Raw genomic sequence first — 573,276 nt, 5'->3', positions numbered from 1 at the left:
TCATTTAGCATAATGTTTTCAAAGTTCATCCATATTGTCGCAAGTATCAGAGTTTCATTCCTTTTTAAGGCTGCGTATTCCATTTGTATGTATATACCACATTTTGTTCACCCATGGATGAACATTTGTGTTGTTTCCAACCTTTTGGCTATTGTGAATAATGCAGCTATAAAAATTGTAAAAATCTGTTCTGGAACTTATGGTTATCAGGGGGGAAGGGTGGAGGGAAGGGATAGTTAGGGAGTTTGGGATTGACATGTACATACTGCTGTATTTTAAATGGATAACCAACAAGGACCTACTGTATAGCACAGGGAGCTCTGCTCAATATTATGTAACAACCTAAATGGGAAAAGAATTTGAAAAAGAATAGATGCACGTATATGTATAACTGAATCACTTTGCTGTACACCTGAAATTAACACAAGATTGTTAATCAACTATACTCCAATACAAAATAAAAAGTTTTTAAAAAATAAATTAAAAACATCTGAAGCAGAAAAAAAAAATCTGTTCCCAGTCCCTGCTTTCAATTATTTAGATGAATACCTAAGAGTGGAATTGCTGAGTCATATGATAACTCTAAGTTTAATTTTTTGAAAAACAACCAAACTGTCTTCCACAGTTAGTATACCACTTTACAGTCCCACTAATAATGCAGAAGCATTCCAATTTCTCCACTTCCTTGCCAACATTTGTTATTTTCCATCTTTTACAAATTTTAGTCATCCTAGCAGATGTGAAGTGGTATCTCATTTATTATGGTTTTGATTTGCATTTCCCTAAGGACTAATGATGTTGAGCATCTTTTCATGTGCTTAATAGTTATTTTAATATCTTTTGGGGGAAATATCTATTCAAGTCCTCTGCCAATTTTTTGTGTTATTTATTTTTTTATTGATTATCTTTTTATTATATATTTTTAAAAATATTCTGGATATTAATTCTTTATCAGATATATGATTTACAAATATTTTCTCCCATTTAGTAGGTTTTCTTTTTGCTCTCTTGACAGTACCATTTGATGAACAAAAGTTTTTAATTTTGGTGAAGTCCAATTTATCTTTTTACTTTTGTCACCTGTGCTTTTTGTGTCATATCCATGAAGTCACTGCCAAATTCCAATATCATGAAGATTAACGTCAATGTTTTCCTCTAAGATTTACAGTTTTAGCTCTTAAGTTTACATCTTTGATCCATTTGGGGCATGCCATGGACCAACAAGGTATATTTATTTCAAATAAAGGTGGGGGGTGTTGTCAAAATATAGTTTCTTGAAAGACTGGAAGAGCTTGAAAGACAAATAATAGGTATTCATGACACAGGAGGAAGATAGATTTCTGCTGATACAACTGATGGCATAGGTTCTGTCTCATAAATTCAACATAATCAAAATTTTTCTCTACTTTGTAAACTCCACTCTTTTTAAACTCTGATCAGGAGGAACTGATATTGAAATATTGGTGCTGATGGCTTTAGAGAAGCAGGAACCAAGACATGTTGTAGTTTCAGGACTGTTTTTCTCTGGATGACAGCCAGAAATATGCTGTGTTGTTGTCAGACTTGGAAAAGAAAAGGTAAGCCCATTTGGGAGACTCTGAAAATTGTACAGTTAATATCTGAGAAAATAAAAAGAAAGAAAGGAAATCAAGTCTGGTATGATGGGATTCTTGGACGGAAAGAAAAATTTAGAGGGTTATGGACAATTGTGTGCAGAAGAGTCCAGTGCTATCTATACATTTAGTAGATGCTTAAATAGAAAAAGGATAAATGAATGAAAATCAAAGGTTAATTGTTCTTTAGGGAAGGATTTAGTAAGTGTCTATGTAACCAAGAAAACAAAAGACAAATGTTAATTAGAAAGTAATTCCTTGAGTTCCAACTTCTAAGGAGTATGTTTAATGATGATGCAGAAGAGACTAGTACCCATATTTTGGGAGATCCATTTGCTTGTTTTTAGGCAGAAGTTGACTTCTTCAGCCAAAATGAATTTAAAATATCTTCTGTTCTCCAAAGCCAAGAATGTTGATTTTAATGAGACTGCCAGATACGGTGCTCCAGTTAGACCCAGACCCCAGCCACAACTAGCCAGAGTGTATTATTAAAAAGAATATAAGCCTTCCATAGAAATCAGTCGATAAAGACTCAATATTCAATGGCTGTTTTTTGCATAATTATGTAAGTAGAGTCTAAAATGTGGTAACACAAAACCTGAAGTAAGAAGCAAACATCCCAGAACAGCAGCTTTGGGACAAATAGCAGTATTCTACAGTGGAACAGAATTATTTCCTAATTAAAAATTAATACCAGTTTCTTCAGAATGAGTAAATGGGAGAGGGATAACCAGTGCACATTCTGTATGGGTCGTTGTACTTAGATTTGTGTAACAAGTTGAACAAATTCTTCTGCCATTATTATAAAGTCCCAGCATAAATAGGAATTAACACATTCCTTCAGATGGTTAGTATCTGAAGGAGGTAGGCTTTACCTGACTGTTATAATCAAGATTCTGGCATCCAGCATCTTATGTAAGACCATCTTAATGAAACATGGGATATATTACAACTACAAAAAGATTCTTTGAGGGAACTTTTAAAAGCCACTGACAGACATTTTAAAAGATATCTAAATATAAGGGATCAGAGTATAAAACAGATTTTAAGAGTAGGCATTTCTTTTTTATCAAAGACAAAAGAGTAATTGGCAAGATCTCACAATAATATGATCAAAGATTAAGTTGTTTATATATTACTTAGAAATAAAATCATTTCTAGAGGTGATATAATTTTGTATCACCATTGTATCATAATTGCAAATAAAGAGATTTTCAGTGTTACAAGTAACCAGTTAAGATACTAGACAGATTGGGGTACAGACAGAATAACAGAAATAAGAAACACAATGAAGAAACAATAATAATGCATCTGACTAGAATCCTTCCCAGGAAGGGGGAGAGAGTGGTGAGAGATGTTATTACAACTGGCAGATAATTACTCATTTGTGAGTAATTATCTAACTCAATATATATATTGAGTTAGAATGCATTTAAGCATAGGTTTTCTCATGTTTAAATATGTCAAAGCATTGAGAAAGCACAGTGCATGTAATAGCGTATATTTTAACATTTTTGGTGATCCCTGGAACAAAGCTGGGAGTGCTGCATCCACGTCTGCCCAGAGTCTGAAGCCACCACAAAGAGAAATAGACACATCAGTTTTCTCACAACAACTGCCACCATTACTAATCACCAGAGAAGGGAAAGGGCTAAATCTGAAGATGTTCTTTGGCAATTCTGGCTGTTCTTTGCTTCCAGGCCTGGGAACATGAGATAACTTTCTGGAGGAAGGGTGGGCATGTTGAAGTGCACGAAGAATAAAAGTAGCTTACTGCTGAGGTTAAGGCCCCCCTCACCCCCGGTACTAGGCACAGGAGAAAGACTCATTCACATCCGGGGAGCCGCAGACTCAGAACGAAGCAGCAAGAGAAGCTGTGGGGACCAGGCTGTGGAGGAAAGGCAGCTAAGCAATGCTCACAGACCGTTCCCAGGGCCTGGTGCCGCTAAGCCTTCCAGAATGGAAGGTCCCTCCTTGGTAGGTTCCTGCTGGCCTCGGAACAGCACACTGCCCAAACATAGGCAGGGATATGAGCAACAGAACTGTCACCACGGCTGCAGTGGCAGCCCTAAGTAGGAGCTGCGAAATCAGCCAGGAAAGTGTGCCTATGATAGTTAATAGGACTGATTGCTAAAGCCAGGAGAGTTTATGAAGCCACTTCCTTCAGTTGTCAGCTAGGAAACAGTTGGGTAGGGAGTGTTGGAGGAGCTGGGATTCCAACAATTAGGAGGTATGGTTTCAAAGTAATAATTTGCTTTGTTGTCTTTGGTGGGGAAAATGTCACTTGCATTATTACGTTGCTTTAACTAACTCAATTAGTGGCCTATGAAACACCAGTGTCACAACAAAATGTATATAGCACTCTACAGCAGCAGTCCCCAACCTTTTTAGCACCAGGGACTGGTCTCGTGGAAGACAGTTTTTCCATGGACCAGGGTGGGGGTGGTTTTGGAATGATTCAAGCGCATTACATTTATTGTGCACTTTATTTCTATTATCATTACATTGTAATATATAATGAAATAATTATACAACTCACCAAAATGCAGAATCAGTGGGAGCCCTGAGTTTGTTTTCACTTGATTCTCACTGATAAGGCTTTGATATGGGTCTGCAAGCAATTGATTTATTATGGTCTCTGTGCAGTCAAACCTTTCTGCAAATGATAATATGTATTTGCAGCCACTCCCCAGCACTAGCATCACCACCTTGGCTCCACCTCAGATCATCAGGCATTAGATTCCTATAAGGAGCATGCAACATAGATCCCCCACATGCAAAGTTCACAGTAGGGTTCGTGCTCCCGTAAGAATCTAATGCCACTGCTGATCTGACAGGAGGCGGAGCTCAGGCGGTAATGTGAACGATGGGGAACAGCTGTAAATACAGATGAAGATTCACTCACTTGCCTGCCACTCACCTCCTGCTATGTGACCCGGTTCCTAGCAGGTCATGGCCCAGGTACCGGTCCATGGCCCAGGGGTTTGGAACCCCTGCTCTACAGTTTACAAACGTTTGTTCATTTGATGTATGGGCAAAATGTCTAAGAAGTCACACAAATAGTGTGTGTGCATGTCTGAGTGAGGGTGTGAGAGAGTAGATGCATTGTCTGTGTGTATTATGGGGAGAGCAAGAGAATAGAGTGGGCCCAGAGTCGATGGAGAAAAAATTATATATTTAAGTGGAAGGAACATTGTCCTTCCACTAGAAAATAGGGTGGTGTGGGTTAAAGCAAATCCAGGTGAAACCATTCTGGCCAAGAACATATTCCAAAAGGTGAAGACTGTGGACTTAAGAAAATACATGGAGGGCTTTCCCGGTGGTGCAGTGGTTAAGAATCCACCTGCCGATGCAGGGGACACAGGTTCAAGCCCTGGTCTGGGAAGATCCCATATGCCGCGGAGCAACAAAGCCCGTGAGCCACAACTTCTGAGCCCGTGGTCTACAGCTACTGAAGCCCGTGTGCTTAGAGCCGATGCTCTGCAACAAGAGAAGACACCACAATGACTAGCCCGCACACCGCAATGAAGAGTAGCTCCTGCTCACAGCAACTAGAGAAAGCCCGCATGCAGCAATGAAGACCCAACACAGCCAAAAATAAATAAATAAAATAAATAAGTTTATATATATATATAAAGAAAACACATGGAGATTGGGAGGGAAATAAAAACCCTACAAGCCTAGGAAACGACAAGTAAGATAAGAGAATGATTAATATAAAAGTGAAGCAAGTTAATGTGTATTGTCAGAATTTTTTCAGATAACCGTGGAATAAAAGAGCTGTCAAATTTTCAGGTGTCATTGATCATTAGGAACTATATTCGCCTACTTTATGTGTCCCTTAATTAACAGAACACTTAAACCATGCTATCCTAGGGAAACAATTACAGCATTAACTCCAAAAAAGAAGTCCTCCCTAACCCTGCAGCCTGTGTTCACACTTTATATTCCATCCACACTTGTAGAAATGGTCAAGTAACCAACCAGTAGAAAACTTCTTTTTCCAGCAGGATACTTTGTATTACAAGTCATTTGGGGAAATTTTAACTAAATAAATTATTTGGCAGGCTATGATCTATAGTATTGGAGAATTAGAATTTTTTTCCTGGATTAAAAACATTACCACTCACACAATTTTTCTGAAAATTTCTCCAAATCAGGAAATATTCTAGAAATTAGTACTTGATTTTTTAATATAGTAATTTTGCCTGAATTCCTCTATACCTGGCCCCTGGCTCCTTCTACATACCATACTATTTCCTTTGAACTACGGTTGTCACTGATTTGGTTGTTGTTATTTAAATGTTCAATTAGAAAAAGTTTATTTTTAAAATCTCTGGCTTTGAACAAATCTTATTTTATTTGCAACATATGCTGTTACCTAGAGTGGACTTAAAGTATAAAGAAGATATATCTTTCCTTAGACTTCATTCCCAAGTGGCATTTCCCCAACATATTCGTACATACCAATAACATAAAATATATATATATAGCAAAGCATCTTCTAAACAGCTCTGGAATTTAAAAATTTTTTATTTCTTGCTGCCTAACATCTGAGCTGCCATATGTTTTGAATTTTTCCAATCCACAGATATTGCATAGCAAGTCACAAACCACGTGACTGGAAAATCTCTTAACATCAGAAGTTAGGGGTCATTGATCCACATGCAAATGGAAAAATGAACATTCCTCCAAACACGTATCTGATACAAAACTAAAAAATTATTTTCAAGTCACAAAATGTTGGGGGTTATTTAGCTTCTATCACTTATAAGCAGAATGTCTCAGTTGAATTATATTTCATAATTCAGAAAGTTTCTCAGAGGTTTCTTACCTTTGCTTTTATTTCTGGATGCTAAAGATTTGACCTGAATAAAATCTTAGGTCAAATAAATAATTCCAGCTCCCTCATTATACTAAGGGATTGATTTGCTTAAGATCAATCTAATCACTCACTGGCAGAGCCAGTGATCTCAAAGTTGCCTATACCTGGTCCTCTGCTCTTTCTACAATTATTCTTTCTCCCCTGAACGAGACTTAATAGATAAGGTATAAGACAATTGCATTCAGTTTTGGATGATTCTTTTTATAAGTAATGTTGACAAACCAAATTATATTTCAAGGTGGCAAAACAGGAAGGTTAAATAGCTTAGGATTTAAAGAATATATTTTAAAAAGAGTCAGGAGTGGGGAATTGGGGAAAGGTACTACCTAATATGGAGAAGAAAAGCTGGCTCTTTTCAAATATTTGAGAGATTTTTGCAGTGGAAAAAATAATTTGTTCATGCCTTGATACGCATGGTTTCAGAGGGCAGAACCAGGACCACAGAATTGGTTTAGGGTTATTACTGATGGAGAAATAGATTTCAGCTATGAAGAATGATATTAAAAAGGCCTTCTCATTTTTTCTTATCAAATACATTGAAAAATAATTTACGTACAAAACTGCATCCATTTAAAACATACCATTGAATGAGTTATGACAGATATATACATCTGTGAAATCACAATCTTAATAAAAAATACAGAACATTTCCAGCATCCCCAAGATTCCTCCTCCCCACTGTAAAGCTATCAGAAGATGTCTAATGGAGAATCAGGATTTTCACCACCACCCAACAATAGTGAGACTATGTACCCCTCACATTGTCAATGGAGACCACATGGTGAGTTGTAACATGGGCCCCTGAACAAAGCATCCAAAAAATGGGGATGTTTATTCCAGTTATAAAATTTACACGTTCTGGGGATCTAATGTATGGCATGGTGATTTAGCTAATAATACTGTGTTATATACTTGTTGCTAAGAGAATAGATCTTAAATGTTCTCAACACAAAAAAGAAGTGGTCATTATGCGACAGGATGGAGGTGTTAGCTAATGTTATGGTGGTAAACATTTTGCAGTATATAAATGTATTAAAGCAATACATTGTAACCTTAAACTTATACAATATTATATGTCAATTATACCTAAACAAAGCTGGGAATGAATGAATGAACGACCAAATAAATAAATAAGTAGTTTGTTCTAGTTGCAAAGTTCATATTTTGCCTTCCAAATTAGTCTAAAAACAAGATCCAGCCTCATCCACCAGAACACAGGCACCAGTTCCCTCCACCAGGAAGCCTACACAACCCACTGAAAAACCCTTAGGCACTGGGGGCAGGCACCAAAAACAACGGGAACTACAAACCTGCAGGCTGCAAAAAGGAGACCACAAACACAGTAAGTAAAGCAAAATGAGAAGACACAGAAACACACAGCAGATGAAGGAGCAGGGTAAAAACCCACCAGACCAAACAAATGAAGAGGAAATAGGCAGTCTACCTGAATAAGAATTCAGAGTAATGATAGTAAAGATGATCCAAAATCTTGGAAATAGAATGGAGAAAATACAAGAAACATTTAACAAGGACCTAGAAAAACTAAAGAGCAAACAAACAATGATGAACAACACAATAAATGAAATTTAAACTTCTCTAGAAGAATCAATAGCAAAATGTCTGAGGTAGAAGAACAGATAAGTGACCTGGAAGATAAAATAGTGGAAATAACTACTGCAGAGCAGAATAAAGAAAAAAGAAGGGAAAGAACAGAGAACAGTCTAAGGGACATCTGGGACAACATTAAACATAGCAACATTTGAATTATAGGGGTCCCAGAAAAAGAAGAGAAAAAGAAAGGGACTGAGAAAATATTTTTCCCTAATATGGGGAAGGAAATAGTCAACCAAGTCCAGGAAGTGCAAAGAATCCCATACAGGATGAATCCAAGGAGAAACACGCCAAGACACATACTAATCAAACTTTCAAAAATTAAATACAAAGAAAAAATATTAAAAGCAGCAAGGGAAAAACAACAAAAAACATACAAGGGAATCCCCATAAGGTTAACAGCTGGTCTTTTATCAGAAACTCTGCAAGCCAGAAGGTAGTGGCAGGACATATTTAAAACAATGAAATGGAAAAACCTACAACCAAGAATCCTCCACCCAGCAAGGATCTCATTCAGATTCAATGGAGAAATCAAAACCTTTACAGACAAGGAAAAGTTAAGAGAATTCAGCATCACCAAACCAGCTTTACAACAAATGCCAAAGGAACTTCTCTAGACAGGAAACACAAGAGAAGGAAAAGAACTACAATAACAAACCCAAACAATTAAGAAAATGGTAATAGGAACATACATATCAATACCTACCTTAAATATAAATGGATTAAATGCTCCAACCAAAAGACATAGACTGGGGCTTCCCTGGTGGCGCAGTGGTTGAGAGTCCGCCTGCCGATACAGGGGACACGGGTTCATGCCCCAGTCTGGGAAGATCCCACATGCCCCGAAGCGGCTACGCCCGTGAGCCATGTGCTCTGCGCATCCAGAGCCTGTGCTCCACAATGGGAGAGGCCACAACAGTGAGAGGCCCGCATACCACAAAAAAAAAAAAAAAAAAAAAAAAAAAAAAGACATGGACTGGCTGAACAGATATAAAAACAAGACCATATATATGCTGTCTAGGAGGCCCACCTCAGACCTAGGGACACATACAGACTGAAAGTGAAGGGATGGAAAAAGGTATTCCATGCAAATGGAAATCAAAAGAAAGCTGGAGTAGGAATACTGATACCAGACAAAATAGACTTTAAAATAAAGACACTTACAAGAGACAAAGAAGGACACTACATAATGATCAAGGGATCAATCTGAGAAGAAGATGTAACAATTGTAAATATTTATACACCCAACACAGGAGCACCTCAATACATAAGGCAAATGCTAACAGCCATAAGAGCGAAAATCGACAGTAACACAATCATAGTAGGGGACTTTAACACCCCACTTTCACCAATGGACGGATCATCCAAAATGAAAATAAATTAGGAAACACAAGCTTTAAATTATACATTAAAAAGGATGGGCTTAATTGATATTTATAGGACATTCCATCCCAAAACAACAGAATACACTTTCTTCTCAAGTGCTCACAGAACATTCTCTAGGATAGATCATATCTTGGGTCACAAATCAAGCCTCAGTAAAGTTAAGAAAATTGAAATTGTATCAAGTATCTTTTCTGACCACAACGCTATGAGACTAGATATCAATTACAGGAAAAAATCGATTAAAAAAATACAACACATGGAGGCTAAAAGATACACTACTAAATAACCAAGAGATTACTGAAGAAATCAAAGAGGTCATCAAAAAATACCTAGAAACAAATGACAATGAAAACACGATGACCCAAAACCTATGAGCTGCAGCAAAAGCAGTTCTAAGAGGGAAGTTTATAGCAATACAATCCAACGTCAAGAAACAAGAAATATCTCATATAAACAATCTAACCCAGCTCTACCCACCACCAGTCTTTCCCATGAGAAAACTTCCACAAGCCTCTTAGATAGCCTCATCCACCAGAAGGCAGACAGCAGAAGCAAGAAGAATTACAGTCCTGCAGCCTGTGGAACAAAACCTACATTCACAGAAAGATAGACAAAATGAAAAGGCAGAGGGCTATGTACCAGATGAAGGAACAAGATAAAACCCCAGAAAAACAACTAAATGAAATGGAGATAGGCAATCTTCCAGAAAAAGAATTAAAAATAATGAGAGTAAAGATGATCCAGGACCTCAGAAAAAGAATGGAAGCATAGATCAAGAAGATACAAGAATTGTATAACAAAGACCTAGAAGAATTAAAGAACAAACAAACAGAGATGAAAGATACAATAAGTGAAATGAAAAATACACTAGAAGGAATCAATAGCAGAATAACTGAGGCAGAAGAACATATAAGTGACCTGGAAGACAGAATGGTGGAATTCACTGCTGCAAAACAGAATAAAGAAAAAAGAATGAAAAGAAGTGAAAACAGCCTAAGAGACCTCTGGGACAACATTAAATGCAACAACATTCTCATTATAGGGGTCTCAGAAGGAGAAGAGGGAGAGAAAGGACCTGAGACAATATTTGAGGAGATTATAGTCGAAAACTTCCTTAACATGGGAAAGAAAATAACCACCCAAGTCCAGGAAGTACAGAGAGTCCCATAGAGAATAAACCCAAGGAGAAACACACCGAGACACATAGTAATCAAATTGGCAAAAATTAAAAACAAAGAAAAATTATTGAAAGCAGCAAGGGAAAAATGACAAATAACACACAAGGGAACTCCCATAACGTTAACAGCTGATTTCTCAGCAGAAACTCTACAAGCCAGGAGGGAGTGGCATGATATATTTAAAGTGATGAAAGGAAAGAATCTACAACCAAGATTACTCTACCCAGCAAGGATCTCATTCAGATTCGATGGAGAAATCAAGAGCTTAACAGACAAGCAAAAGCTAAGAGAATTCAGCACCACCAAACCAGCTCTACAACAAATGCTAAAGGAACTTCTCTAAGTGGGAAACACAAGAGAAGAAAAGGACCTACAAAAAGAAACCCAAAACAATTAAGAAAATGGCCATAGGAACATACATATTGATAATTACCTTAAACGTGAATGGATTAAATGCTCCAACCAAAACACACAGGCTCACTGAATAATACAAAAACAAGACCCATCTATATGCTGTCTACAAGAGACCCACTTCAGACCTAGGGACACATACAGACTGAAAGTGAGGGGATGGAAAAAGATATTTCATGCAAATGGACATCAAAAGAAAGCTGGAGTAGCAACACTCATATCAGATAAAATAGACTTTAAAATAAAGAATGTTACAAGAGACAAGGAAGGACACTACATAATGATCAAGGGATCAATCCAAGAAGAAGATATAACAATTATAAATATATATGCACCCAACATAGGAGCATCTCAATACATAAGGTAACTGCTAATAGCTCTAAAAGAGGAAATCGACAGTAACACCATAATAGTGGGGACTTTACACCTCAATTACACCAATGGACAGATCATCAAGACAGCAAATTAATAAGGAAACACAAGCTTTAAATGACACAATAGACCAGAGAGACTTAATTGATATTTATAGGACATTCTATCCAAAAACAGCAGATTACACTTTCTTCTCAAGTGCACATGGAACATTCTCCAGGATAGATCACATCTTGGGTCACAAATCAAGCCTCAGTAAATTTAAGAAAATTGAAATCATATCAAGCATCTTTTCTGACCATAACACTATGAGATTAGAAATCAATTACAGAGAAAAAAATGTAAAAAACACAAACACCTGGAGGCTAAACAATACGTTACTAAATAAACAAGAGATCACTGAAGAAATCAAAGAGGAAATCAAAAAATACCTAGAGACAAATGACAATGAAACCTTAACAATCCAAAACTTACGGGTTGCAGCAAAAGCAGTTCTAAGAGGGAAGTTTATAGCTATACAAGCCTACCTCAAGAAACAAGAAAAATCTCAAATAAACAACCTAACGTTACACCTAAAGGAACTAGAGAAAGAAGAACAAACAAAACCCAAAGTTAGCAGAAGGAAAGAAATCATAAAGAACAGAGCAGAATAAATGAAATAGAAACAAAGAAAACAATAGCAAATATCAATAAAACTAAAAGCTGGTTCTTTGAGAAGGTAAACAAAATTGATAAACCATTAGCCAGATGCATCAAGAAAAAGAAAGAGAGGATTCAAATCAATAAAATTAGAAATGAAAAAGGAGAAGTTAAAACAGACAGGACAGAAATACAAAGCATCTTAAGAGACTACTATAAGCAACACTAGGCCAATAAAATGGACAACCTGGAAGAAATGGACAAATTCTTAGAAAGGTATAACCTTCCAAGACTGAATCAGGAAGAAATAAAAAATATGAACAGAGCAATCACAAGTAATGAAATTGAAACTGGGATTAAAAATCTTCCAACAAACAAAAGTCCAGGACCAGATGGCTTCACAGGGGAATTCTATCAAGCATTTAAAAAAGAGCTGGGCTTCTCTGGTGGCATAGTGGTTGGGAGTCCACCTGCCTATGCAGGGGACGCAGGTTCATGCCCCGGTCCGGAGGATCCCACATGCCGCGGAGTGGCTGGACCTGTGGACCATGGCTCCTGGGCCTGCGTATCCAGAGCCTGTGCTCTGCGATGGGAGAGGTCACAGCAGTGAGAGGCAGACCACAAAAAAAAAAAAAAAAAAAAAGAGCTAATACCCATCCTTCTCAAACTCTTCCAAAAAACTGCAGAGGAAGGAAAACTCCCAAACTCATTCATGAGGCCACCAACACCCTGATACCAAAACCAGACAAAGATACTCCAAAAAATAAAATAAAATACAGACCAATATCACTGATGAATATAGATGCAAAAATCCTCAACAAAATACTAGCAAACAGAATCCAACAACACATTAAAAGGATCATACACCACGATCAAGTGGGATTTATCCCAGGGATGCAAGGATTCTTCAACATACGCAAATCAATCAATGTGATACACCACATTAACAAATTGAAGAATAAAAACCATATGATCATCTCGATAGATGCAGAAAAAGCTTTTCACAAAATTCAACACCATTGATGATAAAAACTCTCCAGAAAGTGGGCATAGAGGGAATGTACTTCAACATAATAAAGGCCATATATGACAAACCCACAGCAAACATCATTCTCAATGGAGAAAAATTGAAAGCATTTCCTCTAAGATCAGGAACAAGACAAGGATGTCCACTCTCACCTCTATTATTCAACATAGTTTTGGAAGTCCTAGCCACAGCAATCAGAAAAGAAAAAGAAATAAAGGGAATACAAATTGGAAAAGAAGAAGTAAAACTGTCACTGTTTGCAGATGATATGATACTACACATAGAGAATCCTAAAGATGCCACCAGAAATTTATTAGAGCTAATCAACGAATTTGGTAAAGTTGCAGGATACAAAATTAATGCACAGAAATCTCTTGCACTCCTATACATTACTGATGAAAAATCTGAAAGAGAAATTAAGGAAACACTCTTATTTACCATTGCAACAAAAAGAATAAACTACCTAGGAACAAACCTACCTAGGGAGACAAAAGACCTGTATGCAGAAAACTATAAGACACAGATGAAAGAAATTAAAAATGATACCAACCGATGGAGAGATATACCAGGTTCTTGGATTGGAAGAATCAATATTGTGAAAATGACTATACTACCCAAAGCAATCTACAGATTCAATGCAATCCTTATCAAATTACCAATGGCATTTCTACAGAACTAGAACAAAAAATCTTAAAATTTGAATGGAAACACAAAAGACCCTGAATAGCCAAAGCAGTCTTGAGGGAAAAAAATGGAGCTGGAGGAATCAGACTCCCTGACTTCAGACTATACTACAAAGCTACAGTAATCAAGACAATATGGTACTGGCACAAAAACAGAAATATAGATCAATGGAACAGGATAGAGAGCCCAGAGATAAACCCATGCACCTATGGTCAACTAATCTTTGACAAAGGATGCAAGGATATACAACAGAGAAAAGACAGTCTCTTCAATAAGTGGTGCTGTGAAAACTGGACAGCTACATGTAAAAGAATGAAATTAGAACACTCCCTAACACCATACACAAAAATAGACTCAAAATGGATTAGAGACCTAAATGTAAGACCGGACACTATAAAACTCTTAGAGGAAAACACTCGGACATAAATCACAGCAAGATCTTTTTTGATCCACCTCCTAGAGTAATGGAAATAAAAACAAAAACAAACAAATGGGACCTAATGAAACATAAATGCTTTTGCACAACAAAGGAAAACGTAAACAAGATGAAAAGACAACCCTCAGAATGGGAGAAAATATTTGCAAAAAAATCAACGGACAAAAGATTAATCTCCAAAATGTATAAACAGCTCCTACAGCTCAATATTAATAAAACAAACAACCCAATCCAAAAATGGGCATAAGACCTAAATAGACATATCTCCAAAGAAGACATACAGATGGCCAAGAAGCACATGAAAAACTGTTCAACATCACTAATTATTAGAGAAATGCAAATCAAAACTACAGTGAGGTATAACTTCACACCAGTTAGAATGGGTATCATCAGAAAATCTACAAACAACAAATGCTGGAGAGGGTATGGAGAAAAGGGAACCCTCTTGCACTGTCGGTGGGAATGTAAATTGATACAGCCACTATGGAGAACAGTATGGAGGTTCCTTAAAGAACTGAAAATGGAATTACCATATGACCCAGCAATCCCACTACTGGGCATATACCCAGAGAAAACCATAATTCAAAAAGACACATGCACCCCAATGTTCATTGCAGCACTATTTACAATAGCCAGGTCATGGAAGCAACCTAAATGCGCATTGACAGACAAATGGATAAAGAATATGTGGTACATATATACAATGGAATATTACTCAGCCATGAAAGGGAATGAAATTGGGTAATTTGTAGTAATGTGGTTGGTTGTAGAGACTGTCATACAGAGTGAAGTAAGTCAGAAAGAGAAAAACAAATATCCTATATTAAAGCATATATGTGGAACCTAGAAAATGGTACAGATGAACAGGTTTGCAGAGCAGAAATTGAGACACAGATGTAGAGAACAACTGTATGGACACCAAGGGGGAAAGTGGTGGGGGGTGGGGGTTGTGGTGTGATGAACTGGGAGATTGGGATTGACATGTACACACTGATGTGTATTAAATGTATAACTAATAAGAAAATAAATAAACTTTTTTTAAAAAAAAGAATATACCAAATTTGTTTAAGCTTTCTTCTGTTGATGGACATTGAACCAGCAAGCAACCCTCACCCCCAGACACTGAATGTACCAGCACCTTGATTTTGGACTTCCCAGCCCCCGGAACTGTGAGAAATGAATGTTTGTTGTTTATAAGTCAACCAGTCTATGGTATTTTGTTATAGTAGTCTTGACAGACTAAGACAAACATTTTGGTTTCCATTTTGGACCTATTACAAGTTGTGTTGCTATAAATATTTATATACATGTCTCTTGGTGCACTTTAGAATGTATTTCTCTTTGGTATATAACAAGGAGTAGAATTTCTGGGGCATACAATATGCACATATTAAGTTTTAGCAGACACTGCCAGGCCACTTTTCAATGTGATTGTACCAATCAATATACACTCCCCTCAAATTGCTCCACATCCTAGCTAATTCTTGATATTGTTCTTTTTTTTTAATGTCAACCATCCTTACAGGTATGCAGTAATACCCCATCGTGGTTTTAATTTGCATTTCTCTTATTACTAAGAAGTCTTAGCATTTTTTTCTTATGCTTATTGGTCTTTTATGTAATCTTTTATTTATTTATTTTTTGGCATGTGTGAAATGCCTGTGTCACTCCCCCCTGCTTTTTTGTACTGATTTGTAGGCATTCTTTATATATTCCAGGCATGTCTTTTGTCAGCTACATATGTTGCAAATATTTTTTCCAACTCTGTGACTTGTCTTTTCACCCTCTTAATAGTGTCTCTTGATAAATAGAAGTTCTTAATTTTAATAATATTCAGTTTATCAATATTTCCATTTCTGGTTAGTACCTAGTTTAAGAAATCTTGGCCGACTCCAAGTTCATAAAGATATTCTCCTATGTTAACTTCTAGGAGTATTATTCCTCTGGTTTGCACAAGAACTGATTTTTGTTTACTGATTTTCTACATGTATATTCAATTGACCTAGCACTACTTATTGAAAAGAACATCCTTTTCCCAGTGGCATTGCAGTGGCATCTTTGCAATATATTAAGTGTGAGTTTTTTTCTGAACTCCGTGCTATTCCATTGGGCTATTTGTCTACCCTTGTGACAACACCACACTGTCTTAATTATCACTTTAGAATAAGTCTTGGTATTTGGTAATAAAAGTTTTCCAACTTTATTTTTTAAGACTTTCTCTTTGTATGTGTTTTCATATAAATTTTATAATTAGTTTATCAAGTTCTACAAAAAAAGTCCTGCCGGCATTTTGATTAGCATTGCATTCAATCAATAGATTGATTTGGAGAGAACTGAAATCTTACACTGTTGTTATTATCAGATGATTTCCTGTTTAATAATTTATTTTTTATTTTCCTTGTCTCATAAAGTGGGATATAAGCTCCATGAGAACAGGAAATTTATCCATTTTGTTTATTGCTCCGTCCCAGAACCTAGAATAATACCTGGCATGTTGTAGGTTCTCAAAATACTTTTGAAGTAATTAATTAATATTCTAACTGAGATGTCTCTTTTATCCTCCTCTCCCCTTTTTCTTGGTTAATCCACCTCATCCTTCAGATCTGAAATCATATGCCATATCCTCAGGGGAACTTTGCCTGATCTCCAGACTGGGACAGGCTCCTCTGTTACCTGTCATCTATTCTGACACCCTGTATGTCTCTCTCTTTTTTTTAATCAATTACCTACAAACTATCATGTAATAATAATAGTCAACATCAGTCTCCCATACAGAATGTAAGCTCTGTGAGTACAAGGACCAACTCTGTCTTAATTTCTTACTCACTGCTATACTCCCAGTACTTGGCCTGGTACCATACACAAGGCAGGTGTCAAAAAAATTATTAAATGATGCTCTAAAAGAGGCCTAGACTCCCTCTGCTGTTTCTTAAAAATAGAAGTTATTATATTACTAACGCTTTGCTACCCTAACATCAAAAATCTTTCTAGATGTTTCTACTGATTTTTTCTTTTGGATTATTTGGTGGACATTCTCTAATAGATTTCCTGGGTGGGAAGGGGATCCTTCAGGACCCGTACCCCAGATTGGCTGAATCAGAAGACTCCTAAATTGGAAATCGGGGTGGTATGTTTCTAACAAACTCTGCAAGTAACTGTTGCAGTGGTGAGTTTGGCACTCACTTCTTTGGATTACATTCATGACATTGTTGCTTTATCTCTTGCATGCCATAATTTTTGTAACACAGCTCTGGGTCCAGTTTCTCTCATCATGCCTGCCCATGTCATGTTCTGCTCTCAAGGCTGTATTTTTCTCTCTGGCCATCTGCCCTCCAAGGACAGCTGGAAGGCCACCCTGACTGCTAAGAACCTCATTAATCTCATCTTTATCTTTCTGGTCATGCTGACCACCCCAGCTAGAGGGGCCACATGATGTCACAGTTCTCTGATCCAACTTCAAAGACACTAAAAAGGAAATAGCTCAATATTTAGGGAATTTTGAGACAGGAAACCAGAATTGCTGTCTGTGTGACCTTGAAAATGTCACTTAACTGCTCTTTACTCCAGGCGTAATAATACCTGCCCTGCTTACCTCAGAAATGTTGTGAGGATCAAATGACATGATGTATTGTGTCTCAACTTTGTAAACTATAAACAGGTGTATAAATATTAATTATAATTAATCATCTCAACCATCCAACTCTTTGCATGATAAGAGGGACTATTTATACACTGTGAGTCTAATGGGAAAGGACATCCTTCCTAACATTGCTTCATTCCTTGTAAGAAATAAACCAACTGGCTAACTATTGTCTTCTCTGACTTCAAAATTTCCCATACTCTGTAGTTCCAGTTGCACAGTAAAATCTTTTTTTTTTTTTCCTTTGGTCATGCTGCATGGCTGTGGGATCTTAGTTCCCTGACCAGAGATTGAAACTGGGCCACAGCAGTGAAAGCACTGAGTTCTAACCACTGGATCATCAGGGAATTCCCTAAAATCTCACTTTTGAACCTTTCTATTTTTTACTACTTATCTGCATGGGTTACATAAAATTGCCTTGGTAAAAGTAATATTTTTCAAGTAATGAAAGTAGAAAAATCTCAAGTTGTCCTCTTGAAAAGCCAAAAGTATTAACCCATTCAGTGTAATAATGATTTCCATTTCTGTAATGAACTTTAATGATCTCTCTTCTGTAGTCTAATACCCAATCCTGTTGAATCTAATCGCTAGCTCTCAATTTCTTACTCTCCCTTTCACCTCTATTGCCATTGTCTTATTCAAACCTTTCTCATCCTTAATGTTGACCATTAGAATTCCCTCCTGGGACTTCCCTGGCAGTTAAGACTTTGTGCTTCCAATGCAGGGGACACGGGTTCAGTCCCTGGTCAAGGAACTAACTTTCCACATGCTGCAAGGCATGGCCAAAAAAAAAATGGATTTCCCTCCTGCCTTGATTAACTGCCTTTATTTGTTGCCTTCCAATTCCTCCTTTGCACTGCCATAAGGGGTCAGCAAACTGTGGCTCATGGACCATAAAAAGCCAACCCATAATATTTGATTAGAACATAGCTACACTCATTCATGTACATATGGTCCATGGCTGCTTTGGTGCTACAACTGCAGGAATGAGTAGTTTCAAAAGAGACCAGACAGCCTGGGTAGTGGGTTGAATGATGGCTCTCCAAAAGATATGTCCACCTCCAAATCCCTGGAACCCGTGAATGTTACCTTTTTTAGAAAAAGCATTTTGTAGCTGTAATTAAAGAAAGGATCTTAACATTCTAGATTATCCAAGTGGGCACTAAATTCACTGATAAGTGTCCTTGTTAGAGATACACATAGAAGATGTACACAAAGGAGTAGGTGATCTGAGGATGAGATTGGAGTGATGTGGACACAAGCCAAGAAAAGCAAGGAATGCCTAGAGCCACCAGAGACTGGAAGACACAAGAAACAGAATCTCCCCTTAGAGCCACTGGAGGGATTGCAGTCATACTGACACCTTTAATTTGGACTTAAGGTCTCTAGAACTGTGAGAAAAAAAATTTTTTTGATATTTTAAGCCACCAAGGTTGTGGTAAACTTTTACAATCATCTTGGGAAATTAATACAGCACAAAATTCTAAGACATTGACTATCTGGTACTTTAAGAAAAACTTTTCCAACCTTTACATTTAGCGTTTTCTTTTCTAAAATACAAATCTAATCACTTCAGCAAAAAGTTCAAACTTATTAGCATGACTTATGAGGAACTTTTTAACTAACCCCTGCCTACTTTCCCAGCTGCATGTTGCCTACTTTTCCTCTTTATTTTCTCCTCCTTTCTTTTTTTAAAATAAACTTTTAATTTAGAATACATTTAGATTCATAGAATAATTGCAAAGATAGTATGGAGGGTTCTCATATACTCTAAACCCAGTTTTCCCTTATTAACATTTTACATGAGTACTGTACTTTGTCACCATTAATAAACCAATATTGGTACTTATTAACAAAGGCCATTCTTTATTAAGATTTCCTTAGTTTTTACCTATTTTCTGTTCCAGGATCTCATTCAGAATACCCCATTACATTTAGTCATCCTACATCTTTCTTTTTATCTCTTTTCCTTTTTGTCCTTTTCCTTCCTTCTTTCCTTATTTGTTTGTTTTCTTCTGCTCTGTGCCAAACACTGGGCATATAAACAGCATGGTTTTTCCTTAAAAGTCTAGTGAGGATAATTGAAAATGAAGAGTTAAATTAGTTAATTAATTAACATAGTCAAGATAAATGCAAAGAAGAATATGAACAGTGGACAGACAGAAGCCACATTTAACAGAGCCATATTAGGGAATAACTCCATCTGATTAATTTTAAAGATTATTCTTAGTGGGAATAAAAGTGGCAGAAGAAACACATTAAGGAAGCTATTGCGATTGTTCAGGTTAGAGATGGCCGTGGCTTGGATTGAGCTGGTGCAGTGGAGATGGAATTAGAGATATTAGCCATATTCCAGAGGTATTTTTTGAGGTAGAAACAAAGGGACTTGTTGATAAATATAGATGTGGTGGATAAGGGACAAAGTAGAATCAGTCACCAACATATGAGTATAGATCTGTTCTCCAGCCATACTAATCACTTGTTACTCCTCATACAGGTTTCAAGCTCTCACACGTGTTGAATCCTCTCTGGGTAAATGCCCTTTTCTTCCCCAATTGTTTTATTGGTAAATAATTTTTTTTCAATATTCTCTTTAAGATTCTTCACCACTTCTGGGAAGCCTTCCTCTGCTTTGCCTCTGTATCCTCCCTCCACTCCACCTCCCTGAGTGAGGGGTCTTTCCCCTTTCTGTCCTTATAGCTGCCTGTACATACTTCTATGCTAGCTTGTGGCACCCCATATTGTACTGTTATTTGCTTACATATCTGTCCTTTGAAGGCATTGTATCATATTCTTAGTACAGTCCCTGGCACAGAGAGAAGTAAATGAATGTTTAATTTATCAAGTCTTCATAATTTCACAGAAACAGAAAATAATATTACCTATAATTTTCATACTAGAAAGCCATTATCAAAACAATCACTAGCAAATCTAAAATATAACTAATGTCATCCACAGTGCACTTACAACTTCTGGTCTTTTGCAAGCACATTCCTTGTTAAAACTTGTAATTTAAACAAGTCTCTTTCATTCTAAAATATATAGAACTATTAAGAGACATCTGTAGAGCAAAGTCATATTATTTGTAAAGTTTCAGCCTTCATTTTTTAATTCCATCACTCTTTTGGTTTCAGGTAAGAACGGTAGTCTCCATTTCTAAAAGTTAAGAATCACTCATTTAAATCAAAGAACTGAAGCCCCAAACTTTGATTAATTGAGTTTTCGGTGATGGTCTTAAAAGAGTGTATGTTTCAATTCCTTTTCTTTCAGAATACTGTCTTCTGTTTGATCTCAATGAAATTGGATTATGATTATGTAACTTGTTTAATCAGCTTGATTTACAAATTTAGTCCATGTTGATAATAAGGGTGTTTTTCTTCTTATAAATAAAGACATTTACCTTGTATTAATTTTCATATTAGAAACATGTTCACAAGTTGGTCATATTTTTATAAATAATAGCCACTGCATTTCCTAAAATCAAGAGCAACTTCCAACAAGTATGCCTTGTTCAACATTTTATAGATTCCTTTCAAGGTTTTCTCAGGAAAAAAAAAATGTTCTGGGACTTCCCTGGTGGCACAGTGGTTAAGAATCCGCCTGCCAATGCAGGGAATACGGGTTGAAGCCCTGGTCCGGGAAAATCCCCATGCCACGGAGCAACTAAGATCACAGCTACTGAGCCTGCATGTTGCAACTACTGAAGTCCACACGCCTAGAGCCCGTGCTCTGCAACAAGAGAAGTCACCGCAATGAGAAGCCCGCACACCGCAAAGAAGAGTAACCCCTGCTGGCTGCAACTAGAGAAAGCCCACGCACAGCAACGAAGACCCAAGGCAGCCAGCCAAAAAAAGTGATGTTCTGCTGGGTTCTGTTTTCTTGTCTAATGCAACATATTGTAGTATAAAATACTTAGAAAGCCTGGAGTTGAGGTTGCACAAATGTAGCTAATTTTCACATCTTTTAAGACATCATAGTCTTAAAAATGTTAGCTAATTCTCTGTGAAGAGGCAATCTAAAAGTCTTAACTCCAGAGTAAGAGTCAAAAATTATGGCTTATTTTCAGACCACAAAAACTCAGAGCTGGTCACTGAACATATGCAAACTATAAATAATTTGCTATTTGTTTCTATTATGTGTAGAATTTGCTGGTTTCCGTTTACTTGTTAGCTTGAGTCAATAATACCAATTTTGATATTTGAATTGCTAGAAGGCAGGATCTAATTCTGTTGAACATACTCTATTTTGTATTTTGGATACTGATGTGCATATATAGAGATGTTTTTAAAATAATATTTAAATGATAACGAGGCAACCTTCAAAATTTCCTTCTGGGAAAACACTTTTTTCCCCTCAACGTTGTCAAGCACAGATAAGATAGTCAAATGGGCCATATTCAACTGAAAGGTCTCTTCTAAATAATCTTTCACTATTAAATAATTCTGACCTCTGACCCTGCTTTGTTTTTAAGGAGAAAAATTGACCCTTATCTATGAAGGAAGCCTATCTTTCTAAAAAAGAATATCTTGCTCCCATTAGCTGAACAGACAGCTGAACAAATATCTGGACTCCTCTTTGGGTACAATTCCCCTGCCACCACCATCTCCAGAGCTTAGATGGGAAGTCTTTTATTTGCATTCCGAACTGGCCCTGTTCATATTTAGACTAAATCAACCATGTCTAAGCGAACTCATTCAAAGTGCTGTTGAGCTTTTATTAAAGATCTTCAGGGCAGTAAAACTACTTAGGACATCTTTAGTGGTAACCACTAGTATGGGAATAGAAGGAAAGGGAGAAGGAGAAAAAAAAGAAGAAAGAGGAAGGCAAGGGGAAGGGAAATCCTTAGGGGAGCTTTGAAAACAATTGTCCTTCTTTTTAAAACATTTTCCCAATTTCATCAAGATTTAAACAGATGGGAACAGCAGAATGTCTCGGTATGTTCCAACAGCCCCTTGAGTTTCTTTTGTACCACCACCATGACCAAATTTCATGCCCCTTAGAAATCTGGCTCTGGCTGAAACATGGAAAATAACCAAATTCTTTTCCCTTTTTCCCTAAACACAACTGAGAGCCCGCATATTGTGAATGTATATTCCCCGTAAATATGAAATTGCTTAGGAAGTATCCAGAGCAATCTCATTAATAAGAAATGGAAATATTGTGGTTACCAATTTCAAGAAACACAAAATTAAGTCTGTGTGGTCAAGGCTGTTAGTTGTTATCCAGTATTCATTCTCCCCTTCTTTATTTTGTAATGAAACCACTGACTTTTAGCTGCTCAGAATAAAACCTACACTTCCCAGTCTACTTGCAGCTAGGTATAGTCACATTACTGACTTCTGGTCCATGGAATTTGAGCAGATGTGATGTATGCACCTCTTGATCTACCCTTAAAAGGGAACAGTAAGCCCTCCATGTTTTTTTCCCTTTTTGTGCTAACTGGAATGCAGAAGTGATGCTGAATAGTTTTGAGTAATGTGTGTGTGGGAAATACCCTGTGGCAACAAGATAGAAGCAGCCTGGATTCCTGGACAACCACCAGATTTCCTGGAGCAAAGCTACCATCTAGCCCTGGAGCACCAACCACCAGACTGTTACACAAGAGGAGAAAAAGAAATAAATGTCTGCCTTGTTTCAGTCATTAATTTAGGTCTCAGTCTAGATACTGAACCTGTATTCTAACACATACCAGTACGTCAATGATTAGAAGAATAATAAAAATACCCTAAGGCTGAAAAATTAAAAATTATGTCCAAAAGGATGAAAAGGAATTCAAATGTAGTCAAAACAATAGTATCACCAGTGAAAACCTGAAATTTAAATTTAAATATTTTTAAAAGGCTGACATGCCATTTGAAGACTGATGACAGAAAACTGAAATCGGTAAAATTGATTAAAAAATAGCAAATAATGTTCAAAAGCTTAGCAAAAATATCAGAAGGAATCAAAATATTTTATCACAGATAAGATGTTAAATTTTAGCTTTAAACAAGGAGCAATTGGTATTTTGAGTTGATAACAGTTTGCAGAAAGATTTGACATCCTTCTGTTCAAACTAGTGGAAAGGAAATGAGGATTTCTGGAAAAGATTACTAATTGCAACTGTATGTTTAATATCTCAAATAATATTCATACTTTCTTTCATCAATAAGAAAGTATAGGGAAGTATGTGGGGAGGATCAAAAATAAGTTGACTAAACAATATTAAAATGCTATAATATGAGTAAAGTGAGAAATGACGGGGTCAACCACACCATATAATAAATTTGTTGATTTTTAGAAATAAACTAAGTTCAAAAATTCCATTTGAGAAATTGGTGAGAGAATCCTAAGGACTCTAAACATTGGTATTCAAACAAAGAAATTAACATATAATGACTTTTTAAAAAATATATTATTGATATGATAGAAAGAGGATGAAAGTGGATGCAGATAGAGATAAGAATAAGGGCTACTGAAAGTGAGTAATGGTATGAGCTATAAATTCAACTTCAAATGAACTTTGCCCCTGATTGGGAGTGAGGGCAAAAGTAACCAGATTTCTCACATTTTATTCTTTTCTAGCACATAGTAGAAGGTTTTTAAGATGGAGCATTTCCAAGCTTTTTAAAAAAAATGATGCTAATCTGTTTTCAAAAGTAATCTTGTGTAAAAGCCCAAGGTAAGAAACAAGCAGTAAGCAGAGTGTCTCTTTCTAAGACTGAAGCAATTGACAGGGCCCAGAGCTCCAGCTGCCCAAATATTTTGGGTTTTCTGTATCTACCTTCCCGTGCTCCAGATGGTTATTCATAGGAAGGGGTTCCTTGACATCTTAGAGGTTCCATGAAGGCTCATTTAAGTGCCATATTTATATTGTTATCGGTTTGCTATACTGATCAGTGATAGTATTCATATCTATCTGCCTGGATAGCAAATATTTATTGCCTAGTGGAAGGAAACAGTAATCCCTTTTAACCAATATTTAGTATCCTTCATTTTGGTAAATATCAGTTTAAATGAGGTGCTCCTTTTCCTGTGGTTGGTGGATTAACAACAGACATTATTTCCTTTTCCTGAATGTAGACATAGAATGTCCTCCCTTCAACTTCTCCATTTGAGAAGTGTTATTTAATAGTAATCCTAAATATTTGGTTAGGTTCTGAGTATGAAGTTATTCAAACTTTTATTTTTAGTTTTAAAAAGAGGACCAAAAACAATCCTGAACATCTTCCTAACTTTCAGCATTTTTTCCATAGATGCCTCTTTTTTTCTCATCCACTTTTAAAACGTGATTGACTATCTACAGGGGGCTAAGTTCTGAGTCACTCTCTATATTCAACCACTCATTCAGAGCTATTACTGTTGCCTTGGGCTTTGTCCTCTGTGGACCATTTTGGAGATGAAACTGAACACAGTTCTGAACAGTCTTCTGGCCAGACCCAGAGCCACAGTGCATATTACAGTATAAGACTTGTTAGTAATGGAAGGAAGAATAGAATGCCTTTCTAAAAATGTGTTTGTTAATTCCTGGTAGAAGTCAATAATTTTTAAAAAATATTTATTTATTTGGCTGCATCAGGTCTTCACTGTGGTGCACGAGCTCTTCACTGGGGAAAGAGGGCTCTCTAGTTGTGGTGCATGGGCTCTAGAGAGCGCGGGCTTAGTTGCCCCGCAGCATGTGGGATCTAGTTCCCCAACCAGGGATCGAACTAGCGTCCCCTGCATTGGAAGGTGGATTCTTAACCACTGGATGGCCAGGGAAGTCCCAACAATAACTTCTTTAATATGAAAAGTATGCATGTCTTCTTTAAAATTTGTGTAACCCAAAAGTAATATGAAACTTTATCATCATCAGGGAAAAGGGTAAACATCATTTCCATGCCAAAAAATAGAAAAGAAAAACATGCTAGATCATATGACTCAACTAAATGTTTCATAACTATGTGTTGATAAATTATTATCATATTTGGTAAAATTAAGAATTTTATGATACCACTTATCCAGTTTATTCAATCCAAAATTTAAAACCACCAAAATTGGCATCATTAATGCTGAAAAAGTTTCTTTTCTTTTTTTTTAACTTTGCCTGGCCTTGGTATACTATAATGCTCACTAGAAACAGAACTTCAAGGGTAAGGAGGAATAAACAGGGTCCAAAGTTTTCTGTGATTTTGTTGCCCTTTAATTATAGTGTTCCTAGAACAGGAGAAGAGCGGGGATAGACAAAAACAGCTTCAAGGAACTAGCTACTTTGGAACACTAAACCACAGTCCCCAAGCAAATTATATTTTAATAGCCACAGAATCTTTTCTAAAGTATTTCCTCATCTTTAATATTTTAAACCCAGTGCCTTAAGTGATATACTGGTTATCTTCCTCTCTCTAGATGATTCCTGCTTTGATGAGTTGCTTTATGTCTCAGGGTTTCAGTAGATGGTCTGCTGGGTATGGCAAAAACATTTCATATTTGGCTGCTGAGATTTCTATACACTTCTGACAAGCTGTTGGATTTAGGGGTAAAGCAAGATTTTCTATGAATGTGCTTCTTTGTTCTATCATGGGGTTTAAAATAATTTTCTTATAAGCCCTCAACCTTTTTTTCATATTGGAAATGAATGAAAAACAAGCAGAAACCTTATTACAGCTTACTTTTCACCTAACCAGTACAAAAGAAGATCTTTTAAAATCCATAATCTTTGTGACTTAAAAGTTTATAGATTTTGGTTTCTTACAAATGAAAGTTAAGTAGACAAAGTTATATTATGGAAAAACTAACTTGAAAGAGTGTTTTCCAAGGCTGGTGCATAGTAGGTGCTTAACAAATTCATGTTAATTACTTTCTTTTGAAGCCATCAGAAGTTTCTTCCTTCTTCTGTCCACAAAGTTATTATTAGGGCAAAGTTATCCTCAAAACTCTCACAGACTTAGAATAATTATGCTTAATGAGCATCTGATTACTTACCATATTCTGAAATTGGAATTTCAAAGCCGTCATGGTGTTTATTACTGGGAAGATGTATGGGTGAGCAGCACAGGCTGTGGCTAGGAGCATGGGCTTTGGCATTACCCAGACCTGTGTTGGAGCCCAGAGCACCTGGATAAGTCATTGAACTTCTCTGTGCATCTGTTTCCTCACCTATAAAATGTAAGAAAAGATACCCACCTCAAAAGGTGTTGGTACAAGGACCTACTGTATAGCACAGGGAACTATACTCAATATGTTCTAATGACCTATAATGGCAGAGAACATAAAAAAGGAATATATATATTTATATATATGTGTATAACTGGATCACTTTACTGTATACCTGAAACTAACACAACATTGTAAATCAACTATATTTCAATAAAAATTTTTTTAAAAAGAAAAAAGCCCCCTGACCCCACTTAAAAAAAGGTGTTGGTAAAGACATGAGATTATGCATGTAGAGCCTAGCCCAGTAACTTACACTGTAAGCATCGTTATTATTATTGTCATTATTATCAAATGCCTAAAGTGTCAGAGAAGAAAAACAAACAACATAAGTTTTAATATATTTATAAAGGTAGGTCTTCTCTATTTGTACTAAATTAGCACTTTCTACATGTGCTATGAAGAACATGAGGACCCTGTTATCTTCTGGAGAATATACTGAAGTATTAGATTCTATTAACTAAATTATAAAGATTATTTTTTATATATTTACATGTATATGGAACCAGGACAAGCATTGAGGGGAAAATGCAAAAACAAAAAATCCTGAGCATTTATGTAATATCCACTCAATCCTTCTAAGGTTCTGAGTTAAATAACAATAGTTTAATTTTTCCTCTGGCTTTTAAAATTTACACTGTAATAGATTTTCACTGTCCACTAGAGGTAATAAGTTATCCATTGGAAAGAGCCAATCGAAGGCCATATCACACTTTTTAATACTCTTTATTTCAGTGACATTCTATAAACTTAATAATTATTGAAATTAATTAGTCTACAAGGATATAAAAACCAGAGTAAAGCCAAAAAAAAGGTAAAAAATAAAGTCTTCCTAAGACATACATAGCAATGATAAGCACTATCCCAGATTAACCTTATAATGTCATCTAGAGATTTTAGTATAATGACTCTTGACTCTTTCTTTCTTACTTGTAGTTAAACTTACCCCATCTCCAAATACCTTTTCTTAGGAAGAACTTAACCCTTACTCCTTGTCCTTCTTACTGTACCATTTTGCTGCTGCTTTACTTCTAACTTTTGCCATGTTTTCTCTGGAGGATCTTGTTTAACATCAACCCAGCACATCATTGCCCTAAAATCTCCTCTAGTTTTCTGCCTAACTTATATAAGCTGGCTTAATTCAATTCTTCCTTCTTTTTTCCTCACAAAATATACAGGCAAACTTCATTTTATTGCACTTCACTTTATTGCGCTCCATAAATACTGCATTTTTTTTACAAATTGAAGATTTGTGGCAACCCTGCATCGAGCAAGTCTATCTGCACCTTTTTTCCAACAGCATTTGCTCACTTCATGTCTCTGTGTCACAGTTTAGTAATTCTCACAATATTTCAAGGTTTTCAGTATTATCATTTATTATGGTGATCTGTGATCAGTGATCTTTGATGTTACTATTATAATTGTCTTGGGGCATCACAAACCATGCTTGTACAAGACAGTGAACTTAATTGATAAATATTGTGTGTGTTCTGATTGATCCATCGACCGGCTGTTCTCCCATCTCTCTCCCTCTATTCAGGCCTCCCTTTTCCCCAAGATACAATGCTATTGAAATTAGGTCAATTGATAACCTACAATGACCTCTAAGTGTTCAAGTGAAAGGAAGAGTTGCATGTCTCTCACTTTAAAGCAAAAGCTAGAAATGATTAAGCTTAGTGAGGAAGGCATGTCAAAAAGCCAAGATAGGCTGAAAGCTAGACCTCTTGCACCAGATAGCCAAGTTGTGAATGCAAAGGAAAAGAAGGAAATTGAAAGTGCTACTCCAAAAAAAAAAAAAAAGTGCTACTCCAGTAAACACATGAATGATAAAGAAGAGAAACAGCCTTATTGCTGATGTGGAGAAAGTTTTAGTGGTCTGCATAGAAAATCAAACAAGCCACAACATTCCCTTAAGCCAAAACCTATCCCAGAGCAAGGTCCTAAGTCTTTTCAATTATATAAAGGCTGAGAGAGGTGAGGAAGCTGCAGAAAACAAGTTTGAAGCCAGCTGAGGTTAGTTCATAAGATTTAAGGGAAGAAAGCTGTCTCCAAAACATAAAAATGCAAGAAGAAGCAGAAAATGCTGATTGTAGAAGCTGCAGCAAGTTTTCCAGAAGATCCAGATAGATCATTAATGAAGGTGTCTACACTAAACAACAAATTTTCAATCTAGACAAAAACAGCCTTATATTGAAAGAAGATACCATGTAGGACTTTCACAGCTAGAGAGTAGCAGTGAACACCTGGCTTCAAAGCTTCAAAGGAAAGGCTGACTTTCTTGTTAGAGGCTAATGGAGCTGGTGTCTTAAAGCTGAAGTCAATGCTCATTTTCCATTCCAAAAATCCTAGGGCCCTAAAAATCAGGCTAAATCTACTCTGCCTGTGCTCTATAAAAACAAAGCCTGGATGAAAGCACATCTGCTTACAACACGGTTTACTGAATATTTTAAGCCCACTGTTGAGACCTACTATTCAGAAAAAAAGATTCCTTTCAAAATATTACTGCTCATTGACAAGGCACATGGTCACCCAAGAGCTCTAAGGAGATGTACAATGAGGTTTGTGTTGTTTTCATGCTTGCTAAGACAGCATCCATTCTGCAGCCTATGGATTGAAAAGTAATTTTGACTTTCAAGTCTTATTATTGAAGAAATACATTTTATAAGACAAATCACTATCAGTGATTTGTCTGATAGATCTGGGCAAAGTAAATTGAAATCCTTCTGGAAAAGATTTCTCTTTCTAGATGCCATTAAGAACACTCATGATTCACGGTAAAAGGTCAAAATATCAACATTAACAGGAGTTTAAAAGAACTTGATTCCAACCCTCATGAATGACTTTGAGGGATCCAAGATTTCAGTGGAGGAAGTAATGGCAGATGTGGTGGAAATAGCAAAAGAACTAGAATTAGATGTGACTGAATTGCTGCACTCTCATGATAAAACTTGGAAGAATGAGGAATTGCTTCTTATGGATGAGCAAAGAAAGTGGCTTCTTGAGATAGAATCTACTCCTGGTGAAGATACTGTAAAGATCTTTGAAATGACAACAAAAGATTTAGCATATTACATAAAGTGAGTTGATAAAGCAGTGGTAGGGTTTGAGAGGACTGACTTCACTTTTGAAAGAAGTTCGACTGTGGGTAAAATGCTATCAAACAGTATTGCACACTACAGAGAAATCATTCTTGAAAGGAAGGATCATTTGATGTGCAAACTTCATTGTTGTCTTATGTTAACAAATTGTCACAGCCACCCCCAGCCTCAGCAACTGCCACCCTGATCAGTCAGCAGCCATCAACATGGAGGCAAGACCCTCCACCAGCAGAAAGATTATGACTTACTGAAAGCTCAGATGATGGTTAGCATTTTTAGCAATAAAGTATTTTTTTATTAAGGTGTATACATTTTTTAGACATAATGCTATTGCACACTTAATAGACCACTGTATAGTGTAAACATAACTTTTATATGTACTGGGAAACCAAAAAATTCATGCGACTAGCTTTATTGCATTATTTGCTTTATTGTGGTGGTCTAGAACTGAACCTACAATATCTCCGAGGCATGCCTGTATTTTCCTGTGTAGATAACATTTCTGCTGCTCTTCATTATTTTGTGCAGACCCATATTTCCCATCTGGTGTCATTTTCCTTCTGCCTGAAGGACTTCATTTGGCATTTCTTGCAGTGAAGGTCTGCTGATAATGAATTCTTTCATCTTTTATATGTCTGAAAAAGTATTTATTTTGCCTTTCAAAGATATTTGCACTGCTTATAGAATTGTTTGACAGTTTCTTCCCTTCAGTACTTTAAAGATGTTGCTCCAACATCTTCTCACTTGCATTGCTCCAAGTGAGAAATCTGCTGTCATCTTTATCTTTGTTCCTTTGTACCTCATAACATGTCCTTTTGTTTTCCCCCCTTTGGCAACTTTTATGATTTTTCTCTTCATCATTGTGGTTGAGCAGTTTGAATATGATGCTCTTTTGTGTAATTTTCTTTATGTTTCCTCTGCTTTGGTTTCATTGAGCTTCCTGGCTCTGTGTGTTCATACTTTTTATCAAATTTGGAAAAAATTTTGGCTACAATTTCTTCAAATATTTTTTCCATTCCTTTCTCCTCTCTCTCTCCCTCCCTCCCTCTTTCTCTCCCTCTCTCTCTCTTTCTCTCTCTCTCTCTCTCTCTCTCTCTCTCTGTCTCTCTCCGTCTCTCTCCTCTCCTTCAGGGACTTCAGTTACCTGTGTATTAAACTGCTTGACTGTCTCTGTTTATTTTTTAAATTTTTTCTCTTTGTTTCATTTTAGTTTATTTCTATTAATATTTTTGAGTTCATTAATTTTTTCTTTTGCATATCTAATCTGTTGTTAATTCTATCTAGTATATTTTTACCTCACATATTGTTTCATCTCTAGTAGACTTGGGTCCTTTTCACATTGTCAATGTCTCTAACTTTTTGATGATATGAAATACAATTATAATTATTTTTTAATGTCTTTGCTAATTCTAACTCTGTGTCACTTCTGGGTCAGTTTCAATTGATTAATTTTCTCCTCATGACAGGTTATATTTTCCTGTTTCTCTGTATAGCTGGTAGTTTTTGATTGAGTGCATTGTGAATTTTAACTTGTTGGGTCCTAGATATTTTTGTATGTCTATAAACATTGTTGGGCTTTGTTAAGTTACTTGGAAACAATTTGATCCCTTTGTGTCTTGCTTATAAGATTGTTAGACAGAAGCAGAACAGTGCCCAGTCTAGAGCTAATTATTACCCACTATTGAGGCAAGTAGCATTTGTATACTGTACCTAGTGCCCCATAAACTTGGAGGTTTTCCTGTCTGACTGGTGGGGAATGGGCATTATTTCTAGCCCTGTTACTTCTAATCTATGCGGGTGGTTCTTCCCAGCCAAAGGCACATGTTTCCTGGCCAAAGGTGAGATTCTTTACTTTCATGATCATGCTTATCAGTACTCAGCTGAATACTTGAGAGGACCCTCTGCAGACCTGTGGAGTTCTTTCTCTGATATCTCTCGTCTCTGTGATTCCCCTTCCTGTAAATTCTAGCTGTTTTGGTCTCTCTATACTTTCAGCTCTATCTCCTTAACTCAGAGATTCTTCCAGACTCCATCTGGGTTCCTCCTTCCTGTGCTAGGATCTAGAAACTCTCTCAGAGCATACCCCACCCCCAAGTCATGAATGGAGCACATACAAAAATAGAGAGTTATTAACTTATTAATTCTATAACTTATAGAGACTGGGGTACTCATGATACAATGAGACTGGAATCTCATTCTCCAAGTGGACAGATTCCTAGGCAGTGGTCCTTTTGATTGTCCTGTATCTACCTAAGCAGGGAAAAGCAATTGGAATGGGCTATAGAGAAGAGGTTTTAGGGAATAGGCATAGTAAGAATGCATGAATTCCCCATTGGTCAAATATCAGGAGAGTAGGGGGGCTTTAACCATCATACTAGTGCCCCAGCTAGATGGGAATTCTGCTGGTTGACATGACACCAGTAGCAAGAGGCAATCAAGGGGGTAAACCATCCTTGAGGGTGTCAAGGAAGTGGTTCCTCTGAAGAACCCCACAAATGCCCCCACCAGAAACAGCAGTCAGACATCTGGCACAGAGAGCACAAATGTCGAGTCAACATTAACCAGAGAAGTGATGCACATCCATTTCAGTAATGGGCTCAGCTAAGTAAAAAGACTAGTGCACTTTTCCTTTTATCTTTCTTCCCTGCCCTCAAGCCAAAGAGAGCTTCAAGAGGGAGAGGGAGAAGAGAGCATGAAAAAGCAGCTCTTGTCTCCCTGTCCTTGTCCCCTGAGCCACAATAAAGCCAGGGCTGGGGAGGAAAGAAGATGATGTTAGAGTTTTAAACTGACCGGACTGATTGTTTAATAACTGAGGGTGACTAGAAAGTTATGTATTTGCCTATGATTCTATTGAGAGAGCAATGATTGGAGAAAAATAAAACCACTCCGTGTTTATTCCCCAGTAAGTTCAAACTGCTAGATAAATTGGTTACATTTCTACCTTCAACACAGAGTCCCCCAGAACATAAGAACTATTTACTAAATTAATCAATTAATAGCCTCTGATTATTTGGAATTATAATTTTTATTTATTTATATATTTTGTAACATCTTTATTGGAGTATAATTGCTGTACAATGCTGTGTTAGTTTCTGCTTTATAACAAAGTGAATCAGCTATACATATACATACATCCCCATATCTCCTCCCTCTTGCGTCTCCCTCCCATCCTCCCTATCCCACGCCTCTAGGTGGTCACAAAGCACGGAGCTGATCTCCCTGTGCTATGTGGCTCCTTCCCACTAGCTATCTATTTTACATTTGGTAGTATATATAAGTCTATGCCACTCTCTAACTTTGTCCAAGCTTACCCTTCCCCCTCCCGTGTCCTTAAGTCCATTCTCTACATCTGTGTCTTTATTCCTGTCTTGCCCTTAGGTTCTTCAGAACATTTTTTTTAAGATTCCATATATATGTATTAGCATACAGTATTTATTGTTCTCTTTCTGACTTACAATGGAAGGCATTAAAAGGCATTAAAAGGAATTATAATTTTTAGATGATGTAAGTACATAATGCAAATTAAAATCTGTCAGGACTAAATCTTAGCTATTAGGCAGCTGCCTGGATTCTCCAACATTTAGTTTGATAAAAGAAACTCAATTATATGAAACTGATTCTCAAATATATAAGCAATTATTTAAATTTTTTATTTCAACTGTCAAATCAGGTATTTCCTCTGTGCTGTTTTTCAATATTTGTGATGAATTTCTCCCTTTCTCTACGTTAGGAAAAACAGTATGCTTTTATGAAAAACTGTCTGGGGCTAAGGTGATATTTATGTGACAGTTCTTTGTTGTAAAAGGTAAGTGACCCATTAAAAATTACCTCACCCTCATTCAGCATCGAATGTAAACTTGCCACATGTGATATCGAATTTACACTGCCCCAAGTGATAGATAGGTCTCCTTACCACTAGATGGCCTGATCCTCTCAAAAAATGTCTAAGAGCAATTTAATATTGGAGACTGGCATTAATTGCCCTGTAAGTAAAGAGAACTAAGTTCAAGTAAGGGTATGGGACTGAGAGATTTTAGTTAAAATGATTGAGCTTTTTTTTTTTTTTTTTTTTTTTTTTTTTTTGCGGTATGCGGGCCTCTCACTGTTGTGGCCTCTCCCGTTGCGGAGCACAGGCTCCGGACGCGCAGGCCTAGCAGCCATGGCTCACGGGCTTAGTTGCTCCGCGGCATGTGGGATCTTCCCGGACCAGGGCACGAACCCGTGTCTCCTGCATCGGCAGGCGGATTCTCAACCACTGCGCCACCAGGGAAGCCCCAAATGATTGAGCTTTAATTAACTTTTCCTGATATATTTTTAAAAAGATGATTCCCACTTCTACTATTATATTTTATCATATTCCACATGGTATATGCTATTTGCCTGTTAAAATTCTCAGAATATCTTGCTATGGAAATGATTAGGAATAAGCTGTATAATTCCCATAATCACACTCTTTTCAAACCACATAGTTATAGTTTTACCATTGGAAGGATACTCATTGTCTTTTAAGCATTTCATTAAGGAAAAAAAAATGAGGAGGCTTCATTTTAAAAAAAGACCATATGCCTGTCATAAAATCCTTTGGAGTTCATAAAGCATTAAAATTCTTTAATAAATACCTTAGATAGGGACTTCCCTGGTGGCGCAGTAGTTAAGAATCCACATGCCAATGCACGGGACATGGGTTAGATCCCCGATCTGGGAAGATCCCACATGCCACGGAGCAACTAAGCCCATGCACCACAACTACTGAGCCTGCGCTCTAGAGCACGCGAGCCACAACTACTGAGACTGTGTGCCACAATTACTGAAGCCCGCGTACCCTAGAGTCCATGTGCCTCAACTACTGAGCCCATGCACCGCAACTACTGAAGCCCGCGTGCTCTAGGGCCTATGCTCCACAACAAGAGAAGACACCACAATGATAAGCCTACGCACCACAACAAAGAGTAGTCCCCTCTCACCGCAGCTAGAGAAAGCCCACACGCAGCAACGAAGACCCAACACAGCCAAAAATAAATAAATAAATTTTTTAAACCCTTAGATATAATTTTCTCTCCCTTTACATTCATAGAACTTGCAACTTATTCAGGGCTTGACCATTAATTCTGTAAGCTAATTCACAGACTTCAAATCCCTATTCTTCTCTTAAGTGCAACTGGCCTTTAGGGTATTTCCCTGCTTATTAGTACCTCGACCACAGGTTGGACAAGGAAAACAAAAGCTCTGTTCTTTTCTAAACACACTCCTGGAATATAAATGACTGGTGCTGCAATAATTCATGTCCTTTACTTAGAAAGGAAGTGGATAGAAAAGAATTAAAGATGAGATATGTCTGGCACAGCTCTCTGTACCAGGCCCCACAGGCATAGCAAGACTGAGGCAAGTCCTGCTTTTAAAAAGCAAATATATAAGATCTTTTTCCAAGTTCTTGGAATTTCCCTCCATTCATATTTGTGAGCATGATTAGAACTGCCTGAACTTTGGTGCTTTCCATGATCGTTCCATTTTGTGAGCCCAGAAAAGTAGCACACAGGCAATGTACATGTTTCTATAAAACTTCAATTTTATTGTATATTCTTGGGTTTGTATTATTTCATAAAAAGCACATGGAAAGTTAAGGCTACCCTGGCTGCATTCACAAAAGTTCAGACTTACTGAAATATTCCCAATTAATCTATCAACCACAAATACATAAGGTGAATATAACAGCAATTGCCTTGCAGAGTTATTAGAGGATATTATTAGAGAATTACAGACATGGATAATGTATGTAACACAATGCTTTGCATATTAATAGATGCTCAATAAATTAGACTATAATAAAATATATTCAGCAATGACAATAGTCTTAATTATTTAAGTATTTATAGTACTTACTAACAAATTTATATCATTATTAGATAATTCAGAAGTTAACTCAGAACCTGGAAGTACAAGGTCACTGTCCCCTATATCCAGTTAGTCATCATTATCACCTACAACTCTGAGAGCACCCAGGAGTCCTATATAAGCTAGAACAAAAGTGCTTCAAAACCCCATCTAAGGTTCCTTAGTATTTCTACCAGACTCAGTCTGCCCTCTCTCTGCCTTCCATATCTTTTTATTTCCCATCCATATCTTGATTCCCCCCTCTTCCCCTACCCCTATGGATTAGTAACCCTGCTTTTAGTCATAGCTATAATCCTGGCATCCCTTCAAGGCACAATTTCTGGAATCTCATCAAAGAAAAGAAGTAACCAACACTCTGCCTCCACCCTTGCTAGAACCTTGTCTGATGGTAGAGAAAGTTTGGGCACCAGACTCTACTGATTCTGATACAAGTAACAGACACATTTTGAATTAGCTTCAGTGAAAGGAATTTATTAATAATGATTCTGACTCCAATTCCAATGTGTGTGTGTGTGTGTGTGTTCCTGGGGGTGGTTCCCCACACCACCAAGCAATTCTCCTATACCAGCTGAGTGTCCTACAATTCAACTCAATTCTGACACTATCTACCTGGGGATAGTGTCAGATTCCATAGGGTAAGGGCTCAGTCCCACAGGACTGTCCAACCCTGCCTTCAAACACCAGTCAAAAGTCCAGGTTATCTCTTGTGCTTCTGACTAACCTGCTATACATTGGAGGTTCCAACAACCCCTTTCTTGGGTTCAATTAATTTGCTAGAGTAGCTCACAGAACTCAGAGAAACACTTTACTTACTAGATTATCAATTTATTATAAAGGGATATAACTCAGGAACAGCCAGGTGGAAGAGATATACAAGGCAAGGTATGGGGAAAGGGCATGGAGCTTCCATGCCCTCTCCAAGCATGCTACGCTCCTCAAATTGCCACGTGTTCACCAACCTGGAAGCTCTCCAAATCCCATCCTTTGGGGTTTTTATGGATTCTTCATTATGTAAGAGGCATGATTGACCAAATCATTGGCCATGGGCAATTGATTCAGTCCCTCAGAGGTGGGGGGGTAGAGGTGGCGGATAAAAGTTCTGACCTTCTAATCACAAAGTTAGTTCTCCTGACAACCACTCCTTATCCTTTGGTGGGCTCCAAAAATTACCTCATTAACATAAGGCACCTTTATAGCTCACATCACTCAGGAAATTCCAAGAGTTTTAGGAGCTCTGTGCCAGAAATGAGGATGAAGACCAAATACATACATCTTACTACAAATCACCCCCCACCCCTTTCTATCTCTGTCTTTGTTCCAAAGCTGCCCTCAGTTTTTATTTTCATGTGGCCAACATAGCTTCCAAATTTACACCATCTTCGCTCTTAGGAAGATTTCAAACTTACTAGATGACTCAATCCAAATTTCAAATTCTCAGGAAAGGATGTGATTGGCCCAGTTTAGGTCAGGTGTAATCCACCTTGGTCCAGTCAGCTATGGACAAGGGGCAGATTCAAGCAATACAAATATGGCAACAGAGGGTCCACTTTTATGTTCTCAGAGAAGAGATGGGTCATCAGACCTGAATGGTGTCTCCTACATCATGTCTCACCCATTCTTCCCTTCGTTTCCATTCCCACTGCCACCATTCCTGGCCCTTCAAATCAGGTAGGCCTTCCCGTTCACTTCCCCTGAAGCTTTCCCCCTCCTTTCTCTTCCATCTCTGACTTTTTTCATTCACTTTCACCTATTTTTGTTGTTGTTGTTGTTTTTAACTTTTTTAAAAATTGACATATAATTGACCTATAACATTATATCAGTTTCAGGTTCCAACATGATGATTTGATATTTGTATACACTGCGAAATGATTCCCACAATAAGTCTAGTTACCATTTGTCACTCTACATAGTTACAAATTTTTTTTCTTATGTAACTTCTGCAATTTACTCTCTTAGCAACTTTCAAATATGCAATGCAGTATTATTAACTACAGTCACCATGCTACACCTTACAACCCCATGACTTACTTTTTTTATAACTGGAAGTTTGTACCTTTTGACCTCCTCCCACTCCTCTCCCCTCTGGCAACCACCTGTCTGTTCCTTTTATCTGTGAGCTTGGTTGTTTTGTTTTCTTTTGCTTGTTTGTTTGTTTTGTTTTGTTAGATTGTACATATAAGTGAAAGCATACAGTATTTGTCTTTCTCTTTGCGATTTATTTCACTTTGTATAATGCCCTCAAGGTCCATCATGTTGTCACAAATGGCAAGGTTCCATTCTTTTATATGGCTAAGTAGTATTACATTGTGTATATATACCACATCTTCTTTATCCATTCATCATCCATCAATGGACACTTAGGTTGCTTCCATGTCTTGGCTATTGTAAATCATGCTGCAATGAACATGGGGTGCATATATCTTTTTGAATTAGTGTTTTCATTTTCTTCAGATAAATACACAAAAGTGGAATTGCTGGATCATATGGTAGTTTTATTTTTAGTTTTCTGAGGTGCTTCCATACTGTTTTCCATAGTGGCTGCACCAATTACATTCCCACAGTACATAAGGGCTTCCTTTTCTCCAGATCCTCATGTGACATTTGTTATTTCTTGTCTTTTTGAGAATAGCCATTCTGACAGGTGCAAGGTGGTATCTCATTGTGGCTTTGATTTTCATTTTCCTGATAGTTAGTGATGTTAAGCTTCTTTTTCACCTCTTTATTTTTTAATTTTTGGTTCATAGCCCAGCTTTTATTACCGCTCCTGGTCTCTTTGTGATTTTGTGACCCTTGACCACTCACTGTCACATTAAACTTCAACTTTCCCTTATGATTTGTGACTCAGCTTACTTCCCTTGGCCCAGCAAATCCACTGGCCATCTCAGACGAAAGGTTCTGTTATAGTCCTAATCCCTCAGAACCCCACTCCCTGCTCCTCTGCCCATTTCGGCAATGGTCCCATGAGAGGGAAGAGGGAGAACATGAGCCTGCAAACTGCTTCCAGATGAGTACAATATTCCTAAAACACTTCTTTGATCATATCACTACTTGCCTCAAAAATTCTTCCATGATTCTTTAGCCTGATATTCAAAGATCTTTAAGAGTCAGGCTCCAAGCTATTTTCCCAACCTTTTCTCTATTTCCTTAATGAAGGTTCTAATCCACACACATTCCCTGAATGCTTTGCACAGAATTGTATTGCAGGTCTACTGTATATCTGGCACCTGGGAAGCAATACATATTTGTTTCCTGTATGAATAAATGCAGAGTAAATGTTGGTCTGGTGTAACTTGATTTATTTGACCTTGAACAGTTTTCATGGTATAGCTATATGGAAGATGTGAGAAACTACATTAAACCTATACTGACCCTATGGCATATGTTGGTGCTGGTTTTTAAAACAAAATTCTGACAACAGCATATTTCTTATTTGTCTTTTTTCATAAAAATGGAGTGCAGAATATGACAGGAAAACATCTTAACTATTTGCATATGCTGGTTGTTTGAATTCCAAGCTAAACAAAAGTTTACTGTATTTCTAAATCCATCCTTTACTAGATGCCAGTAACTTGGGCTGTATTGTGAAGCCATCTGTAATTTTTTGCCTCTAAGATCTTTTGGCCTCTGGACAATACTGTTGCTTATCCTCTTTATCAAGCTTAGCCAAGTAAAATGAGACAAAGCCTGTTTTGTATGCTATAAGAGCAACCACTTCAAGTTAAATTCTTTCGAGTCTGTTCTCACATTATTTTGTGTCACAGATACAAAATACCTTGACCTTCATTCTCTAAAATCTATCTTTTGAAAGGTCATAATGAATCACAATACCAAAAAATGATGTAAGCATAAACATTTTTTGCCAATGTATGAAGATACTCTTGTCAAAGAAATATTTTACTATGAAATATACTATATCTGTTTTAGCTCACCACATAAACCAACTTTAGTGTGGGTATCAATAAATACTTGTTAAATGAATGAATGAACAAATATGGAAAGTAAGAGAATCATGCATTTCCAGTCAATGACAGCTACATTAAATGGAGTTATAAAGGTTAACCAATTTTAAAAGTAATTAAAAAAAATAAAATACCTAGTTGCACTAACTAAATTTATTCTATATTATTATTATTTTATTATTATTATTATTATTTTTTGCGGTACGCGGGCCTCTCATTGTTGTGGCCTCTCCCGTTGCAGAGCACAGGCTCCGGGACGCACAGGCTCAGCGGCCATGGCTCACGGGCCCAGCCGCTCCGCAGCATGTGGGATCCTCCCGGACTGGGGCACGAACCCGTGTCCCCTGCAACGGCACGTGGACTCTCAACCACTGCGCCACCAGGGAAGCCCCTATTCTATATTATTAATTCCATAACTGTCTTTCTACCCTTTTCTTTTATCTTCTCTAAAAAAGAAAATTATATTTAAAAAATTTTGGTGTTAAGGTTTTTCAGTTTTTACATTACTGTATAAATTTATAATGATTATTCACTGCTTCCGTATTGAATTTTAAAATATGTTTTATCTTGGCATAGTGATCTTTGAATTATTTTATTCAACTTTTTAACTGTCATGTATGCAAGGTGGCGTTGGGGCAGGGGAGGCATGAGATCTCAGGCTGAGTGCCTAAAACTGATGCTGTGACAAATTTTGGATGAAGCTTTCTCAGGCTACTTTTGTAGTGGAAAAGGACTGTCTTTTTAAAGGGTCATTCAATCCTTACCTTTTTAAAAATCATAATCAAAATCTCTTTAAATATTCTTTAAGTTTTAGAAATAGATTTTTTAATATATGAGGCTCATTCATTAACCTAAGATTCCAATAAATTTTCACTTATAATATTGGAAATCTTATTGCCAATTATGTTAAATTTATGATAATATTTTCAAGCTTTTAAAATATATCTAATAATACTAATAGCTAACATTTTTTCAGGGTCCTTGGTCTATGTCAGTTACGATGTTGGGGCATTTACATGAATTATCTTACTTAAGCCTCACAATAACCTTATTTGTGCCCATTATACAGTTAAGAAAACAGGAATTGAGAAACAAAGCAATGTGCTCAAGATCATACAGCTGGCGAATGGCAGGACCAGGATTTGAAACCAGATCTGCCTGATGCCAAAGCCTCCAGTTTTCAAATCTGCAACATTATGGCGAAGTCCCCTAGTAACACAGTCCCGAGAGGGCATTTCAGAAAGGCAAAGCCTTGAGGGAGGTTGATTGCTTTGGCATACCTTCCAGGTCTTCAGTACAGATTAGTATTTGCCTGATTTCCAGAGGCAAATAGAAATGGTACAACAGGAGAACGAGTTAGAAGCTATTGCATTTCCTGGGTTAGTGCACTACGGTAGCTGCTACATCCTGGTATACTGGATTCTTGCCCTTTGGAAAGTGGGTTACAAACAAGTGTGCTCAATTATGAGGTTTAGATGAAAGAGAATGGGAAGTCTGGAGAGCTATTTTAAATTGTGTGAGCTTGAGGGTGTGGGGATGACTGTTTAGGAGAAATAAAGGGACCCTCTCCCTGACCCTCTCCAGCCCCAAAGGAGAAAATACCCACTACCCTACTCCTCATGGGTGCACCTGGATTTTCCTCTTTACCTGGTACTGCAGGAATCAGACATCTCTGGAAACTTTTCAAAGTTAATTTGTCCCCAAAGGGAGTACAAAGGAATGGCATGCTTTTAGATCTCTTTTTGCTGGTTTAAGCCAAGAATGATGCTTCTAGACAGCAGTGAAAGTTGAGTATGTGGCTGAGTGCAGCATGTGGTCCCTTAATTTCACTAGAGTTCCATCCTGCAGATCGAGGTTATTAGACATCATCTTAAGTGTGTGTTTAATTTTTCTCAGTTTTGAACTTTGACCTTAATCTGGGCAGGCATACGCAGCTACTTGTTTTTAAATGGGGACACCAGCATTCCTTTTGTGTCAGTGCTTCAGGTCATACTCCTTGGGCATCAGATATTCCCAGAAAAAGTCTAGCATTTCCAGACTTAATTTTTTAAAGTCATCACTGATGGCTCTTGAAAAGAAAGATCCAACTAGCATGCTAAAGTGAAATTTCCAAGGCTGAGTATACAATAACTGTTTAAAAGGTATTTTGAAAAACTCTGATCCAGTTCTTCCCCTCATGTTAAGTAACATATATTTGCCACACACACTCTCCACCCGCTCTTCTAAGAGCGGGCCTTTGGTTTCACATCCCATTCTCATTCCAGCCTCATCACTATGCTGAAACTGCTTTGTTAAGGTCACCAGAAAACTTTATATTGCTACATTCTAAGATCTTCTTTTAGTTATTTTATTGTTGTTGCTAATCCAGTCAAGTTCCTTATCCCCTTTTTATATAGCGAAACATACATAAATTTAGTCCAAATGAAATGCCTCCCACCCCTTACCGTGGCCGGATAGATGCAGTGGATTTTTCCAAAACTCCTCAAAATCCCCACAGGACATATTGCTGCCAGTGACTGTATCTGCACCAGGTGGAATCTTGCTAAATCCGAGACACTTAACTCCATGCAGTGCCAAGCCATTTTATACTTGGAACTTACATCACCGTTCAGGAAGTACCTACACGCCTGTCTTTAAATGGTTTCTGGTTTTGGTTTCCATGTTAGCACACTCCTCATTTTCTTTCTATTTTTTTGGCCGTTCTTTCTTAGTCTCTTATGTCAGCTTCTCATCTGATACCTAGCAATTAAATGTCAAGTGTTCCTCAGAATTCTGTCCTAGGCCCTCCACTCTTTGCCCTCTATGCTTTCCACTGAGAAAATATCAATTCCCAAGAGTTCAGTTGTCTATACACTGACAAATCCCAAATTTGTATCTCTGGCACAGATCACACTTCTGAGTGACACATTTGAATATGGAACTGCCTACAGGACACTTCAGTGTGACTGTCTCAAAGGCATCCCCAAGTCATACAATATGTCCAAGACTGAACACATTGATCAGTGTTTCTTACCTGAGTTTATGGCTCCATTATTCATCTAGTTACTCAAGTCATAATCCTGGGGCCCATCCTTGACTCCTACTTCTCCTTCATCCCTCCCATCCAGTCAGCCAATCAAATTCTTAGATATGATTTACCATTGTCATCATCCAATGGAGAGTGTCCTTGGCCACAGATGCAAGCAGCTTAGTCCTTGGGATAGGTATATCTCATTTATGGTTTACCTATTACCAAACACGGAACTGAAGAAAGACCATCACATCTGTGACAAACACTCCCCCAGTGATGGTAGTTCACTGCCAGATGCCCCAGCAGTAACATCAGCTGCAGGTTATGTGCAGTTCCTGGCACTAACACCAACTCCATCCATTTCTCTCTCACAGATGTATGACACATGGAACTCTCCTTACTGTAATCTGTACTCAGATTTCATTTTCTAAGCAAACATTCCAGTCTTTGGGACAGTTACTAATATATAGATGTTCTGGCTTTTCCCATAAGTCTTTGTGGGCTGATTAATATAAGCCACTAATGACAAATAGATCTATGTTGTAACAGTTGATAAAATCCAGTTTCTAAATCTAAAGGACTGAGAGCCAGATCATAGGCTGTGGTAAATTCACCAAGATAATCCATCCTGAGAAGCCTCTTGAAAGGAGGCCAGTTGATCTTGCCTAGAGATACCCATGTGCTTTCCATTTGCAATGTCTCTGAGGTCTTCTTGGAAAGATGCCTAAAGCCCTTGAACATTTGTTGAAAAAAAATATACAAAATTGCTTGATTTAGTATAATACAGGCACAGACTTCCTTTAGTGATGGGGATTATTTGCAAAAATATGCCAGAATCTGGGATAGCAAAGGGAGTTGCTTCACCAGCCATTCAGAGTGCCTGGATGTGGTATTCCTCCTACACTGGTAAATATAGTGGCCACACAGAGAATTAACAATGTGGTGTTTCTCATAATAGCAACCTGAATATAAATGCCTTTGTTCATCTAATATTTTATCCTTCTCCCAAAGAGGACTGACCACCATATGAAATATGCCTTTGGGATCCATTTTGTGACAAGTAACCTCAGAGATGGTTCAGCCCAAATACAGCTGACTCTGGCACATACAGTGCCCGTCCAAGTCAAGTTCACCATGGTTACAACACTGAATTGGGTTCACTAAAAGCATCCTGCTGGAATCATTGCAGCCTACATGGGAAACAACTGGCCATTCTCTGTGTGTGGCAGGCATTTTAGGGCTTCAAGGACACCTTCTGTGGCCCATCCAGTAGAAACCACAAACTGCTTTAGGAACTCAGAACAATGATAAGCAATGAGGCTAAAAAAGGCAGGACTTCAAGGAGGAAACAGCATTCCCTGAGTACAAGAGGAGAAGGTAGGGCATTCCAGACACAGACAAGTTTTGGAAGCAAAAATGAGCTTCAAGAAGACCATCCTGCAGAAAGCAGAAGGTACAAATCAGGCCAAAGTTCAGAAAACAGTGCAAATGGAGGGTTGGTGCCAGATTGTGGAGGGTCTTGAAAGCCAGGAAAAGGACTTTAACTTGACTGGTTGGAAAAAGAGAGCATCTTGAGGACAGTGACCAAGAATCAGGAAGACTAACCAGATGACTATTATAATAACCAGGGTCTAAGGATGTCAACTAAACTGGCCGCTGTAAGAAAGAGAGGCATTTCTGAAAGGAAAATGGTGCAGTAGAAAATAACCCAATTCACAGATATAACCAGCTGTCATGCAGAAGAGATAGTGTGGGGCCTAGCACTATGAGTCTCTCAATGGGGTCCATAAAATGTTCATAAGCACCCACCTTGGCTTTCATTCATCACACATGCCTTGACTCAAAATTCTGGAACATTTTCCTGTTCCCTATCTGAGCTGAAGATAAGGGAAAGGGGAAAGATTTCTAGGCTTCTAGAAAATTGTTGGCCCACAGGGCAAGAAAATTACCTTGGTTTTCCCTCTTTGTCCCTCATATTTAATGTCATCAAGCCCTGCAGATCCCAAACCTCCCTTGTATCTGCCCTTTTACATCCATCTCCACTGCCTCTGTTCTCATTGCTGCATTTGGGTTCCTACCATAGATACCTAAAACATCACCCATCTTCCAGTCTTGCCCCTTTCCAATATATCCTCCATACTTCTATCAGTGAACCAATAATCTTTGCAAAACTCTAGTCTGACTACGTCAATTCCACTTTAAAATATTAGTGATTTCCTGCTAAATGTGTTTAGAGGAAGTTCAATCTCTTTATCCTAATATACAAGGGTTATCTTGGTTTGGCCCAGATGTTGTGGACAGATGTATTTTGTTTGGTCACATGATATTTTAATACGTTTGGGAAAATTCACATTAAAATCTGTGTTAGAGTTCTCTTGAAAAAAATAACAAAAAAATATCTGACAATATTTGGACCTTCATTCATAATGACCACATCGGGCTGGAGTGGGGAATCGTTGCCCATTTGGACAAAGCATGTGCTCTCTGGTTTATCACTGTCTCCACTCTCCATATTGTATTTTACCCAACCTGCTTCACTCATTCACCTTATCTGCTCAGCTTTGGAAACATTTTTGTTTGCAGCCTGTGGATACCCTCATATCATCCCCTATTACTTCTTCCCATACCCCTTATTTTACTGAACTACTTATAAGAAGAGGTAATATTGCAATAGGTAATGTAGCTTCCGGACTGCATGACTTTGTAAATGCTGCTTCCTCTGTTTAGAACATTCTGCCTTTACCTATCTAACACCAACTTTCCTTCAAGACAGTTCAAGGGATCCTTCTCTAACTTCCCCTTAGTTCCCAGGCTCATTTCTTTGCCCTTCTCTGTAGTTTTCAACTCTTACAACCTGACTTTTATTGCCCCCATCACACCCTATACCTGCTCATTCACAGCACCTATCATACTGTGCTATAGTTAATAATTAGAATATTTTCCACACTAGGTTATAAATTGCTTGCTAGATTTGCATTTCCTTTGCTTGGCACAGTGCCTGGCATCTTATAAGAACTGAGTAAATATTAAGTGAGTGCTGTTGGAAAAATTTATTTAGGGGTAACAGGCAAAACTAGTCAGTACAAAAAAGAATGTAATGGAAAGAGGAAGAGGACTGAACAATAGTTAGTAGGTCAGAAAAGGGGAAGGAAACAAAGAAGAATTAATTTAGAGGAGAATTTGTCCAAACAATCTTAAAGGCAAAAGGAAGAGAGTGTTTCAAGTTCCAAAGGGAGACTCAGAGCCATCAAATACCCTAGAAATACCAAGGATGACGGTATATTGAGAAAGTCCAGGCTTTAAACAAACTGATATCCAACCCTCAGTTCTACCACTTACTAGCCGTGTGATCCAGCAAGTTACTTAAGTTACTTAGCTCTTTTGAAACTCAGTTTCCTAATTTGTCAAATAAAACCTACTGTGGCAAGGGAGTGATTAGAAATAAAAAGCCAAAAGCTAAGAGAAGTATTTTCATTAAAAATGATATCATACACTGGTATCCCTTTATCAGTGTGTGGCAGATACATTCTCCCTCACTTCTCCATAGAACACCATATAAATTTGAAACCCTCAAGACTTCAGGCCATTGACAGTTGGTAGCCAATGGAATTGATAGTGATGCCCATCAGAAACAATGACAAATCAGGAGCAGCAGTGCAGGACAATGGTGATGCCCATCAAAGCCCAGAGGAAGCAGCACTAGTGCCTGGCAATCTGCAGCAACGTGTGCATGGCAGACACAGCGGTACCCAAGAAAGATGGTCACTGGCTGAACTTGTCTGTGAACACGTGAGGCCCCACTGAGGACTCTCAGAAATATTTTAAGGTAAGCAGGGAGTTTTGCAAAGCATTAGTAGGTAAGAGCAAAAGCCAGAAAAACTCAGGTTAAATTACCATGGACAGTTGTTAGGATTCAAGATAATGCATAGAAAATTAGCTAGCAGAGCACCTGGCATTTTGTAGGCATTTTATAGTATTCAAAAAAGATGTGTATTGCTGTTATCATTATGAGAAGAGCCAATCATCACAAAGGCCTTGTCACAGAAACTGCCTTTCCCTTGCTTTTTATAAGTATCATGTTTTACCTTTTCTTTGCCTATGTTTATCTCATTCTAAACAATTCAACCAGAATACCAGCTTCTTCTACATACCTGCCCATGCTTCCTATTTTATTATTCCCCCCATCTTGGATTCCAATGTTGCAAAGTGTCAGAGAAGTCCAGTTGAAAGATTTCACTTCACTTAGCCAGTAAAGCATATCTTCTGTCTTATTTGCAATGGGAAATATGCCACCTATTCTAATTTCCCACCCCTTCCCCACCAGGCAGAACCTGTTATCTCCTGAGAATTTCCCCCAAATCTTCCAAATACTAGCAATAGACATTTAATGATGGCCCAGTAGGATGTTCAGTTTTCCTGTCTCTTCGCTAGGAACTGGAGTATTTCATCTTCTCCACGTATGACCTGAAGGAATAAATGAGCTCCTTCATGTTTCTAATAGTCTCTGCTGATAACTTACTCGATAACCAAAAGATAACAAATTACAGGAGTACGCCCTGTTTCTTAAAAAAAATCCGCTCATATAATTTTTATGTGCTTGTCCTGATAATAATTTGATTAGAAGTTACATTATCCAATTTCAATGTAAATTCTTCTTTTTTTTTTTGGCCACACCTCACTTAGTTCCCCAAACAGGGATCAAACCTGTACCCCCTGTATTGGAAGTGTAGCATCTTAACCACTGAACTGCCAGGAAAGTCCCTGCAATATTCTACAAGTTCCTCAAAGCAAAGAACAATTAAATTTTATCTTTGAAATATTGTAAATTATAGAAAGAATTATTTCATAACACATGACCTCTTAAAATTGAATAGTAGACATAAATTTGCAGAAATAGAGTCAATATATTTCTTCATCAAAAGTGACCTTTAGGGCTTCCCTGGTGCCGCAGTGGTTGAGAGTCCGCCTGCCGATGCAGGGGACACGGGTTCGTGCCCCGGTCCGGGAGGATCCCACATGCCGCGAAGCAGCTGGGCCCGTGAGCCATGGCCGCTGAGCCTGCGCGTCCGGAGCCTGTGCTCCGCAACAGGAGAGGCCGCAACAGTGAGAGGCCCGCGTACCGCAAACAAAACAAACAACAAAAAATGTGACCTTTAGGGAGTTCCCTGGTGGTCCAGTGGTTAGGACTCAGTGCTTTCACTGCTGTGGCCCACTGGGTTCAATCACTGGTCGGAAACTGAGATCCTGCAAGCTGCTTGGCAAGGACAAAAAAAAAAAAAGTTACATTTAATATCCTATAAAGGTAGAGTGAGACATTTAAAAGAGGAACTGTAGTGCCATGTACACACAAAAAAAAAGCTTATTTATTAACAAAAATTAAAGAACTACTTTTCCTAATAATAAAGCTGAAAAACAGAATTTTCGACATAAAACCAAAGGTTGCCAAAGAGAACAACCAACACAATTGTCTAGCAACAAGAAGAAATGAAAGAAGGCAGGGAGTTGTTCTAAACTCTAGAGTTAGTTCATTAGGTTCTAGGACGACTAGTTGACCTGCTGACTCTCTGACCATTCCTGACAACCTGATCTCCTAAAAAGGCAAGAGGTGCTTCATGGGAAGAGGGTAGTGGACTAGAGCAGAGAATCCGTGTTTACTGGAAATCATCATGGCTTCAGGTCTCTTATTTTGGTCTTCAGAATATAATCAGCTTCATGGAATACAAAATATACAGACATATATGCTATCTATGGCTAACATATACAAATTTGGTAATTTTGCTAGAAATTGTCTTAGTGATAGATCACACAGTGGTTGAAAAAGAGGATTTTATCTAGGTAGCATTATTTTTATTTTACTCATGGATAATTAAGAACTCTAAATATATTGGTATGAAACATAGAACCACAGATGATTTGAGATTCTCTTCGCCACTACAAGTTGAAAGGGCAAAGGTTTATAAAACCACAGTGATAGGTGTGTATAATGAAATAAAAGGAGAAATGACTAAATAGTATACATTTATTTATATACATATTGAAGTTATGATTTTAATATCAAAGTAGTTGTTGACTTACATCATCCTAGATTGAAAAACAAAGATCCTTCTTAATCTCAGGCTCTTGAAGGATTACATCAGGAAAAATCTTGGTAATTAAGGCTTTTGGTATCTCTAGCATAGCTCCAAATGGGAACATTTTAATAGGCTTATATAAACTAGAAATAGGGTGATCAGATAATTTATTGTCCAAGCCATGACAATATTTAGAGAGAAAGGGGGCACTGACCAGATGGCACATGAGGAAATGAGGCATAAACTAGGACTGTCCCAGGCAAACCAGTGTGTGTGCTCCTTCTAGTCTAGCTGGAGATAAATCCCTTCTCCTATCTCAGCTTTTTATAGACATTTCCCAGTTTCAGCCTTGTCCTACCCCATGGCTGTAAGGTAGTGTGGAGGGAGAAGTCCATCTTTCACCCCGACCCTAATTTCCCCCTTAATTCAAAGAGGCTTCATCTTCCCTTTGAGAGATTTCTTCACTGGCAATATTCAGCACTTACCTACATGTCCAGCATCAATAAATCAAATCATTATCAAAATTATATACAACATATCTGTCAACTAGAGAAAAGGTAAAAGACCTTCAAAGACTAAAGACGAAAAAGATTGTAGATTATCACCTGATGACTCTGTTTAAAATGTAGTAGAATATTATCTATGAAGTATTAACAGATTATTTTTCTTTGACACTTTTCCATCTTTTAACACTTCCCCTCCTTCATTGCCTCAGGGAAGGGGTGTTACAGAAGAAAGCAGATTTTAAAAGAGGCTCTTCCTTGCTTTTAAGTTTCAAAACCCAGGTCCTCAGGAGACCTGAACAGACTCAGGGCAGTTTTAAGAAAAAAAGAAAAAAGGAGAAAAGAAACAAAAATAAGAACCTGGCTTCAGGCCTGGAGGGTGGAAGGAGAGAAGAGTCAAGGGGAAGAAATAAGATCTTAGAAGCTTGTGGTCCTTGAGAAAAGAGCATCTGCATTTCCTCACCCCATCCCTCCAGTTGAATTGAGACCTGCAGGGGTCTACAGAAATTTGGGATAGGTTTAGGAGAGCCAAGAACAGAGGGGAGGTCCTGCAGGTGGCAAGACCCTGGAGAACAGGCACCTTAGACAGCCTCACACATCCCCCAAGAGGGTGCAGAAAGCATGGAACACCTTTTGTGTGCCCAAGAGGGTGATGAATGACCCTGACACCTTACAGAGTTTTCCACTGCCCAGCAGGTCATGGGAGCACTTGACTCAGCAGCAGAATGGCCACTGTTGCCCAAGAGGAGGGGCCAAACCCAAAGGGGGCTTTAGGAATGAGCCTGAGAGCTGATTCAATGACAGCCCGCATGGAGCACAGACAGAGGACTCAGTGAGGTGATGGTGGCCCCAGAGGATGTCAGTTTGGCCAGACGATCTAATGCCCAACCCCCACCTCACACCCTGGCACTCCTGGAACATAGGTACAACCATGGGAAAAGGGAGGAGAAACCCCAATTTAACTGAAATTATGTTTCTGCCATCCGGGGGAAAGCTCAAAACAGAACTTAGGTTGAGCTAGAGGAAAAGACATTTATATTTCTTATTCATATGTGTTTGTGGATGAGAATTTGAGCCCAGTACATATAGACAAGGACATGCAAAGTGACAGATCGTAGTGCAACCTATGCAAAAAGAACAAGGAGGAAGAATATCAACCAGAACAGCTTTGAATCCAGACCTCCTCCACTCACACAGTTAATTCAGATAGGTCCTCCACCCCTCCATTCTTTTCAAACCACTTTAACCACTATGTTAACAAGTCCTTTCCATGCCATTTCCTTGACACCATCCCCTTCTTTCTATCTCCAGTGCCACTGCTTTAGCCCAAGCACTCACCATTTATCTTTTGCACTAATGTATTGTATTAATAATAATAATGATAACAGCAACAAGTTAACATTTATGTGGGCCTCCTATGTGGCAGGCATTGTGCTGTTTGCTGTATCTCTACTAACTCTTTTAATTGTTACATCAATCCTATGAGGTAGTTACTATCTTTATCCCCATTTCACAGAGGAGAAAACCGAGGCACAAAGAGGCTAAGTAAATCATCCACAGCTATAGAGCTATAAAATGATGAAGCCAGAAAATCTGGACCCAGACACCTGTCTCCAGAGCTATTTCAAATGACTACTCTATATTGCTTCCTCTTAGTTTCCTAATTCTCCCTGCATCTAATATTGTGCCTCTCTCTTCCACATTATTACCTACATAATCTTTCTAAACCATAAATCTGAACAGAGTACATCTTTCATAAAATCCTTTAAAGGCTTCCCATCATTTTTAGCACAAAATGTAAACTTCTTAGAAAGCTGTCATGATTCAGCTCCTGCCTGTCCAATCCCATCCCATAGGCATATTTTCCTGGCAGTGTAGAATTTTCCTGACATATAGTACTGGCAATATTCCCTGCCCCAAATGAATGGACAGGATGTCTCACTCACACACACACCCAAATTCCCACTTGCTCCTTTTAAGAGTTCACTTATGAGCCTCCTGGTTTTGGAAGCATGTTTTTTAATTATCCTAACCTAAAATATATAATAATAAATTCTAATCAGTAACTTTCTTGTCTGGTCAGTGAATTTTTTGTCTATCTTCCCCACTACACTGGGAGCATCCTAAAGTCAGGCTATATTTGATTTTATTTGCATTGGGCCAGAATGTGGCAGGCACTCAATACAATTGCCGAATGAAATAATCAAAATATCTTTTCATATCCTCATCCGTTTAGCTCAATTCAACAATAATTTCACAAATATAAATGCCAGGCACTTTGAAATACTTTCAAATTCAATTCTCCCGGCAATATTATAAGGTAGCCATTAGCATTCCAGTTTTAAAGATATAGAAAACTGAAACTGAGAAATGCATATAGAATAAAACAAGGTAATAATGTATTATCTTGCAGGAGTTTTTGAGAATTAAAAATAACATAAATAAGTACAAAGTACTAAACATAGCAGTAACTCAGTAACTGGTGATCCTTACAATTATTGATCTGTTGTTGTAAGTACCAGGACTTATTAATGTTTCCTAACTATATGTCAAGACTGGTCCAGATATACCACATTTGCTCATAATTTAAAATTAATGTCTTGTGTTTTTTCTCCTAAGAATGTTACTTCCATTCTTTGGTGCTCATTCTGATCCTTGGTGTTAACCCTTGGTTCCCACAACGTCCACATTTCTAATTTCTACAGATCATTTCACAAAATGAGACACAGCTGCCCCCTGGGGACCTCCTGGCCCCACTTTGCGGAACACATTCTTACATTTTTCCCAGAATTTTAAAAGAATTTCCTTCCTGGCTTTAAGAAACTGGATGCTGCCTGCTTCTTGTCATTTTAAGAGTTGATGAGTTACAGCCTTGCCTACACACAGCTATGGAGGACTGTGAGAGAAGCAGCTGGCTCTGCTCAGATGAACTAAGCAAGACTCCCTTGACCTGCAATTTCACTCTCCAGCCCCTCTCTGCTAGCACCTGGAAATGTTCATGCTCTCTAATGCTCATGGGATACCATAAAATATTTGCTTCCCACTTCAGGGTGGGGTGGGGTTGGCACTGCCCAACCCAGATGAGCAGTGCCCAATTTTAGGACGCCAGTCCCAACTGTGCTCCCACCCTGACTTCTTGCTCCCGCCCTCCTGGCACTTCTGGGCCTTCTCCTCAGGAATTTAGGGAGAAGGGAAAGGAAGAGAGGAAGAGAGTGCAAAGAAAAGCCAGGAGCGGATCCCAGATGAGCTCACACTCACTCAGAAAAGAGGATCTAGGGCTTCCCTGGTGGCGCAGTGGTTGAGAGTCCGCCTGCCGATGCAGGCGACATGGGTTCGTGCCCCGGTCCGGGAGGATCCCACATGCCGCGGAGCGGCTGGGCCCGTGAGCCATGGCCGCTGAGCCTGTGCGTCCGGAGCCTGCGCTCCGCAATGGGAGAGGCCACAACAGTGAGAGGCCCGCGTACCACACACACAAAAAAAAAAAAAAAAAAAAAAAAGAAAAGAGGATCTAAATTTGAAGATCCATTAGAGTAGGAGTGAACGTTGAAGCCAACTAGTTCACTGGTGAGTAAACGTCTTTGCATTTGGGCCACAGTGAAAATGTCTGCAGGTGTGGCAGGAATGAATCTTTGCAATTTAACAGCTTTTACTCCACATTTCTTCATACCTCACAACCCTTCTCTTTACACAGGTGGCAGATAGAATATGAGGCATGTAGTACCTCAAAGAAAAGATGACATAGCAGGCCACATAAAAATTCTTGGCTTATGAATTTCAAATTCATAGGCTTAATAATAATATTTTATCAAACGAAACATTTTGCATGTATTCTCTTATTTAATCTCCATAATTATGTGGTGTGGTAGATAGAATAATGGTCCCCTCAAAGATCTCCATGCCCTAATTCCTGAAAACTGTGAATAGGTTACCTTAGATGGCAAAAGAAACTTTGCAGATGTGGTTAAGTTAAGGATCTTGAGATTGGGAGATAAGCCTGGATTATCCTGGTGGGTGAAATGTAATCACAAGGGTCCTTATAACAGGGAGGCAAAAGACTCAGAGTCAGAGAAGGAGATGTGATGGTGAGATGAGGTGAGTTGAAGGGGAGAGCAGGGGAGGGAAGGGAATGAAGTTCAAGGAGTCATTCACTCTAACCAGGACCAGGGAACATTTGTTTATGTGATTTGGACAAGGTTCATGTTCTGACATAAGTATAAGGTGGACTTGCTTTTGCCTTGATCCATCCCCTTCACAGACTGGCCTTGTCGGATGTTGCTGTTTTGTGAAATTGTTTATGTTGAACAGGGGAACAGTAAGGCCTAGCCAACAGTACCAGGCTAGCTCTTGTATGTCAGGGGCTGCTTCTTTCTCATTTTTTATATAGTTTGTATAATCATCCATTTGATGTTTCATTCTTTATTTAACTATGCCCTTCTCTTGAACATACAGGTTGTTTCCAGATTTTCAGTATTACAAATACACCTGTAAATTTAGGCCTCCAGCTGCCTTAAATAATAAAGGAGATTTACTGGCTCCTGTAACTCATATGTCAAGGAAATGGAAAGACAAGCCACAGACTGGAAGAAAATATTGGCAAATCAAATACCTGATAAAGGCCTTGTGTGTCTAACATACACAAAGAACTCTCAAAACTCAGTAACTTTTTCTTTTTAATGAACAAAAGGTTTTAACACATTACAAAAAAATATATATACATTTGACAGATGGTGGAAGTCCTGGGCTGAGTCAGAAAGCTGAGATCAGGAACACTCATGTTCAAGGACAGGAGAAGGTGGATGTCTCAATTCAAGCAAAGAGGGCAAATTCACCCTTCCTCTACCTTTTTGCTCTACTCTCTTTTGGTTCAATGGATTGGATCATGCCTACCGGAATTGGTAGGGTGCTCTTTACTCAGTCTACTGATTCAAATGCTAATCTGGAAACACCCTCACAGACACACCCAGAAAAAAATGTTCTACCAGCTATCTGGCCATTCCGTAGCCCAGTCAAGTTGATACATAAGTTTAACCATCACACTGTGTTTGAAAAAAAGAAAAACCTGCTTTTACTACCTGCTTAACAGGATTATTGAAATATTACGCTAAAAAATTTAATGTGAAAAAAAGCACAATGTCTGGTTCATAATAGGCAAAGTTAGTTTTCTTCTTTTTCGTACTATCTGCTTCCCCACTCAATGCCACTGTCTATATAAAACCTCTTTTCATCAGTTATAAGAAGTTGTTTTTAATCACTTCACTGCTTTGTTCATTTTTTTTTCTTTTTGTTGTGACTTCAGCTGCCACTCAATCAGGTATAATTTGCTAATATCCTTTTGAACATACTCTGATTTAAGTTAAGATAAATGCTGTGTACATTTAAGGAAGGAAGGGAAAATGGGACAGTAACTATAGTGGATTGAATAGTGCCCCCCAAAGATAGGCCCAGCTCCAAATCTCTAGAACCCGTAAATGTGACCTTATTTGAAAAATGGGTCTTTGCAGGTGTAATTAAGCCAAGAATCTCAAGATGAGATCATTCTGGTTAATCTGGATAGGGCTCAAATCCAATGACAAGTGTCCTTATACAAGACACATAAGGAGAAACAGTGAAAGAAAACAAGAAGATCACGTGAAGATGGAGGTGGAGATTGGAATTATGTTGCCACCAACCAGGGTATACCTGGAGCCCCCAGAAGTTGCACCAGGTAAGAAAGGACCCCTTTAGAGCTTTCAGAGGGCGGGTGGCCCTGCTGGCACCTTGATTTCAGACGTCTGGCCTCCGTAACTGTGAGAGAATAAATTTCTGTTGTAAGCCATCCAGTGTGTGGTAATTTATTATAGCAGCCACAGGTACTGATATAAGAAATCACATCTACTGCATGCTAGTGCTCTTACAGGAGCTTCAAACATGCTGTGTCATTTAGCGCTCAAAAGAACCCGTTCAGGTAGTATTACAATCAGTGCCTATTTTTAGATGAAGTAATTTATCCACAGTCACAGAGTTAATGAAAGATGAGCTGAGATTAAATCTAATAACTTGGATCATAAAGCTCATACACTATCCATTGTATCATGCTACCTGTCAAATACATTATGCTATTTAAAGAGAATGTGACATTGAAAAAAAAATCAAGTTTTTTTTAACCCATAAACATACAAAGTAGTGTCACCATATAAGTGTTCATAACTATTTTCCATCTGCTTGATAATTGAATGGACAGGAATGTTTAAGTAGAGATAAGATGGCAATACCCTATTAAGTATGTCAAGGAGTGCTACACTTCAATATTGGTATTTATGTTTCTTTTTAATCTTTTATCTTTTCCTTTAGGTGACCTTAGTTTTTTATTTATTCATTTAATAATTCATATGTGCCAGGTAATATGCTAGGTGATAATGATATAAAAATAAATAAGATATTATTCCCGTCCAAGTTACTCCAAAAGGAAAATTAATTACAGCTTATAAGTTGTATAAAATAGATTGTTCAAACACTTTAACCATCGATAATGTAATGTTGCTAAAATTTTCATACCTTCTGCTCTTTACTGCTATTCAAACAATGAAGAGTTTCCACCTTGGTGTGAAACATAAATTTACATAAGCTCTGTTTTACATGTATGCATGGAACAAGTTGTCAATATGACATAAGTACATGTAGTTATTAGTCATGACGATAATGTGTGGGAATGGGTAAGTGTCAAGGCAGACCCACAGAACTTCTAAGTTTTTTCATAGTTTAGCTCAGATCATTGTGTGAATTTTCCCAAACCAGGAGCAAGAGACTCTGAAGAGATTATCTCATTTAAGCAAGGTGACCAGTCTCAAAAGACTCTTAACATTTCTGTTACTTAAACCTGTTAAACTCCATTTCTATTGAATACCACTCATTAATGTTGGGAGATAATTTTCTATTGATCTCTCACTTTTCTGCACATCCTGTTAGTAGAATCACTGATAGCTATTGTTCTAGGCTGTCTTTTTAAGGATGTCTATATAGCAAACAGTTTGGGACGACTGAGATAGTATTTGTCTCTGGAGTAGAGGGCAGATTTATTTGCTGACCAATAAAATAAAGATCATGTCTTTCACCAGGGAAAAGTTTGAGCAGGTCTGCTTGTGGCCACTCCAGCATGTGCAACCTGGAGGGGAAAAGGGATTTGACCAACTGGGAAGAGAAAGCAGTGAATAAATACTTGCTTCCTCTTTTAAACCTGGGTGAAATTCTCTATAACACATTTCAAAAGCCCCCTCAGAGGATTCTGCAAGATTGTGCGCCAGTCACCCACAGGGGTGGCCAGACCCTTAACGCATCCTTGTTTTGGCTTCTCTACCTTCCTGCCTGTTATGCCTGCTCCCTGGAATAACACAGTTTAATAAATGTTACTGGCCTTAAGGGGCATCCACACAAAGACACCATCTTATATGGTCTTGGTTTTAGCAATTGTTATTTTCCTGTAAATTAATGTCTGGAATATTTGAAGAGTTATTATTATCAGTGTTGGGACTAAGCTGTTTAGTGCAAAAATCCTGGGTTCTAACAGAATCCAATGCTTTTCAGGTGCCTTAAGAAGAGTGGTTGGTTCCTCTCTTAATTTCTTTCATAGGACTCCCTAATTTCATATTGAAAAAGAGAAAATGTAAACTGATAACCACAAAAGAGCATGGAAGAGAGAAGTGGGTATATTCCATGAATACATTAGTTTCTATAACTGCCTACTCAAGATTGACTAAAAAAAAAAAAAAAATAAGAAAAAACACAGGAAAATTTGGGATGCTGATTGTTAAACCAATTTTACAATAAAGTGTTCATTTTGTTCAAGCAAAGTGTAAAGTTTAGAGAACTTATCCTTCATTTTTAATATTTATGATGACTATCCATGGGTAAACTGCAGTGGAAATGTGGTGGAAAGAATGCACTGGCCAGGGGTCTTGCTACAAGGAACTATCTTGTAAAGTTAACTTGCTTTGACAAGTTCCAGATGTGCTTCATCTGACCAGAATTATTGACATACTGGAGCTGAGCATAGATCATAGAGATGTGATTTCTTGCAATATGGAAGATGAGTGTTTATATAATCAATCATTTGTCTTATAGGATCTAAAACTAGAATATGTATATTTTTTATTTTAATCATTTTTGCTAAGACTGTTGTAATGCTTTATGTGAGTGTCACATGAAAGAAGGCATCAAGCATTTTCATTTCTGGGCCTCTATTTTCCCTTCTCTTTTATATTTTGGTTGCCACCCTCCACCACTTTCTTAGCTATGTGATGGCTTGAAGAGATAGTGGCTATACCTTCTTAAAGCCAATAACTCACTACCTTCAAGGATGGCTAGTAGGCAAGGGACCCTCTTTAGGTCCCTCTAACATATTCTGAGATCAGAGTTACCCTTTCTGAGGAACTCGCAGGTTTCTATAGAGGTGCCATAAAAACTCTCCAAGAGGGCTTCCCTGGTGGCACAGTGGTTGAGAGTCCGCCTGCCGTTGCAGGGGACATGGGTTCGTGCCCCGGTCCGGGAAGATCCCACATGCCGCGGAGCGGCTGGGCCTATGAGACATGACTGCTGAGCCTGCGCATCCGGAGCCTGTGCTCTGCAAGGGGAGAGGCCGCAGCAGTGAGAGGCCCGCGTACAGCAAAGAAAAAAAAAAAAAACCACACATAAAAAACTCTCCAAGAAAGTTTATGATGTAGCTTATAATTTGCTCCAAATTTTAAGACACATGTACTACTCTATCCTTTTCATGTGGATAGGGAGAAAGCATGTATTAGAATGTAGGAGTAACAATATAAGTGTGACTTAAATTGTTAAGAAGGATTAGAATCATTGCTCTTGAGAACACTGAAGTAATTTTACTGGCTTTACCATAACCATTACCAGCTATACAAGTGCAGGAAGGAGAGGCTCGGCGGATCTTTGTCTTCACTTCAAAGAGGCACTGAGTATTTGCTGCCTTCTCCCTCTTCATATCAAAATTAAATACCAGTGACTTCCCTGGCGGCACATTGGTTAAGAATCCGCCTGCCAATGCAGGCGACACGGGTGGTTCGAGCCCTGGGCCTGGAAGATCTCACATGCCGTGGAGCAGCTAAGCCCATGCACCACAACTACTGAGCCTGCACTCTAGAGCCTGCGAGGCACAACTACTGAGCCCACGTGCCACAACTACTGATGTCCATGCACCTAGAGTGCATGCTCCACAACAAGAGAAGCCATTGCAGTGAGAAGCCTGCGCACCGCAATGAAGAGTAGCCCCCACTCTCTGCAACTAGAGAAAGCCCGCATGCAGCAATGAAAACCCAACTCAGCCAAAAATAAATAAATTAATTAATTTTTTTTAAAAAGAATGTCACTTGGTTATCAAGTCTTAAAAAGAGTATTAAAAAAAAATTAAAGACCAAAGTCATTGTCCATCCAGAGTCACACTGTTAAAGACTTCAGGATATGGATTGTGCCGTATTTCCTCCACTCTGCCTTCTGTATTTTTTTCACACTGAGAGGGTGAATTGGGGCTCTCCTATCAAGAAAAAGAAACTACCGTTATAAAGTACTAGTCTCAATTCTTAACTGTTGTAATTAACAAATACTAGTGCATTTGTATCCTCTCTTTCTCTGTATTAAATAGCTAATTTACTGTATGGTAAAAATGTCTTCTGCACTCCTAATGGCATTTGTTAAATTCGTATGTTCATGCTAAAATGCAAGCTGCTTTTGTGAGGCTCTAAAAGCTGACAAACTTTTTCCATAAAATATTTTAGACTTTGTGGGCCACACATCTCTGTGGCACCTATTCAACTGTGCCATTGTAGGACAAAAACAGCCATAGACATTACATAAACAAATGAGCATGGCTGTGTCCCAATACAACTTTATTTGTGGCATTGAAATTTGGTTTTCATGTAATTTTCATGTGTCACAAAATAGTATTCATTTTAAAAAAGTGTTTTCAATAATTTAAAAATGTAAATTCATTTTAGCTTGCCGTGTGTACAAAAACAGGCAGCAAACTAGATTTGGCCCATGGATCACTGATGCTTAATATCAAACTTATGAGAGTTACAGTGTATCATTGTGCTTAAAGTTTCAGAGTAAACCATGCCTGTACCTCCATTTTAAATTCTATTTTAGTATTTTGGGGGAGGGGCAAGGATTTACAACCTTACTATAAAATTCTTCTTTGGGATAAAATTTGGTATTTAAAACCTAAAATAGTGAAGACGATTGTTCTAAATCTGAAAAATCACTAGGACTGAACCCCAACTAACGTTGCTGTATTAAACTATATCTTGATTAACTGTCTTAAAAATAATGAACATTCACCTCTTTAAGTATTTTAAATTAAAGTTGACTAATTATAATTTTCTTCTGTAATTTAAAAACATACAGGAGGAACTTCCCTGGTGGCACAGTGATTAAGAATCAACCTGCCAATGCAGGGGATACGGGTTCAAGCCCTGGTCCAGAAGATACTACATGCCACAGAACAACTAGGCCCGGGCACCACAGCTACTGAGCCTGTGCTCTAGAGCCTGCGCGCCACAACTACTGAACCTGCGTGCTGCAACTACTGAAGCCTGTGTGCCTAAAGCCCATGCTCCACAACAAGAGAAGCCACTGCAAAGAGAAGCCCACGCACTGCAACAAAGAGTAGCCCAGGTTCACCACAACTAGAGAACGCCCACACACAGCAAAGAAGACCCAAAGCAGCCAAAAAAATTTTTTTAAAGTGAATGGCGGTGCCATTTAAAAAGAAAAAAACAAGAATATGATAAGTTTCATACAAAACTGATATATCATTTAAAAATTTTCCTCAAGCATATTTCTTTTCTAGCAAAAGGGCGCCAAGACAAAGGCCCTGAACTTGGAAATTCTAGTGATTTTTCAAAACCTTAAATCATCTTCTTTAAAGATAACAAGAAAATGGAAGTCAAACAATTATGACTTCACTGCAGTGAATATTTTTCCCATTAATGGCTGAAGTGAAATTGTCAGCTCATTTTGGAGTGGTACAAGATGCTAGCAAGATTTAGTCCCAGGAGATGAAGCTCGACACTTAACAGTACTTGCTCCTTGACCTCCCTGTCCTAACAGTATTTTACATTATATTGGAGCCCAGTGAATGTAAAGAAAATCTCAACTTTCATAAGTTTGCATTTGAACTTTAAAAATATGAATTTGGTCCTATGAGTCTCTCTGAAATTTAGTGATAATAACAGGATTTATTCCAAAGTGTTTGAAATCTGTATGTTTTAGGTGGGAAAAATATGTTGTTTTCTTTGTATGCTTCAATCACCTTCAAGTATAGCATGTTTATTTCATCTTATGAATACTTTTTCTCCCTTGGTAGATTGCCAGTTATTTCTTACAGATTTTTCCATTCTTCATGTTTTTAATTTTGGAACTGAGTTACAACTACCCACATGTACCACATAGATGGATAGATGAACAAGTATAAGAAACAAAAAGATAGATAAATATTATACTAAATAGGTTGGCTTCTTCTTCTTCTTTTTTTTTCCTAATCCTGAGATATTTGTCTCTCTTTAAACTATGCTACAAAACAGTATCTTCTTTCCAATAATGGAGCATGCAATTACTTATACTGTACTTTCATACTGAATTACAAATTTAACTTAGCCTGAGGCACTTATTTGCTATCTATGTTAAACAAAACATTTTTGAAAATATAACTGAGGTATACTGGAGAAACTGGATATCCACATGCAAACAAGTGAAGTTGGACTTTTACCTAACACCATATACAAACATTAACTCAAAATGGATCAAAGACCTAAACATAAGAGCAAAAACTATATATCTCTGAGAAGGAAACAAAGGGCAAAAGTTAGATTTGGCAATTTCTTGAATATGACACCAAAAGCACAGGCAACAAAAGAAAAAAAAATAGACAAATTGAATTTCATAAAAATGAAAAACTTTTGTGCATCAAAAGGCATTATCAATGGAGTAAAAGGACAACCCACAGAACAGGAGAAAATATTGGCAAATCATATATCTGATAAGGGATTAATATCCAGAATATGTAGAGAACTCCTAAAACTCAACAAAAACAAAATGCAATTCAAAAAGGGTTAAGAACTTGAATAGTCATTTCTTCAAATAGGATATACAAATGACCAAGGAGCACTTGAAAAGATGCTCAACATCACTAATCACTGGGGAAATGTAAATCAAAACTACAATGAGATGCAACCTCACACCCATTAGTATGGCTCCTATCTAAAACAAAACAAAAAACCAGTAAATAAGAAGTGCTGGCAAGGATGTGGAGAAATTAGATCCCTTTATGCACTCTTGATGGGACTGTAAAATGGTACAGCTGCTGTGGAAAACTGTATGGAAAATTCAAAAAATTAAAAATAGAATTACCATATGAGCCAGCAATTCCTCTTCTGGGTGTATACCCCAAAGAAATGAAAACAAGGTTTTGAAAAAATATTTGTACACCCAAGTTTATAGCAGCATTATTCATAATAGCTAAAATGTGGAAGAAACTTAAGTGTCCACTGATCGATTAATGGATAATCAAAATGTGGTATATGTACACAGTGGAATATTATTAATCCACAAAAGGAAGGAAATTCTGACATATGCTACAACATGGCTGAACCTTAAAGACATTCTGCTTAGTGAAATAAGTCAGGCACAAAAAGACAAATACTGTATGATTCCTCTTTTTTGTGGTACATAGAGTAGTCAAATTCATAGAGATAGAAAGTAGAATGGTGGCTGCCAGGGGCTGATGGAAGCAGGGAATGGGGAGTTATTGTTTCACGGGTATAGAGTTTCTGCTTTGCAAGGTAAAAAAGAGTTCCGGAGATGGCTGGTGCTGATGTTGCACAACAATATGAGTGGACTTAATACCACTGAACTGCATGCTTAAAAATGGTTAAGATGGGTAAGGTTATGTGTATTTTACCGCAATAAAAATTTTTGTTTTAAATATAGTCGAGGTCTAGTATAAACCAAGACCTTTGTAATCAAAGAGTCCTGGATTCAGATTCCAGTTCTGCCACTTACTGGCTGGTTGTCGTCAGCAATTTACTTAGTCTTTTCTAAAGCTCATTTTCCTAGGTCATAAAATAGTTTCAATAATTAAAGAATTAATGAGATAGTACATATAAAGATCTTACTACAGGGCCCAACTGAGTGCCTGTGACAGTAGCCATTCAATATAGCCTTTTCTCTTCTTTTCATTACACCAATAATTCAAACATACATCAAATGGGATTGAAAGGGAATTCTTGGAAGTTTTCCCTTATTGCACTGCTATTGAACTTTCCTAATTTCTATTCAGGATGCCTGGATGAGAGGGAAGTCTCCTACTTCGGTTGCTAGAATTTATGTCCCTCAATGCCACTACTGTGTTCTTTTACCTATAAATGTCCATTTCTCTCACTATTCCAATTTAAGACTAAGCTTAAACATTATCCACCTACCTCAACTAGAGCTCGGCCCTGAGAACAGGGGTGGGGTGGGAACCATTTATCCCAATTCTCTCTCAACTACCCACCAGGTTTTTAAAAACAAATAGGCCTATTTATTCGAGAGGCAGCAAGCCAAGAAGAAAGTAGTGCCAACAGCTGTCAGCCTCTTTTTGTGAGCCAGCACCTGTATACAGGGAATATCTGTTCTGTTTGTTCATATTCTCCCACCATGGACCTCAGAGCAGTGTAGTCTCTTGTTTTAGGTGTTTTCTCACAGGAGAGATGTGTCTGGAGGCTAGTGCCATGTTAGTGACCTTTCCTGGACTGTGACTTCAACTGCAACTGACTCTCATCTTCAGGGGGAAGCAAGAAAAGGTAGAATCCAGTCTCAGTCATCACCCAGACAAGCAGGATACACCTAGGAAGTTCCTCCTGTGCCCAGGGCTCAGGCTGTCCCCTCTCCAGCCCCTACGCCACACAGGGCCCCACTGCTCACTAATCCACCTCCCTCAAAAATGGCTACATCAGAAGAAGGGATGTCTTCTTCATTGGCTAATTTGTTCCTACATCCACGCATTAGAATCACTGACCTAGTTATTATTGCTTCAGCTGTTTTCTCCTGCAAAGGAGACCACATTTGGCAACTCTAGAAATAACATTCCTGTGGTCACATCAGCAATGATGAGAACAGGATTGTTACTTTTGCTTTCTTGTAAACTTTTTAGTTTATAAACAAACTAGATGCGTCTCTCCTTTCAACATCTCTCAAGGAGAAATAAGCACAAACAAAATAAAAAGAACTTGTATGCAGCACATAAAGCATCATGTAGGAATAAACTCCTTTTGAAACTTTTCCATAAAGAGACCATTACAGATCATCGATTTCAAGTTTTCACTCTCTCTCGCTCTCTCTCTAAACACTTACTGAAAAGGGCACCTTGCTTATAGCTACTTCCTCCTACACTCTCTCCTAAGTGATCTTAATAAAACTTGTGTTTTTCTCTCTCTCTCCTGCAGTTAATATCCTTTACTAGCTCTCTACCGCCTCATTTTGAGAATAGCACACGAGAAGCTTCATGATGAGGTTCCTGTTTATTCTCTAGCTTTTCTGCTACCGATCTTTCTCTATTTGTGCTGAAATAATGCCAAACAATTTATAGTTCCCTGAACAGTCCTCTTAGAAAGCCTAAGAGAATGCCTCTTCCTTCCCCCATCACTGGGGAACTTCTATCAAATTTTCAAAACCCAGCTTGGACTTCAATGCCCCTGGAAAAAGTTTTCTGATTCAGAATTAATAACTCCTTCTTCTATGCACTTATTCCATTCTACTCATTCATTTATATGACAAATTCAATAACATTCGACAAATATTTACTGACCTACTTAACACATGTCAAGTACTGTGCTAGAGAATTTCATCACCATTATTGTCATCCTGGCTAACACTCACAGAGTTCACACTGTGCCAGGCACTGTTCTAAATGATATACGTGTACTAATTCATTGACCTGAGTAACAACTCTTTGAAGTAGATACTCTTACTATCACCATTGTGTAAATGAAGAAACTGAATCCCAGAGAAGTTAAGTAACTTGCCCTTGCTCCCCCTGGCAGTCCAGCTTCAGAGTGCATGTTCAAGACAAGCCTCATCCATATCGTAACAGAGATAACAAGGCTAATGAGGAAGACTGACATTAACAAGCAATTATAGCACAATGTGATAAAAGAATGAATACAAGATGCCGTGGAAGCGTGCATTTGAAGAACTAACCTATTCATTTGGTGAGGTTTCCCTGAGAAAGATGTGCTTAAAGCTGAGTTGGTGAAGGATGAGTATGGAAACTGTCCACTTCAACCCCTAGATAGACTTCAAATTACTTGAAGGAACAGTCCTCTTCTTAGTTATCTCCGTATTACAGGACCTATTCTACTGCTACGCACATGAAATGTGAGGAAGTATTATTTACTGAATAAATACATAAATTAAAATGTCAGGTATCTTCTATGAACTCCACCAGGAGCTTTATTTTTATTTTTTTTAACACCTTTATTGGAGTATAATCGCTTTACAATGGTGTGTTAGTTTCTGCTTTATAACAAAGTGAATCAGTTATACATATACATATATCTCCTTATCTCTTGCATCTCCCTCCCTCCCAACCTTCCCTATCCCACCCCACTAGGTGGTCACAAAGCACCGAGCTGATCTCCCTGTGCTATCCGGCTGCTTCCCACTAGCTATCTATTTTACATTTGGTAGTGTATATATGTCCATGCCACTCTCTCACTTCGTCCCAGCTTACCCTTTCCCCTCCCCATGTCCTCAAGTCCATTCTCTATGTCTGCGTCTTTATTCCTGTCCTGCGCCTAGGTTTCTCAGAACCTTTTTTTTGTTTTTTTAGATTCCATGTATATGTGTTAGCATACGGTATTTGTTTTTCTCTTTCTGACTTACTTAACTCTGTATGACAGATTCTAGGTCCATCCACCTCACTACAAATAACTCTCGTTTCTTTTTATGGCTGAGTAATATTCCATTGTATATATGTGTCACATCTTTATCCATTAATCTGTCAATGGACACTTAGGTTGTTTCCTACCAGGAGCTTTAAATATTTTACTTAATCTGTATATAACAATTCTGCAAAGAAATTATTTTTCTCTTCTGAATTACTAATTGAGAAACTAAACTTCAGTTCATTCTTGGACCTTTGCGTATTTCAAAATTCCTTGCTGTTCTGCAGTTTCAGAATTGACTCATGGACAGCTGTTTGACTTTTAAATAATTTATAATTTTATTTTATTTTTATTTATTTATTTTTTGGCCATGCCACGTGGCTTGCAGGATCTTAGTTCACCAACCAGGGATTGAAACTGCACCCTCCGCAGTGAAAGCACGAAATCCTAACCAGGGAATTCCCTATAATTTTATTTTTGAAATACACATTTTCCCCATGAAACTCTAAGTGTTTTGTCCTATGTATATTTTACAATGAAAATCTAGGATTTTATTTTATAACATGTGGGTTTATTTCATTTACCTGACTATTTCTTAGTCCATTCAGTCTGCTGTAACAAAAATCATAGATTAGGTGGCTTAAACAACAAACATTTATTTCTCACAGTTCTGGAGGCTTGGAAAGTCCAAGATCAAGATTTAGACAGAATATATATCTGGTGAGAACACGCTTCCTGGTTCATAGACAGGAACTATTTATGTCTATTACTATTGCTATGTCCCCACCTGGCAGAAGAGGTGAGGTAGCTCTCTGAGGTCTCCTGTATAAGAGCCCTAATCCCATTCATGAAGCTCCACCCTCATCATCTAATCACTTCCCAAAGGCCCCACCTCCTAATACCACCACTTTGGGGATCAGGGTTCAGTATCAACATGTGAAGTGGCTGGGGCGGGGGGAGCGGGGGGAGGCATAAACATTCAGTCTACAGCAATTGCCCTAAGAGACAATTTTTGTTCATATTCAAAAGCTATGTACCTTGAACGACCTTTATAAAAAACACAGGGTTAGGGGTGCTAACCCTCTCTCTATGCAGTCCAAAATTTTTTACAGTCAGCCCTCTATACCCATTGTTCCTACATAATCATGGTTCTACATCCGTGGATTCAGCCAACTTCAGACCCTATAGTACTGCAGTACATATTTATTGAAATAATCATCATATAAGTGAACCCACACAGTTCAAACCTGTGTTGTTCGAGGGTCACATGTAATTGCTAAGTTGTCTATCTTTGAGGACTTTCTAAGAGAGTGCCTCAGCTTCTCGGCTTAATAGTGAAGATAAAAAAATAAGTGGGGAGAGGATAAGGCTTCTCATAACTTTTCCTTTTTATACACTAGGCGATTCTTTCTTTTCTTTTTTTCTTTTTCTTTTTTCCATTAGTAGGTACCTCCACGAAGAGAGAAGAGATGAACAGAATTATTTGAAAGTTGTGCTGGGAACTTATTCTGGGTTGACTGTACAACTAACCAGGAACTCCACACTCTTCCCAGAGTGAGAGACTGTACTCAACTCAAATTAAGTCTCTATTGGTGTGCACCTGGTTTTCCCCATACTAGCTGTCTATAATCACTTGGAATCTAAACACAGATCGCCTGGTGCCCAAGTAGTTTGAACCCCACTAATAAGACTGTTCACCCCTGTTGCACATGGGAATCAAATGGGGAGTTTTAAGAGAATCTGATGTTTGGATCCCACCCCCAGAAATTCTTATGTAACTGGTCTGGGCTTCGGCATTTTTAACAGCTTCTTAGGTGATTCTAATGTGAGGCAAGGTTCAGAACCAGTGTTCTAGAACACTGGACTGTAGATTCTGATCCAGGAGGTATGGGGTGGGGATGCGGTTCTGCATTTCTTTCCTGTGCCTACGTGCTGAAATGGCTGCAAGAAGAAAGTACTAATGGAGCCCAGAGGAGGGGATACTACTTACTGCCTGGGGAGAAATTGGAATAGGCAAAATAACTGAGCCTGAGCATGGGAATCAGAATATTTTCAACCAGGATAATTTGGTCTTTTCACACCAAAATACAACTTTTCCTCCAGCAAATTTAACTACCCTCTGGAATGCTCTTATCTCTGAAATCCTAGTTTTCACCACTCCATGAACCATCTACTACTTCTATTCTTCTAACTCAACCTTATACCTCCATTATAACCAATCCTTACATTACAGAGAGAGTTCCAATTCATTGTTCCCAGCACTTCTTATCTACCTATCTATTGATTCAACAGTCCATCAATCTCTATAAATCATTATCTATCACCTTCCTAAAAACGTTCCTCTTCACCTCCCAGAGATTCCGTGGTGCATCATTACAATCACTTCCTTGTAAATATCCTTACTTGCCCCTCTCTGTGTGATGTCCATCCTGAGTTAAATCCAGCTATTCCTTTCCACATCTGCATTCTCTTGACTGAAGTTTACTTGAGAAAATAAACATAACACTATGCTGTCTGGACTCACTTTAAATTTATGACACAAATAGAAAATGGGCATTCAACCCCGCTGGCAATGTCACAATCTTTCTACACTTCACCTTCTCATTCTCAGAAGATACCTCTGACCTTCTCACTCCTCCAACCTTTAATACCCCCTTCTTGTTGAAGACCTCATCTCATATTTTATTAAGAAAATTGATGTGATCAGGTAGGAGCTATCTTATTCTCCCACCCAAACACAAACCATTGCATCTGAATTAAATCTTTTGTCTTTCCCTCCTGTTAAAAAGTTGGGAATCTGGGTTCTTTTCAAAGGTCCATCCCCCCTCCTTAGGCTTTGGATCCATTCCTTTATCCTCCTCTATAATTTCATTCTTGTAGGTATTCCCTTTTTCTCCAACATCAAATATTTCTTTTTGCATTACATCGTTCCCACCAAAATATAATCATTTATCTGCCAACACAACATCAACAACAAAAATCTTCCCTTGCTCTATCTGACCAACTATAGCCACCATCCTATTTCTCTGATCTTCCCCCTCCAAAAAAAACCAAAAACAACAAAAAGAAAACAAAAAACAAACAAACCCAGAAACCAACCAACCAAAGAAACAAAACTTTAAGACTTGTCCTTCTTGTACACCTTTTGTTCTTCATACACTTCAGTCTTTCTGCCTCACTATACCTCTGAAACTACTCTTGCCAGAGACTAATGATTGCCATGTTGCCAAATCCGTTGTCACTTCTGTCCTCAATACTTGACCTCCATGAAGCATTTACTATCGTTGACCACTCCTGTTCAATTGTAAAACGTTCTCCTCTTGATTACTATGACATCACCTTCTTACCTCACAGGTTATTCCTTCTCATTCTCTTGCTGGTTCATCTTCCTCCTCTGCCCAACTTTGAAATGTTGGGGATTCCCCCAGCCCAGTTCCCTACCTACAATCTTTGATTAGATAATCTCATCTAGTCCCAAAGTTTTAAGTTTCATGTATAAACTCATAACTACCAAGTTTATGTCTCCAGCCTAGAATCCATTCCAGACCAGTATATTCATCTGTTTACTTGACATTATCACTTAGATATCTAACAGGCATCTTGGACTTGATTGTCAATGCCCTCCAGCAAAAGACCACTAGGAACACAACTGTAATTGAACGAGTTAGGTTTATTACTTGCTTCTGTGAGAATGCAAACCATGGAGAATCATGTGACATCTCAGTAAGAGGGTGTTAGAAACTTGGGTTTGTGTTATGTGATTTAGGGAAGGGTTCAAGGAAGAGGGATTTTGCTCTGGAATGGAAGCTGTAGGAAGGCAGGAGTAATTCTATAATTGTGTATTTTAATTAGTACTATCTAGAATGACTGAGTATTATCTACTGTACAGAGGCTAAATAATTAGTACAGTAGCAGCAGTTCAGTCATATTATCCAGGATAAGGAAATGTTTGCTCATTTTTGTGGCTTGGACAATGTTTATGTTTAGTCTATATCCAGGCATGATTACAGAGTGATCTTTTGTGTGTGTGTGTCTTGATCAATCATGGTCACAGAGTAGCCTTCTCTGGTGTTGATGTTCTGTGAAATTTCCCCCCTCTAACTTACCAAGCTTATTTCTACCTCTGCACTTACTCTGTCCTTTGCCAATTAGTCTCTTTCCCATTTGGCTCCCATCATGGTGACTCCTTCTTAGTCACCATCACATCCTTCCACTTTTTTTCCTTCTTTGGAGCCCTAATCAATATCTAAAAAGAATGTTGCTCATTTGTTTGTTTATTGCCACTGCCTCACTGGAATTTAGCTTCATAAAGGGATGGCGGTTTTTTCTATCATGTGTTCCCCGCTGCAACCCCAGCCTCTAGAAACCAGCCTGAGCCAAGGGCTTAAATATATACTGACTGACCAACTGACTGAGTGAATGTCACTGGGCTCATTTCTTTGAATACAGCCATAACAATTAGTACTTGCCTTTCTCTGTTTGCTTGATTTTAACGGAGAAGTAGGGCACTCAACAAAAACAAGTGAAGCTGGAAGTCAAGAAAATGAATGTCTTTTATTCAGCGTGCCCAATGTCTCTGTAAGTCGGGATGTGTTACGACTCCAGTACCTGAGACTTTTCTGTCACTGAATTATCCTCTTTCCTGAAAATACTGTTAGATCCTTAACCTTACGTTTCACTCTATTTTTTAGTAAAGGATTACGCCCGGACTTTATATCTGTAACCGTTATTTCAGCCAGCCGCAGCCTTGGGGAGGAAACCCAACCCGCTTGCGCAAGCGCCCAGCAGCAGATAACGCGGAGCACAGGGATTTACAGTGCGCATGAGCACTTAGAAGAAGCAAGCCGGAAGTGTTGCGCAGGCGCGTTTGGCAGACTCGCTAGGTGGGCGCTCTCGGAGGCGGCGACCCAGGCATTTGGGGAGCCAGAGAAGTCGTATTCCCTTAAACCGTGAGTTTCCGACGGTTTGCTCCATGGCGCGGGATTGTGAGGGATTAGAAACGAATTCTGGATTGTGACTTCGGTCTCTTCGCAACGCAGTTACCCCCCGCCCCAACTTCGGATTCCGTTGACCTGCGGCGGGAAAGTCGTGCGCCTGCGCACTAAGCATCCCGTTCGGTCTGGAGTCTGAGGGAAGAAGGTTCTTCCCCACGGAGCTCGCAATCCGCGCTCGCCGAGAGATCGCATTGATTCCCCCTTCTCTTCCTCCGCCCGGCGCTCGTGAGCCGTTTCGTATCAGTTCTCCACCAACTTGCGTGGGGCCTTGGACAAGCCTCCTGGCGCTCCCTTTCAACAAACGCTCTCCTCCTCCAGCCCTCTTCCTCAGGTCGAACCGCTCTCCCCACTAAGGCCTATCCGCCCGTATTCTCTGCCTCTGCAGTTCCCACCGCAGCCCTTGCCCCTGACGGCGGCTGCCGGGGAGACTCCTCTGTTAGGCACATTTCCCTTCGGCCCTATGCCGGTGTTTCTGGGAGGTGAAAGTGAAGCCCATGGAATCCTTAGAAATGGCTCAGGGTTTTCCTTCCTTTGGGGATTTGGACGTATGGTGCGTTTTTAATTGTTTGGCCCTTTGGGGACAGTAGCATTTTTTTGTGCTTAGTTCACTGAGTGATTTAAACTTCTCACCTTCTCCAGTGTGCCGAGTTTCACAGCTGCTTTGCTCCCCTTGTGGACATGACCCCTTAGCTGGCGGTTTGCGCTGCAGTCGCTTTGCGATGGAGGCTTCTTTGGGGATTCAGATGCAGGAGCCAACGGCTTTTTCTCCTCGTGGCCGGTTTCTGGCGGATGGCTCATTAAAAAAACATGAGCAGAATTTTAAACTGCCAGGTAGGTGTTCATTACCAAAGATGTACAGGCAACAATTCTGTAATTTCGATTATTTAAAAACAAACAACAACAAAAACACGCCCTGAATCTTACAGTGAGTTGTATGTTTATATAGGAGCATTTTACGAATCAGTGAAGCTTCATAAGATCTAGATTTAGGATTGGATTGAATTTTAGAAGGAGGATTGTAGTCCAACCATGTCATTTTACAGATGCAGTTGCTACAGTCCAATATTAGTCGTTGTCTAAGAACACAAAGTTTGTTGATACCGAAACTAGAATTTCTCTAACAGACCTGTGTTCTTATTTCTAATCACCATATTGCATTAAGCTTGAATTTAGAAATTGGCATTGGAGGAACTTTAACTTACATATTCAAAGGCAGAATTAGTTGACAAAAGTAAATGAAATGTTTGTAGCAGTAATGAAGGACTGTCTCTTAGTGTACATCATGAAGTGTTGCTTCACCCTTACCTAGACCTTGCAATGAGAAGGAGAGGGTCAAACAATGCCTAATCTTGTACACTGTAACATGCACCTTCATTCCTGCAGTGTGCCTGAGACATAGCAGGCATTTAATAAATATTGGTTAAATAGGAGTTCCAATTGACTGTTGTTTTTTTTCTTTTCTTTTCTTAAAATGTAGCAAATGTTCTTTTCTGTCTTTGTCTTAAGCATATTTAGTGCTTTTTCAAAAATATTAATTTTGACCTTTCATCCATGATATATATTTACATACTACAAAATAGACTAACTCGACCCTAGAAAAATATGACATCCCATACTTTGCTTTCTGACTAAGGGTAAACTCATCTTTGATGTTAAAATGAGTACCATTCCTGATGTCCCTATTTGATGAAAGCCACTATTATTCCAGGTAAAGTTTCTATGCTTAAAACTTTAGAGTTATCTTTGACTTATGCTTTGTATTTGCTCCCCTCATCCAGTCACCCAATTTTATCTTCTTTTTAGTATGTATAGTGTTGCCTCTTCCCATTCCCACTTTCACCACATTAATTCATTCCCTTACACTTTGCTCCTGAATTACAACAAAGTTTCTTACTTAAACTGCCTGCTTTCACTTCTTTTTTCATCCTCTAGTTCATTTTGTACACTGCCACTAGAGTAATCTTAAAATGCCACTTTCATCCAGTTTCATGGATGCTTTCCCTCTTCCCTTCCATTTTTCTTGCAATTACCTGTTTTTCACTGTTCACCTTTCCCTATGTCATCAGACACATAATACAATAACAGTCATTATATTATTATTATTATTGTATTGTTTAGCACTCTGTATTCTGTCTCTTCAGTTATACTATAAGGTCCTTGAAGGCAGTATCTGTATAGCTCCTGATGTACATTGTGTATTAGGCAGAGTGTATGAATGAATGAATCTGACTTGGCTCTAGCATACGTTCAGGTAAAAACTACTATTCTGATACTCCTCTGAAAAATCTGTTAGGAAATGAAGAGTGGTGTGAATTTTATTCCAAATTTCCAAAGTTTGGTGGCTTTTATTTGTAACAGAACATTGAACATTATAAACAGTACCTTTGATAATTTATAAAACATGCTGAAATTTTATTCACGTGGTTCTTTTTTATTTGACCCTTAATAAAAGCTAAGATTATATCAAAAACATAACTTGAATAAGGAGTAAAGCTGATGAAGTCCAGGCACATAACTGTCTCATGATCTAATGTGATTTACTCTCCTTTGATGCAGTAACTTTTGAATGGTGGGATTTTTATATATCTTTGTATTCCAAGAGCCTAACAGTTTGCAGCACATAGTAGGTGCCTGAGAATATTAGGTTGAATGGTTAGATATCTTTCATCCAAAGGATATAAAGTTAAATTTTTAGTACAATGGCTGCATAGTATGACCCTTTGTTTTGGGATATTTGTCAGCTTTTTATAACTTTTTTCTGATAAAGATTATACATGCTTATTGAAGAAGATACAGAAAGTCAAAGTAAGAAAATATCCCACTGTACAGATATTGCCACTGTTGACATTTTGTTATATTCCTTTGGTCTTCCTGTGCACACAGAGATACAATTTTTTAAAAAACTGAATTAGGATCACAGCCAACTTATTTCTGATCTCCGTTTTTAACATAGCAATATATATCTTGAACATTTCTTAATGTAATTAAATACTCTGCGCTTGGACTGCCTAATGTTCCACTGCATGGTATCATATAATTTATTTAATTGCCTTTTCTTATTGAACCTTTAGATTGTTTTCCGTTTTTTCCTATTAAGAAAAATGCTGCAGTGAACAAAGTACCTGGCAAAGTATTACATCAAATGTTTATTCTTTCATTCTTTCAGCAGGCTTTTTTTTTTTTTTTTAAGTATCTACCATATGCCAAGTTTAGTAGGTGATAAAGATCTTTTCAGGGAAAGAATGAAGTATAAACTGTATATATACTGAATGTCTCCTCCATACTGTTGAACTGTACTGGAAGGCTTGCTTTCATTGTGTTATATGGGTGCTCTTAGCCTACAATTCTAAAGTGGGTTATAGGTAACGTCCTGGTTTGCCTGAGACAGATCCAGTTTATATGCCTGTTGTCACAGTATAATTATTAGTGCCTCCTTTCACTCTGAAGACTCTCCCAGTTTGGGCTAAATTACATGATCTCCCTAGTTATAGGAAGCATTATTTTAGGCAGTATATGAAGCCCCAGAATAAGCATGACATATATTCCTGGAGGTCAGTTTTACTCCATGGTAAGTAATTGAAAACATTTCATTTGTATGATGAATATTTCTTAAATGTCTATGTCTATTATGTGCAGGTGCTAGGAATAAATCCGTTCATAAAACAGACAAAAATCAGTGCCCTCAATCTAGTGGATAGAGATAGAAAATGAATAAAATAGTATGTTCAAAAGTGATTAGTGCTGTGAAGAAATGTAGAGGGGAAGGGGAGATAGGAGGTATTGGGAGAGGAGATTGTGATTTTAGTAAGTGCAATTGGTTGGAGAAGGCTTCAGTGTCGTAACATTTGAACTAGGACTTGAAGGTGGTGAAGGAGTGAGCTGTGCGTGTATCTGGGGAAGAGCATTCCAGACAGAGGAATCAGCAAGTGTGAAGGCCTTAAGCTGGGAGTGTGCCTAGCATTTAGAAACAGCTAGGAGGTCATGTGCGTGGAAGTGGGAGAGTGATGGGAGTGAAATCGAAGAGAGCGGTGAGGAAAGGAGGTAGTTCTTTGGCTTTTATGTGGAACAAGACGAGGGTGAAAGCAGGGAGTATGGTTAAGGATGCTGTTGCCATAGCCAACTTGGATATATTATGTAGCAGAAAAAAAAATCGCTTAAAATTTCAAAACAGAAGTGTAGACCTTCATAATATTTAATGAGGACCTAAATAATATTTTAGTTTGTGGACTTTTCAGGGTCTTTCCCCAGTCCTCAAAGTATATATTCATTGGTCTCTGCCTTTAGTAGTATTTTCTAGCTTTTGATATGAGTACTCTCTTTCACTGTCTACTGTAAATCTCCCAATTCATAATCTGGGGATTTTTCATTCACTTTGGTTGTCAGGAAATTTTTCTTTTGTTCAGAAACATCAAAGTTGTTCTGCAGTGACAGGAAACCTTAATATAAACATAGTTTGAGTTTTGTAGAGATATGTAAGTGCATAGTAAGTGAGTGGTGGTGTGGAAGCACATTGAGCTTGCATAGTCATTCACATGGCCTTGCATTACAGTATTTTCTTACTACTTATATTTTCATCCTGGTTATTTCTAAGAGTTAACCAGCATCTCTACTACTAACTGCCAGCTCATGTTTATGCAAAGGGAAATTCCAAAATGTGGAACTCATAGGAAAGGCATAGAATATTGTAGTTGGAAGGTAAAGTTCATCTAATCCAGTTCCTTTGTTTTAAAGCTTAAAAACCTGAACACTAATGTTTAATTATAGAAGTTGAATCCAGACTCTTTAGTTTCCAGGCTTTTTTCTGTATCAGCACTGTCCAATAGAACTTTATGCGCTAACAGAAATGTATGTTGTCACATGTGGCTAATGTGACTGAGGAAGTTGATTTTTAATTTTATTTAATTTTAATTTAAATAGCCACATGAAACTATATCATCCTACTACAAAGCTTTTGGTGTAATTAATCGTGTATATACAACAAAGCATGCACACAAACACTTCAATACATTTAGTAATAAAAAGACCACAAATGGTTCTTAAAATATTTTGTCATACCTAAACACCATTAATTGTAAGATACACCATTATTTTATGTACTGCTCAGAAATACTGCCAGTTATACTGTGACAGTGCTTTCCTTAACACCTAGAATTTTTTTTTTATAGTTATTGGAAGAGTTCTTTTAGATGTAATTAGACAAATAATTGTATATATCTGGGACATACATGAAATGGAAAATAAACATTTCAGATCTGTCTCTTCTGAATCATTTTTTATGCTCAGACTTGTTGATATCCTGTTTTTTTCCCCTCACAATATTGTTCTCATACATTAGTTTTTTTTGTGTGTTTTTTTGGCTGCATTGGGTCTTCATTGCAGTGCGCAGGCTTCTCATGGCGGTGGCTTCTCTTGTTGCGGAGCACAGGCTCTAGGCGTGCGGGCTTCAGTAGTTGTGGCGTGCGGGCTCAGTAGTTGTGGCTCGTGGGCTCTAGAGCGCAGGCTTAGTAGTTGTGGAGCACAGGCTTAGCTGCTCTGCGACATGTGGGATCTTCCCAGACTAGGGCTCGAACCCATGTCCCCTGCATTGGCAGGCGGATTCTTAACCACTGAGCCACCAGGGAAGTCCCTGTTCTCAAACATTAGTGATGCAGAATTTCTTTGAAGAATTCATTAAAAAAAAAAAACATTGTTAATGAGTTCTTAAGAACAGCCCAGTTATGTGGAGCTGGCCTACGTTTGATTTCTACTTCACCACCACTACTATTCCTCCCTACAGCCATTTGGCTCTTAAGGATCAAATGTGAATGCTCCTCTGTGATTTCTTGAATTTTCTTCAGGTCATTGACACCTGTTGTATAAGTTTTGATTCTGGCCAGCAACAGTTGTAAGTTGCATCCCAATTTCAGAGTCGTTAAAATTGTGTCTTAGAATCAAAGAAATGTAATAACAAATTGAATATATCATTGTAGTGCCTTTTCATGATGCCTTTCCTATGACACTGGAATTTGAAGCTGGTTGGACTTGACACTCACTAGGAATGATTGTAATTGACTGTGGCAACTATTACTGCTAGAAAGCCAGCTTTTCCCCCAGGCCTTGGTTTTGTTTTCCAGAGAGAAGTAGTGTGGTAGCTGATGGTGAAGTGATTGCTTTTGTCTTTGGCTCCACTCTGTTGTAACTTGTAAACTTTTGCTTTTTTTTTTTTTCTACAACTGTCTCTGTACAACCATGATGATAGTAAGAATTCATTCATTCAACAAACATGCCAGGCAGTTTTCTAAGAGCTGAGTGCGTTGTGGTGAATTATACAGACAGGGAGCCTGTACTGGTGGAACTTATATTCTAGTGGGAGGAGGCAGACAGCAAACAAATAAATAAACAGGATAATTTTATAGTGGATAAGAACTCCAAAGACAGTAAACAGGGTCATGTGGATAATGGGAGGAGTGCTAATTTAACTAGCGATGTCAGAGGAAACTGTGACAATTGAGCCAGCCATACACAGTTATAAGGGAAGAGGATTTCAAGCAGAGGGAATAGTAAGAGCAAAAGCCCTAAAGAAATAATGTTAATAATAGTAACCACAACAATAAGAATCACCAGTATAATTTAATATTTACACTGTATCAGGCATTGTGTTAGAAGCTGCTCTTGTGTTATGTATATTATTTCATTTAATCCTCACAGTATTTCAGCGTCATGGGTACTGTTATGCCCCCTTTCCTATAGATGGGGAAATTAAGGCTCACGGAGGATAAGCTTTGTGCTCTAGAAAGGTCATACTGGCTGGGTAATAGTGGAGCCAACATTTTGATTTAGGGCTCTCATCTCCAAAGCTGGTTCACAGGATTACTGTTATATGGCCTGTTATATTGAAATCCATGAAGCTTCTCCAGTTCACCTGCAAGGTAGATGGGAAGGTGAGGGTAATTTAAGTAAGTTCTTCCCATTACCTTAGATGGAGTGATATAGTGGGAAGGCTACTGGATTAGGTCTTCTTGGCCTCTTATTTAATCTCCACCTCTTAGTATTCTTAGTATTCTTCACCTCAGATTTATCCTCCACTTGTCATCTTCCTGCTTAAAAACTTTACATGGCCTTCCTTTGCATCCTCTGCCTTTCCTTCCTCAGCCACATTGAATTTTATTATCTCTCCTACTCTCCCCTCCCTCCACAATAATCCATGCTTTTTCCTTTTCCACGTCTTTGCGTACATAGTAGTTCCTTCCTAAAATGCCTTCTTGCACTTTCTCTACTTGGTGAATGCTTCAAAACACAGGTTAACAGTCACCTGAAGCTTCCTGGCACCTTCAGAAGTGTTCATTCCCCTCTCCCCTTCTACCTAGTAATATGTGCATTTCTTTAATATTACAGTTAAAATCTTGTATTAAAAGTGAGCTTTTAACATCTGTCTCTTCCACTAGACTAAGCTCCTAGAGAACAGGGGCTTCCACTACCTTTGTTCATTTGTATTTTTAATATGCCAATTGCTGGGCATTTTTAAAACCACAGTGTTTGTTAAATGAGTGAGTCTATAAACTTACCAGCAGTACCTCTGTGAAATTGGACAAGTGATTTAATTTCCCGGAATATGGATTCCTTCTCTGAAAGATCAGGATAATTATTTCTGTTCTCCCAATATCGCTATTATGTAGATCTGAAAAGATAATATGTGTGAAGGTGCTTTGAAAATGCCTTAAAACTGTTGCATGATGCAGTGTTATTATAACTTTAAAAGTAGCTGATGATTGGCCTAGATATTGTAATAAAATCTGAGGACTCCTAAGTATGTAGTTCTTTTTTGTATCCAGTAGTTTGTCACATTTTGTATTATTGCCTCTCTGAATTTTAACCATGTAGGTTTTTGTAAAGAGCTTATATTTATTTAAAAGTAATGATTTTTCTGCTGTCAAGATATAGGATACTACTGGTAATTGGGACAATTTTTAAAGAATATTTTTTTTAACATTCTTGAGACCTTTAGTAGACCTTCTTTCTAGAGTATACTGTGAATATTCAATATGTAAAACTTTTCCAAGCCTGTAAGATTTTGTATCTTTGGGGGAAAGAAACAGTTTTCAAGAAGATTGCATTGTGTCCTTTTCATGCCATCTAGTGATCGCAGCACAAATTGTTTAGTTATTTTTAAAATTTAGCCTCTTCATTGTGTTGTACTCTGTGCAGTGACAATGTATCTATATGTTAGTACATAATTTCAGAGTAGCAGCAATTGGGTGTGAGTGATTCAGTTACTTTGCAGTTTTGTCTGTTCAGGAGGTGTGTGAGTTAGAGCAACTTGATGGGGTTTTAGTCTTATCATGAGTTTAAGGTTTATTATAGATATTTTTATTTCTAATATAATTACATATGTTTTAGAAATTATTTTATTGATATTTTTCAACCTAAGTAATTAATTGTACCTAAATTCTTTTTTCCTTGGTAGGTGTTAAGAAAGATATTCAGAAGCTTTACGAAGCTGTACCACAGCTTGGTAATGTGTTTAAGATTAAGGACAAAATTGGAGAAGGTAATCTGGGGATATACTTCATTATATTTATAAGCTTATTTTTCCTCCTGTTTTCCTTTGTATAATCTTTATTTTCATTATTATTTCTTATTGGAAAAATACCCCTTTTAAAAATACTAAGACCATGGTTATATTACTAATTATCAGCTTTTCTTTTTTCCTTGGAAAGAATCTAAGAATAAATAAATATTTACAGTAAAATGAACAGTCCTGTTTTAACCTTTATAATTTTATACTATTAAAAGTATTGCTGGGGGCTTTCCTGGTGGCGCAGTGGTTGAGAATCTGCCTGCCAATGCAGGGGACATGGGTGCGAACCCTGGTCTGGGAAGATCCCACATGCCGTGGAGCAGCTAGGCCCGTGAGCCACAACTGCTGAGCCTGCACGTCTGGAGCCTGCGCTCCACAACAGGAGAGGCCGTGACAGTGAGAGGCCTGCGCACCGCGATGAATAGTGGCCCCCGCTCGCCACAACTAGAGAAAGCCCTCGCACAGAAACAAAGACACAACACAGCCAAAAATAAATAAATTAATTACTTAATTAATTATTTTTTTAAAAGGCAGATGCTTGCTTTAAAAAAAAGTATGGCTATATTAATAATATATTATTAATGATAATTATTAAAAATAAAAAGTTTAAGATTTAAGTGGGGGGATTTGATCAGGGAAAGCTGAATCTTTTTTCTCTTTCTCCATTGCGTTTAGGTAGAATTGTATGTTGAACAATGGCAATTTTTCATGGCAAAATGATGAAAATAAAGTGGTATAGTATTTATAGGATAGTCAGTATTTACGTAAATACCATTGAGAGACTGGCAATCATATTGATTGAATGAAGGGTGAATTTGGCAGACAGATGTGAAAGGATTGAGAAGATAAAAGATAATATAACTTTTTAGTGACTATACTGAGAAATAGTAAATAAAAACTTAACAGTAAAAAAAAAACCCAAAAAACAACAAAACTTCCATTTATTCATTGCTTGCTTTTCACAGTGGAAAGTGAAATGAGAAAAAGGCTGAGTCAGCGAGGGCAGAGAGATTAGAAGATGAGATGATTTGGGATGTAAGAAGCAAATCTTTACATTTTTTTCTTACCTTTTTTTTGAACACTGACTTAGTGTTCAAAAACTTTGTTCTGGAAAACTGATGTCCTCATAACAAATAGCTAACTATTCCTGGAGAGAGGGAAGAGTGGAGTGTGATCTAAAGCTAATAAGTTTGAAAACTATAGCATGTATAGCTTCCTTTTGGTTATTTATGATGTACTTCAGTACATTAAAGGTCTAGAAATAATCTATCAATTTGCTTTAACTCAGTATTTCTCAGATTTAACTGACCACCAAATCTTATATTTTTTCTGTTTAGTTTCATGGTGAATTTAAAAGTTTAAAAAAACTTTTTAAAATAAAAAAATGTAGTTATTTTTCCCCTTAAGACTGTTATCATTTTTACTTCTAACAGAACTGAATCCAAGTCTTAAGAAAGTAATTTCCAATGATAATACTGTAGAAAGATACTTGGTAGATTGGGTCATACCATGGAAATATTTTATGCTAACTCAGTTAAACAGATTTACTGTATAGCTTTGCTGAATTAATATACCCCCTAAAGATGTGAGGACAGTTAAGAATGTATTAAAAATTGAAAATAAGTTATATTTACAAATGTGTTTGCTTTTTGTATTCAGTGTCATTAAAATATTGATGACAGATTATGATAATTTTATGGGTTCCAAACAGTTTTTAAGAACTATTTTAGCATTGTCTCATAAATATTTTTAAAAACCAAATATTGAAAAATCTAATAAATTGTTTTACAGGCACTTTCAGCTCTGTGTATTTGGCCACAACACAGTTACAAGTAGGACCTGAAGAGAAAATTGCTCTGAAACACTTAATTCCAACAAGTCATCCTGTAAGAATTGCAGCTGAGCTTCAGTGCCTAACAGTGGCTGGGTAGGTAATTTAAAGATATTTTTAATTGAACTGCTGTATATAATTTTTAAGATTTTTAAGTAGATATCTAATAGGGATGATGAGAGTGTGGATTAAACATATTCTTCAGTCACGTGTTTGCAGTTTGCTAGCACTTTTCTGCTAATCTTGGAATGGCTAGTTAAGTTTATATTAATTTTTTTTTTTTTTTTTTTTTTTTTTTTTTTGTGGTACACGGGCCTCTCACTGTTGTGGCCTCTCGCGTTGCGGAGCGCAGGCTCCGGACGTGCAGGCTCAGCAGCCGTGGTTCACGGGCCTAGCTGCTCCACAGCATGTGGGATCTTCCCAGACCGGGGCACGAACCCATGTCCCCTGCATCGGCAGGCAGACTCTCAACCACTGCGCCACCAGGGAAGCCCCTATATTAATTTTTAAGGTGGATTTCTCCTGAGGCTCAGCTTGACTTCCTGTTCTCTTACCACTTCTTTTTCTAATCTTCCTGCCAAATCATAAACCTTGGCTTCCATGGTGTAGATATTTTTAAAGATGGGGGGAACTCATATTTCACATCTCCCCAGATATTGACAGCCTCATCTCATATTTTATTTGGAACAGCAGAATCCTCTGGCATGTCTTTCTGTTTGGTTTCTCTCTGCTAGGTCATTCCTGTCAACATAGAGATGTGATGTAGTATCTCTTATCCTCCCTGTACCGCCGTCCCCCTGCCAGCTACTCCATCATTTCTTTGCTTCCCTTCATGGCCAGACTTCTCAAAAATTACCTGCACAGACTGTTTTCACTTCCACACCAGCCTTTTGCCACACACACACAGTGAGGCTGCTCTCCTCTATGCTAAACGGAAACTACTTTAGAGGCAACCATGACTTTGTTTTGCCGGTTCCTTTTTCTGTTCACATGTGAACTCCTGGCAGTGTTTAACATAATTGATTTGAACCATTGTCTTTTGACTTCTGTACTACCATATACTCCTTGATTTCTTCCTGCTTTATTTGGCCTTACATTTTCAGTATCCTTTGCCAGTTCTTCCTCTTCCACCTGACGCCTAAATGTTGGAATTCTTCAGTGCTTTATCCTGGGCTTTCTTTCTCTAGACTTCTTTAGGTGGTGTCATGTATTCCATGTGGCTTTAAATATATAGTAATGATTCCCATAAGTGTATATCTAACCTCAGACCTCTTAACTGCAGATTTGTGTATATCCACCTGACGATTTGATATTTCCATTTGGGTACCTAATAAACATCTCAAACCTAATATGCCAAAAACTAAATTTTAATCCATCTTCATCTGCCCCAAAAATTACCTATTGCAACAATCTGTTTTCATCTACCCATCTCAGCAAATGGCACCACAGTCTACCTAGTTACTCAAGCCAGAAACCTAGTAATCACACTCAATTTCTCCATTTCTCTCCTAGTCCACTCCATCACCATGTCCTGGCAATTCTGCCTCCAAAATATATCTAAAATCTCATCCATATCTTTGTCTTTTCAACTGCTACCTCAGTCCAAGTCTAGATTACTACAACAGCCTGCTTCTTCTCTTCCCCTCTTAATCCCATAGTCACAAAACAGCCAGAGTGATCCTTAAAGTATAAAAATATATACGTATATAATATAAATTGGATACTGTTACTTCCACTACTTAACAGTTCTTCAGTGGTTTCCCAATGTTCTTTGAAAAAAAAAATCCAACTTTATCCCATGCCAGTCTTTCTACCTCCTTCACTGTGCTCTATTTTCTTTAGCTCCTCAAAATTGTGTCAAGAGCTTTCTCACTTCAGGGCCACTACCCATACTTCTTCCCTATCCAGGAAAACCCCTCCCAGTCCTTGCATGCTGACTCCTCATCTTTCTGCTCTGAGCAAGAATGGTACCACTTTAAAGAGGTCTTCTCTGAATTAGATTCTGTTTTTTATTGTCACAGCACCTTTTGATATCTTTCAGAACCCTTACCATAATTTGTCATTATTTGTTGCCTGGTTTATTATCCATATTGCCCACTATTTAGTAAAGTCCATGAGGGCAGAAATCATGTTGATTTTAATTCACCTTCTCATCCTTAATGTCTAACATAGTGTCTGTCAAGTAACAGTGCCCACTAAATATCTACTGAATGAATAAACATGCCTATTAATTTGTTTTACCCCTCTGTTTATTACAGAAGACAAGAGAATAAGATGGCTTCTGTAAGGCATGATTACATAATACCTTCTAGTCCCCTGGATAAGATTATTCCTTTTTCCACACTTTAAATAACTCCCTCTACCACTTTTTCTTTCCTTGTTGTTCAAAAATGTGCATGCTAAAAAAAGTCTACCTGATCTTGCTTCCTTTCTAGCTTCCACACTGGCTTTTATTCTTTGACAGATTTTTCAGGAAAATTGTCTTTATGTTCTGTTTCCATTGTATACTGTTTTCTCTCCTTAAATCCTGTTTGGCCTCTTCCTTTCCACTTAAACTGCTTTCTGAAAATTAGTTAATTCCATTTTGCCAGTTAATTCCTCTTTGCCTTCCCTCAGTCCTTATTCTAATTGACCTCCTTGTTGATCACCCGTTCCTTGAAAACTCCTCACTTGCGGATGTCCCTATCTGGGCTTTCTGCTCCTTCCTTATTTTGCCCTCCAACATTAGACTTTTCCAAGGCTCAGTTTTCTCTTCTCTAATAATTTCACAGCTTTAGGTGTCATTTATCTATAACATTGTCACTGACTTACACTTGACTTTTCACTTAAGATATAGTCTTGTATCTAGATATCTCTATCAAAATGATGCAGTTTTGGTTTTTGATGCTTCTTTTCCTGTTTTCTCTGCATATTTTGTTGGTATCCATGTTGTTTTACTTACTCAGTCTCAAAACTGTGAAAATCCAGTTTACCCTATTTTCCTCACCTTTCTCTAAGGTAGTATAGTATAGTGGTTAAGAGTCTAGGTCTGGAGCACACTGCCTGGATTCAAACTCTGGCTCCATGACCTACTAGTTGAGTTACCTTGGGGAAGTTCCTTAGCCTGTCTGTCCCTCAATTTCCTTATATGTTAAAAAAAAAGAGGAGTAGGAAATAATGGCACCATCCGTATAGGGTTGTTGTGAAAATTAAGTGAATTTGTTGATAGGTGTGAAGTGCTTAGATCAGAGCTTGGCATGTAGTGAATGTTCAATAAGTATTAGCTATTATTAATTTTTACTTGATTTACTTATTACTGTTACCATTTTATCTGCTACTAAGTCTTGTTAATTCATTTTTATTATTCATCTTTTCCTTCCCATTCTGTCACCTCCCCAATTAAAACTATAATTATCTCGTTTTGAATTATAACCTCATAAGTGGTACTGTGTTTGTTTAAAAAAAAAACCTTTATCTTGTATAAGTCAGTTAAATGAGTAATCTCTCCTATATGGTGATGGTTTTAAGTTAGATTTCTGGCATTATTTATGCATTGCTAAAATTGCATTTTTTAAAAAACTGCATAAAGTTTCCATTCATTTGACCTTTCTTCTGAAGTTCGTTGTGCATTTTTCCACTAGGGGGCAAGACAATGTCATGGGAGTTAAATACTGCTTTAGGAAAAATGATCATGTGGTTATTGCTATGCCATATCTGGAACATGAGTCCTTTTTGGTAGGTTTTAATATTTCTTGAATTTTTATTAGCTAAATATTTCATTGAAAACAATATTATAACCTTATTCATAACTTTATTTTAGGACATTTTGAATTCTCTTTCTTTTCAAGAAGTACGGGAATATATGTTTAATCTGTTCAAAGCTTTGAAACGCATTCATCAGTTTGGTATTGTTCACCGTGATGTTAAGCCCAGCAATTTTTTATATAATAGGCGCTTGAGAAAGTAAGTATGGAAAACTACCAGCAAATACTTATACTTGACTGAATCTGTGCTGGGGGGTCCATCTCTTAGATGCAGAGCATCCTACAACAGCCACACACATCTTTTTCTGTCTCAGATTTTCATTGTGGTTAAGGAAGGGAAATACCCTCAAGGAGAAAAAAAAATTGTATTAGTAAAACAGTGTACATCATGAGGTATACCATGGCTCAGTGGAAATAGCTAAAAGAAACTTAGAAAGGGTCTAGTTTTTTGTTTGTTTGTTTAACATTATACATTTATCTCTGGGCTTCATTTTTCTTTTCTAGTAAATGAGGGGATTGGACCACATGATAGCCAATTTCATGTTTCAACACTAAAGTTTTGTTTTTTGAATATTTTTATGCTGATTATATACATGGGGCATTGTAAGCTGAAAACTTAAAAACTGCTGTTTATATAATGGCTTATATTGAGTATAATAAGGATAATAGAACCATAACTTCTTTTCTTGGGCTTTTGTATTCCTGTTTTAATTTTTTCTTTAATTAATCAGATTTTTAAACCATGATTTTAATTTATTTTTCTTTTAAACTTGTTTAATTAAAAATTATCTGCTATAATGCCATCTCTGCCACCATCAGAGGACAAAGGATTCTGTTTACATCCTGCATTCCTTGTTGCCTTGTCTGCACAAGCCATAGGAAGAAGGGGAGAAAAGATGTTTTCTTGTGTGGGATACATCTTTCCTTAATTTTCAGTAGTTAGCTATTAAATCCTTACCTTGTCTGTAAAACTTACTTTTCTTTTTTCAAGAATGTTATAAATCCTTAATTTATCCCCCAAAGAATACAGTTTCTGTGTGAATATGGTTTGAGCATATTATGATATTAACTAAGCTTTGTTACAGAGAAGTAAAAGTGCTTATTTTTGTTTCATAGGTATGCCTTGGTAGACTTTGGTTTGGCTCAAGGAACCCATGATACTAAAATAGAGCTTCTCAAATTTGTCCAGTCTGAAGCTCAGCAGGAAAGCTGTTCACAAAATAAATCCTATGTAATCACCGGAAACAAAATTTCATTGAGCAGCGCAGCAGCACCTAAGGAGCTGGATCAGCAGCCTATCACAAAAACTGCTGTTAAAAGGCCCTACACAAATGCACAGATTCAGATTAAACAAGGAAAAGATGGAAAGGTTCTACCTATTTTATTTCTTAAGTACTAATACTGTTTTAGAAATGTGCTCCATTCAACAGAGGGAGTTATTATTCTAGGATAACGCAACAAAAAAACAATGTTGTTTACACATGTTATATATTCAATTGATTAGATTTCACTAAGATTTACAATGGATTGTTTTATGATTTCAAAACTGAAAATTTTGCTTGGTAGATTTATAATGTCTTTGTCATTATAATTACGTTATATAACAAAAATGGAAAATAATAAATTTTCCCTGCATGTTATAAAGTTCATATTAATTATACTTTTTAAAAGAAAGCATTAGTTATAGGGAAAAAATTCTGAAGTGTCTATCTCCATTTTAGCTGCACAGCAAAATGTAACATCCATGCAGGTGGTTTTAGAATTTTTTAGTTATATATATTTGTGGACTATGATAACATTGTATGGGGGTTAAGAGTTCTGTCTAGACTGTTTTCTCCTTTCACAGAAGTGTTTTGGTGCCTGAGAATGACTTGGATGCAGCTGTTTTTGTTTTATGTCACTTAACTCTTTCAAAACTATGGCAGAGTACAGCTGGCAGAAAGTGTTACAGATATAATCCTTATTTTCCTTGTTTTTGTTGGTATTGTAGGAGGGATCTGTAGGCCTTTCTGTCCAGCGCTCTGTTTTTGGAGAAAGAAATTTCAATATACACAGCTCCATTTCACATGAGAGCCCTGCAGTGAAAGTAAGTAATGCAGCTTAATAGTGCAATCATCAGTCAGTCGTACACTGGAGAGAATTTGGGGAATGGCTAGTTTTATTGTCAGTAAGTTTTTAAGAGTTTTGCTTTAGCAGAAGGTATTACTGCTCTGAGCATATAGTCAATGCTTTCATTTTCTCCAGTTCTGAACCTTTCTTTTGGAATTTTTCATCATTTTTGATTAGCTGACTATTGTTGCTCTTTCTCTAAAGGAACATTTAGAACGTTAAGGCCTTTTCTCTCATAGGCTGGAACGTGAGCTCCCAACAACTAACACGTTTCTGACACTCAGTTGATAGCGTAAAGATGTTTGTAAAATTTACAAAATTATCATCAATGTTAAGTGGTTTTAAATTGACTTATGATATCCTGTAGCAGCTAGATAGCATGAGGAACAAATTAAAACTGATTTTAGCCAATGTAATTGTGCAGTTTACAGTTCTGAAATGGAGTTAGACACTAGAATGTAATTGTTTTGTAACATTTCAGGAAAAGTTCTAATAAAGTGTAATTCAAATATTCACCAAACTAGGAATGGTTAGTAAATTTTTAATATGTTTATTCAACACAGTAACCTAAAAAGACCTTAAATATTTTGATAGATGAGTGTTTATTTACAATCCAACAGCACATTCAGCAGTTTTGAAAGTTATGCTTCCCCTATTGCTTTTTGCTCTACTAGCATCTCAAAGGCATCATGTTAAATGCCATGAAAATAGAGAATATTACTTTTCTTTTACAGCTTATGAAGCAGTCAAAGACTGTGGATTTACTATCTAGGAAATTAGCAACAAAAAAGAAGGCTATTTCTACAAAAGTTATGAATAGTGGTGTGATGAGGAAAACTGCCAGTTCTTGCCCAGCTAGCCTGACCTGTGACTGTTATGCAACAGATAAAGTTTGCAGTATTTGCCTTTCAAGGTAATGTGTTTTGATGGTGCTATAAAATCACCAGCATGCTGCCAGACAAGATGAGAAATTGCATTGATTTTGGTGGACAGTTGATTTGAGTGAGTGAAAGGGAACAATGCAGTTCTGTGAACTACATAGGCACTAATGCAGATTGGTACCTTGAAGAGCAAATGACAAGTATTGTCATACTTGTTCCCTTGACATGCAAATGCTCTTTGGAAAACACATTTGCTTTTACATGCAAATAATTTTGGTAGAGGTCGGGGTAGCTCTTATGAAACTTCAGAGTTGCATGTTTTACTTGCTGATTTAATCTTGTTTTCTTTCTTTATTCGTGCCTGTGTAGAATAACGTGAACCAAATACTAGAACTCTTCTCTCACTCCCACCTCCAACTCTTTGCCACATACATTTCTTTCTTCCCTTAAAGACTTTTTTATAAGCTTTCATGAGCCTTTCCTGATTAACTCAAGTATGTAAGTGACCAAGTATCTCAGAAATTAATCACTCCAAACAGAAATAAATTTTTATACCTCAGAGTTCCCATTGTATTCTATTTTTCTGTTATGTTCTTATCATATACTACCTCTTTCTATGCCTGGAAGTTACCTTAAAACCCTTCTGGAATAAGGCCTGGGAACTGGTGTGCAGGGAGAGACCTATAGAAACAAAATCCAGGATTTTCATCACACTGGATTATCATCTGCTTTGTAATAACTTTTATTTATATAGATATCAAGGTAGAATTTACTGTGAACTAAATTGATAAATGTTATTTTTTGGTCTTAAATAATTAAACTTTACATAACTAGAAAATTCTTATTTCCTCATCATAAGGCGGCAACAGGTTGCACCTAGGGCAGGTACACCAGGATTCAGAGCACCAGAGGTCTTGACAAAATGCCCCAACCAAACTACAGGTATGTTGCACTAGAAATACAGAACCCAGTTAAATTGGTTGCCGTGGGTGTATTTTATTTTATGATTTTTGTCTACTTATGATTAAATTTGAGCTCTGCTGCTTTTAACTAAGTTATGTAAGTGGTTCTAGCAGTGTGGGATTCCCATTTTTGAGATTGTGCTATTTATGAAAGCTCCTAATCCTAGTGTTTCCTTCCCCCCCCCACCCCCGATAGATTGCATTTTGCTTATCTGTTTACAAGATGATTTTACCAGGAATAATTTTAACATCACCTTTGTGGGGGAAAAAATTGTGTTTAGTAGTATTTGCTAACTTAAGACTTGGAACATTTTATGTTTGTCTAATACCTGAAAATTCTTCTGTGTTACACATGTGATTGTGTGTTTGATTAAAATTTTTTGTTATTGTGAAAACAATATAATAGCATTAAAGAGATTTTTGAAAAAGAAAAAAGTCTATAGCCTAAAAGAGTTGTCATGGAGCATCTTATTGAATAGATGAACCCTGCTATTCACTTGGATTATGGACCTTACAGAAATGTATTCATTTGTTCTGTGTTTATTCTGTGCTTGCTAATGATATAAAAAATGAAACTCTCTGCTTACACTCTGGTCAGGACATACTCGCAAATATAAAATAACCTGTTAAATTTGGTTATAAAACTTTATACAGAGTATTTTAGGGGTATCTAACCTTATCTGAAGAGATTATGGAAGGAAGTTCATGGAAGATAGAACGTCTGAAAAGATAATGTAAATTGGAGTGAGGGGTTTGCATGAGCAGAGGAACTCAAGAAATAGCATATGGTCATACAGGAATCAATAAAAGTTTAGTGTTGCTAGAATGTATGATGAAAGTCAAGGAGTGGTGAGAAGTAAACCTGGAAAAAGGTAGACAGTGTCGGTCACAGTTGTTATATGGCTTGGACTGTACCCTGTAGGTTTTGGAAAGTTATTCAAGGGAAAGGGATGGTAATAACTGTATTCTAGATGGGTCATTCTGGCAAGTGTGCAGAGAGGACCAGTTCCAGGTGAGAGATGATGAAAACCTGAATGAGGGCAGTAATAATACAAATGAACAGAAAAGTGAAGAATTGGGGACTTCCCTGGTGGTCCAGTGGTTAAGACTTCACCTTCCAGTGCAGGGTGTGCAGGTTTGATCCCTGGTCAGGGAGCTAGGATCCCGCATGCCTCACAGCCAAAAAAACAGAACATAGAACAGAAGCAATAGTGTAACAAATTCAATAAAAACTTTAAAAATGGTCCACCTCAAAAAAATCTTTGAAAAGAAAAGCGAAGAATTGGAAAGGCAGAGCTTGATGGATGATTGGATGCAGGATTTGGGTATGAAGTGATGGGGAAAAGGCATCCAGGATGTTTATCAAACTCCTAGATTGGGAGATTTGAATGGGTACCAGTAACCAAGGGGAGAATAAAGAAGTAACTGGTGTACAGGGAAAGATAAAGATGATTGGGGGCATAATTGGCTTGAGATATATGTGGAACATCCAGATAGAGATGTCCAACAGAATAAAAGTGAAGCACAGGGAAGTCTGGACTGGAAATACAGTTGACTGTCATCATTACTATATAAAAGGTAGTTGAAGTGGTGAAGTGTATGGGCCAATAAGGGAGAGTATATAGGGTAGAAGTTGGAACTCTGGGTAACCTCAGCCCTTAAGGCTTAGAGGAAACATTGAAGGAGCAGGAGGAGGTACAAAGGGAACCAAGAAAGGCAGATGATGCAGTGGCCAAGGGAGTAGAGCCAGTAACTTGATGATACTGGGAGTTCAGCCATTAGGAGAGAAGATGTCCCTAAACATTTTTTTTTTTGGCCACACGGCATGTGGGATCTTAGGCATGTGGGATCTTAGTTCCCCGACCAGGGATTGATCCCATGTCCCCTGCAGTAGATGTGCAGAGTCTTAACCACTGGACAGCCAGGGAAGTTCCCCTAAACATTTTTTTTTTAATGAGTTTATTCACATGAGGCTGAGCTGGTCTTAATCATAACTGCCAGAAGTCTAGAGATTGATAGTTTCTACAGCAAAAGTTAGGGTTAACATCTTGCTGAAGTCGAGCTTCTAATGTTTAATGCTTTTCACTAAAGTGAAACACTTTCATTACTATGGTGTGTAACTCTTGGGGTACATCCAGATTTTTTCCTACGTAGCTACTTTGGATTTATTTTGATCTTATAAAATGTGCATTTACTTAGTGATGAAATACCCTTTTAAACTTAGCAACTTTCATGTTGCTCAAGAAAGAAAATATTGTATCTTGCATTACAGATGTTAAATAAACCAGGGATTCTTAACCCTGAAATCATTAAAAGCACCTGAGGTACTTAAAAAAAAAAACCTGATGCCTGAGCCCTACTCCAGAACAATTAAATCAGAACCTCTGAGGGGATTGGCCGGGGCTTCAGATTTTTTTAAGGTTCTTAAGAGGATTTGAATATACAGTAAAGGTTGAGAACTACTGATGTAGGAGTAAACTTATAGATTGGGGATTTTTTTTAAAGTTTGTTTTCTGTTACAGCAATTGACATGTGGTCTGCAGGTGTCATATTCCTTTCTTTGCTTAGTGGACGATACCCATTTTATAAAGCAAGTGATGATTTAACCGCTTTGGCTCAAATTATGACAATTCGTGGATCCAGGGAAACTATCCAGGCTGCTAAAACTTTTGGTAAGCAGTTTTATATTATAGAACAAAACAAATACCTTTGATTATCTCCTACAAATCACTTAATAAATTATTATGAAATTCCCTTTACAAATAAACATATCCATTATGTTCTCTGGTGTTAGATACAAAGTTTCTCAATTGCTTGAAAATTAATTGCATTGTGTAAGAAAATAATTTATCACTTCTCTTCTCTACATGTAATCAGTTTATCTTATCAAGCGCAGAGTACTACACTTTTCCAATATTTAAAGTTCAACTTTATAATCTTAAACAAAAGAATAAGGAATAAAATCTTAACTCCCTGTAGTTATGGTTTGACCTTATTACATAAATATTTTTCATAATAGTTTTAATTTCTTTATTGTATATATATTAAGCATCAGGTGCTCTTGAGCCTGCCTTAAATACTCTTAATCTGTATTAACAAGTAAATAGTTAATTATAATACCGTGTAGTAAACACTGCAGTAGGGGACATAATAGGATGTATGTTGTTGTCAGGTTCCTTAGGGTTAGAGTAGCTGAAAAGCGAAATGAACAGAATACCTTTACTGATGGAGTAATATTGTAAGCATTTATTGGATGTGGGAAGTCATCTTAGCTACACAAGTTCTTGTACTTCAAGTCAGGGATATGCAGTGTACTTCATAGGGCACCTGAGAATTATCTCAGCCTTGCTCTTGCCAACAACTTGAACTCAAATGGCCCCCTTGTATTTATTCTCCATGCACAATTATAGTTAATACTTTCCAAAGTGGGTGGGTGTGATTGAGTCAGCATGCTGCCCCAAAATATGGAACACTCCTTTGGGACAGAATTTCAGTCAGCCCACCTCAAAAGTAGCTGGGCTTGCCTCTTGCCCAGCCCCAGAATCAGTGGGTCTTAATCAGGGGTGCATATCAGAATTATCTGAGGAACTTCAAGAAATACATATGCCTGTCTCACCCCACCTATTCCTGGAAAATATGATTCAGAAAAGTGTGATACCTAGAAAGTGTTGAGACTTGTTAGTTTGAAAAAAGTAATTTTGACCAAGAACTATTTCTGAGTAAGAACCACTGCAAAAATGATTGTCCCTCGCTTGGGCACCAGTGCCGTGGTCTGACCCACCAGGAAGGCGTAGTGGCGGTTGTGGTTCAGCAGCACAGTCAGTCTACGACTTGCACCTTTCTTGAAACTGTAATAAGAAAATTTTATCTGAGGGTGATGGGGTGAGATATTACATATACACGTGGGAAATGGAACCATGAAGCAAAGCCTTGGAAATTGTATTCTTACATGAGAATGTTTATTTTCAACTGATGGGGAAAACTATCATCTGCTATTGAGTAACTTCATAAGAAGTTTATGAACATGAAATTTATCAAACGCTAAAACATTTTGTTGAAGAGCTCAAATCTCCCCCATTTGTAGTAGTAAATGATGACCAAAGATGGAAGTGCAACATCTAACAAAAAAACATTGTAGGGCAAGCATCATGATAGTATATCAGGCAAGGGCTTTTAGAGATTTATCATTGTAATGCTTGTTCTCATATTTTAAAAAATGCTATATAGCACTTGTCTTAGTTTCATTAGTATGACTTCTGTAGTTACAGCTGACCCTTGAAAAACATGGGTTTGAACTGCTTGGATCCACTTATTTGCAGATATTTTTCAGTAAGTACTACAGTACTGCACAATCCACAGTTGGTTGAATTCACACATCAGAACTGCAGATACGGAGGACAGACTATAAATTTATATGTAGATTATTGACTGCCTGGGGTCAGCCCTCCTGACTCCCTCGATGTTGAAGGGTCAGCTGTATTCTAGTCAAATCTTACTATAACTTTGGGCTGAATACAAAAGGATTCAGAACTTCAACAGTGATGACCTTGTTCCCCTTTATGACCCAAAGAGACTTACCAGAACAGCAGGAGCACTTCTCTACTTCTCTTGTGTTGTGTGTAACCTTCCCCTCTGTCCTCAACCCCTAGACCTGGCCCCATTGTAGACTGTCATTAAGTACTTGTTGAATTAAATAAATTCAGAAGAAAAACCTTGAGCTATTCTCCTCTGGCTATAATTTTTTAGAGAGAATAGAAATAATGAAATAGATTTAAAAGTAAAACAGGATTAACACGCTATACCCTCACAAACTTAGTTTTGGGTAGTTTATTTCCTTTGTCCCCTCACTGCTTCCTCCACCACCACCTTTTTTCCCACCACCTTAGTCCACCTATCCAGCAGAGGTGAGTGTATGTAAAAGTAACTTTATCATCCAGAGATAGATTGTTTTGTTAACAATCCACATGCCCCAGAAAGGAATCTAAGTGCTGTGCAAACTCATTGTTTAGAGCCATTTCTATTTAATAAGGAAATAATATGGCAAAAGTAACAGAATATTGCCTATTTGTGTACCTAGCTTACTTTTGCCCGTGTCTAACAATTTTGGGGGGGAATTGTTTCAAAGACATTTATATTTTTTAAAACGAAGATCTGGTTGGTTTATTAACTGATTTTAAAACATTTATTGAGACCGTATGGGTACTAGGTTAGATAGACTATTATTGAGTCTCTTCTCATAGAGCTTAAATTCTAATGGGGGAGAAAAAATAAACAAATACATACTGTCATACAGACAGGTGGTATTGAGAAAAATAAAAGGGGAAAGGGAGTGAAGAAAGCTTAGCTATTTTTAATAGGTTGGTTAAGGACTGCATCTGTAATAAGGATGTGATATTTGAACAAAGACAAAGTGAGAAGCTGAATAATGCCTTTTTGTCTAGTCCAACAGGCATTAATTGAGAACCTAGTATGTACCTAGTATGGATGTCTAGGTTTTGGGGGTTAAAAGATAAATAAGATAGTCTCTATCTTCAAAGAGCTCATAGTCTAGCAGGTGAGACAGACATATTTTATCAGTTACAATACAGAATAGCAAAAGTGGGCTTCCTTGGTGGCGCAGTGGTTGAGAGTCTGCCTGCTGATGCAGGGGACACGGGTTCGTCTCCCGGTCTGGGAAGATCCCACATGCCGTGGAGCAGCTAGGCCCGTGAGCCATGGCCGCTGAGCCTGCGCGTCCGGAGCCTGTGCTCCGCAACAGGAGAGGCCACAACAGTGAGAGGCCCGCGTACCACAAAAAAAAAAAAAAAGAATAGCAAAAGTAATAATAGAAACCTTCACAGGATATAACAGAAGCTTAGAATGATCAACTTGGTGAGTGTCAGGCCTCTTAGAGGTAATGCTTGAACTGAATGGTGCCTGAAGTGGGAGTATTCTGGGCATGGAGTTGGGGGGGAGGTGCAGGGCATCCTAATCAAAGACAGGAACCATGTAGTCAGAGGCATGTAGAAGCTTGGAAGGGGGAGAGGGAATGGGAGCTGCAGCTGATTAAAGATTACAGAAGAATATAATGAAGCTGGAGACTTTGACAGAGTCAAGTGAGTCCTTTACTTATTAAGTCACTGCTTTCTACTTACTATCTTTCACTTTATGATTTGACCTTCAACTATGTAAGGTAAAACACAACTTAAATATAGCACGTGATGTTCTATCTCATATTCAGTGTAAATATATCCAAAAAGATGCAGTTGGACTTGCATGTTTCTCATGGGAGAGACTTCTGATATATTCAAATAATATAAAATAAGTATATTTTTTCTCTTTTAGGCAAATCAATATTGTGTAGCAAAGAAATTCCAGCACAAGACTTGAGAAAACTCTGTGAGAAGCTCAGAGGTGTAAATTCTAACACTCCTAAATTAACAAGTGATATACAAGAGCTCACTTCTCAAGACTCAACTTTTTCAGAGAAGATGGACCATAAAGCTGCTCACCTCATACAAACACCTAAAGCACAACACTCAGGGAATTCATTGTATAAAAGGGACAGTAATGGCTGTGGTGGTAATTTTGATGAGTCTCCTACCAATCTAGAAGGCTGGGATGAGGTACCTGATGCAGCTTACGACCTGCTTGATAAACTCCTAGATCTAAATCCGGCTTCAAGAATAACAGCAGAAGAAGCATTGTTGCATCCATTTTTCAAAGATATGAGCTTATGATTATTGTTCTTTAAAGTTTGCTGTTGTGTATTATGAGGTGAGGTGAAAAAGAGTTATTTGTAATAGCCATAAATTCTTGATTGAAGACCCGGGCAGGGTGAATAATTTGTTTAAAAATTTTAGTATTTGCTCTCCTGGCAGATTCTAAAATATGGATTAAGATTACTTAAGATGACTAAGATAGTTCTTAGACTAACAAAATGATCTTTGAGTTACATCTGCCCGAGTAGGATCAGATCTTTCATTTCCCTAAATACTTGTCACTGCCATATGCAGAAATAAGCAGTTTTAGCCTAGTACATAGGGGTTCAAGGTACGAGTCTTAAAATTAAGGGTTGTGACAGGGATTAAATGAGTCAAAAGACTTAGTTTACTGGTTTCTTTGAACTATCTGTACTTTTGGAAAACTCCACCTGATGCTGGTACTCTAACCATTCTGTAGGTAAAGAAGATAATTTCCTTTTCTAGAGGCATATATTATACCTTTTGTGAACACTAAAACAATGAGAAAATATTGGGGGGATATTACTTGAAATTGAATTTAATTTATTCATTTTTTAAAGTATTTTCTGAAAGCATTTTTTGTGTGAATTGCCATGTTTTTCTTAATGGTTTTTCTTGATTTTTCTGCCTTCTCTACCCCCACCTAACACATTCTCCTTGGAAATTTTATGATACTTTCCACAAAGTTTCTGGGTGCTTTGTTAAATATTGCCTGTGTTCACGGTTGAGAAATTAAAATAATGTGTTCACTGGTTGATAAAGGGAAGCTGCAGGACTAAGGTAAAGATTGATAGTCCAAAATGCTTTTCTTTTTCTCTGAACGTGTATGGTTTTTTCATACCATCTTAGATATGATTAGGTAGCTGCTAAAAGGAAAAGTGAACACAGAATTGAGAATATTATTGGAGATTTTTCCTCTGCCTAGAGCCATTCTATATCCTGTTTTGATCAAGTTGGTCCTGCTCAGAGAAGGATGCTTACTAGAGTCTTGGGGTAGGTTGGGAAGAGTTCTAATGAAGTAGGCAATGTAGAAAAGGAACTAAGGTAGAGGTTTATGTATTACATTTCAAAATGATATATATATCAATGACAGCATAACAAATTTACTATGGGAAATAAGTCTGTGAGTGGGGCCTGCTGAGAAGTTTCCCACTTAGTAGTCATAGAGTTATAATACAGCTAAGGAAGATAACATTCTTTTTGTTGTTTTGAGCACTGAAGTTAGTATGTCTTATCTATACTCTGTTTGGCAAGTATTATATTTATATATATATATACCATTACCATTGATCTGTTATCTTCTCATGCTGTAATCTTTTTTAAAGAAAAACTTGAATGTTCTTGAATTTGTATGTTTAATAAAGTCATCCTTTTATATTTTTTATGTCAATGTCAGACTACTGTTTTGAAAAATGCCCTTTTTTTTTTTCGGTTCATGGGCCTCTCACTGTTGTGGCCTCTTCCGTTGCGGAGCACAGCTCCGGACGCGCAGGCTCAGCGGCCATGGCTCACGGGCCTAGCCTCTCCGCGGCATGTGGGATCTTCCCAGACCAGGGCACGAACCCGTGTCCCCTGCATCGGCAGGCGGACTCTCAACTACTGCCCCACCAGGGAAGCCCGAAAAATGCCCTGTTTTAAAAAAGTATTGACCACTAGGAGTATTTTCCTTCTGAGACTGATGAACTCTGTTCAGCAAATAGTTGATAGTAGATTAACAAACATTGACCTGACTCAAGTAATATATGAAAGATAGATGTATTTCTTTATAGAAATGTGGCTCACAATCAAGTTAACATATTCTCAGAAAATTAACAGGAAGAAAAATTTACCAAAAGTGCAAGTAAGGAGACATTCTCTAAGAAAGTTTAATATTCAGGGCTGTGGTTTCAACTTTGCATTAACGTCTTTTGAATAGAAAAGTTGAAATACTCGACTTTAAGAATAGAATTTGGGGCTTCCCTGGTGGCGCGGTGGTTGAGAATCCGCCTGCCGATAAAGGGGACGCAGTTCGTGCCCCGGTCCGGGAAGATCCCACATGCCACGGAGCGGCTGGGCCCGTGAGCCATGGCCGCTGAGCCTGTGCGTCCGGAGCCTGTGCTCCGCAGAGGGAGAGGCCACAACAGTGAGAGGCCTGCGTACCGCAAAAAAAAAAAAAAAGAAAAAGAAAAAAAAAAAGAATAGAATTTGGTTGATATGTAAGGGAATGTAAAAGGAGCTAGTGTTTTAAAAGATATCCAGTGTTACAAGTTAGTTCTCAGGGAATTTCAATCCCACTAGAGAATGTTGCCTCAATTTGGGGGGTTTTGTAGTTAAAAATTAGGAAGGAGCTTCCCTGTTCATATTCTTCAGGTTTTTCAGCCTTCTGAACACTATAACGACAGATATCTCCCTAAAAGATGATATTAATAGGCAGAAGAGTCATTTCTAGGGAAAGATTGAGAAGGTAACTAGTTAATGCCATTTCCTATTACTATGGAATCTCCCAGAATATTCAGCTATTTTTCATTGTCAGCTTTTTAAAATTCTTATTGCTTAGACTCGAGATAAAACTGTTATGGGTGTTTTCATTTAATAAGCCTTAGACATTTATAACTATTAATACAACAAGCTACAAGTATTGGTTTTCAAAACAGGCTGCAGCTCTCTAGCATTTTTAATGAAACTTTTCCTTATAAGGAGATGCTTATGGTTGTCTTAATGACCTAAATAAAAATGTGGCTCAAGAATGGTTATTCCAAAGAATTAAACTTAGTTTATTCAAAATCTGAACATAAGTCATCAAGTGATGTTATTAATCTCTTACGTTCCTGGCATCAGTAACAAAATGGTGTTACAGATGTCAGAATATTGATTGCATGAAATCTTGAAACCCACAAAACTCGTAGGCTTAGGTCTTAGTAATTTCTGCTGTTTATGTAATTTCAGCCCTACGCGTCACCGAAAAGTTATTTATCTTAAGAAACTGTGGCCAAATTTGGCGGGTAATGCTGTCTGCCAGTGTCTGCAGATGTATTGTTTCCGCCTACAACTGTATGTGCTGTCTGTGGTCTTTAAAGAACACTAACACCAGGCAGAAATGTCAATTCTCTGTTCAGATTTTTTCCTATGTTCTTAGAACTGATGTTGTCATTTCCTAATTTTGTCAAATTAGGTGTTTGAACTATCTTCCTTTCTTGAAAGCTGGATATTACCACCCATGTACTAGATAAGTAATCAGAATTAGTTAATGCTGTGTCAAACTACAGCAAGATTTTCAACAAAGTCACCACAAAGTTCAGTGCTAAGGCAAGTATATATAAATAACAACATTTTAGATACCTGAAGTAAAAAGTCATGATCTTCGCAAAGCAGTTGGAAGTTAGTTGAGAAAATTATAAAAATGAAGTTCAAAATGAACGAGTTTGCAAAATAGTTTGTGCTTAATCTGAGCTGCTATTTTTTTTTTTCTCAGTAGGAGAAAATGAACTAAGAATAGAATTTCCCTAATCTCTGTCTTGAGTACTTTAAAAAATTAGCAATGTATGTAAAAGAATTCTAGAGGATCGAAAAACTTATTTGGAGAGTATGTACAAGCCCTCTATAAGGCAAGAAAGATGACTACAGAACAGATGTAAATGTTGTATCTTTTTGGCCGTGCTGGGGTTTATGGGATCTTAGTCCCCCGATCAGGGATCTAACCCAGGCCCCCAGCCATGAAAGCACTGAGTGGTAACCACTGGACTGCCAGGGAACTCCCAAGATGTAAATGGTTTAGAATTTTGATGCACTGTATGTAAAATGCTCATTTAAATTTAACACATGACACTGTCCTAGCCCTTAAGCAGATTCCATCTTGGACCCTACTGAAGCACTTCTTTGAGGAAAGTAATGGATTTAACACTAGAAAATTTAATCTTATCTTATGAAGGGAAAGGAAGACCAAATAGCATCTAGATTGATCTTTAGTTCTAGATTTAGAGAAGGCCAAGGTCACCCACTCTAGTAGGGAACCAAGAAGATGAACCAAGGAATAGGCTTCCGACATCCTGAAATCAGAACAGTAATAACAACACTGTCAGCTGCAGGGGTGAGTGGCACAAATCAGAAAGCGAAAGAGCCATCTGATAATTCTTTCTAATCTTTGCATACGTTTCTTGTCTACATTCTATTCATGGTGTGTTTTTACATGTGTATATTTAATTATGTATTCACCCTTCGTGTAAATTCCTTCTGTAATTTCTCTGAAGACTGTAGCATATAATCTAGAAATGACTCCAACTAGGACAAGACTAAGACAGTAAATCAGAAACAGATGTATGGCTCCGTAGCCTCACATTGTTGTTTCAGCTCCGTCCATAAGCAAAAGGAGCAGGGGGCCCGGGAATCCAGCCACCTTCGAATTTCTCTAGACACTCATCTTACTGCTTTTTTACCCGATAGAAGTTTCTCTGTTTCTTCTGGCATGTTGCTGGTCTTCCTACACACAAATGTTCTGACTGAAATCAAAACCAGCCCCACTGTACGTGTATGTATATGAGTAATCTTCAGACAAATATTATCAATGCTCCTTTATGCTTTTCCCCAAGGTTAGTGAAATGAATGTTTGGTGTTCTGTGAGTGTCCTTTTTGTCATTTTCACTTTTTATTTTAAAACTCCATAAATGACCATATCAAATGTGTACTCCTCTTTAAAATTTCAATCACTTTTATGTGTTAAACACCAGCATCTTTACATCTCTATGTTGCGTATTATGAAGAAACATCTTTTTTGTTTGCCCCTGTACAGTGTGACTAGGCATTTATTGAGTGGGTGTTCAATGGATATTTGTTGAGTGCATGCATTTAAGTTACACTTAATTAATTTGCTTCTTTTGGCAAGATATTAGCCAAAGGCCTCTGTTAAGAAGGGTGCCTATTTTCCTGTTTGGTATAACTTATTTGATAGGGAGTGACACCAAATGGTAAGAAAAATGAAATGCCTCATCCCTCCTTACATAATCTCCAGTCGACCGTCCCCTCCCACTGCCCCACCCCAACAAATATGTAGTGTAAAGAAGGCATGATTTTGATGCTAGGCTTTAGGTTCAGGATAGCCCTAAAGGGGTCTTTGGACTTTTAGTTGCCTTTCCCTCTCTTAGCCCAGATGCATTCATTGTTACTAGGCTATCAGTAGTCCCACTCCTTCCTCTACAAAACCTTCCCTGATCAATCCAAATGATCGTTTTCTCGGTTCCCTGTACCCAGATTGTAGGAAGGTAGAGACTGTTTTATGTCCCACCCCACACCCCCCCACACACACACATTTCTTATCAACGCATCAGAGACTTAAGTACTCAGTCAAAACGGGTTGATGAAGGACCTGACACCAGGGATTATTTCCAAACCCCACCAAAAGAATCTCAGCCTAAAGGCAGCCACTTTCATTCTTAAACATCTACAGGATTACAACATTTTCCCGTGGTAGTCTGTCCTAAAATTTCCCAGCTTCTCACCCCCTTCCCATCCATATCATTTCTAATTTTTCTCCACTCCAATTCCCACCGCTTTGACCTCAGAGACAGAGAACAGCTGGTGGACATTCTGTTTGTAATAACCCTTAACATCCTTGTATAAGAGGCAAGTGAGCAAAAATTTTATAATTATTATAGTCATGGTTTTAGCGCCTACTGTGTGCCAAGCACCATAACAACAACAAAATCCGTTTGTTTTAATGACTTATAAGCATGTGTAAATTCCTATGGGAAATCATTATATACACACTTGATTATGCTTTGCTAATGCGATTCATCTTCATACGTGCAGGACCCTATTCATCTTGGATTTTTCTGAGGCAGCTTCTGTTACAAAAATATCAGTCCTCATTGATGTGTTCTGAGAATTCCAATATTTTCTGCATCCAAATTGCGTCGGAATGTCTTTCTAACTAGAAGTAGTGTGAAATTGTTAGAAACGCATTCTAAATTTTTTAGCTTTGGAAATGTGTCCATTATAACATATGTGGCATTTGAGGTTCTCTTCTTTGGGAACCAGCCGATGTATATATTATTGAGTAAAATGGTGAGTTTTAATGCCTTCTGAGCACCGAATGGGGCCTTAAGTATTTTCATTGAGGTCCTCACACTTAAAAGTATAGATGTCACAACTGGGGAACTAATGCCCTCTTACTCACCCCTTGTCGATTAAAAATAAACCCTAGGGAATTCCCTTGTGGTCTAGCGGTTAGGACTCAGCGCTCTCACTGCCAAGGGCTCAGGGTTCGATCCCTAGCCGCGGAACTAAGATCCCACAAGCCGAGCAGCACGGCTAAAAGAAAACAAACAAACAACAATCGAAAAAAACCCTAGCGGCAGTATAACGTAAAGGAGTCAGCCAAGGCTGGCTTTCCCCTTTACTGAGAGTCTTGGTTTCCTCAACTGCAAAACGGGGTTGATATGCCTATCTATTGTTTGGAGGAATGAGAGCCTGCTTCCTAAGTATAATGTTGACGCAGTACACAGTGTTCTCCTTTCTGCCCCAATTTTCCCTTCATCTCCCCCATACAGGGGAGTAGGGCCTGAGAACATTTGTATATATTTCTTCCTTAACCTTTAAAAAAATTTTAGCACATCAGGGCTTTTATATCTTTGAATGGAAAACTGCGATAATTGGGGATGCTGTGAGCCCGACGTTATAGCAATGCTAATCTTCTATGCATTGTGATGTTCTGTCTGTCCACCAGATGGCAGGAGTTCCGCTGGCACGTCCTGTCAGCTGTCTAGACACATTCGGACTGGTGTATCAGTAAGGCTATTAAAACAGACGAGAAGGTACCCAAAAATACTGGCCCTTACACAATCAGAACAATTTTACCAGGCAAAGGAGGAGCTAGTGATCATCTACCACACACTCATCTTTTTCAGTCACAAATTTGTATGTTCCTCTCCTTCTCTCCTGGGCTTCTGCATATCCTGCTTCCTTTGCCTGGAACACTTCTCCACCAAACCCCAGCCACCATCACCTGGATAACTCCAGTTCATCCTTCAGGGCTCAGTTCAGACATCGCCACCCTTAGGAAGGTTTCCTTGGCTTCTCATTCTGGGTTCAGTGTATCGTACTCTTCTTCCCTGATTCCTGGATCCTGTCACTATTCCGTACCCTGCTAAAATGTTGCCTGCTCAAACAGGCCTCCCAGTTTACTTATTTATCATCTCTTCCTCTAGGCTCTAGAACAGTGCTTGGGACAAGTAGACACTCAGACCCCTGTGGTAAGGAATGACTGTGCTCCCATAGCACCCTGTAGCCTCCAGTCATTCCTATGTGGTGCTTACAGCCTATATCATCAGTCTTATCTGTATCACCTACTAGATTGTAAACATCATGACAACAAGAATCATGTCAATTTTATGCACCATCGAATCTTCAATGCCTGGCACAAAATTGGGTCTCAGTAAATCTTTGTTGAAAAATGAGCACATATAACAATAATATACACATAGGCACACAGTATGACCAAAGTGAAGCAAATGATTTTGTTTCATTTTTTGAAGAGCTCAGTGAAGCAGAGGAAGAGAAATGGTAGGAGGGACCTATACAAAGCCTTTTTTTCCCTCCTACAACAGCATCTGTACATTCGGAGTCAGCCAGGTGGGCTTTTGACAGCTGCTGCACTAAATGAATAGGTTTTATGTTGGCCTGAATTCTCTAGTGGATTTAGAATTAATGTCAAACATTGTAGGAAGTTAAACGTGGTTTGCAGAGCAAGAGTTTGGGAGGCTGCAGAAAATTTGAAGAGGTAGAAAAGATGTGAGCAGCCATCTGGTGACCAAACAGATACGGTGATATAAAAATACATAACAGGAAAAGTTAGATTTAGACAGTTATAGAAATGAGGCTGAGGTATAACATTCAGCAAAAGACTCAGACTTGAACATGAGAAGCACTTCTAAGGATGTGCTCTGGGTCTTGACCAGCATGTGATGCTCACGTAAATGTGTGTCAGAGGGTCCCAAGATAAAGGTAGAACCAGTTTTAGCCAGAGTCAAGAAGGGTCACTTCCATTTCCTTAAAGATCCCAATATATTATTTTTAAAAGAATGACAAGGGACTTCCCTGGTGGTGCAGTGGTTAAGAATCCGCCTGCCAATGCAGGGGACACAGGTTTGAGCCCTGGTCCAGGAAGATCCCACATGCCGTGGAGCAACTAAGCCCGTGCGCCACAACTACTGAGCCCATGTGCCACAACTACTGAAGCCCGTGCACCTAGAGCCAGTGCTCCACAACAAGAGAAGCCACTGCAATGAGAAGCCCACGCACCGCAAGGAAGAGTAGCCCCTGCTCACCGCAACTAGAGAAAACCTGTGCACAGCAATGAACACCCAACGCAGCCAAAAATAATAAATAAATAAATAAATAACTTTAAAACATAAAAATAAAAGAATGATGAGATGACAAAGCAGGTTTACAAAAATGATCATTTTTAAATATTTCATCTAACAAATTATCATCAACATATATAATTTACAATGTATGTTATGTATTACGTTAAGCCACGTGATATTACTGATATTCAACCACTTTTTTGACCTAGAAAAACAACTGTTTCATATAGTTCCACTTAATACAACCTCACCTGGAGATAAATGTCAGAAATCTCAATGGGAGGCTCTGCTCTTCCTTCTCATGACTATGAGCGGTGAGCTAAATCCACCCCTGCCCACTCTGACTCCCCCAGTATTGACCAGAGCCTTAAGATTGAGGGCATCTCATTTGTGTGGAGCATGAACTCTCAACTTCGAAACAAAAGCAGTCTCAGCTCTCTGACCCAGGGCTGGAGGCCGAACATCTGGCTAAAAGAAAGCTACATTCTAGAGACGAGGCCCATGTATTCATTAAGGGTGAGGAGGTGTCTGCTGCATCTTTGTATGTCTCCAAGTGCAAATGCTGGCGATTTCTCTGTCCCTAAGTAAGTTCCCAAGTCAAAGAAGATGCAGCTGTGCCTGACCCAAAGTGGGCCTACAGAAATATTAATTGACTGGCTCATTTTCTCCCTCAACTCATCACCTCCTGGCTCTCTACTGCTAAAGGTGAGACTGATTGTTTACTTACGCTCCCCTACTTCAATAGTGAAAACGTGCTCACAACTCCTGTTCTTCCTTTCCTTTCCCACCTGTTCCCAAGCATATGCACCCTCCTCCCTCCTTAATCTCCCTGCTTCTTTAGCCTTCCCTTCCTCTGCATCCCCTTTGTCCCCGCCTCCTCCCGTAACCACTGACTAAAGATAAGCCAAATGATTGGTGGTAAATTGAGGAAGACCCCATATCAGATCCCCGCCCCTGTATCAGATCCTAAGCTGATCTTTCCTGACCCTGAGAGGTCATGAGGTGCATCTGATGCTCTCAATAAAGAGGTTGTTTGGATAATCCTAATGGGACCAGATGTTTAAATTCTTTGTCTCACTCTCACCACCATAATGTGAGATGGATCCAAATATGTTGCAACAGCATGACCTTGGGCCTGCAGCTCATGAGTTATGAAACGTTGCAGCAAACTCCTTGTATGGCGATGTTATCAGCAAAGGACTCTGTCCTTAACCCTATCAGTAAGAATTGCACATGACTTTCTTCTTGTCTGTGCCCACAGACTTTCAGAAGTGTCTCCCTGAACATTTGCAATCTTTGCAGGAGAATAGGCAGGATTCTCCTCTAGCAAGTCCCTTTTTCCTTCCCAGGTACCATGTTTATATAGTCCATCTAAGCAGGCCTTGGCAGTGGTACATGAGCCCCCTAAAACTGATGCTTCCCTAAGTGCACATTTAAAGGGTGACAGATGTTTGAATTGGCAGCTGGGCTGCAGTAGGTGAAAATAAGAAGATGGTGTTCCTTTCCGCATGGAGTCATGCATGTATAGATTCTCCAGCATATGATGAAGTTGCAATAAGAAGGAAAATACGGACATTAGTTTTTTGGTTTTCCTCTGCATATAAATTTTAGGAATCTCTCCATATTGTAAAACCTCACAGCACTTTGTATGTCTCGGAGCGTTGCTTCCTTTATCCTGACTTGTATTGTCGTGATTTATATGCTTATCTTATCCTTGAGCCAGATGTTACTGATTTTCACATCCCAACCTTATTTCTTTCCCCACCCAGTGTCTAGCATAGTACTTTACACAGCGTAAGCATTCAATAACTATATGTGGAACTGTTAAAGATGCTTTGCTTTGGAGCTGTTTTCATCCAACCCTTCCATTATCCGATTTTATTTGGAGAGCATAGTATTCTAAATATTAGAAAGATGGCTGTAGGCGACTCAAGTTAGGGTGTGTGCCCGGGCCTCAACAGTTCCCTTTTCCTTTGGGAAAAGTCTCTAATACATGGGAGTGATAATCATATTAGTGTGTGGTTACCTTGCCCCCTCCCAAACACCCTACCATAGTCAAATGATCCAGGACTTACACCTGACCAGGCGGGGGGTCCCTCAAATTTTCACCTTCAGATATTTGAAACTTTAAAGGAGTAGACTTGACCTGAGTCCTATTAAAGACTGGGATCTCAAGGGAAGATTCAAGGACTCATATCACTGGGACTGCCTTTGTTCCCACTTCATCCAAGGTCTAGTCCTTCAGCTCTTCCCATTACCTGAGCTGCCCGAACATCCTTCCAGGAAATCCCTTTTGTGCTTAAGTTGGCTAGTCAGTTTCTGTTGCACATACTCAAAAGGACCTGAGCCAATACAATGAATGAAAACGACACAAAGAAAGCCTACTAGGCTTTGAGGCCTGACCCTGTCTTCCACTTACTGTGTGACACACTGGGCTGGCCAGAAAGTTCATTTGGGCTTTTCATGAGACAGAAAACCCGAACGAACTTTTTGGCCAAGGTTATGGTACCAGTCATGAACCACTGTGAACCTCACACACTCATCTTTAAATCTCCAGTGATTCAAGCCAGTGCTGGTAAGAGTACATTGAAGGATGGATAGAATTGTAAGATGCCAAAATTGCAGAGGGAGAATGAAGAATAGCACAGGCAAAGACATGGGTGCAGGAGAGCAGGGGCTTATTTGGGAAGCAGAGAGAGCTCCTCGAGAACAAGTATAGGTTTTATTATTGTTTAGGTCTGGCAAGAACAACTGATTAGGAGAGGACTGCCATTGAAAAGACAGTTATACTCATAGGTCCCAGGAGAAGGTGGCATGCCATACCACAGGGGGCCACACAGGGAAGACTCAGGATTGGTCAAGAAACAGAAGGAACAGAGGAAAACATGAGCAAGAGCTTTTACTGTGGTTTCCATGAGAAGAAATGGGCAAGATGGAGTGAGCAGGCTTGCGACTGGCAAATGTGAATAATTTCAGTGGGCTCAGGGGCACAGAGATCATTCCTAGTTGTTCGGTATTTGGCCCTGGGGTGTTTCAGGCAGAGGAATAGTAGCCCTAGGTGGGAAAGCCCAATAGAGGGGTTGGATGGGAGTGTGGGCTCTGGATTGATTGCTCTGCCTTTGAAAGGTGCACTCAGGGGCTAGTCATTTACCACCTCTAGGAATTGGTTAGCCCTGGGAGGAGCAGTCCCTCTGGGGTCAGCAAGCCCCAGATGTCAAAGAACCAAAATAAAGAGAGACACGGTTGATGTACAGGAAAGTGGCAGAACTCGAGAGAAGAAGTGGGAGAATGGGAGTCGGGAGTCGATCATGAGACAAAACAGATGTTAAGCTAAGGACTTTGGGTTTCATTCTACAGATTCTTCCACAACACCCTGAAGGATTTTGAGCAGGGGAATGACATAAGAGCTGCGTACTAAAAATACTACTTGGTGTCTTTGGACAGAATGAGGTAGAATTTAAGGAGCAGATCAATAGGACCTAGTCACTAACTGCATGCGGGGATGGGGAAAAGAGAGGAAAAATATTTCAAGCCTTTGTGATTGGAAGATATTACTACTATTAATAGATACAGGTCTCCGAGGAGAAGGCACCTCCAGTAGGAGACTGGGGAGAAATGTGGACAGAAATTATCAGACACGTTTCCCAGATATTGAGAGGGAAATGGTACCATCTCTGTGGCCATGACCAATGAGCAGTTCCCATTTATCACTGCTTTGTGTGATTATATAGCATTGTGTGCACCTCAGCTCTCCAACTATATCAGAAGGACCCTAAAAACTCATGTCTTACTGTCTTTGTCCCTCCCCAGGACCTAGCACAGAGCTTCACTCCCTTGGTTCCTGCCCTTTGAGAGGTTAACCTAGACTGTTTCTCAGGGGGCATATCCGTCAAGATTTGTCCACGTGAAAAAGGAACCAGTCTGGGCTCTCTCACTACTTAGCAGGGGTCTAAATGTGTCACAGATTACACACCCAGGACACAGATAAGAGGCTTAATTCCAGTGAACTTTGACTTCCCATCTGTAAATGAAAGAGATTCCTAAATGTTCTCTAAAGTCTTTTCTGGTGCTAACATTTTGTGAATCATTTTTGAGACTTTTTATGCTAGAAAGGGTACCTAGTGGATTAGAGAAGTTGCATGCTCTTGTTCTGTCAATATCAACTTTAGGCACGCCTCTCCCTTCTTGACTCTTAGCAAACCTTATTAGCCTGAGATGTAGTCAATTCTGAAGGTGTTTGTGCCTTCCTATTCCCTTCATCATCCTTTCAATTTTGGCCTCCCTTTATCCTGTGGCCAGGACCCCCCCAGCAAGTTGGCCCATCTGTTGGGTTGAGTGGTTTCCAACTTCTGCTTTAAACACAATAGGCAATTTTTCAGTCCCTGAATCAAATCAGGACTTCTCCCGAGCATCCTAATTCTACTCTAAGAACGTGGATACAAGTGGGCTATTCAGTGGCAAAGGAACCATGACTAAGACAACAGCCAGGAGAAAGAAGGGGAAAAGAAAGTCACATTTATTAAGGGCCTTCCATATGTGGCCCTCTACTGGATCCCCTTACGAACCGCACCCACAGGGCCTTGAACTATTACATCACCAGATTTGTAAACATTAAGTTCAATGACTCTCTTCCCATTAGAGTATGTGCTCCATGAAGACAGCGACTGTGCTATGTCTGTCTTATTCACTTTTCTATTCTGGTTTCTCAGAGTGCCAGGAAAATGGTGGCTGCTGGGCATACAGTAAATGGAGGAATAAATAAATGCTTTTAATCCTAATGAATTAAATTAGTGCTGCAAAGCAATAGTATTTCCATTTTACAGAACTGAGGCTTAGAGGGATTTAATGACTTGCCTGTGGTCACATGGTTGGAAAGTTGAGGAGTCGATAACTAAAGTAGGTGACTGAAGCTGGGCTCTTTCTGTCCCCCTTGCATGTCCTCTATGAAAACTGCCCCAAGCAAGAGTGTCAGAGCTGTGCCCCATGTCTGTTCTTTGAAACAGAAATGGACCACAGCTAACTTAAGCAAAATAGAACTTTTTGGAATGATATCAGGGGCTCACAAAATAGACGGAGAGTTGAGAAACTCGGGCAGGGCTGGGTTTCATGTTGTAAGTAAAAGTTGAGTGAGGGCCTGGCATCATTTCCTCTCCAACAGTGTTTTGGGTTTTTTTTTTCCCATCCTTATCCATCACTCATCTCAACTCAGAGTCCAGGAGGGAGAGTTTAATTGGCCAGAGGAGGGCAGTTTACCTGTATTGACAGCCCCACCTAGACTGTACATAATGAGGAGAGAAAATTCCCAAAAAAGGAATCCAAGTGATCTTACTAGAAAAGGGTAGGAGCTTGTGCTGGGCATCCAGAAGTAGAGCGAGCGTGCACTGCACACTGTTACATGGAGGGCTACCAGTGTCCTGAACCAGAAACGAGCTACCCCCTCAAGCCACTACTTGCCCCTCTGCTCCTCCAGGAGAGATTAACGGAGGAGGGGAAGGGAGGGGAAGGAATCTATCACAAAGCCACCTTTGAATACCAGCTGGGCTCTTCCTCAGAAATTCCTAAAGTGTTGAAGAAAGTGAGAACTCTTCTCTCAACTGACACGCCCCCAACCCACCCCCAGCCAGACCTGGCCTGGCTGGCTTTGTTTGTTGCTTCTGTTGTTATTCACACCTTCCTGTGGGATCATTTTAAATCCCTGTTTCCTGATGATCCAACATCCTTCTTCAATCAACCGGCAGGGGGTGAAGCCTGCCAAGACCTCAGGTAGCAGCCCTGCCCTTCACCATTTTCAGTAACATCCTGTGTTCACATCTTTCCTGTTCAGCTCCAAATGCCAGTTTAGTTTATGAAAATTTCCATGGCCTCCTGCTAAACTAATATTCACATATCCCAGCCCATAGGCACAGGGACCTTGGTCAGATTATCTTTCTTTCACACTGGACTCTAGCCCCCAATGTGTGCTCGGCGCCATCATTACCTTACACATGACACAATGTTGGCAGTGAGCTCTGACTTCAGAAGCATCCCAACAACCCTATTTGGGAGGTGGGGTATATATTAGGAACCCAGAGAGGTCAGGGAGCACTGTTATACAGTACGATTGTGGTAGAACCAGTACTGAACCCCAAGGCTTCTGGCCCATGCTCCTATGCTTCCTCATTAATAAAGCTGCTAAATCATGTCAGTGAGAGACTTATAATCCTGCTGCAACATACCAGAGAGCCTGTAATTCTACAGTTACTACCAAGCCCTGAATTATCTGCAGAAGTAATTGGTCCAGAATTTTCCCTCAGCAAATACCTACTATGGCGTCAGGCTCTGGACTAAGCAATTTACATACATCACCTTCAATGCTCACAATTACCTTGGTATTTAACAGGAGCCCCATTTCACAGAGGCTCAGAGGTTAAGTCATTTGTCTCAAGTTCATACAGGTAGTAAGTGGTAGAACCAAGATTCAGACCCAGTAACCTGGCTCCAGAACCCCTGTGTTTTTCCACTGCAATTAAATTCATAACTATCTCCCATAGATGTTTTCTCTCTTCCTGTGACAACTACACACACACACACACACACACACACACACACACACACACACACACCACACTCTCTCCCCAGAGATCTCTCTAGGAGTCTCCCTGTACTTTATTTTAAACAGCTTTATTAAAGTATAATTTACATACTATAAAATTCACCATCAGGGCTTTCCTGGTGGCGTAGTGGTTGAGAGTCCACCTGCCGATGCAGGGGACACGGGTTCGTGCCCCAGTCCGGGGAGATCCCACATGCCGCGGAGCATCTGGGCCCTTGAGCCATGGTCGCTGAGCCTGCGCTCCGCAACGCGAGAGGCCACAGCAGTGAGAGGCCCGCGTACCGCAAAAAAAAAAAAAAAAAAAAAAAAAAAAAAAAAAAAAAAAAAAAATTCACCATCATAAGTGTACAGTTTGATAATTAAAGTAACTTTAAACATTCATGCAATCATCACAATTATCATAAAATCCAGTTTTAGAACTCTTCCATTGCACCAAAAATTTCCCTCTAATTCTTACACAATCAATCCCATTCCCACTTTCACTCCTCTGACTTGTTTTCTGTCTCTATACTCTTGCCGTTTCTAAAAACTTCATATAAATGAAATCATACAAAATGTCTACTGTGTCTGACTTTTTCTACTTTGCATGTTTTTGAAGCTCATCCATGTCATTGCATGTTTTTCAATAGTTCATTCCTTTTTATTGCTAAGTAGTATTCCATTGTATGGATGTACTAGATTTTGTTTATCTATTATATATCAGTTGATGGACATTTGGATTACACCCAGCTTGGGGTGTAGGGGAGGGAAAAATAATTTTCCTTCTACCCTTCTGAGTTCTTGGCTGAGACCCCTGCAATGAAAGACAGATTAATTTTTTTTTTTTTTTTTTTTTTTTTTTTTTTTGGCCACACCAGTGTGGCTTGTGGGATTTTTAGTTCCCCGACCAGGGATTGAATCTGGGCCCTCAACAGTGAGAGTGTGGAGTCCTAACCACTGGACTTCCAGGGAATACCCAGACAGATTTTTTTTTAAAAAGGAAGTATATTAACATGTATACCTTCAAGTACATATGGGAGATATCCAGGAATAAAATGAGTAATTCCCTTATGTGGCCTAAGCTACTAGCTTAAATACCATCTTCAGCTAAAGACAAAAGAAAGTTGTGTATGGGGAGGCTGGTAGTAGAGTTATGAGAGGTTACCCAGAAAAGCAAGGTAAACAAGGGTAAGGATTAATATGCAGTTTTAAGTCAGTGCTTTCTCCATTGTTTAGATTTTCTTGTGATTTACAGTCATCCTTTTCTTTACAGAGAGGGGAGACAAACTTACAAATGGAGATTTCCTTCATAAATGTAAATTTCACTTACAAAAGAGTAACTTCTACTCTGTTTTCAGAGCTTCTCCTGTGTCTGATGTTTCTCAAAATAATCCTTATGCCAAAAATGTATATTTGGGGATGGCATATTTGCTACCCTTTAAGGGCTATTAAAAATAATGCAGCTATGAACATTTGCATATGTTTATACAGATATATATCTTCACTCCTCTTCAGTAAATACTTAGGAATGAAATTGCTAGGTCATATGGTAAATATGCAGTTAGTTTGAGAAACTGCCAAACTGTTATCCAAATTAGGTATACTATTTTATATTCCCAAAGGCAATGTATGAGAGTTCCAGTTTCTCCACATCCTTGTCAATGTTTGACATTGTCAATCTTTTAATAGAGCCATTCTAGTGGTGGGTAGGAGTGGTTCAGTGTAGTTTTAACTTGCATTTCCTTATAACTAATGATGTTGAGCATCTTTTCATATGCTTACAACAATTTGTATATCTGCTTTGGTGAAATGCCTACTCAAGTCTTTTGCTCATGTTAAAAAAAATCAATTTGTTTATATTCTTATTGAGTTATAAGAGTTCTTTATATAGTCTGGATATGAGTCCTTTATCAGATGTATGATTTCAAATATTTTCTCCCAGTCTGTGGCTTGCCTTTTCATTTTTTGAGTGGTATCTTCTGAAAAGCAAAAGTTTTTTTTATTTGATGAAGTCCAATTTATCAAAGTTTTATAATTCATGTTTTTGGTGTCATATCTAATAAATCTGTGCCTAATCCATGTTCAAAAAGGCTTTTTCCTATGTTTTCTCCTAGAGTTTTTATAATTTTAACTCTTCCATTTTGCTCTATGAGACTCTCATGTTATCTAGCTTCTCCCTAGTCCTGCCCCTGTCTTAAAGCCCAGGTTCCTGGCCCCACAGCCAGTCCTGTGTCCAAAGTCTTTCTGCTTCCTTAGGGTCTCCCCTCAGCATCTCCTCCTGCCTTCTTGGGTCCATACTTAAAAGATTTTAGAAACTTCTAAGACACCCATATTTCTCTCTCAAAGGTCCCTTTGGAGCAGTCTCACCTTCTCAGCACCAGAGTTTTAGTACGCCTGATAAGTAACACCAGCTTTTTTGGCTCCCATCCATGGAAATTCAGTGAGTGATGAGGAATTGAAAATCAACTGAAGTGCTTGGAACTCTGATGAAAGATCTCCCTAAAGCCCCAAAGGAGCTGAGGATGTGTCTCAGGAGAAGACCCTGACAGCTGAGGCCCTCCTAAGCACTGTGGGGTCCTGCAGTGAGCTCCTCTCTAAGCTCCAGCTACCTGTGCTCTCTTCTCTCCCATGCTCTTCAAAGCACCTGCTAAACTCCAAACAGCCTAATCCCTCTAAAGCCCCATAAACTCACCATGTTCATCTCAGTGTCTTTGGTTATGCTGCCCCTCCCTCCCGAATGCCTTCCCACTTTCCTCTGCCTATCCATAGTCTGCCCATCCATCAGCACCTATGTCCAGTCCTCCCCCTTCCACAAAACTTTTCCTGACCATTCTGGCCCTTAGGGATCTCTCTACTTCACCACAGCAGTACTCAACTACCACCCAATGTAGCACACGATCACAGCAGGTATACACCATGTAATTAGTATGGATTTTCCCAGACCACTCAAATGTAAGAAACTTCACATTTATTAGTTCTAAATCATGACCTCTGGCTTGGCCACACTCACCAACTCTGATGAGAAATCCAGTGTCGGCCATCAACAGGGACGTCTCCACCTCTTTGCGGTTTAGGTAGTAGCTGAGGGGGCAAGTCTTCAATATACCTCATCCTTGCTAAGTCACTGTCTACACGCCAAACCCATTAGTTAGGCAGTGGAAGCCACATTCAGCTGCCATGCTGAGCCCAGTGGAAACACCCAGTGTCTTGTTGACCAATTGACAGAGAGGGTAGACTAGCTTCTCTCCTGCCACAGTCGGAACAAATCTCTGACTTGTTCATTGTGCCCTCCCCCACTACAGAGAAGTCTCCCAGCTCTCCTCAACATCCCACAGCACCCAGCTGTGGCCATCCTGGATTGGCTAACCTTGCCCCACGTGATTACAGAAGCAGGCAGAGACAGCTGCAGACCCTTCTAGCCCAGCAGGCGGGGCTGGTATAGTGGTAGACCCAGAGGTCTGCAGGGACTGCCAGACCCCTACCCCAGCAGTCCCTGCCTCCCCAAGGCTGCCCTGGCACCTTGAGCAACTCCATCCTTGACCTTGGAGCCCGAAATTGTCTCACGGTTCATGCTCTTTCTGCCTGAAGGGTGCATGCCTGTCTCACTGCTTTGCCAGCATTTCCAGAGCACGCAGAGGGCCATGAATTACAAAAGTTACTTTTCTCCAGTCAATTTAAGCCAGCCTGGCACAAGTCCCTCATTCTCCTTTGTCAATGAGGGAAAGAGTCAGTTGTTCACTCAGCTTTGTCTTGCAGCAAGGCAGCCCTTTCTCTGCCCTTCCTCTCTCCCTCCGACGTCCTCATTCTGCCTTTCATTTGACCCTGCTCTGAAATGCATGGAAAATTTGCTTTTTTTCTACCATTCCTTTCTGCCCAAGTGAGGCCTCTCCAGGATAGGTGAGAACAGGGACAGGGAAGGAGGAAGTAATTCCAATAGTTTGCAATCAGCAGCTCATTAGTTGGGTGTTATTTTACTCCTGGGCAAGAACGATCAAAATAACACCTGTGGGGAGTCTCCAAAAGCCCAACTGCAGGTTGCTGCACTATCCTGAGCAGGAGGGCAGGATGTGGTCTGGTCACTGCCTCAGGCACTCACCATCTTCACCATAAGGAGCTGTTGGAGGAGAGTGCCCTGAGGGTCCTTGACAGAGTGAGGTTATTCTCTCCAATTTTTAAAACCCCTCCTGATCTTGTTTCTTCCTGCCTGGGTACCTCCACCTTTCAGTCCCTTAACTCAGCAACATCCTCCATCCACTTCTGCTACTGCCCCTGGATTATCCCCTGCAAGAACCAGTGTAAAGTTCACTTCTACCTGGAAGTATCGCTCTTCTCACCTCATCCAGTTCAGTTCCCTACAGGTTTATTTTTCAGCAGCCAGGTATTCTGTGTGATTTCTTTTGCATGTGTTAGCCGGGACTTTCAATGGATCTGAAATCCTATCTCTTAGTTTAAAATTCCCTAAAGCCAGAGAGTGCGGCTTTCCTCACCCTCCACAGTGCCTCTTTCAGTACTTGGCCCACAGTATATTAACCAGGTCCCACAAAGCCTCACATGTGTCTCCCGGCTAAACCCCAGGACATCTGAAGGACAAACTCCAGAGTGGCTCCTTGGACCTGGTAGACACGCTACCCTCCCAGTGCCTCATAATTGCCAGGTCCCTTGATGCCTTCCCCTGCATGTAGACCAAGGTGTGTTCATTGAGGTTAACAGGTTGATTTTCTGTTTGTACTCCCTTAACCTAAAGAAAAGGCTTGGTAGAAAAGCAAGTACAAATTCAGAAAGGGGAGTTATTTCACAGCTGGTCTTTCTGAGCCCTTGAGACACACCAGTACATGACTGGGGTCTCAGAGTCTGCAATTTAAAGGTGTTACTGACTACAGTTACCTTTAAGAGTCAGTGGTAGATCCTTGCTGCTGAAAATGTGGTCCTTGGACAAATAGCATCAGCCTCACCTGGGAGTTTTTAAGAAATGCAGAATTTTAAGCCCCACCCAGACCTACGGAATCAGAATCTGCATTTTAGCAAGATCTCTTGGTGATTGGTATATACAGTGTATACTGTATACCAGTTGTATATACAGTGTATACTCCTTCCCCTGTATTAATGTTTGCATTGGGACATGAGCTTAAACTCGGACCTCCTGGACTTATGGTCACCCTCCCTCTAAGGGAGATGGTGCAGGGAGCAGCTAAAAGGGGTAGAAGGGAAGTTTGAGCAGCCACGGCTCAAACTGGGCCCTGGTTTGGGAATACTATGATCTCAAGAGCCTGTCTTTCTGTCCCCAGCTCTCCCAATAGGCAAATATCTCATAACTGAACTATTTGCTATGCTGGTTGGTTTTGTTTGTTGCTAGAAGGGGGCAGGGTGTGTTCATGGGAGCAAGGAGGAACGTCAGCCTGTGGAGCTGGTCCGTGCTCACCCGTACATCCACCACCTCGTGCAAGGCCTCCCCATCAGTGACCTTAGTTTCTATGAATGTTCTCTTCCTACAGCCTGTTTCAGCTTTTTCTTCTTCTTTTTTTTTTTTTTTTTTTTTGGCTTGCGGGATCTTAGTTCCCCAACCAGGCAGAGAGCGAACCCTGCGGTGGAAGCACAGAGCCCTAACCACTGGACTGCCGGGGAAGTCCCTGCTTTTTCTACTTCTTGATATTTTGGCTTTTTATCCTGTTCCAGACCCTTAGCTTGCTTCCTGGCCTCCAATCTGACTCCTCTATTAACCTTTAAGCCTTCTACAGATAATCCTTTTAGCACCTTCTGTGTACTAAGGCAAGCACCCTTTATTCAAAATGAATCCAAGACACAATCCCTGCTTCCTAGGGCTTACAGCTTTGCTGGATGCCCACTGCATGCCAGGGGCTGTGCTAAGAGTTTCACTTACATAATCTAATTTAATTTTCACAAGCATATCCTTGAGGTTGTCCCCACTTTCTAGTTGAAGAAGCTGAGCTCAAAGAGTCAAGATATTTCCCCAAGGTCGCAGCTAATTAGTGGCACAGGCAGGATTTAAGTCCGAGTCTGATTGTTTCAATCTCCTAAACTGGATATAAAAGACTATCTTCTTGGGCTTCCCTGGTGGCGCAGTGGTTGAGAGTCCGCCTGCCGATGCAGGGGACACGGGTTCGTGCCCCGGTCCGGGAGGATCCCACATGCCGCAGAGCGGCTGGGCCCGTGAGCCATGGCCGCTGAGCCTGCGCGTCCGGAGCCTGCGCTCCGCAATGGGAGAGGCCACAGCGGTGAGAGGCCCGCGTACCACAAAAAAAAAAAAAAAAAAGACTATCTTCTTCATTACTGTATCTCCAGTGCTCAGGACAATGCCTGGGCATGTGTCACACAATCAACATTTGTGGAAGGAAGAATACTGTTTTGAACCATCTGTTGGGCTCTACCCTTCAACCACAGAGCCCTTCAAGCCCAGGACCCTCAGCACCTCTGGGCATTACAGTCTTCCTGATGCACAGATCCCTAGCCCAGCATCCAGGGCCCTCCCTGATTTACCTCTGCCTCTCAGGGACACGCAGGCAGACCAGGAAACTGGAGTTAATCCAAGATATTTACCTAAAAAACACCAAAATTATGTTATCCTGAAGCTTTATAATTTGTACAGCAGATAATAAAAATGTTGAAGGAATTTAAGTAGATGGATATGGCACAACCTCTACTCTCCTGGCATTTTCTAGGCTGCTGTACTATACCAGCGGCCTCCCACTAGAGCTATAGGTGAAAACTTGGTGTCTACCCCTCTTCCAAGCTACCTCCTGCTTAACCTGGACAAGTTAAGTTAATCCTCCACAGCATGGATCATAAGATTTTACCTTTCCTATTTATTCCTCTAAAGGGAAAAAGCACAATATAGGCCACAGAGAATGGTTTAGGTTTCCTGTAGTGCAGATGAGATTTTTGTTGTGATTATATGGTGGCTTTTTGTTGTTGTTGTTTTTTCCTGTGCTCCTAGTGGGCAGCGAAAAAATGTCCTGGAGGCTAAAATGGATTGAAATGGTTTTAGACAAGCTAAGTTAGAATCCTTCTTCTGTTAGGCCTTTCAGAAAGTTTTTTAGGACTGGGAAATACAGAGCAGAGATTAGTCCCATCTTATAGACTAGGAAACTGAGACAGGGAAAGTGAGTGAGGGACCTAGAGTCATAGGAGGGGTTAGTGCAGGACTGAGACAGGACACAGAGGCCTTGACATTACACCTTTCCACAACACCACGTGCTGTCTCCTGAATTGAATACTTTGATCCTATTAGAAGAAGACTCAAATGAAATACATCTGTATCTATACATTTTCATATCCTATGCTTTTCTTTTTTTTTTTTGGCCCCTCTAGAAGTGTTACTATTTTTCATGAATTCCAATGAATGTTAAGGTTGGAGGGGTCGTAATTAAAACCTTGAGTTTTAGAGTCAGGAAAATCTGTGCTCGCTTCGGCAGCACATATACTAAAAAATTAGAGTCAGGAAAATCTGTCTATACCTGGACAAGTTAATCAACCTCAGCTTCCTGGCCCATAAAGAACTGATTTATCCCTCCTTTACTGGCACATGCCATGAGGAATTAAATAAGTGATTCATGTAGAGCACTTGGCAGAGTGCCTGGCTTACAGTAAGCACCCAGTGTTAGTTGATATAACTGTTATTAAAGCTATTATTATGTGAGGCCATCTTTAGTTGGTTAGCAAGGCTTGAAATGAGTTTCTCATGCAGCTTCCTGAGGAGTCCTCCTTGTTTGGTGAACCAGTAAGGCTAGTCCTTGTAGAATCCAGTTCCATGCAGTTTTTGTTTGTCAATTTTTTTCTTGACCTATTTTCTGTCTATAGCTTCCAGCTTCAGGATTGCAACCACATCCTTTTAAGTCTTTACACTCATTGCAGACATAACTTTCAAAACTGAGATTTTAGTTGATTGCCTGAAGATGATATTAGGTCATGGAACAGACCCCCCTACATGTTATTATGTTTTCCTGATAACTCAGATCTGAAATGCCCATGGTTGAGGGTGTAGAGAAGTTAGGTCAGGTAGAGGCAGTCCAAGCCAAAGAATTCATGTCCTTTTTGAAAGAGAGATCTTGCTTCCTTCAGCCTCTACAGCAGAAATTGCATCCCAGGCATCAATTTATCTGAGACATGTTGCAATAGAGGGGTTTAATGTGTATCAACTATGTTAGATTCATAACTATTTGCATCTCTGGGAATTTTTCAAGTCTAAATAAAGAATTCTCCAGGAACAGACTTGCTCCAATGTGTCATTTGAGAAATTTTGCAAGATATCGATGTCAATTGACATTGTTTTTTTTAATACAGAATGATAAACCTTGCTACTTCATAGTTCTCATCTGAAGCACATCCCAAGCTTGGCCATTCAGATTTGCAAATCTGTTGCAAAATAAAACATCTGATTTTTCACTCCTGTTTGGCTGCCTTCCATTCATTTATTTGATAAACATTTATGGGTCCCCTACTATGTGCTAGCCACTGTTCAGTATGCTAGAGGTAATGTTGAACAGTGTTATTTCCCCCCTTCTAGTGAGAGAAGACACCCAATAATAGAACAAACAAATTCATAAACAAGAAAACTATCAGATGGTGAGGAGCTACACAGAGAATTAGAATAGGGGGGTTCAATAGAGAGTAACTGGGTGACTGCTTTATGTCGAGCTGTCAGCAAAGCATTCTCCGAGGAAGCAAATGACAAGAAGAACCTGCCTGGAAGGGGGAAAAAATATCTAAATCCAAGGCTCTAGGACTTGAAAGAATTTGACATTTTATCTTTGCTCTCCTCTATTCTACACTTAAGCTGTAAACTCCAAATAGTCAAGAAGTAGATGATCCACTTTTATGATAAGAAAGTGATTTCTTCAACTAACCTGTTACATCCTTCAGTCTTGTTAAAACTTTGTAAAGTGTGAGTCAGAGTTTTTCAGGAAATTTCTACAATCTCTACTTTGATGAGTGAACCACTATACCCAGTTGTTCAAGTAGAAACCTGGGGTTCATTCAAGGCTTTGTTTGGTAAGCTGGCTATTTTTTATATAGTTTTTTTTTCTAGCTGGAAAAATATAACTAAAAGTGCTCACATTACCTGACTTAGCCTAATTTCTTCTTTTCTTTCAGTATTAAACTTAAACATCCCCACACTTAGAGAGTGTGTATTGGTTAGGGAAAGCGAGGCTAGGTTACAACAAATTCCAAACTGCAATCTTTCTGTGGCTCTCCTCCAAGTGGTGACTCAGGGATCCACATTCCTTTCATCTCATATTGCTGCCATCTGGATTCACCAAAGAAGTGAAATTAAGAAATTGGACGATTGCACAATGAATTTTATGGTCAGACCTGAGAGTAACATACATCATTTCTACTCTGTCCTATTAGCTAGAATCCAGTCATGTGGCCCCAACCTGAAAAGGACTCCCAAAGGTATCTAGGAAATGTGCTTGGAAAAGAGATGAATGGCATGAGATTTGGTGAATTCTGGGTTAGGTTCTCTTCTTTGTGTGTAGCACAATGTCTGACTTGCAGTGGGCACTAAATAAATGATTGGTTGGATGGAAGGAAGGATGGATGGATTGTAACCTAAGGTCTTATAGTTGGTAAGAGTGGACTAAAATGAATATGTGTTGAATTAATTAGCTAATTAATAGAAAATTCCATATTAATTCACCACATACCCAAGAATTATAGGAAGAAACCGAAATCATACTGTTAAAAAATAGGCTAGATTGGGGATTCCTAGGAAATTCCTTGTATTATTTCATATTATTTCAACATACAACCTACGAGCCAAAGTCACTCCAACTCTCCTCCCCTCTGAACCCTCTGGCAATCACTCTGTAGTTGTTTCAAATACTGGGAAATTATTCTGAAGGCAGCATGGTCTGTCGATGGCATTGACTTTGGCTCCCCTCACCATCACTCTCAGTGTTGCCATATGCTCGTTTTTAAGTCCCTGAAGTTGGCTGCCCTTGAAATGAAATGGGAAAACCTGAGTTTGTGGGCCAGTTTGGTTCCCAGCCCAGTTCTCCAGCCAAAGGGAGTGAACAGTCCTGTGTATGTGGCACCCTGAGCCTGCAGTGACCTTCCAGGCCAGCAAGGATGCCGGAGGGAGCATACATTCTCTGAAATGACAGTAGAGGAAGAACCAACCCATTGCCCAAGGACTGACGAATAGGCCCCTCTTTTCCCCTGGGACAGCTTCTGCAAGGCCCAATGTAGGGCTTAACTCTTTCCTATCTTGAACTCTATACCTAGAGTCTCATCTATCCTCTTAGCTGAAAACTAATCAGCCTGAAAATTAATAATAATTAGTCCCCAGTGCTAACTGCAGCCAGTTACATTTTTGAGTAATGATTTCCTTAATGTATTTCTTCATCACTATCTCAGAGGGCAAGGACAACGTCTGCTTTATCATTTTATTCCCTAGTACCTAGCACAGTGCATGGCAAAGAGTAGGCACTATGGACGTTTATTAAATGCAGAATGACTATGGGCAAACCTTGTCTCAAAGCTTAGGCTCTCGGGTTGCTTTGATTTAGCACCATCTGCCCCAAGAGTAATCATTTTCATTTCTCATTATAAACACAAAATGTACGTTAAGCGGCTTCTGCTGTTTGTTTTTGACTCAGTGACTCTCAGAACCATCAGGGCAGAAGCGTGGGGTCAGCACCTTCAGCAACTTTCAATTTTGGGCTGGTGGTGAAAACTTCTTGGCTTTCAAATTGTTCATCTATACGCATATCCTGGATATAATAACCAGTAGGGTTGCTCCAGAAATTCAGGGGGCAAATACTGTCATATTTAGTTTTTTCACACAAAACAAGTGGCTTAACTTCCCATCATTTAATAGATTGTGGGATTAGCAAAAAGTCCAGCATCTCTGTCATGGGACTGTCTCCCACCCCATGACTCATCCAAAATCTTGAAGACTCTTTATGGGTTTTGTTGTTTTTTAAGATTTATTTATTTTTTTTATTTTTTTTTATTTTTTTAATTTTTGGCTGTGCCATGGGACATGTGGGATCTTTATTCCCTGACCAGGGATTGAATCCGTGCCCCCTGCATTGGGAGTGCAGAGTTTGAGGACTCTTTTTGGATTAAAGAAGGGTCAGCCTGACTTCTACACCCCAGTGGAAGAAATGTCACTGATAGCTGCCTCGTGGCTGTGGAAGATGCCTCACACGAGCCTTCAGATGATGTTGTGCAGGGCTCTGCACAAGCTGCTGAAGGTTTGTGTGGGAAGGAGATTCTTGAGACCTCATGCTCAACCCAGCTGAGACTGTCCCTTGCTTAGGTTCCCAGAATTGCAGCTCTTAGTGCTAATTTTCAGTCCCTTATGTGATCTTTCCCCAAAGATCCAGTCACCTGAGAGGGCTGCGTCAGATTTTATCAGGCTGTCCAGCTCTGCAGACCCCAAACTTCCATAAACTTTCCATCTCCAGGGACCATGCCACTGTAGGTCTGGCAACATTTCCTTTTCAACCCTTGAAATACAAAAGGTCTTCATTTCCAGCAAACAGGGTTACCCATCACTTCTTATGTTTGGGCATTCTGATGGCCTCTAAGGGGCCCTATTGACCTCAGACGGAGGGAGCTACTGCAGTACCTCAGGACAGCTCACCCTCCCAGACTTTCTGATTTCTTTCTTGGTAGAAAAGAGAAGCAGGAGGAAGAGATGGAGTAGGGGGAAGAGAATGAGAACACTACCACAGAAGCTAAGTATCAGCAGATCATTCTACTACACACTTCTTCACACACTGACTGCACAGGCAAATTCCCGGCTTTGAGCAGAAAGCAGATTTCCTTCTCTAATTTGTACACATTCCAACGTTTATGATACAAATTTACAACCAGGAAGAAAACTGAGAGATCGTCCTGTTGAGTTGTCTGGCTTCAAGGTGCCAAATCTACACTGGACATTACAGGAAAGTAATTGAAATTTTTATGCAAAATAATATTTCAGGTGATGGAAGGGACAGGATCCTGGGGTAGAATAACAGTGTGCTTGGCGGAGGTTGTCAAATTTTTTCTTTTTAGAATAAGAGTTTTATTTTGGTGGGAGAACAACTCCTTCACAGACACAGCAGCATGTACCAGCTCTTGAGTCTGACACGGGGCTCCTTTTCTGGGCCTGTGGCATGTCCTCCAGGCTCTACTGCCGTCTTAAAGATATCACCAGGCACTTAATTGCAGTTGTCAGCATCTGGCTGCAGTCGGGGAAGCAAGTACTGATTCAAAAGGCGTGATCCAGAGCACTATGACCATCAGTAGTGGGTTTGAAAGGAAAACATCAAACCATGTGGAGGTGGGAGAAGTTGTCACAACTTGTTAATTTATGAGACCAAACTTTAAGACCAATGAAAATACCCCCAAACATCCTACACTCCATGTGAGAAACAAATGAATCAAGTGAAGAATCAAGCATAGAAGCCTTCCAATGTCACAGACCAGGCCCCCAATTGTGCCTTGAGCCCTAAGACAGCGGTCCCCAGCCTTTCTGGCACCAGGGGCCGGTTTTATGGGAGACAATTTTTCCATGGAGGCATTGGGGCGTGGTTCAGACGGTAATGCGAGCCATGGGGAGCAGCAGCTGAAGCTTTGCTCGCTCAACCGCCGCTCCCCTCCTGCTGTGCAGCACGGGTTCCCGACAGGCCAGGCCAGGGGGTTGGGGAGCCCTGCCCTAAGACATCAGAGCATGAGACCCCTGCGAGGGAGAGTGACTCAGTTTTGCAGATTAAGAGCCTGTGAGCTAAACCAACTCTGTTTCCCCGGGAATGTGCCTCGATGCTGAGTCACACAGGTGAGTTATCATGGGTTTCTTCTTGCATGGTTTGCTTCTGTAACAACCGTTTCAGAAGTTAAACAACAACAGCTGCTACCTGTTTCCTCTTTCAATCCTGCATTTTCACAGACAGGCAAAGAGCAGGAGCCACTGGCCTTCCTGAGGATTTGCAAAGGGGAATTCCATTGTGAAGGAGCTGTCACCATTCTCCTTCAGCTGGTTAAATGTGATTCTGTTCAATTCCATTGCAAAGCAGGCATGGAGCATCTGGTATGTGCACACACTGGCACCACTGGGGCGGCCAGGACAAGTAGGATGCTGCCAGCACCCAGGTAGGGCACATCATCAAGCAGGGGCGATGGATAGTTATAACAGAGGAAGAGGTGATACTTTTTGTACCGGGTGAGTCAGGGAAGGCGAGAGTAAAGGTAATGTTTGAGCTGGGTCTTGAAGGATGAGTTGGTCTTTGGGGCAAGCTAGGAAAGGGCCCATCAGCTGATGCAGAGGATTAACAAAGACCTCAGCAGTGTGTGAGGTCTGCGGGGAGCCGGGTGTGTGGTGAGTAGGAGGTGGGGCAGATACTAGAACAATGTTAGGAAGCAGGGGTCGGGGTGTGGAGGAGCTTGGATCCTTGTGCAGTACTGAGGCTTCAGACAGAAGCTCACTAATACGGGCCAAAACCTCGTTGCCCTCCAACATAGCACCCGGAGAGCCTGGCTCTCACAGGATGCTGGTTCAGGATGGAAGTTATTTCCTTGAGGCTTTGCTGCTGGTGCCAGAAATGCCCAGCATTCCACTCACTCCTCAGAGGCCTTCTGGAAATGTGCACATACCTGTTCCCTGAAGGGGGTAATAGATGAATGCCCTGACCCTGTCCCCTTGCACTCACTGTCAACTACACCTCAATCAGTCACATTTCTGGAACTCAAAGGCAGGCTCTGGGGCTGGGCTGCCTTGTTTCAAAGCCCAGCTCTGCCACTTGCAGCCGTGGAGCGTGGGGCAAGCTACTGAAGCAGGGAGGCACCAGTGTGTGAGGCTCTGCAGGTGGAGATTCCTGGCAGGGAGCAGCACACCTGGGCACGTCTGCATGCCTTGCCCTTGGGCACCATTTCCCATACCCTGCCCCCTCGCAGCAGACCACCCTAGAAGAGTGCTGAGGAACAGAAATATAATGTGAGCCACATATGTAATTTAAATGTTTTCTTGATTACAAAAAAGTAAAAATAAATTAAGAATATATTTTATTTAACCAAATACATCCAAAACATTGTCATTATTATTATTATTATTATTTTTTTTTGCAGTACGCGGGCCTCTCACTGTTGTGGCCTCTCCCGTGGCGGGGCACAGGCTCCAGACGCGCAGGCTCAGCGGCCATGGCTCACGGGCCCAGCTGCTCCGCGGCATGTGGGATCCTCCCTGACCAGGGCACGAACCCGTGTCCCCTGCATCGGCAGGCGGACTCTCAACCACTGCGCCACCAGGAAAGCCCAACATGTCATTTTTAACTTGTGATAAATATAAAAATTATTAGGGAGATATCTTACATTCTTTTTTGGGTACTAAGTCTTTATTTATTTATTTGTTTGTTTGTTTGTTTATTTTTGGCTGTGCCGCGCAGCTTGCAGGTCCCCGACCAGTAATTGAAGCCTGGCCACAGCAGTGAAAGCGCCGAATCCTAACCACTAGACCACCAGGGAACTCCGGGTTACTAAGTCTTTAAAATCCAGCGTGTAGTTATTCTTACAGCACATCTCAACTTGAAATAGCCACATTTCGACATTTCGACTATAAGTAGCTCAATGGTCTCACCTGGCTAGAGACTACCATATCGGAGAGCACAGCTTTAGAACAATGGCCCACATAACTGGACTGAAATAATAGCAATAGTTAATATTTCTTGACTGCCAGCTGAGAGACCTTGGGCAAATTACTAAACCTGTGCCTATGTCCTGTGTAAGAGAGGAGAAATAATACAACATAACACCTAACATTGTGTTGGGGGCCTTAAGTTGGAACACATATCGGAAACCCTGAATGTGATTATCATTTCCTCTTTACCTTTGTGCATGTAATTTCCTCAGCCCAAAATGCCCTGTCTTTTCCACCTGCATATCCTTATTCATTCGTTAAGACCTTGTTCAAATGTCACCTCATCTGGGAAGCCTACCCAACTTGCCTCTTAGTTAGCATCAGCTGCTCCTGGTTCTGGACCAACTTAGCACATTTTCGGACCTCTCTAATGGTGCTTCTTACCTTGCTTTGTGATTGATTCCCTACTTGTGTTCCAGGTGAATCTGGAAGGAATTACTGCATCTCTTTCATTGAAGATGCAGATTTTCAACTTTTTAGCATCTGAAATCAGGATGCATTTATATTACAACTGGCAGTGTTTTTTCCTCTCTTAGTGAAGTTTTAAAAAAAGGATCAATGGCGTGATTGCAAAATATAGCATAGATTTGATACATTTTTTATTTTATATTTTATTTTCATTATTATTATTATTAGTTGTGTCGGGCCTTCATTGTGGCGTGCAGCCTTCTCTCTAGTTGTGGTGTGTGGGTTTTTCTCTCTAGTTACGGTGCACTGGCTCTAGGGCACATGGGCTCTCTAGTTGTGGCGCACGGGCTCTGTAGTTTGAGGCACGTGGGCTCTCTAGTTGAGGCACGCGAGCTCAGCACTTGCAGTGTGCAGACTTAGTTGTCCCAGGGCATGTGGGATCTTAGTTCCGTGACCAGGGATCGAATCCCTGTCCCCTGCATTGGAAGGCGGATTCTTTACCCCTGGACCACCAGGGAAGTCCTAGATTTGATACATTTTAGTATTTGCCTTTGTGAACCCCTGGGCAGTGGGCTCAATTAATGCAATAAATGTGTCAAATGTTCTGACAACACTAATAAAGTTTATTGCAATTACCACATGTGTAAATTATTTGGCTGGCTGCCTCTGCTCCATTCTGAATGGTAACCTCTCCAAGGGCAGAGACTGTGGGCTCTTTCATAGTAATGGGCTGGGCATCTTGTGAGAGGCCAAAATGTAATACCTGGTTTTTGAGGAAAATGTGTCCTTGAGTTACATGCTAGGAAAGAAATCCCACCTTCCCACTACAACATGATTAGGCTTTAAAATTTTCTTCACCACAATATCTGATTACTGCATCAGGAAGCAGAGAGATCCAGCTACAGTGTCGGGTTGAGAAATGCACACTTGTGGGACCAGGGGAGAGAGAGCATTTCCCCTCAAAGCTGCAAGTTTCCTCAGAAATTCCATAGGGCCCCAAACAGATTATCTTTCAAAGGACTCATTACAAGGAAAGAAGAGCTTTTAAATTCCAAGTGTTTTAACAAAGTCTTTTCTACCTAATGTCAAATTGTGCTGTCTCTCCCCAATTCATAAAATGATACACAAATTTTTTAAATGCCAAAAAACCCTCTTATCAAGAGAGCTCCAACTATAGCCAAATACCAATCATTAGAGGGATGAAAAATAACACTTCATCCAAAAAAAGCCAAAGGGTTGGGAGGGGTGGGGGGGGGCGGGTAGGGGAATAAGGACGGTCTTATGAGTGGTGATGCCCAAACAATACCCCATCAGAAACAAGGAATTTAGAAAGACCCAAATATGAAATGTCTGGAATGTACATAGAGTTCCTATAAGCAAATATTGACTTGTAAGACTTTAAGCTTACCTCAAAGCTGTTGTTTGAAGATGTACCTTGATTCTTCCTTGCTGAGTGGCTTGGAGTGCCTATCAGATAAAAAAAAAAAAAAAAAAAAGGACTACTCTATTTAAGGATTTTACCCAATTAAATAAACACAGAGACACCATCCCTCAAACTATCACCATCCCTCCTTAGGGGAAATCGCATCTGTTCTATCTTTGGCAAACAGTACAAACACTTTCATTCAACTAAGGGTGTATGGTTTTACCTTTTTTTTTTTTTTGCCTGAAAAGAAAACGTGGCTTTACAAATTCAGTTAACATAAATTGCTACCTGACTTACTAAAGTCTCAGGTGGGCTCAGGGTTTAGACTTCCAGGGCTGGGCCTGGCTAGATTTGGGCTGCAGGGGCTCCTGGGGGCACTGGTTAAACTCGGCCTATCTGGAGGTTCCTGCATCCTGGATTTGAAAAGGAACCAATCACACACTCTTCAACTTCCTGTTTTCCCTTCTCTTCCTTCTCTCTTTCGTCAAGTTCAGTTTAAAAGAAATTACTCTTACTGATGGACCTAAAATGGTCAGCAAGTAGATGATCACCAGGTCCTTCTTGTGAATACTCTCACTGTTCTCTTTTCTTCGCCCATATTAATGTGTGCCCATATTAATAAACGTCCCATATCCACCTTCTTCCTGGAGAAGATTCCTGCTGTGGGACTGAAGCCCTCCTAAGTCTGCATACTAATGGGTTAGGCAGCTGCAAGACATGTTAACATAATGCCACGCCCTTTGTTGAGCTCTGAGAAGAGTTCACAGCCCCCATTCAGCAGGTACCCTCAGTCCTGTAAAGAGACAGTTTCACTAGGGTAGGGCCTATGGCAGGTGTATGAACAGAGCCCTTGACAGGAGGAACGAGGAGCTCTTAACAGTCTACATAGTAACTACCCATCAAGTGTGTGCTACATGCAGGCACCTTTCACACAGGATTTCCTTTCCTCCTTATGTAAGGGCCAGTTGCCAAGTCTGATTCCCGAGAAAGGCAGACTCAGCTGACACGGTGCCCAGCAGCCCTCTCTTTCTTACCAGCTCTCTTGATCAATTCCTTTCCCCTTAGTTCAGCTGAAACAAAACCAGGATTTTTTTCTCCCCAACAAATAATTTTACTGGAACTAAGGAGGAAGCTAAGGAGGGACATACAAAAACACAGAAGCAGATGAGTTTACAGAGACAGATTTCTTATCTGGCAGAGCTTCCTGGGGAATCGGCTTCCTCTCCCTACCCGCACCCTCCATAAAAAAAGGCCCTGATCCTTTGTGTACAGTGAGATAAACACATTTCCAAAGGGGGATGGGCGCCTCTCTTCTAGAGATATTTCTTTCCCTTCATCCTGCTCCACCCTCTCCCCCAAGGTCCTGACACCAATTAAGAAGAACATGATCACCATTAATACATTAAAAAAAAACCAAAAAAACCTAGTAGTGCTATGAACCCAAATTGAAAAACGTACAACAACAACAAAACTGACTTGTCATCATCAAACATATTGAGGTCATAAAAGCTAAGGAAAGAGAGAACAGTTCCAAAATGAGAGACTGAAGAGAGGTTACACCAACATATAATGCATGATTGTGGACTGGATCCTTTTGTTTTAAAGATTATTATTGGCAAAGATTGAATGGAGTCCAAGGATTAGATAGTAGTACTGGACCAATGTTAATTTCCTGATTTTAATAGTTATATTGTGGTTATTCAGGCAAATGTTTTTGCTTACAGGAAATACATACTAAAGTACTCAGTGGTGATAGGGCATCATGTCAGCAACTGACTCTCAAATGGTGCAGGAAATAAATGTTCTTTGTACTCTACAACTTTTTTAAAGTTTGAGATTGTTAAAAAAAATTTTTTTAACTACCCTATATCTAGCAATTCCATTTTTAGGAACCTATTCCAAAGATATACTGCTGAAAATACAGAAAGAAAGGAAAGAATGGAGGGAAGGAAGGAGGGGGGAAGGCAGGGAAGCAGGAGGAAGGAAGGAAAGAAGGAACGAAGAAGGAGTACAAGGCTATTACTTTTGCCAACAATGATAAAACAACTCAAATGTCCATCATTAAGGGATTGGCTGAGAAAATTCAACCAATCTAAAAAAAAAAAAAAAAGAAATATCTCTATATATCACTATGGAGTGATCGCCAAGATATAGTAAGCAAAAAAAGCAGAGTAAGTTGTGTATATATAATTGACCCTTGAACAACACGGGTTTGAACTGTGAGGATCCACTTATACACTGGTGTACTACACAGTCCCTGGTTGGTTGAATCTGCTTATAAGGGACGAGGACTCTGGGGACCGACTGTAGTTATACGCAGAGTTCCCACTGCGGGGAGGGTGGGCACCCCTAACCTCCTTGTTGTTCAAGGGTCAACTGTATGTCTAAGAAAAGGAAATATGTATCTGTGTGAGTGTGTGTGTATATGTAACATTTTTAAAACAAGCAATAGAAGAATAAATCATAAAATTTAAAAACAAATGATTACTTATAAGATGTAGGAAGAAATAGGGTTGAAGAAGATATGAAATAGAAGCCAAACTACTTTAAATATATTTGGTTTTATAGACTTGGCTTTCAAATCATGTAACTGTTTTATAAAATTACGTGTTAAAAAAGTAATCCTGGAAAATAAAATGAAACAAATTATCCTAAATGTCAATACAGTTTATATAACCACAGGCAGAAAAACTATTCCATGGACTTGAAAACTTCAGCTTGACTTCAGGTCCCTAGGGAGATGTATCCTAGGGACAAATAGAACTACAAGAACAAAAACAAAACCCACTTAAACTCTTTTCAGGAATCATATTATTGGTGGAAATGTTGGTGGTTTTTCTGAGACGTGTGTGTGTGTGTGTGTGTGTGTGTGTGTGTGTGTTGTATGACAGAACAAATGCATAATTATGTGATAATTCCCAGGATCTTTGAAAACTAGGATTCTCAACTTTGGGAGAGAGGAGATACAGGATTGAAGACATTAAGCAAAATCTATGTAATCCTGAACTTGAATTGCAAGTATCGATATGAACTCATAAAACTTATGACTTTAAGAAATGAATATATTTTCTAGCTCCATCTGCTAAAAAGGCCTAGAAACAAGTAACCAGTTATGACAGAGCACCCCTGTGCCCAGAGTGAGCTCCAGAAACACCATTTCCCACTGAAAGGAACAAGGTTTCTTGGAGAAACAGTTGATTTCAGAATTAGAGCAGGAAATGCACAAGATGTGGCTGGAACATCTTGTCATATACGAGATAGAAAGTTATCAAAGATTACTAGGATTTCATCAAAGGACTGAAGAATCTACCTTAAGAGCCTCCCACTGGCCAAAGATGTGACAGTTTGAAAATCAATAAAGATAGTAACTGCAATAGATTGAAATGTATCAAATGTTTAAAGTCATGTTGATTCTAAAGGGATAATAATTGGTCACACTTGTAGAAGCCTGGTGAATCAATTCCTTTCTTTTTTACCACTGCTAAATAAGGGGGAAACTCAAGAATTTATCTTACCTTTCCTACACAGACAATTGCACTGGTTAACCAAATAGTAGAAAAGTTTCTTTTCTCTTTATAGAAGTATGACAGCTAATAAATGAAGAAGTAATCGTAGAGTATCATCATCACCATTTTGGAACTTCTAATGAATTAAGGGATCTAGGAATTGATGGTTCAATAGCTGCTAGTATCACAAAAAGAGAGAAATCAGATATTATATGTTTCCTTATGGAAGAATACAGCATCTATAAAGCAGTCCTACCAAAAAAAAGAATCAGACCTGAAGCTGATCAAGCCCAAGATCCAGCTACCAACTGACAGGAAAACCAGAAGGCAAAGAAACATGTACAATGATACCATTGGGATGAAGTCAGAAAACTCTAGACTGGAGAAACTGTACATAGTTAACAACCAGTTTTTTTAAGGGAAGAGAGAAACAGAGATGGAGAGGGAGAGGGAGAGAGAGAGGAAGGGACAGAATGAGAAGGCGAGGCGGAAATAAATAGATGAAGAGAAACATAATGAGACATGGCAACCAGTCACAATGTGTAGACCTTATTTGGGTTCTGAATCAAATCAGGAAACTTTAAAAATAAATTATGACAATTTGGAAACAATTTAAAATTTGAACACTGTCTAGATATTTGATTATATTAAGAACTTATTGCTACTTTTTAGATGTGATAATGGTGTTGTAGCCATGTTTGTTGTTGTTTTAATTAAGAGTCCTTCTCTTTTAGAGATTCATACAGAACTGCTTATGGAAGAAATGCTATGATCCTGGAATTTGCTTTGAAATAATTCAGATGGGGTGGAGGAAGTGAGTGGGGTGTTTATAACACAGTACATGAGTTCATAGATGTTGAAACTGAGTGATACATACTTTTTGCATGCCTGACATCTTCTTGTATATTCTCTCCATCTTTGTACATGCTTGGAATTTTCCATAATAAAAAGTTAGAAAATAACACCTACTATATACCAGGGACTAGGCTGGCATTAACACACCTAAGTCATGAATTGGCATCACAGAAAAACAGAACTTTTCCTTCATGACTTGCACATGTGGGAAGGGAGAAGAATTTGGTGGCAACGCCCTTAACTCTCCCCTTACTTGATGAGATGAATATGCAGTTTCCTTTGCCAAACTGGAAATTGAGAGCAGAATGCAACCCTGTCTAAACTGCTCCTCCGAGGAGCTCATTGAAGGCCAGAACCATTACTCAGGGTCCAGCTGCACTGCATTCTCATCCACCCAGAAACACATGCAGATATGTGTGAGATCAAAATAGGCCCACATGTGGGTTTTAACAAAGAAAACCAGACAAAGCCCCACAGAGCGTCTGACCTCTCCCTTGGCCTCTGGGCCTTCCATGGAAATGTGAACTTTCGTTTGCCACTCAGATGACACGCTTTGGCCGTTAACAACAGTCCTATAGAGACCGGGCAATGCCCTTTGGCTGCATCAAGGGCAGGGGGCCCAGTGCTGTAAATTACTGGCATTCACACCACAATTTCCCCTTATTTCTGGGACCCACCCTATTTGGAGTTTAGCTCCCTCGGTTCTTGAGGGTAAAAACATAAATTCAGCTGGACATTCCCCAGTCCCGCATGGTGACCTTTACTGTACGTGCCTGGCATGTTTTCCCAATGGATCAGAGAAAATGTCTTCATCAGAGAGAGACATGCGGTGTTACGGGAATGCCTGGCAGAGGACCAGACCTGCACACAGGTCTCCTTGGGCTTGAACTTGCCTTGCATTTAGCTTGCTGTGAGGGGACACTCCTGTCAGGATCCATATGACTGTCTACCCATTCAAGCACTTACTGAGCCTCTGAGCACTAGAAACTCTGGAAAATGCAAGGGCAAACAAGACAGTCTTTGCCCTTTGATTTAAGTCAAGGTACAATCAGACCATGACCGAGAAGCTTAGAGGAGGGAGAGACAATTTCCAACTGCAGTGGTAAGTTGCAGGAGGTGAAGTGTGAAGCAGACCTTAAAAATAATAAAATTTCCAATTTCAATGTTCAAGAGACTGGGGTTGGGGTGTGAGTAGAACAGAGGATTCCAGATGGAGGGAATGTCTTGAACAAAGTCATGCATATAGTATATTATAAAATCTTCTGCAAGTTTAATGAGTAAAACCATGGTGGTAAGGAACCTCCGTAAATGCAAGGAGGGCTGTCAGACCTCAGGAACTATTGTGGCCTATTTTATTTCCTTGTGGTTATTCACTTGTCTTTCAGAATGCCGGTTACCTTCTTTGCAAAGAAAGAGGAAAAGCACAGGGGTTAAAGTAGTTGACTGCTGCTTGATAATACGTGCAACAGATTAAGCAATCCTGAAAGTAGAATTTGAGGATTGGGTCAAAGTGATGTGGGGTGCAGCCTGGCTTATTGATACCAAAGAGGCTGTCTGCTAACCTCTTGAATCCAGCTTTTCCAATCTCATGTTGGATCAAATAACTCACCAATTTCTTGGTAAACAATGGAAGATCCACATGGTTGGGTTTTATGAACCTCGGCACTATGAACATTGGGGCTGGATAATTCTTTTTTGTAGGGGCCTGTCCTGTGCATTGCAGAATGTTTAGCGACATCCCATGCTTCTATCAACCAGACACCAGTAGCACTCGCCCCCCAAGTTGTGACAACTAAAACTGTCTCCAGACATTTCCCAATATCCAAGGGGGGGTGGTGAAAAATTGCCCCAAGCTGAGAACCACTCTATCATATGAAGAAACCAAAATCATATTAAAAGCTTACATTTATTGGGTATTTATTACGTGCTAGGCTCTTTATTGTTTTCATACATTAACTCATTTAATCCTCACAGTACCTTGATGAAGTATAGGTACAATTAATATTCACATTTGACAGATAAAGAAATTGGGCGTCAGCAGTGTTTATCAACTTACCCAAACTCACACTCCTCGCGAGTAGCCGATTCAGGATCTAACCTAAACACTTAGACCTGACACCCACCCTCTTAGCCACCAAGTTATACCCTGGAGTCCCCAGGGCTCTCTTTCCTGGTAGGGTAAACCAAATAGTGTGGGCACAAACAGTACAGGAGTCCCTGCCATCAGTCCCAATTTAATTGCTGAGAATCAGACTCAGCAGACCCCAGGGGTGGTGCACACGTTGCTCAGGATGAGATCTGGGAGCCCTCCTCCCTGTCACTCCCTGAGGACCAAGTGTCTTGCCTGTATCCTACACTGACAACATCCCTTCTAGAAGAGCTGCTACCCCTGTTAATGCCCCATGATCACACCCCTTTGTTTATCATTTGCCACCTTCTTAATGGAGAACTAGTCTCCTTTTGGCTTCAACATGGAGATGGGGGAAATTTATCCAGAAGGGACAAAAATTATCTTTTAGGGCAAAAACATCAAGGTTGATTACACGGTCTTCGGTGGCCATAATACTTGCCTCCCAACATAAGTTTCCCCTCCCTCAGTAGCTGTGCTGATAGTCATTTAGGTATTCACACCACCCCCACGAAGCCTTGATTTTAGGCAATATGTAGGTGACTATTCTGAAAACATTCACAGATCCTAGTTACACTAGGTACTAGATGTGTGAACTTGCCCAAATTTATTGCCTGTTTGAGCATCAATTTCCTCATCTATGTAACAGTATATGTATTTTTGTTTTGTTTTTTTGCAGTACACGGGCCTCTCACTGTTGTGGCCTCTCCCGTTGCAGAGCACAGGCTCCGGATGCTCAGGCTCAGCGGCCATGGCTCACGGGCCCAGCTGCTCAGCGGCATGTGGGATCCTCCCAGACAGGGGCACGAACCCGTGTCCCCTGCATCAGCAGGTGGACTCTCAACCACTGCGCCACCAGGGAAACCCCAGTATATGTATTTTTAAAAGGCTGTCATGCAGAATTATCATATGGATTGGAAATAATATATTCTATAAAGTTCCTAGTACACTATAAGTGCTTTTTAGTGCTACTATTCTTATTCTCGGTCATTAATCTCCTCACAGGAATTGGTTTGCCACGTTGCTTCTTAGTGTTATTTACAGTCAGCTGAGAGTAAATGGAATGCACAGATGAGCATTCTGACGGTAGATGAGGCTGGGAAAAGATGCAGAGCACAAGTGCCGGGGCGCAGCCTGGACTGAAGGGTGGCAAACATCAAAACTTTACAGGTACTAAAAGCATGCCTGGAAGATTCCTGCTTCTACATTTCTGACAACATGGTGCCATGGTTGTATTTGTAGGAACCAATTGCTGGAGAAACACTTTAGGGTGGGATAGGGTTTTTAGTGTCCCTCAGGTCATATTGTGCATGTCCCACTGACATGTTCTCATCCTGGAACCCTGCTCCTGTGTGCTCAGCACCCACAAACCCACAGGAAAATGACCGAGAGACACAGACATTTCTCATTTCAATCCTAGTTCATTAATTTGGTTCCCAGTACATGAACTTTTATGGCTTGATCTTCATTGAGTTGTGAGCCAAGACCAGTCCAGCACGGTCTTGGAATTGAACTTCCCATTGCCTTATATCAATTTCTGAAGTACCAATTCACTTATTTCCTTTCAGTCTGTAACCATCAGAAACACAGATGATGTAACTCATCCCTGAGTACAGAACTATTGTGAACAGGTGTCCAAGTCATAACAATGTGTACCACTTAGTGGGCGCCTATTATGTAGACTTGAATTCTTATATTGCCCTTGTAAGTTTTTTATCCCCATTATGCATCTGAGAAAGGAACAGAACCTCAAAGAGGTTAAATGACTTACCAGACGTCTCCCACCTAGTAAGTGTCTAGGTCAGAATTTAAAGCTAAGACTGTCTTCTTTTTGATGATTCTAAGCTACCTCCCTCTCCTATACTCCTTTGATGCATGTGTATTAGGTGGGGGTGGGGATAGGGGTTCACTGGGCCCAGAATAGCTGGCAGAATCCTCTTTTATTTTACATACTGTTCATGGATGATTCCATGGCTCATGGATGGCCAATCAATTATTGAATTAATGATGGAATGATTTGCAAAGTAGGAGTAGGATATGGGAGTAGACCGCTCAGAAATGAGAGCCACAGGAAGGAAGGAAGAAAGGCAAGAAGAGAAGGAGGCAGAGAGGAAGGTAAAGAGGGAAGGGAGGAAGGAAGAATGCTGCTTCCTCCTGCTATGGTAAGAGTGACTCAGAGGGATATTTCCAGATGGCTTGTCAGTGAAGGGGGTGGAGCCCATGACAGCTGGTGGGGTTCATCACTATCACTCACAAAGGATGTGCCTTCTGAGTAGGGGTGCTGCCCGCACCATTTTCACCTCAGAGGGAGGGCATTTCCTGCTCACATGGAAGGGCACATGTGAGGGGTATTTGACAGGGAATACATTACAGACTCAATGAAGAAGCTGTGTGCCCCACAAGAAGAGTCACTCCAAAGTGCTGTGGAGAAAATAGGACCAAGATGTTGTCGCAGACACTCACAGGAGGTTGCCAGAGACGTCCCTGAGTTCCCAGTTCTGAACCACTCTCTTTGTACCCAAAGCTCTGCATCACAAAGGCTGTATTTAGAAAGCAGAGATTTACAATTGGCACATTTCTGTAAACACATAGATTTAATTCCAATTTTACAGCTCAGCTACTCCCTGTAACACACAGTCCATAAAGCATGTGCAATGTTGTGCGAAATCTATTACCATTTACATTCCCTGCCCTCCAGCAGGTAAGATGGATCTAGGAACTTGGCCAGAGTCCTGGGGAAAGAGCCAGGATTAAATAGAAACCACAAAAACTACAGCAATATAACAAGAACCCCGAATGGGACATGCAGAGAACAGGAAACTCCTAAACACAAGTCCCCGAAGTGAAGAGGATCCAGGTCACAACAGGGCAAGATCAAGGAGACAGGAGAACTTGGGGGCCTCCCTTAGGTGACCAGATCGATGTTCAGCCCTACCTCACACCCTACATTTTATGTAAATTTGTTTTTCCAACACTCCATCAAACCATTCGGTACTCAGCAGTGGATGTAAATGTCCAATGCCTCATGTCATCCAAATTTCACCAGCAGTAACCTGTACCCTGGGACCTTTCTCCCAATGCTGACCTTGGTCAGTGCCCTGGGTATTGTTGATATGGAGACTGCACCCAACATGGTTTCACAGCTCAGCAGCCCCACCCACGACCCCTCAGGTAGGCTGACCCTAGAAAGCATAGGGGTGGCAGAATCCTTTGGCCCTAGAGTCAGTTCACTCCTCCCAGGAGTAAGCTCGGGTTTGGTGAGGCCTCAAGCTCCTATCATTTCTGGCCCTTTAAAACAAATGCAACATTACAAATACAAAATCAGGTGCAGGGCCTTGGGAAGGGTCTGTTCAAGAAAAAGTCCCTCAAGCTTAAACCTACCTTTGCAATAAACCCACTTTTGCCCCTCGCTGTGCTCTGACCACACGAGAAGATCTTTGATGGCTCCTGTCTGGTGGTAGGAAGCAAGGCTTGACCTAATTTCCCTGGCACACAGAGATGTCTAATTGTTGAGTTTCAAGTTCAGGTTGGAAATCAGAAATCTCTGAGTAAGAAATAAAAAGAAACTGGGCAATGCTGAGGACTATTAATGGATTGAAGAACTGGGTTAATCAATACCAAAGTAATCATTTAAGAAGGTCATTTTATCATAGAGAGTGAAGTAAGTCAGAAAGAGAAAAACAAATACCGTATGCTAACACATATATATGGAATCTTAAAAAAAAAGTGGTTATGAAAAACCTAGGGGCAGGACAGGAATAAAGATGCAGAAGTAGAGAATGGACTTGAAGACATGGGGAGGGGAAAGGGTAAGCTGGGACGAAATGAGAGAATGGCATGGACATATATACACTACCAAATGTAAAATAGATAGCTAGTGGGAAGCAGCCTCATAGCACAGGGAGATCAGCTCGGTGCTTTGTGACCACCTAGGGGGGTAGGACAGGGAGGGTGGGAAGGCGACTCAAGAGGGAGGAGATATGGGGATATATGTTTATGTATAGCTGATTCACTTTGTTATAAAGCAGAAACTAACACACTATTATAAAGCAATTATACTCCAATAAAGATGTTAAAAAAGGTCATTTTAGAAATTTATTATGCAGAGTATTTACTGTTTTAAATAAACTTACAAGATATTGTTTACTAGCATATAGTATTTTACATTTAGAGATTTATGTTGTTGCTGCTGTTATTCTTCAATCCCATAAAACCCTGGAGACACAGATCACCCATTGCCTTGAAACCCAACACCCAAGAAATTGAGCTATTACTGAGCCACACACAAAGCAATGCTACCACATTCTGCCTTTGCCTTTAGAGCTGGCCTGGCTGCCAATAGGGCAAGTATACGGCATGAAGCACATCTCATCTCCTGCTTAGGTTTGATCCTTTGGCTACTGAAGCTACTGTGATGTGATGAGTAGAAGAAGGAAACATTTCAGGATCCATAGTGCATTGAACCAAATGAGCCAAGTAGCCACATCCTGCAGGGACAAATAGTCCCCATGCCATCATAGGAGATGGAATCTAAGCCTACAAAAGTAGCAGCAGCCCCTTAGACCAATACAGGTCTTGCAAACAGGGGCTTCAGCCCAGGTCCCCAAACAACCTTCATTTGCCCTCAGCATCTCCAGGCCATGTGATTACACATCAGGCTCAGCTGGAAGGACCCCAACCCAGCAGTAAGACCTGGATTAAAGAATATGTCCTCTGGATGTCACAGCCTTTGTTATTGGAAACCCCAGGCCAGAGAGGGAACTGAAACTACTAATTAGGGATACAGCAGCATGTCAGGAAACCATGTGTGACCTTGGGAGCAGTAGAGTAAGGTTCCAGGTAGGAGGAAACTCAGGCCGGTAAGGGGAGGGCAGTGGGGAAGACGGACACACCCAGCGGAAGGAAGGAACCAAGATAGGGCCAGCCAGTTACCCTTGGCTCCAGGTCCTCAGGAGTCAGTGTCTCTTTGGTGGCCAGAAACAGTTCCCCAAGGGCTGGAGCTGGGCTGCCATCCAGCTTCAAGCTACCCAGGAAAGCAGGGGAGGCTGGGACCACCCTTCTGACCCCTGTTGACTGGAAGGGAATAAAAACGTTCTAAGGAGGTCTCTGCTCATATCAAATCTTCTCACTTTGGAAACTTCCTGCTGGCATTTCCTGGTTGTGTCTGGCTCCTTTCACCAGATTGGAAGGTCCCTGGGAGAACATGTCTTATCTAAATGATAACAGCTTCCTCTCATTGAGCTCTTACTGTGTGCTAGGAATTGTTTCAGGTACTTTACCTTAAATTGTCTCACTTCACCCTCCCAATGCCATTTTATACCTCAGGAACTCATGGCTCAGACCATATTTATTTGCCTAAGATCACACAGCTAATTAAGCAGTGTGACTAGCACACAAGCCCAGGATGTCAGATTCTAAAGCCATTTACTAAATATTTGTCAAATTTATTGAACTAGTTCCTACTGGATATGAAATATGAATATAGCTAACTCCTGATTTGCATCTATTAAAATAATCCTAAAGCAATTAATCAAAAAGTCATCAACATTTGACCTCAGAGTATACTTTCATCCATATATTTGAACCATATGTTTGAACATGGGTGTATTTGTTAGTCTAGGAGTTTACAACTCTAAACTACGTAATGAAGATACTCAGTAGAAGAGCTCAAAATTGTGAGTTTTCTGACTCTGATTTTCCTGCTAGAACGTCTCCCTACACAGAGATCAGTCTTGGGCCTGCTTCTCCTCTCCATCCCAGTCCTCTCCACTTTTTGTTTCCAGACCTGAGCTCCCCAGAACTTCTAGATTCACATATTCTACAGCTTATTTGACATCTGCACTTAGTTAACAGGCATCCAGGACAGCATCCACAGTAGAACCCTGTGTTCTACCACCTTCCCAAACTGTTCTCCCAGTCTTCACCATGTCAGGAATGATATCACCATCCCCCGCAACTGCTCAAGTCCAAACTTAGAAGTCAGGGCTTCCCTGGTGGCGCAGTGGTTGAGAGTCCGCCTGCCGACGCGGGGGACACGGGTTCGTGCCCCGGTCCGGGAAGATCCCACATGCCGCGCAGCGGCTGGGCGCGTGAGCCATGGCCGCTGAGCCTGCGCGTCCGGAGCCTGTGCTCCGCAAAGGGAGAGGCCACAACAGTGAGAGGCCCGCACACCGGAAAAAAAACGAACAAACCAACCAACAAACTTAGAAGTCATCCCTGATTCCTTTTTCTCTCCCTCCACATCCCATCCATTGCTGATCCTCGTTGCTTCCTCCTCTGACATACATCCTGTGTCTCATCTAAGCTGTCATCTCTTTCGTGGATTCACAGAAGCCTCAGTCCTCTCATCAACCAAGTGGGCAGCCCAGCTATTTTATTTTCTTAATTTATATTTTGGTTATCAAACTGTTAAGAGAAATCCTAATGTCTTCCAGGGATAGCCCTGCTCAGGAGAGGGGAATGGTCCTTTCCAGTTCTGTGATTCTGATATAAATTTGAGATGCCGTTCATTCCATCACCAAAATATTTCCTGGTATATCCACCAATTCAGTACAACAAAATTCCCCTCCTGGGAAAATCATTTACCTATTTTAAGTGAGGTGTGTTTTTTTTGCCTTTCTGATGACAACTGTTTAAAAAATAATAAAACTTTAGAAAGATAATATAGGTTTATCATTTTTACATAAAAACAAGAGCCAAAAGTTAACTCACTTGACAAGAATGTATTTTTTCTAAATGACAAAGATGGTCTCAAAGTAAACTGGGCAATCACCAACTCCCTTAGCAGCATTAAATAAATTCCTCTTCTGTGAAGTATCAGGAACTGTTTATTTCTCCATGCCCTCAAAGGCAATCTGGATTTTCAGTTAGCCCTCACAGAGGTGGACTGAAATGAGAGCTGTAGTCACTGGTAGATTAATTATAATTTTTTTCAAGTATTTTGAATATACTCTTCCAGTTATGCAATCAACCTTAAAAAGCAGATCTTAAAATCTTGGAGTCTATTACACTTTGGGTCTGTTTATATAAGAGAGAGAGAGAGAAAGAGAGAGAGAGAGAGAGAGAGAGAGAGAGAGAGAGAGTGTGTGTGTGTGTGTGTGTGTGATCTTGCCCAGAATTCCTTAGAGATCTGCTGCTGGTCTGTGTGAACTGACGGGCCCCAAGCAACACTGCAGAAATACAGATAGCACAGCTCCAAGGCTGTGGTCTCTCATATACATTCCTGGGAAATGTAATCCTTGTGGTTTCCAATCTCATTTCTCTTAGGATACAGATATGAGTAAATTTTACTTTGAAAAGAACTCATGCACTTTGGTTTACGTTAAGACTAATTTCATATGCATAAAGAAAGTAGAGCCATTTGGGATCAATATTTACAAAATCTAAATCTCCATTATACTGCGTCAGACTTAATTAGTGCTTAGATTCTAACTTAACTATGACAGGCTTCCTTCTGTTTACATTTCTGAAATTAAACATCACCTCCTCAGTGGTCCCTCTTGAAGAAGGACAGCTGGCTTGAAGTTAGTTTTTGTTCCCACTCCCTCCTTCCTTACCTTTTTCCTCCTCATAGATTAAACAAACAAACAAAAACATGGTTCTGTTCCCAGCCCAGCTTTAAGGAAATATAAGCTTTTATTGACAACTAAATTAAACATATAAATATCTTCAGTCTATTTAATTCAAAATTTGCAGGAGTGGATGGGGCAGTGGGCGGGGGTTGTCATAGAGTGGCTTATAATTTAATTCTACCCCATTAGTAATGGAGAATACTTCCTGGTTGTTTTTCTGTCAGTTACACTAGAAGCTACCAATTAATGGTTTAAACTTTAAAAACAACAGAAGCAATTAACTCATACTCCTCCATGCCTTTCCATTAGACAGCTCTTGGTTAACTAAGGCTACCTACAAAAATACTGTAAGAAAAGTAGATCTCTCACTGGGATTCTGGGCCCATCATTTGGTATGTTATGAGACACCATCTTCTTAGATTAGATGGAGTGTGATGGGTTAGGGCTCTATTCAACTTCCTGGATAACCGAGAGGGATAATTCTAACCGAGGAGAGAATGTGACTTCCAATCTCAGTGTGCTAAGTATGGAGATATTGATAATTCCCTAAAAAGAAAGACCAGTTTGAAGCAACTTGGAGTCACAGTTAATAGAGCAGAATGAACCTGTGGTCAGATACAACGAAGGGAGAGAAAGAAGGCAGTCTGAAATTGTAGGGATAGGTTAAACTCCCTGTGGTTAGGTGGCTTTTTAGAGCCGTGACTTTGGGTTTACATGACTCACTATCAAATGGGAAAGAAGGTGTCGACTAAATCACAAACTGAAGGCAATAAAGCTGAAACCTCAAGATTCCAATATGCATAAGTTTGTGTCAACCTTTCTCCCACAGATCATGAGTCCAGACCCCTTTTATTTTCTTTATTAAAACTTAAATATTTTTATGCTTAGTTTTACCCACAGAGTTGCCGTGAAGCCTCATGGTTCTATAAGCGGAGGCAATGGGCATATTGGTTAAAATCAGAAACTTAAGTTTGAACCTGTTTTCATGACTTTCCAGGTTGCATAAACTCTTTGAGCTTCAACTTCCTCTTCTTTAAAATAGAGGTGATAACTCTGTGCCTACCTTGTAGACTTAAATGCCTGACACATACAAGAATGCAATGAATGGTAGATGTACAAGTGTGACTTGAAAGTACTCTTTCTCCCTCCAATCAGTTCTTCAGTTAACAGCCAAAGAATTGGCTGAGAACACCTAGAGAGAAGATTGGGACACAGCAAGAAACAGCAGATAGAAGAGCTCATTCAAACCCAGAGGCAGAGTACTGCACGGTCCCATTCAGACCCTCCTGTGGTTTCCCGTCACACCTAGAGTAAAAGCAAAGTCTTCAAAGGCCTTCGTGATCTGCACTATCCCCTCAGCCTCTCTGACCTCATGTCCTCCCACCCTGTCTCCCTCACTCCCTCTATGCTAGCTACATTTTTCTCCTTGCTGTGGTTCCTCAAACATGCCAAGTATCCTTTCTGCCTTGGGGCCTTTGCACCTGCTGTTCCCTTGGCCTGAAACTCTTGCTTCAGATATCTGCTGGCTTGCACCTTACTGCCTTCAGTTTTCTTCTCAAATGCCTCTCAAGAAAGGCCTTCCCCCACCACTTTAGCAAAAAAAGAAAAAAAAAAAAAAAGTAAAGAAAGAAAAAGAAAGCACCTCCACTCTCCATTCCCTTACCCCATTTTCCATGACACTAATAACTACCTAATATTAAAATGTACATATTTATGTATTAATTTGTTTCTTCCTCTAGAATTTAAGCTTCACTGGGACAGTATCTATTTTATTTGCTACTGTATTCCCAGAGCCGGGAATCAAGCGTGACACATAGTAGGTGCTCAATAAATATCTGTGAACTGAATAAGTGAACACCAGACAAAGCAAATTCTCATCAATCAGTATAAGCTTTGGTGTGCATCAGAATCACCTGGGATGCCCATTTCTGGGCCCATTCCCAGAAATTCTGATCCACTAGGTCAGAGGTGGTGCCAGGGATGTTCATTTTAACCAGCACCTCAGATGATTCTGGAGCAAACAGACCAGACTTTCAGAAACATTACTGGAGACATAGAGCCTATTAAATCACAGCAATGAAAAGAGAACATATCATAACTATCCATTACTTTTAATGCATCAGGGTACCTAGTTAAGCAGACCTTGACACTTCTTTTAGCAAAAGCTGTTTGTTTAAAAGTTGCCAAGCAGTGCTCTAAGAAGAGACAATAAATCGCCTTGGAGTAAATCTCTGTTCTGAGAAGAATCATTTGAGTAGTTCCTCTTTGGTCCTTATAGCCCACAGACACATATTGCCCCAGGAGAGGCGGGTAACAGAAACATTTTTTGAGGCTTGACAAAGGCTGCCCTCCCATACAGTGGTTATGAAGAGCTTCACATTATTAGAGCTTCTCTGAGGGTAGAGGGTCAAAACTAAGGTCTGCTTTTGGGAAAGGACACCATGGGGCTACAAGTGCAAACTCTTAGGGAGGAAAGGGGGAGCAGGGTGGGTCCTAGAATCCATGCTGGAGCCTGAGCTGTCAAAGGGGGATAGGAGATGTAGAGAGGGAAGACTTGATCTGAAGGCTCAAACTGAAATCCTCCCCACTCTCCACCCCCATGATACTGGGCTCCTTGGGAACAACTAAGCACTGAATACAGTTATAACTTTGGGAGCCTGAGTTGTGACCTTCTTGGCCAAGTCTAACCCTAAGGAGTGCTGTCCTTCTTCAAGAATCACTTTGACCTTGTGCCAGACTTTGTACTAATTCTTGTTTGTTGTTTTTTTGTGTGGCACGTCCCAGCATATAGTTACTCAATTTACCTTTAAAAGGGTTGGAGAGAGGACTTTGAAGCTCTAGAACTCCCCCCACCCCTTGAGCCTCGGTTAGAGCGGTTTGATGGCACAAAGTAAACCATTCCTAATTGAAATGTCCAGTTCATTTAGCACGGTAATAAGAAACAGTCTCTTCTGTGTGCTGGCTTTCTCATCTTATTATCGTTCCTGCCACCTGATGTGCATATTGTGGTTTACTCTACTTGTTTGTGCCCTGTAGTATGTTAAACAAATGATGTAAATTTTTAAAATCTAACTATCAAATCATATTGTTGCCATCCTAGAATCATTGTCTTTTGAAATCAATAGCAGCCTTGTCTGTGTGTATTTTCCAAGACAGCTGTGGCAGTTTCCAAATGTCACCACTTTCCTTTGCATTTTAATCTCTCGCACTGTAAACTCCTTGGCTGGGTGCTGGGTGAGTGTTAACATGAAGGAAAAGCTGGTAAATTTGATACCAGGGTCCTTCACTCCCATCCAGACACCTAGGGTGTGCACACGTGTGCACACACATGCATGCATACACACACACACACACACACACACACCACAAACAATAGAGAGCCCTGTGCTAAAAACAAAAGTCACAGTGGTTCTTTCAGGTTTTCTTATCAAGCCCCCCTTGGCTTCATTTGGTGGGACAGGAAACTGGAGCTCACAGGACATCTTTGACTAACACAGCCAATAGCACAGTGAAAAGTTACAGACACGGGATTTGTACTCAAAGTTCTCAACCAAGACTAATTTTCTCTCTCTCTCTCTCTCTCTCTCTCTCTCTCTCTCTCTCTCTCTCTCTCTCTCTCTCGCTCTCCTTTTTTAACAGCTTTTATTCATTAAGGACTTGGTAAGTATTGGGCTTTGTGCTTAGCACTATGCTTAGTGCTCTTCATGCATTATCACATTCAGCCCCCCCAAACCCTGTGATGTTTATTTGTATTTTATAGATGGGAAAACCAAGGCAGGGGCCTGAGGGTTAGGAACTTTCCTAAGTTCACAGAGCCAATAAGTAGCAGAGCTGGAACTGGAACCCAGATCTACTGCACTCTTAACCAGCACATAATACTGCGCTTATGCCACTTTCTTCAAGACAGTACAATCCAGAATCGCTGGATTTGGAGTAAGAAAACTTTGCTCAAATGCCAGCTCTGCCTCCGAATGTACACTTGGGCAAGTAATTTGAGCCTTTTGATTTCATCTCTGTTTTTCCTGTCTGTAAAATCCCACTAGGATTATTGAGAGGGTCACATAAAATAATGTATGGAAAATCATTTTGCAAACCAAGTGTGCTCTAGAAGACATGATAACTATCATCGAAGCCCGTGGTCCCATGGTACTATTGCACCGCGTCACTTTCCCTTTGCTTGAATTGTAACGAATACAATGGATAAAGGCCTGTGTTAACATAGTTCATGAGCCCTGTGGTTTGATTTTGCATCAAAGGGAAGAGTCCCAAAGGCTATGAATCTGGAGTCAAGCTGTGCATGTTATAGAGTGTGGGTTTTAAGTCCGTACATCAGACTGATCAGAGCAATGTCTGCAAGGAAGATACTGTACCTTTGCAAGAAGGAGAAATGAAAGACTCTCAGTGCCTCTGTAACTTTATAGAGTAGTAATTCTTTCTGAGCAGAGCACGCACCACACTGTTTACAGTCTTTGAAACGAGTGATCATGTATGCCAAGATGTCAGTGCAACCAGAGGTATCCTTGCCATTGTAAGAATGCATCAACATAGAAATTATAAACAACATTTACTTTATGATTTGTGGGTTTTCCTCTCCAGCCAACAGATTCTCACAACCTTTCACCCCAGCCCCCCACAAAAATTAACCTCTATTTCATTTATAATTTTGAGTGTATATAACAGCAAAGGTTAGCATTCTAACGAAAAATATTTCCAGATTCACTTTTGGTTGGGAATTACCCACCATTCCTCCAACCTGAAATCTAAGTGCCAGTAGCTCTCATGGAGTTATTCCTTGAGGCTTTCCTTGTTTTTAGCACATCCAGTTACTACCTCCTATGAGGGATTTGCTGGAGAGTGCTAATGCAGGTCTTTGAAGACATAAGAAAGCAGAAAATTGAGGCCATAAGCCAAATAATTAAAAGTGGAATATCTAACTTTTTCATTCATCAGAGAATAGGTAAAGAATGCTTTTAGAATTCCCCTTGACTCTTTTTACTGCATTGTTCTGGAATATTTGTACTATAAAGACCTTTAATGAAGGCAATAAAAAGAAAAAAAGCAGGGGAGAAATTCTGAAAGCAAATGACAGAACATATCTGGGGAAATCTTTCCCCAAATCCCTTCTGCAGGCTTCCCACCTGTTACTGGGCATAATTGGATCACATGCCTGGTCCTAAACCAGTCAATGAAACTCCCATGGTTGGCTTAAACAGAAGTTGTTCGTGGAGCCCAGCCCCTGAATCACATCAGGGAGAGACAGATAGCTAAGCAGAATCAGAGTTCTATCAGCAAGGAGGAAAGAAGGAGGAGGGATGGATCTTGAGTGATCGACCAACCAGGTCTGCTACAGAAACCTTGGTCTTCACTGAGTCTGAGTGCAGCATTACCACACGCCTTATCCTCTCCAGACAACATTACTCAGTTTGCTCTGCAGAATTTTCTATCCGATTTTTATGTGAAGCATCATTTTTCTCTGACCTCGTGCTGCAATCTTGTTTCTTTTTTCCTTAGCAGAGATCACAATGGAAATCCTACTATAAAAACACTCAAGTACTATCAAAGGATCAGACCATATAAGGTGCTAGGGACCTTTTTATTTTCAATAAGAAACAAAACTATTTATACTTTTACAAGGAGTCTGCCCTATTTTAGTAAATATTTGGCAAAGCTTCTTGATTAAAAGAGCAAGCTAACCCTTGTTCTGCAGGGTTGTTTTGGCCATAACTGAAATCGTTCATTAATTTTCTGAAAATAGAAGCAAGCAAGCGTGTGTTCTTTTGCACTGTAACTAAAGTAGTACTTACTTGTGATTTGTTTTAAGCTGGATTTACTCAGGCATAATTGGTCAGGTGTCTTTTAAACCTTGGTCCTAATCAGACCCTGTTTTGAGTCACAGTCACCAAATGGTCCAATTGGAAAATAATCTCCTGTGGATGGAGCAAAGATACATTAATCTGGCCCTGGGGAGTGTGCTGTGTTTGACAATATATTTCAAACTGGATTTTGGAGGTCCTGGATTTGATAACAAGCCCCAACTGTTTAGAGAAACAGGGATTCCCTAGCTTATTAAACAGTGTGTATTCTGAGAAAAGCATGTGAAGTACCATATGTTTCTGATTCATTGGCAATTGACTCATTCTGTGGTGTGGGGTAGGTAGGAAACACTCCAAGCCCAACCACCTTTGCTTCTTTAAAGGGATGTTCTTGCCAGCTGAACTTTGGAAGGGTGTGGTGCAGCCACAAGGAGGGTCTTTTAAGTAATTCTCAGAAACTTCTGTAGGATGGCCATACTACTTGGAAATGATCCCAAGATGCTGCACAGCAGCTTGGGCTGAGGCTGGCCAGCAGGCCAGGTATGGGATTTGGGCACGGTGTGCCATCTGTCCCCATTATGGTAGAATATAGCTCTGCCTTCAGCCCACATCCCCTGTCTCTGGTCTGGGCAGATCATCTCTGATCCTGAATCAAAGCTGCTCAGAAGAAAAGTTATCAGTAGATACCAAAGGAAGGATTTAGAAGGATTTAGAATCCTCAAATTTCAGGACTGGAAATTGCCTTAAAAATCATCTAGTTCATCTGTTGATGGACACTTAGGTTGCTTCCATGTCCTGGCTATTGTAAATAGAGCTGCAATGAACATTTTGGTACATGACTCTTTTTGAATTATGGTTTTCTCAGGGTATATGCCCAGTAGTGGGATTGCTGGGTCGTATGGTAGTTTTATTTGTAGTTTTTTAAGGAACCTCCATACGGCTCTCCATAGTGGCTGTATCAATTTACATTCCCACCAGCAGTGCAAGTTTTCACTTTCTTCACACCCTCTCCAGCATTTATTGTTTCTAGATTTTTTGATGATGGCCATTCTGACCGGTGTGAGATGATATCTCACTGTAGTTTTGATTTGCATTTCTCCAATGATTAATGATGTTGAGCATCCTTTCATGTGTTTGTTGGCAATCTGTATATCTTCTTTGGAGAAATGTCTATTTAGGTCTTCTGCCCATTTTTGGATTGGGTTGTTTGTTTTTATGTTATTGAGCTGCATGAGTTGCTTATAAATTTTGGAGATTAATCCTTTGTCAGTTGCTTCATTAGCAACTATTTTCTCCCATTCTGAGGGTTTGTAATGAGGTGGATAGACCTGGAGTCTGTCATACAGAGTGAAATAAGCTAACCATATGCTAACACATATATATGGAATCTAAGAAAAAAAAATGTCATGAAGAGACTAGGGGTAGGACGGGAATAAAACACAGACCTACTAGAGCATGGACTTGAGGATATGGGGAGGGGGAAGGGTAAGCTGGGACGAAATGAGAGAGTGGCATGGACATATATACACTACCAAACATAGGGTGGATAGCTAGTGGGAAGCAGCCGCATGGCACAGGGAGATCAGCTCGGTGCTTTGTGACCACCTAGAGGGGGGGGATAGGGAGGGTGGGAGGGAGGGAGACGCAAGAGGGAAGAGATATGGGAACATATGTATATGTATAACTGATTCACTTTGTTGTAAATCAGAAACTAACACACCATTGTAAAACAGTTATACTCCAATAAAGATGTTAAAAAAAAATCATCTAGTTCAACCTCACTTCTTAGATGAGTCGTGTGAGGTGAGGCTACTTGTCCCATGTTGCACAGTTAGTTTCCTGTCTACATATCATTCCCTGGTTCCTTGCTGCTTCCCAGTTACTACTGGGAAATCCAAACTCCAACAGAGTCTGGAATACACTGGTTGCTTCTGGTGCTCCACCACTTAACTAACTGAAAAATGAGAGAAGAAAAGGTCCCCCCTTCGTAGAGGCAGTGAAATTAAACAACTCACAACAGTGCATGGCATATGGTGAGAGATCTCAGTAAAAGCAGCCATTGCCACTAGTATTCTCTCTTGACTATTGCCAGGAGTCAAAGTGATACAGTAGAAAGAGCTCCAAACCATAGGAGGCAAGAGATTTCTACTTCCAGCCAAGTGACCTTTGGTAAGTCATTGACCTCAAATCCTCGGTTTCCTCTGCCTCCTCTGATGAAGAGTTTATTTGACAGCACTTTGTTAGCCATAAACTCTACAGCAGAGCTTCTCAAACAATAATGTGCATACAAATCACCTGGGGATCTTGTTAAAATGCAGCCTGTTTCCATAGATCAGCTTTGGAGCCTGAGATCTGGCATTTCTAAAAGCTCCCAGGTGACTCGAATGCTGCTGGTCCAGGGACCTCTCCCCTGCCCACCCCCCATCTTCTAATTTGCTGCGATACAGCATAAAGGCAGCATTCTGGTTATCAGGTCAACAGCAACCTCCAAGACCCTCAAATGGTCCAAAGGTACATCCATAAGGCAGTGCTGATAAGTGACATGCTGCTCCTAAAGATTCTGTAAAAAGTGGCTCTCTCTTGATACCTAGTTTCAAGGTCTTGCATGTTTGCTGAGTTGAGCCTTCAGTCTCAGAGCAATCTCACACTCTGCTCAATACCATTTTGCAGATCTGGTGACTGTGGCGTCAGCATTCTGAAGCCCCTTCCCTAACAGCTGGTTCTGATTCCTTGGCAGTTAACGTCTCCGGCTACAGTTGGGGCAGGTACCAGAGGTTGCTATTAGGAGGACAGGTTGATACCAGGGGACGGGTGGACGATAAATTCAACTCTCAGGCTGGGAGCCAAACTATGTTTAAAACAGTTTCTGACCACTTTACAAGCTTTGGTGTGGTCAGGGCACAAGTGAAAGTCGAGGCATCAGCAAAATCTAGCATAGCAGCCAGGAAAACAGAATAACAGGAAAGAGACTGGAAAGCGAAGTGTTTTAAGAGAATTGCACAAATGTTAACAGGCCAACACAGCTGAGAGGACTTACCCGGCTTTAATAAAAGTGGGTGGGTTAGTGGACTCTTGAAACTTTACTTTGGGTCCTTCTGGAGAGTCAGGAAGTTAGAAGAGTTTGGCATTTGAGAATGATTTCTTTGCACAGGAGATGGAGTCCGGAGATGGCCGTAAGTTTACTACCTGTTGTCAGACTCCTCCTTTCTTCAGATGGCCTAGTGGTCAGCAAAGGGTACAACGTTTGAGCAGAGAAATGAGAACCAAAGGACAAAGGAGACCACCAGCTAACTCCTGTTTTCGCTTCAAGACCCAGCTCACCTGGCTCCACCCACCCCAGGTCTGCTCAGCCCCGAGCAATGCTGTGTTTCTTACTCTGTCCCCTGAGGGCAGAGGCTGTGTTTTCTCAGCCTCCTAGCTCCTATCAGAGGCCTGATCCCAGTAAACTCTTGGCTATGTGCTTCTGGAATGAGACCAAAGGATGGATGGAGAAGAGTGAGAAGGAGGAAGGAGGAACTGAGGAGGAGGAAAGAAAAGAGAGGTTGAGCAAGCTTTGGGAAGCGAACTTCATGGATCCAAAAACGTTTTCCCAAATCCTTCCAACCCAGGTACTATTAAATGGCTCTGCTTTCCAGTTTAGCTTGATTGCACATATGTAGTAAAATGATATGACATTTGAGTCTGACTAAAATGTAACCCTCTCCGAAGCATCAGCTGTGTCACCGAGCTTAAATGCTAGAGGAAGACCTGGCTGCCTAGTTTCTGCTTGGAGTTGATTCCGTTTGGGTTTGAAGCCAGCTGAAAGATGAAGCAAGCAGGGCCATGGCAGAGCAGACGTGGTCCCCCCTGCCTCAGGACCAAGCGTGCTGACTCCTCTGCTGGCCACCTCCACGGAGAGGAGTGGAAGCCACAGGGCCTAGGGGCTAGCTGACGCTGCACCACCAAACCTACCACAAGGAGATTGTGTTATTTCAGCCATGCTTCGTTGGACTGCAAATATGCTAGCTGCTTTATGAGGTTCCAGGACGTTGCCGAGCCTTCAAGTTCACAGCTGAGCTGCCCACACACGGGTGCTGTTTGCGGTGCTTGCTGTGTAAGCCTCCCATCTCCCAACGGGTCATGGTTAGGAGATTGTGCTGAGATGAGAAAAAGCTCCTGTAAGGCTGAATTTCCAAGCACCCTGGGAACTCTTCTTGCCCCAAACTTCCTGCTGCAATGACAGTTGTAAAAGAGTTGCAAGAAGAGTTCCCTAGGCGTTTACGGCATTCTTGCTGCCGCTGTCGTCAGAGGAGAGAGAGCACCTCAGCTCTCAACTTGGTTGTAGGACCAGAAAACTAAGTGTTAAATGTCACCCTTCCTGCCAGAACAAGATGTGACTTTGGGCCCAAATTGTGACCTCTGGGCTGGCGTTTTCTGGTTCTTATAAAACTAAAATATTGCTTGCAGTCTACTTTGTGTACCAGATTCCTGCATGACTGGAGTGCTTTAAAGCACTTCTGAAAACAGGGAGTGTGCCTGGTAACTTTGAAAGACATCAACTCAACCACAATGAAGCCAAGTTTCCCAGAATTCCCTTCCCTATATGGTTCCAGGTGAGATTTGGGAGGCAAAAGTGAGGCAACAGCCTTTTTATGCTCTGAAGCTCCTGTAGGCACCAGGTACCTGGGCAGCCAGCACATGTTAGCATCTGCCAGCCTACCTTGTTAGTGTGGGGCTTTAGGTCCTGGACTAGGTACGTGTGCAACTCTGACAAAGGCCAGGAGCTGCTGCTCAAGTCACCCACATCCTCAAGGCTGGAGATGGGGAGACAGACATGGGTACCAGTTGTTCTCAAGAAGTCCAGCCTGTCTTTGCTCTCCCTCGTTGCATATCCAGTTTTCAGTCCCTGCTGATCTACAGTGACTACAACCCCAACACCAGATGCAGAGGTGGTCAGCAAAGGGTACAACGTTTGGGCAGAGAAATGAGAACCAAAGGACAAAGGAGACCACAGTCTCCACAGGAACAGTCTTGCATAGACTTCTCCATCAGATCCTACAATTGCTTCAATTCTAATCCACATTTTAAAAAAAAATCTCATTATATATTACACACAGTAGTTAAGCTTTTCTGTTTGAACCATGGCTGATACAATGTAAAGAGCCAGTTCATTGGCCCAAACTTGCAAAGATAATGTGAATAAACAACAGCTAATAATGTCCAACCCTGATTTCCACCTCTAGTTTTTGTCCCCTTTCTCAATGGGGACTTTATCATTAAGAGTGTTGTTGACCAGTTGACCAAACTGGCTGCTTTTAGTATTCTGTCCTTTTATTTCCTCTCTTCCCTTCCTCCACAGTAAGCTGTTCCCATGGTTTCCACTGCCCTGCTCCCACTCCCAGGAGATGATCTGCTCCCTGGAAAAGATCAGGGCCTGCTGATACAAACTCTCACACCTCAACATGTCCCTACATTTTCACCCATGCTCTCATCTTCACATCCCTGAGCAATAACTACTTTCCCTTACCCGTGCTGTCCCCTCTTCCTGGCCCTCCCTCATTTCTGTGTGCTTCATCTTTCTTTCTCTCAGTCTTTTACATCATTCTCTCCCTTTCCAGGGAATTCTTCCCTCTGTCTTCAGACATATGCAGGTCACCTATTCCATTGCTAATAGCACCTTTCTTTGACACGGCTGCCTCCTCAGACTAAACTCTGTACATCTTTGCCTTCCATCAAACTCCCCAGAGGGAAAATTTGTCTCCCCCTCCCAACACCCCTTTTCTTATATGGCCCTTTAAAGTGGACTTGGATCCTCATGTTCTATACCAGTGGTTCTCAGCCTTGGCTGCATGAAGCAATCAGCTGGGGCCTGGGATGCTCTTGAAGTGGGGAAGGAGCAACCTCCTAAGCTGATGCAATTTAAGAAAGAAAGAAAGAGGGACATATTTGCCTTCCTAAAAATTTTAAAGCTTCCAGGTAAATTATTTTGTTATTAAATTAATGAGCAAATTTTACATATTAATACCCACTGCTGGTGAGAACAAGCTTTTTACTCAGTGCTAAATGACTGGGTAGCATGGTATATCTCTTGGAAAAATAATCCAGCAAACTGTATCCAGAGGCGTAAAGATAGGCATACTATTTAACTCATTATTTCTACATCTAGAAATCAATCCTAAGGAAGTAATTCAAATACTGAAATAAGATAAAGTCCTCAAAATGTTCATTGCAGCATTATCTATAATAGTGAGGAACTGGAAACGATCTAAGCAAAAAAAGAAAAACTGTTTTAATAGTGCATTCACTGGTTGGAATATTAATGTATAAAGAATAACTTATGAAGACTATAGCATAGAAGATGCTTATTATATAATAAGTGGGGGCAAAAAACCCAACATGATGTAGTTAAAATGTAAGGAGAAAGTCAGTAAAGACATTGTACAAGCAAAGATCAATAAAAGTAAAAGCTGGTTCTTTGAGAAGATAAATAAAATTGATAAACCATTAGCCAGACTCATCAAGAAAAAAAGGGAGAAGACTCAAATCAATAGAATTAGAAATGAAAAAGGAGATGTAACAACTGACACTGCAGAAATACAAAAGATTATTAGAGATTACTACAAGCAACTCTATGCCAATAAAATGGACAACCTGGAAGAAATGGAAAAATTCTTAGAAATGCACAACCTGCCAAGACTGAACCAGGAAGAAATAGAAAATAAGAACAGACCAATCACAAGCACTGAAATTGAAACTGTGATTAAAAATCTTCCAACAAACAAAAGCCCAGGACCAGATGGCTTCACAGGCGAATTCTATCAAACATTTAGAGAAGAGCTAACACCTATCCTTCTCAAACTCTTCCAAAACATAGCAGAGGGAGGAACACTCCCAAACTCATTCTATGAGGCCACCATCACCCTGATACCAAAACCAGACAAAGACGTCACAAAGAAAGAAAACTACAGGCCAATATCACTGATGAACATAGATGCAAAAATCTTCAACAAAACACTAGCAAACAGAATCCAACAGCACATTAAAAGGATCATACACAATGATCAAGTGCGGTTTATTCCAGGAATGCAAGGATTCTTCAATATACACAAATCAGTCAACGTGATACACCGTATCAACAAACTGAAGGAGAAAAACCATATGGTCATCTCAATAGATGCAGAGAAAGCTTTTGACAAAATTCAACACCCATTTATGATAAAAACCCTGCAGAAAGTAGGCATAGAGGGAACTTTCCTCAACATAATAAAGGCCATATATGACAAACCCACAGCCAGCATTGTTCTCAATGGTGAAAAACTGAAACCATTTCCTCTAAGATCAGAAACAAGACAAGGTTGCCCACTCTCACCACTCTTATTCAACATAGTTTTGGAAGTTCTAGCCACAGCAATGAGAGAAAATAAAGAAATAAAAGGAATCCAAATAGGAAAAGAAGAAGTAAAGCTGTCACTGTTTGCAGATGACATGATACTATATATAGAGAATACTAAGGATGCCACCAGAAAACTACTAGAACTAATCAATGAATTTGGTAAAGTAGCAGGATACAAAATTAATGCACAGAAATCTCTTGCATTCTTATACACTAACGATGAAAAATCCGAGAGGGAAATTAAGAAAACACTCCCATTTACCATTGCAACAAAAAGAATAAAATATCTAGGAATAAACCTACCAAAGGAGACAAAAGACTTGTATGCAGAAAACTATAAGACACTGATGAAAGAAATTAAAGATGATACAAATAGGTGGAGAAATACACCATGTTCTTGGATTGGAAGAATCAACATTGTGAAAATGACTCTATTACCCAAAGCAATCTACAGATTCAATGCACTCCCTATCAAATTACCACTGGCATTTTTTACAGAACTATAACAAAAAATTTCACAATTTGTATGGAAACACAAAAGACCCCGAATAGCCAAAGCAATCTTGAGAATGAAAAATGGAGCTGGAGGAATCAGGCTCCCTGACTTCAGACTATACTACAAGGCCACAGTAATCAAGACAGTATGGTACTGGCACAAAAACAGAAATATAGATCAATGGAACAGGATAGAAAGCCCAGAGATAAACCCACACACATATGGTCACCTTATCTTTGATAAAGGAGGGAAGGATATACAGTGGAGAAAAGACAGCCTCTTCAATAAGTGGTGCTGGGAAAACTGGACAGCTACCTGGAGAAGTATGAAATTAGAACACTCCCTAACACCAAACACAAAAATAAACTCAAAATGGGTTAAAGACCTAAATGTAAGGCCAGACACTATAAAACTCTTAGAGGAAAACATAGGCAGAACACTCTATGACATAAACCACAGCAAGATCCTTTTTGACCCATCTCCTAGAGAAATGGAAATAAAAACAAAAATAAACAAATGGGATCTAATGAAACTTAAAAGCTTTTGCACAGCAAAGGATACCATAAAGAAGACCAAAAGTCAACCCTCAGAATGGGAGAAAATATTTGCAAATGAAGCAACTGACAAAGGATTAATATCCAAAATGTAAAAGCAACTCATGCAGCTCAATAACAAAAAAACAAACAACCCAATCCAAAAATGGGCAGAAGAACTAAATAGACATTTCTCCAAAGAAGATATACAGATTGCCAACAAACACATGAAAGAATGCTTAACATCATTAATCATTAGAGAAATGCAAATCAAAACTACAATGAGATATCACCTCACACCGGTCAGATTGGCCATCATCAAAAACTCTAGAAACAATAAATGCTGGAGAGGGTGTGGAGAAAAGGGAACTCTCTGCACTGCTGGTGGGAATGTAAATTGATACAGCCAGTATGGAGAACAGTATGGAGGTTCCTTAAAAAACTACAAATAGAACTACCATATGACCCCACAATCCCACTACTGGGCATATACCCTGAGAAAACCATAATTCAAAAAGAGTCATGTACCAAAATGTTTATTGCAGCTCTATTTACGATAGCCAGGACATGGAAGCAACCTAAGTGTCTATCAACAGGTGAATGGATAAAGAAGATGTGACACATATATACAGTGGAATATTACTCAGCCATAAAAAGAAATGAAACTGAGTTATTTGTAATGAGGTGGATAGACCTGGAGTCTGTCATACAGAGTGAAGTAAGTCAGAAGGAAAAAAACAAATACCGTATGCTAACACATATATATGGAATCTAAGAAAAAAAAATGTCATGAAGAGATTAGTGGTAGGACTGGAATAAAACACAGACCTACTAGACCATGGACTTGAGGATATGGGGAGGGGGAAGGATAAGCTGTGACAATGTGAGAGAGTGGCAGGGACATATACACACTACCAAAAGTAAATTAGATAGCTAGTGGGAAGCTGCCGCATAGCACAGGGAGTTCACCTCTGTGCTTTGTGACCACCTAGAGGGGTGGGATAGGGAAGGTGGGAGGGAGGTTGACGCAAGAGGGAAGAGATATGGGAACATATGTATACGTATAACTGATTCACTTTGTTATAAAGGAGAAACTAACACACTATTGTAAAACAGTTATACTCAAATAAAGATGTTTAAAAGGCAAAAAAAAAAAAAAGACATTGTACAAGTCAAGTCTGGTTTAAGCTAATGGTGTGGCTTTTCAAGTGTCAGCTTCACATTTTAATAATGAATTCTAATAACTTGGAAATTTGGGCAAATAGGCTTTAAAACCCCCTGTCTTTTTTTAAAAAAAAAATCACTCTTCTGCCTTCTGTAAATTTTTAGTTTGCTTTAATTGACTCTTTCAAATACATTGGGACAAGCTGGTTTTGTCCTGATATCATCGTGCTCACCCTACACTTGAGTCTTGTAAACATGGCTCAGGATGATAACACAATTCCCTTCAGTCTCATCCCTTTTTAGGGAAGCTGCTCTCATTTCCCCAGCTGGGAGATTTATGGAGGACATTTGACTTTATGCTCTCATTTCAGTTTCATCAGCAACACGATTTCTCCAGTGAATTATTTTTTCTCTTGTGGCAAAAGGAAGAAATCTTCAGGCTTGCAGTTAAATGCTGATTCTAGAAAGTGATCCTGAGGGACGTTATTCTCAGCTTTTCCTGAATTCCCTGGGATAATAATTGACGATAGTTATATTTTGAGGTCCCCATTTGGCCTGGGAAAGCAGGCTTGAGGTAAAAGAGAAAAATTAAAACGAAGCTATGAAACTATCATTTAATGACAGAAATACATCCCAGAGTAAAACAAATGACTGATTGTAAATAAAAGATGGCCTCTGAGATTTTAAAAAATCGAGAGAAAGAGGCTTATAGTACAATAGGGACTGGACACCTCGGACTTCTGGAAGACACACGTAGACAGGTTTCTCCCACCTGGATTTTTGCCAGCTGTGGTCACCCTTCGCCACCCCCTCCCATCGGGGACTGAGCTGAACGTGAGTCCCCTTGTAAGCACAGTCTTGTTCCAGGTTAGTGTTTCATTTAGAGAAAATGAGGAAGTTGAGTTCTGAGAATAGGGGCCAGATGGTGTCACAGTGAAATACGGCACCGGCTGTACTGCTCCAGGCTTCATTCAGATCAAGGGGGATATTGTATCCTGTTGGGACAATCCTTAGTTCTTGGAGGGAAAATAAAGTGCCTGCCACCTTCCCCCACTCCCATTTCTGCTTTCTGGCCAGGACGTTTTGATGAGACTGTCTCCACAAACAGGTTTAAACACACTTTTACGAACCTAACTGAAAATATCTTACTAGTTGATGCTCAAAAGGTACAAACAGATTTCTGTTTTCTATTTTTTTTGGAAAAGTCCTAACTTGCCTGAAGCTTGATTCCTTTCAAGCCTGCTGTACTTTTCTTTGGAAGTCTGAGGTTGTGGTAAAAACCATCATTCAGCCCAAAGTCCAATATGAGTCCAAGAACATCCGGTTTCAAAAGCTCAATCTTTGTTTACTTCTGTGACTTAGGGGTTGTCACCTGTTTTTTTGATGATTTTTTTTAATTTTTTGGGTTTTTGGGGGTTTTGTTTTCATCAGAAGACTCAAGAATAGGTGCGTGATATATGGACTAAAAGCAAAGTACTACATAATATTATTGAAAGAGCAAAATAAGCAGAAACACACCTCTTTGGCATTGTAGTTTGGAAGTCTTTTGCGTAAAGGAGAGTCATGCATATATGTTGCCTTTGGGAATAGCATAAAGTTTGAGATCTATTAGTTAAAGTGATGTACGGTGCACAATTTTCTCCTCCAAATTACGGAAGCATTTATGTGAAATCCACAGTATATTATAAATGCAGCCTCCTGAACTTCCTTTACACTCGGGTCTTTCCTGTTGGGTGTGCTCTGGAGACAGAGGGCAGTGGGATGGACCATGAGGCAGCTCTCGCAGCTCTGAGCCAAATAGGACAAATTGCTGACATGCTCTCCTAGCTGAGGCCAATGTTCATGGTAAAGGAAGAGGTACACTGGAGACAGTAGAAGAGAAGGCAGTCAACATCGACTTCTCTATTCAATGTTTGTTTACCCCTCGCATTTCCTAAGGAGGGTTTCCTTTGGGCCTCAGAGCCACACTGGGCTAACGGTCAACTTTGGTACTGTGTTTGCATTTACAATACAGTGAAGGAACTGGCTAACTAAGGAACTCACTAAGAAACAGTAGCAATGAGATGCGGAGGCAGAAGGAAACTGAAGCAGTGATCTGCAAATGCCTAACTTGGGACTTGAACTCAGAGCTAAGTTTCCAAAGGTTGGGTGTGTTCTTTTTTGTGTGTGTGTGGTACACGGGCTTCTCACTGTTGTGGACTCTCCCGTTGCGGAGCAAAGGCTCCGGATGCGCAGGCTCAGCGGCCATGGCTCAAGGGCCCAACCACTCCGCGGCATGAGGGATCTTCCCAGACCGGGGCACGAACCCGTGTCCCCTGCATCGGCAGGCGGACTCTCAACCACTGCGCCACCAGGGAAGCCCATGGGTGTGTTCTTTCTAAAGTGACTTTTTAGAAGGCAAGTGTGAGTGTGGGTGTGTGGGGCCCGCAGGGGGAGCTCGTTCAGGCACAATGCTGAGACTCCAGACTGCGTGAAGTCCTTCTGGTTGTGTCAAAACCCACTGCGTGAGTTGGGAAAGTAGCCTTGTTTCTCTGAGCCCCACTTCACGTGGTGGGGAGAGGACAAATTAGGGCATCATCAAAGGCTTAAGATAATAAAAGTGTTCCTTAACCTTTTAAAGAGAGCAAATGAAAAATGCATACTTCGAGAAAAACAAAGTCAGTGATTTAGGCTTCCCTTGGAAAATACAGTACATTTAAGAAAAAACATTAGCCGATGTTCCCTTCATCTTCTCAAGGAATGTATCCTTTACACAGCCATGAAAGGAGTTTCAAAAACACCTGACAAATCATTCTGCTTATTTGCCTATAGTTCATCACTGGCTGCCTGTTGCCTACAGATCACAGGTCAGGTTCCTGGGCTCCACAGCCAGGATCCTCTGCGATCCTGCACTGCCCATCTAACCTCTCTGGAGTCAGCTCCCATCCCCCCTTCCATGCACTCCCTCACCAGGGGCTCCTGAAGGCTGTACCCAAAGACGTCAAAGGGGCCCCAGTGCGGTGGTCACAGTGGAAATGCTTCAGAAGACCAAGGTGATAAAAGCCTCATCAGACCATCCACCCAAGGTCAGCTGCATACAAACCCAGAAGATATTGTCCTTGCCCACTCTGTGCCATACCTCCACGGATCTTCAGCAGACTTTTGCCTCTTCTCTGTCTTCGCCCTTGTTCTTGACCCCGGTTTGCTGGAAGCGCTCTGATCATGCACATTTTCTGTTGGGTTTGGTGAGAGCTTGAGTCCCAGCAGTAGCAAAGGGCACAGATTTGTCTATATGTAGCCTGAAATGCACAGAAACAGGAAGTGAGCTACTGCAACAGGACAGAGACCAGGCTGCTGGCAGATTGCCAAGGGCAGAGATGCACAGGGGTTTTGACCCAGCATCCATCAGGCCCTAACTCCCCTCCCCTGGGGCCTTGAAGATGCCACATTGTCTGGTGTTTTCTTTCTGGGATAGGGGTAATTTTGCTCATCTTTCCTCAGGCTTCCCACCAGCTGGGTCTTGCTAGTTGTGCCCTAGAAGTATCAGGTTCTCTCTGGACAGCCCTGCTGCCTAGTTACCCACAACCTTCAATTGCTTCACAATTCTACCCTGGTTGCACTGAGGGCACACTACTAGGTCGACCAGACAGCAGCCACATCTCCCTCACCCTCAGATCGTCTGGACAAGTGAATTAAGAAACCAGATGATTACAGCCGTCTTACTCTGAGCAGGCACTGAACCGTCCCTTTACCTACATTACTGCTTTTAACCGTCTCCCTATTCTTCAGATGTGGAAGCTGAAACTCAGGCTCAGTACCTTGATTGAGGTTATAGCTAGAAGGGGAATGGAGCTGAGATTTCAACCCAGGTCTGACTCCAAAGACTGCTTTCTTCCATTATGCTAATTATATTGTGTTTACTATGGGCTCGATACACTTCTCAGCACTTTGCTTGTAACAACTCATTTATACCTCACAACATCTCTAGGAGGAAGGGACTACTATTTCCATCTTACAGAGGAAAAAAACAAGGCTCAGAGAGGTTAAGTAACTTGCCTAATATCACACAGCTAGTAAGTGGCAGAGACAGGATTCAGCCTGGCAGCCTGGCTCCAGAGTCTGCACCCCTCACCCCTGTGAGCAACAGTCTCTCCAAGCTCCAGCCTCCTAGGTTGTCAACAACCAGCACTCCTTGAGTGCCTGTCATGGGCCAGCATGGCTTGAAGGCACTGAGAGAGAAACATAAAGAGATAAGTGTCCTTGGGCTCAAGGAGCTTGCAAGGTCCAACTAAGGTCAAGGGGGCACGAGGCCTTTACAAAGACATGTTGGTCATGTCTACCCTGAATCTTCAGGTTTACTTCTAAAAAACTATAACAGAGTTCGTTTTTGGAAATCTTTACAATGCACAGGCCTCTATGCTGTCAGGGGAGGCTGAGAAATAGCAAAAGCCTGCCTTTGGCTTTATCTCCTTAGATAGAGGAGAAATCCACAGTTATGTGAGATCTAAGCAGAGCCAGGCTTTTGATACTCTCCAGCTCTGCCTGGAGAGAAAGGCAGTGGCCGGAGCCGAGGGTGACCAAGGAAGCTTGAACAAGCGCAGCTCAGCAGCAAATGAGAAAGCCAGGTGCCCCCCACCTGTGCCCTAGTCTTCTGCAGGCAGCTAGAAGGCTCACTCTAGACATCTGTTCAGTGTCTTCAGTCCCTCTGGGCAGAGTTGGGGCTGGGGCATGGGCCGGGAGCTGCTTGGTCCAGGGACTGGTCTCTGCATCTGTTCTCCCTGGGGTTCTTTTGGCCAGCCCCTGGCCCATAGTGCATGGTCAGTTAAGGATGCAAACTTTGGAGCCAGACAGAGTGGGAATTGAGCTGTGAGTCCTGGGGCAAGTTCCTGCATCCCCTACGCCTATGGTTACTTTATCCATAAAAATGGGGCTAATAGAAGTCCCTCTTCATAGGGCTCTTGTGAGGGTTAAATGCAACGGTCTTACAAAATACAGGGTCTGACTCATGGCCAGGGCTCCGAAAATGTTGGCTATTAATAATAAAATTCTAGGGCTTCCCTGGTGGCGCAGCGATTGAGAGTCCGCCTGCCGATGCAGGGGACGCGGGTTCGTGCCCCGGTCCGGGAAGATCCCACATGCCGCGGAGCGGCTGGGCCCGTGAGCCGTGGCCGCTGGGCCTGCGCGTCCGGAGCCTGTGCTCAGCAACGGGAGAGGCCACAACAGTGACAGGCCCGCGTAAGCAAAAAAAAATAAAATAAAAAAATTTAAAAAAATAAAATAAAATTCTAAATCCCAAGTTAACTGTTTTCTGAATCCTCCTGCCCTTCTCTCTATCCTCCATCCCAATGAGTCTCTCCTGTCCCTGGGCTCGTACAGTACTATCTATCTATCTATCTATATACATGCTATGACACTTAGCATACTGAACGGCAATTGTGTCTAGCTCCTCACCTAGACCGTGAACTTTCATTGGAGGGCTGAGCCTCACCTGTGTGCCCACAAAGAGGCACTGTCAGTGTTGGCTGGAGTAATTGATTAAACAGACTCCCATCCTGCCTGCCGTACTGACCCAGCAGGCCTCCTCCCTACACTCCGGCCCCACTGGCAGTGACTGGAGGCCTGAACAGATGTGTCTGCTGGCCCAGGAATGGTTTCCTCTGAAGACCCTCTTTGCTACCACATGGGCCTTCATCCAGCAGTGGGACCCAGGCAAGGAAACAGATAGGAACTCAAACCCTGAGCCAGGTTTCCAGATCGGGTCAGCAGGAGATGTGTAGATTGTTATTTCCTTAGCATTCTCTCTCTGCTCAGCCTCCCTGAGTCCTCTGTATTACAACAGTTTCCTAAATTAGCCCCCACATTTTTTTTTCTCCTACAATTTTCCCGTTATATCAGTGCTTCTCGATGTTTAACAGGCACGCAAACCACCTGGAGATCTTGCTGGGCTGAGGCCAAGGTACTGCCTTTCTAATAAGCTCCCGGGACAACAGGTGCTGCTGATTCTCATTCAACACTTGAGTAACAAGACTGTGCTCTGCTGCCAGGATAATCTTCCTGATGCTTAACTTCGATCACGTCACTTGAACAGATCTTTCACCCAGAGACGTAGAAGAATGGCAAACAAACACATGGAAAGGTGCTCAACAGCATTAGTCATTAGGGAAATGCAGGTTGAAACTGCAGTGAGATTCCGCTACACACCAATTACAATGGCTAAAAATAAAAATTACAATACCAAGTGGTGGTGAGGGTGCAGAGAAACTGGAACTTCCATACACTGCTGGGGAGAATGTAAAATCTTACAGCTGCTTTGGAAAACAGTTTGGCAGTGGTTTTTTAAAATAAAGTTATACATACACTTATAAACATTTATTTGAACTAGCAATCTTACTCTTATATGCTTAGAAATTTGCTCAAGTGAATTGAAAACTTACGTTAATACAAAAACCTGCACATAAATGATGTTAGTGGGTTTATTCCTAATCGCCTGAAACGGGAAATAACCCAAATGTCCTTCAACTGATGAAAGAATGAACAAACCGTGATATAGTCACACAACGGAATACTACTGAGTGAAAGAAAAGAAATTGTTGACACACAAACACATGGGACATTCTGGAAAAGGCAAAACTGTAGAGACAGACAGCATACCAGTGGTTATGAGGGGCTAGGGTAGGGGAAGGATTGACTGCAAAGAGACATAAGGAATTTTGTGGGTGATTGGAATGTTCTACAGCTTGTTTGTGGCTGTGTTTACATCATGACATACATCTGCAAAACTCTAAAAAGGATGAATTTACTGCATGTAAGTTGTATTGATACTTCAAAAACAATGATGACAGCAACAAAAAACATTTAGTGGCTCCCATTTGTCCAAGGAACTAAAATAAAGTCCAAACACCAGACCCCCTACCCTTTTTAGCCATTTCTACTATTCATTTTGTTTAAATGCCAGCTTAACTTTGCTGTCACCCAAACCTGCCTTGGGTTTTCTTCTTCTCTCAGTCTGTCTCATCTCCTGGAATATCGTCTTCCTTTACAAAATAGGTAGGTAATAAACAATGAATGGATGAATGAATGAATGAATTTTCCCAGTAATATTTCTTGATTCCCCACTGACCCAAAGTGGTGCCATGGAAAGATAAACCTGCAACCCTGCACCTTTTGGTCAGTGAGGAGCTCAGCCATTTGTAAGGGTTTTGTTCTACTCCGGTTGACTCTTTGGACACAGGCGAATCAACTTAAAAAGCCCCAAGAGTGCTCAAGAGGCAGTTTGCAGCCTTGGAAAGGCCTTGCTCCGGGAAGCATCCCACCTGCTCAGGATGCCGCAAGCCTCCCCACTGCCCAGCATAAGTGAGGAGACAGGCCAGTCCTGCTGCCAGGGAAGAGCTGCGGTGGTGTCACCGGCTGGCGGGGATTGATTCCCCTGTCCTCAGGTGCGGCTTCCCAGGGCCGCCCCTCCCAGGACCTCTCGCCAGTTCATCAGTCTCATCACTCTTTGTCCACAGCCCCAGAGCACTGACTGACAGACAGGAGAAAAAGGCGTGGGGATGGATTCTAGGAGCTGATCCCATGGTTGTTAACACTGAGATGATAGTTTGGGGCTCCCAACCGAGAATCCCAACTCTGACCAAGTCCCTACAATGAAGATAAGTCTTGAAGGAGGTGCACATACACATATACATTTACATACAGGCTGGGGCATGCGGTGGGGTGGCGGTTATGTTCCCCGATTGGATCTTTGGCCACAAACGTCTCCTGGTGAGCTAGCAGGAGCCAAGCGTTTACAGGCTATAGGCTGGTCCGCAGCCTTAATGAGAGTCTGAGCATGGCCAGCGTCTTCACCAGAGCCCTCTAGACTTGAGCATTCTTGAGAAAAGGAAAGATAAGTCAAAGAAACAAAGGGTGAGGCTGGATGTGCCATTCACGCTCCCTCTGACAACACGGCCTCGCTGCATCTTTGCTTGGTCCATGATCCAGGCATCTCTTTCTCATGAGGGGGAGGTGAGGAGGAGTCTTAAGGCTCCCCTGGGGTCCAGTGACGATGATATGGAAAAAAAAATTTTAACCCTGTAACATGTACATAAACTTCCTGCCAGGGCCAGTTACATAATTGGTGGGGCCCCATACAAAAGAAAAGTATGGCGTCCCTTGTTAAAAAAGCAGGAAAAAAAGTATCTTAAAGGTACTAAAATATAAAGTTCTTCATTTCATCCATTGTCTCTTGTTTGTTTGCGGTACGCGGGCCTCTCACTGCTGTGGCCTCTCCCGTTGCGGAGCACAGGCTCCGGACGCGCAGGCTCAGTGGCCATGGCTCACGGGCCCAGTCGCTCCGCGGCACGTGGGATCTTCCCGGACCGGTGCACGAACCCGCGTCCCCTGCATCGGCAGGCAGACTCTCAACCACTGCGCCAGCAGGGAAGCCCTGCCACGGTTTTATACATTTTATATTTTATATAATGTTGTTCTAAGTAAAGAAAAATTAACATTTTAAATCACTATCATGAATTTTACCATTCCTCTCTATATTGTGTAATACCTGTTTTAAGTGCAAATATAAGAGCAATTAATTCATATGTAGAATCACGGAAATTATACAGCTTTATTTCATAGTTTGTATGTATCTATGTATTTCATTCTTACCAGAACAGTGGAGACACTGCACAAAACGAATGCAATTGTTTTTATTTCACATCTTTCTATGCACATGTTCTACCAACACACTCTACCTTCAGCTTACTGATGAACAGGAAGAACTGAAAAGAAAAAGAACTATAGTTTGGCCCTTCTTTCTTTTTCCTTCTATGTCTTCCTCTCTCCCTCTTCCCAGCTTCTGGTAAGGTCACCGTCCCAACCCTGCTGCCCTCCTGGCTCCTTAGTATGTCTCTCCTGTGAGAAGGCTGATGTCTGCACGGAGGGCACAGGCCTTGGATCTCCCCCAACCTGCCCAGAGCTCCAGGCCTTCCAGATGCCCTGGAGCCTCAGCACCAAGCCTTGTCTGAAAATGAAATGTCCCTCTTCCTAATGGGGTCTCAGATTTTATCATTAAAATAGTGGTAATAATAGTTAGTATGATTGAGCATTTAGTATACTGACACAAACCCACATAACCATGCAGAATCAGAACTACTTATGGCTCTCTGCATCTCAGAGTCCTTGGTGATAGAAGTTTCTCTAGCTTTAGTCTGCAGGTCCTCCCTCCAGAAAGCTCAAACAGGAGTTCATCAAGCTGGGGTGGTGGGTGCATAGGAGAGAGCAAGCCACATCCCTACTGTCTTCTCCATCTACATAGGACACTGGTGCTCTTTTGAACTCATTCCAGTCTCTGAAAGACTCACATGAAATCACCCCATGGGTCCTCCTTACCAGTCAGTGAGACAAATCTCAGGAGGAGAAACAATTCAGGCTATAATAGTGGAGAGCCCAAGTATAAGATCACACACACACACACACACACACACACACACACACACACACACACACACGGTGGCCTAATTTGAAATTTAATACCCTTGGCAGAGGGGCATCTCCTACTTTACTGAGAATCATTTCCTTCTGTCCTCTCGTGGCCCCTGATAGACATTGGTAGCAATATGCAGGAACCAGCATCCCTGCCCTCAGGTACTCTCTATTACATCATGATGTTATAGCTTCATTATAACGTTTAGTATAATTTATTATTTGCCTACATATCATCTCTCTCCCATCACTCTGAAATGTCAGCTCCATGAAAGCAGAGTCCTTATCTGTTGTGTTCCCTGCTATAACCCCAGAGCTCACAGTACACTCTCAATATGCATTAGGAGAACATATGAATGAATGAATAAGTGGTATCTTTTGTTGTTTTGCTACCTTTGCTTAGCACCTGCACTGCCCATATGCCCTCTAGACTCTCAAAAGCCAAATGCTCTACATCACTCTAAGGGTAAAATCCCCTCAGAAATAAAGACATCCAAAGGGGATTAGGCCTCATGCTTTGTCTCTTTGGGAGGGCAAAGAAAGGGGCTTTTATTATGTTCAGCATCTGGACAATGATCAGTGGGGCTTTTGGCTGATGGGAGAGATATCTGGGACCCCGAGAGCATGGCTGGCAGGAATCCCACACAGTACCCTCCACCCCATCACCACCAGCCTTTTCAATATCTTTCAGGCTGAGTGCTGCCATCTTGTGACTCCTTTCACCCTTCCAGCTCACCCTTGGGGTTCATTTGTTAAGGTGAGGGTAAACAGGACCCTTTGCCTCTAAGGGTATTAATGTGGATCAGCAGACCTTGGGCACCAGCAGGTGTTGGAGCTCCCCCGGCACGTGCTGCCTGCTGATCCCTGAATGTGGACTGGCTCCAGGCTAGAGGAGCAGCAAAGCAGAGTCCGGGATAACCCATGGAGTGGTTAAGAATGTGAGTTATGCTGCCTTGATAACAAAGGGTATTGTTTTACTTTGTCGGCTGATTGAGGGCTAATCAGCTCAGGGCTATGAAGGGAAGGTTGCGGCCGTGACCCTGGTGATCCTTGGCCTGTGGTCTCTGGGCCCAAACTGTGTCATCAGCACTTAATTTCAGTACACAGTTTGCAAGTGCTGGTGGAAGCTCCAGGGTCTTACCCCAGGAGGTTCCAAAATATACAATTTGTAAGTGTCCTTTTAAAAAAACAATAACGGGCTTCCCTGGTGGCGCAGTGGTTGAGAATCCGCCTGCCGATGCAGGGGACATGGGTTCGTGCCCCGGTCTGGGGAGATCCCACATGCCGCGCAGCAGCTGGGCCCGTGAGCCATGGACGCTAAGCCTGTGCGTCCCGAGCCTGTGCTCGGCAACGGAAGAGGCCACGACAGTAAGAGGCCCACGTACCGCAAAATAATAAATAAATAAATAAACAATAACATTTAAAAAATTATAAAATTAATACATAACCAATGTAGGAAAACATAAGAAAGATAATTGCCTAAATATTGGTATATATGACTTTAGCCTTTTTCAATATATACACACATACATCTATATAAAACATTGCTTTTTATTGGGTTTGTTGGGGGAGGGGTTCAAAATTCAGTTCATATAGAATTTTAGTCTGCTTTTATTTTTTATAAAAAATAATGGTTTCCTCTGGCTGCACAGCACAGCTTGCAGGATCTCAGTTCCCCACCCAGAGATTGAACTCGGGCCCTATCTGTGAAAGTGCCAAATCCTAACCACTAGACCACCAGAGAATTCCCATAGAATTTTAGTCTGCTTTTCTTACTTAGCAAAATGTCATAAGTACTTCCCTATGTCATTATTCTGATTTTAATGGCTACAGATTGTCTCATTGTATGGATGTACCATAGTTCACCTTATCATTTCTCTGTAGATGGACATTTACATTAACTCATGAGCTATTAATATAATAAAAATACAGCAATAAACAAATATTGTGAGTAAAAAGTAGGCACATATATATGAAAGATGAGAAGCTACTTAAAAGCTGTGTGCTTGTTTCCAAAACTTGTGCTCTGCAGTATCCGCCTCAGAACGTGCAGAATTTATATGTAAATCATCTATAAATTTATATATAAATAACGATAGCTTTGGAGATCATGGAAAGGCTGGGATCCTGTCAGGACTCAGCACTTGCTCCTCCTCTTGAGAAGTTCCTGCAGGGAATGTCTGTGAACATCAGTGTGTGCTCTGAACAGACAGTCTACACTCTTGTTCTCAGTTACACTCAGCCAGGTCTCAGCTGAAGCTAAAAGCACATCTTCCAAGATGTCCATGGATGAGGCTTGGGGCAGACTTCTGACTCAGGGCTTCAGAAGATACCTTGGTGCTAAATCACCCCCCGAGGGAAGGCTGTGTCACCTGTGGGCTGGAACAGAATTTGCTGTTCAGCTTAAAGATCCAGAGCTCAACTGTATCAGAGCACAAGGTACTGAGATCAGGAAAGGTCCCTGGACTGGAGATCAGCCGAGTGCACCCACCTGCAGTGGGTGACTGAGAACCGTGTCCACAGTCTCCCACAGGTAGGCCTCTGGGCTATGTAGATATCCCCCTTTACCCCTAATCCCATGTATACCACCCACCCTTCTTCTCTCTTCTTTGGTAAATTAATAAAAAATTGGCTGAGAGGAGAGGGTGGTCAAGGACACCATGACTCCCCACGAAGGAGTCTTCACAAATGTGGCAAAGTCACTATATTCTGGTTGGAAATAGTAGCAGAATGCCAGTTCCTATTGCAAACCCCAGGGTGAAAGTGAAAGCTTGGGTGGAAAGGTCTAGAACTTATTTCCAGCTCACAGGTAACACAGCCCTTCATGTGAAACACCCTTTCCTCAGGAGGCGTCAGGGGTGACTTAGCACTGACACTCTTCTGACACTCTTAGTCACTCGGCTCTGGGAATTATGGGTGTGGACCAGACTGGGAACTTGCTGGATTTTCAGTGTTACTTGGACCCACCCTAAGCATCTGAGGGACCTGAAGTGACCCATGTCATCTGGACTAGTCCCCAGTTGCAGGCACACGTAGACAAGCTTTAGGCTTTCTGGATTGCTCCACTTCTAAGCCCACAAGGGAACCCCAGAGGCTCAAGAAATGCTAGCACCATCTTGGACTTGCCTCACTTTCTGGCCCTGCCAGACAGCCAAAAAATCAGAATGAATGAAGAGCACAAGAACAAATATATTGTTGCCTCCCTTCCTCTGCAAAAGCAGAATTGGCAGTGTCCCTCTGCCAGGGCAAGGGGTGGCCTGAGGGACTTAGGGGGAAGGCCAAGATGTCCAGGAAGCCCTGAGGACACCTAGAGCAGGGAGACAATGGCTGCAGTCAGCATCCTGAACCCAGGACAGCCCCCAAGCTCTGCCCACAGGAGCCTGGACAGCCACACCTGTGTTCCTCAGTTTCCCTAGCTCAGCAATGGGAAGAAGAGCCACAGCTCCTACACTTCATGTGTGAGACAGTAAAGACCTAAAACATTTTCACTGAAAAACTGTCATGTGTAACCCACAGCCTGGGTTCTCCCTTCTGACTCTGGGGTTGGTGAATAGCCTTTCCCAATGTAACTGTGGTTCCAGAACTTGACTTGATCCATGTGATAAGCAAAACCATATAAAAAAAACTAAGTTGAAATCCCATTTTTGTATTTTCGTGCAGGAGCTCAGAAAGTATTCAAGGTGGGAAGTGTGAGAAGTATGTTGATGAGAGGAAAGGAGAGAGCTGAAGTCTTGAATGAGTCACTGACTTTGGGTTATTGCAGTAAGAAGGGCAAGTATTTTAGATAAAACATCAAAGGGGTTCTTAACAGAAAAAGTTTGCCTCTGCTGGTAAGTCTTTCATTAATTTACTGGCTCATTCATAAGTGTATTTCATATGCAGACCCTGCTACTCCTGCTTGAGTGGTGGAGAAGAGAAACAGAAAGCTGGATTTTGGAAGACTTGACCATGGCCTTGAAGGCCTGATGTTTAGAGAGGCAGTGTAGCTGGTAAAGGAGACAGGGCACTGAGGTGCCAGACTGCCTGGGTTCAAATCTGCCATTTACTAGCTCTGTGACACTGGGCAAGTTACTTAATCTCCCTGACCTTCAGTTTTCTCCTTTATAAAATGGGAATAATGATAGTAATTCTTTCATTGGTCTGTTGTGGGGAATAAATGATCTAATGCATGAAATGTACTTAGAACAGACTCTGACACATAGTAAGTGCTCAAAAACATTAGCAGTTATTATTTCCTAGAAAGGGAGTATAAGGATGGGTGGTGTCGTCATCCAATATCAGCAGATTATTCCATGCATCACAAAGTCATATTTAACATTTTCTTATTCTTGATATACATTATGACATTGTTTGCTCCATTTCTAACATTTGTCATTTTCAACCTCCATCGTTACCTGCAAATTTGGACCCTGGCTTTCAATTCTCTGTCCTTAAGATCTTTGCCAACAAACTTTTAAAAAACTTAAAAGAAGATAAAAAGGCAAGACCCTAAAATCTGGCACTATAGCAACTTCCTCCCAGGCTGTGAATTTAAACGGATTAGGGCAGGAGGTTTTGCATTCCTGTCATGTTTGGCGAAGGTATATGGCGGGAAGTGGCAGCACCTGTTGTGGGATTCCAGCGCCTCAGAAGTCACTGTGTTCTGACTCCCTGGGGCTTTGCAAGTAAGCTGGAGTGGTCCCCTACCTCATGGTCACAGCACATCACAAGACACCCCCCACCAACCCCACCCAGGGAACCCACAGTCTCTTCCAAACACCATCTTGTTGCCAGATTGTCAGTTGCCTGTCTTGGATCTAAAGAAACAAAGCCGATGGGCTTGGTTCAGGGTCCCCCTGCTTCTCCTCAGTGTGCTGTTGTTAGTGACTACATATATGAGGCCACTGGGGGCTGCCTAGATTGGCTCATATACACAGCAGCCCGGGAGCTCATCAGGTGAAGCTGCTCAGAAAGGCATCCTCCCTTATGGACGGGGGCCAGGAGGGAAGAGGGCAATGGGGCCCACAGAACTCCTTCCTTTGGAGATAAATAAGGACTGGCTGTGCCAAGCTTCCTTCCTGCCCTCCTGGCCATGCATCCCCTCCTCAACTCTAATCTCTGTCCTCCCACAATGCAGAAATGAAGACGAAGGAAACAGAGGGAAAGTGAGACATCAGACTCCCTCTGGAGCCCTGAGTAGCTGTTCCACAATGTACACAAAAGGGGCCAAGTTGGGGTTCTTCTGGCTTGATGGGGCTGGTCAGTAGCAACTAAGATGTCCCAGCCTTGTGGTCCATGGTCAATGAAGCAGATCACAGGGACAGCCAGGTTGACTTTTCACGGAGCCTAACCCTGTCTGGTGATGGCATCCCAGACCCAGTCTGAAAATGAAGGACCTGGCTGAGTAAGAAGGGGGCTGAGTATTTAACAGAAGCCCAGCATTGCCAGCCAGCCTCAAACCCTCACAAGTAGGGCTCACCTCTGACATACACGACCACCTGGGGGTGAGAGCCCTCTCCAGCAACCTGGCCTGGAGTGACGTCACCAGGATCATCAAGTACAGCATCTCTCATTTGAAAAACTCATGTACAAATATTAAGGCCTAGTCTGCTCACCCTCACATTTTAGAATAATAATAGCTATTGTTTATGCAGGGCTTACTACGCATTAGATAATATCTAGCCATTTTGCATGTATTAGCTCATTTCATCTTCATGAAAACCTCAGTTGTTGTTTTTATTCCATTTTTATCCCCCCTTCAGATGACAAAATTGAGGATTCAAGAAATCAATAGGGAGTTCCCTGGCAGTCCAGTGGTTAGGATTCTGGACCTTCACTGCCGTGGCCTGGGTTCAATCCCTGGTCGGGAAACTGAGATCCCACAAGCCACACCGTGTGGCCAAAAAAAAAAAAAAAAAAAAAAAGAAAAGAAATCAAGTAATTTGTCCAAGTTTATTTATCTAGTAAGTGGCAGAGATAGGATTTTAAACAAGATCTGCTTGATTCCAAAACTCATGTTCTCTCTCCCCCAGAACCCCTCATGCGTTGCACAGTGGCCATGTTATTATAGTTCTGATAAGAAGTGAATTCCAGGGACAGAAAGGAAACAATGGAAGGACCTGGATTGCTAAGGTCTTAACTCAAGTGACTCTGGTTCCCTTGAAAGTTAAGGTAGGGATGCCCAGTTACCAAAACTTGGGTCTAAGATCTGTGCTTCCAAATACTACAAGCCTTCAGCCTGGTGCAGATGAAACCATGGGCCCATCTGAGACATAAGTACAGCATAAACTCTAATCCTCTCACACAGTCTGGAGTCGCCTGCTGCTCTGTGCCCCCAGGACCAGCCTTCTGAGGTGGGCAGCCACTGTTTAGAATGCGCCATCTGCCTGGATGTAGCTCTTTCCCCTAAATCAGAGCACAGACAATGGCCACTGAAAGAAAACTTGCCAATTATGTCCACAGTGGTTTCAACTCTTACTCTCAGATGTTGATTTCTCTGCCTTGGAGGATTTGACTAAGCTGAGTGGAAAGAATAACAAATATTTTTAGAGTACTTGATTCGGTTTACAAAAATTGCTGTTTTTTGTAGGTCAAAAGCAGTCAAATATTAGCAACTTCATATGGTTCAACTTTGTGCAAATCTTGCTGATTGAATCAATCCATTAATCATCAATTAATCCAACCAGCCAGTTGGTTTTTTTTGAAGTATAATTGCTTTACAATGGTGTGTTAGTTTCTGCCGTACAACGAACTGAATCAGCTATACGTACACATATATCCCCTCCCTCTTGGACCTCCCTCCTACCCCCCCCAATCCCACATCTCTAGGTCATCATAGAGCACTGAGCTGAGCTCCCTGTGGCATACAGCAGCTTCCCACTAGCTAGCTATTTTACACATGGTAGTGTATATATGTCAATGCTACTCTCTCAGTTTGTCCCACCTTCCCCTTCCCCACCCCGTGTCCACATGTCCATTCTCCATGTCTGCATCTCTATTCCTGCCCTGGAAATAGGTTCATCTGGGTCATTTTTCTAGATTTCCACTGGGGAACAAAACTAACTAGTGAGCAATTATAGGACTAAAGTATGTAGTGAGGGCATTGTAAAAAGCAAAATTTACATATGTTACTGAGGTCACCGAGCTCCTAAGTGGCAGAGCCAGGTGGGTGGAAATGCCCTTCTAAATGCCTCAACTCCTCCAAGGTGGTCCAGCTGGCTCCTGACGGTGCAGGGAGGATGGGTGGGACTTAGATGGGCAGAGGGGAAGGGAAGGGGATTCTGGATGAGGGGAGCAACATGGAGCAGACACTGGGTCCAGCTACACTCAGTGTACGTGGGGCAATGAGAGAAAACAACCTGATGGAGTAGAGGAAGCATCCAGGATAGTGTGTGGGTTAGACAGGAAGTGGGGTCAAATTTTGAAGGGTCTTAAAACTTAGGCAGGGAGTTTGCATTATGAACATCTTCAGTCCTAGTGCTGGAAGGAACCAAAAGAGATCATCTATCCTAGCCCACAGATTTCAGACAGGAAAGATGCTACCTTCTTAATTTTAAAAAACAAACAACTGAGGCTCTGAGATTTGGGTAGAGATGGAGGGTGAGCTAGAATTATGATTTCTTGCTAACTCATCTGTTGCTCATTATACCTCATTACACTGAACTTGACTTGCCCTTCAGATTAAAAAATAACTATTTTGCCTAACAAGCTGTCTTATTTATAGGCTGTTACTATTTAAAACTCTTTCACATTTCTAAAGTGGCAACAAGGAATCATAGGTTCTTAAGGAGAATTTCTTGGCCGTGATATAATAAAAGTGTTTTAGAAAGATTAGCCTGTCAAAAGCATTCTAAATAGATCAGAAAAGAGGGAGAGACTGGAGTTAGGAAAAGGGACAAATCAGTGAGGCCTCAGAGATGCACTGGCTATGGGGCCTGGAGGAAAGGCAAGAATTATAGATGATGCCAGAAGAATGGTGATCCACTGACAGAACTGGGCGGGGGGGACCAGAACGAGAGCCGGCTCTGGATGGGGAAAGAGGTTACGTTTAGGGGAGGGAGGCTGACGTTTAGGAGAAGGTTGGAGATACGAGGCTAGATATATATAGGTGAGGTTGATGGTGGAAACAGAGATTTAGAAGTCACTAATGCTGGGATAAAGATGGAAACTATGAAAATGGATGAGTTCACCAAGGGTGAGAGTCTTGTGAGAAAACTCAAGGGCTATGGCAGAGATGGCAATTGTCTTCCAAAATCCATTTCCCCTGCCATAGCATAGAGTTGTTGCTGGGGAAGGGGCTTCCCAGCCATGAACTGTATTTTCCAACTCCCCTTGCATCTGGAAGTGGCCATATGACTAGTTCTCTCCTACAGAGAATGAGTAGAAGTCACTTCCAGGCCAAAGGCTTAAAGCAGATGTGCGTTCTCCATTCTCTTTTTCCTTTTAGGCTAGAGGGATGCAGGTCATATTGAGGGGGATGGTGGGGTCATAGAATGGAAGGATCCTGGGTCCCTGCATAGAGGAAATCCACCTGCCAATAGGAAAAACCACTGTGGACTAAAACATGAGTGAGAAATAGACTTCTTTTGTGATTGGACCATTATGATTTTTGGAACTATTTGTTACCAAAGTTTGGCCTACAAGGGCTCTTAGGGAATGTCAGGTTGAAGGTGAATGGCAGGGCAAACGGGATAGAGAAGCAGAATATTTAGCTAAAGAAAGAAGATGGATGATTAGAGAACTGGAGAACTGCCAAAGTACAGCCTTACAGAAATCAAGGGAGGCACATCCTCGAGCAGAACAGAAGTTCTCAGCAGTGTTAAATGTCCAACAACAGGAGAGGAGGATTGATAATGAGGGCAAAAAACACTAGACCTAGCATTAAGAAGACCATTCATAACCTTCCAGAAACAAAATACAGACATGGGCAGGCATATCGGAGAAGACCCAAGACCACGTGGCCAGTATTCTCTTTCTTTCCACTTGTTTTGCTGTTGGGCTTTTCTCTCCTGGCTTTGAAAGAGCTTGAACTTCAGAACATCCCCAAAGGACTAGGCAGCACAGTCCAAAACCAATGGAAAAGTGGCGTGAACCCTGCCATTATGTAATGCAGTGGAAGAGCCCCTTGGTTGGGCTGCTTTACGAGAACCAACTCCTGACACATCTGGGACTGCAAGCCCAATAGGACAAACAGGGGAGGAATTTTTGTTTGTAAGAGGAAAGGAAAAAAAAGGATTCCAGCCTTGACCCAGACTGACTGCAGCATCCCGCCTGGGAAGCAGCAGATGGGGATCCTCCTGTGGGGTGTTGCAATCAGGGGCACCACCTGCAGGTCAGAGGCAGGGGCCAGCATGGGGCTGGAGCCAGAGCGGAGCAGGAGTGAAGACGGCCAGCCTCCAGCCAGCTTTCTGTATTTGGGGAGTCTTCAGGAAAACAGGCCAAATCGTGCAGTCTGCTTTCTCCTGCCTTATTTAGTTATATTAGTTTAAATGAAGTACAAAAACAAAACAAATCCCTAGTAACATTTAAAGAGGTTTTTCTGCTCACCATGAGGTCAGCCTGAGCTTTGGAATCAGACCAGTATTTAAATCTTGACTCGTCCCACATGATGCCAAGGAGTGCCTGAGGGTGGGCTGGAGGGACTCTATCCCCATCTCCATCTGCCCACACAAGCCACCCCAGAGACAAAATAAAAATAGCACCACATATATCAACCCTTTAAAATGTCACTAAACGCATCATTAGAAAATGCAAAAGAGGCAAACGCAGCTTCATGATAAGTCTCCGGGTGCTCATTCCAGCCCAGTTGTTGCCCCTGATCCCCTCTTATATCAAAACTCTGAAACCTCCACTGGCTCCGTGAATGAATATCTTCTTGCTCTTGGCAAGTTGTCTTGGGTCCCTTGTCCGGGAAGCAACTTCCCAGGGCCGTGGTGAGGACTGCACTAGATGACAGAGAAACCACCTGTTTGCTTCCACTCCCCACTTTTCCTGACAGAAGCTTGGTCCCAGGCTGCTTCTGAAGTAGCCTTTGCTACTGTGTGCGCTGGGAACTGTAGAGCACAGGAGAAATTGGAACTTCCCTCTCCTGGGTCCTCGTTTGCCTGGATGGAGCCCAGTATTTGGAGCAGCTGAGTTCTCACAGTTCAGTGCTTTCAGTGCTTCAGGAAAAGCAGTCACTCATCCAGCTGAAAAGGCAGAAACCTCAAGGGCAAAACTTCAAAACCAAGATCATTAAAATATGGATCACAGGTTCCCCCAACTTCCCACCCAATATCAGAATTGCTTCCACAGCTTCCTCCATTGGGTAATCAGCCAGGATCTTCTATAAACAGCCAGGTGTTTCACAGCCTTCCTTGTGAGGTGTCTGTCCACTCCACTGCCAATCAACCTTATGTTGAGCCAAATCCACTTTTTTTCAACTTCTTCCAACTGACCCTTGTTCTGCATTTTGGAGCCAACCAGAATAAGTAGAATCCCTTTTCCACACGACCACCATTGAAATATTTCACTGAAGTTATCAGGTCTCCCCCATTCCCTATCCATGTCACCTCTTTTTCAAAGTTAAGTACCTCCACTCCCTCAACATGATACACAGACTTTTAGCATCCTATTTATTTACTTTTGAACTTGCTCTTATTCATCAAAGTGTAATAGGGAAGAACATTTTGTATTCTACTACAAGTCAATCACTAAAGGGATGCTGCCTATAAGCTTAAATTATACATAATGGCCCTGCCTCCCAGGTAACGAGCATTAAGCTAAAATACCTTTGTTTAGCTCACAGGAAACATCCTGACCAGGCCCACCTATGAATGACCAGAACCAGGAAATGTTTGACTTTTAGTATAAAAGAAGCCTGAATTCTAACTTGGGCAAGATGGTTCTTTGGGGCACGAGTCCATCATCTTCTCGGTCTGCTGGCTTTCTGAATAAAGTCCCTATTCCTTGCCCCAACAACTCCTCTCTTGATTTATTGTCTGTTGTGCAGTGAGCAGTATGCGATCAGACTCAGTAGCAAAAGAACTTTGGAGATTTTATCAACAATAGGGGCCATAAGTGAACCCAAAGCTCCCAAATGCAACTCAAACAAGGCAGAGTGTAATGAGAATACTGCCCGTGTTGATCTGTATATTAACATAGCCTTTTTTTTTTTAGCAGCCAAGTACATTATTGGCTCATATGTAGTTTGGGTCAACTAAAACTATTGGTTTTTACTTCTGATATTAAACAGCTCTAGACTGACTGCCCTGGTAGAAACTTGCCTCATTTTCTTCTAAAGTACCTATGAAGCCACAGAAAGATAAAAACGCCATTTACCACCAAAGGCTAAGACCAACAGAAAATCAGTTACCATAGAAGGAATTTACACTTAAAATTTTTAAATGAGCAGGGAAAACAATTGGCTGTCAGTCTGGCTTTTCCGCCAAGAAACAGAGGATCTCTGATCATTTAAAAGAAGGCAGGGGCTTCCCTGGTGGCGCAGTGGTTGAGAGTCCGCCTGCCGATGCAGGGGACACGGGTTCGTGCCCCGGTCCGGGAAGATCCCACATGCCGCGGGGCAGCTGGACCCGTGAGTTATGGCAGCTGAGCCTGTGCGTCTGGAGCCTGTGCTCCGCAACGGGAGAGGCCACGACAGTGAGAGGCCCGTGTAGCACAAAAAAAATAAATAAATAAATAAAAGAAGGCAGGATGAGGTTTTGTTCCTCCTGGCTGCTCCATTTCTCAATTAGAGACCTGGGGTCTACACCACAAGAAACCTGGCAGTTATCCCTTTACCATGTGGGTGTGACATTTCTAGTTGATATAAACATTTTTTGCCATCTCCATCTCTCAACATTCATTTAGAGACTAATTCTAGGAAATGTACGTGACTGGGAGTGTTGGATTCATTGTATTCTTAAAGAAACAATCATGAGAAATAAAATGCTGTATCTGATGTGTAAAGAAGTGTCCCAGTAGCAACACACAGTGAGGAAGGTATCAAAGACCAGACATGGAGGTAGAAACCTAGCTCAACAGAACCATACGATGGGAATGCTAGCTAAATTATCAGAATTGGGCAGACACCCAGTTCTCATCAACTCACAGAGCTGAGAAGATTCCATCATTACCTCAACGTCCAATAAATAGAATCAACTAAAGCCTATGCACCGTGTCTGTGAATGAATCTGAAACTAGCTCTTTCTCTTTTCATTCAAAAATGAGTAATCATAAAAAGAAAAACTGTCATTGGAAACATGAAAAACCATTACACAAAAGAAGACCAGATGAAGAACAGTCCTCTGAAAATGGCCTCCTGCGGGGGAACCAGAAAACATTTTTAGAAAACTCTGTAATATCCTCAGAAAGATGCAAGAAGACATGGCTTCCAGGAAAGAGGGGCAGATAATCACAAAGAGACAAAAGGATGGGATACAAAGACAAGAGTGAGGCGAACAGCAATGAGAGATAGGATGGGTAAATAAGAATATTAACAACACCAAAAATATATTATTTCATGTTAAATAATATAGCATGAAAGTATACATTGGAATGAGTAAAAAGCAGCACTAGCCCTCTGGAGATCACATTTGAGATATTCTTCTATAATATAGAGGAAAATGAGGAAATAAAAATGGTGGGTGAGATGATGGTAGACATGGAGGATAGAAAACATGATTCAACCTAATAAGCATGATAAGAACAAGAGCAAGAGAAACTGAGATAAATCAAAGACATAATTGAAAATTGCTTTCTTGACAAGACTCATGATATTCTAGGTAAAACTAAAGAAAATGACCTATATCTAGATGCATCCTGAGCACATTTTTGAATTAAGAGATAAAAGGATCTTTCAGGGCTTCCCTGGTGGTGCAGTGGTTGAGAGTCCGCCTGCCGATGCAGGGGACACGGGTTCGTGCCCCGGTCTGGGAGGATCCCACATGCCACGGAGCGTCTGGGCCCATGAGCCATAGCCACTGAGCCTGCACGTCTGGAGCCTGTGCTCCTCAACGGAAGAGGCCACAACAGTGAGAGGACCGCGTACCGCAAAAAAAAAAAAAAAAAAGAAAGAAAGAAAAGAATCTTTCAGGTACTCAGGTTAAAAAAATAATAATAATTTACTTACAAAGAAGCAGAAACTAGTCTAATCTCTGACTTCTTTGCAATGCTAACTTCCAGAAAACAGTGCAACTGGATGTACAAACTTTTGATGGAAAAGGATTGTGATGTATGAATTTTGTATCTAACCATGTTGTTATTGATTAATATAGGCAACAGAAAGACATGCTCAGATAGTCAAGGACTCAGAAAATAGATCAGCCCAGGGTCTTTTCTTGGACATTATTGGAAGACATACACTGACTAACTGATGAAATAATCAAAATTAACAGCACATGCACAAAGGAGCAGGGCTTCCCTTACACAGTTTGGAACCATACTCGGGAATTCAGTAGATTGTGTGTGTTGTCTGGCACATTGTATAGCACAGAGACTACCTAGCCTTTGTGAGAGATATTGTTGGCTGCTACCCAATATCTTCCTTCCTTCCTCCTTTCCATCACTACCCCAATTTTGTTCATATCCATCTCCTTATATAGCCATGAGCTTCAGAGAAAGCTAGCCTCTCCCAGACACAGGGTGTGGACTGTGATTGGGCCACCTCCAGCCTGTAATTAGTTTAGGTATGGACATATGACATAATCCTGGCCAATAAGATACAACGGAAGTCCATAGGTGGAGACTTACTTCTAGGAAAGTTTCCCCACTCTTAAAAAGAGACATCTCGGGCTTCCCTGGTGGGGCAGTGGTTGAGAGTCCGCCTGCCGATGCAGGGGACACGGGTTCGTGCCCCGGTCCGGGAGGATCCCACGTGCTGCGGAGCGGCTGGGCCCGTGAGCCATGGCCGCTTGAGCCTGCGCGCCTGGCGCCTGTGCTCCACAGTGGGAGAGGCCACAACAGTGAGAGGCCCAAGTACCGGAAAAAAAAAAAAAAAAAAAGAGACATCTCATAGAATACAAGCTCATCTTCCCTGGTCATTGCCATTTCTGGGCTTGCCATGTCTGGGAACTGCTGCTGTCATCACACAGCCTTGAGAGGAGCTGGCCTGAGGACCATGCCAATATATGTAGGATGGCAAAGTTGGAAGAGCAGAAGAGCCTAGGTCCTTGCTGACATTATTGATTAGGTGAATTAACCAAACCTGGGCCTGCAGTGTAATACTAGGTGCATTTATTATTTAATCCAAATGAGCCAGATTTTTCTGTCACTTAGAGTCAAAAAAGCATCCCAAGTGACACAACCCTGAAGTGTTAATTTAGCTATTCCTCTACTGCTCCCACTCCTCTCTTAGTACCAAGAAGCATATTTCTTGAGCCATATCCTTTAACCTACAGTTCATATGGAATCTCTTGCGTTATTTGATGATCACTTATAACAATAACTGGTGCTGTTCTTGTCCAGAATTTTCTAACAATGGCTCAGCTTATTATATAACGAAGACCCTGTGCCAAGAAAATTACTAAACAAAAGGCCTTTTCTCTCCCTCTTCACAAAAGCAGCATTGCATAGAATGACATAATGAACTTTTTCATTGCTAAAGAACTTGAGAAATGATTTTAATCATTTTTAAGCCTCATGTTAAATGATCTAACTCATTGGAATTTTTTTTTAATGAAGAAAGACAATAAATCATCCATGGACAGACATTGTATATCATTAAATGTCTCTTCTTAGATTATATGATTTGTGAATATTCCTGTATTAAATGACACTTAAAATCAGCATATATTATTATCTCAACCCAGTAAATGCATAAAAACTAAGAAAATAAATTATGTTGTTTAGGATGATTCTTTCTGCATGGTGGAGCATGACTGATTATTATTTTCTTCTTCAAACTTATAGGTATTTGTATTCACTTTTGTCATGTCTCTTCCATTTTTTGTGAGTAGGTGACCTTACTTCACCCGGGAAGTACATGGCAACCCCTCACTTTCCTGAGAGGAGCCAAGTGGGCCATTCCCCCTCCTCTCAGCTCTGAAGAACAAATATATTTTCTTTTCCAACTCAGATTTCCCTGAATTAGATTTACATCTTCTAGCTCTAGCAAGATCCCCCTACACCAAGGCTGCAGAGTTGGTCCCTCTCCCTTTGGCGCCCTTGATGCATTCACCCACACCTCTGAGGACTGTCCTACCATGAACACCAAGTTCTGCATTTCACCTCTGCTCTAACTTCCTCCGATAACTGGTTTCTTGACATTCCCCTTTGGAATTCTTTTTTCTGGCTTCTTTCCTGGATTACCTCCTAGAAAACTAGATGACTAGAAACCCTTTATCGTTTGTGGTAAATTGAAGGGCAAAGAGAGGGGGGTGTTCTCCAAGCCTTTCATCTTTATCCAAATGGGAGATTTCCTTGCATTGGTAGCACTCAGAATGTAAAACACCTCAGGCAACGGGCTTCCCTGGTGGCACAGTGGTTGGGAGTCCGCCTGCCGATGCAGGGGACGCAGGTTCGTGCCCTGATCCGGGAAGATCCCACATGCCGCAGAGCGGCTGGGCCCGTGAGCCATGGCCTCTGAGCCTGCGCGTCCGCAGCCTGTGCTCCGCAACGGGAGAGGCCACAACAGTGAGAGCCCCGCATACCGCAAAAAAAAAAAAAAAACACCTCAGGCAAGAACACTGGTCTAGCGCACGGCCTGTAGGTCAACCTGACTGTCCAGTGACCGTATTTACTTCTTAGATCAACATGGTCCCCAGGAAACTGCCATGGCAAATTACCTATTAGTTCTCTCTGTTTACTGTCTAGACCTCTTAAGAAAATGCTTTTAATTCTCTCCTGGTATATTTGTACCTGGAGGCAAGATGGATTGGCTTTGATCACCTGATATTCTGGTTCCTACAAGGGTCTCTCCTAACCATCCTTCATGAGATGCTGAACACCATTTGACACCAAGATTGGCAGGGCCACACCACTTGGGCAGATTCTGACTGTAACAGGTACAAATAATCATTTGTTTTGAGGATTCCTATTCTGATGTGGAGGAACAGAGGCTTGACTCAAGCCAGTTCAAAAAAAGGGGAATCAACTTTTAAAGATAAACACAAAGCAAAAAGGGATCAGTAATGGCATAGGCATTCAAGAACAGAAGCTATAGTATAGCTGGGCCCCATGGGAAAAGGAACCAGGAACTGGAAATCTACAAGTAGCAGGGGCCACTTTCCTCGAGCAGGACATCTGCCTCTTTCTGAATGTACTCCATTCTCCTCCCTAAACTGACCAGCTTCCTCTTCTTACCCATACTTTCAAATCCCTCATAACTTTGGAATGCCTATGGCTTATCATGGCCACCTATGACCCTACCTAATGGCAACTCTTGATATAGATATTTGGCTTTTGTCTTCACTATTCATTAGCTTAGTTTTATAATAACTATAATTTAAATAGATAAGAATAGAGAGAGGATAGATAATGAAACCCCCAAAACCCATCATCCAGCTTGCAATTATCAACATTTTGCTAAACTTCTGACTTTCTCTTATTAGAATGTTTTAAAGCAAATCCCAGAAATAATTTCATTTCACTTCTAAATACCTTTGTTGAATTTCCATATTTTAATACAATTAGATCTTTTCCATCAAAAAAGAATATGATTGGCCTTATCTCATCATTTCAAGCCTAACCATACAACTGGACTGCCCATAGATTGGATGTCTTTGGGTTAGGTGACCAACCCAGTCCAATCAAGACTGACTGACTCTAATGACACTGCTTCTCCACAGGTCAAGAGTGGAACAGTTTTCTGTATAAGGGGATCAGGCATAGTACATACTGTAAAATGTGATTAAGTCATCTGTGATCACAGAGGCATCCATCAGGGCCAAGATTATGGTGGGGCAGGTGAAGTACTTGGGTCAGGCACAAAATTTAGAGAGAGCCAAAACACTTAGTAATCAAGATAAATAATATCTTAACGCAATGTTTTAAAGGAGCAAAATAACTTTTAGAAAATCTACAATGAACAAAATATCAAAATGTTAAATAAGGACAGGCTCTGCCCATAAGAAGAGTAATGAATGTCCTACATTGAATAATTGTCTTGTGTACTTGAGGTACTCTAATTCATTAGAGCATTTACTCCTCATAATGATCTCAGGAGGAAGGTATCATTAAATATCTTATTAAAATTCTTGGTATCAAATTATATTTTTGATCTATTTTTAATAAAAAGCATTTATTGGTAAAACTAAATGTAAGGCAACAGAAACTCAGTCAAGGCAAAAAACTGACCATAGTTTCTGTTTTTAAAATGTCTTCTTTAATCTTCCCTTTTCCCGGTTTGCCCAGTTAAATGACATAACTTGCTTAGAAAAATAACAAATCCTTTCCAAAAGAAACAACATTTAAATCAAAGAAAATCCTTACAACAACAGTGTTTTTAAACGTGATTGTTTTAAGGCTCTGATATTTCCGACAGGCTGAGTTTTTGGAACCTTAAATTGGGGTGCTTCATCACTCAGGGGACTAATCCTTCAGGGGATTTGCATAGCTGCATTTGGGAAGTTGCTGGGAGAGGTTATTTTGCCTTTGAACTATGATACCTCTTCAACAAAAAGGAGGTTTCCATTATTATTATTTAAACTGGAACCTTAATGACAGGCAGCTACTATTAATCATTTACTTATTTTACAACTATTCACTGGGTGCCATCATGGTCCAAAGCACTATGCTTGGGACACAACTATGAAATAAGACAACCAAAATTCCTGCTGTTCTGAGACAAACATTTGATTTTTAGTATTATGGCAGAGCTCAGAGTGGTGTCTGATTTAGGGCCTGATTTTACCATATTTAAAAGAAATATACAATTTTCATTTTATAATTATATGAAAAATAGGAAATGCCTCAACTGGTTATAGTTTGAATGTACTGGAATAACCCCCAATCCGTAAAAATCCTTAGACCTATTTTATCATTCTCTTAAATATTCTAGCTCATTCCCAAATAATGGCTTATTAATTCTACAGCTAAACATTCAATGATTAGCAGACTTGCTTGTGCTACACGGTTTGTGTGAATTGGGAAGTCATGATTTTCCCTTTCTTCTTCTAAACTGCTTTTCTGAAAACAATTCAAAAAAGCAATAAAGAGTTAGTGAATTCTGTCCTTCATGATTTTATCATGTAAATGAATAAGGGTGGTTAATTTTATGACAATTTTTATCTCCTTTTCAAATTATTTCTGCCATAAAATATTCCCATACATTATCAGGTAACTCTCAGCTGCTCTATGGGCTGAGACATGACTTTTTGGTAACGCCATGGGGCTCCAATGGTAGCAATCCCAATACACAGAGATGTTCCCTCTAATTATCCAGGTCTGTAAGACAATTCTTAAGAATTGTGTTCCAGCACTCCTGGAACAAACCTTCATTAAGATAGATGATCTTATTGGTTCCATAGTTTACATTATTCCTTTTGAAATCTTACAAAGACACTTGTTTTCTTGAATAAAAATGTCTCCAGTTTCCATAGTTATACACTATCTTTGCATTGAAATGCAATTGCAGCTACAATCAGGAATGAAAGAGGTGACATCACTACTGATCTTAGAAAAACAAAAGGGTTAAGGGAATGCTATGAAAAACGGTATGTCAACAAATTAGACAACTTAGATGAAATGGACAAATTCCTAGAAAGACAAAGACTATAAAACTGACTCAAGAATAAGTACAAAATCTCAGATTTCCCTGGTGTCACAGTGGTTAAGAATCTGCCTGCCAATGCAGAGGACATGGGTTCAAGCCCTGGTCCTGGAAGATCCCACATGCTGCGGAGCAACTAAGCCTATGAGCCACAACTACTGAGCCTGTGCTCTAGAGCCTTCAAGCCACAACTACTGAGCCCGCATGTAGAACTACTGAAGACCATGTGCCTAGACCCCATGTTCCACAACAAGAGAAGCCACTGCACTGAGAAGCCTGTGCACCACAACAAAGAGTAGCCCCCATTCTCCACAACTAGAGAAAGGCCTGCATTTATCAACAAAGACCCAACACAGCCAAAAATAAATTTATTTAAAAAAATAAAGAATAACTACAAAATATGAATAGACCTATAACAAGTAAAGAGATTAAATTAGTAATTTTAAAACTTCTCTTAAAGAAATGCTCAGGCTTAGAAAAAGAGGGAGAAAGGAATCGAAGCACATCACTACAAAACTTCATCAAATCACAAAGGGAGACAGAAAGAGAGAAAGAAAAGAACACAGGAAAACTTTAAAACAGCCAGAAAATAATGAACAAAATGACAATAGTAAATCCTTACCTGTCAATAATTACTTTAAATGTAAATGGATTAAATTCTCCAGTCAAAAGAGATAGAATGTCTGGATGGATTAAAAAAAAACAAGATCCAATAGTATGCTGCCTACAAAAGATTCACTTTACCTTTAAGGACATACATAGACTGAAAGTGTAGAGCTGATAAAAGATATTCCATGCAAAGGTAACTGAAAGAGAGCAAGCGTGGCTATACTTACATCAGACTAATAGACTTTAAGTCAGAAACTGTCATGAGACAAAGTCACTATATAATGATAAAGGGGTCGATTTATCAAGAGGATACAATTATAAATATATATAAGCACCCAACATCAGAATACCTAAATATATAAAGCAAATATGAACAAAACTGAAGGGAGAAATAGATAGCAACACAGTTGCTATCTATTTAATAGATGTTCAACAAGGGATAGATCATCCAGACAGAAAATACCCTATGTTCAACAAGGGATAGATCATCCAGACAGAAAATCAATAAGTTGAACTTGAACTATACTTAGACCAAATGAGCTTAATAGACATAGCAGCATATTTCATCAAACACATTCTTTTTAAGCACACATGAAACATTCTCCAGGATAGATCATATGTTAGGCCACAAAACAAGTCTCAGCCAATTTAAGAAGATTGAAATCATACCAAGTATCTTTTCTGACCACAATGGAATGAAATTAGAAATCAATAATAAGAGGAAATGGAAAAGTCATAACCATGTGCAAATTAAACAATACATCTCTGAACAACCAATGGTCAAAGAAGAAACCAAAAGAGAACTTTTTAAAATATCTTGAGACAAATGAAAATGGAAACACAACATACCAAAACTTATGGGATGCAGCACAGTTCTAAGTGGGAAGTTTATAACAATACATGCCTACATTAAGGGGGAAAAAAGATCTCAAACAGCCTAACTCCACACCTCAAGGAACTAGAAAAAGAAGAGCAAACTAAACCTAAAGTTAGCTTATGGAAGGAAATAATAAAGATCAGACCAGAAATAAATGAAACAGGAAAACACAATAGAAAAATCAATGAAAATAAGTGTTGGTTTAAAAAAAATAAAATAGATAAACCTTTAGATATACTAAGAAAAAAAAGAAGGCTCAAATGAATAAAATTATAAATGAAAAAAGAGACATTATAACCAACACCACAGAAAAACAAAGGATCATAAGAGACTACTATGAACGTTTATACACCAACAAATTAGACAACCTAAAAGAAATGGATGTGTTCCTAGAAACATGCAGCCTACCAGTGAGGTTATGAAGAAACTGAATAATGAAGAAATAGAAAATCTGAACAAGCCCATAATGAGTAAGAAGATTGAATCAGTAATAAAAACCTCCCAGCAAATGAAAGCCCAGGACCTGATGGCTTCACTGGTGATTTCTGCCAAACTGTTGAACAAGAATTAATACCAATCCTTCTCAAACTTTTCCAAAACATTGAAGAGGAAGAAATACTTCCAAACTAGTTTTTAGTTGGATTGTATCCAACTAAAAAGCTTCTACACCGCAAAGGAAACAATCAACAGTATAAAGAGACAACCTAGAGAATGGGAGAAGATATTTGCAAGCCATACATCTGATAAGAGGTTAATATCCAAAACATATAAGGGACTCAAAAAACTCGTAGTAAGAAAACAAATAGGGCTATGCTGGTGGTGCAGTGGTTGAGAATCTGCCTGCCAATGCAGGGGACATGGGTTCAATCCCTGGTCCGAGAAGATCCTACATACCGCGGAGCAACTAAGCCCATGAGCCACAATTACTGAGCCCGTGTGCCACAACTACTGAAGCCCGCGTGCCACAACTACTGAAGCCCCCGTGCCACAACTACTGAAGCCCGCATACCACAACTACTGAAGCCCGCACACATAGAGCCTGTGCTCTGCAACAAAGAGAAGCCATCACAATGAGAAGCCCACACACCGCAACGAAGAGTAGCCCCCGCTCACCACAACTAGAGAAAGCCCACAAGCAGCAACGAAGACCCAACACAGCCAAAAATAAATAAATTTATTTTTAAAAAGAGAAAACAAATAACCCAGTTTTAAAACTGTCAAAGACCCAAATAGATATTTTTCCAAAGAAGATGTACAAGTGGACAACAGGTATATGAAAAAGTGCTCAATATCACTATTCATCAGGCAAATGAAAATCAAAACCACAATGAGGTATCACCTCACACCTGTTAGAATGGCTATTCTCAAACAGACAACAAATAACAAGTGTTGGTGAGGATGTGGAGAAAAGGAAACCCTTATACAGTATTGGTAAGGATGGAAATTTGTATGACCATTATGGAAAACAGTTTGCAGGTTTATAAAAATAACTAAAAATAGAACTACCATGTAATCCAGCAATCCCACTTTTGGGTATATAACCAAAGGAAATGAAATCAGGATCTTGAAGAGGTATCTGCACTCCCATGTTTATTGCAGCACTATTCACAAAGGCAAGATTTGGCAACAACCCAAGCATCCATCGACAAATGAATGGATAAACAAGATGTTATATATGTATATTTTTATATATTATATAAATGAAATTTAACTCTGAGAAAGGAGGAAATGCTGCCATTTGCAGCAACATGGATGAACCTGGAGGACATTATGCTAAGTGACATAAGTCAGACAGATAAAGACAAATGCTGTATGATCTCACTTATATGTGGAATATTTTTTTTTAATGTGTAATTTATAGAAGCAGAGACTAAAAAGGTGTCTACCAGGGACTGAGGGAGTGGGAGGTCGGGTGGGAATTGGGAGATGCTGGTCAAATGGTACAAAGTTGCAATCATGTAGGATGAATAAGTCTAGGGCTCTAATGTACAGGCATAAGGTCTATACTTAATAATATTGTATTGATCACTGTAAATAAGCTGAGAGAGTAGATTTCAGCTGCAGTCATCATACCCACAAAAAATGGCAGCTGTGAGATGATGTTAATTGCTTGCATGTAGTAATTATTTCACTAGGTATACAAATATCAAATCACCATGTTTTATACCTTAAATGTATACAATTTTCATTTTAAACTATATACTTTTTAAAAAGAAAGCCAGTTTAGCAAAGTTGAGTGATAGAGATATAGGATAAAACATGAGAGGTCAGAGGGTAAGGTGTTTTAGGGGAGTACAAAGGAAGAGTGGGGCATGTAGAGGCATGTAGAATCTTATAGATTGTTATAAGCCTTTTCTTCTGAGCAGGAAGGGGAACTATAATAAGGTTTTGAGCAGATTAGTAAAATTATCTGACTTATATTTTAACAGGCTGCAGGCGGGCAGCAGCAAGAAGACCAACTGGGAAGCTGTTGCAGTGGCCCAGGCTCAAGAGAGTAATGTGGCTTAGAGTGACAGTGGAGAAGGTGGTGAGGAATGATTAGCCTCTGTATTTGTTGTGAAGGAGGAACTGACAGAATTCGCTGACAGATCCACTGGGACGTGGAGAAAGAGGGAAGTCAGTAAAGGAGAAATAAAAATGGGTTAATATATGTAAAATGTTTACTTACCATAGAGCCTGGTTAATAGAAATCAGTGAATCAACTTCAGCTGTTATTATTATTATTACTACTTCCTGTTGCGAGAGTCATGGAAGGTAATGCATGGAACCTGTAAGTATTATCTAGAGTAAGGTGTTTATAAAATGATTAAACTCTGAGAGATAGGTCCCAACAGGAGATTGTGCCTCTCCCCAAAGCTGGCTGATGGGCAGGTGAGGAAGCTTCAAGCCTCAGAGATGAATTAAATGACTTAACCAGGTCCTAGCTAAGACTATTGAATAAGATCAATAAGTGGCCACACTCTTTGTTTCACAGTACTTAGAATCTTAGTTACTTTCTTTTTCTTTCTTTTTTTTTGGCCATGTGGCACATCTTATGGGATCTTAGTTCCCTAACTAGGGATTTAACCCAGGCTCTCAGGCTCTCAGTAATGAAAGTACCGAGTCCTAACCACTGGACCACCAGGGAATTCCCCTTAGTTACTTTCTTGAGTACTGTTTTTGTAATATTTATTTTGCGTATATTTTTTCTAAAAACAAATGCATATTCAATGCAGAGAATTTAGAAAACGTAAAGGAAAAAATTTTTAACTACCCAGAAATAATATCACTCAGTTTTCTGAGACATATACATATTTTTTAAATTAAAGCTAGGGTCATACTATACATACTGTCTTGAAGCCTGCCTATTCATTTAACAGTACATTGTTTCTTTGACAATATTCTTCCACAACATCATTTTCAATGGCACATAATGAATACATTACAATCATATATTCCCTATTGCTCAATATTCAGGCTATTTCTAATTTTTTTGATATTATAAGCAACCCTGTGATGAACATCACGACGATTTCTTTGCACAGCTCTAATTTCATAGAAGAGCTTCCTGGAGGTGGAGCTGCTGGGTCCAAGTGCATTCTTAAAGCTTCTGTTACATGTTGCCACCCACTTAATATTGACGGTCCGGGACACACATTTTTACAGCTGAAGACTCCTTGGGTCCACAGGCCTCCTCCTTGAGGAACATGGTAGAACAGAATTATGAACTTAAAAGAATTTCAAGTCCAGTCTTTATATCCTATTCAAAGATGTGAAATGACTTTACCTCTATTTTTCAATGCCTCTATTTCCCAAATGAAGCTAAGGCACTTTCTTCATTGCAGTGAAAAAGCCCCTTGAAAAGACTGTGACTTCCCAAAGTACATATTACCTAAACCAAAAAATCCTCAGAGACCAGGCTCTGTCCTTACAATCATCCTTCATCTGGAGAAGGGAGAACAAATCTCCCTTGTTGTTGTTTTATTTTTAATCACGTTCAGAACTTTACTGAATTGAGAACTGGAAACAAGGAACCAAAGAGCTCAAGAGCTAATTGTTGGGAAGAGCAACCTTCATCCACTGTCTGGTGCGAGTGGGCATTTCAGCCAGAAGGCCATGTGAGGAGGCTGAGGGCTCTGTCCTCGCAGCCACAAGACCTTGGCCTGGTGTTGAATAAAGTATGTGTTGCACTTGGAAATGGTAGGCTGGGCTGAGCCAGCTAACCCAGGGAGGATGTCCCTACCCTCACCCCAGGCAGGGGAAGGTGGTGTTGGGCTGCCTCCGAGGGGGTGCTAGGAGACAGGGGTGGTAAGGGCAAAGGGGGAAAGCAGGGGCAGTGGTGCCCCCGCTAACTGTGGGAACAGCCCTTCCTCAGATCTCACTCCCCAACCTCCACCTTGGATCTTAGACCTGCGTGAGCCCATATCACTCATCCAAAATTTCTGCGTCGGGCTGATGGAGTAGTCCCCACAGAGAAAGCCGAATTTCCTCATCGTGGTTGAATTGAAGCCATTCACTTGGACGACGCAGCACTGGAGTCCGGCACTGGACTTTTTTTTCTTGCCCAGGTCACAAGACAGCCAAGGATTTGCTGGATAGCAGTGCTTTCCCAATATACAGAGTCACCATGAACTTGTACAAAGGCCATGAACGTCGACTTGGGAAGGAGGATCCCTGACCAAAACTCAGAACTCTCTCCAGGAAATCTCAGGGCCCTTGGTCAATAAATTTGGATTCCCGGGCTTCCCTGGTGGCGCAGTGGTTGGGAGTCCGCCTGCTGATGCAGGGGACACGGGTGCGTGCCCCGGTCCGGGAAGATCCCACATGCCGCGGAGCGGCTGGGCCCGTGAGCCATAGCCGCTGAGCCTGCGCGTCCGGAGCCTGTGCTCCGCAACGGGAGAGGCCACAACAGTGAGAGGCCCGCGTATCGCAAAAAAAAAAAAAAAAAAATTTGGATTCCCCTGGAAAACCTCCAAGCTCCTCCAAGGCACACGGCTTTCACAGCACCCCAAAAGGACCCACAGTTGCTTTTTTCTATTGAGGCCATGAAGGCACCCACTTGCATGAGGTCACCTAGCCTAAGGGGTGCAGCAGGATGGCTCCTCTGATGGCAAAGCACCATCCTTCCCTGGAAAGTGCCCACTTTCCTCCCTCCCAGGTTCTCACATGGACCACATTCCAGGATGGTGCTCCTCTAAGTGCACCAGTGGCCCTGCATGTGACCCAAAGTCCTGTGGAAACCCCAGCAACTGCAGAGACCCAAGGAGCCACAGGCATATGTGTCATCATGATCTCAGAGATCCGCCCCTCGGGCAGCTGGCTGAATGTCAGAAAAATCAATTAACTACATTAAATTGACTTTTGGGGTGCTAACCCAGAGCAGGCACTGACATCCATCCCTCAGGCTTCACAGGGCAGCGAGAGCTGATGTGAGTCATTGTACAATGGGTCCCAGTGGAATCCAAGTATAAACAGGGAGGTGCAGGTCTGGCCCATCCCCTCTGAGTCAGAGCAGGCCTCCCACTGTGGTCCCCCAGACCTGGCTGCTACTCCTCCCTTGTGTGGGGCACACTCCCCGAAGCAGCTCACCCTCCTGCAGGAGAGGACACAGGGACACCTGCTCAGGAATCCTGGGGCTGAAGGGAGGGGACAGCAGGTTGTCTTTGGTTGGTTTTAATCCCACACCTCCATTTCTTAGCAGATGCACTTTTCTTCCTCCTTCTCCTTCCCTCATTTCTTTTCCTTTGCTTTGCTTTCTCTTTTCCCACATCCAACTTGGGAAGTAGGAGTTGGCAGTACTCAAATGACCCTATAGGCAGATAAAGATAGAAAGTCTAGAAAGATAGAACATCCCATGAATTGTTTGGAAAGTGTCTGCAATTATATCATATACACCATCACATACACAGATATACAGAAAAATCAGAAAAATCATACCTTTGTTTAATTTGTTGACACTTTCTTTGTGGTTTAGTTTAGTATCTTTTGAATTACAGGTGGGTCTATGGGAAAAAACACCATCATCTTTTCTTCTTTTCTGAGCTTAGAGACGCTAGAGTCCTGTGGGCGAGGTGCGTTTTGAAAAGCTGTGGCTGGGGTTAGTATGGATCAGGGGAGACAAGCTTTCAGACCTAAAGTCATGTCCAATAGTGCAATAATATTCGCGATTGTTGGTAGATGTGAGCGGTCTCAGCTACTTTGGGAGGCAGCAGTAGAGCATAGGGTTAAAAGCACCAAACTTGTAGTCACGCAGGCTGAGTTCAAAACTCAGTTTACACCCTAAGTGATCTCAGTGAGTTATTCAGCCTCTCTCAGGATCAGTTTTGTCACTCATAAAATAGGTGGTCCTGAGGACTGAACGAGCTAACATGAGTAAACCACTTGATGCATATTGTAAGTATGCAGTAAGTGATAGCTATTATTCTGTAACATAAGTTTTTAAAGTGAATCTGTTGTTTGTATTATTAAGACTTGAAACATGATAAATTATGTTTCCTTTAAAATGTTTTCTAGTAAGTAGACTATTGGGTTTAAAAAAAAAAACCCTTGTTTTTTAATATTAAAAAAACCCTCTATTGAGTACTGTTAAATAAGCCAAATAAGCTCTTAGATTAAGAATGTAAACCTCAATACAGGTATAATTTATTAATTTTCTCAGTTGATGATATTATTATCGTGGAAGACAATTAAGTTAACACATCAAGTTCACCTATAATTTTAAAAAGTAAAAAAGATCTAGAAAGAGTGGAAACACTTTCCTTACCTAGACTCTGGTCATTACCATCTTAAGGTGACTTAGACCCAAATGAGGAGAAGTGAAAGGCAGCTGGACAAAGGGTAGGAAGCTGGGGGAAGGGCTTCCATCTTGGAAAAGACCAAAATAAGAGCTTCCGCGGAAGTAAAGATTCACACAGGAAAGGCCTGGAAAACCCACAGCTAAGTGGAGGGCTCCTACCGTGGTTCTGATCCCCCGATGGTGACTGATAACTCCCATTGTGTCCAGGCCTGGTGCTTCCGGGCAGGAAATCCCAGCCCCCGAACCAGGATAAGGCCAGCCTGGGAGCAGGTCCTGTGGGGGGCATCTCACTGCCACTTCCCACTTTCCTGACAGGGTCAGGTTCAGGCTCCCTTTCCCAAGACCTCAGAAGTCCAAGAGGTCAGGGCTGTTGCAGGTTGGTGTGGAATTCAGCCTCTTCTTCGTGGGGGTCGTTGTTAAAGCCAGGTCTGGGAGTGGGAGTGGGGTGCTTGCCAAGGGATGGGGTGTGAGGAGGGTGAAGGATGAGGAGTGAGAGAGAAGACAAGTATTTGAAGGTTCACAAGGTGGCTTATATTTGGGGGACCTAGGGAGGTCAAGGGTCATGGTAGAAGGTGATTTGAGGGTTGAGATAGGAAGAATTATCTCCCCCCTGTATCTGAATATTTTTCCCAGTTTTAACTATATTTTGGTTAATCTAGCTAATAAGTGAGGACATAATAAATCTGTGTTTTTGCAAAATCTGCTTATTTTCATGGTGATACTGAGCCCTGGGAGGCCCAGCTGCGTGTCTTCCTGGCATCCTTTTGGCATATCCTATTCGCACATTTGTACCAGAGTCCCAAATAAGTAGGCTTTAAAATGCCTGACCTAGGTGTGCCTCTGCCTGTGCATTTTTAAAGATGGGATAAGAGAATCTGGGAGAATTTCTAATGATAAACTAATAATAAACTCATACAGACTGTTCCAAATGCTTTAGCTATAGTAATTCATTCAATCCTCATAACATCTCTTTGAAGTGGGAAGTAATATCTTCTCCATTTTACACATATAGAAACTGAATCACAGATAAGTAATTTCACCAAGGTCACACAGCTTATAAATGGTACAGCTGGGATTGAACACTGGCAGTCTGGCTCCACTGACCATGTTCTTACCAGCTACACTATGATGTCTTTCATTAAATTATAACTTCATATCTTAACTTTAAAACAAGAATCAAAATCTGATAATAGCTGTTTTTTAAAAAATCATTTACTGCTTTTTTTCTGAATATAAAATTTATAGTTATTGTAGAAAATTTGAAAAAATCTCAAACTTCACAAAGAAAAATAAAACCACCATACTCTCGCCACACAGAAATAACTACAATTTACACTTTATTATATTTTCCTTTGGACTTTTTTCTATGCATAAATATGTGTACATAATGAGCTAATGCTCTACATAGTATTAGTATTTTGTAACCTGTTATTTTCCCCTGAACGATGTATCACGAATGGGTTTTGTGCCATGCAGTATTCTACAACTTGATTTTTAACAGCTGTTAAGTATTTCATCATTGCATTCCATGATTTATTTAACCAACTCCCTGTCATTGAACATTCAGTAATTACCTTTTTTTTCCCACTTTAAAAAATAACTCTGTGATAAACTTAATAATCACCACTTTTAAATACTTATTTTCATTCTGCTAAAACAAAGAGGGTTTGTTACTGTGACAATTATCCAAGAAGGTCTCAGTTTGAAAAGAAAGTTCTGAGAAGTTTGAAAGGCCATCTAAATGCAGCATTCAGGTCTCCCTGGCTTGCAGACCACACTGATCCTAACCCAGTCCAAGGCAGCATGGAGTATTCATACATTCAGCTGGTTAATATTTGGGGGGCACCTACTATTTGCCAAGCACTATTTCAGGAGCAGGGGATATAACCTCCAGGACAATCATGGAGCTTTTAAAGAGAGAGAGACTAAGAGCCCAGGATCCTAGAGTCAGACTGCTTGCTCTGGCCCCAAGAAGTCTAGCTGTGTGACTCTGGGCAAGTAACTTTACTACTCTGAACCTCAGCCTATTCATCTGTGAATAAAAATAATGGTACCTACCTCATGGATTGTTATGAACATTAGATAAGATAATATCTGTGAAGGTTTCCTACAATGTCTGATACATACTAAGTGCTCTACCTATTATTATCATTAACTCTAACTCTGCCCTCCTGCTTTTATCATTGAAGATTTGTCCATCTGAAGCTCTAGTCCCATCTCTCAATAATTCTAAATCTCTCTATTATCTACTGAAGAAAATTCATCTATTCTCCCACCAGCAGCCTAACTGAGGCAACTGTCTAACCTTTTATCACCTGAGTGGTGCACACTGTCAAGGAAAAAGGAAACACGAAGTTAACGGATAAAAATAGAGTTCAACAGTTAGCCTTCCAAACTGCAGTAGATACTTGATTAGTCTTGAAACTTAGAGTCAACAAAACACAATTGCTTAAAGTTTACTCTGGACAAAGAGATTTCCTCAGTGAGAGAAAATCCTGCCCATTGCCTCATGTTCCTTAGAGTTCAGTTTCCATTTTGAACCACTAAACCCTCCAGTTAACTCTTCTACAAATTACATCTGCTGTGGCCCACACAGCAGCCATATCACTAACGCTAAGTGAGGAGCACCGAATGCTTCATTCCATTTTCCATCTCTCCTGTGGTCAAGAGCTTCATGAGAATCCAGTACTGCAAAGCAAAAAGGCACTGGGGATAACACTGCAATGGTTGTTCTACCCTTTTTTTTTCCTCTCCCTGCAAAAAATCAGCATTTCATTCTCATTCTTTGATAGGGTTACAAGACTAATCTTTTTTTTCCCCCCTGTAACTTGTATTATTTAAATGGCAAAACACAGTCCAATACAGTGCTAGCAGGAGTGGAGATTTGCAAGGTGAGATGGGGAGGGATTCCCTCATGTGTGAAGTCACAAGAAACCCCAAGTTAGCTTAAAAATCTTCTCAGCTATTTATTCCCAGTCTTTTAAAAATGCTGCAAACTGTGGCAAAATAAAGGTTGCTCTCTGCCATCCCTGAAAATTGATTGGGCAGGAAATGTGACTTTGGGGGGAGCCAAATTTAGGAGTAATTGAAGGGGCTGTGTAATCTAACAGGTGGAGGATCAAACTGGGTTTTCTCTTCCTTCAGCCGTTACCAACAGGGTTCTAGAGCTGGCTTCACATTTCACTTCTCAATCCTTTAGTTTTCTTTTTTGTAAATTGAGAGTCACGCTACTAGGTAATCTCTAAAGTCTTGTACAAGTTTCTATGAGATATTTTTTAAAACATATTTTTGCACATTTATTAGAATTGGGAAGTCCGATAAATGTGTTTATTAATACTGTGGATGGGCAAAGAGCATGAACAGACAATTCATAAGAAAAGCAACAAATAACTAATGAAAATTTCCAAAGAAGGTTAAAGTTACTAATAATCACAATTTTCCTCTTACCCGAATAATAACTCTTAAAAAAAGGTTTATATTAAAGAGGTTTAAAAGAGTCCGGTGGAAAGGTGAGATAAACTTGCTTGCTGGAAAGATCATGGCGATAACAGTAAGGTCTAAATCAGAGGGGGTCTAAGCAGAGTGGGACCTGCTATCTCACAGTCTGGCCCTCTCACTGTTCCCTGTGTGGACTCCGCTGGTTTTCTTCGCCTGGAATCCGGGCCCCTTCTGCTGTCAGCACTTCTTGGGCAGCCACTCACCCCTGACTCTCAGGCCATTTGTTTGTTAGTTGCTGGCCAATCCCTGGTCACTCCAGTGGAACAATCCTGGGACTTTTGTCAGAATTGTCAGGAAAGTGAGGTTTATTTCTGCTGCCACTAATAGCTATAAGAAAATAGCAGAAAGTAGAAGCGTGGTTGCCAGGAGCTGGGGGCAGGGGGAAAGGAAGAGCTGTGTGTAATAGATATAAACTTTCCATTTTGCAAGATGTAAAAGTTCTGGAGATCTGCAGCACAACAATGCGAATATACCTAACACTACTAAGGTGTACACTTAAAAATGGTTAAGATAGAAATATGTGCTTTGTAACCACAATTAAATTTTTTTTAATAAGAGAGAAAGAAAGAAGGAAAGAAGGAAGGAAGGAAGGATGGATGAGAGAGGGAGGAGGGAAGTAAAACATAGGCCAGGAGGTCCTATGCCTCATGAAAAGAGCCTAACTAAAAATGAAGTCAAAACAGAGAGCAGAGCAAAGCTGAGAAATCAAGCCCTGATAACTTTGGATGAGTTCCTGGATCCAGTCATGCCTGAAGCTGGTCCTATGCATGGACTTTTTATGTCATTATTTTTTTTAATCGAAGTGTAGTTGATTTACACATATCATTATTATTTTTGAGGTAATTTATATACAACGTTTCAAAAGTCAAAGAATATTATAAGGTTTATAAACAACAACCACAAAAGCCCAACTAACTCCTCCCTGTCTCCTTTATCTTCCTCTTAAGTGTTTTCTTCTACTTTGTCTGGCATTTATGTCTGTATTTTTAACCAATAAGGTTATACAGCTACTTTTCAGGTCAATAATTTTATGTATTATCTATTGACTCTGTATACAGAAGATGAGAATTCAGCACTATTGCTTCTCATTATCCCTCATCCTACATCACTCTTCCAAAACAGATATGTTACAATTTTTGGTTAAATCACTACTTAGTGATTACCTTTCTTTCCTTCACTGTTTGTTTTTTCTATAGGGGATAATTTCCTCCCTTTTAGCATCTGTTCATTTTTCACTACCATAATTTCTTCTATACTCACAAGAACATTGTAAAAACCCCTGAATTCAACTTTCATTTTCAGTTGAATGTCTCATGCTCTTTCAGTTCCAGCTTTTCCTAGAGACATTCCCTCCGGGAGCTTTGCATTGCCTGCTTTAATCTGGACTAGTTAACTTCCAGGCCTGCTACGAGAATCCCCTGACTTGACTTCCAACACTTCTTGTGGCAGACACTACAATGTGTTCACCCAAACAGATCCTTCTCCCTGAGCACAAAGCTAGGCTGTGCCCCTTTTAGCTGATGAAATGTGAGCAGAAGTGATGCTCGCCACTTGCAGACCTGATCCATAAAATCCTCTAAGAGTGCCTCTTTCTCTCCCCCAGGGTGACAGTAGAAGCTCCGTGGTAAAGATGGCACAGACTTTGTCAGCTGAGGCTTGAATTACTTTGTGGAGTTGGAGTCTCACCTCATTCTGCCATCTTTTTACCACTGATTGGACTCATGAATGAGAAATAATTTTCTTATGCAGTAATTGTTCCTTTGTATAGCATTCAGTTCTTATTTCAAGAATGCAACATCATCTGTATCACTTTGAGGACATTGAAGGGTTTTTGTTGTTTTGTTTTTACTTTTCTTTTGCCTCCTGCATTGTCTGTTTCCTCTGAGTTTCTTTTGCCATCTCTCTGTTTTGCAACTGTCTTTCATGTTGAGTTTTTCCCTAAATATATGAGTATGATCATTGACTCTCTGACCATATTTGAAATTGAAGCGTTAAAAAACGGATTAAAAGCTATGTGACTGTAGATCCAAATGAATGAGACAATTTACTAGCTTCATTTCCTGCTGGGGGACATCCCTCTTGGGACTGTATACACACACACACACACACACACACACACACACACACACACATATACACTGTATCTGGAAGGATAGAGGAGAAAATGATGTTTATCTTTGGGCAAAAGGACCGGGAGATGGTATGGGAATGAGAATATTTTACTGACTGTACCACTGTTTGAAGATTTCCTATATGTGTTATCTATGACCTAGCACACTCCCACACAAAAAAATATTTAAAAGAATAGTGTTAGATCCCCATCTACCAGCTTGTGACAGCAAGTTAAAGAGAAAGGTGAATATATGATCCAATTTTTTTAAAAAAAATTTAAGAACATCAGTAAAGAAAAAAAAAGCTATGAGACCATGGGTGAGGTTTAGTGCCTGGTAATCTTCATTAGGGTGATAAGGTGACTGGATGGCTTTTTTATTCAAGAAGCCCCAAATGTCAATATGGTAGGTCCTTTCTCCTGGGCTGGCCAATCTCTCTAGAGATGAATTTCCTGTCTAGACTCCCCCCTAGTCTCTATAAGCCTGACTGCTCAAGTTCTGTGAACTAAGTGGGGGAAGGAGCCGGAGGTCTCACATTCAGAGTGTGGAATTCCCTGTTTTCCTAAGACTGTCTCCAACTCTTTCATTTTCAGGTACCTCCCCTGCACAACCTTGCCATATCTAGTGTCTCGGGGTCTGGAACCTCTCTGGTTAAAGCCTCCCCTCAACAGTAAATCTTCAGTCTCTGCCAGGGTTGGGGAGAGGAGGGGGCATCCTCACATACCCTTTCATACGCTATCTCTGTTTTCAGCCTCACACCGCCCCCTTGCCTTCAGAGGCTCCTTCATCTCCTTCATCGTTAGTTCCTCAGGATGGAGACTCTCATTTCCCAGCGGCTGGAAGTATTTTCTGATGAAGGCTTACAGCTGAGTTCCTTCCCAGGAATTGGCCCCGGATGAAGGGACCTGCCTGACCCAAGATTATCTCCCTTCCAGGGGCAGCCACGTCCAATGACTGGCTCTTGGAGGGGTACAAAGGCCTGAGTCCCTTGCTTCAATTTGGGACCACTCTGAAGAGCTTCCTGTGAGGTCAGTTAAGACTGCCGTGACTGCATCCAGTTCCACTTCTCTCTCTGCCCAGCCCTGCATCTTTCACTTCCCCTCAGGTGTGGTTCCCAAGAGCTCTGCCCAATAAACTGCCAGCATCAGATCTCCATCTCAGGGTCTGTTTCACAAGGAGCTCAGTCTAAGACCCCTTGTAGCTCTCTTTCATCTGATTTTCATATTCCAAACATTTATTGGCATTTCTCATCTGCTGTTTTCTCCTCTCTTTGGCTTTGTGAGTTTATACCTATTTTTGTGTCCTCTACTCTCATTTCAATGATATTTTTACAAGGTATCTGAGATAAACACATATGTTCAATCCATTGTGTTTAACCAGAAGTGTGAAAACATATACATAACACATAATGAATCTCCCAGCGTCACAAATGTCAAGTGACAATTATTAAAATTCACGCCACTTTTTGAGCACCATTTGAGATGGAATATTAAGAAATAAGAAAGCGTAGGGTAAATATGACAGATTCTGATCGCTCATCAGTGGAAAAGCTAGAGAGAAGCCCCCAAGCAATCCTGGCACACCCCTCCCAGTGAATCCACACCCAGCTCAGAGCCTGCTCTCTTCTCTCTAGGCATTTGCACCAGCTGCTTTCTTGGCCAGAATGTCCTCCACTTCATTTCACTTGGCCAAATCCTCCTAGTGTCCCAGAACCCAGCACAGAACACCGTCAACCCCCCATACCCAGCATAAAGTCACTTCACACTTACCTTTATAATAGCACTTAATACACCAGGATTATAATGGCCTGTGACTTTGAGCTCCTTGAGCACAGAAACTGTTAGACCTAGTATCTCTCACACTACCTAATAGATAGTATATACCCAATAGTGTGTTTGGAATAAGTGAGTCATTTGGATTAAATGGATTGATGGATGGATGATTCAAACAGGCTCTCCCTGGGGGTCAGCCATGGAGGAGGGGAGCCCTCATGTTTGGGGAGAAAAGAATTGTTCAATCATGAATGGGTTTCCCCTGTCCAGCCCTCACCCAAACCTTGGTGAAGCAGAGCCCAGAGATACTGGAGCAAAGGAATTAGTCCAACCAAGTGCTATTGATCTGGGTTGACAGAAAATGGAAGAAAACATGCCAGATTAGCTATTTTGGAGTACTAATCTAGAAAAGGCAGAAAGGGGGAAGCCATACCTAAAAATCATTATTACCAGACTGAAGTTGTAAAAAATCTATAAAAAGGAACCTCCATAATTGCCTACAATTTCAATAAGAGCACTACTACTAACACATATGTTAGGGAGTTTTTGAAGATCTGTACGTGTTTTAACTCCTTTTATCTTCACAATAGTCTTATGAGTTGGGTGCTTATTTATATTTTATAGATGAGGAAACTGAGCACAGAAGACTTGCCCAAAGCCATTCAGCTAGGAAGTGACAGTGCCAGGATTTGAATCCTAGCAGTCTCTTAACCACAAAACAAAAGCTCCCTCTCCTCGCATTTCCCGATTTCACCAACTCACCTCCTCTTCCAAGTTGCTAAAAAGGAAATTGGCCCTTCTGGGTGGAACAGCAATATTCCTGCTTTGGCAGCTTTCCCAGCTGCGTTCAGTCTCATAGCCCAGGTGTAAAAAAGTTATAACAAAAGTTAAGTGAAGGACTTCCCTGGTGGCACACTGGTTAGGAATCCACCTTCCAGTACAGGTGACACGGGTCAAGCCCTGGTCCAGGAAGATCCCACATGTCGCGGAGCAACTAAGCCCGTGCACCACAACTACTGAGCCTGCGCTCCAGAGCCTGTGAGCCACAACTACTGAGCCTGCGTGCCACAACTACTGAAGCTCGTGTGCCTAGAGCCTGTGCTCTGCAACAAGGGAAGCCACCTCAGTGAGAGGCCCATGCACTGCAGCGAAGGGTGGTCCCCTCTCGCCACAGCTAGAGAGAGCCTGCGTGCAGCAACGAAGACCCAACGCAGCCAAAAATAAAAATGAATTAATTAATTAAATAATTAGAAAAAAAAGTTAAGAAGGGAGCTGGGAGGGAGAAAGACCCAGTGGATGCTGCTTTTAACCCCATCCCGTGAGAAATGAAATCTGAGAAAGAATCAGTGTAGAGGAAAAAAAGAATCCTTGGAGGGCAGAGCCAACTGGCTGTGCCTCATTGCAGAGCTGTCCCCTCCAGGCCTATCGCAGGGACCTGGGGGGTCTGCTTTCAGATGACGAGCTTTGGTTTATGGACCCAGGAAGAAGGGAACCACACGCAGCAGGAATCAAGTCAGAGCCAGTGACTCAACCCACACAGGGGCCCAGAGGTCCAGGAACACATCACAAGATGCTGAGACACGTCTCAAACACTTGCCAGCTGAGTCCATCTGGAACATGAGTTCTGAGCATGAAAGAGCAAGAGCACAGAGAGACGAGGGGAGGAGGCCTGAATGTGCAGGTCAGTGAGAGCTGACTCAGATGACTTTGAAGGTCAGCAGGATAATCCCGCCATGTCTCGGACCAGTCCCAAAGTGCTGAGAGTGCTCATAAGAGTCATGAGGCTGAACCTCGAGACTAGTTTCCCAATGAGGCAGGGAAAGCAGCTTCAGTGTCTCCCAGCTTCTGCCTGTGCCCTCCCCTTAGGTCTCCTTACTCATGTCAGGGCCATCTGTTTTCTCAGGACAGCCCAGCCCTAAACATGGGAGGCAGAATAAAGGGACTGCCATCAAAAGTCTCAGGGGCAGTCTCCTTACTGTTCCCCTGAAGCCTTTCAAAGGATGCAGAGAGGAGCTTGTAAGCTTGGCCATGAAATTGTTCCCACTTGACTAAGCAGAATGTTCACCCTTGGAATTATTGAATTTGTGATGTGGAATTATTTATTCCATGTCTGTCTTTCTGCCTGAGCTGTAAATTTCACCAGAGTCCATTTAGTCTTATTCACCAGCACCAACGAGAGTGCCTGGTACACAGTACAGCTGAATACATATTTGATGATTGATATAATCATATTAATAAATAATAATGATGATGATGACATGAGTGGAATAAATGCATGGACTTACTCCAGCCCTTAGGGATTAGTATGAACAAAACGCTCCCCTCGCGTCTTTGCAGGGACCAGCCTTCAGTCTTCAGATGCTCCTGTGCCCCATCCGCCACCCACCAGGGCCTCCTTTCCCATTTGCAGAGCTGGCAGTTAAAGCTCCCCCCAAGGAACGACCAGCGCTGGAGCCCAGGTCACGTGGCTCGGGCCCCAGTTACAGCTCAGGTGTCAGGGTTGGGCAGGGGTAGGGGCTGGACTGGGAAGGCTGGATCTCTGGGAATCGGATGAACGACTCCGATGAAGAATTTGAGAAGTAGAGGAATCAGCTTTTGAAAGGGAATGTCAGTAACTCTGGGGAAAAACAAGGAAAAACAAGGAGAAGGGTGAGCTCCTTGGCTACCAAGAACTATACTGGCTCCCTTCCAGGTTTCTATTTCTGGTGTTTGGTGGTTAAATTTAAAAAGCTTATAAACTTAACTCCAGTTAGAAAAAAATACAACTATTTCAAATATTGATCCCGGATAATCGCCTCAAACCTGAGCAGGAGACCACCCGGCGTGAAGGGGCGGTAGGAGTGGGGAGGCCCAGTGGGTGGGAACCAGGGAAGGGGGTGGCGACCGAGGCCGGCGGCTGCTGAATCGGAGCGGCACTTTCCTGACTGCGTCCGCAGTTTATGGGTCACCTCCCTCCCTATCGCTGGAGTTGAAGGACCAAGGAAACAAAAAGTCAATTTGCAGGCCTGTAGCCTCTCCAGACTGCTCACATCTTAGCGTTGAAATGTGACATTTGGTTACTCTTCCTCTCTTGGCAGAAGTAATGTAAAAATATTTATTTTTGAAGTGGAAATGGATTTAAAATACTTTTAACAGATCAATAAAAATATGACAAATCCCAAATAGAAAAATTGGCAGGGAATATGAACTGGCAGTTCACAAAAGGAAAACAAACACCCAATAAACACCTGAAAAGCTGTTCACCCCCCAATATTTTCAAAGAAATGCAATCAAAACAATGAGGGACCATGTTGTGTCCCTCGGATTGGAAAGGATTGAAAGAAATAATGTCATTCGCAAATTTTAACTATTGGAAAACTAGAGAGAGTCAACTGGAAGATGCGGAACTGAGACCTCAGTCAACTGGTCACAACATTCTCATTAAAAAGTATAAACACTTTGGAGATGTTGTGAGTTCAGTTCCAGACCACTGCAATAAAGCAAATATCACAATAATGCGAGTCACAGGAATTTTCTGGTTTCCCAGTGCATATAAAAGTTATGTTTACACTATACTGTAGTCTATTAAGTGTGCAATAGCATTATGTGAAAAAAAATAATGTATATATTTTAATGAAAAAATACTTTATTGCTAAAAATGCTAACCATCATCTGAGCCTTCAGTGAGTCATAATCTTTTTGCTGGTGGAGGGTCTTGCCTCCATGTTGATGGCAGCTGACTGATCAAGGCAGTGGTTGCTGAAGGCTGGGGTGTCTGAGGCAATTTCTTCCAATAAGACAACAATGAAGTTTGCCACACAGATTGACTCTTCCTTTCATGAACGATTTCTCTGTAGCATGCAATCCTGTTTGACAGCATTTTACCCACAGAACTTTTTTCAAAATTGGAGTCAAGCCTCTCAAACCCTGCTGCTGCTTTCTCCACTCAGTTTATGTCATATTCTAAATCTTTTGTTGTTATTTCAACAATCTTCACAGCATCTTCACCAGGAGTAGATTCCATCTCAAGAAACCACTGTCTTTGCTCCTCCATAAGAAGCAACTCCTCATCTGTTAAAGTTTTGACATGAGATAGCAGCAATTCAGACCCATCTTCAGGCTCCACTTCTAATTCTAGTTCTCTTGCTGTTTTCACCACATCTGCAGTTACTTGTTGCACTGAAGTCTTGAACCCCTCCAAGTCATCCATGAGGGTTGGAATCAACTTCTTTCAAACTCCTATGAATGTTGATATTTTGACCTCTTTCCATGAATTATAAATGTTCTTAATGGCATCTAAAATGGTGAATCCTTTCCAGAAAGTTTTCAATTTCCTTGGCCCAATTCCATCACAGGAATCACTATCTATGGCAGCTATAGCTTTACGAAATGTATTTCTTAAAGAATAAGACTTGAAAGTCGAAATTACTCCTTGATTCATGGGCCACAGAATGCACGTTGTGTTAGCAGCCATGAACACAACCTTAATCTCACTGCACATCTTCATCGGAGCTCTTGGGTGACCAGTGTATTGTCAAAGAGCAGTAATATTTTGAAAGGAATCTTTTTTTTTCTGAGCAGTAGGTCTCAACAGTGGCATCTGAATATTCAGTAAACCATGTTGTCAACAGATGGCTTTCATTCAGGCTTTGTTGTTCCATTTACAGAGCATAGGCAGAGTAGATTTAGCCTAATTCTTAAAGGCCCTAGGATTTTCAGAATGCTTCAACTTCAATTCACCAGCTACATTAACCCCTAACAAGAGATTCAGGCTGACCTTTGAAGATTTGAAGCCAGTCATTGACTTCTCTTCTTTAGCTACGGAAGTCCTGGATTGCATCTTCTTCTAATAGAAGGCTGTTTCATTTATATTGAAAATCTCGGAATTCTCTGGCGGTCCAGTGGTTATGACTCCATGCTCTCACTCCCAAGGGCCCAGGTTCAACCCTTGGTCAGGGAACTAAGATCCCACAAGCTGTGCAGCATGGCCAAAAAAAAAAAAAGAAAGGCAAGAAAAGAAAATCTGTTGTTTAATGTAGCCACACTCATTAACTATCTTAGCTAAATCTTCTGGATAACTTGCTTCAGTTTCTACTTGCAGTTTTATGTTATGGAGATGGCTTATTTTCTTAAACCTCATGAACCAACCTCTGTTGGCTTCAAACTTTTCTTCTAGCAGATTCCTCACCTTTCTTAGCCTTCATGGAACTGAAGAGAGTGGGGGCCTTGCTCTGGATTAGGCTTTGGTTTAAGGAAATGTTGTGACTGGTTTGCTCTTCTATCCAGACCACTAAAACTTTTCCCCATTATCAGTAAAAAGGCTGTTTCACCTAATTATCATTCCTGTGTTCACTGAAGTAGCACTTTTAATGTCCTTCAAGAACCTTTTCTTTGTATTCACAACTTGGCTGACTGATGCAAGAAGTCTAGCTTTCAGCCTGTCTCAGCTTTCCACGTGCCTTTCTCACTAAGCTTAATTATTTCTAGCTTTTGATTTAAAGTGAATGACGTGCAACTCTTCCTTTCACTTAAATACTTAGAGGCCATTGTAGGGTTATTAATTAGCCTAATTTCAACATTGTTGTAGCTCCAGGAATAGGGAGGCCCAAGGGGGGAGAAAAATGGGGGAAAAGGCCAGTCGGTGGAGCACTTAGAACACATACAACTTTTATCAGTTAAGTTCGTCATCTTAAAAGGACATGATTTCTTGCACTTAGAAACAATTGCAATAGGAACACCAAAGGTCACTGATCACAGATCACCAAAACAAATATTATAATAATGAAAAAGTATGAAATATTGCAAGAATTACCAAAATGTGACAGAGACACAAAGTGAGCAAATGCTATTGGAAACATGACTCCAATAGACTTGCTTGATGCAAGGCTGTCACAAACCCTTCAATTTGTGAAAAATGCAGGATCTGCAAAGCACAGTAAAGCACAATGCAATAAAAAGAGGTATGTCTGTCCTTTCAGTCCTTATGTCCTTCACATTTGCTGTTGTCTCTGCTTAGAAAATAAACATTCCTTCTCTCACCACCGTGGGTGGCCATGTCTCCTTCTTCAGGCTTGAGCTGAGAGAGCTACTTTAACCAGTCTAATTCAAGACCCTCCTTACTCTTTATCCCACCAACATGTGCATTTCCTTTGTAGCATTTAACAAAACCACATCTTATAATTATAAATGTATTTATTCATTTGTGATTCCAATGGAGAGTTATATCATAAGGGCAACACGGGAATATGCCTACCTCGTGCACCAGCATAAATCAGTACTTGGCACAGAGGCTGGCATAAGCCAGGAGGCAACGTACATTTGCAGAATGAATAAGCACTCCTCCAGGTGTTGGAGATATAAGGGAAAATGAGATAGAGTCCCTGCCCCCTGGAGCTGACATTACAGGGATTGGTTGGTTGGTTGGTTGGTTGGTTGGTTGGTTGATTGACTGATGGGATGATGTATGGATTGATGGATGAATGAATAGGCTTGGGTAAGTTTTTCATGAGAGTATTCTATAAGAATTGCCTACCTGGTTTTTGCCTCTTCCAGGGACCAGAACCTTGGCTTGAGGTGGGGTCCAAGTATCTTTATTTATCTTAAACCCTACCCTAGCCAGTACCCCAAAGCACTGCTGCATTCAAGGAAGTACAGTTCAATGAAGAAATTATTGAAAAGGACTTTCATTTGTTTCTCATATCTTGACCTTCAAGGGAGACCAATTCATAACCCCTGCAGGACTTCTCATACTCTCCTTTCTCTACCCCAATTCTGTCCAGCCCCACAAGAATATAGATCAATCTAGACATTTCTTTACCACCTTCCTCATTTCCCTTCTTTCCTAATCCCACCTGGAACACATTCCCATGTTCTCTCCCACACCAGCTATTTATTAGGACTTAACCCCTTTCAAAATCCTTTCCTTCCTTCGGCCTCCTGGTCTAGTCTCTCGTGTCTTCAGAACTTCTGAGCACAACTGCCTCCAGAAAAGTCTGACTGAGGCATTCTCTTGGGAAGATGGGGGCAAGGGTAGGAGAGCAATGATCTGGAAATTACTGGAAGCTCTTTGGTGGCCTGGGGAGGGGACAGGAGCAGAGAGGAGGAATCTCTCCATCATCAATAAAATCCCTACATCCCCAACCTCTTCTCTGATCTCTCCCTTCATGACTTGCAATGTCTGAACCCTGCGGGCACCCTGAGCACTCAGCCTCTCCTGGGCTGTCAGTCCTGCCACAGCCTGTTCCACAGAGCATAGGCTCTCACTCTTCTCTAAAAGCTTCAGCTCTGAAGCTCATGACATCAGATGATACTCCCACCTAGCGTTCCTTCTTACATCCTGGTCCTTCCCCCTCATTTCTTGCAGATCTCTCTCTCCCTCTCCTTCCCTCTCCCTCTCCCTCCCTCTCTCCCTCCCTCCCTCCCTCATTAGTCCTGTGATGAACCCTAGCTTGACCTTCCCAGCCTCCAGAAGTATAAGAAATAAATTTCTGTTGTTTATTTTAAAAAAAACCCTGGCTTTCTCATCTTCTTAGTCTCCAAATGTTGGAATGCTCTGGGGCTCAATTTCTCTGACCCCTTCTTTATCTATACTTCCTCCCTAGGTGATGTCATCCAATCCCATGGATGGTCTGTACATCCATAAGCTAATAATTCCTAAATTTATATCTCTTTAGACCTCTCCTGAACTCCAGACTCATATATCCAACGGCCTACTCACATCTCTATCTGACTGTTTAACAGACATCTCACTCTTAACAGAACTCTTGATTTCCCCATGTTAAAAAACAAAACAACAGACTCAAACTGGGGTTACTTATGCTAAGCCCCACATCACCAAACTGAGACTTAAATACAATTTCAGCTCTCCCAGGAGTAGAATTTTAAACCAGTCAATCAGGAATCGTCTGATCAGCACTAGTTAGGTAATCTGCCTGCTACCCTGCCATCCCCTAAAGGAAAGTAACCCTACAATAACCAATCTGCTCTCTTGCCTAGCATAGCTTACTTGTTCCTGCTCCCTTTTGCCTGTAACAGTCTTTCATTTCATACAGCTCCCCAGAGTTATTCTATCTGCTGGATTGGATGCTTCTTGGTTCATGGATCACTGAAAGAAGCCAATAACATCCTTAAAATTTACTCAGTTAAGTTTAGTTTCTTGACATCCACAGAGCAATTATTCTTACAGTTTTCTTCAGCTCAGTAAATGTACTTTGCTCGGTCCCCAAACCTTAGAGTCACCCCTTACTCCTTTCCTTTTTTCACACTCCTCATTCAACCTGTCAACAAATCTTGTCCAGAATCCATCACTCCTCACCACTTCTTTATTTATATATATATATATATATATATATATATATATATATATATTTTTTTTTTTTTTTTTTTTTTTTTTTTTTTTTGCGGTACGCGGACCTCTCACTGTTGTGGCCTCTCCCTTTGCGGAGCACAGGCTCCGGATGCGCAGGCTCAGCGGCCATGACTCACGGGCCCAGCCACTCCGTGGCATGTGGGATCTTCCCAGACCGGGGCGCGAACCTGCGTCCCCTGCATCAGCAGGCAGATTCTCAACCACTGTGCCACCAGGGAAGCCCACCTCACCACTTCTGCCACTAGTCAAGTCAGGCTCTGTAGCAGACACTCAGCATCCCTGTCCTTTGTGCATTACTTACCAGTATGGTAAACACAGTGTCCTCTAGGCCCTCCTGAAGAACACAGCTGCTGGGTTTTCCAGTGTCATATGAAGTAGCCCCTCCTGCATGCTCACTGCTCTGAGCCTTCTGGTCCTTTCTTCCACCATCTGCCACAGCAGTGTGACATTTCTACTTCACTTCATGTGGGACGTTGCTTTTTCTGAGCAGCATCTTAGCACTATTTCCTAGGGTCCATGCCAGGGTGTTCAGTCCTATATGACAGGAGAATGCTCCCATATCAATAAACTCTCTGTGGCAAGAGACTCACGGTGAACCCCACAATCCTGCTTTCTAGTGTTCACGCACTTGTGTAATTCCTCCCCTGGAGTGTGATCCGGACATGTGCTGAGATATGTGTGATTACTTTACACAAGATTGTGACATCTGTCTTGCTAGGAGGCTCTCTCCTTTGCTGGCTTTGAATAAGCAAGCTGTCATGTCATGAGCTGTCCCAAGGAGGGGGCCAGAGCAAAGAGCTGAGGCAGACAGCCAGGAAGAAACTGAGGCCCTCAGTCAGACCGTCAAAAAGGACCCAAATTCTGCCAACAACCGTGTGAGCTTGGAAGTGGATCGTTCTCCAGTCGAGCTTTTAGATAAAATCTCAGCCCCGGCTGACACATTGATTGCAGCCTTGCAGAGGACCCAGCTCACCTGTGCTAGAACTCCCTGACCTATAGAAACTGAGAAAAATAAATGTGTATTGTTTTAAGCCACTAAGCTTGTGGGAATCTTATCATGAAACAATAGATAACTAATATACTTTCTCTTATCCAGCCTTATGTCCTGCCCAGCCCCCTGCTCCCTGCCCCACCTTGACCTATAGGAGGCTCAGGACCCAGTCCCATCCACAATCTCCCAGTTTCTACCAGTACATACTGGCCAGGTCCTGAAGCACCTTTCTTCTCTTAGCAGGCCCAGCACTCCCCCAGCTGGGATTTATTAGGACTTGACCCTTGTTATTGGTTTTAACAATTGACTGTTAGCTGTTGCCAGAGGCTATGAGTACTTCACCTACCACCAGTGATGGGGTCTTCATAGCCAACGTGCCAATGAATGAGTAAATTCAATATCCCATTTTAGAGCCTGCTTCCTAAGACTACTTTCTGTTCCAACTGTTATAGCTCAGGTACACTGAGAAACAGATGACAAGACTCTGAGATTTGAAGGCAGGAGGTTAATTAAGGAGCTCTCTCAGGCCAGACATCTGTGAGGAGTGAGGGAGGCTGGATTGAGAAGGGAGAGAAGTTAAACCGCCATGTAGTTGTAATAGAGCTTTCAGCTGTTCCTCTAGGGAGCCATCCCCAGCTGGCCCTTGGGAGCTGTTCTGTCTGGAGACCAGGAGCCAGGATCTTATACGCCACCTCATCCAATCTTTGAGTGCAGGCTGCTCCCAGCGAAGGAGCATGACCTTGGGCTGGCAACTCTTCCCCGAGGGAAACTCTCTCGGAGGAATTCAGCTGAGAGCACAGTTGCTGACAGGCCCAGCGGCTGGGGGATGGGTGCCTGGATCCGGAGGCACATTCCTGCACCCCTACATTCTCCCTAGTGGTCCTCCTTAACCTATTTCTACCCTACCTCACACTTCTTCTGCCATCCCACACAGATACCAGCCTCTCATACCTTTAGGACAATTCTGTTGACAGCCCTGTGAATCAGGCTTTGGGTGTCCCTCTGAGCTGGCAAAACAACCAGCTCCCAGGCCCACAGACTAATACTCACCATCGCAGAGCAGCTTGAGAAATGATTCCATCTGGATCCGTGATGTTCAAGGGGGGAGAACACAGGGGAAGAAGCCACTGGGAAAAGAAAGAAGCCCTCTTCTCTCCCTCAGAGAGCTGCACACAGCCAGGCCAGTACTTTACCTCATTTAACCATCACAGCTGAGAGTTATTATCTCTGCTTTCCAGAGGAAGAGCCTGGGGATCGGGGACACGCAATAACACAACTGTTAGTCTCTTTGGAGTAACTGCTCCATCTCCGGCCACTTGCTTCATCCTCCTTATCCTGACCCTAAATACTGGAATAACTCAACTTACTAGGGAGTCTCATCCCATTCTATGGCTTTACATACCATCTTTCTGCTGATGACTCTAAATTTGTATCTCCAGCTCAAAATGCTCCCTAGAACTCCAAGCCTGGTTATTTATTTGCCTTCTCAGCATCTCCACTTGGATATGTAGAAATGAACTTGATAGTTCAAAAAGAATTCTTGACCTTCCCTTCCAACTCTCACCACCCCCCATTCCATCCATTCCTACCAAGAAATGGCACTGCCATTCTTCCAGTTGCTCGGGTGTCATCCTTGATTTTGCATTTTCTCTCATATCCCACGTCCAATCCATTGCACATATTGTCAGATTTCCCTTTGAAATGTATGCAGAATCTGACCCTTTCTTGCCAACTTTGCTGCTACCATCCTGGCCTAAACTGCTGGCAGCTCTCATCAGTACTATTGCAAGAGCAACTTCACTGGTCTTCTCACCTGTTTCTTCTCTACAGCCAGAGTGAACCTTTAAAAATGTTAGGTCATCTTCTGCAGTTCACTTTCCTGTCTCATCCAGAATAAAACCCAAAGTCCTTTCCATGGCCTACAGGACTACCTGATCTGGTGCTCTCCAACCTCTATCTTCATCTCTTACCTTCCTCTCCTTAAATCTCACCCTTTCTTTGTTTCACTCTAGACATTATGGCCTCCTTACCTGCTCTCTACACCCCAGTGATGTTGCTCCCACCTCAGGCCTTTGCATTCCTTGTTTCCTCAGAGGTGTTTAATAGGCTCACTCTCCCCCTTCTTTCCTTTGGTCTCTGCTCAAGTACACTCCTTTTAGGTGCCACCTCCCAATATCAAAAAGGCATTTCTTACCAGTCTAGCCTATTCCATAACACTCTTACCTTGCTCTATCTTCTCTGTACATCATCTGTTTATTTGATAGCCTCCTTGCTAAAACATAAGTTCTCTGAAAGCAGGTCTGCTGTTCACTGATGTGTCGTCAGCATATAGAATAGTACCTGACACACAGTGAGAGCTCAATACATATTAGCTGCATGAATAAATGCATGGATGAGTGAACTGCCATGGATGAGACTTGACCTGGCAAGTTTCTTTCCAGGTTCTTGGAAAATGTTCTGTGAAAACCCAAGGAGCAGCAGGTAGCAACGGAAACTGGTACATCAGCTGCCTCTTTTGTGCAGTCTAGGGATTTCTTACCCGTATTTGTTATTGTCTAATCATCTCATTCAAAATACAGTTCTAAAACCTCATGGCTTCTACCCAAACCAGCAGGGTTTGTGACACAGCACAACAAAACCCCTTCTTTCTTACCCATTTCCCAAACACACATCCACATCCACACCCACGCTTAGCCTTAGCAAGCAAATTCTTCACAGAACACATTAAGCCAACCAAATATACAAAAATCTGTATTTACAAAAAGATTAGGAGGAGTTTGTGCATTTCACAAAAGGATCCTTTGCTTTGGAAAAGGAATCACCACAGGAATCCTTTAAATAATTAGTTCACCAAATGATTTTAAAACAGGACTTGACTTCAAGCATCTCCCGTAGAAAAAAGAAAGAAGACTATATTTATCAAATACCTACCTATGTTCCAGTCATTGGGCTTGTCCCATTGGTCATTATTTTATTTAATCCTGATACTCCATGACTTAGTGATTTACACCAGGTGTATATCTAGTTATTACATCAGTTTGTTTGTATCTTCTGAGTTTCTTTGAACTTTATCAAACCATATTCATTCCCAAGAAAAAATATAAAAATATATAGCACACTGGGGTCATTTTGTATGGTGGCAAATAGATCTTACCCACCTTGAATGCGCCGAAGGAGGCAACTTCCATTTCTAGCTGTTGTGATACCAGACTAGCCTCCCATTGTAAACAACTCTTAAACTAGCAAAAATGTATAAAATAATTGTTCTCAGACACTAGGCAGGACTGTGATCCTCAAGAGAAGAAAACAAATGAGATAAATCCCTCAATTGCCCTACCTTTCTGCCTGGAGGCCCCTTACCCAGTGGGGTACAGGGAGGGGGCATTCGAACAGAGTACAGTCCCCTTGCTGAGCTGAGAAGACAGTAATCAGAGGTCAGGGCTACTTAAGTGAACGGAATTCGTGGGGCAAAGCACTGGAAAGGAGGGAACTCTGCAGAGAAAGAACTCTAGACATCTGCTTAGGGGTCCCCATGAATCTATGGTTGGATACTAAGCTGTTTTTGTCTGGGGTAGGACTCCACAAGGCTGGGCAAAGAGCTATCAGGGAAAGAACAACCAGTGGGGTGCTGTGAAGTAAACAACTACTGAAACTCAAACAGGACTGGGAGACATTAAAGTTCTGACCAGCCAGATGGAGAGATCTCACTGAACACTCCAGGCAGTCAGTAGAGATCCAGGAAGGCCACATCTTAGGAGAAGGGTTAGTCTAACCTTGAGTAAAGGCTACTTTAGACCCACATTAACAAGGCTTAAAAACAACTGTTGAAGAGACCAAGTTGATCCACAAGTAGATTAACTGCCTGCTAGAACAAAACTCAACCTTCTATTAAAGAAGACAACAGGGCTTCCCTGGTGGCACAGTGGTTGAGAGTCCGCCTGCTGATGCAGCAGACACGGGTTCGTGCCCCGGTCCTGGAGGATCCCACATGCCGCGGAGCGGCTGGGCCTGTGAGCCATGGCCACTGAGCCTGCGCGTCCGGAACCTGTGCTCTGCAACGGGAGAGGCCACAACAATGAGAGGCCCGCATACCGCAAAAAAAAAAAAAAAAGACAACAAAATCCAGAATTCAGCAACATAGCATTCATAATGTCCAACAGCCAATCAAAGATTATTAGACATCTGAAGAAGCAGGAAAACGTGAACCATAATGAGAAGAAAAATCAGTCAATAGAAACTGACATTCCCAATATTTTCCTTGCAATATGGTACAATACTTGCTTTTAGGAATGAGAATTTTAGTTCAATAAGAAGGTAAATGATGTTCTGTTTATTTGTTTAAAAACTGAAAAGTATGATAACCTTTAGGATTTATGCCCATCCCAAATGGAAAAAAAAATAGGAAAAGAGTTTGTACTGAGAGGGGTAAACTTCATCAGTACAAATTATTCACTCTTGAATCATATGAATAATTTACAGCTTCATAGAATTATCATACTGTAAGTGGCCACAGAGTGTATCTATTTCCTTACTTGAAAGATGAGAAATCCAAAGCCCAGTGACTAGCTGTGATGTAGCAGCTGGGTAATCACTGAGCCAGAATAGCTTCCTAAGCCTATGCTTTTTCCATGCTGCTTCTAGAGCCATCTTGTTAATTTTTAAATTTCACAGTATTTATTATAGTTCTGTTATTTTGGACACTGGACATACAGCCATGAACAAATTGGATAAGGCCCCTTTCTCATGGATCTCACATTCTAGTGTGAAAGGCATACAACAAGCAAGAAAACAAGTAACTAAGAGTTCCAGATTGGGAGAAGTACTCAGAAGAATATAAAAGCAGAAAAACATGATAGAGAGTGATTGGAGTGAGAGAGGTGCCTAATTTGGTTTGTGAGGTCAGAAAAGTCTTCTCTAAGGAGATCATGTGCCCTGAGGCCTGAATGATGACAAAAGAGCTAACCATGTGAAAATCTAGAAGGAAATAATTCCAGACAGAAGGAATAGCAAGTGCAAAGTCCTTGTGGTGGGAATGAACTTGGCATAACCATGATAACAGGGAGTAGAGAGGAGGTTAGGGATTCAGGGGTTACAGATTTGCATCCTGGACCTACTGCTGACTTACTGTACCACTTAGTTAAGTCTAGGTGACCATTAAGACTCTATCAGGCTCTGACATATTATGATTCTGTGATTTATTGAGAAAGTATGGCATGCCAGTAAAAAGCAGATGCCACGCTGAAATTTAAGGAGTAAGATAATGTCCTAGGTATGGTGTAATTAGAAGAGAACAGACTTTGAAACCAGCTTGCCTCACGTGGACTCACATGTATATAAACCACATGTTCTTGGGCAACTTCTTTGGGGGCTTATTAGAGTCTCAGCTTTATTGATAAAAGTGAACATAATGCTAACTAGCTCAGAGTGACCAGAAGGATGGAATGACATGTATAATAAAACCTAGCCCAGTGTTTGGCACATATTGGTATCAAAACAAACAAACAAGAAAAAACCATGTTATTTTCAATCTTCTTTCTAGGGAATACGTCAGGCGATGCACATTGTAAAGGTATGTGAAGATGCCTGGAGAGAGGATGAAAGGATTCATTCATCACACATTCTGTCTGACGTGACTACTACGTGCCAGGTCCTGTTTTAAGCTCTGGGGATAGTGTGATGGGCAAGACAGACCTGTTTCTCTTGGAGCTTCCATTCTGGATGGGGAGAGACTGACGATAAACAAACTAAAACAAACAAAAAATACTAGTGAGAAATAAGAGCTACGCAAAGAATTAAGCCTGAATGATGTGATGGAGCAGAATTGGGTGTCTACAGTAGACTGTGGTCCAGGAAAGACTTTTCCATCAATACTGCAGCAGAGCTCTGAGTAATAAGGAGGAGACAACTGTGCAATGATCTGGGGAACAGCATTCCAGGCAGAGGGACAGCAAATTTAAAGGCCTTCAGGCAAGAAAGAGATCACAGAACATCGTGGCTGGAGCATAAGGGGTGGGAAGGAGATTAATATTAGCTGAGGTCAGAGGTGAGGTGAGATCCCTAGGGCTTTAAATACCAAGATAATCACAGATAAAGATCTAATCTCCCTAATGTATAAAGAAGTCTTAGAAATTGAGAAGGTAAAGGACAACAACCCAATAGAAAAACAGGTAGAAAACAGAACAGACAGTTCACAGAAAGAGAAAAATAAATGATCCATATACATATAAAAAAGGTGCACAATTTCATTCATCATAAGAAAAATGCAAATTAAAATTACTTTGAGGGTTTCCTTGGTGGCGCAGTGGTCAAGAATCCGCCTGCCAATGCAGGGGACATGGGTTCGAGCCCTGGTCTGGGAAGATCCCACATGCCACGGAGCAACTGGGCCTGTGAGCCACAACTACTGAGCCTGCGCGTCTGGAGCCTGTGCTCCGCAACAAGAGAGGCCGCGACAGTGAGAGGCCTGCGCACCGCGATGAAGAGTAGCCCTCACTCACCACAACTAGAGAAAGCCCGCGCACAGCAATGAAGACGCAACGCAGCCAAAAATAAATAAATAAAAATAAATATCTCATCTTTAAAAAAAAAAATTACTTTGAGATACCATTTTTTATCCACCAGATTGGCAAAAATATCAAAGTTGGATAATGCGTTCAACTTGTGCAGCTGTAAGAAAATAGGTATTGTTGGTAGAAGTGTAAAATGGTGCAACTTCAATAGAATACAATTTGGTAATATTTATTAGAAATATAAATGCATTTACTCTTTGGCCTGGTAATCCTACTTCTGGGACTTTATCCTTGAGATTTGCCTGCACACAAACCAAAAAACCTGCCTATGAGGCTACTCAGTGCAGCTTGTTTGTAACAGCAAGAGATAGAAACAAACCAAGTGTGCACTGAAAGGGGCAGGTTAAATAGATCATGGTATATTCCCATTGTAGAACCCTATATGGCTATTAAAAAAAAAAAAAGAATGAGGAACTCCCTTATGTTTGGAAACAAAATATATTAGGTGAGAAAAGCAAAATTCAGAGCATGTGTAGTGTGCTACCATTGTGTAATAAAGAAGAAAATAAGAAGCAATTCCTACTTGCTTGCATTTCCTTTAAGAAACAGGGCAAATTTGTAAAAGTTTGGTTACCTATGGGGAAAATAGAATGGGTAGAAACAGGAGTAGAAGCAAGATTTGCTAACATATACTGTTTTCTTATATCATTTAGATTTTCAAATCATATAAATTGTATTTTTATTCAAAAATGTAAAAATAAAAAAGTTAAAGACAAAAATGAGTAAGTAAGAAAATGTACCGATTGAGCTAAGAAAAAAAATAAAGGAATTTGGAACTTTTTCTAAGTGTGATAGGAAAAATTTGGAACTTACTCTAAGTGTGATGGGAAATTGTAGAGCTTTAAACAGGGGCATATTTTGAAGAGAGTACTCCAGCAGTCAAGTGGGGAAAAAATTGTAGTGAGACAAGAAGGATGCAGAAGTCTAAGAGATGTGTTAGTTTATGTTCCAGGACAGGATGACTTAGACCAGGATGAGGTGGTGCAGATGGGGAGAAGCAGAGTATGTTTTGGAAGTAAAGTCAACAAGACTTGCTGCTGATAGATAGGCTGTGAGGGGTGGGAGAAAATAAGAGTTTTGTGCCTTGAGCACAGGTAGCATGTTGATACTACCAGAGCTCGGAAAGTGATAAAATAACTCACAGATGGGGCATCTCATAAGATTCCATGGAGAAGGTTGAGCAACTGCAGAAATATGAAGGACGTTAGGATCAGAGGAGATGGTGAGAAGGCCATGCAGATGGATAGGAGGGAATGGAGCAGGCCAGGGGCACAGGACAGGGGGCAAGGGGCACAGGGCTGGGGGCAGGGGGAGGGAGAGGGGATGGATCGCTCTCCTAACAGTTGCTTCTGGTTTTTCTCCATTGCAGCTCAGCTCAGACTCAAGGGCATGAAATGACTTGAAACCAAATCCTCCGTTTCCATTACATGCTTCTTTTAACTGCTTCCTACTCTTTCTGTGACTGTTTCCTTGCAGTAACTGAAGAGTTCCTATCACACACATTGGCATTCTGAGAAATATACTAAAAGGGGAAAATCAGCCAGTCAAAATGGGGACTCTCTGGTTGGGTTAAAGATTTGTCGATTTTTCCTTTGCTGGCACAATAACTGAATTAACTTTTCTTGGAATGTAATTGTAAACTGTTAACTGTAATGAAATGGCAAAGAATGGTGGATTTCCCTGGAGTCCAGGTTAGACACTCCAACAGATGCTTCTACTTTTAAGCCTAATTGATAGGCTAAGAAGCTTTTTGTTTTCACCTCTCCATTCCATTTAAGAAAAAGATTTAATAACTAGATTTCTCAATGGACAAACTCCTCTGCAGATTCTGTACTTATCTTGAAAGGCTAGTGACGCCAGAAGTTTGTGTTTCTGAAGAAGATACTTGAAGCTCTGGTTTCCAATTTTGGGGGTTGATTGTTGTTATCTGGGTTGGGTTTTAACACCAACAATCCAGTTTTCTCTTTTCCTACCCTTCCCCTCCACCAAACAGAATCCATGTGTTTTTCCCCTTTTAAAGTTCAGTATTATTTCAACACTCTCGTCAAGTGCACTGTGTTCTTTGCAGGAACTATGTCATATGCAGTTTATGAACTGGGACGAGCAACAGATCGGCTAAAACTGCTCCACCCAAGTTACTTATGAAGACTTTCAGCTCTGGATCTTGGGTTGGTCAAGTGGAAGGAACCCAGTTGGTTTTTAAAGCTGAGAAATTCTTGTTCTCCTTGCCCATCCTCTTGTACAGATGGCGTGCTATGGTCTGTAAAAGAATGATCAGTTCTGGGGTTTCTGAGCAGAAAAAAATATTGAGAACATGTTAATTTTTTTTTTAATGAGGAAAATGTTTGAGATACAAGCGTGTGTGTGTGTGTCTGTGTACACACGAGCATGCTCACGACCCTCATCTCTCTTGATGTCAAGATAGAGTTAACTTCAGTCATGTAGTTCTCTTTTGAAAGTTTTTTTTCTTTTTTAATGAAATCTCAGAGGCAATAAATAGAGAAGGTCATTAAAAATCAATTCAAGCTGTGATCTATTGCAGAAGGGGAGGTGATGTCATCTGACCTTTAAGGGTGAAATAAAATCTACATAAAGTGCAGTGTTCAGTTCCTCCAAAAGAGCTGAGATTGAAATTTAGACACGAAGGCAGAAAATAGGCAAAAACTCAAACTGTAGATTATTGATGACATCTATAAAGCTTAAAGCAGCCACTTGCCCATTTTCAAACATATTGTGTTAGGGAAGAGCAATGCTATAGGTTTGGCTTGCTTTGACACAAAAAAATATGAGTGCATTTTCCTTGAAATTGGCATTTGGTAATATTACTTCACTTTACAGAATTATTGTAACATTCACAGTGGCTGGAAGAAACCAACACTTTATAAATGACGTTTGATTAGCTAATATTAATTTTTCTATAAACATTTATGCGGAAGGACGAAGAGGAGGAGTAGAAGTAAATCATCATGCAAATCATCGATTTCTATCTTAGCTCAGGCTGCTACAACAACTATCATAGAATAAATGGCTTAAACAACACACATTTATCTCTCACAGTTCTGAAAGCTGGAAGCCCAAGATCAAGGCACTGGCAGATCTGGTGTCTGGTGAGAGCCTGCTTCCTGGTTGGTAGATGGCTGTCTTCACATTGTATCCTCACGTGAGAGAGAGAGGAAGCAAGCTCTCTCCTGTCTCTTCTTATATAGGCACTAATTCCAACGTGAGGGCTCCACCCTCATGACCTAATAATCTTCAAAAGCCCTTTTTCCAAATAGCATCACACTGGGGATTAGGGCTTCAACATATGAATTGTGGGAAAGCACAACCATTCAGTCCCTGGCATTTCACTCAGCCCCCCCCCCCGCACCCCATCATGTCCTTCTCACATGTCAAATACAGTCTACCCATTCCAACGGCCCCCAAAGTCTCAACCTCATTCCAGCATCGCCTTTAACGTCCAAAGTCTCATCTAAATATCACCTGATATCAGTGAGAATCGAGGTAGGTACAATTCATCCTCAGGCAACTTCCTCTCCAGCTGTGAAACTGTAAAGCCAAACGAGATGTGTGCTTCCAAAATACAATAGTGGGACAGGCATAGGATAGACATTCTGAAGGGCAGCAGAACATGCCACCCCAAGATATGACTGTAGGAGTTTAGGAGTCATACTACTCCAAAATATGCAGCTTTGGTATACTGACTATTTTGAGCTGTAAGCATTTGAAATACAGCAAATACGGGAAAAAGTTTACTCTGCACTCCCCCTTATCTGCCTGAATACAGATCCTCCAAAAGGACCTCAATTGTCATAAATCGTCTCCCCAGGAGTTTTATCAACCAGGGGAGATTGATTGACTCATCACAGGAGAGGAGAATAGAACATCAAACTTAACCATTGTCACAAACTCATCTGTTCATCTATTTATCTTTCCTAAAAATTATTTAATTATTTTGCTCCCCTAAAAGGCCTACTTTCCCCTCTTCTCTCCGTAAGATGGTATCTAATTCTGAATTCTAAGGCCGCCTGCTTGCTCTACTCATTTTTCCCTGGGTGTCTCCCATGTATATATAAGGCATACATGTTAATAAACTTCTGTTTATTTTTCTTTTGTTAATACATCTTTTATTAGAGGTCTCAGCTAAGAACGTAGAAGGGTAGAGGGAACATTTTTTCCTCCCCCACAATTCTCATTCCAAAGAGGAAAAATAAGAAAAAAGGAAGGCATGACAGGACCCAAGCAAGTCCAAAACCTAACAAAACAAGTTCCATGTGATCTTAAGGACCAACACAATCCTCTTTGGCTTGATATTCTGTTCCAGACCCAGTGGGGTGGTGACATCACGCCCACAGAAAGTTTAGGGTAGACCTAACATTAATCGACGTTTTCTTTTTCAGACAACTTTTTCTCTAAATGTTTTAAAGGATGGGGGAAAAAAATCAGATCTGTTTTTATACAATGAAAATGGGACAACCTATAGCTCTTATTTTTGGTCTTGGACTTATAACCATTTTGGGGTCATGGAATCCTTTAAGAATCAAGTGAAAACTGTGACTAGTTATCATATGTTAAGGACCCAATGAATTAGATCTCTTTGTGAATGCTCTATCTGTTTGCAAAATCTATTTAACTATTCCTGTGCTAATATCATACTATTTTTACTATAAGATTTTGTGCTAAATTCTCATATCTGCTAAGGCCAAATCACAGTCACCATTCTTTTTCAAAATCTTAATTCAGTGAGAAATAGATGAACTTTTAAATAAATTGTTCTGGTAGAACTGAATAATCATCTGGAAGAAAACAAAAATAGATCCCTAGCCTCATGCCATCACAAAAATATGGAATAAAGATCTAAATTTGAAACACAAATTAATAAAAGTATTAGTATATGCCTAGAGTTAGAGAGACACTAAGCAAGACGGGAAGCCCAGAATCCAAGAGGGAAAGGTAGACATATTCAACTACATAAAAATTAAACATTTTATCTTGGCAATGTCTGTTATAAACAGAATGAAAGTAAAAACCATCGTGGATTAGAAAAAAAATATTTGTCATACATGACATGTGACATATAATGCCACTAATATGGAAAGTATTAAGAAAAATACAACTCAGTAGAAAAACAGGCAAAGGAAATAGAAATGTACAGAAGAACCTGGGAAAAGCCAATAATTTATAACAACTTAAAACTCACTGGTTATGAGGATAATATGAAGGCAACTAAGGAGATACAATTTTTCATCCATCAACCTGGCAAAATTTAAAACGTAATGCTAGTAACAATAATAGTAGATGATATTTATTAAGTGATTAGTATATGCTAAACACTTTATGTGAATTATCTCATTTAATGTTCATGACAATGCTAAGAAGTAAATTTTTTTTTAATTAAGGAAATAGTTCAGCTAGCAAATCACAGAGCCAAGATTCAAACCTAGGCAGTCTGGGAGCCCAGGCTCTGTTTCGACATGCCCTATTCTGATGGGAGGCCTGTGGCACTGTGATTTGTTACAACCTTTAGAAAAAGTAATGTGGTAATAGATATTAATATTAAAAAACTCATTCCTTTTGACCTGCCACCCCCCCAAAATAAAAGAGCCACTGTGATCCTGGTACTATCTGTTATCAATTATTTGACTACTTGGTAGAAGTTAGCTGTAAAACCATGTTGGCTTAGCAGCTTTTTTTTTTTTTTTAAATTTTATGTTCTGTTTCGTTGTAAGTAGATTTTAATCCCTGATTTTCTTAATGGTTGAAGAGGTACTTTCCATTTCTGTTGCTTCTTGAATTGGTTTTGGAAAATTGTATTTTTCCAGGAAATCATCTGTGCCATTACTAAGCTTTTGTCTCCCAGATCCCAATCTTCCCTTCTCCACCTGCCTGATGATGCTGGTGCTGGGACTCTGCAAACCACCCCCAATTACACCTGCTGACAATCACCAGTCCCAGGAATGCAATTCTTCCTACATTTATTAACTGTGTTACCTCAGTGTCCTCTCTTCACCTTTTCAGCCATCCAACACCTGCTTAACCAATTCCTGATATTGATTTCTCTCTGCTGAAATACCCAGTGTGATTTCTGTTCATCCAGTAGGACCCTAACTGATATATTATCCATGTTGTCTAAGTTTTCAAATTTATTAGAAGAAAATTATTTATGGTGATCCCTTATTTATTAAAAATCTCTGTAGTATCTGTTGATTTGTCCTTTTTCATTCCTAATGCATGCTTTTACTTAATTTTTGTCTATTTCTGGTAGTCTTTTAAAATAATAATTAGTTTTTGGCATTTTTCCTAATTTGCTATATTGAATACTCTTTCCCTTTCAACCTTTCATTGCTTCCCAATATAAGCATTTTATAGCTATAAATTTCTCATAAATGACTACTTTAGCTGCATGTACGAATTTAGTATTTTAATTCTTCAAGTCTATATATTTTCTGATTTCTAGTGTAAGTACTCCTTTGAACCAGGAATATGTTTTAAAATTTCCAAATATATTGAGTGTTTAAAAATTATTCTTTTCTTATTGATCTCTAAATTACTTGCATTATGGATAAAGAACTTGACCAGTATGATTAAGTTCTATGATATTTGTTGAGAATTCCACTATGGTCTATTAATGGTCAAATTTTATAAATATTCTATATGTACAAAATTCTCAAATTTGGGGTCACAGATTCTATGTGTATGCCCAGTAGATCAAGCTTAATTTCATTGTTCAAATCTTCCATATCCAATTTTTTTTATTTATTTGCCTCTGAGAATGATATATTAGTCTTCTATGGTGATGATGAATTTGTCAGTTTCTCTTTGTGATTCTGTCACTTTTTTTTCTTTAAGTACTAGAATGCCAGGACATTCAAGGATGTTACAAGGATGTTAACTGCAGCAGAGTATCTTGGCAAAACCCTGAAAATAACACTTCTAAATGTTCATCACAAGTGAATTGGCTGAATTCATTACATGAAATACTATATAGCCACTAAAAAGCATGAATTTGTTCTATATGTACTAACTAGAGGCAGGTCCATGTTAAGTGAAAAAGGCACGTTTCAGAGTATGTATACAGTGTAAACCAAAAGAATTTCCTCTATTTGAGAACATGTATCAATATGTTTGCCTTAGAAAAAAGGCAGTTCCTCCAGGGAAGTGACTAGAGGGGGTGGGAAAGAGCATTAACAAATAACTTTGTTTCATTTCACCTCCTTTAATGGCCACCTTTTACTCTGACAATTTATGGAAAGTCTAGTGCAAAAGTGATGATCAGCGCTTGTGAAGCCTGATAGGAAGATATGCCACGAGGAAAAAGCAAGTCACAAATGTTATAATGTGATCTTATTTATTGTAGTGGCATTTACATGTTGACATGAACATTAAGGAAATGTCTGGGAACACATTCATTAAATCAGCATTATTATCTCTAAATTTGAGGACTATGGAGGCTTTTTCATTGTTACATGTCTATTGTTTGCATTCATTTTATACATATACATTAACTGTTTGCAAAAAAAATAAAAGGGTTATGGGCACTTTCAACAAAGAAACTCAAAACTAGAAAAAATGTCCAGACACATCAATGCAAAAATTTACATGCAATTTCAGGTAAATAGACACTCTGAAGCTCATTTACGGATCAGCTAGGTTTCTGCTCCAGTAGATACAAAAAGGGTTTAACAGCAGAAAAATTGGTTGACCTGCCAATTTCTCCCTTTTTCCTCTGAGGGAGGAGCTGGCTCCAGGGCACAATCTGGGTACTGGACATTGGCTGGACTCTTATGTGTAACGAGGACTCCAACCTCGCTGGAGTGAGATGCTGCTTAAGCCCCTCACACTGCTCTTGCTGTGTGGACACCTGATTGTGTGAGGTGTGAGCATGGGCCACTGGCCTTGATACATTTTGGGGTCTGTTTCTAACCATCTAGATCACTAATTCTCAAAAGGGGAGGAGAGGCAGGGATATGAGAGAGCAGTTTGTAAACACATATTCAATGTTATAATTTCATCTCTAATACCAAAAGAAAGCTATTCTTTTCATAATATAAATGTGTCTGGTGGGAGATATGCCACATAGAACTTGAGTTCCAGAGAGGTGAGAGAAGTAGCTGGGAAAGTAAGCAGATTATTCTCTTTGAACCATGCTTAGGAGGCTGAACTTTATTCTGCTGAAGGCAAATAGAGGAATTACTTAAAGGCTTTAAGCTGGGAGGTGACATGACTTGAGGCTGTTCAGGACTCCTTTGGCTGCGTGGTGGAGAGAGAGTTGGAGGGGAGCAGGCTGGGAAGTGGGCTTGTGCAGTGATGCAGTTTAAGAGATAACAGGCCTTGGATTCTGGGTAACAGCAGGAGGAGAATAAATAAGTGCATGGTTTGGAGAAAGAGATATTCAAAAGATAGAATAAACTTGGATTTTTTCATTTGGGGGTGTGGGAACCAAAAAGGAGTCCAGAGAGATTCCCAAGTTTCTGGCTTGAGCAGCTGGTAGATGGTGATGGCGTATTGATAGAGAATGCTAGAAGCAGCACCGAGGTGTTTGGAGGGATTGGAAATAGTAGGTCCAAAATACGTATTATGTCTCATTCCATGCCTCTAGGAGATTGACAGAAAGCCCCTGAGCAGATTCCAGGGCTGACCCCCACTTCCAGGTCTCCTGCCATGTTTTTCTGAGAAGAGTAGCAGCTCCTGCATGCCCCCTCCGGTCTGTCTACCCCCCGACCTCTGCTCTATGAGCCTTCGGCCCTTCCCCTCCCTCCTCCTCATCAGCACAGTCATAGCGGATGATAAATTTAGGAGAAAGGCACAATGAACAAGGGTTATATCAGCCTGAGGGTAGAATTTAATGATGACCAAACAAGACACATATTAATAATTGATATATATCTTTTTATTATGCACAGATAAAGGACTTAAAACTGTGGTTATCAAAACTATACATCTAAGCATGTTCACAAGATTGACGACATACTGAACAGAGAAAAGAGTACAACAGGGGTGCTCAAACTGGCCACAGGGATTTTCAGGGTACTCTTTTTACCCTCATAGATGATGAAAAACAGCAACAAAATCAGGCTCATTCAGGAAAAACCAGAAGAGAGAAGTATTGTATTTGGAAACTGGTAATAGTCCTTTTCAGAAAAACATCTGTCAGTTTCATGAACAACCCCCCCCAGCGAAAACAAACAGGAAAAAAAATCACACGCAGGAGTCACCCAACAAAATGTGCTCTGTTAACACAATCAGCAGTACAACCATCACTCAAATCATGAGGTAGTTACAGTACAAAAAGACTGGTGCGCAGGTGCACACCCCCTCACACACTCACAAGCACGCCCACAACAGAACACACACAGGAAACGGGTTTACAATCTCATTACAGACAAGGAAAAGACCTTTTGTTTTGTTTAGAAAATGCTATAGAAACAGCTTACTCAGAAGGAATCTGATTTTCCAAATACAGAGCAACGGTTGGTATACACCACATGGTGAAAAGCTATAGGGTATTACACAATCTGCCTTGGAGTTTAGAGCATTTCAACATAGCTTTAGCATCAAATAAACAAAACAAAATGGCCTCTGCAAATGAAGGGTGTAACCTGCAGAAGTAACAGAAGACTTAGCAGACAGAGGAATTTAACTGGAATATAAAAACAGTTTTAAAGAAATTTGTAGGACGTGTTATAAAGTAGAGCTTATACTTTGTATAAAAACTGTGAAGTATGAAGCAACTGGAAATGCTGTAACAGGAAGCTAGGGAGAAAACACAATTTTTTTAAAAATGTTCACTTTTTAGAAACATTTCAGAAATACTTAATGATGTTCACTCTCCAATTAACACAGGATTGGATTTCATCAACATGAATTTCTTGATCTGAATAATACTTCTGGATAGTAAGACCCAAACAAATAAAAGTTGATTTCTTCTTCTCTTTTAAAATCTTTTGGTTTGCACCCATAAATTTGTAAATTAATTTTAAATTATTTATAAAATCATTGGCAATGTAGCATCTCTCTCAAAAATATACATTTAAATATATTACAAAAGATTTTAACCCTGTCCATCTAAGAATTGGACCTTTTAATACCTCTTAATAGCTAATCATCTTTTTAACAGGATGGATAGGGATTCTTAAAAAGCAAAGAACTGATCAAAAGAATTCACAGTAACTGAAATTAAACATTTCATATGGAGTAACTTAAATTTATCTAAAACACTTAAATATATCTTTATACACAGATTTTTGTAGTAAAATATAGCTATAAGTGACTTAAAGACTCTAGTCTTCTTTGAAGACATCTTTAAACTTTTTTATACATAGAATATGCTAAAACAATACATTCTGCTGAAGGTTAGGCAAAGCGCATTATTTTCAAACACAGGTAGCATAATCTAGGTCCTCCACTCTGATACCTTTATGTTAAAAAAGTTAACTGAAGGCAAAATTTTTTCTAATCTCCTATCTTCATTTGTCTGTGAAAATCTGCAAAATTATCAATATAGATAGCTTGGAAATCTTAGCCCGAAATCTGTTTTGATTAAAATCATCCTGATTGAATGTCTATAACTATCAAATCAATCAGAGCATGACTCCATGATGGGTTAACGATTGTCAATCTCCACCTATTTGCCTTGTAGACACTGCCCTCAGGTCTCTGGTGACATCAACATTTCCTGCTTAAGGTTCCATTCACAGAGAACCAGGCACAACTTCCTTATTTTAAGAGCAGTTAGATTTGCTTATGAATAGTTTGGGGATAGAATCTAGCCTGTTCTATTTGTAGACTTCTGAGTTGTTTGGGAGACTTCTGGAAAAAGAATATTTATTTGCAGTGAGTTACCTTCAGTAGTAAATGATTTGCCATGGACATTTTCCTCTGGCATTTTTTTTTTAACATAGAGGTATCAGTTGAGCTTATTTTAGCTGCAAAGTAGCATCATATTATTCCATTTTAATAAAATTCACCTCAAATTCTTTTTGAGTTTTGGGGGTATATTTAAGGTAAGAGAACTAAAGCAATCCAAATGAGTGTCTTTTTCCGTATCTCATGAGTTTCTTGGCAGAACTGGTGACACTGTTCAGATAACCAACAGGAATCCAAAAGGATCTGCCATACATTTGCATCTTACAAGAGCTTGGAGTTTACAAAAGGGTCTATTGAAAAGGTTGACATGTTTTGCATGGAAACACTAATTCTCTCAAATATATTTAAGAATAAGTTCCAACTCTGAAGGTGTAGGACATTTTAAAAATGGGAATGAATTTTCTCTTCTTCAACTGAAAAAAACGAATGTGCCAAATGACGCATTATATACTTGTACTGGTACATATATCACTGTAAATTCCTCCTCAACTTTACAACTGAATTTTGCCCCCATTTACACATTAATGTAATAGAACACATTGTCATAAATGGGCACAAATCTGCAGTCCCAGATTTTGGCCATTTTCAATTTCTATATGCCTATAAAGAAATGCAAAATTTGCATTAAGACATTTTTGCAGTTGGTGTGTGAATGTGGGGAGAAGGAGGAAGCTGATAAGGAAATCAGCACTGGTTTTGGCCCAGGGCACAAGAAAGGAATGTTGCCTTGAGGTGTGTCAGGATGTAGTCCGTGAGGGCAGCACCCAACAAGCTGACACAGCAGTCCCCACAAGTGTGGCAGCAAGGTGAGAAGTGTGCATCCAGAAGGTGCAAATTAGACATGGAGGAACACAGTGAGAAAGTCCTGAAGCATTTGTTGTTTTATATCTTGGTTCAGTTATAAAAGAATCTTTGGCCACATCTACTCACTGGTTCTACTATCTGGCTATTATCCTTTTACCAACCCTTCGCGTCTGGGTAAAACGCAGGGCTCCAAATTACGGATGTTCTTACCTGGACAAAGCAGCATTTTAAAAACTGGCATGTGTTTCACATTGAAAACCCCCAAGCCTGTGAGGGGCTGGTGGAGAAGGCCACCACCTTAGCTTTCTCACATGAATCTAGTGTGTTACAGAAGCCCAGGGGTCACATTTATATTAGTCCTGGGTGGGGGGTGAACACAACAGGTGATTGCTATATTGAAATTCACTCTCTTTACCAGGGACCCACAGTCTAGCCTCCCGAGTCTGGAATCTGGACCCAGGCGTGGGCTCCCAGTCCTGCCCTTGGCGGTGGGTGGGGCAGGCTAGGCTGTGCTGCTGCTGGAGCAGGGCGTGCTCTGCGTGCTACCGATGCTGTGCGCAGCGCTGCTGTTTTCCGAGGCTGGTGGGGAGGTGGGGACCTGCTGTCTTCCTGCAGTCTCTCCTGCAGTTAATGAAGAAAAGGGGTGAGAGTTACATGTTACACCTGTGCACTTCTGAAAAGAACTTTTTCTCAGTTTTTGTTTTATCTTATTTAGTTTTATGTTTTGGGGGTTTTTTTTTTGCGGTACACGGGCCTCTCACTGTTGTGGCCTCTCCCATTGCAGAGCACAGGCTCCGGACGCGCAGGCTCAGCGGCCATGGCTCACGGGCCCAGCCGCTCCGCGGCACGTGGGATCTTCCCGGACCGGAGCACGAACCCGTGTCCCCTGCATCGGCAGGCAGACTCTCAACCACTGCGCCACCAGGGAAGCCCCTAGTTATTTTTTTAACATCTTTTTTGGAGTATAATTTCTTTACAATGGTGTCCTAGTTTCTGCTGTATGACAATGAAAAGCCCATTTTCTCTGATGTTCTTCTCATCCATGGGCAGAAGCAACTAGACCAAAAGGCCTTGTACCATAAGGCTGTTCTGCTTGTGGGTATTTTATTTTGCTTTTAAAGCCTCTTGCGTGGGAAAAAGAGAACTGATTTCAAGCAGACTGACAGTTAATAGGGGCAAAGACCCCTGATAGTTGAGGACGAACGCCCAGGATTTCAGTGCCTGCAACCTTTGAAGACCACCATCATCTGTACTGTGTGATCCAACTGACTAGCACCTGTATTCAGGAAACACCTCCTCTCATAAAGGTTATTGTAGGGTTCGGAGAGTGAGACCTTTAAACTATAATAAGAGAATCTTGGCAATTTGGAGGCCTTTTTCTGAATACCTCTGGTCTTAATAGGGGTGTTGACGGCTAGGTTTTGACCTAGCTACAGCGGAGACAGCACTGTGCATGAAGCACATGACCTGCCTGAGAAATGGAGGTATAGGAGGAGGCTGCTCCCAGAGACACCTTTTGAAGAAGGGGCTTAGCTGTTGCACAAGGGGACTGTGGCTGCCAGGTAACAGCCCCTCCATTCGGAGGTTTACTGCAGGTTGCAGCCTGAGTTATCTCCTCACACATCAAGCACCCCACTTTTCAACACACACCCCACTGCATTTCAGCAAAGCCCATACCTCACGCCAAGTGCACAGGGCTGTGGGGAGCGGGGGTGGGGGAACCTTGGGTTACACAGATGGTCTGCATTTAGCGCTGCAAAAGGCTCTAGAGCTGTCTTTTCTTCAACAAAACTGGCCTCAGGGCAGCCCTCAAACAATGGCTCTAGGTAGGGAAAAGTGATCAAAGCTCTCTGATGACAAATACTGTATTTTCTTCCAAAAGTCAAAGCATCAACTTCTTACACTTCTGGTCAGCGATCTCCCCACTCCAACGTGGGAAGCCCCAGAGGGCCAGATCTGTTTATGAATGAGCCTCCTCTTTCCTGTCAGGCTGAAATATACAGCACTCCACAGTTGATAAGCAACCCTCTGGCCTCTTCCTTAAAACAAAACACACCAGCAAAGGCTCTGCCCTTCAAGCACAGGAACTTAGTCCGTTACTTCCATTCCCCTTTTGGGGCCCCCCAAAAGCCTCTGCCAAAACAGCAGTTCTACAAAATGTAGAAACAGCTCATGCCTCTGGGTCTGGTTACAGCTTTCCCTGTCACCCATTTATGAACCACACAGCTACAACACACATTCTGGCCTCAACCTCAGGGCCTTCATATGCTTGCTGCATAGTTGGCCCTTGCTGTATTTCCTCTGATTATCTATTCTTCTGGGATTGGTGGGATGGAGAGGGGAGAGCAGGTCAATATTCCTCAGAGGCAGAGAAACAATGTATTTTCACTCTTCTTTTTTTGGCAATCTATATTTTGGACCCTTTCCAGCATTACCACTCTACCCTTCATGTGTGCCTTTAGTTAAAGGTGGGGAAGTTTGCCTCAATGACAGTGACTTTTTGCCAGAAATCCACTTTCCCCAGAGTGGGAACTTTATTTCTAAAAGGAAATTAAATCTGTTAGCTATTCTGAATTATGTCTACCGCCTCCCACCCCCCCAAAACCCCAAAACCTCCAGAGACTAGAACAACTCGTGATATACTTTAAAAATTCAGCCCCCTTACAACCCACATGTTGAAACATACCCAGCTGGATTCTCAGGTTATCAATTAGCAGGACTAAAGTGGCTGTATGTGAAGCACATTTTAAAAATATCTTTTCCCCATTTCATTAAAGGATCCGTCAGAAAAGCAGGAGGTAAGTCAATACCCCACATCCCCGTTTTGGCTCACCTGGGTTTCGTTTGTTCAGCCTGATAGCAGCTAAAGCAAGATGGCTTTGGCTGTTCTATCGACAGTGAACAGGTTTGTCTCATCCCAAATGTGACATGTGCCTGATTATTCACATTCAGGAAAAGTGCCAGTACTACTCCCTGCCCAGGAAGTCTGAATATTTGCTTTCCGATGTCTATTTGCCAAATATAATTTGTTGTCATGTCAGTTTATTTTAATCATCACCCATTAAAAAGGTCTTTCAACTTCCAGAGTTTTGGAAACTCTTGTGCTGCTAATACAAAACACTGTCCAAAATGAAACCCCAAGAGAAACAAAACAAAGAAGTCCCCTATACTCAAGACTACAGCATACATTTCACCAGGGTGGACAAGTCAACTTAACCTAATAATCTGCTGGCTTTGAGAAAACAGTGTGCCAGGGAGTACCTTTGTTTGAGAATCTGCTTGGAAATGTTGAAAATAGCTTCTTTAGACTATCCCTTCTAGCTCTGTGTCTATTGTCACATGTAAGATGTGAGATTTCTCAGTATAACCAAGTTGTTAAAAACGTTTACCTTTGGAAAAACTTTTACCTTTGGAGAAATCAAGAAAATTTTTCTTACTGTCAGATGCAAGTGGCACTACAGAAAAATTCACCATGAGAAAGAAAGTTTAATGTGCAGATGTTTCTGCTTAAAAAGCCAGCAAAGTCCCTTAGGTTTTCTAAGGTGGGTTCTTTGGTTTTCTGCTCTCTATCACAGTGACCTCTGATTTCTTGGAGCACTGAGTTTCTCTAAAATTTCCCTTGGGTGACAAATACAACTGACCTACTTCTGGAGAAGATGGATGGTCAGGGAGGACTGCAGGGCTATGCAGAGCAGGCGCACTTAGAGAATGCAAGTTCAAGGAAGGCTCCCTGCTCATAAATATCAAACTTGGCCATCAGAAGAAATGTATTCAGTCTTCATGATTTGCTCCTAAAATCTCAAACCACCGAGGAAGAGATATTTGGGAAGGAGAGTGAGTAGGGGAAAGAGGCATCTGGCACACAGGATACTCAGGAGGAAGGTGTGTTAGGACAAGGATTCATTCCATCCGGCTCAGTGTGTGTTGGTGGTATAATGGTGAGCATGGCTGCCTTCCATTCCACCCGGCTCACATATTAGCCTGTGGCTGAGCTTAGATATTGCCAGAGATGCTTTTAAGAAAAAAACTAAAAAACAAACAAAAAAACCCCACATATTTTAAGGGATAACCTATTTCCTTTCTTTAGCTTGGCATGGAGCTGTCCATATCCGATTTCCTGCCACCTCTTTGGCAGTCTACTTTACAACTGGATTCTTATCTCTTAAATCTTTCACCATGGCAGGTCCTGGGGAAGAAACTTAATCTAAAGACGTGAATAACATGGAGAAGCTCTACGGGGAAACAACAACAGAAGAATTTTAAAGAAAGGTGAGAGGAATCTCAATTATTTAGCCCAAAGCAGACAGTTTGCAAATATTGCCCACAGAGGATTATTACAAAGAGGAACAGACAGGTGTACTGCTCCCTGGAGAGCAGTACATGAGGAAATGAGTTTAAATGGCAGTGACAGAGATTTAGGTCACATAGCAGGGAACTTGCTGATTATGAGGATTGGTTAGTTATAGCGGGAATTTATGGAATTTCTTTCTTGAGAGATATTTAAGCATTGGATTGAAAACCATATGCCTGGGGGTGACTTAGACCTAATATTACTTGATGCTGCAGAGAAAACAAAGATGTTTTCCTCTAGGCCTATGTGTTGGTTGCAATTTTGTACCAATTATTGTCTCTTGATATCCTAATTATAATTATTTCACAAGCTCACTCCATTAAGGAGAGTGAACTAGACCACCTTTAGTTTAGAGAAGCTTTCAATGAACACTATTCATCATTTTCAAAAATTGTCCCTCCTCACTTTCAAGCTAAAGGACTTTCCTGTTGTAGGCAAAACTCTGCAGGAGGGGTGAATTAGATGTTGTTATAAGTTATGGAGTAAGGTTCCAAGGCAGGAAGTAAAATCTTTCAAAAATGTTCTACCTCCCACTTTCTTTCTATATTCCCGCAATATGGCCAACCTGTTCGCACCTGCACTTTGGTTTTCTGTAGGCATCTTACTTCAACTTAACCTGAGCACTTGGGTGAAAAGAGTGGATCCTTCCCTCTCTCCAGGCATACCAGGGTTCCCATCTGTCCCACCTGCATCTTTCTGATCCCTGGGAGTTAGTCTCTTGTCTCCTATTTTAGTCCCACTTTAGCTGATCTTCTTGCTGTTTCTTTCTTCACCTGGACTAAACTGGGGAGCTTGGAGAAACTTCAGATGTCTGAAAGCATTTGACGCCTCCAGAGATGCTCCTAATTAAAAGGAGCATTCTAATTACCTGACTCAGGTAGACCTGGGTATGTGCTTGACTTCTGCTTTAAGAACATATAGTGTGTTCAACTCAGACATATAGTGTGTTCAACTCAGGATTGCTGAACAGAAGCCCGAGGGATTGGGACAGGCACACCTAATTCAACACCTCAGCATTTTACTTTGTTCTGTGAAACACAGTGTTCCTTCCACACTTAGATTTTTTTTCTGCCTGCACATATGAGCAACCTTACATTTTTTGGAGGACTTTGGAGTTCAAACTTTTCACTTGCATTTCTTGTTTAAATACTCTCACCTTCATAACCCTGTAAAGTGCAGATCATCTCTATGTTTACTAACGAGAACATGGTTCATATTCTTGGCTCAGGTAACAAGTTAGCAGTTGAACAAACTAGTACTTCAAGTCCAATTTCTGACAATAGCCCACACTTAAGGTGGTACAGATACACATAGAAGGTGGCCTCCCTCCCACTTTTCCCCACTTCTTTCTCTTCTTCCTCTTCTAATTATCATCAGACTTTGAGTGCATCCTGTTCAGGGACCACAAAGGCAAGTTAAAGTAAAGATAAATTATAACAACATCTAACCCACCCCCTCCTACAGTTTTGCCCCCGAAAGGTAGGTCTTTTTTCTTGGAGAATGGGGAGGGATAATTTTTGAAACTGATGAAAAGGGATTGAAAACTTCCCTAAACTAAAGGTAGTCTAGTTTACTCTTCTCACAGGAGGGAGCTTATGAAATTCAAATGTCAAGAATCAAGATATTAATTGGTACAAAACTGCAAGTCATAGGCTTAGAGGAAAACCTTACCAAAATGACAATTTACAGATTTTTAAAAGATATAAACCTGTAAGAAGAAAGAAAACCTACAAGAAGAAGAAAGAAAACCTACAAGAAGAAGAAAGAAAACAGGAGTGGAGACAATAGCAATAAAATATTGGAAGCTAATGAGGAAATGGGTGAGTAGTAACTGACTTAGCAGATTCAAGTCAAGGCTTTGGTAGAACCTAAGCCACCAGTAGGAAAAGCTGAGAAACAGCCAAGTAGTAACACAGAACTCCTCAAAAACTCAGGAAATGGTGGCATCAGGTACCCCTAGACAAGAGGGTGAACATGGGGCTGTAAGAAGTTGGGGTGGCTAAACTTCTGTTTGAGAAGCAATAACATTTCTCTAAATCCCCTTCTTTACTCCATGGTGCTGGGACCCTGCCCTTCCTCATCTGGGAGGAAGACAGGAAGTTTACTCTCTAAAGAGGATGAAACTAGGGTTCCGGGAATGACCAATACCAGCACAATTGAGGGCAGAGAACCACAATTACAGAGGAGAATTAAATTAATGTGTACATGTTGAATGTTGTGACCCCCAGAATGCTGACAGCCAGAACTACAACCTCCAGGAAGGAAACAGGAAAACCTGTCTCATTGAAAACCTGATAAGCTCAAGAGGAAAGATCCAAAGATGAGATACCAGAAGTTCCTCAGTAAAAGGCCTAGCCAGATAACCCTAAGGGAAGTTCAAAATCAATATGTTCTACCCACCAGCTCAGAACTTTCCTATTCTTAAATAACTCTATATTAATATTCTCAGAGAGATAAGACATTGCACCCATAAGATAAGAGTAGGATATATTTTTTTAATTCATAGGAAATACTTCTTGGAATTAACAAATGTGAAGGCAGTATTAAAAATGCAATAAGAAACCGAAAGATAAAGATGAAGAAATCTCCTAGTAAATAAAGAAAGGAAAAAGATGGAAAACAGAAAAGGAAAATTGGAGCACGATTCAAGAAGTTCAACTTTCAAATAAAATTATTTCTAGAATGAGAGAACAAAAAAAACAGGGGCAAGAAAAAATAAATAATTCTAAAAAATCTCAACAATGAAGGACATCATTTCTAGACTGAAAGGGCTCAATTAATGCCCAGAATAATGAATGAAAATATACCTAAATCAAGCACTATTATTGTAAAATTTCTTCCAGAGAGAAAAAACAGCTCAGGAATCTTAATGGCTTTGCATTTCCCCAAAGCAATCTTCAGAGATAAAACTCAATGAGGAGTGCTTTCAAACTTCTGAAGAAAAATTAGTTGTAACCTAAAATTCTATACCTTGCCAAACTATCTACCAAGTGTTTGTATAAAATGAAGATATTTGCAGACATGCATGGTGCAAAAAACATTTACCTCTTATGTTCCCTTTAAACCAAGAAGGGGGAAGACAAGATCCATGACACAGGACATCCACAACTCGAAAGTACTGAGGAAAATGAATCAGTAGAATGTCTGATGTCTGAATGTGTAAGTGTAAGAGGAGATTGAGACAATTGGCAGAGAGTCAACTGATGAATTAGTGATAATTATATACAAAACCAAGGTAATGTGGGGGTGGAGAGAGAGACAATTATTAATTCTAGGGAAAATCAGAAGTCATGCAGGAGAAGCAACACTATTATAGTACATGGCTAAATTGTGGTTAGTATTTAGGCTGTCATAATAACGCAAACATTAATTCTGACCTAACCAAAATGTCAGTATAATTCTATTTGGAGGATGGTGGGGACAAGGAGGACAAAAAGGGCATGAATATATAATTGGGACACAGGGCTGAAAGAGAACTAAATTTTCATTTTCCATAGTAAGAGGTCGAAAGAAAAGACCTAAAATTTTTGTCAAGAAGTGGCAATACGGTTTCCCTGGTGGCGCAGTGGTTGAGAGTCTGCCTGCCGATGCAGGGGACACGGGTTCGTGCCCCGGTCCGGGAGGATCCCATGTGCCGTGGAGCGGCTGGGCCCGTGAGCCATGGTCACTGGGCCTGTGCGTCTGGAGCCTGCGCTCCGCAACGGGAGAGGCCACAGCAGTGAGAGGTCCGCGTACCGAAAAAAAAAAAAAAAAAAAAAAAAAGGAAGTGGCAATATATCATGTTATTTACAGATATGGATTGATGTCCAAGAGAATCAGCTAAAAGTCAAAAATGGTGCTCAGGGCTTCCCTGGTGGCGCAGTGGTTGAGGGTCTGCCCGCCAATGCAGGGGACACGGGTTCGTGCCCCGGTCCGGGAGGATCCCACGTGCCGCAGAGCGGCTGGGCCCGTGGGCCATGGCCGCTGAGCTTGCGTGTCCAGAGCCTGTGCTCTGCAACGGGAGAGGCCACAATAGTGAGAGGCCCACGTAACACAGAAAAAAAAAAAAAAAAGGTGCTCTGAGGAGACAAAAAAGGGAGTGGGGCAGTAGGGGACTCATGTTTTTCATAACAAGTCTTACAGAACTATTTCAGCCTTTAAACCATGTGCATGTTGTGATAAAGCTTAAAAGTTTTACTAAGAATTAAAAATAAATGCTTTTGCTCCTCTTCTCAAAAAATTAATAGATATAATATTGCACATAACTTTTGGGACCTTCATGAGACAGGTTAGGGACCATGACCTAGCTAGGCTCCCAGGAGTATGAAGATGCTATGGCTCCATTTCAGCACCATTTCCACCCTGACTGCCCCACCTCTCTGCACCATCTTAGTGGAGAATGTAAATATTAGAAATGGAGTTTTCCAAACAGAGTGAATATAGCCCTAAGGAAGTATCCCTTATTGTACCCAAAGTTGTCATATGATAAAGCAGGGACCCAGCTTTTTTGGACTAACACACATTCCAGGTGTGTAAGTAGATCTCCACAATTGAAACCTGTGACTTGGTTCTGCACTCTGTGCCGCAGATGGAATAGACAGAACAGGAAGTTGTTTAAATTAAGGATCGTTTTAGCCATAGAGGCAGATGCTGCCTGAACCCCCAAATATACCATATAAGGTCTGAGTTCCACAGCTTAGATTATTGTGGAAACTGAATGGACTGAGTCAGTGTTTGTATAGACACCTCTTTCCATTGGCCACTGCATTATGATCTCTTTTTATCTAAACTTGCTGCTAGCTGACCCAGGTAAGAAACTGAGGGGGTTCTGGATAGGAAACTACCCTTTGGTCCTAAAGTGAGGCTTTTTCTTGCTTGCATGACACTGGTATTCCTTATGAGCAGTCTTTAAAATGAATCATAGGCTATAGCTTTTAATAAAAAGTCATTTGGGGACTCCCCTGGTGGTCCAGTGGGTAAGACTGAGCTCCCAATGCAGGGGGCCTGGGTTCGATCCCTGGTCAGGGAGCTGGATCCCGCATGCGTGCCACAGCTGGGAGTCCACATGCCACAACTAAAAAGATCCCGTGTGCTGTAACTAAGACCTGGCACAGCCTAAATTAATTAATTAATTATTTTAAAGTCATTTGAAGCTGTATCATATGTGATGCTAACAGGTTTAGAGCCCAAATGACAGTGTCTAAAAACCTTTCAGCTTCCAAGTCAGCATAATTTATTTTGCTGAAAATCATCACAGGAAGGCCTTTGTGTTTTTGTTTTTTAATCTACTCACAAATCAACTTCTATATTAACAAAACTTAAAAACTCCTCCTAAGTCTCTGGCTTGGGGGAGAAGGGAACAGTAACAACACCACCTTAGAATTTAACAAGCAGCAATACATGCCACAGAACCAGGCTTTGCTTTTTTCCCCAGGTTTGTAAGCATGGCCATGGACAAGAGTCTGGGATTATTAGAGGGAGTTCAGTGGGATCTGTTCCCATAGTGAGTGCCATCTGGTTGCCCTCTTCTGCCTTCACCTGGCTTCCTGGCACTTACTGGCCTGAGATTTGCTTTCGGGGTTTGGGGGTGTAGCTCTATGGCCAAGGCCAGTCATGGCTCAGCAGGTACGTGGTAAGTGTCTGTGGGTGACTACCCCATAGAAATTCTCAGGGCTACAGAGTCTTCTTGGCGTACTTTCAAGTTCATTCCTAATATATAAAGCATAAGCTGCCCAACAGCCCTAGAATCTTACAGCCATGCAGGAGATTGGGGAAAGTTGCAAAGAACTGTGAGTCTGAGATGTGAATGTGTCAGTACTCCTGTGACAAAATTATTAACTCTAAGTTGCTCCTCTGGATATGGGAACATATGTATATGTATAACTGATTCAGTTTGTTGTAAAGGAAAAACTAACACACTATTGTAAAACAATTATACTCCAATAAAGATGTTTAAAAAAATAATAATAATAAGTTGCTCCTCTGCTAAACGCTGTGCCTTGCAGCGCTTGCATACACTGTTCATGAAGAAGAACATTCCTAAACTGATTCACAGATGTTCATATATCCTCAGAGCCTTACATTTAAGAGACTTATTTCCTTTCTCTCACGTGAAATATACACTTGACCCTTGAACAACGTGGAGGTTAATCTGCATGTAACTTATAGTCAGCCCTCCGCATCCACAGTTCCTCTGCATCCATGGATTCAACCAACCGCGGACCGTGTAGTGCTGTAGTATTTACTATTGAAAAACATCCACGTATAAGTGAACCCTCACTGTTCAAACCTGTGCTGTCTAAGGGTAACTGGCTTCACTCAAAGGTTGCTGATGAGGAATCTGTGGACTCAAAGCCTACTATTAAACTCCTAAACTTTTGTTTTGGACTGTGTGACTTTCCCATGCTAGGCACCATAGGGTTAATTCTTCTCCTTCTGCCATAATTTAAAGTAAGTCTGTCAGAGAATGCAGTATCTGAAGGGAAGATTCTGATGAAGATTAAGATATGACTTCTCAAAACGCCCTTCCGTGCTTCTCTCCCCTATAACACAGTCATCGTTTCAGCCTGGCTCATGGTATGGATTTTAAAAAGGTCGAGAAATTCTGGTTTATGCCATTGATTAGGGCCTCTGGTGGACAGTGCTCAGCACCTTGGCTTCCTTTTTTACTTCCTGCCCATTTATATGTTTATTCTGAAGTTTTTAGCTTTGGGGGAATGTTTTATGTTTCCAGTTTGTCTGCATTATCTTTCTTTAATTAAACCCTAACCACAAAATAGCTTTATTAGCAGCTAAATTTCAGCAACATCTCAAATGTAATTAACATAAATAGTTTAAACATTCCTTTTCTAAAAGGAATTTAGAGATTTGCTTAAAGCAAATTATATTTTTGCAAAACCCAATTCATGCCAAATACATAAATGTGAAAATGGTGGGAATGAACTTTCTCTCTCTTTCATTCATTATTTCATCCATTCATCCATGCAATGAAACACAGTGTCTATAGTGTGCCAGGCACGTGGAATGTACACCAACTGATATGCAACAGTCACACTAACCTGTGTGAGAATAGATGTACCATAAGGCCCCTGTCAGCAGTGCTCCAATCACAAATGCTGCAAACGCAATGCCCATCACGGTTAGGGTGTCCAGACCATGGAATATCGCTATAATGAAGAGAAACCAATGCATATTTTGAGTGACTCTGCATCACATGCTGCAATTTTATATTGTTTCACAAGTATTGTCAGAAAGGCTGAGCACCAGCTAATAAAATCGGAGGATAAAGAGCAGATTCCAACAAAATACACTGTATGTGTAACTTGCAAATATTTTCTCAAGAGAAAAATGAAATTTTCAGATTTCCAAGATACCCTCAGTTTGCAATTTATCTTGAGCAACAAACTTACTAAAAAAATCAGATTTGTCAACTCTGTAAAACCTTAGGTCTATGGTTTATTGTCTCAATCTGAGGACCTACTATTTGAATGATAAAGTGGCTTGAAAAGTCAAAGGTTAAGATGCTTGGGAAAATAAGGTGAACTACTATCAAAATCTGACTCATGGCTTCTTATTCACTGAACACTGAGACACTACACAAAAAACAAGACACTACATAAAAAACACACTCCAAACACTTTATAAACATACCTTCATGAACATTTAAAAGTATGAAAGATAATAGGAAGAAAGGTGGTGAAAAGGAGAAAACATACAATAAGGATAAACTATTCCTATGGATTATAAAATTTCACTGACCTCCTCACATTAAACCCTCCATCTCAACAATTACCTATTGTGTCATTTAACACAACCTACTTTTTAACACTTTTCCAACCATGATCTTTCTATGAGGTGAACAGAAATACTCCTCAGTGGGGAGTGATGTCAATTTTATGGTCAGCAAAACATATAAATAGAACCAACTGTTCCGCCATTTGCAAAGATTTTTATATTTGAAATTAACTCTAGGCCACAGAAATAGAATATTTCCTTTCATGTAAGAGAACTACCTTATTTGAATCACTTATAGAAAGTAAAAATCAGTTTCCAAGGGACAGAGGTTTTTGGTGGAATAAAATTTCTAAAGTCTCTCTTTTTTTTTTTTTTATACTATAAATTGAAGGTACAGGATCTCCCCATTATTTCAATACTGTTTCTATGCTTCTCTCCAGTCAGAAGTGACTCCAGCTGATATCTATGTAAATTCAACAACTTCAGTGTATAATATACAGGTGTAGACAAATGTGACCCTTGAGCAGCCCCAGCACTTGAAAGGGCTCAGGAAAAGTATAATGTGGTAGAGAAGGTTCTGAAGGATCCAGATTCCCAAGTCCTGGTCCCTACTCTTCTAGCCATGTGCCCTATGGTGTTCATTTAACTTCTAAAAAATGGGACAGCACTACCTCACCTGCTGAAGGCAGGGGGTAAACAACAGGAGTTTGCAAAGAGGCTGGGGATCCCCTAGGAGGAGTAAGAAGTGGGAAGAACGCTATGGAGGTTAAGACGAACCAAGCTCCCATCAACCTAATTTAGTCTGTAGGACAGATATTAAAAGATGACTTGTCTTTTCATGCCTACAGATGCAAAAGTGGGGCATGAGTAAAAGTTTTTAATGAAAATATTCTAAAATTCTGAAGATGGAGGTGTCATTTATGAGAATCAGACTAGGTGAGTACCAGAGAACGTGTCCATATGTATCTCTTTCTAGGTTCAAGATACTGTTACGTGATATTGTTAAACTAATACACTTAATAGAATGGTTTATAAAGTACTTAGCATAAAGGAACTCTCCAGACTGATTTTTACATGTATGTGATGGGATCAGCCATGGAGACTAACCTGGAAAGTCTTAAAGAGGAAAAAAAGTACAGACTCTCCTCACAAGGCAACATTATCTAGAAGAGCTCTGGGTGCACACCCAGAAAGCCCAGGCTCTTGTCCTGCCTCAGTGACAATTATAACCATGGGGAAGTCACTTAAATACTTCTGGGTCAGAGTTTTTTTCTGTATAAAGCAATGAAATTGGCCCAGATAATTTCCAATGCATCATTTTGCAGCAGCTGGTCTCTCTCCCTTTTTGTCTCACAAGCCTTCTCGACACCCCTTGGACTAGTGATTGTCTTAATGGTATAGCAGCTAGTTCCTTTATCACTACTTCTCTGAGCAGGCAGATACTGTTGATGATACATAAAGCAAACCCCTCCCACAGCTGTATGTTAATGCTTTCAGATCACAATTGATATAAGTATGCAGACGATGAACTTCTCTAAAACTAAGAAAGATACTATATTTGCATTAAGGTGATACACACCAATGGGTTAACAAATTCATATTTTAAAATGGCAGAAGTGGAGAGGAAAAAAGAAAGGAGAATGAAGGAATGACAGGGGAAGGGAAAAAAGAAAGTACGAGAAAAATGGGGTGAGGGAGAATGAGAGCAGAAGTCTTCTTATCAAAACTCAAAGTTTGGCAAATGTTCCATAACCAACTCATTCTTATAAAAGCCCAGGAGGCTTTATTTCAAAATAGTTGCATAAAGACTTACGTGGAGAAACTGGAATCGGTTTCTTAATGCTTGGACCTGTTTCTGAAACAAAAACATAAATCATGATGCGTTCTACAGAGAAATCAAGTTCTAAGTGAAAGGTCATCGAAATCTCAGCAGAGGCTGACACTTTTCTATTTGTTAATAAATACTTCCTTTGTAAAAGCTCTGTCAATTATCCTCTTTAGATATCAAGATTATAACATGGACTACTCAGAAATTTTAAACACTGTACTTTGTTAATGATCAATTGTACAGTTTCTCCAATTTGAAGAAAAATTGAAGGCAAACACCTTCAGGGAATCTGAGACTGATAATTCGTGCGTGTGTGTGTGTGTGTGTGTGTGTGTGTGTGTGTGTGTGTGTGTGTACCTTTCTGTTTATTTTAAAAAGGATCCAATATCTTTAAATCCTGTTTCTCCAGTGTATTCAATACTATTCGACTTTCAAAAACGTCTTTTAATGTACACAAGTGTTGTAAAGGCATCTTCATTCTTCCATCCTAATACTATCAATCATCCTTTAGTTCAGCTCCTCATCACGCATCTGCATTATTACAGAGCTTTTCTAACTGGTCTCCTTGTCACCACTACTGCTCCCACCCCAAATGTTTCTCCCCCCATATGTGCCCCCAGAGTGACTTTTCCAGAGCTCAGAGCTGATTATGCTATTGCCCTGATTAAAACACTCAATGACTTCCCTTTGTTTATGGGGAAAAAAATCCGAACTCTCCAGCATGGCACAGAGAGGTCTGCCTCCCTGTACCCACCTCTCTCCAGCCTCCTTTCCTAATGGGCTCCTCACCCGTGCTGGGCTCCTTGTAGTTAAGTTCCCCCAATTCTCCATGTGGCTCCATGTCATCACAAGTTGCAAGCCATCCCCTCAAGTACCCCCCTCTCCCAGACCTGCTTTGATGCATTTTCACAGGGAGGCCTTCTCTGATTCTCTCATAGCCCATGCCCACCCCAGCAGGGCAAGTCTCTCCCACCTTTGCTCATTCCTTCCCTCTTCTGTTATAAATGTGCCACATCACATCGGAATTCTCTCAATTTTTTTAACCCCCAGGGCAGAGTCTAGATCTTATTCATCTGTATATCCTCAGGGCTCAGCCTGGCATAGAACGGCCTTACCAGAAATGCTTGGTGGAGGATGGTTAGAATGTTGATGCACTTTTTGAAAATAAAGGCACTAGAGGAAATTTGGAATAAGACTGTAAGAAAATGCCTATATGCTTTGACAGTTCTATACAATGCCTTTGTGTTCAGAAAGTGCTAGACAGCCTAATCTCATTTGAGGTTTCAACCTGCCCCGTAAGGGAGGCAGAAAAAGAATTCTTATCACTATTTTACCAATGAGCAGCCTGAGACTGTTATCATGTGACCAGCCCAAGGTCAGAGCTGGAAAGCATCAGGGTAGGGGCTGACCAAGGATTCCAGATTCTGCCCTGTAAGCTAAATGACTGGTGAGTGTTGCTCTGTCCTTAGCTGGGGAAGCACTGATTAAGAAGGTACTTGTGCATAGTGACATGCTATTCTCAACAGTGAGAATATCATAAACCAGGGGGTAGAAAATAACAGCCAACCACTCTATTTTTGTTTAAGTGAACTAAAGATGAATTTTATACTTTTAAGTCATTGAAAAAAATGAAAATAATATTTTATGATGTGAAAATTATATGAAAGTCAAATCTGTTCCATAAATAAAGTTTTATTTGAACATAACGAGGCTCATTCATTTATATATTGTCCACCACTGCTTTCACACTGCAACAGCAGTTAAAGAGTCGAGGCAGGGACTCCATAAGCCACAACCTGAAAATATTCACCATTTGGCCCTTTATAGAAAAAATGTGTTAAGTCCTCACACAGACTCTGCCCCTGTTCTTGAGAGTTTAAAAGTGATATGTTTAGTGCCTCTCTTCATCTCCATTTTCATTCAATAAAGGAACACACACCTTGTGTTGGAATCCATAGGGAAGCAAAAAATAAAAACGTGAAAAATTGACCAAAACAAGCAGCATTTGAGTTGATGTTTATAAAAATAAAAAAAGCCAGATAGGATTGTAAATTCTCGGGATTAACCATTTTAGCTGGTTGAGCACATTCTTGCAGCGTGCGGTATCACAGTCCAGCTCTAAGGGAAGGAATGCTATGGGATGAATCAAAGCCACTACAACGGAACGGTGCCCCCTGGAGTTGTGGAGCATAGTGGCCCTGGGATCAGGATATATGTGAAAGTTATACTTAAATAAAATTACTTAGAAAATTAAAATAACTGTGTGTTTTTAAGAAAATCTATTTCCGTGTGCAGAACACACACCAACTACACAATGCACATGAGACTGTCTCCTGGGAGTTTGGCTCCACCAGCCTTATTGGCAGCAATAAAGTAACAACAGCTACGCCTTACATTTGTTCATTTGTATAGTGTTTTACAATTGACAAAAAACCCTCATTTACATTTTCTCATTTTAAACTCTCAAGAGTCCTATGAAGTAGGGGTATCTAACCACAAAATTCTTCAAGAAGTAGTGGTTTGATACTCTGAACTAAGTCCAAAGGCATTTAAAGGTCTCTATAGCGTTCATCATGCGAGAAATATACACACTTCTGGGAAGAGTTCCATTCAATCAACCACCCATAGTTAAACTTTGTCACTCAAAATCCCCAAGAGGTTTCAAATAATGCTTCTCCCCTAAGGAGACCTCAGATGTGAGAATGTAGGTTTTATAGTAAAGCCTGTGTGATAGATGACATTGTTTTAAAATTCTTAATGGATTTACGTTATGACCTAATCCTCTTACCCCACCCCAAATAGGGGCCTCCTCATAGAGCTAAGCAGAAACAGTTGTTGCTCATTTCCCCAGAGGCGAAGTTCCTCCATGCTTTCTGTGCATAAACAATAATAAGCACAAGCTGCAGATACAAGGTTAAAGGATTTTATCCCCTAACATTTTTGTTCCAAAATTCCCAATAACCCCTGAGTATAACTAAAATAGTTTGATCTCCACTGGAACCCTATGATCGAGTTGGCATGCTGAAAGGAAAAGAGTGGACAGAACAATATTTACTTTTGGTTTAAGGGTACGATTGAAATAAAGGAATCCTAGCTATTACTGGAAAGAGAATTTTAACAGTAAAGATTTCTTTACAGAGAGAACAAACTATAATCAACATTCTGAATTAAATCTTTTCATATACTCTGAGCAAACTTTGGTCTGCCCCAGAACCAAAATTTCCCTCCTCAGACTGTCAGGCATGGTCTTCATAAAAGGGATATTTCTGGGGTTATGCATGAGTGACTGACCACAGCTTCTGGCTTCAGGCTTTTAATTCAGTTCTCCTAAACATGGCAGGACCAGGCAGGCCCACAGGGAAATGAGGTGTCTAACAGGCACCCACATCTATTAGTATTTGGCACCGAAGGAAGGATGGGGAGACAAAGAAGCTTGTGCAGGCCATTGAAGATATACTTTTTACTGACTTTATTGCACTCTTAACAAATTAATTCATCTCTGCTCTGGGTTCTTTCAGTATCACTGCAATTGCCTATTCACTTATCTGCATCCTTCTACTAGGATCAGTGGTTCTCAACTGGGGGTGATTTTTGCCTACTTGGCTCCTCAGGGGACGTTTGGAAATGTCTAGACACATTTTGGGTTGTCACAACTGCTGGTGGAAGGGTTTGCTAAGGACATCTAGTAGGTAGAGGCCAGGGATGCTCCTCAACACCCTACAATTCACAGGATAACGCCCACAGCAAAGAGTGATCCAGCCCAAAACATCAGTAGTGCATTAGATTGTAAAGCCTCATTCAATGATAGGAAAATTTGTTTATTATATGCCAAGCATGTAGTAGGTCCTCAATAAACATTTCTGTTATAAATAACCATAAATATCATATATATCTTATTATTGCATACATACCCTTGCAACTCAACTTCCATGCTGTTTTCAGAGTAATCTTCCTAAACAATCTGACCATCGGTTCTCTACTTGAGATCTTTGATGGGTCTCAACTTTTAAAGATGCATACTGGAATATTTGTGAATAAAATGAAATGCCTGGGTTTCCTTTAAAACAATCCAGGGACAGGAAGTGATAAAACAAAATTGGCTATGAATTGGTAATTGTTGAAACCAATTGAAGGGTTTATGGGAGTTCATTCTACTATTACCTCTGTTTCTGTTTATATTTGAACTTTTCTAAAGTAAAAAGTTTTCAAAATGTGAAGCACATTGAATGAAAAAACACCTTATGATATCTCTTCCTTATTGGATAGAGACTGAATGTCCTGGTCTGTTAATTAAACATTCATACCATCTTTCTACTCAGCTTCCCCTCATCTCTACCTCAGCCTGAGGACAAAACCTGGCTGGTGCTTTAGACTATTTTTGTTCTGGAAAAAATCAAATGTGTTCCAAAAAGTAACGCCTCTCTTGGATTAATTTCCAACTGACGTTCACAACTTTCCCTTCCACTCCCCTCTAATCCCCCGCAAAAACCCTAGTTTGGCTGAGATGTTAAGAGGAAGGAAAGGAAATTAACATTTACTGAGTGCCCATGATATGCCAGGTACTGTCCTGAGCACATTTTAATCTTTAAAAAGTTATGTGTAAAATAGATAGCTAGGGGGAAGCAGCCGCACAGCGCAGGGAGATTAGCTCAGTGCTTTGTGACCACCTAGAGGGGTGGGATAGGGAGGGTGGGAGGGAGGGAGACGCAAGAGGGAAGACATATGGGGACATATGTATATGTATAACTGATTCACTTTGTTATAAAGCAGAAACTAACACACCATTGTAAAGCAATTATACTCCAATAAAGATGTTTTTTTTTAAAAGTTATGTGGTAGAAATATGGAGAAAATTCAGTATTTTAAACACTTAACTTGCTAAGAATTATATATTGTATATAAATCATGGCAAATTTGGGGATGTTCTTTTGTGCTCCCAATTTTTTTTTTTTAATATATGCCCTAAATTTCAGACGATTACTTTTCCCTTTCACCATTAAAAAATAAAATCATCGCTGACGCGGTGTAATCATTTTTATTATGTAAGCCCAAGTGTTCTCAAATGCTGTAAAAAATGGTCACAGCATCCAAAGCAAACAGCACTAACCTGCCTATACTTCAAAATATTTCAGAAAATATGGTAGGATGGCACCACCTCAACTATTTTAATTGTTTTGCCATAAACCATAATCTGCATAAACTATTCACGTTTCCTGGGCTTTTTTGTGAGTTACAATTCAAAGTCACAGAACTTGTCCTAAACTTTAATACTCTCTTAAACAGTTTACATGTTTCCCAACATCTTAACCCTTTGGGGGAACAGACTTTTTTCCTTAAATTCTTTTTTTTTTTGAAAATGAGAAGATTCCATTTATTTGTATACGGTTATATGAGCATAGAGAAAGGGATGGAAAGATATACACAGGATACAAAAACTGTTAACTTTCATTAACCAGGTGTGGGTTAAGGACTAGTTATTATACATTTAATATTGCATCAACTGTTAGAATGAATAGGTATTAATTTTATAATTAAAAATCAATAAAAATTAAAATGAAAACTTAAGTAATAAAATATATTGCTGGAAAACAGAAATTTTCTCAAATTATTGCATTTCTCCTCTTCCTTTAAACCCATTTCTTTTTTTAAAAATTTTTATTGAAGTATAGTTGCTTTACAATATTGTGCTAGTTTATACTGTACAGTACAGTGAATCAGCTATACGTATACATATATCCCCTCTTTTTTGGATTTCCTTCTCATTTAGGTCACCACAGAGCACTGAGTAGAGTTCTCTGTGCTATACAGTAGGTTCTCATTAGTTATCCATTTTATACATAGTATCAATAGTGTAAATTCTTCAACTTTTCATTTCATAATTATTAGAGTACTTGGGTGCTAACTTGCATACCAGTGTGATGCTGCATGAACAGGGGAAGGGGCCAGGAAGAGGGGTATGAAGAGATAGATGCCTATGTTGCTTGCAGTTTTTATTAAAAACTAGAATCAACCTCCCCCTAGGACAAGGCATAAGGTTTAAGAGCGCAGGCTCTGGAATCAAAGTTCTTTGATTTGAATCCCAGACCCACCATTTACTTATATGCCTTGGCCATCCTTGCTCTATACTATACTTGCCTCACAGAGGGGCTATGTGGATCATATACTATTATCCACATAAAGCATTTAGCACAGAGCCTTGTACTAAGTAAATGCTCAGTAAATGTTAGATCATCATTATCATCACCTCCATCTCCATCATTGCCACTACCACCATCATCTATTATTGAAAATTTAAGAAGCAAAAGAATTCTAATCCCATGTTGGTTCCCAAGGGACTGAGAGATCAAAGGTAGCAAAGATGTGCTGCAAGGTTCAGGAAAGTTCCATTAAAAACAGTGGCCCAGAGGAGGGACCCAGAATTATTTATTTAGTCTTGATGGCCTAGTCTCCCTGTCCACAGAAGGAAGAAACACCACCTGAAATGTGTCCATGCTACTGGCAGTGGCAGCCACAGAGCAGCCCTGTGGCTGGCTGTGAAGTTGAAAACCTCTATCTGCTGCCCCAGAAAACCCAAGTGTTGAGAAATAAGATGGACCAAATGGCCAGGGAGAGCTAGAACTTTGGCCCACTCTCCAAAGAGCACCCACATAGTAAAAAGACAGTAAACCGTCCCATTGGTTGGGAAATTTTTACCCCCAAAGTTATTCCCAACAAGAGATCTGCCCGCTTCCAGAGATACTACAGTATGTTATCTTACTACAGTAACACATTAGGTTGTCTGGCAGGAAGAACATTCATGATCCTGTTATTTTTCAAAAAGACCAATGTTATCAGGCAAATAGCCACACTCCTCTTATAAATGATTATTCCAATTCACTGAGGGGTAGAAGGAAAGCACAGACCCCAATGGCCTGAATTGAGGAGAAATGCTTCTAGAGTCAAAGGAAAATACACGTAAAAGGTGAGAGGAGTCACTCATAAAGCTAACAATTGCCAGAAAACCTACCCCATTCGGTGTAAAGTTAGAAAGAGTATTTGCATACAGCCTCTGGGAAGCCAGCCTACAGTCTAACCTTCTCAATTTGTTTAACATACCGAAGCAATAAACTTTCTTCACCGCATGCTTCTCCACTAAAATCTACTCTCAATTAGCAAATCTCATGAAATTGCTTTAATATTTGGTAAAACTTTACTCTTGAACTTTTATGTACAGAAAACATTGACCTTTCAGGATAATTACAAAGTTTAAATTAAAGGAATTACTTAGAAGAATACCACCAGACTTAAAAGAATGGATGAATGAATTACTGGAAGTTATACGGCTGCAATATTGATGCCTAATTATTGTCTGGCACAGGAAAAAGCAAGCTGCTGCCTTCAATTACCAGCAGAATGAGCTCTCTCAAAATAGGTAAGAGTAACAGATGGAATAGGAGGTAGCTGTTGCCGTTGTTAAACCACTTTCACAGCACAAAACAGAGCCAGCTGTCGCCCAATTGTCACATATACTTTGCAACACAGTTAATTTATTCTTATTTCTTTCCCTTGAACCCAATAAACAAGGAACTATTTGGGCAATCCACTTAGAAAGACTGAGGCTGTTATAGCTGTTTCAAACGGTTGAAAACCAACTAATAACCTAACAACAAAAACACTGATGAGGAACCAATAAACATCTCATATGTACATTTCACACCAACTTTAGGAGGGCTGGGAAATGAATGAAAAATGGTTTTGCTTCTTCAAACAGTACAGCTGAGTGTTACAGCTGAAAGGGCCTCTGGGGGTCATCTGGTCAAAACCCCTCTTTTTCCAGATAAAGGAAATGAAACCCCAGGACCTAAGGGGAGAGCTCCAAAGTGCCACAGCCAGCTAGCAGGGAAAGCCAAGAGCTGTGCCTAAGATTCTAAAAACTAAATTATAAAAAGCACTTGAACAGTTCTCAGCCTTCTTTTGGCTGTGACACCTAAGATGGATGGTGTTCACATAGATAGTGCCCTCCCCAAAGGCATCTGCGGTCCTGAAAAAGTACCCTAATAGCTTGCAGCCAGCACAACCTTTACCAGTAGGTCATGGAAGAATGGGCTACGGACTACATGCAATTCCAGCAGGAACTCTAACCCTCTCCTATGCTTCCTCAAGGAAGCATACTTGCACGCAAGGGAGAGTGACATCGTGATGTGATGGAGGCAACCTAGACTTTGATCTAATATTTAAAGAGGAAATCACTGGGACTTCCCTGGCAGTACAGTGGTTAAGACTCCACACTTCCACTGCAGGGGGTATGGGTTCGATCCCTGGTTGGGTAACTAAGATCCCATATGCCGTGCAGCACAGCCAAAAAGGGGAAAATAAATAAATAAATAAGGAAATCATTTGCAAATGTATCACTAACTGCATGCCAGCAGGAGAACCAACTAAATAAAATAATCCTTGGGCAAAGAATTCTATTGTAAAGTTACTAATTGGCTATTAATTTATCTTTTGAATACAAGTGGACTTTGATTTACAGTATCGCAGCTTCTTTATGAGCAGCCCTCAGGCCCCTCTTCTCTGACTGAGCCTCCTTGAAACGCACCTTTAAATTGTACTTCATGGTGGATCACAGCGAGGGGCTTGGTGAATGTCTTCTTATTCTGCATCATGGCCCAGATCATCGAGGCATCCAGTGAGGTGCAGGCTTCATCAGGAAGCACACACTGCAGAGAGGCAGAGCAAAGCAGAGTCGGGAGGTCACTCCAAAGGGCCTGAACAGCTGACCTGTGGCCCCTTATCAGACAGTTCACAGCTGTTTACCCCAGAAAAACAGGACATTGGGATAGTTTCAAAGAACCACAAATAATCTGGGAGATGTGAGAGCAGGCCCAGTGTATTCTCAGCTGCACTTGAAGATGCAAACATGGCTGGACGGCTTCCCACAAAACAACTGGAGCTTTTAGTGTTATTTAGTCTGAAAAATAAAAAAACTACATGACAAATGTTGGCCCTTCACCAAGCTGGCTTCACATAAATGGTTCATGTTTGTGATTTGTGATTGTGGGAAACTTCATGTATTGCATTATGAGGGTGACAGATTTTACATGTGTTGTCCAAAAAGATAATCATGTTGTCGAGTACATTTGATTTTTTAACTCTGGTATAGGCTCATGCAAAATGAAGCTTTCCAGGGTCATCTGCTTTTAATGTTCCAAAATGAAGTCCTGGGGAGTTGTGCCCAGGTGTGGAGGCCATGAGATCAGCTGTTTCTAGCTATTTTAAGGCTCCAAACTTAGAACCAGCATGCCCAAGCCTAGTGTAGCTGTTTCCATTACCTTTTTCTTTAAAATAACTTTGGTTCCTTATCTATGCCCATCAGTGGGTAAAACGCTAATGTCAATGATATCCATTCCCTTTTGTTGGAAGAGGAAACATATCAATTATTTTAGAAGTCTATATACAGCAAGGTACCCAGAAAAGTTAATTAGGTTCCAGTTCTTCCAATCACAAAAGAGCAAAGACTTGTAGCTTTACTGTCATTGCTGCTCTAGGCAACATGAAAGTCAGATACATGTTATAAGAAGACAACTCCCCCCCACCACCCCCTCAAACAAACAAACAAGAAAAGCCTTTACAACAGCCCCGTTGTAAAGGGAAACAATGGATTTTTCTGTGGAGAGGAATCATTACTGAAAAGATTTGCATTTTAGAAAAAGCCTTCTTACTTTCCTACTAGTTCTTTGGTTAAGCAAGAGTCTATGATTCTACAATGAACTCACTGCAAGACCCTGGGCAAGACACTGAACTCTCTGGCCTCAATTTCATCAGCAATAGGCAGAGTTGGACTCAACGATCTTTGATAACTCTTCCTATAACATTCTTTGGCTCTGTCTATTGTCATAGAAAGCACTCACAGAAATGTGGAAATATTACCCACAGGCAGCAAACAGAGGGACAGTGGTAACAGCTCTATAAATGGTCCTCTGTCATCATATCTACCGTCTCATTTGCACCTCTACCCAGGAGGGAAGCCGGTACTATTACTTCAATGGTACAGATGAGGACATGCAAGTTCTGAGAGGTCAGGGACTTGCTAATGTCCTCTTGGTAAGCAGCAGGCCTTCCTTCTCGGTCCTCCATGCTCTTTCCACTCTATCTTGCCTTGGATATAAATAGCAACTTTAGGTTTAGGGTCACATCCCATGTCATCCCCTGTGACTTAGAACTCTCCTTTGAATGTTCTGGAAGGAAATATTAGGACTAATTTTCACAGATTAACACACTATGAAGCTGGGATGCCACAGGTCAGGCTCACTGAAAGGTAACAGCCACAGCCATCAGTAAAGACCCCTGGTAACTGCCAGGCCTCCCCTCCTAGATCCCTAACTCCTAAAAGTTACCCTCTGGGTCCCAGCCATGCATGAAGCTCCGGATGTTTTTCTACCATGGTCCACTACACCCCAACCTTGATGGTCACTGGAAAGTGAAGGCCCACACAGCTAAGGCACCAATGTTTCCAAAGGCAACCTAAAGAACACAGCCTAAATCACCTTATATATACACGTACTCCCTGAGGACTATGAAATCAGATTTGCTATATTTTCAAATGTATTATAAAATTTCCTACGGTCTTATGGAGAAATGGATGCCCCGGGGAATATAACAGTACAAAGGATTCATATCAATGGTAATCCATCCAATAATAATAATTTTTTCTTCTCCCTCTACACCCATCTCTTACAACCTATGTATCAGGTGAGAAAATGCCATCCATACAATATATTATTAATGATATGACTCAATTATTAGACTTTTAGACATTAATTGATATGTGATTATAAAAGGAATAGAAGTCAGCTTACACTGTGTGAGATATCTAAAAAAAATAAATGCACATATGAAATTATACATAATTATGGCAGATCACAGAAACAAAACTAAGCAGAAGATACCCTTTGTGCACAAGGCCAAAATGATGAGGTAATTACCCTTGCTGATTCCCCCTACCTTGGCCACGCCAGCAAGGTCAAAGGGTTCTGATTTCTGTTGTGGCAATAGAATGTACTGGTTCAATGTGGGGAGTGACATGAGGCGAACATGATGAACCGATGAGAAACCAAGAAAAATTAAAATATTTGTTAGTTTCCCTTAGAAGTCCTCATGAGACAAGTCAACCTTATAACTCACACAGAGAAGGTCAAAAAACAACTGCAATACAAATCTCAGTGGGACCTGGAAAAATTAAACCTCACACTGAACTTGTCCTTCGGCTCTCTGTACTTCTGGCACTGGATACTATCTGAATAGCAAAGATAAAGCCAGACCTCTCCTTCAATGGAAAACAGTCTTGATTTATCATTCGTAAGACACTACTGAGTAGCACACATGGAAAAAAAAAAATCATACTGTCAGGATTTATTCTCTAAGACTCCATAAAACTCACAGTTCCCTGCTAACATGAACTTTATGGCTTCAACTGGGCAGTTCCCTAACCCAAAACCTCAACCTGCTGTAACTTGTGATTAAACTTCTCTGGTAGGTCACTGCCTCACCTAAAAATGTCAAAATAACAGTACAGATGGATGAAGGCCCACTAACCTTAGGTAACTTCTGGGGGTCCTTTTCCTTTTTGGTACACAGTGTGAGCTCACACTGTAGAAAGAGCAGGGAGGTGTTGAAGATGGGCTTAAAAACAAAGCTGAATCGTTTCTTATCTATCTCGGCTTGCGGGATAGGAAAGTGCACTCTCTTGGGATTGTAGAATTTCACAGATTCATCTTTAGGACAAATGTTTTCAATGATAGTATAATCAGACATCCTATCAGGGTTCGAATATGGAGAGATAAAGCATGTTTGGATGGCAAATCCCAGTTCTTGGTCAGCCTTGGTAACGGACACCTACAACAGAACAGAAAGATCAATTCAGAAACAAGTTAGCATGTCACTTTCACTCTAGGCACAAGGGTAACATACCAAAGCGGCCCTTCTGATGAGAGACGTTGCTTTACTTTCCTAACATATCCATATAGTCTTCCTTCTAATTACAAAAGTAACACAGTAATTGAAGAAACAGATGTTTTCCTTTAAACTTGGTATAGATGATACAGTGAATTATTTAGTTCAAGTCCCAGCCTGGAAGAGTCTATAATACAAGATAAATAAGTCTCTTCAACCTCCCATAAGTCCTCTAGGAAATAAAAACAAAAGTACATCATGCACCTAAGTGGATTTTCCCAAATAAACAAAACACCAGTAGGCAAAGCCCCTAATGTCATTAACAGTGTATCACCTGTTAAAGCAAGCTCTTTTAAAAAATTACTCAAAAAATAAAGGACAGAGGTAGAATCTATTTAAACTACGCACGGAAGACCAAACTTCTAAACTGCAGCAAGTCAGACTGTGCCTGAAATATGGCAGTAAAGCTATAGATTCGCCCGAAGTCCTGCTTCATGGTGAGCAGGCAGAGCTGACCTCTGGGGCTGGATGTTGGGGAGGGTGCAATCTGGTGGCGATCACCGGCCTGGCGAAGTGTCCCAGCTTCTCAGAGGTCCAAACCAGACCTTGCCAAGTACTCACCCTTCACTCTTTAAGCCCAAGGGTATTTTAAGGGAAATCTAATCTGGAAACGTTTCTGACTCATTTACACTTCCCTCTTACAAAACATTTGTATGGGTTATGTCCAAACCTTGTTCAGGTTCTTTTCTTTAGAAACAGGAAGTAGTATTTGGCCAAGAGTAAACAGAATTCAATTCTCATCTCAACTACCAATTCAAATCTCAACTATCCTGAACTCAGTTAAAATCCTCAAACCAGACTGGATCCTCCATTTGGTGACACATGGGTCACTGTGTGAACTGCCTCTCCCCTCTATTGCCTCATTCCTGACTAAACTCAGGATCAAAATTAATTTAAACACTTTAGAAATAAAGTTGGTCTTCAACCGTGGGCCAATAGCCTCAGAATCCTTTCAAAGGCATGAAGATATAAACACACTTTCCATTCTGAAATACCCAGGGGAAATCCCTGACATTGCATGGGGCTTTTAGGCCATGGCACTATTTTGAAAGATCCCTATGTGGTTAACTGCAAGATGCTAAACAATGAAGATGACTGTGATAATGACATTTTGTTGTGCCTTAAAGCTTAATCCTTGAGAATAATCTTATGAGATAAATATTTTCATCTTCATTTTATAAATGGAGGAAAAACTGAACACACAGGATAGCTGACTTGTTCAAAATCATATCTAACAAACACTGGGTGAAACCAAGGCTTGAGCCCAGGTCTTCTGAGCCCGTCTATTTTCTCTTCACTATTTCACTACAGCTACAGGATCAATTCAAGCCACCCATGATGTGGCCAGGGAGGGTGCTTGGTAAGAAGTCTTTCCAGGAAGTAGTATTTGGTAGTCTGAAAATATTCACACTTCATTATTTTTACAGTATTTCCAAAAATGAGATATTTAATCTTGGGAAAATGGCAAATTAACATATACTCTATTTTTAAAAGTGGCCTTTTTTTAAAAAAAATTTTATTTATTTATTTATTTATTTATTTTGCGGTATGCGGGCCTCTCACCGTTGCGGCCTCTCCCGTTGCGGAGCACAGGCTTTGGACGCACAGGCTCAGCAGCCATGGCCCATGGGCCCAGCTGCTCCGCAGCACGTGGGATCCTCCCATACCGGGGCATGAACCCACGTCCCCTGCATCCACAGGCGGACTCTCAACACTGTGCCACCAGGGAGGCCCTAAAAGTGGCCTTTAACATGAACTCAGAACCCACAATGCAAAAATGTGTAACAGAAGAAATGCAAACCTCTAATCTCAAAGAAAGTATGCAATGGCAGAATGTCTAAGGTATTCCAAAAAGTTGTTTCGATGAGAGGAAAAAAATCGTCAACAAGTCTTTTCCTCTGAAATGGACCAGCAATGAGTAGTGGCAGGACTTTGCTGCTCATGCGCTGTGAGCACTAAACCTTAGTTTCTCCCCCGCAGAACGAGGGCACTAACACTGACTAGATACAGTGATTGTGACAATCTGTAAAGTCAAAATTACATGCACACAACACAGTTCCCTTCTAGTTAAGAAATGCCAGCTGTTATTAATAGTATTAGTCTAGATTTAAATTGGGTGGGGTTATATATAGAAATACATTCTTTTAATTTCCCAAGACAAATGAACTAAAAGAAAAGCTGCCAACTATGTGACCAACTATCACCCAAAGATGACCAAAGACCAGGTGGCAAAGCTGATAATGTCTTGGATTAAAGGAAGAGACTAGGATCTAGAGGAAATAGAAGATTCTGGGAGGGGATGTGATAAGGATGACCATAAGAAACATGGAAATAGTTCTTTAAACCAAGCCAATGATTGGGTAAGTTTTATTTACTTTCCCCAAATAAAAATTTTATTATTAGCAGTGGAGTCCAAACTGGGAAACAAGGACTAGGCATAGCTGCTATCCTATTTAGTAAAATATTTACAGATTCTCTCTCATATTTCAGGTGGTTTAAAACAACTTTAAAATAAAGCAGTTTATAGCATTTTCCCCCTCCCCAGATTCTCTTCAATGTATTACTATGTATTATTATCATGTATAATGATATTTAAAATGGTATAGCAAAAAGATTTGGTTCACTTTTTTCTATCATTTGACCATGTCTTTGATTAAATTTAATTATGAACATATAGATGATATATAAATGGGAAAATAAGAATGAAAAAGAAAATGAAGTTCAAGCAAGCCAACACTGGGGGTGGCAGGGTGGGGGAGAAAACCCAAAACACCCAGGGTAGGATACATGAGGAAGATTTAAGGCAGCAACGCCATAGCCTGGCAAAGCCAGGCACACATCTGGAAAAGAACAAACTGCAATGAAGCAGCACCCCTAAAACCCATAGCATAACAGCGAACCACTGACCAACCACACATGTGGATTGTGCAGCCGGAAAAGCAAGAAGAAAACAACGCATCTTGGATTAGGAGAGAGCTCTGATTTGGGACAGCACGTAGAAAGTAGTATATTTTCCCCAGCAGAGAAAGAAGGTATACCCAAAGAAAGACAAGATCTCTCAGAACAGGGAATCAAAAAGGAGGAGACGATCCAGGAAAATGTCTAGAGCCAGTGGGCTCCATCCCAGAATCAGTACAAATGTGAGTTATTTGTCTTTCTTAACTAAAAATATGTGCACTGAAGTCACTTTTAATATATGGAAATATCCCATTTTGGCCCCTTAAGCTTCTCCCTCCTCCCACAGTGAAGGAGAACACCAGCTTGCAGCTCAGCACCAAAACCAGCTCAACAGAGGACGACTTCCACGTAAGACCAGCAGACATTCTGGGGCCATGAGGATATTGATCTTCTCTAGAATCCAATCTGTGAACTTGGATATTTGCACTGCTAAGAGGCAACATTTTCTCCCCCTTTCAAATGGTACATTGAGGATAGATGATAGCATCCAGTGGATAACAGTGTGGGCTCTGGAGCCAGATGGGCTGAGCATGAACTCTGACTCTGAACTCTAGTAGGTACTAACTGTGTGACCTTAGACAAGTTTGTGCCTCAATTGCCTCCTCTACAAAATGGGGATATTAATAGTCCTGTCTCACAGAATTGCTTCGAAGAGTAAAATACTACAATACTTATAACTGAGCTTGGCACAAAATAAATGTTAGCTGTTGTTATTTCATGATTACCATCACTACCTAATATTTTTGTAGTCATTCCAAAGATTTATGTTATGTGTGGTTATTACTGTTATATATAGGAAATAGTTTTAATGAATTTATAGATACATTTAGATGATGATCTAGAAAAGCAATTTTCATGAGATACAGTAACACACAGTATTTCACTCAAAAGTATCCACAGTGTAAAAGATAGTCTCTGAGGTGGTTTGAAATTTTCCTTGGTTAATTCTGATATTGCAGCTACTGAACAACTATCCTTAGCAAAAATGCTAAGGACAAAGTAAGGACAGGGCTTTATTAGAATTCACAGTGCTGATTTTTTTTAAACATTTATCCATTCATCTACAAATTATTCTCTCCATTTAGAATGAACGTAGTGAATCCTGAAATTTCCTGCTTTGGTCAGAAATCGAAGTGGGAGCATTTTCTAAGCCACGTCCTCAGGCAGAGCTGGTCAAATTTGTGAGGAAGAGCAGGAAGAGGTCTGCCCCAGCTGCTTTCACTCATGCCCAGGATCTACGCTAACCTAACAGCCCAAGGCTAACATTTGGGTCTCACCTCAACAAAAACATGTCCGTTCTCTGCCACAGAGAAGACCCCTTGGGAGGGCACCAGAAAGAGATCAGTGTTGTACAGCTCCATGTTGAAGGTGACATTTCTGTTGGGTGGGTCCTGGAAGCTACTGGGATTCCCCACCTGCTGCAGGCTACAATTAAACTGGAAAAAAACAAAAACAAATAAAAAAACACAGATGGAGATAAATCACAGTCAAATGAAGCTTGTAGCTCTATGAGCTCTAGCCTTTAACATCTGATTTTATTTTCCAATAGTCCCTGACTAAAGCTGACCAAAAAGACACCGGTCTCTACAAACTACCTACTACAAATAAACACATACCACCACAATTTCAGGTCGGCTGAAGAAGGAAGTATCTCCTTCATCCGTATCTCCCGGAAATCCATTATCACCTGACTCCAAATCTTCATAACCATCTGGCCAGCCACTACTATCCCCAGGGGGTGGAACCTGTATTACAATCTAAAAGGCAAGGAAAGCACAGTTATAAAAACACCAAATCACACGCCTTTGGTTCTACCTCACACAAACACCCATGTAATAATTCAGAGGCAAACTGAAAATCTGACTTAAAAAAAAAAAAACCAACTTCAAGTATTTTTAGGACTTCATCCTCAAAGAGATGAAAAAGAAGAAGCCCAATGCATGTTCAAATTAAGATTTACAGTAAAATACGTATTTTCCCTTGGGACAAAATATAAATTATTTCAAACAGTGGGAAAACACCAGACACTGAAACGGGATTGGATGGGCTTGTCAATAGGCCCCCCTATACTGTGGGGGGTGGGAAGGGGTTCTCCTTAGGAACCTTTAAGTTGAAAACTCTAAGAAATACTGATTTGGTTAATCCAAGGAGTCCTGGAATTTGTATCTGTCAAGATTTGATCAAGTTTGGTTTGCGTTAGAAGCAAAGGACCTGACGTTTACTATTGAGCCATTCTCTACTTACTTTTACTCCTGTACTCCTCCATCTCCCCAATATATCTTTTTTTTAAAAAATAAATTTATTTATTTATTTTTGGCTGCGTTGGGGCTTCATCGCTGCATGTGGGCTTTCTCTAGTTGTGGCAAGCGAGGGCTCTATAGGCATGCGGGCTTCAGTAGTTGTGGCGCATAGGCTCAGTAGTTGTGGCTCATGGGCTCTAGAGCACAGGCTCAGTAGTTGTGGCACACGGGCTTAGTTGCTCCATGGCATGTGGTCTCTTCCCCAACCAGGGCTCGAACCCATGTCCCCTGCATTGGTAGGCGGATTCTTAACCACTGTGCCATAGGGAAGTCCCCCAGTATATCTTTTGTATGGTGTATAGATGCAGGAAAGAACATCATGTTTTATGCCATGACAACCTATCTTAACACTGGTTGAAATGATTATTCCTAGGTTAGCTCCAGATAAGATGAAAAAATTCACCCAAGGACCAGGACTCCATAAATTAACTCCTAATTTCTTTGCATATATAGGATAGTTATACCTTTTGTTTGATTTTTCACTCCACGTCCTTAGATTTTTAATATGTTGCAAAACAAAAATACATATTAAGTCTGAAAATTACTACAAACAATTATAACTGGAAGAAATAGTTAAAGTAGCCATTGAAGAGGTGAATGGGAAGGGAATGAAGAAAAACTGCCTCTCTATTCTTTACCAGGCCCTCAAAAGAAAGTACTGATGCAACTGAAGCAAGTTAGGTTATGACTTAACCTATCATAATTTAAAAAAAGAAAGAAAGAAAGAAAGAATGAATATACCTTTCTCTTCTGAGGCAGATGACACTTTTTTTTTACTTAACAGACTGATTACCATGGCCTCTTATTGGCATTAATTTAGATAAAAGTTTAAAATTCCAAAATCAAGTATACCAGTAATACATGACATTCATTACATCTGGAAAAACTGGATCACTGCAAGAAAATTAGTGTTGGAATTGGCAGAAGAAGGTTCATCATAGAGGTCAAAGGTTAATAAATGATTTCAGGAACAAAGGGAGAGTAACTGCCGCTACCTAGAGTTGGGGGAAGATTAGTGGACGAGAGGTCCGGAAGCTGGATTCAGTCCTGGCTCTACTGTTAACTAGTCTCTCAAATCCAAGCAAGTCTCTTAACTTCCTGGAGTTCCATTTCCTCACCTGTGAAATGAGGACATTGAATGAGATCAGCTTAGGGCTCTTTCTAGCTCAAACATTCTAAGATTGTCTGAGGAACAATAACCTTGGCTCACAGGAGAGTCAGTCTCCAAATGAGCCACACTGACCAGAGAGCCAGTCTCTTCTCTGGCTAGGTTGAGCCTATCTGTTGACTGGCAGTGGAATAAACAGAGCAGTTGGGGCCTCCCCATGCCAAGCCAAAGCTGGGGTAGGCGCTGAGTGCAGACACACACACCATGTCAAAGCTGGACACAGGGACCTTTGAGCCCTATTTCTACCATCAAAAGTACAACTCAGGGCTTCCCTGGTGGCGCAGTGGTTGAGAGTCCGCCTGCCGATGCAGGGGACACGGGTTCGTGCCCCGGTCCGGGAAGATCCCACATGCCACGGAGCAGCTGGGCCCATGAGCCGTGGCCACTGAGCCTGTGCGTCCGGAGCCTGTGCTCCGCAGCGGGAGAGGCCACAACAGTGAGAGGCCCGCATACCACAAAAAAAAAAAAAAAAAAAAAAAGGACAACTCAAATTGCAAAATTATCACTTTAAAGTCCTTTTGAAATTTCATGTTCAAATTCTTTTAAAATTCACTGTTAAGTGTCCATCTCTATAAGAACAGATTTAGATGAATCTGTTATGACAAGATTCTGACAAGAATCATGTCTGGAAAGTGAAGGGTAGCTATTGCAATGGATTATCATTGGGGGAATCTGTGGAATCTCTCTCCAGGTAACTTCAAATATAGAAGATTTTCTTCAATTTAGGGTCTCTCTTAGAGATGGAGAGAGATTTAACACTTTCTTGAAGGACCTTTTCAGATTTCTCTCTTTTGGTTCTTTTGTTCATGAGGGAGGGAGAAGTTCTCCTCCTTCTAGACAAGACTCAGATGAGGCCAGAGAGACCACGGCTCTGGTTAGCTCAGTTGTATAGAGGTGCTCACTCATAGCCCAAGGGCTTGGATTTTATCCTTATGTGGACCAGCCATCCGAGCCTGCAGCTTAGCCAGAAAAAGTCATAATCACCTTGCCAGTGAAACTCTGCCAAGAGGAGATGGAAGGAAGGGTGGGAAAGATCACCAGAAATGCTCCAGCCGAGAAAACAGGGCCTCCCAACTCCCACAAACTCACCAACAAAACAAATAAAAGAGTTCAGGGTCATACTACATCCCATTTTGTTGAGAACTGACACTTGGCTTTGTTCAGACCCTCCTCACTTTCCTAGAAGTCTTAAGACTAATTTTAAGGTAACACCCAGCAAGGCTCTGGCAAAGGGAAAGCTCTGTCCTGGAGAACACTCACAGAGTTGTAGTAAACCACACCATAAGGGGCTGATCGCCGGTGCCGAGTCCCACAGCCATTCAGGGGAGACTCCAAAATGAAGTGGGTGCCATTCATCTTTGCCTTGCATGTGGGATCCAAAAGGGTGAGCTCCATCCCAGAGTAGCCTCTGGCCTGAAACAACAACGACGGAAGACATAAACAACAACGACCACAGGCCATTCTACAGCATGCAGTTAACACATTTTGCCTGGTCTTCCAAGTTGCAAGTCCAGGCCTTCCAAGTTGCTGGAGGCCTGCACTTCCCCTCCCCCCTTACCTCCTTTCAGCCTACCATCTCTCAACAGCCCCAGAATTGTGTTTGTTGGCCTTCGAAATTCAATAGCAAAATATTGACACACAAGGATCTGGAACCCCCCTCACTGAGAACAACAGGAACCGGGTGAGAATCACAGCCAAGGGGAAGTGAGCCCGTCCAACTGAGAAAACAGTATCAAATCTCTGGAGTTCAAAAGTGAAAGAGCTGGAAATAACTAACACAGACTGAGGCAAGATGGGGAGGGAGGTAGCCTCCCCTTCTCTCCCTTAAGAAACTGCACCCACCTGAAACGAATCTTTTTCTATAGCCACAGTCATCTTTTCGTTGTCACATTTGACTGACAGGGCAACATCCATGCTCCCCTGCACCTCCTCGGCCTCTCTGGGACCAGGAAACAGCTGTATGCTGGGGATGACAGGGTCCTTTGGCCGAGGGATCCCATCTTCTCCCCCTTCCTTCCAGCCTCTCCTGGAGATATCGGGGAAGGGAAAGGGGAAACCTCCATTTCGGCCTCCCCTTCCCTGGATGCGCGGGTTGTCCAGGGCAGGCAGGGTGCCAGGGTCCAGCAGGATCCGTAGCTCAGGAGGGATGGTATGGACTTCCTCATCTCTCATCTCCTCTACTGGTAAGAGAAGAAGGCAAAACATCATCAGTGTTTGATGCCAGGCCACAATCATATCATTAGAGGCGAGAACAGGAGAAATTAGCAAAGAATGGGCATGTGTAAAAATTACTCTTAACAAGCAATGTATAAAAGAGATGAGGAGTCTGGAAGCCTGAATTCTAGTGCTGATGTTCTTTCTAACTGGTTGAATGGCTTTGGGGTAAGTGGCCTACCTCTCTGTGCCTCAGTTTCCCAATTTTTAAAATTAAGAGGTTGGATTAGATCAGTGGTTCTCAACTTTGGCTGCACGTTAAAATCACTGGGAGCTTAAAAAAGAAAATCCCTATACTCAGGCTGCATCCCAGGCCAATTAAAAACTGAACTCTCTTTAAATCATTGTTTAAAGCTCCCCATGTGATTCCAATGTGGAGCCAAGATTAAGAACCACTGGATTCGATGATTTCTAAGGCCCTTCAAGCCATACAAATCTACTATTTGAATAAGTTATGTGGGACAATACTATTCCATTCAAATGCCAATGAAATACTTTCCTTGAATCTAGAGATTCTTTAGAACAGTTTCTGTGAAGATTTCTTGCAACAGTATTGGTATTTTGAAATGATTTTGCTACCTCCTTTTTGAGTGCTAAATTCCTTTTTTTTTTTTTTTGCGGTACGCGGGCCTCTCACTGTTGTGGTCTCTCCCGTTGCGGAGCACAGGCTCCAGACGCGCAGGCTCAGCGGCCATGGTTCACGGGCCCAGCCGCTCCGGGGCATGTGGGATCTTCCCGGACCGGGGCACAAACCCGTGTCCCCTGCATCGGCAGGCGGACTCCCAACCACTGTGCCACCAGGGAAGCCCTTGAGTGCTAAATTCTAACATGTATCTGGGTACCCTGGCCTTTTAGAACCTAGTCCCAAAGGAAGAAAGAAAAAGCTGCTTAGGCACAGTTCTTCCTTCAAAGGGAGAGACATATTTCCATACAATCCATACTCATTATTCTGTCATATTTTCAACAATTTAAAGAAAAAAAATTTTTCCCAGTATTCTCTACATCCACTATCCAAAGCCAACTGACATACGCTTGAGGTCAATCCATCTCAGTGGGAGTTGGGCATAAGGATGACAGTGGATGTTGGCTCTCCTTCGATACTATTTTTTTTGAAAAGGATGGCACAGTCGTATGGGTCCAAAAGAAGTCAGAGGTTTGGAGGTTTTTAATTTGTACTTTGATTTTAAAAACCCCTTCACAACCACCCTTCGAGGTGGGCCTATTGTTTCCCTCATATGACTGAGAAGGAATCTGAGGCTCAGAGGTTAAGCAACTTCCAAACAGTGAACAAATGGCAGGGCTGGGACTTGAACCTGTACACCTAACCTTCATTCTACCGGCACTGCACTCAGTAGTGGTACTGTGTGGTGAGCAAGAGGTCTGGGGATCAGAAAACCTGGGTTTCAAGTCTTACTATCGATCAGATTCTGGAGAACCTTAAGAACTTGTTAAGCCTCTGCTTTCTCCTCCATCAAAGTGGGATAATAACTCCTGCATTCCCTCTGGATGAATATGAGACAGCATGAGTGCTCATGACTATTTTCCTATAAGATCCAGCCTGAACTAAGACTTCTCTCCTGCAGGCCCAACCCCTCTGCATCTCAGCCAAAAGTGATCATTAGGCACCTCTGAGAAAAGAACCCAGGATAATTTATCCTTAATATAAGCACAGCAAAAGTGATCTATAACTAAGTTTTCCAACACGCAATCAACTGTTCCAAAAAAATCTATATTAAAGATAATTTCCCCAAAATAATCTAGCACAATTCTATATAACTTTAAGCTTTATAGTGAAAAGTAGTGAATGAATCATTAAAATTTGCAACAGAAAAACTGCACCATATAAGCTGAAATGAGAGTTCCTCACTGGAAAACTCATTGGGGGGATATTTTTTATACAAATAAAAAAAAATCATACTTACCATTGTTTTCAAGGCGAAGATGAAATCTATTAGCCACAGGAGCCACTGTGTATGATGTTACTGGACTACAGCCATTGTCCAAAGCCCACTTGACCAGACTCTCTTGGGTTGAAGGAATGTCATCTCTTATTGATTTGGTCATTATCATGGATCTTTCACTTTCTTTCCCAAAGCCAATACTGTTAGGAGCCTGAAGATAATAGTAAAATTTCACTCATGAGTATACGAAATTAAACAGTGCCTTAATATCTGAAACAAATAGATTCTCTATTGTGTATGAAAGAACGATTTACTCTTTTGATCCCTACTTTCCTTGGGCTGAGAATACTGATGTGAAAATCTGTAACAGCAGATTAAGAAACATCTACTCATGCTGAATGGTTATACCATTTGGGTTGCTTATGTTGATACAAGTGGCATAATCATTTTTGTCATTGGTTGATAAACTAATTATCATAAGCATACCTAGTATGTCACTACAGAGTTAATGTTTAAATTATTAACACACACACCAAATATGATACCAAACTTTTCCTTATTTTTATTTAAAATTATATATAAAGTATACAGGTATGCATGTTATATTTCTCCCAAATCCTATACCCTAGAGTTAAATGAAAGAAGGCACAACTTAGTTACTTCACCATGGAGACTATTCCACCTTTGTAAACTACTGAATTCCATACGGTGAAACAGTCAATGTTCATACTTCATTTATAATTTATGATCAATTTAGGAATCCTGTAACTGTATACATTTGCCAATTCTATTAACAGAATATGCTTAGATTTTATGGCTTAAAATATTAATTGATTAAGTTACCATCCCTCTAAGTACCAATACTGCACAATGGTGTGTTAGTTTCTGCTTAAAACAAAGTGAATCAGCTATACATATACATGTATCCCCATATCTCCTCTCTCTTGCATCTCCCTCCCACCCTCCCTATCCCACCCCTCCAGGTGGTCACAAAACACCGAGCTGATCTCCCTGTGCTATGCGGCTGCTTCCCACTAGCTATCTATTTTACATTTGGTAGTGTATATATGTCTATGCCACTCTCTCACTTCATCCCAGCTTACCCTTCCCCCCACCCCGTGTCCTCAAGTCCATCCTCTACATCTGTGTCTTTATTCCTGTCCTGTCCCTAGGCTCTTCATAACTATTTTTTTTTAGATTCCATATATATGTGTTAGCATATGGCATTTGTTTTTCTCTTTCTGACTTACTTCACTCTGTATGACAGACTCTAGGCCCATCCATCTCACTACAAATAACTCAATTCCATTTCTTTTTATGGCTGAGTAATATTCCATTGTATATAGTACCAATATTTTTATTGGGCAGTACAAGTAACTGTTAAAATTAACTTTCACTTGGTAATCAGTTACATATTGAAAACTGAATGACAGAAATCTTTCCAGGAAAGGATACAAAAAGACTCTGAGTAACAAGGACATGGAAGGTAAATTTCACATCACCTTCTGATCCTACAGCAGTGATCTTCTCAGATGGGGAGGGAACTGAATGCTGCAGTGGGCATCCCAAAGGGAAGTCACCACATTTTCAACAACTGCTCCAACAGGGCTGGAAGGCCCTTAGAGCAAGCAGATTATGCCATCTCATGCCATATAAAAATCACTTTCATTTCCATGCCCAATTATTTTCTTCTGCATACATGCAGCATTTTTCCTAAATTCCCCATTTGTTTCCCATCCTGTTTGCCCCTAACATGACTAAATATTAATCCTTTCCCACTGTAAAACCATAGAAGATTCACAGCCTCTAAGTTCTCTTGGCCTCTCTGGTTGTGAGATATTGGCTGAGGACACACATTTTCAATTCAAAGCTTAAAGGATCTCACCCAGTATATTTTCCTACTACCCAAAGTGCTTATCCGAGGAAAAACTGCCAGACTGGCCAGTCACAATGATGCATGCAAAGGGACCAGAGAGAGCTTTAACCAAGTTCTGTAGCCATCTGCAAAAAAAACCTCAGTTTCACAGGTTTGGATTATTCTATTCTTACTGGGATTCAGAGAAAACTCCTTCAGAGAAAATTCCTTAGGGAAAGGGAAAGAAGAAACGAAGGGAGAGAGGGAGAGAGGGAGGAAGGAAAGAAAGAAGGAAACTAAAATGAAGTAAAGAAGGATCCAATTTGTTCTTAGAACTTCTTATTCACTGAGTCAATAGCATTTTCTTCAGCACAGCTTCTTCCAGCCTTTCAAGGCAGCCTGTTGTTTTGACTGGCTGGAGTTGCAACATTGGCCTAAACAATACTGCTTGGCCTCATCTGCACTAGTCTTTCGTGTTGTTGGACAGCTGAGAAAATACTGTATTTCCAGAATACTATCATCATAACTGCCACCTATCCTTTTTGTAACAATATGGAATGACTTGTTTACACCTTTCCACATTAACTCTAGGAGCTGTCAGTACAACTCATACTGATTACACCTCGTGACTTAAAAGGCTAGAAATCTATCTACACATTTGTAAAGCAGCAAGGTTTGGGACAATGGCAGGCAAGTTGGTTCCCGGCAATGAGTGAACACCTCATCCTGTATTTCTGGGAGTCCCCAGGCTTTTTCCAAGGCCTCAGTATAGCTACTTCCTATGGGAGTGTTCAAGGAGGTCTCAAATACCACCGCCATTTCCCACTTGTATCTTCACAAAGGATGATGAGCTAAGTCGAGTCTGAGTGGCTTTCCCTCTCTCCCACAACCCAACACACCTGCATCAAAACTGCTGATGTCTGGGAGGGGGCATCTGGGGGAAGGGTTAGGCAGAGAGTTGTGCATATTCCCATTGGGATTAAAAAATGTCTTTTCTAAGAATAAACTATTTCCAAACTTGAAGCCCTGAGGCCGTATGAAATAATACAACGGGAAATTTCTAACAAGTTATCTCCATCTATTCTTTTATGTGTTGGAGGTTCTTCCAAAATGTGATTATGCATGGTCCATAAGGGCCCTGAATTAAAAGCCAGAGCTGGGCATGGCAATGTAATGTGGACACTTTTAGTAGTCCCATCTGGCCCCAGCACACAACCCTTTGTGTCTCTTTGGACCATCCTGTCTTTTGGAGGGTGCATTCTACCCAGGTCCCATTCCTGACACACACATACACACACACGTGCACCTATGTTTTGTTTTGGTTTGGCTTTTTAATTGGGGTATAGTTGCTTTACAATGTTGTGTTAGTTTCTGCTGTACAACAAAGTGAATCAGCTACATGTATACATATATCCCCTCCCTCTTGGACCTCCCTCCCCCACCATCCCACCCATCTAGGTCACCACAGAGCACTGAGCTGAGCTCCCTGTGCTGTACAGCAGCTTCCCACTAGCATCTGTTTTACACATGGCAGCGCACATATGTCAATCCCAATCTCCCAATTCACCCCACCCGACCCCCCGCCCGGTGTCCACACATCCATTCTCTATGTCTGCGTGCGCTTCTTTAAATTTACCCCATCAAGTCCCATACAATTCTTTTAGTAGACATTCATCTTTGTCTTCACTTTGTTAATTGCTTCTACAGACAAACTTTTTTTAAAGAGTTGTTAATAGAAGGAAGATGAACCCCCCTTTTTATGGCAGGCACTGTGCTAAGAGCTTTACATGTGTTATTTAATTCTCCTCCAAAATATAAGGACTAGGCATTACTATTCCTTTCTAGAGAAGGGGAACCTGAGGCTCACAGAAGTTAAGTAGTACATGTAGCTGAGAACTCACCATGTGCAGGCAGAATGCTGAGTGCTTTAGATGAAATATCCAGGACACACTTAACAAATATTTGCTGAATGAATGAATGGACTCTGCTAAACCTCACAAGAACTCTCAAGGTGAGTATTGTCATTGTACCCGTTTCACAGGAAAGGAAACAGACCCAGAGTTTAATGAGGTTGTCCAGTATCAACTGGGAGTAATGGCAATTGGAAATGGGATTTGAGTCCAGCCCTGTCTGGCCCCAAAGCCAGGATTCTTTCCACTCCACCTTTTTATTAGCAGGTAACTATTCCTTCCAGCACAGTCAGAATTCACATCTGAGACAGGAGTTAAGAAATCACAAAGCATGAAACTGATTGGGAGAATAAAAAAGAACATCATGAAACATTACTTAATTGTTTAGCAATGTTGTCATGCATTGTCCAAAATTGGCCTGGAACAGGAGTACGGCCAAGGAGAGCAATATAAACAGATCTTGCAGTGGGATGAGCAATCTCATTTCTAGCCTTTCTGATTCATATGAGAAGTGGGGATGTTCAAAGTGAACTCCAGGACTGCCACGGACCAGGCACACATACTCAGGGAGAGAAAGAGCCATTGAAGGGTCAGGGCCAAAAGAACATTTACACAAGAACTCCAGCAGGGAATTAAAATGTACCGTATGTTTTTGCCTTTCAAAGCATGATTCCCTTTCCTGTTTTTGTTATTCTGAAATTAAAAACATTTGGTTGGTGTGCCAGGCAGCAAAGGCTGCAGACACCCCTGGTCACCAACACCCCTCACGCCATACCAGGGAAGGCAATCAAAACAGCTCTGACTTCAGAAAATCACTGCTGGGCTTTGTGCTCAATACCAAATTAATGTATCACCATTACACATGATGGCTCATTGGGATCCTCTCAAAGTTTAAAAAAAAAAAAAACCCACAGGAAGCAGAAATGATTACTTTAAAATTATGATGTGTGTGCCCATGGCTTTGCCTGCTGCCCCTGGCAAATGCTTGTACATGACGCTGCCCAGGGGACCGTTGGCTCTGTCACTGCATTATCACACGGAAGGTGCCATGCATGAATAATACCAACGCCAAAGGCATCCCTCTCCCAAAATAGTGAAAACATAAAACCCACTCCAGTTGATTCAATTCAGGTACTGAAAGAGGAATTGGCCACGGTTTTTATAAAAGACAATGCACAAAAATTTGAGCCCACAAAAGAGATGCTAAAGAGGTAATTATCTTCTTAAAAATGAGGAGGGGCAATTTCTTTAACTTTCAATTTAATTTGCTCCAATATTCTGTCAAATAGTTATCTCTCTAAATACTTGAAAAAGATTTTACCAAATTTCAACATTCATCTGTTCAGGAAACTAGATACTGTTTGCCTGTCATGCCACCCAGCTAAACTTCTTAAGTATATTTCCTTCATGAAATATAATGCTTAGGGAACAGGCTGGGGGATGCTTTTCCAGCATCATCTCACTAACCTCTCCATGGCTGTAATTCTTTTATCAGTGTTTCACCCTTAGAAGCAAGCAAAAAGACATGCCAATACCAAGTATTTATCTCAAAAAGAAAAATGGGCTGGAGTCAGCTGATTTCCACACCTTCCTTAAATACCCAACCCCAAAGTGAGAGCTGATATTTAGGACCATGACACTGAGGCCCCTACAGGGCTCTCAGGCATGAAAGGCTTGTGTTCATTATTTTATATTTACTAAGTCTGGAAAGCACACTAATACATTTCAGGAATTTCACAAATGAGGCAAGTGGGGTCCAGAGAGGTTAAGGGACTTGCCCAAGGTCAGAGTTTGTAAATGGCAGAGTCTGAACTTAAATCTGCATCTGTACTGACCCCCAAAGACCATATTTTTAACTACCACCCCGCCCGCCCTTATCAGGAGAAGCCAAGGAGCAGCCTATTTTATAAAGTGAAAAATTACAGAGAGAAATTTCACAAAAATAACACAGACAAACACAGCTTAAATTATCACCATTCATCAAAACAAAGAAATGCTTAACTAACTTACGATAACTTTCAGGTTTCCCTTAATATCAAAAGATTTGATCACCCAGTTGACAGACTTTTTGCACTTCAAGATCAGGATGAGATCTTTGACCACCTCAGGATCCTTTCGAGAAGGTCTTATGTCAATTATGATATCCACCTGGAAAGCACTGTGAATGGAAAACAAAGGCAGAGTTAGGACCCAAATGCCAGAAAGTTGCAACTATCTTCCCCTCTTCCAAGTCTTCATGTTTCCAGCGTCTGGCCAGTTGATTAAAAAGCTGGAGTCGATCCCAGGCAAATGACATGTGCAAAACAGATTGTTAGTGCACACATAACAAAATGGTTTTACATAACAATAGAAAAATATGCCTGTGGATAATTAGCCACTAAACTTTTTCTCTTTGTTGAAAAAAGAAAAAAAAAAGGTCGTTACTTAATGCAGCCACTTTGTTTGTTTGTTTGTTTTTAACATCTTCATTGGAGTATAATTGCTTTACAGTGGTGTGTTCGTTTCTGCTGCATAACAAAGCGAATCAGCTATACTTATACATAGATTCCCATAGCTCCTCCCACCCTCCCTATCCCACCCCTCCAGATGGACACAAAGCACCAAGCTGATCTCCCTGTGATCTCCCCTGTGTGATGCGGCAGCCACTGTTTGAAATGGACATGAACAAAACCGGAGAGTTTACTCCGGAAGCAGAACTGCTGCTTTTTCAGCCTCCAGCACCTTTGATGTGTAACATTCTAATCTGCTATCTGCTCAAAATACTTCAGAGCCGTAGTGGGTGGCAGTTTGGTGAGTGGGATGACAGGGTGGATGGAAAAGAGAGGTAGTAAAGCAGTGAGGAAGCTTCAGAATAAAATAAGAGGCAAAAGGCTAGAGACTTTCTTGACTTATACAAGGTGTGCTTAAGCCATTAACATCTGTCACAAAATCATATCTGCATTTACTTTCCCAAACTTCTGGATATACAGTTATTAAAATAAGAAAACAGATGGTCAACCAAGTGATCACTGGAAAATTAATGAACACAATCCAAACTTCTAAGAATCCAGTATAAAAGAGAATTTTTACCAAACAATAACATCTCTGTCATTCTGGATTTAGGGGAAAGTCTTTATTTCCATCTTGCTTTTACACACTTGTAAACCGTAAAATGAATGCTATACAGTACTCAAATGAAGCCTTAGGCTTAATATCTAAGCACATTTGCCAGATTGCTTCTATCCCCATTCCCTTTTAATTTTCCACAAATTCTTCACATGGAACAAAATTCCATTTCCAAGCCTACCAAAACCGATTGGTAGTTTATTCAAGTTTGAAATCAAAGTTTCATTAGAATTTTAACTGTGAAATCCTTCTATAATATATATTTACATTTTAACTCACTAGTGCCCATGAAATGCAGGTGAAAGAAAGTGGGAGAAAGGCCTACTTTCTCCCTTTTCTTTCTTTCTTTAATTCCATAATCATACTTGATAGAGTTAAATTTCCAGTCCTGGGGCAGGACGCTGGGGGTGAGAGAGAGAGAGGTAAGTGGTGTCTAATGGCTCTTTGGTGTGTCACCATGAAGGGCCACTCCTCTGACACACACACACACACACACACACACACACACACACACACACACATTCACACACAGCTTTAAACAGTTATGACTGCAAAAGTGCTCTGAGGACACTATAAACAGAAATCTGTTAAAAAACATAATATTTTTAAAAACACATAATATTGTTAAAATAATAATTATGTTAACAAGGCACATTTTGTAATTTTCTTAACAGGGATAACCTCAGTCAAAGGAGATAATAATGGAGTAAGAGTGACTGTTCTATAACTAGTACAGTCCACCCTCTGTATCTGCAGGTTCCACATCTGAAGATTCAACCAACCATGGATGGAAAATATTGGGGAAAAAAAAATTCCAGGAGGTTCCAGAAAGTAAAATTTGAATTTGCCACGTGCAGGCAACTATTTACATTGTATTTACAACTATTTACATATTGTATTAGGTATGATAAGTAATCTAGAGACGATTTAAAGTATACAGGAGAATGTGCATAGGTTATATGCAAATACTATGCCGTTTTATATAAAGGACTTGAGCATCTATGGATTTTGGTATCCGAGGGAGATCTGAAACCAACCTCCCACAGACACCAATGGACAACTATACCAAGAAGTTCAAATTAGGCTTCAGAACTCATCTGGGATATGTGGGATCTAGAGACAGATGCAGAAAATAAAATATGACACTGGTACCTTTACTCCTTTCTTCAAAGCTTCTGTGAATCTCACCCAAAGCATCAGTGGCTTCCTCCCCCTCACCTGAGGGAGGGCTAAGCCTCTCCCTGTCTCAAGTCAGAATCATAAAAAGTCATATCAGATCTTCGTTTTCACCTCCTAGTTCAGAAAACACACACAACACACACACACACACACACACACTCACACTCACACTCACCTGTAAGGGTTAGAGTTGGGGGTGATTAACTCAATGATGTGTACTTCCTTATCTCGGGGCTGGCTGGATATCACACACCCTTCTGCAGCTTTGGGCTGAAGGTAGCCGGCAAGGTAATTGAGGGAGAGAAAATTCTTCCCTATGTTGCACATGGGAGGGAACACTTGATCTGAAAGTATAAAAACACATTGAACTACGTGGTAATCAGATTCAAAGGAGAGAAGATAACAGTGACACGGGGCAAGTGCAGGACACAGGAAATCACAAGCTTGTGTCCTGAAATGCTTCCTCTATGGTCACCAGTGGCCTCCTACTGACCAACTTTAGTAGCCTCTTTTGGTCTAAATCCTCTCCTTTCCTGTTCTCTTTGATTCTGCTTTGTCCTCACCCATTTACTCTGACCTATCTTTCAGCCTCTCAATAGTTCCTCGTCTGCTCATCCTTTAAACACCAGTGGTCCTCAATCTTTGGTGCATATCAGAATCCACCTGTTTGGACCCCACCCCAGAGAGTCTGATTCAGAAGATCTAGGTGGGACCTAGGAAGCTTTCTTTTTGAAAAGCTCCATAGTTAGTCCTGATATAAACCAAGGCTAAGAATCTCAGTTCCTTCCTCAACTCTCTTTTTATTTCGTTTTCTTCCTAGATGATCTCAATCACTTCCACGGCTTCAACTTATACCTACATCACGACTCCTGAGCTGCAGACCTGCATTGTCATCTGCCTACCAAGCACCTCCCACCTAAAAGTCCAATCGATATTTTAGTCAGCATACTCAACACTGAATCCAATGACCTATCCTATCCCCAAATATGCTCCTCTTCGGATATTTGCTATTTCAATTAATAGAAGAACCAGCAACCTAACTAATACTCTGGCACATCGTGTAGAATTAATCATTCCTTCCTATTTATCCCTCAAAGCAATTTATACTCTAAAAGCTGAAGGTGTAACAGTTTGAGGGAAACAGTGAGGGCAGACCTCTACTCTTTCCCATAATCTTGACACAGACAGCGAATGTTTATATGGCACTTTACAGTTTATAAGGTGCTTTCATAAACATTATCTCATTGTGCTGAGGGCTGTTCATCACCTCCACCAGGGAAAGTGATGCAATTACTAACAGTCTGAAGATACTCCCCCAACGGCACATGCTGCTTACACAGCACCATGGCTGATGGGATTTCCATTTAGTGGTTTAAATGTTTAAACAGAACTTGAAACTGCTGGCAGTGTGACAGCTGGGACCAATGTCAAGGAAGTTCTAGGTGTAGCAAGATTTTTTCAGAAGGGGTAATTAATCAGAGCCCTGGCACTTTAATGAAACAGACGTCTGCCTTTTTCATTTAATGGACAGCATGCCAGGGTTCAGATTCATATGCAAGTCTCACTTAGGAGTGAGGAATCAGCCCAGGAGTTCCCAAGATTGGGTTGATAGTGCCCTCCCCTGCCTGCCCGACTGTGCAACCTCCCCTGTACTGAAGCTCACAACATACATTGTGGCATCCTGGCTCTGTGCACCATGGCACCCCCAGTGCCATCCCTAGAACAGAGGGGACCAGAGGAGTTCACGAGGCCCCTGCTTGGAGGCTCGCTTCAAGAAAGTGTTTTCTATTCTGTATTCTTCCCTAAAGACCCCCTCAGGGAGAAGAGGCTCTGCATTGTGTTTCTTCCCTAAAGACCCCCTCAGAGAGAAGAGGCCAGGGCTCTGCTGACTCAGGCCGCTGGAGCAGCCTCGCCTCCACATCTGCTGAGGGTTTTGCCAGATGAGCAGATGAGGAACGCACACCCTGCAGCTGCAGCCTTGCGGATGCCTCCCCCAGATCACAGGACAGAAGATGATATTGGGGTGGCAAGGCTGAAACTCAATCAAGAATCAGATGGTGGATGTATGGGCCAGGGACAGGTCAGTCTGGAACTCAAGAGACTAGGACCCTCCTGGGACTCTGGCCCGTATACCCAGTTCATAGGTGTGCCTGGGGTGCATCTGGCACATACAGAGTAAGCACATGGCATAGGTTTCCTGAATTAACGATGGTGTGAGATTTGAGACCAATAACAAAAAACTCACCCACATTGTGACCCTCCAAAGCCACGACGAAAGGTTTAATTGTTTAAAAGTTGATGTTGTTAAGGGCTTAAGTCCCAGTTGCCATTGTCACTAAGCTGAATAAGCTGATCACTTTTTGTTGTGCGTGCATGCATGTGTGTGGTTTTTTTTTTCCCCCCAAATGACCTTCCGCATGCCTGGCATCAACACTTACACCAACTGCCAAGCAGAAAGGAAACCACAAAGGGGAATCCCCGGGTAGAAACCTGGCAAGTTTGGGGGAGGGGGGAAGTCACATGCTTATTTGTATTTTAGGAAAGGATTGACAAACCACTTTGAGAGCTAGAATAATATACTCTAAGAACCTGGGAGGTAATGTAAACACCTCATGCTGCCACTCTGGAAACTGAGGCTCTGGTGGTAGGTAAATCAGAGTGTTGCTTGAAGCCTCACAGGTAATGAGATCAGCTAGGATAAGAGCTGAAAGCCCTCAGTTCTTCCACTCTAACCATATAGGTTAAAGTAGTAGTTCTCAAACGTTAGCAAGCAAAAGAATCACCTAGAGTGCTTGCTAAAACACAGATGGCTGGACCCCAGGGTTTGTTTGTTTTTTTTTTTTTTTTTCGGTACGCGGGCCTCTCACTGTTGTGGCCTCTCCCGTTGCAGGGCACAGGCTCCGGACGCGCAGGCTCAGCGGCCATGGCTCACGGGCCTAGCCGCTCCACAGCATGTGGGACCTTCCCGGACCGGGGCACGAACCCGTGTCCCCTGCATCGGCAGGTGGACTCTCAACCACTGCGCCACCAGGGAAGCCCTGGACCCCAGGGTTTTCAATTCAGTTGGTCTGGGGTGGGCCCAAGAACCAGCATTTCTATAAGTTCCCAGGTGATAAGGATGCCGCTGGGATGGGGACCACACTTTGAGAACCACTGGGGAAAGAACAAGAAAGAGGAGGCTCCTGGCCTAGGATTCCCAACTCAGTTGGGTAGAGACAGGTCAGGTTCTGGGAAACCAGTGGATGAGGTTTGTTCAGCAGAGTCCAATCCATAGTGATAGACAACATCGCCTTGTGGTCCACCAACCTAACCAAGGACCCTCACTCTCCCAGGTGCTCCTCTCCATGGTATGGGCCAGTGACTTATACCCAACTGGTGGCTGGAGTCAAGTTTCAGGGGCTCCAAAGGTGTTGCCAAGTAGTTAAACAGTTTTTACTGGGTGGGACACCAGGTTGTTAAAGTTCTTCACTGATCCAGTGTGCAGCCTTGGGGAAGTCATGGAACCCCTCACTCCTGTACACAGAAGCTCATGCACGAGAAAGGAGCCCAACGTTCTACATGTTACCATAACACATATTCTTATTCTAACAAATTTCAGGGGGGGGTAATCAATATTCAATCAATACGCACCAGAATTCTGCTTCAGAAATAGAGACTATTGGTCAGGGCTTAGAACCTTTATTAAAAGAGACTTTTTGTTTTGTCCCAATAGGACTTGACCTCTATGCTTAGCTGCCTGAATACCATGAGAGTTTAGTAACAAACTGCAACTTTTTGAAACCAGTTCTCATCTAAAACTCTTCCTCCCTCTACTCAACTAAACAAGTCCTCCCATCCAGGTAGCCTACTTTCACGTTCAGGTTATGCTTATTTGGCTAAGACTTAAAATGCAGCATCAGGAAATAAGCATTAGACTCAAAGGTCAGGAAACCTGAGTTTGAGTTCTAGTTTTGTCACTTGCTAGTAATGTGGATATGAGCAAGTTAGGTTAACCCTCCACCAACCCCTCTGTAAAATGGTGGAAATAACAGTTTTCTCCTAGGATTACTGGCAGGGTTAAGTGGGGTGCATGTGAAGGCACCTGATATGGCCTCTGCACAGAGCACACACTCAACTTCAGTGTCCACCTCTTCCTGCATCAAACATCCCAGATCCAAAAAAGGACTGGGAACTAGCATTTAATAACTCACTTGTGCAGCCACGCTGCCTGTGGAAGAGGCGACAATTGCTGTAGGTTTCAAAAGAAAGCAGATGGACCCTGAGGACCTGAAATGCCATTTTCACACAATCACCTGACTGTAACAAGGACTCATTCACAAGAGTTGTTATTTCCAGTAAGTTATTCGGGAGCTCCAAATATACTCAACTAAAAATAATGATTAAAAAGTTATTTAAGAAATAATATGCTTTCAAAGTTGAGTCACCAGATATTTATATCCTTCTGCAAGGCAAGGAAATTAAAATGGGCAATTTCTTATCAAGGCTAAACAGTTCCTTTCTCCAATAATTTGTCCTTGTAACAGGCATTAGTACTAAAAATATTTTCAAACACTTTTCCTCTGCTATTGTCCAAAACTTAACTGATGTCTCGAAGCCATAAAGCTGACATTGGCTTCAAATGTCTACAGAATTATAGGTGGAGGGAAGCTCTAACTGTTGACCCATCCTGCTAACTCTTCCTGCATTCCATCAGGTATCCCCTCCTTTCCCACACCTCAGCTTCTCGGCCTCCACTCACTTCTGACTTTTTTCTGTGCATGGGTGTCTTCTAAATTCTACACAACCTTCTCCTCTCTCAACCAGGCTACTCCCAAGTTCTCCCCCATTACCAGGTCTCTTTCCTCAGAAGGAAAAAGGGAAGGAGGGGATGTGGTGGGGAGCAGGCCCCAGTGATCCCTCAGGTCCCTGCCAGCTCCAACAATCTGTAATTCTGTAATTCCCTGCCCTAACCACCTGGTCTCAGAAAAGAAAAAAACTGACTGTCATAAATCAGTCAGTAATTGAAGCCACATAAAATTTACCTTCCCCCACTTTAATATAAATGTTTCTTGCTATCTTGAGTTCAGTGAATGAAGTAACTGCTCCATATTCCTTTCGGGCCCAATTTAACAGATGCTCATTTCCATGCGGGAAGCTCCTTTCCTCTGTTTCTGCTGACAAGGAGAAGTTTCCTGATGAAAAATGGACCACAGAACCCTCAGACACCTAGAAGAAATAGAATTGCATATTTAATGTGGTGCAGTCACCCAGAGCTGAATCATAATTAGAGAAAGAACTAATCAGACAATTAATGGATATTTGTCAATCCAACCTCTTCCCTTTGTTATATAGGCACATCATCTTTTTTCAGCAGCTGATTCAAGAAACAACCACAAGCCTACCTTCTTCCAGGTAAAGACAAAACTACAAACAATGCAGGATGTCCTTTTGAATTTTTAAAGAACTTTGTGATGAGAGAGTGCATTGTGAGGAATCATGAGACTTATCACTATTTTCCAGATACCTAAATTGAAGGCCAACCTTTCAAGTAATGAGTTTCAAGTTAAAATAGGAAGCCTTGGTGAGTGTTTTCATGGGCTTATAATGGGCTTCTGGATCAGTGCAAGTGATCCCAAAGGCCTGCTAGCACCTGAACTTGACGTCCGAGTCTTCCACAGTTGCAGCCTCTGCCATCAGAGTCACCACCACAGGAACACAGCAAGAGTCCCTTTGGTTTAATGTCTCCTGGGCACTGAGATAAAAAATTGCCAGAGTCGGCCAGTCTTCTACCACTTTATACTACTTCCTCGCAGTGAGATTAATGTGTATTACAGTTTATTTTGTAAGACCCCCAAATTCCCATAGATAATGAAGTCAAGAGGCTGTTAGACTGATCCTCATAAAACTTTTGGGATGATTTATGCAAGTCCCACATTTTTGCTGGATGTATTTAGACCATTGCTGACCTAGTATATCATGGTATATATAATTAACACAAACAAGGGGTGAAAATTATCATCTTGTTGCTGTACTATAATTAAATTTAGCTGCTGGTGAAAATATGCATGTCATCTTTATTGGCTAGCATTTATAACTGATTTTATCAGTATCAGGGTGGAACCTCAAAATGTGAGCAAAAAGGCTCAAAAATTCCCAAGCCACAGAACTCTAAATGTTTTGTATTAAATTTCACATTAACGACAGAACTACCATACAATCCAGCAATTCCACTTCTGAGTATTTATCTGAAGAAAATAAAAACACTAACTTGAAAAGATATATGCACCCTGCAGCATTATTTACAAAAGCCATGATATGGAAACAACCTAAGTGCCCATGGATGAATGAATAAAGATGTGGTATATATACACAATGGATTTTCAACCATAAAAAAGAATAAAACCTTGCCATTTGCAACAACATAGATGGACCTCAAGGGCATTAAGCTAAGTGAAGTAAGTCAGACAAAGCCAAATGCCATATGATCTCATTTATATGTGGAGTCTAAAAACAAAACAAAAAACCAAATTCACAGATACTGCGAACAGATTGGTGGTTGCCAGAGATGGGAGGTAGGGGGTGAGTGAAATGGGTGAAGGGGTCAAAAGGTACAAACTTCAACTTATAAATTAAATAAGTCATGGGGATGTAATGTACAGCTTAGTGACTACAGTTAGTAACACTGTATCGCATATTTGAAAGTTGCTAAAGACAACAGATCTTAAAAGTTCTCCCCTCAAGAAAAAAAATTCTGTACGTATGGTGACAGATGTTAACTAGACTTATTGTGGTGATCATTTTACGATATATACAAATATTGAAGACTATGTTGAACATCTGAAACTAATATAATGCTATAGGTCAATTATACCTCAGTAAAAAATGTTTTCACATTAACTATCATTAACAAAAAGCAAGCAGTTTCTGAAGTGGTTATAGCCAGACTAACAGCAGGTTGAGGGCAGGGATTTTGCTAAGGGTCTACCCTTGCCAGCGGTGTTTTCAGCCTCCACACACATACAAAATAGTACTTACCCTAACTATTATGCTAGGCATTAATATTTTCTCTGCAACTATATATACATATACTTTTTAAAATGCTAGCAAAGAAGCACTTCACCGAATTGATTCCATCACCTACTCATGCTGTAGTCGCCCTCTTGGCTGAAAACTAGAAGCATCTGAAGAGTTTCTAATATATCCTGAGGCCCAGGCCATATCCCGGATTAGAACTTGGGGGTGGGAGCCAGGCATCAGGATTTTTTAAAGCTCCCTGGGTGATTCCAATGTTCAGCCACAGTTGAGAAGCCTAGCCTTAATGGGTACTGCATGATCCACAGTTTGAAAAGCCCAACATGCATCTCACAGTTTCCTCTCTACCAGTGGTTCTTAAGCAGGGGTGATTCTGCCCACCAGGGAACATTTGGCAATGCCTGGAAACATTTTTGATTGTCACAACTGGGAGGGAGGAGCTACTGGCATCTAGTGAATAGAGGCCAGGGATGCTGCTAAACATCCTACAGTGCACAGGACAGCCCCCATAACAAATAATTATCTTAAATGTCAATAGCGTCATGACTGAGAAATCCTGGTTTACGCTTTGGACTGACCGAACGTTACTGCCACTCGAACATCTACTGTATCCCCAAATTGGATCCCCAAATTGACAGCTCTTTCTATCCTAGAAATTGGGCCATTTAGTACTTAATAAAGAATAATAGAAACTTTCTGGTTTGTATTGGCTTGGGAAACCCAGAACTAATCATTAATAAGCTGAGCGTAAACTATGACCACTGACAACAGTCACCATTTACTGTACACTTACTATGTATCAGGCACCATGAAGTGCTACCAAGTGTAGTAATGACACTTGCTACATGTCCCAATGCTGGTTATAAGCAACACCAGTGGGGACCATTTAGCTTTGACCTTGTTTTGACATCACCTGCATGAGAAAAAGCTCCTGAACCAACTACCTGCCAACGATAACCATGCCAACCTATGCATAAATCCTCTGAAGCTTAGCTACTCATCAACACTGAACTTCAAACAATGCTTATCTGATTTTCTGACTTAAGCACTGTAGTAAAATCTTCTTTTCACCGAAAAGCACTTGTGCTAAAAAGTCGTTTTTATTAAGCCTGTCACCGAAAAAACCCACAACAGTCCAAAGGCCTTTGTCTCACTGCCAGCACAGTTCTGAATGTTTAGGCAAGCATCCCTGGATGTTCTGCTCTTTTTTTCTCATTCATGTTACAGCCATAAAATAAAACACTTGGGCTTTAAATACGTTATGCAGAGAGTACATTTCTTCAGAGTGGAAGGTGGGATAGATCACCCTGGTGCATTCCAGAGGCAAGAATGTGAACAGTGTAAATAAGAGTAGAAATGGGGAGCAACTCGGAATGTATCCTGAAGTAATTAAAAACGACGCCACCATGTAGCTGACTCCTCAAAAGGGGCAGCTCCCTCCATACGCTGTCCACTTCGCGCGTCCGTCTCCCCCAGGGCCAGCAGCAGCACAGATCATACATTCAGGGTTGAGGAATTTGGAAAAGGAGTCAACTGCCTCTCCTCAGACACATTCCAGTGAGAAGAAAGCAAAGCTGCCAGGGGCAGGGAAGCGTCCCTGACTGTGGGGCAGTGGAATTTTCTGCCGCGGCAAAATAGGGGATAGTCAGCACCCCTTCTGACCGCCAGGTCTCTCACTCTGACCACACACCCCCAACGAGTTTTACAAGGTGGTGTTCTTTCCACCTGATCCTCAGGATGACCTGTGAGGTAGGCTAGTCTGATTTCCACGGTAGAGAGGAGGAAACCTCCGAGAAGCTAAAGGCCTACCCAAGGTCAGAGAAGCAGCACCCAAGGCAGACCAGAATAGGACACTTCGGACTCCCACTGACAGATGGCCACCGCCTGAACCCTTCCAGAAAGAAGACCTGGGTAGCTCCCAAGGCAGAAGAGGTCTCTTCCTACTTTCTACTTGTAAGATTTGCCCTCCGTCCACTTGTCTGAGGTAGGCCTTCCAGACCAAAGAATTCCTTCCTCTTTCTTCCATGAGATAAGCCTTCAAATGTTTGAAGTCATCACTCAACCCCAGTCACGACTTCACTTCTTCAGGGCAACAGTCCCAACTCCCCCCAACTCCTCCCCAGACACCAAGGTTGTCAGAGCTTCATCAGCATAGTCTCTGGTATGTGGTGCCTGGAACAAGACCTAGGGTTTTGGGTGTGGTCTGATGAGAGGACTGTGAAGGTGAGTTTTAGGTGTCAATGTGACTGGGCTACAGGGTACCGGATACTTGGTCAAACATTATTGTGAGTATTTCTGTGAGGGTGTTTTTGGATGAGATTAACATTTAGATCAGTAGACTAACTAAAACAGATTGCCCTTCCTAATGGGTATGGGCCTCACCCAATCAGTCGAAGGCCTAAATAGAACAAAAGGCTGACCCTTCCCCGGAGTAAGAGAGAATTCTCCTGCTGATGGCCTTCGAACTGGGCATCAGCTCTTCCTGGTTCTACAGCAGCCTGCTGCCCTTCGGACTCAAACTGGGACATTGGCTCTGCAGAATTTGAACTTGCTAGCCTCCAGAATCACATGAGCCAATTCTTTACAGTAAATATCTTTCTGTGTCTATGTGAATATTGCATGAGGCCCAAGATGACATCAGCTTTTATATCAGCTGAACCCTACTATTATCTCATAGCCATTAATTTATACTTTAAACATACATCCAACAAATATTTATTGAGTATCAGGTACCTTTCTAGGTGCTGGGGATATACTGGAGAGGGTAACAGACAAAATTTCCTGTTTTGTGAAGCTTACAGTCTAGTAAGGAAGTCAGAGGCACAAAATATAAACAATGAAAATATATGTTAGTAAGTATGAAGGAATGATATAAATTGAGAGAACAGGAGGGGGCACTATAAAGTGTTGTGATGGGACAAGTCTAACTGAGAAAGTCACTGAGCAGGTGAAGACCTGAAGGAGATGAAAGAGCCGGGCACGTGGATGTCAGGGGAAGAGTTCTTGGGTGGAGGCAGTGGCGAGGGGACAGGTCTGGCGTGGGGAAGGGACAGCAAGGAGGCCAGTGTGGCTGGAGCACAGGGGTGAGGGGCAGATGGGTAGGAGGAGAGGTCAGAGATCACAGAGGAGACCAGTAGGTCCAATAGGACCTTACAGACTGTTGCTAAGGACTGTGGTGTTTAGTCTGGGTGAGATGGGCCACCACTCAGAGTTCATGAAAACATCTAACAGATGTTTTAACAGGATCACTCTGGCGAATAGGGCCAGTCTAGACTGAAGGGAGACAAGGAGCAGGAGACCAGTAGTGGACTTCTGGAATAATCCAGGGGAGAAAGAACAGCAGCTCACAGCAGCGAGGTGGAGGTGGAGGTGGACACGATGATACCTAAAGCCCCAGGTCTTTATTTTATCAGCTTGAGACTCCTTCCCTTACACCTTCCCTTACACCTTGCCTCACATCCCTCCCTTACACCAGCGCTTCTGTAATATAAATCAAACTCTTTACCCGTATTTCAACTCTGTAGAGACCACATAAAAATCCTCATTCTGTTAGCTGTCAAAAATCTCTAAATTTCGTGTGTGCACCATCTAAACATTCATCTAAATCCCTGAGAAGCTGAGCCAGACAAGGCTGAGGTCTGTGACTTACAGGCACGCTCCCATGCTGACCCAAGCACATTAAACAGCACTTTCCCAGGTTGTTCGCCAACTACAAAGTAACCCAACGGAATTATCCTTATCTTGCCTGTAAGGACGTCATGCTAGAACCTGTTAAGAGCCCTCTGGAAATAAAGACATGACACATCAGTATCACCACTCCTATACCAGTCAGCACTCCAGTCCCTGTCTAATCTTCCTGGTGTGGTGTCTGTCCTTACTGGAGTCCGGCTTGGGTTAAAGTTTGTGGAAGAATAGATATATAAAGAGAATAACAAAAAACAAGAAGTAGAAGGAAAAATAGTACTTTTCGAATAGGAGAAGCGGTTACAATCACTATTGCAAGGATAATAACTACATGACTGAATATGGAATTGCTTTTAAAAAGTTTTAAAAGAGCAAGGGTTTTTTTTTTTCAACATTTTTATTTTTTTTTTAATTTTTTTTTTTTTTTGCAATACGCGGGCCTGTCACTGTTGTGGCCTCTCCCGTTGCGGAGCACAGGCTCCGGACGCGCAGGCTCAGCGGCCATGGCTCACGGGACCAGCCGCTCCGCGGCACGTGGGATCTTCCCAGACCGGGGCACGAACCCGTGTCCCCTGCATCGGCAGGCGGATTCTCAACCACTGCGCCACCAGGGAAGCCCCACAACATTTTTATTGAAGTATAATTGCTTTACAGTGGTGTGTTAGTTTCTGCTGTATAACAAAGTGAAATCAGCTATATGTATACATGTATCCCCATATCCCCTCCCTCCTGCATCTCCCTCCCACCCTCCCTATCCCACCCCTCTAGGTGGTCACAAAGCACCGAGCTGATCTCCCTGCAGAGCAAGGGTTTTATATTTGGATAAAGTGGCAGAAACTTTCCAAGGCAATTCATTCCCTCCCCCATCTTCCACCTTATTTGTAGGTCCTTGTGCTGCTACCACCACACTCCCGGCCCTTGTGTCTCAACCAACCTAGTATCTCAACCATTACAGTAACCTCCTGCTGTCCACGCTCCCAATCCTGTCTCTCTCCATCCCTCACCCACCAAGGAGATCTTTCTACAAAGTAAACACATGATGAGGCAGGATAGCATCTAAGCATCTGCACTGGCACGGGACCAGAGAGGGCCTCTGCCTGCCGCACTCCCCACCACTCCCCACCAAAGTACTTGTCACATGGAACAACTCACAATGGCAGAACACATCATGCTGCTTCACATCTCCTGGGTCTTTTTACCTCCTGTTCCCCACCTGGCTTGCTCACCCCCTCTTGCTCACCTGGTAACTGCTCCTTGTCCTCAACAGGTTTTCACTTTCTCTGTAAAACCTCCCAGACTCCCTTTCTTTCCTCGGGATGGAGCTACCCTCCGTCCTTCATGCACACCACTAGCCCAGCCCTCTTCTCGCATGAACTGCTACTATTTACCAGCAAACCTGCCACCCCACTTGACAATCACTTGAAGGCCAAGAGAGTGCCTAGTTTGTTCTGAATCTCTTGGCCTGGCAAGGTGCTGGGCACAAAGCAGGGACTCAGTAATTGCTTGTTGAATGAAAGCTCAATGGTGTTACTTACAGGAAAGGCTATGCCATAATTTCTTTATTCTCACAACACTTACTTCCCTCACTGCCCAGAGACGATCTTCTGGCCAGGCTTTAAAGCTAGTATTTGATTTTTCACCTAATAGCTCCATCTAAAAATCAATTATTAAATCATTTAGTAGTTCCATGTCTCCCCACAGAATCCACTAAACTTTCCTCCTGCTTGCTAATTAAAACCCAGTTCCCTGAGCTCTGAGAATCCTGAATCTTACTTAGCAAGCGTCCACTGAAGGGGCAAATGTGAAGCACCTGACTGTCCAACAAGCCCCAGGCTTCAAAATGCAAACTGAGCCTCCCCTTCTCCCGACTGCTCTTCCCTACTGAAACCATGCACAGCATTTGTATTTTACATTCTGGTTATGCTACCAGACTTTTCAAAAAAGCAGAACATTACTCTCTCTGCCAGTGCTGGGAGTTTTATTACAAGAACTTACGGCTAGGCAACAAGAGCCAAGTTTATTATTTTTTCTGGATCAGATTCAACAACCTTGTCCAAAAGAGCAAGAAACAAGCAAAAGAGGCAACCAGCCCTTTTGTTTCCACACCTGCGTTTAAGCTTTAACTCTTAAAGTCCTAAGCAGACCCACTGAAGCCTCAAGATTGATCTCCCCAGCCTCAGTGAAGGGAATCAAATGCTGGCTAATGGGTGCAGACACCATTTTCCTGGAACTGAGGCTCTTCGTCTTAGCACTTATCTCAGCACATCAGCTGACTCAGAGGCCTGGCGGTTGCCTCACAGTCTCTCTGCGGCCTCCTCCATGCTGGTGTGGTCTTTAGGGAGGAGGGAGAGAGAATCTTTGCTGAGGATAATGCCATATTGTAAGGCCTCACCTAGTCCTACCCACCTCCTCCTGCCTCATCCACGCCCCCAGATGAAAATGCAGGCCGCACGTAATTGCACGGGTGGTGATTGAGTTTCCTCTGAAGTTTCTCCTCATCTCCTTCATGTCTACTCACATGTTACCTTCTCGATGGAGCCTATTTAAAATTACAATCCAACCACCCGGCAGCCCCCACCCTAGCACTCTGACTCCCTCACACCTGCTTTACATGTTCTTATTTCTAGATTAGAGTATAATATAGCCAGCTTCTAAACTACCGTGTAATTTACTTATATATTATGCTTATAGCCCATCTCCTCCCACTAGAATGTAAGCTCCTTCAGAGGCTGGGATTTTAGCCTGCTTCGTTTATGGGCATATCCCAAGTGCAGTGTTGGGTATAGAAAAGACACTCAATAAGTATTAAATGAATGAATGAATCCTGAGGTCCCATTAATTGGCAGTGGCTACCTAAAGTTTTGTGCTGGAAAGAATTCTGAGGTCATATTCAGGAGCAGTGGAGAAAGGGGAATGAGTGCCATGGTCACTCATGTGTCTGCCAGGGGCTCAGGGCAGGCTCTCCTGGCTCTGCGGCTGTTCAGTACAGTAGCCACTGGCCATTGAGACCTTGAAGTGTTGTTAGTTAAATTGACCTGTGTCATAACTGTAAAATACATACCAGATTTTGAAGGTGTAGTAAAACCAGTGTTAAGAAGAAATTTCACTGCTTCCTGAAGTGTGATCCTCAGATCAGTGTATCACAGACAAAAGTATGTTAAAATGCAGGTTCCAGGGTGGGGTGGGAATGTAGGGTCAGGCAACTGCATTATAATCCTCCACCCACTACCCCATGATTCCCAGGCATACTTGAGGATCACTGCTCTGTGCCATAGATAAAAATATTATGTAAACTCCAATATTTGTAAAGCGTGAATAGGATTGCTTGGAGAACAAGCAAGAATTTTCTCCCTGCACTGGTTAAAAAAAAGCTAAGAGGGTGAGAGTAAAGCCAAGTCATTTTTGGAGTCATCTTCTTCTATATCTAAAAAGATAGAAATGGGCCCTGTGAAATGAGGAGCCATAGCTCCCCAATGATAAAGAAATGCTTGCTGAAATCTCAGAGGAAAATCTGTTCCAGGAATCAAGCTCTCTCTCTCTTTCTCTCTCTCTCTCTCCCTCTCCCCCTCTCTCTCTCTCTCCCTCTCCCCCTCTCTCTCTCTCACACACACACACGCATGCACGCATGCACACCCAATAGCTGGGCTGTGGTCCATTTGGAGCCTGAGTTATCGCTTGGGTGAGCGCCTGCTATTCAGGTTACAGCTCCGTGAGGCTGCTTTAACTCGCACACGCAACTTCGCACATTTACATGACTTTGGCATTGCTGAAAGTTCAACACTTGCACAATCAGGATCAGCTCCTCTCCCTCTTCTGTCCTGCTCTACCCCCAACCTTTACTATTCCTATTCCTTTTCCTTGACTCTTGCACTGACACATCTCTTTCTGGAGATGCCTGCTTAGGAGAACAGGAAGAGGAAAACAAATAAAGCAAAGAAAAACACATGGGCATTTCGGAAACACTTGCCATGCCAAGAATTTGCTAGTTCAATTCTAGGGGAAAAAAAGACTTATGGTAAAGTAGAATAGGCATTTCTCTAGAGTTTAGGTTTATGTATAAGTAGGATCTATGCAGATTGGCCTGAGAACTCGTAACAGTGCCCACACAGAAAGGCATTGAGGAGATTATGCTTTGATGTATTTTGTGCACCAAGTCCAGCAAAAACAAACTTACATCAAGTACTGGAACAGTCTTGAAATATTTACCTCCCAAATGAGGATGGAACCCTACATTCTGAAAGAGGAAAATCACACGTTCTCCCTATCCCAATTCCTGGGAGGACTGCTTGCCTAGTTCCTCCAAAGTCTCGTGATATGAAATGTGATCTGAAACATGTTTTTCTACTAACCATATATCATGACTCAATGTTTTTCTCAAAGTTTGTTTTAAAGAAATAATAACTTCCATGCCCATGAACCTACAGTCATAATTTGCAAAGCTACATATTCATGAGCCATGTGATTGTGGTCTCTGCCAGTAGTGCTGCACTCAAGAAACACAAATCCATGCAACCATTTAAAAATTCTTGGATGAAAAAAAAAAACTCTTGGATGTTTTAATTTTGTATCCACAACCATATTACTCTGTCCAATAAAATGAATTAAAATATATTCAACAATTTTTCTCAAAACATTCATGATGATCATCCTCCGCTTTTAATTTTTATTCCTGTTGAAATATAAATGATTGAAAGTGCCTTCTGTTCTTAATGCCCTACATGTTTACACATGTCCAAGAGGAAAGCTCTGAGATGCTACCCTCCAAATAGAAACACGCACAAACTTGAACGTAAGCCAGTACAAAAGCAATACTCTAATCTCCCATGGAAATGTTACAAAAACGATAGTATATGTGAATACGTATATACACAAAGACAAGCAAAATAACTCACTGCGTCTGAAAGATGAACTCAGTCCCCACAGGTTACCAAATTAATGAAGCATAAGCTGGTTTATAGTATAGAGTTTTCCAAAGTAGAGCCTCAGGCCACACAGGGATCCTCAATGACCTTACAAAATCATCTCTTGAGCCTCTTAAATTTATCCTTTCCCATATTCCAATGCAGCATGATGCTAGAAGGAGCTTGACCCAAAATTTAAAGTGTATTTATCATCTAAAGGGTGTTTTTCAGGAAAAATCAATAAAATGTTGGCATCATTACCAGTACTTGCCATGATCCTCAATCTACTGTGGCCCTCCAAGTGTGCCTCTGGGAAATCCCTCACCAAGAAGGATACTTTCTCCTATTTTTCTTTTAAGTTACATCCAATCTGCCGACCCAGGTTCAAGGGCACAAACTGAATTTTACAAGCAGCTGGCTCCAAACAGGTACCTAGAATTCTCTTTACAGAGTTCCTCTTCATCAAGACTGACAATCTAAGTTCAATTTTGCAGACAAGGAACTTGAGGCTCAAAGAAGCTAAAGAATCTGCCTGAGGCAGAGTTGGTAAAAAGCAGGATTGACAACAGAAACAAACACCTCGTTTCTCACTCGAGAGCTCTTTCTACTCCACCTCCATGAAGTAGTTGCTACTAAGCTCAAGAAATCAGTAGAGTAGGGTAGACAGGAGCCCCCAGGACCCTGGATTAATAGAACACTGGGAGAGAAGTCACACAGGCGCTTACTGATCACTTAGTGCATATTCCATAGATTCTGAATCCTCACATCTGACAACTGAAGAAACTGTTGTCAGAGTTTCTTCTGAGAGGTTAGGTAAAGCCCCAGATTACATAATTTTAGCAAGGGATGAGTGCACATTCAAACTGCATCTGCAGGACTCCAAAAACTATGCAATACAAACCTAGGTTTTTACAAAGAGTGACAGGGGAAAGCAGTAAGGCAGAGCAGGGGGTTGTGCCTTCTCTTCCTCTTGCACAGTCTCCCCGTCAGGTTGTTTCCTTCTCTCTCTCCCTGCCACCTTCCCCAGAAGCTGGAGGATCTATGCTGGTGAAAGTGGAGGAGAAAGGGAATGGAAGGGGCAGACAAAATCGTAGTGACTGTTATGGAAGCAAAAAATTGCTTGGCTGGAAGAAGAGAGATCTGCTAAACAACAACAGCAAGAAAAACTGCCAAAGAATCTGAAAATGATCGAATAGAGACTATAGTAGATCTAGCATGACGAGAACATCAGGCTGTAATAATTTTAAATATAAATGCTTCTGTGACGTTCAGTTTTATATGTCAATTTGGCTTGGCTATAATCTCCAATTATCCAATCAAACACTAATCTAGTTGTTGCTGTGAAAGTATTTTGTAGATATAATTAAAGTCCACAATCAGGTGGTTCTAAGTAAGGGAGATTATCTTAGATAATCTGTGGGGGCCTGATCAATCGGTTGAAAGGCCTTACGAGCAGAGCTGAGGCTTCCCTGAGGAAGAAGAAATCCCACCTGTAGACAGCAGCTTTGGCTCCTGCCGGAGAGTTCTGGCTGCCCTTCCTGACTACTGGCCCTACAGGTTTCTGACTTACCTTGCCTGTCCCAACAGTGTCATAAGCTGATTTCCTGCAATAAACCTCTCCCCGTATATACCCACAGCTTGTCCCCTTTTTCTGGATAACCCGGGACTGACAGCTTCTGTGAATGGCTGATATAGGCCCCAAGAGAAATGGAGCTGCATATTCTGGCCCAGAAACCACAGATCTAAGAACACTTTGGGGGAAAAGGGTTCTAAAGGACATTTCCTTGGGGGTCAAGATGAGGGTGGGGCCTTCAACCCAAAACAACTGTTTGGAGCCCTCTTGAACTTCCTAAGCTTAGCTTTCAACCAAAGGCAGGCCGTGTATTTGTGCCCACCCCCATTTCACAGTCTCTGAAGACGACTGCGGTGATCTCCTATGCCAAAGCCAAGAAGGCTGAACTGAACACGCTTCACAGCAATGAAGAAATGATCCCCAGAGGCCTAAGAACAGATGCAGATATTAAAGCAGGGCATCCTGGTGGAGCTGATCCAGAGACAGGACAACCAGAGGAGCCCAGGGACACAATATTGCTGGGAAAGCAGCCAAGAAGCAGTTTTTAAATCCTTACCCAAATGACGTCCCTCAGAAGGGTCACCCAACTACCTTCCTTACACTACCTATGACTAAGAGATAATGGCAAGGGCTCCAAGCAAAGGGGGAAAAGAAACAGGGAAAGAGGGGCTCAAAACACTTGGAGGGTTTAATCACTTTTAGAATGCTTTGCTACTTTTAAGGCAGCAGCCACTATAGCTCACTTCCAGCTATTGGTAGAGCAACTGTAGCACACTATTTCAGAAGCTTCACATGGTGTCTAGGAACACCGTTGTTATGTACAGTCAGATGTGGTCAGGACCACCTCCCACATCTAGGTCTTGGGGAAAATCATTTATCCTAGGTATCTTCCTCTGCAAAGGAGAGCCCTGGACCAGATGACAGTGGGTAATTAAAATCTAATATCCTGGACTTCCCTGGTGGCACAGTGGTTAAGAATCCACCTGCCAATGCAGGGGACACAGGTTAGATCCCTGGTCTGGGAAGATCCCACATGACGCAGAGCAACTAAGCCTGTGCGCCACAAGTACTGAGCCTGCGCCCTAGAGCCCGTGAGCCACAACTACTGAGCCCGCATGCTGCAACTGCTGAAACCCACACGCCTAGAGCCTGTGCTCCGCAAGAAGAGAAGCCACGGCCATGAGAAGCCCGTGCACCACATGGAGAGTAGCCCCCATTTGCCACAACTAGAGAAAGCCCGCACGCAGCAACAAAGACCCAATGTAGGCAAAAATAAATAATAAATAAATTTATTTTTTAAATCGAATATCCCTGCCTTACCTATTACTCCCATTCAAAGTATAACTTCATTCAATCCCAGTGTCAAAATCTGGGATATGTGATGTAAAGGGAGAAAGTAGGGGGAGTCTAGCCCAAACTACTAATCCCCATCATTAAAAAAAAAAAAGATTTTTTATTATTATTTTTGCTAATATTTATTGAGCACTTACTTTGTGCCAGGCACTATTCTAAGCACTTTACACAGGTTAGAGCCACCAGTCATTGTGTGACCATGCACAAGTTAACTCAACCTCTCATTGTGTCAGTTTCCTCACCTTAAAATGAGGATAATAAGAGTACTTACTTCATAGGCTTATTATGAAAATTAGAGATCAAATGGGCAATGGCCACTGTGGGCTTTTGCCAGAGATGGCAGATGGATAAGCTCCTGACTTCCAGGTACAACCTGCTTCCTAGTATCGCAGCTATGTCATTCACCACCCAAAAAGGACAAGGCAGAAGGAAGCAAACCAGTGATGACTCCTTGGTCCAGGGGCATTAAAAGTTTGCAACAAAGACCCTAGGTCATCTGGGGACAGGGTATAAGGATCAAGGGCAAAGGCAGATCCTGAGATATAAATTCCACTCTGGACAAAGAAATAAGGAAGACTAAAGGGGCTTCTTCCTCCCCTGAAGAAATCTGCTTCCAAGCCAGAGAGCTGGATGATGGAGGCCTGAAATCCCAGAACTGGGTTGCCTCAAATAAACCCAACGACTCTGTCTAGGAAGGAGTCAGGCCATCCTGCAGTTCTTTTCAGAGACAAGGAATGTCAGCTACCTGTGGGGAATGCTTACCAAGGGCCTCACTCTGCAATTTATGAGAAGACCAAGGCAACGCCAATGAGCTTTCAAGTCAGCCTCACTAGAATTTCCCAGGAGACAGATTTCCCCCATACCATGACATGAAAAGAATATTCTGCAATCTCCCTTAACAAAACATTTGCTTTTTCTACCAAACAGCTCTCTGGAGGCAGTCCACCACATTAACCAAGGGCACTAGAGATGTAACATTTGATACAACTGCCCAACACTTGGGAAGGGCAGATTCATCAGATTACCAGATCAGCCTTTAACAGTAAAGCCTTAAAGGGCAGCATGGGACTCTACACAAAAAAAACATCAACCTTCTGCCACAGAGCCATGACAAAGCAAGTCCAGCAGAGGCAGGAAAAGTCCATGCTTGCGTGAACCCTTCAGGACAGGATGTCTTGATCAGGAAGCATACACCCAGGCAAACCTCCTAAGGCCAAGGGGCCACTCACTGACAACATTCATCAGCTTTAATACAACGAGTTAGGATAAATCCTAGGAAGTCTTTCAAAAACTCTTTCTGGACCAGGATTACCAGTCCAAACTGGACTCTTTCCAATGCTCTAATTACCTCAGTGACATTTAGGAAGAGCTCTCTCACCACAAAAGGGCTAGAAACTCACTCCTAGGAAATATGGTAGTTGACCAACCCTAGTTCATGAGAGGATCAAGCCCCTTATAATTAAGGCTCTTATGGACAAGCCACAAAACCAAGAGATAAGCAGCCTCTGGGACAAAAATGCCTGGTACACAACCACTTGGAATATCCCACAGGACACAGTGAGTCATTCCACAAGAGATATTTTTAAAAAAAGAAAAAGGAAGAACCAATCTTGAAACATTTAGTTATTTAATCTGCCTTTAAGAGAGAATTTTTTGGGGGAAAGACCTCACTGGAAAATCCGAAATGGTATATTCAGACTCCTATATATAGGGGTGACACTTCTGGTTGAGCAAAAAGCCATGCTTGTGTCTGCAACCCTGAGCCCTCTACCACATGCTGCTCCCCGGTCAGCCTCACAGAAGGAGCTGCCTTCATTGCACTTGGAATAAGAGGATTCTCATTTGCTCCAGTTTTCACAATCCAGCTGTGGTACTTCCCAGTCTCCTAACCATCCCTCCCACACCACAGGAAGCTCCTTGAGGGCAGGGCAATCCACCCCATTTCTCTCTGGAGCCTCCACAGTTAGCGCAGTTCCCAGCAGGCACTGAAAACTGGGTGTTGGATGAATGAACAAGTAGATACAGAAACCGTCATACGAGGTATGCTAATGTCATGTTTTTCTAAATATGGGAAGAACTGCCAAACAAGAGAAAGGAGGAAGTTCTAAAAGAAAAAAAAAAAAATCATTTCCAGGTTTTTAAATGCAACACAGTAGAGAATACAGAAATTTTTCAAAAGTTCCCCCCTCCACAAGCAAACTTGAATGTCTGAGTTATTCAGAGGGCATTTTGGGGCGCTCAGTGTCCAGTTACACATCACTTGGATTCAGAAAAGGAATTTCTGGACATGCGCGGTGGTACAGGCTGTGCATGTCCCTTCCTAGAGCAGCGCTAAGCACACATCTGGGGCTATTTAACAACTGATTGGAAATTTCGCCTTCTGATTTCCAGTTAAATACTGGGCACAGGAAAACAAATAGCACTTGTTTTTCACTGAGCCTTGTTAGTCATCCAAACTGCAGTGCAGACCAGAGAACTGCCTGTGGTTTGGTGGCAGAGCCCCAACATATTTGGACCTTTTCCCCCCCAAGTTTAAGTGAAAGGAATAAACCGATTTTGGCAACCTCAGCTTCTTCACCCACCCACCCCACTCAAAAACACAAAACAAGGTTTTAAATATTAAGCATGTTCCTGGTATTAATTTACATTTTTCATTAGGGTTAAATTTTTATTTGTTTTTAATCCAAAGCCAAGAGCATAGAGTTTGGTTTCTCTCATTTATTTCAATTGCCCTGCTCTGATATTTACTTGGATTTGCTGAAGAGGCAATGTTCAGATTACCATTTTCTGTTTCCAGTTAAACTGGGATGTAATATGTAGCAGTTGTACTATCAAAGAATGAGAGTTTGAAAGCTGGGAGGAACTTCAGAGATTGACTAGTGCCACCTCTTCACTTTAGAGATGAGGAAACTGAGGCTTGGGTAGTTAAGCGATTTTGCCCGGTGACTGATGTATATAACTGGTTATTGGCAGAACTAAAGACTAATAAAATTGGGCCTCCTGACACCCAGGCCAGAGTGTTAACTAGAAACAAAAATCTGAGTTACCTCTAGGTAGAACTGCCAGATAAAATCAGGACACCCAGTTAAATGTGAATATCAGATAAACAATGAATAACTTTTTAGTATAAATATGCCCCAAATATTGGAAACTCTACCTCGAAGACCAATATCCCCTTTGATTCCCCACCTTCATTCAAACACACACACATTTACATGCATTTCTTTTCTGATTTCACTGATAAATGGCTAGGAAAAATAAATCATAGTACTGTAATCCCAACAGTGAATGAGGTTGGAAGAAGTTGCTGCTTATTTCTTGAGACTTTCCTAATCTTAAAATACATTTTTCCCCTCACGAGCATGCAAAGCAACAAGCCTGATGTCAAAGGGCTGCAAAGTCCCCTGGATTAGACATTTCATGTTATTAGAAGCCAGGCATTAGGGTCTCATCTAGAGAATTTCTGCTTGTCCCAGGGTTCTAAGTCTGTAGACCTTTTAGGAGAGAGTGCTTAGGTTTGTAATACAAATAAAGCAAGATTTTTTTAAATAAAAATCATGGAATAAAGTAAAATGATTTTAAATTTTGGTTCACTGATTTTACAACATCACTTTTGAAAAGAATGCTGCAGCAAGTTTTTTTTCTAACAGCTTTATTGAGATATAATTCAACCTTATATATAATTCTATTATATAAACTATATAAACATTATATATTATAATTCATCCTTATAATTCACTTTATTGAGACATCGTAATATTCCTCCTTTTAAACTGTACAATTCAGTGTTTTTAGTGTATTCACAATTGTGGCAATAATCACCACTACCTAATTTCACAAAATTTTTATCACACCCCCCACCCCCACCCAAAGAAACTTCATACTGTTAGTAGTCATTCCCCATCTTCCCCTCCCACTATCCTTTGCCAACTACTGATCTACTTTCCATCTCTATGGATTTGCCTGTTTGGGACATTTCATACAAATGGAATCATATACTATGTGGCCTTTTGCATCTGGCTTCTTTTATTTATGTTTTCAAGGTCCGTCCATGTTCGGTATGTATCAGTACTTCATTCCTTTTAATGGCCAAATAATATTCTATTGTATGGATATACCATTTTTTAATCCATTCATCAGTTGATGGACATTTAGGTTGTTTGCACTTTTTTATTATTATGAATAATGCTGTTATGAACATTTGTGGATGAGTTTTTCAATGGACATATGTTTCGCCCAATTGTCTTCCAGAGCACCATTTTACCTTCCCACCAGCAATGTATGAGAGTTCCAATTCCCCTATATCCCCAACACCACTTGTTCTTATCTGCCTTTTTTTATTATAGCAATCTAGTGGGTGTGAAGTGGATCTCATTGTGGTTTTAAATTTGCATTTTCCTAATGACTAATGATTTTGAGCATCTTTTCATGTGTTTAATGGCCATTTGTGTTTTTTCTTTGGAGAAATGTCTATTCAAATTGTAGCATGTTTTTAAAGACAATCTGGTACTGTGGCTCTTCCCAATCTTTTTTTAGCAACCTCAAGTTAAAAGTTCATACATCTATTACATAGTTGAGCTACCATACTTCTTCTTTGATGCAGAAATAACTGTATAAATAAAAATAAGCTTAGATGATCCTTCTAAGAGAGTTTTACTTGTACTTTCAACATGACAGACTGAGAGAGTAGGATTATTTTTATTTCTGATTGCTCTGAAGGATAACTCTAACCTACCCAATTTTCTCTGGGCTATCCCTACACCCTGCAAAAGAAAACCTATGAGGCTGTGAGAACTCCATTGCGCGTGTGCACACCTGTGTATGTATGTGTGTGTGACATACTCAAAGATCTACCACTTCACACTCAGCCTGAGATAACCACTCTCATCCATTCCCATTTCCTGGGTAACCAGAACAACCAGATAAAGGAACTGCACTTGCGGAGGAAACTCAATCCCACTTTCTCCCTACATGACACACTCCCTCTTGCCTGCACTGTGGAATCAAGAGAAGGACTAAAAAGATTTAACAGTAGCAAACAGATACCTTTTTTAGACGGTATTAAAATATGTTTTCAGTCACCCTCGTGGATGGCTGAGACATTTTGAGTAACACAAGGTCCTGCTAACTGATTATGAAAGGTCTCCTTTTTTAAATTGGGCAGTTATAATAATGCAGACATGACAACTTAAAAGGTTCACCCTGATAGATGAGTAGATGCCATTACTTGAACTTTTCTCACAACCTTACTTAAAAATAATTATAATAACTGTTGGGAATTCCCTGGCGGTCCAGTGGTTAAGACGCCATGCTTTCACTGTTGAGGGTGCGGGTTCAATCTCTGGTTGGGGAACTAAGATCCCACAAGTTGCGCGGCACAGCCAAAAGTTTTTTTTTAATTTTTAAAATAACTGTTAAAGTATTGTAACTCTACACAGAAAGTAAAGACAGCTTTACAACAGTAATGCAAATCCTTCAGCAATATATAAAGGAGGAAGCAAGGACATACACATCTTCGACTGAGAATCAAGGGACCCACCCTCTCTCCTCAGCTCCCTTAAGCTCTCCAGGTAACCTAAGAAAAGACACTGATGGAAACGGCTAAGCTTCAGTTTCCAAAGATTCTATGGGCCTTCCAAAGTGTTTGGATGAACCACTTTACGGAAAATAATTTAGTTATCTTATCCCTAACCTTCAACTCTTAACTACAATAAATGGATAAATGAAACACACCATTGATTTTCTGTCCAGATCCCTCTGCTGCAATGGCTGTCAAGTCATTCATTTCAGGTTACAGAGAACAAGGGAAGAGCTTGCCTTGCCTTCTTTCTTTCAGCACAGTCTCTGTTAGGGAGAGCTGCCCAGCTTGTGAGAGAACTTGTATCACTCGTCGTCTAACTATCTGAGAACCTGAATGAACAACAGATGCTCCACCATCTCTTCCAGGCCATGAGGAAATGTGCAGATAGAGAAAACCATGTTCCCTAAAGAAGGCCTGCAGGACAGCAAGGCAGAGTTCACGTGTCCCACAATTTAAATCTTTGATTTCTCCCAGTGCTGCCTCCCTTGTGTTGGTAATTTGAGATTTATCACTTGATCTACAATCTCCTTACATGGGATAAACTCCAAATAGGGTCGATATTCAATTGTTTACTAAAACCGTCTCCTGTGGTTCACTGTTAGTGCATCTTAAGCTGATGGCCAAGAAGCAGTTCTTACAGATATTAAACAAAATTAAAGCAAATAAATAATAACTAGGAGTAAGATACTTTCCCTTAAAAGTCACAGAGAGGCAGTTTAAAGAAAGAATCCAGAAAGTGATCAGTACAGCTATGATATATGTGGTCCACACTTTTCATCTGGACCTACAGCCCAGAGAAATGGGAGCTCTTTTCAATCTGGGGCCGGCCAAGCTAGACATTTCGTAATTAGAAATGTAAATTCAACATCCTTCCCAAGTGTTCTTTACTATGACTAATAATAAATAGCAACAAAAATGGTAGGTAATGTTTATGAAATTATAAGTGCCAGGTCCCATACTAAACGTTTTACATGTAATCTCACTTAATCAAGAAAACAACCTCATGATGTAGGGACTATTATCATTCCCATATTACAACTGAGGAAAGTCAGGCTTAGAGAAATTAAATACTTTTCCCAGGTTCTGCCTGGATTCAAACCAGGGTAGGCAAAGCCTTTGCTCATAACCTCTCTATAACCTGCCCAATGTGGTAGCCACTAGCCTCTCATAGCTATCGAGGTCCTGAAATGGCTAGTGTGCTTCAGGAATTGTATTTCTGATTTTAGTTAATTTTTTAAATTTTTAAATATTTATTTATTTAGGCTGCACTGGGTCTTAGTTGCGGCACACAGGATCTTCGTTGTAGCATGTTTAGTGGCAGCATGCAGGATCTTTAGTTGCGGCATGGGGACTCTTAGTTGTGGCATGCATGTGGGATCTAGTACCCCGACCAGGAATGTAACCCGGGCCCTCTGTATTGGGAGTGTGAAGTCTTACCCACTGGACCACCAGGGAAGTCCTCTGATTTTAGTTAATTTAAATTTAAATAGCTACACACAGCTAGTACCTGTAGTATTGGACAGTGCAGCTCTGCACGATAAGGGCTAAATGAGCATATGACTTTATAATCACGGCCCTTAGTCTTACTATCACAAATGCCTCTAATTACAGGAGATTGACAATGCTTATAAGTATGAAGGGAGCCAGTTTAGCATAAGAGCTTGTAGAGTTAAGTCCTATATGGATTTGAGTCTCAACTCTGCCAGTAATTAGCCAAGTGAATTGGGTCACTACTTAACCTCTCTAAATCTTAGTTCCTCATCTGTGAATGAATCTGTAAAGTGGAGTAAACCATCACAGGGTTATTATGAGAATTAAATAAGATAAACTATTAAAGCACTTATGCAATACCTGGAATGTACTAAGTGCTAAATAAATGTGCTGATAATAGTAATAACAACTAATTCTGACTTTTGGACTTTTAAATTTAGAAGTAATGAGTTTCAATTCTCAGAAAAGGCTATAATTTAAGTTATTAGTAACTCTTATCTTGTAAATGTACTTTTGAGTTTAAAAATGTTTTATTTTGAAAATAATTCACATTTACAAAGTTGCAAATATAGTACAAAGACTCATGTATACTCTTTAACTAGATTCCCCAGTTTTCAACACCTTGCCATATTTGCTTTATTATTCTATCTACACATTAATTTTTTTCTGAATTTTTTGGCCCTTTAACCCTTAATGCTTAAGTGTATTATGCTTCCTAAGAAGGGTATTCTCTTATATAAGAAAAGTACAATTATTAAATCTATGAAATATAACATTGATACAATACTTTAATCTATAGGCTCAATTCCAATTTCTCCTATTGTCCCTATAATGTCCTTTATAGCAAGGGTGCCACTCCCTACCCAGGGATCACATGTGTCTTTTTAGCCTCCTTCAATCTGGAATGGCTCCCCAGTCTTTCTTTGTCTTTCATGACTAACATTTTTGCAGAGTATGGGCCAAGTTATTTTATTGAATGTCACCCAATTTAGTTTTCTCCAGTGTTTCCTTATGATTAGACTCAGATTATATGCATTTTTGGCTAGAATAACAACTAATTTAAGACCATGTAAATGGTCTGTTCCTCAAACTCCCTCCACCACCACTAGATCTAGTATCTGTTGATGACTCTGGCCTAATCAACTTTTACTGTGATGGTTACCAACTGATGATTTTCTAACTCCATCATTCCTTCTATATCAATTGACTGGTATTCTTCTATAAAGAGGAGCTTTCCCTTCTCTCGTTTTTACTCATTTATTTATCCACTTTTTAACTGTATTGACTCTGGATTCTTACCTTATTCAATGGGGACCTTTGAGTTAAAAGTACTCTTCAAATACAAGTGACAAGAACTACAGAACTGAATTAAGAATCATTAATGGGCTTCCCTGGTAGCACAGTGGTTGAGAATCCGCCTGCCGATGCAGGGGACACGGGTTCGTGCCCTGATCTGGGAAGATCCCACATGCCGCGGAGCGGCTGGGCCCGTGAGCCATGGCCGCTGAGCCTGCGCGCCCGGAGCCTGTGCTCCGCAATGGGAGAGGCCTCAACAGTGAGAGGCCCGCATACCGCCAAAAAAAAAAAAAAAAAAAGAATCATTAATTAGGCAAAATGTATTCATTGTGCAAGACGAAGACTATTAACTGAGGCCTCTTCTTGTTTTGATTGCTTGTAGGCAAGAGAGGTTTAAGAGTCCAAGGCTCTGCAGTTTAGGACATCAGCACATAGCTCTAGCAACAGACAATGTGAGTTATCACTGTGAAGTGCAGTGTTGCTCATCATCAGACATGATATCATACCCCAAATATTCTATCCAAACAACCCATCAATTTCTCCACAACTAGCAAACTTGAATGTTCTGGCAAACTCAAAAGGACATGATTTACAAATAGTAGGTAATATTTGGATCCTTCCACAAGAGCTGGGTTCCAGCTTTTTTATAAAATACAAATGTTTTCATTTTGGAGCTCACTGTGTTACTTTCTCAACAAACAGATCCTCGTATCAGAAATTAGGCCTGTGTTATACACAAATAAAATGGGTTTGTGCGTATTTATTTTGTGGTCAGAGACCACACACCTAATGGCTACTTACGATATTTACATTGCTCCTGGTACTATGGGGAGCGGGGGAGGTGGTCTCAGAGCCGAGACCAAAGCTCAGGCCACACAAAGTATGACTGCAGATCCTGCTCTATTGTGCAAGAGAGACCGGACTCTCCATCCACAGAAGAGGGCATGTGAATGGTATTTGTTTTCTGTGAATGCTTATCGATGCCATCCAAATATCACTAACAGCAAAATCCAAATTTAATACACTGTGGACTCTGGTACTATTTCAATGAAATAAGCCTTTTTAAAAGCCTTGCAAAATTTTAAGGTCATTATATCCTTATGCTAAGGATCACTTTGGGAGGGTTTCAAACACTTACCAAGAAAAGTCTGGAGACGCCAATTGCAAGTCTCTCTGTCTTCAAATGCCAAACCAGGGGCTGTGGGGAGTTGAGCAGGAACACGACCGGCTTGTGGTGAATGTAGACTGAGGAGATGGGATTCAGGTGCAGAGTGACCTAGGAAGAAACAAAGAGAAGTCTTAGCACTGGCTTTCAATTAAAATCACTTAGCACAGAATCTGGAATTCTTTTTCCCAGCTCACCATTAACAGAAACAAGCTATAAGCTAGTTAAGACTCTGTGGATTAGATATATATATATTAGATATATTATATTAGATATATATTAGATAGATTATATATATTAGATAGATTAGATATATATATATTCTGTGGTTGAACTAGATGATACTGCCAATATTTGACCATTTTTAACTACAAAAAAATAGCTATATCGTGTGGTTCAACTCACACTAGTCTCAACCAAAACATGAATCAGCTCCTAGTAATGGCAGAATACAAATAAACAGAACACTTTTTTTTTTTCAAAGTTGTCAAAGGCAAAATAAAAGTTACCTTCCCTCAGGACTACCTTATCCTTCAAGTCAAATGACCAAGTTCAAAATTGGAGTACAGAATCAATCACCTGGGGGCATGTCATCTCTCTGGATCACCAAAGAAATGACTTTGTTCTCTTCCAGGTAAACTCCAACCTCTCTCTATAAAGTTAAGTGAGTTCTGCCAAAGAAAAGTGCCGAAAGCTAAGGGAAAGCGGCTGCCAAGGGGAGCTGCCAGTGCTTTCATCATCCCAGCTATTAGCTCGAAGGGATTTTCCAAAGAAATGAAGCATAGAGAACACACAGAATAAAAACTGATTGTACACAGTCCCAGTCCAAAAAAAGAAAAAACAGGGAAGAAAACCATGAGTCTGGATAGGAAAACTGTGGCCAGTTTTGATAGCAGATCAAGGACTACTGTAGGTTACACTGTCATCATTAGCATCATACAAAAGCACCTGTGAGGATATCTGGAAACAGTGGGTTCAGCAACATCCTCCCAGAGCACATCACCCAAGGTCAGTCAACACAAACATAGAAAAGCAATAGGATGAATAAAGAAATACTGAACAGATGCTTTCATATAAGCATGTCTCACACTGGCTTTCTATACAGAGGGGTGAGGCAAGACCCAAGAATCACGTATTTAAACAAACTGAACTCACCAAAGAGCACCATAGAGTGATAAGAGAGGGAAAGAACAAAAAATGACTTTAGCTAAAAGACACAGACCGAGTGATACACTGGGAATAATCCTACATCTCAGCCATAATCCTAATGAGGATTAAATGGTCTAGATCCATGATCTGAATCTATACAGTCATCAGGGGTAGAGCACTCAAAGCTGGATTACTTTACTTGATATCTTCCCAGTGGCTGCTGACTCACTCTGATCTCAATGTATCTCTGCCTTTCATTGTAGAGACTGCTTATGACACCAGTGTCACTTACTACAGTGTACTCTCAAGTCACTGATAATAAGGCACTAAACTTAACTTTCTATATCCATGCCTTAGCGCACGATAGGCACTCAGTAAATGCCAAATGGATGTTTGTCTCTACTTTTCAAGGCCACAAAAGTGCTTTATTCTATGAATAATTAGCACTATGGTATATAATACCATCTCATTCATTTGCTACTGAGTGTATGTGTCTTAATTTTCAAAATAGACTGCAAATACTCAGTAGGCAAAGACATGTCTTACGTCTAATACTCTGCTTGATATAGAGTAATTTTTAATGATGGATTTATCACAACAAATTCATAAATTTATTTTACCTAAAAAGTTTTTTTAAAACTCTGATTAATAGGCTCAAAGGAATTTAGTTAGCTAATTTACCAAAAAGTGAAAAAACACATGAGCAAGGCTCCAACTGTCGTGAGCGAGGAGTCATTTTAATATTGGCATAAGCATAGGATCATTTTAATACTGGCATAAGCATAGTACTAAAAGCAGAGTACTAATGAACAATGATGTCAAGTACAGCTACAGCAAATTAACATGTTCTTTAATTGTACAGAATCTACCTCACAGCATTTTGGAGATGCCGTCCACATCTAGAAATAATCAGACTGATCGCCACTATAAACAGGAGAGGCTGTAGAAACAGAGCAGGGGGAGAGATTCATACTGCAGCATTAACTAAACAGAGAGAGGCACACTACAGAAAGCACACACTATGGAGAGTGAAGAAAGGAGAGATGAAATCATTACTTGTCCAAGAATACTTGAAAATTGCAAAGAAACACTCTGTCACTTATAGCATGTGAAAAGTTTCCAGATTTATTCATTCCAAAACTGTTTATTGAGCACAAAGAATAGCAATGTATACCCACAGAGGGCACATCAACTCTTTTTTGGATGATTTTCTTTGCAGCCCTCAGGCATATGATTCTTCTTGGAGCTCACAGATAAAGTAGTAATAAATATATATCTCAAATGAACAAGAATTTTTTTAAAAAACCTTAGGAAATGAAAAGAAAAATATGTATGAGACACATATTGGTGCTCAAGTCCAAAATTTTCCAGATGGTCAAAAGTGTTGAGGCCTGGCTCATACCATCAAGGAAAGATTTCTAGGAGCCATGGCTCTCTGAGCTTTCCTGGAATCAGTTCCCTCTTCAATATGTGGCAGTGTCTGGCCAAGATGAATCCCCGACTCTGGCACATGGGGCCCAGGCAAAGCCCCAAAAACCATTTGGCAAAGAAGAATTGACACGACGATTGGGAAATTAAAAGAAAAATACTCAATACTTTTTTAAAAAGATCATTTGGCAGGAACAGAGAGTCCTCCAAGCACCTGCTCACCTAATCCCTCAGCAACCTTCCTCCACTTGAATAACTCTTGCTGAAGGGAAACTAGAGGACAACCAAAAACAACCAACAAGAGAACGAAGGTAGAAAAGCTCCCGGAAATGTGGGAAGAACATACCCATAAGAGCTCTTAAAGAATTCCTGGCTAAGGTGCTTAATTTCTCTCAGACTAAAAAAAAAGAAGGGGGGGTGGGGAGAAGAGAAGAAGAAGAAGAAGAAAAAAAAGAAGGAAAAAATAAAGAAAATCCTCTTTAGAACCAATTACAGATCAGAATAGACTATAGTTACAAAGGTAAGAGTGTTCTGCTAAAGGTTTTTTCCCCTGGGTAAACTGTCCAGCGGTCATGGTCTGAAGACCAGATGTGAGACAGACTGTAGCAAAGAAATAGCCAGTGGAGAAGCAGACAGTATTCAATAATTTCCAAATTGGAAATCCAAACAATAGTTTAAAGAGTTGACTCTCAACCCTATGTCAAATTTACACATAAAAATAAGGGTCATCACTTAGTCCATGGGTAAACTGAACCCACGTAGCTGTGAAGCTAATGGAGTAAAAGGGATTGCATCTCAAATGAGTGAACAGTGACTAGTCTCTAAATTAGTGGCTCCTTTCTTAACCTTTGGGAGTCATAGAGCTCTTGAGAACTTAAGGCAAGTTATGAACGCCACACCCCAAACACATAAAAAAACCCCATATGCACATAAAACTTTCTGACCATGTCAGGGAAATACATCCATTGCAGGGCCCATAAACCCTAGGTTAAGTAACCATTAACCCAGGTTAAAGAATCCATTATAGAAGAGTAGGAAAATTCTAATGACAGAATCAGAAACAAAACTACTCCCTGTAATTAAACTAGAAATTACACCTCTAGTCTTAAGATATCATCTCATCAGGGAAAGAACATAATAGATGACAACCCAGAACTAACAAATTTTCACATGTAGTTTCTGGGGTTTCAGTGACTTCTTGAAACCATACTTTGACCATATAGTGGTCCATAAAGTCCTGTCCAAGAATTCCAGCTTTAATCACGTTTGTCTCAAACAGTGCTGAATGTTCAGTCTTCCTAATGTCATGAGAAAATACAAATAAATGTGATCTGTCACATCCCAGATGTAGACACTGTTCCTCATGCACTGCTGACCCCTCCCCCAAATAAAGAAAAGCTAATTGGTCTAATCTGTTCCATGACATCTATTTATATTAGGTCTTCTGAGGCTATCTGTGCACTTCAATAAACTACTAGATGCAATTAATGTAGTTCTCCTATTTTACAAAGAAATCAAAGTAAATCTTTTTTGAGTACTCTTCTGGGGAATCTGAACACAGTTGTAACAAAAGTCAAGTCCAACTCTCAGGTGCATAAAGCCTCTGAGTCGAAAGATAACCTTCCTATCTCCCATTTAGGAAGCATGTCCCTGCCCACATTATCACCAGAAAACAACAGGAAGAGTTTTCTCTGGACCCTTGTTTGGGTGAAGACTCTCAGCTCTCCAAAGATTATCTTTGATATGCAAAAACTATACATTGTAGCAAACTCAGTAAATCACTTTATCTAAATGAATTATGTACTTTCTTACAGAAAAGAAAAAAAAAAACACCCTACTCTCTTGATGGAAAGATGCCATATGAAAATTGTTTTGAATTTCCCAGGATTCATGGTAGAGATGCAAGATATTTCTACCACAGTGACTTCAAACTTTTCTTATTAGTTAGATCCCCTACTCCTGGGGTTTGTTAAAACAAGCAAAAGAAAAGCGAGCAAAACAACTGATATGAGAGTCTAACAATTGTCTAATTTTGCTAACGTGTCAGTGAAGTTCCAGCTCAACATTTCTGATTCTTGTAAGAGCCCCTATGGACCCCATGAAAAGGTGAAGTCATCCAAAACACTACCAGAGGGACTCCTATTCTCTAAAACCAGACCAAATACTGCTCTGAAATGGATGATCCAATAATCAGTTTACATGAAGACAGATAAGAGAAGCACTCCAGCAGTGTGTCTATAAACAAGACCCATAAACTCCCACCCTGGTGTGTGTATAGTCATATCTATGCCCTCTTCAGAGGTAAGCAGACACCCATTTAGCAACAGTGTTCGCAGTAACTGAAAACATCCTAAATCTGCATCCCATAGCACTCATAATTTACACAGCCGAACAGTGAGACATGAACCTACTTCAGGACACTAGGGTAACCACAGCAGAACTCAAATTTCACTTGCATTTGGGCAAAAGGACTTTTAGGAACTCAAATCTGGCCCAGATGCATCTGAAATACATAACCAATTGCTGGGAGTGGGGAACAGTAGTTAGTTAGTTGCTTTGCAGTGTTTTAAAGTGTATTCCAGTCTGAGGAACCCCTACAGCTGACGTTTTACTTACCACTGCTTGTCTTTTGCCATCTGGGAATTGGTATAAAAAGATTCCCTTAAAATATTCTTAGAGGGGTGGATTCGGAACTTTAAAAAATTTCCTTATGATTTTATTTTTACATTTCTCTGAATTTCTAGAACATCAGTTAGCATCAAATTCAAGGAATCTCAACCCCCCTAAGTGTCTCTATGCTACCCGGGAAGTCAGCTGACCATTCACCCTGGTCTCAGCAGCATTAAGGTCAAAGACTTCACTGCTATGACAAATGATATCAAGTTCCTGCCCAATGGTTTTTTCTTGAAACACAAAGCCGGTCAATTCCAAAACTAATTCCTCCTCCCCCCACAAGGACAGGATTCAGGATTCCCTGGGAACCTCTGAAAATAATCTAATAAAACCATAAAATAGGGGGCAAAAGCCCTAAAATTTAAGACTGAAATATAATGCAGAAATAAGTCTGCCCTCTCTGCTCTATATTTTGAATGCCCTGGAAAAATACTCGGAACTAAATTTGGGTTGGGGGTTGAGGGACAAGAGCTCATATAAACAGAAGAGTATTTCTGAAACTACAGGTCATGACCCTCTAAAGCAGTCCTGGGAGAGTTGCAAGGGGATTCCAGGGACCCTGGCCCTGCCTTCCCCGAGTAGCCCACCGATCAGTCACTATGGGGAAGGGAGACTGAGAAAGGGGAGACCCCAGGTGTGGGCATGTTCTGAGGTACAGATGCTGCTATTGGCAAGTCTGGGAACACTGACAAGCACTTTCCCATTGTCCTGGAACATTAAGCATCTGCCATCTGAAAACGGGACTGTCTGTGTCAGTAACACACCACGGCCCTTCAGGACTGTAGCCTGCAGCACCCCTCCCAACCAGCCGCTGGACTGACATGTGTGTCCAGCTCAAAATGCAGCCTCCAGGGAAATCTTCCCTGTCTTGCAGGCAGACTTGGGTCCAGCGCTGTTCCCACAGACCACACTCCTGTTTCTACCTTCACATGGCACATAAACGATCTGGTCAGATGTTTGCCATTGACTCCTCACCTTACATTGTGAAATCCTCAGGGCATTCTTTAAGGGCAAAAACTAAGTCACACTCATTTCTGCATCCTTGGGCCTAGCACAGGGCTAGACATCTAGTAAGTAGGCAACAAGTTTTCTGAAAGATGAATAAAAGGAAGCACCAATAACAGTTATTCATGAAATGTGACTCAAGTAATGGTTACAGAGTCATATGGTTGCACTTTCCTGGCCATAAAGTGATGGGGGGATGATGCATCTAGTAAAGAGAACATTAACTTCACTATCAAGTTCTACTTGAACTTTAAAACACAGTTAAGAAAAGCAAACAGATTCCAATTCGTGCTTCCAAAACAAATGGTAGGGGCTGCCGGGAACGTGTGTTGGACAGAATTCTGAGGCCACACCCAGGCTTTGTGAGAATAACCGCCCTGATTATCATCCTCTGTTGTGTGTATAGGCCAGGGCAGAGCACCACCTATGCCATTTAGGGGAGTCACACTAGGCAAACAAAGAAAACAGAATGTTTTTATTTATTATCTTTTACAGTTATACAAATACAAATATGTGAAACGTGAAAAAAACTTTGGAGCGTGTTTACCTTCTCAGGGGTAGATGACAAGGATAAAATTTTGACCAAATATTCTACTATCTTTTACAGGCATAGAATTTTAAATGATTTTCATTCAGGCAATGAAGTGTGTTAGAAACTGAACTTCTAGACAAATTGAAGGAACTCAATATTGGCAAATTGACCAATGTGAAAAAAAAAGTTTGCTTTTATTTTTTCATATTCCTTTGTCACACTTAATAAACAGATCGATTCCAAACACTTTATTATTGTTTTGAACTCTAACATAATCAAAGCTCCATATAATATGTACCATGTCAATTTATTTACTCTCAATGTCTACTTTTTCTTTTTTTTTTTTTTTTGTAGTATGTGGGCCTCTCACTGTTGTGGCCTCTCCCGTTGCCGAGCACAGGCTCCAGACGCGCAGGCCCAGCGGCCATGGCTCACGGGCCCAGCCGCTCCACGGCATGCGGGATCTTCCAGGACTGGGGCACGAACCCGCGTCCCCTGCATCGGCAGGCAGACTCTCAACCACTGTGCCACCAGGGAAGTCCTCAATGTCTACTTTTTACAATGGGCTTGAAATTGTTTTTGCTACCTGTTTAGTGAGCCAGTCCTTTGACATGTATATGTCTATAATAATAGGATGTCAGGATGGCCTGCTTGTCAGTACTACAGTAAACAGAACTGTGTAATAAAGAGAATCATGGGGTGACCAGTAGAAGCTAATTTAAAAGGTAGGCATAGCAAGAACCCAATTCCCACATGATCTGAGGTGAGTACTGGATTAATCATTTCCATCTGCCAGCTGTAGTTACAGATCTCAATAAAGATTGCTGCCTATGCACCATCTTAAAGTTAGCAAATGCACCAGTGTTCAGGTAGTGATTAAATTTAATTTGATGCTCTAAGCATCAAAAGATGGCATCTGGATTCCCCTGGGCTAGTACATTAACCTGAAGCTGGTAAGGAATTCTGAGTGGGCACATGGTGTTAGCTTTCTAGAACAAAAGAGAAATCTAGAGAGGAGTAATTACTGAGATATGGATGTTCAAAAACACTACACTTGGAATTGTTGTTGTCAGTAGGAATAGTGGTGCCAACAGTAGTGACAGCCATCATCTCCCAAAGAAAGACAATAAGCAGACCCATGGGTCCATCTACTGGATTAAGACTCGCTACTCTCATCAAGAGACACTTTGCATAATTATCTAATTATTCCCATTTTAAAGATGAAGAAATTGGTGCTTAGAGATAAATAATTTATCCAAAGGTATATGGCTAGAAAGTGGCAATGCTAAGAATAGAATGGACGTCTCTCATTCATAAGAATATTCATATTCTATTCATAAGAACAGAATGAATGTCTGACTCTTCCTTTCTCCCTACCTTCCCACCCCACTCTTAATCTTGGGTGTTGGCCATAGGGCATAGGGCTTGATGGGGAGCTGCTCTACAGAAGTAAGAGGCAGGAACTATTTTGCTTCTGGAAAAGAGGGAAAGACAAAGAAGAAAGGTAGGGGACTGAGTTGTAAGCAAGGTGACAGGAGGCCAGCACAAGCCGAGAGGTCAGTGAAACTCCACAAGGATGGGTCAACAAGTATTTTTATGAATAGTGATGTCTACAGGGCAGCTAAAGTTGTCTGAATTGCTTTGATGTGAGTTCCCCTCTATCTCCTCTACAAAAACTCTAATAATGCTTACAGTTCTCATGAACGAAGGCACTATGGAACTCAAGATAGTGTTGGTTGCATTTCAAATCCAAGTGAATCAAGTGTATCTCAGCCATGTAACATCTAGAGTTATAAACCCAGGAAGTGGAGAGGGCCACAAGAATGCTAAGGCTCTGGCAATCTGCAGAAATGTACCCTCCTCTGGATTTCTTCATGCCACAGAATTAGCAGAGGTGTGAGCCAATTATTCCTTGAGCTCCAGGGCCTCCCAGTTGATATGTGGATTAGACCAAATCACTCTCTAAGGAAACTAAGTTCTGATCACAGTAGAACTGGGAATAATGTGAAGTCTGGTTTCCTTTGAAAGCTCTAACAAAAACAACTCCTGAAATTCACAGTACCAGTCCCCTAAGAGTATTCTGGTCTCTTCCAGCCAGGTTATAATTTTACGTGGAAATGTTTTTAGAGGAACTATAGTTTCAACATTACATGGCCTATCTGGAGAAAGGGAGAACAAATAACCCCAAGGTCAAAGGTGGGAGAACATGTTATCTGTCTGTGTTTTGGGGAACAATTTTCCTGAAAAAGCATTATTTTCTTTGATCAAATGTTCTATTATCTCTTAGAGGCATAGAATTTTAAATGCTTTTAACTCAGGCAATGAACTGTGTCAGAGCAGCCTAATGCACAATAGAGCAAATGCAGTTTGCAGTGTTTACATTAGAGTTCAGTACTGTTGCCTGTTTTTCCTCCTCAAAATCAGTTCTCCCTAAGCCCTGCAATGAGTTTTCAGGGTAAGAGCTATGATCACAGAAAGCAGAGGGAAAATTGCCAAAATATGCATACAGAACTTGGCATGCTGTAGTTGATAAGTGTCTAAGATGGGATCATATCTTCCTAAAGCCAGTATTGAAGGGTTTAAATTTCCTATTTTATTCAGGCAGCATTAAAAGTGGTTCAATACATTTGTTCTAACTGGAAAGGGACAAAGCTACAGTAAAGAGGTGGATACCTGGTAACAAATTCATTATAGTTACATTATACCCTTAAAAACCTTTCAGCACTTAATTAATAACCTGAAGGAAAAAGGAAAATAAAAAGTAAAAAAAAAGAAAGAAACAAAAGACTAAGTTGTAAGAAGTCTGAACAACATTCCTTATTTAGATCATGAATGAAACCTCTTGACACTTATTTACAAGGTAAATCAGAATTGAGTGTCATAGCAGGGACGAGGAATAGATTTCACCTCAGAATGAAACAAGTGCAAATTCTAACACAAACCAGGACTTCCCTGGTGGTACAGTGGTTAAGAATCCACCTGCCAATGCAGGGGACACGTGTTCGAGCCCTGGTCCGGGAAGATCCCACATACCGTGGAGCAACTAAGTCCATGCACCACAACTCCTGAGCCTGTGCTCTAGAGCCCACAAGCCACAACTACTGAGCCTGCGAGCCGCAACTACTGAAGCCCGCGTGCCTAGAGCCCGTGCTCTGCAACAAGAGAAGCCACCGCAATGAGAAGCTTGCACACCACAACGAAGAGTAGCCCCTGCTCGCCACAACTAGAGAAAGTCTGAGCACAGCAATGAAGACCAAACGCAGGCAATCAATCAATCAATCAATAAAATTCAAACACAAACCATTTGATTTTCAAGTCATATAACTTATACAGTCATTCGTTTCCCAATAATGAAGATACTGTAATTCTGTCAACACCATACACCTAGTCGGCAAATTTAAACCCTGGTGAATCAAGTCATAATACTGGGAATTAGTGAATGTGCAGAGCAACAGAAAGGGTAACAATATCAGTTCATTTCTAAGTGAATAATTAAAACTGCTTTCCCGGGACTTCCCTGGTGGTGCAGTGGTTGAGAGTCCGCCTGCCGACGCAGGGGACACGGGTTCGTGCCCCGGTCCGGGAAGATCCCACGTGCCGCAGAGTGGCTGCGCCCATGAGCCATGACTGCTGAGCCTGCGCGTCCGGAGCCTGTGCTCCGCAACGGGAGAGGCCACAGCGGTGAGAGGCCCACGTACCGCAAAAAAAAAAAAAAAAAAAAAAAAAAAAAAAACTGCTTTCCCTATTTGACATTAGGAAATATGAGGTTCTGCCTTAATATTCATAAATATTAATTGTCAACTTTTTATACAGTTTCATTTTTTTATACATAAAATGACTTATAAAAAAGCTTATAATCTCTGAATTTTACTCTGTATGTTAAACGTGGAAGGCACAGCTGGAGCGCTTGTATTTAAAGAGTTTGAAAGTACTACAAAGGTTTAGTTTCCCATGCAAATAGAGAAAAGTACAAGCTACTCTTCCATAATACATCTCTAAAGAAATGTTCTAATCCTGACCAAAGTCTGGAAGGTCCTAAAAGATATCAAAATCAGATAGCTTAAGCTCTATTTCATAATTCAGGGAAGACCCAAATGCCTATTAATTCAACAGCCACTAGTCTTCTACTTCTCAATTGCAGCAAAACTACTATAGTCTACCATTCTGTCTTTAACTTGTCCTTTGAAAATATCATTAATAAGCAGTAAATTGAGCCAAAATGGGGAAAGCAGAAGGGGTGGGGGTGTTACATTACAAAACATTCAGGCTTAGATTATAAATTTAAATATTTCAAAATTACCAGGATCTCGTAGATAATAATGAAGATTCTCTGCCATTCATGATATTTGGCCAGAAATAAGAAATCTGACTCACAATGACAAATCTCTCTATAAAAATATGATCTGAAATAAGCAAAATGTGGTATATCCGTACAATGGAATATTATTTGACAATAAAAAGAGTACAGCACTGACACATACTACAACATAGATGAACCTTGAAAACGTTATGTGAAGTGAAAAAAGCCAGACACAAAATGCCACATGTTATATGATTACATGTGTATAAAATGTCCAGAGCAGGCAAATCCACAGAGACAGAAAGTAGTTTCCAGGGCTGGGACTGACTGCTATTTGGTATGGAGTTTGTTTTTGGAGTGATGAAAATGTTCTGGAACAAAACAGTGGTGATGGTTGCACTACATTGTGAATCTACAAATGTCACTGAACTGTACGCTTTAAAATGGCTAAAATGGTAAATGTTATGTGTTTTTTACCACACACCAAAAAAATGTGATTTGAACTTTCATACAGGATGAACCTGACCAAGTCTTGAGTTTCAAATCTTATCTAGAAAGAGCTTCATGTGACAGTACAAGGAACTCAGAGTATCTTAGAAGTCTGAAGGGTCACATCAATCCTCAGGCTTTCAGATCTAAGGTGATCAAAGCTAAGGCACACACTAAGCTAGCTTAGGACAGTAACTATGTTTCCTGTGCATGTTTTTCATTTATTCAAACAACATAAATTAAGTCCTATGATGCGCCAGGCACCATGCCAATTACTGGCAACAGAAACATGAGTAATATGTAGCCTATCTTTCCCCAGTGTGCTCACCACAGTCCAGAGGAAGACAGACACGTGAAGAGATGGTGAGAATACAACACCAAGACTGAGATATGTCCAGGGTGTGTGGGGAGAGAAGATGTCAAGGATCCGGAGAGGCAATAGCAACTTGGCTGGGCAGGGCTCCCAAGCAGGACAAATCAGACCTAAACTTCTCTGAAAGAAACAGGCAAAATCTGTCAATGTGATCAATTTTGTTTCTTCCAATCCTTCCCAATTTTCTGAATGACTTGGATTGGCTGGATGAGCACTTGCCACAGATATTTTAGAAACAAAATTCACAAACAAGGAATAAATAAAATAAACAAACTGAACTGGATGACCACAAAGACCCCTTCTGATCCTAGCATCTAGGGATTCCATGACTTCATTACTGAATACTCTTCTTAAGACTTTCAGAATGACTTCACCCACTTCCTATTTCATTTACTCTCTACAGAAGTTTGCTAAATTTGTTTTTTAAAGTCCATATATTTAGTAAGCAATACAGTAAAATACTTGAGAGTACTTCTCAACAATAATTATTTCAAAAGAAAATGATACTAGGATAAAGCAAACCTATTAGGGAAGTGATGACAGTTCTTTAGTATCTCATAAAGATTTCAGAATACTATCCTGGTAGCTTCAGGTCACATCTGTCCATGTCTTGGTATATTTGAGTCTGTGGGAGCTTGTTGTCTCTTGCTTTTAAGCCCAGATTCTAAAATTAGAACTAGCTTTGAACAAGCCATTGTTTTTCATAAGATATTAAATTAAATCTCATCTAACCTTAAAAGAGATTAAGAGCAATCACATAGGATAGTTGAGAAGGTTAAATAATTTACATTATGACAAATATAATTCTTTGTGAACTCTAACGTGTGAGGGAAATGTTATTATTCTCTGAAAGAAAGATGATGAAAAGTTAAATTTTTCAGACCCATTTTCGAGGGATAATATTCTAAAATAACTGTTTTTAAAATAGAGAAACCTGATAAAGTCACCATCAGATTCCACATTCTTAAGCAAACAAACTTTTCAATCAGAGTTAACAGGTAGCTAAACTCTACGATTTTTGTTTCTTTTTTCTATTAATTATCCACTTACTATGGAAGGTTCCCAGTCAGCCCTGAGAAATAAAGCATGATGTGCAAAGTAGGTTATCGTCCCTTTTAGAACAGTGGATGACCAGATGTTTCATGTGGAGAGGGTGTCTGACATTAGCCTCAAGCTAAACTTAAGAATGCCTTTGCATCTAACAGACTACCTTTATGGCTTAAAATGAGACCCATAAAGTGAAATATGACTTATCAGCAATGCATAATGATTGAGAGCATGGACACTTGCACCAAACTCCCTGTGTTCATTTCCAGCTCCATTAATTCCTTAGCTGTATGAACTTAGGCAAATTGCTTGACCTCTCTGTGCTGCTATTTCTTCACCTAAATAACAGATTAGTACCTACTTTTTAGAGTTATTACAAGGAATAAATAAGTTAATACTTGTAAAGCACTAGTAACATGCTTGCCCCATAGTTAAAAATCATGTATTAGTTACAGACAGGCCCTCAACATATCTCAGGAACTTGGCACAGTCATCACCTGAGGCATCATGTGAACTTCTTCCTATAAAGATGGATCTCCCGAGCCTTCTCAAACCCTTTCCTTCTTGTAAAGTGCTCTCCATTGTTACCCTGGAACCCACTCCTGCCAGTGTTGTTTACAAATTGGACATCCTGCTCTTCTGTGGTTTGGAAATCCTCAAGAGCAAACTATATGCAACTATACATAAACTCATCAAATGAGACCTCTCAATTCTGTTTAGAAAGAGGTAAAGGTATGTACTAACATACTGAATTTAACTACAGTTTCATATCTTCACCTGGGATCAATTTTGCTCACCTCACAGAAAAATACCACACTCTTTAAGAAGGCTTCGTGTCATCAGTGCCCTAGAAGGCAGAAGGAAGCTCTTCCCAGTGGATGCTCCTGACCTATGTCCAGTTGACCTTCTTATAGCATCTAACATCTGCTGCCTTGTATTAAGTTAACATGCACTTTATCTGAGGGGAGGGAGTGGGACTTGTCTTCTTATCATGAGAGCCTAGTCTAATACCTGGCACTTAGAAGGCACTACATAATATTTAATGATGAATGAATGAATCAATAAACACATTTTAGAGCATAATTTAATTTCTTCCAAGATCTACATTTTCTTCCAAGTTGGCCAGTGTCTCCTGTAATCCAATCCTTTGGGTCATTCTGCCTTCCTTCCTAAATTACAGACAGTTTGACCTACTGGTTAAGAGCTCTGACCTAGTGGTCAGAGCCAGTTGGACTCTCAGCTCTCCACTTACCAGCCTTAGGGCCTTGAGCATGTTAAGACTCTATGGGCATCAGTTTCATCCATTGTAACATGGGGATAATACCTGTGCTTATTCCATCAAATGTCAAAGGATTAAACATGCCATATGCGTAAAACACTTAGAACAGTGACTGGCACATATAGTAAGTGCTCTTTTTTAAAAAAAAATTATTATTTATTTATTTATTTTTGGCTGTGTTGGGTCATTATTGCTGCGGGCTTTCTCTAGTTGCTGTGCACAAGCTTCTCATTGTGGTGGCTTCTCTTGCTGCGGAGCACCGGCTCTAGGCGCACAGGCTTCAGTAGTTGTGGCTCACGGGCTCTAGAGGGCAGGCTCAGTAGTTGTGGCACACGGGCTTAGTTGCTAAATGGTATGTGGGATCTTCCTGGACCAGGGCTTGAACCCGTGTCCCCTGAATTGGCAGGCGGATTCTTTACCACTCCGCTACCAGGGAAGTCCCAGTAAGTGCTCTTTAAGTGTTCACTATTATTACTTCTACCCTCTAAAACCATGGCAATTTTTCTCCATTCCCTTGGTTCCTATGGAAGGAAGGTTTTGTCTTTATTGTTCTCCACTGAAGTTTAAAGTCAAAACATTTTTTCTCACTGTTCCCTAAACATCAAACTGCTGGCATCCTTAGTCTCAGCCTGCCTCTCTTCCTAAACCAGCTTCTCCTGTCTGGACACACACAAGCCCCATTAAGCTTCTCCTTTACCACCACTTTCTTCCCCACCTGGCAACTCTACAAACTTCATCAGTCATTCTCCCAAAGCTCTTACTCGTATCATTATCGTGACCAACAACATCTCGATGGCTCACTAAACTCTGGCTTCAGCCGAACTTGGAGATACTTCAAAGTCCCCATATGATTTGGGAGAAGGATAGGGGAGCTATTTGTTTTGAAATACAACATGTACTGAATGAGATGTCCTGTTTCCACATATTTGTTTACGCTGACACAAATCAACCACTCTCAGGCTTGCTACGGAGCTTGGTGAAGACCTCCACCGGATACAATACCAAAAAGGTTGAGACAGCTGCAAAGGTTTCTGTTTCCCTGGAGATGGAGTTTCATGGAAGACTAAGAATCACCACAGCAACCAGACTACAAAAACAGTCCGTGGGCTTCAGCCCCATAACTCTGGTAAAGCAATTTGTACTCCGTGAAAGGCTGGGGCACAGAAGTTGAAAAATGATCAAAGTAAACACTGCTCTTCGAGCACCATTTTGTTGTGCTGATTTCAAGGCATCAAGTCACAGCATCAAAGTTCTGTTATGAAAGATGCACATCAAGTGCCAAGGTTTTGTTAGGCTGAACTAACTGCTCTGGTGCGAAGGTCTAGAGATAAATTCATAGCACATTTTCCAAAACAACCATTTCAAATTTGCTCTAAGAGCAGACCAGGGTAAAAATGTATGCCATTATATCAAGTTACCCTGCCCATGCTAGAACAGCTGTTGATCCCAACCCTGGATTTAAAAAGAGAGAGAGAGAGAGAGAGAGAGAGAGAGAGAGAGAGAGAGAGAGAGAGAGGGAGGGAGAGAGAGAGAAAGAGAGAAAGAGAGAAGGTGATTTTTCTGATAAAATCTTAAACAGACTTTATTCCATACTGACCTTACCTGGACTAATTCCTATAAATTTAAGGAAAAATTATCTAAACCTTATTTAACACTAAGGGAGAAAATGACCTGTTCTAGGGTCTCTGATCTACTACCATCAATCTATGCTATAATTTAAATAGCAAATAAGAAACTATATAAGAATAAGAATATAGTATATTATATCTGTACCACACAGAAGCAGCAACTACAGAGTATTTCTTCATGGATTTATAAAAGCCTTCAATTTTTATTAACATGATTAAAGTTAATTATTAACTATGTTTATGATAGCTTTAATATACAGAACATTTTTATTTTAAAGAACTCAAAATGATACACCTGCGTAGCTTTACAGCATCCTCAAAAGTTAGGTAAGAAAAATATACCATTATTCCCATTAGCAATAATTTATGGAAGAAATTCTCAGAACCTCAATTATATTGGTAGTACACAATGCATTAATTTAAAAAAATTTATTGGTAGGGAGAAATCTGTAACTCGAATTACCCTGAATAGAACATTTAGAAATTTGATTAGAACAATGTGATGTAAAGGTGTCCAGGGGAGCAGAAAAGGGGGGTTTTGCTAGGCCCTGAGAGTGAACAGGGCAGAACAGGCAGAACTAAGGGGTGAGGGCAGGCAGGAGGGCAGGGAGAGCCTCGAGAGAAATGTCAAGACAGGGAAGGCAGCATGGGTAGGTCTGGGGAACATTTAATTCAGATAGAGCTGAGGAAATATACAAAAGAATATAGAGAAAAAATGTTGGAAAGGTAGACTGGGGCCAGATCTCAATGGGCCGTGAAACCCAAGCTTAACTAAGCAGTGAAGGCAATTGAAAGAATAGCATGTAATATCATTCACTGAGATGTGACCATGGCTTGCCTCCTGATAAATAATGGGTACATCAACTTCTAGCATATCAAGTATGACTTAGTTAATCACAGTAGTACATTAATTTATTACTAAATCCCCTTCAATCACTTCACTTTTTTGCCCAACAGAATATATGTCAGTAATAGAAATTTTTTTTAATCCCATTGTGTATAGGATCCCATTCCAAGTCTTATACGGTATCATTATTAAGGAATCAACAAGGAGTATCTCGCAAGGGGAGAAAATTAAATCTTAATCCTCAACCCCAAGTCTCCCAGACCTGAGGAGTTTGTTCCCTGGCTTTGTCCCCAGCTCACAGGCCCTCAATAAACACTTGTTGAGTTTGGGATATATTTTAATCACAAAAAATGAATAAACCAGGCAACTACTATGAGTTACTAGCCTTGAGCATTTTTACAAGGAATAACTCACGGGCCTGGTAATTCAGTCCTGATTATAATATCCTATGCAAAAATCTTTAAATCCCACCCTTAGTTCTCTACTGTCTAAGAAATGAACCAGCTCATTTTCTCCCTCTACTTTACTACCCCTAAAGTGAAAACAAATCTTCATTCTACACCCTAGGAATGTCTTCTTGAGATGCCCTCCTAAATTCTGGCAAGACCTAACAATAAGTTTCCAATATTTCCAGTACACACCTGAAACAAATTTGGGTCATAATCTCTCATACAGTATTCTTTTCACAAGAGAAAGCAAGTAAATGGTTGGTAAGCAATTTGGGGATGAAGATGAGAGATTGTCTGATTTACAGAAAACGATTTATTGTCTGCCCTTGGGGGGAAGTTAATTACCCTTGCCTGAGAAACAGAGAAAAGTAACTTTCATTATAAACCACAAACACTGGTGCTTCCCAAACTTATCTTCTTCCTAGTGTAAGATTCTGGACATATCACTCATTTAAGGAAAAAAAGTTCTGCCTAAGAACTTTTGGAATCCTACTTTGGGATTCAGTTTCCCCATAAATGAAGGGGCTAAACCAAAGCCTACCGTTCTTTGAGCAACTGGTGGAGTCAGTAACAGTCTTCAAGGCAGATCCCTAGGAATAGACGTAGCTGATGAAAAACAATGGGCTGATGTGACTGAGTCATCAACTCACAAATGCCAGGTCACACTAAATGATTTGTGTACTCAATTAAAAGAAAAGATTGACAAAAGTTTAGCTGAACCTGCCAAAGTGAATGCAAGAGATTAAAATAGAAGATTTTTCTTCTTTTAAAAACTGAAAATATTCCAAAATGAATTTATCAAACTTTTCAGACCAATGTGAGCATTTTTAGAGAATTTCGTTCTTTTCTTTTTTTTTTTTTTTTTTTTCACTTTAACTCTGGGTCAGTGTATGCCCTATAGTCTTTTATGCTTGGCAGAAGCAAAATAAATCATAAAATACTCAAGGCTAATCCTAAAGGTAGATCAAGATTTACAGGGTTTTAAAACAGGTAGCGCTGACAAGATTATAGTCCTAAAACAAGTTAATTTATTTGGTTTTGCTAATTTCTTTTAGATATACTTTTGAATAAGAGACCTGCATGATTTATACTGAATTTCAGGAAGACTGGCAGATTTTTCTATTTTCTATCTTTCCAATAAATCAAAATATGACTGGCAGATTTTTCTATTTTCTATCTTTCCAATAAATCAAAATATGATTTAAAAATAAAGGAGTCAACGCAAACATAATTACACTGTCAGGTTCTAAAAACACTATTTTGATGGGATAATCCCCATTAATAAGAACAATGGTTGCCCTTGGTTAACCATAAATCATTAGGCTGAGATCAAGTCTTACTCACTACAATTGACTCATTCAATGACTGTGGCCAGCTCTGAATCCAAGGTGTGAAGTTATGAAGTTCTCTCATTTTCCCCCCACTCTTTACTTCTTCCTGCCACTTTGTGAACCAACAAGACTTGGTTACTGTAAGCAGCACTGATAAAAAAAATCTGAAAGAAGAGGATAAAACACAAAATGAAATTGGTGTATAATAAAATCATTGACTTTCAGTGATACAGGAGATTTTAGATATAGTCTACTCCAAATATTTATTGTAAAGGAAATTGAAGCCCAGAGATGTAATGGCATGCCCAAATTTCATAGCTGGTTATAGCATCATTGGGACTAGAACCCAAATATCCATTCCAGTGTTCCAGCTTCTACTTATCCTGCTAGTGGAACTTTCCATGTCTCTTCTTACAGAACCAATTCTCTGATACTGGAGAAGAAGGTCTCCCTGAACCTTCAGAGTTCAGGGCCAGCCTTTTTAACCACTGGATAAGAACACAGAAACATAAGGAGTGCCAAGAAACAACTTCTCCCGCTGCAAAGTACCATATGATCTGACCCTTGACTAACTAATCCAATCTCCAATGCTCTCCTCCTTGCTCGCTAGATTCCAGCCACACCGGCCTTCTCATTCACCTCCAACAAGTCACTTCCAAGCTTTGGGGTTTGACATAAGCAGATCTTTTATCTGCCCTATTCTTCCCTTGGATCTGTGCAAGGTTCACTCCTTTTCATCATTAATGTCTCTGTTCAAGTATACCTCCTCAAGGAAGCCTTTCTTAACCACCCAAATGACCACACCTTCGTGTCACTTAAATACCTGGGTACCTCATGTTCAAGTCAATGTAAGCATTACAAACGCTGAAACTCTGCCTGCTTTACCACTGTATCTCCAGTCACAGAACAATGCCCATACAGGTAAACACTCATGCATTTTTAGAATGAATAAATGAATGAATGTATGAAAGAAAAAGGAAAGATGAACCAACATATGGGGTGACTCCACGACATGGTGCTGGGAAATCCTTCCATTTATGTTTTTATAAAATGAAGGGAAAAGAAGGTGGATGTAGATATAGAAAGTTACCAGAAACCCTGTTGGCATCTATCTAAACCATATCTCACAGGCATTTCTTACAAAAGGTCATTGCCAAGAAAACAAAAATAACCAACTTTCAGCCTACTCCAGATATGAAAGAATTCAAGATCAAGCCATAATATATCTCAAAGTTCACCTTATTCTGCCAGCAGGAGCCCTGCAGTACTGAATTTTTGGGCATGTGAATGATACATTGTTTTACTGAAATATTTTCCAAGATTCCTTTCCAAATTCAACTCCATGGTCTTTTTTTTCCCCCCCTAAAGGGTAAAAAACCAACCTGTTTCCAAGCTATTTGGTAATATTTTGGCACAGATAATCCAGTAAAGAAAGTTGTTTGTATAGAACAGAGCTATCGGGAGTAACAGGACACCCCCAACCTGCCCCTCTTTCTAAGCGCTTAACCTATAGATAAAAACCCAGCTAGTCACATGTAATTCTTACCAGATGGCTATTTTATTGCAGCTCAAAGACCTCCAATAAGATTAAAGTTAACAAACAACACTGCGAGCAATACTTAAGCCCATGGTTAAGAAGAGCAAGGAGGCTGAGATCATCTAAACGGGAGCAGGAACAGGGGGAGAAGTTGCTACCCACTCTATCTTTGCTACCTTTGACAAATTCTCAAGGGGTGTCAGGACTGCCTAGGAACAAGTGCTTAATAAACACTGATTTAATCAAACAAATGTCTAAACCTCGGGAGAGCCCACCTTGCCCACAGCCACTCACTGCACATCGACCCCATCTATAGGAGATGTATGCTGCACATCCAAGCTTGGGCTCTACCAGTTACGTCCTAGCTCATGACCTTGGGGAGAATATTTATCTTCTCTCAGCCTCAGTTTCTATCTCTGTAAACTAGTGCGAACGACTCCCTTGCAAGGGTGTTGATGAGATTGACCAGAATGCCAGTTTTCTTAATCCTCTGAGGAAGCAGTTTACCAATGTTTGCGGCTCCAATCAACGTGGTACCGTTACCTCCTGCCTACAGGTCCCTGGATTTTGAAGCTGGATGACAAACTGATTACAGCTGCACACATGACCCTTAGATTCCCAATAAATAACTAGCGGCTCTTCTGCCATTCCCCAGCTTTCCCCTCAACCTTTGGGATTCGGGTCTCATCAAAGATCAGGTCCAAATGACAGCGCACAAGCAGCACAAATGGGACTGATCATCTTCACCAGTTATTCCTGTTCAGGTAAGGCTAAGCTGGGCAGGCTCCAGTCTTGCTCTCCAAATTTCATTGCAATTTGGGGGAACTGTGTTCAGAATCTAACAAGAAACAGTCCTGAGAATACCACATTCATTCCACACTTGACCCCAACACCACACCTGCTCTAAGGAGACCCCAAATTTCTGAACAGAAACTCAATCGCCTGCCTTTCCATCCTGGAGTATGCCTTCCAGAGAAACAGGAACACAGGAAGTGCTAAAGACATGAACTCCTTCCAAAGCAGCTGAAGTCACTGGATGAGGTAAAGCTAGAGGTTTCTCTCAATCTGTGGCTGGGAAGTTTTACCTTTAGAGGTCTACCTAAATTGCCCCTTCCAGCGTTAAAGATTGAACCAATTCATCTGGCTCTGAAGACCTGCATCAGTATAGCTGGGCACCCATTCTCCCACCGTAAACACCAACCGGCAAGGCCATCAGACACAAGCTTTCACAGCTGCCAAGGTACTTGCTGTCCTAACTTGGTTCCTACTCCTCAATTCGGCTCTGTTTTATTTACCAGCCTCCTCCCTTAGTCTTGGAAAACGTTGCCTCTAGCCGTCAGCCAAACCACATCCCTATTTCAAACCTCTCCAAATTCTCACCTCCAAGTAGCACACCCGGCTCCAATTACTCCAGCAAAGTGCCTCCCCAGTCCCAGACTCTTCCAACACGCCTGATTCCTTAGCACTTGTATGTTTATCTCCGCCCGCCCAGCTGCAGTTGATTACATCTACTTGGTTCTGTTTCTGTCATGTATGTTTAGGGCAATAATATGTTTCTATGTCTCTGTGCTGTCTGTTCACAGGTGGTGTTCTTTGCCGGGGTCCGCACTGAGGAGCCCGAGCTCCGCGGGCTGCGGCCTTCCTCCTTCCCACCATGCTTCGCGCTGGGGGACAGTGCGCGGAGTCAGCGGCGGCCCATGGCTGTGCAGCTGCCTGGTTCTAATTATGTGGGGAGGGGCCTTCGTTGGAGCAAACTGAAATGATTCGTTCCTCTAATCTTCTGTATTTCAATAAATGAAAGAGAGAGGGAGAAAGATTCTTTGCGTGTACTCTGTCCTGATGAAACAGTCAGCTGTTTGGGAAATCATGAAATTTCTACTGTGCAAGGCAGTAAAATCTAAGCAGGGAAACTGAAGAGCATTTTCCCAAGTATTTGGAGGCCAGATTGGCCCCCGAATCTGGAAATCCTACTTAATACAGGTTTTTTTAAAACACATAAGAAAACATATCATTCGTTTTTAGGTGGTTCCTAACCCACTGTATGCTGAGGGTTTCTTTGAGGATATTTTCTAGTTTAACAATTCCAGAAACACTTTCAATTCTACTTTTCAGTGGGTATTTTTCACTAAATGCAAGTTATGCTGTTTTTTATTTGGAGGCCTGGATTAATATATTAAAAAAATATGCCTTCAACTCTCAATGTAAACTCAAAAAAACAGTAGCAGTGAAAGAAATATTAGATCTCAATCTTCCCAACCTCTTCATATTGACAAATGAAGCAACTGACTCACGTGGGTCTACAGGTTTGCTCAGGTTTAAATAGAATCTTGACAAATGAAGAACCAATCATTTATTAAGATGCACAATCCAGTGATCTATTTTCTACACCTTGAAACCTGGATTAAGAAACATTACTTTAGGGAGTTCCCTTGTGGTCCAGTGGTTAGGACTCAGTGCTTTCACTGCGGTGGCCCAGGTTCAATCCCTGGTTGGGGAAGTAAGATCCCACAAGCTGAGCAGTGACCCCCCCCAAAACACAAAAAACATTATGACTGAATCATACATACCAATATCAATAACCAAACATTCCAGAAAATATAATTAATTAATATAAGGAATTTCCAAATAAAAAATTTCTAAGTCCATTGAATAAAGCTAAACTGCTACAATCAACATATTCACTTGTTCATTCAAGTATTTATTTCAAATATATTTATTGAATGCTTACTATGTGCTGGGTATGTTCTAATTACTGGAGATAGTGCACAAAGTAAAACATCTCATGGATATTCTAATGCAAGGGACAGACAATAAACACATCTAAATATAAATACCAGGTGGTGATATGAGTTATTTTTAAAAAGTAAAACAGGGTTTGGAGGCAGTGGGGGCAAGGGGATATGGTTATTTTAAATGGAGTGGTCTGTGAAGGCCTCTCTGTAGAGGTAATGGCTGGGCAGGGACCAGAGGAAGGGAAGGAACAAGGCCTGTGAATAAATGGGGGAAGTACTCCAGGCAAAGGATGAGAGGAAGGAACATGCTCTGCACCTTTGAAAGACATCTGGGCCAACAACTGCAGTATTGTGAAAACAGTGAGAGTGATGGGAGAGGGGGTGAGAGTTACACTGGAGATTGGGGATTTTACTCTAAATGTAGTGGGAAGCCACCGCAGGATGTTTGAGCTGGTGAATTTTGTGATTAGACTTAAGTTTTTGAAAGATTATTCAAGCTGCTATGTGAAGAATAGATTTTTACTAGCTAATAATGATAGTAGCTGACATTTATTCCAAGCACTGTTCTAAGCACTTGTCCCATTTTAATTATTTAATTGTCAGAGCAACTTCTGAAGTAGATACTATTCTTATCCCCATAGAGGGAAAATGAGGCATAGAGAAGTTAAATAACTTGCCCAAATTCAGCTCATAAACAGTGGAACCAGGCTACCAACACAGGCAGTCTACCTCCAGACCCTGCCCTCTTCAGGGACCTGGGTTAGGGGTCCACTGTGCCTCAAGTAAAGATGTGATGGTGGCTCAGACCAAAGATGGTGGGTGGGGGGTGTAGAAAGGGTGGGAGAGTGGGGGGCCAAAGGTGGGCGGATTCAGAATATATTTCTATGGTAGAATAGATAGGATTGGACGTGACATCTGAGAAAACATAGGAAGTCATGGATGATGCCAAGGATTCTGGCCTTGGCAACTGGGTAGTAGAGTCCTTTACAGAGATGGAGAACACAAGTTGTGTACAAAATGTGGACAAGAGGGCTGCATGGAACTCAAGATAATCCCCCAAACTATGGTGAGATGGGGAGTGAGTATATTCGTTTCCTGTGGCTGCTGTAACATATTACTAAAAACCTGGTGGCTTAAAACAACAGGAAACTATTCTATAGTTTTGAAGGCCAGACGTCCAAAATCAGTGTTACTGAGCCAAAATCAAGGTGTCAGCAGAGACGTCAGAGTCTCCAGAGGCTCTAAGAGAGAATCCGTTCCTTCTTCCAGCTTCTCATGGCTGTTGGCATTCCTTAGCTTGTAGCCCCGTCACTCCAATCTCCGCCTCCATGGTCATGTGGCCTTCTCCTCTTCTGTCTACATCAAATCTCTGTCTTATAAGGACATGTGATTGCATTCAGAGGGCACCCAAATAATCCAGGAGAATCTTCTCACCTCAAAATCCTTCAGTTAATCACATCTATAAAGACTTTTTCCACAGAATATTCATGTAGTAACATTCACAGGTTTTGGGGATTAGGATGTGAGCATATCTTTGGGAGCCATTATTTAGCCTACCAGAGTCAGGAATACATATAATAAGAAAAATAGTAAAATCCACAATGGACAAAGAGTTGGCAAAGTTAATCCCTTTTTCACGTGAGAATTTGATCTTCTGTTAACTCTCTTATCTCTATAACCCTGGTAATCTAAAATAATATGTCAACTATAATAAAAGGCCACTTGCTTATAATAAAAATTACCCCTGGGATTGGTAAATTGTATGGGGATTGGAAAATTTTTAAATATCTGATAAGGAGAGATATTTGGAGGCTTCCCTGAGAGCAGAGACTCTTGTAAACCAGGCATGTTTTTCATGGACATCATGGAAACTATTCCTATAGAGCATAGTTGCCTATTAGCTCCTGGGAAGTATGAGTCTTCTAAACCAGAACACACACATACACACACACACATACACATACACACACACCACGTAGATCTAGCATTTGAGCCATCAGTTGGAGCGCTCCAGATGGCTGTATTAACTCATGTGTATATAGCTGCAAGCATCAAAAAAAAGAGGAAGGCCATGATGCCCTGCTCCAAGCTGCAGCCCCTACCCTATATCCTTTAATAGTGAAGCTACCTGTGGCCTGTGATAATCTCTTGGGTCTAAGTGTTTATCTGAACCCAAGAAGCCCCCCCCCCCCGGATGTTTGCTGCCACATGTAATACAGATATCATTTCAGTTTAATGATTTCCATTTCTTCCACCACCAAACTCTTTAACATAGTTACCAGAAGGGAAAAGGAGTAGCACATTTGTTCCATCTAGTCACCCTCTGGTGGTCTCACTCATAAGCATTAAAATGGCTACAAGGGGCAAAGGGAAAAGAAAATGTGGAAAACACAAATTAATAAATTCACAAAAACTGAGTTGACTGTTTTCTCGGGCAGGAGAAGTGAGTAGAACCTTAGAAGAATGTCATGCTTCCTGCACTATGCCTTCAAGAGGCCTACCCTACAGGATTAAATGCAAAAGTCCCAACTCACATCTCTGCTAGAAATGTACAAGTGTGCTCATTACTCAGAGCCAAGATAAAGGATAAATCTTTATGAGTACCGTAAGTATGAGTCATCAAAAATAGGAAACACATGTAGGACATATATACAGTAATAGTACCAAGCCAGGGAAAGTGTTTAGGAAATGCGTATAAGAACACATGGCAAAAAGAGGACTAAAAATTAACCTTGTACACCGCTCCAAAAACATCAAAAAAACTCACAGCAAAGCAGGGGTCCATATCATTCTGGTCTCTAATAAACACAGGTCATTTCCCTACTTGGAAATAGGCTTTTTTTTTAATGCAAAAAGGAGGAGAACTGAATCAAGAAAAAGTAACTTGGAGTTGGCTTTGAAAGATTTTATGAATTGGGAAATTTGAACAGCTTCCAACTAAAACACTGGGAATTAGATATTAACGGCATTAAAACTGAACAAAAAAGATCTTTTCAGAGAAATACTTGTGCACAATGGTAAGATTACCATTTCACTGAGATTCTCACTATCTTAACAACCAGGGGTGATAAGGGAAAAAAGGGTGGAATCTTCAATCCAAAAGAAAGTAGGAAACAAAAGAAACAGCAACACATGCACTAACAACATACAAAGAGCAATAAAGGGCCAGCAGCAAAGCCTCTAAAGGCCTCTCGGCTCAGCAGAAAGAGTTCACACTGGGGAACAGGCACCCTCTGGTCAGCTGCACCAGATGACAATCTGGGGGGGTGTTCAGAGTAGAAGGCAGGGTAATTGGCCCCCAAAAGTCCTCTGGGGCAGATGACGGAGGCAAAATGCCCATGCATGACTCCACTGGAAATTAAGCTCTTCAGTCGCCCTGGATTTTGGAAGACCCCCAAATCTGAGACCCAGCATGGCAAGCAAAGGGGACATATGTCTCACACCAAAGCATGCATGTCCGTGTCCAGATGGACCCTGGGCTCCCTTAGACTTCAGCTTTCTCCTTTATCTTCAGAAACTACTCTCTCCCAAGGAAAGCCTTGCCTACATGTCTATCTACTTGAGGCTGAGAGGAGTAAGAGAGAAATGTGTAAAGTATTGTTTTTAACTTCATTAAGGTTTAAATTTACCAAAGACTTCAAGAGAAGTCAAGGTTCTTTAGGAGCTATTCTGAGGTAGGAATCTCATATAACTTCCACCTCACAAAACATCCAACCGTAGACCAGAAAAGACAACAGGAGCATGACTAGAGCTGAGAAGTGTGACACCTCATTTTCCTCTGCCTCTCATTTCTCAGTCCTCTCAGCAACTGCCATATGTCTTTATTCCTTTCTCCCAAGGCACCTGCATATGCACTTACATCCCTAGGAGTGAGGCCGTGTGGGTGGGGGGGGAGTCACCTCTTAAGATATGAATGCAGCTTCCCTTTAAATCAGTGCATAGGTGCTAGGCACATGAAACCTACAACCACATCACCAACTCGCTGTGCAAATTCAAAAAGAATCAGATGTATGTACACCTGTATCAACAAATAAAAATTAAACTTTAATGTGAACAGTGTGGTATTTGGGCTCTAGGCAAGAATTAAGCTATTACAGTGATCCTGAATCCTATAGCTGGCTCTCCTTGGCTTATTGTTAGACCCAGTAACACCTAATCTAGTCTCTCTATCTTCAAAAGAAGCCAAATCTTACCTGCAATTTGCCTCTCTTCCACCAAGGGATGTAAAAATTCTAGATCTAGTCAAAGGACTCTGTAGTTCACGTGGAAAATGCCATAAATATAAAGTACTATTGTATATCCAGTGATAAACCATAATGGAAAAGAATATGAAAAAGAATGTATGTATAGGGCTTCCCTGGTAGCGCAGTGATTAAGAATCTGCCTGCCAATGCAAGGGACACAGGTTTGAGCCCTGGCTGGGGAAGATCCCACATGCCGCGGAGCAACTAAGCTCGTGCTCCACAACTACTGAGCGTGAGCTCTAGAGCCCTCAAGCCATAACTACTGAGCCACAGCTACTGAAGCCTGCATGCCTAGAGCCTGTGTTCCGCAACAAGAGAAGGCACTGCAACGAGAAGCCCACGCACCGCAACGAGGAGTAGCCCCGCCTCACCGCAACTAGAGAAAGCCTGCGCACAGCAACAAAGACCCAACACAGCCAAAAATTAATTAATTAATTAATTAAAAAGTATATGTATAAACTGAATCACTTTACTGTACAGTAGAAATTATCACAACATTGTAAGTCAACTATACTTCAATAAAATAAATCTTTAAAAATAAATAAATAAATAAAGCACTATTGTAGGGTGTCTTGGACTAGAACCCAGATAACACCTGACAATTGTGGGCAAAGAACAGTACCCAGAAGTCAAAAGTACAGCTATTTCACCTCAGTTTTAGCATTCTAACTCAGGAGTGCACTCAGAGCAAAATCCCATCAGAATACTAACAAATGCACTGAACTAATAAAAGACAATTTATTTTTTAAAAATTGACCTCATTGGGCTTCCCTGGTGGCGCAGTGGTTGAGAATCCGCCTGCCAATGCAGGGGACACAGGTTCGTGCCCCGATCCGGGAAGATCCCACATGCCGCGGAGCGGCAGGGCCCGTGAGCCGTGGTCACTGAGCCTGTGCGTCCAGAGCCTGTGCTCCGCAATGGGAGAGGCCACAACAGTGAGAGGCCCGCGAACCACAAAAAAAAAAAAAATTGACCTCATTCTTATGAGTTTAAAAGGGCTATCTAGTACCTGGGTGTTGATGTTTTAGTATTTCAGACAAGGCCAAGGAGCTTCAGGGAAAGGGCTATTTCAATTAACCACCCGTCTAGCTGAGGTGCCTGGGCAGCCTGGAAAGGAAAGCACAGAGCACACAACTGCAATGGAAGCCAAAGCAGAAGGTCTTCCAAACAGATTCAGTTTCCTGTATCTTTAAGACCAGACCCTCATAAATGGATTGCTTCTGCTGGACACCATGCTTTAAATAAACAGACTCTTCTGGCCGACACACAACTTCCTGTAGGGTTCTGGTGGGTAAAGCTTGAAAAGGCTGCCAAATCCAATGACCAGCAACTTTAGAGCTGACTTAGAAAACAAGCTACAAAGACTTGAGTCCAGAGTAAACAAAGGAAAAAGCCACATTAAACAGGGAACAAATTACTATACAGGCAGGGATATTTTAAGTGCTCACTGAGCAAAAAAACAAAATAAAAAATCAAGTTATTAAGTATTTAATGATACAGGGTAGAGTAAAATGTCCTCTTTCAATTGGAGGAATCAGTTTAATTAATTCCAGCAACATTAAGAATTGGCCGGGAATCACTGCCTACATCATGAGGACAGATTGTTCTCAATGGCCCAACTTCAAACCAGGCTCAGCTCAAATGAGCTACCCAAGGGAGTAGCATGGAGTCAAAAGCCATTTATAGCTTTTACCCATCTGAGGGAAAGGACTAACTAGTGTACTAGCAGAGGACTAAAATCCACAAGAGTAAAGAAAAATGTGGGACTTCCCTGGTGGTCCAGTGGCTAAGACTCCACTCTCCCAATGCAGGGGGCCCAGGTTCAATCCCTAGGCATGGGACTAGTTTCCACATGCTGCAACTAAAGAGTTCACATGGCGCAACTAAAGATCCCACATATGGCAACTAAGACCCGACACAGCCAAATAAATAAATAAATATTTAAAATAAAGAAAAATGTAACAAAAACTCTGAAACGGGCTGACACAGAGATCTGGAGAATATACAGTAAATTGCAGTAGCATGAGATTTAATTAGAAAAAATAAATCAAAGCCATAATACAAAGTGGAGGATACCTGCTCAGCTATAGCAGTCAAGGGGGACTAGGGACAAAACACCAAGTCCACTGATATAATGAAATCAAATAAAAGTACACTGTGGGAAAGGGGAGGAGCTTAAGAAGACTTACAGTGATACTTTAACGTCCTCAGCACTATGCAAAAACCCAATATCACAATGCAAAGGAGTCCAACTTGGTTCCTGGCCTTAAGAAGTCCACTCACCAGCTGACTGCGCAAGATTAACACAGGTGATTCAGCAGCGAATAATACAAGAAAACATATAATCCCATACTCTGAGGAAGTTCAGACTGTAAGGGGCAGGGGGAGGAATTCAGAGCAACATTTAGAAAAGAGGGAAATGGAGGCAGATAAAGGAATCAGGAAAGGGTTTGCTGAAGAGTTAAGACTTAATGCGTGGGCTTCAAACATGGCCAGGATTGAGAGAGTTAAGAAAGAAGTTCAGGTGGAATTAAGAAAAAGCGGTGGGGCAGTAGATTGAGCTGAAAGGTCAGGGGTGAGGCTCAGGAATCTGCACTTAGCATTTCCAAGGGATTCAGATGCAGGGGGTTCACATCCCACACACACTTGGGGAAACACTGATCCACAGGATTAAGTCCAAATCCTTACCTGTTCGGCCTTTCCAGCCTCGTCTTCCACTCCCAGTCCCCAGCTCGCCCCCATCACTGTTCCCATCACTGCCCCATCCTCTATTCCAGGGGTTGGCAAGCTTTATATGCAAGTAGCCCGACTGTAAATATTTGGGGCTTTGTTAGTCTCATTACCCTACTCAAGTCTTGTACTGTCATGAGGAAGGGGCCACAGACAATACATAAACAAATGGGCATGGCTATGTGCCAATAAAACTTTATTTAGGCCCCCCCCAAAAAAACCTTTATTTACAAAAACAGGCATCAGATTGATGAATGGATAAGCAAGATGTGGTATAGCCATACAACAGAATACTGTTCAGGAATAAAAAGGAATGAAATAACTAATACACGCTACAGCATGGATGAATCTCAAATGCATTACGTTAAGTGAGAAAGCCAGTCATAAAAGTCACCCATATTGTGTGGTTCCATTTGTAAAAAATCTCCAGAATTTCAGATCTATAAAGACAGTAGATTAATGGTTGCCTAGGGCAGGGGTGGGAGCATGGGGAATGGGGAATGACTGCTAATGGGTACCAAGTTTGGGAGTGCTAAAAATGTTCTAAAGTTAGATTGTGGTGGTAGTTGCACAACTCTATAAAATACACTGAAAACCACTGACTTGTACGCTTTAAACAGGTGAACTTTATGGTATGTAAATTACATACATACAAAAACGGGCAACAGGCAGGATTTGGCCCAAAGGCCATAGTTTGCCACTCCCTGATCTGTACATCAGCCACACCATGTACAAGGAAGAACTTTCCTCCACACATGGTTTTGCTCTTCCCTCTGTGCATGTTGAAGCCTCCCTTCCCTTCTGCCCAGTAACTTCTACTTGACTGTCAAGCCCTTCATCAAATGTTCTCTTCTGGATCCTTCCCTCCCCTGCAGACAGAGTTACCACTCCCTCTGTTGGGCTCCTGCGAACTTCTGTTAATTTTATGACAAATAATGGTCATATTATTTGTCACACTGTATTAAATTTATTCTCCCTCAACCCCCAATAAGTGCTGAAGACATAAAGATGAGTAGGAATCCAGCAGAGTGCCTACCTAGTATACAGAAGGTCCTCAATGAATAATTCATTGAATAAGTCTGTAAATGAATGGACAAATGAATCGATTATAGGAGTATTATTTAGAGAAAATCAGTTTTATGAAGTGGTCCACAAGCTGAACTAAAAGAATCAGGGCCTAACGCTGAAGGTACCAGTCCCAGGAGACTGGTTAAGGAGCTGCAGGTAAGTGGAGAGGAGCGTAGAAACTCAGGAAATTCCAGAGGAATGTCAATAAAACTTGGTGACTGACCAAATATAGGGTTTGAGTGAACGGTTCAAAAGTCCCCAGACAGATCGTAGCAGTGCCATTGATGGGACAGGGAAGTTGGACTGGTAACCCAGCATGGGGGTAAGGAGAAGACTGGCTTAGAAAGGTTCTTATAGTCAATTTTAGAGATAAGAAAACAGCCAGTGTTTGATTGTTTATTGTATGCCAGGCACACATGCCAGCCCTAAGGGGGCCATAGAGATGTCTCTCAATCCTCAGTGAACCCTCTAAAAAACTACTATCATCCCTATTTTACAGATGAGGCAACTGGGGCTCAGAGAATTAAGTAACTCCCCCAGAGTCACACGCTTCGGAAGTGACAGGGCTGAAGTCAGCCCTCTATAGACACGAGAGGCAGGGTGCTTTGGAGACCCTGGAGAGAGTTTTGGGAGTTGCTGGCATGGAGGTGACAACCCAAATCCTGAGAACAAACAAGCCACCTCAGGGAGAGTAGACAGGGGAAAACAAGGGCCAAGGACTGCACTTCAGTCAAGACCCCTGAGAAGGAAGAAAGACCAGTTGGGAAAGAAACAGAAAAACACATGGAAATGTAGAAGGAGAAGCAAGCTAAGGTAATATCCTGAAACCCAGAGAGAGATGCCAGAAAAAGGGGCACAGAAAAAGGAGCCAAGGAGAGGTAAGAGTGGGGAAAGGCTAGGCGGTAGAAAGAACTCTGCGATAGGAGTCAGGGTCCCTGGGGTCCAGTCCAGCACTGGCACCAATTCTTGTTTGATGGTGAATAAGTCATCGCTTCACTCCCTGGCCCTACAAGGTGGTTAGGATTAGGTTGTCTCGAGGGCACCTCTCCAGTCCCAGCATCCTATGAGTTGAGTCAAAAGGGCATCTCCAGAGACAAGTTCAGGAGAGCAGAAGTCAGGCTGCAGAGAGGAAAGAAGGGAAAGGCAGGACACACAGACTCACTCATTCAAGGTGTGCAATAGGCGAGGAAAATAGAAACAAGATAGTACAGAGAGACGATCAGCAGGGCCAAGTTCATACATGGCCTCTTCACTGTGGGAGAAAGAAAAGTAAAATAATTAAACATGTGTCTAATTTTCACAGAAATATTTAGAAAACAGTGAGGAGTGGGACTCTTGAAAGTAATAAATTCTTCTGCAGAATTTGGGCATTTAAATCAGAAGTATTAGCAAGTAAATTGACATTCTCAAATAAAATGTCAAGATAGCAAATCAGCAATGGAAACAAGAAAATACAAGTTGGATATCTGGGTACTCTGCAACACAAACTGGGCCTTTGCCCAATCGGCACAGCGGGGTTTCAGATTTGCACACCCGCTCCTTACTTTGGTCTGTTGCTGTTTAAAAATACTCTCCAAAAAGTCACATTTTCAAATGTGGAGGGTGCTCCTAGAAAATGTTAGAAACGTTTTCTAACGACAGTTTTGGGAATTATACATACAATCTTTTAAAAGTCAAGCAAAGTTACCATGGCAACAACAGTATGGATCAGGGTTGTAAACCTAACCTCCATAAAGACAAACACCACACTGGTTGGAAAATGCTGCTGCTGGACAAATTTTAGAAGGAGTCAAGGCAGCCTCTCCTCCAGACTGGGGAAGAGGCAATAACGAGAGAGGCTCTTTCAGTCTGTCAGCTCCCAGCCAGCAAAGAACACAACCGACATTACCTCATGCTAAAATGGCAGAGTTCAACCAGACACGCTTTCCCAAGGCAATGTTACTATGATACATGGCAAAGTTTAAGCCACATGGCTAACCAGTGTGTTGGTAGGAACGTTATAACTTCTTCACTTCTTCTTGTGTCCTAATTTGTTTGCTATATCTCGATGTTTACTATTATCGCTCTGATTTCTGCTTTCACTTCTTTCTAAGATTCCAAGACTGGGTTTCTGGAGAGTTCTCATTTGAAAGTCAGCTGTAGCGTCAGATTGAACCTCTTGCCCCAACGTGTTAGAAACCATCAATGACTAGTGTGGCCAGTTCTACCCGGCCTGCATTGCCTTCTGTGGAAACAGCAGCCGGAGGTCTAGAGGCCTGGCGAGCCCCACCCCACGGCCTGACTGCTCCTCTGTCCCGTCCTGGCCTGGCACCTTCATACTGTGCAGCAGGGTGTCATCATTTAACCTGCACGGAGTATCTTCAAGTGAAGTGACAACTCGCTTTAAATGATGTGACTGTCCTATTCATTTAGGGCCTCCTATCCTATGTAAGAGCCAGGTTCGGTGGCCTTTCAAGTTAATGAAATAATTTCCAGAACAACAGTCAAATGAATGGGGGAAGGGAGGAGGAGGGGAGAGAGGGAAAGAGGAAGGGAGAGAGGAGAGAAGAAAGGGAGAGGGAGAGGGAAGAGGAGAGAGAGAAAGAAAAAGGGAAAGAGAGATGAATGCCTTTAGAGAAATGTGACCCTCATTGTCGGTGTAACTTTCTCATAAATCTGCTGTAGGTCTGTGACAAAATGGCCAGTTCAAAGATAACCTTACCTGTCAGCCTGGGGTGATTTCCAAAACAACTTCTATTTAAACAAACACCAGGCAGTGTTTACACATGGAAGGTGTTTGTTTAGTAACTGAATTTCATCACTATAAGTGTCTGTGTGTGAGGAGTTTGTTTAGTAACTGAATTTCATCAGTATAAGTGTCTGTGTGTGAGGAGTTTACTGTGACACTTGCTTATTAGCACACGCCGCACACAAGGTCTCTGAAATATAAATAGCCTTGAGTTTGTTTGAGGTTTTTTCCCCAGCATATACACAGGGCTAACACTGGGAAGTCATTCATGAATAACAGTAGAGGGGAAAATGTCCCAGAAAAGAGAAGGAAGGTAACTAGTGTGCTAGCGTTCATTTGATATTTCTGCTCTCATGTGTATACTCTCCAAAAAACCAGTCTTGAAATTTTTTATCAGTTCTTTTAGTTGTGACGGCTAAAGCTAAGACACACACCCATTCCCCCTACCCCTGAACTGTTCCATTATATTTTAATAACTGAGGGGGAGGGGAACAAAAAGAGAGAAGTTGTCAACCTACTAATATTGTGGAAACGGGAAAGATGACAGATAGATAGATAGGTAAGCAGGTAGGTAGTAGGGCTCTCCAAAATGTTTAATCCCTGAACTGCAAGATTCCTCAAAGTAAGCAAAAGAGATGTCAAATCAGATGGCAAAGTCCACACACTGAAGGTCCTGCATTTCACGCATAGCAGGAAGAGTCCCTTTATGTGTTTGTTCTCCCTTGTCACACAGTTCAAGCAAGTTTGGTTACAAATCATGGATTACTAGCAAAAGACAGGTGAGTTACTTTTTGTGGAGGCAGTTGAAAGCTTTATTTGGGGTGGTGGTGGGGGGAGGAAAATGATCAACTGAAAAACAGATGGGAGGTGACATTTAGTGTAGGATTAACAGCCACGTAGAGTACAAGGGCTCCTGAGCTTAGTCCCGCATTTTATAATTACTGACACTTGACGTGATAATCTTCTAAGTCAGAAAGGAAAAAAGAGACAATGCTACACAGAAAACCACCCTCACTACTGCCCCAGAGCCACTAGGAAGGGAACAAAAAGGAACTCTGAGCATCAGAAAGAGCTATCACAAGCCTGTGCAGGAAACCCAATCCTTCGGTGAGAGATCTGCTGCCTTGTGGAACAGGTAGAGCCAAGTGAGACAGGGTGGCAGGTTTCATAGCTGGGAGCAAGGTCAGAGCTAAAGGTGAAAGGGAAGTGGGCTGACGTGTGGGAAAACCTTGGACTGCAGAGTCACACACGGGCTCAGAGGTGGGCTGCATGCCCCAGGGTCTGCCGTGAACCTCCCTAGGCCTCCCTCCCTTTCCAGCCGACAGTGAGGATGGGCGGAGACAGCACAGGTGCCGGGCAGGTGGCTGGCCCACAGCTGGCACTTCTCCACCACTGTGGTCACTGTTACGGTTATTTGGGGCCTACGGGAGCTGTTAAGAGGCAAGCAGAACTGTTAGCATTTAGATGTGTTTACTTCCTTCTCTTTCTCCCAATTGTGGTCTCTCCCGCCCTCAAACAGAACCAGGAAAGGAACAATTGTATGCCACAGTCCTCAGAGAAGGTACCAAGGAAAAGTAACTTGGAGCCACATGTGTGATTAACCACATATCCCATTTGGCCCTGACTGCCAAGAAGCCTGGAGCCAAATTTCAAACTCAGTCGTACCTACCACATAACCCATATGGCTAACAAACTGCACTTCTCTTTTGTCCTCATTTTGCTTTTCTGCTTACACTCTTGGTATGTCTATTGTTGTAAGCTCATCCCAAATCCCTTTTTGGAATGAAGCAGAGAATAAGTAAATACATACAAAAATGGAGGGTTCTGAGCTTTCTGAAGGGTGAGGATAAAGTTATTAAACCTGGCCCCTTTCCCATGATAATGGATCCTCCCAGATCCTCACTCCACCCCTACAGCCAGCCACTGGCTTGGCACGCCCATTAACAGTCGCTTCTTCAATGTCAAAACGAATACATAAATTTAAACGTCCATATCTGTTAAACACATATGTACTGCTAACTAAGGGCTTTTCATAATAAGTGAGCAGTTAGATAGATGGGAAATAGAAAAGAAGCATTGCTCCGAAAAAGCAGGTCACAATAAAAATTAGAGGATCAGAAACAAAATTGTTGCCATTCCAGCAACTAATGAACGCATGTTACTGTAAACAAGCCTCTGGTGGTGCTACAACCCTTCTCAGGAATCAGGAAACACGCAGAGGGACGGAACTCAGGGGTAGAGGTAGGGGATGGAGCGTGGTCAGAAAAGAGTAGGGGCAGGAAGTGAGGGAGGGGCGGGACATTTCACCTTGAAGTTAAAGGGCACAGGCAGCTGGTTTTCATAGTGTGAAACCGATGATATCTCCCCACTTATTCTAAAAGACAAAGTTGGTCTCTAAGGGCTGTTTACCCTCTTCTGCCCTCCTCTGTCGCCAGAGTCTTTTTCCAGTTTCCGGTTCACTTCCAGGACTGTTGTTTCCAAAACCAATGATTACAAATGAGAGGTGTGGTCTCAGATGAAAAATACAACTACAGCGTCTGTGCTGTCCTGATGAGAACCCAGCAGGGAAGTCAATGGCAAAACCATGCTTTGCCACAGGGGCCTTTGTATACATTACTGTAGCAAGTATGTTTCTGATACAAATTCTCTGCTGGCCTATAAAATTGTTTGTCTAATTAAGTATAACTGTTTCCCCAAATCTTGTCAACCTGCTGCAGTTATTAGTTCCAGGTGTAGGCTCTGTCACCTCCTCCACACAGGAAAAGCAGCAGCCTCTCCTCAGCTGAGGAAGCTTAAGGCGCCCGGGAGGTAGGAATTTAGTAAAAATGTTAGAGAAGGGATGATTTATAATAGATCTGAATGCTAATCCTGCACCAAAACAAGCCGGTTGGCGCAGGGAGTGCGGATAGGGTTGATTTAGTAATTCCCTCACATTTAAGGAGGACATCATGAAAACAACGACTTCCGTCGTAAGAGTCAAAGTAATTATGGCTTGAAGCCAGTAGGGCATTCTTTTCTAATTTATAAGCAACAACATTTATCATTTCATCTTGAAAAATATTTGCCCTTAATATTTCGTAGAGACATGCACAAAGGTTGCCTCTGGTCCTCCCACTATTACCTCCAGAACTGACTGACTGTGATTTTTAGCACAGACCATATCTAATAGTATATCTATAAAAATCAAGTTATCCATTGAGAATATCAGAAAGAGTTGAATGGGTTTAGGTTGGAAGAGGAAGCAATCCTAGTTTGTTTTTTTTTTTAAAGTGGATATAGTTAAGGTAAATTTTATGGGTAATTAATATACTGACAGGTTGAATTAGTTTTTTAACAGCTTTACTGAGATAAAATCCACATGCCATAAAATTCACCCATTAAAAGTACAACTCAGTGGTTTTCGGTTAGTCACATTTATTGACATTTATCAATGGTTTTACTATATTCATATTCAATTGTGGAACCATCATTATAATTTAATTTTAGAACACTTCTGTGCCCCCCAAAGAAACTCTGTACTCATAAAGTCAGCCCCCACGTCTCTCTTTTGCTCTTCAGCCCTAAACAACCACCAGTTTAGTTTCTATCTCTATAAATTTGTCTACTCGGGACAGCATGTGTCTTTTGTGTCTGACTTCTTTCACTCAGCGTAACATTTTCAAGGTTCATCCACGTTGCAGCATGTATCAGTATTTCATTCCTTTTTATTGCTGAATAACATTCCGTTGTATGGATATATGTACCACATTTCATTTATCCATTCATCATCTGATGGGCATTCAGGTTGTTCCCACTTTTTAGCTATTATGAATGATGCTGCTGTGAACAATCGTGGACAAGTTTTTATGTGGACGTATGTTTTCCTTTCTCTTGCATATACACTTAGGTGTGGAACTGCTGGGTCATATACTTCAAATGATTTTTAAAAGCTGTTGGCATGGCTGCAGTCCTGTATCTCCAGAGTGACACATGAAGAACATGAGAGACACTTAAGTGTTCAGGTTTTTAAACAAGTTTTAGAGACTATCCCCCATACGACATCCCTTGATGCCAGCTAATTTTCCATATCTTCAGTACAGCCATGTCTATTTTGATCTAACACAGTCAATATAAGTGTGGGAGAGCTCTGCTGTCATTCCTTGAGGTATTTTTCTTTTGCTTCAGTAGTCTTATGTGAATCTATTTTCAGAATCAACAACAGTACCACACAATTTAGCATGCAGAATTTCTGCTGCTTCTGTAATTGCTCGGACTTGCTTTTCTTTCTTGGTTCTTCTGAGAGAGCATATATAATATGAGTAATTATTGCTTCTAAAGAATTGCTGGAGTCAGCAAGGCTTCATAGGAACTGCATTTCCTCCTCCCTTCCTTTCCCTCCCACCCAAATTCTCCCCCATAAGTTAAGAATTAAAGACGCATTACTGGGATAAAGAAATCCGACCTGAAATATGTGTTGCAGCAACAATGGCAAGCAACCAAGAGTATTAACAATAATTTCCAATGTAGCTGGAAAGGTTAGATGATTTGTCTTTGAAATGAGCCAACTCTGCACACTTTCACAAGATTAAAATCAGTTTGCTTTTCCTTCTGGACACCTCGCCTCTCCTATTCCTACCCACTCCCCCCACCCCCAAAAAGAAGAGTGGTTGAGGCACATAAACAAACAGTTCTGGAAATTAACTTTCCTGACCAGAAGAAAGCTCAAAGATAAATTCTGCTCTGTATTAGTTTTTCTGCACTTCACTGTGATCATGGTTTATTGCGGTTTCTCTCTTCCTGGAGAGATAATACTTGAGTGATAATATTTCTGACACAGAAGCTTAGAAACAGAAAGAATGACAACTGTGTGTTACCTTAAAAGAAGCAGGGGGACCATTATCCACAACCCAGGTCATTTCTGAGCCATAAGAAAGAGGAGGCCATTTCTCTCTTATGGTAATGACCTTGGGCAAGTGAGTTACCATTGCACCTGTCACCTGTAAATTGAGGGTAGTAATAGGACTTCATGGAATAAGTGTATGAGTGCTTCAAACAGGGCTGAGGATAGAGGAAATAACTGAGTCACTATGAGCCTGGGTCATCATCACCACCACCAAGACCACCACAGTCTTCAAGAAGCTGCCTGGATAACATAAGGAGCTACCCACCCCCCAGCGCTTTCATGCACATACAAGGTACCACCATCCTTATCCCAGAGTGTTTCTGTTTCCTCTGACTCATCCTGCAGGAGCAATAGGTCCACAAGACAAAACAAAGAAAGATGAAAGACAGGGCACAGGAGAAGATGAGAAAGACATTTTACAATAACAGAGAAATGGCACCTTATTTTGTTTTTTCACAACCATGTTTTAAAAATGAAATTCTTAAGAACATTCTTTCCACTATGAGGCAGGGAGGGGGACCAGGAAAGTTGAAAAGCTGAAAAATATCTCTAGAGAGAAGTCTTAGAGTTGCCCAGTCCAGAGAGCAATCCTTCTGGATTAGCTGAAATCCTTCTCTGTCTCGAGTGTACTTTGTGTCCTCCTCCCCACTTATGTTCATACATGAGCATCCTCGTTAAACCCAGAAAGGAAGAAAAGGACTCTTCATCCAGAAAAATGTCTTTACAAATTCCTAGGGGCAGTGGGTAGAAAGCTGGCACCTGCGCCTACCTCTCTCTGTGGCTGGCCGGGCCCCTGGTCGGCAGTGCGGAGGTTCAGGACGTGCACCTCCTGGGGCAGCCCCACCGTCCCCCTGCTGGCACATCCCGACAAGACGGTGAAGCTCTCCATCAAGGCCTGGACTGGATGGGAGGCATTGACAGGCGACAGTTCACACTGGGTGCTGGGCTCTGGACCTGCAGAGGGAATCACAAACATGAACCCCTCAGAATCAGCAATTAATTGTGCCATGATTAAACTAATTGTTCTGCATATACAAGCCACTGCCAACCCACCAGAGGTGCCCTTCCAGGTACGTTGTTTCCAGAACTAAATGGCAAAAAAGCTAGTCTATTCTTGTAAAATCCCAATCTCTTAAATTCCCTCTGGATGCTTTTGATGTGTATTTGATTAAATTCCCTTTTAGACACACAAGCCACGAATGTATTCCTCTGGATGGAGGAAAGCTCCCATTTGACATCTGTGTTCAATTCTTCCTTCCCCTCTTGGAAGAAAACCAGAGATAAATAGAATAAGTTGTGGAAAGCCCCAATGATATTATGCATAAATATTAGACACCTAAAATTGTACCCAAAAAGGTATAAGATGCAGATTCTACCTTTTTAAGTGCTTCTCCTTCTTAGGGAAAGCAAAACAATCTTATGAACATACAAAAGCAAGATGCCATGAGCAGAGGCAACTGGGGCCAGAGTTGTAGAGCAAAGTTTGAGAGAGGTCAGAAAGACCCTCCCAAGAGACGTAGGATATGAGCAGAGCCTCAGATAGAAAAAGTAGAACCCTGGGCATGCTTGGCACCTGCTTCCTCATTCTCCCTTCCTCTAAGCAATCAGAACTTAAATCTGAAATCCATCCTTTCCTCCCCATCTCTACTTCCTGCAGCCCTCACTGTCTCCATCCCTAGACAACTGCAGATCTTCCTGAAAGGAGCCTCTGGTCTCAAGCTCTCCGAGCTGCCTTCCATACAGACATGGTTCACCTAACCCAGGGTGGTCCTCAACTGAATGGTTATTCCAGATGCAAAGACCTGCCCCGCCCAGCCCTGCAGTTATGTCCCGTCTCTTGAGAACTGCTGGTCTGCGCTCCTTCACCTGGCACATGAAGGCCTTCCTTGATGTAGCCCCTTCCTAGCTCTCCAGCCTAAGCCGCCTGCCTCCAGGAACCCCACATGGCTTAAATGTCTCGAAACATACCATGATGTTTCTCACTCTATGTCTTTATTCAAGCTTGTATCCTTTTCCCAAATTCCTCGTCCGCTCTACCTCCACCCCCAAAACGAACAACCCAAGCTGAGGAAGGTGCACTTCCTCTGTGCTCCTATAATTCCTCTGCCTGTCTCGGCTGTTTCATTTTCTACACTGTAACCACCAGTGTATATGTCCGTCTTTGCCAGTCCAGTGGGACCTCCCTGACAGCTGTGGGTTACTCTCTTTGTATCCTCAGCACCCATCACAGTGCCTCACATGTAGGAAATGCCCCCCAAATATTTATTAAATGAATCATTGAGCTTAAAGAAAAAACTGCCCCCTCTCTGATCAGTGATTAGGGCCCCATTCTGGGGACTTGGATTTGGCTATAAGGAGCTAATACGGGAAACAATTGCTACAGTGGTGTGACATCCATTAGCTGAACTGATAGGGAAGGACATCCAGAAATAAAAAGGACTCAGCGATACTTAAACCTCACATACCTCTGTAAGCTTGGTGTTGTCCTCAATTAGCTGAGGAGACTGGGACTTGAACATACAGCATCCTAAACCCCGACCTTCCAAATGGAACCCGATAAAAGACCTGAATGCACTCCAAGTAGTTCTTCCTGACTTCTACATAATAAAAATACTCTCCAGGATTAGCCCCGGTCTAAAATGCAAACACAGCTCAAACCAGACAATCCTGTATCCCCACTGCTGTGCTATACACAGACACCCCACCTGGTGTGCCAAGTCTATTTCAGAACTCATGGAAATTATCTAGGTTGATAACAGTTATCAACTGTTATCTGAAATGAAGTATGTACCTTCTCAAATAATCACTGCCACCCTCTGTATTGCTCTCCTGTGCCCAGCTGCTTTCTGAGAAACAGAGGTGGTAAAGGAAGATGTCACAGCAGCAAAGTCAGGAGGTACTGGACTCATGATTCCCTGAATTCCCCAAGCACGGCAAACAGTATGAGCAGGTGCCCCCACCCCCTCCTCCTGCCTACACCACTCACAGTGAGATATTTCACAGCCCAGAGCTCCAGAAGAAGTCTCCTACTCCTAATCGACCCTGGCGACTTGCTGCTGCTATTGCTACCAACACTGGGAAACCCTTCTGAATTGGTTCCACAGCCTCCTGCCATGAATTTCCCATTATCACAAATTAAGCACAAATAAAACTACTTTTCAGTTCCATTTTTGTATGTATGTACAAAGCTCTGACTGGACTATAGTTCCACCTAAAACACATCTGCAAAAGGCTTGCAATCTGCTTGACTTGCCCTCCTCCTTACATACCACCATCACCCATTAGGGTCTTCCTTAAGTCACCACACTGCTCATCTCCATACTGGGAGAGAGCAAAACTCATTGGCAACAAACCAGAGGATAAGGTCTTACCCAAAGGGGGAGGGAATCAGAGAGGGGATGCCCCCAGCACTGAAAATGGGCACTCTTCGCCTTAAGAGTGTCTGTTCTCTGTCCTACCAGAGTCTAAGACAGGGCAGACCCCCGCTTTATGGGCTGCAGCTCCAGCCATGTGTTATGCAAGTCAGTCCAAGGTCAAAAAAAAAAGAGAAAGCAATGTACAAGGCTCACTCTGATCAAGTGACAGAAGAGCTGCACTGACCCACTGGGGTCAATGTTTAAATATGCTCGGTATAGAGTGTCCCTGACCATCAGACACACTAGAGTAGTGTTGGTTGTTGAGGTGCCTTGATGAATTTTTTGTCCTCCAAGTTTAGAAAAGAAAAAAGTTCAACATATGATTAATACATCCTGAAGCCAAAAAGACCCAGAAAGGAAGGAAGGACGGAAGGAAGGAAGGAAGGAAGGAAGGAAGGAAGGAAGGAAGGAAGGAAGGAAGGAAGGAAAGAAGGAAGGGAGGGAGGGAGGGAGGGAGGGAGGAAGGAAGGGAGGGAGGGAGGGAAGGAGGAAGGGAGGAAGGGGAAGGAAAGGAAAGGAAGGAAAGGAAAAGGAAAAAAACCAGGAACTATCTACCCCATCCTCCAAGGGTATATAAGACATGGTGCCTTCAACAGTTCAACATACAATGTCAGTCTGGTCTAGTAAGTAAGTAAAGAAAGTAAGCAAGTAAGTAATAAGTAAGTAAATAAATAAATAGCTCCCATTAAGTGCTCAGTAGAGGCTGGGCAGTGCTAGGTGCTATACATCCTTTCAATACCACCATAAGGAGGTAGTATTATCCTCATTGTAAAGAACAGGAAAGGAGTTCAATGAACTTAAGTAACCCTTCTAAGCTTGCCCCAGTCGCTCAAAGCCTCAGACTCAGACCTGCCTCCAGGACTAGTATTTCTGTAAAGTGAAAGTTTTCATTAAAAAATGTTGGGTCCAGAACAAAATAATGCCATTTGCAGCAACATGGACGGACCTAGAGATTGTCATACTGAGTGAAGTAAGTCAGACAGAGAAAGACAAATATCATATGATATCACTTACATCACATATATGGAATCTAAAAAAAAAAAGGCACAAATGAACTTATTTTCAAAACAGAAATAAAGTCACAGATGTAGAAAACAAAATTATGGTTACCAGGGGGGAAAGTGGGGATAAATTGGGAAATTGGGATTGACATATACACACTATTATATATAAAATAGATAACTAATAAGGACCTACTATAAAGCACAGAGAACAGTACTCAATATTCTGTAATGACTTATACGGGAAAAGAATCTAAAAAAGCGTGGATATATTTATATGTATATGAATAAACGATTCGCTTTGCTGTACAGCAGAAACTAACACAACACTGTAAAGCAACTATACTTCAATTAAAAATAATAGTAATAATAATAATGTTAGGCCCAGATGGGCTCACTGGTGAATTCTACTGAACATTTCAGGAAGAAATTATACCAATTCTTTACAATCTCTTTCAGAAGATAACAGTGGAACAAATACTTCCTAACTCATTCTAACTCATTACCCTAATACCAGAGCTAGACATTGCAAGAAAACTACAGACCAATATCTCTTGTAAACATAGGTGCAAAAATTCTCAACAAAATATTAGCAAATCGAATCCAACAATGTATACAAGGAATTAAACACCACAATCAAGTGGGGTTTATCCTAGGTATGCAACATTTAAAAATCAATTAACATAATCTATCTCGCTAACTGGCTAAAGAAGAAAAATCACATGATCATATCAATAGAAGAGAAAAAGCGTTTTACAAAATCTAACAGACATTCATGATTAAAAAAACTGAGCAAATTAGAAACAGATGGGAACTTCTTAAGAACGTGTACAAACAATCTCACAGCTCATGTTGTACTTAATGGTGAGAAACTAAAAGCTTTCTCACTACGATCAAGATCACTAAGATCAACAAGACAAGGACATCCCCTCTCATAACTCCTTTTCAACATTGTACTGGAAGTTCTAGCTAATGCTTGCAGCTAGGTATGGCTATGTGATGAAATTCTGGCTAATAAGATGTAACCAGAGGTGATACATGCAATTTCTGAGAAGTTTCTTAAGAAAGGAAGGAGTTGTGTTCTTCTGCCCTTTCCTCCTTCCTGCTGGTTGGAATACAGATGTGATGAACAGAGCTAAAGCAGTCATTTTAGGCCATAAGATGGAAGCAACATGCTGAGTCAGGCAAAGCAATAAGACAGAAGTTGCCTGGGTCATGATGAACATGGAGCTGTTGAATTAGCTCTGGACTGTTTTTCGTTTTTCTTTTTTTTAATATGAAACACATGTAACTTTTCTCTTATTCAAGCCAATATTATTTTGAGTTTTCTGACACAGCTTGACCTGCCTTAATTAAGATACAGGCTTTATTTTACTTCAACCTTCTTCCTACCAGGACCTACACATACAAGGTTTCTTTCAGCAACACTTTCCCTACCATTCCTATCCCTTTCCTCTGGCCTTGGTGTGATGAACTCCTACTCAGATCTCTCAAGGAAGCTTCTCTTACCTCTTTTATTAGATATACATTTTTCATACTCTCTATTTCTCTTCACTGCACTTCATGTGGTTATACTTATTTGTGCAATTATTTGTTGAACGTCTGCATACACCCAAAGACTACAAATACCACAAAAGAAAGGAACCCAATCATTCTGTTTTTTGCTGTATCCCTTAGCCCAGCATAATGTCTGGCACACAGTATGAACTCAAATATTAATGACGGAAGGGAGTAAGAGAGGAAAAGGGAAAGAACAATGAGGTGATCCATGTGCAAAGGATGTCATACCAATAGGAGACTCTATCTTAGAGTTCTTCCTTCGACTCTTTACCTAGTAGCCAAAGCTTCGATCTTATGGTAAAGCGAAAAAAATCGATCATGAGCTGAAGGAGGTGACGTTTTTGGTTGCTAAGAATCAAGTCTTCATCAGGGCTTCCCCACCCTCAAATGTCACAGAAGGCAGGAAATGCAAACCTGTTTTTGTCCTCTCATGCCAAAGACGGTCTGGCAATATCCTTCTCTCCAGGTGGCATAACAATCCTCCCTCTCCCATAGCACAGCACACCCCCGGCCTCATCCTGCCACCCCCTGGGTCAGCCCCCAGGCCCTCCTGCCCCTCTCCTGCAGCCACAGCCTGCCTCCAGAAACTGGTCTCCCATCCTTCCCCACCGGCCTCATGGTGGTGTCCACAACGGGCTGCCCACACAATGCCAGATCCAACTCCAGTTAGAAGAGCTTCCACCTGGGAAGAGTTGATCCCCTCCCCAGGCTCTACCACAGAAGCCTGAAATAGGCAGGTGGCCATGATTCTCACATGACCACAACAGGACCCAAGTACAGTACCTCACAGTCACAAAGGCTCAGAAACCAGGAAAACATGCTCCGAAACCCTATCTGACTCATGTCCTCACTTTTGTGACCTGTGAGCTCTGCTAGTGTAGGCTCTCACTGACAGCCTCAGAGGGCTGGGAGTTTCTCTTGTGGCCACTGCTAGAAACCCACAGCCCTTCCTCCCCTGAGCAAACTCTCCCCCACACTCCAGAGGCAAGTGAGCATATGCTCTGGTGATGATGCTGAGTGGCACAGCAAAAGCTACTTTACCACAGTAAGAATCAACAGGGCACAGATGATAGCGGAAAGAAATGCTGGCTGAGGGACTTCCCTGGTGGCTCAGTGGTTAAGAATCCTCCTGCCAATACATGGGACACAGGTGTGAGCCCTGGTCCGGGAAGATCCCACATGCCGCGGAGCAACTAAGCCCGTGTGTCACAACTACTGAGCCTGCGCTCTAGAGCCCGTGCTCCGCAACAAGAGAAGACACCTCAGTGAGAAGCCCGCGCACCGCAATGACGAGTAGCCCCCGCTCACCGCAACTAGAGAAAAGCCCACGCGCAGCAATGAAGACCCAACGCAGCCAAAAAAAAAAAAAAAAAAAAAAAAACGCTGGCTGAAAGCAACAATATTCATAAGCAACACTCCTGTTAACCTTGCATTGTACTTTATCATTAAAAAGCATTTTATAGAAATTCTGTAAAGTGGGTAGAACAGATATTATTCCCACTCTAAGTAAACTGCTGCAAGCCACAGAACTGGGTGAATATTTCAGTAAAGTGCTTCCTGACAGTAACACACCCCAAGAGATGTTCCTCACTGTTGTCTCCCAATCTGCATATTTCTGTTTATTCCAGATATCTAGTACATGGCCTGTCCAGAATTCTTTGGGGGTAATTCCCAAAAGAATCCAACTTAAGTCAGACTCTGTTTTTCCTGCTCAGTACACCCTCCTTGCCACCAGGACAGACACACAGCCCCTATTCATCTATAAGATGCTACTTCTAGTTTACTGCCTTGAAGGCAGCACAAATTCAAGTAAACCCTGTGGTGAGAAACTCACCAGGTGGCCCTGACCAAGTGGCCTCCTTCACCAAGCAGGGCCCTCTGTTCAGCAGCTGGGCCACCTGGGGCAACACTGTGAAGCATATCATGGGACCCCCGTGATAAGAGAGGGTTTAATTCTTCATGAAGACAGTTATCATGCACCTTCTCTGAGCCACATGCTGTGTACAAATTGTTTCTAATCCTCATAACACCACTGTAAAGATTGTGCTAAAACTCCCATTTTACAGTGGTGGAAACTGGGCCTCAGAGAGGTTAAGCAACTTACCAAAGGTCACATACCATCAGTAAGTGGCAGGGCGGGATTCGAATCTGGGGTCTCTCAGACTCCAGATCCAAGTTCTTCCCATGACAAGGCACTGCCTGCTTCTACCCTGCATTCTCCAGTCCTTCACCTCAGGACTTGATGAACAGGCCAATGCCTTAGGCAAACACTGACATTAATTCATGTCTCATAAAATAAAATATAATAAAATAAACTGCTTGGTTCACACTTGCAACCTTTTTGGTTGACTTAAAAGACTTCATAAATTTAATGAGAAAGCACAAGCTCATTTCTCATTTTACCAACTGTCTTCCTTTTTCTCACTAATGCTTGCTTATCTGCACACATGGGAAATGTTCCTAAGGTCTGGCTATAACATGAATGTCTAACTTCCCAGTTCCACTTAAAGAAAAAAATGTAAACGGACTCACCCTTTCATTATATCCTTTAGCTGCAAAATAGCATTCTAGTCTCAGTTACAGAACCCCACATCCCCACTGGCTGCAGGCCAGCCCTCAGACTTGACAAAATGCAGACAAAGCATTTGGGAACAGATGCATTTGCTGCACACACATTAAATTTAATCTGTCCCCAAAGAAATTAATATCACACCTCATGCAACACAGAGAAAAATATTGGGGGTTGGGGAGGGGGAGAGTTATTGTTTAGGGAAAGGTATAGTAAGTAATTTTCACATTTAATAAATGGGATCCTTAAGCATTCTAAACACCAATGCATACCAAGTTGACACAAACATCTGGTACCTATTCCACATAATTTCCAGCACACTGATTCCCCATATCACCCAGAGTACTAATGAGGAGCGTGTGTTCAGCTGTAATAAAAGTGGTAAAGATGCAGAGGGAATCAAGGGGTAACATTATAGCCTGGGACCAAGACACTTCAGTGGGGAGATTTTATTCCAACAACACCATTGGCTAATAAGGGTTTCTGTTATTGTCCCACAGGGACTTCCGCAGTACTGTCAGCTGTGAAGAGGGACAAACTCCCACAGACTGTGGGACTGGCACCGCAGGATCTACTCTGCCCCTGAGCTGAAAATCCCTTCTACCTCCACAGGATGCAAGAATCTGTAAGAAAGGACACCCAAGGTGATTTCTCGGCCAATAGCACAGCCTGGCTCTAATTGAGCGTTATGAGAGGGAACGTGACAAGCATCAGCATATGATGCAAAAACAAAGCTCCAGGAAAAAGCACCTGGAAGGCCCCAAGCTCGTGCAGTGTACACAACATATGTTCGTGTTTATACCATCTTACATTACAACTCACTGGAGCTACAGCTCCTTGGGGATGGAGATGTGGAATGCACCACCGTTAAAATCCAAAGGGGGACCTTCTACCACAGCTCCCACCTGGTTTTTCAACGATAAAACCTGGCTTACGGCTGAAGCTTATCCTTGATAAGAAAAAGACAGGCAGAAGAGCGTATAACATTCTAAAACCTGTACTGTGGATTTCTCAGGAAAAAAACAGCCAGATTTCTTTTTTTTTAATTTTTGCCTGTGTTGGGTCTTCGTTTCCGTGCGTGGGCTTTCTCTAGTTGCCGTGAGCGGGGGCCACTCTTCATCGCGGTGCGCAGGCCTCTCACTGTCGCCGCCTGCCTCTCTTGCTGTGGAGCACAAGCTCCAGATGTGCAGGCTCAGCAGTTGTGGCTCACGGGCGTAGTTGCTCCGCGGCATGTGGGATCTTCCCAGACCAGGGCTCGAACCCGTATCCCCTGCACTGGCAGGCAGACCCTCAACCACTACTCCACCAGGGAAGCCCAGATTTTTTTTTTTAAACAGAACAATTCCTTAAGCATATCTTATCATAGTTTCATTCATTCTCCAAGTGAATATCTAAATCCAAACCTTTCTCTTGACAAACCAACCCTCTTCTAAGAAGTCAACCGCCAACTTCTTGGGCCAAAAGCCAGTACACAGCTGCATATTGTTGTGTTGAAATCACGGTGCAACCATGTTGAAGAACTTCCTGTGTTCAAGTTGTGTCTTTAAATGTTCAAAGGGAAACAGTGGGCTTCCCTGGTGGCGCAGTGGTTGAGAATCCGCCTGCCGATGCAGGGGACACGGGTTCGTGCCCTGGTCTGGGAAGATCCCACATGCCGTGGAGCGGCTGGGCCCGTAAGCCATGGCCGCTGAGCCTGCGCGTCTGGAGCCTGTGCTCCGCAACGAGAGAGGCCACAACAGTGAGAGGCCCACGTACCACAGAAAAAAAAAAAAAAAAAAAAGGGAACAGTGGGCAGAGCTTCTTTAAGAATCTAAATTCTCCAAGTGTTGGGAAGTGCCAAGCTATAAAGGGCACTCTACTCTTCCATCTAAGCAAGATACCACTATACAACAGAGAAGTACCAGAGGGGATTTACGCAACTCTGTGAGGATGTGGGGTTGTCTTGTTTCATATTTTTGTATAACTGAAGAGAAAAGGTAGCAGAAAGAGCACGTCCCAGAAGTCACCACTGGGCATTGCAAGAGAAGAGTCCTTGCATTAGAGACATAGTGGTATAGGAGGAGCACTGGACCAGGAGATCCAAAAACTGCATTCTAAATCCAGGTCTGCCAACTATTAGTGGTTTGACCTTGTATTTAAGATTCCCATAATCTCTCTTTCTCTTACTTTATGACAGGCTCGACTCATAGATCAAATGAAACCCTATACATGCAAATACTTTACAAATTTCACTTACTATTAGAGACATAAAGCCCCCTGGGGGGGAGAAATAAATGAATGAAAATATTTTCTCCAATTGAAAAAATGTTTTCTTTATGAGCTTTTAGAACGATTAATAAAATATCTAAGATAAGATATTCTCATACTACTCCCTAGCCATTACTCTCAAAAAATTATTTCTAAGAATTGCCCTGGGAAGGATTAAAATAAAACTATGTTCAGTATTAGGGTAAAAATTCCTATTCTCTGAGCACAATCTGGAAGTACAACTCCCAAAGGTGAGAACAGGCCATGTTTCTGCCTCCAGGGAATTCCCACAATCCAGAAAGACAGTAATCTGGCACCATCTTGGCCAACTTTCTCATCATTTACTTTCCATCAATAAGATGGTGCACTTGTTCCTGTTTTTTTCACAAATCTAAAGGAAGCTGGGAATGAAGGGAAAACTGGCTACAGAATTCATTTATGAGATTAGAATTTATGGAATGTTATTACCTAAATGGTTCATCACAGGGACCAAGAACAAATCTGAAGATTTGGAGGATGGAAGAAATGAAATCTGTTTTCTCCTACTGTGTTTCTGAGATACACAAAATAGGTTTTTCTAAGTATACTTCTTTATTAAAAGGAAAATAATTGATCTGGAGTCAAAATATTAAATTCAGTTTAGGTATGTAACCAATAAAAATTATAATTTAGTTCCTACTAATGCAACATTTTATGGTAAAGTGAAACTTGCAGGGCTGGAAAGCCACTCCTCATTAACCCTGAGGAATAACGTCACCAAATTTGTTTGTCTCTCAGACCTCGACTTGTACTTAAGATAGTCGCTTAACTAATTTTCTTTCCTTTTCTTTTTTCTTTTTTACCTCTAGTAAACTGGTGTCTGATAAGAAAGAAAAAAATGGGAGAAAACAGAGGTAAGGACATGCACAGAAACACAGAGGTATAACACGCTGCAACAAGCATTCTCAGGGACTGGTGAGCTCTCGGTTAGGACTGAGGTGCAGGGTCTGGGTAAGTGGCAAGACAAGAAGCTGTAAGTGGGAGAATGGTCAGAAAGGACGGAAGGAGGAAACCACAACTGTTCGGGAGTTAAATCAAAGGCTGTAACCACTGGTCCTGATTATAAATAGGAGGCAAGAGATTAAAAAAGGAAAATCTACCAACTTTTGGTTTGGCCATGCAAAATATTACTAATTACAGCCATATGGACAAACTGGGCCATGAACTAAAATACATTTACTTTAAGGATCTTATATATATTCAGGGCACTCAACAGTTGGTTGTTAAAGGAATGCAGGAATGCTTAACAGGAATGCCAAATCACCAAGCATCAGTGATACGTCAAATCCAATTACAATACGAAACCATAGTCCTTCCTCAAGCAAGCTAGCTCGCTGCTCAGATGCTTCTGTTAAGCAAGAAAGCTGATAGTTTGTAGATGAATCTATGAAGAACTAATGTGCTCTTGCTCCTTTCACAGTGAAGCTAAAAGGCTCAGGAGTATTGATGGAGCTGAAATTTCCAAGGTTCACAGTAGTTAAGGGCCAATCAAACAGCACCATTGATAGGAATTCTCAGTGTAGACCGAGGGACAACAGACCTTCGAAAGACAGAAGGATTGTGCCCAGCTAACCAGCCCTGACCCAGAACCACATTTTCATACCTGATTAAATTTAGCGACTCCATAAGCCTGTCATACCTATTACACTTTTCCTTTACACCCAATATCAGCTTTTAGTTATAAACATATTGTTTCATTTATTCTGGCATGTGTTTGTGTGTCTTCTACTTAGCTGGAAACCCCATGAAGGCAGGGACCATGCTCCTTTTGCTAACTCTCTATCCACCCAGGTGCTTGGCACGGTGCCTAGCATAAGGCAGGTGTTCACAAAGACTTGTTGAGTAATGAATTCTTCAATCAAACAAACAAAACCTGTTCTTAGGATTAACTCATTTTTATTATCATGTAACTATAATTATTATTACTCTCTCCAACTATGGAATATGTTCTGAAAAAAATACTTCTTAACCTACCTCAACCTCCTTTTGCATTAGGAAGCACAGAATATTAGAGTTTAAAGGAACTTTGGTACCATGTAGTTCGATGCCCTCACTGTCACCCTGAGAGTTTGAGGCCTCTATAAAATCTTTGGTAAAAAGACATTTGTTTCCAATTCCTCCTAATTTTTAGATAAGTTCTGCCCCGGCTTCTAGTCCCAGAGATGCAAAATTAATGTACCAAGACAGGTCTGACCAGAGTCCCCAGTTTTAATGGGCTCTATTCCTAGAAAATTACTGATCCAACCAAAATGTCATGCTATATATTCCTTTATTATTTATATACTCAACTACTTCTAGAAAGGAAATTGAGGGGCTGGTAATAAAAAATTTAAAAAAGAAAAAAAAAAGGCCCAGAAAACTTCAGCTGCCAATCAATTAAAAAGTGGATATGAAACAAAACAAAACAAAACCTTATTGAAGAACTTAGGAAACAACTTCATTTGAGCACCAGACCTAGCTCTGAGTTTCCTAGCAGTCGAGGCAGAAAAGAAAATGTGATGTTCCCAAGATCTCATAAAAAGGAAACAAATCAGTTCTTTGGATAAGAAAATATTCCTCCTAAGTCTGAATTTAAGAGGACTATTATAAAGCAAGGGTCACTGATTTCAAGAGTTATTTTACAAAAAGCATAGGTGCATAATTTTTCTTATACAGCCTCATTAAAAATAGAGGAAATATACTCTACAGTGAATTTCATTCAGGGATCTAGGCAATTATCTCCAGTATGCACAAAAACTCCTTTCTAGAATTGGAAGTTTTTTGTTTTTTTTTTTTTTTTTTTTTTTTTTTACTTTTTAAACCAATAATTTACATTACTGTAGGTACGAAGGCAAAGAAAAAAAAAAGTGGCTTTGGTTTGCTAAACGTATTTAGGGAAATCTGTGATCTCAATTTTTTAAAACATGCCATGCAATAAATCAAAAGTTTTGGATAGGGGCTTCCCTGGTGGCACAGTGGTTGAGAATCTGTCTGCCAATGCAGGGGACATGGGTTCGAGCCCTGGTCTGAGAGGATCCCACATGCCGCAGAGCATCTAGGCCCGTGAGCCACAACTACTGAGCCTACGCGTCTGGAGCCTGTGCTCCGCAACAAAAGAGGCCTGCATACCGCGATGAATGGTGGCCCCCACTTGCCACAACTAGAGAAAGCCCACGCACAGAAACGAAGACCCAACACAGCAAAAATAAATAAATTAATTAACAAACTCCTACCCCCAACATCTTCTTAAAAAAAAAGTTCAGGATATTCCTGGTGCAATAAGCAACTTCTGAAAGGATAAAATCTAAACAGAGCTATCGGTTTAATAAAAGGCTAAAAGAGAGGGGTTTCATTCAATCACATTGCATTTAACCTAAAGATAAATATAAAATAAATTAATGTACTGTTGTTTAATAAACTCTCCTCCCAAATTTTAAAACTGGGATAAATGAGATACCTGTTCAGAAAGATATCTACTGAGCATGCTCATGATAAAACTTCACACACAATAAACTACTGTAAAACACACAGCTGTATCTGACAAAGCAACCTCTCAAAACAGATGTGTCATATGATGTTTCAAAGCTCAACTTTTTTTTTTAGTTTGTCACATTCAATCAAAGCAATTTTTGTTTTCCTGCAATCTGTGTGTTATTTTGGGGAAAACCTTTCTTCGGTGTTTTTCCACTCTGGATCAACTAGCTCCTCTCTTTTCCTCTCAAGTGAACCTTCGGAAACCACTCTGCCAGAAGAAATTCACCTTTTCTCACGTGAAGACAAGTTCTAATACTTTCAAATGGTCAGTTTGAAAATAAAATCCTTTGCATGCCAGTTCCTAAAACAAAAAGGGCTTTGTTTCAAGATCTGCACAGAAAAATATATCAAAACTGCACTAATCCATTATTTACAGTAATAATGAATTCCTTCTCTCAGTATTTTATATCATTCTCCCTCCCTTCTTCCCACCTACTGCACCTGGCCCAAAAAGCCACCTGACTGCTGCACAATAAATGCTTCATTAATTAGCACTGACTAGCAATGAGATAGCCCACATAAGCAAATCTTCCAAACAACTAAGCCTTCACTCCTTTTCAAGAAAGTGACTTCTGTCATTTCTAAGGTAAGTCTACCTAAAACATACCACATACATAATTACTTCATGGCCATCGTATATATTTTGATCATCCTAAATATCACTTATTAATTCTTTTTTTTTGAGGACATAGGGTCATCATTATGAATACTAATTACAGTTTATTAAACTTGGTATGGTATTTTAGTTTTTATCTCTACATCAAATGGTCCCATATTTCTCTGTTTTATAGTTCTGCTTATACTTTCTATACTTCTGTTTTTCTCAACTCTGGCTGCAAGCCTGTGTCTCTGCCTCAAGCCCATGACATGCTATCTTTTATACTCAATTGTAAGTCAACAAGCTCTGGATGAGGGCCATCCCACCTCCAGAGTAACTTACATGGGCTTTTGACAGCTATCTTCCTTGTAACTCACCAAACATTTTGGCTTCCTTCATGTGCTCCAGATACACAAACCTGGTGCAAAATTGACCATGTATAATAACAAGTGACAATATTAGCAACAATATTAGAGACACTGTCCACACTAATCTAATTTGAATGGCAAGCATCAAAGAAAGTGAAGCTTACACACTAAGGGTGAACTGTTGGGAATTTAGTTCACACAAGCACTGTGCTAAAAGCCCTATTCTCCTAGTGCTCTAGGGCTTCAAGCATTTCTGAAATTTTATCTTTTCAAGAAGAGGCAAAAGCAAATATATGATTAAGTCTCGTGTATATACGTAAAGTTTTCATGATAGCTCCTCCTCTTTTTAGTTTTCAGGATGAAGACATATTTAACCTGCACATCCCCAATTAATTACAATTTTAGCGTCATTTTCACATTTGCTGTTCTCAATGGAATGTGTAACTACCATTCCTTCCATCTTCACTTTCCCCCCAATGCTAGCAGACACCATCAGGGAGATCAGACACTCCCACCAGTAGTCCCTATTCCCAGTCAGTACAAATGATCCACGGTATAAACACAGCGCAGGGCAGGCTAAGTGCTGGACAGTGCCATTTCACAAAGAAAACACACAACAAAGCCACTCAAAAAGCCCCTGTGCAGGACAGTGATACCATCCTGCGGCTTTCTAAAATCAAATCATGACATGACTCTTCCCTGCCTTCTCATGTTAGTTTGAGTTACGGATCAGAATGAACTCCTTGCAAACCATGATTATGTATGGAAAGGCATATAATGAGGACTACTGCAGTTTCAGACTCAGGGAAGCTCACTTTTTTAAGCTTTTTCCTGAAATGAAATAGAGTTTCTTTGCTCCCAGAGATAACTCATAATTTATCCTCAATTTCAACCTTTTTTACTGTGAAAAGTATAGGAAGTTGCAGGGAAACAATGAATGGAAGTGGCCTTTTTATCACACAAGAACAGGAAACTTTCAGTAGTTTATGGTAAAACCACATATTTGAGCCAAAGAGAAAAATTAAACTAAGCTCTTTTAGCATATCTTTTCATCCTCTCCCATCCAAAACATATAGGAACATGCAAAACTGATACCCATGACAAAACATATAGGAACATGCAAAATTGATACCCATGACACAAAGCTCGACACCAAGCAAAAATTAACATTTACAGACTTCAAAAATATATTTCCGGGCTTCCCTGGTGGCGCAGTGGTTGAGGGTCCGCCTGACGATGCAGGGGATACGGGTTCGTGCCCCGGTCCGGGAAGATCCCACGTGCCGCGGAGCGGCTGGGCCCGTGAGCCATGGCCGCTGAGCCTGCGCGTCCAGAGCCTGTGCCCCGCAAAGGGAGAGGCCACAACAGTGAGAGGCCCGCATACCACAAAAACCACACACACACAAAAAAATATATTTCCCCCAAATTACTTAATGAGCCTCTTCAAACAGGCCTACACCTACTTCTTCTATTATTGGATGGCCAAAATGAGTCATAGTAAAACTCTGGAATATTAAAGACAATAAGTGAGGAAATTCCAGAAAATATAAAAACTATTTCAGGGAGCCAAAACAGAAATATATTTATTTTTCTATCCTAATGCATAGAAATGAATAAACCAGCAAATAAAACGGGCACTCACAAAAGTAAACATATATCTGGCTGCAGTTCTATAACATAATGTCTTCCAAATTTACCCCCTCCTCCATCCTACAGAAATGATTTCCTTAAACAAAAGTAACCCCCAGCACCACCCCACAAACTCTAAAAACCTCTGACATACTGTGACAAATTTTAAAAGAGGTATTTTTTTTCTTTTTAATTTTTTTAAATTGAAGTATAGTTGATTTACAATGTTGTGTTAGTTTCAGGTGTATAGCAAAGTTATTCAGTTATATGTATATTCATTCATTCTTTTTCAGACTCTTTTCCCCTTATAGGTTATTACAAAATATTGAGGTTAGTTCCCTGTGCTATACAGTAGGTCCTTGTTGGTTATCTATTTTATATATAGTAGTGTGTACACTGTTACTCCCGAACTCCTAAAATCAGGTATTTTTAAATCCACGACATCTAACATGGCAACTGACACACTATAGAGGCTCCATGTATGTTACAGAAAGGAAAGGTTCACATTTAACTCTCATTCACTTTTAGTCTTAGTCCAACCCGGTCTGGGCTATGGCTCCAATTCAACTAATAATATTTCACTTCACTGAGCCTCAGTGTTCTCATCTTTAAAATAAGGATAGGGGACTTCTCTGGCAGTCCAGTGGTTAAGATTTCACCTTCCAATGCAGGGGTTGTGGGTTCGATCCCTGGTCAGGGAGCTAAGATCCCACATGCGTCGTGGCCAAAAGACCAAAACATTTAAAAAAAAAAAAAAAAAAAGGCAATATTGTAACAAATTCAATAAAGATTTTTAAAATGGTCCACATTAAAAAAAAAAAAAAGTAAGATAAAATAAGGATAATACTTGTCCTAGCTAATCCCCAGGGTTATTCGGAAAACAATGAAAAGGTTTTGGGGGTTTTTTATTTTATTTATTTATTTATTTAATTTATTTTTTTTTTTTGTGGTACGCAGGCCTCTCACTGTTGTGGCCTCTCCCGTTGCGGAGCACAGGCTCCGGACGCGCAGGCTCAGCGGCCATGGCTCACGGGCCCAGCCGCTCCGCGGCATGTGGGATCTTCCCGGACCGGGGCACGAACCCGTGTCCCCTGCATCGGCAGGCGGACTCTCAACCACTACGCCACCAGGGAAGCCCGGGTTTTTTTTAATTAAATCAGGAAATGCTATACAAATATAAAGAAATTACTAATAAACATAAGAAAAATCAACCACTTTTTTCCCCTACCATCCTACCTTCTCCCATCAAAAAAGAAGATCATAATATACCACATGGATCATAGAAACACAGAAGAAAGGTCGAACTTGGATTTAGAAGACTTGGGTTCTACACTAAGCTCTGCCACTAATGAGTTTCTTGACCTGGGCCACTTCACTTAGTTTCCTCCCCATAAACTGGAGCTAATACTACCTGTCTTGCCAAAATGAACTAACATAATGAGTAACAAAGAATTCTATAAGCTTATAATTCTTTAAGAATTCTATAATTCTTATAAAGTGAGATATCTATACAATAGATTAATGAATTGGGTTTGCTTAACAAAGAGTTTGGACTTTAATAGCTTTGTTATAAAATCCATTGACAAGCAAAGAAGCTGGCTGTGATAAGACCCTTCCTAAACACCTGAAGACAGAAAGCTAAGCAAAGACAGAGGAGTGGAGAAGCCTAAACAGTGGTAACTCATGTACTTATTACATAAAGAAATGGGGGCTTTAGAAATTGGAGCTTAGACCAAAGAACTGGATTAGGACCCTGTTGAGTCCACTTCAACTTGTGAATTAAAATATTGGATTTTCTCCATTCCTGGTTAAGACAGAGGCGGGCAAATCCTAATTCTACATATGGATGCCCAGCATTCCAGAATAAACAGCAGCACCTGCAGAAAGCAATAGAAAGAGAGTAAGAGGAGAAAACAGATCAACAAACTACAAAAGGTTGGTCACTTGGTAATTAAAAAGAAAAAAGAAAGAAGAGAACGTATCTCAAAGTTCAACTCAACTGAATTCCTATCAAAAAAGTACTGGAGGGACTTCCCTGGTGGCGCAGTGGTTAAGAATCTGCCTGCCAATGCAGGGGACACAGGTTTGAGCCCTGGTCCAGGAAGATCCCACATGTCGCGGAGCAACTAAGCCCGTGTGCCACAACTACCGAGCCTGCTGAGCCTGCGCTCTAGAGCCCGCAAGCAACAACTACTGAGCCTGCGTGCCTAGAGCCCATGCTTCGCCACAAGAGAAGCCACCATGACAAGAAGCCCACGCACTGCAATGAAGAGTAGCCCCCTCTCACTCCCGCTCGCCACAACTAGAGAAAGCCCGTGCGCTGCAAGGAAGACCCAACGCAGCCAAAAATAAAATAAATAAATAAATATATTTATTTAAACAAAACAAACAAAAAAACTACTGGAGGCCAAAGTCTACATGTACATAATACTTTAAATCTGAGGCTGGTCTTTGAGAACATATTTAACAAAGATTATCAAACATCAATTTTTCTTTCTTTCTACTCATTTTTCTTAATTATTTTTCATACCTAACCCTTGAGCTTCACTTACCAATCCTGCTTTCTCAACTGCAAAAAGAAAATATATATGTGAACTTAACAGTGTATGACATATTCTTTTATATCCTTTTTTTTTTTTTTTTTTTTTTTTTTGGCTATTTTGCTTTTGTCATTGAGTGAACAGCAAACATCCATACAACTAATGGCCAACAACATGGGCTGGTGCACAGCGGTGGTGTTGGAATCACTTCTGACAGTGATGAGACAGTGTCGGATTCTTTCTGGACTCCCAAATGTTCACTTAAACTGAGCACACCACCTGTTTCAGTTGTGAGGTCTCTTCATCTTTATGGGATTGTATTTTGAAAATCACTAGAAACCGTGGTTCCCATCTATTGGCTGCAACTGAAACTTCAGACTCACGCTATGAGCGTTAACGTTCAAGTATAACTTCACCTGGTGCGAGCACATCAAAAGCAAAATGAAGCATTAAGAAATTTAATTACATGCATTCTTTTATATCCCTTTATATGAGCAGAAAAAAGTATTTTATTTTTTTCCCCTAAATTTATACAGGATTTCGACTAAATTATGATTATTTTCAATTATGTCCATATAATGGATGTTCTTATTACAGACAATATCTTCATGCTGCCACATATGAATCCATCTAATCCCTGATTACCTTATCATTTATCATCTTTGCAACAACACATCTGACAATCAAACTGGCCCTAAGTAGTGGGAATTACTGACCTCACTAAGTACTCAAAAACCCAGTATACAACAATAACTCTAGTTATGTATTTGCTTTAAAATAAGAATAATACGAGGGGTGGGAGGAGGGGAAATTGGATGAAGACAAAAGGTACAAACGTCCAGTTATAAGATAAATAAGAACTAGGATGTAATGTATAACGATTAATATATTGGGTTGGCCAAAAAGTTCATTTGGTTTTAAGTAACAATAAAAGATATATTTTTCATTTTCACCAAGAACTTTATTGAACATATTCATTAACTGAATGAACATTTTGACCAACCCAGTAACACTGTTTTATGTTATATGTGAAAGTTGTTAAGAGGGTATATCCTAAGAGTTCTCAACACAAGGAGAAAAATTCTTTTTCTTTTATTTTGTATCTTAGATGATGGATGTTCACTAAACTTATTGTGGTAATCATTTCATGATATATGTAAGTCAAATTATTATGCTGTACACCTTATACTTACACAGTGCCGTATATCAATTATATCTCAATAAAATTGGAAGGAAGAAAAAGTGCCATCTATTAAAGTGAAAAAATAAACAGAACAATAACTTTGAACTCTTAGGCTTTGGACTCTGCCTCTGGCCTAAGCAAAAAAAGCTACCATGAGGCCTAATTCCAGTTAATATTAGTATGCTCAGGCAAATCCTAACCATCTGACAATATTTTTACAAACAAAGCATCACGAAGAACATACTGTTCAAAAGGCATGGAAATTGTGCTTTCCACGGTCCACATTTGACAGTCAGAAGAGGATTGCAGATATCAGCACAGTGTAATAAATGAGATGCAATCCCCTCTCAAATGACAAGGTCACTTGCAAAAGAACACTCTGACCTTGAGAAAGTTCTCAGAGGTTTAGACAAATAGGAACTGCAAGAAGTTTTTTTGTTTGTTTTCAAATACTGCCTGTTTTAAATCACCCCCTTGATTTTTTAGTCGGAAAGGATGCAAATGTCTGAGTTACTATCATCACCTTCCTCCCACTGCTTTTAATGGCCTATAAAGCAATCCCTGAAGACACCAAACTTAAACTGCCCTGGCTCTGCCAGGACAAATGTTAGCCCATATATTCCAGCAAGACCATGAGTATTCTGAAGGTCAAACAAAATATGGATTATTTCCAACCATAAAGGAAGTCTGTGCTTTCTGGAAGGTGGCCCCCAGCTTAGCCTTGACTTAGTGTACTATGAGGCAAGTAAACCAAGAACTGGAAACGGCCTTCACTTTTTTTTTTTTTTTTTCGGCCTTCACTTTTAATCAGTACTTTCTGAAGGGTGCTACTGATAATAGGGAAAAAATGTGAATGTACTTGATGTTCACATCTTCTTCTGTCTTGGCTTTTCTCCTTTTACAGATGCATATAGAGATATTTGAAATAATACTTCACTAACAAATCTTTCAACTTAAACTACAGTATGTAAATTTGGATTTCTGCGCCATTCATGAAAAAGGCTTGACACAGCACTTGGGTTTTTTTCCCCTCTTTACCAAATAAGTTTCCACAAGCCCATCCTATAGTAAATAGTATCCTAGTGATAAAGATGCTAAAATAAGAAAATAATAAAAAGGGGGTGAAAATAATTTTTACAAAAAGAAAGAAAGAGGTGGTGGGGGAGAAAGCCTTTTGATGTCTACTTTTTATAAAAGGCTAAGATCCTATTTGTTTACAAGCACTAAAGCCTAAGACCAGTGGCAGTTGGCATGCCTGGCCACAAACATAATCCTCTCTTTCTTTCTTTGGCACACTGAAACAAAAAGAAATTTTAACCGTCTTTTTTGCAGAGGAGGAAACAGGACTAGAGAAATTAAGACACAGTTTAACTTGATGGTCAGCACATACCAAAACAGAGCCCCACTTTCTTTTTTTTTTTTTTTCCCCAGACCGGGGCACGAACCCATGACCCCTGCATCAGCAGGCGGATTCTCAACCACTGCACCACCAGGGAAGCCCCAGAGCCCCACTTTCTTCTGCGGCCTGGTCATCCAAAAGGCCTCAGGCTTCCCTGGCTCTGGCAATTAATCTTCACTCCCCATCTCTAAAAGCCCACCCGGCCTTTAAAGCCCACCTCAATGGTATTCACTGCCTCTAAGAAGCCTCTTCCAGCTAGACATAACCATGCCCTTTCCTCTGAATTCCTGCAGCAAGCTGGTTCTTCCCTCATGGGCACGCACCATAGCAGCAAGCTGCAACGCTGAGCATTTCTTCATGATTCCCCCAGAATCTAAGCATATTAAAGTCACACAACATGTTTTCTGATTGATCTAACCCTTCGCAGCACCTAGATAGGGTCTTGAACATAATCAGCATTCAATAAATATTTGTTAAATGGAATTATTTGGGGCTTCCCTGGTGGCGCAGTGGTTGAGAATCTGCCTGCCAATGCAGGGGACACCGGTTCAAGCCCTGGTCTGGGAAGATCCCACGTGTCGTGGAGCAACTAAGCCCGTGCACCACAACTACTGAGCCTGCATGCCACAACTACTGAAGCTCATGTGCCTAGAGCCTGTGCTCCACAACAAGAGAAGCCACCACAGATAAGCCAGAACACCACAACAAAGAGTAGCCCCGCTTGCTCCAACTAGAGAAAGCCCGTGTGCAGCAACGAAGACTGAACACAGCCAAAAATAAAATAAATAAATAAATTTTTTAAATGGAATTATTTGATTAATGAATAAAAGTGACATTTCCAAGATTCCACAGCAAGCAGTCAGCAGAAATAAAACTAGTACTTCATGATAACCAAATACAGCTTGTACCACACCACCATGAAAATCCATGACTGCGTGTGTACTTACGTGTGCAGTGAGGTGTTTATTATGTGGTGTGTGCACATACGTGAGTCTCCACAACCAAGCAAAGAACAGTGAGATTTTTCACCATTGGTTCAGTTTTGATTCTTTTTATAAGCACCCCCACAGTCCTGGCTGCTATCTGATATTTTCACTCTTCACTATTAGGATTTTTAAAACTGGATCATTTCCTCTTTTTCCTTGGTTTTTTTTTTTTTTTTTTTTTTTTTTTTAAAGGACAGTTTAGGACAGTGGGAAAACTGCTGAGCTGAGACATAAAGTAAAGCTGACTCTGCACATGCCTCATTGTTTTCTATTTTCATTCCAGCACAGTTGTGGCTGGAAACCAGCGTTCAGGATTCCCGGTGGACCCACGTCCCTGGTGTTTCAAAACATTACACTTTATACACTACTCAGAGAGGTGTTTCCTCATATATATCATGTCTCTTTAGGGAAGTAACCAAAATATGTGTTTGAGGAAAGGAGGGGGAGAAGTGGACCAAGGGAGTATTCAGAGATGTAATTCCACATACACAAGTGGGAGCTTTTGTGAGTGTGTTTTGGAGGTGGGAGGCTGAATGTAAACACTGACTACATTTGTGCTTTTGACTTGTATACACATACTGCATCACCACACGCTTGAGTACACTTCTGTTAAAATGCTGACACATTCATTATAAGAATGTTATTTACTCTGTTATGGGTTTGTGTTCTGTTGTGTTGTGTTGTATTTTCAGATTTTCTAAGCTTTCTTCCTCAAACACATTTGATGACTTATTCTCAAATTTTTTTTTTACTGCCAACAGGATCAATGGATGCAAATCTTTTTGCCAGAGAGCAGAACTGATTCCCCTTAACCAAACTGCTCAAATTCTGCCTCTAGAAGAAAAGGCTGCTCACATGTACTTCAGGGGACTTACAGCGTCCAGGAAGAGCTTGAAACAACCCTTAAATCCTGACCATCAGCCCACTCCATGGTGCCTGTAAAAGGGGCCACTTCTCAAAGGGCCAAGCCATCCCACGGGTTGAAAATAACCCTTTGATCTATATAGAAATTAAAACTCAAAGGAAGCTGAGACAATTCATCCACTGAGGGCCGTTCTATTGGGAGAGGACCTCCAGGAGCCGGCTGCATCTAAGCACACAGCCTTTCCTGGTGGTGATTTATTTTTCTCAGCATGATATTAAATCCACAGCTTACAATAGCAGGACATTGCTGTCAGGGCACCAAGGCCTCTCACTGTTGCCACTACCACAACCTCCTGAAGTCATGAATCTCACTTCCAAGCCTGATGACAGGAGCAGAGGCTTCCAGATCACCCTGACCCCCAACCTAGAGGATACCCTCTCTTCCTTTCTCTCCTCATGCTACAACTCCATTATTTCAGACACTTTACCTTCTACAGTTTTTCTCCTTAAAGGCTCGTAGAAGGAAATGGACCAGCTTCAGAACAATGGGGAAAGAGACACCGAATTGGTAATCAGAAGATGAGGTTCAAATTTTGAATCGGCTTCTTAGAAGCCATGTCACATTACACAAGTCACAATCTTTCCAAGTCTTAGTTTCAGAAAATGGTAAATAGTAGCACATTTTTCTTGGGATTATTAAAAGATTTAAATGAGATAATACATAAGAAAGTACCTACCACATATTACGTACTTACTAACATTTTACCTATAAAACAATGATAATGCTCAATTAATACTTTTCAAAGGGTGTGATCATTCAATAATAAAGGCCAGTAGGAACATTTTGAACCTGTTACAATCTTCTCAGATAGGATTGGTTAGTGCCCAACATCCCTGTAAAGGTATTACACCATAACTGTAATTACACCTTACCAATTACAATTGGTATAATTGTAAATACACCAACTGTATTACACCATAACTTTACAGCGTTAACCGTAAAGGTATTACAGTGTTACACGCATAGGTGTTAACTGCCATAGTATTTACAATAGATAAATACTAGAAATGATGTAAATGTTCATGCGGGTACATCTGTACCATGAAATACACTTGCTGCAGTTAAAATAGTCTATTAGTACTGACAAAAATATCTTAATGCCATGTTGTTATGCTTCTATAAAAATTGTAAAAATAATATGTAAAGAATGATACCATTTATTAACTTCCTAAAATAATGTATATGTCTACATGTGTATAGAAAAAAGATTAAACACATAATTCTAACTAAAATAGTTCTTACCTAAGGTGGGGATGGTGCTAGAGTGGGGTCGGGGAGATGAATGGGAACTGTGACTTTGCTCTCTGTCTTTCCACATTATTTAACCCCTTTACCACGCAAATGTATTTTAAGCATTACTTGTATAATGAAGATAAACAATTGTATTTGTATATTTAAAAACTAAGAACATATACCATACTTTATCATACAAATAACTCTGATTAAAGCCAATGCTGGTTGATTACTCTTCTGCTCTTGAGGTCTCTATTTTGTGACAGCATCATAAGTGGTTCAAAACAACCACCATCCAATGTCTAAGCAGCAGAGAACCCTGGTCTACTCCACCTGTGTGACAACAGCCTCTCCTATACTTGAGGACTTTGGCCCAATTTCCTCCTCTGTGGTCAGTGACCCTGCAGACCTAGGGTCTTGCCTGAGCTCAGAAGGATGCTATACTGAAAAGATCTGGTTTGACTCCTAGCTCTGCTGTGTACCATCTGAGACTTTGCCTGAGTTTTCTCATTTGTAGAATGGGGACATATCTACACTTTGTAGGGCTGTCACAGGGATTATATGACACACACTAAGTGCTCAACAAATGGCAGCTTTTACCATGACTATTATTAACCAGGTAACTCTATGGGTCTCAAGATCAATTCTCATCTGTTAAACAAGAGCCTGATACCTGAATATTTTGAAAGCTCTAATATTCTGTGAACATGTGCTAAAAAAGAAAAGTGGACAAGTACATGCTAAAAAGTGCAGCCAGGTGGCTGGGACCAAAGAGATCAGACAACCTCCCAGGCAGAGCCTTGGCAATGGTGGGACTCGTGTGACCATTACCGCACAGGGTAAGAGGAAAAGAGGATACAAGAAGCCTTTTTTCTCTAGTCTAGAAGACTTAGAATTTGGAAAGGTAATAGACAGACAGACACATTCATATTCTTCGATTGCCAAATGAAAAATATCCCCTAATGTCTGCGGTAGACTGGGAATAGCAAAGTATTACAAAATAGAGGATCTTAGTGTGACCTTCCCAAACACAGCCTTCATTTTCCAGCCTCTCAGTCTTTTGAACAGAAGTTCAATTCAAATCCCTTTAGAACCAATGTATAATAATACCTCTGTACATCTAAACCTATCTTTTGATGCTTAGCAGAAATTCCACCTCCCTTATTAACCTTCCCGAATTCTCCCCATTAAAAGTCATCTCTCAAAAAAAAGAAGTCATCTCTCTCTTTGAATTCACATAGACTTTGTTCTTCAACTCTATCAGTTTCTAGTATACATTACAGTTCTTGCATGCCTGTTTCAACTCCTATACAGGGCTGTAAACTCCCTTATAAGCCAAATAATGTTTAATTCAGTCACCCATTCACAAACATTTACTGAGCACTTAGCTAGATGATAAGTATCCCCCATCTTAGGGATACAGAAATAATAACACATTCTCCATTTTCAAGGAGCTCACAGTCTAATGAGAAAGATGGACAAGTGAACAATTTCAATAACCAAGGTGCAATAGGAGCACAAAGGAGCAGCCTCCCCAGTCCATCTCAAGGAAGGGGAAAGTGAAAGGGTCAAAAAAGACTTCCTCACAGGTGATATCTCGGTTAATTCTTGGGCTCTTTTTTTTTTTTTTCACACAGGATCTTAGTTCCCCGACCAGGGATCGAACCTGTGCCCCGTGCAATGAAAGCATGGAGTCTTAACCACTGGACCACCAGGGAAGTCCCTCAGTTAATTCTTAAGAATTAGTTGAAGTTACCTAAACAAAAAGGATAGGAAAGGACAAATCTGTATTAAAATCAATATAAGTACATCTACTTGGAGAACTAGGTGGGTTTCTTATAAAGAAACTAGGTAGGTTTCTTATAAAGTTAAGCATACAGTTACCATGCAACCAAGCAATTGCACTCATAGGTATATATCCAAGAAAAATGAGAACATATGTGCACCAAAAAGACATGTTTGCAAATGTCCATAACCACTTTTTTCATAATATTCAAAGGGACCAACACAAATGTCCGTCAACAGGTGAATGAATAAACAAATTGGGGTATATCCATTCAATGGATATGCTCAGCATCAAAAAAGAACAAACGATTGATACACACAATAACCTGGTTGTTAACTCTCAAAAACATTCTGCTGAGCAAAAGGAGCCAGACTCAAAATTTGAGTACATGAAATTCTGGAACATGGAACAGGCAAAAGTAATCCATAGTGACAGAATGCAGATCAGTCAGGGCCTGGGACTGGGGATACTGACTACAAAGGGGCATAAGAGAATTGGGATGGTAGGGGACGAGGGATAGGACAATATCTATGTCTTTTATATCTTGATTGCAGTGGTAGTTACAAAGATACACAGGTTATCAAAATTCATCAAACTGTACCCTTAAAATGTGTACCTTTTAATCTATGTAAATATACTTCCATAACACTGATTTTAAATATATATTTATATTTTTAAGAATACAAACTCTAAAAAAATAAAATAAAATAAATAAAATCACATTTAAAAGAACACAGACTTGGAGCCAGACTGCTAGCTCTATGACTTACTGGCTGTGTAAGAATTACCCAGTATCGTTACTAGTATTAGCATTAGCATTAGTATTCATATTCCAGGCACAAGGAAGAGCACAAGCAAAGGCCTAGAGGTAAGAAACAACACAGTAGTGTGGGGACTACAAAATAATTTAGTGTGTTTGGAATATGAATTAAGAGAAAAATACATGAAAGAGATGAGGCCAGAAGATGGAAAGGGTCAAAAGTTACTCAATGTCTTTTTACCTAACAGAGAGCTTCTGCCACATCCAATTGCTTATTTTTTTTTAAATCCATGAACACGTAATGAGATACCACTTGACACGCACTGGGATGGTTATAATCAAAAAGCAGATAATAACAAGGGTTGGCAAGGATGTGGAGAAACTGGAACCCTCAAATGTTGCTGCCGGGAATGTAAAATAGCACAACACTTTGGAAAACAGTTCGGCAGTTCCTCAAAAGCTTAAACATAGAGTTACCATATGATCCAGCTATTCCTAAGTATATATATATATACCCAAGAGAAATAAAAACATATGTTCACACAACTTGTACACGAATGTCCACAGCAGCATTATTCATAATAGCCAAAAACTAGAAACAACACAAATGTCCATCATCTGATAATGGATTAATAAAATGTGGTATATACATACAACAGATTATTTGGCCATAAAAAGGAAAAGGTCTGATGGAAGGTGAGAATGGGGAGTGACTGTTAATGAGCATGGAGTTTCTTTTTGGGGTGAGGAAAATGTTCTAAAATTGATTGTGCTGGTGATTGCACAACTCTGTCAACATACTAAAAACCATTGAAATGTACACTTTAAATGAATGAATTGTATGGTATGTGAATTATATCTTAATAAAACTGTTATAAAATAAATTAATGAACAACAGGATATCAGTGGTCCACTTATTTCAAGTTTGATAGAAGTTAAACACAAAGGAATTCAAAGCATCCCTTTTCAATCTATTTGTTTAAACCCCATGTTAAGTCCCTACAATGTGCCAAGTATGCCCACAAATACTGAATAAGACAGAGTGCCTTAGTCTTAAGAAGCTATACTCTAAGAGTGGGGAGACAGGTAGGTCCACAGTGCAGCGCCACATTAGAGGGCCCCATAGAAGGATGTCTAGGGAACTGAAGAAACACAAATAAGGGCCAGGACCTTCTCTCCCTTACTTCTTGACCTCTTATCCCTACATCAGGGTCCTACTGGATTCACATTTCTTCTATTGTAAGGTACACCGGCATTTACTTTGGTAGGAGACCCCTGTGGCCAGCAATGTGATTGAGTCTCCAGCTGATCAGTCTAAGCCAATCACAGCAACTCCATTACTCTTCACCAGGGACTGTTCCTGGATGGGCGGGGCTAAGTCAATTGCCAGTGAATGCAAAGAGAGGCATGCTTGGAGTTTGGGGAAAAAGGCTTTCACATTCTTAAGAAAGCCAAAGGCAGCATCACACTTCCTTGAACTATAAACAAGCCCACAGCCCTGATACCTACTGCCAGCCATTCCTACAACCACCAGCAGATCCGTCTCCAGTTACAATAACGTTATGGCCAGGAAAGTGGAGACACAACAACCTAAGAACTGAATGAAATTAGTCAAGTTTCCATTTTCTCCTGTCCACCTTAAGTTTAAGAAGCTCCTGACAACGCCATCTGATGTTTTTTCTTCCCTCACTGGTCAGGAAGCACCTACAGAGCAGAGACTAGAGGTTACATCTCTTGTTTCATTTCCTCCCTCAGAGTCTAGCACGTAGTCAACCATTGCAAGTCACATATTCTGAAAGAACAGAAAACAGTGAACAGAGGTGTTATTCTGTTCTTGTTACACCCAACCCTAGACGCTTTAAAAAGCAGAATTTCATAGAAAAAACTTTACCTCAGTAAAAAGCCTTCCCTATTAAAACAGACGAACACAGTTCCCTTTATTGACTCAAGGAAGGACCACATTTCACAAAGGGAAGGTTCCTGTCCCTTCCCCTCAACCACTTCCTGTGGTGCCAATGTAGAAAAAGCCCTGGGCTTCTAGGGAAGGTAAACTGCTTGGAATAGGGACCACACAGGTGCGATGTAAAGTGGCGAGCTAATGGCTGACATTTGATGTAAAGCATCATAGCAACAATCACAACAATAGAACCAGTGGGGCATGTATGGACTAGCGATTACAACATGGAATGGTACTAGTTTCTATTCTCAGCATGTGTCACTGACTTACTGACAAGACAGTTAAACACAATAAAGGTCCGTTATCACTGGTAACTGGGACAGAGTTCCTGGGCTAGAAGGAATAAGAAAACTCCAGCAGTAATCCCCAAACCTCCTGTTTCTCAACAGTTTCAATTTCCTTCTCCAAACCTTTGCTAAAACTGCTATTACCAAAGTAAACTAATTTAAGTCAACTTCCACTTCCTTTCCCTGGTGTGAAGGCACCAAAGGATGGGCAGGAAGACACACACAAGATCCCAATTATCCTCCTCTTCTTAAGGCTTCTTTGTATGCTTGCTGCACGAGATCATTCATTAACTAATAATAAGTTACTCGTTGTGATAACACAGCCCCTGGCACACAGTAGGCATTTGATAAATGTTTACTGACTAACTAGGAAACTAGGAGAACATATCTGAGTGTTGGAAAAAGAGGAGCAGGTTCTTTTTAGTCAACCTGTTAACAACAATAATAATACATGTCATCAAAAAGCTGAAAAGAGCTGGTTCTGCAGCTAAGGCTGCTGTTACTCACTGCTCACTGAATGAATAAATCTATTCAGTTTCTCTGACCCCCATCCAGAATACAGGTGAGTTATGACCAGTGCAGGCATTGACTCCCAGCTAACTTGTTATTAACCTCACCGACTAACTGTGAATAGATAATAGAGAAACCTGTTCAGCTTCAGACTGTCCAGAACATCATTTTAGTTCATGGCTTCGTCCAGTCCAGGGTACTGGCTTTTCAGCTCACCCTGAGGTCTGCTTTTCAAAGCCTGACAGCACCAGCACAGGACATCCTCTAACAAACCCCTTCCTTATCCTTGCCCTAAGGAACATGAATGTCATGATAGTTACAGAACAAACCTGGAAAAGTTTCCTTCTTCCCCTGATTACAATTACTCAGAGTGAAACACAGGATTTACCTATACCTATATTCACGCCCATGAAAAACTCTCAAAAATAACCAATCAACCCGTCTATTTTAGCTTCACTGACCAGCCAGAGGAAACTCACATTTCACACAAGTATCTCAGCCAAGACAGCTCAGAAACATCAACTCCACAGCCCAGTGTACAAAAGTTCAGCACTGACATGAATGAAAACTAACAGGATACTTGTGGTTATACTTTAACTTAAATCCTCAGTTAAAGGAAAACTACCACTGACTTGGTTTGATTTATCAACAGGAGAGTCCATAAGGAATTACCATCCGCAAACAGCGGCAGCCATTCAGTAACTGCACAGGCCTGACTACTGAAGGAGCAAGGGCTTAGCTTTACTCCCTTCCCCGCAGGCAAGGGTCCCTCTTGATGGGTCGCCTTCATGAGGGGTAGGAGCTGTTCAAACCCCAGGACATGCGGCCGAAGTTAGGGGTAAAGGCTGCTGGGGCAGAGGCGGACCTGAACTCTTCTGGGAAGGAGCTCTGGTTCAAGCCCATGTTCTTCTCACTGCAGTCAAAACCTGTAGCACCCCCTCTGCAGGTCCCTCTCCCCCTTTATCCCCAACTCCTTAACATCTGATCAGATCAAGAAGAGCAGGTATGGGACCTCAAGGCCTCCTCAATGCAGCAAACAGGTGTTTCAAAATTTAAAGCTAAAACTGACTTACATGAATGTGGAGGAGTCCCTCTTTCTTTGAACATACATCATGTTTCTAAGCATCTCTGCTCTGTTGGCAAACCATCAATGCCAGCCCTCTCAAGCTCCCCAACTCTCCCTCCTCCACCTCGGCCACGGCCCAAGCAGACCCTCACAATGACGAAGCAAGGTGTGGGTAAGGGAACTCTGCAATGGCATCAGAAGACCCATGCACTGGCTCTGGCTTTGCCAAACTAGCCACGTGAACTTTAGCCTTGGCTTACATATCTTTAAACTACGGGCATGTGGTTTGATGATTTCTACGGGCCCTTCTAGCTCCATATCTATCTGTACTTCAGTGAAGTACCCCAGTGAACATCTAAGTGAGGCCAAAGGACACATATGCTGGACAGGTCCAGCAACGGAATCATAAAACCTAAGAATGCTAGAAACACCCAGAACATAGCAGTCCTCTCAAAAGAAGCTCCAGATTCAGAGTTCTCAAAGACATCCATGGTTCACCATTTCCCAAGGAGAGTTATAACTACTAAGGGTACTTTGGACACTGTGAGAGCAAGGACTCGAAGAGGACAAACTCCAACCTCAGTTGTTCCAGACAAGGTCCATTCCAAAGGTGCAGACCCAAAAATAGCTTTACAGTTTACGTAAAGGCAGGATCTAAAATAAGCTTTTCGAAAAGTCAGATCCTTGGTACTAAACACTGCTTCCTTCTAAACCCACAGCTAGAGGCCTCGCCAGTGCAATGCGAGGATGAGCTCAGAAAACTGCCCAGTCCAGTTCCAGGGTCTTAGCCTCAGTCTTCCTCTAGCATAACCGAGATAAGCTCACTCTGGCATGGTTCTGCTTGGTAAGGGAGGCTAATTAGGCAGTTAAGCCATGGCTCATGTCTCTCCAGGGCAGAACACTTCCCTGGCTACTTTTGTTTGCTTCATCTTTGTTTTGATTTAGCCCTGGCAATCTGGCAGGCGATGTATTTCCAGGGGGAGCTCTGTCCATGGTGTGGATGCCCCGGGCTTGAGGTCCTCATTCATTTTCATAAACAGAGCCCAGTTGCCACAGTGACTGGTGCTATAGGAGCAGCTGCTAAATAAGAGAGGTCACCCAGAGCTTTCTTCGGGTTCTACAGTTTGGGGCTACCTGTTCCTATGCCTCTGTGAACAGAGGGTCAACAGGAGCTGCAGTCACGCCAGGCAGTATTTCAGACAGGAGTCCGGGCCCTGAGACTGCTAAATACAAATGTGATTTTGGGTGAGGCCCAGACCCAGCTGACAGATCTCGGTGTGGAGACACATGTAGAGTAAAGGGCATGAAGAATGGCAACTTCCTCCCTGCAGTTCCCACAGTCCCCAGAGCTGTGAAAGGGGGCAGGGCAGACCTCAGGGCAAAGGGAAGGATCTTGGAAAAGTGAATGTGGAGTTGCGAAGTGATGCTTCTGAGTCACACGTGCCAATCAGATGCTTTCTCCCTTCCCCACGAGGGTGGGACACCGCTCCCCCCGCCCGACTCTCACAGCAGGACACACACCCTACTTCCCACCTGGCACACACAGGTCAAAAAATTTGTGGACTGGACTCCCAGAAGTCTTTCTAAGTTGGAAACCAACACTATTGTGTTTCCACCTTCCAAGGCAAGCCTGTCCAAAGGCCACAAGATCTGCTTGACCAGTAACACAAGCAGAGCAGGTGTGATGCACAACCTGTGTCTAGAAACACGTGTGCCCCTGACCACCTCTCTGGTGGTTGTCCATTTGCTAAGATCAGTCAATACTTGTCTTTTACTCTGCAAAGTAGAGCTCTGTCCTCGAGGTAGATATTTTCAGATTAAAAACAGATATAAAAAAGAGTCTACTCTTTAAGCAAGGCCTTCTTGGCCCTTACAAAACCAAGTCACCTTGGCTGGGGCCCAAGTAAGCTATAGAATAGAAATGGACATAAACCTCACTTAACATCTTTCAGATCCATTCCCATGTTAACAACATGGAAATAATAAACATTCTTTTGTCCCTGTACCAGTTCCAAAGGCAAGAGATCATTTAAAACTTAAGCAAATGAAGGCTTACCTTCCCCAGAAACACATGCTTCTGTCTTTATCAACCATGAGCCAATTAGACCACTACAAGGAGAGGAAAATGGAATGAAAGTTCCCTAATTCATCAGTGTAACTCAAAGGGAAACCTGAAAATTTGGATCAAACATTCTTTGCACACAGACCCCAAATGTTTTACACATAGAATATTTTTGTGTTATTCTCACCCCTGTAGTTTACTACAGGCCAGAGGAAACCTAAACAGTTAAGAAGTTTGTCCTTAGGCAAACAGTTCAATAATTTAGACTTCAAAGACTCTATATTAACCTCTGTTTACACAAAGTAATGTGTTTCCTTTGCCTGCTGAACATCAAAATACTTCACAATTAATTACCTCTATTTTTTAAAAAACATAGATCCTGTTAAATATGATGCCAATATATTTTAAGGAAAAAAAACGCATGTTCAAAATCTGCTCCATTCTCTGCATAAACAAAGTGATAATTAAGATACAACATCTATGCAATTTGATTAATGTAGACAATTATTTTTTAAAACTTTTCCCTTCAAAACTTTTCTCCTTCGGGACTTCCCTGGCAGTCCAGTGGTTAGGACTCCACACGTTCACTGGCGAGGGTGCAGGTTCAATTCCTGGTTGAGGAACTAAGATCCCACAGGCTGTGTGACGTGGCCAAAAAAAAAATTTCTCCTTGAATCGTCTATTTTTTTTCCATTTTGCCTATGAACGCTGTGACTCTAAGAATGGAATAGAGTCTTTTTCTTTTCCCCTTACTTAGAAATTCTACAAAGTTAAAATTCCAAGTAAAGGTATAGCTTAGAAAATTCAAAGTTATTCCTTTTCTAACTAGTCAGTACTTAAACTTCTTTTCCTCAGAGCATTCCTGGCTCATGATTAAGGAAGCACCCTAGGAATTAACTCCACACCCCGCAGAGAAACATGTAAACGGAAGCACAGTGAGCGGCCCTAAGTGCAAAATAACTTTGCAAATACTAAAGTCACCATGGAGACAAATAATCAATACTCCTTTGAATTTGTATAGAGATTTTAAATCTCCAAAGCTCTTTTATCTATTTTCCACTGAATTACCTTCAAAATACCCACCTTTGACAACAATGATATTACTATCTATGGGTTGTTTACAATGTCCCACGCTCTCTTCTAAGCACTTTGTAAGTGTTTATGTATTTATTCCTTACAACAACCTTGAGATACAGTTCTATTATCTCCATTTTACAGATGAAAAATCTGAGGTAGAATGATGTTAAGTAACTCACTCAAAGTCACAAAAGTTACTGACTTCATAAGTTATAGACTTAGTCAAATAACTAAGCCAAGACCAACATACGGGGGAGGGTAGGACCTGGGCTAGAACGCAGGAACCAGCCTTCTGGTTCCAAAATCAAAGGGTGTTTCTTCCCAGAGAAGATGCCAAATCAAGATATCCCAAGGAATATGCCAATGAGTTTTGACCTAAATATGTATCTTCAAGCTACAGAAAACTCAGCTACTAGCACGTTAAAGAGAGATACACCAAAAAAAAAAGAGGCTCAGATTTCAACTAATGTCATTTTAATTTTACATATATTTTCTACAACCTCAGGTAGTGTTTGTAAATTACCTAAGAAAAATCTTTAAAGCCTTCAGAAAAAAAGAACCATTTAGACATTATATGTTGGAATTTTCACTACATTTTTCTTCTACATTGTAATGTTTTGATGGCTTTTTACCATTCATGTGTCTGGCAAACTTGTTTCATGAGCACTCAGAGTAGAGCTCATATAACATTGCCCAGGCTACAGCCTGAAGCTGCTATCCAGCTGGGCTGATTTAAAAACCCCATTCTCATAGCATGGTATACCTCTGGCTTTGATAATATTAGAAACCTCTATTTTCTTCTAGAAAATCCTCACATATCAAAACAGAAAAGACACTTTTTTTCTGAACATATTTGAAAGCTGCAAATAATAATAACAGATACTTTTCTCAATCCTATCCTCTGACAGGTACTCCTTCAGCTCAAGACCCAAAGAATGGGCCATGACATAAAAGTGAACGTGACATTTATTTATTTAAATTGAAAATATATTCACATTTAAGTGTTCAATCTTTGCTTCCATTATTTGAATATTGAGCACCTACTATATTCCAAGTTCTTGTAGCTGCTAGAGATACAGCAGTGAACAAAGTAAGCAGTTTCTCTTCTGCTTTCATGAAGCTTCCATTCTACGTAAAAGAAATAGACAAAATAATTTTAAATATGGAAGATCAGGTTTTTAAAACACAAAGAAGCTCCACCTCCAGGAAAGGACATGCACAACAATGTATGGGGGTGTTTTGTACAGGGGGTGCCCAGAGATCCAGGCACTGCCTTTCCCCTCTCTGGTTTATAGCCCCACCACAGGCTCAATGATACAAATTTCTATGCCAAATGTGTTCCCAACTAGCTCAGGGCAACTCCATCTACAAATAGGAGCCTTACTTCTTTTACCAACAGGGAGCAAAGTCCATTGAGCCCCTCAACTTTGAATTATACTATCTGGTCACTTCTAGACAACCCTGAATTATCCAGAATCCATTTGTTTCACGGTCACTATTCAGATGGGTTATTTGTTAGCCAAATTCTATGCAGCTCTGCTGCACAAAACTTGTTGCTGAGAGTGGAGGTTACAGCCAGGTGGATTGCACAACACAAGGAAGAATTTCCCAAGAGTCAGAGATTTTTTTTTTTTTTTTTTTTTTTTTTTTTTTTTTTTTTCCAGTATGCAGGTCTCTCACTGTTGTGGCCTCTCCCTTTGCGGATCACAGGCTCCGGATGCACAGGCCCAGCAGCCATGGCTCACGGGCCCAGCCACTCTGCGGCATGTGGGATATTCCCGGACCAGGGCATGAACCCGTGTCCCCTACATCGGCAGGCGGACTCTCAACCACTGTGCCACCAGGGAAGCCCAGAGATATTTTAAATTCAAGCAAAGGCTGGGGGCTCAGTCAACAGGATATTAGAAAGGTGATTTATGTATCAAGCTGAGTTGGACCAGGTAATCTCTAAGGATCCTTAAAATACCAGCAACATACCACAAATTTAGAGCTGTAGTGTGCCCTATGAATGTAAAATCTTTCCAGATGTAACTTTTCCTACAACGTTACTTGAGGATAATGTCACTAATGAGTTAAAAAAATCAGATGTCAGGAAGAAATAAGGAACCAAAAATATACCATGTATTAACTAAGCAATAATTTTAAAAGCACACAAATACTAAAAGCTACAGCCTTCTTATCAGTGTTTAATAAATGCCAGCCAGTGTTTTGAGCACTTGAAGCATATTATTTCATTAAATCTTCAAAACAACCCAGTGAGATGGATACTATTATTAGCTCCATTTTACAGATGAACACTGAAGCAAACAAGGCTACACAGCTGCTTAGTGGCAGACCTGGGATTTGCATCCAGGCAGCTGGTTCTCAAGTCTGTGCTGTGAAGCATCATGCTTTGCTAAACTGTCTTGTTGGGAGCTGGGGAGCATTTTTCTCTTAGACTGAGTGACATGAATATCCTAAAATAGTTAACTACTTAAAGGAACCTTTCAAATTTGATAAGTGAAACTTTTTTGATATAAGATAATAATCATAAATTTCTGTTCTAGATATTATACTAAAGTTACCTTATAATAAGGTAAATTATTATTATTATTACTACTAAATTGTAGAAGTGCTCAGAAAGTTAGTTCAGGTTCCAAGTCTTATTTCCAAGTAGTAGCTTAAACACTAGAAGAATCTGGCTCAAAATCAGTTACAAAATTTTCCTATGACAGTGTAACAAACACACTCTGCATTGTATATTTATATTTCTGTTAAACACCAGAGATGCCCAAATTGGTGATTATGACAGAGCTGGCCCTCAATTGTGGCAGTTTCCATTACAAAATCCACTCTACAGGAATGCAGGATCCTGTTTAAAAACTGACTTAGACTTATTCTTTTTTTTTTTTTTTTTTTTTTTCTTGTGGTAGGCGGGCCTCTCACTGCTGTGGCCTCTCCCGTTGCGGAGCACAGGCTCCGGACGTGCAGGCTCAGCGGCCATGGCTCCCGGGCCCAGCTGCTCCGCGGCATGTGGGATCTTACCGGAAGAGGGCTCGAACGCGTGTCCCCTGCACTGGCAGGCGGATTCTTAACCACTGCGCCACCAGGGAAGTCCCAAAACTACAAGTTTTTGAAGATGACTATGAAAAAGATAATTTTACAGGCCCCAAAAGTCAGAACAAGGTCCTCACAAATATTATTGTGTCACATCTTCCACATGAGATCTTCATCTTTAACCTTGTGAATATCTAGAAATTACCTGTGTTGCTGCATAATGTCCATGCTGCCAGCATGGCTTCTTTGACAGCCACAGTGATTTGGAGTCATAGTTTGGGAGATGAAAGAAACTTGGAGATCCCTAGGCCAATCTCCCCCCTCTGACAGGTGAGGGAACTGATTACAGAGATGCTAAGTGACTTCCCTCAGGGTCATGTCTCCTTTGAATCTTCATTTGGGGCAGAAGACAAGATCCGCTAGGGACTCTCCACCCCTACCCCAAGATAGCTCCTCTTTAGTATTCAGTTAACAGCAATATTGAAACTTTTTGGTCTTAGGATTCATTTATGCTTTACAATTACTGAGTGCTCCAAAGAGACTTTGTTGATATGAGTTCTATCTATCAAGATTTACCAAAACAGAAATTAAAACAGAAATTTTTAAAATATTTATTAATTCATTTAAAACCAATAATAATAAACCCATTGCATGTGAACATAAATAGTATCATTTATGAAAAAACAACTATTTTCCAAAATAAAACATAATTTAGAGCAGAAGCAAGAAGAACTACAATCCTACAGCCTGTGGAACAAAAACCACATTCAGAGAAAGACAGACAAGATGAAAAGACAGAGGGCTATGTACCAGATGAAGGAACAAGATAAAACCCAGAAAACCAACTAAATCAAGTGGAGATAGGAAACCTTCCACAAAGAGAATTCAGAATAATGATAGTGAAGATGATCAAGGACCTCAGAAAAAGAATGGAGGCAAAGATCGAGAAGATGCAAGAAATGTTTAACAAGGATCTAGAAGAATAAAAGAACAAACAACAGAGATGAACAACACAATAACTGAAATGAAAAATACACTAGAAGGAATAAATAGCAGAATAACTGAGGCAGAAGAACGGATAAGTGACCTGGAAGACAGAATGGTGGAATTCACTGCTGCAGAACAAAATAAAGAAAAAAGAATGAAAAGAAATGAAGACAGATTAAGAGACCTCTGGGACAACATTAAACACAACAACATTCACATTATAGGGGTCCCAGGAGGAGAAGAGAGAGAGAAAGGACCTGAGAAAATATTTGAAGAGATTATAGTTGAAAACTTCCCTAACAGGGGAAAGGAAATAGCCACCCAAGTCCAGGAAGTGCAGAGAGCCCCATACAGGATAAACCCAAGGAGAAACACGCCAAGACACATAGTAATCTAATTGGCAAAAATTAAAGACAAAGAAAATTTATTGAAAGCAGCAAGGGAAAAACGACAAATAACATACAAGGGAACTCCCATAAGGTTAACAGCTGATTTCTCAGCAGAAACTCTACAAGCCAAAGGGAGTGGTATGATATACTTAAAGTGATGAAAGGGAAGATCTTACAACCAAGATTACTCTACCAAGCAAAGATCACAACCAAGATTACTCTACCAAGCAAAGATCTCATTCAGATTTGATGGAGAAATCAAAAGCTTTACAGACAAGCAAAATCTAAGAGAATTCAGCACCACCAAAACAGCTCCACAACAAATGCTAAAGGAACTTCTCTAAGTGGGAAACACAAGAGAAGAAAAGGACCTACAAAAACAAACCCAAAACAATTAAGAAAATGGTAATAAGAACATACATATCAATAATTACCTTAAACGTGAATGGATTAAATGCTCCAACAAAAAGACACAGGCTTGCTGAATGGATAAAAAAACAAGACCCATATATATGCTATCTACAAGAGACCCACTTCAGACCTAGGGACACATTCAGACTGAAAGTGAGGGGATGGAAAAAGACATTCCATGCAAATGGAAATCAAAAGAAAGCTGGAGTAACAATACTCGTATCAGATAAAATAGACTTTAAAATAAAGAATGTTACAAGAGACAAGGAAGGAAACTACATAATGATCAAGGGATCAATCCAAGAAGAAGATATCACAATTATAAATATATATGCACCCAATATAGGAGCACCTCAATACATAAGGCAACTGCTATCAGTTATAAAAAAGGAAATAGACAGTAACACAATAATAGTGGAGGACTTTAACACCTCACTTACACCAATGGATAGATCATCCAAACAGCAAATTAATAAGGAAACACAAGCTTTAAATGACACAACAGACTAGATAGATTTAATTGATATTTATAGGACATTCCATCCAAAAACAGCTGATAACACTTTCTTCTCAAGTGCGCACAGAACATTCTCCAGGATAGATCACATCTTCGATCACAAATCGAGCCTTGGTAAATTTAAGAAAATTGAAACCATATCAAGCATCTTTTCTGACCACAATGCTATGAGATTAGAAATCATTTACAGGGAAAAAAACGTAAAAAACACAAACACATGGAGGCTAAACAATACGTTACTAAATAACCAAGACATCACTGAAGAAATCAAACAGGAAATCAAAAAATACTTAGGACAAATGGCAATGAAAACATGATGATCCAAAACTATGGGATGAAGCAAAAGCAGTTCTAAGAGGGAAATTTATAGCTATACAAGCCTACTTCAAGAAAGAAAAAAAAAATCTCAAATAAACAATCTAACCTTACATCTAAAGGATCTAGAGCAAGAAGAACAAACAAAACCCAAAGTTAGCAGAAGGAAAGAAATCATAAAGATCAGAGCAGAAATAAATGAAATAGAAACAGAAAACAATAGCAAAGATCAATAAAACTAAAAGCTGGTTCTTTGAGAAGATAAAATTGACAAACCATTAGCCAGACTCAACAAGAAGAAGAGGGAGAGGACTCAAATCAATGAAATTAGAAATGAAAAAGGAGAAGTTACAACAGACACACACTGCAGAAATACAAAGCATCCTAAGAGATTACTACAAGCAACTCTATGCCAATAAAATGGACAACCTGGAAGAAATGGACAAATTCTTAGAAAGGTATAAACTTCCAAGACTGAACCAGGAAGAAATAGAAAATATGAACAGACCAATCACAAGTAATGAAATTGAAACTGTGATGAAAAATCTTCCAACAAACGAAAGTCCAGGACCAGATGGCTTCACAGGTGAATTCTATCAAATATTTAGAGAAAAGCTAACACCCATCCTTCGCAAACTCTTCCAAAAAATTGCAGAGGAAGGACCGCCCCCAAACTCATTCTATGAGGCCACCATCAGCCTGATACCAAAACCAGACAAAGATACTACAAAAAAAGAAAATGACAGACCAATATCACTGATGAATATAGATGCAAAAATCCTCAACAAAATGCTAGCAAACAGAATCCAACAACACATTAAAAGGATTATATACCATGATCAACTGGGATTTATCCCAGGGATGCAAGGATTCTTCAGTATATGCAAATCAATCAATGTGATACACCATATTGATAAATTGAAGAATAAAAACCATATGATCATTTCAATAGATGCAGAAAAAGCTTTTGACAAAATTCAACACCCATTTATGATAAAAACTCTCCAGAAAGTGGGCATAGAGGGAACCTACCTCAACATAATTAAGGCCATATACGACAAACCCACAGCAAACATCATTCTCAATGGTGAAAAACTGAAAGCATTTCCTCTAAGATCAGGAACAAGACAAGGATATCCACTCCCACCACTATTATTCAACATAGTTTTTGAAGTCCTAGCCACAGCAATCAGAGAAGTAAAAGAAATAAAAGGAATACAAACTGGAAAAGAAGAAGTAATACTGTCACTGTTTGCAGATGACATGATACTATACATAGAGAATCCTAAAGATGTCACCAGAAAACTACTAGAGCAAATCAATGAGTTTGGTAAAGTTACAGGATACAAAATTAATGCACAGAAATCTCTTGCATTCCTATACACTAATGATGAAAAATCTGAAAGAGAAATTAAGGAAACACTCCCATTTACCATTGCAACAAAAAGAATAAAATACCTAGGAATAAACCTACCTAGGGAGACGAAAGACATGTATGCAGAAAACTGTAAGACACTGTTGAAAGAAATTAAAGATGAAACCAAAAGATGATGGAGAGATATACTATGTTCCTGGATTGGAAGAATCAATATTGTGAAAATGACTATACTACCCAAAGCAATCTACAGATTCAATGCAATCCCTATCAAATTACCAATGGCATTTATACAGAACTAGAACAAAAAATCTTAAAATTTGTATGGAGACACAAAAGACCTTGAATAACCAAAGCAGTCTTGAGGGAAGAAAACAGAGCTGGAGGAATCAGATTCCCTGGCTTCAGACTATACTACAAAGCTACAGTAATCAAGACAATATGGTACTGGCACAAAAACAGAAATATAGATCAATGGAACAGGATAGAAAGCCCAGAAATAAACCCACGCACCTATGGTCAACTAATCTATGACAAAGGACACAAAGATATACAATGGAGAAAAGACAGTCTCTTCAATAAGTGGTACTGGGAAATCTGGACAGCTACATGTAAAAGAATGAAATTAGAACACTTCCTAACACCATACACAAAAATAAACTCAAAATGGGTTAGAGATCTAAATGTAAAATCAGATACTATAAAACTTTTAGAGGAAAACACAGGAAGAACACCCTTTGACATAAATCACGGCAAGATCTTTTTTGATCCACCTCCTAGAGTAATGGAAATAAAAATGAAAATAAACAAATGGGACCTAATGAAACTTAAAAGCTTTTGCAAAGCAAAGGAAACCACAAACAAGACCAAATGACAACCCTTAAAATGGGAAAAAAATATTTGCAAACGAATCAACAAAGGATTAATCTCCAAAATATATAAACAGCTCCTGCAGCTCAATATTAAAAAAACAAACAACCCAATCCAAAACTGCACAGAAGACCTAAATAGACATTTATCCAAAGAGGACATACAGATGGCCAAGAAGCACATGAAAAGCCGCTCAACATCACTAATTATTAGAGAAATGCAAATCAAAATTACAATGAGGTATCACCTCACACCAGTTAGAATGGGCATCATCAGAAAATCTACAAACAACAAATGCTGGAGAGGGTATGGAGAAAAGGGAACCCTCTTGCACTGTTGGTGGGAATGTAAATTGATACAGCCACCATGGAGAACAGTATGGAGGTTCCTTTAAAAACTAAAAATAGAATTACCGTATGACCCAGCAATCCCACTACTGGGCATATACCCAGAGGAAACCATAATTCAAAAAGACACATGCACCCCAATGTTCACTGCAGCACTATTTACAACAGCCAGGTCATGGAAGCAACCTAAATGCCCATCAACAGATGAATGGATAAAGAAGATGTGGTACATATCTACAATGGAATATTACTCAGCCATAAAAAGTAACGAAATTGGGTCATTTGTAGAGACGTGGATGAATCTGGAGACTGTCATACAGAGTGAAGTAAGTCAAAAAGAGAAAAGCAAATATTGCATATTAACGCATATATGTGGAACCTAGAAAAATAGTACAGATGAACTGGTTTGCAGGGCAGAAATTGAGACACAGATGTAGGGAACAAATGTAAGGACACCAAGGGGGTAAAGCAGCAGTGGGTGGTGGTGGTGGTGTGATGAATTGGGAGATTGGGATTGACATGTATACACTGATGTGTATAAAATGGATGACTAATAAGAACCTGCTGTATAAGAAAATAAAGTAAAATTCAAAAATTCAAAAAAAACAAATAATTTAGTGAGAATAGCAGCATTGTTTTACATTTTTGCAAATCTCTTTTATGTCTGTTTTAATAGAAGACAGCTGGGTTTTCAGATCTACTTCTGCATTCAATTTGTTGTGATACAATGCTCTGGTTGAAGGATGTGAAGAAACCTGGCCTCAGATATGTAGTTGGAAAGGAGAGGCAAATCTTATTAGTATTTTCATATACTTGTGGCCTCCTCATCTTGTATATTATACCTAAACTCAACAAATAAACAGTCATTTCTTAAAGATTAGTTGCAAGGTGTAATCTGAATCACATAATGAACTTTTCATAACTTGTTACATTAAAATCCATTGTTCTCCCCAAAACACTGAGTAGTTACAAAGGGAAAAAGTAACTTTATAGCAGAGAATTCTGACAGTCACCACTTTAGCCAAGTGATCAAGATTAATATCACCAGTAATAACACACACTAACATAATGTAACCCTAATTTGATACCCTGAGAGGGGACCATTACCTCTGTGGCATCCTTGTCAAGAAAACATAACCTTAAAGCAATCATGATCAGATAAAACCCAATTGAGGGACATTTTCTAAAACTGACCGATACTCTTGAAAAAGTGTCAAGGTCACTGAAAGACAGAGAACTGTCACAGATTGGAGGAGACTAAGAAGACATGATAGGGACTTCCCTGGTGGCACAGTGGTTAGAAATCCACCTGCCAATGCAGGGCACACGGGTTCAATCCCTGCTCCGGGAGGATCCCACATGCCGTGGAGCAACTGAGCCCGTACGCCACAACTACTGAAGCCTGTGCACCCTAGAGCCTGTGCGCCGCAACTACTGAGCCCACGCGTCACAACTACTGAAGCCCACGTGCCTAGAGCTTGTGCTCTGCAACAAGAGAAGCCACTGTAATGAGAAGCCTGCACACCACAACGAAGAGTAGTCCCTGCTTGCCACAACTAGAGAAAGCCCACTCGCAGCAATGAGGACCCAACGCAGCCAAAAATAAAATAAAATTTAAAAAAAGAAGACCTGACAATTAAATGAAATGTGAGATTCTGACTTGGGTCCTGAAACAGAAAAAGAACATTAGTGGGAAAATTGATGAAATTCAAATAAATTCTATACTTCAGTTAAAAATATTATATCAAATTAATTTCTTAGTTTTGATAATAGCTCTATGGGTATATAAGATGTTATAAGGTGAAGCTGGGTGAACGGATTATGGGAACTCTCTGTAGTATATACGCAACTCTACCGTAAGTTTAAAATTATCTTGGGAATTCCCTGGCAGTCCAGCGGTTAGGACTCTGTGATTTCACTGCCAAGGGCCCGGGTTCAATTCCTGGTTGGGGAACTAAGATCCCGCAAGCTGCACAGCATGGCCAAAATAATAAATAAAATAATCTCAAAATATGATGTTTTTAAAAAATCAATTGCTCTATCTTGTACTATCAAGATGTGGGATCTTTTATCCACACATGATTTTATAATATCAGGTATTGGTCATCTGGAAAATAATGGTTCACTGAGTATACTAATATGCCAAATGTTGAGGTATTTCTTATATGATATCAAAAAAATCACATTTGTTAATATCTCCATTGACCTCATCAGAAAAGCATTTAACTATTGAGAAACTGCCATGGTCATGGTGATGGATATAAATTTTCCAAAATTTTAATTTTTACTTGAAAAATAAAATTGTATCATTAGCAACAAATACAGTCAGTTGTTTTCCTTGAAATAATATGCTCCCTCTGTTTATTTTTGAATAATACCTGCCAAATAGCAAAGTCTAGATAACCATCATTGTCTGTCACTCGTTTTTTCAAGCAAAATGGTATTCGATGATAAACAGACTAGTTCAGCTCACAATTCAAGCAACTGCACAAGTGCTTTTCCTCAAGACAACCATTGTATTTTGAAGTATCAAAGTGCTACCTGCATACTTCCCATTTCATCATACAGAATATGAACAAGACATGTATTTGAGGGGTTTTACTTCTTCAACAAGAATATTCTTAAATGAAGCTGGTGTGTGGCAGTGAAGCACTGCCTCAATTCCTGATAAGGCACCAACAGTATTATCCAGTATTGCTTTTATATATCATCATTGCAATATTAACCCAGGGAAAAAGACATCTTAGAATTATTATAAAAATAGTTCTGACTTCACAGACATCCTGAAAAGGTCTCAGATCCACAATTCACACTTTGAGAACCAATGGTTTAAAGAGTTAACCTTCAGCTCCTGAATGAAATATAGCACCACTGCTTTAGCCAACATGTAGAGTACTGTTTTATGCTGTTTTTTTTTTAAGTCTTCATTGAATTTGTTGCAATATTCCTTCTGTTTTATGTTTTGGTTTTTTAGCTATGAGGCATGTGGGATTTTAGCTCCCCGGCAAGGGCTTGAACCCACACCCCCTGCACTGGAAGGCAAAGTCTTAACCACTGGACTGCCAGGGAAGTCCTTATGCTAAGTTTCATAGAATGGTTACCAAGAAACAACAGCATCTTGGGGCTTCCCTGGTGGCGCAGTGGTTAAGAATCCTCCTGTCAATGCAGGGGACATGGGTTCGAGCCCTGGTCCGGGAAGATCCCACATGACGTGGAACAACTAAGCCCATGTGCCACAACTACTGAGCCTGCACTCTAGAGCCCCAAGCCACAACTACTGAAGCCTGTGCACCTAGAGCTCATGCTCCGCAACAAGAGAAGCCACCGCAATGAGAAGCCCATGCACCGCAACTAAGAGTAGACCCAGCTCGCTGCAACTAGAAAAAGCCCGTGCGCAGCAATGACAACCCAACGCAACCAAAAATAAATAAATAAAACAAATAAACTTATATAAGAAAAAAAGAAACAACAGCTTCTTGCCGTCAAAGACTCATAACAATCTAGTGACAGATCGAGTATCTGTCTTTAAACAGATGCCCACACGTCACTCAGACACTGTTTTATACGAAAAGACAGTGACCCTCACCCGGTCTTCATGGAGTAGCCTTGAGATTTATTATTTTAGCAAAGTTGTTTCTCTTTATTGTACTTTATGAACAAGAGTTGTAGTTGTTGATTTATTCAATAAATATTAAGTACCCACTATGTGCTGGCGACCAGAGATTTATCAGTGAACTGTCCCCATGCTCTACATCGATGGTCACACTCAAGCAGGGTCAAACAAAAACATAGAAACTCCTCTACTTGTGAATTTTCATATAGATGGAAGAGCTATACCAGAGCAAAAGCAAACCAACCTGACTTACGTGGAGCTTACACTTACATGGAGGAAGACAAGTAATAAACAAAATAAATCATAAACTTGTTTTAAGGTGATAAGTGCTACGAGGGAAAAAATAAAACAAGATTATAAGAATGGGATACCAGGGGTTGAGAGGGATTACAATTTTAAATAAGGTAGTTAGGGTGGGACTGAGCCCAGGGGTACCACCACAGATGAGGAAAATTGCTGATAGGTGGTCTCACTCCACTGTTTCCAAGTTCTTCTGTCCTCAGCCAGGCATAATCCTCAGTGCCACTACTACCTTTCTTGAAGTTTCAAGCTTACCCTCCAACTTCCAGCTAAAGGCCAAGCTACTTTCTCAAGAGGAATGTCTTTTCCATCCAGGCCCCAGATTTAGTTCTTCTCAGTTCAAAGCCACCTGAGCCCTGGTTCAGCCAACAGCAAATCAGCCATCTCCCAGAAAAATACCCTGACCTGCCTTTTCTCTGCTGGGAGCACAGAGCTAAACAGCAAACTCATTCTGCCCATGCTACGTTTGTTCTAGCTCTCTTTCTTTTTCTAAACACACAGATTCTCTAAATAAGGAATAACTTTTTGAAGACCTACTATGCACCATAAACTGCTGGCTGCTTTATATGTTATTTAATTCTCATAACAATCAACAGAATAAGTATAATTAGCAATAATCTATAGATAAGGCAACAGAAGCTCTGAAAGTCATAAATTTGGGACTTATATTCAAATCTTCAATACAGAAAAAAAAAAGAAGAAAGCTTTTTATTCACAACCTACTCCCAACTTCATCAGTCCCACTGTACTGCTTTGAGCAGAACATATGGAAAATAAAGAAACTGGGCATTGATAGTCTGTCTTATCTGCAACACTGGATTTCAGGATCAGATCTGATTTTCGCACTAAAAATATGCCTAAGCAAACTTCCAACTTAAAAGACTGGGTAAATATGCTCAACATGCTCATATTTTTTAAAGAACACCATTTTCAATAGTTTCGTTTAAATAAACATGACCCTCTGATTTACATGCATTATCTCATTTATAATCCTCACAAGAACACAGTGCAGTGGATATAATCAATATCTCTATTTTATATATGAGGATATTGAGGCTATGGTCATGCAGCCTGCAAATAGCAAAGCCTGGGCCTGAGCTTGTGTCTGAATCCAAAGTCCATGGTCACAACTACCGTAAGATCCTGACTCTCTGACTTTAATACATCTCTGCTAAGACTAGACATTGTGGTAGAGAATTACTTTTCCTACATAAAAGTGTAACAGGAATCCTTAGGCATTGCTCACACTTGGAGGGTAAAATCTCTACAAAATCCTTTAGTTACAAGTCCCAAATGAAGCTTCACTGGTGACTATGCTCCAGCAAAAATCTGCCGGGAAAACCCAAGGGCCTGGCAAAAGGGCACAATTTTCAATCTTTGGGTTCTGAGACTGTCCAAAGGAACAAGAGTGCTCACTTTACCATATTGAAGAGATGCGATGGCTTCCCCTGCTCAGCAACACCAGTTTAAGCCTCAGCTAAAGGCCATATTTCTTATAGTGCACACTGAGCTCTGAGTTCCTACAACTTAGAGCAAAGCCACCAGGTCAATAACTCACTTTAGCAGATGGCCTTAGTTATCTGTGACTGATTTCACTCTGCAGATGGCCAGAGGGAGTATTAATTTTTATCACTGTTAATCAAGGGTAGTTTAAAGAAGATAGAATTATTATCTCTAAAACAGAGGTTCTCAAACCTAATTCTAATGAAACAGACATGCATAATGAACACTGTTCACATTTGGACACACTACGGTCTTCAAAATAAATTCCTGAAAACTCCAAGGAGTACTGAAAGAAATTAAAGAAAACTTAAATTGAGGGGTGTACCATGTTCATGGATGGCAAAACAGATATGACATGCTACAGATTCTGTGTTCTTTTCATTCTTTTTTTTGAATTTTTGAATTTTATTTATTTTTTATACAGCAGGTTCTTATTAGTCATCCATTTCATACACATCAGTGTATACATGTCAATCCCAATCTCCCAATTCATCCCACCACCACCACCACCCCCGCCACTTTCCCCTCTTGGTGTCCATACGTTTGTTCTCTACATCTGTGTCTCTGCCCTGCAAACCAGTTCATCTGTACCATTTTTCTAGGTTCCACATATATGTGTTAATAAGCAATATTTGTTTTTCTCCTTCTGACTTACTTCACTCTGTATGAGTCTCTAGATCCATCCATGTCTCTACAAATGACCCAATTTCGTTCTTTTTTTCAGCTGAGTAATATTCCATTGTATATATGTACCACTCTTTTCATTCTATCAACGGCAATCCTAACCCCTCTCTCTCTCACTCAGATATATTTAAATGCAAATAACCATGGTTAGGGTAAACCTGAATCTTGTCTTTTAAAAGAAAAATCACTCTTTAAAGTCAGCACTTTAACTATTAGTAGTAACATTACACATGGTATCTTACAACTTAACTGGGATATACCAGCAAGTCTTGACATTGTGGCACAGAATTACTTTCTAAAATAAAAGTGTAATGAGATGGAAAAAAATAAAGCAGCAAAGAAAAAATCACAGTCATTTATTCATTCAAAGGCTTTATTCCCAACTTCAAAAATATCTTTCATAATTCCTCACACCTCTGAGATCAACTCCATCAAGTTTCCTGGGGACCACCTGCAGAAAGGGTTAAAAGTCAAAGTTGCTACTCCATGCTTGCTGGCTGAGGAGGAAGCAGGTTTCCTGGAACCTCAGGATGGCCAGCCTCACAAAGAGTAAACAGAGCCGCTGTGCACTCAGGAATAAATTCCTCAACCAGCACATACTCTCCTGAGGTTTGCATGTAAGTTTTTTCCAATAGATTCCAAGTTGAGGAATAAACAGAAATAATAGATTTTCTTAGGTCTTCTTGAGTTCAGGAAGATCTGACATTATCATGAAATAGCTCAGCACAGTCCTCTGAAATTTTTCATTAGAATTCTTTTCTCCTGAATCATGTTAATAAAGCACAATTTGGCTTCGGATTCATTCGTAACTACTTACTCACAAGCAGCTCAAGCCCAGAAGGACAGGAAAAGACACTGAGGCCTGTCAGTAGGAGGCAGGGCCAGGCCCAGGCCCAGGAATTGTCAGATTTCTGGATAAATGTTTTCCAACAAAGCTATATATTGCTTAGAAAAGAGCTCCCTTACAGAATACTTGACTGGCTCTGAGAGAAGTCTGAAAGACTCTTCTCTGCTTTCATTTTCAACTGCCTACACTGCTCTCAGAGTCACCAGAACTGGCACTTGGCTCAACAAGCCTCAAATCTCTCCCATCTTTAAGGGGCAGGGACTTCCATTATTTTTCTATAATTCATCAGGTTGAGCTAATTCTAGGTATTATTATTCTATAACATATGTCAAATGTAACAAAATAATGCAAGTCTATTTTTCTCCTTAATACATACAGTATACTCTGAACTTATATTGTGTGCACTTGATTTCAAACTGAGATTTTTGAACACAACTTTCCAAATGCAGTAGCAGTTTGCTGCCCTGGGCCCGCCAAACAGAGGAAATGAGGAATCTGATTTGTTTTATTTAAAGAGAAAGAAAAAAAAACTACTTAAGGCCTGATCCTGGTACCTTTTGAACAGTTAACACTTGGAACCTAAACTGTTTCATAATAAACTAGAGCTCCCTTTCCTCCCTCCAAGAAGAGACCCTTGGGAAGTATTTATTTAGTTAATGAAGGTTAAGTAATTGTGTTTTACTCACAAAACAAAACAAAACAAAAACTTCTAGAAGATGCTCTTTGGGCTCCCTAGCTCTGCAAGGTCCATATGAGTTCCATCAGCCACGAGCCTGGAGCAGTAAACTGGGAATTTAGGGAACAATGTGACCACAAGCACTTCTCCAAAAAGAAAAACAACTCCCCTCTTGGCCCAACTCCAAAAGGCAATTGAGCTGGGTAAGGTCCAGGCTAATCTCTGAACAGCCTCTCTGCCAACTTTCTCCTACAGTCATTAGGTTTTTCAGCATGGGCTTTGCAAATGATCTAAAACAATTAATTAGCGCTTTTGAATTCACCCCATACCATTAATGAAACACTGCCAGACAGCCTTTGATAACATATTTCCAGAGCTCATTAAACGTGGCAAACCAGAGGACACAGACTCCCCAGGCACCCAAGAGGGCCAGGCTGAGACCTGGTTGTTGACAATGAAGCCATCCTGGAAACGATACTGGGGAGACAAAGTGGGGGGCTGCTGGGGTCAGGCCCTTAGGGTCCTCCCACAATATGCCAGACCCTGCTCTCAAATTATATCATTATCAGGCTCTTAAAGTTCAAAGTATTCTTTCACCCTAAAGACATTTTTTTCTTCTAATGAGTGGAAATTCTTAATTTGATACTTAAAAGTTTTATATTGCTTCTAATCCACACCTCCACACCTCCATACCTCCATCCCCCAAAAGACTGGTTTTAATTTTTTTTAAGAGGGGGGGATGTATAATAGTTTTAAAAACTAAATATTAGAATAAATCTTGTCCCCAAATTCCCTTCTTTCAAAGAGTCCTGCATAATCCAAGATTTCCCACTCCCATAACCTCAGTCATGTGAGAAATCTTTCAATTTTTTTTACTATCTAATGCCACATAGAATTCCAGGCTGCTCTACATGCATGGCCAGCAAGATAAACACATTTTTGGGAGGCCTAGAAAAAAGCTAGCAGGGGGGCAAGAAGTAAAAATGTTGTTGCATTCCTCTGAACTTTTCTGTTCCAGTTTCAAAAACAGAACGACCACCACCTGGGGCTTGTGGCGAGCTCCAGAGCCAGACTTAAGCTGCTTATCACCGCCCACCCACCCCGAAACCCACCCCCTACCACCCCACCGATGACAGTGATGAGATCTGAGAGAGCAAATCAGAAAACTTTACAAACTACTCAGTGGCAAAATAAATAAACAAATTATTTTAAAAGACAACTTTTCAGGCACAGAGGTTAAATCTTCGCAGTGTCTTAGCCCAATTTTTAATAAATATGATGTTGATGCTTAATAAATATCAATAACAACTTTGGGGAGTTTTTTCCCTTCTGTAAATTGTTAATTTTTTTTTAAAGTTCTAGCCTAGAATCTGATTACAGGAATAAAATAGGAATCAGTGAGGAAGCCAGAGCTAAAAACTAGAACGGCTCCAGCAGAAATGGGGTGTGCCCTGCTTAACATTCCCGTGTTTTTTTAACACCCTTGTTAACCTACCTCAACTCCCCCTGTTATCCAGTCAGCTGGTACCATCCCGCATTACCTAGAGTCTCCTCAGCCACAGCTGCCTGCACCAGTGTCCCCATGCTCTACTAAGTCACGAGGCAAGAAATGGGAAAAGAAAAAAGAGGCACATGAAAGGAAGAACTGAGGGAAAACTCCTTCTTCTTACAGCTACACCATTATTTCAAGGTGTGGCCACAGCCAATAAAGATGCACCTGGTGTTTGCAGGTGCACCACACCTACAGCTGGAGAGCTAAAGTCTGTGGAACTCTCCCTCAAACCAATCTCCCTTCCAGCACATGGATCCTTCTGACCCAAATGAGTTCACTGAAAGGTTTGCAAGGTAGCTGTTTCAAAGGCATGCTAAAACCAAGCTCCCTTTATGACAGTAAGACTTTTTCTAGAAGGTGTTTGCAGGTTCTGTGTTACAATTTGTGCATAGAGAAAACAAATGATCTATGCTGTCAAATGTGGTCCTCAGACTGGCAGCATCAACATCATATGGGCCTGTTAAAAAAATATATGCACTGAGTAATTAGTTTTAAAAAATAAAGCATACAATTCAATGGTAAAAAAAAAAAATGCAGTTTGTTACCCTATGAAAACTGAATCTGCATGTTAACAAGACCCCCGGGTGATTCGTATGCACATTAAAGTTTAGAAAGCACTGGTCTAATGTCTGTCTGTTTATAACTTCCAACTCCAAAAGTGAAATGGGTATACCACTCTCAAGCAAAAGCAAAATGAATATCCATACTATAAAACATATTTTAAAGTAATTATTTGCTCTACAGAATAAAGTTTACTGTAAGTATCCAGCTCCTTGCTCACACCTAATATGTAATTTAATTTATAAAAATGAGTTTACACACATGCTTATTTACTATGTAAAGCTGGATGCAACTGCATTTCTCTGAAACACTAGTTTTGTTATGAGAAGCAATTTTGCAAAAGGTGGTAAAACCCTCAAAATCCATAATCCTGAAAAACAGACCACATGGGGAATGAAAAGGATGAGACTTGGAAATCAGGACAGTAGGTAAGTTAGGAAGAGAGGGTCCAGGCTTTTAAGACTGATTTTTCGAGGACAGTCATTCATAGTGCAAAGAGATTTTCTTTAGACAGTTTGGGGGGTTGTTCTGTGTTTTAAGACACAGTTTTTACTGTTTCATAGAAGTAATTATCTTTACTATTAAGTTATGGCGTAGTATTCCACTGATATATCAGTCTTTATATATCAGTCTCCTCCTCAAAAGGAACAAATTGAAAGAAAACCATAAAATCATACTTAATTTCATAAGCATTTCACTCCCAAAGGTCTTGCCTTCTAAAATCTGACTCTGGCCACCATCATCTCTTGCCTCAATTATTACAATAGCCACCAGCCAGTATCCCCAAATGCACCATTACCCAACAGTCTATTTTCAACACTGCAGCCAGAGTAATCTTGTTACAATATCCTTCAGATCACACCATTCCTGCTGCTCAAACAGTCCAATGGCTCTTTCTCACTCAGAGTAAAAATTTAACAATGGCCTAAAAGGCTATATGCTGCCCTATACCTGTCCCCCAGGTAACGTTCTGACTCTTCACTCCAGCAGCCACCTGGCCTGTTTACTAGGACTTGGGCACTTCAGACAAGCTCCCACCTCAGGACCTTTGCACGTGCTTTTCCTTCTGCCTGGAGTCCCCGTTTCCCCAGATATCCACTTAGCTCACCTCCTTCAAATCTTCGTTCAAATGTCATCTTCCCAGTGAGGCCCTCCTTGATCACCTTACTTTAAATTGTACTTCCCCAGGAGTAATTCCTAGCCCTGTTGCTTTTTCTCCACTGAACCTGCAAAATACGCATAATTTTTTGTTTCTGGTCTCTCTCTTCACTAGAATGTAAGCCTCAGGTGCACAAGAATTTTTGTCTGTTTGTTCATTGCCGTATCTCCAACACCTGGAAGAGTGTCTAGAGTGCTCAGTAGATGCTTGCTGAATAAATCAATCAACACTTTAGGAAACAACCATGTTAGAAGGTGGAAAAAACTCATTATTTGTACTAACTCCAAAGTATCCCCTTTCTGTGCCACAGAAGCTAGCAAAGACCTGAGACCTGGTATGCACTCAAAGCTAATTCACCAGACTACAACCTCTCACCTAAACATAGAAGTATTTAAAAGATGAAAGAAACGGTAAAATGATAAATGGTTCTTTCATCTAAAAAAAAGAAAGGAGCAGGTGGGAGCTATGTGGCATTTTGTTTCACCAAGCAGCAACGAAATGCCAAAGTGGGCCACACAGATGCGTCCCGCTGGAACAGCTGATCGCAGGAGCAGCTCTGGCACCACTGGAAGCAACAGAGCAGGAACTGACTCCAGAAGCAGGTGCTCTGCTCTCTCCTGAGGCCTTTGCTACCTGAGCATCTTTCCGGATGGGGCAGGAGGGTAGGGAGGAAGGGAGGTGTTACTACTATGGGTCATCTATCGTCCAGACCAGGACTAAGTTATTCAGGCACGTGAGGACAAAGGGAAGCAACACAAAGAACTCAGAGCAGTCTTACTGGAACTTTTTCCTTTTGCCATAACTATACCACTTATCACTATATGGTTCCCTTCATTGCCCACAGAGAGAATACCTTTTTTTTTAATCAATATTTTCCTTTGAAGGCAGTAAGATTTTCCACATTCTACTCTAGTGTTTTTGTTTGCTTTTTTTTCCTTAAGATTTCTAAGAGTTGGCAGGATAGGACAGGAGAATAGCTGGGCCTCAGTCCCCAGAGCACCTGCTGCCTAGTCCTTGGAAGGAACATTCTGAGAGCAAGTGCATTTTTAAGCCTTCTAGAATTCTGCCTGATTTACAGTGTCCTCTCAGAGAACAAATATATGATTATATGGGACTTCAGGATAAATCTATTTTAGGCCACTCTGGCAGAGAATGTTTTAAAGAGAATGAAAGTCAGCGGTTCACGTGGATGCAGTGCCGGCCAGGCCAATCTTCCAAGACAGGCAAACTGTTCCATGCCTTGAGGCCCCCATGTGCAGGGCCGGTCCTGAGGGAAGGCACCACAGTGAAACACTTCCTGGAACCCGCCTTGTTCCTACAACACTTCCAAAACCAGCACTCGGAGCTCAGAGCTCTAGCAATGATTCAAGGTGGTCCCAGAGTAGGAAGGTTTAGTTATCAAAGCAAACAAGCCGAGAAAGCCTAATTTCCCAAATCCACAGTGTGTGAGTATAAACCCTGAGCAATTAAACAGCTATGTGATCACATACAGATAGCTCTGTCCTGATGGAAAAGTTGATCAGTGTTTACAAAAATGCCCCATCATTGGTACCCTAAAATAACCCAGATAAATCAACAATTCAGAAAGCTGGGTGGCAATTATACAGTCTAGGATAAGGATGCAAAGGAGAGAGAAACCTGGGTTCTGTGGACCCGTCTGACATCAAATCTATGTATAATCTTACTCACACTCTTGGTAAATATCTTTCTCATACTATATGAACATCTGCTTACCCAACTATCTATTCTCCTTGCAAATGAAAAGAGAAAAAGGTCTTTTATTTGATATCATATCATATTCCACCTCTGTGGGTGGAATATGCAGGGCAAGGTAATCTTTGAGAAATGAACTCAAATTTTTCTTGACTACAGCTAACAGCCCCAATTCTGTGTGTGTGTGTGTGTGTGTGTGTGTGTGTGTGTGTGTGTGTGTGTGTGTGTGTTGTTTCTGTGCAAAACTAAAGAAAGGGAAGCAGGGAACTCATCGTGCTAGGGTGTGCATGGTACCCCCAAAGGGGGTCCCCCCTACCTAAAATGTAGGCCACGGTATTCACTCTGGGACTTTTAATAACATTTCTTTGCCTTTAACATAAATAGAAAGTTGGCACCCTGGTGATAGCTGGCCTCACAACTGACAATATCTTTTGCCTATGTATCCAAAAGCGGAATTAAACACAAAAGTGGTTATAATAACCACCTAAAAACAATAATAATCACAGACCGAATCAACTAGCTGTGTCCAAAGACTTAGGGGTTAGCAAGAGAAGATCTTTTTGAATTTGCTTTGACCCTTCAAGTCTATTCCTCCTCTACCCTTTACATTCCCTGGTGGCAGCTCCCACCAGCACCCTCCCTGCCTTTCTGCCATTATGAGTTACAGCCTCCGATCCCTCAGTTGGCAGAGCAGGGAAACTATGGCAGAACCACCTTTGCGGTCCTCAGGCCACTGATATCAAGTCCAAGAGAGAGAGTGCCAGTTCCCTTTGGGCAGCACAATGGAAAGAACATGAACTCTGGGTCTGCTGCCACGCTGCCACTTACTCATCGTATGACTATTATTACCTAAAGGACCGTTTTAACTTTTTAAAAAATTTGTCTCTCACTATATATGACATTTTTCTTCTCTAAGCCTCAGTTTCATCATTTGTAAAATTAGTATAATAATAATAGTAGGGGTGGTGGCAGTAGTAACAATTACAAAAACAGTGATAATGATGAATACCTACACCTCACTGGGTTTCTGTAAGGATTAAATGAACCGATTGGTGCAAAGTACCCAGCAGAGCACCTGGCTGCATCGTTTCAAGAGGTGCTGAGGGGCGCACTAAGACTAAACAGTGCAGCTCATCTGCAGAAGTGTGCTGGGTTTGGGTTCGATCAAGAGGCAGACCAGCTTTCTAAATTGCTTACTTTCTCTAAAGCCCCTTTACTCCCATTCCATAAATGAAGAAAACAACCCTGCCCACCCAGGGACTGCTGGGAGAATCAAATGAAACACTAGACATGAAAGCATTTTGGAAACAATAAAAATAAAATGATATTATTATGTTTAGCCTCCCCTCAAGGCTGCCAGCTTGTCCCATTCCAAACCAAGTATTAACCAGCTAGTGTCTCTGCTTGCTGTCCTACGGACCCAAAGAGTTCAGAGCTTCCTTAGCAGGAAAATAGCTCCAATTAAAAACATCTCTATCTTCCTGTGGACTGTACCTGGAATTCCAGGTACATCCTGGAATAAAGATAAAAAGAAATGAGTTTGTTCAATAGAAATAAATGTGTGGGGGGGTCACAGGCAAGCCTCCAAAAGGATGCACCTAGGCACCAAATGGAAACCACGGAATGAGGGAAAGAGCCAAGCCATCAACACTGGCCAGCACAGAGGCCAGCAGCGTTTCTGCAGAGTTCCCCTCAGCAGCACCCCTTTGGCCTGACACAAGGGACCAGTAGGGTGCAGACAAATCCATCCCCTCCTACCAAACTGTTTTCCCTGAATTCTTCATACGTGCCTCTTTTTCTCATTATTGAGGCTCCTGGGAACACAGCCCTACCTAACACTGGCAAGCCTCAGAGGCAGCAGTTAATATTTTTTAAAGATGTGTAGCAGAACAGTTTTTAAAGTGAAAATTTAGTGAGCCTTAAACCCACAGGAGCAAGCATTTACCTTTATAACTTCCCACTTTTCTTAGATACATTACAGGACCTAAGATAAGGCACCAAAAACCTAAGGCAATTTCTAATCAGAAGGCATTATGGTCCTTACACAGTTCTTGCTCACCAAGAGCACGGCCCTCTCTCCCCACATGCTGTACAATAACCAAGGAACAAGGGGGGGAAGGAAAAGTCTGAGTTTTGTCAAAGCAACCACTAACCCTGGGCTGTGGCTTGTGCCTCCGCCTCCTTCACCCTCGGCCACAAGCAGGGAAGGAAGGCTTTCACTGAAGGCCCACACGCGGACACCTACTGTTCCAGCTCGGGCTCATTTTAGGTGCTATGCTGTGCTCTTCTCCTCCCCGGCCGCATGTCTAAAGGAGGCCTTCACCCCTTCTGCTGCCAAGAACTCTACAGTAGAGCTCCACAGCCCCGTCAGTGAAAGAACGCGAATAAAGAAGGCCCATTACTTGAGGGTCTTTCCATCCTGATGACTTACATACGTCTCTTCTGAGGCCAAAGGGGTTTCATCTGGTTCCAGAATGCCTCACTGGTGGCTACTCATCTGGTATTGAATCAATCAAGGGAAGAGGCTCATTCATTCCGCACAGAGTGTCTCCTACGTAGAGGCTCTAGTGGAGTGGTTGATGGGCTGGAGTCTAGAGCCAAACTGCCTGGGTTCAAGTCCCTGCTCTGCCACTTATTAGATGTTTTTTTTATAAAATGTTTTTTTTTTTTTAAGATTTATTATTTATTTATTATTGGCTGTGTCGGGTCTTAGCTGGGCATGCGGGATCTTCATTGAAGTACGTGGGATCTTTCGTTGCAGGGCGCAGCCTCTTCATTGTGGTGTGCAGGCTTCTCTCTAGTTGTGGCGTTCGGGTTTTCTCTTCTCTAGTTGCGGTGTGCAGGCTCCAGGGCGCGTGGGCTCAGTAGTTGTGGCACACGCGCCTAGTTGCCCCACAGCATGTGGGATCTTAGTTCCCTGACCAGGGATCAAACCCGCACCCACTGCATTGTAAGACGGATTCTTTACCACTGGACCACCAGGGAAGACCCACTTATTAGTTACTGAGTCCCAGTTTCCTTGTGAGTAAAATGCAGATGATGATAATAATAATAATACCACCTCACAGGGTTTTCTTACACAAACAAAATAAATTAGCCGGCAGAGAGCAAGCCCTAGCTGAATGTCAGCCTATGTGCCAGGCACTGTTGCCTTTGTAGCCAAGAAGGCCATATTCTCAGTTTAACTTTGTGAGGATGCAGTTTGTATTCTAAGATTAAACAGTGCATGCTTTTGGCTACAGGGGGATGGAAGAAGAGAGAATCCAAACCTCAGAATGAAATCCACAGCCTTGTTCACACATTTAAGGTCCTCCACAATCTACCCCCATCCTTCCTTCCAAACAGACCTCCTCTACATTCCCAACCAGTTCTCTGGGTCATCTGTTCTTTAAAACAACATCAAGCACCTAACTGCCATGTTCTGTGCTAAGCACTGTTCTCCCCTCTGCTCACCCCAATGCCTTTCCCTTTCTAGATTCTGCCTGGTCTTCAAAACAGAGCTCAACACCTAGGCTTCCGCAAAGCCCTCCCCAGCTGCTCTAATCCACCCTCCTGACCCCTCTGAGGTCTTCTGGCTTTTCCTCACCATGCATTGATTATTTTGTTATATGGTTATATTTTATATACCGAACTAAAGTATAAGCAACTCAAAAGAAGGATGAATCTTACATTTCTTTCTATATCCCTAAGTGACTAGTACTGCGCTTTGCACTCAGCGGAGACTCAGTGAATAAGTGATTTACTTGACGCTTCAAGAGAGCACGGACGACACACAGCAAACCCATTATCATTTTTTTAAAACACCTTTCTGATCAAGACTCTCTCATAGTGTAGAGATTAAAGCCTCAAACTGTAGACCTAGACTCAGTAGGTTTATGGTTAAATCTGCCACTTAGAAGTTGTATGACCTTGAGTAAGTTACTTAACCTGTCTATGCTTCAGTTTCCCCATCTATAAACTGAGGATAAACAAAGAACCTACATTTCTCAGGGGAGTTATGAGGATGGAATGAGATAATACATTTAAAGCACTTTGAACAGGGCCTGATACACAGTAATTAATTAATTATTATAAATATTCATTATTATATTATCTTCTACTATCTTCTTGAAATTCAGCTCATGCAGAATGCCCCAAAAAAGTATTTTGCAAAGTATGCTGAGCCTATACAGAAAGCTACTGGATGTCAGTATTATATACAAAACATTTCTCCCTTCTTCATTCATTTGGCCCATCAGCTTGTTCAAAAAAGCATCTCTACCTCTGTACTATTGATCAGTTTGCCTCAGTTTGTTATAAAATCGGTAATTCTACTGTACCTTCAATCTTACTGTACACTTCAGCAAAGCTTTCAGTGTGTACACAACTCAAAAAAATATTTTACCAATGGCTTGAAAAAGGAAGGAAGGTCTCAAGCAAAACTGATTCACTATCAAATACATCAAGGCTATACAGAACCACCAAACTCACCACATTCCCATGAAGTACCTTCTTAAGTTATGTTTTTTCATCAATGAAAGCAGAAAATTCTGCCTCAAACCCACCAGGTATAATTATACATCTTGTCATCAAAACAGCACATTTTTCCATCAAGGCATTTCTCTCTCTTTTTTTTTTCTACTACTTTTCAGTGAGATTTTAATTAAGATCAGTTTTAGTACATAGGCTAAAAGGCAAATAACTTTTCAATCATGAGACAAATGAAACTGCTGACAGAGAGAATGGGCAGTTCAAATTCACACACCAGAATTCCAAAAAAACACAAAAACTAGCAACTTTCTCTCAAGATATTTGCAACAAGGGGGACATTCTGCTTTCCAATCTCATAAACCAGTTTCTGCAAACTTGCTTCCATATGCAGTCATATGCCTGCATATGACTCCTGGTCTGAGTCAACTGGAGCATTAATGGTGGTCCCGCTTCTTCAGTATAACACAGAAGTGAAGAGCAGAGCTGTGACTAAGTGAGCTCATGAACTAAGAATATCCTTGCTCATTGTTAGAGTCTTTAATCGTTTAGCACAGTACCTGGCTGCACTGCACACTCAATACATGGTTATTATCATTCTCATGTCATCTGTATGTGCAGTTCAACAGCTAAAACCAAGAGGCTAATCATTTTTTAAGTCAATGTGTTTCTTCTTGAGGCCAGCCAGTTTCCAGAACTGGCCCAACAAATTAGTTCTAAGTAGCTCATTATAGAAGAGACACAAAGCAAGTTATAACAAAATAGAGCAAATTAAGTTTCCAAATGTGTTAAGTAACCCTGACTGCCACACTAAGACCTTGCCTAGGGGATCTGACACTCTTATTTAAGCAACAATGTTCCAACCAAATCATTTGCTTCTTCTCATCTCCGACCTCCCATTCTGATGGCCTCTAGGAAGCACAGTGTATTTCTGTACATTTTTAATTTTTTTTATTTTGTTTTATCTCGTTTTGTTTTTGGTCGCACCACGTGGCTTGTGGGATCCCAATCCCCCCAACCCGGGCCCTCAGCAATGAAAGCACGGAGTCCTAACCACTGGACCGCCAGAGAATTCCCTCCGTACTTTTAAAAAAATTACTTTTTTAAAAATTACCTGAAATAGGGCTTCCCTGGTGGCGCAGTGGTTGAGAGTCCGCCTGCCGATGCAGGGGACGCCGGTTCGTGCCCCGGTCCGGGAGGATCCCACATGCCGCGGAGCGGCTGGGCCCATGAGCCATGGCCGCTGAGCCTGCGCATCCGGAGCCTGTGCTCCGCAACGGGAGAGGCCACAGCAGTGAGAGGCCCGCATACCGCAAAAAAAAAAAAAAAAAAAAAAAAAACCTGAAATAGGCAAAATTAAATATTTCCTAAGTAGCCTATGCTAGGAGTGTCACCTCTTTGTAAAAGATCTATTTATTTTGTAATAAAGAACAAAAAGGCTTTCCTGAAATTCTTATTTATGATAAGAAAGTAAATGTAATTTATGAATGTAACAAAATTAAGTGGTATTAAACCGCATATTTGTTCTCTAGCCACCTCAACACTGAAGGTTAGTTAGGTATCTGTGTCACTGACATTAGAATGTCTAGCACTTGTCTAGTAAAATATAACATGGGCAAACATACTATGTATCTGTAGAGTAGTCAAATATTGTATTTCCTTGAAGAACATAAATACTCAAGCTTTGTATAAATATCTCACGTCCTAAATTTTTCTAAACTGAAGAGACTGAAGAAAAATATATCCAAAAGAATATAATGAACATGCAATTTATACTATGCAACTTACCTGCAGTTGCTAAACAGGAACTCATCAGGGCAAACATGGCAATCACACAATGAGAAGCCATTTTTATTTCTCCAAAAGTGTGTCCCGTTCAGTCACCTCAGCCTGCAGTTCTTCAGATTATAAATCTTTGCAAATTGGAGTGGCCTTAAAATCTTTCTTTCCAATTTTCAAATTGCCTATAAAAATAAACATTTTAAGAAGAAAACTTAATGCAGGTATTTCTTTTGATAAATACACATCAAAGTGAAATGAAGAATTTCTAAAAAGTATAAGATAAATTTATCTTGTGTGCCTAGACAGCACTCAAGCAAATTTTGGGGGTACAGGGGAGGTAATTACCTAATAAAGAATTTTATAGCAAATACTTCTGCAAATACATGCTTGTTTTGACATTTTAAATCTGGTTTTATATAAAATTTTCAAGAATATAGAAAAAAATCAAGGTACACCTATAATATAACATCATCAGTTATAAAATAATCAGTGCCAGCAAAAAAAATACAAACAACTCTGATTAGAACTCAATCTAAGATGCAAACTATCATATATAGGATGGATAAACAACAAGGTCCTACTGTATAGCACAAGGAGCTATATTCAATATCCTGTGCTAAACCATGATGAAAAAGAATGTGAAAAAGAATATATATGTGTATAACTGAATCACTTTGCTGTACAGCAGAAATTAACACAACATTGTAAATCAGCTATATTTCAATAAAATTTTTTTAAAAAAGAACTCAATCTAATGTTATAGTGACAGAGTTATTACAGGGATCAAACTGAAACACATTTAGAGTCAACCTGAAAAAATAAAGAACCATTAAAAGACAAGATTCTTATTTCAACTGTTTGCCAAAATTTTTTTGTTTTGTTTTGTTTTTGGTATGCGGGCCGCAGGCCTCTCACTGCTGTGGCCTCTCCTGTTGCAGAGCACAGGCTCCAGACGCGCAGGCCCAGAGGCCATGGCTCATGGGCCCAGCCACTCCGCGGCATGTGGAATCCTCCCGGACCGGGGCACGAACCCGTGTCCCCTGCATCAGCAGGTGGACTCCCAACCACTGCGCCACCAGGGAAGCCCTGCCAACATTTTAATAAGCAAAAATTTCTCTCCCTGTTTCTCAACCCCATCTGAGACTATCTAGTTGCATGACTAGAGGATCCAGAAGGTCTTTTCTAAACTTTTCCTATCCAGAGCCTTGAATGGGGAGTTTTGTGAAGGTCTGCTGAACTGGAATATCCTCCTATGGCCCTAAAGATCACCTCATTTAGACACTCCAAAGTATTTCCAGCCTTATCTCGTTGAGCCTGGCACAACCATAGAAGGTGCAATTCAACAAATGTTTACTGAGCACCTACTATGTTCCAGACATTGTGTGAGGACATGATTCCTGTTAACAGGAAAAAAAATTATCCAACAACTAGAAAAAAGTTATAAAGACCCTGCTTGATCTAAGCCCTGGGCAAAGCAAGATCACCCACCTCAAACAGCTAGAGACTGCAGCCTTGTTACTCTCATCCAGAAAATTGCATCCCCAGAACCAGTTTGCTACCTTTAGAGACAAAGCCAGTTTGGGCACTTGTAGATACAGTACAAAAGTATAAAAACAATGGAAAAATAAGTTTCTAATCAAATGGTCTTAGTTCACTGCATCATTGTTAAGAGAAAGATATTTTAAATGGTTCCCTGCAGTAGTAACATTAATGGCCCCTGAGAAGGAGAGAAACAGGGTGATTGGGGGACAGTGGTGGGAGGGGGCAGGAACCTTTTCACTGAACTCCCATTTGGGTTTTACAAGTATTACCTACCCAGAAATAACAAAGTTCTAATTTCAAAAATAACTTTTAGATATGCTTTAAAACTAAACTATTACATATGCAGGAGGTACTGCAGTTCAATCTTGGTATGACAGTGATTTTAAAAGCCTAGTGTGAGTAAATATAGATTATGATGGCAGTTAAAGGTCTGCCTAGGTGTGGATCCACTCTGCCACCTACCAAATGGATGATGTTGACCAGAATACTCTTTGTGCATGAAACTATGCTATGGACTGTTGTAAGGATTAAAGGAGTTAATATATATACATTGCTTACAACAGTGCCTAGCACATAATAGGCAATGAATAAATGTTAGCTATTATTATCATGCTTGTCCATTCCCTTTGAGGTATATTTATACCAAGAAAGTAGAGAAATTAGTGTGTGATTATTCACATTATTCTTAGCTACTGGAAAACCAGTTTAGTCTTTTGTTTGCTGCTAAATAAACACTACAATGGACACAAAAAGGAGATAAGCTAAAGAGTGTAATCACTAAGAGAAAAAAATTGCCAGTCAAATTGAGGCACAATCCATTGGTGGCACAATGGTTTATCTCAAAAACTGACTAAATTATAGACACAATTTTGGACACCATAAAATTGACTTCAATCATCCCTTGAAGTCCAACATTTCTGTCACCATAATTCCACATCACCTCACATGTAACGGAAGTCTCCTCTGTTAACCTAAAAGTCAATGACAGCAAAAAGAATTTGTCCCTATTGTTTTCCCTTCAAAGAATTAGATTTCCTGGGCTTCCCTGGTGGTGCAGTGGTTAAGAATCCACCTGCCAATGCAGGGGACACGGTTTCAAGCCCCGGTCCAGGAAGATCCCACATGCGCGGAGCAACGAAGCCTGTGCACCACTATTACTGAGCCTGCGCTCCACCTGCGCGCCACAACTACTGAGGCTGCGCGCCTAGAGCCCATGCTCCGCACCAAGAGAAGCCACCACAATGAGAAGCCCGCGCACTGCAACAAAGAGTAGCCGCCGCTCGCCGCAACCAGAGAAAGCCCACGCACAGCAACGAAGACCCAACACAGCCAAAAATAAATTTAATTTTTTTAAAAAAATTAGATTTCCTGAATGGATCAATAAGAAAAACTCTAAAAGAATATGCTATTTCAACAAAGGCTAAGGGCAACTTTTATAAAGCAAAACCCTGTAAGGAGATTTCAGAAGAATATGACTTCCCAGAGGATTTTTATGGTGCATACAAACTATATAACCAGCACGAGGCTTGTGGGAATATTTAATGAGCTTGTGTCACCCCCTGCCCGCAGCTGCAGAGGCTCCGTGGAGCTATGCACGTTAATCTGGGGCTTAAACCAGGTCTGAATGAACCTGTGGAAAAGAAAGGCAAACGGTTCTATTAAAAATATAGACTGCAAATTGCTGACAAGAATATTAGGTAATTATTAAAATGTAGCAATTACAGATACAACAGAGCCAAGCTAAACAGTTTGATGCCCAAAGGCAAACCACAGCAAGTTTACACCGGATCTTAAAACATCTCCAAGGAAGTCCAAGACAAGTTGAAACTTACACACTGCTGCTTCAAAGAGGGAGCTTTTCTTCTTTTAGTTTAAAAGTCCCTCCATAATGTAACTTGTTCAAAAAGAAAATAAACTGCACAGAATTTTTGTCTAATCTTCCCAATGTGGTGACAGGACCCTAAGGCGGAGGAGAATAAAAAAAGGAAGCATGTCGTTCCATTCAGTGGAACTCCAGTTTTAGCCAAGACTTGCATACATCAGCATCTTAACACACGACTTAGGGATCAGTTCCCCAACTAGAAGAATGCAGGATGATCAAAGGCTTTGGAAAAGTCGCAGATCTTGAATAAAACTAGGGAAATACAAACTTCTCCTTCTCTGAAGTTATATCACACTCAGTCTGCAAAGACCAGGGACTCACCACTCTGGTTTTCTGACCTCACTGTATCTCTTTGGACTTTAAGAACTAAATGCTTCCTTTAGAATATAAATAGGGTACTCTGAAATCTTGAAAGAGCAATTTGGGGTCTACTGTGTAGTAGTCATTTCGCCCACATTTCAGAGTAATGTATTCCATTCAAAGGGTACCAGAACTTATAGTATCCGCAAATGAACAGAATACAATTCTGAGTGGGACTTTAACGGACTTTTTTAAAAAAAGAATGTGATACTAATTCTTCTAATTTCCCCTGTATCTATTTCTAAGGCCATTAAACTGTGTGCTGCCCCACATTCTCTAGTGATACAACAGAATTCACAGGGAAAGACCAGGATAAGCTGAAAACCCCTACCCAAACAAGTCCCCAAAACCATCACGGTTAAACTAATGTTCAAAAGGAATTGGTTGGGAACAGTATTCCCTGGGTTGACCAGGATGTTTTTTAAAGAGAAAATCTTGTTCTATCTTAGTGGAAAAATGTGGTGAAATGACATCTGGCAATAGGCTAAAAGCCAGCAAGAAAAAATTGCCAACTTCCCCTTAGATGGCCAACACAGTGGCTATGAACATGAGATTATTCAACATCAGAACTTAAATTAGCTTCCAGCCAATCAATTTCTCAATTAAAAGAATTAGCATGCTAAAGATAACATGAACAGCTTTTAAAGTTAGAAGAAGTCAACAGGATTCATGGATGAAGAGGAGCCCAATCTCCAAGCCCAGCACTTGCCCTAAATAATAAGGCAGAGTCAAGACTAGAAACCAGGTCTTTCCATGACCAGCACCCTACCTTGCAGTTCCAGGTCTGTTGCCACAAACTAGGAACGATTTTCTCTCCCTCCATACTCAATTTCTGGAAACAGAATTTTTTTTCGAAGAGAGGGGGAAGTCTGCCATGGCTGCCACCAGACACTGGTACTTCCATGTTGACATATGTACTCCGCACAAATCATTACTGATCACAAACTGTGACTTGACTTCAGGACTGTGGGTGGCAGCTATAATAAATAAACAATCCTTGGTGATGTTGTATGACTAAAGTTCTGTGAAGATGAAGCACAAATCTTTGCATAATCATATCTTAACACTAAGACTGTTTAGCCTCCAACAAGGAAAATATTCAACAAATGTGAAGATCTTAAAGACAGAGATATATTGAGTGGAATAAAAGATGGCCATTCCCTAAACTCAAATAGTAAATAACACCTGATTTTCTGGTACCTTCAATATGAAAAGGTTTTCTAGCAGATCATTAAATTGTTTCTAGTCTGGTCATTTAAGTGAATTTTTTTGAGAAAGGTATACTGTTAAGTCTGCAAATGGTTAAATAAAAGCTGGTAGAATAATTGTTCTGATGGATATTCAACATGTTATTCAGGGGATTTAGAAAAGAGGCAGGATGGAGGACATCAATATCTAGCTTGGCAGCCTGTAAAAAGAGGTGCGCAACATGTAGAACAGATACTGTTGTTTGTCCGATGACATTTGGATGCCCTTTAAGACTTGTACACAGAGAGAGCAAAGCCACCTTCCTGAGTTGCAACTCTCAGATTTCTCAGCTACACAGAGAAACTAGCTACTTCCAAATCCCCATTTTCAGACAGATTTGGCACAAAGAGGAGAAAAATCCTGGATTTGGACAAGAAATCTTTGGAATTGCATCTAAGTACAATCAATATTCAATACATATTTACTACTAAGAGCCAGGCACTGTTGAAGATACCAAGGATATAGCAGTAAAAAAAAAAAAGGAGCCAAAAATCCTGCCCTCATGGTGCTTATATTCTAGTAAAAGTAACACCATTTAGTACCTTAGGCAAGATATTTAATTTCCTGAGCTTCATTTCTCCCTTCAGTAAATATTTATTTATTGCTTACTCCATGCCAGGCAATGGGAATATAATGGCCATGAAAAGAGACATGTTCTTTTACTCTCATGGACTTAAAGTGTGGTGGGATAAACACAAATATGTAATTATACACTATGATAAGGGCCCTAAAGAAAAGGTATCCACAACCTGAAGGATAAGTAGAGATTTAAAAGCTCTGGTGAAGGATGACATTACAGTAGAGGAACCATTACAGGTCACTGATGTTGAAGGGAGCATGGCTGCAAAGTCAAAGGGAAAAGAGAGGAACAGGTTCAAGAAAGAGTTTAAGCAGGAAAGTGGAACGATCCGATTACGTTTTTAAAGTTTCCCTGGTATAGGCACTATGGAAAACAGTAGGGAGGTTCCTCAAAAAATTAAAAATAGAACTACCATATCATACAGCAATTCCACGTCTGGGTATATATCTAAAGGAAGTTAAATCACTGTGCTAAAGAGATATCTACAAACCCATGTTCACTGCAGCATTGTTTACCATAGCCAAGACATGGAAACAACCTAAATGTCCACTGACAAATGAATGGAGAAAGTAAATGTGGTATGTACACAATGGAATATTACTCAGCCATAAAAAAAGAAGGAAATCCTGCCATTTGTGACAACAGAGATGGACCTTGTAGGCATTATGCTAAGAGAAATAAGTCAGTCAGAGAAAGGCAAATACTGTAGGACACATATGTAGAATCTAAAAAACTGAACTCTTAGAAACAGAGAACAGATTGGTGTTGCCAGAGGTGGGGGTGAGGGGTGGGAGAAATAGGTGAAGGTGGTCAAAAGGTACAAACTTCCAGTTATAAGATAAATAAGTTCTGGGGATGTAATGTACAACATAACAACTATAGTTAACAATACTGTATTGTATATTTTAAGGTCGCTAAGAAAATAAATCTTAAAAGTTAACACACACAAAAAAAAGTTAACACAAGTAGGGAATTCCCTGGTGGTCCAGTGGTTAGGACTCCATACTTCCACTGCAGCGGGCACGGGTTCAATCCCTGGTCAGGGAACTAAGATCCTGCATGCCGCATGATGCAGCCAAAAAAAAAATGTTAAGTAAAAAAAAAAAATTAACTATGTGAGGTAATGGATGTTAACTAAACTTACTGTGGTGATCATTTTTCAATATATACATACATCAAATCACTATGTTGTATTTTATGCAATGTTATGTGTGAATTATATCTGAATAAAACTGAAAAAAATTTTTAATTAAAAATAAATAACAATTTCCCTGGGTACCATGTGGAGAAGAGACTGAAGAGAGCCCAGAGTGCTTGGATGTTCAGTTAAGACTCTGACAGCAGGTCAGATAAGAAACATGGTTTGGATCAGAATGGCACCTCAGTTTCTTCATTTGTAACCTTACCTACATCACAGGGCCGTTACAAGAATCAAATGAAATTGTACACATAACAGCATAAAAGCTATCATTACTTATCATTAGCAGGCTGTCTCTACCAAAGAGAATTATTATCCTGAAGCCTAAGAAAGTCCCAATATTCTATGACTGCCAGTGGAAGGGGAGAAAAAAGGAGGATTACTCTTGAACTACCTATACTTGTGGATAGGAATTCCACATGAAGACCCAGTAAAGGAAGGCAGGAAGCACAGAGGGTATGAGATGTGCAGAGAAGCTGGGCTCTGCTCTCCCCTGCCCCTCTAGGGCCTGGCCCACCCTCACTCCTGTTGGTTACAGAGAGTATAACCAACACATCTCTGGCCCCAGCATCCTTAGTTTTCTTGGGGCTGACCGTCAGTCAGTCCTTAAAAGCCCTCTGTCTATCCCAAGCACAGCAGATCTCACTTCCCAAGAAAAATACAGCAAAAAGGGGAGAGTGGGCATGTACACATCTCACAAGGTTGTGAAAACCAGGTTTCTTTCAAGTTCACAAACTAGGACAGATTTTTATTTTATTTTTTTATTTATTTTTTTGGGGGGGTGAGTTAGGTCTTCACTGCTGTGCCCAGGCTTTCTCTAGTTGCGGCGAGCGGGGGCTACTCTCCTTTGCAGTGCACAGGCTTCTCATTGCGGTGGCTTCTCTTGTTGCAAAGCATGGGATCTAGGCATGTGGGCTTCAGTAACTGTAGCACACAGGCTCAGTAGTTGCGGTTCATGGGCTCTAGAGCACCGGATCAGTAGCTGTGGCACACGGGCTTAGTTGCTCCGCAGCATGTGGGATCTTCCCATACCAGGGCTCGAAACCGTGTCCCCTATGTTGGCAGGTGGATTCTTAACCACTGCACCACCAGGGAAGTAGGACAGATATTTTTACCCACCCTTGCAGTATTCCAGGAACTACCTTTCACATTTAATATTTCTGCATCCAAAGATTTCCGTTGCTTATCATTTTAAGCTAGAATTAATAGAGAACTACTCTTGGGGTTCCAAACCTGGCTTACCCAGATGTCTTACACTGGATAAGTCATTTAGCCTCCATCACCCCCTCATCTGTAAAATAGTAATGATATTTTTACTGCAATATATGAGATAGAATATGGGCATGATACCTAAAACAACACCTGGCCCACACAGTACATTTTTAAAAAATAAGTCATTGCAGTTATTATGATTAAAATACATCTAGTCTTTGAAAAAAAAAAAAAACAAGCAAACTACCAGTAACAAGATAATATAAATAACAGTTTACATCAAAGTTTGTATTAATCTTAGGATTAGACTTTGTCATCTAGAATTTCAAAAATTCCCTTCATCACCAAAAAATAATGATTCCAAACCTAATATAAGATATTAGTCCTAAAGATAGTCCTAATATTGCAATGCTGTTCCCAAAGGGTAGTAAAGCTGCTGCCTCAACAGCTCTGGTGTTAAGTTACAGGGATCTGGCTGCATGGCCCTCCTCAATGCTACCTTATGATTCCCAAATTAGCTTCAAGGGTTTAGCCAGGAGGCTGCGGAGCTCAGCCTGGCACTGCCACCAAACTAACCCAGCTGCCTAGAGAAAGGAATCAGCTATCACCAGAAGGGCTTATTAAATCACAAAGCTGCAATTATTCCAGCAAAGTCAGCACAGCTGAATATTCTCAGGCCCTAGCAAGCACCAAGCTATTTTAAAAAAGCTTTGGGGAAAAAAATTTTAAAATAAAACAAAAAAAAAGGCTTTGGGGAAGCTACACCTTCTAGACCTCCAATAGACTATTTTGTACAATATGTACTAATTTACTAAAATATTTGATTCACATCTTTATTTATATTTGCAGGGATTCTGCAAATATATGAACTCAGAATAAACACTCCAGCAAGAGACTATTTTGCTAATCACAATTAAGCACATTTTTTTATTCCTCTCACTGACTTCCAATATAAAATTCTTTCTCTTGGGTGGGGCTAATCCCTCAACAGATACATTTCAATCACTTAACTGATATTATTTGGTAAGGAAAGGGCTCAGCAGCCCAGGCATTGTGAAACATTAAGAATTAAAACCCTTAAATGGTTGCCCACTGCGGTCAGGATAAAGACCAAAACACTTTGCATGGTTGCTGGGTGTTGCCAATTTAGTCCCACCTCATCTTCTGCATCTTCTCCAGCCATGCTCACCTTAATTCAGTTTTACAAAAGGGCCAAGCCCTTGCTTCCAGAAGTGATGTTCACGTTTTGCAACTCAATGACCCTCCATGGTCCCCCTAATATGGTCAATTTCAAACATCTTCAAGGCCTCAGGTCTTTGTATAAGCATTACTTTTTTAAGGAGGCCTCCGAAGTAGAACGTAGTCCACTTCAAACCTGTTGGTAAATCTCCATGTAATTATTTCCTTCTGGGTATGGTTTTCGCACTCATCTGTTTACTCCAGAAAGAGGGACGACAGTCTCCCTGGCTCACTTGGCATATAGTAGGCAACCAATGAATGTACCATATGGATCACAAGTATAAAATACTATCTTGTACATTACAATGAGAAACAGTATGAAAAGATGGTGAATTTGAGGTCCGCGTACCGCAAAAAAAGAAAAAGATGGTGAATTATCAGAACATTTCTCAATAATCAATGATAAGCTAACAAGTAAGAGTTGTATATAAGAAAGAACCTACACCTCAGGCAGCCTCAAAGGGACAAGAGAGGCAAGAATTCTGGCATCAACATGTGTTACAAGCTCAGACAAGTCACTTCATTTGAGGCTTTAATTGCTTCATCTCAATATGAAGAGATTAAACAAGAAAATCTTTTATTCTCTACCTTACCTATGATTGCCGTTATAAGGACTAACAACTAATCCTGAATCTCTCCTATAAAATGAAACTTCAAACACACTCGTGGAAATTTGAAATGCATGATCATGTAATGACTAGCAGGAATGACAACAAAACTAAAAAGTATTATCCCAGAAAAACATTCAACTTGACAATGTAAGTGTAAATAAAATACTAATACTACATTAGCTATTTTTAACACACAACTTATAGAAACAAAAAAAATTTTAATGAATTATCTTACAAGCAATGCAAACAAAACCTGAATTTTGTCAGATCTTCCCATTTCATCAAAGCTGCCATTTTTATTCCACTCCTCCAACTCCACGAAATCTATCCGTTCCCCTCAACTCATTCCAAAAGCCACTTCTGAACAATCCCAGCCCACTGTAAACACTGTCTCCTTAACATCTTGTGTATGATTTGTTCCATGTTATCTTCTGCTCAGAGCCAAGTCAGAATGTTAGAAATAGATAACACGTACTCCAAGCCTTTAATTTTGCAGATTAGCAAACCAAGAATTAGAAAGGCTCGATGACTGGTCCACTGATACACAACTTGTAAGTAGCACAGCCAAGACTTATCCACAGGCTGCTTTGTAATTATTCTGTGGTCATTCCCGTGTTTCTACAACATTCGCCATCTGATTAGAGGATAACACCCTACTTTCTTCTTCTGACCTCACAAAACATCTCAGTTAACATCTACTGAACACCTGCACTGTTTTTCACAATTTCTCATTTCAACCTCTCAACAACCCAAGGAGACAGATGTCCTTAACTACACTTTATAGTGAGAATAGTGAGGCTTAAGATGTTAACCACCCCCAAGGTCACCACCTAATAAATCCTGGCACCAGGATTTGAGCCCAGCTCTGTCTGATTACACAGCCTATGCTCTTAACCACTACAAACAGGAGCGCCTCCACCATGGATACCAACCAGGCCCTGCACAGACATTCACTTTCTGATAGGGGCAGTCTGATTAGATCTGACATAAGGGATAAGTTATTTTGTTTTGAAACCACGGAGGCAAGGCTCAATCAGCAGTTTTATTTTACTTCATTCATTCATTATTTATTAGCACCTACCATGTGCCAGGCACTGTTCAGGGAGCTGGGGACACAGCAGTGAACTAAACGTGACACTTTTCATGGAGTTTACCTTCTAATGAGAGACAGACAATATGTAATGTGTCAAATGGTGGTAAACCCTGTGAAGGAAAAATAAAGCAGGTTAAAGAGAAAGAATGATGAGAGGAGAAATGTTATTTTAGATAGGGTGGTCAGGGAACGTGTGATATTGTGATTTATAAGAAATATGTATTTGGTCTTCATCCTGTTTCTGGCACAAAGCTCTTAAAACCTTTGGAATTTCCTAAGAGACAAGAGAGATAAAGGTGTCTTCTGTTATGTTAATGAGGTCAGTTTTAGACCCCACCTAAAGATGGGGGGGTGGCTGTCAGGAGAACTAACCATGTGATTAGAGGGTTGGAAATTTCAGTCCCACCCCTTACCCCTACCCATCCTCGGGAGATTACCAGTGGCCAATGATTTGATCAATTGTGCCTATGTGAAGAAGCTTCCATAAGAACCCAAAACGACAAGGAAGGTCCAGAGGGCTTCTGGTTGGTGAACACATGGAGGTGCTGGGAGAGTGGGGCACCTAGAGAGGGCATGAAAGCTCTGCGCCCCTTTCCCACATACTTTGCCCTATGCCTCTCTTTCATCTGGCTGTTCCTGACTTATATCCTTTTATAATAAAGTGGTGATCTAATAAGTAAAATGTTTCTCTGAGTTCTGTGAGCTGCTCTTAGCAAACTAATCAAATCCAAGGTGGGGTCATGGGAATCTCTGATTTATAGCCAGCCTGGTCAGAAGTACAGGTAACAATGTGGACCTGCGACTGGGACTGGTGTCTGACGTCCAGGGAGGAGGTCCTGGGAACCTCCAATCTGCAGCCAGTGGGTCAAAATCCCAGGTAATAACCTGGGCTTTTGACTGGTGAATGAAGTAGACAGTGGTCTGAGTCTTTAACCTGTGGAAGATGATGCTATCTCTGGGTGGATAGTAGATAGCGTCAGAGCTGAGCTGAATTCTTAGACACCCTGCCAGTGCCTGAGAATTGCTTGGTGGTGTGGAGGGAACACACTCTCCCAAAGTGGGATCGGTGACCAAGAACCCTTTTTAGATGGACTCTCAGATGAGGTGACATTTGAGCACAGTGATGAGAGGCAGAGCTATGAATATCTGAAGGAAAAGCATCCGAGGCAGTAGGGATAGCAAGTGCAAAGGCCCTGCACTGACAGCATGCTTGGTGTGTTCTGGGAGCAGACTACAGTATAGTATAGTGGAAAGGGTGGGGACCCAACCTACCTGGGTTCAAACTTCTGCCCTGCCTCTTTCCAGTGGTATAACTGTGGGCAACTCAATAAACACCTCCATGCCTTGTCTATAAAGTAGAGATAATGATTCTATTTCCCTAATGGGGTTGTTATGAGGATTAAGTAAGTTAATAACATATAAAGCACTTAATAACTCATATGTTCTTAGGGTTCAGGAAATGGTAGCTTTGATTTTTAACTAGGTCATTGACAACAGCTCCATTCAAGAAAATTTACTTTCAATTTGATGGTTTTGAATCCCAGGGTTAAATTATGCTGCAGTTTTGTACATGGTCAATAACATCCTACTAAGCCTTTGACTTCCTTGGCTGGCCTTCCCGTCCTGATGAGGAGGGCTCTGTAGGAACCATACTGATGTTATCACAAAAAGAGATGGGGGCAAATGCCTCTACCATCAATGTTACACTAACATAAATGAGCTCTACACCCAACCTAACCCCTACCCGCAAGAACTGGATGCTTCTTCAGAAGTATAATTTACCACCCCTTGGATTTAAGTCATTGGTTTCAAAGGACCAGATCCCCACCAGCACCACTGAGAGAAGCAAGTGGTAGTTTCTCTTTTTTTTTTTTTTTTTTGGCCGCACCTCACAGCATGTGGAACTTCCCCAGCCAGGAATGGAACCCGTGTCCCCTGCAGTGGAAGCGCGGAGGTCTTAGCCACTGGACCGCCAGGGAAGTCCACAAGTGGTCATTTCAACTGCTGTCTTGAAAAAGGTTAAAATCTCTCTGCAAAATTAATTTAATTTTTAAAAAAATCCTTTCTCCAATGTCCTTTTTGTCTAAAACTAAACATTTCTTTTCAAAGAAATAAGAACATAAAGCAAAACTTAAGAGTCTGGCCTGGCAGTCTCCAGACAGTTCCTTACAGCACAGCCCCAAAGCAACTCTAGAAGGTCCAGTGAGCAGCCCTGTAGATGGGTCCAGAGCCAAGGGAAGATGTCAGGGCCACAAGGAAATTCTGCTCCTCTGCCCCATACCCTCTCCCCCAGCTCTTTTCTTTAATGCTGTATTTAACTTTCATCTTTGCAGTCCGATGGGTTAAAGGGCAAACCACAGGCAGAGAGAAACCACAGCAAGCCCTAGTCTCTTAGAGGTAAAATGGGAGTCTTCCCAAACCACTTTTAAGGCTGAGGAGAACCCATGGTTGCTGCTTCAAGTCAGACAATTAAAGATCAAGTCAGACAAAGAGGTCAGTGTTCTAGTCTGACAGGTCTAGAATGAGGCTTTTTAAAAATCAGATTCTCCTTCTAGACATATCTGATGGTTTTCCCTTTTTAATGCCATAAATGTACATTTAACTGGATTTATAAGAAATCCACAAATCTTGCTTCTTCTCGTTTATTTATTCATCCAACAAATATTTATCTAGTGCCTGCTCAGTCAGTGCAGGACTCTTCTAGGTGTTAGGATTCAACAGGTAATAAAACATATAAAAATCCCTGCCTTTGTGGAGCTTACATTCTAGTCAGGGGAGACCAACTATAAACAAGATATATAATTATACGTGAGGTAGAGATAAATGCTAAGAAAACAAATAAAGCAGAGAAGAGAGAAAGGAAGTATTTGGGAGTCTTTGTTTTTTTTGTTTTGAGTAAGGACCTACAAGAAATGAGCCCTGTAGAAAACCATAATTCAAAAAGACACATGCACCCTAATGTTCATTGTAGCACTATTTACAGTAGTCAGGACATGGAAGCAACCTACATGCCCATCGACAGACCAATGGATAAAGAAGATGTGGTACATACATACAATGGAATATTACTCAGCCATAAAAAGGAACGAAATTGGGTCATTTCTAGAAACGTGGATGGATCTAGAGACTGTCATACAGAGTGAAGTAAGTCAGAAAGAGAAAAACAAATATCGTATATTAACACATATATGTGGAACCTAGAAAAATGGTACAGATGAATCGGTCTGCAGGACAGAAATTGAGACACAGATGTAGAGAACAAACATATGGACACCAAGGGGGGAAAGTGGTGGGGGGGTGGGGGGGGTGGGGGGTGATGAATTGGGAGATTGGGATTGACATGTATACACTGATGTGTATAAAATGGATGACTAATAAGAACCTGCTGTATAAAAAAATAAATAAAATTAAATTCAAAATAAAAAGAAATGAGCCCTGTAGATATATGGGAGAAAAACATTCCAAGCAAAGAAAACAGCACATGCAAAGGCCCTGAGACAGAGTGTGTCTAGTATGAGGAAGGTAAAGCAGGTCAAGCAGCTGGAGCAGAGTAAACAAGCCAGAAAGCAGAGGAGTGAGGTCAAAGAGGTCACAGGCAAGGGAGTCACTGACTGGTTGCATAGGGCTTTCTGGATCATTATAAGGATTTGGGTTTTTACTGTGAGAAAGGCAGGAACAAGAAAGTGTTTTAATCAGAGTAATAACAGCATCTGACTTAGGTCTTATCAGGGCCATTCTGGCTACTGGGTGGAGAATACTGCAGAGGGAAGCACTACTCCCAGCTGTGCAGTCTTGGGCAGACCATCTAACCTCTCTGTACCTGGTTGTCCTCCTCTTTAGAGGGACCTGAAGAAACTTATTTCTAAGCCTCAATCCAATGCTAAACTCTATGATTCTGAGTTGATTATTTCCTTTGTCTTTTCTACAAAAAGTTAAAATTTATATCAGCTGTAAACTTGACCTTTCCCCCAAGCTTTAACAGAAATGGAACCAAGTTGAATAATTCAATTTGACAACATATATGTCATGCCCATGCCATACACCTAGGTTACAAAGATAGTAAGACTCAATCCTGCTCTAGAAGTCTACAATCTGGCAGAAGAAGAAAGTAAGTTCTCACAAGGCAGCAGGAGAAACACTGCAAGAGAAATACAGGGAGGAAGCAACCAACCACCTGCCAGGGAAGAGCCATGTGAAGCTTCCCCAGAAAAGGTGACCATGGAAATAGCCTGGGTGAGTAAGCAGGGGGCCACAAGGAAGGAGGGAAATGAGGGGCTTCTAGAGAAGAGACCAGTACTAAAGAAACAGGGCATGAGAGAACAGAGCATGCTCTGGAAACCATAAGGAGTCTGGTATGAGCACAGTGAGGTTCACAGAAGAAGTGAAGGAACGATGGCTGAAAAAGTAGGCTGAGCTACATTGTAAATAACCAGATATCCCATGCCAAGGATAATGGAACAGCAGACACTTTCAAAACGTAAGAAAGGAAAACACAGATCTGTATTTTAGAAGGTACCAATCATAATGGATGAACAATTTGAGATAGGGATGCTGAAGCCTGGAAAACCAACTGGAATACGTCTGCAATAGGCCAGGTGAGATGACGATTTAGAAATGGAGAAGAAAATGTCAATTGCAGGGTTTGACCTACAGGCCTATTTTGCCAATTCCTACTCTAGAGCTAAGATTGGTGTTTACATGTTAAAATGATGGAGAAAAGTCAAAGGAATAAATAATACGTCATGATAAGTTGAAAATTATACGAAATTCTAATTTGTGTACATAAATAAAGTCTCCTGGAACTCAGGGGAAGAAAAGAAAATGCCAGTTGAGATCTGTTAAAGGTAAGACACCATGGGATTTGCGGGATTCAGCTGGGGGAAGTAAGCAAAAGGAAACTGAGTATGCCTGAGGCTCCTAGCTTGATAACTGGTGCCACTTAATGACATAGGAAATAAAGGAGTCGCGACTGGGGACCACAGAGAAATTGTATGTCGGGTTTGGGACTTAGTTCTAACAGTAAAACCTACAGAATAGCCAGGTTGCTGCTGGAAATAGGGTATAGCGTATAAAACTGGGAGTTACTGGCACAGACGTGGCCACTGAGGCATGGAAACATGAGCCACTGAACAACCGAGGAGGGGAGGGAAAGGGCAGATGCGAGCTGGAGAACGCCAACCCCACGGAGCGAGCGCTGAGAAGGAAAACTGAAGACAGATAGGGCAGGAAATGGGGAAAAACCAGGACAAGTAGTTCCCAGAAACCAAGGTAATAAAACGTGGGGGACAGTAAAGCAGCAAATGCACCAAAGAGAGGACAATGAAGATGCTGACTGAAAACAAGCACGGAATTTTGCACTTAGCACCTTTTCTGGCGCCCGCCCATCATGGGTCACGGTGCAGTGGGCGTGGGAGCCGGCCTGCTGCAGGCCGAGTTGTTAACCCGAGGTGAGAAGAAAAGAGCCAATAGCTGCACACCACTGGCCCCGACAGACTACGTTGTTATCAAAGATTCTGTACCATCAGGAAAGTTTTATTCAGCACTCTGGAGGTGTAAGGTGTGAGAAACAGGAACTAGGATCTGTTGGTGGTGATCTTCTGGCGGTAGAAAGGAGATTTCTTAGTTAACACCTGGGTCTCATGGGACCACTAATCCTGAAACTAGCAGCAGGCTTTATTTAAGAAAGGCTAGTTGCTTCCGACAAGTCTGAGGACAATATCTTCACCCACACATCATCCAACTCCCAGTTAGGCTTCTCACCTCTGATTCTTCTCACACTAGCATCGCTAGTCGTTCTCCCCGAGCAGAGTAATGCTAATCCACAGGGACTACATCTCCTTCAAAGCACAGTAAAGTATAAACAAAAAAATCATAGCATCAACTACCTGGTATGATGCTGGAAGCCCATAACCTGCCACCATTCAGAAAGGAAAAGGCTTTACCAGTAATACCAGCTGGGTCCCAAAACACTGAGACCAAGCCCCTCAGTCTCAGCAGAAGCTGCCTAACTGCTCTTCTGTGTGCTCTCTGAGAAACAAAAAGGAGCTGAAAGAGGAAGAGTCTTTAATCCTAAAATTATTCTTAATTTTCAATATAGAATGCTTGAAAAACATTTGAAAACCAACAGAATAACTAGCAGATTTTTTTTTTAATGTGCATCTATGGTCCTTTCTCCTTTACCCTCTGAAAAAAAGCAACCCAACCCCCAAATGATCATTTTTCTTGGCCTAATATCCCTATTTTTGTGATTTATAATTGGAAACAGGCTGTTTTTTCCTGGCTTCAGAGAACAGGATCTTCAAAGGGTTGCCAACTACAGAACCTCAACCTTAGCAAAATATCTTGCAAATCTCTTACCTGTATAACTACTTGAAATATGTATTAATTCCAAAGAAAACATTTAAATGATTACTTATTATTATGCAAAAGTGAATTTTCTCCTAATAAATTAGACACTCCCCTCTCTCTCCTAGCCTCCCTACTCAGTTAAACTAAGTGGGACCCTGCTGTGTGTTCAGTTATCTCCCACTTGAACATTACCAAAGCCTTAACCCAACAACGTATCTATATACGATACTTTCTGGAAGTGTTTTTTGGGTTTTTTTTTTTGGTTTTTTTGTTTGTTTGTTTTTATTTAGTAGAACTGCCTCTACATGAAACCTCCCTGTTTGCCCACACTGAATGAAATTAAAACCTTGAATATCATAGAGAGCAGCCACTCTAATAATGAAATAAAGATGCCTCAAACTGAAAAAGGTATAAGTACAAAAAAAAAAAAAAAGAAATGTATCAAGTAGGTCATCCTTCCCCTGGCTCCTGTATCAAAAACATGATGCATCCAATGGCTGCACAGCATTGTAATGGATAAGTATAATGGACTCAAAACAAAAAGGCAGGTGCTACATATTTTTTCGTGATTCACATGGTATATTATGAATACACAACAAGTAACTATCTCTATAAAGACACAAAAATAAGAAAACTAAGAGGAATGTCTGCTCAGAAAGGCTTTGACAAAAGAGATAGACCAGCAATAGTAAACATGCCCATTTAGAAGATCAGAAACTTCTCCCACACACATAGGGAAGACCTTACACTGCAGTGATGCAAAATGTATGTAATGAGTCAATGGTGCTTTCCCTCGAAGTTGAATTTCATGTGCCAGCCAATTGCACAAAGTAGAATATAACAAAATGAGACGTTTATTCTTTATGGACACTTAGAAGGAGAGTTTTGTGTTTGAGTATGTTTTGTTTTAAAGAAAAAAAAACAGAAAAGAGATAAAACAACACAGGGAGTATCACACAAAAGTACTTAGAGTACCACATGAACACAGGGTTTTGAGACTGGAATCTAAGTATTTCACCCCAAATAACCTTCCAAGTATTAAAAAAAAAAGCAACATTCTGCTCCAGCAATCATCATGCAGTTAATTATGAAATGAAATTTTCAAATAGCCACCAGTGTATTTTTGCATCCAATGACCAATTTCATATGTCAAAACACATAAAATACTAACAACGCTAACTGAATTATACTCCCAAAAGGGAATCTTTTCACACACCAAGTGAAATTAAGTATTCATCAAGTTTCCATTAATAAAATAGTATAATAAGAATTTTTAAAAAGAACTCCAAGTTCTGCTAGACCCTCCACCTGGTCCACTTGGTGTTCTTACCCATCACTGGTGGTTAGTCATCATGCCTGTAAACTCCAGAGCTTCTCCCAGGGCAGTCTGATCACAGGAAAACTCAAGGACTAGGATCTGTAAAGACTACTTTCTAAAGATCATTTTTTTTCAGGGACTAATCAGCTTGAATGTGTTTTTACAAATGGTCCATCTGCAAATTCAAACAAAAACCTGACCTTCAGCATGTACCAGAAAAATGAATTATGTGCTTGGAAGGACATAACAAACAGCACCCAATTCTTCCTTCTTCTGCAAACAGCACAAGTCCCCTTTCTCCCAGAGCCCAGTGTCCTAGAAGTAGGGAAAGTATATGCTTCTGGATTACCATCCTTTTCCTTAAAGTGAAGACAGAGCAAACACTTCAGACTTGATTCTAAATTATTACTGTGGCAACAATTTAACATTAAATCCTAAAAATGAACTTTTATATCACTCTGAGTCCTCTTCCCAGACTTGAAGCTTTCCCCATTAAAGGAATTACCAGCACTAACAACAGACTTTAATCCTTTTTTTCCTATAATTATCTTAAACAGGAGATATCAGGATAGCCTAAAGGTGTGCTTCTGGAGCCCATGTTTCAGACCTTCAGGGATAATCTCAATTTTAAATATGGTCTCCATCCCTTATACCCCTACTTGTCAGCCTATTAAGTCTTGCTGTTTGGCCTGGAAAACTGAAGAATAAAACGAGTAAAATGAGGTCCAAATAAAAGGGGCCTCAACACAGAAATTTTATGAATGTTGCTTCAAACATTAAATACTGCACACATCTTGGTTGAGAAATAAAAATTGCTCCCTAAGAGAAGGAAGAATGCTCAGAAATCTGTGCTAAATCTTAAAACTTTGTGGAGAAAATAAATCTCAATGTCAGTTAACAAACAAATGTGCTATTTCAAAAGATATAAAAGAAATCTAGAAGTGGACAGAGCCCAGGAAATGGACCCAAATCCTTTTTGTAAGGCACTTCCAAGCTGTGTTTATTTCTGCTTCACTAGAAACCAAACAAATTAGCAAAAGCTTGTGTTTTATGAAATGCTACAAAAAGACAATGCTATCATTCCAAGTGTTACTCTGAAGATGTGGAACCAGAGAAATTACTGCCATGAATCCTGGTGCAGTAATTTTCTTCCAAAGCCACAAATGCCTTAGATTCACTCTTTTATATTCCAAATTATCCATGTTCCTAATGGCAATATAAGATTGCTTTTAAGTTAAAAACCCTTAAAAACATTATCTAACTTGAGTCATGCAAAGTTCAAAAAGTAGTTAACATTTTTTAAGTTTCAAAATTTCAAAAGAAGTTGAAAAACATAAGAAAAACACTCCAGTGGACAGACTGAAACAGAGATAAAATCATTTTCAAAATAACTGTTGAGTAAAAAAAAAAAAAGGGGGGGGGGGCTTCCCTGGTGGCGCAGTGGTTGAGAGTCCGCCTGCCGATGCAGGGGACGCGGGTTTGTGCCCCGGTCCGGGAAGATTCCCACATGCCGCGGAGCGGCTGGGCCCATGAGCCATGGCCGCTGAGCCTGCACGTCCGGAGCCTGTGCTCCGCAATGGGAGAGGCCACAACAGTGAGACGCCCGCGTACCACCAAAAAAAAAAAGACTGTCCTCATTAACTAATGAACCTGACGATTATAATTAGTTTTTGTCCTATAGCAATGAAAGAAGAAAAAAAATACATTTTCAAAATGGATTATCAAGAACGGGGTAATTTTAAATGACCACAGAGCAAATTCATCCAGGAAAAATATTACAGCAGTGTTAACAGTTAGCAGTCATCCTCTAAATTTTAACGGTTCTGTCTGTTAAGCTTAAGATGTAAAGTCAGGAATTTCCACAAATTTATGATCCCAAGAAATTGGTCATCACTTAGGTACTAAAGAAGTCAGCAGAGATCACCTTAGTACTCAAAGGACATTTGAGTTCCCTAGGCACTTAGGCCCAGAGCAGGCCCTCAGAAAAGCAAGAGTCACCTGACTTTTACAAGATACAATCAAGTTTGCATGCAAAAAAGAAAGATTAATTCCTTTGAGTCTTCAAAAGAATGGGACAACAGTTCTCTTTAAGCAAAAAATTTTGTCAATGTGTATAGGCTTTCCTAAGCCCTAGGAAGCCTTAAGGCCTCCTGCTATCAGAGGACTGAAAGAGGATGGTTAATTTGCCAAACTCCAACACCAGGAACATTAAGCCTATTAAGGAGTTGGGGCCTGATAAATGTTTGCTGAATAAGTAAACTAGATGAGACCCTGGAAGACTAAATTAGACTCTAAACAAAATGCTACTCTGAAGTGTAACTGCAATGCTGAGATTTAGAAAGAAAGAATTAAATTTGAAAGGTATTTTAAAATAGGATCCACGCGCTTCCCTGGTGGCGCAATGGTTAGGAAACCGCCTGCCAATGCAGGGGACACGGGTTCGAGCCCTGGTCTGGGAGGATCCCACATGCTGCGGAGCAACTAAGCCTGTGCGCCACAACTACTGAGGCGGCGCTCTAGAGCCCGTGCTCCTCAACAGGAGAAGCCACCACAGTGAGAAGCCCGCGCATGGCAACAAAGACCCAACGCAGCCAAAAATAAATAAATAAATAAGTAAATAAAAGAGAACGAATTATGAAAAATAAACTAAAATAGGATCCACCTGACCCCTAACTTGGTAAATAAAGTTAAGTCCCTACTACCTGATACTCAAGAAACAAGAAAGGAAACTGGCCTACAAAATTCAAAGATTGAAAACCTTTTTTAAAAGTCAGTTTAACTGTTTTTGCAAGCATGTTAATTCCTAAATATGGTTTATATATTTATCTATAGACACACTGCATCTATACTAAACAAATATGATACTTCTGAACTATTGCCATACTAAAATACAAGCCTCTGAAAAATGCACTGGAATAGAAATGCTGTTACTCAGCATAACAATCCGTTATTGTCCTGCACTCAGATGTTAATGAAAAATAATGACAGGATTGTGAGTACACCAACCTCCCTGAGAACAAATTCACTATATCCAGTTTTCTACAAAAGACAAATGAGCATCATTACAAAAGGATTCACAATGGATCTCTCCAGACTCCCAGTTCTCCTAGATAATCTGAAGTATCATTCAAAGTACACAAAATTATTTTACATATGCCTCTTAAGGAAAACAAATGGCAATAAACTGTGTGTGTACTTAATATCTGTCTGGACACCAGAGAGTTCTTGACATATATCCAACATGTAGGCCCTGTCCTCAAAGTCATTCTTAACAGTAATCAGTTGAAATTAAACCCAGTTCTCCATAGTCAACTCGGAAGGCAACTTGGTTATTTTGCTAGATAAAGCCACAACATTGTCCATTCCTGAAATGTATGTTTAATACTCTGAAAACTGGTTTAGGTGCCTAAGGGACATCAATACATAGTGTGTTATGCTCCCCCTATTGGTTAATATTCAACATAACAATGAATTCCCCAGGGGTTGCCTTTGAAGTGCTGGGATTCAAAAGTGAGTTGATTTTTATGTTTAAAAACATGAGCTGGATCAACAGTTGTTAAGCAAAGCTGCCATGTAATGGTCAGATTCCATCAAAACAGGAAAAATTAAAGTTGACAAATGACAAAGACAAACTGAAGAGCTGAAAACATGTTGAAGCCTTGAAACACTAAACAATGCAGAATTAAAGCCAAAAGCAGAGAACATCAAGAAACAGAGCAACATCCTTTAGCTGACACAATGGCATGAAATCAATTTCATTTAAATAGCCCTTAAGGGGGTAAGAATTATTTCCCTGCCTCCTGTGCCAACCCCAAGCTGTTTCCTAAGGAAGCCATGCAACACTGACCAACGATGTCCAGAGAATTAATAAAAGAAATGAAGATTAAAGATCCGAATTAATTAATACAAATCAGAGTTCTATGTATAATTACTTGGAGTCAGTTTCAGAGGAGTTGTAATTTGGCGCCCCTCTGGGCAGATCACCTAAATTAATCACAGATACCTGATTTGTGTTTCAAGAGATTTGTGTTCAACTCAAATGGGAAGATGAAGGATGGGAGAAGACGCCTGGACTCACTGCACACAAATCTGACTGCACTTGCTGCTCTCCGCTGAGTGACTAAGCTAGCCCTGGAGTCAGACAGAACTAACAGTTGTGTAATAGCTTGGGCAAGTAACTAACCTCTAGTGTCTTACCTGTAAAATAGGGTTATTAATAGTGTTTTTTCCAGAGGGTTGGTGTAACGATTAAGTGCCCTAAGTATTAGGAGAATGTCTGGCACAGAGTTTGAGCCCAGTAAACGTGAGCTATTATTATTACCGGAAATTAATAGCTAATTTCACACTGAAGTACCTGTTTGCAATCTAAAGTACCATTTCAGAAAAATTAAAAGGTCTTGACATGTGCTTTGCTACTTGTAGAGACTTCCCTCCTCCCAAACCGCTCGCTTTCTTCTCTTGGAAGGGATGCGGAGTTCAGAAAAAGCCTGGTTCCCTATCTCAGTCTGTCATCCCTACCATCCGGTACCCTCCCTGCTCTTCTCGTCCCCACTGGGCTCAGGACAAACACCGCTAATAGCCATGCAGCGCTTGCCTGGCGCCTGGCACTGCTCTAGTACTTTACATATTTTAAATCATTCAATCCTCACAGTAACCTTATGAGGCCAATACTGTTATTATTCCCATTTCACAGCTAAGAGAAATTCCCATTTCTCTCAGCTCTTTTTGTAGGCACATTAAGTTCTACTCTGTCAAGGTAATTCAAGCTTGACAAGCCGGTTCCCTACACTAAATGATTCTGGAAAGTGGGGCAAACGCCCTAATAAGAACAAGACTGCAAGAAGATTCTCCTAGCAACAGTCCAAGTTTCCAGCGTATTATAACCAAATAAACTGGCTAAGGTGGCTAGTAAATTAACGCGGGAAGGAGGATTCTCTGCGGGGCTCCGAGCTGCAGCGCTCGGCGCCTCCAGCACAGCACCCCGAGGGCGCGGCCCGCAGGGAGCGTAGCTCACGTCGGTGCTCGAGTCCCGGGGCCGCAGCCTATGCAACGGCAACTGCGTGCAAACCCACAACAAATGTCTCCCACCGACGCTGTCACGAGCGCAGTGGGAAGTGGCCAGCATGCCCCGCGGAGGTTAGAAGAAACCGTGGAAAGGAAGAGTGAGGGCAGGCGCGGGGTAGATGTCTTCGCCAGCACAGTGCAGCGCCCCGAGCGCTGCCCACCCCGGGGCGGCCACTGCCCACGCACCACGGAGTGTAAACACTAACAGACCAACGCCGCCCCCACAAGCCCGGGAGTCCGGGCGGCCGGAGCGACCCCCGGCCGGGAAACAGGCGCGGACCTCCGCGCAACGCCGACAGGCACCGCGCAGCCTGCAGAGCCCTCGGCCGGAACGGGTGCTGGGCTAGCGGTGCGGCCAAGGGCGTCCCGGCGCCGGCGGCAGTGCCGCGGGGCCGAGCCGGCGCGTACCTTGGAGGCGATGTGTCAAGCGGAGATCCACCCGCCACAAGCTGGAGGAAAGCAGAGCGAAGTTTCCCCGCCGCGCCCGGCGGCGGCGAGCTCCGGCAGCTGCTGCGCCGCGGCGCAACTACGCCATCCGGACCCGCCGGGGACTTTCTCCTCCTGCAGGGAGCTCAGGGAATCGCGCAGGGAAAGTGGCCGGGCACGAGAGCCGCCGACTTCCCTCCCTCACTCACTGGGAAGAGGAAAGCGCCGCTCGGCGTCCCCGAAACCCTCGATTACCCCCATCGGGCCGACCCAGCGCACTCGCTCCCCCTCACACAAGCGGGCGGGGACGGGCAGGACGCCACAGCAATCAGCGTGCGGGGGGAAGGGCGCTCCTCCTCCACGGTCCCCCCGGGAGCTCCGGGCCGCCGAGAAACTCCTCCTCCCGCCGCCCGCCTCCTCTCTCTCTCCTCCCCCTTTTCCTCTCAGGCTGACGGATGAACCCGGAGCGCTGCCACAGCTTGCCTTTCCCTTCGGACCGCGGAGGGAGGGAGAGGAGAGGAGTACCGGGAACTGCTGGGCTGCTGTGCGCCCGGGCTGGGGCTTCGGGTGGGGGGTCCCAGTCGTCGGGGAAGAGCCGGATTGGGGCGGGGGGTGGTGGGGTGGAACGGGGGCGCGAGCTGCAGGGATTCCCTTCCTTAAACTAGTTCCTTCCAACTTTTCAGGGCTCTCTGGAAGAGTTAGTTGAGTTATTTGGTTCCCTCCGTCTTGATCTAAAAATTCTAAAACCTCCAGTAATCTGATCACGCCCTCTTGCCCACCCGCTAGCAAAAGTCCCCACGCACACATTCAATTCTGCCCCTAGTTGTTTTCCCACCTCCAATGTTGTTTGCGCTCTCAAGATGCGCTCTGATGGTGGGTCTTGCCTCCTCCTCTTTAACAGCTGAGAGTGCATTACCCAGCCATCGCCCCCGCTCGCTAAATAAATGAATACAAATAAAGGAGTCAGGTCAGCGTTACTGGCATTACCCTAAGGTTGGCGCGATATAAGCGAAGGTGTTGGCGGCGTGCAACTCCCTGCATACATGCGCGGGTGAACTGGTAGCTGCAAGAGTTGACGAATGCTGTCATCAGTAGGCCACTTTAATACTCCTATTTTACACCCGGTTTGTCTATTGAAAGATATGCTTAAATCAAAGGGCACTGTTTTACCAAGAGGCTGGTGAAATGACTCTGGGCTGACAGGTCTCAGAGACCAGACTTCCAGTCCTGACTCTGCCCTTCGACTAGCTGTGGAACCTTGGACGATCGGCTTAAACTCTCCAAGTCTGTTTTCACCTCTGTAAAATCAGGAGCTTGGCCTAGGAGACCTCTTCCAGTCCTAAAATGTTATGGTCCTAGGCCTTCAAAACATTGGAGAGTAGAATGGGGAGGTTTCTGATATTATTACTTACACAGGATTATTATTTGGGTTTTCCTACTTGGAGAGAAGAGGAAGTGTTTCTCCTCCTTTTTCGCTTGTACCTATACATACAGAACTCACCCAATTGGAGATAGTTTGACAAAAGTCAAATCATTTTTTTTTTTTTTTTTTTTTTTTTTTTTGCGGTACGAGGGCCTCTCACTGCTGTGGCCTCTCCCGTTGCAGAGCACAGGCTCCGGATGCGCAGGCTCAGCGGCCATGGCTCACGGGCCCAGCCGCTCCGCGGCATGTGGGATCCTCCCAGACCGGGGCACGAACCTGTGTCCCCTGCATCGGCAGGCGGACTCTCAACCACTGCACCACCAGGGAAGCCCTCAAATCATTATTGATCAACTGGATTCCTGCAAAAATCTCTAAAATGAACAATTCATTACTTACCAATATTTATTGAACACCTACTGTGTGAGAGTCTTGAATGAGGCCTTGGAGAAACCCATAGGCATAATGCCCTGTTGGAGCAACAGTCTAGGTAGAGTTAGCCTCAGCTGTGATACAGTCTCTCTGGATTCAAGGCCTTAGATTTCTCATAGACTCAAATGACAGTATTTGAGCCTCAAATTGTCAAGTTTTAGTTTCAAGAGCAGACATGAACATGTGAGTTGTGTTTGGATATTTAATCCTACATTTAAACATATCAATCACGTTAAAGTTTTTTAATTTCTAAATAAAATGGCATAGAAGAAGAGAAAGACCAAGTCCTAGATAACTTAACAGTGTCTTGTCTTTAAAGAGTGATGAAGTAACTGTTCACAGTAGTCAGATTCTCAATAGTGTAACCAGTTATGTGTAACTAACAGTGAATACTTACTCTGTGCCAGGCAGAGTTCTAAACATTCTATACATATGAACACATTTACTTCTCACAGCCCTATAAGGCTGTATACAAACTGAGGCCTATGTAGAAACCTACCTATATACTGAAGGCCTTACAACTTGCTACGATAGTACAGCTAATAAGTGAGAAAGTCAGGATTCAAACCCACATCCATCTAGCTCTGAGCCCAAGTCTTCAACCAACAGGACATACCACCTGTCATCAAAAGCTTTACATTATTGGCAAAATGAAAGGTTTGGGGGGTTTGTTTGGTTGGCTGGGAGTTTTTTTCTCAAAACATCTTTAAAATTTAGGGCTATTTAATTATTTTCTGTAGATGATACGGAAAAACACAAGAAATTATATCAGTATTTGCAAAACCCAACAATGTCTACATAGGTGTTTTCTCTAAATCTTTACACTAATAATGTGATATTATTTGAAGAAATACAGACACCTGAAGCATAGAGCAAAGGTTTAAAACAAACTAAAAATTCTGGTTCCCCAGCAAAGCTCTAGAAAAGGGGTTTCCCCTACATTTTAATAATGTAATATTAACTGATTTCTAGGGGGAATGAATCCTTTCCTTTCATTGGTCTCTTACAAATTAGGACTTTGTTCAAGTTACAGTATTTGTTACCATAAGATACAAACTTTCTTTGGTTCAAGGTGGTATCTTGGTCATTCGTTCCAAATTTTTTCAAAAAGAATTGCAAGCAGGGGGGGTGAGATAAAGAGATGCACTCATATGGTAGTTCTATTTGTAGTTTTTTAAGGAACCTCCATACTGTTCTGCATAGTGGCTGTATCATTTTACATTCCCACCAGTGGTCCCACTACTGGGCATATACCCTGAGAAAACCATAATTCAAAAAGAGTCATGTACCAAAATGTTTATTGCAGCTCTATTTACGATAGCCAGGACATGGAAGCAACCTAAATGTCCATCAACAGATGAATGGATAAAGAAGATGTAGCACATATATACAATGGAATATTACTCAGCCATAAAAAGAAATGAAACTGAGTTATTTGTAATGAGGTGGATAGACCTGGAGTCTGTCATACAGAGTGAAGTAAGTCAGAAGGAGAAAAACAAATACCGTATGCTAACACATATATATGGAATCTAGAAAAAAAAAATGTCATGAAGAGATTAGTGGTAGGATGGGAATAAAACACAGACCTACTAGACCATGGACTTGAGGATATAGGGAGGGGGAAGGGTAAGCTGTGACGATGTGAGAGAGTGGCAGGGACATATACACACTACCAAATGTAAATTAGATAGCTAGTGGGAAGCTGCAGCATAGCACAGGGAGTTCACCTCTGTGCTTTGTGACCACCTAGAGGGGTGGGATAGGGAGGGTGGGAGGGAGGGTGATGCAAGAGGGAAGAGATATGGGAACATATGTATATGTATAACTGATTCACTTTGTTGTAAAGGAGAAACTAACACACTTGTAAAACAGTTATACTCAAATAAAGATGTTAAAAAAAAAAAAGAGATGCACTCTATCTCACTTGCATAAAAACGTTTGACAGCAGAGCGTCAAATTCTCTGAGGCTGTGTTTCTCGCAATGAACCACCCTTCCTATAGGTGTGGACCACTTATTTATGACAGTGGCATGTCCCCAGATTCTGTTGATTAGCAGACAGCTGAACAAATTCATAATAACCTATTTGTGTTCCTTACAGAAGCAAACACCTCAAAGTTCTAAAAGACTGTATCATTAGAAAATCATCTGGTTGTTTTTCTTTTTCAGCAAGTCCTCATATAGTACTGCATATGCTTTGCACTTTACAAATCCTAACTCATTAAACCCTATAACAGCTCTATCATCCTCATTCTACAGATTAGAATGAGGATGTGATTTGGCTGTGACTCCAGAGTCCACCCTGAACCTCCGCGTTGTGCTGCACAGGTGAAAATGAGCCCTCTTTCCCTCAGAGGAGAGTCTTATCTTTTTAAAGCTCAATTCTTTAAAAGTTTCAAAAGATAAAGTTTGTTGAGGAGAAATGTGACCCTCAACCACCACATAAAAATCGATTCCTTTCACCCAAGAAAGAGAGGCGAAGGGACGCTAACTTCAAAGTTTGTCTGAAACAGCCAACATCTTGGAGGCAGTTGCGTAACTACTCTTAAGAATGTGTGACAGAACAAGAACCAAATGTTCCAAAATTGTTGTGACAGGATACTGGTCTACAAACTACAGCCTGTGCTCCTATTTTCTGCTCGGTTGACCTATTATTACAGACAGATTTAGTACCTTATTTCTAAAATTTGCCCATAAAGATTCCAATTCATACCTGTAGATGTCTTATATATCACCATAACCTAAAGCCATAATCTAAAGCCACATTTTCTATATCTATATCCAAGATTAGAATATGGTTTTCACTGATAACATTTGTGGCCAGCAAACTTCAAATTAATGAGGAAAAGATACTGTCAGGTGAACCCGTTTGCAGAGCAGAGCCCAAAACAGACACCTGATTCAGGCTGGTGGATTCCTCAGAGAATTTGGAAATAAAAATCCAAAGCAAATTCCCTTACAGTAAGCCTGAGTTCCTGCACACTTGTCATTTCCTGTGCCTGTGCAGAGCCTCCAATGGCAGTTTCCACAATGCCCCTTTAATTTCCCCCTCAGCGGGTCTACTGACAATGCAGGAAACCTCACACCATTTCAAAGGAACAGCAACCTCCCCTGAGATCCCTGTGGTCTTAGCTCCGTAGGGGACGTGGCAGAGCCTCTGCTCTCCCTGCCTCAGGAGCAGGGATTCCAGAGGGAAGGCTTCGTCCTGGCCCCCACCTCCATAGCTGCCCCGCAGAGAACTTTTGTTTTGGTCTGGAGAAGAGAAAAAAATCAAAAACGTTGTTTTGTGACAGGGGGACCAAAAAAAGACCAGGAGGACCCAGGACATATATTAGCATCTGTGAATGTTACAAATCTTATTACCTTCATTCAACAAATATAAGAAATGCTGTAACTCCACTTGCAAAAACACCAAAATTTAAAAATTATTATTGCTATTGTTATTGATCTTCTGTTATTACTGTTATTATTATTACCTTTTATTGAGCACTCTCTCTGGGCAAGCCCTTGTTATAAGTTTGGCCCTATAAAATTTATTTCCTAACATATTTTGCAAATGGATAGTTCCACGTATTTGTTAAAATTACCTGCTATAACATTTCTTTAGATTACTCACCCAATGTTTTTTACCATGTAATCTAAGGAGGGGAGTGCCTCAACTGGGTCCTGCAGACATAGTCTTTAGAATTCGGTAATAATTTCAATAAGAAATTTGTTTTCATTTTGTATTTTTGTCTTAATGCTAATATTAAAAAGCACCATTTACCCTCTTTTGGTGGGAAGGAGGACAGGGATAATTAAAAACTAATAGACTGGACTTCCCTGGTGGCACAGTGGTTAAGAATCCACCTGCCAATGCAGGGGACATGGGTTCGAGCCCTGGTCCGGGAAGATCCCACATGCTGCAGAGCAGCTAAGCCCGTGTAACACAACTACTGAGCCTGCACTCTAGAGCCCATGAGCCACAACTACTGAGCCCACGTGCCACAACTACTGAAGCCCGCCTGCCTAGAGCCTGTGCTCCGCAACAGAGTAGCCCCCGCTCACTGAAACTAGAGGAAGCCCGCGCGCAGCAACCAAGACCCAATGCAGCCAACATAAATAAATTAATTTAAAAAAAAACAACCAATAGACTTTCGCATAAAAGACTTTTTTATAAAGTTGATGTTTTTCGAAGTGGGAAATTCATTTCCAGAGATGCTTAAGAATTTTTTTTTTCTTTTAAAGTGTCCTGGGCTTCCCTGGTGGCACAGTGGTTGCGAGTCCGCCTGCCGATGCAGGGGACACGGGTTCATGCACCGGTCCAGGAAGATCCCACATGCCGTGGAGCAGCTAGGCCCGTGAGCCATGGCCGCTGAGCCTGCGCATCCGGAGCCTGTGCTCTGCAACAGGAGAGGCCACAACAGTGAGAGGCCCGCATACCGCAAAAATAAATAAATAAATAAAGTGTCCTTACACTGTTAACATTTGAAAAATTTGCTGCAAAAATTTAAATTAAATTTTCCTTTACCATTTCCCCAGCTTACCCATATAATTTCTGGAAGATGTTAGCCTCTTTCATGAAAAATCGACCAATATTCATTGACATTTGCTAAGCCATATTAAGAGGTGAAAGATACATATAGAGATGACAAGAAACATGATAAAAAGATAACTAAGGAACTGAAAAGTATTATTTTTTTTTGAATTTTATTTTATTTACTTTTTTATACAGCAGGTTGTTATCAGTTATCCATTTTACACATATTAGTGTATACATGTCAATCCCAATCTCCCAATTCATCACACCGCCACACACCCCTGCCACTTTCCCCCCTTGGTGTCCATATGTTTGTTCTCTACATCTATGTCTCTATTTCTGCCCTGCAAACCGTTTCATCTGTACCACTTTTCCAGGAGGAACAGAGCAGTATTATATGTTAAGTATCAAATGTGACTGTAAGTACTAGAAGAACTGAGATTATCCTTGGTCTGGGATGATCAGAGCAAGATAAGAAGGGAGCTGAGGATTCAGCAGATGCAGAAGATGGAAAGAACATTCTGAACAATGGCAAAGGCTATAATGCAAGAGCACCTGAGAGACTGGTCCCAAGAAAGAAGCTAGAATAATAGAATGAGAACAGCCTATTCATCTCCCCTGAAGAGACTATGAGGAGCTCTCAATCCTGTTTCCTTCAGTCTCCATAAGAAATCCAAGCCTTCTTAGTCATTGCTCATCACCTGGATTCTTATCACCATATGGCTCTGAATGTTCCCTAACCTGTTCAATCCTTCTCCCTTTCTCAACCTTCCAAACCCTTCCAGTTGCCCTCTAGAACTTATGACAAATTACCAATAAGATCCCTTGTATATTCCACCTCTGGAAAGCTCTGGCCTCTCAGTTCCTTGACTTTCTCCCCTCCAGCAACCTGTTCTTCCATCCCATTTCAGTCGCCTATAAACATGATCATGTCCAGGTCGTTTTCATCAGAAATAAATGTTCCGCCTCCCAGATCTCAATTTCAAGCATCCCTCTCTGACCACCAATCTCTATTGTTCCAACTCATTGCCTCCAGTATCTTGATTCCAACAATGATTTGACCCCACCAGCATCTCTAATCCATTGTCCCTACTACTTTTTTACCATCTGCAACCACCACTGGTCTCACTTAAATTTATGACCACAAGCCTCAATGGGTTCTTAGCACTGCTCAGCAATCCTACTATATTTTCCTTATCAGCTCACTCTCTTATTCTCCAAGAGGTTTATTTTACTTCTCTTCCTCTTTCCTCAAATCTTCAATACCTTTGACCCTTTACCTGAATTCAACTGCTGACCCTGCTTCTTATTTCTTATTTTATTGATACTGAGAATATCAAAGCCCTCTGAAGAAATATCCTCAGCTTCCCACCACCACATCTGCACATTTATCTGTGTCTATTCTTCTCTTCTCTGGTTTCTCTCTTGTTGGCCCTTCTCCCTCCACCTGTGCACTGGATTCCATTTCTTCAGCTACTCAAGGACTTTCATACTGTAGTAATTCCTTTTTCACCTGCATCCTCAGATCTCTCTCTCTCTCTCTCTCTCTCTCTCTCTCTCTCTCTCTCTCTCTGATCTTTCCCATCAACTTACAAGCATAGTGTAATGTTTCCCATTTTAGAAAATTTTACTTGACCCCACATACCCATCTCACTCCCAGTTCTCTACTCCCTTTGTAGTAAAACTCCAAAAGGGATATTTACATTTGATGCCCATTCTTCTTCACCCATCATTTTCTCCTCCACCAGATCCAATCAGACCACACTTGTCAAGGTCACTGTGTGGCCAAACCAGTAGCCAATTCTCAGTTTTCATCTCACTTAACCACTCAATAGCTTATGACCCAGGTACTCAGTCTCTCCTCCTTGAGACATTTTCTTTGCCTACAGGGATACAGAGCACTAGTGGTTTCTCTCCTACCTCCTGGCTGGACCTTCTAAGTTACTGATGCTGGCTCTTCTTTCTTCTCCCAGGATCTAAATGTTGGACTGTCCCAGGGCAGTACCTTTGATCCTCTTCTCTATTAAGACTCTCTCTCTCAAGGTGTTATTATCCAGACCCATCTCTTTAAGTGAATCCACACATTGATAATTCTCAAAATTTTATCTCCAGACTGGACCTCTCCCCTGAGCTCCAAACTCGTGTATTTACTTGACATCTCAACATCTTTACTCAATGTGTTCAGTAGGAAAATCAAATGTTACATGACAAAAACTAAACTCCTGATTCCCATGAACACATCTTCCATCTCCTCATCTCAGTAAATAGCTCAACCATTCATTCAGTGGCTCAGGTCAAAAACAAATGGGTCTTCACCACTTCCTCTATGTCTCTCACACCCCGTAACAAACCCATTAGCCAGACCTGTTTGCTCTACCTTCAAATTATCACTTCTCACTATTTCCATTGCAGTCAAAATACAATCTAACCTATACAATTTTTTCATCTATACAATTGTGATAACTCTAGCCTCCCTACTTCTAATCTTGCTTCCCACACACTAACATACACACATGTACTTATTCAGTATTTTCTGTGTACAGTTCATGTTAGTGAATAAAAGCTGGCCCCTCCTTGGAGCAGGCTGGCTGTGTAAGTTCACATTAGACTATAAGAACCATGAGGGCAGAAACCATGGCTATCTTAACCAACATTGTATTCCCAGCTCCCAGCAGAGTACAATGCTCCTTGTCTCTAACAAGTATCCAATAAAAATTATTGAATTTATGGACAGCTTCATTCCACAGATAGATAGATACCCACAGTTAGAGACCGAGAATAGTGAAGTTTTGCAACAGCCATTGAGACATGCCCCTCTAGAGGCTCAACAAGACACTGACACAAGGGCTTTGGGTGTTAACGCAAGCCAGGACTCAGGAGACAGCAGAATACATCTGACCTGGAAGAACTGGAACCAATTTGCCCAGGCAGGAAGCAAGTATGTGGTATAAACAGCATGAATGAAGCTTGACCTGGAAGCCACAGGTTTAGCATGAGGGAGGGGCTTCCTGATCTCAGTCAGACCTGTTAACAAAGTCCTTGGGCTGGAGCAAATAAGGCTGCTGACTCAAGTTAGCTTGAGAGAAAGGAGAGAAAGAACCAAGAGCCACTAAGAGTAGAAATAATGTGTAATGTAATGTCTTTGCATATCACTCTTATTTTATACTATGTTGATAGAAAAAAATCATGTCCACGCTACTATTAACATTGCTGGAAAATGCTGGCCATCTTTAAATGCTAAAGGCACAGATACTAAAGGAGAAGGAAGCAGGTCTTTGGTCTCTGGCTACTCCTGAAGTGAGAGAGAAAGGAAGGAAGCATTCATTAACTTGAACAGTCTCCTCCCTTCCCACTCACTTTTCCCTTTGAGAAAGGACAACGTACTTCCTTCTTTGCCTCTGGTCTCTGACACTACACAGTCCCACTAGAATCCCCTTCAGTTTTCTCTAAAGAATATTAAAACAACTTCAACTCTGTTTCAAAAATCAAGCAAACCAATTGTTCAGGCCCTGTTTAAAAATCCAAAGCGTCACAGGGTTTTGTGCATTCTATATGGCTTTTTGTTCCTTACTCTTGTTTCTTCTCTTTTTGCCAAATTTTCTCCTGCTTCTCCTTAAATGTAATTTTACTAAATTTAAATGCATAATCAAAGCATATACATTTGTAGAGTTTGTGCACGTTTGTAAAAAATAAACATAGGAATTAGTACATTTTATAGATTTTATTTTCCTCATGTAAATTATTTTCCAGTCTTTCACTGTGCCAAATACCTTCAGAATTTCACTGAGAATTCTTTCAACTTTTCTCAAGGCCTGAAATTTTTCAAAATACAAAGTTTAGAAGGAAGAAACCTTTACTGGGAATGCTGAGTTTTAACTTTGCATGTGACCTGAGATTTCAGTCTCAGATTTCATTCTGTTGGTTAGAAACCCCTTTCAACTTTTTTTTTTCCAGAGAGCTAAGTGGTATGTACCTTAAAAAAAAAAAAAAAAAAAAAAAAAAAAAGACACACTGAGGCTCCCAAACTAGTTCTTCAGATATTTGACTTTTCTTAAATAACTCTAAGTTCAACTCAGCTGGAATTTTGAGTATCACTTGAGTGCACTTGTATCCTTGCCTGGTTAGTTTTCTCTGTCTTGTATTTTTTATTAACTGGTATTTCAGCTTATGAGATTCTCTTTCAGAGGAGGACATAATAGTCTTTTCCATAGAATTCTGCAGCCCCACTGCTTTTAAAGGTATTGTACTGCCCAACTGTAACCTGCTAGGGTATGATGTGACATTTGGGTATTTATGTGATGGACATGCAGCATCAGCATATTTTGGGGAATATACAACTAGGCTGGGAGAAGAGGCATATTCTTTGGAAAAGGTGATATGCCTGAAAAGCAAGTTATTTTTAAAGGCCTTGTTACCTTCAGGAAAACCTCACATAGAAACACCAGAAAATCATCGTGTCCCAAGGGCTTTGACGTGGCACAGTTCTGGTTACAGCATATTTTCCTTGTATATATTGGTTCATCAAGCTCAAACCAACCTCATAATTATGTGATTGTGACAAGATTAACTGATAGACAAACCAAAAGTCCTGAAGGTCAGCTTAGGGGCCCTCTATCCAATCATACTTTCACTTTTCAGTTATTTTTAGGCTGCCTTGGTGAAAATGTGCTGGGCAGCTATGCAGAGGATTACACACCTTTTGTTCCAAGACCCCTTCATTACTATTGTGTGAAATGTGCACAACTTATCAAACCTAGGCACAAAGTAGAAGATTGAGTTCCAGAAAAAAAAATCTTGTTTATAAGAAAATTTCAAAATATAGAAAAACAAAAAGAATTTTTGTTTGGCCACAACAGTGAGAGGCCCGCGTACCGCAAAAAACAAAAACAAACAAACAAACAACAACAAATATATATATATATATATATATATATATATATATATATACTTCTTAAATATGGTAGCAAAACAAATATCTTCGGTGCACCACCCAATGTTTGGCAAATAGTAGGTGCTCAATAAATACCTGCTAAATTAAAAAATAAAAGGAGCAAGGCAAGAGGTAATTTCAGAAGGAGCATTTCAGAACAAGTGCTCTGGTAAAGATAAAACTATACACTAAAAAAAAAAAAAAAGAGTAAAAAAATACACAGCCAATACTTCTTTCTACTAATCACACTGTCTCTTGTAACGACTTAGATTCATGGTTCCACTTTTCAGGTTCAAAATCAAATGCTTCTAATGCTAATGACTTAACCTAGATGACTTATCAGGGACTCACCATCAAAGTTCTACACACAAGGCTTCCCTGCCCACCCTCTGATGGTGTGTCCTGGCTTTGACTACAAATTAAACAAAGAACATTAATTGAGTGTAGTTGTAGCAACCCTGAGTTTTCAGCTGAAAAAGTAACACATATAAGGACTCTCAAAATATCAAGAAACTGTTTTGACTCTCTTCTTGCTCAGTTGACTTGGATTTTGTGGGCAGATACTTGTAGTAGTCGTTTGTTTTTTTAAGATTCTAAAATATACTCCATTCATATCAAGCTTAATTTTAACTAATCAGTTAGCTGTTAAATGGGCCATTTCTGAGCTATCATCATTTTAGTAACAGTAACATTTAAAATCTCTGGAATGAGAATTCAAAATAAGCCAACTATAATTTCCTAATGCAGTAGCTAGCTTTTTCTTATAAAACAAAAAAGTTATCCCACTGAAGAAACTACACACTTTGACCATTTTCACCTTGCAATATGTATTCTTCTTGACTCACTCTTTTCTATTGACACCCTTGCAAGTTTGTCCAATATTAATGCTCTGTTTGGAAAATAGCTGGAATTACAGAAAAGCTGAATCATCATATAGCTTTACAGTATCTCATAACAATGAATACTAAAACTGCAACTGCCCTACTCTCTGGATATTTCCCCAGTGGTGCTCATGGTGAAGGAGATGGGCTTCACAGCAAACTCAGGAGAAATGAAAGAAAGCTACTATCTTAAAGGAAAGCAGGTGACAAAAATATCATGACTTTTATGAAATAGGGCAGCATTCTCACACTGGTGTGCTGAGAACTACTGCTTCCTTGTTTAAATGAGATAAGGAAAAACATGTTAATATATTAACATGGATATTAATGAATACATTAACATTAATGTCAACCTATTAAAGGTTAAGCGTTAACAACTAATAGTTAATATTGGTATAGTAACATTAATGTTAACATAGTAAAGCCTTTGAGAAGTTATGGAGTAAAAAATCACATTTTTAACTCTTTTTATCCCTATATCGCCCAAACTTTTTGACCCCAAAACCCTTTTTTTAAATGTAATACCCACAGAACTAATGTTTTACCGGACATAGTTAGGAAACTCTGATATGCAATAACAAACATGATTTATTTGATTTAAACAGTGTATTTCAGCAGTATATTTCATCAACAAATATTTCCTTTATTGATGACTGATATCTACTAACATGAGGTTCTGGAATGCTTTCCCCAGCTCACATGCTTCAGAGAAAGAGTTCTGGGCCAAAATTCAGTTCCCCACCCCTACAAATGGCCTTGGATTTAGTCCTTACAAACTGATAAGAAACTCTCTGACCTGCGGCACTACCTCCATCCCCTTGGTCAAACACTGGGTTTGAGGACGCCTGCACCTCTGTGCCTTGTAATCTGAAGCAAATATCTGAGCTGCTTATCCTGAGGCCCCATGTGAAGATAAATTATCATCAGGCCTGAAAAGATAATAAAGATGTATTCTGAATCATCCCCCAAATTACACTGCATTAATATATAGTTTTTTTATCGTGGTAAAAAACAGCATAAAATGTACCGTCTTAACCATGCTTAAGTTTACAGTTCAATAGTGTTACGTACATTCACATTATTGTGCGACAGCTTTCCAGACTTTTTTCATCTAGCAGAACTGAAATTCTCTACCCATTGAATAACAATTCCCCAGTTCTCCCTCCCCCTAGCCTCTGACAATCACCATCTTACTTTCTGTTTCTATGAATTTGACTATTCTATATTCTTCATAAAAATGGAATCATACAATATTTGTCTTTTTGTGACTGGCTTAGTTCACTTAGCATAATGTCCTCTGGTCCATACATGGTGCAGTATGTGACAGGATTTCCTTCTGTTTTAAGACTAAATAATATTCCATTGTATGTACTACATTTTTTTATTCCTTCATTCATTGATGTACATTTGAGTTGCTTCCACCTTTTGGCTATTGTGAATAATACTGCAATGAACATGAGAGTGCAACTATTTCTTTGAGATCCTGCTTTCAATTCTTTTGGATATATACCCAGAAGTGGAATTGTTGGATCATATGGTAATCCTATTTTTTATTTTTTGAGAAACCTCTATATAGTTTTCCATAGCAGCTGCACCATTTTACATTTCCACCAATAGTGCACAAGATTTCCAATTTCTCCACATGATCACAATACTTATTCTCTGTTTTTCTGATAGTCATATATAGTTTCATTAGGTGTATTTTTATTGGTTCTAATTCTGAGAAAAATATCTAATAGTCCTTTATTAATCTAAATATTTAATTACCTGGAACAGATACAAGTGGTGTCTAAAGAGAAATAAGTTTTTTCTCCAGCATGAAAGGAAAGCACAGTAAGAACCAGTATCTACAAATACGCAATTAAGGGAAACTACACTCCAAAATCAGAACAAAACAAGTTAATCTTTTTTTGCAATTGCTTGATCTTTCATATGATTAAGATGACAAGGATTTAAATCTGTTTTTATTTAGCTATTTGTTTAAATAATAGCATTGTACATTTGAACATTGCAAACAGTATTGTATTCTGCATTGTAACGTGTTTAATGATATTAAATTTTAAACTGACTTTTTTAACTGTTCATGAAATTCTATGGAAATAAACATATCAAAATGAATGAATGGTGTGTGTTCCCTGAGACTCAAGGGATTTCTAGGAAGTTTTCCTATCAATATTAACTTAATCTTCCCAGCATCTTTATGGGCTGAAAAGCTGAGATACAACAATCTGCCCAAAGATGTATATTTAATAAGTGGTTAACTGAAACTCAAAGCTAAGTGTTCTCTCTCCAAATCCCTACTTCTTTTCACTCCTCCATTAGAAAATATAGTTCTATTTGAATTATTTCAGTTTTGCAAATATTATTTTTACCTCTTTTTGGGGTCTCTAAATACATCAAACACATCTTTTCTTCAAATAAGGGCTCAATTAATTACATTTTGGACTTGGTCTCTGTGTGGGAAGTTAAAACAAACTTGCAGTGCCAATACAGCTCCCAGCTGTGAAAAGTCAACATGAAAACAAGACGTTGTCACACATCCAGATGCAGGTCAGGAGCACACATCCACACACGGGACTTGGCTTATGACAGAAGGTTGTGGACAGGGCCAGGGCCAGTCTCTCCTCTCCCTCCTTCCTGCTTGCTATGCCTCAGACCTCCCTTGGATCTCATTAGATCAGCAAAGAGGCCCTCCAGGTCTTCCAAAACCACTAAAGGTTTGTGCAATTTTGGAAGAAGCTGCAACACCATGTTCTGCTAGCAGTCTGCTGGAGTGGTTGCCTCACTTTTTTTTTTTTTTTTTTTTTTTAAATGGCTGCCTGGGCCTCTTTCTCTTGTAAGAGAAAGAATTAAAAATTCAGATATTGAATTGTTGATGGCAACTTATGGTTTATCCATAAGAGTTTTGGAATAAGCCATGTGAATTAAAGATTCTTATACCTGGCTCCTTGTAGATTTTATATATATATATATATATATATATATATATATATATATATATATACACATACATATACATATAAACTTATAGATATCTACTACATATTATCTATTATATCTATATAGATATAGATATACCTACCATGAGCCAGGTGTATCTCCAAAATGTGTTGAAAAAATCAGTAATTGAGCGAATTCTTATGAACTTTGGAAACTTAAAGAGAAAAGAGTGGTTAAAAGCCTGGGCTTTAAAGTTAGACATACCTGGGCTTGAGAACATTGCTGAACTTCTCTAAGATTTCTTATCTGTAAAAGGAGAATAACACCAACCTTTTAGGATTTCTGTGAGAATTAAATGTAAAATAATGACAGGCTTTGCACACTTCCTGGCACATAGAATGTGCCAATATGTTGTAGCTGTTATTAGCACTGAGCCTTGGGATCATTTCTCTTGGCATCAATTCCTGTGGAACAATCCTATTAATGTTGAAAATGTAGGTGATTAAGTTGAATCTATAATGACACTCTGACATACCCTGAAATTACATCTTTGAATAATCCTTGGGATTAGTTAGTTTATTCAACACTTGTCTCTAGGGTACAAGAAAATGTTAGTTATTTGAGCTTTCTAAATTTAGGATCCCAAACCAACAAACACTTACTACTTATCCAAAAGAGATTTTGATAGTATTTTCTATTACTCAGAACTGTTGGCAAGTTACTTTCGCTTGTACCAAGTTGATCATTCTCACCTCTAGATGAAAAAAAAATATCCAAAGATCTTTTGGTTGAAAATAATAGAAATACAACTCAAATTAGCTTAAGCAAAAGGGAATGTATTGCCTCCAGTAACTGAGGACGTTAAGGGTTGATCTAGCTTCAAATGTGCTAAATGCTGCCAAAGCTCTAGTTCTCTCCATGTGTTGGCATCATTCTGCAGAGAGCTTCTTCCATGAAGCCTGAGGTTAGGACCATAAGCTTCAGGCAAGTATGGTTCTTTCAGCTTGAGAACCCAGAGAAAAGGAACTCCTCTCTCTCCTAGCAGCTATAAATCTTACAGAAACAAATCTTAGAGAAGATTCTTCTTGTTTCAGAGTAGGTGGGACACTGTAGTCATTTCACTAGGACCACATGGCCTAGGGAGAGGTGATTCCCAAAAGAAAATCAAGACCTGATTCCTGACAAATGCAGATGGTAGAATGAGCAAGTAAAAACAATAGACGCCCAGAGCAGAGAGTTTGAGTTGGATTGTCTGAGACCAAAGACCTCAGCATGGCCATCATGGCAACTATTAAAATACACACTTTTTCATGGAACCACATAAAAATGTTTCAAAAGGGCATTGGAGTGGGACATTCTTGATTCATGCTTATTCTTCATGCTAAGCTCCACATGTGGTAAACATCTGCAAAAAAAAAAAAAAAAAGAATAGTTATCCTCATGTGTTCTGCATCCTAAGCAGTATAGTATGTGTAATTACATGAAAAAGGGGGAAATATATCTTTCCACATTGAAAAAGCAAAGAAGACCAGTAATAAATAATAATGTACAATTACATGAAAAAGAAACAAAGGAAAAAATTTCTCTGTATGATAAAGCAAATCAGACAATTAATAAAAAATAGTCTAAAATTTTGCCAGTTTCAAAATAAGAACAAGAGTTAACATTCTCTAACCAATTTACATAATACTAAAAAATAAAGTAAAAGGAAGACATTAGCATTACTTGCATTAGCAAATGACTATTGAGTAAATTTTTCTAAGTGAAACAGAAATACATTTGCAAAAGAAAATGTTATTTTGAATATTAAAAAATACCAAAAAGGAAAACCCTATCTCCTTTGTTTAGTCCTGATGTTGAAAATAACTTTTAAACTCCTGATTTCATTCTTCAGCATTTCAGCACATGAATGCATAAAATACTGATGCGTCTCAAATTAGAAGATTCTTGCTGAGACCTCAGTGTGCACTGCAAACATGATCTCATCTTTTAGCTTGGTTATGTTCCAAATCCAGGAGTGAGGGCAAGTTTATGATCAGGGAGGAGAAAAAGGAAAATATTTACATAAGCTCCATAATACAACTTTTTTTTAAGCCCAGAAGAAATCCTCTCTCTCTCTCTCTCTCTCTCTTTCTCTCTCTCTCTCTCTCTCTCTCTCTCTCTCTCTCTCTCTATATATATATATATATATATATATATATATATATATGTGTGTGTGTGTGTGTGTGTATGTATAAAAACTCTCTGAACTTCACATATGGGGGTACACAACCCAAATAGGGAATAGTCACAAAATATGGGGAAAGAGTTAGAAAAAAGCAAAGTCATCCTCTGCAATGGAAACACAAAAAAGAATGAGATGAGCCATCTGAAGATATCTTCCCAAGAGTGACACACCCAAAATTTGAAACCTTATTACTGATAACATTAGAGTATCTTCCTAAATCACCAGAATATTGCATAAAAAAATCTCATCTGGTGCCAATCTCTTAACTTGAAGTTGTGTGGAAAACTGTTTTGTAATGAAGGATCTTCACTGGGGAATTGAGCAGGATTTAATAAGTCTGTGTTTGTATTTTGCCTTAACAACCACAACAAAATCTCATCTGGAAGGCATCAAATTCAAACATTAACTAATTAATTAATATGTAATTAACTGGCATCCGAGAAATGAAATATTATCAAGACTTTTTTGGTTTATATCCAGAGCCCTTTTGAAGGAGAATGGACATAGTATGCCCTATTATTCATGGTAGTTAACTAGAATCACTTTATTAAAATCTAATTTTTCCTCTAATATTCTTAAAATATTTACTAAGTTCTATCATAAGAGTTTCAGTAACTCACTTGTGCCATCCTAATTTACCTAAATAGGGTATAAATGTAATATCCTTCAGTGACGATATTCATACAACCAAATGTGAAAAGTTGACTGTGCAATCTATTCAGTCAATATAATTAAGATAGATATTTATTCTATTCTGGATAATTCTATGTTAGATCTCTGTTTGAATTATCAAGTTTCTTCTCTAAACATTCTAATTTCGTTGTAAACTCCCTCTTTCATTTTTGATTTAGATTGTTGAATTCATTTAGATTTGGCTTAAGATTCAATCTGCCTTTTTTCATTTCCAATCTCCTGCAAAGTATGCCTTCGTGTCCCCCACTTTACCTAGTACACAGCCACTTATACACAAGGTGTTCAGAAAGTTTGCCTTAAATGAATGACTAAAAGCTCTGAAAAGTTACCAAAAGGAGACACTGTCCCCAACACATATTTTCAGCCAGCATTTACACTGCTGCCAACTCCCATTTTGCTGTGCAAATGTGAGGAAACCATTTTTTGTTCTTTCACTGGAGCATTTAGGAAATGCTCATGACTCACATGGAGAACTACTCTTTTCTATTACCTTTCAGGTATACTCATTATAGATCCTCACTTCACCCACCCAATCTACTATAGCCAGTCCCAGCTGCAGTTTCCTTTCTTTAAGTCTCCTTGAGTCAGATCAACGAATTTAAGGGTTGGAAAGAAGGGGACAGCCCACCTCACTGTGCATCCTACTGGGGATTTTCCTACTAGGGAAGAGGTTGCCCAGCATGTGTGATGTAGTCTCAGAAGTAGCAGTGCTCCCTCAGTTGGTCCTTCTTTCCATTTCCTTTGGGTGACGTTTACTGAAGAAATCAGTTGAAGTCTGGGCTCTAGCATGCAACAATCTCAAGTTTGAATCCTGACTCTACTAACTGTGTGACCAAAGGGCACTTAACTTCTCTAAACCTCACTTTCCTCATCCATAAAAGTGGGATAATAATTGTTGCTAAATGATACATTGTTGCTAAATGATACATTGCATTTCATTTAAAGCACCTAGCACAGCACTTATTAAATGTTAGTTATCATTAGAATCTGTTGTTAGACATTAATTTAAAAGTTGACTATTATTCCTATTTTGGATTCAAAAGGCAATCTAAATTTAAACAGATGTACGGTTTTCATTTAGCCATAGCTTGGCACAGTAGAAAGCTAAAGGCCAAGGTCCAAACTTCAGCCTTGTTACCTATAAGCAATTTGTATTCAGAGAGGTCTCCTCCTTATGAGGAATTATGAATTATGTCTGATCATACCTGCTTCTCCACGTATGTCAAGTACCTGGCTCATAGTAGATACTAAATAAATGTCAGTTCCCACTCTCCAGTTTAGAACAGATCACTCTAACAAGGTTCTAAATTTAAAGTAAAGTGACTAATAAGATCAAAGAGTAGCAGATAAAATATCAAAATCTATTACCAGCTCTGCCACTAACTAGTTAGGTAACAAACATTTTGGTTTTCCTTTGTAAAATACAGAGAAAAGCATAATTTTCTAAGATGTAGACAAATTCAATCATAGAGAAAGTTACCACTTATATGGTAAACTTTAAGTGAGCTAACAGGATGAATTTCATATTTTTTTAAATCAAGAAAAGTAATATATTGTAGTATAATATTTATTCCATAGGTTCCATCTTGAACTTAATCCATGATGAAATCTAGGGATATTTTAATGACATGTGATTGATTATTGGATTAAGAAAAGATGTGGTTAAATGTTAAGCATCTCACTTCCACCTAGCAGGATAGATCTCTGAGGCTGGATTTTAAACTCTTTAGTTCACTTCTGTATCCTCAACACCTTGAACAGTGGCTGATATGTAGGAAGCACTTAAGTACTTGCTCAGTTAGTGAATAAAAGAGGGATGAAAAATGGTTCTTTATGACATGCTGTCAGAAATCCTATTTCAGATTGCCTGATGTTTAGAAGTTGTTATCTTTCCACTTCTAGGCATTCTTCAATCTTTAAATGGTCTCTTAGGCTACAGTGTCTACGTCTCTGTAAACCTAGTAACACAGGTGAGATCTGTTGAAGTACTGTTTTTTTTTTTAAATAAACTTTTGTAGGAACAAATTATAGTGTGATTTTTAACAAGAAGCAAAGATTTGAGGCTTTGACTCTGCAAAGTCAAAATAACTAATTAAAAAATATACTTTTGGGCTTCCCTGGTGGCGCAGTGGTTGAGGATCCGCCTGCCGATGCAGGGGACACGGGTCGTGCCCCGGTCCGGGAAGATCCCACATGCCGTGGAGCGGCTGGGCCCGTGAGCCATGGCCGCTAAAAAAAAAAAAAAAAAAAAAAAAAAAAAATATATATATATATATATATATATATATATATATATATATATATACTTTTAGGGACTTCCCTGGCAGTCCAGTGGTTAAGACTCCACGTTTCCAATGCAGGGGGCACAAGTTCGATCCCAATCCCTGGCCCAGGAGCTAAGATCCCACATGCCCCACGGCACGGCCAAAAAAACCCACAGAAGACAAAACTTTTAGTTTTAAAAAGATGGCATTACCTTATCTCAATCAAATGCTTTGACCTGTAGTTCTACTAAATGCCTTCTTGTTTGGGCAGTGCATTAAAACTACCTTAGTTATGCCTATTTTGAGGCTGTTAACCCAAGAATTCTATTTTGTTTGAGATAAACAAGATGTCTTGTCATCCAGAAGACAAGACATCTTGTTTTCCTGTTCAGGCAACTATGGATAGGTAGCCTGCTATTCATCCTCCAAATACTTTAAATATGCCCCAAACAATGAGATCTATAAAACTGGAATGAACCTTTAAAAAATATGAATAATAAAGACAATTATGATAATAGATTCTGTTGAGTAAGTATTCAATATTTTCTCATGCACACTTTTTTTAAAGTACTCTACTAAAAACACACGCTTGAAGTATCAAAAAATATCAATTGAGACAAAAAATAAGCACTTTCATTTATTTGCCTTTTTACATCCACAAATACATAGAAAATACAGCATCCATATACAGAATTTTTTAGAAGAACAAAATATGTTCGCAGTGGAATGTCTCTGATGTTTACGTTAAAATGAATGCAGATACCAATCTCTCAAATGTTCTCAAGACTTCCTTTATGTCCTAGACAAAGAAGAATCCTCTGATTTAATATTTAATTTGTTCATTAATCATCATAGTTCTGCATTAAAAAAAAAAGCCCAATATATTTTACAAGGTAAGAACTGCTCATTCCTTGTTTACTTAAAATACAGTAGTAACAAGCATGAATGAATCATAGAAAATACATTTTAGTGATCAAAATATGAAAGATTAAAAACATATTCTGGCTACATTAATAAAATTTTCAAAGGGATTGCAACCAATTCTGTCAAAGCCTCAGAAGTTCCTGTTTTGGCAGTTAAAAGAGAAGAACATGAAACATTTTGTGAATCTTTTTTCTTTGTGGATAATTAAACACAAGCCATTAGAAAACAAATGTACAGATGTACACCATATTTTCATCACTCTGTGGACTAGAGCCACGTATTGGAGACGTAATATTCAAAAGAAACAGCATTTGAACTACATTTGAAATGTCGCTGGCTTTTTTCCCCTAAATTAATGTTTTTTGGTAGTTTTATAACGCTTAGCCCCTGTGTTCTTCTTATTTAAAGTGATTGAGTTTGGTTATCATCTTCTTTCAGGGAGGCCAAACACATTCTCAAATAACCACTGCACATTAAGGTGTGAGGGCAGGGGGAGAGCCTCCAGAGGCTAGGAGGGAAAGCAAGACCTTCACTGGGCTTTCTTTTCATTCAAAAGTGACTGTCACAATAAATGCTGGAGAGAGTGTGGAGAAAAGGGAACACGCTTGCACTGCTGGTGGGAATGTAAATTGATACAGCCACTATGGAGAGCTGTATGGAGGTTCCTTAAAAAACTACAAATAGAACTACCATATGACCCCACAATCCCACTACTAGGCATATACCCTGAGAAAACCATAATTCAAAAAGAGTCATGTACCAAAATGTTCATTGCAGCTCTATTTACGATAGCCAGGACATGGAAGCAACCTAAATGTCCATCAACAGATGAATGGATAAAGAAGATGTAGCACATATATACAATGGAATATTACTCAGCCGTAAAAAGAAATGAAACGGAGTTATTTGTAATGAGGTGGATGGACCTGGAGTCTGTCATACAGAGTGAAGTAAGTCAGAAGGAGAAAAACAAATACCGTATGCTAACACATATATATGGAATCTAAGAAAAAGAAAATGTCATGAAGAGATTAGCGGTAGGACGGGAATAAAACACAGACCTACTAGAGCATGGACTTGAGGATATGGGGAGGGGGAAGGGCAAGCTGTGACGATGTGAGAGAGAGGCATGGACATATACACACTACCAAAAGTAAATTAGATAGCTAGTGGGAAGCTGCCGCATAGCACAGGGAGTTCACCTCTGTGCTTTGTGACCACCTAGAGGGGTGAGATAGGGAGGGTGGGAGGGAGAGTGACACAAGAGGGAAGAGATATGGGAACATATGTATATGTATAACTGATTCACTTTGTTGTAAAGGAGAAACTAACACACTATTGTAAAACAGTTATACTCAAATAAAAATGTTTAAAAAAAAAAAAAGTGACTGTCACAGAGAAATTCGTCCTGCTGGTTGCTATCAAAAAGCGACTCCATTTCTCCTGGAACCAGAAAGAATTTCTCTCCTTTCATTCGGAGGTGTGAATTGATGATCATAAGTGAAAACTGATAACATTATTCTCCTTCTTGCTCTCTGGGAATGAACATTCTCCCCGAGCGGAGAATCAGACTCAATATCGTTACGAATCACTTTTCAAACCCTAAAAAGCCACATAGAAGAGACCCATCCTGACAATTCTTAGACTTCATCTAGCAGCTCAATAATTAGTGGCAATATATGTCCATTCATTTCATCTCTTCAGCCAACGTACAATGTGACCCTGTCACAGGCCAAGGGTGGCTGGATGTTAGGGATGCCACTATGAACAAGACACCTGCCCTGGTGAAGACTTAAGTCTAGTAGGGAGAGACATTAATCAAATAATCCCACCAAGGGACTTCCCTAGTGGTGCAGTGGTTGAGAATCTGCCTGTCAATGCAGGGGACATGGGTTCAAGCCCTGGTCCCGGAAGATCCCACATGCCGCAGAGCAACTAAGCCCGTGTGCCACAACTATTGAGCCTGCACTCTAGAGCTCTTGAGCCACAACTACTGATCCTGTGTGACACAGCTATTGAAGCCTGTGCACCTAGAACCCGTGCTCCGCAACAAGAGAAGCCACTGCGTGAGAAGCCCGTGCACTGCAATGAAGAGCAGCCCTCGCTCACTGCAACTAGAGAAAGCCTGTGTGCAGCAACAAAGACCCAACACAGCCAAAAAAAAATAAAAATAATAAATAAATGAATAAATAAATAATAAATTGAGAATCCACCTTCCAATGCAGAGGACGCGGGTTCGATCCCTGGTTAGGAAACTAAGATCCCACATGTCTCGGGGCAACTAGGCCCACCCGCCACAACTAGAGAGAAGCCTGAGAGCCGCAATGAAGATCCCGAGTGCCACAACTAAGACTCAAGGCAGCCAAAACATAAATAAGCCCACTAACAAAAATACAAATATATTTGTAAACAGTTATTGTATATACACTTACAACCATCAGAAGGACTAGGCAGAAAAGGTATACAGAGCTATAAGGCTGAAAATAGGGGGATTTGATATGGTGGGTAAAAGGAGAAGTTAGGACAGCTTCCCTAATGAAGTGTGTGATTCTGTGTTGGGGCAGGGGGTAGGGGACGGAAGGCCAGTAAGGGAGTGGGAGGTGGAGGCAGGGAGAACATTCCAGACCCAGGGAGCAAGGAGAGAGCTATGGAACTGGAAAAACGGAATGAAAGTCCTGCAGCTCGGTCTCAGAGAGCAGAGTATATAGGGGCAGGAGATGATATGAAGCCGGAAGTACAGAATAGTTAGATCAAGCTTTATCGTTTTTTTATCCAAGGATTAGTGGGAAGACACTGAAGGGTGAGAAGCATACTTCATGTTGAAACCCTCCCTCCAACAGCAGAGCCAGCAAGAAGGTCCAGGGCAGGTGGAGGGGCTGCAGGGAATCTGGCCATGTGTGGGTATCTGATGCAGTACCTCAGGAGTCCCAGTGGGCTGGTGCTGGACTGATGATGGTAGCCTTGGAGACAAAAGGAGATAATATCAACAGGCCAGTGAAAGTAGCCCTTGCCTTAGAAAGAGGAGAAACTTCAGAACAGCCCTTACCAGAAGGCTGCAAAGTCCATGCCATAGATTTTCTCTTGTAATTGTGGAAAACCATTTGCTGTGTGCCACTGGTGTTTCTCTGACTTCTCTTCTCATTCTGGAGAAGGGCATGTCAGCTCCGATTCCATCAGGGGTACTTCAGGGGGTGAGGGGAAGAAGTTTGAGCATGAGTTTTAGGTGGAGAAGGGGAGAATCTTTCTCTCGCTTTCCCCTTCACTGGCAAAGCAGTGGAGCAGTCGTGGCCAGGCTTCAGGGTCCCTGCATTCTCTGATTGCTTGTTTGTACTCAGCTGGCCCAGCTTAAGCCCCAGGCTTTATGCCTTTGTTTTCTCATACTCCTGTCACCACCGGGTCATAACCTGCTCTGAGGAAAGCATCTGATTGATAAACAAATTCTCACTGAGGTAGATGTAAAGAAAAAGGTGGTATATGACTTCTCCAAAAGAATATTTACATTTTAAAACCTACAAAATCTCTAATCATGGAAGGCCAGCCATCAGTCAACAGATAAATTATTTGGGAAAGCATAATGGCATTGTTTTGCCCTGAAGTTACACAACCATCCCAGTCAGCCATGCTCTTCCTATAATTTTCCTCTCTAGCAGCACGTAGGCAGTAGAGGTGAGAAAAGAAAAAAACATGAGGCAAAGGATTGAGGAGTTTCCCACAGATGGACTGAACTATTGCATGCAGCCGTTCACGGATCTTTCGAGGTTCTACAGTATGCTCTCTTTCTAAAATAATGCATCAGTTTCTGTGGTTTAAATGTAATCTGTATGCTGACGAGTTTATACCTTCCCTCCCAATCCTTCCTCTGAGCTCCGGACTCCTCCATCCAGCTACATACCAACTTATCTCTGCTTGGACAACTCGCAAGCATTTCAAATTTAACACATCCAGGGCTTCCCTGGTGGCGCAGTGGTTGAGAATCCGCCTGCCGATGCAGGAGACACGGGTTCGTGCCCTGGTCCGGGAAGATCCCACGTGCCGCGGAGCAACTAAGCCCGTGAGCCATGGCTGCTGGGCCTGCGCGTCCGGAGCCTGTGCTCCGCAACGGGAGAGGCCACAACAGTGAGAGGCCCGCATACCGAAAAAAAAAAAAAAAAAAAAAAAAAATTTAACACATCCAAATTAGAACTTCTTTTTTTGGATCATATGATAATTTTATTTTTAATTTTTTGAGGAGGTACCATACCGTTTTCCATAGTAGCTGCACCATTTTTCATACCCATCAACCATGCACAAGAGTTCCAATTTTCTACATCCTTGCCAGTACTTGTTATTTTTTTGGTCTTCTTAAAAAAATTGAAGTCTAGTTGATTTACAAAGTTGCGTTAGTTTCAGGTGTACAGCAAGGTGATTCAGTTATACATATATATATATTTTTTTTCAGATTCTTTTCCATTATAGCTTATTACAAGGTATTGAATATAGTTCCCTGTGCTATACAGTAGGCCTTTGTTGTTTATCTATTTCACCTAACTAGAACTTTTGATGTCCCCTGGACCCCCTCCAAGCCCATACTTCCCCAACTCAGTAAATATCAACACCAAACACCCAGAAACCTGAGGGTCATCCTGGACACCTCCCTTTCTGTGTTAGTTTCCTGTGGCTGCCTTAACAAATTACCACAAACTTGGTAGCTGAAAAACAACAGAAATGTATTTTCCCACTACCCTGGAGGCCAGAAATCTGAAAACAATGTGTCAAGAGAGCTGTGCTCCCTCTGGAGGCTATAGGGGAGAATCCATCCTTGCCTAGTTCAGTGTCTGGTGGCTCCAGACATTCCTTCTGGCCACATCACTACAATCTCTATGACTGTCTTCACATGGCTTCTCCACTTCTGTCTGCGTCTCTTATAAAATCTCTTGTCACTGGATTTTTGGCCCATGTGGATAATCTAGGATGATTGCATTTGGAGATCTTTAATTACATCTGCAAAGACCTTTTTCCCCAAATAAAGTCACAATCTGAGGCTCCAAGGATTAAAACATGGATGTATCTTTTTGAGGGCCATCATTCAACCCACTACACTCTCCATTATCCCTCACAGCCAATTCATCAACAAGTTCTGAAGAACCTACCTTCAAATCTTCTCACTCAGCCAAGCCCATCTATCTTCATTGCTTTGAAGATGCGATGCTTCACTGCTTCATTGCTATGACCCCAACTCAAGGTACCTTTGTCTTTCTTGAGAATTTCTGCCATGGCCCCCTAGCAGCACTGGTCACCCTGTTTCCACTCTGGTCTCCTCCCCCCTCCATAGTTCATTCCTTATAGAGCAGCCACGAATGGCTGTTACAGTTTTTACATCAGACTATATCACTAAACTATAACTAAACCTCCAGTACACTTAGAACTCCCTTTGCACTTAGAACAAAATCCCACATTACCCAGCCCAGCTCCCTTCCCCAGCCTGTCCTCCAGCCCCACACTAACAGTGTTCTAGCCACATGGGCCTCTTTACTTGCTCAGAGAGGCTGCCCCTGGCTTCCCTGTGTAACGAGGCATTCTCCCCTGCTCTCTAAGGCAGCACCCCGTCCAGGACTTCCATTAGCATTTCTCAGTTTGTATTGACTTACCAGTTTATCGTCCATCTCTCCAAACTAGACTGAACACCCCCCGAAGGTAGGGACAAAGCCCCTTTTGTTCAGCACTATATATCCAAGTGCCCAAGTGAACACAGCACACGGTAGATGCCCAATAAACCTTTGTCAAACACCTGAATGAATTGCTTAACTAACGGTTCTCATTGATTATAGAATTAAGAACAAATCTTGCCTGGTATCCCAGGTCCCTGGCCTCTATTCCTCACCTACCACCCATCCTCCCTCATTTGTAACTTCTCCTTAAGGTGCAACATCTATTCCCTCCTTTTGTTTACCACATCCTAGTTGTTTTTCTACACCCAGTTCAAATCTCTTCTCCTGCAGGAAGTCCTCCACCTCTGTTATTCTCCCTTACCACTCTGTTCTCTCCCACAATTTCATCACTACTCATCCCTCCAACCGGACTAAAATGTACAGGAGTAACTCTCCGTTTTGCATTTCTTTGAATTGACATTATAGGAATTGAGACAATGAAATGCCCTGGAAACCAGCCACAGGCTATTTTCTAGTCTCAGCTGCCCTCACAGCTAGCCATGTGACCTCAAGCACTTTACCTCATCTCCTGAGTGTATTTTCTTCATGGATAAAACAAAAGGGTAGAGCACATTAGTTAAAGACTCCGCTAGCTCTAATATGCCAAGATTTTAATAATCAATCAATTTTAACAAATCCACTTCAGAAGTAGGTGTAGAGATTAAGTCAGTTATTATGTCAGGAACTTAGACAAGTGTCGGGCACTGAGGAAGTCCTCAACAAATGAGTTGCTGATTATTTCACCACCCATCCCTACACACACACACACACACACACACACACACACACACACACACGCACACACACATGAAAATGGAGGCTCAGCAATTTGAATAAAGTAACTCAAGGTCAACAGCTAGTAATGACAAAGCCCAATACCTCCAGCTTTATTTAAAAAAAAAAAAAGGAAAGAAAAAACCCCCAAAACAATGAAACAAAACGAACAAACAAAAAAACATGCTTTCTCCCTGCCTCTCTGATAAAAACAATAACTTTGTATACAAGGATTTTAGTTTTTAAACCTTTTTCATAATTACTATCTCATTTCATCTTCATACTGCCTCTGTGAATCAGTTATTATTATACTCATTTTACACAGGAGGAAAGTGAGGTTTAGAGGGGGTGAATCACTTGCTGAAGATCACACAGCCACTAAGTAGCTAAACTAGAATCTCATCCCAGAATCTAGCCTCAAAGCCTAAGTTATTTCTAATATGCCACATGGCACTGTAGCAGGTGCAATCAGTAAAGGAGACTTTGTTACATCTCATTTCTGTCAATAGAAATCTGTGCTAAAAATACACCAGTAGGTTGCTTATGGTAAAGCTAAGAGCAATATTTAATGAATTTAAGTGATACTTTTTATGTGCAGGTGATTTTTTTGCTATTCCACGAGTGTTCTTCCAGATCCATCCAGGGCTCAACACATGTGCAGTTCTCATTGATGCTAATGGGATCGCACACCCCAGCTCTTCACAGAAAACACCCCCCAAACCACTCAACCATTTAGGAGGCAGAAACTTCCAAGAATCAGGCACATGTTGTCATGTGCCTAGGCGCCCTGCTACCCACCGAGACTGTCTTCTGACACAATGTGGAAGCTTCATAACTTAATCTATTTTTTCCCCTAAACGTATTTTGAAGTCTGGGGAGATCCAAAAAAAGAAGCATTTCAGGATCTATCCCAAGTCAAAAGGGAAGTTTGGGGGAATTCCCTGGCAGTCCAGTGGTTAGGACTCAGCGCTCTTACTGCTGGAGCCTCAGATACGATTCCTGGTTGGAGAACTAAAATCCCATAAGCTGTGTGGCGTGGCCAAAAAAGAAAAAGCGGGGAGCGGGGAAGGTTGGAAAGCTTTTATGGCTCATTTACTTTTTAAAAGCTGGAAATTATTTGTATTTTCAGGCTCTTTCATCACAGCAAGTTTAGACCCAACAGCAAATTTCCAGGACTGTCACATTCCCCTCTTTGAGTGGAACTGTGAAAAGATCCCTGGACTAGGAGGCCCAGGATATGGCTTCTAGGCCTAGCCCTGCTCTTTACTCCCTTGGGCAAATCCCTTAAACTCGGAGCCTCAGTTTTCCTATTTAAAAAAAGGAAATGGATTAAAAGTAAACAAACAAACAAACAAATACCTGTCTTCCCTATTTCACAGGGGCTTCGTTAGATAGTTTTTGTGAAAGTGTTTTGTCTACTATAAAGTACCCTTCAAATAGAGGGGATTAGTATCACTGCTCCCAAAAGGTGAACCCCAAGACAAACTTCCATTTTCAAAGTATGTGTGTATATTCTGTCACCTAGTGGCCACACAAAGAAATCATTTTTAACTATGCTAATATTAAGAAAATTAATGAAACAAATCTTGTTAGTATTTTTAGGAACTTTGAATCAGTGTTCTCAATTTATCAAATTTTTATCAACTTTTACTGACTTGATCAATGCTGTTTCACAGAGCCAGCAGGAAAAAAACAGCACCAGCAACATAATTACATAACTGTAATGTACTTGAACTAAAATTTGTGATCTAACATCACATTTTTTCAAGTCAGATCTGGGTTTTTTTGTTGTTGTTTTTTCCAGCACGTAGTCATTTAACATGCGAGTAATTATTGGGTGCTACTTTGTGCCAGAGTTACAGCAGAGAAACAAGCAGAGTTCCTGCTTTCAATGGAGCTTACGGTTGTAGTGGGGGAGAAAATCAGTAGATGAATATGAAATATATTATTTGATGATGAGTTCCATGAAGAGAAACAAAACAGAGTTGAAGGACTTGAGAATGAACAGAAGGGCTATGTGTGTTCCACTTCAGGTAGGGTTACCAGGGAAGGCCCTCAATAAAGAAAATCCTGAAGGAAGTAAAGAGGCAAAGCATACTGATATTTGGGGGTCAAAAGTATTTCAGGCAAAGAGGACAGGAAGTACAAAACCCTGGAGGTGGAATATGTTTGATGTGACTGAAGAACAGCAAGGAGGCCCATGGAGTAGAGAGTAAGGAGGCGGTAGGTATCAGGATCAGAGAGGTGGTAAGGATGCCAGCTTGGTATAGGCCATGGTCAGGAATTCACATTTGGCATTGGGATCTCTGAGTGAGACGGGAAGGCACTGGAGGGTTTTAAGTAGTGGAATGACCTAATAATTCTGAGTAACTCTCTGACAAAACAACATAAAATACCAAATAACCTGACAGACAAGTTTAATGGAATGCCTGGGGAGAAATGTTTCCCATAAGAACATAAATTTTTCAAAACGTTTATAAAGACAGCTCTTTTAGGGGAACTCACAAGGAGGGTTATAGAGGAAGAAAGCATAGTATCTTTACACTGAAACAAGTTAACTCAGGCAAGCCAGAGCTATGCTATTTTTACTAGCTTGTCTCAAAAAAAAAAAAAGCTTTCATAACAATGGTACATAAATTCTCAAGACACTCCTCAATGAAGAAACATTTACTGAATGTCCACTATAAGCAGGTAACCTGGAAAGGTCGGTTTGGGGTACAAGTCAGGGCTGTAACCTTAAAAGCACTTAAGATACACCTGAGGAGATAAAAATGCATGCACATAAAAAGGTAACACAAGGCAACATATAAATGCAGGAGAGCTGGAGCCAAGCCCATAGCATTTGGGAAAAGAGGCTGTGCTCATGTATGAGCCACAGAGGGACATACGTCAAGCAGGAACTGAGGCAGGGGAAACAGCGCAGGGGCAGGGTCCAGGAGCTGTGGCCTGGCTCTAGGACAAAACCCAAGAAAGTCAAGAGGTTATGCCTGGGATTGCAGACTCAGAATTTTAGGTCTGAAAGGAACTCATCATAAGAAAAAAATTTTTCTAACTATGTATGGTGATGGATGTTAACTAGACATCTTGGGGTGAACATTTCGCAATATTTACAAACACTGAATCATTATGTCGTACAGCTGAAACTAATATAATGTTTCACATCAGTTAAAAAAAGAAGAAAAGAAAAGAACTGGAAGGAAATTTGGAGATGATTGAATCCAGTGCTCTTGTTTTACAAGAGGAAAATCAGATCAGTTAAGGTCCCACTGGTTAGTGAAGCTGGACCTAGAACAGAGGCCCCTGTCCATTGCTTTTGCACATCACCATCAGGAAAATGACAGTGAGCCTATGGGATTCCTAAAATTACTAACCAAATTGGGATGGAGCCTTATGGAACCATGGGACCATGGAGAACACGGCCTGTGCGGTGGTTAGAAGGATGCAGACCTAGAAGCTAGGTGGTCAGCAAGGTGAAAAGAAGTAACTAGGTGTGAGATCATGGAAAATATATATCGGTCCTTGTCCCCAGTTCCTGACACAGAGTTCCTGAAACCCTTGTAGTTTCCTAAGTGATAGGAGTGCCTTTGTTCTAATGAAGCAACTCTAGTGGGCTCCTGGACAGCCTTGTGGATGGGGGCTGGTCACCAAAAAGAACAAGCCATGATTAGAAGCTTGGAATTTTCAATCCCACCCCCCATTCTCTTGAGAAGGGAAAAGGGCTGAAGATGAAATTAATGATTCATCATGCCTATGTGATGAAGCCTTCATAAAAATCCTGAAAGTGTGGGGTTCAGAGAGCTTCCAGGTTGGTCATGGAGGTGCTGGGAGAGTGGCACGCCTGGGGATGGCATGGAAACTCCACACCCTTTTCCCATGCACCTTGGGCATCTTTTCCATCAGGATGATCATTTGTAGTCTTTATCCTAATACTTTTACTAAAACACAGGTAAACGTAAGGGACTTCCCTGGTGGTCCAGTGGTTAAGAATCCGCCTTCTAATGCAGGGGATGCAGGTTCCATCCGTGATCAGGAAACTAAGATCCCACATGCTGTGGGGCAACTAAGCCTGAACTCCACAACTACTGAGCCCGCGTGCTCTGGAGCCCATGTGCCGCAACAAAGAGCCTGCATACCATAACTAAGATCCGACACAGCCAAATAAAATAAAATTAATTAATTTTTTAAAAAAACAGGTAAATGTAAGTAGTAAGCTGTTTCCCTGAGTTCTGTGAGTCATTGTAGCAAATTAATCAAACCCAAGGAGGGGATCGTGGGAACCTCTGATTTACAGTCAGTCTATCAGAAGTACAGGTGACAACCTGGACTTGCTACTGGCATCTGAAGTTGGGGCCGGGGGGTCGGGGGTGGTGGTGAAGGGGTGAGTCTTGTAGGACTGAGCCCTCAACCTGTGGAATCTGATGCTATCTCCAGGTAGAGTCAGAATCAAGTCAAATTCTCGGACTACTAGCTTTTCATTGTGGGGAACAGAAAGCCCTGTCCCTCACTGTGGAATTGGGTGCAGGACCCCTTCACTAGGCCTCCGGAGAGTGACTGACCAGTAGTTTGAGGCATCAATAAAGCAGTTCCAACACAGACAAAGATGAGAAATCCTGACACTACAAACCTGAGCAGGAGGCTCACAGGGACTGAGATGGAGAATTCAGATATTTATGAGAGGCCTGAAGAGCCCAGGAAGAGACATCCAATGAGAAATCACAGGGGAGGGTGTGATGCGAAGGTCTTCTGCAGGGAAAGGGAGGGAGTAAATTGGTATGCTTTGATGTTTTGAGGTTTGTTTTCTCTCTCTCTCTCTCTCTCTCTCTGTCTCTCTCTCTCTCTCTCTGTCTCTCTCTCTCTCTCGTCAGCTACAATTCCTACATGGATAGTGCTGGCAAATAAAAGATACAAACTGGGGATATCGAGCTGTATCATCTTTATAAAGTAATACCTAATACCTTCTAATAAAGTATACCTGTCACTCTTGTTCTAGAAGGAAATTGTTTTTGTTTTTTCCAGTTTTATTGAGATATAACTGACATATAACATTGTATAAGTTTAAGGTGTGGAACATAATAATTTGACATATGTATGTACTGCAAAATAATTACAATACATTTAGTTAACATCTATCATCTCACATAGTTGCGATTTTTTTTCTTGTGATGAGAACTTTTAAAATCTACTCTCTTGACAACTTTCAAATAGAAAGAAATTGTTAATGTAAGTTTTCTTCCATTCTAGACTTTACCATTTTTTCCACTAATGTTCTTTTTCTGTTCCAAGATCCAACACAGGGTAATACATTGCATTTAGTAAAGAATCTTTTGTCAAAGTTCTTAATTTTAATATAGTCTAATTTATCTACATTCTCTTTTTATAGATAGTGGTTTTTGTGTCTTAAGACATTTTTCCCTCAGATAACGTATATTTTCTATTAAAAGTTTTGAAGTATTGTTTTTGAGATTTAACTTCTTAATCCATCTAGAGTTGATTTTTTTTTTTTTTTTTTTTTTGCCACACTACATAACATGTGGGATTTTAGTTCCCCAACCAAGGATTGAACCGGTGCCCTCTGCATTGGAAACTCGGAGTCTTAACCACTGGACTGCCGGGGAAGTCCCTAGAGTTGGTGCAAATTAGAGATCCAATTTCATCTTTTTGCAAATGGACAACCCATTTTTCCTCAGTTCTATCTATTTACTAATACACTTTAAAATCTTCTTATCAAGCTCCATAGAAATTTTTGAGATGTTGATTGGAATTGCATTGAAACTTCAGAGCAATTTGGGAAAAAATGACACCATTACTATACTGATCCTTCTTCCTTTCTGTGGGCATGTTTTATCTCTACACTTATTTGAGTCTTCCTTCCTTAATGTCTCTTAGTAAAGTTTTATAATTTTCCCTTTAGAAGTCTTATATATCTTCCCTAAGTATTTAATATTCTCTGACACTATTGAAAACAATGTCTTCTTTCAAAAACATTTTCTAGTTGTTTATTGCTGTTGTATAGAATCTTGTATTTAGCCACCTTGCTAAAATCTACTATTAATAAGGACAGATTATTTCTTCCTTCCCAATCCTATGCCTCTAATTTCTTTCTTTTAGCATATTTCACTGACTATGTCCTACAATGGAAGTGATGGTGAGGACATTATTATCTTGATGTGGTCCAGGACATGCTACCACAAAATATGGCACCTTGGCACACTGAAGATCTTAAGCTAAAGAAGTTTGAGAAAAAGGCAGAAGAAACAGGAAAGTCATGCTGACTTCACCCTCTTGCCCTTCTTCCCTGAAACAGGTCTTAAAACTCCCAAGTGGAATGTACCCTCCGTCTACCAGGAGGAAGGCAGAAATTCTTATCACCAGAATCAGGGAATTTGGGGCCAAAAAATCTATATAAACAAACCTCTCATTAAATTAACCCCTGTCCTCCTAGTTACTTCTTCACCACTTACTACCTCTAGCTCAAACCCCTTTGTCTTGTCAATTCTACACAAATTTCTGGTTTCTTTGTCTAAAGGTACAAAATCCTCCTGCTTTGGTCACTTCTTTGGGGTTTCACTCTCATGTGAAGGCTCCCATGTACGTGTAAAAATTCAGTAAAATTTGTGTGCTTTTCTCCCATTATCCTTTGTTATTTTAATTTCCACAACAGCCAGGGACCCTAAATCGTGGATTGAATTGCATCTCCCAAAAAGATATGTGTAAGTCTTAAGCACACACAACCCCCCATATCTGCAAATATGACTTTATTTGGAAACAGGGTCTTTGTAACATAGTTAAGATGTAACATGGAATGTCCATAAGACAAGGAATGCCAAAGATTGCCAGAAACACCAGAAGCTGAGAGAAGAGCATAGGGCAGTTTCTCCCCTGGAGTATGTCCTTGTGGACACCTTGATCTCAGACTTCAACCCTCTAGAACTGAGAGAACACATTTCTGTTCTTTTAAGTTACCCAGATTGTGGTACTTTGCTATAGCAGCCCTAACAAACTAATGCAATATCTCTTAAAAATAACTATCTTAAAAAAAGTAATGACTGCACAGCCAGAAAAATTCCCAATTTACTTTGAAATTACCATTCCTAGCTTACTATATAAAACATTTCATTTTGTCAAATAAATGTCACATAAATATCCTTAAAGATCAATCAGACAAGAAGAAAACATCACCTTTATTTATGGACTCACAACTTAAATCTACTCTTTCTGAGGAGTGTTTTAACCTACTGATAATGGCTTTTATAAGGTCTGCCTTCTTAGAAAGTACTATTGCTTAGTCTTTTATTCCTGAGATAGTGTTTTATCCTTCTCCACTTTAAGAAAATTGTTATGTTATGTACATTTGCTAGCCAAGTACCAATCATGGTAAATCAGTTAAAATTAAAGCACTTCTTTTGATTATGGTTCATATAAAACACTCATTCTGCGCTTTTTTATTCTCTTTTCCTTTTTTGTTTTTTTTTAAATTGAAGTATAGTTGATTTACAATGTTGTGTTAGTTTCAGGTATACAGCAAAGTGATTCAGTTATATATATATAATATATATATATATTATATATATTATATATATATTATATATATAATATATATATAATATATATATGAATGAACTTTGCTTGGACAAAAATTTCTGAATCAGTGAAAGGTAGACAAATCACTACAGCTGCAGTTTCATGTTACATAGCCACCTGTTAACTTTCACACCCAACAAGACAGATAAAATTTAGAGGAGGAGGACCTTTCAATCACAAAACCATGGCAAATTTTGCATTCTTTAAATGAAATTATGGTACAATAAAAATTAAATACTTGGTGTTTGTTCCAGTTCCTGGCACAGAGGTCCTAAAACCCTTGGAATCTCTGGATTGATAAAAGTGTCTTTTGTATGATAATGAAATGTTTCAGGTGGGTGCCCCTAGATAGCTCCAAGATGGGGTGCTGATCGACAGAAAAACCAACCAGGTGGTGAGAGGGTTAGAAATTTCAGCCCTACTTCCCTGACTCCTGGGAAGGTGAGAGGGACCTGGAGTTTGAGTTCAGTCATCGATGGCCAGTTATTTAATCAGTTATGCCTGTGAAATTAAATCTAGTTAAAAGCCCCTAAATAATGGGATTAGGGAGCTTCTAGGTTGGTGAACACGTTGATATGCTGGGAGGGTGGTGTGCTCCCCACCACCACACTTTGCCCCATGCACCTCTTCATTTGGCTGCTCCTGGGTTGTATCCTTTATAATAAACTGGTAAACATAAGCAATGTTTTTCTGAGCTCTGTTGTTTAATAAACGCTCTTTCTATTTATTAGCTAGGGTGGATTCTGTTCTTTGCAATTAGAAACCCTGACTGGTGCAGTGAGGTATCCTGGGCATAAGTGGGAGCTAACATTGGTACCCTTACCCAATTGTTTACTTTAAGTACATCACAGTTGCAATTTACATGGGCCTGGTTAAGAGTCATATAGAGTATTATGTGGTATAATATACATATTTATATAGTATATATATATATTATATAATAATATATATTTGGTCTTTTTCTCCCATTCCTAACACAGAGCACCTAAAACCCTTGGAATTTCTTCAGTGACAGAAGTGCCTTTTGTTATTCACAAGAGACCCCTGGGACCACACTTGAGTTTACACTAATAAGATGGCTCAGGGTAAGGCCCCTTTAGATCGCTAGGAGCTGGTCACTGGAAAGACCAAACACTTGATGAGAGGGTTGGAACTTTCAGCCCATCCCTGACCTCCAAGGAGGGGAAGAAGGACTAAAGATTGTGTTCCTTAAAAACTCTTAAACAAGGAGCTACAGAGAGGCTCCCTGTTAGTCAACAGGTGCTGGGAGCATGGTCACTGGGAGAGGGCATGAAATCTTTGTGCACCCCCTGCGATACCACAACTCCCCATATCTCACCCTATGCATCTCTTCCTTTTGACTGATCCTGAGTTGTATCCTTTATAATAAACCTTTAAACTTAAGTGTTTTTCTGACTTCTGTGAGTAGTTCTAGTGAATTACAAATCTGAGGAGGGGGTCATGGGAACCCCTAAATTTGTAGTCGGCTGGGCAGAACTGTGGGTAGCCTTGGTACCCTCTTTGTGGATGGCATCTGATATAGAGGCAGTCTTGTGGGACAGAGCCCTTAACCTGTAGGGTCTGTACTAACTCCAGACACTTAGTGTCAGAATTGAATTAAATTATTAGAAACCCAGTTGGTGTTGGAAAATTGGAGGACTGTTTGTGTCAGGAAACCCACACAGTATATTATCTAGTGTGACTTTAAAGTTTCCTGCAAAGTAGACACATATTGAAAATAATAATAATGCAAACAGAAGCTAATAAGAAAATGACAAAACTGACATATTATGAGCTTTCCATCAGGCAGGCAAAAGAGTGTGTGAGTCTAATTAGATATTACAAGCAGTTATCCAATGAATAAGAAAACATCTGCTTTTTAAAAGAAACTCATGCTATTGAAAGAACATTTGAAAATTGATGTGTGAAATTATCCCCATTGTTTGGTAACTTTTTTCCCCAAAACAATGTAACTATCTAAAGCTCACCTGCATGGTAAAAAGACTTGGAGACATAATTTATCATTTGTTTAGAAATTTCAATGGGTTTTGTTAAAAATATTAAAACCTATTTGTTAAAAATATTAAAAATGCACAGTCTCCCAATTCACAAAAACATTGATTGACACCAAAAAAGAAAGAAATTTAGGGCTTCCCTGGTGGCACAGTGGTTGAGAGTCCGCCTGCCGATGTAGGGGACACGGGTTCGTGCCCCGGTCTGGGAGGATCCCACGTGCCGCAGAGCACCTGGGCCCGTGGGCCGTGGCCGCTGAGCCTGCGCGTCCGGAGCCTGTGCTCCGCAACAGGAGAGGCCACAACAGTGAGAGGCCCGCGTACTGCAAAAAAAAAAAAAAAGAAAAAAAAAAAATTTACTAGCCAGATTTTAACAAAACCTGAAAAATTGCTGAAATGAACTGAATAATGAGTATCCAGATTCAGTAAGTACAGACAACTGTGTATTTCCGTTTGACTCTGTATCTTAGTGAGATAGCTTTATCAGCTAGGGCTGTCATTAAAACTAAACACCAAAGCAGACTGAACTAGATCTTTATCACAAAGCATTAACCAAAAAAAATGTTTTTAACTAGCAAATATGTGTAAATGCTGCACTGCTTTCACTATATCACTCATTACATTAAATATTGTGGGTTTTGCTAAACTTATTTTTACTAATGGGGTATTTGATCATGCAAAAAAATTTTGTATTTGTCTAGGCCAGCGTTTTCCAAAGTGCAGTCTATAGACCTCTACACCAGAATCCCCCCCACCGTATTCCTTAAATGCTGTTGCCTGAGCCTTGTGTTAAAGACAAACAGCTTTCAACAAACGGAGGTATTCTCCTGGGTATAATCAGAGTGACTGAAAGAGAAATGTGGAATAATTTGATGACCTTGTGATTCCCTGTAATTTAATGCTTTGTCTGTGACGCATTTCAAGTCAATGGTGAAACGCTTCCCATAATTTAATCCAGATTTGCAGCATTTCAACATAGACTTCATGATAAATTAAAACCAGCATTAGTGAAAAACCTGGATTTCATACCACCAGCTACTTTATTTAAGGGGTTTTGTCTATTTAGTGAACTGGAGGAAGAAACTAGAGACAGAGAAGACATGGATGGAGGAAATGAATGAATATGGCCAGAAGGAGAGCAGCAGAGATGGCCCTTCTACAGGAGACTCTTGCATCCCAGTTTCTGAATCCCCTAAAAAGAGACTTTTATTTCCACTGCCTTTTATCTACCCCCCTTGTGTTACTGAACCAAACTTGGGTCCACTCACCCAATGCACAGCAAAGCCAATCTACTGACACCAGGTTGTGGTGAAGGAAAGTATAGCACTTACTGCACGGCGCCCCACATGGGGCCAAGCGTGGAGAATGAGCAGCTACTGTTCAAAAGACCCAAACTTCCTGATGGGTTTCAGGGAAGGATTTTTAAAGACAGTGTGAGGTAGAGGGTCACAGGGTGTGTGATCAGCTTGTGCACAATTCTCTGATTGGTTGATGGTGAGGTAACAGGGTGATGTTTCCGGAATCTCAATCATCAGCTTTCTGATTCCACCCAGTCTGCAGTCTACTCCCTGGTGGTCAGCAAGCAGTTAACTTTTTCCACCTAGTAGGGGTTTTAACATCTCCAAAACAATTCAAGGATATTGCTCAGGATATTATTTACAGTCCTTGAGGAGGAAATAAAGGTCCTTGACTTTGTTTTAAGGCTAAACTATTATTATGTCTTGTTTGACTATTTTCCTTTGTTTCTGCATTTTCTCACTTCTCTGATTAAATTTGTTCTTTAGAAATCAGGGTAGGCCTAGGAGGCAAAAGCTTTTCTACAAACAAGACGGAGGGGACACAGTGGGTAGGCGGGGAGGTTGTCCCCAGGAAGGCCCCACAGGGTCCTGCTAGCTGTTTCAGTTGGACTGGTCCTCACTTAGAACTGCATGACCGCTAGGCCTCAAAGGGAGCTTTCTTCCTCAGTTTACATCCGTCTCCTTTCCCCCATCCCTCAAGGTTTTTTTTTTTTTTGGTGGAGTCCTAACCACTGGACTGCCAGGGAAATCCTCCCTCAAGCTTCTTGAACAGTTCTTTCCTCTCATAACTTCTGGTCCCTTGACCTTGTCTTTTTATCCTCCCAGCAGGGCAATCTCATTTCTGGTTTCCCTTTCCCTGACCCTTAGCCTGGAAGGGATCTAATATTGGGAAAGGTTATAGAACCCTGTTCCAACTGCTTCAGAGCCCAGAGCCCTTCATGCTAGTGACCTCATTATTTTGTGCAGAGTGCCCTGCAGGTCCTGGTTAGAGGTTTCCAACGTTCCTAGGATAGATACTTTGGCATGGGCACAAACCAGGGACATGATCCAAAGCCCTAAAAACTGAAACCTCCCATCTGGAATTCTAAGATGTTTTTTGAAATTGACCTTAGTAAGTTACTCGAATGCCATCCAAACGCATAAAAAGGTAGATATACCAATTAGATTCTATACTCAAGTATTCGTTAAATAAATTATGGTGGAAAAAAAACCCAAATTATTCATTCTTTGACAATTGTATTGAAGACTTACTTTTATAAAAGAGACTGCAACAGCATTAAGTAAAATAAATGGAAAGGCACATGTTTTCCAGATTAGTAGCATTGGTAATTGTATCTCTGAATATTACATTACCTTACTGTGCTTTTGAGAGACAATTTGTTTATTAACCTAAGAGATGTTATAACACATTATCTCATCACTTTTAATTTGAATTGCATCATTTTCTGGTGAAACTTACAACCAAGAAACATAAGCATTATTGATTCTGACTTACTTGCAAATCTCAGCCTTTCTAGGTAAATAAATACATAGAAGTAATATGTTTGAGGTTCTAGCTATACAAAAATTTTTTTAGTCAAGAAATTTTATCACGTTAAATATGGCCAATAATCTTTTCACCACTAGTAACATTTTAAAATTTACCTATGTGTTAATAATCATCCCTCAAAAGTATAGTAAAACAAATTCAAAGGAAAACAAAGCAAAATGAATAAGAATTTCTTCCCCTTTCATAATCTGTGTTCCAGCTTGTCAAAATAAAATTCCCCTATTGCTTATTTGTTTCTTAGGAGCCTTCGTGTACATTATAAATTTTACCTATGTGTCAACAACAATTTAAGAAATGGTCAAGTTACAATGTACAATTCTCCAATAGAAATGAATCCTTAGAATTTGTTAAGCCTAAACAAGGGGTCAGAATTCACTAAAATTAACAACACACAGCCTCCTAAGAAACAAATGAATAAGCAATAAAAGAATTTTGACAAATTGGTTTGCTTTCCTTCGAATTTTTTTAAACACTGTAACAAATTTTGCTATCATGGCTCTTTTTCTGATTTGGTCAGGGGAGATTTTTTCCCCTTATGAACCACTATTTTAGTTCTGATCAAAGAATTCAGATATTGGAAAGACTCACTGGATTACTGAAGGAATCTTCTTCCGTTCCATTATATGGATCATGACTGTCAAAGGCAGCCAAAAGACAAGGTCATTGCTCCATGTGTAAATTTTTCCTTTGGTTTGTTTGCTTTTTCAATGCAATAGAGAATATATTTGCCAATTTTCAGCCAATTAATAGAAGTTTAGATACATAGGGTTTATACAATTTCAACAATATTTGAAAGCTAGTTTCCCTTTTAAATTTCTGGGCAACCCCAGAAAATATATAGGAGCTCCCTAATACACTCTTCAGTACAAGAACATCTCTTCTGCAGTCAATATTGAGCCTTGTCAGGGAACTACAGGCCTCTTCTCAGGCCAGTTGAGGGCACTGTCTCCCACTTTTTACTTTGGCAAGAGGATTTCTCTGTTCCCTTTACCTCTTTTGTTCCCTACATTCTCATTTGGTGAAGAGTGGGTCGTTAGACCTGAAAAGACATTTTTCCAAAGGAGACATACAGATGGTAAACAGGTACATGTTAAGATGCTCAACGTCATTAATCATCAGGGAAATGCAAATCAAAACCACAAATCTCACATCTGTCAGAATGGCTATCATCAAAAAGACCACAAGTGAGCTTCCCTGGTGGCATAGTGGTTGAGAGTCTGCCTGCCGATGCAGGGGACACGGGTTCGTGCCCCAGTCCGGGAGGATCCCACATGCCGCCGAGCAGCTAGGCCTGTGAGCCATGGCCACTGAGACTACGCGTCCAGAGCCTGTGCTCCGCAACGGGAGAGGCCACAACAGTGAGAGGCCCGCGTACCACAAAAAAAAAAAAAAAAAAAAAAAAAAGACCACAAGTAACACATGTTGGTGAGGATGTAGAGAAAAGGGAACCCTAGTATACTGTTGGTGGGAATGTAAATTGGTGCAGCCACTACAGAGAACAGTATGGAGGTCCCTCAAAAAATTAAAAATAGAATTACCATACAATCTAGCAATTCTACTCTCAGGTATACATCCAAAGAAAATGAAAACACTAATTCAAAAAGATAAATGCACCCCAATATTCACAGCAGCATTATTTGCAATAGCCAAAATATGGAAGCAACTTAAGTGTCCATCAACAGATGAATGGATAAAGAAGATGTGGTGTATAAACACAATGGAATACTACTCAGCCATAAAAAGAATGAAATTTTGCCATTTTCAACAACATGGATGGACCTGGAGGATATTATGGTAAGTGAAATAAGTCAGACAGAGAAAGACAAACACTTATATGTGGAACTGAAAAAACAAAACAAACAAATGAATATAACAAAACAGAAACACAGATATAGAGAACAAACGAATGGTTATCAGTGGGGAGAAGGGTGGGGGGAGGGGCAAGATAGGGGATTAAATGTTACAAACTACTATGTATAAAATAAGACAGAAGGATGTATTGTACAGCACAGGGAATATAGGCAAAATTTTATAATAACTTTAAATGTAGTATGATCTATAAAAAATATTGAATCACTGTGTTGTATACCTGAAACTAATATAATATTGCAAACCAACTATACTTTAATAATAAAAAAGAGTAGGTCTTTAGGAACAATTCATTTATTCATTATTAGATCACTATTAACTGAACACCTGCTATATGCCAGATACTCTACTAGGTTAGTGAGCAAAACAGACAAAAATCCATTTTCTGAGTTTCCATTCAAGGAAGAGATAGATATTGAACAAATAAACAACTATATTATGTGTCAGATGGCTATATATGCTATGGAGAAAATTTGGGAAATGGACAGAGTATAAGGGTGGCAATGGCGGTTGCTCTTTTAAATAGGATGGTGAGAGAAGCTCTCACCAATAAGGTGAGTAGAAAAGTGAGGGATTAAGAAATGCAGTACAATTGGCCATTAGCGGTTCATGGATATACATTTAAAGGAATAGTTAACCGCACAGTTGTGCATTTTCCTTTAGTCAAACGGAGCTGCAAGGCACAGGGCAGATGTAAGCTTAATAAGGATTTAATTTAAGTTTTAATAAGGGCTTAATAAAGGTTGTGACCTTGCCATGCATGAAATGAGGAGGAAGCAAGAGGAGACAGAGGAGCTGAGGGTGATCACAAGAAGGGATTATCATGATTGACCACAGCATTAAAGTTGGATAATAAGGGAAGAGAGGACATAGGTGAGGGATAGTGAAAATGTGATAGAGTTAATGGATTACCGATCCCAGTGGAGGTGAAGGATAGCTGGATTCTGATTCTCTTCTAGGATCGAAATCAGAAGCCCACTGGGGTTTGATCTTCTATTTTTATTTTAGAGGGTGGGGCTCACCAATACCTCTCTTCAATTCCTTTTCTCAGGAGGTGACTGAAAATGCAGTCAAGCCCAAACAGAAATCCAGTTGACTCAAGAGGGCTAGGAATTTCTGAGGACATCCAGATTAGGTTATAGTAGTTTCACAGAGACATTTTCTGTAACTTTCTACTGTACATGATTTATATTTTTTATTGCTGATAGAAATTCTCTGTGTCATATAGTTTCACCATTCTATATGCAAAATTAACTTTCTTTTAGTGTTTTCCAGTGTTATTGTGCTATTTTTAAAATCTCGATATACAGGATTAATGGGGAAGAATTTTACAAATAAATTTTCTTAGGCTGATTAAATTCTTAAGTTTTGTGGTAGTACTATACAAAATTTATGGCTTCTCTTTTCACAGATGGAGCCCCTGTCTACTGCCCAGCCTCCCAAAATTATTTATTTGTAATCTTTACTTATTTGAAATGAATGTATTAAAATAATTATTTACTATACATGTTCATTTGCATTCAAATTTGCAACTTCTATACTTTAAGCTCTATCTGAGGAGCATTATTTAATTGTATTTAATACTATTTCCAAAATAAATAAATTTGTTAGAGAAAATTGTAAGGTTATATCTATTGGTAAATGTTATACATTTTATTGTCAAAATAATTTAGAAACTGGTTTAATTTCACTTTTTAAAAAATGAATGGATATATAAGAGCTGAAAAGCTGCTAATAAAAATATTAATGTCTAAGGCAAGTAAGAAGTCAAAATTTTAAACCATGAAATTGAATAGGCAGAAAGCAAGACTAGGATTACAAATCATGCCTCCCCTTGAAGTTAGTATATGTGCTATTTGACTCAAAACCTTTTTTTCATGCTTTGTCAACTAATTGGCTATTTCCTCAAACATTTATGGAGGAACCTACACATCACAAGTATTATTGTTCTGTCTTCTCTCAAAATGATATTTGTAATTCTTCTAAGCATTTTGCACCCCCCAAATTTACTTATTCTTAATATATGACTCACTAAGTAGATCTATCCAGGTAAACTTACCTACGATGATGTATATATAAACACAGCTTATACTAGTTCTTTATTTCAACTGTCTTTTTTCCTGTTATATGGTCATAGGTACATATCCTCTTTCTGTGATAGAGTAGAACAATCCAAACATTTATTAACTAATTCAATTATCAAATAATTATTAAGGGTCTGCTATATGCCAGGCAGATAAAACTGATAAAACTCCTTGTCCTTATGGTGTTTACAATCTAATAGGGTAAGGAGACAATAGGTAAGATAAACAGTACAAATATATAGTATGTTAGTGATTAGAATTAAGGAGAAAAGTAAAGCAGGATGGAAATAAGAAATACATTTATGTGGGCTTCCCTGGTGCCCTGGTGGCACAGTGGTTGAGAGTCCGCCTGCCGATGCAGGGGACACAGGTTTGTGCCCCGGTCTGGGAAGATCGATCCCACATGCCGCAGAGCGGCTGGGCCCGTGAGCCATGGCCGCTGAGCCTGCGCGTCCGGAGCCTGTGCTCCGCAACGGGAGAGTCCTCAACAGTGAGAGGCCCGCATACCGAAAAAAAAAAAGAAATACATGTATGTGTACATATATAATGCTTTAATTTAGATAAGCAAGCTATGGAAGATATCACTGAAAAGCTGACACGATCTGAAGAAATTGAGGGAGTAAGCCATCCAGCTCTCTGGGGAAAAGGCCTCCCAGGCAAAGAGAACACCTAGAGCAAATGCTCTGAGGCAGGAGTATGGGTAGGGTGTTCTAGGAGTAGCAAGTTTGGCTGCAGTGGAGTGAGCATGGGAGAGAGTAGCAGGCAATAAAATCAAGTATTAATGGTGGGGTGGGGGGGTAGGAAGGAGAAGGATAAAGAGCAGTTAATGTTGAGCATTGAAGACCATTGCAAGGACTTTGCTTTTTACTATGAGGGAAGTGGGAAGCCATTAAAACATTCTGAGAAGTGGAGTGACATGAATTGATTACCAACATCATTCTATGGCTGTGTTGAGTCTAAACTGAAGAAGGCCAAAAGGAGAAGCAGAAGCATTGGAAATTAGTTAGAAGTCTGTTGCAATAAACTAGATGAAAAATTATATAGACTCAGAATAGTTTGGATTCTGGATAGGTTTTGAAAATGTAACCATAAAGATTTGTTGATGAATCAGCTCTTTTTGGACTTCACTAGCTGTCAGAGGTGAGAGAGAGAATGACTGAAAATTTTGGCCTGAGTAACTGTAAGATTGCAGTTGTCATTTACTGAGATGGGGAAGACAGAGTGGAGGAGTTCGAAGGTGGATATAAAGAGTTCAGGTTTGGATATACCATGTTTAAGATGCTCTGTAGACTCTCCACATGGAAGTATCCAGTAGGGAGTTGGATGTATGAGTCTGGAGTTCAGGAAAACGTCAGGCTAGAAAAACGTAAATTTGGGAGCCAAGAGCAGATAAACCTTGGGACTGGATACACAGAAGGATGTATCAATTGGGAGAAGGTCCAAGGACTGAACATTGGAGCATTTCAACACTAAGAACAAGGATGAAGAAGGAACCAGCAAGAACTGACTTTTAGATTTAGCAACACAGAGGTAATAAATATTTTTATTTTTAGTGATGAATCAACTCCTATGTCTATATGTATTTTATTGCCTCCAAATTCCTATACAAAACCATCTGTAAATTTAAATTCCTTTAACTCTGAGTTCTGGGGATACTTGTGAATCCATGGAAGACCAGAGAGCTAGGCTTCCTCTTGTTGAATCTGATGCTAGAATGAAGGATGGAAACTTTAAAATGTCTTTTAGCTATGTTCATGTGATACCTGAATTTAAACTAAAATGCATATCTCATGGAACTACATTTGATGCTTTTCTTAAAAAAAATGTAATTACAACTACAACTATTTACATTTGTCATAGAATACTCCTGTGATATCCTAGTTTTACTATACTGGTCTTCAGCCACTTTCTTTTCGATATTTTAGAAGCTACTTTTCTCTACAAGTCTGTGTCACACATCCCTGGCAAATCTCAGTGTTGGATAAAAGCAACTATCTTACTTTTCCATGAACAGTCACCAATTTCTGGGTCTCAACTCTCTCAGATACGTCTTACTAACACCTTTCCCCAGTCAGCTTTTTCTCTTGTTCTCTATAATTATTTTAAACCTTTTTCATGCTCCTAACCTCTTTCTTGCCTTCCTCTCCCATCTTCATCCTAGATTGTATTTTGAACTCTATAGTAAACTCCCTATTCAAAATCTCTATCCAGATATCTTACAGGCACCCTGAATTCATCATGTTCAAAACTGAAAGATCAGAAGGAGAAATTAAGGAAACAGTCCTATTCACCACTGGAACAAAAAGAATAAAATACCTAGGAATAAAGCTACCTAAGGAGGTAAAAGACCTGTACTTAGAAAACTATAAAACACTGATGAAAGAAATCAAAGATGACACAAACAGATGGAGAGATATACCATGTTCTTGGATTGGAAGAATCAATATTATGAAAATGACTATACTACCCAAAGCAATCTACAGATTCAGTGCAATCCCTATCAAATTACCAATGGCATTTTCTACAGAACTAGAGCAAAAAAATCTTAAAATTTGTATGGAGACAGAAAAGATCCCAAACAGTCAAAGCAATCTTGAGGGAAAAAAATGGAGCTGGAGGAATCAGACTCCCTGACTTCAGACTATACTACAAAGCTACAGTAATCAAGACAATATGGCTCAGTGCTTTGTAACCACCTAGAGGGGTGGGATGGGGAGGGTGGGAGGGAGACGTGGGAGGGAGGAGATATGGGGATGTATGTATATGTATAACTGATTCACTATGTTATAAAGCAGAAACTAGCACACCATTGTAAAGCAATTATACTCCAATAAAGATGTTAAAAAAACAAAAACGAGAAACAAGCCTTGAAGGAACAAAACTGAAGATAGTATATGCAAATCAGATGAACCATTGGATTGAGAATTAATATAGTATGGAATGGGCAAACTGAAACCACTGTGGATTAATAATAAACTCTGTGATGAGCAAAAAAAGACAATATGGTCTTTTACAGAAAGACCTGTATATTTTTATATACAGAAATATAGATCAATGGAACAGGATAGAAAGCCCAGAGACAAACCCACGCACCTATGGTCAACTAATCTATGGCAAAGGAGGCAAGGATATACAATGGAGAAAAGACAGTCTCTTCAATAAGTGGTGCTGGGAAAACTGGACAGCCACATGTAAAAGAATGAAATTAGAACACTCAACACCATACACAAAATGGATTAAAGACTTAAATGTAAGACAGGACACTATAAAACTCTTAGATGAAACATAGGAAGAACACTCTGATATAAATCACAGCAAGATCTTTTTTGACCCACCTCCTAGATTAATGGAAATAAAAAAAAAATAAACTAATGGGACCTAATGAAACTTAAAAGCTTTTGCACAGTAAAGGAAACTATAAACAAGATGAAAAGACAACCCTCAGAATGGGAGAAAATATTTGGAAACAAATCAACAGACAAAGGATTAGTCTCCAAAATATATAAACAGCTCCTGCAGCTCAATATTAAAAAATAAGCAGCCCAATCAAATGGACACAAGACCTTAATAGACATTTCTCCAAAGAAGACATACAGATGGCCAAGAGGCACATGAAAAGCTGCTCAACATCACTAATTATTAGGGAAACGCAAATTGAAACTACAATGAGGTATCACCTCACACCAGTTAGAATGGGCATCAACAGAAAACCTATAAACAATAAATGCTCGAGAGGGTGTGGAGAAAAGGGAACCCTCTTGCACTGTTGGTGGGAATCTAAATTGATACAGCCACTATGGAGAACAGTATGAAGGTTCCTTAAAAAACTAGAAATAGAATTACCATATGACCCAGCAATCCCACTACTGGGCACATACCCAGAGAAAACCATAATTCAAAAAGACACATGCACCCCAATGTTCATTGCAACACTATTTACAATAGCCAGGTCATGGAAGCAACCTAAATGCCCATCAACAGACGAATGGATAAAGAAGATGTGGTACATATATACAATGGAATATTACTCAGCCATAAAAAGGAACAAAATTGGGTCATTTGTAGAGATGTGGATGGATCTAGAGACTGTCATACAGAGTGAAGTAAGTCAGAAAGAGAAAAACAAATATCATAGATTAACGCATATATGTGGAATCTAGAAAAATGGTACAGATGAACCGGTTTGCAAGGCAGAAATAGAGACACAGACATAGAGAACAAACATATGGACACCAAGGGGGGAAAGCAGGGGGTGGGGGGTGTGTGATGAATTGGGAGATTGGGATTGACATGTGTACACTAATTTGTATAAAATAGATAACTAATAAGAACCTGCTGTATTAAAAAATAAAATTTAAAAAAAATCAATAGAATGAATGAGAAGATAAAGTTAAGGAGAACTCTTGAAAGTAAATCAGCTAAATGATAGAAATTCCACTAAGAACAGAACAGCAGGAAAAATAAACTGCCCCCCCCCAAAAAAAATTGAACTAATGCTCTCTCCACTGCATCAAACTTGCTTTCCCCTCCTACAATCCCCTTCCCCGTAAATGGTGCCTTCTTCAAGCCAGAAACCCCAAGGCATCTTTACATCCCATCTAACACCAAATCCTGGGGAGTCTACCCCCAAATAAATCCATTCTCCATATCTTTTCAATTTTGCAACCATTTTAAGTTTTTCAAAAACTCAAATCTGGTTTTGTCACACTTCCTCTCCCCACCCATTCCCACCCTTAATTCAAATGTGATTTTGTCACAGTTCTTAAAACCCAGCAGGATCAAAGGATAATATACTCAATGATAATACACTTTAAAGGCTTTTGATACCTTGCACTCACGGTGCTTACTGCCTAGTGGGGAAAATAAGACATGAAATATAACCATGGCTATATAGGTACAATTTAGTAATAAGTGCTATGTAATTAAGTTGTAATGAGTGTAACAGTAAGACCTAATCTAGTGGAGTCCTCCTTGAGGAAATGACTTTAGGTTGACACCTGAGTGTGGGATGGAGGAAGAAGAGAGAAGAGCCCAGTACAGAAGCAGAGAGAGAGAGGAAACAGGGTACTGGGAAGAGCTGAAAGGTAAGTGTCTGGAGATGGGAGCATTGCTGGAGGGGTGGTTGCCGCTGAAGATAGATAAATCACGTAGGACCCTGTAGCTCATCCTAAGAGTTTTGATCTTTATCTTTAAAATAATGGAAAATAATTGAATGGTTTTAAGAGTGTTAACATGATGAGATTTAGCTTTTTAAAAAAGATTACTCAGGCTTCTCAGTGGAGTGTGCCTTTATCCCTTCCACTGGTTCTCAGGAGGAGAGCCAGAAAGTTGGCAGTGAGCAAGATTTACACTGTCATTCCTGGGTTTTATTTCTTTTGACCTCCCTTAGCTCTTTTTTTTTAAACATCTTTATTGGAATATAATTGCTTTACAATGGTGTGTTAGTTTCTGCTTTATAACAAAGTGAATCAGCTATACATACACATATACCCCTTATCTTCTCCCTCTTGCATCTGCCTCCCACCCTCCCTATCCCACCCCTCTAACCCTTAGCTCTTTCATGGTGTGATGGTTACACCAGAGGTCTGTACCTAGGTTACACCCTAAGCCTTACCTTTTCCCTGCATAATGAGATTTTATACAACTAAAATAAGAACACAAGTATTAAATCTAAATAAAGTAAATTCTATGGTATTAACTCTTCCACACAATTCTTGGTCATTGGGTTACTTGGAAACAAAGACCTTTAGTCCTTTCTTTCACTAAAGAAAAGCATTTTCAGCTTTTTGAGTAAGAAGAGTCTCTCTAATGTAAAAATGCCTGCAACTAGTTATTTATGTTGACCTCTAGTAGTGTGTGGCTTTCTTGTGAACACTTAGTCCTGAGGACCTTTCCTCTCACATAAAAGTGACTGAATCAAGCCATGCCAAGATGTTAATGACCCTCGGATTTGAGCTTCAGGAAACTGGAGGTTGATTGGTTTTTGACGGGTTTCTCAAGCAGTTCGTCAGCTGTTTTTGTCCTCCCCTCCCTCATCCATCCTTCCATCTAGGAATGAATATTAAAGAATTTAGAAACATTGTTTGCAGTTGGATCCAAAAGGCAACTACTGTGCTGAATATATTTTTCTAATTCACATCCACAAATAATGATGAAGTAGTGGTCAAAACTCTCAAAATCCAAACTCAGTCTCCTTACTCAGCTGTTGTGAAACAGATCTTAAGTGCTATTTTAAACCCAATGAACCATGTTGGCTCCAACCTCAGCTGCTACCACATGCTGAGCACTCACTACGTTTAAGAGAATGGAGCTTTGGGGAGGGCGGGAGGAAAGTATGTAAAACATGACAACACCGCAAGTCAAAACTCACGAATCCCCAAAACGACATGGGGGCTAATCCACTGACTTGTTTTGACGGTAAACGCCTTCAGGGCGGCGCTCCTACTCCTAAATCCTCAGCTCCCTGTATGGGGCCTGGCATTCAGAAAGCACACAGCAAACGTGCACTTGGTGAGTGAATGACCTCCGATCCATGCTCAAGCCTGGGGCCGCAGAGCTCAGATCTCAAGCACCTTTTTGGCGGTCGGACTCCAGGCCGGGCCACGTGACACGCTCCAGCCAATGGGCAGGTTGCCCGCGGAGGGTTTCCATTAAAGGCGCCTGTTGCTGCCCGCTAGCGGCCACCATTGGGGCGAGATCTGGCGGCGACGGAGGGTGGAAAGCTACTTCCCTGCAGCTCTTCATCTTGTGCAAGCTGAAGGGGACGGTCAGAGAAGGTACTTTCCACAGGGGTAAGGGAGCCCCTGCAGGAAGCACTACTCTCGGATCCGAGCCCTCGCTGTCACCTTGGGTGGGAAATAACCGTTTTTTCCTCTCCTCCCCTCCCCCATCAACATTGTGCGACAGCAGAGGCAGTTAGAGAGGCCATCCCGGCGTGTGCCTGCAGACCAGGTGAGCTGCCAGTTACTTTCCTTTGGCCTTACCAGCTGCAAGCTCATTGCCCCAGTGGACCCTCTAAAATTTTTTTGGCTTTCCTCTTAAACGCTTGGTGGTGGTGGTTGTTATTTTTTTTCCCAAGGAAGGGGTGAGAAGAGGAAGGTTGGTCCAAGGGATGGCGGTCCAGCCACCTCCCCATTTGAAAAACACTCATGGTCTTTGTAGTTCTCTTAGGTCTTGGATTGATGGATCACTGCTTGCACTGTAGTTTCGTGAATGCAGGAGAAAGCACGGAGCTTTAGCTGTAGTTGACTTTTTTGTGTGTGTTTATTCTGGGCGTGATCATTTGGGACAGGAAATTTCCCATCCTTGATTCATTTATTCGTTCAACTAACATTATTAAGCCCTTGGAACATACTAAACCCTTTGTTGGGTGTTGCGGAATCTGAAGTTGGGGCAGGCCTCAAGGGCTGGCTTGTGTTAAGAATTAAAATGAGGTATGTACAGGGTGCTTTGGGACCTGTGGGAAGGGCCCGGGTGGTTGGAAAGGAGCAAGGGAGGGTTTCTGGGTAGGCAATAACTGAGCTGGGTCTTGAGATGAAATAGAAGTTAGTCTAAAGAGTGAGGGGAGGGCTTCCCTGGTGGCGCAGTGGTTGAGAGTCCGCCTGCCGATGCAGGGGACACGGGTTTGTACCCTGGTCCGGGAAGATCCCACATGCCGCGGAGCGGCTGGACCCGTGAGCCGTGGCCGCTGAGCCTGCGCGTCCGGAGCCTGTGCTCCGCAACGGGAGAGGCCACAGCAGTGACAGGCCCGCATACCGGGAAAAAAAAAAAAAAAGAGGGGAGCTCTGGTGAGGAGGGGAAATTTTCCAAAAGCCTAGATGTGTGAGCACAAGAGTAGGTGGGACAGTGGAAAACTGGCAGATTTTTGAACATGGCTGGCACCATGTTGGGAGAGTAGCAAGAGGTGAGTCTAGTGAGATAGGCAAGGGACCATGAGAGGGTTTGTTTATTGGTATGTCATGAAGGGCTATAGGTTGAGCAGTATGATCTTAAGTTGCTGAACAAAAATCACAGCATCACCATTGCTTGCATGAATTCAGGTGGGAGATAACAAGTGATTGAACAAAAGGAGTGGTTTGGGAGATGGAAATTAGGAACACCATAAGTATTCAGAATATGTAAATTTATATTCAAGAGTCAGTTGTTTAGAGGTATTTGATGCCTTGGAGTGGCTGAGATCTGCAGAAAAGTAGTAAAGAAGACAAAGGAAAAACTGTGGAATATTAATGGGTTAGCAGAAGATGAGATTATGAATTCCTCTGGAATTCTAATCTGACCCACCTATTTGTTCCCTTAGCACCCTCTTAACCTCTGTCACAGCAATAATTATATGTATCCTGTTGGAATTGCCTATTTATAAGTCTCTGTAAAGAGATTATTGTATCCCCCAATTCCTAGCTCAGTGCTTGCCACCATTGTAGGTGCTTTGTAAATATTTAGTAAGTGAACAAACAGAATCTGGGGAAAGTGGTATCCTGGAAACCAGAAAAGAGTTTCAAGAGAGTCACAATAGTCTAGTGACAGATATAGCTGAGAGGTGAAGTAAGGTATAAGATTCAAAAAGAATCCATTGGATTTAGCAAGTAAATATCGTAAGTATTAACCTTAGTGTAAGGGGAGTTTTAGAGGAATGGCAGGAAAAAGTCATGTGTGATGTGGGAAGTAAAGACTGTTATTTTTTAGGATGCTCTGGTGTGAGATACAGAAGAGAGAAATTGAGACTACAAGGATAGAATAGGATCAAGAGAGGAATTTTTAAGGAGACTTGAGAAAGTTTATATGGAGGGTAAGCTAGTATAGAAGTATTGAAGATACAGGCAGAAGAGAGCAAGGACCTTCAGCAGGGGTGTTATCTAGAGTATCTGGGAAAAGATTTCAGACAAGAAGATTGAGGGAGGAGAAGATGAGAAGACTGAACCATTGTGAAGAATATACATTTTCTACAAATTAACCTGATTGACCTTAAATAAAACCTGATTTTATTTTGAAGAAACCATTTTCTCCCTTGAACTGGAGATGGCTAATTTGATGGTGCAGGATTTGGAGTCAGTATTTGAGCTCATCACAGGGCAGATTGCTTTTGATCTTTCTGAGCCCTAGAGGCATCTGATATTCAGAATCCAAACTTCTTTTTCATCTCACTATCACCACTTTTATTCAGGATATACAGGAGATAGGAGTATTTGAAACCAAACTATTAAGCAGTCTTTTACAAACCTAATAAATACACAAAACCCAAATAGAAAAAAAGAGAATGCTTTGAGGGATATAACACCAGAGGCTTTTAAGCAAAAATAATTTAAAACAGGGAAAAAAAGGTAAATTTCAGAAAATGTTAATAAAGTATACGAAACCAAACTGAATTAGAAAATCAGACGAGACCAATAGATTCTTAGACAGTGGGGTTTTTTTTATTGTTTTCTTTTTTCTTCCAGTTTTCTTGAGATATAATTGACCTACAGAACTGTATACATTTAAGGTGTACAGCATAATGATTTGATTTATATATATCATGAAGTGATTATCACAATACAATTAGTAAATGTCCATCATCTCATATAGGTACAAAATTAAAGCAATAGAAAAAAAATTTTTTTCTTGTGATGCGAGCTCTTAAAGAATCCAAGCTCTTTATGCTGTACTGCTTCCCTGCATGTGTAAGATCTATGAACCCAACCAGAAGTGCCACCACACAGCAAAATAACTTATATGTTTCTTGTAACATTTTGGAAACATTTTTTAGCTTATGTGTGCATTTCAGGAAATCTTTGGCCTATATGTATTTGTCAGGGATGACTGAAACATTCACAACAACCCTAAAGGCTCTCTTTTTCTTAGAAGTTTAAAATTTCACTCTACAAGTTGGAATAACCTATAGGGAACAGTTAAACATCTAGCAAAATTTAAATGCATTGGCCCAGAAATTGTCAATAGAAATAAATCCAGTAGGCCAGGCCAAAAGAAGAAAAAGAAGAAAGGAAGAAATATATCCAATAGGTATTGGCATATGTATGCAATGATATATTTACTTATTAATGAGTAGATACTCACTGCAACATTGCTTATAATATCCATATATCCACATCCATAAGATTACATACTATGCAGGCATTAAAGAGGGAGGGGGCTGCTCTGGGACATTTTCTAAGATGAATTAAGTGTAAAGAACCAGTTTCAAAAAGGATACACAAGAAATTGCTAAGAGTAAGGAGGGGGATCTGGTTGGCTGGGGGACAAGAATGGGAAAGGAAACTTTGTGGTATACCATTCAAACCATGTGGATGTTAAAATTCAAATAAACTTGTTTATTTTTTGAAATCCGTAAATGATATATTATCTTTAAGAATTTCTCCAGAATTCCCAAGATTATTTTATAATGAGCTGTTGTGTGGACAAAAGGGATCTGATTTTCAGGCAACTTGCCCATGGAACCATAGAATGATTGACAAGGTGATGCTACATTATTATGTGATTATCAAAGTAAACCAGAATTTTATTTATTTATTTATTTATTTTTGGCTGCATTGGGTCTTCGTTGCAGTGCATGGGCTTCTTCTTTTTTTTTTTTTTTTTTTTTTGCGGTACGCGGGCCTCTCACTGTTGTGGCCTCTCCTGTTGCGGAGCACAGGCTCCGGACGCACAGGCTCAGCGGCCATGGCTCAAGGGCCCAGCCAGTCTGCGGCACGTGGGATCCTCCCGGACCGGGGCACGAACTGCCATGTCCCTTGCATCGGCAGGCGGACCTTCAACCACTGCGCCACCAGGAAAGCCCCTGCATGGGCTTCTTATCGCAGTGGCTTCTCTTGCTGTGGAGCACTGGCTCTAGGCATGTGGGCTTCAGTAGTTGTGGCTCGCCAGCTCGAGTGCAGGCTCAGTAGCTGTGGCGCATGGGCTTAGCTGCTCCGCGGCATGTGGAATCTTCCCGAACCAGGGCTCAAACCCATGTCCCCTGCATTGGCAGGCAGATTCTTAACCACTGTGCCACCAGGGAAGCTCCATCAATGACTTTTTATTGAGTTCTAGTTCATATTTGTATAAGATGAGGAGAAAAGTGAAATGATGAGATAAAATTATAAGTCATCTCCAAGTTAATTCATTTTAATGTAGTGGTTCGAAACCTGACTGCACATCAGAATGTCCAGAGAACTTAAAAAAGAAACAAAACTGATTCTCAAGCTATATCTCCAGAGGTTTGGACCTAGGCAATGGTTTTTTGGTTTTTTTGTTTGTATTTTTTTTTTTTTGATAGGTAAGAAGTGGATTTATTTAGAGAGATACACATTCCATAGACAGTGTGGTCCATCCCAAAAGGCAAGAGGACCTTGGTAGATGGGCCATCTCAGAAGCGCATTGGTATTTTTTAAATGATCCACAACACTTCACACCCATTACAATGGCTACTATTAAACAAAGTAACAGATGTTGTGAGGATGTGGAAAAACTGGAACCCTGTAGATGGTGGAAATGTAAAACAGTGTTGCTGCTGTGGAAAACAGTATGGGATTCCTCAAAAATTAAAAATAAAATTACCATATGATCTAACAGTTCCACTTCTGCACTCTGGGGATATATCTCTAAGTATTAAAAGCAGGGTCTTGAAGAGATATTTATACATCCATGTTTTTATAGCAGCACCATTCACAATAGCCAAGAGGTGGAAGCTACTCAAGTGTCTGTTAATGAATGAATGGGGAGACAAAATGTGTATACATATAATAGAGTATTATTAAACCTTAAAATGAAGGAAATTCTTACATATGCTACAATATGGATGAACCTTGAGGACATTATGCTAAAATAGATAAGCCAGTCACAAAAAGACAAATACAGTATGATTCTACTTATGTGAGATTCCTGGAGTAGTCACATTCATAGAAACGGAAAGTGGAATGGTGGTTGCCAGCGGCTGGGGAGAGGGGAGAATGAGGAGTTGTTTAATAGGTATAGTATAGAGTTTGGGTTTTGTGCGATGAAAAAGTTCGGGAGGTTAGTTGCTCAAAAATATGAATATACTTAACACTGCTGAACTGTACACTTAAAATGGTTAAGATAGTAAATTTTATGCTGTATGTAGTTTGCCACAATTTTAAACGAAGGACCCACAAGTGATTAATATGCAGCAAGAGCTGAAAACAAACACTGCTTTAATGAAAAAAAAAAAAAAAAAGTAAATTGGCTAAATGTTAACACTGAAAAATGGACAATTTATTTAATAGTCATACTTTGCTGATACACTTGGTAGTACCTTTGCTCTTTTATCCTTAAAGTAATAATGTTGTCTAGGAATGTTAGATACCATCTTTCTGAAATACTCGTGAAGCTTTAAACTATTTTATTTTAGGTGTAGAAATATTCACTAAAGAGTAGCATATTAACACTTGTCTTTTTTTTTTTTTTTTTTTTTTTTTTTGTGGTACGTGGGCCTCTCACTGTTGTGGCCTCTCCCGTTGCGGGGCACAGGCTCCGGACGCGCAGGCTCAGCGGCCATGGCTCACGGGCCCAGCCGCTCCGCGGCATGTGGGATCTTCCCGGACCGGGGCACGAACCCGTATCCCCTGCATCGGCAGGCGGATTCTCAACCACTGCGCCACCAGGGAAGCCCAGCACTTGTCATTTTTCTTCCTAGTAATTCGCTTTTAAAATAAATCACTTTATTTAAATTAGCCAGAAAAATTCCTTTGCCTTTCTCCCCTCACTGATTAATAATTATAGAATAACTTTATACTCAGATAGTTATTCTTTAACCATCTCTTTAACATTCCCTGTTATTTCATTTTTACCAGGAATTTATAGACTTTACCTGCTAAGACCTCAATTTGTGTTTAAGAAAGGCAGAAAGAAATTACTGTAAAAGATTGGAATAACTTAAATCATCCAAAATGGAGGCATACATAATGAAACAACTTTTAGTGCTTACATAGAAAAAGGTTCGTATTTGTACAAATAAATTTATCATTTGGCTTTTCTTTTTTTCTTTTTTCTTTTTTCTTTTTTCCTGCTGTCCTAGTCATGATATGCTTTAAAATATGAAATCTGCTACTCTTGAAGAAAACTTTTCTGTTTCTATAAAAACCACTTTAAAGGTGCTTTGAAAATAACTCAAGTTTTGGTCATCCCTGGTGGCGCAGTGGTTGGGAGTCTGCCTGCCGATGCAGGGGACACAGGTTCGTGCCCTGGTCCAGGAAGATCCCACATGCGGCGGAGCGGCTGGGCCCGTGAGCCATGGCCACTGAGCCTGTGCGTCCGGAGCCTGTGCTCTGCAACAGGAGAGGCCACAACAGTGAGAGGCCCGTGTACCGCAAAAAAACCCCACAAAAACTCAGTTTTTCTGTTGTTTGTTTTCTGGTTTCTTTTTTTTTGTTTTTTAGGGCATGTACCTATAGACAACACTAGAATATAAGGACTTGAAGCAGTTGAGAATGTCTCTGCCAAGTCAACAAACAGCTATTGTTAACCCTCCACCACCAGCGTATATAAATACTAAGAAAAATGGGCGATTGACGAATCAACTGCAGTATCTACAAAAAGTTGTCCTGAAGGCTTTGTGGAAGCATAGTTTTTCCTGGCCTTTTCAGCAGCCTGTGGATGCTGTCAAACTAAAGTTGCCCGTGAGTGTGTCTTATAATTATGTTAGTTTAAAACAAGTAAAACCCTGTAAATATCCTCTGATAGAAATAATATTATGAAATATATTTAACTTAATAAACAAATTATTCAGCACCACTAAAGAATATCCCAACGAGTATTTTTTCCTAAAACAAAAAACTCGTTTTTCTGAGCATTGAAATTCTCATTTTAGCAAGTTGTGGTAAACTGTAAGTATCAACATATGCTTTCTTGTATATAGCACATGTCCCTTGACCTTTTGGTGTAAGGTTGTCATAAGTGTTCCCTTCTCCAAGAAGTCACTCGTGACACATCCTGACAGACTCAGGTGTTTCACATACAGAATTCAACTTTAGGTCTTATATTAAAAACTTTTAGCCTTCTGATAACAGAATGGTTAAGTAATTTGTAATATAACTAGTAAACTGTAGAGCTGGGATCATACTCTGGATTTGTCAGACTCCATAAATTTTAGTTTCTTTTTCTTCATGCCCTTGTTATTTTCCAGGATGGTTCTACTCTTATATTATTTCGTTATTCTTTCTTTATTGGCTTTTTTTCCCCTTCTATCTGAAGAAAAATGCCATGGTAATCAACTTTGTTTCTCATGACAAAAGGTTTTGGTTTCTATATTATCGCTTTTAATCAATTGCTCTCTCAAGTTACAGGTATATAGCTTCTTAAATTTCTTTGGGTACCAATTGTTGTAGTGAATTCATTCTTACTACTAACATTTAGAATTTCTTCTTACACCATAGGATTACTATACCATTATAAAAAACCCAGTGGATTTAAATACAATCAAGAAGCGCTTGGAACATAAATATTATGTGAAAGCTTCAGAATGTATAGAAGACTTCAATACAATGTTTTCAAATTGTTATTTATACAACAAGGTCTGTAAGCCTTATGCTATACTTGCTAATTCTTTTCTCTTACATACAGAGTAAAGAGATGTGTATAAACAAGTGTGCTGATTTCAAATTTCAAGTCTTGACTTGGGGTACATTCCATATTTTTAAAGATAATGTTTTTTACTTCATTTCCTAATTTTCATGTATCAATATTTGTTCATTTTGCCATATTTTTTGATATATTTTTGTCTGAATAGGTATAATGGCTTATTATGTTTTAAAAAGTAAAATACTAATGATTGCTGGTTTCTGTGAATAAAGTGTTATCTCAAAATGTTCTCTACTACACTTCTGCCATTTTAGTTATAATATGAATGATAAATCTTATTATACACTAATCTTGGTTAAATTTTTATGGTATGGATCTCTAGTTATAATCTAAGAAGCCAAACAAATGACATACTTATTATTTTTTCTTTCAATAAATTTATTTATTTATTTATTTTTGGCTGAGTTGGGTCTTTGTTGCTGGGCACGGGCTTTCTCTAGTCGCAGTGAGCGGGGTGCATGGGCTTCTCCTTGCCGTGGCTTTTCTTGTTGCGGAGCATGGGCTCTAGAGCACAGGCTCAGAAGTTGTGGCACACGGGCTTAGGTTGCTCCGCAGCATGAGAGATCTTCCCAGACCAGGGTTCAAACCCATGTCCCCTGCATTGGCAGGCAGATTCTTAACCACTGCACCATCAGGGAAGGCCAAATTATATACTTCTAAACTTCATACAAGTTAACTTAAAGATCAGACACATCGTGTTATATCTCAGTAGTGGTTTTGCATTTGTATTAATGTGTTAGCCTGTATGATAATATATGTGGAGATTTTGAACTTAATCTTCACTTTTGTCTTCATCCATAAAATTGGATTTGTATATTCAACTTTCCTCCATATAGGATTCCTGTTTCCCTAAGTAATGCATCCTTTTCAAGCTGTTCTATGCTATCTAAAAATTTTTAAACTTACATTCCATTTATTCAAAATCACTAGTGACACTGAAATGTAATAGAAATATTGGTTAGTTTCCAAGGTAATCATCAGTGCCACCTTATGTATAATAGATTTAAGACTATTAGCTAACATGAATTTTTTAAAAATCAGAGCTAATGGTATTCTGAAAGTACCATTGGCAAATTCATTTTAATAATTGTAGAGTCCTCTTACATTTAATTTTTTAAAACAAAATTCAGTAATTTTCCTGAACTACCTAACTTAGAAATAGGTGTCTGCTTTAGGCTTTGCTTTGTAATTTAGTTTTTTCTCAGTAGTCAAGTAAAGCAAGATGAAGACTTCTAAGCAGATAGTTAAGATTTAAAAACTTAACTCGGGGGGCTTCCCTGGTGGCGCAGTGGTTGAGAATCTGCCTGCCAATGCAGGGGACACAGGTTCGTGCCTCGGTCTGGGAAGATCCCACAGGCCACGGAGCGGCTGGGCCCGTGAGCCGTGGCCGCTGAGCCGGTGCGTCCAGAGCCTGTGCTCCGCAATGGGAGAGGCCACAACAGTGAGAGGCCCGCATACCACAAAAAAAAAAAAAAAAAAAAAAAAAAAAAAACTTAGCTCTACAGTGTCACTTTATTGCTTAGTTAATTGAAAACTGAATCACATCAAGTCAAACCATGAGGTACTTTTCACAGCCATGAACAAGTTTTGCTTTAACCTATTTGTAAGGTAGAAATTCTAACTTCGAATACCTTTTTGTATTAGTAGGATTGGTTGGATTTTAACCCTTAGTGCTCAGAATGACATCCTCAGTCCTTTTTAGAAGTTATAGGGGTAGGATGTTAGAATTTTTTTTGTGTGTGTGTGTGGTATGCGGGCCTCTCCCGTTGCGGAGCACAGGCTCCGGACGCGCAGGCTCAGCGGCCATGGCTCACGGGACCAGCCGCTCCGCGGCATGTGGGATCTTCCCGGACCGGGGCACGAACCCTTGTCCCCTGCATCGGCAGGCGGATTCTCAACCACTGCCGCACCAGGGAAGCCCCATGATGTTAGAATTTTAAATGTGAGCTGCTATACTTAATTTAGAAGCGATAATTACTGTTTAGTAAATACTGTCTAAGAGTACTGTGGCACTGCCTTCACTAAGGTAGCCTGAATTATAGAAATTTGATACAGTGACCATACTGTGTAAACTTATGTTACATTTTATATATTTTCTAGCCTGGAGATGACATTGTTCTTATGGCACAAACTCTAGAGAAGCTGTTCAGGCAGAAATTATCTCAGATGCCACAAGAAGAGCAAGTTGTGGGTGGTAAGGAAAGAATAAAGAAAGGTAAGCAAGAAAAGGTTTATGTTCTCTTTCTTTCTCTTTTTCATATATATTTGAGTGTGTGTGTAAGTATAATGACTAGAATTAAATAATAAATCCCTGGGAATTCCCTGGCGGTCCAGTGGTTAAGACTTGACACGCTCACTGCCACGGGCCCGGGTTCGATCCCTGGTCGGGGAACTAAGATACTGCAAGCCATGCGGCATGGCCAAAAAATAATAATAAATAAAAATAAATAATAAATACCTGAAAGGAGGTAGACATCTAGAAGTCCTTCTACATCTAAAATGTCCCTTTAAACAATCTGCTAAACTTGAGCTCAAGGATGGCTATCATACAAGATTGGGAGGACTGTATAGATTATGGCCTTGGAGTAAAGTTTCCTACAGAATAGTGCCATTCACATAGTAGGCACCAAATAATTCATAGTTGCTATTACTATTTTAGTGGATCATGTATCTGTGCTATACTAATTAAGAGGGCCAAAATTGCCAGCATTTCTCTGTGTCAGAAGATCCCATAGCTAAGAATAAAGTGTTGCTTTTGGGTCTGAAGATTCTCTTTTTCTAGCTCTTAACTCAGAACTTTAGGGGGAGGTGTTTTACCGCTAATAATCCTAATATTTAAATATGAAGTTATAAATTTAATCTTAAGTATTCAGATGGGTTTATTGTAGAGGTTAATCAAGATTGTCATAGGTCAAATGTTGGTTTATCTTTGGGTCACTGAAACTGTAAACCTTGGTTAAGTTCCTTAATCATTCCATGTTAGTTTCCTCATCTATAATATCTGGAAGATATTTAGCTTTCATGGTCGTAAATTTTTGTAAAGTATATGTTAAGTGGCTGGGACATATCAGACTAGTACCAATTCAGGTGATGGTTGAGGTTGTTTTCTTGGTAGTATGATCTACTTTTTTGCTGCTTGTTAATAGATCTTTAGGATGGGTCATGACTTATAGCTTGCTTTCCATCCATCCTGTGAGATACTCACTATTTAATAAAGTTTTTATTTTTTTATTTTTGGAGAAGATTGATCGTAAGTCTGACAGTATAAGCATAGGTTTACACAAGAGGTTTAAAATAAACCCTTGTGAGGCAAAAAACACATAGATCAGCATGTTACTTAAATTGTTAAAACAAGGTGACAGTTATTGCTGACTTAAAATATTATCTCTAGCAAGGAGGAAATTACTTACCTTTAGAATGTTTTCCTTTAAAACACTTTAACAGTTTCTTGATGGTTAAGTTGTAGCTACTTATTTCAGGTGCTCAGATTATTGCTAAAAGCATAGGTTTCCCTTAGACAAAAGTTCTTTGACTTTGTTTTTCTGTCAGTACCTACTTGGATGTTTGTCCTATAAGGCATATACTTTGGGACTACAAAAAAGTATAACCACCCTAACTCTCAGTTTAAATTTACATTTAAGTTTGAAATAAAACTTTTTAAAATAATAAGGCAATGCATTACAATAAGTGTCAGCTGAAATTACACGTGGTATGTGCTATAGTTCAAGAGTGAGAAATTGACTTGCACTGGAAAAGCTGGGAAACGCTTTAGAGATGATATAACTTGAGTTTGGCCTTGACAGATAGGTAGGATTTGGCTTTGGTGTGAAGGTCTAGGTTTCCAAGTAACTTTTAGTAGGAGCTTTTTACTGCCTAAGTCATGTCACTTTTTATGCACAGTGGTAGGGAAACTGCCATGTGATGGTAGCTAGTCTAAATAATGTGGTTACATTTTGATACTTATGTTAGCTAGTCTAAATAATGTGTTTACATGTTGATACTTTATGGCAAAGAAAAAAAAATTTTTAAGTAGTACTTTGAATTGAATTGGTGTTGATTTACTGATTGAACAAATATTTGGGTACCTCTTATGTACCAGAACACTGTTGTGTATTCTTGGGATATATCAATGAACAAAACAAAAACTTTTGCCATCTCGGAGTTTACATTCTAGTAGTGAAAGAGACATATGTGATAGGTTCAAAGTAGGCCTCATTGAGAAGTTAAGATTATAAACAAAGAACATTCCAGGCCAGGGGGTCAGCTAGGGCAAAGGCCTTTTCCCTTCCATCACTTTGGGCCATTGCCTTCATTTATGACCTGGATCTTGCTTCTCTCCTTACCTTCTTAAGGATTTTATTCCTTTGGTTATCCCCTTTGTTTCATGTGTCATTAATCTTTCATTCTCTATCAGGTTAGTTTTATTATACTGTAAACATTCTCTAGTATCTCATCTTAAAACTCACCTTTTCCCTATATCCTTCCAGCCACTGTCCTGTTTTTTGCTTTCCTCTTACATACTCATGAACTCACTTCAGTATAGGTTCTAGCCTTACTATATCACTAGAAAGGTTCTTGTCAGTAGTCTTTATGTTGCTAAATTTAAGTAATATTTTTCTGTTCTCATTTTACTTTATCCCTGTCATTTGCTTTAGAAGGCTACTGTCTCTTGAAATGCCTTTATTTCTTGGTGCACACTAGTTGTGAGGGTTTACTTCCCATTTTATAGTCTTCTTGGCCTTATCATCCTCTTCTACTCAATCTCTAAATATTGAGGTATTTTTCAGGACTTGATATTAGATATTTTCGTAAAGTCCATCTGTGTTCTGTTAACTCCCAGATTTATAGAATTTGGAGAGTCAGGGATACTCTATGTTGTATGTCAAATACGATAATGACATGGAAAAAATAAGAGAACTAAAGAGTAGTGGAATAGAGAGGGTTGCTTTATATAGGGTGGCTTGAGAAGATGACATTTGAGTAAAGCCTGAAGGGAGTGTTGAAGTGAGCCATGAGGCTGTCTCCTGCCAGGCAGAGAAAATAGTCTGCTTATGGTTACCAAACTTGAGGACGGCAGGCCAGTAGTCTGGAGTGAAATAAGTGAGGGGAAGGGTGATAGAAAGTGACGTTGGAAGGAGCGCAGAGGTAGGGGGAAAAAGTAGAGGTCATATGGTTCCTTACAAGCCATTGTGAGGACTTTGGCTTTTACTTGGAGAGAAGATTAGAAACCACTGAACATTGAGCAGAAGTGTCATGATCTTATTTGAATTTTAAAAGATCCCTTTGCTTGCTGTTTTGAGAATAGACTATAGGATGTAAAAAGCAGAAGGAAAGAAGGCCTTGTAGGATGCTACTGCAGTAATTCAGGGTTATTACCACCTATAATAATAGTTGGATTCTGGATAAGAAGATAGAGCAAAAAAGTTTGCTAATGGATTGGAAATTGGGTTTGAGAGAGAGTGGAGTCACAGATGACTCCAGAGTTTTTGGCCTGGGCAATTAGAAGAATAGAGTTGCCTAGATGAAAGGATGGGCTTGGGCTTCCCTGGTGGCGCAGTGGTTGAGAGTCCGCTTGCCGATGCAGGGGACACGGGTTCGTGCCCCGGTCTGGGAAGATCCCACATGCCGTGGAGCAGCTGGGCCCGTGAGCCATGGCTGCTGAGCCTGCGCATCCGGAGCCTGTGTTCCACAACGGGAAAGGCCACCACAGTGAGAGGCCCGCGTACCGCAAAAAAAAAAAAAAAAGAAAGGACGGGCTTTTGAAATACAGTCATCCCTCAGAATCCACAATGGACTGTCTCCAGTACCCATCGTGGATACCAAAATCTTCGGATGCTCGAGTTCTTTATATAAAATGGCATAGTACAGTGGTCCCCCATATCCCTGGGTTGCCTCTTGAGTTGGCAACCCATGGTTGCCATGGTTGGTTGAATCCGCAGATGTGGAACCTATGGATACTGAGTGCTGACTGTAATAGATTTCAAGGTGATGTGATCCAAATGTCTCCAGTCCTAGCACTGTCTGGGAACATATAGGGCAAAAGAACATGCACAAATGTTCCTTTTATAAGAGAATTATGTTTACATCTGTTGTTCTGTGTTAGCCAGTGATAGACTATCTGAAACAAATGTCCTAGGATGTTTATGCAGAGCATTCTGAAGACCTCACGTAGTACCATATAGTTATCACCACGGTGTCTGAAATTTTTGCTCGGGTTTACAGCAACCTGAAGCTAAAATCACAGAGTTCTGTTTGTCTGAGTTTAAGCTAGGCACCTTTTTGAATAAAACCGATAAACCTACCGTTAATATAACAGGTTTTGAAGTCTTCAATATTATATCTAAATCAGTCTAATTGTCAGCAAGTATGTGTGGGAGGGTTTCAAAGGGGAATGGGAGTGTAAACTGTGTTTATATTTTTAAAAGCTGAACTAAATGTATTACAATAGAATGCTAAAAGAAAAATAGTTTTATGTTTTACTCAGATACTGACTCTGGTTCACACTTTACTAGGTACTCAACAGAATGTAGCAATTTCTGTTAAAGAAATTTCTCCTTCAAACATGGCACAAAGTGCTCCACTGAACTCTGACTCACAAACAGGCACCCAAGTAAGTTTACTGTAGCATTAAAATGTTTCAGTGTAAGTTTGTTGTGATGTCTGTACCTTTTTTAAAAAAACATCTTTATTGGAGTATAATTGCTTTACAATGGTGTGTTAGTTTATACCTCTTTTTAAGTTGATAAGAAAATTGATCTTCAGCATACAGCAGTCAATCTTTTTGTCTGTGTACATTTTGTGAACAGAGACCTGGGAGGCAAACCAAATTTTAGAGATTTCTTAGGTAGAATTTGAACTGATTTAGTATCTTTGTAGTATTAATATCAGTTGTCCAAATACTTTTTTTTTCTTTTTTGGGTTATATAACTTTTATTGGCTCAAAACTTGGTGGGTTGATAATTTTCTTTTTAAAAATTGTATACCCTAGCTGGTTTCAGGTATTCAGAAACTTTTTTTGATACAACCATGACTTTTTCCCCCCATCTTTCATTGGTCTCAAAGGTTTGTACCAGACAGTTCTTTGGGTTGTGGGAAGGAAATAGCTGAACTATTTATTTTACCTATGAAAGAAAAATTAACCTTTACTAATATTTACTACATGGAAGACTTGGTGCTAAATATCATTTCCTTTTTTTAACTGATAAGGGTAATGATCAAAGTGTGAAAACTGTTGCTCTGAATGTCACCTTATATATAGTTTTCTTTTTGTTTTTAAATTGTTTTGTTTTAGGTTACAAAGGGTGTGAAGAGGAAAGCAAATACAACTCCTACAGCTTCAGTAGTTAAAGCAAGTGGTGACTCTTCCTCAACACTTACAGAAAAAAAACCAGGGAAAATGCCACCTATAAAAGAAAATGCGCTGACAAATGTTTTGACGGATTCTCAGCAACAGTATAAAGTTGTAAAGAATGTTAAAGTAACTGAACAATTAAGGCACTGTGATGAGATTCTTAAAGAAATGCTTGCAAAGAAACACTTGTCATATGCATGGCCCTTTTATAATCCTGTTGACGTTAATGCTTTGGGACTCCATAACTACTATGATATTGTGAAAAATCCAATGGATCTTGGAACCATCAAGGTAAATGTTGTGTTAATAGGAGGAACTTCTTGATTATAAAAATAATCTTGTCATCATAAATTTAAAATTCAGAAAAGGATAAAAGAAAAAATGACCAGTAGTCCTACCACCTGAAGTAAATCATGGGAACATTTTAAAGTGTATCTTTTTATTTTCTTCAGTTCAAACACATTCATGGTTATTTACCACAATGTTTGAGTTACAGTATGTAATACAACTTTGTACCCTGAATTTTCACTTTGTAGATATTTTCTTGTTATATATTAAAAGTATTTTTAATTTGCATACTTATAATACAAAAAAGGTTTTTTTGACAAGGCATTTATGTGGTTTCTAATCCTCTGCATTTTTTGGTCTTCTGCCAGATTCGTAAGTTTTCTTTATTGCTGATTTGGAAGCTTTAAATTATTGGAAAAATTTAATTATGTATATTCATTTTAAGGGAAACTACTAAAAGAGTAGAACTGTAGCATTTTCCAAATGATGCATTATCTCAGTATTCCTCCTGAATGACTACTCATTGTACTCCCTGTTCTTTATTATTGTCTAGAAGTTTGGTTCTTTTAAACACAGTTTTGTTTTATTATTTCATCATCAACATTGTTTTTTAACATGTTACTAATTTTTGTGTTCACCCTCATTTCTTGCTTCTTACTCTTTCCCCTCTTAGTTTGTTTTTTTCTTTTTGCTGAAGTGCCAACTTCAGTGGTTCTTCCATTTATAGATAGTAAACTCTTAATAGTCTTATATCTGAAAGTATCTGTATTTTGTCTTTATTCTTAAATGGTTCTTTAACTGACTATGGAATTCTAGAATGACCAGTTATTTTCCCTCAGCACTAGGACAATATCCTTTGACATTTATTGTTGCTGCTAGGAAGTCTGCTGTCAGTCTACTTGTCATCTCTTTGTAGGCAGTCTGTCTTTCCTCTCACTGGTTGTGCATTTAATTTTATTCATCTTGATTGGAAATTAGCACTTTCAATCTGAAGCTCATGTTTTAAGTTCTAAAAAAATTTTTAGCATTGTCTCTTCAAAATATGCTTTTCTACTTTCCCCTAATGCTTACATGAGAGATCATGAAACAACCTGAAATAGGTAAACCTAAGCTGAGTCTTAAAGGATAAGTAAGACTTAGTAAGTTATAGCATCAGTCCCCAACCTTTTTGGCACCAGGGACCGGTTTCATGGAAGACAGTTTTTCCACAGATGGGTCGGTGGGGGGATGGTTCAGGCGGTAATGTGAGCAACGGGGAGGAACAGATGAAGCTTCGCTTGCTCACCCGCCATTCACCTCCTGCTGTGTGGCCCTATTCCTAACAGGCCTGGGGGTTGGGGAGCAACTTGGAAGGCCCTCATATCATAAAAACATCCAGAATACAATATTTAAGCCAACATGAGACACAATATGAAGCAATGAGTAGGGGAAAATGAGACTGGATGGAAACTGGGGCTTGAACATGAAAGATCCTCATTGTAGAGGCCTACCTAGAGCTGGCATTAAACATGAGGATTATGTCCTCATATTTGATTCCTACAGTAACTTCTGTAGCAGCAATGTAGAGGCTGGGTTATTTAGGAGGCTATTATAGAATTCCAGGGATAAGAAGATAGTGACTTTATATAATTTAGTTCTCTGAAATCATTCCCAGTTGCCAGTGATCTGAGTGGTAGAAAATTATGTTTCTTGTTTTAGTTTTGTGTTTCTATAATTGCAAATGATGTCTGGCATGCTGTATTTGTTTATTGGCCTTTTGTATTTATTCATAGATTGTCTGTTAATATACACTTGTTTTACCCAGCAGTCTATAGGATTTTCTTGACTGCTCATTTTTCTTTTTATAGTGGCTTTCTAACTGGCTACTCTGCATCCTCACTTCTATCTACTTTATATGCAGCTACCTAAAAATGTAACCATCCTGATATTTCTCTTCTGTTCAATTTTTAATGTCTTTTCATTCTCAGGAGAATTTTAATACAGTATAAACCTTTCATTTAGATGTTCAAGGCTCATTTAAGGAGTTTATTTATTCATTGTTTTCCTACAATCAAACTGGTCTATCCAAGATTATCTGGAACACTGTTTTTTTCCTGCTTTTGTGGTTTTGTTCCTGTTCTTCTTTACTTGAAACACCCTCCTTTGTCTCTACTTGTCAGAATTCACTGGATTTTTTCAAAGTCTAAAAATACAAAACAAGCGTAGCAGAATTTTAATGTTTGTCAAATCTGGATGGTGGGTATCTGGTTTTGGTATTATCTATTTTTCCTCTGTATGTTTGAATTATTTCATAATATAAACATTTAACATAGGTACTCAAACAATTATTGAACTATATTGTTGATGAATCCTGTAATTTTTCCTTAATTTAGGTGAAAATGGATAACCAAGAATATAAAAATGTGTATGAATTTGCTGCAGATGTTAGATTAATGTTTATGAATTGCTACAAATACAATCCTCCAGATCATGAAGTAGTTACAATGGCAAGAATGCTTCAGGTGAGTTTTTACCCGTGCTGTGAAAGTGAATTTCCTCTGAACATAGTTTAAAAATTTTAGAACCATAACTCAAGAGATAAAGAATACGCCCCCCACCCCCACCAAGTAGTAAAGCATAATTTATACTTTTAAAATTGTGGGGGTTGTTTTCTGAGGCATAGTATCCATAGTAAATCTGTTAATGAAGCTGCCCTATATATACGAGGTACTGGGGAAATAGTAGGGAAGAGAGGACAGTAGGTATCTGAGAGAGGGTTGACTGGAGTCAGTGTCCCACTGAAGGGAAGGCTCAAGGACTTTTGAGGCTAAGCCATTGGGAAGTAGTAGAATGATGCACCAGCCACAGGGCAGGAGATCTTAAAAGGACTTCCCCTACATAATCTGAGAGGTCTGTCTTACCTGGAAAAATGGAGAAAAGTTGCTAAGGTTGGTAGGCAGGGAAGCATGAGTCTTATTATATTTCTGGTAAATCTTTTTTTCCTCCAGTTTTATAGGGATATAATTGACATTGTATTAGTTTAAGGTATACGACATTATGATATATGTATATATTGTGAAATGAGTACCACAAGGAAAAATAGAATTCTCATTAAAATATGACACTGAGGGAATTCCCTGGCATCCAGTGGTTAGGACTCTGTGCTTTCACTGCGGGGGGGCCGAGTTCAGTCCTGGTCGGGTAACTGGGATCCGGTAAGCCGTGAGGTGCAGACAGGAAAAAAAAAAAATGACACTGTAATGTACCTTTTCTTAAAAGGTGTTATTGCTTCATTAAATCAGAAACACAGAAGACCTTAACAGTCTGATTTTCCATTATAGGACGTTTTCGAAATGCATTTTGCAAAGATCCCAGATGAACCTGTTGAGAGTATGCCTGTATGTTACATCAAAACAGATACCACAGAAACCCTTGGTAGAGAAAGGAGTAGTGAAGCTTCCTCTGCAGATAACTCTTCTGGTGATTCTGAAGATGAACAAGCTCAGAGTCTTGAAAAGCTTCAGGAGCAGGTAGTTGTTTATATTGATACAAAGTTTTTATATTCTTTCTATGAGCTGCTGCTGTTGCTGATCTATTATAAAATCCTATTTGTAGATTAAAAGCTGTTATATTTAGATCACATGTTAACTGTGACTTTATTTACTTATTGGCACATTTTTAATGTTTAATAGTCTTTTCCTACTCAGAAATCTATACATCTTAAAATTCTGTTATTTATATTCCTAATCACAATGAGTTGATTCTCATTGAAACAATTTATATGACATAACCTGGATAGTTTATGGATGAGATCTTTATTTAACATTTGTTACCTTTTGTGATAAAATGTTAACCTGCTTTGAGCTCAATCCTGAAAAATCAATGATTTAAGACGTAAGACTGCCTGGAAAAATCAATGATTCTTGGTCTGTTTTTAGATGAATATTTAAGTTTATGGGTTGAGTACATGGTAGTCTTTGAAATTTAACATACGCCTTTCAAAATAATGAATTTGTGAAATGAAATATCAGCCTGAAGGAAATGAATTTCACAAAGGATACTGTTGACTTTTGAGTGCCTTCATTTTTTTCTACTGTCTTTAATTATTTAGAGCCATGAATGTTTAAAGAATTTTTCCTTTATCAGCTTAAAGCTGTTCATCAACAGCTAGAGGTTCTGTCCCAAGTACCTTTCAATAAGCTAAAGAGAAAGAATGAGAAGTCTAAAAAGGAAAAGAAAAAAGAAAAGATTGATAACAGCGATGAAAACCCAAGGAAAAAGTTTAAGCAAATAAAATTAAAGGAAAAGTCCAAGCGCAAGTAAGTATCTTTAATGATGCCTTATTAAAATAACATTATCTAAAATATATTTGATTAAATTTAACTTTTGTTACAGTCAGCCAAAGAAGGGGAAACAACAGGTCTTCGCTGCGAAATCTGAAGATAAAGATAATGCTAAACCTATGAACTATGATGAGAAAAGACAGTTAAGCTTGGATATAAACAAACTCCCTGGAGATAAACTTGGGCAAGTCGTTCATATAATACTGTCCAAAGAGCCTTCACTGAGAAATTCCAACCCTGATGAGATAGAGATAGACTTTGAAACACTGAACGCATCAACACTGAGAGAACTGGAAAAATATGTTGCTGCATGTCTAAGAAAAAGACCACTAAAACCTCATGGTATGTATTTCTTTATATTAGTAGAAATCAGTCTGGTATTTGTGTTCGTTTTTGGTTGTAATCACTCTTTTTTTTTCTCCTAAATCACATAGGTAAGAGAATAATGAAGTCCAAAGAAGAACTTCATTCACAGAAAAAACAAGAATTGGAAAAGCGGTTACAGGATGTCAATAATCAGTTAAATTCTAGAAAACATCAAACAAAACGTAAGTAGCGGTTTTCAAAATGTTCCTGTAACTATTTAATGTCTGGCATAAAAAAAGTAATACATTTATTTATTTTTGGCTGCTTTGGGTCTTTGTTGCTGCACACAGGCTTTCTCTAGTTGCGGCGAGTGGGTGCTACTCTTCGTTGCGGTGTGTTCGCTTCTCGTTGCGGTAGCTTCTCTTGTTGCGGAGCACGGGCTCTAGGCACGTGGGCTTCAGAAGTAGTGGCACACGGGCTCAGTAGTTGTGACTCGCCGGCTCTAGATCATAGGCTCAGTAGTTGTGGCATCTTCCCGGACCTGGGCTCAAACCCGTGTCCCCTGCACTGGCAGGTGGATTCCTAACCACTGCACCAGCAGGGAAGTGCCTAATGTCTGCCATTTTTAATGTCTTTTTGTATTTTGTAGCTGAGAAAACTCAATCATCCAAGGTCATTGGAAGTGGTTCCCAACTGAGTGAAAGTAGCAGCAGCAGTAGCTCATCAGAGTCTGAAAGTAGTAGCAGTGATTCAAGTTCTTCAGACAGCAGTGATTCCAAATCAGGTTAGCTGTCCCCTTAAGTGTACCTCTGCTTGTGGGAAAATATTTTTCTTGTAGTATTGAGACTTATCGTTTGAAGAAATGTTTGTTACTTACCCAGAATCTATGGTTTGGATGCCACACTTATTATTTAATTGCATGTTGACAATCTGAACTATTCTCCTTAAAAGAGATACTGTGTAAAGTGAAACTTCATATTATACATATGTGACTTACAGGCTTGTAATGCTGAAAATAATTTACTAAAGGTGGGATAGTCTGATATATAATATCAAATCCTTATACCAAAAAATAGCACAGAATAAAATGGTGATTTTCACTTTTTAATAAAAGATTATTTGAGGACATCTTTCACTTTATTCTCTGATATATCAAGTCACTCTAATGTTGCAAAGTGTTTTCTGTTGTGACAATATATTCTGAATTGAATAATCATTTTGAATTAAGAAACCAGTCATCCCAGAAAACGTGTAAAGCAGATTTTTTTCACTTCAGTGTTTTCTTCACTGTAGATTATCGTCCATTTATAGAAAAATGTACTTTAAATTCAGATTCTCAGTTATGCTAAAGTACCATGTTACCTTATATAGTTTATCATCAACTATATCAAGCTTAAGGCATTCATGTTTCCTTTATACTTTTGCACTGATGGTTGTGTAGTTGACAGGTAATCGCTGCCCCAGGATGCAGACTTGGCAGAGGCATTCCATCATTGTTCACCAAAGGGCACATTCATATACATGGCACTTCCAGGCCTAAAATTTTGCTTTATTTTAAGTGAGACATTTCTTGTTTGTCATGAAATTCAGCTCTCTTTAAAACATCCCACACAGAAAATTGTCACATTAGGAATTCTTACCATTTGTAAGGATATCCCTCTTATTTCAGTCCGGTGGTAAGGGTCTGCTGCCTTGCAGTACATTGTTTCACTTTTGGTTCTCTTTAATTTGTGGTGCTGATGTCTGCATTTTGTTTTTACATTTCTGAAGTATATAGTGGTAAACATTTTTGTTAGAATAAACAGAATTTTTTTGTTGAAATTTGTCACACTAGAAAATTTTTAAATAAATTTAGGACTCAGATTATACATTATTTTCTAATAGTTGACTTTTTAAGCATAAAAAAGTACTGAAAAAACTCTAATTTGCATTTAGTATTTTAAATTGTGACTAGCATTTGTAATTTCATCTAATAAAGAATTTATGGCCTAATAAGTTAGAGCACTTTGTCTTTTATTTGTAGAATAAAACGCTTATTAAATTATCTAATTATATATTGACTACTGATCAATAAATACCTTGAGTATTAGCATAAAAGCACTTCAGAGTGCTTCAGTGAAGTACCTTAATTTTAATTTGAATTATCAGTTTCTGATAGAATCTTCCAATATGTTGCTTGAAGGAAAGAATGTTTTTCATCTATTGTGTTCTTAAAATAGTGTAATATATATTATGTTTTCCTAACTTTCTAGCAGAATAACAGCCTCAGAATTCTGATTTTAAAACACTATTTAATTTTTATTTTATGACTATTTTATTTTATTTTATTCTTGTTTGATATCATCTTTTCCAAGTAACTGGGGATGTTTTTTAAAACACTGTTAAAATCAAGGTAGCAAATTTTTATATTTCAATCTACTTTATGGATAATGTATAGGTTTGTGACACTAAGGTCAGTTTCTCTACTAATATGATAGGATAGTATGAGTTATCATTTATCTTTGAAATTTTCATTGTTTTATGAACCAACTACATACTTCATTGGAAAAACACTGTATATGTAGGTTATAAGTTGCAAATGCAATGCTTACCTTAACGGGGAAAGAACAATTATCTCTTTGCTTAATAAAATAAATTAGTAAATGAAGCAACAGGACCTTTTCTCCTGTTAACTTCAGTTGTACCCATTAAAATACTGTAAGGCTCTTGATTTCTAGTGTGTAAGCTAACAGCATTTTTTTTAACTTTCCTGAGAACAACAAAAACTATAAGTAAAAGGACTGCAAATTGTGAAAAATAATTAATTCAGACTATATCAATAGCTATACCTATTGTAAAAATAAGCAAAGCATCTACCATTCTTAATTATGCACATGACATTATCAAGAAGCAGATGACAAATCCCAAATCTAAGTTTCAGGGTGAGGGGAAGTGGGGCTGTGGAGAAAATATAATTTGTGAAAATTAGATATATTAGCAAAAACTTTGTTACATAAGTAAAAATTAACTGAAAATGTAAATAAGATTTTGTAACTTTAAAATTTATTACGATTTGTCATGAGCTGAAACTTAAAATAGGAATATCTTGATTATCAGAACTCTGGTTAAATAAGAGTTTTGATTATTCAAAATAGGACATATGCATATAATTTCATTTCCCCCAAATTTTAATAGTGGAATCTTTTCTGAAAGCTTCTGTGAGAAATTCTTTTCTGATAGAAGGATATTGATCTTCAGTAATTTTTTCTTGATCTATTTTTTAATACCTGTCTTCCTGGATTTTTATAGCAACTTGAGACTGTATACAGTTTTCTTAACCAAGTCACAATCTTTTATAATTTCTGTTATCAAGGACAGCCCTCTAAATTAACTTTTCGAAATTCTTTAATAGTATTGACTCTTAAGGTTCTTCTATAGTTTTCTTGTATTATGAGTTGCTCTCTTTACTGCAATATTATTCTGTTTAGGTATGCTGAAATGTTTTAAGGGTGACATCTGTGAAAAACATTTAAATGTTATAAATAGTGTTAGAGCTGTTTACACATTAATTATTATGTTCTATGTAATCTTAAACCTTATTTTATACATGTTTGAAAAATATGAAGTAATTCTGCTTCATTAAATAGGATTAATTAAATGGCAGAGCAGTAAGTTCCAAGGAAAGATTTATTTTAAAATTTCTTTAGTTATAATTTCAAACAAGATACTAAATCAGTTCTGAGATAGACTTGTAATGAAATCCCAAATCTTTGAAAACTATAATCAAGAAATCTGTGGGCTAGAAGCAGTACTTAATTGCACATTTCAATGTGATTCGATTTTGCCGTTTAAATTGGCAGTCCAGTGGTTAGGCCTCTGTACTTTCACTGCCAAGGGCCTGGGTTCGACCCCTGGTGGGGAACTAAAATCCCACAAGCAGTGAGGCGCAGCCAAATAAATAAATAAGTAAATAGATAGATAAGTAAATAAAATAAAATCCTATCTAAAAAACAAGAGCAATGATTAAACGTTGGTATAAATATAAAACCTTTCTAAACTGTTTTTCATAACCCAAAATATCATTAAATGCCAGATCAAAGATATAAATGAGGCTTGACAATACAATGAATTCCAGATACATATATCCTATGTTAACTAGGCTGTGCTAGAATGTACACACAAGCAATTGAGAGTTTTCTAATGCTCAACAAGGTTGGCTATCTTGAGTGATATAATAAGGAGAAATATTAACAGATTTAATAATATTACTGAGAAACCATCAAATGGAGCAGCTCATAGGTAATAGTGCTTTTTTGATTCTATCCTTGTAGGAAATAACTTCAGGAACTGTCTAAATGTTAGCTCAGATACTTAATTAGTGTGGAATAGAATATTTTTCAGGAATGATTATCATTTCAATTCTTAAAACAGTTATACACAAATAAATTGAATGGTTATGGCATCAATTCGTTACCTGGTTAAGACAAAGTGAATTTGTCACTTCATATTTTGGACGTTTTGCTTTTATTGGCTTCAGTGTAATGTTCTGAAAGTGAAATTTATGAAATTCTTTAAGTAACAATTGTTCCTTTTTTAAAAAACTTTCTTAATTATGGTGACTTAAAGTAGGAGTAAAATAACCATTTCTCTTTAGTACTACAATCCACATCTTCTGTAGAAGTGACGATGATGCTTTTTTTTTTTATGCAAGGGAAAAAGGACAAGCTTTGTTCAAGTTTAGATTTTATTTTACCTTTTAAGGGGGAGAATGGTTTAGTAAATGTAGGAAATATGAAGTGACAGTTTGGAGTACTTTTCATCATTCAAGCTAGAACGTTTAAGAGAAATGATTAGTACTCATCATTTAAATATTTTAAACTTTCATTCGTTTCTCATCAATTAGAGTGTTTTTAAAGCCCCAGAAGGATAAATTCAAGGACTCAGGCTTGATTTAAAACTTGCATATATTGAGGTCTGTACTTGAGCCATGAGTCTTAGAAATAGGGATGAACTTTGTCATGTGCATTTAAAAATTTTCTGTTCAAACTGGGTCTTACTGAATAAACAGGCTGTCTAGAATAGTGTTTCTCAACCTTGGCAGTACATTAGAATCACCTGTAAAACTTTAAAAAATAGTGTCCAAATCTGAATTGAATGGAGAGTGGGGCCAGTTAAATGTAGTGTTCAAATTATCCCATGTGTGGACTTACCTGGCAGTCCAGTAGTTAAGACTCCACCCTTCCAATGCAGGAGGCCCACGTTTGATTCCTGGTCCGGGAACTATGATCTCATGTGGTGTTGCCAAAAATAAAACAACAAAAACAAAACAATGTATCCCATGTGACTAATGTGCTGCAGTGTTTGAGAATCATCAGTGTAGGTGTTTTTTATTTGTTTGTTTCCACTTTCTAAACTCTAGTTAAAATTACTTTGGTAAAAGGAAGAGGCAGCTTATAATCAGTTTGTTCTTCTATATTATATAAGCACCACACACTTAAATCAAAATACCAAAGCATTCTTTAAAGGGAGCAGATTTTTTTCATTCAAAGTACTTGATTTTTATCAATAGAACATTAGGTGATAAGCTTGGGCAAATCATTCAACATCTCTGGACATACTTTCTTGCTTATAAAATAAGGTAATAACTTCCAATCACTTTTCTGTACCCTGTCCTATACAACAGAAGTGTGATTTGTTTTTCTAATTTAAAAATCTTCAGTAATTTTTTCTGCTGTAATGGCATTACATTCTGGTTTTACATTATGTATGGTATTATATTCATATTCAATTTATCAAATTTTTTAGTCAGTACTGGCTTGCTGATAATATTTGGTGTCTCTGGAGCATTGATCTCAGTGCTTTGATAGGTGATGGTTAACAAACCTTTCAATCAAATATTTGATGCCAGATCTCTCTCTTTTTCTTGATTCTGTGATTAAAATTTTTGCTTAGTTTGAAATGGAAGCTTTCCAATCAGAGTTTTATATTGAGGTTTTGGGGAAGCTGTGAAAATAAAACACATTATATAATGTGCAAAATACTCATTTGTTTAGTAGTTAACATATTTTATCCAATTGGATCCTCACAAGATTGGTATACATATTATCACAGATCCCTGGTGAAGTTAGTTGACAAGCGTGTGTGTTGTCACTAAAGTGCTCAGTTTTATTAATGTTTGTAAGACCTGGTAGGGCTTCTTCATTTATTGAAATGTGGTCTTAAGCTTGATAGTGAAAATGTGTATGTTTGCCTTTTAATTCCAAAGGCCAGGAACTCATAAATAAACAGAAATATGCAGTTTTATTTTACTATGTTCCTGGAAAGTCAGCTACATAAGAGAAGAATGAGAAGCAAAATACTGAGTTTTAGGCTATCATTATTCATCTATCTATAGTCTGTAAGACTTTTTTGAGGCATACTGTATTTGGTGTTTTTTTTTTTAATTAAAAATCTTTGATGCCTTTTGCTAGTGTTTTTTAGATTTTGAGGTCCTAGTTTTTATAATAGCCCTGAGCTTTAGTTTTATGTCAGAGAACTAACTAAGATAATGCCCTTGAATTTTTCATCAGAACACTAATGTGGTATGTTGTATTTTTACTGTAGTTAAGAGTTTATATCACTGAATAATTTGTTTAGGTGCATATTTGGATAATTAAGACAGATGTATAGATGTACATATATTATATGATCGTATTAATGAAGTCTGGTTTTTTTTGTTGTTGATCAAAGCTGAAATCATAATTTCTCCCCTAAATGTGAAAGCTACCTGGATCTATACCCTCAATCTTTGCAGTCTGTCTTCTTCCCTTCCCCTTTCCACCTAACCCCCAACACTTAAAATAATACTTAGTGGAGTGACCTTAAGATGGTCCATGTCATTTTAAATACTTGAATTCTTTAAATTAAAGCACATCGTTGAGTGGCACTTAGCAATTTTAACTGTCCAGCATCAAACATTTTAGGAAAGAGCAGTAACACATCCAGTGGAAACTGATGGCATTTCAGGAGGCAGAAGGTAATTATTAAAATTAGAATGTTTTAAGTTTGAAAAAGACCTGCTGTTGACCAGCCTTGGTGCCCTGAAGCCTGAGGCAAATAATGCTCAGGAGGCTCATGAAAGCTGGCCTAGAGAGGTGAATCAAGGCATTAACTAGCAGTTTGGTGCTTTACCACACTGACTTAGGCTTCTTACTGGGGAGGATAGCACCAGAATCAATTGTAGGATCAAGAAACAGTAACCTATGAGCACCATGTCAGAGAGATCTCTTTTTATATCTACTTTGCTGCCAGTGTCATCTGTAAAGGTATTTCTAAAGGTAAAGGAGGTACTATAAAACCTATTTGTTTCTATGTAGTTGAACCTGCCAGATAGCTCGGAAGTAAACAGAGTATTAATTAGATGGGATCTTTATTATAATGCTTAGCAAGCAGAGCAGACTTTATCATGTATAATCAAATAGCTTCACTTTTAAAAAAAGACTGTATTCTCACAGAAAATGACATACCCTTCTCTTGTAGTAAATTCTCAATTATTTTAATTAAGCCTCTTAATGGCTACTTGGCTAAAGATGATTTTAGTATAATTGGTACTACTTGTTTAAACCCTTATCTCTGTTGTAACTTGTTTCTTTTTAAACTGTCGCTTATTCAAGCTCTTTACTCTGAAGTAACACATTGTTCTTTTTGCCTAATAATCCAAATTAAAATTTGTGAGGGGATATTTATTCCATTATGTGAAAAAGAAAATATCCCTTTTCAAAGCAAGTATCCCTTTAGAAATTTTGACTGATTCCAAGAGGGCAAAAAAGTTTATAAATATAAGAATTTCTTGAGTTAGGAAGTTGACCATTTTCTTAAAATCATCACTTTCATTCTAATGTGAAAAAATTTGTAATTTAGATGATGGTAATGTTTTAAGTTGGCAAATATTAAGATATTTATATACGTTTGCAGAAATGTTTCCTAAATTTACTGGAGTAAAACAGAATGATTCTACTTCTAAAGAGAAAGTAAAGGTAAGTTAATTCTTCATTTTTACCTTAGAATTTTAAAATTATGTAGGTTATAGCTCACTGGTATAGTAGTAGCTTTCTTTAAAATTGTTCTTGATTTTATTTACATGAAGAGTTGTCACTTATTTTAATTTGTCACCTAAATGTTCAAATATTTCTTTGTAAAGAAGATTGAATAGTGAAATGATTTGGTTACATTTTTCTAACAAGATGTGACTTTTTAATGATTTAGTCAAACAGGTAAGTAGAACAAATTATAGAAATATCAGCTTAGTCTTGAGAGTCTAAATACAGAGAGAAGGTCTTGGTGTCCGCATGTGCGTACAGTAGGGTATGCACAGTAAGGTGGAATTTCTCCAGAAAAGGTAGTAGGGGAATGGTAGTGAGAGTTCTAAAGATAAAGCTTATAATTACCAACTATTCACTTTTAGCACACCTATGTTTGATTAGTAGTTGACGTGCTTTGAAAAGGATAAAAGTAATTTTATCTTTTACTACTAATTTGGTAATTTTATCTTTTACTACTAATCCTCTTAAAACTTTTAATCCTTTGTACCCACCCCAAATATAGAATTACAGGTGTATACCTTTTATTAAATTGTAAACTTACTTAACAACATCTAACTCTAGGTTAGGGGAAATACAACATAAATAATACTGTCTTGAAGGATCTCTTAGTTGTGAGAAGAGATATAATCATACAGTTAAGAGATTGTATGATTAGTGCTATAATCATCTATATTCATTATTTATTGAGAAAATGAAGGAGGAATATATATATACTGCCTGAAGGAGGGAATGCTTAAAATGGGTTTTAAATTATAGGGAAAGGGAAGAAATGGTTAGTATATTGACATGCTGATTAGGAACTTACTTTTTTAAACAGAGGTAGTAGCAATAAGAGAGCAAAAAAAAGCACAGGAGGTGTGTTCAGGGAAATATGGTAGCAGAGGGTGTTTGTATGGGATTAGTTGGCTTTGGAGATATAATAGGGAGGGCTTTGCACACCTGATAAAGTGTTAATATTTAATTTGTTAGGTAGGCGTGAGCTCTCAAAGGTTTTTGAGTGGAAGGAAGATCCAGATGATCTGTCTGTCATAGGTATTAGCAGAATCAGAAAATTATGTCAAGTTATGAACAAACTTTGGAATAATTCTCACTACATAGCACATAGAATGCTATCTTTATGATCTGTTTGTGACTGAGTTTTTTCAGTGTCAACACTGAAGAACAAAATGCTCATTTAAGACAAAAGAGGAAATATATTTATAGGATCATGAATAAATGCACATATTTGTGTCTTTCAGAAAGTGTTGTTTTGCTGATTTAAACCTCAGCATTTGCCTTTAAGCTTTGGGCTTGGGTCTGTATTATTGTTAGGATAAACATTCCTATGCCCTTTGTTCTATTCAAACTAGCATAGGTATTCATACACTTGCCTTATTGACTCACTCACTCTAACCCCTTTATTAGATGGAGAAGGAAGATTGTCTTATTCATCTCTGTACTATCTATAACTCAGAGCTTAGTAGATAAGGTACCTGGGCTTTGGTACTGTAACTTAGCTTGCCACTGAACAGATGTGAGATTTTAGGTTAAGTTACCTTCCTTATATCTAAGTCCTACTGTAAACTGTAAATGGGGATACTAATTATACCAAACTCGTAGGATTAGTGTGAGAAATTAAGAACTATATAAAAGGCTTACCCTGGTGCCTTGCACATTGTGTTAACTAAATATTAGCTATTATAATATACTTTTTCTTAATAAGTAGTTAACAGAGTTCAGAATCAGAATTTGTTGATAGTCTATGGCTCAACCATCATGTGATTCTTTTTTTAAACACCCCCTCCTTTTATATCTATAATTCACTAAGGAAAAAGGGGTAAAGAAAGCGGATTAGTCTCTAGATTTGGTATAAAAGCTCAGTTTTTATTTTCAGTAGATCACAGGGAAGCATTTGAAAATAAGCAACACTGTTTTAATAACATATGTATAAGTCTATGTGTACTAGCAACTAAGATCATAGACTTTGACTCTGCTTATAAGCTATGATGGCCAAGTTATTTAATCGTTCTAAACCTTAGTTTTCTCATTTGTAAGATAGTGATATTTATACCTTATAAATTTGTGTGACAATTTAATATATTCAAAGACAGTATTAAATTATATTCTACCCTCTTGTGTTTCTATTTTCTTAGTTATACTTCTTGTGTGGTTAAAGCTCTGAAAGATAGTTTTGTTTAACTTTGTCTTAGCAGATACAATCTTCTGTGCAATATACAACCTCTGGGAAAACTAGCCTGGTTCATCAGACTACATGTTCAGGTGGAACACCACCAAATCACCACCAGTTAGTATTTAATCATCAAGAATCAGAACGTTTACAGAGTGTGGAAAACATTTCACCTTTACAAATTCTGTCTCTTTCAGGTAAGAAATTAAGAAGTAAATGACTGTGATTGAACAACTGACTTCTAAATGAAAATGCCAAGATTGTCTTAAATGTTATGTATCTGGAATACTGAAAATCATAACTAGTAAATTCCAGGTTAGAAATAATCCCTGAAGCATATGCTTTATACCCCAAAGTACTCATTACATTTGAATGAAAGAAAATTGTATGTGCAGTTCACACACAGCTTACTTTCATACAGATTATATACATTGGCATGTTAGCCATACATAAAAACCTGTCACTGCCATAGCTCCTAGCAAGCTCTGAGCAGACTTGCGAAATGTTGCTCTAATTTCCATAATGTCTGTGTGGGTTGGAAAGGTAGATTAGAATAGGGAAAAGATAGAGATTCTATAGGTAGAGAAATAAAGTTATAAACATTAAAAACAGTTTACAGTTAAGGAAACTTGGGCTAGAAATACTTGCCTAGTGGTGGTTCCTATTTACCAAAAACATCTTCTAAAACTGGAAATTTTTATATTGTTAGGTTCATTTGATTTTATAAATGTCTTATCTGTTAGTCTTATCAGAAGTGAACGTATCATGGCTCGCGTACCGCAAAGAAAAAAAAAATGCACATACCTTTTGTGCTTCCCTGGTGGCGCAGTGGTTGAGAGTCGGCCTGCCGATGCAGGGGACACGGGTTCGTGCCCTGGTCCGGGAAGATCCCACATGCCGCGGAGCGACTGGGCCCGTGAGCCATGGCCGCTGAGCCTGCGCGTCCAGAGCCTGTGCTCCGCAATGGGAGAGGCCACAACAGTGAGAGGCCTGCGTACCGAAAAAAAAAAAAAAAGAAGTGAACGTATCACCTTTCTCAGCCTGATCCTCCTGGGGATGTGTGGCACAGGAGCATACTTCTCTGATAGTGATGAGCCCAGCTTATGGAGTGCCTGAACTTTGAGACACAAATGTATTCAGGCCTAGACAGAGGCAGATGTGAATATTCCATATCCATGTCTCCTTCTGTCTAGACTGCTCCCTGGCCTTCCAGTGGCAGGGATTTCTCCAAAACAGAAGAAATTTCGAAGCTGTTTTACTGAAGCACAGATTAGGAGGAACACAGAAGTTTTGATCTTCCTTTATTGCTTCCAGTTAAAGCTCTCTACTATTCTGTGTTTGAGTATTCCATTTTGCATTTAACTAGAGTTACAGCTTTTGACTCTGGAGAAGGAGTGGAGATCAAGAGAGAAAATATCTGAGGCAACACAGGGCGGCATCCCAGGAAGAAGTATAAACAAAGATCCAAAGTATGAAATGTTTATAGCCATTCTTTTCTGGAAAAATATTTTCAAGGTACTCAGGAGAATAACTGAAGATGTAGTTGTTCTAGGTCATAAATTACCTTAAATACCAGTGCTACATTTGGATCTTTTATTTTGCACACAGAAAGTAGCTTCAAACAAGAGCATAACAAAATCAGATTTTACATTAGGAAGAGATTGCAGCTAGGAAAGAAATTATGAGGACCAAAACAAAGGCAGTAAGTACAGAAAGGATGTGGCTAAATTAGATATTTTTGTGGCAGAATTACTAAGCTTTATTAGAATAAGTGTCTTACCAGAGTATTATCCAACAGTTGGCTTGAAAATAAGAAACACTGTTCATTTTGGACATGTTTAAGATGCTGCAGAATATCTAATTGGAAATATATAACTAGAAATAGGTTTCTGGAACTAATAGGGTGTAACAAGAACTACAGTTAGGAATTACCAATATGTAGAAGCTACTTGAAGCCATCAGAATGAAGGAAAATGTACAGAGCAGGAGGAGAAAGGTCAAGGACAAAATTCTGGGTATCCAAACTCCCTCAGTAAAAGTAGAAGAAATTAATAAGTTAAAAGAAGAGGTAATCAAAGCTATGAGGAAAAGGAAAAATGGTATAATAGAAGCCCAGGAGATACGTTTTTCGAAGGAAATCATCATCACGACGATCATGTCCTACTATATACAAAGCCTTAAAGTACCATGAGGAATGAGGAGAGAAGATTAAAATTGGCAATGTGAGATTTTTTTGCTTTAACAAAAGCTTCTTTTATGGCTATTGTGATTGAGACAGAAGCAGATTCTTGTAAATTGAGAGTAATGGAATCTGAATGTAAACCAGTCTTTCAAGAATTTTATTGAAGAGGATGGGAAGATAGCTGTGGCTTTAACAGGAAGATAGGTATTTTGTTTTTGTTTTTTTAAGACTGGGAGAGAGGTTGTTTTGTTTTGAATTTTGAAATCGGCGAGATTTGAACGTGTTTGAACGTCAATCGGAAAGAACCAGAGTAGGGAAAAGTTGCTGTTTTCATTATAGTAAGTTTATAGGAGAATGATAGGGATAGCTATGAAGAAGAATAAAGACATTGAAAAATAATAGACGGCTTCCCTGGTGGCGCATTGGTTGACAGTCCGCCTGCCAATGCAGGGGACACGGGTTCGTGCCCCGTCCGGGAAGACACGGGTTCGTGCCCCGTCCGGGAAGATCCCACAGGCCGCCGAGCGGCTGGGCCCGTGAGCCATGGCCGCTGAACCTGCGCGTCCGGAGCCTGTGCTCCGTCCGCAACGGGAGAGACAACAGTGGGAGGCCCTCCAAAAACAACAACAACAAAAAAAAATGGAAAGAATGCAGTCAAGATGGTCTTTTTGTTCCTATTTTAAGAAAACGTCCTATCTATGAAAAGTCAGGCTTTAAATATCTAAATCTTCGGTCGGGATCCGTTTCTTGTATTCCTTCAATTTCTGTTTATACGTGATTGTAAGTAACAATATTGTGTAAAGGGAAACTTTTGGATGATGCCGAAGGGCTGTTCTACTGCACTTAAGCAGATTTTTCAGAACCAAAGTGGTTTGCATTTGCCAACTGTAGGTGGCACTATGCCCAAGGGAAACTGCAAATACATATAAGCTATAAAATGTATATAGAATTTTACTTTTCTGGAGTTTAATCTTGGTGGAAATAAATTTTTGGTTAAACCTTTAAACAAAAGTAAAATAAAATTTTACTGAAGTTTTCTTGTAGTTTGGCAAAAATGTTAAGAGTACATAAATATTTAAGAAGTTGAAGTTTTAAGTGTTATCAGTTTTCTTCAAAACCTCTGCCATCATCTCCACATGAATTGGAAGATGTCTAATTTTTTTTCCTTAAAATAAGTTGAAGTTTTTAGTCATGAAGGATTACTAAACTTATCTTTGTAATTTATCCTTCCACAGCTCTTAAAAAAAATCTTCACTCAGTTGTATTAAGAATTTTTTTTTAAAAAAAACTTATGCTGTCACATCAATGTGAATTAACATGGCAAATGAAAAGGTAAATCAAGCAGTTTGCCATCTAGTAGGAGAAGTAAACAACTGGTATATAAAGTAAAAATAGGGATTTCCCTGGTGGCGCAGTGGATAAGACTCTGTGCTCCCAGTGCAGAGGGCCTGGGTTCGATCCCTGGTCAGGGAACTAGATCCCACATGCATGCTGCAACTAAGAGTTCACATGCCACAACTAATGAGCCCACCTGCTGCAACTAAGACCCAGTGCAACCAAATAAATAAATATGTCTGTGGATATTTGTGTGTATAAAATTTTTTAAAAATTAAAATAATGTGCCCTAAAAGAACCAAAAATGAAATTTAAGAAGATGAGGAAGGCAGAATTACCTGATCTCTTTGAAAGATGTGTATTGATGTATAGTGGGATCAAAAGGCATTTTGGATGGAGGGAACAACATGAATGAGGGTATTTAGGTGACCAGTAATTCAATGTGATTAAAGCTTTGCTTGGATAAATAGGATACAGGGAAATAAATTTGGAAAGGTAGATCAGGTTCAGATCATAAAGAGCCTCAATACCTAGAGACTTTTGGACTTAATTGTAATAGTATAGTCGTGGGGAGCCAATGAAGATTTTTTGAACAGAGTGTGCTTCAGTGTAATTACTCTGCCAGTATTGTGTAGGTCAGTTGGAGAGATGGGGAACAGAGACCAGAGAAGGAAAAGACCAACTGGGCTGTTGCAGGAGTACAAAAAAACTAAGTGATGGAAAGAAAGAAAAAGGTATAGTTGAAAGAAATCACAAGAGTGGAGTGAGCAGGTCTGCAAAAGATGAATATATGCTGGGTTTTAATAACAAAGGGGTGTATAAGCTTTGGTGGCTCAGAGGATAGTGGCTGGATACTGGTCCAGGTTAACAGACCTGGAACACAGATGAAGAACAGATGTCTGAGGAAAGATGAGTTTTGTAGTGTTTTGAGGTGCCAGAGGGCATCCATATGAAAATGTTTTTCAGAGAGTTGGTCCCTTGACACACTTCCCTTGGCTTCTGTGACACTCTTCTCTTGATCATCCCATTTCTGAATGTTCTTTACAGACACCTACTTTATCTGCCTACCTTTAATGTTGATAATACTCTGAGTTACATCCTTAAGCCTCTTTTTACTTTACTCCAGGCTTTTCTAGCCATATTCCAAAGCATAGGCTTACTAAGCTAGGACCTCCCCCTCAGCTCTCATAGCAATAGGCTTGGAGCAGACCTCCCATTTACCCAGGTATGCCATACATTGATCATTTTCTACTTATTATGGCATGTAAAAGGTTGGAAGGCAGCAATCTATACATCCTTCCTGGATGATCTTCTTGGAGTCTATGACTTCTAGTCTCATTTTTACAACTCAAGCATCCAAACCCCAGGCGTGTTTATACAACTCTACTGAATACCTTAAACAGCACATAGGCATGTCAGATACAGCATGTCAAAACTGAATTTCCCCCTTTTAATTCCTACATTTAAATCTTTCCTCTTTAATTCTTGATAATGGCACTGTCACCACTTACCAACTTAGAGTCAACAAACTGAGTCGTTTAGAATATACTTCTCTTGACATATATACTCTTTCTACTTCTTAAATAATATCTGATCCCAAGCAGAGAGGGGATGTAGTTCTGTACTTAGACCTTTTCTCCCTATTTTTCCATTGCCTGTTGAGCTGAGAAAATAGGTGCATTGGGCCACGTAGGAACACACAAATTTATACTTTGTTCTTTCTTTCATCCGTCCACTGACTGTTTTGTCTCACCCTCCTGTGCTCACTCCTATCCTTTAGAGTTCCTCCCTTCTTCAAGCCTCACCTTCAACTAGTGTGATTTAGCCAGAGAATCAAAGGAATTGATGGGTGATAGGAGCTTAAACGTAAGTTCCTATAACTCTAAGTGGCCAGGATTTTATGAGCTTGAGCCAATTAACAAAAAGATAGCAACTCAAGTTTCCATTTTTCTCTTCTGTCCTTTTGCTACTAGTTAGGACCTATAGACAAGAGCTGGAGAGAACTGAAACAGAAATGACCTAATTAAGTTTCATACACCAGGATGCTTTTGGTCACAAATGCAGAAAATTCAGCTCCAAACTGGCTTACACAAGGAATTTTGTTATCATACATATTGTAGTCCAGAAATAGGTCAGTCATTAAGACATGTTTGACAAAGGCTCAAGCTCTATTTCTGAAATTATTTTCACCTGTAATAAATGAAATATTTGTATGAAATCTTTACAGTCAACAGGATTGTGTGGTTTGTTCTCTTCACCTCAGAGTCAAACAACATTTTGCATTTCTTACTCCTATCCCCCACTGGGTAGTTTAGGTGTCTGGTATCTTCGTTCTTCAATTCTTTGTATTTTCTTTGTTCTCAATTTGGCTACCAGTTTGGCTCTTTCCCTGGAAGCCCTACAGTGGTTTAAGGGCCTTTTCTAAGTGATTCCCTGGTGTAGGGGTAGGATTACCATAATTAGCTTCGCCAATGAAGACCCATCTCTGGAGCTGAGGTCAATTTACAAGCTGAAAGACTGCTGTACCATGGGGAAAGCTAAAATAGGTCTTGGTAGGTGAGCCACAATATCAGCTATACTTTATGCTGACAAAAAAAAAAAAAAGAAGAAGAAGAAAAATAAAAGAAATAAAGGAGGTAAAATTTCAAGTGAAAATGTTTATTTTACAGTATTACAATTCTCCAACTAAGAATACGCCAAAATTAAGCGTAAAAAAACTAGTTATTTTATTTTCATAGTTTCTGACCTGGGGGGGTGGAAATGTCAAATTCTGGAGAATCAAGATGAAATAACTTGACTGCTATTCTAAAAATGTGTGCATCCAGATGATCCTGAACAATGCTTGAATGGCCTAACTGTGATGCATCAGTCCAGTGATAATGACACAGTGGTGTTAGAATCAGAATGTCAAGTTCCAGTACAAAAGGTAAGAGTAAAGTTATTTTTTCTCACAAATACTGAAGGGATTTAAAATTGAATATAGAAATGGCACAGAGGTATTTTAAGCCCTAATTTGAATGAATTTTGGATCTCTAAACCTAATTTTTGCCTACTTATTAAAAAAAAAAGTTAAACTGTGAGCAATACTCTTCCCCACCCTCTACCTTCAGTCCCCATATTTGTGTTTAAATTGTAAATTCTATAATGCTGGTATTTGCCAGCTATCCTGATTTTAAAACATGTTATAATACTATCTTTTAGAATCTGTTGTAGGTGATTTCCTCATGGAGTCTGGTGCACTTAATCTCAAACCACACATTGATCAGTCTTTCAACAAGTATTCTAGATGTTTGGGATACATTAGATACACCAGGTACTATTCTAGACATTTGAATCTAGTAACTGTCAGAAATGGACTATGAATGAGATATTCACATATCCCCTCTTTTTTCTCTCCCTCCCTTCCTTCCATTCTTTTCTTTCTTTTTTCCTTGTAAGTACTTCAGAGGACAAATCTTACTGCTTGGGCACACTTAGGAATATCTGACATTTCACCATGAGGAGCGTATTGCTTTGGCCCTTGTTTTTTCTTATTCTTAGAATCTTTGACTTTCTTACATACTGCTCTGCTAATAATTATTATCATCAAAGATTACCTATGTTTAATATGGGTGTTTTGTTATTGATAAAAACCATTTAAAAAGTACCTTTGCTGGGAATTCCCTGCTGGTCCAGTGGTTAGGACTCCTTGCTTTCATTGCCGAGGGCGCGGGTTCAATCCCCAGTCAGGGAACTACGATCCTGCAAGCAGTGTGGCCAAGGGGGAAAATTTAAAAATAATAAATTTTTTTCTAAAAAGTACCTCTCCTGATATCCAACATAAATTTTTTATTGTTACTGTTTTTTGTTTAAACATTGGAAGTGTCCTCTATCCCCTTTAGGATGCAAAGAATAATGCAGTAGAGTTTCTCAAATATTTGGTTTACTGTGTACTAAACTCTTTGTTTCTAATTTAACAAAACTATAATTTTGACTGACCCAAAATAAAGTTTGAAAACAGTAAGAAAATTTTCAAAAGGGCAAAGAGATGACAGCAAAAATAAGCAGCAAAACATCAAGTATATGTCATACCATTGAAGTTTGTGCTAAAGGTAAAAGTGACATAAGTCTACTCTCTGTTGATTTCTAATGTCTAGCATATAGTAGGAACTAAAATGTTGAAAGCTTGAGGAGGGGTGGGATTGTGTGTCTTGTTCTCTTCACAACAAACCATTTCCATTCTTTTTTTTTTCTTGATTTTAAACTGTTTCCATCCCTCACATTATTTCCTACCATTGCTCACTCACTATCAGCAGTGTTACCACTTACTGAAAAAAAAAAAAAAAAAAGGCTACAGAATTTTGGTTCTCAAAGAACAGATCTTTGAGAATTAGTTTTTATGAACAAACTGTGGCCCAGACAGTTGAAGCATCTTGCCCAAAGAAGAGCTGATCCTAAAATAAAACATTTCAACAAGCTCCCAACCTCTGTTGTTTTACTCAGAGCTCTAGCTTTGCTGTTCATCTCTTACTTACCTCTGCCTCAAGAAAAGGTATCCCTTCTTGCCAAGACTTCTCTATCTCTGTTCTTCATTTTCTTCCATTTAACAGATTTTTGTGGAGCTCTCCTGCCATCTCTATAGCCTCTATTATTCCTTTTGTCTTATTTCTCCACTACGTGTTTACATTTTAAACCAGGCTTTCTCAACTATAGCACTATTGACATTTTGGGCTGGATAAGTTTTTGTTGGGAGTAGGCCTGTACATTGTAGGATGCTTAACAGGAACCCTAACCTCTATCCACTAGATGCTAGCAACACCCTTTCCCCTACCACTACGTGACAACCAAAAACTTTGTTGACATTGCCATAGGTCTTCCCTGGGCAAAGGAGAATCACCGCAGTTGTGAAGCAGTGCCTTAATTTTACCTAGAATCCAGCTGTTCCCCTATTCCTGTAATTTGCCCTATCAGAGGAACCAATGATGTCTAAAATTGCTGCATCCCTCCCAAAGTCTTGATAGGGTAAGGAGTCCATGGTCTTCTACTACATCTATCTCTGGTTGAACATCCACTGTGGTGACTTCAGTTACAGTCTCTCTGCAGATGACTCAAATATATAGTTCTAGACCTGACATCCTGTGAGTTTTAATCATTTTTGATTTCTCAGTCCCCTACAGCCAAGGAATTGCTAAATTCTTTGGGTTTTACTTTCAAGATGTTTCCTTTTCCACTTCTGCCTCAGAGACCAGACCTCATTGCTTTCAGTCTGAGCTCTTTGTAACATTTATAACTGGTCAGACTAATTTGAAACCTTCCTTGTTCTAATCCATTCTGCTTTTAACATTCTTACACTGTTCCTCCTGATGTATTGCTCTGATCAGATTACTAATATGTATGAAACCTTCAGTAGTTTCTAACTTTGACTCCAGAGTGAAGATTAAACACCTTTACATTATGACTCCAATCTAGCCTTTCAGTCTTAACTATATGCCTTGTAATTCACTGGAATTGAACTCTTCATTTCTCCCCAGATATATCTAGTAATATCTTTAATTATTATGTTCTTTCTTCAGTGAGGAATGCTTTCCATCCTCATCTTTGCCTATCAAAAGTCTTCTTATTCTTCTCTGTGATGTCTGAAAAACTGTACTGTACTCCAAACACAATTATGAACTTTCTTGCTTTAGGATCTGCCAAAATTTTATTGAAATTAGATAGACATTTCCAGGATCAAGCCAGAGACCAGGGTTTCATCCTCCCTTTATTTCCTATTAAGTATACTACCAGGTATTACCTGTTCTGTTTCAAATCTCTATCTGAAGGCAAGATTCTTTAACTAACTCAGTAGAAAAATGAAGTCTGGAACTAGTATTTAGCCCATTCCATGGGTAAGAACGAAAACAGGTTTTATTGGCAACATACAGAAAAAACTTCATAAACACAACTGGGTGACCAATGGTGAAGGTCTTGTGTGTACAGTAGGGGTGAGATGACTTCAGGATGGAAATTTAAAAGGCTTATGGAAAAGTCTTGTCATAAATTTTCTTTTGCTTTACCTGGGACCCTGGACAAACTTCTCCCTAATATTTCATGGAAATAGTATGAAAAGAGGAATCAAGCATAATTATTAAGGAGACAATTATCAAAAAAAATTTAAACAGAGGATGTTCAGGTATTGCATTGTCATCTTTCCTTACCCCAGATAAGTAGGCTAACTCTTTTTTTTAACTTGAGGTATAACTGATATATAATATTATTAGTTTCAGGTATACAACTTAATACATTGAGAAATGATCACCACAGGAAGTCTATTCTATCCATCTCCCAACATAGTTAAAAAATTTTTTCTTGTGATGAGAATTTTTAAGATCTACTCTAAGCACATTTCAAATGTACAATGGAGTATTATTGACTATAGTCACCACGCTGTACATTGCATCCCCATGACTTACTTATTTTAAAGCTAGAAGGTTGTACCTTTTGACCTTCCTCACTCATTACGCCCACTCCCCACTCCCCCTCCTCTGGCAGCCACCACTTTGTTCTCTATATCTATAAATTTGGGGGGTTTGGGGGGGAGTGATGTTTCTTGGGGTTTTTTTAGATCCCACGTATAAGTGAGATCATATGGTATTTGTCTTTCTCTGTCCACTTATTTCAATTAGCATAATAAATGCCCTCAAGTTCCATCCACGATTTCCTTGTTTTTTGTGGCTGAATAATATTCCATCATGTATATATGCCACATTTTCTTTTTCTGTTTATCCATTGATGGACACATGGTGTTACTTCCAAATCTTGGCTATTATGAATAATGCTGCAATGAACGTGGTAGTGCAGATATTCTTCAAGATCCTGATTTCATTTCCTTTGGCTATATGCTCAGAAGTAGGATTGCTGCATAATATGGTAGTTCTTTTTTTTTGGGGGGGTATCTCTATGCTGTTTTCCATAATGGCCATACCAATTTAAATCCCCACCAACACTGTACAAGGATTTCCTTTTCTCCATGTCCTTGCCAACAGTTGATAATTGCCATTCTTATAGGTGTGAGGGTGATATCTCATTGTGGTTTTGATTTGCACTTCCCTTATGATTAATATTCCCTTATGATTAGTGATGCTGAGTACCTTTTCATGGACCTGTTGCCCATCTGTTTGTTCTCTTTGGAAAAATGCCTATTCAGGTCCTCTGCCCATTTTTTTCAGCTTGTTTGTTTTCCTGCTGTTGAGTTTTCAAAGTTCTTTATATATACCTCTTATCAGACATATGATTTTCAAATATTTCCTGCCATTCAGTAGGTTGCCTTTTTATTTTGTTGTTGATTGCCTTTGCTAAGCAGAAGGTTTTTTAGTTTGATGTAGTTCCACTTGTTCATTTTTGCTTTTGTTGCCTTTGCTTTTGGTGTCAGATCCAAAAAATTATCACCAAAATGGATGTCAAGGAGCTTACCACCTATGTTTTCTTCTAGGAGTTATAATTATGGTTTCAGGTCTTATATTCAAGTCTTTAATCCGTTTTGAGTTGATTTTTACATATGGTATGAGATAGTAGTCTAGTTTAATTCTTTTGCATGTGGCTGGTCAGGCTTCCCAATACCATTTGTTAAAGACACTGTCCATTACACATTTTACATCTTTCACTCCTTTTTTTGTTTGTTTTTGTAGGTCATTTTCCTTTATTTTAAATGTAACAGAAAGTTAAATTTTCCAGTGAAATAATAATGAGGCTACTGGCTGTTTCCAACAAGACTCTGAGGCCAAGCCAAATTATATGAAGGCTAGCCTATCCACACTATTTTCCTTCACTGCTCTTTTAATTTCCTCTTTCCCCATCTTCTTCTGCAGCAACTCAGGGACTACTCACTCACCAGAACACATGCCCAAGTATGAAATGAGTCCTTCACTCCTTTATTGTAAATTAATTGACCATAAGTGCATTTGTTTATTTCTGGGCTCTCTATTCTCTTCCATTGTGCTACGTGTCTGTTTTTATGCCAGTACCATACTGTTTTGATTACTGTAAGTTTGTAATATAGCTTGAAATCAGAGCACATACCTCCAGCTTTATTGTTCTTTCTCAGAATTGCTTTGACTAGTTGGGGTCTTTTGTGGTTCCATACATATTCTAGGATTGTTTGTTCTATTTCTGTGAAAAATGTCATTAGAATTCTGATAGGGATTGCATTGAATCTGTAGATTGCTTTGGGTAATATGGATGTTTTAACAATAGTAATTCTTTCAGTCCATGAACATAGAATATCTTTCCATTTCTCTGTATCTTCTTCCATTTCTTTCATCACTGTTATAGTTTTCAGTGTACAGGTCTTTCACCTTGGTTAAGTTTATTCCTAGGTATTTTATTCTTTTTAATTCAATTGTAAATGTGATTTTTTTTCTTAATTTGTCTTTCTGATAGTTTGTTAGTGTATAGAAACACAGTGGATTTTTGTATGTTGATTTTGTATCCTGCAACTTTACTGAATTTCTATATTCTAATGTTTTTGATGGAGTCTTTAGGGTTTTCTATATATAATATCATGTCATCTGCAAATAGTGACAATTTAACTTCTTTCTGATTTGAGTGCTTTTATTTCTTTATCTTGCCTGATTGCTCTGGCTGGGACTTCCAGTACTATGTTGACTAGAAATGGTGAGAGTGAGCATCCTTGTCTTATTCCTGATCTCAGAGGAAGAGCTTTCAGCCTTTCATCACTGAGTATGATATGAGATGTGGGCTTGTCATATATAGCCTTTATATGCTAGGATATAGTCCCTCTATACCTACTTTGCTGAGAGTTTTTATCATAAATGGCTGTTGAATTCTGTCAAATGCTTTTGCTGCATCTATTAAGATCATATTTTTATCCTTCATTTTGTTAATGTGGTGTATCATGTTGTTTGACTTGCAGGTGTTAAACCAGCCTTGCATCCCTGGAATAAATCCTACTTGATCATAGTGTATCATCCTTTTACTGTATTGTTGAATTTGGTTTGCTAATAATATGTTGTTGGGGATTCTTGCACCTGTGTTCATCAAGGATATTAGTGTGTAATTTTCTTTTCTTGTGATTTTCTTATCTCATTTTGGTATCAGGGTAATGCTGGCCTAGTTAAATAAGTTTGGAAATGTTCCCTCCTCTTCTATTTTTTGGAAGAGTTTGAGAAGGATTGGTATTAATTCTTCTTTAAATGTTTGGTAGAATTTACCGGTGAAGCCATCTGGTCCTGGACTTTTTGGAAATTTTTTGATTACTGATTCAGTCTCCTTACTAGTAATTGATTTGTCCACATTTTCAATTTCTCCATGACTCACTTTCAATAAATTTTGTTTCTAGTAATTTATCAGTTTCTTCTAGGTTGTCCAGTTTGTTGCCATATAATTGTTCATAGTAGTCTCTTAAAATCCTTTATATTTCTGTGGTATCAGTTGTAATATCTCCTCTTTCATTTCTTTTTTCTTTTTTTTTTTTTTTTTGCTTTTTTTCTTAGATTGATTGATTTTGGCTGAATTGGGTCTTCATTGCATGCAGGCTTTCTCTAGCTGCGGTGAGTGGGGGCTACTCTTCGTTGTGGTGCGTGGGCTTCTTATTGTGGTGGCTTCTCTTGTTGCAGAGCATGGCCTCTAGGCACACAGACTTCAGTAGTTGTGGCATGCAGGCTCAGTAGTTGCGGCTTGTGGGCTCTAGAGCATGGGCTCAGTAGTTGTGGCGCACTGGCTTAGTTGTTCCATGGCGTGTGGGATCTTCCCAGACCAGGGCTTGAACCTGTGTCCCCTGCATTGGCAGGCAGATTCTTAACCACTGCACCACCAGGGAAGTCCTTTCTCTTTCATTTCTGATATTATTGATTTGAGTCCTCTTTTGTTTTCTTGGTGAGTCTAGCTGAAGGTTTGTCTGTTTTGCTTATCTTTTCAGAACACCAGTTCTTATTTTCATTGATCTTTTCTGTGGTCTTTTTATAGTCTCTATTTCATTTATTTCTACTCTGATCTTTATTATTTCCTTCCTTCTTCTAATTCTGGGCTTCATTTGTTCTTCTTCTAGTTCCTTGAGGTGTAAGTTAGGTTTACGTGAGATAGTTCTTGTTTTTTGATGTAGGCATCTATCACTATGAACTTCCCCCTTAGGACTGCATTTGCTGTATCCCATACCTTTTGGTATGTTGTATTTTCATTTGTCTCAAAGTATTTTTTTTAACTTTTTTGATTTCTTCTTTGACGCATTGGTTGTTCAGTAGCATGTTGTTTAATCTCTATATTTATGAACTTACCAGTTTTCTTCTTGTAATTGCTTTTAGTTTCATATCATTGTGGTCAGGAAAGACACTTGATATGATTTCAGTCCTCTTAAATTTATAAGACTTGTTTTGTGGTATAACATTAACTATCCTGGAGAATATGACACGTATTAGAATGGCCATCTAGACATGTAATATCCAGCGTCCAGTATGGTAGCCACTAGCCACATATAGTTATTGAACCCTTGAAATGTCTAGTGCAACTGAGAAACTCAGTTTTAGAAGTTACAATTAACTTAAATTTAAAAACGTATACTCAGTTCAGTTATTGGAGAATGTAAGGAACAGTTTGATTATGCATATCTACTTTTTCAACTGTAAGTTTTATGAAGTCTAATTACAGATCAATGATTTCTAATCAAAGTTAAGCATTTGAATTGAGATGTGCTATAAATGTAAAACACCAATTTAGAAGACATTACAAAAATATAGGGAATTCCCTGGTGGTCCAGTGGTTAGGACTCCACGCTTTCGCTGCCAAGGGCCTGGGTTCAATCCCTGGGAGGGGAACTAAGATCCCACGGCCATAAGTAAGTAAATAAATAAATAAATAAATAAATAAAATTATCTTCAGTCTTTTATATTGACTGCATGTTGAAATAATAATGCTTTGGGTATATTTAGTGAAATAAAATATATTATTAAAACTCTTAGTTTAAAAAAAATCGTGGTACTGGAAGATTTTAAACTATATATTTCTATTGGGCAGCACTGATCTAGACCTTGGCATATCGCAGTTAAGAACAGTGATCACAATCAGTTAATTTTTTTCTTCATACCAAAGAAAGGAAAACATAGCTATGTCAGAGGGTTCTCAACAAATACTGTGCTGTTCTTCTGGCATCGTCTTACTTTCCCTCTGATTAATCACTTGTATATTTGGCTTTATTTTTCTCATAAGACAAGAAATGTCTTTTTTTTTTAAGTTTTGAAACTTAATTTTTTTTATTGAGGTATAGTTGATTTACAATGTTAATTACTCCGCACAGGAAAGTGATTCGGTTATATATATACATATATATATATATTTTATTCTTTTCCATATGGTTTATCATAGGATATTGAATATAGTTCTCTGTGCTATACAGTAGGACCTTGTTCATAAACATCTTGATTACAGTGACCAGGGGATTTTTATATTCTTAACATTGTCATACCCTTAACATATATATTTCATATTAAATTGAAATAATTGTCAAGCATGCTATTTTAATTTGGTCTTAGATGAATAGTTGAATTTAGTTAATCTGTTATCATATTTTTTCTACTTTATTAACCTTAACTTAAGTTTAGTAAAGTTACCTGAAGCCTTTGGAATCTTTATTTTTGATCTATTACTATATCAAAAAATATTGCTTTTCTTCCAAAATTTAGTTGACATCTGTAGACATATACTGAATCAAATATTTGTTTTAGGATATAAAGATCAAGAATGCAGATTCTTGGAAAAGTTTAGGCAAACCAGTCAAAACATCAGGGGTATTGAAATCATCAGATGAGCTCTTCAACCAATTTAGAAAAGCAGCGATAGAAAAGGAAGTGAGAGCTCGAACACAGGAACTAATACAGAAACATCTGGAACAGAATACAAAGGAACCAAAAGTATTTCAAGAAAATCAAAGGTGTGTAATTTACTGGATTAATGGAGGCTTTGAGAGATACAGACATGTATTTAAAATAAATTTCTTTTTTGTAAGTGGCTATAATTCAGCTATTTAGTAGACCACAAAGCAAATTATATTTAGAAAAATAAATTTTTATTGATTTTTTAAAAATTGGTAAGTAGTAGTATCTATTTTGAAGGGGATACAAATAATCAAGTGATTGAAGAAGCTATTAAAGATACCAATATTGCTAAATTATAAAGTCATCATTATTTTCCAGAAATGTCTTAATATTTCCATTCTGTGTGTAAGAAGATGATGGTAAACCTTGGTCATAGTTTTCTAAAACCTTCTCTTCATTAACATAGATTGCCCGAAGTAAAATTTGACATCAAAAATACTAAAAATAATGTCATAACATACAAAAAAGGGTATCTAGAACATTGCTTTATATTTGTCATTTAACAACGTATCTTCATAATAAAAACTTTTAAGGAGATTGAAACCTACTTTGAACTTCACTGTTTCTTTAAGGGACCATGGCTTCACTCTAGAATCTTTTCCAAATAAAATGCAAAACAAGTGTCTTGGAGAAGAGCAGAAAGAACATCAGCAGTCACTGGAAGCTCAAGATGGAGGCAAACTCTGGCTTCTCAAAGACCGTAATTTAGCAAGGGAGAAAGAGCAAGAGCGGAGGAGAAGAGAAGCAGTAAGTGAATTTTCGTTTACTAAATCTAATGAACAAAAGGAAAGATTTAACAGAGCAGTGTCTTTACATGTTCAAAGATGTATTCTGGGTGGTTCTTCAGTGACAGTTAGCTCTTTGGTGAGGATCAGGTTCTAAAATCAGAGAGTAAAATTAAAATTTCATAGTCAAAAGACACAAGCATAGTGTAATAATAGAGTATCAATCCTGGAGGCTACTAGACTTTGAGTTCAAATCCTGGTTCTTCCATTAACTAGATGTTGGAGTCTGGGCTATTTATTTAACCTCCCTGTGCCTCAATTTCCTTATCTGTAAAGTATGGATAATAAAGGTAAAAGGTGAAATGAATTTACATGTATTAAGCACATCTGAAAATGCCTGGCACATAGGTAAAATCACTTACTGTTATTACTCTTGAAAAATCCATAAACTGCCTATGAATTGTGGCTAAAAGATATGCCATCTGTCCCTAGTCAGTGTTTATTTAGTTGAACACTAGATGAAGAAGTTATATGTCAATTATATCTTAACAAAACTGGAAACCAAAAAAAAAAAAAGACTTGTATTTAAGGAGTTCTTAATATTTAAAAACTGATGTTTTAAAAAGTAGAATTAATTTGTTTTTTATTGAGGTGGATTATTCTTTTATCCGTGGACTATTTAGAAGTGTGTTATTTAGTTTCCAAATATTTGGAAATTTTCTGGCTAGTGAAAATAATAGAAAATTAGTGATTTCTAATTGAACTCCATTGTGGTCAGAGAACATACAATGTCTTGAATTCTTCTGAATTCACTAAGACTTGTTTTATGGCCCAGATTATGATCTACCTTGGTAAATATTCTGTGTGCACTTGAGAAGAATGTGTATTCTGCTGCTGCTGGGTAGAGTATTTATTAAACAGGGCAAGTTGGTTGGTAATGTTTTTCAAGTCTACTAAATTCTTGCTGATTTTCTGCCTGTTTGCACTATCAAACACTGAGAAGGGCATTGGCATCTACGATGGTATAATTATAGGTTTGTCTTTTTACCCTTGTAATTCTATCAGTTTTATTTCATGTTATTTTGAAGCTGTTATTAGGTGCATAGACATTTAGAATTGTTACGTCCTCATGATTAATTGACTCCCTTTTCATTACAAAATGATCTTTTTTACTCCTGGTAATGTTATTTCCTGTGAAATATAACCACTTCACCTTTTTTATGACTAGTGATGGCATGGCGCAAAAATTTTTCCCATCCTTTTACTTTTAACTTACCTGTGCTTTATATTTAAATGGATTTTCTTGCAGGCAATGTATAGTGTAGTCTTGACGTAAAACAAAAAATCCAATCTCTGTCTTTTATAGGAGTGTTTAACCAACTACATTCAATATGATTATTGATATGGTTACGTTTGAGTCCATCATCTTGCTATTTTTTGATGTGTGTCCTCTGTTCTTGTTATTTTTTTTCCCTGCATTCTTTTAGATTAATAGTATTTTTTATGATTTCATTTTATTTCCTTTATTGGCTTATTATCAGTAACACTTTGTTACTTTAGTGGTTGCTTTAGCATTTACAATATATACTTTAGTTTGTCACAGTCTTCTCTTAAGTTATATCACACCACTTCACATTTAGTATAATAGCCTTGCAATAGTGTACTTCCATTCCCCACTCCTAGCCATTAGGCCATTGTTTAAACAGTCAAATTGTCTCTAAAAGTTTTAAATGACATTAAAAAAAAAAAAACCTTGTATTTACCTATGTAGTTACCATTTCTAGTGCTCTTTATTCATTTGTCTAGATCCAGATTTCCAAATGGTATAATTTTCCTTTTCCCTAAAAGGACTTCCTTCTAACATTTCTCGTGGTGTGGGTCATCTGGTGATGAAATCTTTCAGCTGTTGTATACATGAAAATATCTTTATTTGGCCTTTGTTTTTCATTAATAGACTATTTTTAAAGTGCTTTAGATTCACAGCAAAATTGAAAGTATAAAGAGTTCCCACATATTCTCCCATTTCCCCCACCAATACACAACCTCCCCCACCATTAACATCCCACATTAGGGCAGTACATTTGTTACACAATCTGTGAACCAACATTGCCACACCATTATCAATCTTATTTTATCAAGGAAAGTCCATAGTTTACATCAGGGTTCACTCCTTGTGTTGTGCTTCTTATGGGTTTTGACAAATGTGTAATGACATACACCAACCATTACGGTATCATCAGAATACTCTCCCTTTCCTGAAAGTCCACTGTGCTCCTCCTGTTCACCCCTCCCTCCTGAACCCCTGCCAACCACTGATCTTTTTACTACCATAGTTTAGCCACTTCCAGAATGTTGTATAGTTGGAATCATACAGTATATATACCTTTTTCAGATTGGCTTCTTTAACTTAGTTATATACATTTAAGTTTCCTCTATGTCTTTGTAGGTTGCTAGCTCATATCTTTTTAGTGCTAAGTAATATCCCATTGTATAAATGTACCACAGTTTATCCATTGACAGACATCTTGGTTGCTTCCAAGTTAATCACTGGGTTTTCATTAATTGTTTTCTTCATGTTTCTTGTGCTTTGTTGAACTTATTGGAGCGATGTGTTTATAGTTTTGATCAAGCTTGGAAAAATTGGGGGCATTATTTCTTCATATTTTTTTGTTTTCCCCTTTTCTCCTTTTTTAAAATTTTAATTTTAATTTATGGCTGTTTTGGGTCTTCGTTTCTGTGCGAGGGCTTTCTCTAGTTGTGGCAAGCGGAGGCCACTCTTCATTGCGGTGCATGGGCCTCTCACTATTGTGGCTTCTCTTGTTGCAGAGCACAGGCTCCAGACGCGGAGGCTCAATAATTGTGGCTCATGGGCCCAGTTGCTCCGCGGCATGTGGGATCTTCCCAGACCAGGGCTCGAACCCATGTCCCCTGCATTGGCAGGCAGATTCTCAACCACTGCACCACCAGGGAAGCCCCTCCCTTTTCTCCTTTTAGTGACTCCAATTACTTTTGTATTAGGCCACTTGAAGTTGTCCCATCTCAGACATTATAGTTGTCATATCTAGAAGTTGATTTGGGTCTTTTTAATGTTTTTAGTATCTCTATTAAACTTTTGAACAAATGGAATACAGTTATCATAACTGTTTAATGGGTTCTCTGCTAATTCTGACATTTATGTCACTTCCAGGTTGGTTTCGATTGATTGATTGATCTCCTTTACAGATAGTGTTTTTCTGCTTCTTTGCTTACCTGGTAATCATTGATGCCAGATGTAAATTTTACCTTATTGGGTGCTGGATATTTTTGTAATCCTGGAAAACTCATGTGAATTCATAGGACATACAGAAACATTAGTTCCAGAAGAAAATATCCATTGGCTTTGGCTATGGTATTGATTATGATACAAGTAAATTTCCTAGGAAATAATATACAAAAGTTGTATGAAGGCAGAAACAAATTGCATTTAGCAGTGTTGTAACATATGGTGTTTACTTTAGAGCAATATGGTCTTATAGAACTTTCTACAATTATAGGAATGTGCTTTATACAATCAAATATAATAGCTGCTAGTCACATATGGCATTGAGCACTTGAAATGTGGCTAATGCAACTAAGGAACTAAATTTTTCATTTTATTTAATTAATTTAAACAGCAAATTTTTTATATTGTTTTATATTTTTGTTTGTGTTTTAGGAGTTCTTTTTTTTTTTTTTTTTTTTTTTTTTGCTGTACACGGGCCTCTCACTGTTGTGGCCTCTCCCATTGCGGAGCACAGGCTCCGGATGCGCAGGCTCAGTGGCCATGGCTCACGGTCCCAGCCGCTCCGTGGCATGTGGGATCTTCCTGGACCAGGGCACAAACCCGTGTCCCCTGCATCGGCAGGCGAACTCTCAACCACTGCGCCACCAGAGAAGCCCTAGGAGTTCTTTATTAAAGTTTAATTAGTACTTTAATAGAAGTATTTCTCTAGTAACCTAGGAATTTTTCCTTTTGGTACTCACAAGGGCCTGACTTCAGTCACCCACAAGTGATATCTCAGCAACCTACCTGCCACCTAACAACCCAACTAGGTAACCTGATATAATTTCTAAACCCCAAGCATTTTTCTGGAACCCACTGAAATGTGACTAAAAATGCCACCTCTAGCAGCTTGACATTTGAAAACCTGACTTTGGAGCTACCTACTATCATTCTTGACAACCCAAACTCTTATGCTGCTGCTACTTGACAGATCTGTATTGTAAACAGCTGCAAAAACTTGACATCTAGCATAAGCTCCCTACCAGAGCTTATGCCAGTTCCTTTGACCCCGTTTTTGACCTTAAATTTGAATGGCTGAAGTGTATATTAGGACCACTAAAAAAAGGAATATCCAGGTTATGGTGTCAGCTGCAGAGAGCCTTAGTATTTAAATCGTGGTATCTAAGGTTAATTGGTATAGGCAATAACCAGTTCGATATCATTAAGTATTCCATTAGTTCAGATTTATTCAAGATGGAAGAGAATCTAAAATAAAGTACTTTTATTTATTCATTTTTTTAAAGTTAGTTTATTTTTAAAATTAATTCATTTATGCATTTTTGGCTGTGCTGGGTCTTTGTTGCGGCATGCGGGCTCAGTAGTTGCAGCTCGCAGTCTTAGTTGCAGTATGTGAGATCTTAGTTCCCCGACCAGGGATCGAACCCGGGCCCCCTGCATTAGGAGCATAGAGTCTTAACCATTGACCACCAGGGAGCTCCCAAAGTACTTTTACTTTTTATTTAAAAAAAATTTTTTTATTGGAGTACAATTGCTTTACAATGTTGTTAGTTTCTGCTGTACAATGAAGTGAATCAGCTGTATGTATACCTATATCCCCTCCCTCTTGGACCTCCCTCCCATCCCACCCCCCATCCCACCCATCTAGGAAGTCACAGAGCACCGAGCTGAGCTTCCTGTGCTTTATAGCAGGTTCCCACTAGCTTATCTACTTTACGCATGGTAGTGTATATATGTCAATCCTAATCTCCCAGTTAGTTCCCCCCTCCCCACCTTCCCCCCCCACCCCACATATCCAGTCTCTGTGTCTGCGTCTCTATTCCTGTCCTCAGATAGGTTCATCTGTACCATTTTTCTAGATTCCACATATATGCATTAATATACAATATTTGTTTTTCTCTTTCTGACTTACTTCACTCTGTCTGACAGTCTCTAGATCCATCCACGTCTCAACAAATGACCCAATTTCATTCCTTTTTATGGCTGAGTAATATTCCATTGTATATATGTACCACATCTTCTTTGTCCATTAATCTGTTGTTGGACATTTAGGTTGCTTCCATGTCCTGGCTATTGTAAATAGTGCTGCAATGAACATTGGGGTACATGTGTCAAAACCTTTTGAATTATAGTTTTCTCAGGGTATATGCCCAGTAGTGGGATTGATGCGTCATATGGTAGTTCTATTTTTGGTTTTTTAAGGAACCACCATACTGTCCTCCACAGTGACTGTATCAATTTACTTTCCCACCGACAGTGCAAGAGGGTTCCCTTTTCTCCACACCCTCTCCAGCATTTATTGTTTGTAGATCTTTTGATGATGGCCATTCTGACTGGTGTGAGGTGATACCTCATTGTAGTTTTGATTTGCATTTCTCTAATAATTAGTGACGCTGAGCATCCTTTCATGTGCCCCTTGGCCATCTGTTTGTCCTCCTTGGAGAGTTATCTATTTAGCTCTTCTGCCCTATTTTTTATTGGGTTTTTTTTTTTTTTTTTTTTTTTGAGCTCCATGAGCTGTTTCTGTATTTTGGAGATTAATCTTTTGTCCGTTGTTTATGGTTTCCTTTGCTGTGCAAAAGCTTTTAAGTTTAATTAGGTCCCATTTGTTTATTTTTGTTTTTTTTATTTTCATTACTCTAGGAGGTTGGTCAAAAAAGATCTTGCTGTGGTTTATGTCAGAGTGTTCTTCCTGTGTTTTCCTCTAAGAGTTTTATAGTGTCCAGTCTTACATTTAGGTCTTTAATCCATTTGGAGTTTATTTTTGTGTATGGTGTTAGGGAGTGTTCTAATTTCATTCTTTTACATGTAGCTGTCCAGTTTTCCCAGCACCACTTATTGAAGAGGCTATCTTTTCTCTGTTGTATGTTCTTGCCTGCTTTGTCATAAATTCAGTGACCATATATGTACATGGGTTTATCTCTGCTTTCTATCCTGTACCATTGATCTATATTTCTGTTTTTGTGCCAGTACCATATTATCTTGATTACTGTAGTTTTGTAGTACAGTCTGATCCTCCAAACTCCTGAGGGTCCCTCCAGGCATGGGAACCCCTCCCCTCTCCCAGCCACCCCTCAGGAGCACCAGCCTCCACTCCTCCCCACTCGCTCCCCTCCACGTCCTACCCGGTCACTCAGGGGTTCCTTCCATCCCCTTGGGTGTCAAGGTCCCCCACCAGTGTCTGGTAGGTGCCCTAGTTGTGGGGAGACATGAACTCCGCATCCTCCTACTCTGCCATCTTGACTCCAAATTTCCCAAAGTACTTTTAAACAAAACAAGTTTCATTACATATTTTTGGAATTTTGCAGTATGTCTGGATACTTCTAGGAGTATCAGTGATATTTAAACTAGGACAGTGTATCCAACTCTCATTAGAGGGTTAAAATAGAACTTTTAAGGAACTATTTGGGCTAGATATTTGGTATCCTAAGAGCTGGCATTAGGAAAATAGCCTAGGCTAAGATCTAAGAATTTACCCTTTTATCTCTAAGGCATATTAAAGAAATTTTCATAGTTTTTAAGAGTCACACATAGCTTCTTAATATCCTTTTGGTAGCTAAGTCATAATTCCAAGTCTTCTTCCACATAGCCAGAAAACACTGATTCCCATCCAGGAAGTCAACCAACTGGTTGCAAACTGGTGCTTTTACCTACTACTATGGGTGCTACTCTTCACTGATTTAAAAAAACAAAACAAAACAAAATATTTTTTGAACTTTCCTAGTTGGTGTCATTTCAGATGTGGCAAATACTATCTAACTTGTATCACAAGGACTTTTAGAGAAGGCTTCAGAGTATAGTAAGAAACATTTGTTTCTTTTGTCTTAATTAGCTTTTCCTATACTTTAGCTTATTTTATTTAGCTTTTTAGCATTTAATAAACAACATTGTACTGAGTGTTATACATGCAATCTGCTTGCTCTTCATAAATATCTGTATATAAAATAAACTTGGTTAGATCATTTGCCTTAGGTTACACAGTAATTGGCAAAATCATGGAAAGCCCTTGGCTTTAAACATAGTATAGTTCTCTCACATAGGTAAGATACTAGTTCATTCAGAAAACAATTTTATGTGTCTAGCACTGTGTTGGCTGGAGAGATACATGAAAGCATGTAATCTCAGTTCATGTTTATATATTAACACTGAGAACTTTCTTACTTGGAGAGATAGGTTAAACTTGTTCTTTGTGTTCTTGTAAGTTTTAAACTTATTTTTATTTATTATGTGAACAGTATTTTAACAAAAATCAGATAGTATTTGAACAGATATTAAAAGTTATGTACAAACTCATTATGTTAAATAAATTGCATTCATTTTGTATGTTCCAAATGTTGCATTATCATTTTTTCATATAGATGTAACATAATGAAGGTATAAACTTTTTAAGTAACATTTATGTTTTCTCTTCTTTTCTACAGATGGCTGGTACCATTGATATGACTCTTCAAAGTGACATTATGACAATGTTTGAAAACAACTTTGATTAAAACTAGGTTTTTTAATTAACCATCAACTTAAATGAATAATACAAAAGATTAAAATACAAATGGTAAAATGATTGCTTTCAGACACCAAGATACCAGTCTTATACTGTATTTTGACTGCTCTAAGATGATTAAACAATTTGCACTTAATATTTTTTAATAGCTATATGTTCATTTTTTTAATGACATAATTTACAGGAAATTTTATAGTTCTGGATCCCTAAAAATTGAAAAAATTCCCAAATGTTATTCATTTTAACAAATAGTCTACTATATATTATAGGCCCTGTCTAAGCAATGAAAATCCAAAAAAGATGGTATCTTCCTGTTTAAAAAATGAAGACTATACAAGGGTATCAAAAATATAGTTCTTGTTGAGTTTCTAATTTTGCTTTTAGAGGGAGTTGTCATTTAATGGAGTTCAAACCTTATTTTATGGAGTGATGGGCCCTTTTGTAATGCAGATGTTTCAGTATTTTATTTATTTTTAAAAATTGAACTATAATTAACCTACAACACTGTTAGTTCCAGGTGTACAACATAGTGATTCAATACATCTATACATTACAAAATGATCACCATGAGTTTTTAACTTTTAAAACAAATATTTGTCTGCCTTCAAAAATATTTAGAACCTCTAACAAACAATACCTGGTTTCTTTGAGCGTCAGGTTACATAAGATTCTCTATTGGTTGTATATTCAAAATTTATATTACCTACGGTTTGAAAGATGTTGAATTTGAGGCAAAATAGCAGTAGATATTATGTACGCAAGTTTTTATAAGAATCTATACATTTCTTAATATGCATATGTGATAGCAATGGAAATCTAAATTTTTACTTAACTCTACTAAGTATTTAAGTCTGTAAAATATTTTTGTTTCATCATTCTCAAGTTGGAATTATGTATAAATCATGTATATCAGCTTCATGTATCTTCAAATTTTGGACTCTTGAAGTGTAACATTCAGGCACTATTCCAATATCATCTAAAGTGAAAATTCAAAGTGTATGTGTATTATAGAGAGAAAGAGAAAGTTTTCTTGGCTTCATTTATTTTTATAATCAATATGATAATTTTTTGAAATATCTTTAAACTATTGACCATTTTAAAAACATGATTAATTAGTAGCTAAAATGATGATACCTTCATGAAACATAGCCAGAATTAAAGTGAAAATCTTACCTATACCTATTAAACTATATTTTTAACCAAGAAATTAGTATGCATATATTATACAGCATGCATTGTTTTTCCTAAAAGATCATATAGACATATATTCTAATCTATATTTATATATATAGTCTTAGATTCTTCAGAAATGTATAGTGGTTACCTCTAGGTGATGGGATTACAGGGTTTTTTTTTGCTCTTTGGTTTTTTTCCATTTTCTGTAGACTTTTCAGTATTTTCTGGTTCATTTAAATAATGATTATGTAATGCTTTTATGATCTGTGGGAAATTTTCCTTTTTTTTTTTTTTTTTTTTTTTTTTTGCGGTACGCGGGCCTCTCGCTGTTGTGGCCTCTCCCGCTGCGGAGCACAGGCTCCGGACGCGCAGGCTCAGCGGCCATGGCTCACGGGCCCAGCCGCTCCGCGGTACGTGGGATCTTCCCGGACCGGGGCACGGACCCGTGTCCCCTGCATCGGCAGGCGGACTCTCAACCACTGCGCCACCAGGGAAGCCCGGAAATTTTCCATTTTTAAGAGAATAAAAATAGTAAATAAGAATTTACTTCTGTCAAATACACATTAAATCCTTCAACAACTGCCTTTCAGTAACTAATAAAACTGCTCAATGAATGATCTTTGTCTATATCTAAAAAGAAAGTTCAGCTTCATTAACATATCCTTTTACATTAAATGGCTTACTTGAGGTTCTCCTATAAACATTTGCAGCAGTCCTTATAGAGAGCTATGTTATGGTGATCAGTGTTTAGTTTAACCAATTTAACGCTTGAACCTTTGCTCAGTCTGTGAGGGGTGTGTTAACATTCTCTATATAATCAACCTTTTTGCTTTTTTTTTTTCCTCTTTTTCTTGAGTTGTTCTGGAAGTGTGGTCCATGGACCAGCTGCATCAGCATCATCTGGGAGCATGCAGATTCTCAGACTGCAGACTTACTAAATCAGAACTTCTTGGTGTGGGGTCCAGCAACCTATAGTTGACCCTCCAGGTGATTCTAATATACACTAAAGTTTGAGAATCACTGCTCTAACTGAACCCTGGCACTCTCCTGCAGGCTGTCACTTAGTACTTGTTTTTCCACTAATGGTTTTCTTATCTTGGGAGTGCTACTTGTAGACCATTCTCTCCTTCCCTAAATATCCCAGCTTTAAGTTTTTCATGATCATCCGACTATACCACCCATAATCATTTAGCGCATCCCTGGTTCACTCCGCGTTCCCCAGAGATTTTAGTCTCTGTTTGTGTCACTGTCACTCTCTAATTGATGCTTCTCAGTCCCTTGACTTCTCTGCTAATGACCTTAATATCTAATCAACTTTAGCCACTCTTTTGTCATTGCCAACAACTATAACTCTTCGTTAATCTCAGTTTCAAGCATCCTAGTCTCTCACTATTTACTCCTGTCTTTTTCTAGCTTAATCTGGAAAGGTCCTGACTCCAGCAATCATTAGACCTCACTAGGACCTACGATCCTTTAACCCTAGTGCCTTTTCACAGTACCTCTCCCCTCACACCCTCACATCTCTCTGCATCCAGAGTCTGTAGTACATTATCATTTATAATCGTTCCCTTTCATACACTCTCAACTCCATTGTTCCTTTCTTTGTTGAATTCACTTGGCAAAACTCCAGTCTTCATTAATCTGATTGCCTGCTTGGCACCCATGAAACTGGTTAGAGAAAGACATACACCTCTAGCAAGAATAACAAAAAGAAAAAGACACAAATCACTACAGATCCTATAATCATTAAAAAGATAAAAGGGAAATACTACAAATAACTTTACATTCATAAATTTGAAGAAATGGACCAATTCCTCAAAAAACATAAACCATCAAAACTCAATTAATGTGAAATAATCTAAATAGCCCTGTACCATTAAATTTTTTTTAATTCATAATTTAATGGCTTCTGAAAAAAAATCTCCAATCCCATATGATTTCACTGAAAAATTATACCAAACATATAAAGAAGGATTAATACCAGTGTAAAACAATCTCTTGCAAGAAAAAAATCTATTCTAGAAAATGCCTCTTCCAGAAATTGGCCTATTCTGTAATTTTTGTCAACAGGACAAATTTTATCAACAGGAACAGGGAATACCTCCCAACTCATAAGGCCAGTAATACCCTGATACTAAAATAAAAGACAGTACCAAAAAAAAAAAAAAAAAAGCTGCAGACCATTATCTTTAATGAACTTAGACACAACAATCTTCAACAAAATACTAGCAGACCAAATCCCATAATGTATGAAAAGAATTCTACTCCAAGTGTGATTTATTTGAGCTATGCAAAAAAACCCCAAGTTATACAAATTGGAAATGAATAAAACTGTTTTTGGTGTTTTTTTATTTCTTTAGCTATAATTTCCCAAAATGTTAAATAATAGAAGCAGTAGGAGTCATTTATATTTCCAATTTTAAAGTAAATGGCTGCAGGATTTCACCATAGGCTATTTTTTGGGGGTAACTATAATGTTAAAACAGTTTCTAAATTAATCTTGCTTTAAGGAACAGCTGCTGAATTTTTGCACATGATTTTCTACACAGAAAATCCAAGAAATCTAAAAAAAACTACAGCTAATAAATGATATAAGTAGGGTCACAGGATACAAAATCAACATACAAAAATCTGATCTCTGCAGGCTAATGAACATGTGAAAACTTAAAAACAGTAACGTTTATAATCACTTGAAAGAATATGGAATATTTAGGTATACACTTAACAAAACATGTACAGGATCTGTATACTGAAAAGTACAAAATGCTTATGGAACAAATCAAAATAGACCTAAATAAATAAAGAGATATACTGCGTTCATTAATTGGAAGACAACATAGTAAAGATGTCAGTTCTCCTCAAAATCACATCCTATCAAAACCCCAGCAGTTTTTCATAGACATAAACAAGCTTATTCTAAAATGTATGTGGAATGGGAAAAGCACTAGATTAATTAAATAATATTGACAAAAAAGAATAACATGGGCTTCCCTGGTGGCGCAGTGGTTGAGAATCCGCCTGCCGATGCAGGAGACACGGGTTCGTGCCCTGGTCCGGGAAGATCCCACATGCCGCGGAGCAACTAAGCCCGTGAGCCATGGCCGCTAGGCCTGCGCGTCCGGAGCCTGTGCTCCACAACGGGAGAAGCCACAACAGTGAGAGGCCCGCATACCAAAAAAAAAAAAAAAGAATAACATGAGGAACCATTCTGTGTGACATTAAGGCTAACTAAAAAGCTATAGTGGGGACTTCCCTGGTGGTCCAGTGGGTAAGACTCTGAGCTCCCAATGCAGGGGGCCCAGGTTTGATCCCTGGTGGGGGAACTAGATTCCGTATGCATGCTGCAGCTAAGAGTCCACATGCTGCAACTAAGAAACCTACATGCAGCAACAAAGATCCTGCGTGCCACAACTAAGTCCCTGTACAGCCAAAATAAAATAAATAAATATTTTTTAAAACTACAGTAATCAAGAAACGTATTAGTAAAGAGGTAGACCCAGAGATCAGTGGACTAGAACAGAATAGGGAACCCAGAAGCAGAACCATAAAAATATGCTCAATTGATTTTTGACAAAAGTGCAATTCAGTGGAGGAAGGATGGAAGGATAGTCTTTGTGGGTTTTTTTTTTTAGTTTACTTTTGACTGTGTTGGGTCTTCATTGCTGTGCAAGGGCTTTCTCTAGTTGCGGCAAGCAGGGGCTACTCTTCGTTGTGGTGTGTGTGCTTCTCATTGTGGTGGCTTCTCTTGTGGAGCACAGGCTCTAGGTGCATGGGCTTCAGTAGTTGTGGCACGTGGGCTCAGTAGTTGTGGCTCATGGGCTCTAGAGCACAGGCTCAGTAGTTGTGGTACACGGCTTAGTTGCTCCATGGCATGTGGGATCTTCCCGGACCAGAGATTGAACCCGTGTCCCCTGCATTGTCAGGTGGATTCTTAACCACTGCGCCACCAGGGAAGTCCTGGAAGGATAGTCTTTACAACAAATGGTACTGGGGCAACTGGATATCCATAGCCAAAAAAAACCAAAACAGTCTCAACCTAAGTCTCACATCTTATGCAAAAGTAACTCAAAAATGCATCTTGGACTTAAATGTAAAACCATAAAATTTTAGGAAAAAAAACAAGAAAAAAATCTTTAGGCTCTGTGTATTAAGCAAAAAGATTTTAGACTTGATACCAAAAGCATGATCCATAAATGAGAAATTGATAAATTGGATCTCTTCAAATTAAAACTTTTGTTCTATGAAAAGATAAACTACAGATTAGGAACAAGTATTTGCAAACCACATACCTGACAAAGAAATATCATATACAATAAAGAACTCTCGAAACAACTGTAAAAAAATTAATTAGGAAATGGGCAAAAGACGTGAACAAAATTTCCTCATAGTATATACCTATGGCATATACACATGAAAGCATGTTCACCATCATTAGCCATCAGTGACATGTAAATTTGAAATGCAATGAGATATCACTGTACATCTATCAGAAAGGTTAAAATAAAAAAATAGTGACAACACAAAATGCTGGCAAGGATGGAGAAAAACTGGGTCACTCATATATTGCTGGTGGGAATATAACAGTAGAGCCACTTTAGAAACCAGTTTAGTTTCTTACAAACAAAACATGCAAAGCCATGTGACACAGCAATTGTACTCTTGGGCATTTATCTAAGATAAATGATAACTTATGATCACCCAAAAACCTGTACACAAATGTTCCTAGCAGCTTTTTTCATAAGTCAAAAACTGGAAAACATCCAGATGTCATATAATAGGTAAATGGTTAAATAATTTGTAACATATACATATTGTGGAATACTACTCAGCAGTAAAGAGGAATGAACTATTGATATATACAATAACTTGAATTTATAAGGAATTATTATGCTGAGTAGGAAAAAATCCCCAAAGATCATATACTATATGATTTCACTTATATAACATTTTTGAAATGACAAAATTTTGGAAACAGAGGACAGATTAGCAGTCACCAAAGGTTAGGAATGAGGTGTAAGTATGATTATTACAGGGCAACATGAGGGATACTTGTGGTAATGGAACTGTTCCGTATTCTTGATTTTGGTGGTGGGTACACAAAGCTACATATATGATACAATTAGAAAGCATAAAATACACTAGATAAAGTATACACAGGTTCTATTATTTCTCTTATAACTTTGTGATTATGTCACTTGAAATGTCAATTTTAAAAAGGTAATACTCAAAAAATAAGTACTAAACTTATAGTGGTAATCATTTCACAATATATACAGATATCAAATCATTATGTTGTACACTTAAAACTAATACAATGTTATATGTCAGTTATATCTCAATTTTTAAAAATTAGGGAATCAGGCTTCCACTTAGGATCTAGAAAACTGGAAAAAGCATTTCTCCCATCATTACAATGAATTAAAAAGCCAGAAAATCTTTAAATTAAAACTTAAATTAATCTGAGGGCTGACATTGCAGGGTAACCCAAAATCTAAGGAAACACAATGCATCAAAGGAGAGACATGACATAAGCACTGGCTTACCTGAGGTAGGTACCACCAAATGCTATATAATCTGGCAACAACAACAATAACAAATTATCTAAAAGTTCTAACTAGTTGCTAAAGGCTGGTGTGGGCTAGCTTGAGAATATAGAACCCTTGGGAGCACAAGAGAAATCTGCCATCACTTTCAGGCTCTTCTCCACAGACCTCATCAGTACTTAAAAGAAAGATTTGGGGGTGGGGGTGGGGCAGGATGAGCATTCTGAGAAAGCCATCCTCTTGATGCAGGCCTAGAAGAGAAGAGCAGCAGATACAGGAAAAGCACAAAGGCCCCCCAGATCCTTCTCCCCCATCTTCCCTAAAAAATATAAGCCTTAAGCTTCCGGAGGAAGAACAGCAAACTCTATCAACTTTAGGGCATAAATGAAGACCCACTGCAACTGGGGGAAGGAAATAGAAATAAAACTTCTAATCCTGGGAGAGGGGCAGGAAATACATTGTGGGTCCAGACCATTAGAGATACCGTGTCACTGGGGGCAGGGAAGGATCATTGAGAAGGTCCCACTCTGATATCCAAGGACATACTGCCTGCTGATGAGGCTGAATTAGGACAGCAGAGAATGCTCCTCTCTGCCCTGCCCTTCTTACCACCAGGGCAAAATGCAGTCAATGACAAGTAAAAGCAGTCTACTGAAATCACAGGTGCAAGAGCCTGGAAAGAGACTGTAACTAACACTAAGCATAAAGAAAAACTTAAAGATGAGCATGTAGCAACTATTGAGAAAAATTCACTGGCAAACCAGGATCCAACCTCATGGTTCACACCAGAGAAATTTGAGAATCTGTGGTGTACTGAGGATAACCGTAGCAACAATAAAGTCCAAATCCAGCTCAGCTTCTGACTAGATTGACTCAACCTCCAGACTAAAGGCCTAGCAAAAGAAAAACTGTGTCAATTTCCAGGCATAAAAAGTACATACTTTTGTCCTTATTGTCTTACACAAAATGTATTTCAAGAAAAAACTTTAAAAAAAAGGGGGGGGCTTCCCTGGTGGCACAGTGGTTGAGAGTCCGCCTGCCGATGCAGGGGACACGGGTTTGTGCCCTGGTCCGGGAAGATCCCACATGCCACCAAGTGGCTGGGCCCATGAGCCATGGCCGCTGAGCCTGCGCATCTGGAGCCTGTGCTCCACAACAGGAGAGGCCACAACAGTGAGAGGCCCGCATACCACAAAAAAAAAAAAAAAGAAAGAAAGAAAAAAGAAAAAACTATGAGGCATACAAAGAAGCAAGGGGAAAAAAAAAAAAAAAAATCACACTGTCAAGAGACAAAGCAATCAACAAAAATGGACTCAAAGATGACACACAGTTGCAATTATCCGAGAATTTTTAATTACTATGATTAATGTATTAAAAGCTGGAGAGGAAAAATGGACAATGTGATCAGATGGATAATTTCAAGAGAGATAGTAACTATGGGAAAAAATAAAATGAAAGTGCTAGAAAATGAAAAACATGGTAACAAATCAAGAATGACTTTGATGGCCTCCTCAATAGAATCAACACAGCCAAGGAAAGAATCAGTGAAACTAAGTATAGATCAAAAGAAATTACCCACACAAAAAAGCAAAGAACACAAAAAGTGGGGTGTGGTGGGACCAACAGCACAGAACATCCAAAAGCTTCAAGGCAGCATTATAATCTAACATATGTCTAATTGGAATCTCAGAAAGAGAAGAGAGAGAGAATGGGACTGGAGAAATATTTGACATTCTTAGCTAAATATATTTAGCTAAGAATTCTCCAAATTTAATTTGTATTAGGGAAAAAAAAACTAAAGTTTTTCCTTCCCCTGAGTAGGGAAAAACCCTCAGTTCTTCCTCCTGTGTGTTTCCTTTATTATTCACACAGAACGCTTCAGTTCCAGTCACCAAATGTGTGGGGGATTTTCCCCAACCAAACAATTCTCTGTGACATCAGCTAGATGTCCTACAATTTAACTCAATTCTGAAAGTATCTACCTGGAGATAGTATCAGATCCCACAGGTTAAGGGCTCAGTCCCACCAGACTGATGCACCTTTCAGACACCAATCACAAGTAGTAGATCCCCAGATTATCCACAACTTCTTTCTGACTTAGACAAATCAGAGGTTCCCATGACATTTTCCCCCTTAGATTCAATTATTTGCTACAGCAGCTTACAGAACTGAAGGACACACTTACTTATGTTTATCAGTGTATTAAAGGATGTAGTAAAGAATACAGATGAAGAGCCAGATGAAGAGATAACATAGGGCATGAAGTCTGGCAGGGTCCTAAGCACAGGAGCTTCTGTCCATGTGGAGTTGGGAGTGTCTCACCCTCCTGTATGTGGATATGTTCACCAACCTGGAAGCTCCCCAAACCCCATACTATTGGGATTTTTTTAGAGGTTTCATCACAGAGGCATGATCAATCATTAGCTCCATTTCCAGCCCCCCTCCCCTCTGGAGGAGGGAGGTGGAGCTGAAGATGCCAAGCTTCTAAACATGTCTTGGTCTTTCTGGTGACCAGCCCCCACCTGGAGCCATTCAGGAGCTCACCCAGAGTGAACTCATTAGAACAAAAGATCCTCCTGGGGCTCTTATCACCAGGAATTTACAAGGGTTTTAAGAGCCCTGTATCAGATATGGGTCAGAGACCAAATATTACAATAACAGGTGCTCCTAGTTCTCTTATCACTTAGAAAATTACAAGGGTTTCAGGATCTATCTGTCAGGAAGCAGGGCAGAGACCAATATATATTTTCTATTATCTAACATAGTGACACATCCAAAACCACAAATTCAAGAAGCTCAGAAAATGGTAAGCAAGATAAATACCAAAAAAAAAAAAATCCCACACACTTAGATATATCATATTTAAACTGCTGAAACCAAAGACAAACATGACACAATAAATACAGAGGAATAAAGAAAAGAATATGGCAAACTTCTCATCGAAAACTGTAAAAGTCATAAGACAGTGGAATGGTATCTTTAAAGTTCTAAAATGAAAATCTTGTCAACCTAGAATTCTATATCCACTGGAAACATTTTCAAAATTGAAAGAGAAATAAATACTTCTTCAAACAAACAAAAACAAAGTATTTATTGCCAGCAGACCTGTAGTACAAGAAATATTAAAGGAAGTTCTTCCGGTAGAAGGGATGTGATTCCAGTGAGAAACTTGTATCTATACAATGAATAAAGAACACTAGATATGGCATAAATGGAGGTAATTATAAAACTCATTTTTTATTATTTATAAATGCTCCAAAAGATAACTGGCTAAAGGGGAATTCCCTGGCAGTCCAGTGATTAGGACTCTGCGCTCTCAATGCCAAGGGCCTGTGTTCAATCCCTGGTCAGGTAACTAAGATCCCACAAGCCACGTGGTGCAGCCAAAGGAAAAAAAAAAAAAAGGTAACTGGCTAAAGCAAAAACAGGAGCATTGATAGCTCTAGAAAGCAAAGCAGGCAAATCCACCATTACAGACAGATTTCACCATTCTTCTTTTTTTAAAAAAAAAAAAATTTTGTTATTTCACAATAAATTTATTTGGAAGTCTTATATTTTATTTATTTATTTATTTAGTGTTACGCGGGCCTCTCACTGTTGTGGCCTCTACCGTTGCGGAGCACTGGCTCCGGACGCGCAGGCCCAGTGGCCATGGCTCACGGGCCCAGCCGCTCCGCAGCATGTGGGATCCTCGTGGACCAGGGCATGACCCCGTGTCCCCTGCATCAGCAGGCGGACTCTCAACCACCGCGCCACCAGGGAAGCCCTCACCATTCGTCTTCCAGCAATTGATAGAATGAGTCGGCAGAAAGTAAAGATCTAATAGTCCTAAACAACATTGCTAACCATCTTTACTTAATTGACATTAATGCCACACTCTAGCTAACGACAGCAGAATACACTTTTCAAATGCAGCTGGAACGTTCACCAAATAGACTGTATTTAGGGACATAAAGCAAACCTTGACAAATTTAGAAGAATAGGTAGTTTATAAGATTCCATACCAGATTAAAGGAGAAATTAATAATAAAAATATCTGGAAATTAAGCATTTCTAAATAACCCATGGTAAAAGAGGAAATCACAATAAAAATTAGAAAATATTTTGAATTGTATGAAAATGAAAATGCAACACGTTAAAATTTGTGGGATGCAGTGAAGTGGTAATATTTAGAGGAAAATTTTTAGCACTCAGTGTTTATATTAAAACAGAACGAAGATCTCAAATCAGTCATTTAAGCTTCTACCTTAAGAAACTAGAAAAAGCAAATTAAATCTAAATCAAGCAGAAGACAGGACATAATAAAGAACAGAAGTCATTTAAACTTAAATGAAATTAAATTTCATTAAAACAAAACAAAAAATAGAGAAAAAAATCAATAAAACCAAAAGCTGTTTCTGTTTTTAAAAAGACAATAAAATTGATAAGCCCTCTAGACAGACCTACCAAGAAAAAAGAGAAGACACAAATTACAAATGTCAAGTGATAATAAGGGCATGTTATGAAAAACTCTATGGCCATAGATTCAACAACTTATATGAAATGGATAAAATTCTTTAAAAATACAAACTGCCAAAGAGGAAACAGATCACCTGAATAATCCTACAAATATTAAGTAAATTGAATTGTATTTTAGAACCATTTAAAAAAAAGACAAAAACAAAAGCAAAAAAAAAAAAAAAAAAAAAAACCCAGGCATACATGGCTTTTTTGGAGAATTCTAACATTTAAGAAACAAATTATACCAATTCTATATAAATTCTTCCATAATATATAAGAAGAACAAATATAAATGCAAAAATCATCAAATATTAGCAAATTGATTTCATCAATATATTAAAAATACACTACTTCATGATCAATTGGGGTTTATTCTGGGAATGAAAGGCTGGTTTAACATTCAAAAAATTTATATGTAATTAACCATATCAGTAGGTTAAAAAGGAAAAACTGTGATTATCTCAAGAGAAGCAGAAAGCCCTTTTAGAAAATTCAACCCCCATTTGTGAAAAAAAAAAAAAAAACAACTCTCAGAAGCTAGAAATAAAAAAGAACTTCCTCAATATGATAAATGACATCTAAAAAAATCTTCAGGGAATTCCCTGGTGGTCCAGTGGTTAGGACTCCCTGCTTTCACTGCCGAGCATACAGGCTCAATCCCTGGTCAGGGAACTAAGATCCTGCAAGCTGCATGGCTCAGAAGAAAAGAATCTTCAGCTAATATTATGCTTAATAATAAAAGACTAAATGATTTCTCCCTATGATTGGGAAAAAGGTAAAGATGCCCATTCTAACTCCTACTCAGTGTCGTACTGGAGGTCCTAGTCAGTGCAATAAGGGAAGAAAAAGAAATAAAGGGCGAACATATTGGAAAGGCAAAAATAAAACTGCCTCTAGTCACAGATAACACAATGGTCTACACAGAAAATCCCAAAGAATTTTTCAAAAAGCTACCAGCACTTAAAAAGTGAGTTTAGCAAGGTCTCAGGACTTGAGACATAAAACAAAAAAAATCATGTAAGCACCTAGAATCAGCAAGCAACTGGAAACTGAAAAATAGCATTTCCAATAATATTTTTTAAAGAAATACTTAGGTATAAATCTTACAGAATAGATGCAACATCCGTATGTTTAAAACTATGAAAAACTGATAAATCAAAGAAGATCTAAATAAATGATAGATATGTTCATGGATTGAACAACTCAATATTGTTAAAATATCAGTTCTCTCAAAAATGATTAATAGATTCAATTCATTCCAATCAACAATTTTTGCCAAAATTGGCAAGCTAATACTAAAATCTGTATGGAAAATTAACTAGAATAGCCAAAACATTTTGATAAAGAAGAACAAATTTGGGGCTTCCCTGGTGGCGCAGTGGTTGAGAGTCCGCCTGCCGATGCAGGGGACACGGGTTCGTGCCCTGGTCTGGGAAGATCCCACATGCCGCTGAGCAGCTAAGCCTGTGCACCACAACTACTGAAGCTGCCGCACCTGGAGCCTGCGCTCCCCAACAAGAGAAGCCACCGCAATGAGAAGCATGTGCACCGCTACAAAGAGTAGCCCCTGCTCGCAGCAACTATAGAAAGCCCCTGCGCAGCAAGGAAGACCCAACGCAGCCAAAAAAAAAAAAAAGGACTCTACACTCCCAATGCAGGGGGCACATGTTGGGGAACTAAGATCCACATGCTGCACAGTGCAGCCAAAAAAAAAAAAAAAAAAGACAAGTGTGTATTGGAGAAAATATAGACATATATATAGATCAATGAAACAGACTAGAGGGTCCAAAAATAGTCCCACATGTCAAGTGACTTTCAATGAAGGTGCAAAGGCAGTTCAATAGAGGAAGAATATTCTTTTTAACAAATGATACCAAAATAATTGGATATCCACATGGAAAACATAAATGTCAACCCATACTTTGCAACTTATGCAAAAATTAACTCAAAGACCTAAACATAAAACATGAAATGATAAAACTTCTAGAAGAAAACATATGGGGAAAAAATCCCTTGTTGACCTTAAGTTAGGTAAAGATTTCTTACATGCAAGACCAAAAGTACCATGTATAAAAAAAAAGTGATAAATTGGATAACATCAAAATTAAGGAATTCTGCTCTTCAGAAGTCCCTAAAAATGAAAAGACAGACTGGGAAAATATTTGCAAACCACATGATGTGTGATAAAGGATTCATATCCAAAATATATAAAGAACTTTCAAACTCAATAGTAAGAAAATAAGCAACCCAATTTTCTTTTAAATCTGTAAAAGATTTGGACAGCTGTTTTGTCAAAGAAGAATATATTCAAGTGGCACACAAGTACATAAAGATGCCCAAAATTATTATCATTAGAGAAATGCAAATTTTAATTTCAATGAGATACCAAACTACACAACTCTTAGAATAGCTAAAATCGGGATTTTTTTTTTTTTTTTTGACAATACTAAGTGCTTTCAAGAATATGACCTGGGCTTCCCTGGTGGCTCAGTGGTTGAGAGTCCACCTGCGGATGCAGGGCACATGGGTTCATGCCCCGGTCCGGGAAGATCCCACATGCCGCGGAGCGGCTGGGCCCGTGAACCATGGCCACTGAGCCTGCACGTCCGGATCCTGTGCTCCGCAGCGGGAGAGGCCACGGCAGTGAGAGGCCCGCGTACCGCAAAAGGAAAAAAAAAAAAAAAGAATATGACTTAACCATAACTCTCACACATTGCTAATGTGAATTAAAATTGCAGCCACTTTGGAAACCAGTTTGGCAGTTTCCTATGAAGCTAAATGCACACTTAACGACCTGACCCAGGAATCCCACTTCTAAGTGTTGACCCAAGTGAAATGAAAACTTAAGTTCGAACCAAGAACTTTACATGAGTCACTTTATTCATAACTACTAAAAACTGGGGAAAAAACGGAAATGTCCCTCAACTGGGGACTGTTCCATAAACAATCATGGTACATCCATCAACAAAACACAAGCAATAAAAAAGAAACAATATATGTAACAGTGTAGTTGAATCTCAGATGCATTATGCTAAGCGACAGAAGCCAGAAACAAGAGGTTGCATACTACATGATTCTATTTATACAGTATTCTTGTAAAGGAAAAACTCAAGAGGAACAGAAAAAAGACCAGGGATTTCCAGAGGCTTGACTTTAGAACCAAACACCTGGCTAGGCAGATAACGACTCTGAATCTAGATAGAGAATATCAACACCTTCATATGATTGTTTGGAATGAATAAAGAAATAATGTCTGTCAGGTAGTATGAAAATCGTTTACTGCTCCTCCTCCACGCGCCCCATAATTCCATGATCCAGAAAAAGGCCTAATTGAGGACAGTGGGAGGATTTGGACAATGGGAGGATTTGAACACTGGTCAAATTGAGTGGCTCTTCCGTCCACAGTACCTAGGATGATTTGGGAAAGTCTCACCTTCATTTTCCCCACATTTTAGCAATTCTGAAATGGGATTTTACTCTGCGGAGGAAGGCCAGGTCTTCACCCTTGCCTACCTCGTCCGGGGCGGACGTCGCAGCGCAGTGGGTCTGCGGCGCGGCGTTCCGGGGCTGGGCGCAGTGGCCTCAAGAGCTCACCGTGAGTGCGGGAGCCCGGGGCTGTGACACCGGACCCGCGCCGGGCACGGACGCCCGGGGGCCCGCGGGGAGGCGCGCGCGGAGCCGGCGACAGCGGACCGGCTGGCGGGGCTGACGCGCCGCCGCGCTTGCAGTCTCGCTCCGTAGCCGGAGTGCGCGCCGCTGCTCCCCGCGCCTCGGAAGTGCAGCGGAACCCGCTGTTGCCGCCGCCCGATGGCGAGGCTGCGGGATTGCCTCCCCCGCCTGATGGTCACGATCCGGTCCCTGCTCTTCTGGTCCCTGGTCTACTGCTACTGCGGGCTCTGCGCTTCCGTCTACCTGCTCAAACTTTTGTGGAGCATCGGCAAGGGACCCACGCAGACCTTCCGGAGGGTCGCCCGGGAACACCCTCCAGCGTGCTTGAACGACCCCTCTTTGGGTACCCACTGCTACGTGCGGATCAAGGTGAAGGCCTGCGCGGGCCCGGCGCTATCGCGAGGGAACGTGACGACTGTGAGAGCAGAGGGCGCCGGGCTGATCCTTGCATGACTCCAGCCCAGTGTCCCCTAGTGTTCTCGGGGCTCGCAGGGCGTGCAGCGGGGACGGGGAAGGTGCCAAGGGGGTGCAAGAGGCGCGAGGTGTCGCGGGAGAGGGTCGGGATTGTGTGTCTTTACGGTCCCTGTTTGTTGCGTGCGTGCGTGTGTGTGTGTGTGTGTGTGTGTGTGTGTGTGTGTGTAAGACAGAGAGAGAAGGTTATGTGGAATTTCTCTAATAATCTGGGTCCTATTATATTACTGTCCCCTCTTCCTCCACTACAACAACGCAGAATAATTCTGCTCCCTCTCCTCCTGTAAGGGGAAGCTGTCGTCTGTCACCTCTTTGCCCTTTAGAGCTCAGATAAGCTTTAAGGAATTGTTACTGGTGGCTCCCTACTGTCTCAGGAGGCTGTCCTCGTCCAATTTTAGAGATTGAAAGAGTAAATAGAATAAGTCATTGGAAATCAGGAGTTTATTCAGATCAGCAGAATGGAGCATTCACAGATGACCTAAGCAACATGAAATAATAAATTGTGTACGTTTGTGGGGAAGGAAGCAGACTTATGATGCCAGAGACCAAAGAAATGGCACAAATAGTAAATGTCAACTATGCATGCAGACTCTAAATTGTCCATGCTTATCCCAAGGTTTCTTACAGCCCTCGGATATTCTATTTCCTGAGGCTCCAGGTGGTGAAGGGAGATGGCTTCTTGAAATGCACCCTATAGTCTGACTCGCAGGCCTTTCAAAAATAGCCTACATGAAAGGGTATTTTTGTCACCAGGTCTGGGATTCCTATTAGGAACTAGATTGCCCAGCAGCTGAAGTTCAGAAAACCAGGGGGTATGTCTTTCTTACCCTTATTCAGCCTGGAGTTGATATGAGAATTTAAATGAGTTAATATGTGTAAAAACAAATAAGAGAAACCAAAAAACTTAGAACAGTGCCTCGCACATAGTAAGTGAAATGAAGTATTTATTCACTAAATCCAATCAGGTGCCCACTGCCTTTCAGCTTCCAAGACTCACCACCAATAAAAGAAGTTATTGAACTTCTGGGAAGGCATTCAGCAGTTGAGGGCAGGGCTTCCCTAATGGCACAGTGGTTGAGAGTCCATCCACCTGCCGATGCAGGGGACACGGGTTCAATCCCTGGTCCGGAAAGGTCCCACATGCCACAGAGCAACTAAGCCCGTGTGCCACAACTACTGAGCCTGCATGCCGCAACTACTGAAGCCCGTGTGCCTAGAGCCCATGCTCTGAAACAAGAGAAGCCACCACAATGAGAAGCCAGCACACCACAATGAAGACCCAACACAGCCAAAAATAAATAAATAAAATAAATAAATTTTTTTTAAAAAGAAATACACTGATGTGACATGAGGAGCAGGCAGCCAGGGGAACTGTACGTGCACCCTCAACAGAAAATACTAACGTGGGAAGGCGAGAACTAAAAATAAGGAAATGTGGTGTGAATTATATAACTGATGGCACAGCTCTTGATGGGCAAGCTGAGAAAAGTACATGAGTAGGAGGTAAATATGGCAGGAATATAAATGCAGATCAGAATTATTTACACGTCCTGCAGAATTTGAGTGCGATGAAATGCGACACATCAGTAAGAAAATTGTGACTGGTTCAGAAGCTCATAATATATAAATTGGCCTTGTAAATAGAAGGAGAAGAGAATGTTGACAAAAGTGAATCTTTTAATTTACCCTGTTAATAAATCATGGTTATTTTTTCTTTTTGAAAATTAATATACTTATTTTCTTTCTTTATATTAAAAATAATGCAAGTGAAATTTTTTTAACGGCATGGAAATACTAAATGTACTACTTTTTACAGTCAACACAAAACATCGCTGAAATTTCATGCCCTCTATTTCATACTGCAGGATTCGGGGTTAAGATTTCATTATGTTGCCGCTGGAGAAAGAGGCAAACCACTTATGCTGCTGCTTCATGGATTTCCAGAATTCTGGTAAACTTACCAACTAACTTTTTCTTTTGCACTAAAGACTCGGCTTATCATAGAGTCATTTTCTTATAATGACTTTTAATAGACCCCATGCTATGATCAAGTACTGGCCTAGAGTTATTATTCCTAAATGTTCCTCAGTCACAGGAATGGTGTTCCTCCTGTTTTAAAGAAACATGCATATTATCATCCTAAATTTTTTTTTGATAATTAAAAGAAGTATCATTTAGTGTTTCAAATTTCTGAATAGGCGATTACAAAACAGTTTTTATAGTACCTACTGTGGACAAAATACAACATTGGATGGAAAAGGAGATTTGCAAGAAATGAAAGAATTAGAGTACCTGTTACCTGGCAGCTTTTGGTGAGACTTGGGGTGAGGGAAAGGCAGAGGGAGAAGAGGTCTCATGGAAACTGAAAAGGAACTCTTTCCTATGCACATAGTAACAGGCTCAGATGAATGCAGGACAAATTAAGGATTGGAATATTTCACATTGAGAAGAAAACCTATAGCCAAAAATACAGTTGCTAGTTACCTAGAAGAAAATGTTCTGTTCTCCTTTGAACCCCACAGAGCCAAGTAAGTACAGATGAAACAACACATGATTAAACTTTTAAAAAATGAATATCTTTTTAAAAGATGGCACATATCAAGGTGGTAAAAAGAAAATCATATTTTTGATAGCTCAAGGCTATGATCTTGAGATGGCTAAATGGACCAAAAAAAAAAAAATCATATTCTTTGAACTGACTCAAATGTAGAATATATGGTATGTTTTTAAAGTTCTGGGACAATGCTCTGTCCCTAAATGTCTCCCTTACTTTCACTCTTAACACCTAGAATTCCACCATTTCATATTCCTCACTTCCTTTAGAGTTTTAAAGATTTTGGGTCATCCAAAGTCCTAATTTAAAATACATCTAGGGCTTCCCTGGTGGTGCAGTGGTTGAGAGTCCGCCTGCCGATGCAGGGGACCGGGTTCGTGCCCCGGTCCGGGAAGATCCCACATGCCGCGGAGCGGCTAGGCCCGTGAGCCATGGCCACTGAGCCTGCACGTCCGGAGCCTGTGCTCCACAACGGGAGAGGCCACAACAGTGAGAGGCCCGCGTACCGCAAAAAAAATTTAAAAATAAAATAAAATACATCTAGCTGTGAAAGAGATATTACCTTAATACACTTTAGTTAATACTTTTCAAATGAAAAGGACTTTATTAATAAATGCATTGAGATTGCTAGTGCACTAGGAAGCATTAGGCATCGAAGAAAAGAACGGAGAATGGCAAAAACCCATCTAGCTAATCATTTTCCCAGAGGAAAAAGTCTATGACATGATTGGCTCACAAGTAAAATGTTAGTCTGAAGCGTTAGTCAAATCTGCATAAAGTAACATGGGCAGTGAATTGTGGCTCAGCCACTTAATTGCTACAGGACCGTGCACAATCTAAAAGAATCTTGCAGAGTTGTGGGGATAAAGGGAGTCAAAATATGTGAAAGGCCGTTCCCATGGCCCCAGTGAATTCTCAATAAATATTCATTTTCTTCCTTCATTCCCATTCACTCAGTGTGGAGATCTATGTGCCACCACTAGCATCCTCAATGCATTTATTAATAAAGTCCCTTTCACTCATAAAGTATTTCTAAAGTATATTAAGGTAATACCTCTTTCAGAGCTAGAGGCTTTTTAAATCAGGGCTCTTTGGATGACATAAAATCTTTAAAACTCTGAAGTAGGTGAGGAATATGTAATGGTGGAACTTCAGGTTGTTAAGAGTGAAAGTAAGGGAGAAATTTGGGGACAGAGCATTGTCCCAGACCTTAAAAAAATAATTTCCTGATTCTGGCTGCTGATGATGATAGTTAATACTTCCTGAGCATTTACTATGTGCCTGGCACTCTTCTGAGTGTCACAGTACCCTTCTGAAATTGGCAGTGCCAGAAAGTAAGGTACACCTTGTTCTTAAACTTCAGAGCTGACCTCTGCTGTAATATATCCTTGGTATTTAGGAATGATAATGATCTAATAACATACATGGATTTTTACCTTTCAAATTTCACACCTTATAGAAAAATTCAAAAGTTAACCAACAATGTAAGTATACCTTACTTTAACATTTTAAATCATCACTCTAAATAAAATTCATGATCTGAGTGGGGAGAATTAACTTTTTAGAAAGAAAAGATTTAAAGGCTCTTCTCTTTCTGTACCTCTTACCAACCCCGATACTTGTCCATGCTCTTTTTCCTCCTGGAACGTCACTTCTTTATATGTGGCAGATAAAGATGAACCTGCAACCACTTCAACCACTTGATAATGGTTTTGAGGAGGCCCAGAAAATAGCAGTGAAACCCATTTAATATAGGACAGTAGATGCTCTGTGTCATATTTTAAGAAATGATACTTTTGCACATTTTTCACAGCATTTTCCCATTATTTACTCTTCATGAGACCCCTTTTGCAAAACAGAAATGCCTGGTGATTCTTGTCCATGTCCTAGAATCTTCAGTGGATAGGACAGCCTAGGAGGGGGCCCAGCACCAGTCACTGGACATCAGACCCATTTGCTCCAGCAAAATCAAGTCTTGGCTTTGTCCAAAAGGGTTATTGAGAGGAATGGTTTAGTTTTAAAAAAACTCCTAGAGATATTTTTACTCTGAAGAGCATATATTAGGAAATATATGCAGATCATGGGAATGAGTCCCCTTTCTGTTCACCAAATGTACTATTTGTTACTCCAGCAAGAGGCTTGCTATAATTTAAAACAACAATAACAGCAAACCCTGAAAACTGAGTTACTCAAATAGACCATATTGAATTCACTGAACTTTGCTAGCCATTAATCTGAAAGCTACCTGGATAGGAATCAGGGAGATTCCTAGAGCAACTACATGGAGATTGCTGTTAATCAAAAACTTCTATTTGAGTGTGTCCTACCCTAAACCAAGACCTCCATGTTGACACTTACTCTGTCTTTCCTTCCAAATTACCACTATTCCCCATTATACAATCTAGTCAATTCCATTCAGGAAAAAGTAAATTTGAATCGGAATTTAGGATAAAGCTGTTTTGATTAAGCCACTTCAAGTCTGTCTCTCTTGAACTTTCCCTTTTCTTTTTCAAAAAACCCCTTCTCTTGCACTTCTCCCCTTTTTAAGAGACAAAAAAACTTTATCTGGCACTTCAAACCGATTTCAATTTACATTATAAATATAAATATTATTCCTCCATCAATCAAGTTTTGCCTAAATACACATGAATTTATAAGCTTCTTCGTAGATCAGGTAGGTCAGATTATTTGGTACAGTGAAAACAAAATAATCATAAATTGGCAATGTGCGTAAAAGTGCTTTTTAAACAGAAAAGTACTATACAAATGTAATGTATTATTTGCATTTATCATCATTAAGAATAATTGTTGAGAATTGACATTTAATGTATACTATTAGATGTTACACAGAAACAATAAAATTCTGTCTTCTTTCTTAAAATATAAAGGAAACATCAAACAATATACACATCTATGAGAACTTTAGCTAAATTAGCCCAAAATAAGGCTGTTTTTCAAAGAAGATTTTTCTCCCCCTCTATCTCCACCTCAATTTGCATTGCTTTTAAAAATATTTTGAGCTTATGCAGGCAATTTCTGGCAATACACCAGCTGTATGGGATGCATTCGTCATTACTCAAGTGCTGAGGCAAGTGAGGGCTCGTCATCCATACAGCTGAGCAGAATCTGATGACTGCAACTTTTTCTCTCTTGTGAAGGGGAAGAAGGTATTCTACATTTCAAAGAGGCTAGCCTGGTAAACCAGCGGTCCTCCGTATGTTAAGAATAATAACTAAGAAAGAGGTTGCTTTTTTTGAAATGTCCTCTGCTATTACCTAAAGCTACCAGAGGGGGGGGGGGAAACAATGTGGATGAAAATAGCTAGATTTGTTTATTTATAATATTGTCAGGGGTTACTGATTTTGCAGTATGTTTTATTCCTCTATCAAGGGGGTTGTTTTGTTTTATTCATGTGAATGACATACCCATCAATCTATCGCTGGGGTGATTTCTTCTTCCATTTACAGTTAATGTGTAAGTCAAATATGATTTATTTATGAACTCTAGGAAGATTGCATTTAAAATTTATTTTGTACTTTATTAAGATAGCAGTTGCAATCCTTAAACATTCTTAGAAATGTTTAAGATATTGTTTGGCTCCACTCATTGATAATAGCAATAGTTGAATTTATTTGGAAGTCAATTTAAATTATCAATAAGATAATGACATGCAGGTATTATGTTTGCGTAATCTCTAATACATTAAATGTAAAATGTTACAGGATTGTACACATTTTTTGAGTCAAATTTCTACCTTGAAATCTCTAATTAAATGAATTCTAAGTGAAGACACAAGTATTTAAAATATTAAAACTGCACATTTTAATAGAAATTGAGTATAAATTCCCCAACAGGAATCTGGGAACTTTAGTTCAAGGTTGTCTCAAGGTTTGAACTGAGACAGAGTTTTATGGAACAACTGGTATTTCTAGCACTATCATAATTCAGTGCTTTCATTTGTTCATTGTTTTACTCAGTCAACAAATCTCTACTGAGCACCTACATGTCTACCAGGTAATTCCGGGAGCTCACCATCAAATGGAAGTGCCAGGCACCAACAGATTAGTGTCTGGTACACTTGTCTGTACACTCTTCCCAGTGCACTGAAGAGTGTACAGACAAGTGCGAGAGTATGGAAGGGGCCACCCAACCCACCTGTGAAGGAGGGAACCTGGGAAGTCTCCTGGAAGAGGAGGTGCCCAGCATGAGGAGTTCAGTGAAGGGTGAAGGACAGGGATTGTGGAGAGTAGGGGAATGATGGGGAGGGATGATGTTTCAGACAAGGAGATTATATAAGCGAAGTCATAAAAACAAAACCCAAGTTTATTCACTGCAAGTAGATTAGTGCCACAGAGGCAGCATAGCATGGGCTCTCAGGCCAGACCACCTGGATTTGAATCCTGGCTCTGCTGTTTGCTAAATCTGTGACCTTCAGCACATCCAGGAACCAATCTGTGCCTCTGTTTCTTCACCTGTAAAATGGGGATAATAATAGTACCTACTTCATAGTACTGCCTTGAAGATCAACATCACTATGTGTGAAGCACTTAGAATTGTGCCTGGCATGTAGTAAAACTGATATAGATGTTAGTTCTTTTTATTATATAGCAAATGAGAGTACAAATTAGTCAGGCTGGAAGATCGGGCAAGTCAAATCTTGGAGGTTTTGTGTGCCAGAATAACATGCTTGGGCTTCACATTATGAGTAACAGAGTCAAGAAAAGCTGTTAAGCTGGGAAATGACCTGAGAGAGTTTGTGTTTTTGCTAAACCACTCTGGTTTGTAGAAGACAGAGCTAAGGGGAATGAAATGGACACAGACCAATCGATAGGCTGCTGTGTTAATGGAGGCCTGAATGAAGGTAATGATAGCAGGGATGGACAGGAAAAGTGATTAAATAAATATTTAAGAGGTTAATCTACTGAACTTTATTGATTGAGTATGAGGGATTATAAAGAGGGAAGAGTTGGGATTCAGTTACGAAGACATAAAAAAATCAATTCACAATGTTAAGTAAGACTATGAGAAAATAATAAAATCATATGTGTTGACAGAGGAGTATCTTTAAGGAATGAAACTGCTTCATTTGTTTATTACAAACCGGAGACAAGATTATCAAGATTGCTATGGCCTTGCTAAGGAAGACACTTTTTGTTAACATTTTCAAATCCATATTAATTGGCAGTGCTTTTGCAGATTTTTACAAATTATAGATATCTTAGTAATAGATCGAAGACTCTATCCATTCATAATTCCAAATATGTGTCTGACACCCTTCTTGATCATCTACCTGCTGATGTAAGGTGGCTGATTTGCTTCGTTGTTCTCATGGCTTTGTGTCACTTCACACTGCAGTCCCCTTGCACTATTGGTTTATAATCTCAGATCACTCTGTTCACTTTCCTATTGTGCTCCAAAAATCTTTCCAGACAACAATCTCCCATTTGGTTTGTGTCAGATAATTTTGCACTGTGTTTTCATGGACAGATGTGCATGCAGATGCTTTTTGATAAATGCATATTTTGAGTTCCATAACATAGTGAGTCGCTTTGAAAAATCCATGTCTCTTTTTCTGTTTGTTATCCATGATGATTTTGCTTATTAGAAGAAGGTAATCTCATGGATCTCTGTATTTCAATTAATTCTGCAGTTTTATTATCAAGCACAGGGGGAACATCTGGCCCAGCAGAAACTTCTAGGACTTGGCTGTCACTATGGCCATTCTAATTAGTCAGTTCCTGTGCCATTTTGGTTGTTAAATGTTTTAAATATCACACTAGCTTATGCTGATGGTTCAGGATCTTCCCCCCAAGATTTTGTTTTAGCAAGTGGAGGTTTATCTTTTTTGTTTGTTTTTATTTTTGGCTGTGTTGGGTCTTCGTTGCTGTGTGCGGGCTTTCTCTAGTTGTGGCAAGCGGGGGCTACTCTTCGTTGCGGTGCACGGGCTTCGCATTGTCGTGGCTCCTCTTGTTGTGGAGCACGGCTCTAGAGCGCAGGCCCAGTGGTTGTGGCGCCTGGGCTTAGTTGCTCCGTCGCATGTGGGATCTTCCCAGGCCAGGGATCAAACCTGTGCCCCCTGCATTGGCAGGTGGGTTCTTAACCACTGAGCCACCAGGGAAGCCCAGAGGTTTATCTTAAGTAGTTGTTTTATTGGATTCTTTCCGTGAAAATACTTTTTTAAATCGTCAGACATTTTCATCCATGAGTAACCTATTGTTATTATTAAAAACATTGAGTCCTATTTGACAGTACGCTAAGGTGAGTAAAATCTTCCTTCTAGGAAAATATATTTTCATCTCACAAATTTTTTGAGAGAATCAAATGGTGCAATATGCAGAAGCATTTATAGGTACAGACTCAGTGATAGTGGTGAGCATTATTTAAGAAAAGCTTAGGGCTTCCCTGGTGGCGCAGTGGTTGAGAATCCGCCTGCCGATGCAGGGGACACGGGTTCGTGCCCCGGTCTGGGAAGATCCCACATGCCGCGGAGCGGCTGGGCCCGTGAGCCATGGCCGCTGAGCCTGCGCGTCCGGAGCCTGTGCTCCGCAAGGGAGAGGCCACAACAGTGAGGCCCGCATACCACAAAAAAAAAAAAAAAAAAAAAAAAAAAAAAAAAAAAAAAAAAAAGAAAAGCTTAGAAAATTGACTTCTTAAATACATTTCTTAAGGTTTTCGTATCTGATATTTTGTAGTTTCTATAAACCCTGGCCCTTTGTTACACCCCACTGGACCTGGTAAAAAAAAATGTAATTTTAATAAAGAACGTCAGTGCTTATTTCTCAAACAGTTCTTTTCTTTCCTGCCCCCACACAGCTATATAACCTTTCTCAAAAACAAGGAATTTCTTACAGCTTTCCACTTAGAAAATCTGTAATGTTATTCTCTGTATTAGTTACTGTGGTATTTTTAACGTTTCTTATTTCCTGCAGGTATTCTTGGCGTCACCAACTAAGGGAATTTAAAAGCGAATATAGAGTTGTAGCGTTGGACTTGAGAGGCTATGGAGAAACAGATGCTCCCATTCATCGAGAGAATTATAAATTGGACTGTCTAATTACAGATATAAAGGATATTTTAGACTCTTTAGGTAGGTTTTAAAAAACAGTGTTAATTCTCTTTAAGGGACTAACATTCAACAAATTGTAAACTGATTACCTCATTTCTTCCATCTACCTGAGCTGTTATCTAGATCCTGTCACCTTGGTGCATATAGCTCAAAATATTTATAGAGGCAATTTAAAATAACACAACCAGAATAACTATTTTGTCTACCAGCCAAAAGTGACTCTCAAAATTTGTTTCTAAAAATTGACTTAATGTATACTATCTATCATTTTCAGAACTAATTATTAGAAATTTGATTCTTGTTCTCAGAAAATTTATTTCTTCAGAACCAACACCTAAATATTTATTTAAACATGTTGTAAGATGCAGAAACACTTGCATTATCTTTCTTGTATTGATCAGCTAGTGCCACAATAATATTGTGTAACAGACCACCCCAAACTCAGTGGCATACAGCCATAGTCATTCATTCCTGTGCTCCTGGATCTTCAGGTCAACTGTAGGCTGGACCCCTCTGCGTCTTTTCCTCAGGCTACAGGTCCAGCTGGGATTGGCTTCTCACTGTGAATGGGGCTGGAGCCCCAGCTAAAGGAGAGTACCTATCTGCGGGAAGCTCTTCTCCTGGCTATGGTTGAAGTGGCAAGAGGATGAACCCAGTTGTAAAAGCATATTTCAAGTTTCTGGTCACAGCTCATTGGTCAAAGCAAGTCATATGGCTGAGCCCCAAATCAAGTCATACACCCACCACAAAACCAAAGCAAATCACACTGTCAAGTCTAACATCAAAATATCAAAGGGGTGGTGAAGGAACTTCCCTGGTGGTCCAGTGGTTAAGACTCTGCGCTTCCACTGCAGGGGGCACAGTTTGATCCCTGGTCGGGGAACTAAGATCCCTCTTGTCTTTCAGCATGGCCAGAAAAAAGGTGGTGGGGGAGACTTCCCTGGTGGCACAGTGGTTAAGAATCCACCTGCCAGTGCAGGGGACATGGGTTCAAGCCCTGACCTGGGACGATCCCACATGCTGCAGAGCAACTAAGCCCATGTGCCAGAACTACTGAGCCTGTGCTCTAGAGCCCATGAGCCACAGCTACTGAGCCCATGTGCCACAACTACCGAACCCACATGCCACAACTACTGAAACCTGAGCGCCTAGAGCCCATGCTCCACAACAAGAGAAGCCACCTCAATGAGAAGCCCACGCATAACAACAAAGAGTAGTCTCTGCTCGCCACAACTAGAGAAAGCCCGTGCACAGCAACGAAGACCCAACACAGCCAAAAATAAATAATAAATAAATAAATTTATTAATAAAAGGGGGGAGTGGTGAAGTATACTACCTCTATGGCAGTGGGGAGAGGGGAGGAGTAAATATTTTTTAAAAGTAATCTAATACACTATATCCCTTTTGACTAAAACCCAGCTGCTACCATCAATATATTAACAGAGCCAGTATAGTGAGAAACCCATGAAATCAAATTAAAGACCCTTTTCTACAACAGTCTAATGAGAACATAGTTCAGGTCAATATTCTTAGAGGGGAAAAAATGGATGAGGTCTGTGGGTGTCAATGCAGTGTTGTAATTTGCTGTGATTACAGTAAAATAGACTCAGAGACAATGATTTCCGACAACCATATTTCTTTCACATTTTGTGGTAATTCAGTCAGACTTGGCCTAAATTTGTCATCATGAAATTTTCCAGTTAAATCAATAATGTAATCTTGCTTATGACCTAATTATGTGTAGTCTTTACCATGGTTTTCCAAACTCAGGTTTATGTGACCATAGCTGAACTACTTCCGATTATTTTTTTTAAGTATAAATACCCAAGAGAGATTCTGAGGTCTATAATGGATCCTGGGCATCTAAATTTTCTAAAAAGCTACCCTAGGTGATTCAGACATACAGGGTTTTGGAAACACCAAACTCAATGTCTGCACAAAGTGCATAATTAGGGTAGGAGAATAGAAAGATTAGGTTTGGAAGCATACCTATTTTATGTGCGGTAATGATGCACCCACCTGTTTCTTTTCAATGATGCCAACATTCATTTCTCAATTACAGGGTATAGCAAGTGTGTTCTTATTGGCCATGACTGGGGAGGCATGATTGCTTGGCTAATTGCCATCTGTTATCCTGAAATGGTGATGAAGCTTATTGTTATTAACTTCCCTCATCCAAATGTATTTACAGGTGAGTTTAAATTTCCTTTAAGACATCTTTGATAGCGTGACAACTCACTATTGTCACTGACACGGATTAAAAACAGCAAAAGTTGATTAATATAATATTTTTAAATTAAATGACTAAAATATGATATTAGCACATGATAATGTCAGCTATCTCAGCTTTAAATATTCCTGAAGAGTCACAGGAAGTGTTGCTTTATATTTGCTTGCATCATTTTATTTCTTTTTAGAAAACATTTTACCGCTAACTTAGGGAGAGTTAAAGAGTTAAAGGGAAAATGCAGTAACATTACTTTGACAGTAATGAATATTGATAGCCTAGAAATAAATTTTCCTCTTGCCTGACTCCTTTGGCTGTCAGGAATGGCAGCATTCTTTAAAGAAGCAGTTCGCAAATTTTTGGTCTCCTTTATACTCTTAAAAATTATTAAAGACCCCATTGAGCATTTGTTTATATGGGTTATATCCATAAACATTCACTGTATTGGAAATTAAAAATGAAAATTTTTTAAATGTTTATGTATTAATTCTTTTTTTTTCTTTTCTTTTTTTTTTTTTTTTGTGGTACGTGGGCCTCTCACTGTTGTGGCCTCTCCCGCTGCGGAGCACAGGCTACGGACGCGCAGGCTCAGCGGCCATGGCTCACGGGCCTAGCCTCTCCGTGGCATGTGGGATCTTCCCGGACTGGGTCACGAGCCCGTGTCCCCTGCATCGGCAGGCGGACTCGCAACCACTGCGCCACCAGGGAAGCCCTCATTTTAAAAAAATAGTTAATCCAGTACATATTAGCATAAACATTTACTGAAAACTAACTACATCTTCCAAAACAAAATTTTAGTGAGAGGAGTGTCATTGTTTTACATTTTTGCAAACCTCTTTAATTTTTGGCTTAATAGAAGATAGCTGAATTCTCATATCTGCTTCTATATTCAATCTGTTGCAAATGTTTGAAGTATATGAAGAAATCTGGCCTCACACAGACTTGTAATTGGAAAAAGGAGGAGTATTTTAATAGTCTTTTCAAATAACTGCAGATGTTCTCCTTTAATACTACACCAAACTCAAAAATTAGTTATTTCTTAAAGGTTAGTAACAATGTGGAATCTGATGTCATATAAGTGAAGTTTTTGTACTCTGTCACATTAAAATCCATTCGTCTCTCTATCACTTTGAACGGATTTTTTCTACCTATGCATGATATTGCAATCATCATGCATTGGAAGATATTGGTTCATTGAGTTATGCAGATCTTCCATAAGTTGACACATTTCATTATATGCTATCAAATCATGTTCATTAATATCACCCCAGTTTCATCAAAAAAGCCTTTGCAAAGCTGTCAAGCTCACAGTAGCAGACACAAGTTTCCAAAATTCTAATTTTCACTTGAAAGCTTGAACTTTATCATTGACAACAAACACTGTTGATTGTTTTCCCTCAAGTGACAGGCTCACTTTGTTCATTTTCAAGAGACTATCTGTTAAATACCCAATCTGACTGATGATAGTTTGTTAGTCATTCTCTCAAGTAAAAATGGTGTTCCATTAAAAATGCAGCTAATTCAACTTATCAGACAATTGCAGAAGTGCTTTTCCTCGAGACAATCATTGTATTTGGGTGTTGAACAGAACTGCCTTATTTTCTATTTTATCACAATGTTAAAAAGCTGTATACAAAAAGGTAGAAATTTAATAAAATTAATAATTTTGCTATTTCATCAAAGACATTCTTAAGTGAAACCGCCACTTAATTTTATGTATTTATGTACTTGTTTGTTTACAGCAAGTGTGTGGTAGTGAAGAATACAGTGATGGCTGGTATTGTTTAGTGTCACCGCCTTGATTTGTGCTCAGGCAGCAATGGCTTTATCTACTATTGCCTTTGTACCATCTGTGCAAATGTCAGCAAAATGAGAAAAGCTAGTTGTATTGTTTTGAAATAATTTGACCATCTGTATCCTTTAAAAGGGTCTTAAGGATCCCCAGGGGTCCACATGGACTATATTTTGAGAACCTCTGCTATAAAGAGAACCCTTCATCTTAAGAGTGATTATAAACAAACAAAAAAACCTGTGAACAATGGCTACGCACATTTTTATTTGTTTTTGACAAAAATTATAATTTTGTCCTCTAACTACGCTTGTCAAATTTTCTGAGGTTCAGTACTGTCACGACCCACAGTAGGCCTCCAGGGAACAAAAAAATTCAGAAAAACATATTTTTATTTCTTTCTCAAAGTTAAAATAGGTGAGGGAGAAAGGGAACATGACTACATAAGTACTGTATAAGTATAAAAGTTAAATTTTAGATACAGATTCAATTGTCCTAGCTCAGCTGAGGTAATAGTATGGCTGCTTAGGAATCAAATATCAGGGCTTCCCTTCCCTGGTGGCGCAGTGGTTGAGCGTCCGCCTGCCGATGCAGGGGACACGGGTTCGTGCCCCGGTCCAGGAAGATCCCACATGCCGCGGAGAGACTAGGCCCGTGAGCCACGGCCGCTGAGCCTTCGCGTCTGGAGCCTGTGTTCCACAACGCGGGAGAGGTCACAACAGTGAGAGGCCCGCGTACCGCAAAAAAAAAACCACAACAAATATCAAACTGAGGTTCATCATATTTCTCTCAGTTGCATTAGGCAATAGAAGTTGTGCTACATGCTTGTTCAATTGATCAGGACCCTAGAGTAAATGTTATTTTGTTGGTGCTGCTATATGGACAAACTGTAATTGGTCATTTCAGTAAGAAAATACTTGGATATTTCTGGAACTATCTTATCAGTAATAGGTTCAACCCTGGTCAGGTCAATCTGAAGTCTTCAAGTAATATGACTATATTTTCCCTTAACTATATTGATATCTCTTAATGCAGAGCTGAATAAATCTTATTTGATGATGACTTTACAAAAAGTATAGCATAACAGTGCTCCACTTACCTGAGAATTATAATTCTAAAACCTCCAACCATGTTGAGTACAGTTACACAATTAGAAATAAGAAAAAAAATCACCTCTATAGCAAGGAAAATAAAAGTATAGTAAACAATACACAACAAATATGTACATTTAATATGTATGATCACATTACTCCCTAGTTTAAAACTTGTATCTTCCCAAAACACTTAAAATCTTTATCATTCTGGCCTTACCTGACTGGGTTTCTGCTTTTCTTTCTAAAACTCATCTCATACCATCTCCCCCTCCTCATTCACTACATTATCAGCCACACTGGCCTTCTTTCTGCTTCTTCAATGTGCCAAGCCCAGTATCTACTTTCTGTTCTTGATGCTCTTTCTAGATCTTTGCATTCAAGGCTCATCCCATATCCCCAGAGAAACCTGTTCCACCACCTTTACTAAAGGATAGTCCCACCACACCACCCAGCCATTACTTTCAATCAGATTACCTTGTTTTATTTTCTTTATAGTATTTTTGCTAACTAAAATGATCTTTTAAGTATTCATTACTTATTTATTATGTACGTTCCGTATGAATGGGGACGTCTTTTCTCTTGTTCACTGCTAAATCCCCTCACACACAGTAGATACTCAAAGATTCATTAAATGGATGAATTTTCTCAATACATGAATGAATTTAAAGGAAAGGCTATAGTTTCCGTTGAGGCCAAATGAATAAGATATTCAAATCAGCCTGTAAGGAAAATCTTTTCAACAAGGGAAAATTACTTCCCCATGTATCCTTAGGAAAAGTGTTTGGTCACTGATAATGACCTTGGAGAAAAGGGAGTGTTGTTTTGGGTTTCCTGTTCCTTTCTGAGTCAACACTTCAGAAAGTGGAACTTTCTTTTTATTTAAAGTGCTTTAAGTATTTAAAACACCAAAAATATCCAAAATAAAATATAAGAACATAGAAATTGTTCCAAAGAGAAATATACAGAAGCCTTATTTGTAAATTCTTTTATGGGATCATCTCAAAGGTGAAATTGCCTTAAAAAGAAGTTATTTCAATAGTAAGTAATTCATACCCCTTGGATAAGGTCTAACATGGTATTTTAATTTCAGAATATATTTTACGACACCCTGCCCAGCTGTTCAAATCCAGCTATTATTATTTCTTCCAAATACCATGGTTCCCAGAATTTATGTTTTCCATAAATGATTTCAAGGTAAGTCAAACATGGTGATGGATGTTACAGACTTTTTGTCTGTGATCATTTTGCAGTGTATACAGATATTGAATCAGTATGTTGCACACTTGAAACCAATATAACGTTATATGTCAATTATACCTCAATTAAAAAAAGAAAGACTGGTGCCCAAGAGGATGACAGAATTAGGAGGTCAAAAATAAAACATAGACTGAAACACTAAAAACAAACAAAAAACTGAAGAAAACTGGTCCTGCTTATGCTGTTCTCATTTATTTTAAATAATCATTTATTGTACATCTGTTATGTGTTATGTACTGTTAGGCATTTCCTCCTATGCAAAAAAATAAGTCAAACAAATAATGTTAATGAGAAACATTTTAAATTAAAATCCATCTTTAAGAAAGAAAAACAGGGTATTCCCTGGTGGTGCAGGTGGTTAGGACTCCACCCTTCCACTGCAGGGGGTACGGGTTCAATCCCTGGTTGGGGAACTAAGATCCCAAAAGCCTTTCAGTGCTGCCAAAAAAAAAGGGAAAAGAAAAACAGACAAATGCTAAAACTTAATACATGTTTCTAAGGCTTCATCTATAGGCTTACTTATTTTTACAGTCTCTATCTGTATGTTTGAGTGCCTGGCTGTTAACTCAATTTTTTCTGAGAGCCTGTTTCCCTACAGGCATACCTCTTTCTAGAGAATATTCCATGGGGAGATGAAGGAATATAAATGCCAGGTAAGAGAATTTGACAACAGCAGAAGTGGAAGCCCTTGGGAGTAAACAAAACCCCCAAACAAAATTAAGCCTGCAGGTATTGGTGTGCCAATACTGACACCAGGAGTCATATGTTGTATCTATTTCTTCAAAGTTAATTAGTTCCTTCTTGTTTGTCCAGCATGGTGTTAAATATTTAGGGAGGTTAAAAAAAGACATAATATTGTTTTACCTGGAAATACTTCTGCATGTGCCTCTGACAATAAGGACTTTTTTTTAAAAAAGAACATAACTCCAATGTCATTAGCAAACCTAACAAAATGAATAACTTGTTAAAATCATTTAATGCCCATTCAGATTCTCTTAATTGTCTCAACTGTCTTTATACACTTTATTTGTTTGAATCAGGAACCAAACAAGGTCTACATATTGTATTTGGTTGTTATGCCTTTTAAAATCTTTAACGATTCTTTCCTTTTGTTTTTTACCATCACTTTTTTAAGAAGAAATTTGTTCATTTGCTCTGAGGAATGGTCCGCATTTTGGATTTGACTGACTGCTTCATCATGGTGTTATTTAACTAGTTCTGCTAACCCTTGTCTTTCCTACTTCATAGGTGCTACTGATCTTGAGGCTTGATTAGACTGAGGTTTAATTTGACAAGAATATTTTATAGGTGGTTCTGTGTATTTCCTAATGCATCACATCAGGGAAGCACATAATGCCTAGTTGTCCCAGTTTTAGTAATGCTAACACTAACCAGTGGGCTCACAAATTGTCAGCCTATCCAAATTGCCTAACAACCAACCTTTCACCAAATAATTTTAGCATACCTTGATCGTCACTGCCTAGGTTCATAATTTCTTTAGAAAACAGTGATTTTTTAGTTCTATTGGGATGGCTAAAAGGTTCCTTCAGTTTTTAAGTAAAAATAAAAGACACGTTTTTCATTTTCACCAAGAGCTTTCTTGAACCCTTTGGTTCCACTACCTTCTGCCATTTTTCAGGCAACTTCAAAATTCCATCTTCCCACAACTTTTTATCCTTTTGAGCAAAGAACTGTTCCAGGTGCCTTTTACAGTCTTCCAGGGTATTAAAATTTTTTCCATTAAGAGAACTTTGTAAAGACCGAAATAAATGGAAATCTGAAGGTGTAGTGTCTGGTGAATATGGCAGATGAATCAGAACTTCCCAGCCAAGCTGTAACAGTTTTTGCCTGGTCATCAAAGAAACATGCAGCCTTGGTTATCCTGATGGAAGATTATGTGTTTTCTGTTGAGTAATTCCGGATGCTTTTTGTTGAGTGCCACTTTCAGTTGGTCTAATTGGGAGCAGTACTTGTTGGAATTAATCGTTTGGTTTTCCAGAAGGAGCTCATAATAGAGGACTCCCTTTCAATCCCACCATATACACAATATCACCTTCTTTGGATGAAGACCAGCCTTTGGTCTCTTCCATTCCACATTATTGTACAGTATCCACTTTTCATCACCCGTCACAATTTGTTTTAAAAACGGAACATTTTTGTTACGTTTCCGTAGAGAATCGCATGCAGCAGTACGATCAAGAAGGTTTTTTTTCACCTAACTTATGCGGAACCCAAACATCAAAGCGATTCACATAACCAAGGTGGTGCAAATGATTTTCAACGCTTGATTTGGATATTTAGAGTATGTCGGCTATCTCTTGCGTGGTATAAAGTTTATTGTTCTCAATTAATGTCTCGATTTGATCACTATCAACTTCAACTGGTCTACCCGACCATGGAGCATCGTCCAGCGAGAAATCTCCAGCGAGAAACTTCTCAAACCACTTCTGACACGTTCGATCAGTCACGGCACCTTCTCCATACACTACACAAATTTTTTTTGCATTTCAGTTGCGTTTTTACCTTTCTTGGAATAATAAAGCATAATATGCCGAAAATGTTGCTTTTTTTCTTCATCTTCAATATTAAAATGGCTACACAAAAATTCAACAGTTTTGATAAGGTTTTTTTTAATGCACGCTAGTATGACAGCAGTCACAATACAATATAACAAAATTGTTTCAAATAAAGTTAAAGACAACTAAGTGCTACTAGAGCCATCTTAATGTAAAAAAACTGAACAAACTTTTTGGCCAACCCAATATTATTCTTTCTGCTTTATTAACTGGAATTCATGTATAAAGAAGAATTTCCACATCTATATTTGGTTATTCTGAAATACAGTTCCCACAAGAATGGCAGGACAAATACTTCATTATTTCCATTTATAAACAACTTCCAGAGTAATGAATTGGTGCCCTAGAAACCTCCATTGATAACCAATGAGGGGTTTTTTTTCATATCATTATGAGCTCATGATTTTTAAAAATATATTTGATATGTATCAATTGATTACAGTCATTATTCTCTTTGATGCCCAAATTGTTGCAAGTGTGAACTCCTTCAGGTTGACTCCTATGTCCTCTTGACACAGGAGCCCTTTAGTCAGTGATAGGTTGCTTCCTTAATGTCCTAAGTTCATCATTTTTTTCCTGGATTTTTTTTCTGGAATCAGTCATTTATTGAAGAAACTCTGGCTCCTATTAGTAGGAAATGGTATTTAGAAACCACAGTTTGGGTGTCAAGGTGATCATTGTTACTGAGTTTTCATTTCTTCTAGATCTTTCCATTGGACAGAATGTAGACATACATATTTTTTAGACAGAAAAAAATTATGAGTTCTTATTCACATTTCCAAAGCAAATTTAAGATGACAGGGTTTTCACTTAACCTCTATGACTTTATATAAAACATTATATGGTTCTAAGTCAAAACTCTAAAACAAGGTACATTCAGAGAAGTGTCACTTGTCTCTGTTTCCTCTGTTTCTGTCTCCATCCTATTTCTTCTGTCTCCCATGGAAAACCATTTTGGTTAGTTTTGTTTCCTCTTTTTATTGTTTCTTTTTAAAAATATAAGCAAATATGTATATATTTGTCTTTTCCTTCTCACACAAAAGATAACATACTATAAACACTATTTCTACCCTTGTTTTTTTCCCACTTAACAATATACCCTGCAGATGACTCCATCATCAGCATAGAGCTTATCTCCATCTTCTCTTAGAGTACTAAGAACACATCATTCACCATCATGTATCTATACCATAGTTTATTCATCCAACCCCCCATAGACATTTGTTTCCATTCTTTTTCTATTACAAATAATGTTTCAATGAATCACCTGCTGAACATGTCATTTCATATTTTTGCAAGGGTGTTTTGGGGTTGAGGGACCTAATTTTAAACAAGAATCCCAATAGTTCTGATTCAGGTGGTTTAGAGACACACTTTGAGAAATGCTGGTATAGAGCAGTATTTTTCAAATTGTAGGTGGACACTCATTAGTGAGTCATGAAATAAGTTGTGCAATTCAGTAAAGTGGCTTGCAATTTGAATGTTTAAAAATAAACTAGAACAGAATTGAAAATATCATTACATGCTGTAATAAGTGTAAGGGCTATTTCTTTAAACTTTTGTTTCAGAAATATATATGTAGAGATATGAACTGGATCATGATGTAAAATGTTTTTGTTACTCTAGGTTGTGATCAAAAGAAGTTCAAACAATTTGGCGAGGGTGCGTGTGGATTGGTTGTCAGTAAATAGATAAACTGTTAACTGGAATATCAGGCTTTAGAGCAGGGATAGTACTTGAGCTCAGCCTTGTAGAATGTGAAGAGACACCAAGAAGACAGGATACTTTTCATAAGGGTGAAGTGTCCATGGGGGATTAAAAGGGAATAATATCAAAAATAAAGCCAGGAAAGCAGAAATATATAAAATGTGCTTGTAAACAATGAGGTCTCCAACCTGGCTAGAGCAGAAACTGGGAGCTATCACTGCACGCTGACCATCATTCTCTTTCAAAAGCCAAATATTTAGTTACTATTAGGTAACTGAAAAGTTTTAATTATTCTCTTCTCACTTATCAGGCTTTGAAACATCTGTTTACTAGTCACAGCACTGGCATTGGAAGAAAAGGATGTCGATTAACAGCAGAAGATCTTGAAGCTTATATTTATGTTTTTTCTCAGCCTGGAGCATTAAGTGGTCCAATTAACCATTACCGAAATATCTTCAGGTCAGTATAATTTGTTCTTTTTAACTAAACAAAATTTTCATTCCCTACAGAGCCAATATTTGATTTTTGTTAACATCTTTATTGGAGTATGATGGCATTACAATGGTGTGTTAGTTTCTGCTATATAACAAAGTGAATCAGCTATACATATACATATACCCCCATATCTCCTCCCTCTAGCATCTCCCTCCCACCCTCCCTATCCCACCCCTCTAGGTGGACACAAAGCACCGAGCTGATCTCCCTGTGCTATATAGCTGCTTCCCACTAGCTATCTATTTTACATTTGGTAGTGTATATATGTCCATGCCACTCTCTCACTTCATCCCAGCTTACCCTTCCCCCTCCCCGTGTCCTCAAGTCCATTCTCTACATCTGCGTCTTTATTCCTGTCCTGCCCTTAGTTTCTTTAGAACTATATTTACTGATTATTTTTTAATGAGAATTATTTTATCAAGCATTTTCCATTAAGTTCTTTAGCTTAATATACTAAAACCTACTCTCTTAAAACATTTAATGTTTTTCTTTGTTTTGTTTCTTTCTTTATACTGTAGTATAATTGACATATAACATTATATTGGTTTCAGGTGTACAACATAATGATTTGATATTTGTATGTATTGCAAAATAATCACCACAGTAAGTCTAGTTAATCATCTGTCACCATACATAGTTATACTTTTTTTTCTTGGGATGAGAACTTTTAAGATCTACTCTCTTAGCAACTTTCAAATTTGTACATACTTTGTTTTATCTGTAACTTACGTTTCATGTGAAATTTAACAATTTGAAATCTCAGGACCAGAGAATATGCTTTTCTTTTAATTTTCTGAAAACTCCTCACTTTTACCCTCAATTCAATCTGGTGAAGAATTTATATTCTTCTTTACTTTTTCACTAATTGTCTTTTTAATAGGGACTAATAGTCCCCTTTCCTTACTGATTCAACTATTACATGCTCACATGTTGTTAAATATGCAGGTAACTATTAGAAAATGTTTTGTTTTGGAACACTTTATGAGCTCCAGAATTTAAGTGACTTGCAAGTTTGTATAGCAATCCCTGTATCAATAATTAAGTATAGATATATTTTTATATCAGTTTACCCATTCACCAAGAACTTAATTTTTAGGAGCATTACAACCAAATGATGGCCACTTGCATGGGAATCAAAAGTTAAGACCTTGGAGGACATATGTGATATCCTGCACATTCCAGCAGCATCTTATCAACCCCAAGTAGCCACAAGTTAAGCGTTTTTGTAACTAGCGAAAATGTAATTCAGTGCTGGAGAGTATAGTTAGATGTTCCTTCTCATTCTTAGTTAACAGGGATGTAATTAATACCATTCCACCTTTCTGAAAAACAGCTTAGCAGAAGTTGTCAAAAGCTTTAAAAATATGTATCCTCTTCAGTTCAGGAATTCCACTTCCAGGGCTCTAGCCCAAAGAAGTTATCTGAAATGCCAACAATTTGGGCACAAAATGCTCATTGTAGCATCACTTAAAACATCCACTTCTTTTAAGTGATGCTATAATCTAAATATTCAATTATACAGGAACGGTCATTTATGGGTTATTATGCCATAAAATAGTATGTTTTACAATTATTTTTGAAAAACTATATGAAACAAGAAAGTTATTATAATTTAATATGAAATTTGCATGTGTATACTGTGTATAAACTGTGTATATTTACTGCATTGTACTTATGGTTTCAACAATATGCATAGAAAATGACCATTTTTTAATGATGGAATTATGCATGATTTTATCCTTTATACTTTTCAGTATTTAAAAAATACATAATAAAAACTTTATATTTTAAAAAGAATCTTCTTGCAAAATAAATATAGTATCGTGTAGTATTAAGGATCATTCCATATATATTTTCTGACTTTTCAGTTCCAATTTTCACATAAAATGCATTAGATTATCCAACAAACAATTGAAATACATTTAAACAGTAACACTGTTTAAAGCTCCCTTTCATCACACTATTCAGAAGTTCTGGTATCTTTTTGAAGCAAATTCATAGTGATGTATTTCATATTTAATTTATAGCTGCATTATAAGTTTTGCAGGGCTGATCCAATTAAAACTTTTATCTGGCCCTTTCTTAAATAGACCATTAAATTTTTTATTGTACAGATTGATCGCCTAATGCAGTGTTTCTCAACCATTTTTTTCATCATCACCTCCCTTCAGAGCCATTTTAGGCATTTTTTTCCCTAATTGCCCCCCACCCCATGAAATTTTAATATCTGTTTATGTACTGTGTGTATACTCATGGTTTATATATAAAAAGCATAATTTTTTTTTCACTCTCCCAAGAACAAATTTTCATCCCTTTGGTGGGGATATTGCCCTCCTTAAAAATCTGTGGCCTAAAGAAACATTTTGGGGGAATGTTATTTTAATGTTTACAGTGAGTCTCAAGCCCACGTGTTTTGTTTTTATAGCTGCCTGCCTCTCAAACATCACATGGTGATCACTCCAACACTACTACTGTGGGGAGAGAAAGACGCATTTATGGAGGCTGAGATGGCTGAAGGCACAAAGATTTACGTTAAGAACTATTTCAGGCTAACTATTTTGTCAGAAGCCAGTCACGGGCTCCAGCAAGAACAACCTGACATAGTGAACAAATTGATATGGACATTTCTAAAAGAAGAAACAAGGAGAAAAGATTGGCTTTTTCTGTGACGAGTCTGTAATGAAATCTCTAAATAATTTTTTTAAATTGTTCATCAACTTCTTTAAGCTTCATTAGGAAAAATTGTTTTAATATGCTTTATCATAAATAAATATCCTGACAAATGACATCGAAAAAAATCTGAGAATGTGTGAACTTGTAACATAATGTTGGTTTTTTTCTTGTTGTATTTTGCACAGAAAAGCATCTGCCTTAAAATGTACACACTTGTACAAAAAGGAAGTTGGAGAAAATGGCTCAGTTTTGGTTTTTCACATTATTTACCCTGTTAATATATGGTGCCTTTTACAAATGTATATTAAAGATTAGCTATGCCATATTAAAAGGCAAAACTGCAATGGTATAAATTTTTATTTTATTGTTCCAAAGTTCTTTTTACTGTTTTTTAACCGTTAAAAAATTCTATTACCAAATCTCTTGGGTTTATAGTATATTTATTAGTTTGAAGGCAGATATGACAAGATGAATGTGCATCTTAAAATAGGCCATAAATACTACTTACACTGGGAAGAGTAACTAAAGAGGATATGAAGATTCTATATATACATATATATTTATTAAACATTGTAGGGAAGCACATCCATTAAATTACTTGCCTTAATTCTTCAGCTAAATTGGTGAGAGATTTAGAAAAGAGATCAAACTGTGCTTTTGCCCCATTTAATGCAACAAGGATTGAATACTGTACTTCCTATGTGCACTAGAATCTAAGCTCCACAGGGCAGAGATTTTTGCTGTATTAACTGACATATATCCAGCATCTAGAATAAGAGCCTGACTCATTGTGGGAACTCAAATATTTGCTAAATGAATAAATAATATATCTGATACACTGCTAGACACTGTATGGGAAATATGAAAGATGAGATGGTAATGTTGACCTTTCCCTTAAGAACCATATACAGAATGCAGTTAAATCAAACAACCGTTCAAAAGTATTAATGAGCCTTACAGATAAGAGTGTGAAGGGAACTCCCTGGCAGTCCAGTGGTTAGGACTCGGCCCTTTCACTGCTGAGCGCGGGTTCAATCCCTGGTCAGGGAACTAAGATCCCACAAGCCGCACAGCGTGGCCAAAAAAAAAAAAAAAATGGCAGGAAGAATTACAGAATAGAGGATGAGACCAACTCAAAGGATTACTACTCATTCTCTTGGGTTGCTCTCATCTAGCATGGGAGACAACCAGTAACATTGCCAAATCATGGCTCCTCAGAGACTACAACTGTGTTCCCAAACAAGACTAAGCTGGTGAAAGGAATGTTTCCTTCACTAAGCATAGTTCTGATAGTGACAGAAGAAAGTGGAATATCCCTAAGAATTCTCATCATTGTATCCTAGCAACATGTGTTGCCAATAAAAGCCCAGTTTTCTATGTACATTGTACTTGTGCCTCATAACATCTCAAGGTAGGGAGTATCACCACTTTACAGATGTGAAAATGAGATTGGCCAATGCCCACAGTACAAGGGTTGGAACCGGGATCTGACCTAGATCCATCTGGTTGTAAAGCCCATAATCTTTCCACTTCAATCACATTCTGTTTAACTGGATTTGGCATCCACACTGCTCTTTCTGTTTTATGGGTAACCTGTTGTGTTCCAATAATTAGAAACATCTTTCAGAAACTTACAATTTGACTTTTAATTCTGGAGGAATTTAAATTAGCAATTAGCAAACAGGAATATTTGATACAGCAAATACTACAAGGTTTAGCGGAGAGCCTGGTTCACACCAACTTTAATTATGCTTCCCTCTTGATCATTTTCAAAGGGCAGCAACAAAGGAAGGAACAAGACTTTATTGACCCTGTGTGGTGATGCAATGAAGTAATCCTGATTTATTTTAATGCAAACGTGTTTCAGACAAAGGTGATTTTAAGGTTTCTCGTTGTTGTTACTTATGTCAGTTTGGAATGCTGACCAGTTCATCTGGACTAATATTAACAATAAGCATCAAAACGTGCCATGGCTAATCCTGGCCTATGATAATGGATGTATTCTAATTTTCAGTGGATGTAGAGAGTACTTGTAACAGATATAAAGGCTCAAGGCTGCCATCAGTTAGACCTCTTAGCATACAGAGATCCATTTGTAGGAAGAGTAAATGAATTTGACTTACCAACTGCCAAAGCATCTCACTGTAAGTAAACTTGACTGGTAGTGGCATTTAAATTAAAAAATTGTGATTAATAAATATTCATCTATTTAATTCATCCTTAGTAGGTATACAAATATACTTAATGTAAGTTTCAGAAATTATGTGAAAATAATTTATTAAGCATATATGTCAAAAGGAGGCCATTTACAAAAAGCAAAAAAGATTGTGCTGTTGATATGATTCTAATTCTCCTGTTACATCATTTACCATTTTTGATTTTTCTGATTTTAAAGGTAATATATCATTTTCTATTAACCACAATTGCCTCAAAGGGTTCTAATTATGTGCGAACGGAAAGAGCACTTAAATATGGGATGGGGCAGGGTTACAGTCGGGGGGCCACCCCCAGATCCAAGCTACAGGCGTCCTGAGACTACGGAATAGTGGGTTTCATGGCACAGCCCACCTCGGACTTCGAGGCTGCGGTGTTGGAATCCGCCCTCAGCCAAGACAAGCAAGTCCCTGTGCCCGCCACCAGTGGACAACCCCTTCATGCAGCAGACGCACATCAGCGCGTGGCGCTGGGCCTACGTCAACCTCATGGGGGCTGTGCTGGTGCCGATGTGCGTGTCCTGCATTGACCGTCCTCTTCATCTTCCTCTGGCCCGTGGCTGCGCTTTCCACCATAGGTCGTCGTGCTCGACCAGCCAAGCCCGCCAGGAGTTGGAGAAGAAGACTGGTGCAACCAACCCTCAAGTTCTTGTTTCAGGTGACTTTTTTTTCAGCAGGGTTCCTGGTTAAAGTGAAAGGGGAAACGGCAACCCGAGACAAGGCCCGCATCTTCATTGCAGCACCGCACTACAGTTTCTTTGACGCAGTCACCTGTGTCGTGGCAGGGTTCCCCTCGGTGGTCTCCGCGAGTCAAAATGTGCGTATCCCCGTGGCTGGGAAATTCTTACTGTCAACGCAGCCGGTGCTTGTGACCTGAGATGACCCCAATTCGAGGAAGAATACCCGGGAGGAAATCCTGAAGCGAGTGACATCTGATAGGAAGTGGCCACAGATCCTGATTTTCCTGGAAGGAGTGTGTACCAACCGCAGCTGTCTGGTCACCTTCAAACTAGGGGCCTTCTCTCCAGGTGTTCCTGTACAGCCAGTACTGCTCAGGTACCCAAACACCCTGGACATCGTGACCTGGATCTGGCAGGGGTTTACAGGCTTCCAGACCTGTATATTGACCCTGAATCAACTCTTCACCAGGGTAGAAGTTGAGTTTATGCCCGTTTATATCCCAAATGACCAAGAAAAAAAGACCCCGTCCTTTTTGCCAATACAATGAGGATCATCATGGCCAATGCTCTTGGGGTGCCTGTGACAGATCACACTTATGAAGATGGCAGACTGATGATTTCTGCAGGTAACCTTTGACTACTCATGGAAGCCGGTTTGGTTGAATTTACAAAAATTAGCCAGAAATTAAAGTTAGATTGGGATAATATTCATCAGTGTTTGGATGAATATGCTGTAATTGCAGTTGCCTCAAAAGGAGGGAAGATAGGAATTACAGAGTTGGCGAATTATTTGAAACTCCCAATTTCAGAGCCCTTGAGACAACTTTTTGCCCTCTTTGACAGGAATAATTATGGCAGCATAGACTTCAGAGAGTATGTGATAGGTCTGACTGTCCTATGCAATCCTGCCAACACTGAAAAGATTCTGCAAATGTCATTTAAGCTTTTTGATCTTGATAATGATGGTTTCATAACCGAACAGGAGTTAGCTGCTATACTTCGGGCAGCTTTTGGAGTGCCAAATCTTGATGTTTCCAGACTCCTTCGGGAGATAGCTGGACAGAACTCAGAGTACATTTCATACAGGACTTTTAAGAACTTTGCCCTGAAGCATCCAGAATATGACAAGTTATTTAGTTCATACTTAGACCTCCAGGCAGCCTATATATATTCATTACCACAACAAGTACAGGTTTGATGGTTGTATTCAGATGTTGAAGTCAGCCCCGAAACTGGTGAAAGTTAACATCCAAGTTGAAACTATGATTGAAATAAAAATTATCCTTTGAGGAAAAACACAATAGTTTTTACTCTAAGTGTCCTGGGCACTTAATTATGATATTTAAAATGTGCTTAAGGAATATATATTTCAATTTGATTTTATAGTACCTAATTTTCTTCTTCAGATAGTGTGTTTGTTTCAATGTGGCCTAAAGGTAGACAAATAAGATATCTGCTTATAACTTTGTTCACCCAGCATGGTTCTAGTTAGTGCCTTTATTCTGCTTAAAGTAAGAAAAACAAAGAAGTAAAATAAAGGGCCTTCTTTTTGCTAAATTAAGGCCAGAGGAATATTACAGCCCACCACCTCGCCCTCATTTTTGCAGAGAAAATATCTCATTAAGAGCTCTACTAGCAATAAATAAATACTTTGTTACCATTATTCTTCTCTCCAAAAAGGATCTGCTGCATAAATGCTTCCTTGCTCTTTCTCAGAGTAGCCCAAATGTTCTTATTGTACAAGACAAAATAAAAGTAAACATCAGGAAGATATAGTATTGGGAATACCACTGAAACACATATATGGTATAGCTTCCCTTTATTTATTTATTTTTAAGGTATAAAAGTGATTATTTAGAATGGGAAAAGAAATCATGAGAAAAGAAATGAGAAAAGAAAGCTAATATAATAAACATAGGTTATAAATACAGGAATTCTGATAAATTCTGTTATGTATGATTCTCACCAAAAAGGAAAAGTTTGTATTTATAGTCGAATGTTTTGTATTACTGAGAATATTTCTTTTGTTCTGACTAGGCACCCATGAAACTTCTGCTTTCTATTGTGTACCTCTTTCACTATCCATGTACTTCCAGCATCATTTGCTGTAAGACATCTTCACATAGTGATGTGACCTTGAGCACTACCCCTTCATGTCACCTTGTAGGATGAATCAGTGAACTATTCCTAGAAGCCATTCCTAGACCAGGACAGGGAGCAACAACTTATCTAGATGTGGAAGTGATTT

At 40.0% G+C, this 573,276-nt stretch overlaps 5 protein-coding genes and 1 long non-coding RNA gene across 26 annotated transcripts; 4 read left to right on the top strand and 2 right to left on the bottom strand.

Moving 5' to 3' along the window:
- The first annotated feature begins 70,309 nt into the window (after positions 1 to 70,309).
- CDC7 (cell division cycle 7) lies at positions 70,310 to 96,707 on the top strand. 4 transcript variants are annotated; one of them, XM_059057172.2, is made up of 12 exons: positions 70,313 to 70,443; positions 71,128 to 71,319; positions 78,932 to 79,015; positions 80,837 to 80,972; positions 84,497 to 84,590; positions 84,676 to 84,818; positions 85,736 to 85,988; positions 86,610 to 86,705; positions 87,463 to 87,641; positions 88,469 to 88,551; positions 91,094 to 91,243; positions 94,896 to 96,707. In XM_059057172.2, exons 2-12 carry the CDS (start codon positions 71,208 to 71,210, stop codon positions 95,288 to 95,290), a joined length of 1,725 nt encoding a protein of 574 aa, XP_058913155.1. In that variant the 5' UTR covers positions 70,313 to 70,443; positions 71,128 to 71,207; the 3' UTR covers positions 95,291 to 96,707. The 4 variants fall into 4 exon arrangements, with proteins under 4 accessions (XP_058913180.1, XP_058913155.1, XP_058913171.1 ...); XM_059057188.2 differs by having other exon boundaries at positions 70,439 to 70,819; positions 94,896 to 96,681; XM_059057197.2 differs by lacking the exon at positions 86,610 to 86,705 and having other exon boundaries at positions 70,310 to 70,443; positions 94,896 to 96,676.
- Positions 96,708 to 203,464: 106,757 nt separating this feature from the next.
- Positions 203,465 to 544,293, bottom strand: LOC136794872 (uncharacterized). Its single transcript, XR_010842290.1, has 5 exons — positions 544,071 to 544,293; positions 512,658 to 512,751; positions 210,246 to 213,247; positions 208,506 to 208,738; positions 203,465 to 204,811 (listed from the first exon to the last, which is right to left on the bottom strand). It is a non-coding gene; the product is annotated as an uncharacterized lncRNA (long non-coding RNA).
- TGFBR3 (transforming growth factor beta receptor 3) lies at positions 224,630 to 425,213 on the bottom strand. 17 transcript variants are annotated; one of them, XM_067042721.1, is made up of 20 exons: positions 424,329 to 424,608; positions 411,179 to 411,300; positions 400,232 to 400,407; positions 399,558 to 399,707; positions 339,180 to 339,364; positions 299,933 to 300,070; positions 276,926 to 277,109; positions 272,080 to 272,248; positions 269,631 to 269,778; positions 263,877 to 264,066; positions 261,583 to 261,920; positions 261,001 to 261,153; positions 257,889 to 258,029; positions 257,550 to 257,708; positions 252,898 to 253,197; positions 252,307 to 252,342; positions 249,902 to 250,022; positions 241,309 to 241,350; positions 238,820 to 238,927; positions 224,630 to 228,052 (listed from the first exon to the last, which is right to left on the bottom strand). In XM_067042721.1, the coding sequence occupies exons 3-20, from the start codon at positions 400,290 to 400,292 to the stop codon at positions 227,934 to 227,936; spliced, it is 2,742 nt and encodes a 913-aa protein (XP_066898822.1). In that variant the 5' UTR covers positions 400,293 to 400,407; positions 411,179 to 411,300; positions 424,329 to 424,608; the 3' UTR covers positions 224,630 to 227,933. The 17 variants fall into 17 exon arrangements, with proteins under 17 accessions (XP_066898822.1, XP_066898813.1, XP_066898834.1 ...); XM_067042712.1 differs by lacking the exon at positions 411,179 to 411,300 and having other exon boundaries at positions 424,329 to 424,593; XM_067042733.1 differs by lacking the exon at positions 411,179 to 411,300 and having other exon boundaries at positions 241,309 to 241,344; positions 424,329 to 424,593.
- On the top strand, positions 481,850 to 529,327 carry BRDT (bromodomain testis associated). 2 transcript variants are annotated; one of them, XM_059057541.1, is made up of 17 exons: positions 481,850 to 482,038; positions 482,795 to 482,932; positions 485,100 to 485,214; positions 489,512 to 489,609; positions 490,291 to 490,641; positions 493,011 to 493,139; positions 493,959 to 494,147; positions 494,764 to 494,936; positions 495,013 to 495,302; positions 495,395 to 495,508; positions 495,916 to 496,050; positions 503,199 to 503,254; positions 505,516 to 505,690; positions 511,836 to 511,936; positions 520,704 to 520,909; positions 521,426 to 521,600; positions 529,259 to 529,327. In XM_059057541.1, exons 1-17 carry the CDS (start codon positions 481,850 to 481,852, stop codon positions 529,325 to 529,327), a joined length of 2,703 nt encoding a protein of 900 aa, XP_058913524.1. The 2 variants fall into 2 exon arrangements, with proteins under 2 accessions (XP_058913524.1, XP_058913529.1); XM_059057546.2 differs by having other exon boundaries at positions 503,199 to 503,260.
- Positions 543,915 to 570,287, top strand: EPHX4 (epoxide hydrolase 4). Its single transcript, XM_059057675.2, has 7 exons — positions 543,915 to 544,595; positions 546,563 to 546,648; positions 554,181 to 554,338; positions 556,380 to 556,508; positions 560,518 to 560,621; positions 565,278 to 565,426; positions 567,888 to 570,287. The coding sequence occupies exons 1-7, from the start codon at positions 544,365 to 544,367 to the stop codon at positions 568,129 to 568,131; spliced, it is 1,101 nt and encodes a 366-aa protein (XP_058913658.1). The 5' UTR covers positions 543,915 to 544,364; the 3' UTR covers positions 568,132 to 570,287.
- LOC131763232 (lysophosphatidylcholine acyltransferase 2B-like) lies at positions 569,004 to 572,226 on the top strand. The gene is given in 4 exon segments (XM_059075268.1): positions 569,004 to 569,011; positions 570,699 to 570,876; positions 570,878 to 571,544; positions 571,547 to 572,226. Coding segments are annotated over 4 exon segments (1,533 nt in total).
- The last annotated feature ends 1,050 nt before the right edge of the window (positions 572,227 to 573,276 follow it).

The sequence above is a fragment of the Kogia breviceps genome, chromosome 1, assembly GCF_026419965.1.
Source record: "Kogia breviceps isolate mKogBre1 chromosome 1, mKogBre1 haplotype 1, whole genome shotgun sequence".
In the NCBI taxonomy this organism is placed as follows: Eukaryota; Metazoa; Chordata; class Mammalia; order Artiodactyla; family Physeteridae; genus Kogia; species Kogia breviceps.
Note: the sequence above shows the minus strand (reverse complement) of the source record. Positions and strands in the feature narration are given on the sequence as shown.

Coding starts and splice junctions, on each gene's coding strand:
- CDC7 (XM_059057172.2), top strand. CDS start 71,208: ATGGAGGCTTCTTTGGGGATTCAGATGCAGGAGCCAACGGCTTTTTCT. Junction 71,320..78,931: donor GCAGAATTTTAAACTGCCAG/GTAGGTGTTCAT, acceptor TTTCCTTGGTAG/GTGTTAAGAAAGATATTCAG. Junction 87,642..88,468: donor TGCAGTATTTGCCTTTCAAG/GTAATGTGTTTT, acceptor CCTCATCATAAG/GCGGCAACAGGTTGCACCTA.
- TGFBR3 (XM_067042721.1), bottom strand. CDS start 400,292: ATGGCTTCTCATTGTGTGATTGCCATGTTTGCCCTGATGAGTTCCTGT. Junction 264,067..269,630: donor AGGGAAACCTGAAAGTTATC/GTAAGTTAGTTA, acceptor TATTATCTTCAG/GCTCCTAACAGTATTGGCTT. Junction 261,921..263,876: donor TCTTCGCCTTGAAAACAATG/GTAAGTATGATT, acceptor TTCTCTTACCAG/TAGAGGAGATGAGAGATGAG.
- BRDT (XM_059057546.2), top strand. CDS start 481,850: ATGTCTCTGCCAAGTCAACAAACAGCTATTGTTAACCCTCCACCACCA. Junction 490,642..493,010: donor TGGATCTTGGAACCATCAAG/GTAAATGTTGTG, acceptor TCCTTAATTTAG/GTGAAAATGGATAACCAAGA. Junction 496,051..503,198: donor CAGCAGTGATTCCAAATCAG/GTTAGCTGTCCC, acceptor ATACGTTTGCAG/AAATGTTTCCTAAATTTACT.
- EPHX4 (XM_059057675.2), top strand. CDS start 544,365: ATGGCGAGGCTGCGGGATTGCCTCCCCCGCCTGATGGTCACGATCCGG. Junction 546,649..554,180: donor CATGGATTTCCAGAATTCTG/GTAAACTTACCA, acceptor TATTTCCTGCAG/GTATTCTTGGCGTCACCAAC. Junction 565,427..567,887: donor CATTACCGAAATATCTTCAG/GTCAGTATAATT, acceptor TTGTTTTTATAG/CTGCCTGCCTCTCAAACATC.